A 576716-nucleotide genomic window follows, 5' to 3' on the forward strand; every position below is an offset into this window, starting at 1 on the left:
AGGACTGGAGGAGGGGTGGTGGACCTCTGACCACTGACTCAGGCTGAGGAGCAGGTCCTCGAATTGCATGATCCTAGACGACCAATTTCAGAAGTGGAATTGGGCTTCTGGGTGAATGTTCATCTCCTTGACAAATGCAATGATTATTCAAAACATTTCCTTTGTGGACACAATGCTGTCATATTTGTGATATGAACCTAAAACTGTGCTTTTCACATTGTATCTTGCAGGGCAACGCTCTGAAGTGGCATTGGAAGTCCCAGAGAGTGCTGGCCTCTGAGGAGACGACCTCAGAGGATACAGCGTCCCATGACACTCCCACACCTTCCACCAGCAAGTCCTCGGTGGGAGTGTTCAGCTCTGGAGTCTGGGTCACAAGCTGAGAGCACCGTGCCCGAGCAGCTGGCTGAGACAGCTGAGTCCTCTGACAGTCGGAGGACTGTGGGTGGCCAGGCCCATGCTGAGCCCGAGGTTGATGACCCTCCGTCAACAGCACTGGGCATGCAGGAGTTTCAGGGAGAAGTAAGACCACATCTGGTGGAGATGTCACAGGCCATCCGAAGCCATGAGCAGATGATGGGGGAGTCCATCCAGGCCACAACAGCTGCCATGTCCTGGGCAAATGAGCACATGGCTTCTTCCATGTAGAGGATGGTGACCCTCATGGAAAGCCACATCCCACTGATGTGCACTGATCTGCAAATCCTCGCCTCAGCCATGAGCTGGATGCAGCAGTGACTAGGTGAGGGACCAGGGGCCTGGACACTGTCTCTTCACCTGGTCTTTAAGAGAGCAGTGAGGTTTCCATGAGCCTTGAGAGGGAGGAGGAGAGCCAGCAGTCCATATAAAGAACAAAGAACAAAGAAAATTACAGCACAGGAACAGGCCCTTCGGCCCTCCAAGCCTACACCGATCCAAATCCTCTATCTAAACCTGTCGCCTATTTTCGAAGGGTCTGTATCTCTTTACTTCCTGCCCATTCATGTATCTGTCTAGATACATCTTAAAAGACGTTATCGTGCCCGCGTCTACCACCTCCGCTGGCAATGCGTTCCATGCACCCACCACCCTCTGCGTAAAGAACTTTCCACGCATATCCCCCCTAAACTTTTCCCCTTTCACTTTGAACTCGTGTCCCCTTGTAATTGAATCCCCCACTCTGGGAAAAAGCTTCTTGCTATCCACCCTGTCTATACCTCTCATGATTTTGTACACCTCAATCAGGTCCCCCCTCAACCTCCGTCTTTCTAATGAAAATAATCCTAATCTACTCAACCTCTCTTCATAGCATGCGCCCTCCATACCAGGCAACATCCTGGTGAACCTCCTCTGCACCCTCTCCAAAGCATCCACATCCTAATGTGGCGACCAGAACTGCACGCAGTATTCCAAATGTGGCCGAACCAAAGTCCTATACAACTGTAACATGACCTGCCAACTCTTGTACTCAATACCCCGTCCGATGAAGGAAAGCATGCCGTATGCCTTCTTGACCACTCTATTGACCTGCGTTGCCACCTTCAGGGAACAATGGACCTGAACACCCAAATCTCTCTGTACATCAATTTTCCCCAGGACTTTTCCATTTATTGTATAGTTCACTCTTGAATTGGATCTTCCAAAATGCATCACCTCGCATTTGCCTTGATTGAACTCCATCTGCCATTTCTCTGCCCAACTCTCCAGTCTATCTATATTCTGCTGTATTCTCTGACAGTCCCCTTCACTATCTGCTACTCCACCAATCTTAGTGTCGTCTGCAAACTTGCTAATCAGACCACCTATACTTTCCTCCAAATCATTTATGTATATCACAAACAACAATGGTCCCAGCACGGATCCCTGTGGAACACCACTGGTCACACGTCTCCATTTTGAGAAACTCCCTTCCACTGCTACTCTCTGTCTCCTGTTGCCCAGCCAGTTCTTCATCCATCTAGCTAGTACACCTTGGACCCCATGCGCCTTCACTTTCTCCATCAGCCTACCATGGGGAACCTTATCAAACGCCTTACTGAAGTCCATGCATACGACATCTACAGCCCTTCCCTCATCAATCAACTTTGTCACTTCCTCAAAGAATTCTATTAAGTTGATAAGACATGACCTTCCCTGCACAAAACCATGTTGCCTATCACTGATAAGCCCATTTTCTTCCAAATGGGAATAGATCCTATCCCTCAGTATCTTCTCCAGCAGCTTCCCTACCACTGACGTCAGGCTCACCGGTCTATAATTACCTGGATTATCCCTGCTACCCTTCTTAAACAAGGGGACAACATTAGCAATTCTCCAGTCCTCCGGGACCTCACCCGTGTTTAAGGATGTTGCAAAGATATCTGTTAAGGCCCCAACTATTTCCTCTCTCGCTTCCCACAGTAACCTGGGATAGATCCCATCCGGACCTGGATGTCCACCTTAATGCCTTTTAGAATACCCAACACTTCCTCCCTCCTCATGCCGACTTGACCTAGAGTAATCAAACATCTGTCCCTAACCTCAACATCCGTCATGTCCCTCTCCTCGGTGAATACCGATGCAAAGTACTCATTTAGAATCTCACCCATTTTCTCTGACTCCACGCATAACTTTCCTCCTTTGTCCTTGAGTGGGCCAATCCTTTCTCCAGTTACCCTCTTGCTCCTTATATATGAATAAAAGGCTTTGGGATTTTCCTTAACCCTGTTTGCTAAAAATATTTCATGACCCCTTTTAGCCCTCTTAATTCCTCGTTTCAGATTGCGCCTACAATCCCGATATTCTTTCAAAGCTTCGTCTTTCTTCAGCCGCCTAGACCTTAGGTATGCTTCCTTTTTCCTCTTAGCTAGTCTCACAATTTCACCTGTCACCCATGGTTCCCTAATCTTGCCATTTCTATCCCTCATTTTCACAGGAACATGTCTCTCCTGCACGCTAATCAACCTCTCTTTAAAAGCCTCCCACATATCAAATGTGGATTTACCTTCAAACAGCTGCTCCCAATCTACATTCCCCAGCTCCTGCCGAATTTTGGTCTAGTTGGCCTTCCCCCAATTTAGCAATCTTCCTTTAGGACCACTCTCGTCTTTGTCCATGAGTATTCTAAAACTTACGGAATTGTGATCACTATTCCCAAAGTAGTCCCCTACTGAAACGTCAACCACCTGGCCCGGCTCATTCCCCAACACCAGGTCCAGTATGGCCCCTTCCCGAGTTGGACTATTTACATACTGCTCTAGAAAACCCTCCTTACAAATTCTGCTCCATCTAGACCTCTAACACTAAGTGAATCCCAGTCAATGTTGAGAAAATTAAAATCTCCTATCACCACCACCCTGTTGCTCCTACATCTTTCCATAATCTGTTTACATATTTGTACCTCTATCTCACGCTCGCTGTTGGGAGGCCTGTAGTACAGCCCCAACATTGTTACCGCACCCTTCCTATTTCTGAGTTCTGCCCATATTGCCTCACAGCTCGAGTCCTCCATAGTGCCTTCCTTCAGCACAGCTGTGATATCCTCTTTTACCAGTAATGCAACTCCTCCACCCCTTTTACCTCCCTCTCTATCCCGCCTGAAGCATCGATATCCTGGGATATTTAATTGCCAATCATGCACTTCCCTTAACCAAGTCTCAGTAATAGCAATAACATCATACTCCCAGGTACTAATCCAAGCCCTAAGTTCATCTGCCTTACCTATTACACTTCTTGCATTAAAACAAATACACCTCAGACCACCAGTCCCTTTGCTTTCATCATCTGCTCCCTGCCTACTCTTTCCCTTAGTCACACTGACTTCATTATCTAGTTCCTTACAGGCTTTAGTTACTATATCCTTACTCTCCACTGACCTCATTTGGTTCCCATCCCCCTGCCACATTAGTTTAAACCCTCCCCAACAGCGTTAGCAACAGCACCCCCAAGGACATTGGTTCCAGTCCGGCCCAGGTGTAGACCGTCCAATTTGTAATAGTCCCACCTCCCCCAGAACCGGTCCCAATGTCCCAAAAATCTGAACCCCTCCCTCCTGCACCATCTCTCAAGCTACGCATTCATCCTGACTATTCTTTCATTTCTACTCTGACTATCACGTGGCACTGGTAGCAATCCTGAGATCACTACCTCTGAGGTCCTACTTTTTAACTTGGCTCCTAACTTCCTAAATTCTGCTTGTCGGACCTCATCCCGTTTTTTACCTATATCATTGGTGCCTATGTGCACAATGACAACTGGCTGTTCACCCTCCCCCTTCAGAATGTTCTGCAGCCGATCTGAGATATCCCTGATCCGTGCACCTGGGAGGCAACATACCACTCGGGAGTCTCGTTTTCAATCACAGAACCGCCTATCTACTCCCCTTACAATCGAATCCCCTATGACTATAGCCCTTCCACTCTTTCTCCTGCCCTTCTGAACAGCAGAGCCAGCCACGGTGCCATGAACCTGGCTACTGCTGCCTTCCCCTGGTGAACCATCTCCCTCAACAGTATCCAAAACGGTTTACCTGTTGTGGAGGGAGATGACCGGAGGGGACACCTGCGCTGCCTTCCTGCTCTTTCTCTGCCTTTTGGTCACCCATTCCCTTTCTCCCTCAGCAATCCTAATCTGCGGTGTGACCAATTCGCTAAACGTGCTATCCACGACCTCCTCAGCATCGCGGATGCTCCAAAGTGAGTCCATCCGCAGCTCCAGAGACATCATGCAGTCTAACAAGAGCTGCAGCTGGACACACCTCCTGCACGTGAAGGAGTCAGGGACATCAGCCATGTCCCTGAGCTCCCACATTGAGCAAGAGGTGGGGTCTCCTCTTGGTGTGATTCCAATGTGGACACTGGCTCCTTAGTCCGTCCGCGAGTGAGTCCAACTCCAGCAGCCATGACGTCTGAGATCTCTGCACTGGTGCAGGAGGCCCTCAGGCAGCTGGGGCCCTCCAAGCCCCATGTGCCCAGAGCACTATTGCCCAAGTCATCCAAAACCAAAGAGCATTGTTACAACCAAGGCGGGAGTAATGCACTGCTAATTCAGTCCCACTACTCCACAGGTCACAGCAAATTAGTAGAATAGCCAAATTGATCACTTTATTTACCCCCAGAGTAATGCCAAACCAGGTTTCTTTAAACAACAATTATCTATTAATAAACCAAGTTTTAAATGATGAGATGAATGAAAAGATTTTATAACTCAATCTTCCTAACCCTCATGCATACATTCAAAAATCAACCATTAACTGGGGAAAATGGAAATATTGACTTTGACAGTTTTTTAGGAATAAAACAACTGGATTGTATCTTCTGGTAGTGTTTTCCTGGATTGGTGAGGTGTCCTAAAGTCAAATAGGCAGATGTCACTGTTTCTCCAGGTGATAGTAATGAATATTCTATGGTTCAGGCATTGAAGGTAGTTTGTCTGCAGCAGACGTCACACAGATATTTCAGCTACAGGTCTAAAATTTTAAAGTGGCAGTCTAACAGTAGAAACTTTCTTGAGTTCAGGAACTTCCAAAAGCACAAAAATCAACAGGACTTGCTCCAAAGTGCATAGCAACTACAGAACTCATTTCAGGCAGGGATTCTTGACTGGAGGCAATAGCAACTTGCTGCACCTGCAACGCTGGCTTTCTTTCTCCAAAGCAGTGCTTCTCCAAAGTGTAGCAATGCCTCTTTTCTCTGGGTTTCTTCCTCTCTTCATGCAGGTTATAGCCTCACCTTAAATGTAACACTTTTTCCCTTGAAATGCAGAGCTTAATTTCAGAGAGAATAGACTAGAGAAAAAGACCTATCAGCAAAACCAAGCTCCAGCCACTGTTCTGTTTCCCTCTGGTCTCTCTCACTGCGCAACTAAAACTAAAGTCTTTCCACAGAAGTTATAAGACCTTTGCAAGATCTCCCTATTGCTTCGATATAAATTGTCCTGCAGCCTGCACTCTTCAAGTGTCAGCATTCAGTCACTCTTTACAGAAAATAGCAACAGATCTTAAAGACACACAGACCTCTTAGTTTAAAAAAAAACTCTTGTGACAGCATCCTGATCAGCAGACTGCCTCCAGTCAAGCTGCTAGCGCACAGCTTTCACAGCGCAAAAGCACCCTCAAGCGGCTAAAAAAGACATTGACATATGGGTTATCACGGGTGCAATGTATACGTTCTGTTAACTTCTTATTAAATGTGTTTGTCTAACAGGTGTTTCCTTTTTATTGTGTTAATGCACTTGCCAGCATGTGCTGAATATGTCTCCTCCCATGACATCATTGCCCTGGAGCAATGTCAATGTATGAAAAAACATCATCACCATGCCAGTATGCGCAATGAATGCACTGCACAGGTGCAGTCACATGGACAATGGCTCAGTCATCTGCTGCCAGTAATAGTGGTGACACGCATGTCACAGGTGCAGGAAACTGCCTACCAGATGCAGCATAGTGATGTGAGAAGGGGAGTATATTCTGCTCTTCAGGGATAGTGGAAGCATTCAGCAATGAGGTGTTGCTGAGCATTCTTTGCTTGCTCTGTCTGCGATGCCTCCATGATCTCTGTCCTCCCATGCACATATGCTGCTGCACCTCCTCTGTGTCCTCATTGTGTGAGCATATCTCCTGCTCGTGTCTCTACTTTTCCTGCAAGGCCTTCCCCCCTCTGTATGGCAAAGTTGTGCAGAGCACATCACACAGCAATGATGCGCGCTACCCTTGCTGATGAGTACTCGAGGGCCCCATCTGACCTAGGCAACAGAAGCTAGCTTGAGCATGTCAATAGCCTTCTCAATGGTAGCTCGTGTTGAGCCCTGGCAGGCATTGTATTTCTCCTCAGCGTCGCTGGCGGTGTTACTCACCAGCATCAGGAGCCATGTCTGCAAGAGGTCGCCCTTGTCCCCAAAAAGCCACTCCTGGATCTGAGACAGTGCAGTGAAGAGCGTAGGCACCTGGGAGTGGTGCAAAATGAATGACTCATGGCAGTTGCCTGGAAAGCGGTCACACTTGCATGAAGTATTTACTGTGGTCACATACTAGCTGCAGGTTGACTGAGTAGACGCCCTTTCTATTCAGAAATGTGGCTGGCTGTCCGACTGGTGCATTGATGGCCACGTGTGCAGTCAGTAAACCCTTGCACCTGTGGGACTCCCGCGATGGCCCCAAATCCAATGGCCCTTTGGGACTGACACTCAGGGTCTGTTCCAAAGCACACATATCCAGCAGCCCTTCTGTACAAGGCATCAGTGACCTCCCTGATACAGCTGTGCACAGGTGACTGTGAAACGCCACACAGGTCGCCGGTGGGTTCCTGGAATGATGCAGAGGTGCAGAAGGTAAGAGCCGCGGTGACTTTGCGGGCCACAGCCATTGGGTGTCCAGCAAACCCCATCGGCGACAGCTCATCATTCAGCAGGGCACAGAGATGCGTCATCGCCTCTCTGGACATCCACAGCTTCCTCTGACACTGGCAGTCCGACGTGCAGGTATGTCAGGCAGGGCCTGCAGACCCGCTGGCTTCTCTGACATCGAAAGCGCCTTGTTGGCTGCTGCTGCTCCCTTCCACATGGGCTGTGCCTGGCTGCTGGTTCGGCCTCCGGCAGATATGGCTCATTACGGCCTTTGGATGGAGAGAGACAGGATGGATCAGCCCCATTTGAACTCTGCAGATGAACTTGGTGCCTTCAGTGGATCAATGGCACCTATCATGACAGACAGTGATGTACATTGGTGCTTCAGCTGCGTTCCATCATCACCTATATGGCATGGTATGACATCGCTCATACTAGCTATGCATGTAAGCGGGGCAGCCTGACCACGGTCATGTTACTGACGTTGTGAGGATGCAACCATTGGCCACATGGCCTTCGACCCCGGACCATTTTTGGGCCATGCCCCATACAGCTGGGGTCATGGAGTGCTATTGCTCCTCCCTCCCCCAAACAGCGTTGGCCAAGTGAAGGGTCAGCCTTCACCCCCATGCCAAATGCTAGCATGCGCAGTGACCCCCTTTATGGTAGAAGGGTACAGGGTCCCTCCCTTATTTCAGGCAGAGTAATGTCCCAGTCACTGGAGACCCCCACCCACCTCCCTTATTTCATGCAGAGTTATGTCCCGGTCATCAGAGACCCCCACCCTTCCACCTTCGCCTGCTCCAAGGACTGACGCTTCGTTGCCGCCAGCTTTTCACGGACGTGAACGTGAGTGCCGCACGTCTGAATAAAGATTGAAACCTGCAGCCTGAATCGCTGCGGCCTGCATAGTAATGCACGGTAAGTAGCCATGAACATATTTTAATGCGGGTCACGTCGCCAAACGGTGGGGCAGCCACCACGAGGCCTCACTGCCGCTGCCGAGATTGGCATGGGGCCCGCCAGCATCAGGGTCGATGACGGGCCTCCTCCATTCCTATCTTCATTGCCCCCCTCCCCGCCACCGTTCCTGGCATTGGACGGCCTTTAAAATCAAGCCCTTTGTGTCTGTCTTCATGAAGGAAAATACTTAAAAACCTTCCAGAAGCAATGGAGAATCAAGGGACTAGTGTAAATGAGCAACTACAAGATATTGATATTAGCAAAAAAAAATTACTAGAGAAATTAATGGGACTTAAAGTAGATAAATCCCCTGGACCTGATGATCTACATCCCAGTGTGTTGTAAGAGGTAGCTGTAGAGATAGTAGATGCATTGGTGGACATTGTTCAAAATTCTATAGACGCTGGAATAGTTTCTGCAGATTGGCAGATGGCAATTGTAACCCCACTATTTAAGAAAGGAGGGAGAGAGAAAACGGGGAACTACAGACCTGTTAGTCTAACATCAGTCATGGGGAAACTACTAGAATCTATAATAAAGGATGTGATAACAGGACACTTCGAAAATAATGGTAGGATTGGGCAGTCAACATGGATTTATGAAAGGGAAATCATGTTTAACAAACCTGTTGGATTTTTTTTGAGGATGTAACTAGCAGAATAGATAAGGGGGAACCAGTGGATGTGGTATATTTAGCTTTTGATAAGGTCCCACACAAGAGATGGGCAATAAATGCTGGCCTAGCCAGTGACATACATATCCTATGAACAAATTTTTTTTTAAAAGAGGTTAGTAAACAAAATTAGAGCACATGGGATTGAGTGGAATATACTGGCATGGATTGAGAACTGGTTAATGGATAGAAAACAGGGAGATAAATAAATGGGTCATTTTCAAGTTGCCAGGCTGTGGCTTGTGGGGTACCGCAAGGATCAATGCTTGGGCCCTAGCTATTCACAAGCTATATCAATGATTTGGATGTGGGGATTAAATGTAATATTTCCAAGTTTGCAGGTGACACAAAACTAGGTGAAAGTGTGAGTTGTGAGGAGGATGCAGACACTACAAGGTGTTTTGGAGAGGTTAAGCAAGTGGGCAAAAATTTGGCAGGTAGAATACAATGTGGAGAAATGTGAGGGTATCTACTTTGATAAGAAAAACAGAAATACAAAGTATTTCTTAAATGGTGAGAGACTGGGAAGAGTACTTCAAAGGGACATGGGTGTCCTTGTTCATGAGTCACTGAAAGCTAACATGCAGGTACAGCAAGCAATTTAGAAGGCAAATGGTATGTTGGCCTTTATTACAAGAGGATTTGAATATAGGAGTAAAGATGTCTTATTGCAATTGCCTTGGCGAGACCTCTACTGGAGTATTGTGTGCAGTTTTGATCTCCTTACCCAAGGAAAGATAAACTTGCCATACTTAGAGGGACTGCAATGAAGGTTCATCAAACTAATTCCTGATGGAGGGATTGTCCTATGAGGAAAGATTAAACAGACTGGGCCTTTATTCTCTGAAGTTTAGAAGAATGAGAGGTGATCCTATTCAAACATACAAAATTCTTACAGGGCTCAACAGGGTAGATGCAGGAGGAACATTTCCCCTGACTGGTGAGTCTAGAACCAGGGGACACAGTCTCAGAATAAGGGGCAAACCATTTAGGACTGAGATGAGGAGGAATTTCTTCACTCAGAGGGTGGTGAATCTGTGGAATTCTCTGCCTCAGAGGGCTGTGGTGTTTCAGTCATTGAGTATGTCCAAGACTGAGATCGATAGATTTCTACATATTAAAAATATCAAGGGTTACAGGGATAGTGCAGGAAAATGGTGTTGAAGTAGAAGATCAGCCATGATCTCATTGAATGGTGGAGCAGGCTCAAAGGGCTGAATGACCTACTCCTCCTATTTCTTATGTTCTTACGTTCATCAACTGAAAACATTGGGGGTAATTTTAACCTTCAAAAAGCAGATGGGTTTGGGCTGGGTAGGAGGCTAAAAGTTAATTAAAAATCTAAAACAGGAATCCACCCTGAACCCATCCATTTCTGGTTTTAGTAGAGATGGGACAAGCAGTGGGTGATTAAACTGCTCAACTCACAACTTGCAGGAGGCAGGTCAATTGTTGAAACCTTTTAACGAGGCAGTGTAGCTTCATTTTCAGTGTTTCTATTTTTTAATCCATGCTGGTCAGGCTTTCCAGGCCTCAGGAACCCGCGCAGGTAAAAGGTCAGAAGGGCTGCATTCATCGGGTAAGAAGTGCTTATGGGTCAGCAGGAACAAGAGTGTTTCCTTCTGGACCAACATGCAACCCTGTGTAGCTAACCCATTTTCCACCCTCCTACCTCATGTAATCTAATGCTAGTTAGGCCACAGCTGGAGTACTGTGTACAGTTCTGGTCACCATACTTTAGGAAGGATGTGATTACACTAGAGAACATGCAGAGGAGATTGACCAGGATGTTGCCTGGGCTGGAGCATTTCAGCTATGAAGAGAGACTGGATAGGCTCGGGTTGTTTTCCTTAGAGCAGAGAAGGCTGAGGGGGAACTTTATTGAGGTATGCAAAATTATGAGGGGCATTGAGAAGATAGATAAGAATTTTTTTTCCTTAGTGGAGGGATCAGTTACCAGGGGGCATAGATTTAAAGTAAGGGGCAGGAGGTTTAGAGGGGATTTGAGGAAAAAAATTTTCACCCGGAGGGTGGTTGGAATCTGGAACACACTGCCAGAGGCAGGAACCCTCACAACATTTAATAAGTATTTAGATGAGCATTTGAAACACCATAGCATACAAGGCTAGGGGCCAAGTGCTGGAAAATGGGATTAGAATTGATAGGTGCTTGATAGCCAGCACAGACACGATGTGCCAAAGGGCCTGTTTCTGTGCTGTATAATTCTATGACTCTAATCTTACTCACCACCGCCCTGCGATCGGAACCTCCCCACTGAGCACCTCTCCACCTCCAATAATCGGACCCTCCCCGACCACCATTCCCACCCCCAATGATTGGGCCCTCCCGACCACCCTCTCCACCCAACAGCCCCAATCGGACCCACCCCCTGACCACCATCTCCACAACCCCATGATTGGACCCTCCCCGACAACCATTTCCACCCCGCCCATGCTCCTTCCCGTATTGTCTCTCTTGGACCACTCTCTTCTACGCCCTGACCATGATCTACCCTCAAGGTCTCTACCCAACCCCCCACCAATAGAACCAATAACCACTATCTCTCTGACCCCCTGCCTGCTTTTTGTTTGATGGGTCCGTGTGCTGTAGGCTTTCCTGCCCGACAAGCAGGCTGCCTGTCAAGCAGCCTGGTGTTCGGGAGGGAAATGTGGAGAAAATATTTTACCGCAGGACAGCTGGGAAACGCGCACGTTCATGTTTCCTGACAATAACTACCCCGCCCCAGCCCCGCACCAAATGCTCACGGAGATGCTTTGGAAGTGGGGATCCAATATTGCACTGGAAACCCGAAATTAAATTTAGCGCCTCTGTTGGTGGCTTTTTAACTCAACCAGTTGCTAAACATTTTATTTCCCAGTTTGACATCCAAAGTGTGGCAGTAGGCGAGATGAGTAACAACTCTAGTATTTAAAAGACAATCCAAAGATGCAATTTGGAGGAGATAGAGTTTGCAACAAAGAAAAGGTTCAATGATGGATTCAAACAGTCAAATTCTGTGCTGTGTTTCTATCACACTTCCCTTGATGTGCTAGAGATAAACTTTCCAAGAAATGGGGGGAAGAAATTTGCTGGTGAAACCAGGAAAATGTGGCTGGAGATGGCCCAGGAGGTGAGCAACAGGAATGTAATGCTACGCTCCTGGATTCAGTGCCGGAAGTGCTTTAATGACCAACTAGTTCAGGAAAGGTGAGTACAGTTGTATATTCACATACATACTGCTGTGTGCAACACCGTCAACTGTTCACTCTGCCTTGTCAAGCCTAGTCCATCACATCACTTCTCACACCTACGTCCACCCATTCTTTTCTGTCCAGGCACTTCCTCACTTCCCTATCTATCCAACTGTCACTGCCACTCACCCTTATCCTTATGCAATTTCATGCCTCTTCCTCAAAATCACTCTCACCAAATGCACTGCATCCATCAGGTAAACACATGCAATTACTATCACTCATAGGTTTGATCCTTCCCTTGTTGCAGAAGACAGCACAGAACACGAGTGAGGGGAAAGACCCAGAGGTGGGCTCCAGATTTCCCAACTCACAAGTGAAGAGAAGGAGGTGCTGCAGATAAGTGAAGCTTCAGCATTGGAGCTGGGATGATAAGGATTTCCTAGCTACCTGATGACAAAATTAAATATTAGTGACCCACAGGTCATACAACACTCAGTCATGTTGACTTGATTTCAACAGCGAGTGAAATATGCTCACATTCAGAATAAGAAGTTGCAACATTCTTACCTTGTCAGCACCAATTCATGCCTTTTATTTATATTTTATTTAGAGATACAGCACTGAAACAGGCCTTTCGGCCCACCGAGTCTGTGCCAACCATCAACCACCCATTTATACTAATCCCACATTCCTACCACATCCCCACCTGTCCCTACCACCTACCTATACTAGGGGCAATTTATAATGGCCAATTTACCTATCAGCCTGCACGTCTTTGGCTGTGGGAGGAAACCGGAGCCCCCGGTGAAAACCCACGCAGACACAGGGAGAACTTGCAAACTCCACACAGGCAGTACCCGGAATTGAACCCGGGTCTCTAGAGCTGTGAGGCTGCGGTGCTAACCACTGCGCCACTGTGCCTTCACACATTCAGCAGAAATTGGTTGGGATTGCTGCCAATGCTTCCTCAAAGGAGTCCTCCTATGGGTGCACCATTACAGGGCAGGCTTGCTCGATCACACACCTGGTGGCAATATGACATCCATTTGGGATTCAGTGATTAGGTTTCTGACGGGTGTCCTCAGTCAAGTCCGAATCCCTTGCTGTTCTGATGAAGGGTCACAGACCTGAAACGTTAATTTTGTTTCTCTCTTCACAGATGCTGCCAGACATGCTGAGTATTTCTGGCACTTTCTGTTCTCATTTCAGAGTTCCAGCATCTGCAGTATTTTGCACTTATTGAATCCCTACACGTTTGAAGACATCAGAGAGCTTGGACTGCCGCAGGAGGAAAACATCATGACCTTGGCGCACACCTGCAGAAATATCTTTTTGTGGTTGCTCACAAGCTGCACAATGAAAGCCCTTGTGGTTCACAAATACTACTGGGTGATGTGGGGTGCCTGGATTGCCACGTGAATGCAGTCAATGACCCCCTGCACCTATGGCAAGTCAGCCAGAGCCACAGACCTGAGCACACACTTGTTCTGACTGGTATCATTGCAGGTGAAGTTCAGATAAATGCTAGCCCTGGCAAACAAACCATCAGTCATCTGTCATATGCTTTTGTGGGCCACCAACTGGGACAGCCTCGATATTCTTCCGTCGAAAACCAGACCAAATACAATAAGTTGACAGGGAAAGTGAAAAGCAAAGGGAGAATATGAGAATAGATTGGCAAAAAAGGGAACCCAAAAATCTTCTACCAGCATGTAAATAATAAGCAGTTAGTAAGAGGTGGGGTAGGGCCTAAAGGGGACAAAGATGACACAAAGGTTGGCCGAGTGGTTAACAGTGAGCTGGAGTGTCTTGGGTTACAGGAAGATATAGACGGGATGGTCAAATAGGCAGAAAAGTGGCAGATGGAATTTAATGCTGAAAAGTGTGAGGTGATACACTTTGGATGGAGTAATGTGACACGGAAGTATTGAATGAATGACCTGACACTGGGAAGTTCCGAGGAACAAAGGGACCTTGGCGTGTTTGTCCATAGATATCTGAAGGCAGAAGGGCAGGTTAATAGGGTGGTGAAAAAGGCATATGGGACACTTGCCTTTATCAATCGAGGCATAGATTACAAAAGCAGGGAGGTCATGTTGGAGTTGTACAGAACTTTGGTAAGGCCACAGCTGGAGTACTGTGTGCAATTCTGGTCGCCACATTATAGGAAGGATGTGATTGCATTGGAGGGGGTGCAGAGGCAATTCACCAGGATGTTGCCTGGGATGGAACATTTAAGCTATGAAGAGAGGTTGGATAGGCTTGGGTTGTTTTCACTGGAGCAGAGAAGACTGAGGGGTGACCTGATCGAGGTGTACAAGATTATGAGGGGCATGGACAGGGTGGATAGGGAGCAGCTGTTCCCCTTAGTTGAAGGGTCAGTTACGAGGGGTCACAAGTTTAAGGTGAGGGGCGGGAGGTTTAAGGGGGACTTGAGGAAGAACTTTTTTACCCAGAGGGTGGTGACGGTCTGGAATGCCCTGCCTGGGAGGGTGGTAGATGCAGGTTGCCTCACATCCTTTAAAAAGTACCTGGATGAGCACTTGGCACATCATAACATTCAAGGCTATGGGCCAAGTGCTGGCAAATGGGATTAGGTAGACAGGTCAGGTGTTTTAATGCATCGGTGCAGACTCGATGGGCCGAAGGGCCTCTTCTGCACTGTATTATTCTGTGATTCTGTGATATATGCTTAAAGGCTCAAGGCAAGGTTAGAATACCTAATGAGTACTTTGAATCAGTGTTTATTAATGAAGAGGATGTTGATAAAATATCAGTAGAAGCAGAGATAGTAGAGATAATGGTTGAGACGAAAATTGATGGACAGGTTGTACTGAAAAGAGTGGCTATGCTTAGGGTAGATAAGTCACCTGGTTCGGATGGCTTACATCCCAGGTTGCTAAAGGAAGTGGAAGTGGAGATAGTGGAAGGGCTTGCCATAATCTTCCAATCTTCACGAGAACCTGAGGCATGTGTCAGAGGATTGGAGAGTGGTAAATGTGACAGCCTTATTCAAGAAAGGGTGTTAAGGACATCCCTAGTAACTACAGTTTGTTTAGTTTAACATCAGTGGTGGGTAAGGTTTTAGAAACAGAGAAAAATCAACAGGCACTTGGAGAGGTTCGAGTTAATTAAGAATAGCCAGCTCAGATTTGTAAAGCAGATGCTTGACTAGTCTAATTCAATTTTTTGACGAAGTAACAGAGAAGGCTAATGAAGGGAATATGGTGGATATAGTCTATATTGATTTGAAGAAAGCGTTTGATAAAGTACCAAATAAAAGGCTGGTGAACAAATTTGAGGCTCATGGAAGCTCAGTGTCCAATTGGATAAAAAAAATTGGCTTAAGGACAGAAAACAGCAAGTCGTGGTAAATGGTTGTTTTTCAGACTGAAGGATGGTAGACAGTGGTGTTCCCCAGGGGTCCGTGCTTTGATTACTACTTTTTTTTGCTATGTATAAAGGACTTTGATATTGGAATACAGAGTAACATTTCAAAATTTGCCGATGATGCCAAACTTGGTGCAGTGCAAATGGAAGCGCCTGCAACAGGACATAGATAGGCTAGCAGAATGGGCAGACAAATGGCAGATGAAATTTAATACTGACAAGTGTGAGGTGATGCATTTTGGCAGGAGGGATAGGGAGAGGCAATATAGACTTAATGGCACAGATCTAAAGAGTGTGCAGGAACCAAGGGACCTGGGGGTGGATGTGCATGCATCTTTGAAGGTGGCAGAACATATTGAGAGTGGTAAGCAAAGCATATAAGATCTTGGGCTTCATAAATAGAGGCATTGAGTACAAATGAGATGAGGTGAGAGTGACTGCGCTTGACATCAAGGCAGCATTTGACTGAGTATGGCATCAAGGAGCCCTAGCAAAACTGAGATCAATGGGAATCAGGGGGAAAACCCTCCGCTGGCTGGAGTCATACCTCGCGCAAAGGAAGATGGTTGTGGTTGTTGGAAGTCAATCATCTGAGCTCCAGGACATCACTGCAGGAGTTCCTCAGGGTAGTGTCCTAGGCCCAACCATCTTCAGCTTCATCAACCACCTTCCTTCAATCATAAGGTCAGAAGTGGGGATGTTCGCTGATGATTGCACAATGTTCAGCACCATTCGTAAATCCTCAGATACTGAAGCAGTCCGTGTAGAAATGCAGCAAAACCTGGACAATATCCAGGCTTGGGCTGATAAGTGGCAAGTAACATTCGTGCCACACAAGTGCCAGGCAATGACCATCTCCAACAAGAGAGAATCTAACCATCTCCCCTTGACATTCAATGGCATTACCATCGCTGAATCCCCCACTATCAACATCCTAGGGGCTACCATTGACAAGAAACTGAACTGGAGTAGCCATATAAATACCATGGCTACAAGAGCAGGTCAGAGACTACGTAACTCACCTCCTGACTCCCCAAAGCCTGTCCACCATCTACAAGGCACAAGTCAGGAGTGTGATGGAATACTCTCCACGTGCCTGGATGGGTGCAGCTCCAACAACACTCAAGAAGTTCGACACCATCCAGGACAAAGCAGCCCACTTGATTGGCACACCATCTACAAACATTCACTCCCTCCACCACCGACGCACAGTGGCAGCAGTGTGTACCATCTACAAGATGCACTGCAGCAACACACCAAGGCTCCTTAGACAGCACCTTCCAAACCTGCGACCTCTACCACCTCGAAGGACAAGGGCAGCAAATACATGGGAACACCACCACCTGCAAGTTCCCCCCCAAGTCACACACCATCCTGACTTGGAACTATATCACCGTCCCTTCACTGTCGCTGGGTCAAAATCCTGGAACTCCCTTCCAAACAGCACTGTGGGTCTACCTACCCCGAATGGACTGCAGCAGTTCAAGAAGGCAGCTCACTACCATCTTCTCAAGGGCAATTAGGGATGGGCAATAAATGCTGGCATAGCCAGTGACGCCCACATCCCATGAATGAATTTTAAAAAAGCAGTGAGGTTATGCTGAACCTTTATAAAGCTCTGGTTAGGCCACAAATTGAGTATTACATTCAATTCTGATCACCACACTTCAGGAAGGATATGAGGGTTCTTGAGAAGGTGCAGAGGAGATTTACCAGAATGATTCCAGGGATGGGGAATTTTAGTTACAAGGTTAGGTTGGAGAAACTGGGGTTGTTCTCCCTGAAGCAAAGGAGATTGAGAGGAGATTTGATAGAGGTGTACAACATTATGACAGGCTTAGATAAGTTAGACAAGGAAAAACTGTTCCCATTAACAGATGGTCAAGGACTAGAGGACACAGATTGAAGGTTGTGGGCAAAAGACGCAGGGGGAAATGTGAGGAAGAACCTTTTACCGCAGCGAATGGTAATGACCTGGAACTCACTGCCCACGAGAGTGATGGAAGCAGAGACAATGAATGATTTCAAAAGGAATCTGGATTGTTACTTGAAGGAAATAAACTTGCAGGGCTATGGAGATCAAGCGGGGGAGTGAGACTGATTAGATTGCTCTGTGGACAGCAGGCATGGACTCAATGAGCTGAATGGCCTCCTTCTGTGCCATTAATGACTATCTATCCCACTGGTCAGTGGCCTATAGAATACACCCCTGTAGTGTCATGGAACCTCTACTATTTATTAGCGCTAACCAAATAGATTCTGTCCCTGACCCTTCTCGAACATCCTCTCCAGCATGGTAATGTTCTCCTTAATCAATACTGCTACAGTTCTTTCTTTCCTTCCCTATCTTTCCTGAACACCTTGTATCCAGGAATGTTCATATTCAGTACCCAGTCCTGTCCTTGTTTGAGCCAAGTCTCCATCATTGCCACGAGATCATATTCCCAGGTGGCTATCTGCACCTGCAGCTCGCCAACCTTATTTATCACATTTCACATGTTCACATATATGTAAAGTAAATCTAATTTAGAACTTACTGCATTCTCTCTCAGTCTGACCCCACTTAACACCTTACTTTTTCTTACTCCAGTGCTATCTATCTGTCCAAATTCTTTGTACACCTTGTTTTTCCTTTCTAATATTACCTCCTGGTTCCCACACACCTGCCCAGTTAGTTTAAACCCTCTACAACAGTACTAGCAAATCACCCCACAAGGACGTTGGTCCTGGCCCTGTTAAAGTGCAAACCGTCTGACCTGTACAGTTCCCATCTCCCCCAGAAGCGGTCCCAATGGCCCAGGAATCTAAAGCCCTCCCTCCTGCAGCAGCACTCCAACCACGCATTCATCTATTCAATCTTCCTATTTCCATGCTCACTTGTGCATGAGATTACCTTTGAGATCCTGTTTGCTAGTTTCTTTCCTAGCTGCCTAAGATCTGCCTACGGGCCCTCCTCCCTTCTTCTACCTATATCATTGGTACCTATATGGACCACGAGCTCTGGCTATTCACCCTCCCTCCTCAGAGTGCTCTCCAGCCACTCAGTAACATCCTTCAGCCTGGCACCAGGGAGGCCACATAACATCCTGGATTCATGTCTGCAGCCACAGAACCACTTGGCTATTCCCCTAATTACAATATCCCCTATCACGATTGCTTTCCCAATCTTTCTGCTGCCCCCCTGTACAGCTGCACCTGCCGTGGTGCTGTGAACTTGGCTCTGCTGCACTCCAGAGGAACCATCACTCTCATTAGTATTCAGAACTGAATGCTCGTTGGAGAGTGAGACAGACTCGGGACCCCTACACTACTGCCTAGTCCTCTTTGGCTGCCCGGCGGTCACCCATTCCCTCTCTGCTTGCATACCCTTAAGCTGTGGGGGTGATCACATCTATAAACTTGCTATCCACGGAACTCTCAGCCTCGCAGATGTGCCTTGCATGACAGCCTTATGTCCCTTTTCAACTCCCTCTTCGCCCTCTTCCTGAGATGTAGCATCGAACGGAAGCTGAAAATGGTGCGACCATGGAACTCCTGATTTCCTACCCACCCCACCCCAAATGTCCCCTTCTGCTTGTATGCTTTCAGATGCAGAAAGATTGCCGGCTGGACAGTCTCAGCAGAAGCAGGAGGAAGAGGAAAATCTACCCCACAAAAAGGATGAGGAGGCACGTCACTTGATCTTACAATCACAGCCACTAGCTCACATACTGACTCTCCATGTAGAAACTAGTATAGAATCGGGACCAACACATGGTGAGTCAAAGGGCATGAGTGAGTTGCAGCCAGGCTGGGGGAAACGGTAGCCAGTTCCAGATCCCCAGAGGGTGAGGTCACAAATGGGTTCTGCTGCAGGCAACTCAGATGAGGACATCAATGGGGCAGAAGAACACTGATGACGATGCCCACCGAGATGCTTGGGGCACTGGCAGGCCTGCCAGACAGCTTCTTGTCACTGTCTAGGAGGAAGAGTCTGGCTCCAATGTTGGAAGAGACCATTGCACAGAGTTTGGAGCCCATCCTTTCCACCGTGGAAGTGGTGACCAACTCCATGAGAGTGCTGGCAACGGAACCATGATGGAGCGTCTGGTGGCCATTGTCTCAGCTTGCATTGCAATACAGACAGAATCTTTCCATCGTCTCAGTGCTGCAGTGCAAGCTCTGACAGAAGTCATCAGATCCACGTAGCTGACATGCAGGCTTAGACTGCTGCTATCATTGTTGTGGATCTCTGCTCAAAGGAGCATGCAGGCTCTCACAAGAGCATGCAGTGCTGCCCCATGGGACTGGCAGTGGCTCCATGGAGCACGGACCTGCTGTCCTCTCTCAGGATGCTTCCACGACTGCCACTCCACCGGTGCCCTTGCTGTTGCCTTTCAGCCAGCCGCCCAGACAGTTGCTACCCATAACTGAGGTGCTGCAGTCTGAAGCTGGATTGCTCAAGTGCATCCTACAAGGCCATCTGCAGCCTGCCCAATGAAAGTTAACGGTCTTCTACCAACCATGCTGCAGCCACAAGGGTAGCACTGCCTAGCAGCACTAGAACAGGAAAGGGCACCCATAATAATATAAAAGCAAAATACTGCGGATGCTGGAAATCTGAAACAAAAACAAGAAATGCTGGATTCACTCAGCAGGTCTGGCAGCAACTGTGGAAAGAGAAGCAGAGTTAACGTTTCGGGTCAGTGACCCTTCTTCGAAGAAGGGTCACTGACCCGAAACGTTAACTCTGCTTCTCTTTCCACAAGGGCACCCACAAGACAGGCAATAAGAAAATGCACAAGGGTGAATAGCTCACTGTTGCTTGCATAATTAGATATGTTGTTGGATAAATATATTTTTGATGCTTTTTGTTGATGGCTTTTAATACTGAATGTTGGGCAGGGGGACATTGTGATATGGAGTGTGAAATGGATGTGAGGGTGGTGATTGGTGGTTCCATGTTGGAATAGGAAAGTTGTTTGAAGGGGAAGCAGAGCCCCACAATCCACTATGTGACATTCCGTCCAGTTACAATGAGTCCAGAATGCCTCCTCTCTGCATCCTCCTCTTCCTCCTCTTCCTCCCTCCCTCCTCATAGAGCTTGGCCTCTCTGCCTTCTCTTTCCCGTTCCCTGGTGCTGCTTCAGACCAGGAGGCAATGAAAGAACTGACCCCATAGCTGGGTCAGGTAATCCTGTCATCCTTGGCAGCTATCCTAAAGTGGCATAAAAACCTCCAAGAACTAAGTCTCTGCATAAGGACAAGTTACTGAAAATCACCAGTCCTGCAACTTGTGGCGTGGCCCTTTAGTTTGCACAGGTTCAGGTCCCATCTTGCAGTTGCATACCTGATCTTTGGTGGACGATGTACGAATTTGTGGGCTGGACTTCTGTAAACAAAGTTTCCAATCCTGGCTTTGCATCAGCAGGTTCGGCTGTGTGACATCAGGATAACGTGGGTCAAGCTGTTCCAACCCCATCCCACGCCCACTGTCCCCCCCCCCCCACCAACCACAGGGGATGCACCTGCGTGTTCCCTTCTTGTTTTCCCGGCATGCGGGCTCCACAGGTAGTAGCCAGCAGCAGCCGCTGCACCGGGGAAACTATAAGCAATGCTCTGCACATGAATTTCTAGCCCATGTTATAGCATAACATTTACCTTTGCTGACCTTGTGTTAACTTACACTTTAACTGTTGCTATTTTGATATTGCTCATGATAATTTCCAGGCATACAGTTTATTATAAAGCATTAAAATAATCTTATTTTGAAGTGTTTGGGCCAGAATCAGATTACATTTCATGAACAAAAGAAAACGATTGCATCAATTCCCATTTTGTTACAAAAAGGGCCAATACTTCTGATAAATATGTCACAGTGATATATACTTTTCTGTGTTTGTAATTATTTTTGTTCACTGTGTCAGAATTCTGAGAAAACAGCTGAAACTAATTGAATCCCATCTCCTTTAATCTGCTTTTTGATTTGGATGTATAAAGATTCATGCACCAATTTCATATTATGACTAAAACGTAACATGTGCTTCTCTGGATATGAGATGTAAATAACGTGAACAATGCTATTAACTATTGCCTCAGCTACTTCACTGGAGAACTGTATTCATGCACACTTGGGTCATAAATAACTGTATTCAAAAATTCAGAAAATATGATTTCCGATGATAAGTAACTGCATTTGAATTTGGAGACAGTAGCCAAGTTGCATATTCTTTCTGATTACATACACATGGTAAACCTCCAGCCCAGAATGACAGTGGCAGTGGCAATTCGCCAAAGAGAAACAGAAAATCACACACATTATTAGCTCTTAAATGGATGCAGGTCACAAACAGATACTATCAGTTAAAAGTAAGTAAGTGGCTGTATGTGCGGCCAGAAATAGCTTCAGTGTTTCTGAAGGCTGCAAAGGCTAAAAAATTGTTAGCTTTTCCAATGGCTGTAAAGGACAAATACTGGCTACACAAGGGAAGGTAAAATAAATGTGGAGAAAGAACATGGAATCTGTGGACAATTCATAAAGTGAAGCAGCACCCAAACTAGTAACAGTAACAGAAACCCTGAAGCATTGTCATAAAAACCCAAATGGTTGACAAACATTCTTTAGGGAAGGAATCCTTACCTGGTCTGCCTATTTTTCTCATTTATCTTTCAAAACTCAGCTAATTTTAGTAATGGTAAGGTTTACTAATAGTAGTAAAACTCATTAGATTGGCTAGTATTTCCTTTTTATTACTATTGGTAAGGTTTATTACTATTGGTGAGGTGATTGGTAACATTTTAGTATTGGTATTAGCAGTAGTAAGGTTATTATTACAATTGGTAAGGTTTATTACTATTGATAGGGTTATTTGTACTAGTAGTAGCAGGCTTTATTAGTAGCAGGCTTTATTTGTAGTACCAAGGTTTATTATCTAATAGAAAGAGGAAGGATAGGGCTGCTCCAACCTCTGAAGTGCACATCCTGTGCTATGTGGGAACTCCAGGACACTTCTCGTATCCTGGATAACCATATGTGCAGGAAATGTCGTCAATTGCAGCAGCTCGAGCTCCGGGTTTCAGAACTTGAGCAGCAACTGATATCACTACGGTGCAGCCGTGAGGTTAAGAGCTTCGTGGATAGCACGTGTATAGATGTGGTCACCCCACAGCTGAAGTGTGCAGGCAGAGAGGGAATGGGTGACTACCAGAGAGTCAAGAAGAAACAGGCAGGTAATGCAGGAGACCCCTGAATGCGTCGCACTCTTCAACCGGTATTCAATTCTGAATACTGAGGAAAGTGATGGTTCATCTGGGGTGCGCAGTGGGAGTCAAGGCCACGGCTTCATGTGACTATAATGGGGGGGGGGGGGGGAGGAATAAAAGGAAGATGAAGAGTGATAGTGATAGGAAATTCAATAGTCAGGGGAACAAACAGGCATTCCTGTGGACACAGATGTGAATCCAGGATGGTGTGTGGCCTCCCTGGTGCCAGGGTCAAGGATGTCACTGACGGCTGTGAAGCACCCTGAGGCGGGAGGGTGAACAGCCAGCAGTCATGACCCACACTGGTACCAATGACATAAGTAAGAAAAGGGTGTGGTCCTGCAGAAAGAGTTGATTGAGTTAGATAAGAAACTAGCAAGCAGGACCTTGAAAGTATTAATCTCCGTATTACTCCCAGTACCATGTGCAAATGAGTGTAGAAATAGGATAGTGTAGATGAATGCGTGGCTGGAAAGATGATGCAGGGCGGAGGGCTTTAGATTCCTGGGACACTGGAAATGTTCTGGAGAAAGTGGGGCCTCCACAGGCTGGACGGATTGCACCTGAACAGAGCTAAAACAAATTTCCTTGCTAGTGCTATTGGGAAGGGATTAAATTAACTTTGCAGGGGTACGGGAACCAGGAGGAAATGTCAGAGAGGAATACCAAGGTGCACCAATGGATTAATCATATAAATACTGTGGCTACAAGAGCATGTCACAGGCTGGGAATTCTGCAGTGAGTAACGTAACTACAGACTCCCGAAATCCTGTCCATCATTGACAAGGCACTAGCCAGAAGTGTCATGGAATACTCTCCACTTGCCTCGTTAAGTGTAGGTCGACATCATCCAGGACAAAGCAGCCCACTTGACATTTTACTATGTTAAAAGCTCCTTATAATTGCAAATTGTTAGTGTAACTTCAGTGGAAATATTAGAGAAAAAGCAGAACTACCATTTTTATAATTTCTCGAGTTTAGTTGATCTTCCTTCAAAGTTATGGCAGACGATAAGTAGCACCCCTGTGGAAATTACAAGCGTATGTATGAATTAGGCAATTCCAGAAAGGGTATGCTAATGTAGTGGTTAGAGTACGGTGTTCAAATTGCACACTAGTAGTGATTTCAATAAATATGTTCATCTGTGACCTGGCATCAGACAAAATGACTCAGAAAACAGTCTTTTCTTATCATTAAAAAACAAATTAGTTCGCTAGTGTCCTCCAGGAAAGACAGCTTCCTATCCTTATCGAGTATAGCCTATATGTTATCACATTCCATCAGTGATTCTCAATGCGCTCTGAAGTGACCTAGCAAACCATCTACAAGACACAAGTCAGGAATATGATGAAATATTCTCCACTTGCCTGCATGAGAGGAGCTCCAACAACATTCAAGAAGCTCAACACCATCCAGGACAAAACAGCCCGCTTGATCAGCACCTCATCCACCACCTTAAACATTCAGTCCCTCCACCACTGCAGCACAGTAGCAGCACTGTGTACCATATACAAGATGCTCCACAGCACCTTGCCAAGGCTCCTTCGACAACACCTTCCAGACCCGCAACCTCTATCACCTAGAAGAACAAGGGTAGCAGATGCATGGAAACACCACCACCAGCAAGTCACACACTATCCTGACGTCGAACTATATCGTTGTTCCTTCACTGTCGCTGGGTCAAAATTCTGGAACTCCCTTCCAAACAGCACTGTTAGTGTACCTACCCCACAAGGACTGAACAAACAACAAAGAACAACAGTACAGCACAGGAACAGGCCATTCAGCCCTCCAAGCCTGCGCCGATCTTGATGCCAGCCGAAACTAAAACCTTCTGCACTTCCGGGGTCCGTATCCCTCTATTCCCATCCTATTCATGTATTTGTCAAGATGCCTCTTAAATGTCTCGATGGTAACTGCTTCCACCACCTCCCGCGGCAACAAGTTCCAGGCACTCACCACCCTCTGTGTAAAGAACTTGCCTCGCACATCCCCTCTAAACTTTGCCCCTCTCACCTTAAACCTATGTCCCCCAGTAACTGACTCTTCCACCCTGGGAAAAAGCTTCTGACTATCAACTCTGTCCATGCTGCTTATAACTTTGTAAACCTCTATCATGTCGCCCCTCCCCCTCCATCGTTGCAGTGAAAACAATCCGAGTTTATCCAACCTCTCCTCATATCTAATGCCCTCCAGACCAGGCAACATCCTGGTAAACCTCTTCTGTACCCTATCCAAAGCCTCCACGTCCTTCTGATAGTGTGGCGACCAGAATTGCACGCAATATTCTCCCAAGTGTGGCCTAATTAAAGTTCTGTACAGCTGCAGCATGACTTGCCTAGTTTTATTCTCTATGCCCCGACCGATGAAGGCAAGCATGCTGTATGCCTTCTTGACTACCTTATCCACCTGCGTTGCCACTTTCAGTGACCTGTGGACCTGTACGCCCAGATCTCTCTGCCTGTCAATACTCCTAAGGGTTCTGCCATTTACTGTATACCTCCCACCTGCATTAGACCTTCCAGCATGCATTACCTCACATTTCTCCGGATTAAACTCCATCTGCCATTTCACCGCCCAAGTCTCCAACCGATCCATATCCTGCTGTATCCTCTGACAATCCTCATCACTGTCCGCAACTCCACCAACCTTTGTGTCGTCCACAAACTCACTAATCAGACCAGCTACATTTTCCTCCAAATCATTTATATATACTACAAACAGCAAAGGTCCCAGCAAAGATCCCTGCGGAACACCACTAGTCACATCCCTCCATTCAGATTAGCACCCTTCCACTGCTACCCTCTGTCTTCTATGACCGAGCCAGTTCTGTATCCATCTTGCCAGCTCCCCTCTGATCCCATGTGACTTCAACGTTTGCATCAGTCTGCCATGAGGGACCTTGTCAAAGGCTTAACTGAAGTCCATATAGATAACATCCACTGCCCTTCCTTCATCAATCATCTTCGTCACTTCCTCAAAAAACTCAATCAAATTAGTGAGACACGACCTCCCCTTCACAAAACCATGCTGCCTCTCGCTAATAAGTCCGTTTGTTTCCAAATGGGAGTAAATCCTGTCCCGAAGAATCGTCTCTAATAATTTCCCTACCACTGACGTAAGGCTCACCAGCCTATAATTTCCTGGATTATCCTTGCTACCCTTCTTAAACAAAGGAACAACATTGGCTATTCTCCAGTCCTCTGTGACCTCACCTGTAGCCAATGAGGATGCAAAGATTTCTGTCAAGGCCCCAGCAATTTCTTCCCTTGCCTCCCTCAGTATTCTGGGGTAGATCCCATCAGGCTCTGGGGACTTATCTACCTTAATGCTTTGCAAGACACCCAACATCTCCTCCTTTTTGATAATGAGATGACTGAGACTATCTACACTCCCTTCCCTAGGCTCATCATCCACCAAGTCCTTCTCTTTGGTGAATACTGATGCAAAGTACTCATTTAGTACCTTGCCCATTTCCTCTGGCTCCACACATAGATTCCATTCTGTGTCCTTGAGTGGGCCAACCCTTTCCCTGGTTACCCTCTTGCTCTTTATATACGTATAAAAAGCCTTGGGATTTTCCTTAATCCTGTTTGCCAATGACTTCTCAGAACCCCTTTTAGCCCTCCAGACTTGTTGCTTAAGTTCCTTCCTACTGTCTTTATATTCCTCAAGGGATTCATCTGTTCCTAGCCTTCCAGCCCTTACAAATGCTTCCTTTTACTTTTTGACTTGGCTCACAATATCCTGCGTTATCCAAGGTTCCCGAAACTTGCCAAACTTATCCTTCTTCCTCACAGGAACATGCTGGTCCTGGATTCTAATCAACTGACGTTTGAAAGACTCCCACATGTCAGATGTTGATTTACCCTCAAACAGCCGTCCCCAATTTAAATTCTTCAGTTCCTGCCTAATATTGTTATAATTAGCCTTCCCCCAATTTAGCACCTTCACCCGAGGACTACTCTTATCCTTATCCACAAGTATGGAAATATGGTCACTGTTCCTGAAATGCTCCCCTACTGAAACTTCGATCACCTGGCCGGGCTCATTCCCCAATACCAGGTCCAGTACGGCCCCATCCCTAGTTGGACTATCTACATATTGTTTCAAGAAGCTCTCCTAGATGCTCCTTACAAATTCTGCCCCATCCAAGCCCCTAGCACTAAGTGAGTCCCAGTCAATATCGGGGAAGTTAAAATCACCCACCACTACAACCCTGTTACTTTTACATCTTTCCAAAATCTGTCTACATATCTGCTCCTCTACCTCCCGCTGGCTGTTAGGAGGCCTGTAGAAAACCCCCAACATCGTGACTGCACCCTTCCTATTCCTGAGCTCCACCCATATTGCCTCGCTGCATGACCCCTCCGAGGTGTCCTCCCGCAGTCCAGCTGTGATATTCTCCTTAACCAGTAATGCAACTCCCCCACCCCTTTTACATCCCCCTCTATCCCGCCTGAAGCTTCTAAATCCTGGAACATTTAGCTGCCAATCCTGTCCTTCCCTCAACCAAGTCTCTGTAATAGCAACAACATCATAGTTCCAAGTACTAATCCAAGCTCTAAGTTCATCTGCCTTACCTGTTATACTTCTTGCATTGAAACAAATGCACTTCCACCTTCTCAAAGGACGCGCAATAATGTGGATTTTCCAGTGACACTCACATCTCACAAACGAATTAAAAATATGGGGTTCAATAATAAGGAGAAAGTCTAACAGTATATCAAAGTGATTCAGGAACTATTACAGGACATGATTAAAGCAATCTCAGCCCAGTCTACCTGTTAAAAGTCCTTGTCACTGAGGGAGACTGGGCTCCAAGTTGGGAGAACTGTTCCTTAGAACTGGTCAGCCAGCATGTACTACCCATAAGATGCATAAGACCCATAAGAAACTCATCAAGATTACTTCCAGCCCTGCAACCTCGACCACCAAGAAGGACTAAAGTAGCAACAGGGGCACCCTCACTCTCAGCTTTCCCTCCGTGTCACACACCATCCTGACTTACTCCTTTATCATTAATTGGTCAAGAAAGCCCATCGCCACTTTCTCAGGGCCAGCGACTGAAAATAAGAGGGCATTGTCTGTATTATCCATATCCAATGAACAAATAAAAACTGGTCTGTCATAAAGTCATGGAGTCGTACAGCATAGAAACAGGCCCTTCGGCCCACCGTGTCCGTGCCGACCATAATGCCTATCTTTCTAATGCCTGCATTAATTCCATATCCCTCTATGCCTTGCTCATTCAAGTACCTGTCCAGATGCCTCTTAAATATTGCTACTGTTCCTGCCTCCACCACCTCCTCTGGCAGCCCATTCCAGATACCCACTATTCTTGGTGTGAAAAAATTACTCCTTTGATCCCCTTTAAACCTCCTCCTTCTCACCTTAAATCTATCCCTCTAGTTTTAGTCACCCCTACCATGGGAAACAAACTCTGGCTATCTACCCTATCTATGCCTATTACAATTTTATATACCTCTGTCATGTCCCCTCTCAGCCTCCTTCGCTCCAGGGAAAACAGACCCAGTCTATCCAATCTCTCTTTCTAACTCAAGCCCTCCAAACCAGGCAACATCCTTGTGAATCTTTTCTGCACCCTCTCTCGCTTAATCACCTCTTTCCTGTAGTGCGGCGACCAGAACTGCACACAGTACTCCAAATGCGGCCTGACCAACGTTATGTACAACTGCAACATGACGTCCCAACTCTTGTACTCAATGCCTCGGCTGATGAAGGCAAGCATGCCATATGCCTTCTTCACCACCCTGTCTACCTGTGTTGCCACTTTCAGGGAACGATGTACTTACACCCCAAGGTCTCTCTGCTCAACAACACTCCACAGAGCCCTGCCATTCACTGTATATGTCCTGCCCTGGTTTAACTTCCCAAAATGCATCACTTCACACTTGTTTGCGTTAAATTCCATTTGCCAATTCCTTGCCCACTTTCCCAGTTGATATATATCCTGTTGTAACCTTAGACAACCTTCTTCACTGTCCACTATACCGCCAATTTTGGTGTCATCTGCAAACTTACTAATCATGTTCCCTACATTCACATCCAAGTCATTAATATATATGACAAACAACAGAGGGCCCAGCATCAATTCCTGCGGCACACCACTGGTCATCGGCCTCCAATCTGAAAAACAACCCTTCACTTCCACCCTCTGCCTCCTGTCACCAAGCCAATTTTGCATCCAATTGGCTAGTTCACCCTGGATCCCATGTGTTCGAACCTTCCGGACCAGCTTACCATGCGGGACCTTGTCAAAGACCTTGCTAAAGTCCTTGTAGACAACGTCCACCACCCTGCCCTCATCAATCCTCTTGGTCACCTCCTCAAAAAACTCAATCAAATTCGTGAGACATGATTTTCCACACACAAAGCCATGCTATCCCTAATCAGACCTTGCCTTTCGAAATGCATATAAATCCTGTCTCTCAGAATCCCTTCCAATAACTTTCCCACCACTGATGTAAGGCTCACTGGCCTGTAGTTCCCTGGCTTATCCCTGCTGCCCTTCTGAAATAAAGGCACAACATTAGCTATCCTCCAGTTTTCCGGTACCTCACCAGCGGCTAACGATGATACAAAAATCTCTGCCAGGGCCCCAGCAATCTCCTCCCTTACCTCCCATAGCATCCTAGGATACACCTGGTCAGGCCCTGGGGATTTATTAACCTTAATGTGCTTCAAAACCTCCAACACCTCCTCCTTTGTAATGTTGATATGCTCCAGGATATCGCTGTTCCCTCCCTTGAACTCACCAGCTTCCATGACCTTCTTCACGGTAAATACAGACGAGAAGTCTTCATTGAAGACCTCGCCCATTTCCCGTGGGCTCCTCTCATAGATTACCACATTGATCCTTAAGGGGACCTACTCTCTCCTTAGCTACCCTTTTACTCTTAATATACTGACAGAATCTTTTAGGATTCTCCTTTATCTTATCTGCCATGGAAATCTCATGGCCCCTTTTCACCCTCCTAATTTCCTTCTTAAGTGTACTCCTACATCCCCTATACTCCTCGAGGGACTCGCTTGATCCCAGCTGCCTATACCTGACAAAAGCCTCCTTCTTTCTCCTGACCAGACCCTCAATATGCCTCGTCAACCAAGGTTCCCTAAACTTGCCAGCCTTGCCCTTCAATCTAACAGGAACATGCTGGCCCTGAACTCTTCCTATCTCACTTTTAAAAGCCAGACGTCCCTTTACCTGTAAACAGCTTCTCACATTCAACTTTTGAGAGTTCCTCTCTGAGGCCATCAAAACTAGCCTTCCCCCAATTTAGGACTTCAACTTGAGGACCAGTCCTATCCATTTCCATAACTATCTTGAAGCTAATACAGTTATGGTCACTGGTCCCAAAGTGCTCCTCCACTGACACATCAACCACCTGCCCAGCCTCATTTTCTAAGAGGAGGTCGAGTGTAGCCCCTTCTCTAGTAGGGCCATCCACATACTGCTTCAGAAAACTATCCTGGACACATTTAACAAATTCTTCCCCATCTGATCCCTCAGCACTAAGGCAGTCCCAGTCAGTATTCGGGAAGTTAAAATCACCTACTATTACAACCCAATAATTCCTACACCTATCTGTGATTTCCCTACATATATGCTCCTCCAATTCCCTCTGACTATTGGGGGGCCTATAGTATAATCCCATCAAAGTGATCACCCCTTTCTTATTTCTAAGTTCTACCCATATGGCTTCACTGGATGTTCCCTCCGGGATATCCTCTCTAAGTACTGACGTGATGTCCTCCCTAATCAACAGTGCAACTACCCCTCCTCTCTTAATTCCACCTCTGTCACGCCGGAAGCATCGGTACCCCGGAACATTGAGCTGCCAGTCCTGCCCATCCCTCAACCACGTTTCCGTAATAGCTATAATATCACAATCCCATGTACCGATCCATGCTCTGAGTTCATCTGCCGTACCTGTAAGGCTTCTTGCATTAAAGTAAATGCAGTTTAGCCTACCAGACCTTCCACGCTCCCTGTCCTGCCCCTGCCCGGCCTGCCTACTGGACTTGCTTGCTTTAACCTCTACATTTGCCTCAACTATCTCATCGGAGAGACTACTGCTTTGGGTCCCACCCCCCTGCAAGACTAGTTTAAACCCTCCCGAGTAGTACTAACAAACTCCGCACAAGGATATTGGTCCCCTTCCAGTTCAGATGCAACCCGTCCCTCTTGTACAGGTCACCTCTGCACCAGAAGAGATCCCAATGATCCAAGTAGCTGAAGCCCTCCCGCCTACACCAGCTCTTCAGCCATGCATTCATTTGCCTTATCCTCCTATTCCTACCCTCACTAGCACGTGGCACAGGGAGTAATCCTGAGATTACAACCCGAGCGGTCCTGCTTTTTAACCTTCTGCCTAACTCCCTATATTCACTTTGCAGGACCTCATCTCTCTTCCTGCCTATGTCATTAGTACCAATATGGACCACAACCTCTGGCTGCTCACCCTCCCCTTTCAGAATGTCCTGCAGCCGCTCCAAGACATCCTTGACCCGAGCACCAGGGAGGCAACATACCATCCTGGAGCCTTGTTTGCCGCCACAGAAACACCTATCTGCACCGCTTATGATAGAATCCCCTATCATTATAGCTCTTCCACCCCTTTACCTTCCCTGCTGTGCAGCAGAGCCCTCTGTGGTGCCACGATCTTGGCTGTTGCTGCTTTCCCCTGGGAGGTCATCCCCCCCTAACAGTATCCAAAGCGTGTGTCAGATTTACTTACCTACAGGAGTACTATTAACTAAATTAGACCATTTCCACACTTTAAGTTTAAGGTCTCAGCTGGAGATACTGGGCTGTATTTTATAAGATCGCCACCGTAATGGTGGTCCGCCCTTGTGGACCACATGTTGCTGAGCCACTGCGGCATTCAGCTTGGCGGTTCATTTAAATGGCTGAGGCAAAATGCCCCCACCCCATGACATGGAGGGAGTAGGCGGTCTGTCGCCGGCAACAGCGTCAGGTGCCACTGCGCAGGCACCGACACCATTTTTAAAGGGCTTCGAGCCCTACATTACAATTAAAATTTTTAAAGATACAGTGCTTTTAAAAACTGAAATAAAACTATCCTGACCCTCCCCCACCACCCTGCAATAACCATGAAAATAAAAATCTGCCTCTCCTCCCAAAACATTTAGCTTGTGCTCCAGACCTTCCCCCCCCTCAAAGTTCATCAACTTTAAACTTTACCACTTCCCACCACCACCTAGACCAATGAAATCAGTTTTATCCCACTCCCCCCGCACTGAGAAACTTACGTGCTCCCCCTTCCCCGCCGATGTTCCGCCTTAGATCACCGGAGGCAGATCCAAAGGCGCGGGAGTGCTGGCCACCTGCACCAATATGGCACCAGAATGGATGCCGGGAGCGAGTAAGTAATTAATTAATTTATTTTAATAAATTAGCATTTTAAAATTTTGGTCCCATCGTTGAGCGGCGAGGGGGGGCCGCCACGAGGCCTCGCCACCGCCGGCAATATCGGACCGGGCCTTCCCTGCGTTGAGGCCTGTGACAGGCTTCCGCCAGAGGCATTTTCCGGCCCCCCGCCCACCACGACCCTGGCGTTGGGGGGGCTGTAAAATCCAGCCCACTGTCTCCCCACCATCCACCTCCCCCCCACCTCTTCTCACACCCATAACGAGAATCCCCCGGGGAATAAAGGTTTTAAAAATCAAAGTGACTCCAGACAACGCAGCGGCCCTCTGACGTCATCAGAGCGCTCCCCAAGCTGCACACATGTGTAAACGTTATCTTGCTCTCAGTGAGATGCTGCGCATGTGCAGCCTACGTCTTGCCCGGACTACTTGGCAAATGCGTGGGAAAACGTCATTACGTAACGCCAACGTCATCGTGTATTCGCGCCTCCCAATCGGCTGGTCGGTCTTTGCACGAGTGGCTGAATGGGGGACTTTGGCGCTGGAGCTCGATCCCTGCTACTCGCTCTCCCTGCCCACTTCCCCCCACTCAGCTACTCTCTCCCGCCCTACTGGCTGCTCTCCCCCCTTAGCCACTCGCTCCAGGCCTCGACGCTTTCTCTCCCTCCCCCCAGCTGCTTCCCGCCCTCAGCCACTCACTGCAGACCTCACCACTGTTTCCCCCACCCCCTTCGGCTGATTGTTCCCCGTTCCTCGCTTCCCCCTCCCTCCGCCACCCCGTCCTCCAGATGCTTGCTCCCTGCTTCCTCCGCCTCCTCCAGCCGCTAGCTCTAGGCCCCGCCGCTTCCCTCCTCTCGGCCACTCACTCCGACATCGAACTGTCACCCCTCACGGCCCGCCTTGCTTCTTCGGGCGGCGCGCGGAGAACGATCGAATGTGGCAGCGAGTGGCCAAGAGGAGGAAAGTGCCGCAGCCTGGAGCTAGAGTCTGGAGTTGGGGAGGGGGGAGAAGCAGGGTGCGAGCAGCCGGATAGCGGGGCGATGGGGGGGCGGGGTAGTGCAGGAAGTGAGGAGCGGGAACAATCAGCCGAGGGGAGGGGAAGAGGGGGCAGCAGTGGTGAGCTCTGGACCGAGCAGCTGACGGGGGATGGGGGAGTGGCGAGGCTGGAGCGAGTGCTTCAGGGAAGGCAGTGGGGAGCAAGTGGCGAGAGGACGGGCACAGGAAGGACCGATAGAGAGAAACGCAGTGGCAGGAGGGAGCCGGGGACTGTTGGGGGTGGGATGGAGGCAGCAATGGCAGCCATTGAGGGGATTTTCAGGTTGAATTTGTTTATCTGTGATAAATTGAGCCGAGCCATCTTTAATCCTGGCAGCTGCCTGAACGTCGCAGACGTTTCGGTGAAAGAGGCTGCATTAGCACATGTGCTAGTACTGCGCCACCTAGTGGTTGCGTTGTCAGCAATCACAGCCTTTAAAAAAATTTATGTTTACCTTTTGACAGTTATCATCTACATTAGCAATACAGAAAGGAAATTAGCACCTTAGATATCTTGGTATAAAACAATGGCTTTGAGGCAGATGGTGAGAGATTGGTAAGGTGAGGTCGAGCTCAACCAAATAGGACAGAATTGGAGGACCAAATCGCTTTTCCCCATAACTGAAGTTTCCTTTGTTTCTAAGGTTACTACAGACTTCAAAACTAGAGGAATGAGCTCCGTCCAGGTTTATATCCATTATAGGAGAGGAGCTGGTTCTCCAGATTCATATCTATTGCTTCCATGAAATCAATGCCAAGTCAAATAGCAGGAAGAATGAAACTCCTGCACATTCCACTGCATAGTTGAAAAATGGAGGAGAGAGGAGTCATTGCTCAAGAGCAGTAGTAAACATTCACTGTACAAGATTTTAAAAATGTGCAGCCAAAGTCTTTGGAATACATGGAACAAATATTTCCCTCCTACCTAATCACATGCTTTTTCTGCATTGAATGAATGGGGGCACTGCTAAAGGAGTCAATACAATGTTTTTTTATCAACAGTGAGGCATAATATGTAATAATTAGAGGAAAAATTGAATAAAAACCACTAGACATGGATAAATTGTTACTCATTTCATCCAAATTATTTGAAATTGGAGTCAAAATATGATTTACCATATTAATATATACGATAAAGATTAGATTAGATTAGATTAGAGATACAGCACTGAAACAGGCCCTTCGGCCCACCGAGTCTGTGCCGACCATCAACCACCCATTTATACTAATCCTACACTAATCCCATATTCCTACCAAACATCCCCACCTGTCCCTATATTTCCCTACCACCTACCTATACTAGTGACAATTTATAATGGCCAATTTACCTATCAACCTGCAAGTCTTTTGGCTTGTGGGAGGAAACCGGAGCACCCGGAGAAAACCCACGCAGACACAGGGAGAACTTGCAAACTCCACACAGGCAGTACCCAGAAGGCATGAGTCGGAGGATATAATTTTAGGCCACTTGAGACACTATGCGGCAATAAAGACAAAAATCTACCCCTAAGACTGCAGCTTTTTATTTTAATTCTGGTGGAATTGTAGCACACAAGGGCTGTGGCGAGTTGGAAGCACCCATGACAGTACCGACATTAAACCCAGGACATTTTAGCTTCTAGGCCATGTTACCATTGCGGAGGTTGGACACCTGCCCAAGCAGGATGGGAACTGTCACATTGGCAGCAAGAAGAAACAGCAGAAGGCCACAGCCAGATACCCACGGTACCAGTCAGGTAAGTGGTGAAGGAGGGTCCAAAAGTAATTGTGGTCAGAAAAGGGAAGCCTGGGGTGGGGTACGGGGAGGCCCAAGGTTTCCTTGCAGGTTTGCTCCTCCTAACCAACAAGGAAACAAATGTTGAAAAACTAAACATACGTGCCTCTTCTGGGCCAGATACTCTCTCCCACCAGGCTTTTCTGGAAGGCTCAGTATTAGGTGTCACTGCTGCAACTGGCAGTTAAAATCATATCACGGTCTGAATTATGTCATTGGACCCCAAAATTTAAATATTAATGAGGCCCCAACACTTCTGAAAACCCAGCAGTTAAAATGAGTGGGTGTACAAATGTGTCAGAAAAGCAGTGAGAAGCATCTGGCTGCCATTGTAACTGTCAGCTCCCATCAGGTGTACAGGGTTAAAATCAGCCCTTCTTTCCTGCTGGGTTATCAGGTTACCACACGAGTGGAATATCGGAGTTAATTCATTAGCCAGGAGCCATGCTCGAATGGTTACAATAGTGTCCTCCCAATATTTTAGCCCTGGCTCCCTTCAAGTTCATTCAGAATCAATAAGTTTATTCTAAAATTAACACATCACAGCCTCGTTGTTCAGATGACTAATATCTGGTGCAGTTTTGAGTGTGTCAAACTGCTAATATTGAAGAATGGAAATGGAACAGTAAAATTCTGGTCTCCCACTATTAAATTTAAGAAAAGATCCTTTCCAAATGTTGAACAGACACAACTTATGTGTATCCATTGTTATGAAGGTGCTTCCATTACTAATACGTTTTTGAGGACTCGTGTTAAAAAATTGTGAAAATTGATTCATTTGAAAGACTGAAGAAATTCTATAGATGCTAAAAAAGGGTCACTGGAAGGACACTTTGGATTTTATTTTTTCAAAACACTTACTGGAAGAGACAATGGAGACTAAATAAACATAACGAGTCTTGCTGGCTATTGGAGTTGTTTATAGGGAAGTCACATGTCTAGGTTTATGGTGTTCAGGAGTTTTGGGCTTTCTGACTTGGGTGTGGAATGTGTTGAATGTTAGTTGGAGTGTAAACCTGTAAGATAGAGAAGCCACCTGCTCATCCTTTTTCAACTCTTTGAGAAACCCTGAGAATCCAGTTTGTGGACTGGAGAAACTGATGCAGCATTTCTCCTGAAAGGTCTGCCAGACTAATTCTCGACGTCGCCTGAAGAGAACTGCTCCGGAAAAGATCCCGGTGACAGCTGTCTCCGTGTACTTAGACGCCAGACCAGAGGACCAGCTGGGGACATTCTATATCTTACCCTTTTTCTTCAAGAATTAACAAGTATTTGGCCAAAGTATTATTTTGTCTTTTTGTAAAGTGAATCTTTGCAGAGAAAACTTCTTTATTTTTTCTTTAACCAGCGTATGTGTGTTGGATAAATTTTGAAGGGAACTTTCATATTTCAACCTGTGTGTTACTAGGCTTTGCATCTTTATTGAATAAATCTTGTTTTATAATAAATTATTAATTTTTGTGGTTTATTAAAGAAACCTGGTTGGTGGATTTTATTCTGACACGAAAATAGATTAAGTGTATAATTGGCCATATTGGTAACTGGGTAAAACATTTAAATATATGTTGTGACCCATGGAGAAGTGGAACTAGAGAAAGAAAGTGCACTCCTCCAACATCGGTCATAACACAATCTACAATGAGACTTATATTATGTATTTCTAAGGGACCTTTTAAATGCTCTCTCCCATCTAGTTTTTTTCTTTGCTTGAGGAAAAAGTGACAACCTTAACTCATTCTATATATGGGTGTACACCATATTTCCTAGCTCCCTACAGTGTTAACCTCTACTTTTCCTCATCTGCTTACCTGTTCCAGAAGGGCAAAGTTCTCTACCAGTTTATCCAGATTTGCTGCATGAGTCACTTTCTTCATTTTCTTGTTTCAGTTGTGTGGCTTTTACAAAATCCTGGAATCATTGCTTAGTTTAGTCCTCAAAAATTTCATTAATTTACATTGAAATAATTTCATTAATTTGTAAAGAAAATAAGAACAGTTAAGTACATACTCCCCGGGTGATAATTTTTCTAACCATCTCCAATGCTGTTTCGCTTTCGCTCACCTAAAGTATCATTTCTATCTGCTCCTCCTACTCACTCTTTCTCCTCAGGGGTAGTTTCTCCATCTCTAACTCCACCTGAAAGATGCCATTTTATCTAAGCCCATCTGTAACCTGTCAGAATAGCTTTCTATCTCTATCTTTTTTATCATTAACTCCCTCCGATGCCCATCAGGGTGTTTTATCTCCCTCCCTCTCTGCATCCTGGAAATATGAAGCCTCATGGCATCAGGTCAAACATGGGCTAGGAAACCTCCTGCTGATTACCACCAACTGCCCTCCCTCAGCTGATGGCTCAGTACTCCTCCATGTTGAACACCACTTGGTGAAAGCATTGAGGGTTGCAAAGGTGCAGAATGTACTCTGGGGGAGGGGGGGGGCGGGGGGAGGACTTCAATGTTCATCACCAAGAGTAGCTCAGTAGCACCACTACTGACCAAGCTGGCCGAGTCTTAAAGGACATAGCTGCTAGACTGGGTATGTGGCAGGTGGTGATGGAACCAAAAAGAGGGAAAAACATACTTGACCTCGTCCTAACCACTCTGCTTGCCACAGATGCATCTGTCCACCGCACAGTCCTTGGAGAGACGAGGTCCCGCCTTCACATTGAGGAAACCCTCCATCATGGTGTGTGGCACGACCACCGTGATAAATGGGATAGATTTCAAACAGATCTGGCAATGCAAAACTGGGCATCCATGAGGCGCTGTGGGCCATCAGCAGCAGCAGAATTGTACTCAAACACAATCTGTAACTCATGGCCCGGCAGATTCCCCATTCTACCGTTACAATCAAGCCTGGAGACCAACCCTGGTTCAATGAAGAGTGCAGGAGGGCATGCCAGGAGCAGCACCAGGCATATCTCAAAATGAGGTGTCAACCTGGTGAAGCTACAACACAGGATTACCTGCATGCCAAACTGCATGTAAGCAGCATGCGATAGACAGAGCTAAGCGATCCCATAACCAACGGATCAGATCTAAGCTCTGCAGTCCTACCACATCCAGTCGTAAATGGTGGTGGACAATTAAACAACTAACTGGAGGAGGTGGCTCTACAAATATCCCCATCCTCAAAGATGGGCAGGTGGGGGGGGCAGCACATCAGTGCAAAAGATAAGGCAGAAGCATTTGCAACAATCTTCAGCCAGAAGTGTCGAGCTGATGATCCATCTCGGCCTCCACCTGAAGTCCCCAGCATTTTATTTTTTATTCATTCATGGGATGTGGGCGTTGCTGGCCAGGCCAGCATTTATTGCCAATCGCTAGTTGCCCTTGAGACGGTGGTGGTGAGCTGCCTTCTTGAACCACTGCAGTCCATGTGAGGTAGGTACACCCACAGTGCTGTGAGGAAGGGAGTTCCAGGATTTTGACTCAGTGACAGTGAAGGAACGGCGATATAGTTCCAAGTCAGGATGGTGTGTGACTTGGAGGGGAACAAGTGGTGGTGTTCCCATGTATTTGCTGCCCTTGTCCTTCTAGTTGGTAGAGGTTGTGGGTTTGGAAGGTGCTGTCTAAGGAGCCTTGGTGCATTGCTGCAGTGCATCTTGTAGATGGTACACACTGCTGCCACTGTGCGTCGGAGGTGGAGGGAGTGAATGTTTGCAGATGGTGTGCCAATCAAGCAGGCTGCTTTGTCCTGGATGGTGTCGAGCTTCTTGAGTGTTGTTGGAGCTGCACCCATCCAGGCAAGTGGAGAGTATTCCATCACACTCCTGACTCGTGCCTTGTAGATGGCGGACAGGCTTTGGGGAGTCAGGAGGTGAGTTACTCGCCGCAGGATTCCTAGCCTCTGACCTGCTCAAGTAGCCACGGTATTTAGATGGCTACTCCAGTTCAGTTTCTGGTCAATGGTAGCCCCTAGGATGTTGATAGTGGGGGATTCAGCGATGGTAATGCTGTTGAATGTCAAGGGGAGATGGTTAGATTGTCTCTTGTTGGAGATGGTCATTGCCTGGTACTTGTGTGGCGCGAATGTTACTTGCCACTTATCAGCCCAAGCCTGGATATTGTCCATATCTTGCTGCATTTTGACACGGACTGCTTCAGTATCTGAGGAGTCACGAATGGTGCTGAACATTGTGCAATCATCAGCAAACATCCCCACTTCTGACCTTATGATTGAAGGAAGGTCATTGATGAAGCAGCTGAAGATGGTTGGGCCCAGGACACTACCCTGAGGAACTCCTGCAGTGATGTCCTGGAGCTCAGATGATTGACCTCCAACAACCACAACCATCTTCCTTTGCGCTAGGTATGACTCCAGCCAGTGGAGGGTTTTCCCCCTGATTCCCATTGACCTCAGTTTTGCGAGGGCTCCTTGATGCCATACTCGGTCAAATGCTGTCTTGATGTCAAGGGCAGTCACTCTCACCTCACCTCTTGAGTTCAGCTCTTTTGTCCATGTTTGAACCAAGCTGAAATGAGGTCAGGAGCTGAGTGGCCCTGGCAGAACCCAAACTGAGCATCACTGAGCAGGTTATTGCTAAGCAGGTGCCGCTTGATGGCACTGTTGATGACACCTTGCATTACTTTACTGATGATTGAGAGTAGGCTGATAGGGCGGTAATTGGTCGGGTTGGACTTGTCCTGCTTTTTGTGTACAGGATTTACCTGGGCAATTTTCCACATTGACGAGTAGATGCCAGCGTTGTAGCTGTACTGGAACAGCTTGGCTAGGGGTGCGGCAGGTTCTGGAGCACAGGTCTTCAGTACTATTGACGGAATATTGTCAAAGCCCATAGCTTTTGCAGTATCCAGTGCCTTTAGTCGTTTCTTGATATCACGCGGAGTGAATCGAATTGGCTGAAGTTTGGCATCTGTGATGCTGGGGACTTCAGGAGGAGGCCGAGATGGATCATCAACTCGGCACTTCTGGCTGAAGATTGTTGCAAATGCTTCAGCCTTATCTTTCGCCCTGATGTGCTGGGCTCCCCCATCATTGAGGATGGGGATATTTGTGGAGCCACCTCCTCCAGTTAGTTGTTTAATTGTCCACCACCATTCACGGCTGGATGTGGCAGGACTGCAGAGCCTAGATCTGATCTGTTGGTTATGGGATCGCTTAGCTCTGTCTATCGCATGCTGCTTACGCAGTTTGGCATGCAAGTACTCCTGGGTGGTAGCTTCACCAGGTTGACACCTCATTTTGAGGTATGCCTGGTGCTGCTCCTGGCATGCCCTCCTGCTCTCTTCATTGAACCAGGGTTGGTCTCCTGGCTTGATGGCAATGGTAGAGTGGGGGATATGCCGGGCCATGAGTTACAGATTGTAGTTGAGTACAATTCTGCTGCTGCTGATGGCTCACAGTGCCTCATGGATGCCCAGTTTTGCATTGCTAGATCTGTTCGAAATCTATCCCATTTAGCACGGTGATAGTGCCACACAACACGACGGACGGTATCCTCAATGTGAAGGCAGGACTTCGTCTCCACAAGGACTGTGCGGTGGTCACTCCTACCAATACAGTCATGGACAGAAGCATCTGCAGCAGGCAGATTGGTGAGGACAAGGTCAAGTATGTTTTTCCCTCGTGTTGGTTCCCCCACCACCTGCCGCAGACGCAGTCTAGCAGCTATGTCCTTTAGGACTCGGCCAGCTTGGTCAGTAGTGGTGCTACCGAGCCACTCTTGGTGATGGACATTGAAGTCCCCCAACCAGAGTACATTTTGTGCCCTTGCCACCCTCAATGCTTCCTCAAAGTTGTGTTCAACATGGTGGAGTACTGAGTCATCAGCTGAGGGAGGGCGGTAGGTGGTAATCAGTAGGAGGTAACCTTGCCCATGTTTGACCTGATGCCATGAGACTTCATGGGGTCCGGAGTCGATGTTAAGGACTCCAAGGGCAACTCCCTCCCTATTGTATATCACTGTCCCTCCACCTCTGGTGGGTCTGGCCTGCCGGTGGGACAGGACATACCCAGGGTTGGTGATGGCAGTGTCTGGGACATTGTCTGTAAGGTACGATTCCGTGAGTGTGACTATGTCCGCCTGTTGCTTGACTAGTCTGTGGGACAGCTCTCCCAGCTTCAGCACAAGACCTCAGATGTCAGTAAGGAGGACTTTGCAGGGTCGACAGGGCTGGGTTTGCCATTGTCGTTTCCCGTGCCGAGGTCGATGCCGCGTGGTCCGTTCGGTTTCATTCCTTTTTATTGACTTCGTAGCGGTTAGGTACAACTGAATGGCTTGCTCGGCCATTTCAGAGGGCATGTAAGAGTTAACTACATTGCTGTGGGTCTGGAGTCACATATAGGCCAGACCAGGTAAGGACAGCAGATGTCCTTCCCTAAAGGACACAGGTGCCAGACTTCAGCCAATTCGATTAACTCCGCGTGATATCATGAAACGGCTGAAGGCACTGGATATTGCAAAGGCTATGGGCCCTGACAATATTCCAGCAATAGTACTGAAGACATGTTCTCCAGAACGAGCCGCGCCCCTCGCCAAACTGTTGCAGTACAGCTACAACACTGGCATTTACCCGGCAATGTGGAAAATTGCCCAGGTATGTCCTGTACACAAAAAGCAGAACAAATCCAATCCAGCCAATTATCGCCCCATCAGTTTACTCTCAATCATCAATAAAGTGATGGAAGGTGTCGCCGACAGTGCTATCAAGCAGCACTTGCTTAGCAATAACCTGCTCAGTGGCGCTCAGTTTGGGTTCTGCCAGGGCCACTCAGCTCCTGACCTCATTACAGACTTGGTTCAAACATGGACATAAGAGCTGAACTCAAGAGGAGGCATGAGAGTGATTGCCCTTGACATCACGGCAGCATTTGACCGAGTATGGCATCATGGAGCCCTAGCAAAACTGGAATCGGGGAAAACTCTCCGTTGGTTGGAGTCATACCTAGCACAAAGGAAGATTGTTGTGGTTGTTGGAGGTCAATCATCTCAGCTCCAGACATCACTGCATGAATTGCTAAGGGTAGTGTCCTAGGCCAACCATCTTCAGCTGCTTCATCAATGACCTTCCTTCACTCATAAGATCAGAAGTAGGGATGTTCGCTGATGATTGCACAAATGTTCAGCACCATTCGCCACTCCTCAGATACTGAAGCAGTCTGTGTAGAAATGCAGCAAGACCCGGACAATATCCAGGCTTGGGTTGATAAGTGGCAAGTATCATTCGTACCACACAAGTGCCAGGCAATGACCATCTCCAACAAGAGAGAATTTAACCATCTCCCCAGGACATTCAATGGTATGACGCTCACTGAATTCCCCACTATCAACATCCTAAGGGTTATCATTGACCAGAAACTGGAGTAGCCATATAAATACTGTGGCGACAAGAGCAGGTCAGAGACTAGGAATCCTGAGGCGAGTAACTCACCTCCTGACTCCCCAAGCCTGTCCACCATCTACAAAGCACAGGTCAGGAGTGTGACGGGATACTCTCCACTTGCCTGGATGGCTGCACTCCAACAACACTCAAGGAGCTCAACACCATCCAGGACAAAGCAGCCCGCTTGATTGGCACCCATCCACAAACATTCACTCCCTTCACCACCGACGCACAGTGGCAGCAGTGTGTACCATCTACAAGATGCACTGCAGCAACACACCAAGGCTCCTTAGACGGCACCTTCCAAACCTGCGATCTCTACCAACTAGAAGGCAAGGGCAGCAGATGCATGGGAATACCACCACCTGCAAGTTCCCCTCCAAGTCACACACCATCCTGACTTGGAACTATATCGCCGTTCCTTCACTGTCGCTGAGTCAAAATCCTGGAACTCCCTTCCTCACAGCATTGTGGGTGTACCTACCTCACATGGACTGCAGCGGTTCAATAAGGCAGCTCACCACCACCTTCTCAAGGACAATTAGGGATGGGTAATAAATGCTGGCCTAGCCAGCGGCGCGCACATCCCATGAATGAATAAAATATATATATTTAGTCTCGCTATCTCTCTATCCTGGGTGGGTATCTCTGTCTATCCCAGTTATTTTTTCTCTCAGTCTCTCTATCCCAGGGGCGGCACCGTGGTGCAGTGGTTAGCACTGCAGCCTCACAGCTCCAGTGACCCGGGTTCGATTCTGGGTACTGCCTGTGCGGAGTTTGCAAGTTCTCCCTGTGACCGCGTGGGTTTTCGCCGGGTGCTCCGGTTTCCTCCCACAACCAAAGACTTGCAGGTTGATCGGTAAATTGGCCATTATAAATTGCCCCAAGTATCGGTAGGTGGTGTGAGGATGTGGTAGGAATATGGGATTAGTGTAGGATTACTATGAATGGGTGGTTGATGTTCGGCACACACTCAGTGGGCCGAAGGGCCTGTTTCAGTGCTGTATCTCTAAATAAAAAATTATCTTTATCACCGGTTATCTCACTGTCCCAGGTTATCTTTCTCCATCCTGGGTTATCTCCCTCTATCCCAGGTTATTCCTTTCCCCCTATCCTGCATAATCGCTATCCCAGGTTATTTCTCTCACTGCCCCAGGTTATCTCTTTCCCGATCCCAGTTTTTTTCTGTCTCTTTCTCCCTGTATCCCAGGTTATCTCACTATCCCATGTTATCTCTCTGTCTATCCCAAGTTTTCTCTCTCGATCCTGAGTTTTCTCTTACTCTGTCCCAGGTTTTTCCATCTACCCGGACTCTCCCTCTGTCAAGGGAGGTGGTGGCGCAGTGGTAATGTCACTGGACTAGTAATCCAGAGCCCAGGATAATGCTCTGGGGACAAGGGTTTGAATCCCACCACAGCAGATGGTGAAATTTGATTTAAATTAATAAATTTGGAATTAAAAGGCTAGTCTAGTGGTGACCATGAAACCAGTGTTGAATATTGTAAAAACCCATTTGGTTCACGAATGTCCTTTCGGGAAGGAAAACTGCTGTCCTTACCTGGTCTGGCCTACATGTGACTCCAGACTCACAGCAATGCGGTTAAATGACTTCTGAATTGGCCTAGGAAGCCACTCAGTTCAGGGGCAATAAATGCTGACCTAGTCAGTGACGTCTACATCCCACAAACCAATAGAAAAATCCCTGGTTTTCTCTCTCTTTAACTCAGGTTTTCTCTATCTTGGGTTCTCTAACCCGCGCTTTCTCTCTGTCCTGGGTTTCTCTCTCACCAAGGTTTCTCTCTCTCTCTATCCCGTGCTTTCTCTCTATCCCGCGCTTTCTCTTTCTATCCTGCGCTTTCTCTCTCTCGATCTATCCAAAGTTTCTCACTCTCTCTATCCTGCGCTTTCTCTCTCTATCCCGCACTTTCTCTCTCTATCCCACGCTTTCTCTTTCTATCATGCGCTTTCTCTCTCTCGATCTATCCAGTTTCTCACTCTCTCTATCCCGCGCTTTCTCTCTCTATCCCGCGCTTTCTCTCTCTATCCCAGGTTTCTCTCTCTATCCCGCACTTTCCCTCTCTATTCCAGGTTTCTCTCTCTATCCCACGCTTTCTCTCTCTATCCCGCGCTTTCTCTCTCTATTCCAGGTTTCTCTCTCTATCCCGCACTTTCTCTCTCTATCCCAGGTTTCTCTCTCTATCCTGCACTTTCTCTCTCTATCCCAGGTTTCTCTCTCTATCCCGTGCTTTCTCTCTCTATCCCAGGTTTCTGTCTATCTCTATGCCGCGCTTTCTCTCTCTATCCCAGGTTTCTCTCTCTATCCCGCGCTTTCTCTCTCTATCCCAGGTTTCTCTCTCTATCCCGCACTTTCTCTCTCTATCCCAGGTTTCTCTCTCTATCCCGTGCTTTCTCTCTCTATCCCAGGTTTCTGTCTATCTCTATGCCCCGCTTTCTCTCTCTATCCTGCACTTTCTCTCTCTATCCCGCGCTTTCTCTCTCTATCCCAGGTTTCTCTCTCTATCCCGCACTTTCCCTCTCTATTCCAGGTTTCTCTCTCTATCCCACGCTTTCTCTCTCTATCCCAGGTTTCTGTCTATCTCTATGCCCCGCTTTCTCTCTCTATCCCAGGTTTCTCTCTCTATCCCGCACTTTCTCTCTCTATCCCAGGTTTCTCTCTCTATCCCGTGCTTTCTCTCTCTATCCCAGGTTTCTGTCTATCTCTATCATGCGCTTTCTCTCTCTATCCCAGGTTTCTCTCTCTATCCCGCACTTTCTCTCTCTATCCCAGGTTTCTCTCTCTATCCCGCACTTTCTCTCTCTATCCCAGGTTTCTCTCTCTATCCCGCACTTTCTCTCTCTATCCCAGGTTTCTCTCTCTATCCCGTGCTTTCTCTCTCTATCCCAGGTTTCTGTCTATCTCTATGCCGCGCTTTCTCTCTCTATCCCAGGTTTCTCTCTCTATCCCGCGCTTTCTCTCTCTATCCCAGGTTTCTCTCTCTATCCCGCACTTTCTCTCTCTATCCCAGGTTTCTCTCTCTATCCCGTGCTTTCTCTCTCTATCCCAGGTTTCTGTCTATCTCTATGCCGCGCTTTCTCTCTCTATCATGCGCTTTCTCTCTCTCGATCTATCCAAAGTTTCTCACTCTCTCTATCCCGCGCTTTCTCTCTCTATCCTGCACTTTCTCTCTCCATCCCAGGTTTCTCTCTCCATCCCGCGCTTTCTCTCTCTATCCCGCGCTTTCTCTCTCTTTCCCAGGTTTCTGTCTATCTCTATGCCGCGCTTTCTCTCTCTATCCTGCGCTTTCTCTCTCTCGATCTATCCAAAGTTTCTCACTCTCTCTATCCGCGCTTTCTCAATCCCAGGTTTCTGTCTATCTCTATGCCGCGCTTTCTCTCTCTATCATGCGCTTTCTCTCTCTCGATCTATCCAAAGTTTCTCACTCTCTCTATCCCGCGCTTTCTCTCTCTATCCCAGGTTTCTCTCTCTATCCCGCTCTTTCTCTCTCTATCCCTGGTTTCTCTGTCTATCCCGCGCTTTCTCTCTCTATCCCAGGTTTCTCTCTCTATCCCGCGCTTTCTCTCTCTATCCCAGGTTTCTCTCTCTATCCCGTGCTTTCTCTCTCTATCCCAGGTTTCTGTCTATCTCTATGCCGCGCTTTCTCTCTCTAGCATGCGCTTTCTCTCTCTCGATCTATCCAAACTTTCTCACTCTCTCTATCCCGCGCTTTCTCTCTCTATCCCAGGTTTCTCTCTCTATCCCGCACTTTCTCTCTCTATCCCAGGTTTCTCTCTCTATCCCGCACTTTCTCTCTCTATCCCAGGTTTCTCTCTCTATCCCGCGCTTTCTCTCTCAATCCCAGGTTTCTGTCTATCTCTATCCCGCGCTTTCTCTCTCTATCATGCGCTTTCTCTCTCTCTCTATCCTGGGTTTCTCAATCTATCTCGGCTTTTTTCTGTATTGATACCGGTTTCCCCTCTCTCTCTCTGTCCCGGGTTTTTCCTCTATCCCGCGTTTTCTCTGTATCTTTCCCAGGTTTTCCCTCTCTCTCTAACCCATGTTTTCCCTCTCTTCCATGTTTTCTCTCCGTCCTGTATTTTTCCTCTATCCCGGGTTTTCTCTCTATCCTGTGCTTTCTCTCTGTTCTGTGTTTTCCCTCTATCCTGGGTTTTCTCTCTGTCCTGTGTTTTCCCTCTATCCCGGGTTTTCTCTCTATCCTGTGCTTTCTCTCTGTTCTGTGTTTTCCCTCTATCCTGTGCTTTCTCTCTGTTCTGTGTTTTCCCTCTATCCTGGGTTTTCTCTCTGTCCTGTGTTTTCCCTCTATCCCGGGTTTTCTCTCTATCCTGTGCTTTCTCTCTGTTCTGTGTTTTCCCTCTATCCCGGGTTTTCTCTGTATCTAGACCAGGGTTTCCCTCTCTCTGTGTCTCTATTCCTTGTTTTCTCTCTGTCCCAGGCTTTCCCTCTATCCCGGGTTTTCTCTCTGTCCCAGGCTTATTTTCTATCCCGGGTTTTCTCTCTGTCCCAGGCTTTCCCTCTATCCCGGGTTTTCTCTGTATCTAGACCAAGGTTTCCCTCTCTGTGTCTCTATTCCTTTTTCTCTCTGTCCCAGGCTTTCCCTCTATCCCGGGTTTTCTCTCTATTCTGTGTTTTCCCTCTATCCCGGGTTTTCTCACAGGTTTTTCCCGCCCTTTCTCCTCGCGGTCAAAATTTTTCCCGCTATATAAATGACGGTTGGAGCAAAACAAACCGGGAACGGAGGAGCAATAATCAAAGGAATAATCGCTCGGTACATACAGCGGGAAATGGTAACATCAATATTCGCGATATCTGCTTGTTCTAATTGTTTCTCCCTCTCCAGAATAACTGAAAATAAATATTTAGACAGACCCTCCCCCCTCCCTGTGGACTGAGGTGGTTCAGGCCGGATTCCAACAACAACTGATGGAGTCCTCTGGCTGACAGCTGCTTCCAGCTCATCTGTTAATGTCTGCTAATGTCACTTCTCCCCAATCTCGAGAAATTCAAAGAGAAAATAAAACCCTACATGGAAACCAGAAGCCACTGGGTGTGGGACCAGCACCTCAAAATCACAGAATTGTGCAGAGCAGAAGGAGGCCATTCGGCCCATCGTGTCTGCACTAACTCTCCCAATGACCAATTCACCTAGTGCCATTCTCCCGCCTTCTTCCCTTAACCCTGCACATTCCTCCTTTTCAGATAACCATCTAATTCCCTCTTGAATGCCTCCACCGCACTCTCAGGCAGTGAATTCCAGACTCCAACCATTCACAGCGTCAAAAGGTTTTTCCTCATGTCGCCATTGTTCCTTTTGCAAAATATTTTAAATCTGTGCCCTCGGGTTCTTGATCCTTTCACAAGTGGGAACAGTTTTTCCCTATCTGTCCAGACAGCTCATGATTTGAATACCTCGAAGAAATCTCCTCTCAGCCTTCTCTCCAAGGAAAACAGTTCCAACTTTTCCAAACTGTTTTTTTAAATGAAGTTCCTCATCCCTGGAACCACTCTCGTGAATCTTTTCGGTATTCTCTCCAATGCCTTCACTTCTTTCCTGAAGTGAGGCGCCCAGAACTGGATGCAATGCCCCAGTTGAGGCCGAACCAATGTTTTATATAAGTTTAACATGACCTCCTTGATCTTGTACTCTATGCCCCTATGCACAGTTGCAGCAGTGTGTACCATCTACAAGATGCACTGCAGCAACTCAACTATGCTCCTTGGACAGCACCTTCCAAACCTAGAAGGGCAACATACACATGGGAACACCACCACCTGCAAGTTCCCTCCATGTTGCACACCATGCTGACTTGAACTACAGTGCCGTTCCTTCAGTGTTGCTGGGTTAAAATCCTGAAACTGCCTCCTACATGACATGGACTGCAGTGGTTCAAGAAGGCAGTTCACCACCACCTTCTCAATGGGTAATATATGCTGGCCTTGCCAGCAATGCTCAAGTCTCAAGGACAAATTTTTTAAAAATCCAGTACTGGATGAGGAAAAATTTCCTCCAAATAAATATTGGGAAGACTGAAATCATTGTCACAGAATCATGTTTCTATCATTGTCTTCAGTGTCTGCCACAATCTCCGTTCCCCAGTCACCGACTCTATCCCGTTCCCTGTTAACTGTCTGAGGCTTCATTGATAATTGATTGACCTTTTTGATGAGGTACCAGAGAGGATTGATGAGGGTAATGTGGTTGATATGGTGCACATGGACTTCCAAAAGGCATAAAGTGGCACATAATAAGCTTGTCAGCAAAGTGTTACAACTGAGGCAGGAGGAGTGCACTTCTCCACGGGTCACAACATATATTTAAATTTTTTCCAACTTACCGATATGGTCAATCATAGACTCTATTTTTATCCCAGAATAAAACACACCAACCAGGTTTCCTTTATAAACAGCAAAATTATCAGTTTAATATAAAACAAGTCTTTTCCAGTAATGAAGTGAAGCATAAACACACAGATTGAAATATTAAAGTTCACTTTTTACCTTAGCCCCTCACACTCACACACTCTCTTTGGCCTCCTTATCTCGAGAGACAATGGGTAAGCGCCTGGAGGTGGTCAGTGGTGTGTGGAGCAGTGCCTGGAGTGGCTATAAAGGCCAATTCTAGAGTGACAGACGCTTCCACAGGTGCTGCAGATAAAATTGGTTGTCAGGGCTGTTACACAGTTGGCTCTCCCCTTGCGCCTCTCTTTTTTCCTGCCAACTGCTAAGTCTCTTCGACTCGCCACACTTTAGCCCCGCCTTTATGGCTGCCCGCCAGCTCTGGCGAACGCTGGCAACTGACTCCCACGACTTGTGATCAATGTCACAGGACTTCATGTCGCGTTTGCAGACGTCTTTAAAGCGGAGACATGGACGGCCGGTGGGTCTGATACCAGTGGCGAGCTCGCTGTACAATGTGTCTTTGGGGATCCTGCCATCTTCCATGCGGCTCACATGGCCAAGCCATCTCAAGCGCCGCTGACTCAGTAGTGTGGAAAGCTGGGGATGTTGGCCGCCTCGAGGACTTCTGTGTTGGAGATACGGTCCTGCCACCTGATGCCAAGTATTCTCCGGAGGCAGCGAAGATGGAATGAATTGAGACGTCGCTCTTGGCTGACATACGTTGTCCAGGCCTCGCTGCCATAGAGCAAGGTACTGAGGACACAGGCTTGATACACTCGGACTTTTGTGTTCCAGGTTAACACAGGTTAACGGGAAAAATAAAGAGATTTTTGTTTACAGACAAAAAAAATCACTCAGGCTGAATACTTACTCATTCTTGAAGAAACAGCAGATGAGATATGTTGTGCATCAAGATCGTTGCAGGCTTGGAGGGCCGAATGGCCTCTTCCTGTGCTGTACTGTTCTTTGTTCTTGGTGTTCCAAAACTGGATTAGAGTCTGGCCTCCGAGTACACATAGATGGGTCACTGGGAACTTTTAGAACAGTTCTTTTCAGGCGGCGTTGAGAATTAATTTAGCAGGCTTTTCTTCAAAGACATGAGTTGACACAGTGGACTTCTCAGGGTTTTTTAAGAGAGGTGCTGAAAAGCTGAGCTGGGTTGCACTCTTCTCCTCCTTCCTTGGGAATTCTCTTCTTTCCTTAGAAGTTCTCTCCCTTTTTGTACAGTTCACCCCAACTCAAAACAATTCAAAAGCTAAACTGACAACAGGAAGTCAACCTTTTGACCTCCATCAATCTTGACCTGTCACTTCTTTGTAAATAATTTCTCCAGGTGTCCAAAGTTCTCTGTTGTTTATAGAGCTAGAAGTCAAGTGGCTTCCCAGAAAGGCTTGTTTTCCTCACAAGACCTGTATTTTTATTTATTCATGGGATGTGGGCATCGCTGGCAAAGCCAGCATTTATTGCCCATCCCTAATTGCCCTTGAGAAGGTGGTGGAGAGCCACCTTCTTCGACCGCTGCAGTCCATGTGAGGTAGGTACACCCACAGTGCTGTTAGGAAGGGAGTTCCAGGATCTTGACCCAGCAACAGTGACGGAATGGTGATATAATTCCAAGTCAGGATGGTGTGTGGCTTGGAGGGGAATTTGCAGGTGGTGATGTTCCCATGCATCTGCTGCCCTTATCCTTCTACACACAATAATAAAAGCAAAATACTGCGGATGCTGGAAATCTGAAACAAAAACAAGAAATGCTGGATTCACTCAGCAGGTCTGGCAGCATCTGTGGAAGGAGAAGCAGAGTTAACGTTTCGGGTCAGTGACCCTTCTTCGGACCCTTATCCTTCTAGTTGGTAGAGGTCTTGGGTTTGGAAGGTGCTGCAGTGCATCTTGTAGATGGTACACACTGCTGCCACTGTGCGTCGGTGGTAAATGGAGTGAATATTTGTGTATGGGGTGCCAATCAAGCGGGCTGCTTTGTCCTGGATGGTGTCGAGCTTCTTGAGTGTTGTTGGAGCTGCACCCATCCAGGCCAGTGGACAGTATTCCATCACACTCCTGATTTGTGCCTTGCAGATGGTGGACAGGCTTTGGGGAGTCAGGAGGTGAGTTACTCGTCGCAGGATTCCTATCCACTGACCTGCTCTTGTAGCCACGGTATTTATATGGCTATTCCAGTTCAGTTTCTGGTCAATGTTACCCCCAGGATGTGGATAGTGGGGAATTCATTGATCGTATAGCCATTGAATGTCAAGGGGAGATGGTTAGATTCTCTCTTGTTGGAGATGGTCATTGCCTGGCAATTGAGTGGCGTGAATGTTACTTGCCATTTATCAGCCCAAGCCTGGATATTGTCCAGGTCTTGTTGAATTTCTACACGGACTGCTTCAGTGTCTGAGGAGTCGTGAATGGTGCTGAACATTGTGCAATCATCAGCAAACATCCCCACTTCTGACCTTATGATTGAAGGAAGGTCATTGATGAAGCAGCTGAAGATGGTTGGGCCTAGGACACTGAGGAACTCCAGCAGTGATGTCCTGGAGCTGAGATGATTGACCTCCGACAACCACAACCATCTTCCTTTGCGCTGGGTATGACTCCAGCCAGCGGAGGGTTTTCCCCCTGATTCCCATTGACCTCAGTTTTGCTCGGGCTCCTTGATGCGATACTCGGTCAAATGCTGCCTTGATGTCAAGGGCAGTCACTCTCACCTCACCTCTTGAGTTCAGCTCTTTTGCCCATGTTTGAACCATGTAATGAGGTCAGGAGCTGAGTGGCCCTGGTGGAACCCAAACTAAGCATCACTGAGCAGGTTATTGCTAAGCAGGTGCCGCTTGATGGCACTGTTGATGACACCTTCCATCACTTTACTGATGATTGAGAGTAAGCTGATGGGGCGGTAATTGGTCGGGTTGGACTTGTCCTGTTTTTTGTGTACAGGATATACCTGGGCAATTTTCCAAATTGCAGGGTAGATGCCAGTGTTGTAGCTGTACTGGAACAGCTTGGCTAGGGGCGCGGCAAGTTCTGGAGCACAGGTCTTCAGTACTATTGCCAGAATATTGTCAGGGAAATAGCTTTTGCAGTATCCAGTGATTTCTTGATATCACGTGGAGTGAATTGAATTGGCTGAAATCTGGCATCTGTGATGCTGGCGATTTCAGGAGGAGGCCGAGATGGATCATCAACTCGGCACTTCTGGCTGAAGATTGTTGCAAATGCTTCAGCCTTATCTTTCGCACTGATGTACTGGGCTCCCCCATCATTGAGGATGGGGATATTTTTGGAGCCACCTCCTCCAGTTAGTTGTTTAATTGTCCACCACCATTCACGGCTGGATGTGGCAGGACTGCAGAGCTTAGATCTGATCCGTTGGTTATGGGATCGCTTAGCTCTGTCTGTCGCATGCTGCTTATGCAGTTTGGCACGCAGGTAGTCCTGTGTTGTAGCTTCACCCAGTTTTAGTTTTTAGTTTTAGTGATACAGCACTGAAACAGGCCCTTCGGCCCACCGAGTCTGTGCCGACCATCAACCACCCATTTACACTAATCCTACACTAATTCCATATTCCTACCACATCCCCACCTGTTCCTATATTTCCCTACCACCTACCTATACTGGAGGCAATTTATAATGGCCAATTTACCTATCAACCAGCAAGTCTTTGGCATGTGGGAGGAAACCGGAGCACCCGGAGGAAACCCACGCAGACACAGGGAGAACTTGCAAACTCCACACAGGCAGTACCCAGAATTGAACCCGGGTCGCTGGAGCTGTGAGGCTGCGGTGCTAACCACTGCGCTACCTCACCAGGTTGACACCTCATTTTGAGGTATGCCTGGTACTGCTCCTGGCATGCCTTCCCGCACTCTTCATTGAGCCAGGGTTGGTCTCCTGGCTTGATGGAAATGGTAGAGTGGGGGATATGCTGGACCATGAGGTTACAGATTGTGGTTGAGTACAATTCTGCTGCTGCTGATGGCCCACAGCACCTCATGGATGCCCAGTTTTGCATTGCTAGATCTGTTCGAAATCTATCCCATTTAGCACGGTGATAGTGCCACACAACACGATGGACGGTATCCTCAATGTGAAGGCGGGACTTCGTCTCCACAAGTACTGTGCGGGGGTCACTCCTACCAAAACAGTCATGGACAGAAGCATCTGCGGCAGGCAGATTGGTGAGAACGAGGTCAAGTATGTTTTTCCCTCGTGTTGGTTTCACCACCACCTGTCGCAGACGCAGTCCAGCAGCTATGTCCTTTAGGACTCGGCCAGCTCGGTCAGTAGTGGTGCTACCGAGCCACTCTTGGTGATGGACATTGAAGTCCCTCACCCAGAGTGCATTTTGTGCCCTTGCCACCCTCAGTGCTTCCTCCAAGTGGTGTTCAACATGGAGGTGTACTGAGTCATCAGCTGATGGAGGGCAGTAGGTGGTAATCAGTAGGAGGTAACCTTGCCCATGTTTGACCTGATGCCATGAGACTTCATGGGGTCCGGAGTCGATGTTGACAACTCCCTCCCAACAGTATACCACTGTGCCACCACCTCTGGTAGGTCTGTTCTGCCGGTGGGACAGGACATACCCATGGATGGTGATGGCAGTGTCTGGGACGTTGTCTGTAAGGTATGATTCCGTGAGTATGACTATGTCAGGCTGTTACTTGACTAGTCTGTGGGACAGCTCTCCCAACTTTGGCACAAGCCCTCAGATGTTAGTCAGGAGGACTTTGCAGGGTCGACAGGGCTGGTTTGCCGTTGTCGTTTCCGGTGCCTAGGTCGATGCCGGGTGTTCCGTTCCGGTTTCATTCCTTTTTATTGACTTCGTAGCGGTCTGGTACAACTAAGTGGCTTGCTAGGCCATTTCAGAGGGCATGTCAGAGTTAACCACATTGCTGTGGGTCTGGAGTCACATGTCGGCCAGACCAGGTAAGGACAGCAGATTTCCTTCCCTAAAGGACATTAGTGAACTAGATGGGTTTTTACAACAATCGACAATGATTTCATGGCCATCATTAGACTACCTTTTAATTCCAGATTTATTAATTAAATTGTTGAGTACAATTCTGCTGCTGTTGATGGCCCACAGCACCTCATGGATGCCCAGTTTTGCATTGCTAGATCGGTTTGAAATCTATCCCATTTAGCATGGTGGTAGTGCCACACAACACAATGGAGAGTATCCTCAATGTGAAGACGGGACTTCGTCTCCACAAGGACTGTGCGGTGGTCACTCAGACCAATACTGTCATGGACAGATGCATCTGCAGCAGGCAGATTGGTGAGGACGAGGTCAAGTATGTTTTCCCCTCATGTTGGTTCCCTCACCACCTGCCGCAGACCCATTCTAGCAGCAATGTCTTTTAGGACACAGCCAGCTCGGTCAGTAGTGGTGCTACCGAGCCATTCTTGGTGATGGACATTGAAGTCCCCCACCCAGAGTACAGTCTTCACTCTTGTCACCCTCAGTGCTTCCTCCAAGTGGTGTTCAACATGGAGGAATAATAATTCATCAGTTGAGGGGCAGTGATCAATGGTAATCAGCCAGAAATTTCCTTGTCTATGTTCAACCTGATGCCATGAGACTGGGCTGGGTTTGCCGTTATCATTTCTGATGTCTAGATCGATGCCGGGTGGTCCGTCCGGTTTAATTCCTTATTGACTTCATAGTGGTTCGATGCAACAGAGTGGCTTGCTAGGCCATTTCAGAGGGCATTTAAGAGCATTGCTGTGGATCTGGAGTCACATGTAGGACAGACCAGGTAAGGACAGCAGATTTCCTTCCCTGAAGGACATTAGAGAACCTCTCATTGGTCCTCTTAAAAAACATTTCCAGGGACTGTTTTTCAAAGTCAAGTGGCCTTTACATGACACCTTTGAGAACCCCAAAGATTAACATTTCTTCAATCTTTCAAAAATGAATCCTCAAAAAATATATTTAACAAAGCACAGAGACACATCTGTAACAATTGCTAAAGCCAATGGAATAAAAGGGACAATGGCAGAATGGATACAAAGTTGGCTGATTGAAAGGAATACAGCAGGGCTCCCCATTGTTTAGCACCAGGGCCACCTCTTTTCTTGACATACATGTTGATCGCCTAGACTTGGGTGTGCAGGGCACAATTTCAAAATTTCCAGCTGACAGAAAACTTGGCAGTATTGTGAACTGTGTGGAGGATAGTGACAGACTTCAAGAGGATATAGACAGACTGGTGGAATGGATGAACAAATGGCGGATGAAATTTAATGCCTAGAAGTGTGAAGTGATACATTTTAGTAGGAAGAATGAGGAGAGGCAATATAAAATTAAGGATACAATTCTAAAGGGTTTGCAGAAGCAGAGAGACCTGGGGAAATATGTGCACAAATCTTTGAAGGTGGCAGGGCAGGTTGAGAAAGTAGCTAATATGGCGTACCGGGATCCTGGGATTTACTAACAGACGCATAGAGTACAAAAGCAAGGAAGTAAGAGACTGCAGAACTCTACGGTACAGAGGGATCTGGGTGTCCTGGTACACGAATTACAAAACATCAGTATGCAGTTACAGCAAGTGATTCGGAAGGCAAATGGAATGTTGTCATTTATTGCAAGGAGAATTGAGTCTAAAAAGTAGGGAAGTGTTGCTAAAGGTATACAGGACCTTAATGAGACCGCATCTGGAGTACTATGTACAGTTTTAGTCTCCTTTCTTAGAAAAGGATGTCATTGCATTAGAAGCAGTTCAGAGAAGGATCATGTGTTGACTCCTGGGATGAAGGGATTATTTTATGAGGAAAGGTCGAGCAGGTTGGGTCTGTATCCATTGGAGTTTAGAAGAATGAGAGGTGATCTTATTGAAACATCATAAGATCCTGAGGACACTTGATAGGGTGGATGCTCAGAGGATGTTTTCCCTCATGGGGGAATCGAGAACTCGGGGACACAATTTAAAAATTAGGAGGCTCCCATTTAGGATGGAGATGAGGAGGAATTTCTTCTTTCAGAGCGTCATTAACCTTTGGAATTTTCTTCCCAGACAGCAGTGGAGGCTGGGTCATGGAATATATTCAAGGCTGAGTCAGACAGATTTTTGATTGACAAGGGAGTTAAGGGTTATGTGGGACAGACAGGAAAGTGGAGTTGAGGGAAAAATCAGATCAGCCATGATCTTATCAAATTGCAGAGCAGGCTCGAGGGGCTGAATGGCCTACTCCTGCTCCTAATTCTTGTGCTCTTTCAAGTTATGATGAACTTTTGTAAACCACAGTTTCGGTCTCAACTGGAGTATTGTGTCCAATTCTGGACACTGCACTGAAGAAGGATGTGAAGCTATTGGAGAGGGTTCAGAAAAGATTTACGAGAATGGTTCCAGGTATGAGGGACTTCAGCTTCATAGAAACACAGAAAATAGGAGCAGGAGTAGGCCATTCAGCCCTTCGCGCCTGCTCTGCCATTCATTCTGATCATGGCTGATCATCCAACTCAGTAACCTGTTCCTGCATTTGCCCCATATCCTTTGACCCCTTTAAACTCAAGAGCTATATCTAACTCCTTCTTGAAAACATACAACGTTTTGTCCTCAACTGCTTTCTGTGGTAGCAAATTCCACAGATTCACCACTCTCTGGGTGAAGACATTTCTCCTCATATCAGTCCTAAATGGTTTACCCTGTATCCTTAGACTATGACCCATGGACTCCCCCACCATTGGGAACATCCTTCCTGCATCTACCCTGTCAAGTCCTGTGAGAATTTTGTAGGTTTCTATGAGATCCCCCCGCACTCTTCTGAACTCCAGTGAATGCAATCCTAACCGACTCAACCTCTCCTCATACGTCACTCCTGCCATCCCAGGAATCAGTCTGGTAAACTTTCGCTGCACTCCCTCTATAGCAAAAACATCCTTCCTCAGATAAGAAGTCCAAAACTGCACACAATATTCCAGATGTGGCCTCACCAAGGCCCTGTATTATTGCAGCAAGACATCCCTGATCCTGTACTCAAATCCTCTCGCTATGAAGGCCAACATACCATTTGCCTTTTTTACCGCCTGTTGGACCTGCATGCGACTTCAGCGACTGGTGTACGAGAACACCCAGATCTCGTTGCATATTCCCCTCTCTCAGTTTATAGCCGTTCAGATAATAATTTGCCTTGCTGTTTTTGCTACCAAAGTGGATAACCTCACATTTATCCACATTATACTGCATCTGCCATGTATTTGCCCACTCACTCAACTTGTTCAAATCACCCTGAAGCCTCTCTGCATCCTCCTCACAACTCACCCTCCCACCCAGTTTTGTGTCATCTGCAAATTTGGAGATATTACATTTAGTTCCCTCATCTAAATCATTAATATATATTGTGAATAGCTGGGGTCCTAGCACCGATCCCTGCGGTACCCCACTAGTCACTGCCTGCCATTCGGAAAAAGACCCATTTATCCCTACTCTTTGTTTCCTGTCTGCCAACCGATTTTCTATCCACCGCAATACACTACCTCCAATCCCATTCGCTTTAATTTTACATGCTAATGTCTTATGTGGGACTTTGTCGAAAACCTTCTGAAAGTCCAAATAAACCACATCCACTGGCTCCCCCTCATCAATTCTACGAGTTACATCCTCGAAGAATTCTAGTAGATTTGTCAAGCATGATTTCCCTTTCGTAAATCCATGCTGATTCTGTCCGATTCTACCACTGTTCTCCATGTGCTCTGCTATAAAATCTTTGATAATGGGCTCTAGAATTTTCCCCACTACCGACGTCAGGCTGACTGGTCTATAATTCCCTGCTTTCTCTCTACCTCCCTTTTTAAATAGTGGAGTTATATTAGCTACACTCCAATCTGTAGGAACTGTTCCAGAGTCTATAGAATCTTGGAAGATGACCAGCAATGCATCCACAATTTCTAGGGACACTTCCTTACGTACTCTGGGATGCAGACCATCAGGCCCATGGGATTTATCGGCCTTCAATCCCATCAATTTCCCCAACACCATTTCTCTACTAATACTGATTTCTTTCAGTTCCTCTCTCTCACTAAGCCCTGTGTTCCCCAATATTTCTGGTATGATATTTGTGTCCTCCTTTGTGAAGACAGAACCAAAGTATGCATTTAGTTGGTCAGCCATTTCTTTATTCCCCATAATAAATTCCCCTGTTTCTGACTGTAAGGGACCTACATTTGTCTTCACTAATCTTTTCCTCTTCACATACCTATAGAAACTTTTACAGTCAGTTTTTATGTTCTCTGCAAGCTTACTCTTGTACTCTATTTTCCCCTTCTTAATCAATCCCTTGGTCCTCCTTTGCTGAATTCTAAACTGCTCCCAATCCTCAGGTCTGTTGTCTTTTCTGGTGAATTTATATGCCTCTTCCTTGGATCTAATGTTATGTCTAATTTCCCTTGTAAGCCATGGTTTGGCTACCTTTCCCGTTTTACTTTTGCATCAGACAGGAATAAACAATTGTTGCAATTCATCCTTGCACTCTTTAAATGTTTGCCATTGCCTTTCCACCATCGTCCCTTTAAGTAACGTTTCCCAATCCATCATAGTCAGCTCGCGCCTTATACCTTAGTAGTTTCCTTTATTAAGATTCCGGACCCTAGTCTCAGAATCAACTATGTCACTGTCCATCTTAATGAAGAATTCTATCATATTATGGTCACTCATCCCCAAGGGGTATCGCACAACTAGGTTGTCAATTATTCTTCTCTCATTACACAAAACCCAGTCTAGGATGACCTGTTCTCTAGTTGGTTCCTCAATGTATTGGTCCAGAAAACCATCCCAAAAACACTCCAAGAATTCCTCCTCTATGGTATCGTGACTAATTTAATTTGCCCACTCTAAATGCTGATTAAAGTCACACATAATTACAGATGTTCCTTTATCGCGTGTGTCTCTAATCTACCTGGATACATTGGAGAAGATGGGGCTGTTCTCCTTAGAGAAGAGAAGGTTGAGTCCAAATTCATAAGGGGGATAGACAGAGTCGATAGAGAGAAACTGTTTCCATTGGCAGAAGAGTCGAGAACTAGATGACACCGATTTACAATGAATGGCAAAAGAACCCACGGTGACATGAGGGAAAATGTTTTTACGCAGAGATCTGGAATGCACCGCCTGAGAATGTGGTGGAAGCAGATTCAATCATGGCTTTCAAAAAGGAACTGGTTAAGCATCTGAAGAGAAAAAAATTTGCAAGGCTATGGGGGAAAGGCAGAGGAGCCAACATGGACACGATGGGCCAAATGGCCTCCAATAACCATTCTATGTTTCTATGACTCTATGAGAAACCAAATTGAAACTCAAGGAGCTTCACATACTCTGCTGTAGGAACAAGATGCCTTCCTAATGAAAACAATTAACACATAGGTCACACCTTCATTATAGATCAGTGGCAGCACTTACAGTTCCTGTATTATTGATTAGCCAGGTAATCAATATTAGAGAAAGAAAGAGGCCCATAACATCATCAAGAATCCACGTAGATGGTTAGGTCTATAATACCCACCTTCTTCTGGTTTCTTGTCAACAAGATTTCAGTGAAGGAGAACAGGAGGATCTGACTCCAAAAACAAAGTAAACTAGTGGATTTTTATACTGCCATTAAAGCTAGAACATAAAATCACAGGTTTCATGGCCTCAAAATTCATTAGAGCACAATAAACACTGGTGTAAAATGGGCAGCTAGGTGCTTGGTATAATGGGAGGTGTGTGAGTGCATGTTCTGTGCTGGAAGTGTACGACCTACCACATTGGTGATGGCTTCTGCACAGGGAGGGGCCACACCTGAAACAGGCAGTGCGATCTTTGCCTATGTAAATAGATGAGACAACGCTTGAGGAGACCCCCTTCAGCCTCCAAAATTCATTAGTGACTGTGATGTTCCTAAGCCCGCCTCCTTCTTCTTCCCATGTTACAGCGTGCTTCCAACCACCACGCAAACTTCAACCTCCCCCCCCCCAATCCCAACTGCCTTGCCCCGGAACGTATCCCAGATCAATAAGCTGTGTCGGCCACTATCAGAGTCTCCACACAAGCAGTGCAATTTTGAAAAATATGGGCTCCTGCTCAATAAGTGAACATCTTGTAAACACTCAAGTTCATCAACCTCTGCATCTTTTGAAAGGAATTATAGATGTACAAGTTGTAAGCTTGGTAACTGTAGAGATTAGTTTATGCCAGCATTCATCGGGCCAATGAAATCCTTCTATTAAAATTACTGGCCCTTAATTTGGACAAAAACATAAGCGTTTTTAGGAATAGGAAAAGCAATAGGCCCAATGAACTCAAACTTCATTGATAGAACATCCCCTGCTTCCTTCATATCAGATCTTTCAATGTTCTGAAATGGCACATGTGATATGAAAAAGTCAGATTCAAAAATAAGCTTCTTGATTTCATCTCCTCTCAATCACAGTGGCTGACGAGTAAGAGGGGAGAAAATTACTAAAGCAAGTAAAAACCCTTAGAATTCCTTGTTGGTGGCTGAATAGAGGTTTTCAAGATAAGGAGAGGTTTTGATTGAGTAAATAATGAAAAATTATTCCCTCCCACAAGTGGGTCAATAACGAGAGGTCATAAATTCCAGCTAATTGGAAAACAATGTAGACGGGAGATGAGGAGAAATTTTTTCATTCAAAGAGTTGTCAGGTTCTACCTGAAAAGGTGGTGGAAGGTGATTCCATAAATAATTTGAAAAGTAAGTTAGACAGGTACTTGAGGATGAAGAACTTACAGGGTTAGGGGCACTAAACAGGTGTGGGACTAAGCACAACTGGTCTTTCAACGAGCCAGCACAAGTACGATAGACCGAATGGCCTCCTTCTGAGCTGTAAGTTTCTTTCATTCCATGAAATATCACAGCCAAATAAGCTGCGAACAGCAGAAGAAAAATATAAAAATAAGGAAAAAAACAAAAAAACAATGAGAGGAATAAAGAAAGTAGTCATTTGGTATTACAGAACTTGAGTATTGCTGAAAATAAAGACATGTTATCGAAGCTTTTCATCTTGCACTCATCAGGACAATCACAAGAATAACCAATGTAAAGGAAAACAACAACTTATACTGCATCCGAAGAGAGTCCTGATTGGTTGGAAAGTGGACTCTGATTGGTCGAGGCGTTGCCATGGTGAATGCACCAGTTTATGGTGACTGACAGTTAACTGCCAAGCTTCGATTAACATTTAAACCAGGCAGCTTGACTCTGATTGGTCAAGGCAGACTCCACGTGCCAACCAATCAGCACTCTCGTCGCATGCAGTAGAAGTTGTTGTTTTCCCCTACATTGGTAATTCTTGCGATTGTCCTGATGAGTGCATAAGAACAGAAAAACATAAGAAATAGGAGCAGGAGTAGGCCATTCAGCCCCTCAAGCCTGCCCTGCCATTCAATAAGATCATGGCTAATCTGTCCCAGTCCTCAACTTCTCTTTCGGGCCTGCTCCGCGTTACCCTCGACTCCCCGAGATTTCAAAAATCTATCTACCTCCTCCTTAAATACTTTTAGTAACCTAGCCTCTACAACTGTCTGACCACTCGCTGTGTGAAAAAGTTTTTCCTCATGTCATTTTTGCTTTTCTTACCAAATACTTTAAATCTGTGCCCTCTCGTTCTCGATCCTTTCATGAGTTTGAACAGTTTCTCTCTATCTACTCTGTCCAGACCCCTCATGATTTTGAATACCTCTATCAAATCACCTCTCAGCCTTCTCTTCTCCAAGGAAAACAGTCCTAACTTCTCCAATCTGTCTTCATAACTGAAAATCCTCATCCCTGGAACCATTCTCCTGAATCTTTTCTGTTCTCTCTCCAATCTTTCCTCAAGTGCGGCGCCCAGAACTGAACACAATACTCCAGCTGAGGCTGAACTAGTGTCTTATACAAGTTCAACATAACTTCCTTGCTCTTGTCCTCTTTGCCCCTATTAATAAAGCTCAGGATACTGTATGCTTTAGTAATCGCTCTCTCAACCTGTCCTGCCACCTTCAATGACTTATGCACATATACACTTAGGTCCCTCTGCTCCTGTACCCACTTTAGAATTGTACGCTTTATTCTATATTGTCTCTCCATGTTCTTCCTACCAAAATGAATCACTTCACATTTCTCCGCATTGAACTTCATCTGCCACCTGTCTCTTTATTATATAGATTTAAACAGTTCTTTCTTTCTCAGGTCAATTCTGGCTCAGTTGGTAAATTCACTGTCAAGTATGGAGCTGAGCTAAATGTACTAGGAAATTATTCAGAATGTACTCAGTTGTCTGATCTCAGTGGGGTTGGCAGGAAGGAAACTTCAGCATCTCTGAGCTTAGGAGCTAAAAAATCTGATCACTGAAGATATCGCTACTGAAAAATGCACATATTCAGGCATTGGCTGAGAACCAAATCTGCTGTAATGCTTCCCAGTGTTTAAAAATAATTACTTGGGCAAGAATCATAGAAAGTTTACGGCACAGAAGGAGGCCACTTGGCCCATTGTATTGGTGCCGGCCAAAAAACGAACCACCTACTCTAATCTCACCTTCCTGCATTTGGTCCATAGCCTTGCAGATTACGGCACTTGAGGTGCATATCCAGACTCCTTTTGAATGAGTTGAGGGTTTCTGCCTCAACTACCCTTTCAGGCAGTGAGTTCCAGACCCCCACCACCCTCTGGGTGAAAAACATTTTTTCCTCATCTCCCCTCTAGTTTTTCTACCAATCACTTTAAATCTATGCCCCCTCGTCACTGACCTCTCTGCTGAGGTGAATAAACCCTTCACCTCCACTCTATCCAGGCCCCTCACAATTTTGCACATTTCAATCAAATCTCCCCTCACCTCCCCTCAGCCTTCTCTGTTCCAAGGAGAAGAACCCCAGCCTTTCCAATCTTTCCTCATAGCTGCATTTTTCCAGTCCTGGCAACATCCTTGTAAATCTCCTCTGTATCCTCTCTAGTGCAATTACATCCTTTCTGTGTTGAGGTGATCAGAACTGCACACAGTACTCAAGTTGTGGCCGAACCAATCAGTTATACAGTTCCAGCATAACCTCCCTGCTCTTATATTCTATACCTCGGCTAATAAAGGAAAGGATTCCATATGCCTTCTTAACCACCTTATCGACCTATCCTGTTACCTTCAGGGATCTGTGGACATTCACTCCAAGGTCCTTCATTTCCTGTACACTTCTCAGTATTTTCCTCTTAATCATGTATTTCTTTGCCTTGTTTGACCTCCCCAAATGCATCACCTCACACTTCTCCAAGTTGAATTCCATTTGCTACTTTTCTGCCCATCTGACCAGACCATCAATATGATTAGAGATACAGCACTGAAACAGTCCCTTCGGCCCGCCGAGTCTGTGCCGAACATCAACCACCCATTTATACTAATCCTACACTAATCCCATATTCCTACCAAACATCCCCACCTGTCCCTATATTTCCCTACCAATACTGGTGACAATTTATAATGGCCAATTTACCTATCAACCTGCAAGTCTTTTTGGCTTGTGGGAGGAAACCGGAGCACCCGGAGGAAACCCACGCAGACACAGGGAGAACTTGCAAACTCCACACAGGCAGTACCCAGAATCGAACCCGGGTCCCTGGAGCTGTGAGGCTGCGGTGCTAACCACTGCGCCACTGTGCCGCCTACAGCTTCCTGCAGCCTACAGCTATCCTCCTCGCTATCTACCACACGACCAATCTTTGTGTCATCTGCAAACTTCTTGATCGTGTCCCCTATATTTACATCCAAATCGTTAATATATACCATAAAAAGCAGGAGACCCAGCACTGAGCCCTGCGGAACGCCACTGGAAACAGCCCTCCAGTCGCTAAAACAGCCATCAACAATTACCCTTTGTTTTCTGTAACTGAGTCAATTTTGTATCCTCCTTGCTGCGTTTCCCTGGATCCCATGGGATTTTATTTTTCGAACCAGTCTGCCATGTTTTTCAGATTGGAGGCCAGTGGTGTGCTGCAGGGATCGGTGCTGGGCCCTCTGTTGTTTGTCATATATATTAATGATTTGGATGTGAATGTAAAGGGCATGATTAGTAAGTTTGCAGATGACACCAAAATTGGTGGTATAGTGGACAATGAAGAAGGTTGTCTAAGGATACAACAGGATATAGATAAACTGGGAAAGTGGGCAAGGGATTGGCAAATGGAATTTAACGCAGACAAGTGTGAAGTAATGCATTTTGGGAAGTTAAAGCAGGGCAGGACATTCACAGTGAATGGCAGGGCCCTGGGGAGTGTTCTTGAGCAGAGAGACCTTGGGATGCAAGTACATAGTTCCCTGAAAGTAGAAACACAGGTAGACAGGGTGGTGAAGAAGGCATATGGCATGCTTGCCTTCATCGGCCGAGGCACTGAGTACAAGAGTTGGGACATCATGTTACAGTTGTACATAACGTTGGTGAGGCTGCATTTGGAGTACTGTGTGCAGTTCTGGTCACCGCACTACAGGAAAGATGTGATTAAGCTAGAGAGGGTGCAGAAAAGATTCACAAGGATGTTGCCTGGTTTGGAGGGCTTGAGTTATAAAGAGAGATTAGATAGGCTGGGTCAGTTTTCCCTGGAGCGAAGGAGGCTGAGAGGGGACATGATAGAGGTATATAAAATTATGAGAGGCATAGATAGGGTAGATAGCCAGAGTCTGTTTCCCATGGTAGGGGTGAGTAAAACTAGAGGGCATAGATTTAAGATGAGAGGGAGGAGGTTTCAAGGGGATCAAAGGGGTAAATTTTTCACACAAAGAATAGTGGGTATCTGGAATGAGCTGCCTGAGGAGGTGGTGGAGGCAGGAACAGTAGCGTCATTTAAGATGCATCTGGACAGGTACTTGAATGAGCAAGGCATAGAGGGATATGGAATTAATGCAGGCAGGTGGGATTAGTATAGATAGGCATTATGGTCGGCATGGACGCAGTGGGCTGAAGGGCCTGTTTCTATGCTGTACGACTATGACTCTATGTGGGACCTTGTCAAAAGCCTTGCTAAAATCCATGCAGACCACATCAACTGCACTACCCTCATTTATCTTCCTTGCTACTTCTTCAAAATATTCGATCAAGTTGGTCAAAGAAGATCTACCCTTAACAATTCCATGCTGACTATCCTTGATTAACCTGTGCCTTTCTAACTGACAGTTTATCCTGTCTCTCAGAATAGATTCCAATAACTTGCCCTCTACTGAGGATAGACTAACTGGCCTGTAATTATTCAGTCTATCCTTCGCTCCCTTGTTAGACAAAGGTACAATGTTAGCAATTCTCCAATCCTCCGGCACCATATCTGTATCCAGCGAGGACTGGAAAATGATGGTCAGACGTTCTGCGATTTACTCTATTGCTTCTTTTAACAGCCGAGGATACATTTCATCTGGCCCTGGTGATTTATCAACTTGGATGACTGGCATCCAAGGAACTATACCCAGCAAGAGAGGACGGATTAAAATTGTCAGCACTGATGAGCATCACCAAGAACTACCTCAATTAATTTAAATGTAAATTAAATTTGGTGTCAGCCATGGCTTTGTTGGTAGCATGCTAATTTCAGTGTCAGAAAGTTGTGGGTTCAAGTCCCACTCCAGGACAAGCACAAAAATCAAAGCTGATACTCTAGTGGAGCACGGCATTGTCAGAGGGTCAGTACTGAGGGAGTGCTGCACTGTCAGAGGGTCAGTACTGAAGGAGCGCTGCACTGTCGGAGGGTCAGTACTGAGGGAGTGCTGCACTGCCAGAGAGACAGTACTGAGGGAGCGCTGCACTGCCAGAGAGACAGTACTGAGGGAGCGCTGCACTGTCGGAGGGTCAGTACTGAGGGAGTGCTGCACTGCCAGAGAGACAGTACTGAGGGAGCACTGCACTGCCAGAGAGACAGTATTGAGGGAGCGCTGCACTGTCGGAGGGTCAGTACTGAGGGAGTGCTGCACTGCCAGAGAGACAGTACTGAGGGAGCGCTGCACTGCCAGAGAGACAGTACTGAGGGAGCGCTGCACTGTTGGAGGGTCAGTACTGAGGGAGTGCTGCACTGCCAGAGAGACAGTACTGAGGGAGCGCTGCACTGCCAGAGAGACAGTACTGAGGGAGCGCTGCACTGTCGGAGGTTCAGTACTGAGGGAGTGCTGCACTGCCAGAGACAGTACTGAGGGAGTGCTGCACTGCCAGAGAGATAGTACTGAGGGAGTGCTGCACTGCCAGAGAGACAGTACTGAGGAAGCGCTGCACTGTCGGAGGGTCAGTACTGAGGGAGTGCTGCACTGCCACAGAGACAGTATTGAGGGAGCGCTGCACTGCCAGAGAGACAGTACTGAAGGAGTGCTGCACTGCTGGAGGGTCAGTACTGAGGGAGTGCTGCACTGCCAAAGAGACAGTACTGAAGGAGCGCTGCACTGCTGGAGGGTCAGTACTGAGGGAGCGCTGCACTGCCAGAGAGACAGTACTGAGGGAGTGCTGCACTGCTGGAGGGTCAGTACTGAGGGAGCGCTGCACTGCTGGAGGGTCAGTACTGAGGGAGCGCTGCACTACTGGAGGGTCAGTACTGAGGGAGTGCTGCACTGCCAGAGAGACAGTACTGAGGGAGCGCTGCACTGCCAGAGAGACAGTACTGAGGGAGTGCTGCACTGCTGGAAGGTCAGTTTTGAGGGAGCGCTGCACTGCTGGAGGGTCAGTACTGAGGGAGTGCTGCACTGCCAGAGAGACAATACTGAGGGAGTGCTGCACTGCTGGAGGGTCAGTACTGAGGGAGCGCTGCACTACTGGAGGGTCAGTACTGAGGGAGCGCTGCACTGCCAGAGAGACAGTACTGAAGGAGCGCTGCACTGCTGGAGGGTCAGTACTGAGGGAGTGCTGCACTGCCAGAGATACAGTACTGAGGGAGTGCTGCACTGCTGGAGGATCAGTACTGAAGGAGCGCTGCACTGCTGGAGGGTCAGTACTGAGGGAGCGCTGCACTGCTGGAGGGTCAGTACTGAGGGAGCGCTGCACTGCCAGAGAGACAGTACTGAGGGAGTGCTGCACTGCCAGAGAGACAGTACTGAGAGAGTGCTGCACTGCTGGAGGGTCAGTACTGAGGGAGTGCTGCACTGCCAGAGAGACAGTACTGAGAGAGTGCTGCACTGCTGGAGGGTCAGTACTGAGGGAGCGTTGCACTGCTGGAGGGTCAGTACTGAAGGAGCGCTGCACTGCCAGAGAGACAGTACTGAGAGAGTGCTGCATTGTCAGAGGGTCAGTACTCATGCAGTCATAGAGTTCTACAGCACAGAAACAGGCCCTTCGGCTCATCGTCTCTATGCCGGCTATCAAGCACCTATCCTAATCCCATTTTCCAGCACTTGGCCCATAGCCTTGTATGCTAAGGCGTTTCAAGTGCTCATCCAAATAATTAAATGTTGTGAGAGTTCCTTCTTCTACCACCCCTTCAGGCAGTGTGATCCAGATTTCAAACACCCTCTGGGTGAAAAAACCTGTCTGCAAATCCCCTCTAAACCTCCTGGCACTTACCTTAAATCTATGCTCCTGGTTATTGACACGATTGCGAAGGTAAAAAGTTTCTTCCTACCTACCCTATCAATGCCCCTCAAAATTTTGTATACCTTGATCATGTCCCCCCTCAGCCTTCTTTGCTGCAAGGAAAACAACCCTAGCCTATCCAATCTCTCTTCGTAGCTGAAGTGCACCAGCCCAGGCAACATCCTGGTGCATCTCCTCTGCAACCTCTCCAGTGCAATCACATCCTTCCTATAATGTGGTGCCCAGAACATAGTACTCTCGCTGTGGCCCAAGTAGCATTTTATACAGCACCATCATAACCTCCCTGCTCTTATATTCTATGCCTCGGCTGATAAAGGCAAGTATCCCATATGCCTTCCTAACCACCTTACCAACCTGTGCAGCTGCCTTCAGTGATCTATGGACAAGTACACCAAGGTCCCTCTGACCCTCTGTACTTCCTAGGGTCCTGCCATGCATCGTATATTCCCTTATTTGTTAGTCCTCCCAAAATGCATCACCTCACACTTCTCAGGATTAAATTCCATTTGCCACTGCTCCGCCCATCTTACCAGCCCATCTATATCGTCCTGTAATCCAAGGCTTTCCTCCTCACTATTTACAACACCACCAAGTTTCATGTCATCTGCGAACTTACTGATCATACCTCCTATATTCACGTCTAAATCATTAATGTACACTACAAACAGCAAGGGTCCCAGCACCGATCCCTGCAGTACACCACTGGTCACAGGCTTCCAATCACAAAAACAACCCTCGACTATTACCCTCTGCCTCCTGCCACTAAGCCAATTTTGGATCCAATTTGCCAAATTGCCCTGGATCCCATGGGCTCTTACCTTCTTAACCAATCTCCCATGCAGGACCTTATCAAAAGCCTTAATGAAGTCCATGTAGACTACATCAACTGCTTTACCCTCATTTACACACCTAGTCTTGAAAAATTCAATCAAATTTGCTGGACATGATCTCCCCCTGACAAAGCCATGCTGACTATCCTTGATTAATCCCTGCCTCTCCAAGTGGAGATTAATCCTGCCCCTCAATTTTTTCCAATAGTTTCCCTACCACTCATGTTAGACTCACTGGCCTGTAATTACCTGGTTTATCCCTGATACACTTCTTGAATAAAGGTACCATTCGTGACTCCTCAGATACTGAAGCAGTCTGTGTAGAAATCCAGCAAGACCTGGACAATATCCAGGCTTGGGCTGATAAGTGGCAAGTAACATTCATGCCACACAAGTGCCAGGCAATGACCGTCTCCAACAAGAGAAAATCTAACCATCTCCACCTGACATTCAACGGCATTACCATCGCTGAATCCCCCACTATCAACATCCTAGGGGCTACCATTGACCAGAAACTGAACTAGAGTAGCCATATAAATACCGTGGCTACAAGAGCTGGACAAGCTAGGAATCCTGAGGTGAGTAACTCACCTCTTGACTCCCCAAAGCCTGTCCACCATCTACAAGGCACAAGTCAGGAGTGTGATGGAATACTCTCCACTTGCCTGGATGGGTGCAGCTCCAACAACACTCAAGAAGCTCGACACCATCCAGGACAAAGCGGCCCGCTTGATTGGCTCCCCATCTACAAACATTCACTCCCTCCACCACCGACGCACAGTGGCAGCAGCATGTACCATCTACAAGATGCACTGCAGCAATGCACCAAGGCTCCTTAGACAGGTCACACACCATCCTGACTTGGAACTATATCGCTGTTCCTTCACTGTCGCTGAGTCAAAATCCTGCAACTCCCTTCCTAACAGCACTGTGGGTGTACCTATCTCACATGGACTGCAGCGGTTCAAGAAGGCAGCTCACCACCACCTTCTCAAGGGCAATTAGGGATGGGCAATAAATGCTAGCCTGGCCAGTGATGCCCACATCCCATGAATGAATAAAAAAAGGATGGATCCAAAATTGAAAAGGTGAAGGGAAGTTTGATAGTAATAAAAATAAAAACAAAGTTAAATAAAAACAGAAGTGCTGGAAATATTCAGCAGGTCAGGCAACATCTGTGAAAAGAGAAGCAGAGTTAATGTTTCAGGTTCTTATGAACAGTCACTGACCTGAAACGTTAACTCTGCTTCCCTCTCCACAGATATTGCCTGACATGCTGAACAGTTCTGTTTTTATTTCTGATTTCCAGCATCTGCAGTAATTTGCTTTTATTTGAGATAGTCATGTTCTTTGCCATGGAGATAAATTAGAAAAAGAAACCTTTCTCTTCTGTACAGCTGTCACTGTAATCTTTGCGCATAGTTCAACCTTTGTACATTGAAACTGATTTCAACTTGAAATGCAGCTTTGAAGTGAGGCAACTTACATTATGAAGAAAACTGATCTGTCTAATGGGTTCTTTTTTCTGTGAAATCACAAAGGAGTTGCTTTTCTTGATGGTTTAACATGATTGCAGAGCTCCTATATAATGCCTTCATTCAACTCTGCCACTGTTCAATCAATTTAGAGTAAGGAGCCAGTTGTCCTTTCTGCAGCACTGTGAACATGCATTTGGAACAAGATATTTGAAGGCAAGTCTTGCCAGGGTACACTTCTCTGTCAGTTTTTAAGAACTGGAGCTGCACATATGGCCAGTTTTAACACAATATTAAAAATTGACAGGCACATGTCATTCACTGCTTCTTATAGCCTCCAATGTTCAAAATTACAAACACGCCATTTGTGGAAACTTCATGTGCATTGGAACAAGGACAATTACAAATTCCTTTGTGTGATAATGTTACATATACTTTTTATTCTCCCTTTTAATGTCTCATGCTGACATACTTTTCATGAATATCTTCCTGAACATTGTCCCAGCCATTTTACACATTTTTTTTTATTTGTTCCTGGGATATGACATCACTGGTTAGGCCAGCATTTATTGCCCATCCCTAATTGCCCTTGAGAAGATGGTGGTGAGCTGCCTTCTTGAACCGCTGCAGTCCATGTGGGGTAAGTACACCCACAGTGCTGTTAGGAAGGGAGTTCCAGGATTTTGACCCAGCAACAGTGAAGGAACAGTGATCTAGTTCCAAGTCAGGATGGTGTGTGACTTGGAGGGTGACTTGCAGGTGGTGGTGTTCCCATGCAACTACTGCCCTTGTCCTTCTAGGTGGTAGAGGTTGCAGGTTTGGAAGGTTCTGTTGAAGGAGCCTTGGTACGTAGCTGCAGTGCATCGTCTAGATGGTACAGACTGCTGCCACTGTGCGTCAGTGGTGAAGGGAGTGAATGTTTGTAGATGGGGTGCCAATCAAGCGGGCTGCTTTGTGCTGGATGGTGTCGAGCTTCTTGAGTGTTGTTGGAGCTGCACCCATCCAGGCAAGTAGAGAGTATTCCATCGCACTCCTGACTTGTGCCTTGTAGATGGTGGACAGACTTTGGGGAGTCAGGAGGTGAGTTACTCATCGCAGGATTCCTAGCCTCTGACCTGCTCTTGTAGCCACGGTATTTATATGGCTACTTCAGTTCAGTTTCAGGTCAATGGTAAACCCCAGGATGTTGATAGTTGGGGATTCAGCGATGGTAATGCCGTTGAATGTCAAGGGGAGATGGTTAGTTTTTCACTTGTTGGAGATGGTCATTGCCTGGCACTTGTGTGGTGCGAATGTTACTTGCCACTTATCATCCCAAGCTTGGATATTGTCCAGGTCTTGCTGAATTTCTACACAGACTGCTTCAGTCTTTGAGGAGTTGCGAATGTTGCTGAACATTGTGCAATCATCAGCGAACATCCCCACTTCCGACCTTATGATTGAAGGAAGGTCATTGATGAAGCAGCTGAAGATGGTTGGGCCTAGGACAGTATCCTGAAGAACTCCTGCAGTGGTGTCCTGGAGCTGAGCTGATTGACCTCCAACAACCACAAACATCTTCCTTTGCGTTAGGTATGACTCCAACCAGCTGTGAGTTTCCCCCCTGATTCCCATTGCTTCCAGTTTTGCTAGGGCTCCTTGATGCCATACTCGGTCAAATGCTGCCTTGATGTCAAGGGCAGTCACTCGCACCTCACCTCTTGAGTTCAGCTCTTTTGTCCATGTTTGAACCAAGGTTATAATGAGGTCAGGAGCTGAGTAGCCCTGTCGGAACCCAAACTGAGCGTCCCTAAGCAAGTGCCGCTTGATAGCACTGTCGACGACACCTTCCATTTTATTGATGATTGAGAGTAAACTGATGGGTTGGTAATTGGCCGGGTTAGAGTTGTCCTGCTTTGTTTTGTGTACAGGACATACCTGGGCAATTTTCCACATTGCCGGGTAGATGCCAGTGTTGTAGCTGTACTGGAACAGCTTGGCTAGGGGCTCAGCAAGTTGTGGAGCACATGTCTTTAGTACCATTGCTGGAATATTGTCAGGACCCATAGCTTTACAGTATCCAATGCCTTCAGTCATAATTGGAATATTGTGTTCAGTTCTGGTCTCATTATAGGAAGGATGTGGAAGCTTTAGAGAGGGTGCAGAGGAGATTTACCAGGATGCTGCCTGGACTGGAGGGCATGTCTTATGAAGAAAGGTTGAGGGAGCTAGGGCTTTTCTCATTGGAGTGAAGAAGGATGAGAGGTGACTTGATAGAGGTGTACAAGATGATGAGAGGCATAGATAGAGTGGATAGCCAGAGACTTTTTCCCAGGGCGGAAAGGGCTATCACCAGGGGGCATAATTTTAAGGTGATTGGAGGAAGGTTTAGGGGAGATGTCAGAGGTAGGTTCTTTACACAGAGAGTGGTGGGTGTGTGGAATGCACTGCCAGTGGTGGTAGTAGAAGCAGATACATTAGGGACATTTAAGCGATTCTTGGATAGGTACATGGATGATAGTAGAATGAAGGGTATGTAGGTAGTTTGATCTTAGAGTAGGTTAAAGGGTCGGCACAACATCGTGGGCCGAAGGGCCTGTACTGTGCTGTACTGTTCTATGTTCTATTTCTTGATATCACGTGGAATGAATCGAATTGCCTGAAGACTAGCATCTGTGATGCTGGAGACTTCGGAAGGAGGCCAAGATGGATCATCAACTTGGCACTTCTGGCTGAAGATTGTTGAAAATGCTTCAGCCTTATCTTTCGCACTGATGTGCTGGGCTCCCCCGTCATTGAGGATGGGGATATTTGTGGAGCCACCTCCTCCAGTTAGTTGCTTAATTGTCCACCACCATTCAGGACTGGATGTGGCAGGACTGCAGAGCTCAGATCTGATCCGTTGGTTATGGGATCGCTTAGCTCTGTCTATTGAATGCTGCTTCCTCTATTTGGCACGCAAGTAGTCCTGGATTGTAGCTTCACCAGGTTGACACCTCATTTTGAGGTATGCCTGGTGCTGCTCCTGGCATGCCCTCCTGCACTCTTCATTGAGCCAGGATTGATCCCCTGGCTTGATGGTAATGGTAGAGTGGGGGATATGCCGGGCCATGAGGTTACAGATTGTGGATGAGTTGAATTCTGCTGCTGCTGATGGCCCACAGCACCTCATGGATGCCCAGTTTTGAGTTGCGAGATCTGTTCAAAATCTATCCCATTTAGCACGATGATAGTGCCACACAACATAATGGACGGTATCCTCAATGTGAAGACGGGACTTCGTCTCCACAAGGACTGCGCGGTGGTCACTCCTACCAATACTGCCATGGACAGATGCATCTGCGGCAGGCAGATTGGTGATGACGAGGTCAAGTATGTTTTTCCCTCGTGTTGGTTCCCTTACCACCTGCCACAGACGCAGTCCAACAGCTGTGCCCTTTAGGACTTGGCTAGCTCGGTTAGTAATGGTGCTACCAAGCCACTCTTGGTGATGGACATTGAAGTCCCCGACCCAGAGTACATTCTGCACCCTTGCCACCCTCAGTGCTTCCTCCAACTTCTGTTCAATATGGAGGAGTACTGAGTCATCAGCTGAGGGAGGGCAGTAGGTGGTAATCAGCAGGAGGTTACCTTGCCCATGTTTGACCTGATGCCATGAGACTTCATGGGGTCCAGAGTTGATATTGAGGACTCCCAGGGCATCTCCCTCCCAACAGTATACCACTGTGCCACTACCTCTGCTGGAACTGCCCTGCTGGTGGGACAAGACATACCTGGGGATAGTGATTGCAGTGTCTGGGACAATGTCTGTAAGGTATGATTCTGTGAGTATGACTATGTCAGGCTGTTGCTTGACTAGTCTGTGGGACAGCTCTCCCAACTTTGGCACAAGCCCCCAGATGTTAGTAAGGAGGACTTTGCAGGGTCGACAGGGCTGGGTTTGCCATTGTCGTTCCTGGTGCCTCGGTCGATGCCGGGTGGTCCGTCCGATTTCATTCCTTACTGACTTGTGATCTTAAATAATAAACCCACTATTCCACCATAGAAGCATCAGAGTCAGTGAAGTTTTCCTAATCTGCCATGCACACAGGAACGCTTTCCAGAAATAATCACAAATCAGGGACCAGGGCCTCATTAATCCTGGGGCCATGAGGCCAATTTTAACACAACCAACTGCTACGCTGCTCTCCATGAATTAAATCAAACCTTTGACCTTCTGGTCCTTATGACTCACTGCCATGCTGCCTTTACCAGCTAAACCAGTGGGCTGGATTTGAGTGCACAGATCCACTGGGAATGTGGGAGGTCAATCATGTGGAAAAGCCAGGAATATGTAACATGCATCTGTCAATGGCTTTTTAACACAACCACTTCATCAATATCTGATTTCCGGGTTTCCCGTCCAATTAGCATCATCAGGCATGATGGCAAGCCACAAGACTCAATCTCCACTCCAATATTTAAAGGGACACTCCAAACACACAAATTGAAACAGAACACTCCCTTTGCTTTTTATTCTGTGACATCTCTGTCATTAATCTCTCCTGCCCTCTGCCCTATCAGATACACCTTCCCTTTCATCTTCTTCGTCCCCCCCCACCTTTCACTTGCTCAAAGCGTATTACATTTATAACCTTTGCCAGTTCTCAGGAAAGGTCACAGACCTAAAATGTTAACTCTGTTTCTCTCCCCACAGATGCTGCCTGACCTGCTGAGTACTTCCAGCACTTTCTTTTTTTTATTTCAGATTTCCAGCATCTGCAGTATTTTGCTTTATTTCCGGTCCATCTTTGTCCTTTTCCATGCCTGGAAACTTGTCCACAAGTCCCTGTTGCAGCCTCATGCCACACTCACCTGACTCTTGCCCGTTTTCTGACCTCGTTGATGCTGCTATGATTGCAGTTTTAGGCACCCTATTATAGAAAGGACATTGAAGCTGTAGAGAGAATGCAGATTTAACAGGGATACACCGAGAATGGGAAACTAGAGTTATGATGACAAACTTGCAATTCAGAGACTATTTCCACTGGATCAGAGAAGGCTAAGAGTAGATTTAACACAGGCTTTTAAAATTTAATGGTTTGATAAAATGAATAGAAAAAGCTTGTTTCTTCCAGTTAGACAGTCATCAATTTAAGGTATCATCAATTTAAAATTGTAACTCGGAGAAGGAGGAAAGAATTTCGGAAAAATGTCTGGGCAGAGGATTGTTGGAGCATGGAATGCTTTGCCCCAGGAACTTCCTGAGGCAAAAAGTGTATTTTTAAAGGGAGTATCAGATAAAAGTTTGGAGCAGAGGAAGATCCAAGGCAATGGGGAGGGAGCAGGGTAATGGGATTATTTTCAGATTGTTCTGATATAAAGCCAGCTCAGAGATGATGATCTGAATGGTTTGACTGCTACTGAGGCAAACTGGGCTTGTTTTCACTGGAGTTTAGAAGATTGAGGGGAGACCTGATTGAAGTTTATAAGATCCTGAACAGTCTTGACAAGTTGGATATGGAGAGGATGTTTCCTCTTGTGGGGGATTCCAGAACTAGGGGGAACCGTTTTAAAATTAGGGGTCACCCTTTTAGGACAGAGATGAGAAGAATTTTTTTCTTTCAAAGTGTTGTGCGACTTTGGAACTCTCTGCCTCAGCAGGTGATGGAGGCGGGGTCATTGAACAATTTTAAGGCGGAGGTAGATAGAATAGGCAAGGGAATCAAAGATTATTGGAGGCAGATGGGAGTGTGGAATTCGAAACACAAACAGATCATCCATGATCTTACTGAATGGCAGAGCAGGCTTGAGGGGCCGAATGGCCTACTTCTGCTCCTGATTCGTCTGTTCGTATGTTCTGTGCTTCTATTTTCACTTATTACATTCCTGATCTGTGTGGCCAAGACTTGTAAGTGTTTTATGAAGACAATATTTAAGTCAACAAGATGCAAATGTGATGGACAATTTCAAGGTGGCATCTTCACGTATGATGCTTTATGACATGTCTATGTGACACTTGAGATGTTGTCGATACTAGAAACTAGATTTTTATCTATATCCCATAGAATCCATATTAGCTGATCACAGCTTATAGTAATTATGCAAATAATTATGCTCAGTTGCTACTTGTCAGGAAACCCTTGCATTTCCTTGGCAGTTTTCACGACTTCAGGATGTCCAAAGCACTTTACAGCCAATGAAGTAACTGTTGAAGAGTAGTCACTGTTGTAATGTAGGAATCGTGCATCCAATTTTCGCACAGCAAACTCCCACAAACAGCAAGTTTGTATTCAATCCATACATTTTCCACCAATTGTACAATTCAGTAAAACTGATCAGGTTTATGTTGAACTCACCATGTGGAAAGCAGATACATGTGACACCACCATCTGCAAGTTCCCCTCCAAGTCACACACCATCCTGACTTGGAACAATATCGTCATTCCTTCACTGTCGCTGGGTCAAAGTCCTGGAACTCCCTTCCTAACAGCACTGTGGGTGTATCTACCCCACATGGGCTGCAGCGGTTCAAGAAGGCAGCTCACCACCACCTTCTCAAGGGCAATGAGGGATGGGCAATAAATGCTGGCCTGGCCAGTGACGCCCACATCCCATGAAAGAATTTTTAAAACTGGATTTGTTGTTGTCAATTCTTAACACCAAACCTTCCCTGCTTGATGCATTCCATTCATTGCTGATAACCCACACCTGGATTAGAAGCTGACAATCCCATAGCTTCAACCAAAAAAAAAACCACTCTGAGCAGGCTGCTTAAAATGTTGATAAGATGTGTTGTTCAAAAAGTTAAGCAGCACTGATTGCCAATTGAAACACATGGGCTGCATTTTATTCCGGTGACAGAGGTCCCAGCAGTGGGTCAGAAGGTAGAGTAGACCCCACCTCAACCCTCCGTCGGACCCCTAGTGCAACTTAACGGCGGACAGCCAATTAACTTCCCGCCATTGGGAATGCTGTCCCTTTAAAGGACGAGCTACCACCATTGGGGGTGGTGATGCGGCTAGGAAGGGCCTTCCCAGAGTGGATAGTGGTCGCTGACACGTGGTCCCTCTGGAGGCCCTGGATTTCCCCCCCAAGGAGGGACCCTCACCCCACCTGAGTCCACAAGGAGTCTGGCAGGTTTTACTTGGTGGCATCTCCCCGCGACGGCAGTCCACTCTGCCTTCAGCAAAATTGAGGTGGAGGTGGGAAGAGGCCCTTACGTGGCCATTAATTGTCTACTTAAGGGTGTCACTCAGCTTGAGGCGGGAAGGCCGTCCTCAGCCTCCCCGGCCGCAGACTAAATAGCAGGAGGCCCGGGCAATGACCAGAAACTGAACTGGAGTAGCCATATATATATACCATGGCTACAAGAGCAGGTCAGAGGCTAGGAATCCTACAGCGAGTAACTCACCTCCTGACTCCCCAAAGCCTGTCCACCATCTACAAGGCACAAGTCAGGCATGTGATGGAATACTCTCCACTTGCCTGGATGGGTGCAGCTCCAACAACACTCAAGAAGATCGACACCATCCAGGACAAAGCAGCCTGCTTGATTGGCACTCCATCCACAAACAATCACTCCCTTCACCACCGACGCACAGTGGCAGCAGTGTGTACCATCTACACGATGCACTGCAGCAACTCACCAAGGCTCCTCAGACAGCACCTTCCAAACCCGTGGCCTCTACCATCTAGAAGGATAAGGGCAGCAGATGCATGGGAACACCACCACCTGCACCACCTCCAAGCCACACACCATCCTGACTTGGAACTATATCTCCGTTCCTTCACTGTCGCTGAGTCAAAATCCTGCAACTCCCTCCCTAACAGCACTGTGGGTGTACCTACCCCACATGGACTGCAGCGGTTCAAGAAGGCAGCTCACCACCGCCTTCTCAAGGGTAATTAGGGATGGGCAATAAATGCTGGCCTAGCCAGTGACACATCGCATGAATGAATAAAAATTATGGACCCGCGCCCCTGGCCATTTTGTTTGCCCCCACCTCCATTTCCGTCCCCAAGGGCAGCACACAATCAGTAAAACAATGTAAAAACTCCAAAGAGCTGCCCAACCTCTCCTTCCCTGCAGTACAATTCACACAGAGCACAGTAGACATGAGACACTGCACACTATATGCTACACCAGACATAGGGCCTGCCCTATTTTAGAATTACTGCAGATTATCTTTTTCCTCAGAATAAGAAAGTAACTGCAAGCTGTAGAAACCTGGAACTAATTTGCCAATGTTAAGCTTGGTTTAGGATCTCTAAAAGCTGCATATTAAAATAGGCAGTGCATAAACCACTCCTACGCTTCAAACAAAAATCTATTTGCAACATGATCCAATGGGCTTCAAAAAATGTGAAAATTGACAGTAGATTGCTTGCACTAATTGCCCCCAGAACGGCAACAAAAATATGTATGGAATGTTTAGCGAAGGCCAGGATTTAGTACTTAAATTATCTGCTTTGATTTCACCAGCCAATCATCAAATTCTTATACGGATGTAGTAAAAATGTAAATTAATTTAGGATTAAATTATATTATAGAGATACAGCACTGAAACAGGCCCTTCGGCCCACCGAGTCTGTGCCGACCAACAACCACCCATTTATACTAACTCTACAGTAATCCCATATTCCCTACCTACTCTAGGGGCAATTTATAATGGCCAATTTACCTATCAACCTGCAAGTCTTTGGCTGTGGGAGGAAACCGGAGCACCCGGCGAAAACCCACGCAGTCACAGGGAGAACTTGCAAACTCCACACAGGCAGTACCCAGAATCAAACCCGGGTCCCTGGAGCAGTGAGGCTGTGGTGCTAACCACTGCGCCACATCAATAGTTAGACCTAAATGATATAAAATATAAAAGTGAAGTTGATGTGAAATGTTGTCCATATTTTGTGTTTAAAAGTGGTTTTCTTCAAGTGAAGTCAATTTGTCCTTCCCTTCAGGTGGTGTTAAGGGTCTCAGAATGGGCTAGTCACTTTACTGCCACATTAACCCTAACAATAGGTGCTTCCACTCCTTCCTTGGATCATCTTTGAATTAAACTTCTGTCCTGCAGCTACAGTCTGGTTTCTACCACCTCTTTCTCCCAATCCATTTCACTTACAGCCAACAATCAATGTGTGACAGAAAAGAGTAGCAGAAATGTTTGACAGTGATTTGCAGGTGGTGCATATACTGAGGGGAAGACAGATGGCCTTACATTAACCTCTGCTCAAATAAGGAGTTTGTGGAGGTCTGATCAGCCTCGGAAACTCGTGGCTACTAAAGCCCAAGGATCATTGAGCATCGGCCTCCTGGTCTGCTCACAGGAAACGTGCAATGCTATATGCCTAAGTTTTTTTAGAATTCTTTTCATGGGACGTGGGCAACACTGGAAATGTCAGTGCCCATCCTTAATTGCCCTTGACAACTGAGTGGCTTGCTGGGTCATTTCAGAGACCACTTAAGAGTCAACCACATTGCTGTGGGTCTGGAATCACATGTAGGCCAGACCAGGTAAGAATGGCAGATTTCCTTCCCTAAAGGACATTAATAAACTGGATGGGTTTTTACAACAACCGATAATAGTCTCTTGGCACCATTACTGAGACTAGCTTTCAATTCCAGATTGATTTTTTTTTTTAATTTATTATCTGAATTTAAATTCCACCAGCTGCCATAGTGGGATTTGAACCCATGTCCCCGAGGTTAGCCTGGCCTGGGCCAGACTGGACTTCTGGATTACTAGTTTAGTAAGGCCAACTGCACATTTCCAGGAGTTGCCTCGTCTGCTGGAGCATTAGTGGGCCCATGTCAAGTGACAGGAGGTGCAGCTTGCGAAGCATCATGTGTGAACCACACTGCGAGCTGGGCTTGAAGTTCCTGAAACTTTTGAAGTTGTTTCCATTCTCGATAAAAGGGGCTTGTGGGGCATAATTCCTCCTGAAACAATCAGTTACTGTCTGATCGTAGGGAGAGAGAGGCTGTGATAGACAGAGGGGAGGCTGAAGGCTGAAGGTTTTCAATCAGTTGCATTTTGTGGCCTCCCGCTAGACTGGGCAGGCTCCTGGTGTCGGAACCTGCCAAGGATATTTAAATGAGATGACCTCGCCTTGACCCCCATATACTTTGGTAACAAGTTAGTTTTGGGATTGCCTGTGACCCCCCCGGCATTTACATCAGGCCAGGCCTACAGGTTTTCAGACTAATTAGCCTCAATATTAATCTCAATGTTAACCCCCCCCCCCCCCACAATAGGTGGGAGAATGTCGGGGGCTTAAAAATGTTACTACAGGTAACAGAACCACTGTGTACGCATTTGTTGCCATTTTGATGGTAGCAGGTTTATTGTCATGCGATTGAGGAATATTTCATTAACAGCCACTGCTGTTTGTCATTTTTATAAATGACCTGGAAGAGGGTGTAGAAGGGTGGGTTAGTAAATTTGCAGATGACACTAAGGTCGGTGGAGTTGTGGATAGTGCCGAAGGATGTTGTAGGGTACAGAGGGACATAGATAGGCTGCAGAGCTGGGCTGAGAGATGGCAAATGGAGTTTAATGCAGAAAAGTGTGAGGTGATTCACTTTGGAAGGAGTAACAGGAATGCAGAGTACTGGGCTAATGGGAAGATTCTTGGTAGTGTAGATGAGCAGAGAGATCTTGGTGTCCAGGTACATAAATCCCTGAAGGTTGCTACCCAGGTTAATAGGGCTGTTAAGAAGGCATATGGTGTGTTAGCTTTATTAGTAGGGGGATCGAGTTTTGGAGCCACGAGGTCATGCTGCAGCTGTACAAAACTCTGGTGCAGCCGCACCTGGAGTATTGCGTGCAGTTCTGGTCACCGCATTATAGGAAGGATGTGGAAGCTTTGGAAAGGGTGCAGAGGAGATTTACTAGGATGTTGCTTGGTATGGAGGGAAGGTCTTACGAGGAAAGGCTGAGGGACTTGAGGTTGTTTTCGTTAGAGAGGAGGAGGAGAGGTGACTTAATAGAGACATATAAGATAATCAGAGGGTTAGATAGGGTGGATAGTGAGAGTCTTTTTCCTCGGATGGTGATGGCAAACACGAGGGGACATAGCTTTAAGTTGAGGGGTGATAGATATAGGACAGATGTCCGAGGTAGTTTCTTTACTCAGAGAGTAGTAGGGGCGTGGAACGCCCTGCCTGCAACAGTAGTAGACTCGCCAAATTTAAGGGCATTTAAGTGGTCATTGGATAGACATATGGATGAAAATGGAATAGTTTAGGTCAGATGGTTTCACAGGTCGGCGCAACATCGAGGGCCGAAGGGCCTGTACTGCGCTGTAATGTTCTAATAGTTAAATCAGGCCCCAACCCCGCCATGAAAGGGAGGTTAGAGGTACCGGCACAAGAGCATCACTCCTTGTGAACCAGGTAGACTGGGAGTGCTTCCCCCAGCCTAGAAAGGAAGCCTTCAGCCTCCCCTCTGTCTATCACAACCTCTCTCTCCCTACGATCACAACCTCCCCCCTGCATCTCCCCAAGCCCCAATCTCTTGCACCCCCACCCCACCCTGTCCTCCACGATTGCCCCTTCTGATTGCAGAGACCAATCCCAAGTGTTCCACCTAGTTACCGACCAGCCTGTTAATTTGGAGGCCGCCTGGCGCAAAACTGAAGGAAAAAGATATAGTGAGCTGCTGCTGAATTCGGAACGGCCTCCAAGTCGCTGACCTAGCCAGGTTTCCCCCCCTACGCTTCCCCCCACCCCACCCTCCCATAAATTTCAGGGCCATTATACCTGCTAGATAAATTTATTTTATTTGCTCCCCCCTTCAGTTTTCTACCCTGCTCTCCTGAAGGTGCTGACTCATGATCCTGTAGTATCTCACCACTCTTCACATCTAACCCGAAAAAGTGAATGTTTGTAAGCTAATAGTCAGATGCAGGATAGCAGCGACAAGAGACTCGGAGATCAGGCCACCATTCTGCAGCACTCTCTTCATGCCTGTTTTTACTCAACATCCACAAACCTTGCAGTACTGGTAACTGGTCATGAGTGTAGAACAGGCACAAAAATGATAAAATTGGCCCCACTGTTTTTCAGATGAGATGTTAAATTATAGGACTGCCTATCAGCTCTGGTAAATGTAAAAGATCCCACAGCACTGCGAGAGGATCTGGGTAATCTCGGAAAATTACTGCTGCAACGAACATATTTATTTGTTTGTTAAGAATGTTGCAATGATGGACTGAGTCTGTGTTAAGACACTGAGTATTCAGTGCTATTAGAGTGGGAAGTGATGATGTTTCTATCAAAGTAGATGGTGCATTTTCATAGTAGCTCAGTCACTGCTTTTTTGATCAGCACAGTTTTAGTTTTTAATCATCATTTAGTTACAGCAAATCAGGGCAATGCAATCCAAGAGTTTTACAAAACGAGAAGGTGTACATAAACAGAAGATAAAGCACTTTTAAAAATAGAACATGCACCTTTTCTGGATTAAAAACTGATATATAATCCATTATATACTTCATAAAATTTTGATATTTGTACTCTTGCATCTTCTTTAAATTTAATTATTAAAATACAAAATTAGGACAGAGAAAAAAATATGTTCAGATTTTTACTTCTGAGCAAAAAAGGCCTGATAGTTTGACTTGGTTTAATTTTATCCTCCCCTTGACTTAATAAAATTTAGCCGCTGTTGTCTTCAGTAAATCAAAAGCCTTAAGTTTTTTTTTGCCAGTGAGGGAGAAGGAAGGTGTTCAGAGTGTGAAAGACGATGAAAGGGTGAAGGAAGTAAGGCAGTTGTAACAAGTCAGGTGGTGATAAAAGGGAAAATGCAACATGTGAGGGAATAAGGGATCTCCGTCATTAGCCAGTGTTAGAAACATGAGTGATGATTGGCTAGTGTAGGATTTGGTTTAAAGATAAAAATCATGCGTATTTTTAAAATCTCCCTCAAATATTTTTCACATTGTCCAACTTGAAATAAAAGTGTTCATGAGACGTAACTTATTTCTATTCTTTTAAAAAAAATCAGTCTATTTTTGATTCTGTATGGAGCAATCAATCCCCAGGGCTGCAGCGAGTATTCACCCAGAATCTATGCTGCAGGAATACCTCATAGTACAAGACCACCTACTGCGAACTCAAAGTGAAGCCACTGAACAACAGGGACATTGCCGTTGTGTGCTGCTACTCTGCAGTTACTTTCTCACAGCTTATCTTTCCAAATTACACAAGGTCTCATTGATTTGAAGAAGCTATCGGTTATGTTTCTAATGTTTGTGATCAAAATCGATGAGAATTATTTGATATACTTATTTTCAAACTACAAATAGCAGCATGTTAAACTGTCTAAACAGCTCGGCTTATTTTATTTTTATAAAGGTGAAGGATATTAATCCTTGGGATATACATCAAGCATTCCCAGCTGAGGTAAAGCATGAGTAGGTTCCAGAAATGTGCCTCAGCATTAACTTTCACAGACCAGCTATTTTTCCCTATCAGTAGCTCCTCTGAGTGAAACTAGCAGGTTAGTTTCAAATTGAGGCAGTTTGTGCTGTGCTCGAGGGATTATATTGAAATTCCAAAAGTATTTTCATACAGGACCCTTACAGCTAGCAGATAAGAATATTGTCCCCAGTCTGGAGTGGTTTAAACCCAGAAGATCGGAGACCAGTCTAACCCACAGCTCTACCCAAGTTCCTTTGTTAAAAAATAGTGTCTTCTCAAGCCAGGGATTTCTCTGGATCTAAGTATTTTCTTGAAAGTATGTGAGAGGAGAACATGTCCTTAATCTCTCCATAGCAATCACTGGGCAGCCGTATTACAGCTTAACACCAGCAGGAGGTGCACTATCTGCAATCTCCCATACCTCAAGAATGGTTTTCTACAGGACACAACATCAAATAAACAGGAGAATGACTTTATTACAACTGGAGAATTACCACGTACTGAATTGACAAAATATTTAAAGTTATGTTCCATTGAATATACCCCATTTAATAGTGGGATGTACTTTTATATGTAACCTTGTCATCTATACAATTTTGAAGGCAAAGACAGAAGATCAATTTCACAAAATGCTGAAAATAGAAGATTGATTTCATAAAGTGCTGAAAATTTTTAAGACAATGTGAACCTTACGCAACAAAAATAATACACTCCGAGTTCGTTTCTCTAGACTCTGACATATGTTGCCATGTTGTCATGGATAAAAGGGCACTTTCTGTTACTAGAAAACAAAAAGAGATGTAGTTGATAGCCTTGACTTTATCCCTGCATTTTGGAACTGGTAATGTTAGTTTTGTGACTCTTCAAAGTCACACATCATCAAATGAAGATTAACTGTTACCAGACTCCACTGTTCTGGTAGAATTTGGAGGTGTAGCCACATTGGGAGCAAGGTTCATATTTAAGTTGCAATTCCTCCATTAGTGATGTTGTGCAGCATATTAAAGTGACAATCCATTAGAACTAGATCACGTGGAATGTGTTTGATTGTCCTGCTCTGTTGCAATATACTGAGGCAAAGCAGCTCCCCGAGGGAGGTGGGCTATGTCTGATGCCATCACTGGCAGTGCACTCCGAGGGAGGTGGGCTATGTCTGATGCCAGCACTGGCAGTGCACTCCGAGGGAGGTGGGCTACGCCTGATGCCAGCACTGGCAGTGCACTCCCCGAGGTTAGGTGGGCTATGTCTGATGCCAGCACTGGCAGTGAGCTATATGTGGCCTAACCTCTCAAACACTGGACATATATGGTCCTGGTCAACCCAAAAATGGGAAATGGGTGGAAGAAGACCTGGTTTAATGGGCTGAGACCTTCTAACAGGAAAAACCCACCTCTCTCCAGAACAGATGACTCCAAGATTACTTTGAAGCTCATACCTTTCCTTTGGAAATAAAAATAAACGAAAGAATATGGTATGTTTTCAATTCTTGCAAAGCTTACAGCTCCCCTGCACCAATAGGGGTAAAATCGTCTCTTCCTATTTTAGGCTGGAGGAAAGACCACAAGTCCCACAGTTGGTTCAGTATTTTGCATAGGCTATAAAATCTTACTCAAAACGGATGGGAAGTGGGCTCTCTACCTAAAGAGCTTAACCCCCACCATGAACTGAGACTATATTCACCTCCTCACTCCCCCAACATTACATTAATAGAAAGGCAACATTGCAATATGAAACCACTTTCACAATATACATGGATACAGCTGCAAAGTACTGGTATGAAGTCCTGACTATTGTCTACATTTTGTTTTGATAAAGAAAGTACCAGTTTCATTCTATTTCTCAAATATAATGATTTCTAATAACTAAGACGAGGCCTAGTGAAAACAGGCCCATTGGCACTCGTGAATAGTTTAATCTTCAGGACTGAAAAACAGCTTAGTGCAAAAGAAATGAACTGTCATCCCTCAGATCAGCAACTTGGATCGAAAGTAAACCTTGTTTAACTTTATTGGTACCTAAACAGATACTGCACAGTTGGCCAAGACCATGGGATGTACACATTCTATACATACTGTACACTGTCTGCTTATACCACACACAGTTTGTGGAGTTCACATACACAACAGAACACAGAATCAAATAAATATATTTACTTGTAAGATAATGATAACAGCTTGACAAAATATTGGAATATATCTGTGCTCAGGGGATAGATTTTGGGTGTTAAGAGTATCCTTAGGGAGGGATGAAATTAAAGCTCCAGTTCCTGATTCCTATCCAGAAGAACTGGAATTGGATGTGGGTACAACAGGACAGGAGGAGTGGGCTCAGCAGTGATGTTCTACATGTCAAACAGCCTGCACTCAGATAGTCCAAATTTCCTCGTGAAACGTAGCCACTTGTTCCCGTGATACCCTGCCTAAGCACTCGTCAGTGAGAGAAATTAGTGAGAAAAACTGCCCAGTGCCTTTTTTCTGTTTCGTATCACGTAGAGCCAATTATTTCAGCAAGTACAAATAAAAATGGAAATTACTTTTTGTCACAGTGGTGTACTGAAGTCAGGGTAAGACTGCATCCCCCCCCCCCTGATTTGAGTATTTAGTTCTTTGCACATTTTTGTAATGTATAATCCCAAAAACAGATCAGGCACAACAATCTTCAAGGGAGGGTCTCACAACACAGTAAGGAGGAGAAAAAAAACTAACAATATGAAGCAGTAGCTCCCTTCCTTTAAAATGTTTCATAGCAGCAAGATAACGGAGGAGGAATCCTCCCCTTTACCAGGAGAGAGGGCGAGAGAGAGAGAGAGAGAGAACCCAGAGACACAGACCTGTAGACAATGAGAGGCTGCCAAATGTCTCTAGACCTCCTTAACTTTTAATCTTCAATATCGAATGCACTGTGGCAATATAGTTCATTATCATTGGCTCTTTTATACATGCTTTAGTTTTAAGCGTTATGGTATATAATGTGTATAATGCAGTATCAATTCACAGTGTAGCCCTGGCTACACCTTGATGACAATTGAGCAAAGGTCTTCCCATCTGATTAAGGTTATAAATGTGTTACTATTTAACTGAGAGACTGAAACCCCTTCTGGTATTTAAAGAAAATCAGGTACTAACTAGAAAATCTGTCATTCTCAATTGCCATAATTTGTCTCCTAAATTGGTTCCACACACCTACCCTCCAGAAGAGCCTCACTAATTTGTGTGCAATGATAACTACTTAGAAGCTGATAACACATCTCTGCTAAATGACTGAAGTCCGTATTAAATCGTCACATTCAGATATTAGCTTCTTTGCTCTCAGTGGTCCAACAATTCGAGACTTAGGATTAACTGCAACGAAGTTTGATTAGTTGGAGTTTTTCACTTAGTCTGAGATGACACCTGCTGCTTCCTGGAAGATGCTTGCTATGCACTGCTTACATTAGGAACAAGGTGCTGAGAGTGCACTATTGCTTAATTCTTTTGAATGGGAATCAGAATAGGTACATGTTCACTGCATGATGTTTGAGCGATATCCCAGTGAGTGAATGAAGCTGTATCTTGTAGCCCCCAGAAGCACAGTTACATAGTGAAAGTGTCACAGGTCCATGACCAGCAAAAATATTAATCTGAACTCTTGGCAGGAGGGGAAGTATGTACAGTGCACACCAATTACGGGTACCGTATTAATCGGTGGCGTTAGGCTGCTGTACATTCAGTTTTTCTGCATTAGGTAAAGGGGAGCATCTCTATCAGTCACTATTACAATGAGTATCTCAAACAGCACTGAGAATTAGCATCTAGGGTGAGGAGATAGCAAACAGTGCCCTACCTCAATTCAGCCAACTGGAAAGAAGCTCAAGGGTGTGCAGTCCTAGCTGATACTTTTAAGCAGAGCAAGTCTATAAGGCTGCTTTCAAGTGGGATGTAGTTAAACAGTTGCCCGCAGATAGGAAATATATCTTTAAAAAGAACCTGACTCCCAGTTTTTCTGCAGCTGAAGTCTTTTACGTTACAAGCACCTCTTCTCCCCTCTCAGAGTAAAGAACTGATAGCAGAAACATTTTGAGTGGTGCTGGAGCATTTCTTATGAGCCATCATTTTATAATACAGTGCCGAAGCCTTTATTTTAATACTAGTGGAAAATGAAGTGTTCATATGCAAGCTGTATATTTAAGGGCTGGTTTTCTAAATGTGCTCTCCTGGTGTAAAGGCTCACCTGCTGGGAGTAACATCAAGTCTACTTTTTAATGAGAGGCAGCTGGAAAATCATGTGGAACATGCCCAGGATTTTTAGAGAAGCATAACTGAGAGAGTCAGGTACTGTGCCAGAATCATATACTCAAAAAGAATGCTTCCTTACTTTAAGGACCTGAACATTCAGTCTCATTTAGACAAAATCTGGGGCCTCATCAATTGTACTGATGCATACTGGAAGACAGCCACGAGTACAGGCTCACTTGTCTATTGGTTTCCCTGCACACACTGAGTACTGGTTAGGTAGTTACATCACACCATACTGGCATGGTGACAGAATAGTTGGTTACCTCCCAAAAATGACTATAGCTTGCCCACACTGTCATGTGGTCTGCAGGAAACAGGAGCCAAGATCAAGTAGCCTAAAATAATGATTTTTGTTTATTCATTCATGGGATGTGGGTGTTGCAGTGGGTGTCACTTACAAGGCTAACATTTATTGCCCATTCCTAAATCGTTCTGAGTTGTTCTTAGAGTTGGAACAGCACAGAAGGAGGCCATTCAGCCCAATCTTAGTATTAAGTTTGATTCACATTTTTCCAGGGAGATAATTATATGCTACATCTGACACAAAAAAAAAATCTTCTGTTGAAGTGTTTCAATATAACTGAACTTTGGGCAAAGCTCTGCTTACTGTCCCTGAGAAATGCTTTGTGTAAGCTAAAATATTCAATATTGTATCGGCCCTGCTGTTTTCTCATTGGCACAGGATCTTTTGTTATTCAATATAGATATGTGGAATGGATAGAAAGATATACCTAATAGGTTCTTTGCAAAAAATTAATGAAATATTGACTAATACCGTAACTATCAAGTTAAGAATGGGATTGAAAGGTGTAAGTAGAGTAGTGCTTGTAACAGCACTTCCCTTCAACTGTATCTGCAACAGGCTATGTCTCTGGATGTCTATTCATGGCACACTTGGCTGTGGGATGTTTCTGGAGCTTAGATTTAATGCTGTTTCCTCTTGGGGAGAGCAAAGTAACACTACTGGGATGGGTGCGGCTATCCCAAATATTGGGGCTGGGTGGGAAGCAAGTACTATCCCACATCCATTGTGAAGGTGAAAGGGTCACAGGGAAACTCATCAATGTAGCATGATTACAATTGAAAGCTTTTTTCTCTGTATGTTACTTTTGTGGTGAAGGGTGTTTCCATCACTACTGTAAGAGATGGTCACATCTTAAAATCTATTGATGGAAATTAGCAAAAACAATAAAAACACTCTGCTGTTAAGGCCCACAAAGGTTTTGTTAAAGGCTAATTAAGAGTAAGCTCATGAGGATCTATGCAAGAGGAATATAAACAAAAAGTGAGTCAGTGAATACACAGTGTTCTCATCTGTGTCGACCCTTTGGGATATGTGGTTGCTCTGGCTACAGAGACTACAATGCACTCAGTTTACAGAGCACAGAAGCAAAACTCATTTTTGACTTTTCCTTTTATCACCCATTTGGCAAAGTGCACTTATTGCAATCAGCTTGTTACTAAAAAAGAAAACAATTTATATTGTGCACAAGATTCTAGATTTATATATCTAACTCTGAAGAAATGGACGGTGTTTGACTCAATTTTATGTATCATTTAGCCATGCAATATATCCCACGTGTTACATCCTCACCTGCAGTGACTGACCGAAAAAATCTGGGGAATTTTAAACAAAATTCCTATCATCTATTATTTCCTCTATCCTCACAACATCAGATTTTGTTTCTTATTCATCAATATCACTAGACTTGTCCTCTGAATTTAAACTTATTGTTAGTGAATTTCATTAATGTGGCCACAGTTCAAAATGTACCATGTGGAATCAATCTGTAAAGAGCCTCCTCCCATCACCAAAATAAAACAAAAGGGAAAGGAAACCCGACAAGATTACTTCTGCTTCAGAATATTTCCCCAGTTTACAAAAGACAATGGTGTGAAATGTATTTTCACATTTTAGTAAAAATGTCAGGTTTCTTACCAACACAAAACCCCTTGAGTAGGGGTCCACTGCATTGCTGGCTGCTGTATCTCGGCAACCCAAAGCAGCCCCATAGTAAACAACAATGCGATTAACTTCCAACTGGCCTCAAAGCCACAACACAGTGTTCCATGCTATTGTGTGGAAACTCTAATTCCCCAGTCTATAACTTTGGAGTGGAGTTATCTGCAATCAGGGCTTTAATGTATTAGTGTGCTAAGCGGGTTGTGGTGTGTATGTGTGGGGTGAGGGCAGGGGTGCTGTTGGGGAACATAGCCCTCACCAAGTTGAATGTAACATCTAGATTTGAGTTTGAGATCCTTTCTGTTTTACCTGAATCCCATGACTGGCAGGTCACAAGGAGTTTATCCAATCCCACTGCTTATACATTGCTTCTCAGTAATGATGTAAGAGAGGGTTTCTATGTAGTGGCAGTTTAACAAATTGCAGAGAGGGTGGTTGGCTTGAGTGCTGAGAAAGGCAGATGATATTTTGTGTTAGCAAATGAGTTTGTTTAGCAATTTTTTTTCATTTCTGCTTAATATCCTACACTTAATTGGTGTAGAATGTGGAGGTGAAGCCAAACTCTGCAACTCTCTGTAGTTTCTAAGACATTCAGAAACTTCCTACTTGCCTGCTCTCTATAACAGTGAGTGAAAGAGTTTTGTGAAGGGAATTTCACCTCTGTGCTCAGTGCCCCTTCTAAGGAGGGTCCAAATGGTTACACTCACTAAAGGCTTTCTTGAGAGTGAGATTTGTCTCATTGCTGAAATCCCCTTTTTAAAGCATGGCTTCTGGTTAAAATCCTGCCCATCCTGTCCAACTGAAATGAGAAAAGTACTGCAGCATGGACTGTCACCATTCCCTTTTGGGATCAGTGGTGACACAGCCATTTGCAAGCACTATTATTTTACAGAGACAATACAAGCTTTCAGGGTACTGGGACATTCCCAATTCCCAAGTTCTTTCGGACACAGTTTCTAGGAAGCAACACAGCACTGACTCTGGCAATAAAATGACCAGTTGGCAGGAGTACCGACATTTCCAAGTGTTTCAGAAGATGGGTTGCTGAGGAACAGTGTTCCTAGCTTCATCGACAGAGAGCACTCTTCCAATCATATTCCAGCTCCTTTTATATGGGACTGGTTTAATTTTAGAAATTGTTTCTGTTTTATAAAAATACAGGTTTTTATTCTCACAATAACAAATATAGCTGACATTTAAAAATAATTCTTAGTCTTAATTTATCATATTATTTCATAATGGTTGTACCAATTTGTGTATTTTGGGGAATATTATTCTTAAATCATTGTACACAAAGTCAATGTGATACCACTGCCAGAAGCTTACGATGGTGCAGGTTACACGTCATGGATGCTGAAGTCAGGGGATGACATTACCAAGTTGTTCAGGCATCAGATATCCAGCTAGGGCAGGTTGACTCTTGCTGGGTAGCACATTTGGGTTCAACAGTAGACTCTGCTGAGAGTCCACCATGTGTATTGAGGTATAGTCTGGGACAGGTATTGTTGGCTGCCTTGTAGTTTCTGTTTTTTTACAAGAACCAACTGTGGTACTTGCAAGGCTTTCTGTGGTGAAGTAGCTGCTTAGATTAAGGTTTTCCTCTGCATCTGAAATTCTCTCTTTGCTTGCGCTGATGGCACAGAACAGCTTCGCGTTGACTTCAGACGTGTAGGCGCTGTCTGATGGTTTGGTTTTCTGATTTGCCTTTGGATCAAGTGAGGTTTCTTTGGCCAGGGTTACCTGCAGCTTGTTCTGCTGCCCTGGGGAAAGGAGGACACCCCCTGTAGGGGTGATGTCGCTTACCTGTGCATAAAAGTCCATTTTTCCAAAGGAGCTCTGGTTGCTGAGTTGACAGTATAGAGGCGGTTGATTGAGCCCGTTTTTAGTTATTGTTGACAATCCATTGACTGCTGTAACCAGTTGCACATTAGTGCGCTCACACACCTCATCACTTGATTGCTGGCTCCATTTGGCATCTGCACCTGAAATACCTAAGGGAGTTCCAGTATCACTCTTGATGTCTTCTTTTCTTTCATTGGCTTCCAACTGCAGGCTGCTTAAATCAGTGGCACTGTGTTTACCACCAGTGACTTCTTCAGAAACATCTGGTTCGTAACAACTGTCGCGGCCAGAGTCATCGTCCTTGACACTCAGACAGTTGTCAGACACTGGGTGGTCACGGCCAAGGAGTCTGTCTGTATCTGATACCTCTGTCTTCCCATCTGCATCATCAAGGTCAATATCAATGAACTCTACCCAGGGGTCGTCAATATATAGGTCAGCCTTATAGCTCAGGTGGTTTGCAAAAATTGAGTTCACTTCATCCATTTTACCCTTCTGTAAAACAAAAAAAATTAGGGAAGAAACATAGGAATTTTCCAAACACTGGAAATCAAAATAGAAGCAGAAAATGGTGGAAATATATCAGAGTTCTGTCAGCATCTGGAAAAGGACAGATTAACGTTTAATATGAAGACGCTTTGTAAAAAGTGCCATTCACCTGAAATATTGGGGGGAATTTTATGCTGGCAGTAGGGGGTCTCAACATCGGGGAAAACCGATACCAAGATCCACATGTTGCCTCTTTTCCGGAAGGCACTTAACTGGACAGCGGTGGGCCTTCCGCAGGATTTAGGATCCCATCTCCGGACATCCTGGCCTGGCAGAACTACTGACCAATCAGAGGCCGGCAGCTGCAGTGCCACCGTGGAGGCGGTGGCTGCTGCTGTAACTGCAGCAACCAGACACCGAGGAGCGGCACTGGAACCAGGTTTCAGGTAGGTCAGGGCGGGAGGGGTCTTGCTGGGTGGGGGTCATGGGGGAGTGGGTTGGCAGCAAGTGCAGAGGGGTGGCCTTCAGCCATGTCAGGTCTCTTGTTCAGGCACTAAGTGCCTTTGAATGCGGGAACCCCTCCGAAGCCGGGCAGCAGCCTGCCGGTTACTCGTGCAGTGCTTCCCATGCGGTGACAGGGCCACCCGACTCATGGGTAATTGTGGCTGCGACAGAAAAGGGCCCTTAATTGGGGGCTAATTACCCAGTTAATGGCCTCAATTGGTGGCAGGGCAGGAATGCCTGTCACAGGCCATCCTGCCCAGACTAAACTTCGGCGGAGGCGGGAGTGTGGCAGGATCCTCCACCCCGCTAACATCCCATCCGATTTTATGCTCTCCCCACCTCCGAACCCATCACACAGGAGAGCATAAAATTCCACCCATTGATTTTTTTTTCAGCTGCTGATGAGCCTGCTGTATATTCCTACCATTTTCTGTTTTATTTGAATTGTATATTAATATGTTTTAATTTTTTACAATGTCTTCCTCATATGGCCTCTTGTCCCACCCCCAGTGAAGGCTGAGCAGTGCAAGCTGCAGACTGCATTGAGGAGAGTGAATCAGATTAGGGAAGGCCAGGCACAGGGGATGCTCATCAGGGCTCCTCCTGGCCCACAAGGAAAGCGGATAAAACAAAATTTAACCCTGAATTTCCTGTTCTTCTTGGGCATGTGGGGTTAAAATCAGACATATTATCTTTGTATCTATTTAAAACGCCTTTGAGGTAACATCTTTGGCTTCTAACTGTATGTTATCATGTGTGAGTATGTGTAACACACTCCTAGCCGTGCGCCATCTTGCATGTTATAGCCTCCTAGCTGTGTGTCATCTTGCGTGTAACACACACACAGCTGTGTCATCTTGCGTGTTATGTCGTCCTAGCTGTGTGTCATCTTGTGTGTAACGCACTCCCAACCGTGTGTCATCTTGTGTGTAACGCACTCCCAACCGTGTGTCATCTTGCGTGTAACGCACTCCCGGCTGTGTGTCATCTTGTGTGTAATGCACTCCCAACCGTGTGTCAGCTTGCGTGTAACGCACTCCCAACCGTGTGTCAGCTTGCGTGTAACTGTTAGGGACAGTTTCTGTTTTGTCAATCAAAAATGGTGCTAATTATTTCTGGTTCCTTCTTTCCATTTTTACTGAGAAATTACTTTGTTGTTAAAGATTACCTTCAGAAGATCTGGGTCAATTCCTTTGATTTTGGGCACAGGAACAGGAGGCAGGAAGAACAGCTTCAATCTGAAAAGAAACATATTTAATTGAAGGTATAGAATGATGAGGGGCCTCGATAGAGTGGATAGGAAGAAGCTATTTCCCATAGCAGATCAATAACCAGGGGGCAGAGACTTAAAGTCATTGGCAGAAGGATTAGAGGGGAGCTAAGAGAAATGTTTTCACCCAGAGGAGGGGGCGGGGCGTGGGTAGGTGGCAGGCTAGGGATCTGGAGCTCACTGTCTGAAGGCATGATAGAGGCATTTAAAACATACCTGTATATGCACTTACAATGTTTTAGAAATCGTATAAAGAACATTCATACATGGATATAAATTCAGATCATTGTCTCCTTGTAGCAAAATTTAAGATGAAACCGAAAATATCAAAAAGGAAAAAGATGTGCCACCACTTAGATCTTGAAATGTTGAAGGATGAGAACTTCAGAGAGGCATTCACACTTAAAGTAAAAAAACAAATATGAATGTCTCAGGATTGAGGAACAACATACAGAGGAAATAGAAAACAAATAGAAAAACATGAAAGAGAGTATAAAACATGCTGCAATGGAAATATCACCAAAACAGAAAAGAAAAAGAGACAAGGAGTGGATGACAGATGAGACATTAACAATGATGAAAGGGAAAAGAAAGGAAACACGGCAACGTACGGTGAAATTGAAAGAAAATAAAGAATGCATATAGGCTGGCTAAAGAGAATGGTATAATGAGATCTGTGACGAAGTATTGGAGCTAGAAAGAAATCACGTTACGCAGCAGAGGGTGAAATCTTCGACAGAAAGAAAGAAAGAGATAACAACAATAGTGGGTGCACAAAAAACAAAGGTGGTAAAATATTGTTTGAAAGGGATGCTGTCGCTAAAAGATGGACAGAATATATAAGCAAATTGTATGAAGATCCAAATCGAGAGAGTACTCAAGATACAGAGGCAAAGGAAGAACCAAACATTATGATATCAGAGGTAAAGAATGCTCTGACATTGATGAGCCACAGGAAAAGCTCCAGGCATCAATGAAGTAACAACAAAACATCTAAAAACCCTTGGAGAAACAGAATTAGAAGTGATAACATAAATTTGTGATCAAATATATACCAAAGAATACATTCCAAATGACTTGAGACATTTATTACTCGTTAGATACCTAAGAAACCTAAAGCAGTGGAGTACAATCAGGTTAGAACTAATGAGTCATTTCATTGAAGCGATCTTGATAATCATAAAGAAAGAAATAATAAGGTATTTGAACACCAAAAAGATAAAAAAAAACAATGGTAGTTAGAAGGAATAAATGAGATGAAATCAGAGTGAAGATTGAAGTGGATGCTGTCACACTGAACAAGTAAATAAGTTTGTCTGTTTAGGGCAAATGACAACAGAAGATGGTAGATGTGATGCCAAAGTCAGAAGGTGGCTAGAGATAGCTTGAAGTAATTTTGTGAAGATGAAGGGTGTGTTAACAAGAAGAAAGCTCAAGCTTTTAGCAACAAAAAAACTCATAAGATGTTACATTTTATCCACTTCTTGTACGGCTCGGAAACCTGGACAATAAGTAAAGATCTGTGCAAGAAAATAGAGGCCTTTGAAATGTGGATGCTAAGATGTATGCTTAAAGTTCCTTATACTGACCATAAGACAAATGAAGAGGTGCTTGAAATTGCAAGAGCAAAAAGAACTCTAAAAAGTGACATCCAGAAAAGAAAATGTCAGTATTTCAGCCACTTGATCAGAGCTGAAAAGCTACAGAGATCACTTCTAGAGGGTAAAGTGAAGGGCAGCAGAAAGAGGGGTGAACCTAGGCGTAGTTGGATGAAGGATGTCACAGAGCGATTACACAGAAGCTGACGATAGGGTTGCCAATAGTGGCAGAGCAAGAGATATACAAAAGGCCAGTCAGAGGAAAGAGGAGTTTGGGGAGGAGTTAGAAGATTAGAGGAGATGACAGAGAGAGAGCAAGCGGCAAAGTCCGAAAGAAAATTAAACACAAGGATGAAAATGTTAAATTTGAGGCGTTGGGCAACTGGGAGTCAATCATGGACGGAGCACAGGGGTAATGGGTGAGCAGGACCTAGAGTGAGAAAGGATATAGGCAACAGGGTGTGGATCAGTTGAAATGTACTGGAAAGTGGAGGATAGGAAGCCTTCCAGAGTTGAGTAGTTTGCTGGCACTCACCACCTGGCCTTATAGGTAAAGAATGTCATTCAGTTGAGGTACTGGTGGATAAATGTCACTCATGGAACTAGTCAGGAGGTACTGCAGGGAATTTGACACCCACTGGAATTACTCAGGACAGGAGGCAATAAAATTAGAGACAAAAGCGTACTGCATAGGAAAGTTGTGTCAGGGGATGGGAGCGTTGCCAATTTAACATTTCTGTTAAAGGAGGGAGAAAGACATAAAGCTGATTAACAATAGAGCACACAGCCAGCAGCAGTAATTGATAAGCTCTGGGAAGTCACAGTATGGGATAAAGTCAATATTTGATTAAAATGGCATGGATCAATTAAGGATAGCCAGAATTAGTTAAAAAGGCTCTATTTGACAGATGTAATAGCACTCTTTGAGGAAATAATGGCTTGTACTGATAGAGTTTATGGATTTCCAGTAGGTGTCCAATAGGCAGCTTCCTGTTAAAATGAAAGGATGCGGCACTAAATGGAATGTGATAGGAAGCTGGTTAAAGAGGTTTGATGGATCTTTTTATTTGTTTTATGGCATGTGGGCGTCGCTGGCCAGGCCAGCATTTATTGCCCATCCTTAATTGCCCTTAAGAAGGTGGTGGTGAGTTGCCTTCTTGAACCGCTGCAGTCCATGTGTGGTAGTTACACCCACTGTGCTGTTAGTTTAGTTTAGTTTAGAGATACAGCACTGAAACAGGCCCTTCGGCCCACCGAGTCTGTGCCGACCATCAACCACCCATTTATACTAATCCTACACTAATTCCATATTCCTACCACATCCCCACCTGTCCCTATATCTCCCTGCACTAGGGGCAATTGCTAACGGCCAATTTACCTATCAACCTGCAAGTCTTTGGCATGTGGGACAAAATCTGTAGATAATAGGGTGTGTGCTTAACTATTGTGAGGACTGTAAGACTAAGGAGAACATACAGGTTAGCAGACAACTGACAGATGAAATTTAATGGGGAGAAACATGGGATGATATGTTTTAAGAAGAATTAAGAGGGAATTTACACTATAAATACATATGAAAAGTAAAGAATCAGAGAGACTTAAGAGTTCAGACATGATAATCGTAAAAGTGGAAAGATAAGTTGTTCATCAAGTGCATGGGATCATGGAACCAGGAGTAGACCATTCAGCCCCTTTTCCATTCTATTTGATCATGGTTGATCTGTACGTGATTGACCTTCTTTGATCCATAATCTCCTGATACTCTTACCCAACAAAAATCCATCAGACTCAGTCTTGAAAATGTCAGTAGATTCCCAGTATCTATAGTCTCTTGGAGGAGAGAGTTCTGGATTTCCACTCATCATTGTGGGGAAAAAGGGGTTTCCTGATGTCACCCTTGAATGGCCTTGCTCTAATTTTAAGGTTGCACTGAATTGATCTGGATTGCCCCGCCAGAGGAAATAGTTTCGATGTGTCTATTCCATCAAACATAGAACGTAGGAAATAGGAGCAGGAGTAGGCCATTCGGCCCCTCGAGCCTACTCTGCCATTCAACTAGATCATGGCAGATCTTCTACATCAATGCCATTTTCCCCGCACTATCCCCATATTACTTGATATCTTTAATATCTAGAAATCTATTGACCTCTGTCTTGAACAGATTCAATGACTGAGCCTCCATTGCCCTCTGTGGTACAGAATTCCAAAGATTCACCACCCTTTATCATGCCACACCTCAATTAGGTCATCACTCAATCTTCTGTACACGGGAATACAAGCCAAGTTTATGGCTATAATTTAACCCTTTAAACCTTGCTAGCATTCTGATAATCCTGCACTGTATCCCTGTATCCCCTCTGGACCAATATATCTTTCCTAAGTACTCCAGATGGTGTCCTAGATTTTTTAAATACGGGAATAAAGTACAAAGGAGTAATATAAATCTATATACATTATTGGTTACACTGCAATTCAAACATTATGTCCAGTTGTGAGTGGCCTGCTTTAGAAAGGATGTCTAGCCCCTGCAAAGGATGCAGGATTTCCTATCACAATCCCTGGGATGAAAGGCTTTTGTTATGAGAAAAAGAAATTAGCGAAACTGGGCCGTTTTAGTGCGTATAAGGTTAAGAGATCTCATTGTGGTGTTCAAAATGATGGGAGGTTTTGATGAATGGGGGAAAATTATTTCCATTGATCAATGAATCAGTAAGTACAGTGAATAAATTTATGATCATCAAAGCAAAAGGGTAAGGCGAGATGAATTTTCTATTTATTTGATTAATAATTGTACACACATGGTGTTTGTCTATGGAGGATTAAAAGTTTGGACATGCCTATTCTTGGGCACAGATAGAGGGAGGGAAGCTCACAGTCTGTCCCCTGCACCTAAACTGTGGAGTCTGAGCGGCCCCCAGTATTGGGCCTCGGGCCTCATTTCAATGGAGTCGTTGTGTATGAAGGGACAGCTGGTGCAGAGTCCGACAAGAATCCATGATCGCTTTTAAAATATAAGTGGATAAATATTTGTAAGTTAACATTTAAAAACATACAGGAAAAGGGCAGAAGAATTGGCTCCGTGGACAGCTTATTTAGAGTCAGCACATAGACTATGGGTTAAGGGTCCTCTTTTGTTCCTGTAAGATTGTATAAGCGGATAGATTGAACAAAAACGTCTGATAATTGTGTATCATTTGTCATGTTTGTGTTACACGTACCGTTGGCTCTTGGTAAACAGGATCAAAAGCAGCATCAAGGCCATACCCAGTAAAATAAAAACAAGGATCAGCCTGAACAAGAGTCCTGATTCTGTAAAGAAACAACAAATAGAAATCCAACTTTATGAAATTCTGTGGAGACATATGAAAAGAACTATGTAGAACACTGAGGAAACTTTTCAAGCAGCATCTTATTTAACAAACTATCAAATCTCCTGTAGTTATGTCCATGATGCTTTCATAAAAACAGGTTTTTATGCCAAGTCGTTTTACCACAGACACTCAGTCATTTGCGTTGTAGTGGCCTAGCACATAATCTGGAACGTGTTGCCTGAAAGAGCGGTGGAAGCTGATTCAATAATAACTTTCAAAAGAGAATTGGATAAATACTTGAAAAGGAAACATTTTCAGAGCTCTGGAGAAAGGCAGGGGAATGAGACTAATTGGTTTACTCTTTCAAAGAGCTGGCACAGACACAAGGAGCCACATTTCTATGATTGGATCTAGCAGTACTAAAGGACTCAAGGCCCTCAGATCTGTGCACTAGGAGAAGGGTCCTGAAATTTGGGTGTGGGGGATATTATTCAGAAAGGAGTTCCAGGGACTAGTTGACCTGATCAGGAGGTTTAAGTCTTTTGACCGGGCACTGGGAGAATTAGAGGTTGATTGCATCTTGCACAGGAGACACAACTCAACAGTCTTGACCAGACCAAAAGTGATGGTAACATAGTGGTTATGTTACTGGACTAGGAATCCAGGGGACTTGACTAGTGCTCCAGAGCCACAGGTTCAAATCCCACTATTAATTAATAGATCTGAAATAAAAAGTTATCCTCAGTAATGGTGATCATGAAACTACCGGATTGTTGTAAAAACCCATCTGGTTCTCTAATGTCCTTTAGGAAAGGAAATCTGCCGTCCTTACCTGGTCTGGCCTACATGTGATTTCAGACCCACAGCAATGTGGTTGACTTTTAACTACACTCTGAAATGGCCTAGCAACCCACTCAGTTGTATCTAACCTCGACAAAAACATTGAAAAAGAATGAATGACATCGACCTAGGCACCAGAAATGGCACACCGAACCCAGATGATCCTGTAAAGCCTTCTTCATTAATATCTGAAGACATGTCAAATTTGGGAGAGCTGTCCCACAGACTAGTCAAGCAACAGGCTTACACAGTCAAACTCACGGAATCATACCTTACAGACAATGTCCCAGATACCACGATCACCATCCTTGGGTATGTCCTGTCCCACTGGCAGGACAGACCCAGCAGAGGTGGTATACAGTCGGGAGGGAGTTGCCCTGGGAGTTCTCAACATTGACTCGGGACCCCATGAAGTCTCATGGCATCAGGTTAAACATGGGCAAGGAAACCTCCTGCTGATTACCACCTACCGCCCCCTCCACCTTGGCTGATGAATCAGTGTTTCTCCATGTTGAACACTAGTTGGAAGAAGCACCGAGAGTGGCAAGGGCACAAAATGTAGTCTGGGTGGGGTACTTCAAAGCCCATCACCAAGAATGGCCTGGTAGCACCACTACTGACTGAGTCCTGAAAGATATATCTTCCAGACTGTGCCTGCGGCAGGTGGTGAAAGAATCAAATTGAGCAAAAAACGTACTTGACCTCATCCTCACCAATCTACCTTTCGCAGATGCATCTGTCCATGACAGTGCTGGTAGGAGTGACCACTGCACAGTCCTTGTGGAGACAAAGTTCTGTTTTCGCACTGAGGATGCCATTGTGTTGTGTGGCACTACCACCGTGCTAAATGGGATAGATTCAGGAGAGATCTGCTCAAAACTGGGCATTCATGAGGCGCTGTGGGCCATCAGCAGCAGCAGAATTGTACTCAACCACAATCTGCAACCTCAAAGCCTGGCAGATCCTTCACTCTACCATTACCATCAAGCCAGGAGACCAATCCCGGTTCAATGAAGAGTGCAGGAGGGCATGCCAGGAGCAGCACCAGGCTTACCTCAAAATGAGGCATCAACCTGGTGAAGCTACAACATAGGACTAGAGATATGCTAAACAACAGAAGCAGCATGTGATAAACAGAGCAAAGCAAACTAACAGAGCAGATCAAAGCTCTGCATCCTGCTACATCCAGGCACTGCAAGTTTACTTTGCTCAAGTGCCCATCCAATTTCCTTTTGAAATCATTCATCATCTCTGCTTCCACCTCCCTCCTGGGCAGCGAGTTCCAGGTCATTACCACTCGCTGTGTAAAAAAGTTCTTCCTCACATTTCCCTACATCTCCTGCCCAGAACCTTCAATCTGTGTCCCCTGGTCTTTGTGTGGTTAGTTAATGAGAACCACTTTACTTTGTCCACATTATCTAAAACTGTCATAATCTTGTACACTTCTCTCGGTGCAGATTAATCAAAGATAGTCAGCACTAATTTGTTAAGGGAAGGTCATGTTTGAATAATAGGTTTTAAATTTTTGAGGAGGTAACAAGGAGGATTAATGAAGGTAGTGTATTTCATGTAGTCATGGATTTTAGCAAGGCTTTTGATAAGGCCCCACATGGCAGACTGGTCACAAAAGTAAAAGCCTGTGGCAAGTTGGATCCAAAACTGGCTCAGTGACAGGAAGCAAAGGGAAATGGTTGGGCGTTTTAGTGACTGGAGGGATGTTTCCAGTGGGGTTCCACAGGGCTCAGTACTGGGACCCTTGCTTTTTGTGGTATATATCAATGATTTGGATTTGAATATAGCAGATATGGTTAAGAAGTTTGCAGATGATACAAAAATTGGCCTTGTGGTTGATAATGAAGAAGAAAGCTGCAGACTGCAGGAAGATATCAATGGACTGGTCAGGTGGGCAGAACAGTGGCAAATGGAATTCAATCTGGAGAATTGTGAGGGTAATGCATTTGAGTAAGGCTAACAAGGTGAGGGAAGTGTAGAGGAACAGAGGGACCTTGGAGTGCATGTTCACAGCTTCCTGAAGGTGGCAAGACAGGTAGATGAGTTGGTCAAGAAGGCATACGGGATACTTCCTTTATTAGCTGAGGCATAAGAATAGGGAGGTTATTCTGGAACTGTACAAAAATCTGGTTAAGCCACAGCTGAGTACTGTGAGCAGTTCTGGTCACTGCACTATAGGAAAGATGTGATTGCACTCGAGAGGGTACAGAGGAGATTTATGAGGATGTTGCCTGGACTGGAGAATTTTAGTTATGAGGAAAGATTGGACAGACTGTGGTTGTTTTCTTTGGAGCAGAGGAGGCTGAGGGGAGATCTAACTGAAGTGCATAAAATTGATGAGTCTAGATAGAGTGGATAGCAAAGCCCTATTCCCCTTGGTTGAGGGGTCCATAACCAGGAGGCACAGATTTACAGTAAGAGGTAGGAGGCTTAGAGGAGATTCGAGAGGAAATTTTAACACCCAGAAGGTGCTGGGGATCTGGAACTCACTGCCTGAAAAGGGTGATAGAGGCAGAAACCCTCATTTTATTTAAAAAGTAATTGGATATGCACTTGAAGTGCCGCAGCCTACATGGCTACAGATCAGGAGCTGGAAAGTGGGATTAGGCCGGATGGCTCCTTGTTGGCATATGTGGACAGAATCCTTCCATGCTGTAAAATTTCTAAGATTCTAATTGCATCTTTTATTTAGTCTTTCAATGAAAATGATGTTCTGTAGATTCCTGCCTAACGATGTCAGCCATTAACTGAGACTGGGTCAAAAACATCTTCCACTGACGGACAACAGATTACATCTAACACTCATACAGTCATAGAGTCATTTACAGCACAGAAGGAGGCCCTTCAGCCCATCGAGCCCATGCCAACTCTCCATGGAGCTATGCTGTCAGTCCTACTCCCTGGCTCGAACCCCGTAGCCCTGCAAGTCTATTTCTCTCAGGTGGCCATCCAACTTCCTCTTGAAGTCATTGATTGTCTCCGTGTCCACTGCCCTTGTGGGCGCGAGTTCCAGATCATTATCACCCGCTGCGTAAAAAAATACTTCCTCATATTTCTAAACTATCTTGGCAGGGGTGTGGGAACCAGGAGGAACTATCAGAGAGGAATACCAAGGTTCACAGAATACTGGAAGAGATGGATAGCACTAGAGTAGAGAATAGTAAGTTATTAGGTGGGGGCAGATTAAGGGAGAAAGTAATAAAGTCTGAATCAGGGTTAATGTGCATGTATGTGAATGCACGGAGTGTGGTTAGTAAGATTGGTGAGGTACAGGCAGAGATTGCCATGTTGTGGCTATAACGGAGACCTAGCTCAAAGAAGGGCAAGATAGGAAAGGAAAGAAATGGGGAAGGGTGGTGGTATTGATTAAGGAGAGCATTGCAGTGCTGGAGAAAATGGATGTCCCAGAGGGGTCGAGGACAGATCAATTTGGCTAGAACTAAGGAACAAAAAAGGTGCAGTTACATTGCTCGTTGTTGTCTATAGGCCACCAGCTAGTGAGAAGGACACGGAGGAACAAATTTGCAAGGAAATTACAGAGAGGGGCAAAAATTATAGGGTAGTTATAATGGGGTTTAATTATCCAAACATAGACTGAAATAGTAGTGTAAAGGGCAGTCGGAGCAAGAGTTCCGAGAGTGTGTTCAGAAAAATTTTCTACAGCAGTATGTTTTCAGTTCAATGAGAAAGGAGGCACTGCTAGACCTGGATCTTGGGAATGAGCTGGGCCAAGTGGATCAAGTATCAGTAGGAGAGCATTTCGGGGACAGTGATCATTGTATCATAAGGTTTAGGCTGACTATAGAAAAGGACAAAGAACAATCCAGAGTAAGAATAATTAACTGGGGGAAAGCCAACTTCAATGGCGTAAGAATGGAACTGGGGCGAATAAATTAGAGTCAAAGGTTGGCAGGAAAAAAAGTAGTTGAACAATGGGCTACCTTCAAAGAAGAGATAGTTTGGATACAGTCAAGGTATGTTCCCTCGAAGGGGAAAGATAGGGTAAACAAATCCAGAGCTCCCTGGATGACAAAAGAGATAGAGATTAAGATAAAGAAGAAAAAGTGTGCTTATGACAGGTGCCAAATAGTAAATACTATCGAGAACCAGGCTGAATATAGAAGATCCAGAGGGGAGGTGAAAAAGCAAATAAGAGAAGCAAAGAGAGTGCATGAAAAGAGACTGGCAGCGAGTATTAAAGAAAATCCCAAAGTTTTCTGTCGACATATAAATAGTAAAAGGGTGATAAAAGGAGGAGTGGTGCCGATTAGGGACCATAAAGGGGATTTCCACATGGAGGCAGAGGGCACAGGTGAGGTATTAAATGAATACTTTGCATCTGTCTTTACCAAGGAAGAAGATGCAACCCAGGTAATGGTGAAAGAGGAGGTAATTCAGACACTAGAGGGGTTTAAAATTGATAAGGAGGATGTATTAGATAGGCTGTCTGTACTTAAAGTGGACAAAAGCACCAGGACTGGATGAGATGCATCCAAGGATTCCAAGGGAAGTGAGAGTGAAAATCACGGAGGCATTGGCCATAATTTTTCAGTCTTCCTTAGACTCAAGGGTGGTGCCAGAGGACTGGAGAATTGCAAACGTTACACCCTTGTTCAAAAAGGGTGTAATGATAAGCCCAGCAACTACAGGCCAGTCAGTTTAACTTCGGTGCTGGGAAAACTTCTAGAAAAAATAATTTGGCTGAGTTAATGGATGTTTTTTGGGTTGGAGGAAGGTTTGTAGTGGAGTTCCCAGGGGTCAGTGTTGGGACCCTTACTCTTTCTGATTTATATAAAAAACCTAGACCTAAGTGTACAGGGCACAATTTCAAAGTTTGCAGATGATATGAAACTTGGGAGCATTGTGAACTGTGAGGAGGATAGTGTAGAATGGCAAAAGAAATGGTGGAATGGGCAGATAGCTGGCAGATGAAGTTCAATGCGGAGAAATGTGAAGCGATTCGTTTTGGTAGGAAGAACATGAAGAAACAATATATAATAAAGGGTACAATTCTAAAGGGGGTGCAGGAGCAGAGGGACCTGGGTGTATATGTGCATAAGTCATTGAAGGTGGCAGGACAGGTTGAGAGAGTGGTTAATAAAGCATACAGTATCCTGGGCTTTATTAATAGAGGCATAGAGTACAAGAGCAAGGAAGTTATGTTGAACTTGTATAAGACACTAGTTCAGCCTCAGCTGGAATATTATGTCCAGTTCTGGGTGCCACACTTTAGGGAAGATGTGACGGCATTGGAGAGAGTACAAAAAAGATTCACGAGAATGGTTCCAGGATGAGGAACTTCAGTTATGAAGATAGTCATAGAGTCATAGTTATACAGCACAGAAACAGGCCCTTCGGCCCATCGTGTCTGTGCTGGCCATCAAGCACCTAACTATTCTAATCCCATTTTCCAGCACTTGGCCCGTAGCCTTGATTGGTATGGCGTTTCAAATGCTCATCTAAATACTTCTTAAATGTTGTGAGGGTTCCTGCCTCTACCACCCCTTCAGGCAGTGTGTTCCAGATTCCAACCACCCTCCTCAAATCCCCTCTAAACCTCCTGCCCTTTACCTTAAATCTATGCTCCCTGGTTATTGACCCCTCTGCTAAGGGAAAAAGTTTCTTCCTATCTAACCTATCAATGCCCCTCATAATTTTGTACACCTCAATCATGTCCCCCCTCAGCCTTCTCTGCTCTAAGGAAAACAACCCTATCCTTTCTGGTCTGATCTAAGATAGATTGGAGAAGTTAGGACTGTTTTGCTTGGAGAAGAGAAGGCTGAGAGGTGATTTGATAGAGGTATTCAAAATCATGAGGGGTCTGGACAGAGTAGATAGAGAGAAACTGTTCCCACTGGTGAAAGGATTGAGAACGAGAGGGCACAGATTTAAAGTATTTGGTAAGAGAAGCAAACCTGACATGAGGAAAAACATTTTCACACAGCGAGTGGTTAAGGTCTGGAATGCACTGCCTGAGAACGTGGTGGAGGCAGGTTCAATTGAAGCATTCAAAAGGGAATTAGACAGTTATATGAAAAGGAAGAATGTGCAGGGTTACGGGGAGAAGGCGGGGGAATGGATCTGAAGGAATTGCTCTGTCAGAGAGCCAGTGTGGACACGGTGGGGATGCTGCGCTGTAACAATTCTGTGATTCTGTGAACCTTGCACCTAAAATCCTCCATCCTTGGACCCATTCTGGTAAATCTCTTCTGCACCCACTCAAGGACGTCACATCCTTCCTGAAGTGTGGTGACCAGAACTGGATGCAATACTCCAGTTGGGCTCAACGAGAGATTTATAAAGGTTCAGCAAAGCTTGCCTGCTTTTATACTTAATGCCTCTATTTATGAAGCCCAACCACTCTCTCAATATGTCCTGTTTCCTTCAAAGATCAATGCACATGCACCCCCAGGTCCCTCTGTTCCTGCACACTCTTTAGAACTGTGCCGTTAAGTATATATTGCCTCTCCCTATTCCTTCTACCAAAATGCATCATCTCCCACCTGTCAGCATTAAATTCCATCTGCCACCTCTCTGCTCATTCTGCTACTCTATCTATGTTCTGTTGCAGGTGGTTTGTATCATCCTCACTGTTTGTCACACCTCCAAGTTTGGTGTTATCAGTAAATTTTGAGATTCTACTCTATATTCCAAAATCCAAGTCATTTATATATAGCAAAAAAATGCAGTGGTCCCAGCACTGACCCTTGGGGAACACAACTGTCTCCCATCCTCCAGTCTGAAAAACAACCATTTACTGTGACTCTCTGTTTTCTGTTCTTAAGCCATTTTTTTAATCCAATTGGATACTGACCCTCCTATTCCATCCGCCTCAATTTTGTTAACTAGCCTTTTATGTGATACCTTATCAAATGCTTTCCTAAAATACGAACATACGAATTCGGAGCAGGAGTAGGCTACTCGGCCCTTTGAGCCTGCTCCACCATTCAATAAGATCATGGCTGAACTGATTACTCCACATTCCCGTTCCCCCGATAACCTTCCACCCCCTTGCTCATCAAGAATCTATCTACCTCTGCCTTAAAAATATTCAAAGACTTCCACCATCTTTTAAGGAAGAGAATTCCAAAGATTCACAACCCTCTGAAGAAAGAATTCTCCTCATCTCTATCTTAAATGGGTGACCCCTTATTTTTAAATAGTGACCCCTATTTCTAGATTCTCCCACAAGGGGAAACATCCTTTCCACATCCACCCTGTCAAGACCGCTCAGGATCTTATATGTTTCAATCAAGTTGCCTCTTACTCTTCTAAATTCCAGCGGACACAAGCCCAGCCTGTCCAACCTTTCCTCATAAGACAGCCCGCCCATTCCAGGTATTAGTCTAGTAAACCTTCTCTGTACTTCCTCCAACACATTTATATACTTCCTTAAATAAGGAGACCGGTACTGTACACAGTACTCCAGATGTGGTCTCACCAATACCCTGTATTGCTGAAGCATAACCTCCCTACTTTTGTATTCAATTCCCCTCACGATAAACGATAACATTCTATTCGTTTTCCTAATGACGTGCTGTACCTGCATACCAACCTTTTGAATTCATGCACTAGGACACCCAGATCCCTCTACATCTCAGAGCTCCGAAATCTCTCACCATTTAGATAATATGCTTCTTATTTATTCTTCCTGCCAAAATGGACAATTTCACACCTTCCCACATTATACTCCATTTGCCAGGTCTTTGCCCAGTCACTTAACCTATCTATATCCCTTTGTAGCCCCCTTATGTCCTTGTCACAAGTTACTTTCCTACCTATCTTTGTGTCATTAGCAAATTTAGCCACCATACCTTCAGTCCCTTCATCCAAGTCATTTATATAAATTGTAATAAGTTGAGGCCCCAGCACAGATCCCTGTGGCAAACCACTCGTTACATCTTGCCAACCAGAAAATTACCCATTTATGCCTACTCTCTGTTTCCTGTTAGCTAGCCAATCTTCTATCCATGCCAATATGTTACCCCCTACACCATGAGCTTTTATTTTCTGCAGTAACCTTTGATGTGGCACCTTATCAAATGCCTTCTGGAAATCCAAGTACAATACATCCACCAGTTCCCCTCTATCCACAGCACATGTAACTCCCTGGAAGAACTCCAATAAATTGGTTAAACATGATTTCCCTTTCACAAAACCATGTTGACTGTGCCTGATTACCTTGAATTTTTCTAAGTGCCCTGCTATGACATCTTTAATAATAACTTCTAACATTTTCCCTACGATAGATGTTAAGATAACTGGTCTGTAGTTTCCTGCTTTCTGTCTCCCTCCCTTTTTGAATAAAGGAGTTACATTGGCTATTTTCCAATCTAACGGAACCTTCCCCGAATCGAGGGAATTTTGGAAAATTAAATCGAACGCATCAACTATCTCACTAGCCACTTCTTTTAACACCCTAAGATGAACTCCATCAGGACCCGGGGACTTGCCAGCCTGCAGCTCCAACAATTTGTTCAGTACCACTTCCCTGGTAATTTTCTTGAGTTCCTCCCTCCCTTCCATTTCCTGACTTACAGCTAATACTGGGATATTACTTGTATCCTCAATAGTGAAGACCAATGCAAAATATCTGTTCAATTCATCTGCCATCTCCTTGTTAACCATTATTAATACCCCAGACTCACTTTCTATTGGACCAACACTCACTTGATTCACTCTTTTTAAAATATCTATAGAAACTCTTACTACCTGTCTTTATATTTCTAGATAGCTTTCTCTCATACTTTAACTTTATCCACCTGGTCAATCTTTTAGTCATTCTTTGCTGTTTTTTATATTCTGTCCAATCTTCTGACCTGCCCCCCATCTTTGCACAATTATAGGTTTTTTCTTCAAGTTTGATACTATCTTTAACTGTTTTAGTTAACCACGGATGGCCGGTCCCACCTTTGGAATTTTTCTTTCTCATTGAAATGTTTCTATTATGTGTATTCTGCACTATCCCCTTAAATGTCTGCCACTGCATCTCTATTAACCTATTCCTTAACCAGATTTGCAGGTTCACTTTATCTAGCTCTGCTTTCATGCCCTTATTTAAGTTTAAAATATCAGTCTTGGACCCACACTTCTCTCCCTCAAACTGAATATAAAATTCAATCATATTATGATTGCTGCTACCTAGAGGCGCCTTAACTATGAGATCATTAATTAATCCTATCTCGTTGCACAATACCAGGTCTAGTATAGCCTGCTCTCTGGTTGGCTCCAGAACATATTGTTCAAAGAAATTATCCCAAAAACATTCTATGTACTCCTCATCCAGGCTACCTCTGTCCATCTGATTTTTCCAGTCTATATGTAGGTTAAAATACCCCATACTTATCGCTGTACCTTTCTGACAAGCTGTCATTATTTCTTGCTTATACCCCGTTCTACAGTGTGGTTAATGTTAGGGGGCCTGTATACTGCTCCCACAAGTGACTTCTTGCCTTTATGATTTCTCATCTCTACCCAAACTGCTTCTATGTCCCGGTCTCCTGAACTTAGGTCATCCCTCTCTATTGCGCTAATACCATCATTAATCAACTGAGCTAACCCCATCCACCACCTCCCCCCCCCCCCCAACACACACCTTTTCCTAGCTTCCTGTCCTTCCTAAATGCCACGTACCCTTCAATATTCGGGTCCCAATCTATGTCGTCCTGCAGCAATGTCTCTGTAATGGTTATCAGATCGTAGTTACTTATTTCTATTTGTGTTCTCAGTTTCTCTGTTTTGTTTCAAATGCTACATGCATTCAGATACAGAGCCTTTCGTTGTGTCCTTTTATTATTTTTGTAACCTCCAGCCTTATCTGTTGATTTACTCTTAGATTTGTATGCTCTGTCCCTTTCTGTCACAGTCTGTTTATCATTTCCCATATTAATACCTTTCTCTCTTGCCTTGTCTCTACTTCTTGATTTACTGTATCTTCCCAAATTTGATCCCCCTTGCCCCCACTATTCAGTTTAAAACCCTCTCTAATTCCTTAGTTATGCAGCTCACTACAACACCGGCTCCAGCACGGTTCAGGTGTAGACAGTCCGAATGGTACAGCCACTTTCCCCAGTACTGGTGCCAGTGCCCCACGAACCAGAACTCACTTCTACCACACCAGACTTTGAGCCACGCATTAATTTCTCCAATCTTATTTGCCTTATGCCAATTTGAACGTGGCTCAGGTAAAAATCCAGAGATTATTACCTTTAAGGTTCTGCTCCTTAATTTGGTGCCTAGTTCCTCATACTGACTATGCAGAGCCTCTTTCCTTGTCCTGCCTATGTCGTTGGTACCTACATGGATCACGACAACTGGATCCTCCCCCTCCCACTGTAAGTTCCTCTCCAGCCCTGAGCAGAATTCCCGAATCCTGGCACCGGGCAGGCAACTCAGTCATCTGGACTCTCACTCTTTGCTGCAGAGGACAGTGTCGATCCCCCTAACTACACTGCCCCTTACTACCAATACACTCCTTTTTTCTCCCTCCACTTGAATGGCTTCTTGTACCATGGTCATGTTGCTCACCCACCTTGCAGCCCTCACTCTCATCCAAACAAGCTGAAAGAACCTCAAACCTGTTGGACAATCACAAAGGCTGAAACTCCTGCACTCCTGCTCTATGGGTCCCCTTACCTGACCTAGCTGCAACCACACTCTCCTCTCCCTGACCACTGACCAAAGCAGAAGACCCTATCCTAAGAGGTGTGACCACTTCCTGGTACAAAATGTCCAGGTAACTTTCCGCCTCCCTGATGTGTCGCAGTGTCTGCAGATCGGACTCCAGTTCAATGACTCTGAGCTGAAGCTCTTTGAATCGCAAACACTTACTGCAGACGTGCCCTGGATCACACTGGCATCCAGGAGCTCCCACATGCTGCAGCTGTGACACATCACCTGTCCAGCCATCCTTAATGTGTTTTAATTAACCACTTAATTATTTTATTCAATTATTTATTTTATTTTCCTTTTTTTAATTTGTTTTATTAAGCTTACCACTAGTTCCTTAATTATTTTAAACGTTAGGATTAGAATGGACTTTAATCACTTACACACCAAAAAGGTAGCTTCTTCCCTGCTCTCTATGTTGGTTATGATATCACTCTGATGGCACTTTTCAATTTTTCCCCTGCTCCTCTCTCTCTCTCGCTCTGTCTCCGGTCTCCAACTCTGGGCTTTTGGCGCGGCTTTTAAACCTCCACTCCTGCTGTGTTCCTCTCTCTCTCTCTCTCTCTGTCTAACTCCGGTCTCTGACTCTGACGCAATCCACTGTATTCCCTTCATCAATTTTCTCTATTACTTCATCAAAAAATTCAATTAGATTAGTCAAGCATGATCTGCCTTTTACAAATCCATGTTGGCTCTCCTGAATTAACTTGAACCTCTCCAACTGTGTGTTGATTTTTTTCCCTGATTATTGTTTCTGAAACCTTATCCACCACTGACGTTAAACTGGAGGTTGCTAGGACTGTCCATATACCCTTTCTTGAATAAGGGTATCACATTTGTCACTCTCCTGTATCCAGGGAAGATTGGAAGATTATGCCAATCCCTTCCGCTATCTCCATCCCCGCTTCCTTTAGCAACCTGGGATGCTAGCCATCCAGATCAGGTGACTTGTCTATCCTAAGCATAGCCAACCTTTATGGTACTTCCCGCCTCTCAATTTTTATCCTACTCATTGCCTCTAACCTCTCCACTTCTACTGATATTTTGTCACATTCCTCTTCCTTAGTAAACACCAATACAAAGTACTCATTAAGTATTCCAGCCTTGCCCTATGCCTCTAAGCATTTTTTTTTTATTTGTTCCTGGGATGTGGGCGTCACTGGCTAGGCCAGCATTTATTGCCCATCCCTAATTGCCCTTGAGAAGGTGGTGGTGAGCTGCCTTCTTGAACTGCTGCAGTCCTTGGGGTGTAGGTACATCCACAGTGCTGTTAGGAAGGGCTTACCCTCTCTGTCCCTAACAGGCCCCACTCCTTCTCTTACTACCCACTTACTATTTACATGCTGGTAGAAGATCTTTGAGTTCCCTTTTATGTTAACTGCCATTCTATTCTCATATTCTCTCTCTGTCAGTCTTATTTTCCCCTTCACCTCCCCTCTCAACTTATTGTATTTGGTCTGGTTCTCACTTGATGAGTTCATCTGACATACACCCTCTTTTTTTTTTGTTTCACCATAATCTCTATCTCCGTCGTCATCTCAGGAGCCCTGTTCTTGGTACCCCCACCTTTTAACCTCGCTGGAATGTTCCTATCCTGTACCTGAAGCATCTCTTCCTTAAAGATAAGCTATTGTTCTGATACAGGACTTCATGCCAGTCCTTGGTTCTATTCTACCCTGGCTAGATCCCTTCTATTGAAATTAGCCCTCTTCCAATCTAGCCGCTCTACCTTATTTTGTTTCTCGCATTTCTGCATCATGAGTCTAAACCCTATGATACGATGATCACTCTTACTCAAGTGCCCCCCCACAGACACTTGGTCCACTTGGCCCACCTCATTTCCCAGCACCAGATCCTTTCTAGTTGGGCTGAGAACATTCTTTTGTTTCTTTCTTTTGGGCCTCCTTATCTCGAGAGACAATGGATACGCGCCTGGAGGTGGTCAGTGGTTTGTGAAGCAGCGCCTGGAGTGGCTATAAAGGCCAATTCTGGAGTGACAGGCTCTTCCACAGGTGCTGCAGAGAAATTTGTTTGTTGGGGCTGTTGCACAGTTGGCTCTCCCCTTGCGCCTCTGTCTTTTTTCCTGCCAACTACTAAGTCTCTTCGACTCGCCACAATTTAGCCCTGTCTTTATGGCTGCCCGCCAGCTCTGGCGAATGCTGGCAACTGACTCCCACGACTTGTGATCAATGTCACACGATTTCATGTCACGTTTGCAGACGTCTTTATAACGGAGACATGGATGGCCGGTGGGTCTGATACCAGTGGCTGTACAATGTGTCTTTGGGGATCCTGCCATCTTCCATGCGGCTCACATGGCCAAGCCATCTCAAGCGCTGCTGACTCAGTAGTGTGTATAAGCTGGGGGTGTTGGCCGCTTCAAGGACTTCTGTGTTGGAGATATAGTCCTGCCACCTGATGCCAAGTATTCTCCGAAGGCAGCGAAGATGGAATGAATTGAGACAAAGAACAAAGAACAAAGAACAAAGATAATTACAGCACAGGAACAGGCCCTTCGGCCCTCCAAGCCTGCGCCGATCCAGATCCTCTCTCTAAACATGTCGCCTATTTTCTAAGGTTCTGTATCTCTTTTCTTCCTGCCCATTCATGTATCTGTCTAGATACATCTTAAAAGACTCCATCGTGCCCGCATCTACCACCTCCGCTGGCAATGCGTTCCAGGTGCCCACCACCCTCTGCGTAAAGAACTTTCCACGCATATCCCCCCTAAACTTTTCCCCTTTCACTTTGAACTCGTGTCCTCTAGTAATTGAAACCCCCACTCTGGGAAAAAGCCTCTTGCTATCCACCCTGTCTATACCTCTCATGATTTTGTACACCTCAATCAGGTCCCCCCTCAACCTCCGTCTTTCTAATGAAAATAATCCTAATCTGCTCAACCTGTCTTCATAGCTAGCGCCCACCATACCAGGCAACATCCTGGTGAACCTCCTCTGCACCCTCTCCAAAGCATCCACATCCTTTTGATAATGTGGCGACCAGAACTGTACGCAGTATTCCAAATGTGGCCGAACCAAAGTCCTATACAACTGTAACATGACCTGCCAACTCTTGTACTCAATGCCCCGTCCGATGAAGGAAAGCATGCCGTATGCCTTCTTGACCACTCTATTTACCTGCGTTGCCACCTTCAGGGAACAGTGGACCTGAACACCCAAATCTCTCTGGACATCAATTTTCCCCAGGACTTTTCCATTTACTGTATAGTTCACTCTTGAATTGGATCTTCCAAAATGCATCACCTCGCATTTGCCCTGATTGAACTCCATCTGCCATTTCTCTGCCCAACTCTCCAATCTATCTATATTCTGCTGTATTCTCTGACAGTCCCCTTCACTATCTGCTACTCCACCAATCTTAGTGTCGTCTGCAAATTTGCTAATCAGTCCACCTATACTTTCCTCCAAATCATTAATGTATATCACAAACAACAGTGGTCCCAGCACGGATCCCTGTGGAACACCACTGGTCACACGTCTCCATTTTGAGAAACTCCCTTCTACTGCTACTCTCTGTCTCCTGTTGCCCAGCCAGTTCTTTATCCATCTAGCTAGTACACCTTGGACCCCAAGCGCCTTCACTTTCTCCATCAGCCTGCCATGGGGAACCTTATCAAACGCCTTACTGAAGTCCATGTATATGACATCGACAGCCCTTCCCTCATCAATCAACTTTGTCACTTCCTCAAAGAATTCTATTAAGTTGGTAAGACATGACCTTCCCTGCACAAAACCATGTTGCCTATCACTGATAAGCCCATTTTCTTCCAAATGGGAATAGATCCTATCCCTCAGTATCTTCTCCAGCAGCTTCCCTACCACTGACGTCAGGCTCACCGGTCTATAATTACCTGGATTATCCCTGCTACCCTTCTTAAACAAGGGAACAACATTAGCAATTCTCCAGTCCTCCGGGACCTCACCCGTGTTTAAGGATGCTGCAAAGATATCTGTTAAGGCCCCAGCTATTTCCTCTCTCGCTTCCCTCAGTAACCTGGGATAGATCCCATCCGGACCTGGGGACTTGTCCACCTTAATGCCCTTTAGAATACCCAACACTTCCTCCCTCCTTATGCCGACTTGACCTAGAGTAATCAAACATCTGTTCCTAACCTCAACATCCGTCATGTCCCTCTCCTCGGTGAATACCGAGACGACGCTCTTGGCTGGCATACGTTGTCCAGGCCTCGCTGCCGTAGAGCAAGGTACTGAGGACACAGGCCTGATACACTCGGACTTTTGTGTTCCGTGTCAGTGCGCCATTTTCCCACACTCTCTTGGCCAGTCTGGACATAGCAGTGGAAGCCTTACCCATGCGCTTGTTGATTTCTGCATCTAGAGACAGGTTACTGGTGATAGTTGAGCCTAGGTAGGTGAACTCTTGAACCACTTCCAGAGCGTGGTCGCCAATATTGATGGATGGAGCATTTCTGACATCCTGCCCCATGATGTTCGTTTTCTTGAGGCTGATGGTTAGGCCAAATTCATTGCAGGCAGACGCAAACCTGTCGATGAGACTCTGCAGGCATTCTTCAGTGTGAGATGTTAAAGCAGCATCGTCAGCAAAGAGGAGTTCTCTGATGAGGACTTTCCGTACTTTGGACTTCGCTCTTAGACGGGCAAGGTTGAACAACCTGCCCCCTGATCTTGTGTGGAGGAAAATTCCTTCTTCAGAGGATTTGAACGCATGTGAAAGCAGCAGGGAGAAGAAAATCCCAAAAAGTGTGGGTGCGAGAACACAGCCCTGTTTCACACCACTCAGGATAGGAAAGGGCTCTGATGAGGAGCCACCATGTTGAATTGTGCCTTTCATATTGTCATGGAATGAGGTGATGATACTTAGTAGCTGATCAAGGAAGTTCCCTGAACACATTTCAGAAATTCCTCCCCTTCCTTACCCTTTATTCTGGAATTATCCCAGTTGATATTTGGATAATTAAAACACCCCAACATCAGCACGCTATAGTTCTTGCACATCTCTGTGGTTTCCCTGCAGATTTGCTCCTCTCTCTCTCTCATTATTTGGAGGTCTATAGAATATCCCCAGTACTGTGATCATACCCTTTTTTCTCCTCAACTCTAACCAAATGGATTCTGTCCTTGCCCCATCAAGGACATCCTTCCTTTCCAGAACTGCAATGTCTTCCCTAATCAGTACTGCCACCCCACCTCCCTTTTTTCCTTCTCTATCTTTTCTGAACACTTTATATCCTTGTATATTAAGCGACCAGTCTTCGCCATTTTTAATATAAAATAAAAACAAGAAATGCTGCAAATACTCAGCGGGTCTGGCACCATCTGCTGAGATGCTGCCAAACCTGCTGAGTATTTCCAGCATTTCGTGTTTCTATTTCAGATTTCCATCATCTGCAGTATTTTGGTTTGATTTTCGTCATTGTTAAGACACGTTTCCATTATTGCCACCACATCATATTCTCATACTGATATTTGTGCTTGTAGCTCAACAATCTTATTCATTACACTTTGTGCATTTACACAGATGCACTGTAATCCGGTCTTTGCATTCCTCGTACTACCTCTCAGTCTACTCCCATCTAATACGGATCTACTCCCTTCTCTAGTACTGCCTAACACACTCACTCTGACCCCCCTAATAGTTTGCTATTTCCTATTCAAGTGCTATCTGTCTCTTCCAATTCTCTGTGCACCTTGGTGTTCCTCTCTTGTATTATCTCCTGGGTCCCACACCCCTGCAAAGTTAGTTTAATCCCTTCCCAATAGCACTGGCACAAGGCTGTGCAAGGAAATACTGCTCTCCGTATGATTATTACAAAATCTTCTCATCAGATGGAAGACTGGTTGAGTTTCATTCTTGTTTATGACATCAGTTGAACTCCTGAATGAGATAATTTACATAGAATGCTGCCACACTTATAAATATAAGGTGTTGCATTAATAGAAACTGTAAATACTGGAAACCCGAAATAAAAATAAAGAAAACTGACAGTGGCAATATCTGTTCCATCCTTGTCATTATCTTTAGGGAATAATTAGAAACAGGAATAATGCCCGGGGATTGGAAAAAAGCTATCATAACACCACTATTACTAGGAGAGAACAGGCAGGCAGCTGTAACTGTTTGCCAACTGACTGAATCAGCCAGTGAGAGGCACAAGAAAGATGAGGATTGCTCTGCTGCTGTTTCCTCTCTATCTGCTGGGTCCTGCCTGGCTCCCCTCTTGTCGTGATATAGAAAGACTGGGAATGTAAGAGGAGGGATCAGGATAACAAAGTGAGATGCCAGAACTCTACACAGAAAGGCGTCATTGATCAAAAGCTCAGCAATGCTGTGTTCCACCAGTCAGGCCAATGTCATTTTTTCTTCATCTGTTTCTAATGCTGTAATTTTCCGGGGCCATCAAGCTACGATGAACAGAGCTAATAAATCCTGCTAGTCACTCTGTGGGCTGGATTTAGTGTTGCCGGTGGGCTCTTGGCCTTCGACCAAAAAAAGCAGTGGGAATCTCGCCTCAGCCACTCGGAGTCTGCCCATCCCCACCGGCTCTGTTTAATTAACAGCCTGGCGCCGGGATCTCCATCCCTTTAAAGACGGGGATCCCGCTTCCAGGAGCTGCCAGCCAATCAGAGGGCCGGCAGCTCAGTAGTATCAGCAGTGCTACCAGGAGTGGTGGAATGCACAGGCCTTGGAACCAGGCCCAAAACTGGACCCAAGGTACGTGAGGCGGAGTCAACGGCTGCAGTCTGGCAGGCCACGGTGATGGGGGGCAGGGAGGGAGGGTGGGTGATGAGTGCAGGGGGAGGGCTGTTCAGGGAGGTGGGGTGTTTTCTGCTGGTGGCCCTCTGTGGGCCACAAATTTCCTACGGACGAGGCCCCCCCTCACCACCCAAGCTTGCAGAGAGGTCGCCTTGTTTTACTTTCCCCCCCCCCCCGCCCCCCCCCCCCCCACTGCTAGCTTAATTCCCGTGGCAGCAGGAAAAACCCTTAAGTGGATGTTAATAAGCCTCTTAAGGGCCTCAATTGGCCTCTGAGTGGGAAGGTGGTCATCAGCCTATTCCCTCCCCCCCCTTCCCCTACCCACCCCCCCCCCCCACCATTTAATAGCAATGCGACGGGCCCTCAGCCCCCCGCCTCCTATTACAATTCTGTGGGTCCCCCCACCTCCTAGTCCATCTCCTGGGGGGACCCATTAAATCCGCCCTATCACTGCAGCCAGAGAGTTCACATGTTTTTAACAGAAGAGAGTTTTCAGCCTCTAATAAATGAGATGCACCTTCAATTTTCTCTTCTGGAACACAGGTCCAATATATAGGCCGAGCACTAGATCACACCTGGGCCACGTTCTTCGGCCCTCAGAAAATGGGTAAGCTATTGGCCTGTTTCAAGTTGCTTTAATCTGGAAATATGTCCCCATGGCCTAAGGAGACTCCTGTACTGGTTGTTACGTTCCCTTTACAGAAAGATTCTGCAGTTTCTGCCCAGCATGTACCTTCCAGGCAAAGCAGATCAGGAACAGAGTAAAGTGATTGACCTCCTGCTCCGTGGGGCTCAGGATTAATCTTCCCAAACGTTGTCCCCACACTGCAGCCAAATACACTTTGAAGATTTAATTTGCTCACAGGTTGATTCAGTTTAGTTGCAATTTAACAAAAACATTAATTACAAATTGTTCAGCACTGGCTGTTTGAGAGAATGTGCAATTGCTCAGACCTTGTTCTTCTTACCTTCTGCCAATCGTGGAGCAGGAATGAAAACATACACTGGGTCACTGAATTCACTAAAATCCCCATTGGCGATCTGTTTACATCGAAGCCTGATCTCATATTCTTTGCCAGTACCAAGTGCATAAATTGGATGGGAGGTTGAAAAAGCCTCAATCTGACATGTGAAGAAAAAGAAATTCGGTTAAGGATGATTAAACAATAAATCAAAAAGATCAAGTGGCATCTTGCAGGGAGAAGAGCGCGGACATCTGCTCTGGTATGGAGGCGAGTGTACTTTCCAGAGCAAAGCTCCCACTACCCTGTCCCATCAAACACTTCCAGGACAGGTACAGCATGGGTTAGATACAGAGTAAAGCTCCCTCTACCCCATCCCATCAAACACTTCCAGGACAGGTACAGCATGGGTTAGATACAGTGTAAAGCTCCCTCTACACTGTCCCATCAAACACTTCCAGGACAGGTATAGCATGGGTTAGATACAGAGTAAAGCTCCCTCTACACTGTCCCCATCAAACACTCCCAGGACTGGTACAGCACGGGGTACGCTGATGCCTGATTGGAGGTGCTGAGTGGTTAACGAGGATCAGCTGACTGTGGCTGTGTGCTGCAGGCTGTGTGACCGTTGCAAGAAGGAGAGACTGAGATTGAAAGAAAGGTTTTTCCACATTGACAATAAAGGAAGGAAGGCCGAGAACTGGAGGCTCTTCTGTGAGCTTGTTTCATATTGAAGTCTTTTTCATTGATTGTTGGGGGTGGGGGAGGAAGAGACCTGAAGACCTTGGGTGGGGCTGTATTGTTCAATAGGGAGCTCCTGTGTTTAACATCTTTGGATAGGGAGCTCCCTCCCCACCCCAACTACTGAGCCTGGGACAACTGGAGCTGCCCATGTGAAGAGACTTTTTATCTCAACATCGAAAGAGGCGTGCGCCTGGGCAGCTTACAGCTGACCCAGGTGAAGACATCGCCCCACCCTCCCAACCAGAAGACCAGCTAAAAGACTTCTTTCTTTTTGTAAATCCCAACAAAGACTGATTCCTCCTGGCCTTCCTCTCCCTCAGCCTCTTCCCCTTTGTAATAATCCTTTAAGTGTTTGCATTATCAATTTATTATTGTATTTACTTTTTTTTGCTCTCTCAACAAACAGTGCATGTAACACTTCTACCCCATGGCTTCTCAGTCCTCTCCGGTGGTGGGGCCTTGCTATGCTGCAGTAGCTGCTGCAGCCGCTCCTGTTGTCCCGTCACCATTTAAAATCTTGACAACAAAGCATGAGGTGAAGAGTTACACCCACCCAACTATGACTATTGAGGCTTGCGTTAAGGCAATGGCCAAGGTCCCTCGATTGAGGAGGGCGGCCAGTCGCTGGTGTGTGTCCGCACCCAGGCTGCGACTCTCCGTCTTCAGACCCTGCAGAGATACCTGTACGTCCTCCCAGATGGTGTGTGCTGGCGACATATTTTTTCCACTGAGGTCACTGCCTTCAAGACGACATGCAGCTCCTGACGGAGAACGTTAGCTGTGCCTCTCTGAGGGAGTTGCCTGTCTTTTACCGGGATCTATTCCGAGTCTGGAACATGGTCGCCTCCAGTCAGGGCGCTCCCCCGCCGGCGAAGGAGAGCGCCTCAGCTGTCCGGGCAGCTGACTCCGGGGACGGACTGACGGGTGGAGGAGTAGTCGAAGCCCCTGGGACGCCCCTCACTGCGGGTGATGAGGGGGCTCGGAAGTGTGGACAACCCCGGAATTGCTCATCAGACCCAAGCCCCGAAACCTTCCTCGGGAGCTGGTCCCGCACAACCTGAGCCACCTCTCAGAAATGCCCTCTGTGCCATTCCAGTCCGAGTGGAGGGGTTTTCTGTACGGGCTGCTCCTGCACACTCTCCAGTTCCTTGCCCTTGTCAGCCGGCCAGACATGCCCTGGCGGTCCGTGTTGCCATCTGGTGGCGAGCGGAAACCCCGGTGGAGGTCTCTCTACACGGGAGTCCTTCCTCTTCACATCGAGGACCTGGGATGGAGGGTGCTGCACAGGGCAGTCCTGTGCCACAGACTTTTAAGCAGGTTCACGGACTCCCAGGCCGCCTTTAATTTCTGCGGCCTGGACAAGTCTGTGTTCCACGTATATATGCAGTGTGCGAGGTTGCAGCCTCTGTTTGCATATTTAAAGGGGCTGCTCCTCACGTTTTGGCTGCACTTCAGTCCCACGCTCCTGATCTTTGGGCACCCGGTGCGGAAGGGTGTGGGCCGGGAGGAGGATTTCCTCGTCGGTCTGCTCCTGGGCCTGGCCAAGGTGGCAATTCACAGGTCCAGGCTGCAGGCTGTCGGGGGGTCCGTCCTCCCTGATTGCCTGCCCCTCTTCTGTGGTTATGTTCGTACCCGGATGTCCCTGGAGAAGGAGCATGCAGTGTCCGCCGATACGCTTGACCGGTGAGCACCGCAGGGGCTGGAGTGCATCATCGATGCCGAGAATGGCATTTTAATTTGAGTTTTTGTTTTATTTATCTGTTTTAACAAAGTTAATTTTAAAAGGTGTATAAGGGGGGCCTGGGGAATGAAGGCCCTCTCGACAAAACAAAAGGAACAAACAACAAAAAAAAACAGGGTCAGCTAGAAAAAAAAACAAAACACAGAAAGGGTTAGATACAGAGTATGTCTGTTAATCAGAAACGTAAACCACCTGCTGCTACACCAGAGCAAGCTTTCCATTTCATACCATCCACATAAAGACTTCCAAGTGAAAGTGTTAATTTGGTACCAATTAGTCTGGAATTGGCTAAGAATGCACCTGCTGGGAACTGAGTGGAAATGACCAAAACACATTGCAATTTGAATCATTTGGAATAAACTTTCATTCACATAATCTTTTTCACACGCCCAGGATCTCCCAACCTCTTCTCAACCAATTAATTACTTTTGAAGCATTGCCAATGACATTATGTAAACAAACTCATCAACAATTCGGCACAAAGCAAGATCCCACTGACAGCAATTAACTGAATGACTGGTGAATCTGGATTGATGGTGCTGGATTGATGATGCTGGTTGAGGCACCAAGAGAATTCCCTGATCTACTTGAAATAGTCATCTTGGTAGTACAGACTGGAGTACTGCTGAAAAGAAAACATGCTATCAAAGCTTTTTGTCTTGCACTCATCAGGACAGATGCAAGAATGCCAAATTTCAAAGGAAGCAACAATTTATACTGCATGAGAAAAGGGGTGCTGATTGGTTAGCAAGTCGACTCTGATTGGTCAAGCCATTGCCATGGAGAATGCACCAAGGGACTACTGTCCCCCATGCTTCTGTTTAATTCAAAAAAGGCGCAACACCTAGACATGCATTTTGCCTGAAGAGGACAGGTCCCTGCGTGTGAATATATGTAGCTTCTAGCAAGTCTAAGTGAACCACATTGCAACCCCGACTGGTAATCTTAAGCTGGTTGTTAGCGTAATTCTTAGCACAGTTGGGATTGTTCAGTAATTGCTGTTCAATTGTGAAATCACATCTAACGTTAGACATTGTGTTGGCTGCATACGGTCAGTAGTGCCATGGAAACTTTTACATCCACATTTGTTCCAGTGGAGTCTTGATTCTAGATGGAGTCTTGATTTGACTTTTCATCCAAAAGACAGCACTTCTTCAGCACTGAAGTGTCAGCATAAATTCTAAACTTATTCCTGAAATAGGGTTTGAAGCCACGGCCTGTCACTCCAAAGGGATTGTACTACCAAATGAGCCAAGCTGACACGTTCAGCATGAAATGAGGAAAACTGTTCATTCTGTCAATCAGGGCTGCATTTGAACGCTGGACTCTCATTAACTAAACCAGCCAATTTGAAAGATCTCTTTCCATTATAGCTGGGAAGCTCCATTGCTATGGGCAAACAATACCATCTGCCCCGCAACAAAAATGTTACGTATTTTTCATCCAAAATACATCAACTGCCAGTGCTCCTTACTATGCATTTATCACACAACTCATTCAGATTTACAAAGAGAGTGAAATTTCACTGAGGTTCAAAGAAAAATTATAATTCCTGAACTCATTTGAACATACCGAGTCCCAGTGGTTACTCTCGCTGGCTTTATACTGGATCTCATATTTGAGAGATATCCAGCCATTCTTGATATCAGCAGTAGGTGGTGCCTCCCATAACACCTGGATATCAGCGAGCAGTCCTGATTGGCTGATATTTAGCAGCGTCCAGTTCAGTGCAATCGGTGGATCAGGTTTCACTGTCAAGAGGAGGAAGAAAAAAATGAAACTAGGATTTGGTTTACTAGAGTCCAACAGTACCCAATGACACAGTGAGGCCAGGAGTGTTGTGATACCTGGGGTGTCCAATGATGCAGCGAGGCCCAGAGTGTTACTTACGAACATATGAATGAGCAGCAGAAGTTAGCATTCAGCCCCTTGAGCCTGCTCTGCCATTCAATAAAATCATGGCTGATATGTTTGCGTTTCAAATTCCAGACTCCCATCTATCTTCGATAACCTTTGATTCCCTTGCCAAACAAGAATCTATCTACTTCCACCTTAAAATTATTTAATGTCCCCGCCTCCACCACCTTCTAAGGCAGAGAGTTCCAAAGTCGCACCACCCTCTGAGAGAAAAAATTTCTTCTCATCTCTGTCCTAAAAGGGTGACCCCTAATTTTAAAACAGTGCCTCCTAGTTCTGGACTCACCCACAAGAGGAAACATCCTTTCCACATCCACCTTGTCAAGACTGTTCAGGATCTTATAAACTTCAATCAAGTCTCCCCTCATTCTTCTAAGCTCCAGTGAAAACAAGCCCAGTCTGTCCAACCTTTCCTCATAAGACATCTCGCTCATTCTAGGTATCAATCTAGTAAACCTCCTCTGAACCGCCTCCAACGCATTCACATCCTTCCTTAAATAAGGAGACCAAAACTGCACACAGTATTCGAGATGTGTTCTCACCAATGCCCTGTGTAACTGAAGCATAACATCCGTACTTTTATTTTCAATTCCTCTCGTAATAAAGGATAGCATTCCATTAGCCTTCTTTATTACTTACTGTACCTGCAAACTAACTTTTTGTGACTCATGCATGAGAACACCTAGATCCCTCTGCACCTCGGAATTCTGCAGTCGTTCTCTGTTTAAGTAATACTCTGCTGTGCTGGCTGAAAAACGATCCACCTATTCTAATCCCACCTTCCAGCATTTGGTCCGTAGTCCTGCAGCCTACGGCACTTAAGATGCATATCCAGACTCCTTTTGAATGAGTTGAGGGTCTCTGCCTCAACTACCCTTTCAGGCAGTGAGTTCCAGAGGCCCCCTCCACAACCCTCTGGGTGAAAAAGTTTTTCCTCATCTCCCCTTTAATTTTTCTCCCAATCACTTGAAATCTATGCCCCCTCGTCACTGACCTCTCTGCTAAGGTGAAAAGACCCTTCACCTCCACTCTACCCAGGCCCCTCACAATTTTGTACATTTCAATCAGTTCTCCCCTCAGCCTTCTCTGTTACAAGGAGAACAACCCCAGCCTATCCAATCTTCTGGAGTATTGCGTGCAGTTCTGGTCACCGCATTATAGGAAGGATGTGGAAGCTATGGAAAGGGTGCAGAGGAGATTTACTAGGATGTTGCCTGGTATGGAGGGAAGGTCTTACGAGGAAAGGCTGAGGGACTTGAGGTTGTTTTCGTTGGAGAGAAGGAGGAGGAGAGGTGACTTAATAGAGACATATATGATAATCAGAGGGTTAGATAGGGTGGATAATGAGTCTTTTTCCTCCGATGGTGATGGCAAACACGAGGGGACATAGCTTTAAGTTGAGGGGTGATGGATATAGGACAGATGTGAGAGGTAGTTTCTTTACTCAGCGTAGTAGGGGCGTGGAACGCCCTGCCTGCAACAGTAGTAGACTCGCCAACTTTAAGGGCATTTAAGTGGTCATTGGATAGACATATGGATGAAAATGGAATAGTGTAGGTCAGATGGTTTCACAGGTCGGCGCAACATCGAGGGCCGAAGGGCCTGTACTGCGCTGTAATGTTCTAATTCTAATTCTAATTCTAATTCCTCATAGCTGGATTTTTCCAGTCTTGGCAACATCCTCGTAAATCTCCTCTGTACCCTCTCTACTGCAATTACATCCTTTCTGTAATGAGGTGACCAGAACTGCACTACAGTTCCAGCATAACCTCCCTGCTCTTATATTCTATACCTCGGATAATAAAAGAAAGGATTCCATATGCCTTCTTAACCACCTTATCGACCTGACCTGCTACCTTCAAGGATCTGTGGACATTCACTCCAAGGTCCCTCACTACCTCTACACTTCAGTATTTTCCCATTAATTGTGTATTCCTTTGCCTTGTTTGACCTTTCCTAATGCATCACCTCACACTTCAAGTTGAATTCCATTTGTCACTTTTCTGCCCATCTGATCAGACCATCAATAGCAGCCTGTAGCCTACAGCTATCCTCCTCGCGATCTACCACACGGCCAATCTTTGTGTCGTCCGCAAACTTCTTGATCATGGCCCCTACATTTACGTCCAAATCGTTAATATATACCATAAAAAGCAAGGGACCCAGTACTGAGCCCTACAGAATGTCAGTGGAAACAGCCCTCCAGTCACAAAAATATCCGTCAACAATTACCCTTTGTTTTCTGCCACTGAGCCAATTTTGTATCCACCTTGCTGCATTTCCCTGGATCCCATGGGATTTTATTTTTTTAACCAGTCTGTCATGTGGGACCTTGTGAAAATCCTTGCTAAAATCCATGTAGACCACATCAACTGCACTACCCTCATCTATCTTCCTTGTTACTTCTTCAAAAAATTCGATCAAGTTGGTCAAACAAGATCTTCCCTTAACAAATCCATGCTGACTATCCTTGATTAACCTGTGCCTTTCTAAGTGACAGTTTATCCTGTCTCTCAGAATAGATTCCAATAATTTGCCCATTACTGAGGTTAGACTGACTGGCCTGTAATTATTCAGTCTATCCTTCACTCCCTTTTTAAACAGAGGTACAACGTTAGCAATTCTCCAATCCCCCGGCACCACACATGTATCCAGCGAGGACTGGAAAATGATGGTCAGACCCTCTGCTATTTTCTCTCTTGCTTCTTTTAACAGCCTGTGGTACATTTCATCCGGCCCTGGTGACTTATCAGCTTTCAAGGATGCTAATCCCATTAATACTTCCTCTATCCCTATGTTCATCACATCCAATACTTCACGCTCTTCCTCCTTAATTACAATATCTGCCTCGTCCCCCTCTTTGTGAAGACAGACACAAAGTATTCATTAAGAACCAAACCAATATCTTCCATCCCTACACACATAGGTTACCTTTTTGGTCTTTTATGGGCCCTACTCTCTTCTTAGTTATCCTCTTACTCTTAATGTATTGATAAAACATCTTTGGGTTCATCTTGAGTTTGCTTGCCAATATTCTTTCATCACAATTATTGAAGTACTTGTTTACTGAAAATAGTAAAATATAAAAACCCCTGAAACTGATCTGTGTCGGTGGTTGATTTCAGTTTGAAATAATATCTATCAACCTAAAACCTTTTATAGCCGACCAATTTACTCAGCATACAGTGTGCTTTACCAAAACAGAGTGCTTTGTAATGCGCCATGTGGGACCCATGTATTCCCTGCAGGTCTGATGTTATTTTGTCTCAGCATGTAGTGCGAGCGATTTTGAAACACAGCAATTTGCAAAAAAGCTGGCCGTTAGGTATTTATTTTCCCTTTCAAAAATGAGTACCGCAATGAAGATGGCACTGACATCAGGGACACAGCACAGCTCTTGATATTTGTCAGAGAAATTAACGACAAATTTGAAATCACAGAGGAATTTCTATCAATGGAATCAATGAAGGCACAACAAAGGGACCGGTTCGATTGGACACCAGAGGGTGTGTCTGAACTTCTAAAGACTCTCTGAAGTAAACTGGCAAACGTGACCACAGGAGGATTGCCAAATTTAACTGGGGAAAGCGTGGAACTTGTTGAAAGAATTGAGGATAAAGTACAAGAAGACTCTGAGAAAGGGTCTGAGTAATTTTTCTGTACTGTATTATATATATCAGGAGGGCCCCTGCAAAAATGTCCTGGCTATCGATAGACTGTTTGCAGAGAGTGAAAATAGTGAACCACATAGCAGAGAGGGGCCTTAATCACTGGCAATCCATTTTCCTTCTGGAAGACACTGATGTCGAACACCAGTTTATTATACAAATATCTGTTGGCTTAGCCTAAGAAAAGCATTGCAATGAGTGTGGGAACTCAGAGACGAAACTTAAACTTTACTGGAGATGCAGGGGAAAGAGAAATGAATTCCCTGAATTAAGGAATTCCAACTGGTTGTGGAACCTCACTTTCGGTGTGGATATCTTGGCACATTTAAGTGAAGCTGCAAGGCAAGGAAGTGTTTGTACCCGAATTGTATTCTCCAATGAAAGCTCTCAAGGTCAAGTTAGTCTTGTTTTCAAAACAAATGAAGAGCAAAGAGTTTGCTCACTTTCCAACACTGAGATACTTGGAAGTGTTGCCAGAGCAGTCGGAGAAATACAGCAACATTTTGAGTGACTTGGAGGGATAAATTTCTCATCAATTCTCTGACTTTGAGAAGGTAGAGAAGACACTGGAGCTGGTGTCATACCCACTCATATTTGACTATGAGAAAGCCCCGCAAGAATCGTAATTTGAGCCCATTGATCTCCAGTGCAATTCCACCTTCAAGGAAAAATACAATTTAGAAAAACGGGGATGAATTTGGTGCCTCCTGGAGTGGAACTACATTCCCAAATATCCGCAAGGTGGCACAGAAAATCCTGGTTTTGTTCGGCTCCACCTACGTGTGCGAACGAACAATTTTTCCCAGCTGAAATGCAATAAATCTCGCTGCAGATGCCAGTTAACTGCCCAGCACTTCAGCTCCTTATTGTGGATTTCCACAAGAATGACACTGGACTTTGATGCCATTGTAAAGAGGGGTAACAAACAGCATTGTTGACATTAAGCAAAGATGGCATGTAAAAGGGGGGATAGGTTTGGTTTCATTATTGTAATGTATTATGATGGTATTGTTATAATAGTAAGGTTTTATGTTGATTTCTACTAAAATGTATCTATTTTAATATTTCTTCTTCAGTTAAATTGATTAACAATTAAATTGCCTAATACCTTCCAGTATACTTTGACGCTAAAATAGTTTGAATATATTTTGGTTATTGTCAGTCTAATGTTGAATTACTAATGATTCAACAAAGTTAATTACAGATTTAAACATAAGGTCATCAATAAATAGGAAAACTACCAAACTTTTACTTTGTGCAGTACACTAAGTTTTAGATGTAATAAAATTTGTGTTCTGACAAGAGCTATACAATTATGTGTTGAAATCAACAAACAACTCAATGATGCAGTTTTCTAACACTGCATTGTCCAACAGTATTTTAAGGCAGTGTTGATTTTAAAACAAAATAGTATTGCCTTGTTTAAACAGGAATTGTTGGTTTCTTGAGCATTTATGGCCTGCCCAGATGTGGCCCTCAGGCTGAAACGTTTGCTCATCCCTGGTCTGGTGACACAGTGAGGCCAGCAGCTGAAAAGCCCAGTAAAGAGGGTAGAGAAAAGTAGACACTCAGTAAAGATGGTGATTGACTTAACACAGAAACATAGAAAATAGGAGCAGGAGTAGGCCATTCAGCCCTTCGGGCCTGCTCCACCATTCATTATGATCATGGCTGATTGTCTAATTCAGTAACCTGTTCCTGCTTTCTTCCCATATCCCTTGATCCCTTTGGCATTAAGAAATATATCTATCTCCTTCTTAAATATATTTAATGACTTGGCCTCCACTGCCTTCTGTGGTAGAGAATTACACAGGTTCACCAGCCTCTGAGTGAAGAAATTTCTCCTCATCTCAGTTCTAAATGACACACCCTGTATCCTGAGACTGTAACCCCTGGTTCTGGACTCCCCAGCCATCGGGAACATCCTCCCTGCATCTACCCTGTCTAGTCCTAACTGGTCTGAGACTTGTCAATCAATTTTCCCCATTCTGTGATTGCAATAAAGGAAGTGAAAACTGGTCCCAACTTTGCCAGGGTTATTAATGAGATTAGTGAACTGGAGAGGGAGAGAAGAGCAAATCTTCAGGGAAATCACAGAGATGTGAAAGAAGTATAGAGTGGTGATATTGGGAGACTTTAATTACCCAGATATTGATCTGGTTAATTTTAGAGTAAAGGGTAAGCAGGGAGAGGAATTTCTAAAATGTGTTCAGGAGAACATCCTTGATCAGTATGGTCTCAGCCCAACTAGAAAGGAGACATTGCTGGATCTGGTGCTGGGAAATGAGGTGGACCAAGTGTCTGTGGGGCTGCACTTGGGTAAGAGTGATCATTGTATCATAATGTTTAGTTTTGTAATAGAGAAGTACAGGAACAAAACAAGGTGGAATGTCTAGATTGGAAGAGGGCTAATTTCAATGGGATGAGAAGGGTTCTACCCAGGGTAAAATGGAACCAAAGACTGACAGGAAAAATTGTAATGGAATAATGGGTGATCTTTAAGGAGGAGATGTTTCAGGTTCAGGCTAGGTACAGTTCAACAAGGGTGAAAGATAGGGGAACCAAAGCCAGGACTCCTTGGGATGACAAGGGATATAGGGAATATGATGAAACAAAACAAGGTGGCGCAGTGGTTAGCACCGAAGCCTCACAGCTCCAGCGACCCAGGTTCAAATCTGGGTACTGCCTGTGTGGAGTTCGCAAGTTCTCCCTGTGACTGCGTGGGTTTCCTCCGGGTGCTCCGGTTTCCTCCCACAGCCAAAAGACTTGCAGGTTGATAGGTGAATTGGCCATTATAAATTGCCACTAGTATAGGTAGGTGGTAGGGGAATATAGGGACAGGTGAGGATGTGGTAGGAATATGGGATTAGTGCAGGATTAGTATAAATGGGTGGTTGATGGTCGGCACAGACCCGGTGGGCTGAAGGGCCTGTTTCAGTGCTGTATCTCTAAATCTAAATCTAAAACAAGAGGGTGTATGATAAATGACAGGCGAATGCTTCAAGTGAGAATCAGGCCAAATACAATAAGTTGAGAGGGGAGGTGAAGAGGAAAATAAGACTGGCAAGGAGAGAATATGAGAATAGAATGGCAGTTAACATAAAAGGGAACCTAAATATCTTCTACTGGCATGTAAATAGTAAGCAGGTAGTAAGAGGCAGGATGGGACCTCTTAGGGACAAAGAGGGTGATGTATGCTTTTTAGCTCAGGGCAAAGCTAGAATATTTAATGAATACTTCATATTGGTATTTACTGAGAAAGAGGATGCTGACAAAACATTGGTGGAAGCGGAAATGGTAGAGGTGAAAATTGACAGGCAGGATATACTAGAAAGGCTGGCTATGCTTAGAGTGGATAAGTCGCCTGGTTTGGATGGCTTGTATGGCACGTTGCTAAGGGAAGTGGAGATGAAGATAGCAGAAGATCTTGCCATAATCTTCCAATCTTCCCTGGATACAGGGGAGGTGCCAGAGATTTGGAGATTGGCAAATGTAACACCTTTATTCAAGAAAGGGTGTAAGGCTGGTCCTAGTCATTACAGGTGGGTGAGTTTAACATCAGTGCTGAGTAAAGTTTTAGAAACAATAATCAGGGAAAAAATTAACAGGCACCTGAAGAGCTTTGCGTTAATTAGGGAGAGCGAGCATGGATTTGTAAAAGGGGGATGATGCTTGACAAATTGAATTCAATTTTTTGATGAAGTAACAGAGAAGTCTGATGAGGGGAAAGCAATGGATGTGGACTATATGGATTTTAAGAATTGTTTGACAAAGTACGACATAAAAGGCTGGTTAATAAAATTGTGTTTCATGGTATAGGAGGGTCATTGTCAAAAGAAAATTGTCTCAAGGACAGAAAGCAGCGAGTCATGGTAAATGGTTGTTTTTCAGACTGGAAGATAGTAGGCAGTGATATTCCCCAAGGGTCAGTGCTGGGACCACTGCTTTTTTTGCTATATATAAATGACTTGGATATTGGAATATAGAGTAAACTTTTAAATTTGCCAATGATACCAAACTTGGAGGTGTGGCAAACAGAAATTGACTGAAACAGGACATAGATAGGCTAGCAGAATGGGAAGATAAGTGGCAGATGGAATTCTTCTTCTTCTTTTGGGCCTCCTTATCTCGAGAGACAATGGATACGCGCCTGGAGGTGGTCAGTGGTTTGTGAAGCAGCGCCTGGAGTGGCTATAAAGGCCAATTCTGGAGTGACAGGCTCTTCCACAGGTGCTGCAGAGAAATTTGTTTGTTGGGGCTGTTGCACAGTTGGCTCTCCCCTTGCGCCTCTGTCTTTTTTCCTGCCAACTACTAAGTCTCTTCGACTCGCCACAATTTAGCCCTGTCTTTATGGCTGCCCGCCAGCTCTGGCGAATGCTGGCAACTGACTCCCACGACTTGTGATCAATGTCACACGATTTCATGTCGCGTTTGCAGACGTCTTTATAACGGAGACATGGACGGCCGGTGGGTCTGATACCAGTGGCGAGCTCGCTGTACAATGTGTCTTTGGGGATCCTGCCATCTTCCATGCGGCTCACATGGCCAAGCCATCTCAAGCGCCGCTGACTCAGTAGTGTGTATAAGCTGGGGGTGTTGGCCGCTTCAAGGACTTCTGTGTTGGAGATATAGTCCTGCCACCTGATGCCAAGTATTCTCCGAAGGCAGCGAAGATGGAATGAATTGAGACGTCGCTCTTGGCTGGCATACGTTGTCCAGGCCTTTGGCAGATGGCAGATGGAATTCAATACAGAGAAATGGGAGTGATGTATTTTGGCAGAAGGAATATGGTGAGGCAATATAGACTTAATGGCACAGTTCTAAAGAGTGTGTCCACAGGACAGAGGGACCTGGGGGTTTACTTGCTTAATTCTTTGAAGGTGACAGGGCATATTGAGAGAGTAATTAGCAAAGCATATGGGATCTTGGGCTTCATAAATAGAGGTACTGAGTACAAAAGCAGGGAGGTTATGCTGAACCCTTATAAAGCTCTGGTTAGGCCCCAACTGGAGTATTGCATCCAGTCAGAGGAGATTTACCAGAATGGTTCCAGGGATGGGGGAGTTTAGTTACAAGGCTAGATTAAAGCAGGGGTTGTTCTCCTTGGAGTAAAGGAGTTTGAGGGGAGATTTGATAGAGGTGTGCAGGATTATGACTGGCTTAGATAAGATATGCAAAGAAAAGCTGTTCACATTAGCTGTTCGACCAAGGACCTGGGGACACAGATTTAAAGTGTTGGACAAGAGATACTGGGCTTATATGAAGAAGAATATTTTACACAGAGTGTGGTAATGACCTGGAACTGATTGCCTGCGAGCATGGTGGAAACAGAGATGGTCGATGATTTCAAAAGGAAATTGGAAGGCAACTTGAGGAAAATTAACTTGCAGAGCGAGGAGGATAAAACCAGGGGAATCAGGTGCATTTGTCCTTGCTGTTGTCTTTACCTTTGCCAGTTCTGATGAAGGGTCACAGACCGGAAACATTACTCTGCTTCTCTCTCCACAGACACTGCCAGACCTGCACTTTCTGTTTTTATTTTAGATTTCCAGCATCCACAATATTTTGCTTTCAGTCCTTGCTTTTATAATCTGTGCCTCTATTTATAAAGTCCAGGACCCCATATGCCTTTTTTAACTACTTCTCAACCTGCCCTGCCACCTTCAATGACGTGTGCACATATTATCCCCAGGTCCCTCTGCTCCTGCACCCTCTTTAGAATTGTATCCATTATTTTATATTGTCTTTCCTTGTTGTTCCTATCAAAATGAATCACTTCACACTTCTCAGCATTAAATTTCATTTGCCACGTGCCCACTCATTCCACCAGCCTGTCTATGACCTCTTGTAGTCTATCACCATCCTCCTCACAGTTCACAATACTTCCAAGTTTTGTCATCTGCAAATTTTGAAATTGTTCCCTATATACCCAAGTCGAGGTCATTAATATAGATCAAGAAAAGCAGGGGTCCTAATACCAACCCCTGGGGAACTCCACTATATACCTTCCTCCAGTCTGAAAAACAACCGTTCACCACTACTCTCTGTTTCCTGTCACTCAGACAACTTTGTATCCTTGCTGCCACTTTCCCTTTTATTTCATGGGCTTTAACTTTGCTGAAAAATATGTTGTGTGGCACTTTATCAAACATCTTTTGGAAGTCCATGTACACTACATCAACCGCATTTTTAAAAATACTAGCGGTTCAAGGCAGGGGCTCACCACCACCTTCTCAAGGGCAATTAGGGATGGGCAATAAATGCTGGCCTAGCCAGCGATGCCCACATCCCAAAAACGAATAAAAAATCCCTCCTCAACCCTCTCTGTTACCTCAACAAGAACTCAATTAAGTTGGTTAAACATGATTTGCCTTTAACAAATCCATGCTGGCTTTCCTTAATTAACCCACACTTGTTCAAGTGACTAGATCCATTCTCACCCCAGTGAAATTGGCATTCCCCCAATTAAATATTTTTTACTGTAGATTGTACCTAAACCTTATGATACTTTGATCATTATTCCCTAAAAGTTCCTAAACTAATCTGGCAGGGGAGGGGATGCAGACTCCTGGCAGAATAGGGACACAGCTAAACACAGGAAAGTAAACAAGTCAGAGGGAATATAGTGGAAGTAAGTTTCAAGGGAGTAAGACCAGGATGGAAGGCCTCTACTTTAATGCCAGGAGTATTGCAGGTAAAACGGATGAGTTAAGGGCAAGGATTGACACGTGGTATTGTGAAATAGTAGCCATCACGGAGACATGGTTGAAGGAGGGGCAGGATTGGCAGCTCTTTCTTTCTTTCTTTGGCCTCCTTGTCTCGAGAGACAATGGGTAAGCGCCTGGAATTGGTCAGTGGTTTGTGGAGCAGCGCCTGGAGTGGCTATAAAGGCCAATTCTAGAGTGACAGGCTCTTCCACAAGTGCTGCAGAAAAATTTGTTTGTCGGGGCTGTTACACAGTTGGCTCTCCCCTTGCGCGTCAGTCTTTTTTCCAGCCAACTGCTAAGTCTTTTCTACTCGCCACACTTTAGCCCCGCCTTTATGGCTGCCCGCCAGCTCTGGCGAATACTGGCAACTGACTTGTGATCAATGTCACAGGACTTCATGTCGCGTTTCCAGACGTCTTTAAAGCGGAGACATGGACGGCCGGTGGGTCTGATACCAGTAGCGAGCTCGCTGTACAATGTGTCTTTGGGGATCCTGCCATCTTCCATGCGGCTCACATGGCCAAGCCATCTCAAGTGCCGCTGACTCAGTAGTGTGTATAAGCTGGGGATGTTGGCCGTCTCGAGGACTTCTGTGTTGGAGATACGGTCCTGCCACCTGATGCCAAGTATTCTCCGGAGGCAGCGAAGATGGAATGAATTGAGACGTCGCTCTTGGCTGACATACGTTGTACAGGCCTCGCTGCCATAGAGCAAGGTACTGAGGACACAGGCTTGATACACTCGGACTTTTGTGTTCCGTGTCAGTGCGCCATTTTCCCACACTCTCTTGGCCAGTCTGGACATAGCAGTGGAAGCCTTTCCCATGCGCTTATTGATTTCTGCATCTAGAGACAGGTTACTGGTGATAGTTGAGCCTAGGGAGGTGAACTCTTGAACCACTTCCAGAGCGTGGTCGCCGATATTGATGGATGGAGCATTTCTGACGTCCTGTCCCATGATGTTCGTTTTCTTGAGGCTGATGGTTAAATTCGTTGCAGGCAGCCACAAACCTGTCGATGAGACTCTGCAGACACTCTTCAGTGTGAGATGTTAAAGCAGCATCGTCAGCAAAGAGGAGTTCCCTGATGAGGACTTTCCGTACTTTGGACTTTGCTCTTAGACGGGCAAGGTTGAACAACCTGCCCCCTGATCTTGTGTGAAGGAAAATTCCTTCTTCTAAGGACTTGAACGCATGTGAAAGCAGCAGGGAGAAAAAAATCCCAAAAAGTGTGGGTGCGAGAACACAGCCCTGTTTCACACCACTCAGGTTAGGAAAGGGGTCTGATGAGGTGCCGCTATGTTGAATTGTGCCTTTCATATTGTCATGGAATGAGGTGATGATACTTAGTAGCTTTGGTGGACATCCAATCATTTCTAGTAGTCTGAAGAGACCACGTCTGCTGACGAGGTCAAAGGCTTTGGTGAGATCAATGAAAGCAATGTAGAGGGGCATCTGTTGTTCTCAGCATTTCTCCTGTAGCAGGCGAAGGGAGAACAGCATGTCAATGGTGGATCTCTCTGCTCGAAAGCCACACTGTGCCTCAGGGTAGACGCGCTCGGCCAGCTTCTGGAGCCTGTTTAAAGCGACTCGAGTGAAGACTTTCCCCACTATGCTGAGCAGGGAGATTCCACGGTAGTTGTTGCAGTCACCGCGGTCACCTTTGTTTTTATAGAGGGTGATGATATTGGCATCATGCATGTCCTGAGGTACTGCTCCCTCGTCCCAGCACAGGCATAGCAGTTCATGGAGTGCTGAGAGTATAGCAGGCTTGGCACTCTTGATTACTTCAGGGGTAATGCTGTCTTCACATCTGTCTTCACCCAAGAGAATGAGGATGTAGATATGGAACTTAGAGAGAGAGACTGTGAGGTTGTTGAGCAAAATGTCAGAGGAAGTGACAAGGTTTTGCAGGTTTTGGAAGGCTTGAAAGTGGACAAATCTCCAGGTCCGGATGATTTGTGTGCCAGGATACTGTGGGAGGCGAGGGTGGAGATTGCAGGGGCTCTGACCCAAATTTTTAATTCCTCTCTGGCCACGTTGAGGTGCCAGAGGACTGGAGAACAGCTAATATGGTCCCACTATTTAAGAAAGGTTGTGGAGATAAGCCAGGGAACTACAGACCAGTGAGTCTCATGTCAGTGGTAGGGAAACTATTGGAGAAAATTCTGAAGGAGAGAATCTATCTCCACTTGGAGAGGCAAAATTTGATTAGGAATAGTCAGCATGGCTTTGTCAGAGGGAGGTCATGCCTAACAAATTTGATTGAATTTTTTGAGCATGTGACCGGGTGTGTCGATGAGAGTAGTGCAGTTGATGTAGTTTACATGGATTTCAGCAAAGCCTTTGACAAGGTCCCACATGGGAGACTTATCAAGAAAGCAAATGCACATGGGATACATGGTAACTTGATAAGGTGGATTCAAAATTGGCTTAGCTGTCGGAGACAGAGAGTGATGACAGACAGCTGTTTTAGTGACTGGAAGCCAGTGTCCTGTGGTGTACCACAGGGATCTGTGCTGGGTCCCCTATTGTTTGTCATTTATATAAACGACATGGATGACTATGTGGGGGGTAGGATCAGTAAGTTCGCGGATGACACAAAGATTGGCCGAGTGGTTAACAGTGAGGTTGAGTGTCGTAGGTTACAGGAAGATATAGACGGGATGGTCAAAGGGGCAGAAAAGTGGCAGATGGAATTTAACGCTGAAAAGTGTGAGGTGATACACTTTGGAAGGAGTAATGTGACACGGAAGTATTCAATGAATGGCCTGACACTGGGAAGTTCCGAGGAACAAAGGGACCTTGGCGTGTTTGTCCATAGATCTCTGAAGGCAGAAGGGCAGGTTAATAGGGTGGTGAAAAAGGCTTATGGGACACTTGCCTTTATCAATCAAGGCATAGATTACAAAAGCAGGGAGGTCATGTTGGAGTTGTACAGAACTTTGGTAAAGCCACAGCTGGAGTACTGTGTGCAATTCTGGTCGCCACATTATAGGAAGGATGTGATTGCACTGGAGGGGGTGCAGAGGCGATTCACCAGGATGTTGCCTGGGATGGAACATTTAAGCTATGAAGAGAGGTTGGATCGGCTTGGGTTGTTTTCACTGGAGCAGAGAAGACTGAGGGGTGACCTGATTGAGGTGTACAAGATTATGAGGGGCATGGACAGGGTGGATAGGGAGCAGCTGTTCCCCTTAGTTGAAGGGTCAGTTACGAGGGGTCACAAGTTTAAGGTGAGGGGCAGGAGGTTTAAGGGGGATTTGAGGAAGAACTTTTTTACCCAGAGGGTGGTGACGGTTTGGAATGCCCTGCCTGGGAGGGTGGTAGATGTAGGTTGCCTCACATCCTTTAAAAAGTACCTGGATGAGCACTTGGCACATCATAACATTCAAGGCTATGGGCCAAGTGCTGGCAAATGGGATTAGGTAGACAGGGCAGGTGTCTTTAATGCATCGGTGCAGACTCGATGGGCCGAAGGGCCTCTTCTGCACTGTATTATTCTGTGATTCTGTGTTTCTGTGACTGACAATTGATTCCGTGACCCACCTCATTCCCCGGAACCAGATCCAGCAATGCCTCCTTCCTTATTGGGCTAGAAACAAAGTGATCAAGAAATTTATCCTGAACATGCTTCATAAACTCTCCCCCCTTCTACCCTTTCCACTATTACTATTCCTGTCTATATTAGAATAATTAAAGTCCCCCATTATAAGTACTGTATAGTTTTTGTACCTCTCTGTAATTTCTCTGCAAATGTGCGCCTCTAAATCTTTTCCACTAGCCAGTGGCCTCGAGGATGATTTGGTTGGAAAAAGAATGATCGGATTTTGTAATATAGAAGGAAACTATTTTACTTTTGCATTGTTAGCCTGTGCATTAGTTAATTATGTGATTTGGTGCAGCGAAGTAAATGGAGTTTCAGAGTTCAAGTTGATTGTGGAAGACGGCAGATTGCTCAATTAACATTTCCCTAAATTCGGAGCAGAGGTGCTGATGTTATCCGGGTTTTCAGCATTTTGTTAGGGTTTCATTAATTCTGAATTCCTTGGACTGTGATTTTACAGATATTTTCATTGAGTTGATGGTACTGAATGTGACAGGGATCCTGTCTTTGCTGATTGGGGCAAGCATTTGTGAAACTAGGTCAACATTCAGGATACGATTGTCCAGATAGATGCAGGAAAATGGACGACAGGGATATGGGAACAGGACAAGCAAATGCAATTCGGACTGTTAACCCATGTCGCCTCAGATTCTTTTGCCAATCACCTTAAATTTGTGCCATCTGGTTAATGAACTCTCAGCCATTGGAAACAGTGGCTGGAATTTTACGCCACCCCAAAGAGCAGGATGGTGGCGGGGGCGGGGGGGGGGGGCGGGGGTGGTGGCGTAAAATGTAGCAGGAGGCTCCAGGGGCCCTTCCTGACCTGCTCCCACCTCCGCTGCCATTTGACGCAGGGCGTCGGTGGTGGCAGCGAGAAACGGCCCACCTACCCCAGGCCAATCAAGGCCCTTAAGTAGCTTCTTAACGGCCAGTTAAGGGCCTTTGCCCACCTCCCTGGAGACTTTACCTGTGGCTGGTTACGCGGCTGAGGAATGAGAGAAGCCCCCTGACAAAACCAGGTGGCTTTCGAACATCCCAGGCCGGGGGGTGGTGGGGGGAGGGGGGCGGGGGTGGCGGCCTTCATGATCGGGCACCCTGTTCCCGATGGAGGGTCACCCCCGCTACCCCAATCACCCCCAACACGCCCTCCCCTTCCCCCAATCGACCACCCTTCCCTCGCCAGGGCCCAACCAATTGCCCCCAGTGAGGCAACCAAAACTTAACTTTGCTCCAGGCTCCCTGACATCTTTTCTTGACGTTGGGTTGTAGTCCCAGCAGTGGCCAGCGCTCCCGGTGGCGTTGCTCGGACTAAGAGCTGCCGGCCCGCTGATTGGCCGGCAGCTCTATTAGGTGGGACTTCCTACCTCAAGTGGGTGGAAGTCCCACCTCACACCAACTGAAGCCTGGCAACCCGCAAAATACGGGTCGGATCCCCAGGCGAGGCGGAAGCGGGTACACCACCGAATTTTCAGTCGGTGGCTGGCTCCCGTCTGCCTAGGGTAAAATCCCAGCCAGTTTCTCTTTAGAGTCATAGTCATTTATGGCACAGAAGGAGGCCATTCGGCCATTGACTCCATGCTGGCTCTCTGAAGAGCAATCCAATCAGTCCCACTCCCTCACTAGATCCCTATAGCCCTGCAAGTTTATTTCCCTCAGGTGCCCATCCAATTTCCTTTTGAAATCATCTATCGTCTCCGCTTCCACCTCCCTTGTGGGCAGAGTTCCAGGTCATTATCACTCACTGCGTAAAAAAGTTCTTCCTCATAGTCCCTCTGCATCTCTTGCCCAAAACCTTCAATCTGTGTCCTCTAGTCCTTGTGCCATCAGTTAATGGGAACAGTTTTTCTTTGTCTATCTTATCTAAACCTGTCATAATCTTGTACACCTCTGTCAAATCTCCCCTCAATCTCCTTTGCTCCATGGAGAACAACCCCAGCTTCTCCAATCTAACCTTGTAACTAAAGTCCCCCATCCCTGGAACCATTCTGGTAAATCTCCTCTGCACCCTCTCAAGGACCCTCACATCCTTCCTGAAGTGTGGTGACCAGACCTGGACACAATACTCCAGTTGTGGCCTAATCAGAGCTTTATAAAGGTTCAGCATGATTTTGAACACCTTGACCGAATAAACCAAAAGATTGATGGTTCCTGGGCTTTATAAATAAAGGCTTACAGTACAAAAAAACAGGAAGTGATGTTAAATCGATCTAAAATACTGGTTTGGCCCCAGCTGGAGTACTGTGTCCAAATCTGGACACCGCAGTTTCGGAAGACCGTGAAGGCTGTGTAGACATTACGGAAGGACAATAGCAGTGATGAGGGATTACAGTTACATGGATTGACTGGAGAAACTGGGATTATTCTCCGCAGAGCAGAGAAGGTGAAGAGGAGATTTGATAGAGGTGTTAAAATAATGAAGGGTTTAGACAGAGTAAATAAAAACTGTTACCAATACTTGAAGCGTCGATAATGAGACGCTCAATATCGAGGCGATTGGCAAAAGGACCAGGGCTACCTGAAGAAAAACTTTTTTTATGCAACAAGTGGTTAGAATTGGGAATGCACTGCCTGAGAAAGTGTTGGATTCAGATTCAACAGTCGCTTTCAAAAGGGAATTAGGTGAATACTTGAAGGAGAATAAATTGCAGGGACAGGGGAACAAGTGGGAGTGGGATTAGCTGGATTGTCCTTCGAAAGAGCTGAGACAGACACAATGGGCCAAATGGCCTCCTACTGTACTGTACTGTGAAGGGTAAATGCTAACAGAAACTGATTAGGTTGAATCCCTGCTTCCATTTCTGTAATGGTGCCTTAATGTATGTGTGATGAATAGTAATTCTGCCACAATTCAAATCATTAAAAGATTTTTAGGTATCTACAAAATAACGTGTATTTATGTAGCGCCTTTAACGTAATAAAACGTCCCAGGGCGCTTCACGTGAGCATTACAAAACAAATATGACACCGAGTCACAAAAGGAGATATTAGGTCAGCTGACCAAAAGCTTGGTCAAAGAGGTAGGTTTTAACGGGTGTCTTAAAGGAGGAAAGCGAGGTGGAGAGGTGTAGGGAGGGTATTCCAGAGCTTGGGGCCTAGGCAACTGAAGACATGGTCACCAATGGTGGCCAGGCCAGCATTTACTGCCCATCCCTAATTGCCCTTGAGAAGGCGGTGGTGAGCTGCCTTCTTGAACCGCTGCAGTCCATGTGGGGTAGGTACACCCACAGTGCTGTTAGGAAGGGAGTTCCAGGATTTTGACCCAGCAACAGTGAAGGAACGGTGATATAGTTCCAAGTCAGGATGGTGTGTGACTTGGAGGGGAACTTGCAGGTGGTGGTGTTCACATGCATCTGCTGCTCTTGTCCTTCCAAATCTGATGTGTAAAATGTCATTTCAAAGGCACAATTCTGATGCAAATACTTTTTGATTGGAACTGGAAACCACTCAGCGTAGACCTGAAACCAGTCAGGCGGAGATGAAGTGCTTGTTTACATATGTAAATAAACTGGATGGATTTCAGGAAGCCACACCATTCATTTGTTCAAGTTGGCTGAACCATGCGAAGACTTTTTGTTTCCCTGTTACCCAGTGTCTCTGTTTAAGTTTTGAAGGATAGACGAGGTATATCCCAGGCAGTGTACACCCAGCTAGTCATTAGTGAACTGCAGACATGCGGCACTGGTGTCTTGGAGCTGCAGGCAGCCATTATCAATATCCATATACAAGAGTTACAGTCCAGATGCTTGTTCATTTTTTAGTATTCTCAATTGAAGTTGTGAAGGGTTACACCTTTTATTGATTTTTATACTCGAAGAGAGAGTGAGAGTTCAGAGCTCTGTAAAATTAGTGCCAAATGCTGTACTGCTACTTGCTACTGTGTGTCTGTTATTTTTAATAAGCTTGTTCCACATGTCACAGCCTACACGATGGCCTCTTTTGCTGCTATCCAAAGTCTAGGAGATAATACATCACATCCAGCTTGTATCACACCCAGTAATTTAAATAGAACAAGACGACTTTCTGTTTAACACGTATGTAATTCCCAAATCCCTACCCCAATCCTTCAGTACTCCTCGATCTTCCTGCTGTCACCACCGTCTCAGGCTTGACTCCCTCTTAGACAAGCTTACAGCTTCCCTCTGTGCCTCCCTTGGCATCCTCCGACATGCTCATCAAGGCACTAGGTGCTGGCTCATTATGAGCAGCAGCCCCAACTGCACCATCTCAATCTCTCGTTGATCTCCCCAACCAGTGCGTCCACTGGGGGAGCTACTCTGACCAATCATCTCCTTCCTGTCCAATACACCCCTCCCACTGCTGACCCTGTGGACTGCCAGCGGATCAGCTCTCAGAATGTCTGTTCACTTGTGTACAAGGCCTTTGACACCCATGAACATATTATGGATCACGACCTGAACACAAACCTAGCTGAGGAGTGATGACAACTTTCCCCCTAAGGAAGCCTTCTCAGCTGGCTATATCTTTTTTTAATTTGTTCGTGGGATGTGGGCATCACTGGCTAGACCAGCATTTATTGCCCATCCCTAATTGCCCTTGAGAAGGTGGTGGTGAGCTGCCTTCTTGAACCGCTGCAGTCCATGTGGAGTAGGTACACCCACAGTGCTGTTAGGAAGGGAGTTCCAGGACTTTGACACAGCGACAGTGAAGGAACGGTGATATAGTTCCAAGTCAGGATGGTGTGTGGTTTGGAGAGGAACTTGTAGGTGGTGGTGTTCCCATGCATCTGCTCCTCTTGTTCTTCTTCCATCTCTTGCCCTGCCAAGACAGTGGTGATGTTTATACCAGATCACAACTTTGCCTGACCGCCTACTCCTTGGTACTTTCTCCTCCTTTGAGCATTTTACCTTGTTTCACCCCTCTCACCTCTCATTCAAAATCCTCTCTCTACCGTCCTCTCAGTACAATAAAAATTTTAACACTAAGATATCTTCACTGCTTTCCTCCCTCAGCCGCTGCACCAAACAACTTCTCATCCTCGATGATTTCAGCCTCCATCTCAACTCATCACGCTCTCTCTCCTCTGAGTTCACTGCCCTCTTATCTTCCCTAAATTTCTCCCTCCATGTAATCTCCCCAGCCCATATTCATGTCACCCCCTTGACCTTGCCATCTCACATGGTCTTGCTAGTCCCATCGTATCAATCACAGATAAGGCTGTCTCTGATCACCTCCTTCTATCACTCTCCACCCACATCCCCCTCCCACACCTCAACTCTGTATCCTCCATCCCAGGAAAAAAAACTATCTCCTAATCACTTACAACTGCATTTTCAAAATCCCAACTATCTAGCCTCTGGCCCTCCATTCACTACAACATTCCTGCAACTCCTGATTTGCTCAACTGTACTCTCACCTCCAACTTTGATGCCCTAATTCCCAATAAAACCATTATTCTCTCTCACCCCGGCCATTACCCCTGGTACAGCCCTCATACCCCTTCCCTTAAGCTCAAGGGCCGCAGATCTGGCTGGACCATTTAAAACACTATTGGGTCCTGCTTTCGTCTGATAAAACTGCTTATTATTCCACAATCATCTTAGAATGCAAAGGTAACCCTCGGTTTCTTTTCTATTGCAAACTCTCTTGTTAAACCCCTCTCCCCTGTCGCCTCCACCCTCACCTTCAACAATAGATACGAAGAGCTCATGAACTTCTTTGGCACTAAGATCAAGACTATCCAATCAGCTGCCTCTGCCGTGTCCCACCCTCCACTAGCCCACCTGGCCAAACTTCCTCTAATGTTCCCCTCTGCCCCGGCCCTGAACTCACATCGTTCTCTAGTTTCTCTCCTATCTCCCCTCACGCTCTCTCGAAGCTCATCTTGTCCATGAATCCCATCTCCTGTTCCCTCAATCCTATTCCCACTAAACTGCTGATCACTCAACTTCCCCTCCTGGTCCCAATGTTAGCCAATATTGTAAATGATTCTCTCTCTTCAAGTGTTATCCCTCTATCCTTAAAATCTGATGTCATCACCCCTCTCCTCAAAAATCCAACCCTTGACCTCACCGCCTTTGCAAACTACCCTCCCATCTCCAACTTCCCTTTCCTCTCCACAGTCCTTGAACTTGTTGTCATCTCCCAAATTTGTTCCCATCTTTCCCTGCAATCAGATTTCTCCCAAGAGAATTGGTAAAGTGAACTATTTGATTGACACCCCAGATCACCGAAAACTGAATCAGCTGTGTCATATCAATACGTTAAAACAATATCACCGCTGGGAAGAGGATAAACAAGCACAGGTATGTCAGGTAGTAGGGACAGCGAAGGATGAAAGGGATAGTGAGGTTGAGGCAGAAGGAGGCCTAGACAATGCTCATATTGAACCTATACAGTTAGCTAACACTGAATTGTTAGGGAGATTGGACACTTTGCTTTTATATTTAGATGCAGAACAATGAGAAGACCTAACAAGGCTACTCTCAGCATTTAAAAGAGTCTGTAGGGACAAGCCAGGATGTACAACCTTAGCCACACATGATGTGGATGTAGGGGAATCCTCTCCTATAAAACAGCATCCTTATCGCTTAAGTCCAGAAAAACAGGCCCAGGTAAAAGCAGAAATCCAATACATGCTGGAAAAACCGTCTAATTGAACCCAGTCTTATTAGTGCCTAAACCTGATGGTTCAACTAGATTTTGCATAGACTACAGAAAGGTTAATGCAGTAACAAAGGCAGACTTCTACCCAATTCCTCACTTGGAAGACTATATTGACAGAGTGGGCAGGGCCACGTTTCTTATAAAAATACATTTGATAAATGGATACTGGCAGGTTCCTTTACCACCCCAAGCTAAAGAAGTATCAGCCTTTGTCAGACCAGATGGTCTTTTCCAATGTTGAGTGATGCCATTCCGGCTAAAAAATGCCCCAGCTACTTTTCAGAGGCTAATGAACCAAGTGGTAGCCACTGTTCCTAACTGTGTGGTTTACCTTGATGATGTGCTGGTATACAGTGACACTTGGAAGGACCACTTGGAACAACTAGAAGCTCTGTTTAAAAAATTACAATCAGCTGATTTAGTGATAAACCTTGTCAAAAGTGAATTTGCAAAGCCAGAGTAACCTACCTCGGACATATAGTAGGACAAGGATGAGTGTTGCCAAGAACAGTGAAAATACAAGCTTTGGTGGAATTCCCCCCCCCCCCCATAGGGATAAGTGAAAAATAATGAGGTTTTTGGGGATGTGTAGTTTCTACCGTAAGTTTGTACCAAACTTCAGTTGCTCCACTGACAGACTTGCTACAGAAAAAAAAAATCAAGGGAGTGTGGTCAGGGGAATGCCAAACCTCTTTTGAGAGGCTGAAAGCTATTTTGATTAATGAACCTGTGTTGTCTGCTCCAAATTTCACTAAACCCTTCAAGATGCTAGTGACCCGGGGGTCAGTGCAGTCCTGTTGCAAGATGATGAATCAGGTAGAGAAAGGCCAGTGGGATACTTTCCGAAAAACTAAATCGACACCAAAAAAGATATTCAACAGTGGAAAAAGAAAGCCTAGGTCTATTATTGGCTCGTAAACATTTTGACGTCTATGTCTGCCACAACTACATACAGACACCAGTATATACTGATCAAAACCCCCTAACCTTTGTGGAAAATTGTTAAATTATGAGGATTTCTGTGTTAAAACTGAAAAAGGATTCCATAGATGCTGGAAATCTGTTTTTTTTAAAAAGAGATCATCTTTTGAACTGAGCTTGTAAACAACAGTTACTGGAAGGTACCTGGCTTCAGATAATTACCCAGCAAGGGTATTTTTTTGACTTGCAGAAAGATGTTTATGAAGAAGTGACTGGTCAAGATTTATAGGGGTCAGGAGGCTTGACTCCTGAGATGTTTTGGGTTTGACTTTCGACAGACAGTTGAGATATGGACAATGATTGAAAAGGAGTTAAAGAATCAACCTGCCAAGACAAACTCCAGCTCAGCCTGTTCCAGCTCTTTGAAAAGCTCTGAGAAGCAAGTGTAAGAAACTGCCTGAAACCCCTGTTGCTGCATTTTCCCTGGAAAGCCTGCCCAAACTGATCTTCAACGTCGCCAGACAAGAAATGTTCCTGGAAGATCCAGTAACAGCCATCTACGCGGACTTGGGATGCTAAACCAAAACAAAGGACATCTTACATCTTTCCATATATTCTCTTTGCTAAACCAAAACAAAGGACATCTTACATCTTTCCATATATTCTCTTTGTTCTTCAAGAATTAGCAAGTATTCACCCAAAGTATTTTTTTGTCTGTTTTTTTTTTGTAATGGAGCTGTAAAGATTTGAGACACACAAGATTCTGAAAGGGCTTGATAGGGTAGAAACTGAGAGATTGTTCCCACTGGTCAGGGAATCTAGAACACGGGGACACAGTCTCAGGATAAGGGGTCAATCATTCAGGACTGAGATCAGGGGAAATTACTTCACTCAAAAGTTTGTGAATCTTTGGAATTCTCTACCCCAGAGGGTTGTGGATGCTCCATCATTGAATACATTTAAGGTTGGGATAGATAGATTTTTGGTCTTGCAGGGAATCAAAGGATATGGGGAGGGGGCAGGAAAGTGGAATTGAAGCCCAAGATCAGCCATGATCATATTGAATGGTGGTGCATGCTCAATGGTCTACTTCTGCTCCTATTTCTTGTAAAGAATGAATTTCTTTATTTTTTCGATTAACCGGTATATGTGTGAGGGGCTAAGGTAAAAAGGGAACTTTTATATTTCAATCTGAGTGTTTATGCTTTGCTTCGTTACTGGTTAAGACTTGTTTGATAATAAACTGATAATTTTGTTGTTTATTAAAGAACCCTGGTTGGTGTGTTTTATTCTGGGATAAATAGAGTCTATGATTGACCGTATCGGTAAGTGGGAAAAAATGTAAATATGTGTTGTCACCTGTGGAAAAACAATGCACTCCTCCCACCTCAGTTGTAACACCCCTGCTGCAGTGATTCTCCTGTGTTAATTGTGTGAATATATGCAGGTGAAGAGAGTTAATTGTGGTTTTAGTTGTGCACTTAAAAGGAGACACTCACTGGGACTGGGAGAGTGATTTGAGTGAGGAGCTACATGTCTGTAATCCTTTTACTCTGCACAATAAATATGAAACTGAGTAAATATAGGTTCCAGCCTTATCCTTCTATAACAAGCTTTCTGGAGTTTAACATCCTGTAGAGCCTGCCAGACTAATCCTCGACATCACCTGAAAAGAACTGATCCACAAAGATCCCGGTGACTGTTGTCTATATGGATTTGGATGCCAGAATAAAGGACCAGCTGGGACATCCTATATCTTATCCATTTTTCCTTCAAGAATTAACAAGTATTTGGCCAAAGTTTTTTTTTTGCCTTTTTGTAAAGAGATCTCTGCAGAGAAAATGTCTTTATTTTTTTCTTTAACTGGTGTGTGTGTGTGTTGGGTTAATTTAGAAGGGAACTTTCATATTTCAACCTGTGTGTTAAGAAGCTTTGCATCTTTATTGAATAAATCTTGTTTTATAATAATTTAATAATGTTGCTGTTTCCTAAAGAAATCTGTTTGGTGGATTTTATTCTGACACTAAAATATATTAAGTATATAATTGGCCATATCGGTAACTGGGGAAAACATTTAAATATATGTTGTGACCCATGGAGAAGTGGAACTAGAAAAGACAGTGCACTCCTCCAACATCGGTCGTAATACTTTTCATATACCTAAAGAAGCTTTTACAGTTCACCATTTATGTTTCTTGCTAACTTGCATTTATATTCTCTTTTCCCTTTCTTTATCAGCTAACATGCAGGTGCAGCAAGCAATTAAGAAGGCTAATGGTATGTTAGCCTTTATCCTGTACTCCTACGTACAGCAGTAGTGAAGTCTTGCTTCAATTGTATAGAACTTTGGTTAGACCGCACCTGGAGTATTGTATTTTCCATAGAGGGAGTGCAACAAAGGTTCACCAGACTTGTTCCCGGGATGGCGGGACTGTCCTATGAAGAGAGATTGGGGAAACTGGGCCTGTATTCTCTAGAGTTTTGAAGAATGAAAGGTGATCTTATTGAAACCTACAAAATACTTAAAGACAGGGTAGATGCAGGTAATAAAAACAAGAAATTCTGGAACCACTCAGCAGGTCTGGCAGCATCTGTGGAAAGAGAAGCAGAGTTAACGTTTCGGGTCAGTGACCCTTCAAGATTTCCAGCATCCGCAGTATTTTGCTTTTATTGTAGATGCAGGTAAGATGTTTCCCCTGGTTGGGGAGTCTAGAACCAAGGGACATAATTTCAAAATAAGGGAGAAGCCACTTAGGACAGAGATGAGGAGAAATGTCTTTACTCAGAGGGTTGTGAATCTTTGGAATTATCTACCCCAGAGGGCTGTGGAAGCTCAGTCAGTGAGTATGTTTAAAGCAGAAATTGAGAGATTTCTAAATACAAATGGCATAAGGGGATATGAGGACAGTGTGGGAAAAATGCATAGAACTGTACGATCAGCCATGATCATATTGAATGGCAGGGCAGGCTCGATGGGCTGAATGGACTACTCCTGCTCATATGTTCCTATCCGTTTCTTTTTCATCTTTTGCTGGATTCTAAATTGCTCTCAATCCTCGGGCTTACCACTTTCTCTGGAAACCTTATAAGCCACTTCCTTTGATCGAATGTAATCTTTAACTTCTTTTTGTAGCCACAGTTGATTCATCTTTCCTGTTGGGTTTTTGTGTCTTAGAGGAATGTATATTTGTTGAAGACCATGTAATACTTATTTAACTACTAGGCATTGCCTGTCTACTGTCAAATCCTTGAATCTATTTTCCCAATCCGCCACAGCCACCTTGCCCTGATACCTTCATAGTTTCCTTTGTTCAGATTTAAGACCCTAGTTTCAGAAGGAAATATATCACTTTTAAAATTAATGTAAAATTCTATCATATTATGATCACTATTTCCCAAAAGCCCCTTGACAGCAAGGTTATTAATTAGCCCTTTCTCATTACATACTACTAAATCTAAAATAGCCCGATCCCGAGTTGGTTTTTCAACATACTGCTCCAGAAACCCATCTTGGACGCCCTCCAGGAATTCATCCTCTACAGCATTAGTGCTGATTAGGTTTACCCAGTTTATATGTAAATTGAAGTTGCCCATTATGACTGTATTACCCTTGTTACACGCACCTCTAATTTCTTGATTTATACCATGCCCAACATTACCATTACTGTTTGGTGGCCGAGAAACAATTCCCATCAATGTTTGCTTGCTGTTTTTTTAGCTCCACCCAAACTGATTCTTTATCTTGATCCTTTGATCTAAGACCCTTTCACTAATGCACTGATCTCCTGCCTTATTAAGAGCGCTACCCCACCTCCTTTTCCTTTTTTCCTGTCCTTCCTAAATGACAAATATCCTTGAATATTCAGTTCCCAGTCTTGGTCACTATGTAACCACAGCTCTATAATAATTAAATCAGACCCATTTACCTCTAGTTGTGCCTTCAAATTATGTACCTGACCTAAGATCTCCTTATGTGGTTCGGTTTCATATTTTCTTTTAAAATGCTCCTATGAAGCACCTTGGGACGTTTTATTACATTAAAGGTGCTATATAAATATAGGTTGTTGTTATGCTACGATACCAGACATTGTGTGCTTGAGGTCCCACGTCAGTTCGTAGAGATCAATGCCTTGTTTAAGGGTATGGTACTTTACAATAAACACAAGAGAAAACACAGGTGAAAGCCTAAAAATCTAATAACCATATACACTGCTAGACCAGTTTCATCCTCCTTCCCAACGTCATGCCATATCCTTCTCTAACACAGCAACACATGCCATATCACAGGGCACAACCACAGGGCAAATGGACATTTAACATTTTCAGATGACACTGTGAGTTAGTTCAAAGTACAAACATAAAACATTGTTCAACACTGGCAATAAATAACTCAATCCCAGTCCCTTTATCTTGATCAGATTGCTCAATTTGAATTGTTCAATGAGGTGAAGGGTACAAATCCCAGGAAATATACATTAAAATTTAAGTTAGGAATAAAAAGGGAAATTAGGGAGAACTTTTTCACCCAAAGGGCAATGAAATCCTGAAATAAGTTGCAAGGAAAGGATACTGCTGTGAACAATGTTCATGGGTTCAAGAGATAATTCGTCTTAGAGTCATAGAATCGAACAGCATGGAAACAGGCCCTTCGGCCCACCACGTCAGGCCGACCAGAATGCCTATCTATACTGATCCCACCTGCCTGCATTAATTCCATATCCCTCTATGCCTTGCTCATTCAAGTCCCTGTCCAGATGTCTCTTAAATGTCCTGCCTGTTCTACTGCTACTGTTCCTGCCTCCACCACCTCCTCATTCCAGATACCCACTATTCTTTGTGTGAAAAATTTACCCCTTTGATTCCCTTTAAACCTCCTCCCTCTCACCTTAAATCTATGCCCTCTAGTTTTAGTCACCCCTACCATGGGAAACAGATTCTGGCTATCTACCCTATCTATGCCTCTCATAATTTTATATACCTCTATCATGTCCCCTCTCAGCCTCCTTCGCTCCAGGGAAAACAGACCCAGCCTATCCAACCTCTCTTTATAAATCAAGCCTTCCAAACCAGGCAACATCCTTGTGAATCTTTTCTGCACCCTCTCGAGCTTAATCACATCTTTCCTGTAGTGCGGTGACCAGAACTGCACACAGTACTCCAAATGCGGCCTAACCAACGTTATGTACAACTGTAACACGACGTCCCAACTCTTGTACTCAATGCCTCGGCCGATGAAGGCAAGCATGCCATATGCCTTCTTCGCCACCCTGTCTACCTGTGTTGCCACTTTCAGGGAACTATGTACTTGCACCCCAAGGTCTCTCTGCTCAACAACACTCCCCAGGGCCCTGCCATTCACTGTATATTTTCTGCCCTCGTTTAACTTCCCAAAATGCATCACTTTGCACTTGTCTGCGTTAAATTCCATTTGCTAATCCCTTGCCCACTTTCCCAGTTGACCTATATCCTGTTGTAACCTTAGACAACCTTCTTCGCTGTCCACTATACCACCAATTGTGGTGTCATCTGCAAACTTACTAATCATGCCCCATACATTCACATCCATGTCATTAATATGTATGACAAACAGAGAGCCCAGCACCGATCCCTGCAGCACACCACTGGTCACCGGTCTCCAATCTGAAAAACAACCCTCCACTACCACCCTCTGCCTCCTATCACCAAGCCAATTTTGTACCCAATTTGCTATCTCATCTTGGATCCCATGTGTTCGAACCTTCTGGACCAGCCTACCAGCATGCGGGACCTTGTCAAAGGCCTTGCTAAAGTCCATGTAGACAACGACCATCGCCCTGCCCTCGTCAATCCACTTGGTCACCTCCTCAAAAAACTCAATCAAATTCGTGAGACATGATTTCCCACACACAAAACCATGCTGACTGTCCCTAATCAGACCTTGCCCTTCAAAATGCATATAAATCCTGTCTCTCAGAATCCCTTCCAATAACTTTCCCACCACTGATGTAAGGCTCACCGGCCTGTAGTTCCCTGGCTTATTCCTGCTGCTCTTCTTAAATAAAGGCACAACATTAGCTATCCTCCAGACTTCCGGTACCTCACCCGTGGTTAACGATGATACAAAAATCTCTGCCAGGGCTCCAGCAATCTCCTCCCTTGCTTCCCTTCCAACACCTCCTCCTTTGTAATGTTGATATGCTCCAGGATATCGCTGTTCCCTCCCTTGAACTCACTAGCTTTCATGACCTTCTCCACGGTAAATACGGACGAGAAATATTCATTTAAGACCTCGCCCATTTCCCGTGGCTCCACACATAGATTGCCACACTGATCCTTAAGGGGACCTACTCTCTCCCGAGCTACCCTTTTACTCTTAATATACTTATAAAATCTTTTAGGATTCTCCTTTATCTTATCTGCCAGGGAAATCTCATGGCCCCTTTTCACCCTCCTAATTTCCTTCTTAAGTGTACTCCTACATCCCCTATACTCCTCGAGGGACTTGCTTGATCCCAGCTGCCTATACCTGACATATTCCTCCTTCTTTGTCCTGACCAGATGCTCAATATCCTTCGTCAACAAAGGTTCCCTAAATTTGCCAGCCTTGCCCTTCCATCTAACAGGAACAAGACGGCCCTGAACTCTTCCTATCTCACTTTTAAAAGCCTCCCACTTGCCAGACGTCCCTTTACCTGTAAACAGCCTCTCCCATTCAACTTTTGAGAGTTCCTCTCTGATGCCATCGAAACTAGCCTTCCCCCAATTTACGACTTCAACTTGAGGACCAGTCCGATCCTTTTCCATAACTATCATGAAGCTAATAGCGTTATGGTCACTGGTCCCAAAGTGCTCCCCCACTGACACATCAACCACCTGCCCATCCTCATTTCCTAAGAGGAGGTCGAGTGTAGCCCCTTCTCTAGTAGGGCCATCCACATACTGCTTCAGAAAACTATTCTGGACACACTTAAATTCTTCCCCATCTGATCCCTTAGCACTAAGGCAGTCGCAGTCAATATTAGGGAAGTTAAAATCACCTACTATTACAACCCTATAATTCCTACACCTATCTGTGATTTCCCGACATAAATTCTCCTCCACTTCCCTATTGGGGGGCCTATAGTATAATCCCATCAAAGTGATCACCCCTTTCTTATTTCTGGGGAGAGAAAGGATTGAGGGATGTGGTGAGAAAGTGTCTAAATGAGGTTGATCTCTGACAAGGGGGCCGAATGGCTTTCACCCATTTCTGAACGTGTTTTTGTCGTGTCCCCAAACTCTGCTGATATAATTATTCCAACCTGTTATCTCATTACTCTCTCAAAAATCGACAAGTGATTTCATTTACCGATGTTATCAATGGAGAAGCAGCGTTTGTCGAAAGTGATGTTCTGATCCTGAAAGTCCGATTTCAGCTGAACACAGTATGAAATCCAGATTGAAGTGTAGGTCTGGTTGAAGTAGCAGGAGTTTTCATTGTGCAAGTACCTGGGACATTCTTTCCAGTCAGCATTATTCCTGAAGGGACATCAATCTGTTAGTGTCTTTGATAAACAGCAGTCATTCCAAAACATGACAAAACTTAGCATGAATCAAGTTCACTTGTGTGCTCATTGTGTTTTCTTAGAGACTGCTTTCAATACAAGATCACAGTTAGAAATATTAATATTAATGCAATGAACATTAGTTTCAGTCCGGCAAACAGCCAATGCCAAACCTTGGCTATCTGCATAAAAAGCCAACCAAACTTGGAACTACTGCTGTATGCTTCTGTATGCCAAACTTAACATCCTCAGGGTAGAGTCCTCAGCCCAACCATCTTCAGCTGCTTCATCAACAACCTTCCTTCAATCATAAGGTCAGAAGAGGGGATGTTCGCTGATGATTGCACAATGTAAAGTACGATTTGCAACTCCTCAGATAATGAAGCAGTTTGTGCCCACATGCAGCAAGACCTGGACAATATTCAGGCTTGGCTGGTATGTGGGCACAGATGTTACTTGCCACACAAGTGAGAGGCAACGACCATCTTGAACAAGAGAGAATCTAATCCTCTTTCCTTGATGTTCAATAGCTTTACCATCAACTGAACCTCCATCCACCATAATGGGGATGACTACTGGTCAGAAACTAAACTGGACCAGTGGCTACAAGAGCAGGTCAGAGGCTAGGAATCCTGCGGCGAGTAATTCACCTCCTGACTCCCCAAAGCCGGTCCACCGTCTGCAAGGCACAAGTCAGGAGTGTGATGGAATATTCTCCACTTGCCTGGATGGGTGCAGCTCCAACAACACTCAAGAAGCTCGACACCATCCAGGACAAAGCAGCCCGCTTGATTGGCACCCCATCTACAAACATTCACTCCTTCCACCACTGACACACAGTGGCAGCAGTGTGTACCATCTACAAGATGCACTGCAGCAACACACCAAGGCTCCTTCGACAGCACCTTCCAAACCCGCGATCTCTACCACCTAGAAGGACAAGGGCAGCAGATGCATGGGAACACCACCACCTGCAAGTTCCCCTCCAAGTCACACACCATCCTGACTTGGAACTATATCGCCGTTCCTTCACTGTCACTGGGTCAAAATCCTGGAACTCCCTTCTTAATAGCAATGGACGACAGCAGTTCAAGAAGGTGCCTCACTACCACCTTCTTGAGGGCAATTAGGGATGAGCAATAAATGCTTGCTCATATCCAAGGAACAAATAATAAAGGAAAATCTTTGTTATATTCAATAGCCTGCACACTGCCTCATCAGTTTACGAAAGGTACAGCCTGGGTTAGATACAGAGTAAAGCTCCCTCTACACTGTCCCCATCAAACACTCCCAGGACAGGTACAGCACGGGGGTTAGATACAGAGTAAAGCTCCCTCTACACTGTCCCCATCAAAAAAAAAATGGGGTTAGATACAGAGTAAAGCTCCCTCTACACTGTCCCATCAAACACTCCCAGGACAGGTACAGCACGGAGTTAGATACAGAGTAAAGCTCCCTCTACACTGTCCCCATCAAACACTCTCAGAACAAGTACAGCACGGAGTTAGATACAGAGTAAAGCTCCCTCTACACTGTCCCAAAAGAAAAAGAAAAAAAAAAAGAAAAAAAAAAGAAAAAACGGGGTTAGATACAAAAAAAAAACAGTGTTGGCTGCTGGCTAATTGGAGTGTTGAATGCTGATTGCAGCAATGAGCCTCAGCTGCGTAAGCAGCTCGTTGAGCTGCTGGCCAACGACGGATCCTCCATCACGGATCCGGAGGGAATGGGCCTCCTGGTCCGGACTTATTACAGTGCGTTGTTCTCTTCGGATCCGTCCAGCGAGGACGCGCGCAGAGTTTTGTGGGAGGACCAGCCGCAGGTCAGCCCGGAGGACGCCGAAGGATTGGAGGCTCCGCTCACGTTGGCGGAGCTGACTGGCGCCCTCCACCAGCTCACGAGGGGCAAATCCCCAGGGCTGGACGGGTTGACCGTGGAGTTCCTCAGGGCGTTCTGGGACGTCCTGGGGGACGATTACGCGTGGGTCCTGGGGGAAAGCCTGGCGACCGAGGAGATGCCCCTCTCGTGGCGCAGGGCGGTCATTGTCCGGCTGCCGAAGAGGGGCGATCTCCGCCTGCTTAAAAACTGGCGTCCGGTCTCTCTCCTCAGCACGGATTGTAAGATCTTTGCCGGGGCTATGTCTACCCGCCTGGGCTGTGTGCTGGCCCACATGATCCACCCCGACCAGTCCTACACGGTCCCGGGCCGGTCCATCCAGGACAACATCCACCTGGTCCGGGACCTGATCCATCTTTCCCAAATTACTGGTCAGTCGGTTGCCTTTCTCTCCCTCGATCAGGAGAAGGCGTTCGACAGGGTGGATCACGAGTACCTTTTTGGGACTCTGCGCGCTTTCGGACTCGGGCCGTATTTCGTGGCCCAGGTCCGACTTTTATACGCCGCCGCAGAGTGTCTCATCAAAGTTAACGGGTCCTTGACGGCGCCCCTTCGCTTTGGGAGAGGAGTGCGTCAGGGGTGCCCCATGTCCGGCCAATTGTACACCATCTGCGTGGAGCCCTTCCTGTGCCTGCTTCGCAGGAGGTTGACGGGATTGGCTCTGCGCGAGCCGGTCATGTGGGTCGTCCTCTCAGCTTACGCCGACGACGTGCTCCTCGCGGTCACAGATCCCGTTGATTTGCGGAGGATGCGCGACTGTCAGCATCTGTATATCTGAAGGGGCTGCTCCTCAAGTTCTGGCTGCACTTCAGTCCCACGCTCCTGATCTTTGGGCACCCGGTGCGGAGGGGCTTGGGCCAGGAGGAGGTTCTCCTCGTCGGTCTGCTCCTGGGCCTGGCCAAGGTGGCAATTCACAGGTCCAGGCTGCGGGCTGTCGGGGGGTCCGTCCTCCCCGATTGCCTGCCCCTCTTCCGCAGTTACGTTCGCGCCCGGGTGTCCCTGGAGAAGGAGCATGCGGTGTCCGCCGGTACGCTTGAATCCTTCCGCGACCGGTGGGCACCGCAGGGACTGGAGTGCATTGTCGATGCCGAGAATGGCATTTTAATTTGAGTTTTTTGTTTATTTATCTGTTTTTAATAAAGTTATTTTAAAATTATGTATATAAAGGGGGCCTGAGGAATAAAGGCCCCCTCGACATAAATGAAAAAAAAAATAAAAATAAAAACGAGCCTCAGCTGAGAGTGCTGGTGGCAGTTGGAGGTTGCTGAGGTGGAGAGCGGAGCTACACTGAGCAAGGGAGAGCAGTTACAAACAAGTAGAGGGAAAACTTCAACAACAATCACCATTAAAGAGAAGAAAGAGACATTTGTTGGAAACAAGGCTTTGTCTGGAGGTGGGTGCTGAACACCAGTAATTTACTTTGGACTGTTGGGGGAGGAACAAGTGGCTGGAACAACAAGGGGTGGGGCTGCCAATTCAACAGGAATCTGTGCTGCTGCAAAAGCACACAGGGAAGCTCCCTCCCCACCCCAATTGCCAAGCCTGAGTCAGCTGAAGCTGCCCAGCTAAACAGACGGAAGGGGATAGATAGTGCCTGGGCAGCTTCAGCTGACCCAGGTGAAGACGACTCCCCCAACCAGAAGACCGGAAGACCAAGTTCAAAGACTGTTTTAAGTGTACTGTGAGCACCACCTCCAGAAAGCAAGTCATCCCTTCCAGCCTGTCTTTACCTCTCCTCTATTCCCTCAGCCTCTCCCCTAACCTGTTGTTTGTTTGATTTTTAATACATATTCAATATTTTCTGTGAATCGTTTGATATTCGGTGTGCAGGCCCACAATATGGGGTGGGATTAGCGCTTAGACCCATGGCAAACCCTTCATCACCAGTGGCGGGGCCCTCGACTACCTACGCAGCTGCAGCCTCTGTGGCTGCCCACGTGGCCCCGTCACCCTTCAAATTGATAACATCCAGCCATGGGGTGAAGAGCTATCCCCACCCCAACATGTCTATTGAGGCCTGCGTAAAGGCAATGGCCGAGGTTGTCGGCCCCTTGGCCATTGTTGCGGCCTCAAAGATGTATAGGAAGGCTGTGTTCTTTTTGAAGACCGAGCGGGCGGTGTCCCTGGCCCTGAGTAAAGGGCTCACTGTGGGGGGGACCTTCCTGCCGGTGGACCCTCTGGGGGCCACTGCGCAGCAGATAATGCTGTCCAATGTCCCACTCTTCATTCCCAGTGAGCTCCTCCTCCCCCACCTCCACCACCTGGGGGAGGTGAGGTCGGGGATCACCCCAGTCCGGCTTGGTCTTCGGGAGCACAGCCTCCAACATGTCTACTCCTTCCGCTGCCAGTTATTTATGCAGCTGGCGCGGGAGGAGGACTCGGAAGGCCAATTTAATGTGGAGTTCCAGGGGATGGCCTACCGCGTCTTTTGGACCTCGGACAGGGCGCGGTGCCACGTCTGCAAGGGGGTGGGGCATGTTCGTAAGAACTGCCCCAACCTCCCGGCCGCCAGCTCCACCTCGGCGGCCCAGGGTGGTTCCACAGCACCTCCTCCCACTCCCCCCACACATCCAACAGACACCGCTCGGTCGGTTCCGGAGGCTGTGGTTTTCACAGCCTCCAGCGGGGAGGGGAGTGCCCGTCCGAGTGAAAGGAAGACGCGGAGCAAAAAGAAACATCAAAAGGCGCCCAAAACCCATTCCCACGGAATCCACCTGTCCCAGGGCTGGGCTCAGGCCCAGGGTGACTAAAAAAAAGGAGGGTGCGGAGGCGGAGGCCTCTGATGACTGGAGAGGATTACAGAGGTAAGGGGTGGTGGGGATGAGGCCAAGAAAGGATTTGAACATGGTGGATAACCATTTGAAATTGGTGTTGGATAACTGGGAACCAATGTAGGTCAGTGAGCAGAGGGATGATGAGTGAACAGGACTTGGTGTGGGTTCAGATAATGAAACATAGTTTTGGATGAGCTGAAGTGTATGGAGTGTGGCTACCTGGAGGCTGGCCAGAGGATCATTGGTATAAATCGAGTCTGTGGGTGACAAGGGTTTCGGCAGCAGATGGACTGAGGCAGGAACAAAGATGGAGGTGGAAATAGGCGGTCTTTGTGATGGACAGATGTTTGGAAGCTCACTTCAGGGTCAAGAAGGACATTGCTGTTGTGAACAGGATTGATGATTTGGTGTGGGTTAGGGTACAGGCAGAGAGTTTGATGCCCATAGTCTGGATCAGCCTGAAACAGTGGTTGAGGACGGGAATGGAATTGGTGGTGAGATTACAAAGTTTGTGACGGAACCCCTCCCCCCCCCCCCTCAGAGACAATGGCTACAGTCTTCCCAATGTTTAACTGGAGGGAAATGTGGCTCATTAGGGATTGGATGTCAAATAAGTAGCCTGACAGCAAAGTGACAGTTGAGAGATATTATATATTGAACGTAACCCCATGTTGTGAGATGATATTGCCAAGGAGCAGCATAAAAATAAGGAAAAGGAGCCAAGGTTAAATCCTTGGGGACTTCAGAGATAACAGCGAGGGAAGAAAAGCCATTGCTATCTTTGATCAGTAAGAGTGGAACCAACCACTTCCACTCAGCTGGCCACAGGAGAGGTTTTGTAGGATGATACCAACAGAGCAACACTTTCAGGCACAGCCTTGGTCCAGTTAGCTCACCTATAGGATGAGCACTGTGTCATTTAGCCCGTTAAGCCAGTTCACCCATTCTATTAGATCATGGCTGATCCATACCTCAATTTCATTTACTCACCTTTTCTCCATATATCCCTCGATACCCTTACCCAGAAAAATCTTTCAATCTCAATTTCAATTGTCCCAGCATCCGCTTTTGGGGAAAGAAGGTTCCAGATTCCCACAGTTCACAGTATTTCCTTGGTGCATTTCCAATAACCTTGAATCCCATTTTTTGACAAAAACTTGTCAGTGCTTTCCTTGAAACCCATTAAGGTATCTTGTTCTCTTGTGGTGTCCTGTGCCAGCACTCTGTTCCAAAATACATTTCCACCCTCTTAGTGGAAAAGTTTCTGCTGCAACAACCACTGGTGTTCTTAATTTGTAACTCCTTGTGCACACAGGACAGTAGGAGATTTCAGGAGGACATAGGCAGACCGACAAAATGGGAAGACATGTGACTGATGATATTTAATGCAGTGAACTGTGGAAGAGCCTGTCACTCCAGAATTGGCCTTTATAGCCACTCCAGGCGCTGCTTCACAAACCACTGACCACCTCCAGGCGCGTATCCATTGTCTCTCGAGATAAGGAGGCCCAAAAGAAAGAAGAAAGAAGAAGTGTGAAATGAATTTTGGAAGGCTGTATGAGCAGACAATAGAAACAAAATGGTGCAATTTTAAAGGGGATACAGGAACAGTGAGAGCTGGGGGCTCACATACACAAATCTCTGTGGATGGCAGGACAAGCTGGTAAAGCTGATAAAAAGACATACGAGATCCTCAGTTTTATAAACAGAGGCAAAGAGTACAAAGTAAGGATGTTAAGGTGAAGCTTTATAAATCATCCGTTAGGTGTCAGTTGGAGTGTTGTGTTTAATTCTGGACACTGTCAGGAAGGATCCCAAGGCCTCGGACAGGGTGCAGAGGAGATTCACTGGAATGGTCCCAGGGACGAGGGACTTCAGATATGTGGAGAGACTGGAGAAGCTGGGATTGTTCTTCCTAAAGGAGAGAAGGTTAAGGGGACACTGAATAGAGGCATTTAAAATTACGAGGCGTTTTGTGAAAGTAGATAGGGAGAAATTGTTCCTACTGGCAGGATGAGGTAACCCGAGGTTACAACTTTAAGATATTTGGCAAAAGGGGTGGGGGGGGGGGGGGGGGGGTGGAGATGAGGAGAATTGTTTTTACACAGTCAGTTGTTATGATCTAGAAAGCACTGGTGGAAGAAGATTCTTTAGTAACTGAAAATGGAATTGAATCTATACCTGAAAAGAAAAAAGTTGCAGGGCTATGGGGGCAGAATGAGCAATGGGACTAATTGGATCAAAGAACTATTACAGTCACAATGGCTGCTTCTGTGCTGTCTGATTGTATAATTTGACCAAACTTTTCATAATTTCAAACTTATCTGTCATATCTTCTCTTGGCCTTCATTTTTCAAGAGAGGAAACACACAAGATAGTGAATCATTCCTCAAATATCATTCTCTAAGTGTAGGATGGTGCGGTCACTGTGTCAAAAGCTGCAGAGAGGTTCAGTGAGATAAACAGGGAGATTCGCCAAAGTCACAATCACAGAGGATGTCACAGTTACTCTGACTAGGGTCAATTCAATACAACTGAATTTCAAAACGTGATGGGAGAGATTCAAACATGGAATTCAAATAAAGGTTGGGAAGTGGCAACAAGTTCAAGGACTTTAGAGGGGCAAGTCAGGTTGGAGATGGGCAGTTTGTTGCAAAATAAGAGCAGTCAAGAGCAATGTTCATTTGACGGTGCACACACGTGCGAATTTGCAGGAACCTACAAGGTACTGCAAAGGTCACTCACAAGTTGTCCTGTTTAAGATAACACGCGTGCACAGCTGTGCAAAACTATTTAAAGGTACTCTGCAACAAAACAAACAGGCCTTGGACAACAGAAAGAAAGTAAAGGGAATATTGGTCAAGGGTGGATTCCTTGAAGAGGGCTATTTGATGGTTGTTTGGAAAGGAAGGGGGACAGTAGTTAAGGAAAGGAAATTATTCAGAGTATCAGTTAGCGTGGGGGTCAAGAAGAAAAGTTGGGTGGTGAGAATGGGGTCAAAAGAGCAGAAGGTGGATTACGTGGACAACCTGAGCATAGACAGAAGTAAAGGAAAATAGGAGAGAAACTAGAGAAAGACATAGATTGAGGGGTTTGGCACTGGGGACATTGTGCGTTGGGCCAGGTGAAGGGGGCATGCAGCAGAGGCAACTGAACAAATGGCCTCAATCTTAGTAAAGTCCATAAGTTCCTCACATTTATTGTTGAAAGTGAGGGTGGAGACGTAGGGGAGTTGTAGTGAAGCAGACAGTTGGTAAAGAGGAAAAGAAGTCTGGGAGCGATCTTTCCCTTCCAGTGATCTTGGAGAAGAAGATGATTTGAACAAAGGAGAGTAAGCTGGATAATGTTTGATGTGGTCCAACCAGATCTAATGATGGATGTTTCAACTAGTTGTTTGCTGGATATGCTCACGTTTATGTCCTTGGAGTTAAGTAGTCAAATTGGAGTTCACACCAGGGTTAATGACCATGGTGGGAGAGAATAAGGGTTTTATTCAGAATAGGGACAAAAAAGGTGGAGGTGAGGGAGTAGTTGAGCAGCTCAACAGTTGCAGAAGTAATACAGTGAATGGAAGACTAAAGACCAAGCAGTTGGGAGTTTGAGAGGGTAACAAGGAGGATCGATGAGGTAGCATGTCTACATAGATTTTAGTAAGGCTTTTGACTAAGTCCCACATAGAATCACAGAATAATACAGTGCAGAAGAGGCCCTTCGGCCCATCGAGTCTGCACCGATGCATTAAAGACACCTGACCTGTCTACCGAATCCCATTTGCCAGCACTTGGCCCATAGCCTTGAATGTTATGACGTGCCAAGTGCTCATCCAGGTACTTTTTAAAGGATGTGAGGCAACCCGCCTCAACCACCCTCCCAGGCAGGGCATTCCAGACCGTCACCACCCTCTGGGTAAAAAAGTTCTTCCTCAAATCCCCCTTAAACCTCCTGCCCCTCACCTTAAACTTGTGTCCCTTCGTAACTGACCCTTCAACTAAGGGGAACAGCTTCTCCCTATCCACCCTGTCCATGCCCCTCATAATCTTGTACACCTCAATCAGGTCACCCCTCAGTCTTCTCTGCTCCAGCGAAAACAACCCAAGCCGATCCAACCTCTCATCATAGCTGAAATGTTCCATCCCAGGCAACATCCTGGTGAATCGCCTCTGCACCCCCTCCAGTGCAATCACATCCTTCCTATAATGTGGCGACCAGAATTGCACACAGTACTCCAGCTGTGGCCTTACCAAAGTTCTATACAACTCCAACATGACCTCCCTGCTTTTGTAATCTATGCCTCGATTGATAAAGGCAAGTGTCCCATATGCCTTTTCACCACCCTATTAACCTGCCCTTCTGCCTTCAGGGATCTATGGACAAACAGGCCAAGGTCCCTTTATTCCTCGGAACTTCCCAGCGTCAGGCCATTCATTGAATACTTCCGTGTCACAGGGCGGCACAGTGGCGCAGTGGTTAGCACCGCAGCCTCACAGCTCCAGCGACCCGGGTTCAATTCTGGGTACTGTCTGCGTGGGTTTCCTCCGGATGCTCCGGTTTCCTCCCACAGCCAAAAGGACTTGCAGGTTGATAGGTAAATTGGCCATCATAAATTGCCCCTAGTATAGGTAGGTGGTAGGGAAATATAGGGACAGGTGAGGATGTGGTAGGAATATGGGATTAGTGTAGGATTAGGATAAATGGGTGGTTAATGGTCGGCACAGACTCGGTGGGCCGAAGGGCCTGTTTCAGTGCTGTATCTCTAAATCTAAATAAATTACTACTTCCAAAGTGTATCACCTCACACTTTTCAACATTAAATTCCATCTGCCACTTTTCTGCCCATTTGACCATCCCGTCTATATCTTCCTGTAACCCAAGACACTCAACCTCACTGTTAACCACTCGGCCAATCTTTGTGTCATCCGCGAACTTACTGATCCTACCCCCCACATAGTCATCTATGTCGTTTATATAAATGACAAACAATAGGGGACCCAGCACAGATCCTTGTGGTACGCCACTGGACACTGGCTTCTCATCACTAAAACAGCCGTCTGTCATCACTCTCTGTCTCCTACAGCTAAGCCAATTTTGAATCCACCTTATCAAGATACCTTGTATCCCATGTGCATTTGCTTTCTTGATAAGTCTCCCATGTGGGACCTTGTCAAAGGCTTTGCTGAAATCCATGTAAACTACATCAACTGCACTACCCTCATTTACACACCCGGTCACATGCTCAAAAGATTCAATCAAGTTTGTTAGGCATGACCTCCCTCTGACAAAGCCATGCTGACTATTCCTAATCAAATTTTGCCTCTCCAAGTGGAGATTGATTCTCTCCTTCAGAATTTTCTCCAATAGTTTCCCTACCACTGACGTGAGACTCACTGGTCTGTAGTTCCCTGGCTTATCTCTAAAACCTTTCTTAAATAGTGGGACCACATTAGCTGTTCTCCAGTTCTCTGGCACCTCCCCTGTGGCCAGAGAGGAATTAAAAATTTGGGTCAGAGCCCCTGCAATCTCCACCCTCGCCTCCCACAGCATCCTGGGACACAAATCGTCCGCACCTGGAGATCTGTCCACTTTTAAGCCTTCCAAAACCTCCAATACCTTGTCACTCCCTATGACAATTTGCTCATAGCACATGGCACTCTTACACATAGCAGACTAGTCAGAAAAGTAAAAGCCCATGGGATCCAAGGGGAAGTGGTATGTGGGATTCAAAATTAGCTCAGTGGCAAGAAGCAAAGGGTAATGGTCAACAGGAAGGCTGTTTCCAGTGGGGTTTCACAGGGCTCAGTTCTGGCTCCCTTGCTGTTCATAGTATATATCAATGATTGTGAATGAAATGTAGGGGGCATGATTAAGAAGTTTGCAGATGATACAAAAATTGACTATGTAGTTGATAGTGAGGAAGAAAGCTGTAGACTGCAGGAAGATATCAACGGTTTCATCAGATGGGCAGAAAAGAGGAAAATGGAAATCAATCTGGAGAAATGTGAGATAATGCATCTGAAGAGGACAAAGAAGGCAAGAGAATACACAATAAATGGTAGAGGAACGGTGGAGGAACAGAAAGTAGCAGGACAGGTAGATAAGGTGGTTAAGAACGCATACAGGATACTTTCATTTATTAGCCAAGGCCTAGAATATAAGAGCTGGCAGATTATGCTAGAACTGTATAAAACACTAATTAGGCCACAGCTAGAGAACTGCATACAGTACTGGTCACTGCATTACAGGAAGGATGTGATCACACGAGAGAGGGTACAGAGGAGATTTATGAGGATAGAACATTACATAGAACTTCAGCCCTCGATGTTGCGCCGACCTGTGAAACCATCTGACCTACACTAGGATGTTGCCAGGACTGGAGAATTTAGCTATGAGGGAAGATTGGCTAGGCTGGGGTTGTTTTCTTTGGAATTGGAGTTGAGGGGAGATTTAATTGAACTGTATAAAATTATAAGGGGGGTAGATAGAGTGATTAGGAAGGCCCTATTTCCAATTACAGAGAGTTCAATAACCAAGGCGTATAAATTTAAAGTTATTGTTATAAGGATTGGGTGGGGAGTTCAGGAGAATTTCATTTCACCCAGAGGGTGGTGGAGGTCCGGTACTCACTGCCTGAAAGGGTGGGAGAGGGAGAAAACCTCATTGGACTTAAAAAAAATACATAGATCTGCACTTGAAGTGCTGTAACCTACAGGGTTACAGACCAAGAGCCGGAAAGTGGGATTAGGCTGGTTAGCATGATGGGCCAAATGGCCTTCTTCGGTACCATAAATTTTCTATGTTTCTATGAAGGTAAAACCAGGATTCCAATTTCCTCTTGCACATTTAAGGCTCCCGATATTATTTTTATTTAACAAAATCAGATAATTCTCCAGAACACAGACAAATTACTAGCACAGCAAGAATGAATACCACAAAATGCATCATCATTAAACCTCACCCCTTTGCGTAAAAGAATCTCAGTCGCCTTCGTTCTGTCAGGTTCTGATAGTTTCCAACACTCCACCTGCATGTGAAGGTCTCCTGTTCTGGTGAGCGACATTCTGTGATTCTAGGTCTTTCCAAAGGAACTGTAGCGGAGGAGAGAGAGATACACTGGCAATAGTGCAGTACATTAAACACAACTGTAGCAGAGGAGAGAGATACACTGGCAATAGTGCAGTACATTAAACACAACTGTAGCAGAGGAGAGAGATACACTGGCAATAGTGCAGTACATTAAACACAACTGTAGCAGAGGAGAGAGATACACTGGCAATAGTGCAGTACATTAAACACAACTGTAGCAGAGGAGAGAGATACACTGGCAATAGTGCAGTACATTAAACACAACTGTAGCGGAGGAGAGAGATACACTGGCAATAGTGCAGTACATTAAACACAACTGTAGCAGAGGAGAGAGATACACTGGCAATAGTGCAGTAAACACAACTGTAGCGGAGGAGAGAGATACACTGGCAATAGTGCAGTACATTAAACACAACTGTAGCGGAGGAGAGAGATACACTGGCAATAGTGCAGTACATTAAACACAACTGTAGTGGAGGAGAGATACACACTGGCAATAGTGCAGTACATTAAACACAACTGTAGCGGAGGAGAGAGATATACTGGCAATAGTGCAGTACATTAAACACAACTGTAGCGGAGGAGAGAGATACACTGGCAATAGTGCAGTACATTAAACACAACTGTAGCGGAGGAGAGAGATACACTGGCAATAGTGCAGTACATTAAACACAACTGCAGCGGAGGAGAGAGATATACTGGCAATAGTGCAGTACATTAAACACAACTGTAGCAGAGGAGAGAGATACACTGGCAATAGTGCAGTACATTAAACACAACTGTAGCAGAGGAGAGAGATACACTGGCAATAGTGCAGTACATTAAACACAACTGTAGCGGAGGAGAGAGATACACTGGCAATAGTGCAGTACATTAAACACAACTGTAGCAGAGGAGAGAGATACACTGGCAATAGTGCAGTACATTAAACACAACTGTAGCGGAGGAGAGAGATACACTGGCAATAGTGCAGTACATTAAACACAACTGTAGCAGAGGAGAGAGATACACTGGCAATAGTGCAGTACATTAAACACAACTGTAGCGGAGGAGAGAGATACACTGGCAATAGTGCAGTACATTAAACACAACTGTAGCGGAGGAGAGAGATACACTGGCAATAGTGCAGTACATTAAACACAACTGTAGCAGAGGAGAGAGATACACTGGCAATAGTGCAGTACATTAAACACAACTGTAGTGGAGGAGAGAGATACACTGGCAATAGTGCAGTACATTAAACACAACTGTAGCAGAGGAGAGAGATACACTGGCAATAGTGCAGTACATTAAACACAACTGTAGTGGAGGAGAGAGATACACTGGCAATAGTGCAGTACATTAAACACAACTGTAGCAGAGGAGAGAGATACACTGGCAATAGTGCAGTACATTAAACACAACTGTAGTGGAGGAGAGAGATACACTGGCAATAGTGCAGTACATTAAACACAACTGTAGCAGAGGAGAGAGATACACTGGCAATAGTGCAGTACATTAAACACAACTGTAGCAGAGGAGAGAGATATACTGGCAATAGTGCAGTACATTAAACACAACTGTAGCGGAGGAGAGAGATACACTGGCAATAGTGCAGTACATTAAACACAACTGTAGCAGAGGAGAGAGATATACTGGCAATAGTGCAGTACATTAAACACAACTGTAGCAGAGGAGAGAGATACACTGGCAATAGTGCAGTACATTAAACACAACTGTAGCGGAGGAGAGAGATACACTGGCAATAGTGCAGTACATTAAACACAACTGTAGCGGAGGAGAGAGATACACTGGCAATAGTGCAGTACATTAAACACAACTGTAGCAGAGGAGAGAGATATACTGGCAATAGTGCAGTACATTAAACACAACTGTAGCAGAGGAGAGAGATACACTGGCAATAGTGCAGTACATTAAACACAACTGTAGCGGAGGAGAGAGATACACTGGCAATAGTGCAGTACATTAAACACAACTGTAGCAGAGGAGAGAGATATACTGGCAATAGTGCAGCACATTAAACACAACTGTAGCGGAGGAGAGAGATACACTTGCAATAGTGCAGTACATTAAACACAACTGTAGCAGAGGAGAGAGATACACTGGCAATAGTGCAGTACATTAAACACAACTGTAGCAGAGGAGAGAGATACACTGGCAATAGTGCAGTACATTAAACACAACTGTAGCAGAGGAGAGAGATACACTGGCAATAGTGCAGTACATTAAACACAACTGTAGCAGAGGAGAGAGATACACTGGCAATAGTGCAGTACATTAAACACAACTGTAGCAGAGGAGAGAGATACACTGGCAATAGTGCAGTACATTAAACACAACTGTAGCAGAGGAGAGAGATACACTGGCAATAGTGCAGTACATTAAACACAACTGTAGCAGAGGAGAGAGATACACTGGCAATAGTGCAGTACATTAAACACAACTGTAGCAGAGGAGAGAGATACACTGGCAATAGTGCAGTACATTAAACACAACTGCAGCGGAGGAGAGAGATACACTGGCAACAGTGCAGTACATTAAACACAACTGTAGCAGAGGAGAGAGATACACTGGCAATAGTGCAGTACATTAAACACAACTGTAGCAGAGGAGAGAGATACACTGGCAATAGTGCAGTACATTAAACACAACTGTAGCAGAGGAGAGAGATACACTGGCAATAGTGCAGTACATTAAACACAACTGTAGCAGAGGAGAGAGATATACTGGCAATAGTGCAGTACATTAAACACAACTGTAGCAGAGGAGAGAGATATACTGGCAATAGTGCAGTACATTAAACACAACTGTAGCAGAGGAGAGAGATATACTGGCAATAGTGCAGTACATTAAACACAACTGTAGCGGAGGAGAGAGATATACTGGCAATAGTGCAGTACATTAAACACAACTGTAGCGGAGGAGAGAGATACACTGGCAATAGTGCAGTACATTAAACACAACTGTAGCAGAGGAGAGAGATATACTGGCAATAGTGCAGTACATTAAACACAACTGTAGCGGAGGAGAGAGATATACTGGCAATAGTGCAGTACATTAAACACAACTGTAGCAGAGGAGAGAGATACACTGGCAATAGTGCAGTACATTAAACACAACTGTAGCAGAGGAGAGAGATATACTGGCAATAGTGCAGTACATTAAACACAACTGTAGCAGAGGAGAGAGATATACTGGCAATAGTGCAGTACATTAAACACAACTGTAGCGGAGGAGAGAGATACACTGGCAATAGTGCAGTACATTAAACACAACTGTAGCAGAGGAGAGAGATATACTGGCAATAGTGCAGTACATTAAACACAACTGTAGCAGAGGAGAGAGATATACTGGCAATAGTGCAGTACATTAAACACAACTGTAGCGGAGGAGAGAGATACACTGGCAATAGTGCAGTACATTAAACACAACTGTAGCGGAGGAGAGAGATACACTGGCAATAGTGCAGTACATTAAACACAACTGTAGCGGAGGAGAGAGATACACTGGCAATAGTGCAGTACATTAAACACAACTGTAGCAGAGGAGAGAGATATACTGGCAATAGTGCAGTACATTAAACACAACTGTAGCAGAGGAGAGAGATATACTGGCAATAGTGCAGTACATTAAACACAACTGTAGCGGAGGAGAGAGATACACTGGCAATAGTGCAGTACATTAAACACAACTGTAGCGGAGGAGAGAGATACACTGGCAATAGTGCAGTACATTAAACACAACTGTAGCGGAGGAGAGAGATACACTGGCAATAGTGCAGTACATTAAACACAACTGTAGCAGAGGAGAGAGATACACTGGCAATAGTGCAGTACATTAAACACAACTGTAGCGGAGGAGAGAGATATACTGGCAATAGTGCAGTAAACACAACTGTAGCGGAGGAGAGAGATACACTGGCAATAGTGCAGTACATTAAACACAACTGTAGCAGAGGAGAGAGATACACTGGCAATAGTGCAGTACATTAAACACAACTGTAGCGGAGGAGAGAGATATACTGGCAATAGTGCAGTAAACACAACTGTAGCGGAGGAGAGAGATACACTGGCAATAGTGCAGTACATTAAACACAACTGTAGCAGAGGAGAGAGATACACTGGCAATAGTGCAGTACATTAAACACAACTGTAGCGGAGGAGAGAGATACACTGGCAATAGTGCAGTACATTAAACACAACTGTAGCGGAGGAGAGAGATACACTGGCAATAGTGCAGTACATTAAACACAACTGTAGCGGAGGAGAGAGATACACTGGCAATAGTGCAGTACATTAAACACAACTGTAGCAGAGGAGAGAGATATACTGGCAATAGTGCAGTAAACACAACTGTAGCGGAGGAGAGAGATACACTGGCAATAGTGCAGTACATTAAACACAACTGTAGTCCTAAGACCTGTAAACAGTGCACAATTGACACACGCAGACTAACAGAACAGTACTGAAATTGTGTACCTCTTTCACTCTGTAAAGCAAGGTCCTGTCATTGTACTATTTGTTTTAAGATGAACAGATCAATAATGTGGCAATGCCAATACATGAATCCTCAACGCAAAATTCAGATTTAGCTGTTCATGTTGACTCTTCTCCCCCACCATAGTCAATCTCCCCTTTTCTCCTAGTAACTGACCCATGCCATGAAAATGAGGACATGATTCCACAGATGCCAGCTGCCCTTGGGTACCTTTTCCAAGCACTCCAAGTCTAGGCTTAAGTAAGGGGGATTCAAGCAGGGGAATGGAAGGAAGAGTTGCCTCACCTAGTTTCTCTTTTTAGATCTTCGAAAAGCCTCTTTCAGATCAGAGGTCTAAGAGGTTGCCTGCTCTCAGGCAGGCAGTGTACATGGTGCAATAGATGTTGTAGTCCATGTGGGGTAGGTACACCCACAGTGCTGTTAGGAAGGGAGTTCCAGGATTTGGACCCAGCGACAGTGAAGGAACGGCGATGTAGTTCCAAGTCAGGATGGTGTGTGACTTGGAGGGGAACTTGCAGGTGGTGATGTTCCCATGCATCTGCTGCCCTTGTCCTTCTAGGTGGCAGAGGTTGCGGGTTTGGAAGGTGCTGTCTAAGGAGCCTTGGTGCATTGCTGCAGTGCATCTTGTAGATGGTACACACTGCTGCCACTGTGCGTCGATGGTGGAGGGAGTGAATGTTTGTGGATGGGGTGCCAATCAAGTGGGCTGCTTTGTCCTGGATGGTGTCGAGCTTCTTGAGTGTTGTTGGAGCTGTACCCATCCAGGCAAGTGGAGAATATTCCATCACACTCCTGACTTGTGCCTTGTAGATGGTGGACAGGCTTTGGGGAGTCAAGAGGTGAGTTACTCGCCGCAGGATTCCTAGCCTCTGACCTGCTCTTGTAGCCATGGTATTTATATAGCTACTCCAGTTCAATTTCTGGTTAATGGTCAGTCGGAGGATGTTGATGGTGGGGGATTCAGTGATGGTAATGCTGTTGCCATTTTCACTGCCTCTCCTCCTTTGTTGAAGGTGCTGACTCCTTTCTGGGCTAGGATTCCACAGGGACAAATCATCCTCTGGTACTTTACAAAACTGACCATCCTTACCGTGTTAACATTAACAGAAAGAGTCAGAAGACAATTCAACTATGGGGCCAACACAGGAAAGTACAATCCTGTTCTCACCTGACGGTGAACCTTCCAGCCATGAGTCAGGAGTGATAACAGTACTGCAACTCCCATCCTAACCTGATATCAACAGGAACTGTAGTGCCCCTAACACTGCAACAGATGAAATCAGCTTAACTCAGTACAACCATGGGATTTTCTGGATGTATAACAGCTATTCACTACCTTAAACAGCAGACACAATGGAGAGCTGTTAGTGACTGTCTAATTTCATCAGTTTTAACATGCTGTTTAAGGAGTCTCTGAAAAATCGATAATACTAAGTAACGTGCTCTCTCACGTTATTAATCATCATGCTTTGTGTTTAAAACTCAGCTCACCTTCTACTGATTGCGACGTTGGAAGGAACACTTTTAAAATGTTGCTGAATTCACTGAAGTTGCCAACGTTGGGATATTTGCATCGGAGTCGGACCAGGTACTCCTTCCCCGTTGCAAAGCTGTAGAGTGGCTGTGGTGGATGTTGGCTTGGCAGGGTTTCGATCTGTGAAGACAGGGAAATTCAGCAAAGGGTACAGGCCCAGTTTCATTGCAGAGGACAGGGTGAAACAAGGAGGCAGCAGGGGCAGGAATGAGAAAGTATTTGCTTTCCAAGACTAACCTCTTTCGTCATTCATTTCATTTTATTGATAGAAAAGCAAAATATAAATGTTTAAATGTCCACCCTGCATACCATACACAGTGGTCAGCCCAGTTCATGTCCTGCTGTTTGTGCAGTTGTTAAAGGTCAGGCCCCCAGTGTACTTGGCCCATCATGCTCACTCCTTTGAACAGACCAGGTAGAGTTTCCACTACGTCTTCTCAATCTATTTAATCGCCTGGGGACATGAATAAAAGTTGAAGACATAACACCCGGAAATTACTTCTGCCCTCCCCATTGTCAACTGAAATTAAAATGAAAATGAAAGCCACCACTAGAATTGCTTCTTTTTGTAGGATCTCAGCTTAATCAATCAGAGGCTGACAGAGCTGCTGGCTAGTTCCAGTATTCACAACTTTTCTTTTTATAAAATGAGAACCTACACTATCCATCCCTATCCAGGCACATCCTCCAGATAACAACCTGAATTTATACAGTGTCACCTTTAACGTTGAATAATATCCCAAGGTGTCTTGACAGAAGTGTTTTCAGACAGAAACAGACGCCAGGCCCAGGACAGAGTGACCAAAAGATTGGTTGAAGAAACAAAGGAGGTGGCGGTGAGGCGGTAGGGTTTAGAGAGGAAATTCCAAAGCTTTGGTCTTAGACGACACACCACCAGAAGACCAAAGTCAGATAACCAGAGAGTTGCGGGAAAGTGGAGAGGGAGCAGTAGGGGCTGCAGGGGGTTAGAGAAAGGGAAGGAAAAAGCCATAAATGGAATGAATCATGGGTTTTAAATTTGAGGCATTGGGTGATCGGGAGCCAATGTCGGCAAATGAGACCTGGAATATCGACAGAATGAATGGAAGTTTATAGAGGGTGGAGAATGGGAGGCCAGCTGGGAGGTTCCTTTAATATTACAAATTACGACCTTGGGTCACTGATACAGTAACATTACAATCACCATGTCCCAGAGAGCTGATACAGTATTACAAATTACTATCCCATGTCCCAGGGAGCGAATAGTGTAATATTAAAAATGAATACACCAAGTCTCAGGTCACTGATTCCGTAATATTACAAATGACTATCCATGTTTCAGAAGGCTGATACTGTAACATTACAAATTACCATGTCTCAGCTCATATTATACTGCAAATTACTGTCATGGGGACTGATTATATTACAAATTAGTAATCATAGAGTCAGAGAGAGATACAGCACCGAAACAGGCCCTTTGGCCCAACGAGTCCGCGCCGACCAGCAACCGCCCATTTACACTCATCCTACATTAATCTCATTTTCCCTCTCACATCCCCACTTTCCCTCAATTCTCCTACCACCTACCTACACTAGGGGCAATTTTTTTTTTACAATGGCCAATTGACCCCATCAACCCGCAAATCTTTGGCAAGTGAAGGATCATGGCATTTTTTGAAAATGAACTTACATATTGTAAAAACAAGAGGCTCCAAAGTCAGTGCTCTGTATGTTTGGCGACTGAACAAGACGAAACAGAGCCCCTGGTTTGTGTGTGATTTTCATCAATGGGGTCATTATATTTGGCTTCAGTTTGCCTTCACTGGTGAGGAATGGCCAGAGTCCCTTCTACACATTGTGTTTCAGTGACTGGAAAGTGTGACTGTTAATGCGAAGCAAGCACAAAACCAGGTTCAATTATGATGCAAACAACGTGCCAACCATCACTGTCAAGGCTTGAGGCCAACTAGTGTCTAAGCATGTCAGATAGGGAGGAAAGAGAAAAAATGTAAAATACAACAGAAAAGAGCATCTTTCGTTTTAAAGAATTCTCCAGCAACAGTTATCTCAAAGCAGCAAATGGACAGAAAATTACTGTTGGACACATGACTGCTCGGGCCTTTACTCCGTTTGTTCTTGGTGAAAGGACGCTTGAATGAGAGGGAGATTTGCTCATTCGTTACCTCAAGTACCATTCGATACACACAAGCCTCTCACTGGGATTACTTCCTAATGGTGCTCAGTGGGCAGGGAATGCAGTTTCCACAATGAGTCCTCCCTTCAACAAGGCTACAACAGATAGAGAGCCTGGTTTCTTCTAGCTGGCTGTTGGAAGGCCTGTGCGCTTTTTCTAAGCCTCTTGTTGTCTCAAAATTTACTAACACGTGAATGTTAATACATGGTACAGAGAAGGTGAAAGAAAACCAGGATATTCTGAAGACACGCTGCAAGTCAGTCAGCATCCATAAAGAGAAAAGACAGATCAAGGTTGTTGTGGGGCAATTCTTCAGGTTAGTAACATTTGCAGTTTATTTATTTATACAGTGAGGACTGATTTCAGAAACATATGTTCCTTCCATCTCAATAAACACGTGCAATTAGGATGGATACAATTCCATAGGTGCCAATATCTTACCTGTGAGTGTCAGCAGATAATTTCACAGTCATGTTTAATCCTCTAGGCTAACTGCCTCACTCCCATCACTGGCCTGACTCACATCAACTATCACAGCACACAGCAAGGCTGATCCTGGGACCTAACTGCTCTCAATGATTCAGCTCTACATCAGCTGCAACATTCAAGAAAGTCCTACTGCCTCTTTTCTTGCACCTGAAATTCACAGAATCATAGAATAATACAGCACAGGAGGCCATTCAGCCCATCAAGCCCGTGCTGATTCTCTGCAAGAGCAATCCAGCTAGTCCCACTCCCTCTACCTGTCCCCATAGCCCTGCATTTTTTTCTCTTCGGGTGCGAATCTAATTCGCTTTTGAATGCCTCGATTGAACCTGCCTCCACCACACTCTCAGACAGTGCATTCCAGATCCTAAACACTCACTGAACCTGCCTCCACCACACTCTCAGACAGTGCATTCCAGATCCTAAACACTCACTGAACCTGCCTCCACCACACTCTCAGACAGTGCATTCCAGATCCTCAACACTCACTGAACCTGCCTCCACCACACTCTCAGACAGTGCATTCCAGATCCTCAACACTCACTGAACCTGCTTCCACCGAACTCTCAGGCAGTATTCCAGATCCTAAACACTCACTGAACCTGCCTCCAGCACACTCTCACACAGTGCATTCCAGATCCTCAACACTCACTGAACCTGCCTCCACCACACTCTCAGACAGTGCATTCCAGATCCTCAACACTCACTGAACCTGCTTCCACCGAACTCTCAGGCAGTATTCCAGATCCTAAACACTCACTGAACCTGCCTCCACCACACTCTCAGACAGTGCATTCCAGATCCTAAACACACACTGAACCTGCCCCCAACACACTCTCAGACAGTGCATTCCAGATCCTCAACACTCACTGAACCTGCCTCCACCACACTCTCACACAGTGCATTCCAGATCCTAAACACTCGCTGCCTAAAGAAAGATTTTCCTCATGTCACATCTGGTTCTTTTGTCATTCACCTTAAATCAGTGTCCTCGGGTTCTCGACCCTTCCACCAATGTGAACAGTTTCTCTCTATCTACTCTATCCAGACCTCTCATGATTTTAAACATCTCTTTCAAATCTCCTCTCAACATTCTCTTCTCCGAGGTGAACAGACCCAGCTTCTCAAATCTATCCACATAACTGAAGTTCCTCATCTCTGGAACCATTCTACTGAATATTTTCTGCATTCTCTCCAATATCTTCACATCCTTCCTAAAGAGTGGTGCATCAATTGGACACAATACTCTAGTTGAGCCGAGCCAGTGTTTTATAAAGCTTCATTATAACTTCCTTATTTTTGTACTCTATGCCTCTATTAATAAAGCCCAGGATCCCATATACTTTTTTTAAGCACTTTCTCAACCTGCCCTGCCACCTTCAATGATTTGTGCACATAAATCCCTCGGTCCCTCTGCTCCTGCGTCTGCTTTAGAATTGCATCCTTTATTTTATATTGCCTCTCCTCATTCTTCCTGCCAAAATGTATAACTTTGCACTTTTCTGCATTAAATTTCATCTGCCACTTGCCCACCCATTCCACCAGCCTGTCAATGTTCTCAAAGTCTGTCACTGTCCTCCTCACAGTTACAATACTTCCGGGTTTTGAGAAAACTTTGAAATTTTGTCCTGCACACCCAAGTCTAGGTCATTAATATCGATCAAGAAAAGCAGGGGTCCTAATACCAACCCCTGGGAAACCCCACTATATACCTTCCTCCAATCTGTAAAACAAACATTCACCACTACTCCTGTCACTCAGCCAACTTTGTATCCCTGTTGCCGCTGTCCCTTTTATTTCATGGGCTTCAAATTTGCTGACAAGCCTGTTGTTTCCACACTCACTTCCCTCAGTATTCCCAGATGGATCCCATCCTGACCTGCTGACTTATCCACTTCAAGCTTTTCTAATACTTCCTGTTTTACAATTTTTTGCCCATTCAGTATCTCAACTGCCTGTTTCACTGTGACTTTGATGCATCTTCTTCCTCAGTAAAAACACAGGCAATTATCCTAATATGAACTTCACTGTTCTGGGGGAAAGATCATAGCCGTGTGACTGCAGATCTTGGTCAAAAGTGAAAGGATCTGCTACCTGACAAGAGGAGATTAGTTGTCAGTGGTCCCGGTGTCCGGGATACGTACCAAATCCCAGTGCTCAGCCTCTCTGGATTTATACTGGATTTCATATTTGCGTGGGAGCCACCCGGAGCTGATGTCGGAATTGGCTGGCTCCTCCCACCACAGCTGGATGTCCATGAATAATCCGGATTGGCTGATATTCAAGAGCGCCCAGTTCAATGAGGTTGGAGCATCTGGTTTTACTGATAAAAAAAAGAAGAGATTAAGAGATCTCACACAGCAAGGGGAGTGATGGGGGTGGGGGGTGAGGAGAGGGTGATACAGCAAGGGGAGAGTGTGGGGGGGTTTACAGAGAGGGGAGTGTGTGGGGGGGGTTTATAAAGAGGGGAGTGTGTGGGGGGGTTTATAGCGGGGGGAGTGTGTGGGGGTTTATAGTGAGGGGAGTGTGTAGGGGGGGGTTTATAGTGAGGGGAGTGTATGGGGGGGTTTATAGAGAGGGGAGTGTGTGGGGGGGTTTATAGCGGGGGGAGTGTGTGGGGGTTTATAGTGAGGGGAGTGTGTAGGGGGGGGTTTATAGTGAGGGGAGTGTATGGGGGGGTTTATAGAGAGGGGAGTGTGTAGGGGGGTTTATAGAGAGGGGAGTGTGTGGGGGGGTTTATAGCGGGGGGAGTGTGTGGGGGTTTATAGTGAGGGGAATATGTGGGGGGGGTTTATAGTGAGGGGAGTGTGTGGGGGGTTACAGTGAGGGGAGTGTGTGGAGGGTTACAGCGAGGGGAGTGTGTGTGGGGGGTTACAGCTAGGGGAGTGTGTGGGGGGTTTATAGTGAGGGGGGGTATGGGGGGGGTTTATAAAGAGGGGAGTGTAGGGGGGGGGGTTTATAAAGAGGGGAGTGTGTGTGGGGGTTTATAGCGAGGGGAGGGTGTGGGGGGGGGTGGTTTACAGTGAGGGGGGTTTACAGTGAGGGAAGCATGTGGGGGGGTTATAGCGAGGGGAGCATGTGGGGGGGTTATAGCGAGGGGAGCGTGTGGGGGCTTTATAGCGAGGGGAGTGTGTGGGGGGTTACAGCGAGGGGAGTGTGTGGGGGGGGGTTTACAGCTAGGGGAGTGTGTGGGGGGGTTTAAAGCGAGGGGAATATGTGGGGGGGGTTTATAGCGAGGGGAATGTGTGGGGGGGTTTATAGTGAGGGGAGGGTGTGGAGAGGGGGGTTCACAGTGAGGAATATGTGGGGGGTTTAAAGCGAGGGGAATATGTGGGGGGGGTTTATAGCAAGGGGAGTGTGTGGGGAGGGGGTTTATAGTGAGGGGAGTGAGTGGGGGTGGTTACAGCAAGGGCAGTGTGTGGGGGGTTTATAGCAAGGGGAGTTTGTGGGGAGGGGGTTTATAACGAGGGGAGTGTGTGGGGGGGGTTTATCGCGAGGGGAATGTGTGGGGGGGTTTATAGCGAGGGGAGTGTGTGGGGGGGTTTATAGCGAGGGGAGTGTGTGGGGGGGTTTATAGCGAGGGGAGTGTGTGGGGGGGTTTATAGCGAGGGGAGTGTGTGGGGGGGTTTATAGCGAGGGGAGTGTGTGGGGGGGTTTATAGCGAGGGGAGTGTGTGGGGGGGTTTATAGCGAGGGGAGTGTGTGGGGAGGCGGTTTATAGCGAGGGGAGTGTGTGGGGGGTTTATCACGAGGGGAGTGTGTGGAGAGGGGGTTTATAGCGAGGGGAGTGCGTGGAGAGGGGGTTTATCAAGAGGGGAGTGTGTGGGGAGGCGGTTTATAGCGAGGGGAGTGTGTGTGGGGTTTATAGCGAGGGGAGTGTGTGGGGGGTTTATCACGAGGGGAGTGTGTGGAGAGGGGGTTTATAGCGAGGGCAGTGTGTGGAGAGGGGGTTTATCACGAGGGGAGTGTGTGGGGGGTTTATAGCGAGGGGAGTGTGTGGAGAGGGGGTTTATAGCGAGGGGAGTGTGTGGGGGGTTTATCACGAGGGGAGTGTGTGGGGGGTTTATAGCGAGGGGAGTGTGTGGGGTGGGTTACTGCGAGGGGAGTGTGTGGGGGGGTTACAGCGAGGGGAGTGTATGGGAGGTTTACAGCGAGGGTAGTGTGTGGTAAGTTTATAGCGAGGGGAGTGTGTGTGGGGGGTTTATAGAGAGGGGAGTGTGTGGGGTGGGTTACAGCGAGGGGAGTGTGTGGGGGGGTTACAGCGAGGGGAGTGTATGCGGGGTTTACAGCGAGGGTAGTGTATGGGACGGTTATAGCGAGGGGAGTGTGTGGAGAGGGGGTTTATCACGAGGGGAGTGTGTGTGGGGTTTATCACGAGGGGAGTGTGTGGGGGGTTTATAGCGAGGGGAGTGTGTGGGGGGTTTATCACGAGGGGAGTGTGTGTGGGGTTTATCACGAGGGGAGTGTGTGGGGGGTTTATCACGAGGGGAGTGTGTGGGGGGTTTATAGCGAGGGGAGTGTGTGTGGGGTTTATCACGAGGGGAGTGTGGTGGGGGGTTTATAGTGAGGGGAGTGTGTGGGGGGTTTATCACGAGGGGAGTGTGTGGGGGGTTTATCACGAGGGGAGTGTGTGGGGGGTTTATAGCGAGGGGAGTGTGTGGGGGGTTTATCACGAGGGGAGTGTGTGGGGGGTTTATAGCGAGGGGAGTGTGTGTGGGGTTTATCACGAGGGGAGTGTGTGGGGGGTTTATAGCGAGGGGAGTGTGTGTGGGGTTTATCACGAGGGGTGTGTGTGGGGGGTTTATCACGAGGGGAGTGTGTGGGGGGTTTATAGCGAGGGGAGTGTGTGTGGGGTTTATCACGAGGGGAGTGTGTGGGGGGTTTATAGCGAGGGGAGTGTGTGTGGGGTTTATCACGAGGGGAGTGTGTGGGGGGGGTTTATCACGAGGGGAGTGTGTGGGGGGTTTATAGCGAGGGGAGTGTGTGGGGGGTTTATAGCGAGGGGAGTGTGTGTGGGGTTTATCACGAGGGGAGTGTGTGGGGGGTTTATAGCGAGGGGAGTGTGTGGGGGGTTTATAGCGAGGGGAGTGTGTGTGGGGTTTATCACGAGGGGAGTGTGTGGGGGGTTTATCACGAGGGGAGTGTGTGGGGATTTATAGCGAGGGGAGTTTGTGGGGGGTTTATAGCGAGGGGAGTGTGTGGGGGGTTTATAGCGAGGGGAGTGTGTGTGGGGTTTATCACGAGGGGAGTGTGTGGGGGGTTTATCACGAGGGGAGTGTGTGTGGGGTTTATCACGAGGGGAGTGTGTGGGGGGTTTATAGCGAGGGGAGTGTGTGGGGGGTTTATAGCGAGGGGAGTGTGTGTGGGGTTTATCACGAGGGGAGTGTGTGTGGGGTTTATCGCGAGGGGAGTGTGTGGGGGGTTTATCACGAGGGGAGTGTGTGGGGGGGTTTATAGCGAGGGGAGTGTGTGTGGGGTTTATCGCGAGGGGAGTGTGTGGGGGGTTTATCACGAGGGGAGTGTGTGGGGGGTTTATAGCGAGGGGAGTGTGTGTGGGGTTTATCACGAGGGGAGTGTGTGTGGGGTTTATCGCGAGGGGAGTGTGTGGGGGGTTTATCACGAGGGGAGTGTGTGGGGGGTTTATAGCGAGGGGAGTGTGTGGGGGGTTTATAGCGAGGGGAGTGTGTGTGGGGTTTATCACGAGGGGAGTGTGTGTGGGGTTTATCACGAGGGGAGTGTGTGGGGAGGGGTGAGGAGTGTTTGGACCAATCGGCTCTTGACTGCTGAATTGAATATTGATGTGCTGACAAGGGTTTGTGATTCTGAAAAACAAACGGCTGAGCCATTGCTTGCCATTAATCAATGATAAATTCAGTCTCTGCCATTCTGACCAGCTGTTTATTTACCAATGTCAGCGAGTTTAAAGCATCGTTGTTCATGTGTGATGTTGTCAGATTTCAGTTGCACACAGTAGTCAGTCTCCGAAGTGTAGGACTGATTGAAATAACAGGTGTTTTCTCTGCTGACGTATGTTGGACATTCTCTCCAGTTGGGAATTTTTCTGAACAGAAATAACAAATAATTCAATAATTACCACGCAGGTTGCACACAATTATTTCTTGAGTTCAGTACAGCATGGGTTAGATAGAGGAGTTTTGCTCAGGATAATAATCAATAGAGGCATTGTATAGACTCCTAAAGGCACCAAAGGAAGCCACAGAAGAGATACTAAAAAGAGTAACATGACTGTAAAAGTTGACAAGTCACCTGGTTGATGGAATGAACCCTCGGTTACTGAAACAAGCAAAAGGAAGAAATAGCAGTGCCATTGGTCACAATCTTTTTCTTCTCACTGGATACAGTATCAGTGCTGGAGGACTGGAATTTTGCTAATGTTATAACAGTATTCAAGAAAGGGGAGACGAAAAACAAGGAAACGATCAGCCAGTTAGCCCAACATTGGTGATGGGGAGGTAATGAAAACCATCACCAGGAAAGGGATCGGTTAATCAAGGAAAGCCGGCATGGATTTGTTAAAGTAATTTGTGTCTAACTTGATTGAATTAGTTGATGAGGTAATGGGGAAGTTGATCAATGTTTTGCGGTAGATGGTCAGAAGGCACTCGACAAAGTGCCATGCAGGAGGCTTGTTAAGAAGATACATACAATGAAGGGGAAAGTGACAATATAGACACAGAAAGGGTCGTGGTGAATGCGTGTTTTTCAGACCCGGAGGTGGTTTGCAGGGGTGCTCCCCAAGTCTCGGTATTCGGTCCGTTAATCTCATAATTACAATTTAAGATTTTTATAAAGGGCCTCGAGTCAGGTGTAGGGAGCAACACTATGAAGTTTGCAGACAATGTGAACTTGATGAAGTAGAAGGTCATAATGAGGATTGCTGTAGACTTCAGGATGACATCGTCAGCATGGTGAAAAAACATGGCACATGGAGTTCAATGCAGCGAGATGGGAAGTGATGCACTTTGGGAGAACTAATATGGAGAGGCAGGATACTACAGATGGGACCTGTACAAGAAGGACGGGTTGCATCTAAACTGGAGGGACACTAATATCCTGGCTGCAAGGTTTGCTAGCGTCACTCGGGAGGGTTTAAACTAGTGTGGCAGGGGGGTGGGAACCAGAGCAGTAGGACAGCTAGTGAAATAAATGAGGAGGACATAGTAAATAAGGCCAGTAGGACGAAGAGGAAGAGCAGGCAGGGAGATATTGCTGAGCACAGTGGGACTGGTGGTCTGAAGTGCATTTGTTTCAATGCGAGAAGTATAACAGGTAAGGCAGATGAACTTAGAGCTTGGATTAGGACTTGGAAATATGATGTTGTTGCTATTACAGAGACTTGGTTGAGGGAAGGACAGGATTGGTAGCTAAATGTTCCAGGCTTTAGAAGCTTCAGGCGGGATAGAGGGGGATGTAAAAGGGGTGGGGGAGTTGCATTACTGGTTAAGGAGAATATCACAGCTGTACTGCGGGAGGACACCTCAGAGGGGTCATGCAGCGAGGCAATATGAGTGGAGCTCAGGAATAAGAAGGGTGCAGTCACGACATTGGGGGTTTTCTACAGGCCTCCCAACAGCCAGCGGGAGGTAGAGGAGCAGATATGTAGACTGATTTTGGAAAGATGTAAAGGTAACAGGGTTGTAGTGGTGGGTGATTTTAACTTCCCCTATATTGACTGCGACTCACATAGTGTGAGGGGCTTGGATAGGGCAGAATCTGTGAGGAGCATCCAGGAGGGCTTCTTGAAACAGTATGTAGATAGTCCAACTAGGGATGGGGCTATACTGGACCTGGTATTGGGGAATGAGCACGGCCAGGTGGTCGAAGTTTCAGTGGGGGAGCATTTCGGGAACAGTGACCATAATTCCATAAGTTTTAAGGTACTTGTGGATAAGGATAAGAGTAGTCCTCGGGTGAAGGTGCTAAATTGGGGGAAGGCTAATTATAACAATATTAGGCAGGAACTGAAGAATTTAGATTGGGGGCGGCTGTTTGAGGGTAAATCAACATCTGACATGTGGGAGTCTTTCAAACGTCAGCTGATTAGAATCCAGGACCAGCATGTTCCTGTGAGGAAGAAAGACAAGTTTGGCAAGTTTCGGGAAGCTTGGATAACGCGGGATATTGTGAGCCTAGTCAAAAAGAAAAAGGAAGCATTTGTAAGGGCTGGAAGGCTAGGAACAGACGAAGCACTTGAGTAATATAAAGACAGTAGGAAGGAACTTAAGCAAGAAGTTAGGAGGGCTAAAAGGGGTCATGAAAAGTCATTGGCAATCAGGATTAAGGAAAATCCCAAGGCTTTTTATACATATATAAAGAGCAAGAGGGTAACCAGGGAAAGGATTGGCTCACTCAAGGACAGAGATGGGAATCTATGTGTGGAGCCAGAGAAAATGGGCGAGGTGCTAAATGAGTACTTTGCATCAGTATTCACCAAAGAGAAGGACTTGGTGGATGATGAGCCTAGGGAAGGGAGTGCAGATAGTCTCAGTCATCTCATTATCAAAAAGGAGGAGGTGTTGGGTGTCTTGCAAAGCATTAAGGTAGATAAGTCCCCAGGGCCTGATGGGATCTACCCTAGAATACTGAGGGAGGCAAGGGAAGGAATTGCTGGGGCCTTGACAGAAATCTTTGCATCCTCATTGGCCACAGGTGAGGTCCCAGAGGACTGGAGAATAGCCAATGTTGTTCCTTTGTTTAAGAAGGGTGGCAAGGATAATCCAGGAAATTATAGGCCGGTGAGCCTTACGTCAGTGGTAGGGAAACTATTAGAGAGGATTCTTTGGAACAGGATTTACTCCCATTTGGAAACATATGGACTTATTAGCGAGAGGCAGCATGGTTTTGTGAAGGGGAGGTCGTGTCTCACTAATTTGATTGAATTTTTTGAGGAAGTGACGAAGATGATTGATGAAGGAAGGGCAGTGGATTTATCTATATGGACTTTATTAAAGCCTTTGACAAGGTCCCGCATGGCAGACTGGTACAAAAGGTGAAGTCACATGGGATCAGAGGTGAGCTGGCAAGATGGATACAGAACTGGCTCGGTCATAGAAGACAGAGGGTAGCAGTGGAAGGGTGATTTTCTGAATGGAGGGATGTGACTAGTGGTGTTCCGCAGGGATCAGTGCTGGGACCTTTGCTGTTTGTAGTATATATAAATGATTTGGAGGAAAATGTAGCTGGTCTGATTAGTAAGTTTGCGGATGACACAAAGGTTGGTGGAGTTGCGGACAGTGATGAGGATTGTCAGAGGATACAGCAGGATATAGATCGGTTGGAGACTTGGGCGGAGAAATGGCAGATGGAGTTTAATCCGGACAAATGTGAGGTAATGCATTTTGGAAGGTCTAATGCAGGTGGGAGGTATACAGTAAATGGCAGAACCTTTAGGAGTATTGACAGGCAGAGAGATCTGGGCGTACAGGTCCACAGATCACTGAAAGTGGCAATGCAGGTGGACAAGGTAGTCAAGAAGGCATACGGCGTGCTTGCCTTCATCGGTCGGGGCATAGAGTATAAAAATTGGCAAGTCATGTTGCAGCTGTACAGAACCTTAGTTAGGCCACACTTAGAATATTGCGTGCAATTCTGGTCGCCACACTACCAGAAAGACGTGGAGGCTTTGGATAGGGTACAGAGGACGTTTACCAGGATGTTGCCTGGTCTGGAGGGCATTAGCTATGAGGAGAGGTTGGATAAACTCGGATTGTTTTCACTGGAACGACGGAGGTGGAGGGGCGACATGATAGAGGTTTACAAAGTTATGAGCGGCATGGACAGAGTGGATAGTCAGAAGCTTTTTCCCAGGGTGGAAGAGTCAGTTACTACGGGACATAGGTTAAAGTGCGAGGGGCAAAGTTTAGAGGGGATGTGCGAGGCAAATTTTTTTACACAGAGGGTGGTGAGTGCCTGGAACTTGTTGCCGGGGGAGGTGGTGGAAGCAGATACGATAGCAACGTTTAAGAGGCATCTTGACAAATACATGAATAGGAAGGGAATAGAGGGATATGGGCCCCGAAAGTGCAGAAGGTTTTAGTTTAGGCAGGCATCAAGATCGGCGCAGGCTTGGAGGGCCGAATGGCCTGATCCTGTGCTGTACTGTTCTTTGTTCTTTGTTCTATAAAATGGTACGGTTTTGAAAAATATCTATGAGCAAACAGATCATGGTGTCCACAAAGTTGCTATTGAATCTGCTTCCAGCACACTTTCAGGCACAATGTTTGTACATATTCTTTCTGTCTGCAAAGAACAGGGCCCTGTGTATTAATATTGTAGCTTCCAGTACGTGCAACTGGAACACATTGCGCCTGTTTCTGCTGAACAAAATAAGTGACAGCCATTCGCTGGTTCATTCCTCAGGGCAATGCCTTGATCAATCAGAGTTCACTTGCCAACCAATCAGCACTCTCTTCTTATGCAGTATAAGTTGTTGTTTTCCCTTCCATTGGTTATTCTTGTGAATTGTCCTGATTCGTGCAAGATGAAAAGCTTCGACAACATGTCTCTATTTTCAGCAATACTCAAATAATCAGTGAATTGAACTCCCCATTCCTGCTCCATATCCCTGAAATTCTCTTCTCCTTTAAGTATTTGTCCAATTCCCTTTCGAAAGCTACTCCTGAATCTTTATCTACCATCCTAAAACTGAAACACGCAAAAAAAAAAAATTTTCCTAATCTCACCTCTTTTGTCCATCACCTTAAATCACTGGTGATTAACCCTTGAGCTAGTGGAAACAGTTTTTCTTTATTTACTCTATCTAAAACCTTCACTATTTTGAACAAGTCTATCAAATCTCCTCTTAGCCTTCTCTGCCCTCGGAACTATTCGAGTAAATCTTTTCTGTTCCCTCTCCAAAGGCTTTACATCCTTCCTAAAGTTTGGTGCCCAGATTTAGACACAATAATCTTGGCTGTTATCAGCACATAACCAGGAAGCTCCCTGGTCTATAAAATTCAGGACTATGTCAAGTGATGTACTCTCTCACTGACACATCAGGAGGAATCCTGCAAATCACATCATTTGCTCAATGTTGCCAAATCCCATCTGGTTCACTATCGTCCTTTCGGGAAGGAAATCTGCCGTCCTTCCCTGGTCTGGCCTACATGTGATTCCAGACTCACAGCAATGTGGTGGATTCTGAACTGCCATCTGAAATGGCCTAGTTGTCAAGAGCATTTAGGGATGGGTAATAAATGCTGGTCTAGCCAGCAACACCCACATCCCATGAAAGAATTAATTGGAGCATCTGATCAGTTCTAAATGTAAGACCTTCTTACTTAATAGTAAATGGCTCTGAAAGATTTAATCAACACAAACTGCTTAAAATGAAGAAATGAGCTTTGAAGCTAATCTAGTTGTTGGATTTTTAAGAATTCTAAGTTGACATTAGTGTGCTGGGGAGTCTCAACTGTTTAAAACGTAGACACATCATTGCTACAAAATAAATAACAAAGAGTGAAAATGCAGAAATTGATGTGTGTCAAACCTTACCCCTTTGTATAAAAGAATTTTAGTTGGCTATTTTCTGTTAGGTTCTGGTAGTTTCCGACAGTCCACCTGCATGTGAAGGTTTCCTGCTCAGGTGAATGACATTCTGTAATTCTAGTCCCTGTGAGAGGAAATGAGAAGAGATGAATGATTCACAGTGCACTGAAATACAATGTGCAAGATTTACACTAATCCTGTTGTCTGCTTTTTCCTAATTACAGTGAATGTTGTGAACAAAACAGGTTCCAGCTGTGTTCCAGGAACACAGATTGTCCCTTTTCAATGAATGTGACACAGCACATGTGCAGTTGCTGAAGGATTAACAAGTACAAACAACAATCCCACAGGACTGCTTCATCCCAGAACATTGCCTTTATCTCTCATCCCCACAACACTGGACCTTACCCACGTTTTTTCTCATCCTAAATTAACCTCATCACTTATCTCTGCACCAGTTAATTCCATCTCATTCCTCAGTTTCAACATATGCCTGCAGCACCAGATTGTTCACTTCAGTGCTGCTTTTCACCCGCCCTCCCTTCCTTCCTGCAAGAGTGCTCATCACGTTGCGCGCCAGTTTAAAACTGGTCTAGGAACAGGAGGTCGGAGTCCCAGAGCTGCACGGGGGGAGGAGGGTCAAGAGGTTTTTGGCCACAAACATGGGAGCAGAGACAGTGCCAAGGTGTTGTACATGGAGGGTAACTCATTCCCCTCGAGAGGGAGGGAGAATCAGAGGGAAAATCACGGACATTCAAACCTCAGGAAACATGTATAGAGTTGGTTTCAACTCAGAGAAGGACTAATGCAAGTGAAAAACTGAATTTTACATGGGGCGGGAGGTCCCGCCCACCCACCAAAAAGTCAGGGCAAGCCTGCCTTCACCGGGCCTGGGAGCCATGCCAGGATTTTATGCCCCTCCAGGCCCTTAATTGGCCTTGGGTGGGACTTCCCCTAATAGGCAGGAAGTCCTGCCTCCAAGAACTGCCAGCCAATCAGCAGGTCGGCAGCTCTCAGTCCCAGTAGTGCCAGCAGGAGCGGTGGCCACTGCTGGGACTGCACCTAGCCACAGCAGCAATTGGAGAAAAGGTAAATTTGTGGGGCCTCGCGGGGGACTATCGGCCAGACCCTGGAGAGGCAAGGGGGGGGGGGGGGGTTGGTTGGGAGGGGTGGGAGAGTGTTGTGTAGCGGAGGCTGTTGGACGGTGGGGTAGGCACCTTGTGTCCCACAGAGGGCCCGATCAGGAGGGCACCCCGCCCCCCCCAAAGCCCACAAGGAGGCCGCCAGGTTTTACTGGGCAGCCTCCTGGGTCACCTCAGCTGCCTGCCCGCTGCTGGAAAATTGTAGCCACTGCCCCCCCCCCCCCCCCCCCCCCCCCCACCACCCCATGAATTTGCAGTGGGGGTGGGAAGGTAACGGGAACACCACCCCCTGTCTCCCACTCAATTTTACGACCCCCCCCCACTGCCTCCAGCCCACTCCTGCAGCGGGGGGAGGAGGTGGGGTGTAAAATTCTGGCAAATGTTTTTATCTTTCAAGTGTTTTGCACCGAACTATGAAGAAACAGCATGTGTATTTAACCAGATTTGAGGAAAGACTGAAGAGTCATGGCGTTTTCAGCCTGGAAAAGAGGCACCTAAGAGGAAATCTTATACAGGGATATAAGAAACAAAAAGGCATGGAAAAGGTTAACCTGGAATACTTCTTTATCAGCAGGAATTGAACAGGTAGACACAGGTTCCAGCTAAGAAAGGGAAACTATCGGACTGTTCTTGGAGGTTCCTCATGCAGAAAGAAAGATCAACACTCAGAGTGTACCTGCGTGGTGGAGGATTAACCCTGGAATCAGTTAGGGGAGGCGGTGGCATAGTAGTATTGTCACTGGACTAGTAACCCAGAGACCCAGTGTATTGCTCTGGGGACATAGGTTCAAATCCCACCACAGCAGAAAGTGGAATTTGAATTCAATTAATAAATCTGGAATTTAAAGCTAGTTTAATGATGGCCATGAAATCATTGTCGTTTGTTGTAAAAACCCATCTGATTTACTAATGTCCTTTAGGGAAGGAAATCTGCTGTCCTTACCTGGTCTGGCCTACATGTGACTCCAGACCCACAGCAATGTGGTTGACTCTTACATGCCCTCTGAAATGGCCTAGCAAGCCACTCAGGTGTATCTAACTGCCAGCATTGTGGGTGTACCTACCCCACCTGGACTGCAGCAGTTCAAGAAGGCAGCTCACCACCACCTTCTCAAGGGCGATTAGGGATGGGCAATAAATGCTGGCCTGGCCAGCGATGCCCACATCCCATGAACGAATAAAAAAAAAAGTTAAGAAACAAATGCAACAATGAGGAGTGTAGGGTTAACCTGTTTGGATAAATTAAGATGGGCCAAATAGCCTTTCTCATCTGGGAGTGTCTTGTGATGTTGTGACAAGGCTGTTGTTGGCCTTGGCTCTATTTCTACTGCAATGTACTGGTTTATCAAGGGTGTTGCTGTGGAGCAGACGATGCAGACGCACAGCATCACACTGACTGCAAAGTTGTAAAAATGAACTGGGCCGAGTCTCAGTACGTGACTGCAGAGATCATCAGTTGCAGCTGACGCACACACTTATAGAGGCATGATATTCTCAAAATTCCGTGCATCAAACATTTTCCTGTTCATTTACAAACACCACCATGTTTTAATGTAAACTGCTCCACCATGCATCCTCATGTCACTCAACAAAGAATTAAATTCCAACATAGTAAGATAAAAAGGCAGAACAGTTGAGCTCAAATATACTGGAATTAAGCTAAAGCCTCAAAATGCCCCGATCAGACCCTACTTGGAGTGACATGTGTAGTTCTGGTCACAAAACCTCAAAACCATATTGGAACACAGTGAAACGTTTCAGGTTTCAGTTCTGATGAAGGGTCACTGACCTGAAACATTAACTCTGCTTCTCTCTCCACAGATGCTGCCAGATTTGCTGAGTATTCCCAGCATTTCTTGTTTTTACTTCAGATTTCCAGCATCTGCAGTATTTTTCTTTTATTTTAGGTACACCATAATATTGTTATTGATTTTAAGTTGGCAAATGTTACGCTGCTTTTCAAGAAAGGAGGTATAGAGAAAACAGGGAACTGCAGGCCAGTTAGCCTATCATCAGTCATTGGAAAGATGCTGGAAACTATTATTAAAGAAGTTTTAACATTGCACTTGGAAAAGCATAGTATGTTTAGAACAAGTCAGCATGGTTTTACTAAAGGGAGATCCTGTTTGACAAATTTATTAGAGTTTTTTGAGGATGTAGCTAGTGGGGTAGATAAAGGGAAATCAGTTGATGTAGTATACCTGGATTTTCAAAAGGCCTTCGATAAGGTGCCACACAAAAGATTAATAGGCAAGATAAGGGCTCATGGTGCTAGGGGTAATATATTAGCATGGATAGAGGATTGGTTAACAGACAGGAAGCAGAGAGTGGGCATAAATGGGGCATTTTCAAGTTGGCAGGCAGTGAATACTGGGGTGCCACAAGGATCAGTGCTGGGGGCTCAGCTATTTACACTCTATATTAATGACTTAGATGAAGGGACAGAGAGTGATGTATCTAAGTTTGCTTATGATACAAAGCTTGGTGGAAAGGTAAGCTGTGGGAAGGACACAGAGAGGCTGCAAAGAGATATAAACAGGTTAAGTGAGTGGGCAACAAGATGGTAAATGGAGTATAATGTAGGGAAGTGTGAAGTTGTTCACTTTGGTAGTAAAAATAGAAAAGCAGAATATTTTTTAAAAGGTATGAAGTGTTGATGTTCAGAGACTTGGGGTACTTGTACAAGGAACGCACAAAGTTAACATGCAGGTGCAGCAGGCTATTAGGAAGGTAAATGGCCTGTTGGCCTTTATTGCAAGGGAATTGGAGTACAGGAATAAAGAAGTCTTACTAAAATTGTACAGGGCTTTGGTGAGATCGCACCTGGAATACTGTGTGCAGTTTTGATCACCACATTTAAGAAAGGATATACTTGCACTGGAGGCAGTGCAGTGAAGATTTACTAAATTGGTCCCTGGGATGATGGGGTTGTCCTATGATGAGAGGCTGAGTAAGTTGGACCTATATTCTCTGGAGTTTAGAAGAATGAGAGGCAATCTAATTGAGACATACAAGATTGTGCAAGGGCTGGATAGGGTAGAAGCTGAGAGATTGTTCCCACTGGTCAGGGGATCTAGAACACGGGGACACAGTCTCAGGATAAGGGGCCGATCATTCAGGACTGAGATGAGGAGAAATTACTTCACTCAAAGGGTTGTGAATCTTTGGAATTCTCTATCCCAGAGGGTTGTGGATGCTCCATCATTGAATACATTTAAGGCTGAGATAGATAGATTTTTGGTTTTACAGGGAATCAAGGGATATGGGGAGCGGGCAGGAAAGTGGAATTGAAGCCCAGATCAGCCATGATCGTATTGAATGGTGGGGTAGGCTCGATGGACAATATGGTCTACACCTGCTAATATTTTTTGTGTTCTTATGTTTTCAAGTCCCACAGCACAGACAGGCCTGAGAAGGTAAGTAGAAAGTAGGGAAACTAATTTTCAAACTAACCTCAGAAAAATATATGGAATAATGCCCCAAAACGAAGACATAGTAATAAAGGCAAACACAGTAGCATTTATACAAAATCTAAGATGGCATGGTGGGAGAGATAATGTACCAGAAAGATGGGCTTTGATGGGATAGTTAATGTACTAGGGGCAAAAACAAAAAGTTAATGTTTCAGGTCTGTGACCTTTCATCTGTTTCACCTAGTTCTGATGAAAGGTCACTGACCTGAAACGTTAACTCTGTTCAGCTCTCCACAGATGCTGCCAGACCTGCTGAGTATTTCTAACACTTTTTATTTTTGTTTCATATTTCCAGCATCTGCCGTATTTTGCTTTTAATGTTCTAGGGGATTGGCTTTGATGGGAATGGTTTATGAACATCTTTGTCGCTGAGATTGAGACCATCCAATCAGCTGCCTCTGCTGCTCACTCACTTCTCCAGCTCACCAAGCTAAACTTCCCTTAATGATCCCCTTTCCTTTGTCCTGAACACAAGAACACAAGAACTAGTCGCAGGAGTAGACCATGTGACCCATCGAGCCAGCTCTGCCATTCAATATGATCATGGCTGATCTTGGGCATCAATTCCACTTTCCTGCCCACTGTCTGCTTCCTGTCTGTTAACCAATCCTCTATCCATGCTAATATATTACCCCAACTCCATGAGCCCTTTTCTTGCCTATTAACCTTTTATGTGGCACCTTATCGAATGCCTTTTGAAAATCCAGGTATACTACATCTACTGGTTCCCCTTTATCTACCCTACTAGTAACATCCTCAAAAACACAAATAAATTTGTCAAACAGGATGTCCTTTTAGTAAAACCATGCTGACTTGTCTAGTCATACTATGCTTTTCCAAGTGCATTGTTAAGACTTCTGAACTCACACCTTCTCTACTTTCTCCCCCATCTCCCCTCACGCTCTCTCCAAGCTCATCTTGAGACCCACCTCCTGATCCCACAAGACTATTCCCACCAAACTGCTGACCCTTCAACATCCCTTCCTGGTTTCCAAGTCAGCTGATATTGTTAATGGTTCCCTCTCTTCAGGTACTGTCCCCTTCCCCTTCAAATCAGCTGTCAACACCACCCAGGTCAAAAACTCCACCCACCTCAAAATCTCCACCCTTTACCCCTTAGTCCAGGCAAACTCCCATCCCATCTCCAACCTCCATTTCCTCTCCAAAGTCCTCCCAAATCTGTACACAGCTTTCCTGGAACTCCACGTTTGAATCCTTTCCATCAAGTTTCTGCAACTGCCACAGTACTGAAACAGCCCTGATCAAAGTCACAAATCACATCTTCCATGACTATGACAAAAGTAATCTATCCTTCCTCATCCTTCTCAGCCTGTCTGACCACACCATCCTGCTCCAACCACCATTGTCCAGCTCGGTAGGACGGCACTTGCCTGATTTCATTCTTAGCTATCCAGATGCAGCCACCTGCAATGGCTTCTCTTCCTTCTCCCGCACCGTCACCTCTGGTGTCCCCCAGGGTCTATCCCTGGCCCCTATTTCTGATATACACACTGCCCCTCAGTGACATCATCTAAAAGCACAATGTGCAAAAGAACCCTAAATCTCTATGCATCTCTACGCAAAGTTTTCCTATTAATGTATGAAGTAAATTAGAAAGTAGTGATAAGAATAAAGAAAGGAATTTTAATATTCCTTGACTTGTGTAGAATGCGTTGAGGGAACAGACGACCAGACCTTTGTTGAGTCTGAGTCTAGATGCAGGTCCTTGAATTTGTTGATTATAATACAATCAACGAGCCAAGAAAAAAAAGCTTGACAAACTTGCCTCTGGGATTTACTGATGTTCGACTGATCTCTTTTATTCCCTATGTTGTCTGCTCTGGTTACCCGTCATTATGTATTCTCATGTCAATTTTGTCTGATAATATTCCTGTGAAGCATCTTGGGAGGTCAACTATTAAAATAGAAGCTACTGTTGCTGATTGGGTTTTTTCTGTCTGTAGTTGTGACGACAGCATTACGATGGATAGGGTCCACTGGGATCGGAGCTCTGCTCTGTCCAAATTTCTCTCAACTGTGGCTCTTAATGACCTTTACTTGCTTGCTCTCCAGCTGATGCTGCAGATTTGTAGAACAGTCTGTACCCAGTTGTGATCAATAGGTAACTAAAGAAATTGAGATAAATTAGTTGCTATGTTGTGTCATGTTGATCCATCTGAGTGTATGATAATCGAGGAGTTTTGACCGCTCAGGGCTCTGTGATTACAGTCCTGTGATAATCGAGGAGTTTTGACCACCGCTCAGGGCTCTGTGATTCAGTCTCGCAGTCACACTAATAATTAAAATGAAAGTCCCCTGCTGGGCAGGAAGTGTAGGAGGCACATGTAGCAGCACAGAGACAATTAACAGACTGTAATGGATCATTGTGCAGCCTAGACTCTAAGCCTGCTGAGCTTCAAATTAGCGCTGCCAACTCTAGTTGGACATATTTCTTGGTATTTGATCATGTGATGTTTGATCGTGTCTCTTTGGATGAGGGAGGGGCAAGTGTGTGCACGGTTGGCGGGGGTGGGGCTGAGAGTCAATCTCAAATCAAAGTGATTCATGACAACGCTTCGTCATCGCCGATGTCATCAGGATGCGCCGCGGTGCGCACATGCGCAGACGGTCTCCTGATCTCTGCGCATGCACTGTGGTCCGGCTTGCCAGGACTGTTTTGCGCATGTGCAGATGACGTCATCGCGTTACGTCGTCTTCCACGGGCAACGCGTCAGGTTGGCCTCTGCGCATGCATCAATCTTCGGATATTCACGCATGCGTCAAAGCTTCGGCGCGACTTTTTGAAAGTGGAAGGAGGAGAGGTTTCGTCGGGCATTTTCTCGCATTTTATCTGAATTATTTAGTCGTTTTGGAGACTTGCTTCATTTTTATTTGACACAGGAGATTGTTCCAAGGTAAGTTGCTCTGAAAACATTTCCATTGTCTGGGGCACCGCATGTGCTCCAGTCCCTGTTGTGAGTTGCTGTGTGCAGGCAGTACATGTGCTGCAATGTACCATCTAAACGGTCACTTTCGATTCACTGCAGAACTTAAAAAGGTGTGCACAACAGTAATTTCAGTGGATGGAGGGAGGCTAGCTCTGACTCTGATTTGCTTTATTTCTTTTCATGTAAAACATGCCGTCGAGAAAACAATCCTTGAGACTTAAGGTCAGCATTCAAGCAATGAAGGCAACTGGATCATGCTGCGGAGCTCATCACGATGTGGAAAGGAACATTGCATTTATGGATGAATTGGGAATGCACATTGGGATGCGCTTGGGGGACATTCACCAAGAATAGACTGAGCTCAGATTCTTGTGACTTTGCCTTCTTCACATGGACAATACAGTAGTGGAATAGAGAGCCAAGCGTTTATTCACCACAAGGCTCTCCAGGAACAATCTCTTTAGCTGTGCATAGCAGAGACTCGGCCTGTCTGTCTAACGGGAATGCTGGAAACACAACACTCATGTATCCATGCACAGCAGTGCCTCGGATGCTTAATGAACTTAATAAAACTTCTCAATAATTAACCCCAGAATTGTTGAGGCTTTGTTTTGCATGCTATTTCCCCGACTTTGCAACTGCACTTCAGATATTCAACTATAGTGGAGTAAGGGGGGTAGAGGGAGGGGTGGAGGTAGGAGGGTAGAGGGAGGGGTGGAGGTAGGGGGGTAAAGGGAGGGGTGGAGGTAGGGGGGTAAAGGGAGGGGTGGGTGAAGAGGGGGATAGAGGGTTGGGTGAAGAGGGGGAGGGAGGGTTGGGTGAAGAGGGGGAGGTGAAGATGGAGAGGGGGGAGGGGTGGGGAGAGGGAGCATGCAAAATGCAGGGACCAGACAGTTGCAATGCCTGAAGTACTGTGGAGAAGTAGGGGAGAAGCAACTGGGTTGGGCATCCGCAGCTGGAGGGAACGGCTGAATGGAGAGGGCCGGAAGCGAGAGGCTGTAGAGAGCTGCGGGAGCGAGTGTGCGAAGACCTTGGTGTCGCCGGGTCCAGGGACTGGCCGGTAAGTCTTTTGCTGTTGTGTTTCTGGCGCATGCACAGAAAAAGGCACTTCTCTTCCGCTCCGCTGCTCCCCCCCCCCTCTCCCTCACCCCCCACTCCCTCTCTTTCCCTCCTCCCCCACTCCCTCTCTCCCTCCTCCTCTTTTCCCCCCCCAGCCCGACACCCTCAACGCTGCTCTCCCCGGCCCGCTCCACTCTCTCACTCCGGCCATTGTATTCTGCCACGTGTTTGCTAGGTTTCATCTCTGTGATTCTTTGAGCAGCGCCATCTTTAGTCCTGGCAGCTGCTACAGTCGCAATCTGTGACGTTTTCGTGGCACATGCTGTATCTGCGCATGTGCCAAAACAGCGCCACCTACCGTTCGCGTTGTCAACAAATGCGGTCATCTCAAATACTGCAGTTTAGTTTAGAGATACAGCACTGAAACAGGCCCTTCGGCCCACCGAGTCTGTGCCGACCATCAACCACCCATTTATACTAATCCTACACTAATTCCATTTTCCTACCACATCCCCACCTGTCCCTATATTTCCCTACCACCTACCTACACTAGGGGCAATTTATAATGGCCAATTTACCTATCAACCTGCAAGTCTTTTGGCTGTGGGAGGAAACCGGAGCACCCGGAGGAAACCCACGCAGTCACAGCAAGAACTTGCAAACTCCACACAGGCAGTACCCAGAATTGAACCTGGGTCACTGGAGCTGTGAGGCTGCGGTGCTAACCACTGTGCCACTGTGCAGTGTTGACTGCATTGACTGTTTATCAGTTGACAGGCCCTTGAGAAGAACGTTATCATAACTCTACCAAGGCAGGTAAGGAATCCGATTGATGGAAGGAGATTTGTTTGTCCTCTGTAAATATTAAACATGTTTTGCTTTTTTTTAAATTACCACGAGAAACTTGGGTGAGCAAATGATCTTCAATCCAGAAAACACACAAAAAAAATCTGGAATTGAAAGCTAGTCTCAGTAATGGTGCCATGAAACTATCATGGATTGTTGTAAAAACCCATCTGATTCACTAATGTCCTTTAGGGAAGGAAATCTGCTGTCCTTACCTGGTCTGGCCTACATGTGACTTCAGACCCACAGCAATGTGGCTGACTCTTAACTGCCCTCTGAAATGGCCTAGCAAGCCACTCAGTTGTCAAGGCCAATTAGGGATGGGCAACAAATGCTGGCCTTGCCAGCGATGCCCACATCCCATGAAATAATTTTTTAAAAGATGGAAATTCACTGGTGCCCAATCCAGAAGCGTGAAGTTGGCGATTCAGCCATAACACTCGCCTGAACCAGAAGGCCCTAGGCTGCGCTGAAACTGGGCCTCGGCCTCATTTAAATAATTTTAATCAAGCTGCCTGTGGACTTGCGACTGATGCAGCAACTATTTTCAGGCCACCTGCCTTGCTGGTAGCAACTTCAGTGTTTGAGGGGTTGGAGGGGATGGAGGGTCATCAGGATAGCAGGAGGGAAGGGATTATGGACGGCAGCAATGCTGCACAAGTTGACATGCACTGAAGAATCCGGACGTCTGCCCCTCTCGTCACAGACTAATCTCTGTGAGGGTACAAATACCGAACCCCTCCTTGATGTTCCTAAGGGTCCCAAGGCCTTGTTCGGGCAGCTGTTAGGGATGCGTGTAAAATGGACTGACCCATTTTCAGATCAGTCTTTAAGGGGACAGGATATTGGCTCCTGAAACTGGACCACACGGGGCCTATTTTAGGCCTCAAACAGGTGCAACAAGATCCACTTTCTCCGCCCAGCACATACTTTGCCTTGGATAATAGTTTTTCAACCTCATTCACTGAGCAGCAACAAAAATACAATAAATCGAAGAAACTGTTTCTTCTGAGTTTCGTACCCAAAATCTAAGTCAACTTGAGGGAAGGAGACCTTCAAACAGAGTAAGAGGAACTTCAGTATTCAGTCAATAAAAATAAACTGCACAAGACTTTACAAAGGAACACCAGATCTGAATTCTGTAATTCAACTTAACAGGCCTAGCATTAGGTTTTGATGCGTCTGCAGCTAGATCTAAAAGGAAAGTTAAATTTAAACCAGTGTTAATTTTAACCAGCTCCTTCGCCCTCCGACCAATTCAAGTGTCCATCCTGATCCTCACAGGCTAGACTAAGAAGAGAACAGGGTTGAAATTCTGAGGCAGGGAATGTTCTTGTAGCTAGGTCTGGTGCGGCTCCACACCTTCGTCAGATGTGCCAGGCCACGGGGAGTTAGAAAGAAATTCTAGACGGCTATTGAGACAGAAGGAATGGCTGAGATGAGCAAGGACAATGTACCTGGAACTGTAGCACAATATGAGTTCAAGCCTATAGGATAAAAGAGCTGGGGAGGAAATGGGCATAAAAAGAATGGATGAAGGAAAGAGAGTCCGGTCATGTATGAAACAGGGACCAGTGAATAAATTATTTTGAGGTTTCAACTTCATAGAATCATGGACTGATGCAGCACGAAATGAGGCCATTTGGCCCATAGTGCCTGTGCCAGCTCTTTGGTAGAACTGTCCAATTAATTCCACTCCCCTGTTGTTTTCCCCATAGCCCTGTAAACTTTCCTTTATGTTTTTTTAAAAATTTATTTTATTTAGAGATACAGCACTGAAACAGGCCCTTCGGCCCACCGAGTCTGTGCCGACCAACAACCACCCATTTATACTAACCCTACAGTAATCCCATATTCCCTATCACCTCCCTACACTAGGGGCAATTTACAATGGCCAATTTACCTATCACCTGCAAGTCTTTGGATGTGGGAGGAAACCGGAGCACCCGGAGGAAACCCACGCAGACACAGAACTTGAAAACTCCGCACAGGCAGTACCCAGAATCGAATCCGGGTCCCTGGAGCTGTGAGGCCGTGGTGCTAACCACTGCGCCACTGTGTCGCCCATATGTATTTATGTATTTATCCAACTCCCTTTTGAACGTTATTATTGAATCTGCTTCCACCACCCTTTCAGGCAGCGCATTCCAGATCACAACAACTCACCGTGTAAAAAAAGAATTGTCATGTTACGTCTGATTCTTTTGCCAATCACCTTAAACCTGTCCCCTCTGGTTTCTGACACTCCTGCCACTGGAAATAGTTTCTCTCTATTTACTCTATTAAAACCCATTCACGATTTTTATCACATCTACCAAATCTCAACAAGAGATCTGGCTGCTACAAATGGTCTCATATCCATCACTCTCTCCAGTATGTTTCATTAGATACTATCAAATGTTTTTCCTCTTGATGATTTAGAAGATCAAGTCTGATTAAGGACACTTTCAGTTACACTGTAAAACTCCCAATCTGATTGCAATTGTGCCATTTCGGAAGGCCGTTTAAAACATGAACTCTATTCACGATAACCCCATAAACAAACCTCTCTGCTCAGGAAAGGCGGGAATTTACAACATCTGTTTGGCACAACCAAAGACCAGCGAAACAACAAAGTGAGATCTAGACCTATATTCACTAGAGTTGAGAAGAATGAGAGGGGATCTCATAGAAACCTATAAAATTCTAACAGGACTAGACAGGCTGGATGCAGGGAGGATGTTCCCGATGGCTGGGGAGTCCAGAACCAGGGGTCACAGTCTCAGGATACGGGGTATGCCATTTAGAACCGAGATGAGGAGAAATTTCTTCACTCAGAGGGTGGTGAACCTGTGGAATTCTCTACCGCAGAAGGCAGTGAAGGCCAAGTCATTAAATATATTCAAGAAGGAGAGAGATATATTTCTTAATGTCAAAGGGATCAAGGGATATGGGGAGAAAGTGGGAACAGGGTACTGAATTAGAAGATCAGCCATGATCTTTTTTGAATGATGGAGCAGGGCCGAATGGCCTACTCCTGCTCCTGTTTTCTATGTTTCTATATTGGAAAAGGTAAAATAACTGAAGCACATATTGCATTGACTATTCTCTCCTTCCCTGTCCTACTGTGGGTAAACCGTTTGAACTGAGATAGGCAATTGTGCTGACAGGTTCATCATTAGTTAACGTATCTAAAACAACTTTAAGATACAACTTTAAATATATTGCTGAAAATAGAGACATGCTGTTGAAGCTTTTTGTCTTGCACTCATCAGGACAATCTGAAAGAATACCAATGTAAGGGAAAACAACAACTTTATACTACATAAGAGAGTGCTGATTGGTTGGCAAGTAAACTCTGATTGGTACTGTCATAGAGTCATAGAGATATACAGCACAGAAACAGGCCCTTTGGCCCATGGTGTCTGTGCCAGCCATCAAGCACCTAACTATTCTAATCCCATTTTGCAGCACTTGGCCCGTAGCCTTGTATGCTATGGTGTTTCAAGTGCTCATCTAAATACTTCTTAAATGTTGTGAGGGTTCCTGCCTCTACCACCTCTTCAGGCAGTGTGTTCCAGATTCCAACCACCCTCTGGGGGAAAACATTTTTCCTCAAATCCCCTCGACACTTCCTGCCCTTTCCCTTAAATCTATGCCCCCTGGTTATTGACCCCTCCACGAAGGGAAAATGTTTCTTCCTATCTAACCTATCAATGCCCCTCATAATTTTGTATACCTCAATCATGCCCCCCTCAGCCTTCTCTGCTCTAAGGAAAACAACCCTAGCCTTTCAGTCTCTCTTAATAGCTGAAATGCTCCAGCCCAGGCAACATCCTGGTGACTCTCCGCTGCACCCTCTCCAGTGCAATCACATCCTTCCTATAGTGAGGTGCCCAGAACTGTACACAGTATTCCAGCTGTGGCCTAACTAGCGTTTTATACAGCTCCATCATAACCTCCCTGCTCTTATATTCTATGCCTCAGCTGATAAAGGCAAGAATCCCATATGCCTTCCTAACCACCTTATCTACCTGTGCTGCTGCCTTCAGTGATCTATGGACAAGTACACCAAGGTCCCTCTGACACTCTGTACTTCCTAGGATCCTACCATCCATTGTATTTTCCCTTGCCTTGTTAGTCCTCCCAAAATGCATCACCTCGCACTTCTCAGAATTAAATTCCATTTGCCACTGCTCCGCCCATCTTACCAGCCCATCTATATCGTCCTGTAATCTAAGGCTTTCCTCCTCACTATTTATGACACCACCAGTTTTCGTGTCATCTGCGAACTTACTGATCATACCTCCTATATTCACGGTAAAATCATTAATTTACACTACAAACAGCAAGGGTCCCAGCACCGTTCCCTGCAGTACACCACTGGTCACAGGCTTCCACTTGCAAAAACAACCCTTGACCATTACCCTCTGCCTCTTGCCACTAAGCCAATTTTGGATCCAATTTGCCAAATTGCCCTGGATCCCATGGGCTCTTACCTTCTTAACCAATCTCCCGTGCAGGACCTTATCAAAAGTCTTACTGAATCCCATGTATACTACATCAACTGCTTTACCCTCATCTACACATCTAGTCACCACCTCGAAAAATTCAATCAAGTTAGTTAGACACGATCTCCCCCTGACAAAACCATGCTGGCTATCTTTGATTAATCCCTGCATCTCCAAGTGGAGATTAATCCTGTCCCTCAGAATCTTTTCCAATAGTTTCCCAACCACTGATGTTAGACTCACCGGCCTGTAATTACCTGGTTTATCCCTGCTACCTTTCTTGTATAATAGTACCACATTCGCTGTCCTCCAGTCCTCTGGCACCTCTCCTGTGGCCAGAGAGGATTTGAAAATTTGTGTCAGAGCCCCTGCAATCTCCTCCCTTGCCTCACACAACAGCCTGGGATACATCTCATCTGAGCCTGGGGATTTATCCACTTTTAAGCCCGCTAAAACAGCTAATACTTCCTCCCTTTCAATGCTAATATGTTCAAGTATATCACAATCCCCCTCCCTGATCTCTACACCTACATCGTCCTTCTCCATAGTGAATACAGATGAAAAGTAATCATTTAAAACCTCACCAATGTCCTCCGGCTCCATACACAGATTGCCACTTTGGTCCCTAATGGGCCCTACTCTTTCCCTGGTTATCCTCTTGCCCTTAGCATACGTATAAAACACCTTCGGATTTTCCTTTATCTTGCCTCCCAGTGTTTTTTCATGTCCCCTCTTCGCACTCCTAATTACTTTTTTACGTACCCCCCTACACTTTCTATACTCCTCTAGGGCCTCCGCTGTTTTCAGCACTCTGAATCTGCTGTAAGCCTTTTTTTTCCCCTTATCCAATCCTCTATATCCCTCGACCCAGGATTCCCTGGACTTGTTGGTCCTACCCTTCACCTTAACGGGTACATGTTGGCTCTGAACTCTCATTATTTGCTCTTTGAATGACTCCCACTGGTCTGATGTAGACTTTCCTACAAGTAGCTGCTCCCAGTCCACTTTGGCCAGATCCTGTTTTATCATATTGAAATCGGCCTTCCCCCAATTCAGTACCTTTATTTCCGGCCCATCTTTGTCCTTTTCCATAACTACCTTAAATCTTACAGCATTATGGTCACTATCCCCGCAATGCTCCCCCACGGACATTTCTACCACTTGTCCAGCTTCATTCCCTAGGATTAGGTCCAGTATTGCCCCTTCTCTTGTAGGGCTTTCAACGTACTGGCTCAAAAAGAGATGTTGCCATGGAGAATGCACCAGTTTACGGTGACTGACAGTTAACTGCCAAGCTTGTTTGAAATTTAAACCAGGCAGCTTGACTCTGATTGGTCAAGGCATCGCCCTGAGCAATGAACCAGCGAATGGCTGTCACTTATTTTGTTTAGCTGAAACAGGCACAATGTTTGTACATGTTCTTTCTGTCTGCAAAGAACAGGGCCCTGTGTATTAATATAAAAACTGTAAACTGGTGCATTCTCCACGGCAACGCCTCTACCAATCAGAGTTCAGTTGCCAACCAATCAACACTCTCTTTTCATACAGTATAAAGTTGTTGTTTTCCCTTATATTGGTATTCTTGCAGATTGTCCTGATGAGTCCAAGATGAAAAGCTTCGACAACATGTCTCTATTTCCAGCAATACTCAAGTTCTGTACTACCAAATGACTACTTTAAATATATTTACGATAGCAGCTGATATCAGGGGCCCGATTTTCAAAGCAGTGTCAGGAACATGCCACCTGGATGAATTCCGGGTCCCGACCCTGTGCCTGAACTACATCACTCTCACAATGTTATTTTAAAATGTAAATGCCCTAATTCGGCAGGACGTGAGCTTGCTGCCCAACTGGAGGCAGGAGCTGCCTGGTGCCAGCGGCAGAGGCAAGCAGCAACCATGTTGGGGCCTGCCGCTGCCTTGCCGAAGACAGCAGGCAACTCCTCACTGGGCCATAACGAAAGAAAAGGAAGCAGTTGCATTTATATAGCACCTTTCACAATCTCGGGATGTCCTAAAGCACTACACAGCCAATGAAGTACTTTGCTGCACATAAGTACATAACAGAGGTCAGCTGCAGAGGTTCCTGGACACTGAATACTGACACCAGAATACAGCTGCAACAGGTCAAGACAAATCGGATTCGGCAGTGACGCCTGCCACAGTTGAACAGCCAGCCATTGCTCATTCTCCAGGTTAACACATGAATGGTCACTTGGCTGTTGTTCCAGATAGCTGGCACTAGGCAGGGGGCAGGAATGACAAAAACTGGAAGGAAAACCTTCCAAAAGACATTTCACAACAGAGTCCAGTGAAAGGTGAAAAGACAGAGTTCCAATGGACTCTGCTACCTGGTCCCTGTTTAGAAAGAAATTTGCTGCATTACTCTGCAAAGAGATCAGCTGTGAAGCCTTGTGACAAAACCAATAATTATTCGGCCCATTTTAACACAGGATTCAAGCTCCGCTGATGTGATCTGCTGGGTCAAAGTCTTGGGGGTTGCCCAGCAACCAGGCTATCAGATGACAGAGTGCGTTATAAGGGGTTCAAGCACAGATAATGTGGTGGCAGGGCCCAGGCAGCTTGTAATCACTCTCTACTTTAATATGTGCTGGTCTTTTAGAGAGTTACCAACTCTGATTGGACATCTCGCTGGAGGTTCGTCACATGACCCCTTACCTATAACCGGCCAGCCCAAAAGGCTTTCACCACCATGGGTACTTCTATTACTAATAAACAGAAGTTTCCAAAGACAGTGAAAAATTACACTCCATTTTTATGCCCCAATAATTTTTCTCCTGCATTACTCACAGCAGTGCCCTGGAGATAAATGTTCAATTCCTGGAGACTCCAAGGCACTGAAAAAACCAATGGTCTGTCCTGGAATCAGGGCCTGTCCAAGTAAGAGGGCTCAGTTTTTATTACACTTCATCTTGGGACAGGTGAAAGGGAATACTGAAGATGTGGTGTGGATTTCTGTTGATTAATCAACATCTCACATGAGGTGTGCTAGCTGGTGCTGGCAGATTAACAACACACAAGCTGGGATATTTCCCTCGACCGATGGCAGCCGTCCACCGATTGAAAAGTCGGTGGCGAACCCGCTTCCGCCCGGCCTGGGGCTCCAACCCGTATTTTGCGGGTTCCCAGCTTTTAAATGTTCTGAGGCGGGACTTCCACCCGCTTGAGGCAGGATTGCCGGCAGCTCCGGGAGCGGAGGCCACTGCTGGGACCGCAGCCCAGCTTGAAGTGGAAGATGTAGGGGAGCCTGGAACTAGAGCACGGCCACCTGACCCGAACCCGATGGAACCTGACGACACGCTTCGGGGCCAGGTCGCTCTTCCGGGTCCGGCCTTCGGGCTCGGGTCGGGTCGGGCCCGGTCGGACACAATGGCAATGCTGCCTTTTGGACAGGGAGAGAAAGGGAAGTAAGGGTAAGGATAAGTGTCTTTAATTTCCGGTCGTCGAGTCGAGTTGGGTTGGGTCGGGTTGGGTTGGGCACAGGAAAAAACCAAAGGGTCAGGTTCGGGTTTGATGTGGTCAGGTCGGGTTTCAATTATATACTCAAGCAGGCCTTTACCCCGAGCCAAGGTAAGTTTTTGTTGCCTCGCCGGGGGTGATCGGTCAGGCCCCTGCGAGGCAAGGGTGGTTGATTGGGGGGATAGGGTGTGTTGTGCGTTGGGGGTGGTTGGGGCAACAGGGGCGGCCCTCCATAAAGCACAGGGTGCCCAATCATGAGGGCCCCTCCTGGGCTGTCAGAGAGCCGCCGGCTTTTGTCAGGCAGCTTCTCTCGGGCCTGGGCCGCCCACTTGCCAAGGGTAAATTCCCCGTGGCGGCAGGCGGAGGCCATTAAGTGTCCGTGAAGTGGCCGTTAAGGGCCTTGATTGGCCTGGGGCAGGTGGGTGATTTTTCACTGCCGCTGCTCTGTGTAAAAGTGGGGGCGGAGGTGAGAGCGGGTCGGGATGGGCACCCCAAGCCTCCCACTCCATTTTATGCCACCCCCCTCTCCCCCCCCCCCCCCCACCACTTTCCCGCTCTTTGCAGGGCATAAAATTCCGGCCACAGTTGTTAATCATCTGCTTTTTGAGTGGATATCAGCTTTTTATTTTCATTAGGAACTTAGGAACAGGAGTAGGCCATTCAGCCCATCGAGCCTGCTCCATCGTTCAATATGATCATGGCTGATCATCCACTTCAATGCCTTTTTCTCACACTATCTCCATGTACAACCACTCACCTCACTGAGAGTTGATACAGTACACAAGGTGAACAGGGATTCTCCAGACACTGAGTTCATGAAGATACAAGTGTATTCTGTTCCCCCACTCAACTTCAGTTTTAATAGGGTGCTGTAAATAAGTTGAAGTTTAATGGTTGAGTGTCAGTCAATCCTGTGGGAAAAGTGTCATTTTCATTTATAATTTTTGGACGAGATTAGAAAGATAATGTTGGTCAGTTTCTCACATTCATTTACAGCCCCTACATACGTGTAAATCTGCTATGGTATACACGCTATAACTTTCTGGTGGTGTAAAAATTAATTTGCATAATTTATATGAAGAATTTTCCAGAATAATCATGATTGGTTTCAAATATGAATCACATTACTTTACAAAATGCTAGAAAATGCATTAAAAATGTCAAAAATCGAGATTTCTGAGGGGAGGAGTGGGGAGACAAATGGCATCCTCTTCATCCAGTGGTTCTCAGACTAGGTTCCTGGAGCCCGGGGGTCCATAGAGACTTTCCAGGGAATCTGTCAACTAAACTACCGCTGTCATAAGTTTCAAGTGAAATGTATTGAAATAAAATTGATTCTAAGCAGAGACAGCTTCAATGGCAATAAATTAAAGAACATAAAAAAAAGTAGGCCATACAAGCCCTCGAGCCGACTCCGCCATTTCATAAAGAGTATAGCTGTTCTCATCTTGGCCTCAACACCACATTCCTGCATTTTCCCCATAACCCTTGGCTCCCTTGTAGTTCCTGAATCTATCTGTCTACCTCAGTTTTGAATATATTTAATGACCCAGCCTCCACTGTTGTCTGGGGAAGAGAATTCCAAAGATTAATGACCCTGAGAGAAGAAATTCCTCTTCATCTCCGTCTTAAATGGGAGATTCCTTATTCTGAAACTGTGGCCCCGAGTTCTCGATTTCCCCATGAGGGGATCTACCCTCAGGATCTTATATGTTTTAATAAGATCACCTCTCATTCTTCTAAACTCCAACAGATACAAGCCCAATCTGCTCAACCTTTCCTCATAAGACAACCCCTTCATCCCACTAATCAGCCGAGTGAACCTTCTCTGAACTGGTTCCAATGTGTGTATATCCCTCCTTAAGTAAGGAGACCAAAACTGTACGCAGTACTCCAGGTGCAGTCTCACCAATGCCCTGTACAGTTGTAGCAAGACTTCCCTACTTTTATACTCCATCCCCCTGCAATAAATGCAAACATTCCATTTGTCTTCCTAATTACTTGCTGTACCTGCATGATAACTCTTTGTGATTCATGTACAAGGACACCCAGATCCCTTAGCATTCTGCAGTCTCTCTCCATGTAAATAATATTCTGTTTTTCTATGACTCCTACTAACTGGTAAATGTTATTAACACTAATGATAACTGTTGCCCCCGTCCCCCCCCCCCCCCCACCCTGACCAACCTCAATAAGCATTGCCTTCTCTGCACACTGATTGGTCAGAAAGTTCCAAACAGGAACAGAGATTCACCATTTCTTCAACATGGCACCATCTGGTTTCCAGAGTGGAGTAGACGGAATCGGACTTTCAAAACTGGGCTTCGTTTTTAACCAATGGAAATGACTCTGGAGTGTATCCATTGATAATTAATTTTTAATTGTTGCAATATACAAACTCATACACACTCTTATTTTAGAAAAGCATAAAATTATCCTGCCCCTTTGTGATTGGTGAAAACCAATCATTGGATAAAAAATATTTGAGAACCACTGCTGTAGACTATCTTAGGATATAAATGTTTCAAAAAATTCTAAATCCACCACTACAGGGGAGGCAGTGGTGCAGTGGTAATATCACTGGACAAGTAATCCGGAGGCCTAGGTTTATGCTCTGGGTTTGAATCCCACCACAGCAGGTGGTGAAATTTGAATTCAATTAATAAATCTAGAATTAAAAGCTAGTCTAATGGTGACCATGAAACCATTGTCGATTGTTGTAAAAACCCATCTGGTTCACGAATGTCCTTTAGGGAAGGAAATCTGCTGTCCTTACCTGGTCTGGCCAACATGTGACTCCAGATCCACAGCAATGTGGTTGACTCTTAACTGCCCTCTGAAATGGCCTAGCAAGCCACTCAGTTTCTCAAGGGCAAATAGGGATGGGAAATAAATGCTGGCCTAGCCAAGACACCCATATCCCTTGAATGAATAAAAAAAATGTAAAAATTACACTGCAATTTTTTTGCCTATAACCAATGGAAAGAATATTGATTGTAGATGTAGCTTAAAAACATAAGTTCAAGCCCTACTGCACTTCCATTTTAACTACTTCTTTTTGCATGTCACATATCAGATTAATGACTTCTAGACTTAAAACAGAAACAAACTGAAAAAAATCCTGTAATTAAATTTAATAAAAGGAAACTGCGCTCATTCAGTTGCTTTGGTCATGGGTCTTTACTGTTTGAGTTCTATAATGTTCTGTGAGATCTGAAGGTTGACATTTATGAATACAAAGTGACAAAGACAAGTTAATAAGAAGTAGCCACGGCTCGATAGAGTCAGCGTTACAGAGCAGTGCCTCCCATCCCACTTCAACACAACTTTCTATATCACCTAGAAACACCAAGCCCTGGGGTACCACACAGTTACCCCACCCCCCCCCCCCACCAACCAACCCAATTAACTAGTGCCCTTTGGTCCAGATTCTACCGTGCCACAACAACAACTTATATTCATGTAGCGCCTTTAAGCAAATAAAACACCCCAAAGCGTTTCACAGGAGACTTACAAAGCAAATTTGACACTGAGCCATGCAAGGAGATATTATGACAGGTGACCAAAGGCTTGGACAAAGAGGTGGGTTTTAAGGAGCAACTTAAAAGGAGGAAAGGGAGGGAGAAAGGTTTAGGGAGGGAAGTCCAAACCTTAGGACCTTAGCAGCCAGGTGGAGGGATTAAAGTTAGGGATGCTGAAGAGCTAGAATTAGAGGAGTGCAGCTATCTCAGAAGGATTTGGGGCTGGAGGGGATTACATAGGTGGAGGTGAGGTGGGGGGGGGGGGGTGGGCATGGAGATATGGAGGGATTGGAAAACGAGGATGAGATTTTTAAAATTGAGGTGTTGTTTAACAGGAAGCTAATGTAGGTCAATGAGCACAGGGGTGATGGGTGAATGAGACTTGGTGTGAGGAAGCAGAGGACAGCAGAATTTTGAGTGACCTCAACATTGTAGTTTATTCTGCAGTAAGGAGAATGGTGAGGCGAACAGCATTCACAGTTGTTAAAGTGTAAATTGAACAGAAACCTCCAACGATTGTGTATGCACAGATAAATGTGGAACTTGGGAAGTTGCTATCAGAGTTTCCTGCTCCTGCAGAATCTTCTCTGCACCGATATCTCACCCAGAGACTTGGCATTGAAACAAAGTTAACAGGGTGAAGTTGCACAACTTACGTCATAGATACAGACTAAATTCTCCAGAAAAAAGTTAGTTTGCCCAATCCAATGTGTGCAGCAGTGGCAGAGGGGGTCAGAGACCAGGAGCGAGACTAGCGGGGATAAACAGAGCAGAGGCTGGGAGCGGGAACTGGGTTTGAATGCGTCCTGCAAGAGTGGATTTGGTGGTGTGTGGGTGATTTAATCAGGCGTGAGTGGTTTTCGCTGATTTCCGACGGCAGCTTTTTAAAAAATCACAATTAAGTCAGTGAGCTCTCCCCGCATGGTGAGGAATTGCAGCTTCCCATTCATTACCATACCCTGAATACTCATTACCATCCACCTAGTTCAAATTAAGTCCTACCTGCCAGATGAAGTTAGCGGTGAACGGTACTCCTGTGTCACTCGGTTCACATTCATTTAAAGTAGGCTTTGTGCAGTTGTGACTGAGGTCAGTGGTTTCATGTCTTGAACTTATCGGCATGAGGAAGGCCAACATTGGAATGCATGTTTGTCTCCAGGTTCGGCACCAGCAAGGGCGATTCTTCTCAGGGGATGGCGTGGGTGGTTGGGAGAGGGGGGTGGATTCACGGAGGAGCAGGAGAGGGAGGGGAGAACACAGAGTGAGGTGATCGGGTGCATGGAGGGTAGGGTAGCCGATGAGGATAGGGTGGGGTCTCGGGTGGGTGGAGGAGCGGACGAGGAAGGAGGGCAGCGTTCAGGGCGTGTAGTGGGTGTTATTGACTCTGAAGCTGACTGTGGGTGGTTACAGGGGGTGGTGGGTTGATGTGTGCACGACAGTAAACAGATGGTCTTGAGGGGCCTAAAGGGAGGGATGAGTGCTGCCTACGTTGAGGTCCTGTGGGGCAAAATCAGGGTACTGGCTGGCAGAGGGAATGTTCACAAAGCAAAAAAAAATTGAGGGGGAAGTGGTGCTTGGGTGCAAACTGAAAATGAAGGTAAAAGAGTGTGGTCAGGAGCAATGTGGACCCTTGAAAATGGAGAATGATAATACTCTAATTGGAAATAAGACAATGGTAGACATGTTGAATAACTACTTTGCATCAGTATTTACTGTAGAGGAAGAGATCAGCATGCCAGAGATCCCAAGAAAACTAATATTAAATCAGGGACAAGGACTCACCAAAATTAATATAAACAAGAAGGGTAATGGAGAAATTAATGAAATGAAAGAGCAATAAAATCCCAAGACCTGATGGTTTCCATCCCAGGGTTTAAAGGAAGAAGGTGAGAACATTGCAGATGCCCTAACTCTCTCTATTTGGGAACTGTTCCTTTCGATTGGAAAATTATACATGTCACTCCACTATTTATGAAAAATGAGAAAAGGAAACCAAGGAATTATAGACCATTTTGCCCAACATCTGTTGTCGGGAAATTACTGGAGTCTACTGTTCAGTCTACTGGAGAGGCTGAACAAAGAGAGCCAGCATGGATTTGTAAAGGGTACGTCATGCCTGATGAATCTGATTGAATTTTTTGAACATAATAACAGACGAATTAGGAGCAGGAGGAGGCCACTCAGCCCTTCGAGCCTGCTCCGCCATTCAATAAGTTCATGGCTGAACTGATTACTCCACATTTCCACCAACCCCCGATAGCCTTCCACCCCCTTGCTTATCAAGAATCTATCTACCTCTGCCTTAAACATATTCAAAGACTCTGCTTCCACTGCCTTTTGAGGAAGAGAATTCCGAAGACTCATTTTATTTTTCTTCTGCTCTTTTCTGTCTCTATTTGCATTTGTGTATCGCATACACATGCTAGTGTGGGCGCATTGTGTATCAGTAGGCGTTAACCGAATTAGAGTTTAAGTTTAATAAATTTTCTTCTCTAAACCTAAGAAAGCCTGTTTGTGCTGGTTTCTTTGCCTTATAATTGGAAAGCAGTGAACAAGGATTCACCAAGGGGGAGCTAAAAACACGGTGTGTTTAAAATTAAACGCTGTTACAGTAAGACCAGGTGAAAGCTGAGAGGGACCCCTAGACACCGTTCTCACCTGGCTGTAACAGTCCCTCATAAGAGACTGTTGGTTAACTTTGAAGCTGATGGAATTGACGACAAATTGTTGAGCAGAAGGAGATAGAGAGTAGGGATAATGATGGGAGGTACTGTAACTGGCAGAATGTGACTCGTGGTGTCCTGCAAGGATCTGTGTTGGAGCCTCAAATATTAACTATATTCAAAAAAACAACTTAGATAATGGGATAGAAAGCCACATATCCAAATCTGATGATGACATAAATGTTTTTTAAATTATTTCATGGGATGTGGGCCAGCATTTATTGCCCATCCCTAATTGCTCCTGAACTGAGTGGCTTGACAGGCCATTTCAGAGGGCAGTTAAGAGTCAACCACATCGCTGTGGGTCTGGAGTCACATGTAGGCCAGACCAGGTAAGGACAGCAGATTTCCTTCCCTAAAGGACATTAGTGAACCAGATGGGTCTTTACAACAATCAATGATAGATTCATGGCACCATTACTAAGACTAGCTTTCAATTCTAGATATTTTATGAACTAATTGAATTTAAATTCCACCAGCTGCTGTGTGGGATTGTGAGCAGTATGGAAGGAAACATAAAATTACAAAGGGATATTGACAGATTAAGTGAATGGGCAAAGCTGTGGCAAATGGATTTCAATGCAGCCAAATGTGAGGTCAGTCACTTGGAAGCTAAAACAAATAGAACAGGGTACTTTCTAAATGGTGAAAAGCTAGAACCAGTGGAGGTCCCAAGAGACTTAGGATCCAGGTACACAGAACATTGAAATGTCATGAACAGGTACAGAAAACAATCAAAAAGACTAATGGAATGCTGGCCTTTATATATCGAGGACGTGAATTCAAGGGGGTAGAAGTCATGCTTCAGTTTTACAAAACCCTGGTTAGACCACACCTGGAGTTACTGTGAGCAGTTCTGGGCACCACACCTTAGGAAGGAGATATTGGCCGTGGAGAGAGTGTAGATTTATCAGAATGAATCCTGATTCCAAGAATTAAGCTACAAGGAGGGATTAAACAAACTCGGGTTGTATTCCTTGGAATTTGGATAAAGGGGTGATTTGATTGTAGTTTAAGATATTAAGGGGAACAAATAGGATAACATAGAACATAGAAAAATAGGAGCAGGAGTAGGCCATTCGGCCCTTCAAGCCTGCTCCGCCATTCAATACGATCATGGCTGATCATCTAAACTCAGTACCCTATTCTAGATAGAGAGAAACTATTTCTACTGGTTTGAGAGTCTAGGACTAGGATGAATAGGAAGGGAATAGAGGGATACGGTCCCCGGAAGTGCAGAAGGTTTTAGTTTCGGCAGGCATCAAGATTGGCGCAGGCTTGGAGGGCTGAATGGCCTGTTCCTGTGCTGTACTGTTCTTTGTTCTTTGACTAGGGGTATAGTCTCAAAGTTAGAGCCAGATCTTTCAGGAGTGAAATTAGGAAACACTTCTACACACACAGTGTGGTAGAGGTTTGGAATGCTCTTCCACAAATGGTGATTGATGCTGGATCAATTTTAAAATGGAGATTGACAGATTTTTGTTAACCAAAGACCAGTATGTGGAGTTAGGTTGCACACCAGTCATGATCTCATTGAATGGTTGAACAGGCTCAAGGAGTTAATTGTTCCATAGCAATTTGGAGTCAAAGGAGAAGCTGTTCAATGGGAGACCAAGTTCAGCCAGGCAGAGGAGGGTGGTAGTGGATGGGGACAGGGTGGGCCTCCAGTCAAGGAAGAAGTGGAGAGCCCACAGACCATCCTGGTGTGGAATGGCAGTGGAGAGAGATTGGACGTCCATGGTGAATAGAAGAAAGTTAGGGCCAGGAAACTGGAAACTGTTAAAATGATTAAGGGTGTTGGAAGAGTCACAGATGTGAAGAGACTGGACAAGGAGAGAAAATGGAGTTGAAATAGAAAGAAATCAGTTCAGTGGGACAAGAACAATCTGAAACAATGGGTCTACCAGGGCAGTCCTGTTTGTGGATTTTGGGAAGGAGGTAGAAGTGGGCTGCACGGGGTTGGGGAAGCATGAGGTTGGAGGCCTCGAAGGGAAGATCTGCATAGGAGATGAAGTCATTGACAGTCTTAGAAATAATGGCTTGATGTTTAGTGGTGAGGTCATGGTCCAGGGGGAAATAGGAGGAATTGTCAGAGATTTGGCGTTCAGGCAGAGGTCTGTCCACCAAACAACAGTGCCTCCCTCATCAGCAGGTTTGATAACAATATTAAGGTTGGACTGGAAAGTACAGTGAGCTGCAAGTTCAGAGAGAGACTGATAAGAGTGAGTGAGGGGAGCAGAGAAACTGAGGTGGCTGAAGTCACGCCAGCAGTTCTCAATGAAAAGATCGAGAATGGATGAGAGGCCAAAAGAGAATGGTCGAGGTGGAAGGAGAAATCTGAAAGTCTGGGAGGATGGGTCCACCGTGCAGGGTGTGGAAAGACCATTCAAAGCTTAAAATTCATTGAGGTGGGGGTACAAGGGGATGAAACGGAGGACTGATTTTTTGGGGTCAGAGGTGATTGTGGAAATGCGGCAAGCATGTTTCTCCCTGGCAACTGTCTGAGGCTGCTCACAACCTTGACGTCACATCTGCACCATCACCAAGACTGCCTATTTCCATCTCTGTAACATCGCCCATCTTTGCTCCTGCCTCAGCTCATCTCCTGCTGAAACCCACATCCATGCCTTTGTAACCTCTAGACTTGACTATTCCAACACACCCATGGCTGGTCTCCCACATTCTACCCTTTGCAGACTTGAACGTATCCAAAACTCTGCTGCCTGTGCCCTAACTCACAGCAAGTCCCATTCACCTAACACCCCTCTGCTCACTGACCCACGTTGGCTCCTGGTTAAGCAAAGTCTCTTTCTTAAAATTCTCATCCTTATTTTCAAATTCCTCCATGGCCTTGTTCTTTCTATCACTGGAACCGCCTCGGGCCCTACAACCCTCCAAGGTATCTGCGCTCCTTCAATTCTGCCCTCTGGAGCATCCTCAATTTCAATCACTCCACCAACAAAGGGATATAGATAGGTTAAGTGAGTGGGAAAAGACCTGGAAAATGCAGTATAATGTGGGAAAGTGGGAAATTGTCCACTTTGGCAGGAAGAATAAAAAAGAAGCAGATTATCTGAATGGTGAAAGATTACAGAGCTCTGAGATGCAGAGGAATCTGGGTATCCTAGTGCAGGAATCACAAAAGGTTAGTACGCAGGTTCAGCAAGTAATTAGGAAAGCTAATAGAATGTTATTGTTTATTGTGAGGGAAATTGAATACAAAAGTAGGGAGGTTATGCTTCAGCTATACAGGGCATTGGTGAGACCACATCTGGAATACTGTGTACAGTACTGGTCTCCTCCTTTAAGGAAGGATGTAAACGCGTTGGAGGCAGTACAGAGAAGGTTTACTAGACTAATACCTGGAATGGGCGGGCTGTCTTACGAGGAAAGATTGGACAGGCTAGGCTTGTATCCGCTGGAATTTAGAAGAGTAAGAAACGACTTGATTGAAACATATAAGATCCTGAGGGGTCTTGACAGGGTGGATGTGGAAAGGATGTTTCCCCTTGTGGGAGAATCTAGAATCTAGGGGTCACTGTTTAAAAATAAAGGGTCACCCATTTAAGACAGAGATGAGGAGAATATTTTCTCTCAGAGGGTCGTGAGTCTTCGGAATTCTCTTCCTCAAAAGGCAGTGGAAGCAGACTCATTGAGTGAAACAGGCCCTTCAGCCCAGAGTCTGTGCTGACCAACAACCACCCATTTATACTAATCCTACATTAATCCCATATTCCCTACCACATCCCCTCAATTCCCCTATCACCTACCTACACTCAGGACAATTTACAATGGCCAATTTACCTATCAACCTGCAAGTCTTTGGCTGTGGGAGGAAACCGGAGCACCCGGAGGAAACCCACACGGTCACAGGGAGAACTTGCAAACTCCGCACAGGCAGTACCCAGAACTGAACCCAGGTCACTGGAGCTGTGAGGCTGCAGTGCTAACCACTGCACCACTGTGCCGCCTGAGTCTTTGAATATTTTTAAGACAGAGGTGGATAGATTTTTGATAAGCAAGTGGGTGAAAGGTTATCGGGGGTAGGTGGAAATGTGGAGTAATCAGGTCAGTCATAAACCTATTGAATGGCAGAGCAGGCTTGAAGGGTCGAGTGGCCTACTCCTGCTCCTAATTTGTATGTTTGTATGTACCACTAATGGCCGTGCCTTCGGCTGCCTGTGTTCTAAGCTCTGGAATTCCCTTCCTAAACCTCCCAAACTCCTTAAAAGCAAACCTTTGATCGTCTGCCCTAATATATGGCTTGGTGTCAAGTTTGTTTGATACCACCTTTTACTATATTAAAGACACTCCAAAAATACAAGTTATAGCTGTTGTTGAGTGAGTGAGTGCCTGCCTTTTACTCTTCAGACTGCACCACTTGGCTCGTCTTTCAGGTCATGATTCATGTGGAACTGACTATCCTACTGATAGTACAGCAACTTCATCCCGCATTGAAGGTATGTGAGTGTAAAAGCTTTCTGCTCCTTTTACAAACTCCACGCACCACTTGTGCCCTTCAGTCCTGAGGTTAGAATTTTTTTCAGGCGCTGGCATTTTCTTTTTCCCTGATGTCAAGTGCAGTGATTGAGCTTCAGGGATCTTTTTACAAAACGTCTTTGCCAAGAAACATCAAACATGGTGATGCTAAGTCAGCGAGTGAAATCGGTTCCAAAACACTTTACATCAGAGGAATCTGAATATGTGCACATTTGCCAATAGTTAGCAATTATGGTGTAGATGGTGATTGTATATTTATTAATTCCCTGACAACGAGGGTTTGGCATTGGCTAGTCCCAGGCTGAACAATCCAGATTCATATCACACACTCATCGTGCTTGTTTACAGAGGCTCAAATAACCTGATTGCAACATCAGTTTTGTGTGTGCCTTCTTTTTATTGCGAAACACACATGAAGTTCAAAGAGTAAAAAAAGATTGGTTAAATCAAAAACTAGCGAGAATGAGCGAGAGAGGGAGATCGTGTGACAAGTCTTGATCTCCAGTGTGTTACTGGGCAGAGGTGTAGAATGTACACATTGAATTCTGTGTTTGCATCTAAGAAAATGCACAGGCTCCACTCACAAACCTGCACGTGACCCTTCCAACTGGTCATCACTGACAGGACTGACACCGAAGCAGAAATAAAGGGGCAATTGAAAATGGAGCATCTGTACAGTTAAACCATTTCAAAAACATGCCTCCCAAACCTGCTGCATTCCCACCTGCTGCCACGTGAACGAATCCATTTTTTTCTCAGGTGGCTAAGGTACTTGTCTGAGGCAGGAGCCTTATGAATGCATGCAAATCAGGGTCCAATGAAATTAGAAATCTACACACACAAACTGACCCTGAATCTAAGGAGAAGAATGCTGAGGTCCTACATCTTGTCATCTACGCTATATGCCTCGGAGACATGGACAACAAACAAAGAGACTACTGATAAGCTGAATGCATTCGAGATGTGGACATATTGGAGGAGGTTCCACATATCCTCCACAGAGAGAAGGACTAATGAGGACGTGCTGGAAATAGCTGGAGAAAAGAGAGAAAGACACAATTATTGGATGGAAAAATCGACGGAAAATGTAGGAGAGAGAAACAGAGGAGAAAATGGATAATAGATGTAATTGACTGGAGGCAGCTGATCTATGCAGAATGTGTAAGGGTACTGCAGGGTCGACCGAGATGGAGATCCATGAGAGTTAACCTCTGGGAAGATGATGAAACGAACAGACGAATGAACATTCGCGCCACACAAGTGCCAGGCAATGACCATCTTAAACAAGAGAGAATCTAACCATCTCCCCTTGATGTTAAGTGGCATTACCATCGCTGAATCCCCCACCATTAATATACTGGAGGTCATCATTGACCAGACACTGACTGGACCAGCCACATAAATACTGTGGCGACAAGAGCAGGTCAGAGGCTGGGAATTCTGCAGAGAGTAACTCACCTCCTGACTCCCCAAAGCCTGTCCACCATCTACAAGGCACAAGTCAGGAGTGTGATGGAATACTCTCCACTTGCCTGGATGGGTGCAGCTCCAACAGCACTCAAGAAGCTCGACACCATCCAGGACAAAGCAGCCCGCTTGATTGGCACCCCATCTACAAACATTCACACCCTCCACCACCGACGCACAGTGGCAACAGTGTGTACCATCTACAAGATGCACTGCAGCAACTCACCAAGGCTCCTTCGACAGCACCTTCCAAACCCGCAACCTCTACCAACTAGAAGGACAAGGGCAGCAGATGGGTGGGAACACCACTACCTGCACGTTCCTCTCCAAGCCACACACCAACCTGACTTGGAACTATATCGCCGTTCCTTCACTGTCACTGGGTCAAAATCCTGGAACTCCCTTCCTAACAGCACTGTGGGTGTACCTACCCCACATGGACTGCAGCGTTTCAAGAAGGCAGTTCACCACCACCTTCTCAAGGGCAACTACGGATGGGCAATAAATCCCAGCCTTGACATCCATGTCCACATCCCATGAACGAATAAAAAAAAGCTGACAACAGGTAGATGGGCAGTTCCGATGAAGGGTCACTGAGCCGAAACGTTAACTCTGCTTCTCTTTCCACAGATGCTGCCAGACCTGCTGAGTGGTTCCAGCATTTCTTGTTTATATTTCAGATTTCCAGCATCCGCAGTATTTTGCTTTTATTTTAGTAAAAAATGGTCAGGTCACTTCTCCTCTCAGAACTAAACCAGTTTGCACTAATCCGAATTTTAATCAGTAAGGAAATGAGGAGCTGGCCTAAAGCAGGCAGTGTCCCCATGAATGCATGCAAATGGAGGTCCTAGTCCATCAAGAGGATTCTGATTGTATTCTGACCGAGGTCTGAATGGGAATCTGCCTTGACTTGCCCAACAAGTGGAAGCACATCTGCATCTGGTTGACTGATGGAAGAGGCACTCCAAGATGTGTCAACCTTTCTTGTGGGAGGGATGCTCGGAGATGGCCCGAGGAGACCCTCCCAAAACAGAGGAGATTTACCAGGATGCTGCCTGGACTGGAGGGCATGTCCTACAAAGAAAGATTGAGGGAGCGAGGGCTTTTCTCATTGGAGCGAAGAAGGATGAGAGGTGACTTGATAGAGGGGTACAAGATGATGAGAGGCATAGATAGAGTGGATAGTCAGAGACTTTTTCCCAGGGTGGAAAGGGCTATCACCAGGGGGCATAATTTTAAGGTGATTGGAGGAAGGCTTCGGGGAGATGTCAGAGGTAGGTTCTTTACACAGAGAGTGGTGGGTGCGTGGAATGCGCTGCCAGCGGTGGTAGTAGAAGCAGATACATTCGGGGCATTGAAGCGACTCTTGGATAGGTACATGGATGATAGTAGAATGAAGTGTAGGTAGTTACTTACATCTGAGAGTAAGTTAAAGGTTCGGCACAACATCGTGGGCCGAAGGGCCTGTACTGTGCTGTACTGTTCTATGTTCTATGTCTGCAAGCCAGCGAAGAACTGCCCAGTATCACCCTACCAGAAGTCTCTGTGTGCTCTCTCCCACTGATTCTGGGCAGGAAGTGGACCAATGGCATTTAAATGAGACCAAGCTGTTAAAATGCACATGGTTTCTGACTGCTGGCGGATGGGAAAATAACTTGCACTTCGTGCTGGGAAATCTGGCCCTGTCTCCTCTCCATCAGTGTCTCTCTATCCCACTAACTCCACTCCTTCAGTGTCTCTCTATCCAACTAACTCCACTCCTTCAGTGTCTCTCTATCCAACTAACTCCTCTCCTTCAGTGTCTCTCTATCCCAATAACTCCTCTCCTTCAGTGTCTCTCCATCCCACTAACTCCTCTCCTTCAGTCTCTCTCTATCCCACTAGCTTCACTCCTTCAGTGTTTCTCTATCCCACTAACTCCACTCCTTCAGTCTCTCTCTATCCCACCAACTACTCTCCTTCAGTGTCTCGCTATCCCACTAGCTTCACTCCTTCAGTCTCTCTCTATCCCACTAGCTCCTCTCCTTCAGTGTCTCTCTACCCAACTAACTCCACTCCTTCAGTGTCTCTCTATCCCACTAACTCCTCTCCTTCAGTGTCTCTCTATCCAACTAACTCCACTCCTTCAGTCTCTCTCTATCCCACGAGCTCCACTCCTTCGGTGTCTCTCTATCCCACTAACTCCTCTCCTTCAGTGTCTCTCTATCCCACTAACTCCACTCCTTCAGTCTCTCTCTATCCCACGAGCTCCACTCCTTCAGTGTCTCTCTATCCAACTAACTCCACCTTCAGTGTTTCTCTATCCCACTAACTCCTCTCCTTCAGTGTCTCTCTATCCAACTAACTCCACTCCTTCAGTCTCTCTCTATCCCACTAACTCCTCTCCTTCAGTGTCTCTCTATCCCACTAACTCCTCTCCTTCAGTGTCTCTCTATCCCACTAACTCCTCTCCTTCAGTGTCTCTCTATCCCACGAGCTCCACTCCTTCAGTGTCTCTCTATCCCACTAATTCCTCTCCTTCAGTGTCTCTCTATCCCACGAGCTCCACTCCTTCAGTGTCTCTCTATCCCACTAACTCCTCTCCTTCAGTGTCTCTCTATCCAACTAACTCCACTCCTTCAGTCTCTCTCTATCCAACTAACTCCACTCCTTCAGTCTCTCTCTATCCCACGAGCTCCTCTCCTTCAGTGTCTCTCTATCCTACGAGCTCCACTCCTTCAGTGTCTCTCTATCCCACGAGCTCCACTCCTTCAGTGTCTCTCTATCCCACTAGCTCCTCTTCTTCAGTGTCTCTCTATCCCACTAACTCCTTTCCTTCAGTGTCTCTCTATCCCACTAACTCCTCTCCTTCAGTCTCTCTCTATCCCACTAACTCCTTTCCTTCAGTGTCTCTCTATCCCACTAGCTCCACTCCTTCAGTGTCTCTCTATCCCACTAGCTCCTCTCCTTCAGTGTCTCTCTATCCCACGAGCTCCACTCATTCAGTGTCTCTCTATCCAACTAACTCCACTCCTTCAGTCTCTCTCTATCCCACGAGCTCCACTCCTTCAGTGTCTCTCTATCCCACTAATTCCTCTCCTTCAGTGTCTCTCTATCCCACGAGCTCCACTCCTTCAGTGTCTCTCTATCCCACTAACTCCTCTCCTTCAGTGTCTCTCTATCCAACTAACTCCACTCCTTCAGTCTCTCTCTATCCAACTAACTCCACTCCTTCAGTCTCTCTCTATCCCACGAGCTCCTCTCCTTCAGTGTCTCTCTATCCCACGAGCTCCACTCCTTCAGTGTCTCTCTATCCCACGAGCTCCACTCCTTCAGTGTCTCTCTATCCCACTAGCTCCTCTTCTTCAGTGTCTCTCTATCCCACTAACTCCTTTCCTTCAGTGTCTCTCTATCCCACTAACTCCTCTCCTTCAGTCTCTCTCTATCCCACTAACTCCTTTCCTTCAGTGTCTCTCTATCCCACTAGCTCCACTCCTTCAGTGTCTCTCTATCCCACTAATTCCTCTCCTTCAGTGTCTCTCTATCCCACGAGCTCCACTCCTTCAGTGTCTCTCTATCCCACTAACTCCTCTCCTTCAGTGTCTCTCTATCCAACTAACCCCACTCCTTCAGTCTCTCTCTATCCAACTAACTCCACTCCTTCAGTCTCTCTCTATCCCACGAGCTCCTCTCCTTCAGTGTCTCTCTATCCCACGAGCTCCACTCCTTCAGTGTCTCTCTATCCCACGAGCTCCACTCCTTCAGTGTCTCTCTATCCCACTAGCTCCTCTTCTTCAGTGTCTCTCTATCCCACTAACTCCTTTCCTTCAGTGTCTCTCTATCCCACTAACTCCTCTCCTTCAGTCTCTCTCTATCCCACTAACTCCTTTCCTTCAGTGTCTCTCTATCCCACTAGCTCCACTCCTTCAGTGTCTCTCTATCCCATTAGCTCCTCTCCTTCAGTGTCTCTCTATCCCACTAGCTCCTCTCCTTCAGTGTCTCTCTATCCCACTAGCTCCTCTCCTTCAGTGTCTCTCTATCCCACGAGCTCCACTCCTTCAGTGTCTCTCTATCCCACTAGCTCCACTCCTTCAGTGTCTCTCTATCCCACTAACTCCTTTCCTTCAGTGTCTCTCTATCCCACTAACTCCTCTTCTTCAGTGTCTCTCTATCCCAGTAGCTCCTCTCCTTCAGTCTCTCTCTATCCCACTAGCTCCACTCCTTCAGTGTCTCTCTATCCCACTAGCTCCTCTCCTTCAGTGTCTCTCTATCCCACGAGCTCCACTCATTCAGTGTCTCTCTATCCAACTAACTCCACTCCTTCAGTCTCTCTCTATCCCACGAGCTCCTCTCCTTCAGTGTCTCTCTATCCCACGAGCTCCACTCCTTCAGTGTCTCTCTAACCAACTAGCTCCACTCCTTCAGTGTCTCTCTATCCCACTAACTCCTTTCCTTCAGTGTCTCTCTATCCCACTAACTCCTCTCCTTCAGAGTCTCTCTATCCCACTAGCTCCTCTCCTTCAGTGTCTCTCTATCCAACTAACTCCACTCCTTCAGTGTCTCTCTATCCCACTAGCTCCACTCCTTCAGTGTCTCTCTATCCCACTAGCTCCACTCCTTCAGTGTCTCTCTATCCCATTAGCTCCTCTCCTTCAGTGTCTCTCTATCCCACTAACTCCTCTCCTTCAGAGTCTCTCTATCCCACTAGCTCCTCTCCTTCAGTGTCTCTCTATCCAACTAACTCCACTCCTTCAGTGTCTCTCTATCCCACTAGCTCCACTCCTTCAGTGTCTCTCTATCCCACTAGCTCCACTCCTTCAGTGTCTCTCTATCCCATTAGCTCCTCTCCTTCAGTGTCTCTCTATCCCACTAACTCCTTTCCTTCAGTGTCTCTCTATCCCACTAGCTCCACTCCTTCAGTGTCTCTCTATCCAACTAACTCCACTCCTTCAGTGTCTCTCTATCCCACTAGCTCCACTCCTTCAGTGTCTCTCTATCCCACTAGCTCCACTCCTTCAGTGTCTCTCTATCCCATTAGCTCCTCTCCTTCAGTGTCTCTCTATCCCACTAACTCCACTCCTTCAGTGTCTCTCTATCCCACTAACTCCTTTCCTTCAGTGTCTCTCTATCCCACTAGCTCCACTCCTTCAGTGTCTCTCTATCCCACGAGCTCCACTCCTTCAGTGTCTCTCTATCCCAGTAGCTCCTCTCCTTCAGTGTCTCTCTATCCCATTAGCTCCACTCCTTCAGTGTCTCTCTATCCCACTAGCTCCACTCCTTCAGTGTCTCTCTATCCCATTAGCTCCACTCCTTCAGTGTCTCTCTATCCCACTAGCTCCACTCCTTCAGTGTCTCTCTATCCCATTAGCTCCACTCCTTCAGTGTCTCTCTATCCCACTAGCTCCACTCCTTCAGTGTCTCTCTATCCCACTAGCTCCACTCCTTCAGTGTCTCTCTATCCCACCAGCTCCACTCCTTCAGTGTCTCTCTATCCCACCACCTCCTCTCCTTCAGTGTCTCTCTATCCCATTAGCTCCACTCCTTCAGTGTCTCTCTATCCCACTAGCTCCACTCCTTCAGTGTCTCTCTATCCCACTAGCTCCACTCCTTCAGTGTCTCTCTATCCCACTAGCTCCACTCCTTCAGTGTCTCTCTATCCCATTAGCTCCTCTCCTTCAGTGTCTCTCTATCCCACTAACTCCACTCCTTCAGTGTCTCTCTATCCCACTAGCTCCTCTCCTTCAGTGTCTCTCTATCCCACTATCTCCACTCCTTCACGGGCTGTATTTTTAAAATTGTGCCAGGAAAGAGAAACCAGGTCAGCCTTTGGGTCAGCACGCCGCCTCCAGTGGGAAGCTGATTCAGATTGCAACTTTCAAATGGGAAAACCATTAAATGGTCTGGAGATGGGCTTCGTGTCCACATAGAACCAGTAGGATTGAAAATGGACATGAGTCAGAACAGCTGTGGTTGCTCATGTAGACTCCCAAGGCAGTCATCACTAAGGCTGTTGGTTGTCCTGAGGGAGAGATCTGCCATCTCAGCACCAGAGGGAAGTTAGATGTCACAGGGGAGCTGGAGGCACCCGGGGCAGGACAGACCCTCGCTTCATTGATGCCCACCTGGATCTAACGCTGGAGGCCATGAGGGAGAGGTGGGAGGTGTTCTTCCTGGAGAGTGGCAGGAGAAGGCCTTCTCAACATGCAGCAGAAGCACCTCTCTGTTCAGTGTTACCCCCTACTGCCCCCTATTCCTCTTCTACCTCCTGCTCCTCCCCCAATGAGTTGTCTCATTCCAGGACTTCACTGTATTCAAGCTCCACACCTCTCTGGAGGGTCATGTTTTGAAGAGCACAGCAGACCACCACAATGACTGAGACCCTTGCAGGAGGGTATTGGAGGGGACCACCCGACCAGTCCACACACTGGAATCACATCTTCACAAGTCTGATAGCCTGCTCAGTGGTTGCCCTGCTTTGCAGGTGGCAATGGTTGTTTCACCTCTGTGCCCCTGTCTTTGGCTCCTGGAGAGGGGTGAGTAGCCATCTCTTCAAGGGATTTCCCTTGTCCCCTTGGAGCCAGCCACGCACTTTGCGGGTTGGAGTGAAGATCTGAGGCAAGGAGTCATGACAGCTGCCGGGAAAGTGAGTGCACACATGGAGGAAGCTCTTGTTGTGATCACAGACGAATTGGACGTTAAAGGAGTGGAAGCCCTTCCTGTTAATGAATCTCACTGGCCAGTCACTGGGTTCCTTGATGGCCATGGAGGTGCACCCGAAAGAGTCCACTGATGGTATCAAACCCCAATGTGTTCTGTGCCAGTGCAGTCCCATCTGTGTTAAGGTAATTGTAGTCCCTTCCTTCCTGAAAAGGACATCCGTCACCTGCTTGATGGCCGAATGCAAGATGCCACCTCGGTCCACAGCTGGTCCCTGGAATGACCCGGTTGCATAGAAGTTTCAGGTGACAGACACCCTGATGTTTGCAGGTAGGGGACTGCAATGGGGACCGTGAGACCTCAGGTCATTGTGGATCAGAGCACACAAGACCGAGATCATGTGCCTGGATAGGCACAGTCTCCAATGGCACTGGTGCTCTGTCATTTGCAGGTAGTTGACTCTTGGGCTGTGCACCCAATGTCTTGGGTAGCACCTTCCTCCCCTCCCCTCCCCTCCCCTCCCCCCTCCGCTGTGCTCCTCTGGCCTCCTACTGTCCAGGAGGTTGCATCTGCTGCTGCTCATTAAGTGGGAGATGGTGGTGTCGTGGTAATGTCACTGAACTAGTAATCCAGAGACCCAGGCCAATGCCCTGGGGACACGGGTTCAAATCCCACCATAACAGCTGGCATAATTTCAATTCAATGATTTAATAAGTTCAATTATGAATTTAAAAAATCTGGAATTGAAAACTCGTCTCAGTAATGGGGCCATGAAACTATCATCGATTGTGGTAAAAACCCATCTGGTTCACTCATGTCCTTTAGGATCTGCTGTCCGTACTTGGTCTGGCCTCCATGTGACTCCAGACCCACAGCAATGTGGTTGACTTTGAACTGCCCTCTGGAACGGCCCGGCAAGCCTCTCAGTTGTCAAGGGCAATTAGGGATGGGCAACAAACGCTGGCCTTGCCAGGGACGCCCACATCCCATGAAAGAATTTTTAAAATCCTGGCTGTTCTGTCCAATGTCAGAGCAGCCTGTTTCCATCTGAACTCCCTCAGCTGGGCTTGATGTGTCCATCAGGCCTTCCCCTGCCAACCCCAGCTGCCCCAGTGATGCCAGCTGCCTCATGCCCCTCTCCAGACTGCTGTCATTCACCACTGAGAAATTCAACTCTTCCAGCTGCAGCAATAACTATGCTGAGGCTCATCTGAAGCAGCTGGGCTTTATTTGCTGCCTCAGCTTTCATTTAATAAGCCTTTCCCGTAGCCCTCCACACTGTTCACGTGTTCACAACCCTGTCGTATTGCCCCCATGGCTCTTTCAATGGACTTGCAGATTGTGAGGGGAATCTGTACGTGGGGTTTGACCCATGCTGTCTCTGTGCTGCTGTTAGAGTTTATGAATAAATTACATCAAGGAAAGTAACACAAATAGCTTTTTGTTGGGAGAGTTTTGAAAGAGTTTTGTTCTGGAAGGGCTGTAAAGTTTTTGCTACAAGTTGGCACATACACCGTAAATGACACAATCCTCAAAAATGTGCAGAATGAGCCAGAACCTGAATACAGCTCCATTTGGCATTGCTCTTCTTGCCTAAATAAAGAGAAGATATTTGATTTTTTTTTAAATTGCCCAGCTATGAAGGTCTTTTCAATAAAGTAGAAAAGAAAACAATGTAATTGCAGTGAATTGAACGCCTCCAGGTAGTGACAGACTTAACTGGAGAGCAAACGGCCTAACACATTCATTCACTCCCCAGCGCAGGTAACAGCGATGTCAAACAATCAGCTTCAACTTTCATTCCAAATGCTGGAAACTCTCTTCAATTGCAAACACTCAGCACTGAAACAGGCCCTTCGGCCCACCGAGTCTGCACCGATGCATTAAAGACACCTGACCTGTCTACCTAATCCCATTTGCCAGCACTTGGCCCATAGCCTTGAATGTTTTGACGTGCCAAGTGCTCATCCAGGTACTTTTTAAAGGATGTGAGGCAACCCGCATCTACCACCCTCCCAGGCAGGGCATTCCAGACCGTCACCACCCTCTGGGTAAAAAAGTTCTTCCTCAAATCCCCCTTAAACCTCCCGCCCCTCACCTTAAACTCGTGTCCCCTCATAACTGACCCTTCAACTAAGGGGAACAGCTGCTCCCCATCCACCCTGTCCATGCCCCTCATCATCTTGTACAGCTCGATCAGGTCACCCCTCAGTCTTCTCTGCTCCAGTGAAAACAACCCAAGCCGATCCAACCTCTCTTCATAGCTTAAATGTTCCATCCCAGGCAACATCCTGGTGAATCGCCTCTGCACCCCCTCCAATGCAATCACATACTTCCTATAATGTGGCGACCAGAATTGCACACAGTACTTCAGCTGTGACCTTACCAAAGTTCTGTACAACTCCAACATGACCTCCCTGCTTTTGTAATCTATGCCTCGATTGATAAAGGCAAGTGTCCCATATGCCTTTTTCACCACCCTATTAACCTGCCCTTCTGCCTTCGGAGATCTATGGACAAACACGCCAAGGTCCCTTTGTTCCTCGGAACTTCCCAGTGTCAGGCCATTCATTGAATACTCCCGTGTCACATTACTCCTTCCAAAGTGTTTCACCTCACACTTTGCAGGGTTAAATTCCATCTGCCACTTTTCTGCCCATTTGACCATCCCGTCTATATCTTCCTGGAACCCAAGACACTCAACCTCACTGTTAACCACTCGGCCAATCTTTGTGTCATCCGCGAATTTACTGATCCTACCCCCCACATAGTCATCTATGTCGTTCATATAAATGACAAACAATAGGGGACCCAGCACAGATCCTTGTGGTACGCCACTGGACACTGGCTTCCAGTCACTAAAACAGATGTCTGTCATCACTCTCTGTCTCCTACAGCTAAGCCAATTTTGAATCCACCTTATCAAGTTACCCTGTATCCCATGTGCATTTGCTTTCTTGATAAGTCTCCCATGTGGGACCTTGTCAAAGGCTTTGCTGAAATCCATGTAAACTACATCAACTGCACTACCCTCATCTGCACACCTGGTCACATGCTCAAAAAATTCAATCAAATTTGTTAGGCATGACCTCCCTCTGACAAAGCCATGCTGACTATTCCTAATCAAATTTTGCCTCTCCAAGTGGAGATAGATTCTCTCCTTCAGAATTTTATCCAATAGTTTCCCTACCACTGACATTAGACTCACTGGTCTGTAGTTCCCTGGCTTATCTCTACAACCTTTCTTAAATAGTGGGACCACATTAGCTGTTCTCCAGTCCTCTGGAACCTCCCCCGTGGCCAGAGAGGAATTAAAAATTAGGGTCAGAGCCCCTGCAATCTCCACCCTCGCCTCCCACAGCATCCTGGGACACAAATCGTCCGGACCTGGAGATTTGTCCACTTTTAAGCCTTCCAAAACCTCCAATACCTTGTCACTCCCTATGACAATTTGCTCCAGAATCTCTCAGTCTCTCTCTGAGTTCCATATCTACATCCTCATTCTCTTGGGTGAAGACAGATGTGAAGTATTCATTCAACATCCTACCAATGTCCTCTGGCTCCATCCACAAATTTCCCCCTTGGTCCCTAATGGGTCCTACTCTTTCCCTGGTTATCCTCTTCCCATTGATATACTTACAGAATATCTTGATATTTTCCCTACTTTTACCAGCCAGAGCTTTCTCATATCCCCTCTTTGCTCTCCTAATTGCTTTCTTCAGCTCCATCCTACACTTTCTGTACTCCACTAATGCTTCCATTGATTTGCTCTCTTTGTGTTTGCTAAAAGCCTCTCTTTTCCTTCTCAATGTACCCTGAATGTTTCTGGTCATTTATGGTTCTCTGGGCTTGTTTCAGTCAGCTCTGTTTCAGTGCTCTTAAAGCTGATAGAAAATTCTAGCCCTGTCCGAGGGAGGACGGGAGGGGGTGCTGGGGGAGGACGGGTGAAAAACTGATCCCTTGCCCCTTACCCAGTGCAACCCAAACTCAACTCGATGAAAGTGGCCCGCTTCATGCTAAAGTTCTTATAAATCAAAGACCTATGCTGAGGAAGTCAGGGCTGTATCAGATTCTAACTGGAGCAGCACCACAGGACTGTTGGCTTGTAACCCACATGCTTATACGTGCAGCAGCTATAGATTTCGGTATCAGTATTCAGAGTCAATTTGGCTGAGTTGGTGACAATCTCACCTCTAAGTCAGCAGGTTCAATTCCTAAACCCGAGCTTGGCTATATAATCTAGGCTGGCATTCCAGTATTGAAAAATCATTGCATTGTTACTTGTGCTAACTTTTGGATGAGAAGCTAAACTCAGGCCCATCCGCTCTTGTTAAAGATCCAATGACACTACTCAAAGAGTAATGATTTCTCCTGCTGTCTTGCCAACATTTCTCCCTGAACAGATTAATTTCATTCACTGTATGGGGGACCTTGCTTTGCAAATATTTATGCTACTCTTGCCTAAAAGCACAGTGACTGCACTTATTAGATATCGGACATTCTGAGACAAAGGTGCTATATAAATGCAGCTTCCTTTCTCTTTCCTTCTGGATCAAATCAAAAGGAGGCAGTACATGGTTCAGCAGTAGCAATTCAGTCCATGGTACACGACTTATGTTGGGGAGTGTGTTTTTAAAAATTCTTTCATGGGATGTGGGCGTCACTGGCCAGGCCAGCATTTATTGCCCATCCCTAATTGCCCTTGAGAAGGTGGTGGTGAGCTGCCTTCTTGAACCGCTGCAGTCCATGTGGGGTAGGTACACCCACAGTGCTGTTCGGAAGGGAGTTCCAGGATTTTGACCCAGTGACAGTGAAGGAACGATGATATAGTTCCAAGTCAGGATGGTGTGTGACTTGGAGGGGAATTTGCAGGTGGTGGTGTTCCCATGCATCTGCTGCCCTTGTCCTGCTAGTTGGTAGAAGTCGCGGGTTTGGAAGGTGCTGTGGAATCTGTCATTGCTAGGCGACCAGCTTGATCGTGGTTTGACTAATTGCTTCTTTGCTTTCAAGACCTCACCAATTGCTGAGGACCAAGATGTGTTGGAATCCTGCCAAACATTTCTTGCTGTTTTTTTAAAACTGATTGCAAGTCACTATAGGAGGACTGTGTCAAATTACTTGTTGTTAGGAGTACTCTACAAGTCTTCAGGAAGACTCCCTTTCTCACCCCTTCATAATAGCCTCTAAAATCATTTCCAAAACAATATTTGTATAGAAACCTTCAAAACAGTTTAGGGCGGCACAGTGGTTAGCACCGCAGCCTCACAGCTCCTGTGAGCTGGATTTGGTTCTGGGTACTGCCTGTGTGGAGTTTACAAGTTCTCCCTGTGACTGGGTGGGTTTCCACCGGGTGCTCCGGTTTCCTCCCACAGCCAAAGACTTGCAGGTTGATAGGTAAATTGGCCATTGTGAATTGCCCCTAGTATAGGTAGGTGGTAGGGGAATGGTGGGGACGTGGTAGAGAATATGGGGTTAATGTAGGATTAGTATAAATGGGTCAGCACAGACTCGGTGGGCCGAAGGGCCTGTTTCAGCTCTGTATCTCTGTATAAATGTGTTTGAGGAGGTTTTAAAACTCAAAAAAGAAAAGAATGTAGTTTTGCTGTCACCAGGGAGACTCTGCAACAGCACTGTTGAAATTTCTACAAACTTAAGCGTATTCTATTAGCTAAATATTCTGATGAAACGCGAGAGTGGATGAATACTCTCCTTGACAGTTCTCCTACTACATGTGGTATGAGAGATGGAATGATTCTCAGATGACCGGTTATATTGAGGCCACTTCCAGCATCATCACAAACATGTTGTTTCACATCTCTCCTGAGGCCACGAGAATACAACTGAGCTGTGTCTCATCTTGAACCAGCAGGAGCTTCCGACGGAACACATGCTGCAGGAAGACAGTCACACGGGCATGCTTATTATTTTCTCTTTCTCGAACTTTCTTTTCACCTCACTTGATGTTACCTTTTCTCTGTCATTGCCTCTCGTGCCTTTCCATCCTTCCTCGGTCGATTTTCCTATTCTATCTTGTTTTCTCTGTCACACTTTCTCTCTTACTCATGTTTTCTCTTCTTTTTCTCAACAACTTATATTTATATAGCGCCTTTAATGTAATAAAACATCCCAAGGTGCTTCACAGGAGCATTATAAAATAAAATGACACCGAGCCACAGAAAGCGATATTACGTCAGGTGACCAAAAGCTTGGTCAAAGAGGTAAGTTTTAAGGAGTGTGTTAAAGGAGGAAAGTGAGGTGGAGAGGGGGAGAGGTGTAGGGAGGGTATTCCAGAGCTTGGGGCCGAGACAACTGAAGGCACGGCCACCAATGGTGGAGCGATTAAAATCAGGGATGCACATAGTAAAACTGTTCCCATTAACCGATGGTACAAGGACTAGCAGGATACAGATTGATGGGCAAGGAATGCAGAGGGATGTGAGGAAGAAGTATTTTATGCAGCGAGTGGTAGTGACCTGGGACTCACTGCCCACAAGGGTGGTGCAAGTGGAGGAGACGAATGATTTCAACAAGAATTTGGATTGGCGCTTGTGGTAAATAAACTTACAAGGCTACAGGGATACAGTGGGGGAATGGGACTGACTGGATTGCTCCACAGAGAGCCAGTATGGACTCAATGGGCCAAATTGCCTCCTTTTGCTCCTATGACTCAAGATACCAGAATCAGAGGAGTGCAGATATCTCAGTGATGGTACTGATTAAAGAGAGCATTGCAATATTGGAGAAAAAGGATGTCCCAGAGGTGTCGAGGTCAGAATCCATTTGGCTCGAGCTATGGAACAAAATAAATACCAATGACATAAAGGGTGTGTGTGAAAAAGGCATTGAAGTGGATGATCAGCCATGATCTAACTGAACGGCGGAGCAGACACGATGGGCTGAATGGCCTACTCCCACTCCTATGTTTCTAAAATGGTGCAGTTACATTGCTCGGTGTTGTCTTTCGGCCACCAGCTAGTGGGAAGGACATGCAGGAACAAATTCCCAAGGAAATTACGTAGAGGTACAAAAATGATAGGGTAGTTATAATGGGGGACTTTAATTATCCAAACATAGACTGGGATAATAGTGTCAAGGGCAGTGAGGGGCAAGAGTTCCTAGAGTGTGTTCAGGAAAATTTTCTATAGCAGTATGTTGCTAGTCCAATGAGAAAGGAGGCTCTGCTGGACCTGGTTCTTGGGAATGAGGTGGGCCAAGTGGATCAAGTATCAGTAGGAGAGCATTTCGGGGACAGTGATCATTGTATCATAAGGTTTAGGCTGACTATGGAAAAGGACAAAGAGCAATCCAGGGTAAGAATAATTAACTGGGGGGGAAGCCAACTTCAATGGGGCTGGGGCGAATAAATTGGAATCAAAAGTTGGCAGGAAAAACAGTTGCTGAACAATGGGCTACCTTCAAAGAAGAGAGAGTTCGGGCACAGTCAAGGTATATTCCCTTGAAGGGGAAAGGGAGGGCAAACAAATCCAGAGCTCCCTGGATGACAAAAGAGGTAGAGATTAAGATAAAGAAGAAAAAGTGTGCTTACGACTGATGCCAGGTGGAAAATACTATTGAGAACCGGGCTGAATATAGAAGGTGCAGAGGGGTAGTGAAAAAGCAAATAAGAGAAGCAAAGAGCGAGCATGAAAAGAGACTGGTAGTTAGTATTAAGGGGAAATCCCAAAGTTTTCTATAGACATATAAATAGTAAAAGGGTGGTAAAAGGAGGAGTGGGGCTGATTAGGACCTTAAAAGGGATTTACACATGGAGGCAGAGGGCAAAGCTGAGATTTTAAATGAATATTTTGTATCTGTCTTTGCCTGTGTTGCATCTTCTTCCGTGATAATATTGAAAGAGGAGGTAAGTCAGACACTGGAGGGGTTTAAAATTGATACAGAGGAAGTATTAGATAGGCTGTCTGTACTTAAAGTGGATAAGACACCAGGACCAGATGAGATAGATTAGATTAGAGATACAGCACTGAAACAGGCCCTTCGGCCCACCGAGTCTGTGCCGAACATCAACCACCCATTTACACTAATCCTACACTAATCCCATATTCCTACCAAACATCCCCACCTGTCCCTATATTTCCCTACCACCTACCTACACTAGTGACAATTTATAATGGCCAATTTACCTATCAACCTGCAAGTCTTTTGGCTTGTGGGAGGAAACCGGAGCACCCGGAGAAAACCCACGCAGACACAGGGAGAACTTGCAAACTCCACACAGGCAGTACCTGGAATCGAACCCGGGTCCCTGGAGCTGTGAGGCTGCGGTGCTAACCACTGCGCCACTGTGCCGCCCAAGGATACATCCAAGGATACTGAGGGAAGTGAGAGTGGAAATCACAGAGGCACTGGCTATAATTTTTCAGTCTTCCTTAGATGCAGGGATGGTGCCAGAGGTCTGGAGAATTGCAAACGTGTCACCCTTGTTCAAAAAAGGGTGTAAAGATAAGCCCAGCAACTACAGGCCAGTCAGTTTAACTTCAGTGGTGAGGAAACTTGTAGAAAAAAATAATTAGGGACAAAATTAATAGTCACATGGACAAATGAGGGTTAATTAAGGAAAGCCAGCATGGATTTCTTAAAGGAAAGTCATGTTTAACTAACTTGCTGGAGCTTTTTGAGGCGGTAACAGAGAGGGTTGATGAGGACAATGCTGTTGATGTGGAGTACATGGACTTTCAAAAGGCATTTGATACAGTGCCACAAAACAGACCTGGAGCAAAGTTATAGCTCATGGAATAAAAGGGACAGTAGCAACATGGATACAAAATTGGCTGAGTGACAGGAAACAAAGAGTAGTGGTTAATGAATGTTTTTCGGGCTGGAGGAAGGTTTGTAGTGGAGTTCCCCAGGAGTTGCGTCCCTTGCTTTTCCTGATATATATTGACATAGATCTTGGTGTACAGGGCACAATTTTCAAAGTTTGTAGATGGCACAAAACTTGGAAGCATTGTGAACTGAGAAGAGGATAGTGTAGAACTGTAAAAAGACATAGACAGGTTGGTGGAATGGGCAGACAGGTGGCAGACGAAGTTCAATGCGGAGAAATGTGAAGTGATTCATTTTGGTAGCAAGAACATGGAGAGACAATATAGAATAAAGTGTACAATTCTAAAGGGGGTGCAGGAGCAGAGGGACCTGAGTGTATATGTGCATAAATCATTGAAAGTGGCAAGACAGGTTGAGAGAGCGGTTAATAAAGCATACAGTATCCTGGGTTTTATTAATAGGGGCAAAGAGTACAAGAGCAAGGAGGTTATGTTGAACTTGTATAAGACACTAGTTTGACCTCAGCTGGAGTATTGCGTCCAGTTCTGGTTGCTGCACTTTAGGGGCCCCGGCTGCAGCTAAACCTCAAATCTACAGACTCTCACAAGCAACAACAAAGAGGATGGATAAAGCCTCTCTGTGGCCTTCCAGAACCAGAGAAGCAAGCCTGAATTGTGCAAGTGGCCCAGCGAGTAATTTTATCCGGTTTAGAGTGATAAGGTTAATAAAGTTATGTCTTTCTTGTTTACACTCACGAAAACTTGTCTGATTGGTTCATTTACAATGGTTCATTTACAATTATAATTAGAGGAACAGTGAGCAAGTGCTCACTGAGGAGGTAAGCTAAATCACTGTGTTAAAAGAATAAACCCTGTTACAGTCAAACCAGAGGAGGGGCGAAAGTGGAGCCTGAGACCCCTTCCTCACCTGGTCATTATAGCTGCTCTGCAGTAACTGCACCTGTTACAGGCTGAGTCTCTCTTTCAACTTCACCTTTAGCTAGTTCAACAGCATTCAGACCAGCTAGCTATCTTCTCCATTTTTCTTCCAGTGTATATTATCTCACACTTATAATCAGTGCAAAATTTAATCTGCCACTGTTCTGTCCATTTTTGGATTTTATATAACTCACTTTGTCGTTCCTTGGGTGCCTCAGCAATTTATTATGCTCTGCAAGTCTGCCAGGTTCCAAATCCATGTTCATGCACATTACAAACAGTATAGGCACCACTGAGTTCAGAGGTTCTCCACTTAGCACTTCCATGATTCCAACATCTTTCCCCAAATCAATTCCCTATTCATTTCTGAGTTTCATTGTGAACTTCCACCTCTTTAAGTCTTATGGAAGAACCTTTCTTGTGGAACTCTGTCAAAGACTTGCTGTACATTGAGGCACACAGTGTTATATTGTACAACTTTCCATGAGTAAAGCTGATAACTTCCTTAATGCTCTCAAGGATGCTGATCAGATATAATCCTCCACTTCTGAAATTTTGAGTAAATCAATAATTGATACCACTGTTTGGAATAATTATTGATTTACAACTAAAAAGATCTGTAGTTATCTCGGTCAATTTATGAAAATAAGTCACTCAACTGTGAAACTATTGGCAGGAATTGATCATTTGCATTTGTGGCTTCGAGCTGAGTAAACCTCTTAATACACTCCCAGGACAGGTACAGCACGGGGTTAAAAAAAAACGGGGTTAGATACAGAGTAAAGCTCCCTCTACACTGTCCCATCAAACACTCCCAGGACAGGTACAGCACTGGGATTGGCTGGTCAATTTGGAGCACTTCCTGCCAGCAATCAGGGGGAGCAGCTGCACCTGTGTTGCAGCAATTGCAGAGTGGAGAGTGGAGAGTGGAGAGTGGAGAGTGGAGACTGCAGCAACTGGAGAAAGGTGAATACAGAGTGGAGGGAAACCATCAAGGAAGGCTGCAATTTTTCTGGAGAGGTGGGTGTCAGGGCACCTGAAAGACTATTCAGTTTAAACTGTTTGGGGGAGGGAGAAGAGGCCTGAAGACTCAGGGGTGGGGCAGCCAAATCCAGTAGGGGCCCCTGTGTTTGTATTGGTGTTTGCACACAGGGAGCTCCCTCCCCACCCCAACTGCCTGCTCGGGACAGCTGGAGTTGCCCGGGTGAAGACTGTCTTGTTAAAATCAGAAGAGGAGAGTGCCGGGCGGCTCCAGCCGTCCCGGGCGAAGAAGCCTCCCCCAACTGGAAGACAACAAACAAGTTTGGACTAATTGTGATAAAGGTGCTCCAACTGGCAGTTGGAACAAACATCCTTTTCAGCCTTTCTCTCCCTTCCTCCACTCAGTCGCCTCAGTCACTTATCCTCCCCTTTTCCTTTACCATCCTACGCCATCCTCCTCTACTCCCACTCCACCTTGTTTAAAGTTTGCTTTTTTTAAAAATTGTGTAAATTTGCTTTGTCTCTTGGGGGTGGACGTAGCTCTTAGAGCCCATGGCAAGCCCTCCTTCGCCGGTGGCGGGGCCTTCCCGTTCATATGCTGCTGCGGCTGCTGCAGCTGCACCTGTTGCCCCGTCACCGTTTGCTTTATTAACATCGAAGCATGGGGTCAAGAGCTACGTCCACCCGAACATGACTATAGAGGCATGCGTGAAAGCAATGGCCGAGGTTGTCGGCCCTTCGGCCATTGTTGCAGCCTCTAAAATGTACGGGAAGGCAGTGTTTTTCCTGAAGACCGAGCGGGCGGTGTCCCTGGCTCTGAGCAAGGGGCTCACCGTGGGCGGGACCTTTCTGCCAGTGGACCCCCTGGAGGCCACTGCGCAAAGGCTCATTTTATCCAATGTCCTGCCCTTCATCCCTGGTGAGCTCCTCCTTCCCCACCTGCACCATCTGGGGGAGGTAAAGACGGGGCTCACCCCAGTCCCACTCGGTCTTCGGGAGAACAGCCTCCGACACGTGTACTCCTTCCGCCGCCAGTTATTCATGCAGCTGGTGCGGGAGGAGGTGACAGAGGGCCACTTCAATGTAGAATTCCAGGGGACGGCCTACCGCGTCTTCTGGACCTTGGACGGGGTGCGGTGCCATGTCTGGAAGGGGGTGGGGCATGTTCTTAAGAACTGCCCCAACCTCCCGGCTGCCAACTCCAACTCAGCGGCCCAGGGTGGCGACGCTGCACCTCCTCCCACCCCCACTACACCACCACCAGATACCATTCAGTCGGTACCGGAGGCTGTGGTTTTCATGGCCTCCGGCAGGGAGGGGGGTGACCGTCCAAGTGGAAGGAAGGCGCGGAGGAGAAATAAACATCGAGAGGCGCGTCCCCTGGATATCGTGACACTACCCGAGCCTGAGCTCAGCCCAAGGCCCGATCTCGGGAAGTCAACTTGCCCCAGGGCTGGGCTCAGGCCCAGGGTGAATAAAAAAAAGGAGAGTGTGGAGGTGGAGGCCTCTGATGATATGGAGGTCTCTGAGCCTCCGCACACAACTGGGAAAAAGAGGAGAAGGCACCCCTCCACAGAAGTAACAAGGGGCCCTGAGGTGCAGGGCCCATCTGTTGGAGGGGAGCTGTCTCCTGTTTCGGGTCCCCAGGTTTCCCCTACCGCCACCACCAAGGCTGCAAAGTCCGGGCAGGTGCTCCCTATTCCTCAGGATGGAGGGGAGGGGATGGCCCCGGTACATGAGGCCCCTCCTGAAGGAGTAAGTGGGGCCCTGCTTGTGGTGGGGGAGCCTGGGGAAGCCGCCCATTCTGCCACTGCTACTGGGTCGGGTGTCCTGAATGAAGGGGAGGGCGAGGCCCCAGAGGGTCGGGCCTCCCAGCCGGAGTCCACCACCAACCAGGAGACCCCCGACCCAGTTATAACTGAGAATGCTGCCCCATCTGCTGGGCCTGTGGGTGCTGGCGGAGCAGGAGATGGCCTCCTCTCGCCGCCTCCAGTCTCGGCTCCGGCTGGTTTCCCGGAGTCCGGAACTTCTGTCTCCCCTGGACCACTCATTGGCCTGGGGACGGAGGTGGAGGGGGGTCCTGAACCGCTGGTGCCTACAGGCTCCAGTTTCACAATAGAACCCAGAGAGGACTCCTCCGCCATCGATCCTGGGGGTGGGATCGTGACGGAGGCGGGACCAGCTGGCGCGGCCGGGACGTCCGCCCCACAGTGTGTGGTGGATGTGTCGGCCGCTGGCGGTGACGACCCGGAGGAGGATGGGGATTCGGTGCGGGGCACGGAGGATGATCTTGATTCCATCGCCAGTGAGGTGGTGGAGTCCCTCGTGCCTCCCACCGAATCTCCTCTCATCCCCACGGCGGAACTCCGGGATTTCCTCGCGGCTTGCAGAGGTTGCCGCAATAAAGTTCAGCTGGCCCTCGACCGTTGGTCGAATCTGGCGCTGATCATACAATCCGTCCGTGTCGCCCTTAAGATAGCGGGCAAGCGTGCGGACGTGAAACTGGTTGAGAGGCGCCGTTTTAATGTGTTCCTCAATGGGTTGCTGGGGGAGTGGAGGGCCAGGTGCACTTCCACTCCCTCCTCACAGTGAGGTGTTTGTGACGGGTTTTAATTACCTTTGACATGAAGATAACCATAGCCAGCCTCAACATCAACGGCAGCAGAGGGGCTCACCGCAGATTTCACAATCTCTCAGTCCTCAGGGAAGGGAGATACGCAGTGAGCTTTCTGCAGGAAACCCACACCGTTCCGGGAGACGAAGCCACCTGGCTCCTGGAGTGGCAGGGTGGGGTCTACATGAGTCACCTCACCCCTATTTCTAGTGGGGTGGCTATCTTGTTGGCCCCGACTTTTCAGCCGGAGATCTTGGGGGTCAAGGAGCTAGTGCCGGGCCGCTTGCTCCACCTCGCCGTTCGCCTGGGTAGCGTGCCGCTCCACTTTGTGAACGTGTACGCGCCCAGGCCCGGCGCGTTGCAAGCGCGCTTCTTTGACGAAGTGTCCGCTCTCTTGAGCTCCATCGATAGCGGCAAGTGCATCATCCTCGGGGGGATTTTAACTGCACCCTCGAGGTGGGGGATCGTTCCGGTCCCCAGCGCGGCCAAGCGTCGGTGGAGAAGTTGAGGGGACTGATCAGCTCCCTTAACTTGGTGGACGTCTGGCGGAATCTCCATCCCGACTCCAGCGCTTTCACGTGGAGGTCTGGAGGAGGGGGGTCGCGAATCGACCGCCTCTACATTTCGCAGGCGTACGTCTCCCGTGTTTCGGCGGCCTCCATGCGGCTGGTGCCGTGCTCGGACCACCGCCTGGTGTGGGCGGAGTTTACTCCGCTCCGCACGCGGGCGGGGTCCGCGTACTGGCACTTTAACAACCGGCTGCTGGAGGACGTGCGATTTCGGGACTCGTTCTGTCGATTCTGGGCCGACTGGAGAAGGAAGCAGGGGGGCTTCCCCTCCTTGAGGCTATGGTGGGATGTGGGCAAGACTCACAACCGCGTCTTCTGTCAGGAGTACGCGAAGGGATCGACCAAGAGGCGGGAAGCCGAGATCGGGCGCCTTGAGAGGGAGGTGCTCGACTTGGAGTCCCGCCTCGGTCATGCCGTCGTGGACCCGGCCCTGTGGCAGGCGTACAAAGAGAAGAAGGGCGCGCTGAGGAACCTGCAGCTCATAGGGTCCCGAGGCGCGTACGTGAGGTCGCGGATCCAGATCCTGGAAGATTTGGACAGCGCCTCACCCTTCTTCTACTCGCTGGAAAAATGGCGGGGGGTCCGTAAGCAGCACATCGAGCTGCTGGCCGACGACGGATCCTCCATCACGGATCCGGAGGGAATGGGCCTCCTGGTCCGGACGTATTACAGTGCGTTGTTCTCTCCGGATCCGTCCAGCGAGGATGCGCGCAGAGTTTTGTGGGAGGACCTGCCGCAGGTCAGCCCGGAGGGCGCCGAAGGATTGGAGGCTCCGCTCACGTTGGCGGAGCTGACTGGCGCCCTCCACCAGCTCTCCAGGGGCAAATCCCCAGGGCTGGATGGGTTGACCGTGGAGTTCCTCAGGGCGTTCTGGGACGTCCTGGGGGACGATTACGCGCGGGTCCTGGGGGAAAGCCTGGCGACCGGGGAGATGCCCCTCTCGTGGCGCAGGGCGGTCATCGTCCTGCTGCCGAAGAGGGGCGATCTCCGCCTGCTTAAAAACTGGCGTCCGGTCTCCCTCCTCAGCACAGATTATAAGATCTTTGCCCGGGCTATGTCTACCCGCCTGTGCTCCGTGCTGGCCCACATGATCCACCCCGACCAGTCCTACACGGTCCCGGGCCGGTCCATCCAGGACATCATCCACCTGGTCTGGGACCTGATCCATCTTTCCCAGAGGACTGGTCAGTCGGTCGCCTTTCTCTCCCTCGATCAGGAGAAGGCGTTCGACAGGGTGGATCACGATTACCTTTTCGGGACTCTGCGCGCTTTCGGACTCGGGCCGCATTTTGTGGCCCGGGTCCGACTTTTGTACGCCGCCGCAGAGTGTCTAGTCAAAGTTAACGGGTCCTTGACGGCGCCCCTTCGCTTTGGGAGAGGAGTGCGTCAGGGGTGCCCCATGTCCGGCCAGTTGTATACCATCTGCGTGGAGCCTTTCCTGTGCCTGCTTCGCAGGAGGTTGACGGGATTGGCTCTGCGCGAGCCGGCCATGCGGGTCATCCTCTCGGCTTACGCCGACGACGTGCTCCTCGCAATCACAGATCCCGTTGACTTGCGGAGGACGCGCGACTGCCAGCAGACCTTTTCTGCCGCGTCCTCCGCGAGGATCAATTGGGAGAAATGTTCCGGACTCCTGGTTGGTCAGTGGCGGGTGGACTCCCTGCCGGAGGAGATGACACCTTTTGCGTGGAGCACCACGCACCTCCTCTATCTGGGAGTCCACCTTAGCCCCGCTGAGGAAGCCTGGCCGGCAAACTGGCAGGAGTTGGAGGCGAAAGTCACCGCTCGGCTGGGGCGCTGGACAGGACTGCTCCGAGTGCTTTCCTACAGGGGCCGAGCGTTGGTCATAAACCAACTGGTGGCCTCCATGCTGTGGTACCGGTTGGTCACTTTGGCCCCGCCCCCTGTATTTGCCACCAAGATCCAGAAGAAACTTGTCGATTTCTTCTGGGGCAAGAGGAAACACTGGGTCTCTGCCGCGGTCCTGAGTCTCCCGATCGAGGAGGGCGGTCAGTCGCTGGTGTGCGTCCGCACCCAGGCTGCGACTCTCCGCCTTCGGACCCTGCAGAGATACCTGTACGTCGAGCGTCCTCCCAGATGGTGTGCGCTGGCGACGTATTTTTTCCGCCAGTGTCACTGCCTTCAAGACGACACGCAGCTCCCGGTGGAGTCCGTTAGCCGCGCCTCTCTGAGGGAGTTGCCTGTCTTTTACCGGGATTTTTTCCGAGTCTGGAACATGGTCACCTCCAGTCAGGGCGCTCCCCCGCCGGCGGAGGAGAGCGCCTCGGCTGTCCGGGCGGCCGACTCCGGGGACGGTCCGGCGGGCGGAGGAGTAGCCGAATCCCCCGGGACGTCCCTCACTGCGGGTGGCGAGGGGGCTCGGGAGTGCGGAGCGATCCCGGCCGAGCTGACCCCCGCTCGGCCGGAACTGCTCATCGGACCCAGGCCCCGAAACCCTCCTCGCGAGCCGGCCCCGCACAACCCGAACCGCCTCTCGGAAATGCCCTCCGTGCCATTCCAATCGGCGCGGAGGGGTTTCCTGTACGGGCTGCTCCTGCACACTCTCCACTTCCTCGCCCTCGTCAGCCGGCCGGACACGCCCTGGCGGTCCGCGTTGCCATCTGGCGGCTAGGGGAAACCCCGATGGAGGTCTCTCTGCGCGGGAGTCTTCCCCCTTTACATCGGGGACCTGGGGTGGAGGGTGCTGCACAGAGCAGTCCCGTGCAATAGGCTTTTAAGTAGGTTCACGGACTCCCAGGCCACCTGTACTTTCTGCGGCCTGGACGAGTCCGTGTTCCACATTTATACGGAGTGTGCGAGGTTGCAGCCCCTATTTGAGTATCTGAAGGGGCTGCTCCTCAAATTCTGGCTGCACTTCAGTCCCACGCTCCTGATCTTTGGGCACCCAGTGCGGAGGGGCTTGGGCCGGGAGGAGGATCTCCTCGTCGGTCTGCTCCTGGGCCTGGCCAAGGTGGCAATTCACAGGTCCAGGTTGCGGGCCGTCAGGGGGTCCGTCCTCCCCGATTGCCTGCCCCTCTTCCGCGGTTACGTTCGCGCCCGGGTGTCCCTGGAAAAGGAGCATGCGGTGTCCGCCGGTACGCTTGAGGCCTTCCGCAACCGGTGGGCACCGCAGGGACTGGAGTGCATTGTCGATGCCGAGAATGGCATTTTAATTTGAGTTTTTGTTTATTTATCTGGTTTTAATAAAGTTATTTTAAAAATATAAGTGTGTATATAAAGGGGGCCTGAGGAATAAAGGCCCCCTCGACATAAAAAATATATAAAGGGGGCCTGAGGAATAAAGGCCCCCTCGACATAAAAAAAAACAGGGTTAGTTACACTGACCTAACTGTCTGTCTGAGCCCCAGTCTCAGGTGGTTTGCAGGACCCACACCAGTCAACCTCTCCGAGTGTGAAAAAAAACGAAAAAAAAAAGGAAAAAAAAAAACTGGGGTTAGATAGAGTAAAGCTCCCTCTACACTGTCCCATCAAACACTCCCCAGGACAGGTACAGTACGGGGGTTAGATACAGAGTAAAGCTCCCTCTACACTGTCCCATCAAACACTCCCAGGACAGGTACAGGTGAGCAATATAAAAGCAAAATACTGCGGATGCTGGAAATCTGAAATATAAACAAGAAATGCTGGAATCACTCAGCAGGTCTGGCAGCATCTGTGGAAAGAGAAGCAGAGTTAACGTTTCGGGTCAGTGACCCTTCATCGGAACTGCCGATGCTGCCAGAGCTGCTGAGTGATTCCAGCATCTCTTGTTTTTATTTCAGATACAGGTGAGGTTAGAGTAAAGATGTATTTACACTACCCACTTAGCCCTATTTTCAGGAAAGTGTCCTCTACTGCACTGGTGTGACGATTATTCATTCACCACACCTCGGGTGGAATCTTATCCACTTTAAAAATGTCCATGTGTCAGGACTATTTCTAGGTCCAATCCCACACATGCCAACAGGGGGAATTTTGTGGGAGGTGGCCAATTAAGAGGCTGCTTCCGCGTTCGCTGTCCAATTGAGGGCGGTGGGCAGGTTCCCAGTGTTGAAAGTTGGAAATGTGGGCCCCCACTGTGAGAGCTGCTGAGGGCCAGACTGAGGGAGCAGAATGGAGACACTGCAACCATTCGTGGAACAGCTAAAAAATGTAATGCAGTGGAGACTATTGTCTTCACTATTTCACAGCTCAATGGCAAGGCTGCAGTACAGGAAGACAGCAGCTTGGCCATTTGCTGCTGCTGAGCTCCTCCATCGCTTGAGGCTGCCTCCTCCCACCTGCCGAGGGGCCGACACAGCAGTGGGGGGGTGCCGGTGAGACGCTCACTAGATCTCACGGCACTTGGTTTGACCTTTCTAATTGCCATTTAAGTTACCCTAATTCTCTGTCCGCCACTTCTGGCTGGGTAACCAAAGCCGTTTTTAACTGGCACACCTTTCCAAATTCATTCTCGCTCCCGCCACCAAAAACGCCTCTGCGGGGCTGATGAAATTCCGTTCACAATCGCTGATAGCGTTTTTCGATAAGATTGGCAGTGATACATTAATACCCACTGGAAACTAGAGTGAGATTGTCTCAAACTGATTTCTACAGAGGGGCATTTTGAACGATAAAAATCTCTCACCTGCTGGTTATAAACTTTGAAAAATTTCAGGGCATGGCTTCCAACTCAATAAAATAAAATAAAGTGTTGGTAATGTGTGCATGGAAGTGAAGAGGGAAGGGTATTCCTTCACTGAAATGACAGTGCTGATAGGTTGTAAAGGTCCAGCGTGCAGTCGGAGCAGGCGAGAGTCCAGCTGACAGACTGCTCGTTTCTTAAACACTGAGGCCTTGTTCTGTGGTCAGACCACACTTTGTGGAGAGGAGCAAGTGAGGCACAACAGATTAACTGAGTGATACAATAGGGCAATCTGGAACCACAGGAACACCACAAGCTGATCAAAGCACATACACAAGAATGTTTCAGTCACCACAGCCATTCACTGTCTCAGGACAAACACTGAGCAAATTAGCTCCCAGAGAAACTAGTTTTTTTTTAATTCGTTCGAGGGATGTGGGCGTCACTGGCAAGGTTGCATCTGTTGTCCATCACTAATCGCCCTTGAGAAGGTGGTGGTGAGCTGCCTTCTTGAACCGCTGCAGTCCATGTGGGTTAGGTACACCTACAGTGCTGTTAGGAAGGGAGTTCCAGGATTTTGACCCAGTGACAGTGCAGGAACGGTGATATAGTTCCAAGTCAGGATGGTGTGTGACTTGGAGGGGAACTTGCAGGTGGTGGTGTTCCCATGCATCCGCTGCCCTGGTCCTTCTAGGTGGTAGAGGTTGCGGGTTTGGAAGGTGCTGTCGAAGGAGCCTTGGTGAGTTGCTGCAGTGCATCTTGTAGATGGTACACCCTGCTGCCACTGTGCATCAGTGGTGAATGGAGCGAATATGAAAGTTTGTAGATGGGGTGCCAATCAAGCGGGCTGCTTTGTCTTGGCTGGTGTTGAGCCTCTTAAGTGTTGTTGGAACTGCACCCATCCAGGCAAGTGGAGAGTATTCCATCACACTCCTGACTTGTGCCTTGTAGATAGTGGACAGGCTTTGGGGAGATAAGAGGTGAGTTACTCATCGCAGGATTCACAGCTCTGACCTGCTCTTGTAGCCACAGCAGTTATGTAGAGTCGTAGAATCATAGAACCAGTTCAGTTTCTAGTCAATGGTGACCCCCAGGATGTTGAAATGGGGGATGCAGAGACATTAATGCCATTGAACATCAAGTAGAGATGGTTAGGTTCTCTCTTGTTGGAGATGGTCATTGCCTGACACTTGTGTGGCGCAAATGTTACTTGCCACTTATCAGCCCAAGTCTGGATATTGTCCAGGTCTTGCTGCATCTGCACACAGACTGCTTCAGTTTCTGAGAATGGTGCTGAACATTGTGCAATCATCAGCGAACATCCCCACTTCTGATCCTATGGTTGAAGGAAGGTCATTGATGAAGCAGCTGAAGATGGTTGGGCCTAGGACACTACCCTGAGGAACTCCTGCTGTGATGTCCTGGAATTGAGATGATTGACCTCCAACAACCACAAACATCTTCCTTTGCGCTAGGTATGACTCCAGCCAGAGGAGGGTTTTCCCCCTGATTCCCATTGACCCCAGTTTTGCGAGGGCTCCTTGATGCCATACTCGGTCAAATGCTGCCTGGATGTCAAGGGCAGTCACTCTCACCTCACCTCTTGAGCTCAGCTCTTTTGTCCATGTTTGAACCAAGCTGAAATGAGGTCAGGAGCTGAGTGGCCCTGGCGGAACCTAAACTGAGCGTCACTGAGCAGGTTATTGCTAAGCAAGTGCCACTTGATGGCACTGTTGATGACACCTTCCATCACTTTACTGATGATCGAGAGTAGACTGATGAGGCACTAATTGGCCAGATTGCATTTGTTGGAAAAGAGAAATGGAGTTCTGATGGGAGATCATAAACCTGAACTGTTAAACTCTGTTTTTCGCTCCACAAATTCTGCCTGACCTTCTTAATAATTCATAGAATCATAGAATGGTTGCAGCATAGAATGAGGCCATTCAGCCTATTGAGTCCATGCTAGCTTCTGCAAGAGCAACTCGCCGAGTCCCACTCTCCTGCCTTTTCCCCGTAGCCCTGCAAATGTTTTCTCCTCCGATAATTATACAATTATCTTTTGAAAGCCTCCACCTTCTGCCTCCACCACACTCTCAGACAGTACATTCCAGATCCTCAACACTCACTGAACCTGCCTCCACCACACTCTCAGGCAGTGCATTCCAGATCCTAAACACTCACTGAACCTGCCTCCACCACACTCTCAGACAGTGCATTCCAGATCCTAAACACTCACTGAACCTGCCCCCACCACACTCTCAGACAGTGCATTCCAGATCCCAAACACTCACTGAACCTGCCTCCACCACACTCTCAGACAGTGCATTCCAGATCCTAAACACTCACTGAACCTGCCTCCACCACACTCTCAGACAGTGCATTCCAGATCCTAAACACTCACTGAACCTGCCCCCACCACACTCTCAGACAGTGCATTCCAGATCCCAAACACTCACTGAACCTGCCTCCACCACACTCTCAGACAGTGCATTCCAGATCCTAAACACTCACTGAACCTGCCTCCACCACACTCTCAGACAGTGCATTCCAGATCCTAAACACTCACTGAACCTGCCTCCACCACACTCTCAGACAGTGCATTCCAGATCCTAAACACTCACTGAACCTGCCTCCACCACACTCTCAGACAGTGCATTCCAGATCCCAAACACTCACTGAACCTGCCTCCACCACACTCTCAGACAGTGCATTCCAGATCCTAAACACTCACTGAACCTGCCTCCACCGCATTCTCAGACAGTGCATTCCAGATCCTAAACACTCACTGAACCTGCCTCCACCACACTCTCAGACAGTGTATTCCAGATCCTAAACACTCACTGAACCTGCCTCCACCACACTCTCAGACAGTGTATTCCAGATCCTAAACACTCACTGAACCTGCCTCCACCGCATTCTCAGACAGTGCATTCCAGATCCTAAACACTCACTGAACCTGCCTCCACCACACTCTCAGACAGTGTATTCCAGATCCTAAACACTCACTGAACCTGCCTCCACCACACTCTCAGACAGTGTATTCCAGATCCTAAACACTCACTGAACCTGCCTCCACCACACTCTCAGACAGTGTATTCCAGATCCTAAACACTCACTGAACCTGCCTCCACCGCATTCTCAGACAGTGCATTCCAGATCCTAAACACTCACTGAACCTGCCTCCACCACACTCTCAGACAGTGTATTCCAGATCCTAAACACTCACTGAACCTGCCTCCACCACACTCTCAGACAGTGTATTCCAGATCCTAAACACTCACTGAACCTGCCTCCACCACACTCTCAGACAGTGTATTCCAGATCCTAAACACACACTGAACCTGCCTCCACCACACTCTCAGACAGTGTATTCCAGATCCTAAACACTCACTGAACCTGCCTCCACCGCATTCTCAGACAGTGCATTCCAGATCCTAAACACTCACTGAACCTGCCTCCACCACACTCTCAGACAGTGTATTCCAGATCCTAAACACTCACTGAACCTGCCTCCACCACACTCTCAGACAGTGTATTCCAGATCCTAAACACTCACTGAACCTGCCTCCACCACACTCTCAGACAGTGTATTCCAGATCCTAAACACACACTGAACCTGCCTCCACCACACTCTCAGACAGTGTATTCCAGATCCTAAACACTCACTGAACCTGCCTCCACCGCATTCTCAGACAGTGCATTCCAGATCCTAAACACACACTGAACCTGCCTCCACCGCACTCTCAGACAGTGCATTCCAGATCCTAAACACTCACTGAACCTGCCTCCACCGCATTCTCAGACAGTGCATTCCAGATCCTAAACACTCACTGAACCTGCCTCCACCACACTCTCAGACAGTGTATTCCAGATCCTAAACACTCACTGAACCTGCCTCCACCACACTCTCAGACAGTGTATTCCAGATCCTAAACACACACTGAACCTGCCTCCACCACACTCTCAGACAGTGTATTCCAGATCCTAAACACACACTGAACCTGCCTCCACCACACTCTCAGACAGTGCATTCCAGATCCTAAACACTCACTGAACCTGCCTCCACCACACTCTCAGACAGTGTATTCCAGATCCTAAACACACACTGAACCTGCCTCCACCACACTCTCAGACAGTGTATTCCAGATCCTAAACACACACTGAACCTGCCTCCACCACACTCTCAGACAGTGTATTCCAGATCCTAAACACTCACTGAACCTGCCTCCACCGCATTCTCAGACAGTGCATTCCAGATCCTAAACACTCACTGAACCTGCCTCCACCACACTCTCAGACAGTGTATTCCAGATCCTAAACACTCACTGAACCTGCCTCCACCACACTCTCAGACAGTGTATTCCAGATCCTAAACACTCACTGAACCTGCCTCCACCACACTCTCAGACAGTGTATTCCAGATCCTAAACACACACTGAACCTGCCTCCACCACACTCTCAGACAGTGTATTCCAGATCCTAAACACTCACTGAACCTGCCTCCACCGCATTCTCAGACAGTGCATTCCAGATCCTAAACACACACTGAACCTGCCTCCACCGCACTCTCAGACAGTGCATTCCAGATCCTAAACACTCACTGAACCTGCCTCCACCGCATTCTCAGACAGTGCATTCCAGATCCTAAACACTCACTGAACCTGCCTCCACCACACTCTCAGACAGTGTATTCCAGATCCTAAACACTCACTGAACCTGCCTCCACCACACTCTCAGACAGTGTATTCCAGATCCTAAACACACACTGAACCTGCCTCCACCACACTCTCAGACAGTGTATTCCAGATCCTAAACACTCACTGAACCTGCCTCCACCGCATTCTCAGACAGTGCATTCCAGATCCTAAACACTCACTGAACCTGCCTCCACCACACTCTCAGACAGTGCATTCCAGATCCTAAACACTCACTGAACCTGCCTCCACCACACTCTCAAACAGTGTATTCCAGATCCTAAACACTCACTGAACCTGCCTCCACCACACTCTCAGACAGTGTATTCCAGATCCTAAACACTCACTGAACCTGCCTCCACCGCATTCTCAGACAGTGCATTCCAGATCCTAAACACTCACTGAACCTGCCTCCACCACACTCTCAGACAGTGCATTCCAGATCCTAAACACTCACTGAACCTGCCTCCACCACACTCTCAGACAGTGCATTCCAGATCCTAAACACTCACTGAACCTGCCTCCACCACACTCTCAGACAGTGCATTCCAGATCCTAAACACTCACTGAACCTGCCTCCACCACACTCTCAGACAGTGCGTTCCAGATCCTGACCATTCGCTGTGTAAAAATGTTTTTCCTCATGTGACCGTTGCTTCTTTTGCCAATCACCTTAAATTGGTGTCATTTCCAGCATTTCCTGTTTTAATTTCAGATTACCAGCATGCATAGTATTTGCTTTTGGATTTGTCCTGCTTTTTGTGCACAGGATATATCTGGGCAATTTTCCACATTGTTAGGTAGACACCAGTGTTGTAGCTGCATTGGAACAGCTTGGCTAGGGATGCGGCAAAGCCTTTGCAATATTCAGTGCCTTCAACCACCTCAATATTGGATTGGCTGAAGACTGGTATCTGTGAGGCTGGGGACCTCAGGAGGAGGGCGAGATGGATCATTAACTCGGCAATTTGGGCTCAAGATGAAGAACAAAGAAAACTACAGCACAGGAACAGGCCCTTCGGCCCTCCAAGCCTGCGCTGATCCAGATCCTCTATCTAAACATGTCGCCTATTTTCTTAGGGTCTGCATCTCTTTGCTTCCTGCCCATTCATGTATCTGTCCAGATACATCTTAAAAGACGCTATCGTGCTCGCGTCTACTACCTCCGCTGGCAACGCATTCCAGGCACCCACCACCCTCTGCGTAAAGAACTTTCCACGCATATCCCCCCTAAACTTTTCCCCTCTCACTTTGAACTCGTGACCCCTAGTATTTGAATCCCCCACTCTGGGAAAAAGCTTCTTGCTATCCACCCTGTCTATACCTCTCATGATTTTGTACACCTCAATCAGGTCCCCCCTCAACCTCCGTCTTTCTAATGAAAATAATCCTAATCTACTCTTCATAGCTAGCGCCCTCCATACCAGGCAACATCCTGGTGAACCTCCTCTGCACCCTCTCCAAAGCATCTACATCCTTTTGGTCATGTGGCGACCAGAACTGCACGCAGTATTCCAAATGTGGCCGAACCAAAGTCTTATACAACTGTAACATAACCTGCCAACTCTTGTACTCAATACCCCGTCCGATGAAGGAAAGCATGCCGTATGCCTTCTTGACCACTCTATTGACCTGCGTTGCCACCTTCAGGGAACAATGGACCTGAACACCCAAATCTCTTTGTACATCAATTTTCCCCAGGACTTTTCCATTTATTGTATAGTTTACTCTTGAATTGGATCTTCCAAAATGCATCACCTCGCATCTGCCATTTCTCTGCCCAACTCTCCAATCTATTTATATTCTGCTGTATTCTCTGACAGTCCCCTTCACTATCTGCTACTCCACCAATCTTAGTGTCATCTGCAAACTTGCTAATCAGACCACCTATACTTTCCTCCAAATCATTTATGTATATCACAAACAACAGTGGTCCCAGCACGGATCCCTGTGGAACACCACTGGTCACACGTCTCCATTTTGAGAAACTCCCTTCCACTGCTACTCTCTGTCTCCTGTTGCCCAGCCAGTTCTTTATCCATCTAGCTGGTACACCCTGGACCCCATGCGACTTCACTTTCTCCATCAGCCTACCATGGGGAACCTTATCAAACGCCTTACTGAAGTCCATGTATATGACATCTACAGCCCTTCCCTCATCAATCAACTTTGTCACTTCCTCAAAGAATTCTATTAAGTTGGTAAGACATGACCTTCCCTGCACAAAACCATGTTGCCTATCACTGATAAGCCCATTTTCTTCCAAATGGGAATAGATCCTATCCCTCAGTATCTTCTCCAGCAGCTTCCCTACCACTGACGTCAGGCTCACCGGTCTATAATTACCTGGATTTTCCCTGCTACCCTTCTTAAACAAGGGGACAACATTAGCAATTCTCCAGTCCTCCGGGACCTCACCCGTGTTTAAGGATGCTGTTAAGGCCCCAACTATTTTCTCTCTCGCTTCCTACACTAACCTGGGATAGATCCCATCCGGACCTGGGGACTTGTCCACCTTAATGCCTTTTTAGAATACCCAACACTTCCTCCCTCCTTCTGCCGACTTGACCTAGAGTAATCAAACATCTGTCCCTAACCTCAACATCCGTCATGTCCCTCTCCTCGGTGAATACCGATGCAAAGTACTTGTTTAGAATCTCACCCATTTTCTCTGACTCCACGCATAACTTTCCTCCTTTGTCCTTGAGTAGGCCAATCCTTTCTCTAGTTACCCTCTTGCTCCTTATATATGAATAAAAAGCTTTGGAATTTTCCTTCAGATAGTTGCAAATTTTTCATTAACATTAACATACTGTTTGCCTTTGTTCCATGACTTCTGGTCAGTTATTCTCTGTGACCTTGTCCTATCAACACCTTCACCTTTGTTATCGCTTACCCTATCCCCGCTTTACTTGCTTAAAACCTTTTACATTTCTAATATTTGTCAGTTCTGAAGAAGGGTCACTGATCTGAAACGTTAACTCTGCTTCTCTCTCCACAGATGCTGCCAGACTTGCTGAGTATTTCCAGCATTTCTTGTTCTTATTGCAAATTTTTCAGCCTTGTCTTTAGTACTGATGTGCTGGGCTCCCCCATCATTGAGGATGGGGATGTTTGTGAAGCCTCCTCCTCCGGTTAGTTGTTTGATTGTCCATCACCATTCATGACCAGTCATGTGACAGGACTGCAGAGCTTTGAGTTAATCTGTTGGTTGTGTGTTAGTTTAGCTCTGTCTCCAGCATACTGCTTCCTGTCTTAAGCATGCAAGTAGTCCTGTATTGTAGCTTCACCAGGTTGGCACCACATTTTTACATTCACTGGTGCTGCTCCTGACATGCTCTCCTACGCTCATCATTGAACCAGGATTAGTCCCTTGGCATGCTGGCAATGGCTGAGTGAGGGATATGCTGGAGCAGGGTAGTGTCCTAGGCCCAACCATCTTCAGCTGCTTCATTAATGACCTTCCCATTCAAGGCCTGCTTGGGTCTGGAAAAAAAACCCTGTCCCGAACCCGACAGAACCACATCGGACCCGAGCTCAACCCGGCCCGAGTCCTGCCATTTTTTCCCGCGCCCGACCCGACCACCGAAATGTTCACTTTCTCCAGTTGACAGCATTTGTTTTACATCAATTGTACACTCACTGTAGGTACCACTGCAGTGCACTCACTGTACGTACCACTGCAGTGCACTCACTGTAGGTACCACAGCAGTGCACTCCCTGTAGGTACCACTGCAGTGCACTCCCTGTAGGTACCACTGCAGTGCACTCCCTGTACGTACCACTGCAGTGCACTCGCTGTAGGTACCACTGCAGTGCACTCACTGTAGGTACCACTGCAGTGCACTCACTGTAGGTACCACTGCAGTGCACTCCCTGTAGGTACCACTGCAGTGCACTCCCTGTACGTACCACTGCAGTGCACTCCCTGTAGGTACCACTGCAGTGCACTCCCTGTACGTACCACTGCAGTGCACTCCCTGTACGTACCACTGCAGTGCACTCACTGTAGGTACCACTGCAGTGCAGTCACTGTAGGTACCACTGCAGTGCACTCACTGTAGGTACCACTGCAGTGCACTCACTGTAGGTACCACTGCAGTGCACTCACTGTAGGTACCACTGCAGTGCACTCCCTGTACGTACCACTGCAGTGCACTCCCTGTACGTACCACTGCAGTGCACTCCCTGTACGTACCACTGCAGTGCACTCACTGTAGGTACCACTGCAGTGCACTCACTGTAGGTACCACTGCAGTGCACTCACTGTAGGTACCACTGCAGTGCACTCACTGTAGGTACCACTGCAGTGCACTCACTGTACGTACCACTGCAGTGCACTCACTGTACGTACCACTGCAGTGCACTCACTGTACGTACCACTGCAGTGCACTCCCTGTAGGTACCACTGCAGTGCACTCCCTGTACGTACCACTGCAGTGCACTCACTGTACGTACCACTGCAGTGCACTCACTGTACGTACCACTGCAGTGCACTCCCTGTACGTACCACTGCAGTGCACTCACTGTACGTACCACTGCAGTGCACTCACTGTACGTACCACTGCAGTGCACTCACTGTACGTACCACTGCAGTGCACTCCCTGTACGTACCACTGCAGTGCACTCCCTGTACGTACCACTGCAGTGCACTCCCTGTACGTACCACTGCAGTGCACTCACTGTACGTACCACTGCAGTGCACTCACTGTAGGTACCACTGCAGTGCACTCACTGTAGGTACCACTGCAGTGCACTCACTGTACGTACCACTGCAGTGCACTCCCTGTACGTACCACTGCAGTGCACTCCCTGTACGTACCACTGCAGTGCACTCGCTGTACGTACCACTGCAGTGCACTCCCTGTACGTACCACTGCAGTGCACTCACTGTACGTACCACTGTAGTGCACTCCCTGTACGTACCACTGCAGTGCACTCCCTGTACGTACCACTGCAGTGCACTCACTGTACGTACCACTGCAGTGCACTCACTGTACGTACCACTGCAGTGCACTCACTGTACGTACCACTGCAGTGCACTCACTGTACGTACCACTACAGTGCACTCACTGTACGTACCACTACAGTGCACTCACTGTACGTACCACTGCAGTGCACTCACTGTAGGTACCACTGCAGTGCACTCACTGTAGGTACCACTGCAGTGCACTCCCTGTACGTACCACTGCAGTGCACTCACTGTACGTACCACTGCAGTGCACTCCCTGTACGTACCACTGCAGTGCACTCACTGTACGTACCACTACAGTGCACTCACTGTACTTACCACTTTTGGATGGATGGAATGGAAGGAAGTTGCAGCACGAGTGCGATGACTTCGTTGAGACGCTCACTCGCTCACTGCGCAGACTCAGAGTCTGTGGTATCCAGAGGCACGTTTCCCTCCCTAACGTCCCGGACTCCCAGCTCAGACAGGCTTTTCAAATTTTGATGTTTACTTACTCAACTTCCTTTTTCCTCCCAGCAGAGCAAAAGGTTGTACCATGTGTGTCTGACACGGACATGGCACCGGCCCGACCTGACCTGAGCCCGAAAGAGCGACCCGACCCGATCTGCACCCGACCCGTTGTCGGGTCCCGTCGGGTTCGGGTCGGGTAGCAGGCCTTTACTTCCTATCACAAGGTCAGCAGTGCGGAGGTTCATCTGATCAGCACACCATCCCCTCCAAGTCACACACCAACCTGACTTGGAACTATATCGCCGTTCCTTCACTGTCACTGGGTCAAAATCCTGGAACTCCCTTCCTAAAAGCACTTTGGGTGTACCTACCCCACAGGGACTGCAGCGGTTCAAGAAGGCAGCTCACCACCACCTTCTCAAGGGCAATTAGGGATAGGAACATAGGAGGAGGAGTAGGCCATTCAGCCCATCGAGCCTGCCCCGCCATTCAATACAATCATGGCTGATCATCCACTTCAATGCCTTTTTCCCACACTTTCCTCATATCCCTTTATGTCATTGATATTTAGAAATCTGTCAATCCCTGCTTTAAACATATTCAATGACTGAGCTTCCACAGACCTCTGGGGTAGAGAATTCCAAAGATTCACAACCCTCTGAGTAAAGACATTTCTCCTCATCTGCTGACCTTGCCAGCCAAGCCCACATCCCACAAATGAATAATAAGAAAAAGTGCTTTGTGTGACCATGGTACATCTCAGAGTGCTTTACAGCCAATTATCTACTTTCAAACTGTAGTCACTGTTGTGATGTAGTAAAATTAGCAGCCAAGTTATGCACAGCAAGATCCCACCAACAGCAACGTGATAATGACCAGATAATCTGTTTTCGTGATGTTGGTTGAGGGATAAATGTTGGCCAGGACACCGGGGAGAACGCCCCTGCTCTTCAAAATAGTGTCATGGAGTCTTTTCTGTTCAGTCGACTGGGTTCATGAGCCATTGATTTAACATCCCATCCAAAAGACAACATCTGACAGTGCAGCACTCCTTCAGTACTGACCCTCTGACAGTGCAGCACTCCCTCAGTACTGACCCTCTGACAGTGCAGCACTTCCTCAGTACTGCCCCTCTGACAGTGCAGCACTCCCTCAGTACTGACCCTCTGACAGTGCAGCACTTCCTCAGTACTGACCCTCCGACAGTGCAGTACACCCTCACTACTGACCCTCTGACAGTGCAGCACTCCCTCAGTACTGACCCTCTGACAGTGCAGCACTCCCACAGTACTGCCCCTCTGACAGTGCAGCACTCCCTCAGTACTGCCCCTCTGACAGTGTCAGCCTGGATATTTTGTGTTTAAATCCTGGAGTGGAATTGAAACTGAAAACATGTGACTCAGAAGCGAGAGTGCTAACAAGTGAGACAGAAACTTGATAGCATTTAAAATACACTTCGCAATGCATTGAGATGCTGTAATCTACAGGGCCACAGAGCAAGATTTTGAAGGTGAGATTAGATTGGTAGCTCTTCCTCAGCTGGACAGCCAAATGGGCTGAATGGCCTACTTCTGTGCCGTAAATCTTTCTATATTTCTATGTTGCACTGCTCCTCGACCCGCTCTTTTCCCATGGTCCTGCAATTTTTTCCTTCTCTATGTAATTCTCTTTGTAAAGGAAGCAGATGCTGCATTAACAGCAATGAGCCTGTACCCATCACAGCCACAGACCCAGCTCCCAGACATCACGGCCAATATATAACTGACTTTGTAAACAGGTTCATCATTTAGGTTAGATGATTTGTCAGCACACGGAGCTCCTCATTGTTTTGTCCAATGAATTTACAAGTTCAGCACTTTTTGCTCTTTAAAATGGCCTGTTCACGGTCAGTTAAACCCATCAAGTCGACACGGTGAAAACAGAACACTCAGGCTCTGAAACTGTTGTTACTCCACCCCTTACCTTCCATTTTCCTCACTGCGTCTCTCCCAGTTGCCAGATATGAAGAAAGATTTTACACCCAAAACAGTTACCCGATTTTTTTCTTTGAAAATGCCGATGGACTTGATGTTTATGTCCAGCATTTTCTGCCTTTAAAAATAAAACTTCAAAAGTCCTTGGTGGGTTGAATGTCAGGGAACGGTTCTTTGTCTTTCCAAACACTGTCTGTTAATATGCAAATATCTTTCCCAGCCAGGGCTGATCTGTTTAACAGGTCCTTTCTTCACTCCAGTAACAGCTTAAAATCAATGATCATGACAAAATTAATGTGCTGCATTCTTGGCAGGTGGGGGCCCAGCATGACACCTGATTTAATCTGATTCCCAACAGTAGACACTGGAGACGGGCAAAAATACGAATCTCATTCCTATCGGCGCTCTAACAGGTATAGTTATTTCTTGGGACCGGAGGCAAGTTAGTGAAGAATAAATTGGTGTTCCTTCCAATGCCCCCACCTTATTAACAATGTTAACATTTTTTCAATCCCCTCTCCAGCACACTGCATTTTAACTATGTAACCCATGCAAGTGGGCTCACTGCCAGCGATGGTGTCTGGCTGGGTTGGTCCCACCCACATGTATGTTCAGGCATGTGGAGTGTCTGCTTTTATCCATTGAGTGCAGCTCTCTACCAGTAGTGGTTCTCATCTGGGCTATTCTCATTCCCTAGCTGGCAGTCAGCTGCTAGTTACAGTGAATTTCCACAGAGAAAACTAATGAGTGCAAATGGGAACCAAAGTTATTTACCAAATAAAATTGGCATTAAAGTTTTTTTTTAATTATTTTCATGGGATGTGGGTGTCACTGGCAAGGCCAGCATTCGTTGCCCATCCCTAATTGCCCTCGACAACTGAGTGCCTTGCTAGGCCATTTCAGAGGGAGTTAACCACATTGCTGTGGGTCTGGAGTCATACAGAACCATAGAAAAGTTACAGTAGTGAAGGAGGCCATTCAGCCCATCGTGTCTGCATCAGCTGAAAAAACTGGCCACCCAAGCTAATCCCACCATCCAGCACCTGGTCCATAGCCTTACAGGTTACAGCACTTCAGGTGCAGGTCCAGGTACCTTTTAAATGAGTTGAGGGTTTCTGCCTCCACCACCGTTCCTGGCAGTGAATTCCAGACACCCACCACCCTCTGGGTGAAAAGGTTTTCCTCATATTCCCTCTAATCCTTCTACCAATCACCTTAAATCTGTGCTCCCTGGGAACTGACCTCTCCGCCAGGGGAAACAGGTCCTTCCTGTCTATCTAGACCCCTCATAATTTTGTACACCTCAATTAAGTCACCCCTCAGCCTCCTCTGTTCTGAGGAAAATAACCCTAGTCAATCCAATCTTTCCTCGTAGCTGCAACTTTCAAGCCCTGGCAACATTCTTGTAAATCTCCTCTGTCCTCTCTCCAGAGCAATTATGTCCTTCCTGTAATGTGGTGACCAGAACTGTACACAATACTCCAGCTGTGGCCGAACCAGCATTTTATACAGTTCCAGCATTACATCCCTGCTTTTGTATTTTATACCTCGGCCAATAAAGGAAAGCATTCTATATGCCTTCTTCACCACTCTATCTACCTGTCCTGCCACCTTCAGGGACCTGTGGACATGCACTCCAAGGTCTCTCACTTCTTCTACCCCTCTCAATATCCTCCCGTTTATTGTGTATTCCCTCGCTTTGTTTGCCCTCCCCAAATGCATTACCTCACACTTCTCCGGATTGAATTCCATTTGCCACTTCTCTGCCCACTCAACCAAACCATTGATATCATTCTGGAGACTACAGCTATCCTCTTCACTATCAACTACACGGCCAATTTTTTGAGTCATCTGCAAATTTCCCAATTATGTCTCCCACATTTAAGTCCAAATCATTAATATATACCACAAACAGCAAGCGGCCCAACACTGAGCCCTGTGGAACACCACTGGAAACAGCTTTCCATTCACAAAAACATCTGTCGACTACTACCCTTTCATTCCTGTCACTGAGCCAATTCTGGATCCAACCTGCCACATTCCCCTGTATCCCATGGGCTTTTATCTTTCTGATCAGTCTGCCATGTGGGACCTTGTCAAATGCCTTACTAAAATCCATGTCGGCCAGACCAGGTAAGGACAGCAGATTTCCTTCCCTAAAGGACCTTAGTGAACCAGATGGGTTTTCACAACAAATGATGGTAGTAATGGTGCCAAGAAACTAGCTAGCAATTCCAGGTTTTATTTTTAAATTAATTGAATTTATTGAATTCAAATTCCACCAGCTGCCATGATGGGATTTGAACCTGTATCCCCAGGGCATCAGCCTGGGCCTCTGGATTACTAGTTCAGTGACATCACCACTACGCCACCATCTCCCCATGAAATGAAATTTAAACAACGGGTGGCCCATTTCCAACGTTTAAGTTCTATTCACCCATCACCCCTGTGCTCGTTGACCTACTTCAACTCCAGGTCTGGCAACACCTTGATTTTCAAATTCTCATCCTCACTTTCAAATCTCTCCATGGCCTCTTGCCCCTCCCCCCACCGTCAGCCGCCTCCCTATCTCTGTCATCTCCTCAAGCCCTACGACCCACCGAGAATTCTGTGCTTCCCCTAATTCTGGCCTCTTGCACATTCCTCGATTTTCATCACCCCTCCATTCATCACCCCTCCCCAGCCTTCCCTGAACCTCGTTCCCTCTCCTCCTTTAAAATGCTCCTTAAAACCTAATCTTTGACCAAGCTTTTGGTCACCTGTCCTAATATCTGCTTAGATGCTGAGAGGATGTTTCCCCTTGTTTGGGAATCTAGAAATACGGGGCACAGTTTCAGAATTAGGGGTCTCCCATGTAAGATGGAGATGAAGAGGAATTTCATCTCTTAGAGGGTTGTTAATCTTTGGAATTCTTGATCCCAGAGAGCAGTGGAGGCTGGGTCATTAAATATATTCAAGGCTGAGTTAGACAGATTTTTGATCTACGAGGGAGTCAAGGGTTCTGGAGTTGTGGGGGTGGGGGGTGGTGGGCAAGACAGGAAAGTGGAGTTAAGGCCACAATCATGATCTTATCAAATAGTGGAGCAGGCTCCTGGGGCCGAATGGTTGGTGACACATTTTATTTGATAATGCTTCTGTGAAGCACTTGGGGCATTTTACTGTGTTAAACATAAGTCAGGTTGTTGTTGTAGCCTGAATGGCATATTCCTGTTGCTATGGTCTTTGTTTCACATCAGTGGCTGTTATTTAGAAATTACTTTCCTGCTAAGTTCCCCATCACAGCGTCGAACTTACCGCTCATCCAAGTGGACAAGCCCAGCAGAGGAAGGCCCAGTGCCAGGACATTCTCCCACATAGTTATAAGGTTATTTTCAGGGTAAAGCAGCTTCTTCAAGTTACTGGTGAATGACAGGGAAACGTGTGGAAAGCAGAAAGGGTAAAGGTTTCTCGAATGACCTTCACATCCAACAGTCATAAAACACCACGAGTGTCATCACAGATTCAAGTTTCCACTGAGAGTCAACTGTTCATCCTGAAAGCCCCTCATTCAGAACACTATTCTACAGAGGTTGTAAAAGGTATATCCTACTTCTGTAAACAGTTGGTCGTTGTTGAGGAAACTGACTGGGAGCCACATTGCATCAGAATGTCCGAACAAGTTTGAGATCATCACTTAAAAATCAAATAAATAATGGAATATGAATCTTCAAGGCAGTAAAAATCTCAGATTACCGGGTAATAGAACAGAATGTATCTTTTCCAATTCACTGAAAACCAGCTAGAGGAAACTGTCACATGGCCCAGCATTACCCTCAAGCCGGGGGGATCAACCCTGGTTCAATGAAGAGTGCAGGAGGGCACGCCAGGAGCAGCACCAGGCATACCTCAAAATGAGGTGTCAACCTGGTGAAGCTACAACACAGGACCTATCTGCGTGCAAAACTGCGTAAACAGCATGCAAAAGACCAGGGCTAAGCGATCCCACAACCAACGGATCAGATCTAAGCTCTGCAGCCCTGCCACGTCCAGTTGTGGATGGTGGTGGACAATTAAACAACATTCCCATTCTCAAAGATGGCAGAGCCCAGCGTGTCAGTGCAAGAGACAAGGCTGAATTATTTGCAACTATCTTCAGCCAGAACTGGCAGTAACTTCTCTATTCTTGTTCAATATTTAACCCCATGCAATAAAAATTGAACTTGACTGTTCAGCTGCTATAAATCTCTTGCATCATTCTCTCACTGCAAACATTGCTGGGTTCTTCTCCACTCACTCAACCAAACTGCCGAGGTACTTGCACCTGCGATGACAAAGAAAGCTTAAGCTACTCAACAAGAAGTGACGAGGGAACATTCCATACTGCCGCTGGCCTTCACCTTATCAAACCCATTGGAAAACAAGTTCACCCAGTGGTTAAATGATGACTCCTATCAGCTACTGGCACAGCAGCCCAACCACTCTGTACCGAAGAGTTAGTTAATAATTAAAAGGTGATTGCTCCATCCAGTGTTATCAGCTCCATCTGTAGTTTATATTTGCTGTCTGTCCTGGCTGATATCCTGAAGGAGGCTCCCAGTGTAAAGCCCTAATTTTAACCTGGGGCAAGAGTGTGGCGGCTGGTGCCGAGGAGAGTGAGTGGGGGGAGGGGTCGGGGAGAGTGTGTGGGAGGAGGAGCTGGGGAGAGGGGGAGGGGGAGGGGCCGGGCAGAGTGCGTGGGGGGACGGGCAGGGCAGAGTGCGTGGGGGGATGAGCAGGGGAGAGTGTGGTGGGGAGGGGGAAGGGGCAGGGGCTGGGGAGAGGATGTGGGGGGAGGGGCCGGGGAGAGTGTGTGGGGGAGGGGCCAGGGAAAGTGTGTGGGGGAGACAATCTGGAGAGGGTGTGGGGGAGGGACCGGGGAGAGTGTGTAGGGAAGAGAGTCTGGAGAGTGTGCGGGGGAGGGGCCGGGGAGAGTGTGCGGGGGAGGGGCCGGGGAGTGTGTGCGGGGGAGGGGCCGGGGAGTGTGTGCGGGGGAAGGGCTGGGGAGTGAGTGCGGGGGAAGGGCTGGGGAGTGTGCGCGGGGGAAGGGCTGGGGAGTGTGTGTGGGGGAAGGGCTGGGGAGAGGGTGTGGCAGGAGAGAGTCCGGAGAGTGTGTGTGGGAGGGGCCGGGGAGAGTGTTGGGGGGAGGGGCCGGGGAGAGTGTGTGTGGGGGAGGGGCCGGGGAGTGTGTGTGGGGGAGGGGCCGGGGAGTGTGTTGGGGGGGGAGGGGCCGGGGAGTGTATTGGGGGGGGAGGGGCCGGGAAGAGTGTGTGGAGGAGGGGCCGGAGAGAGTGTGTGGGGGAGGGGCACGAGAGAGTGTATCTTGGGAGGGGCTGGGGAGAGTGTGTGGGGGAGGGGCACGAGAGAGTGTATCTTGGGAGGGGCTGGGGAGTGTGTTGGGGGGGAGGGGCTGGGGAGTGTGTGTGGCGCCGGGGAGTGTGTGTGGTGGGAGGTTCCGGGTAGAGTGTGTGGGGGAGAGACTCTGGAGAGTGTGTGGGGGAGGGGCCGGAGAGAGTGTGTGGGGGAGGGGCCGGGGAGAGTGTGTGGGGGAGGGGCCGGGGAGAGTGTGTGGGGGAGGGGCTGGGGAGAGTGTGTGGTGGGAGATTCCGGGGAGAGTGTGTGGGGGAGAGACTCTGGAGAGTGTGTGGAGGAGGGGCTGGGGAAGGTGTGTGGGGGGAGAGGCTGTGGGGGGAGAGGCTGTGGGGGGAGGGGCTGGGGAGAGGCTGTGGGGGGCAGTGTGTGGGAGAGGGGCTGGGGGGAGTGCGTGGGGGAGGGGCTGGGGGGAGTGTGTTGGGGAGAGAGTCTGGAAAGTGTGTGGGGGAGAGAGTCTGGAGAGTGTGTGGGGGAGAGAGTCTGGGGAGAGTGTGTGGGGGAGGGGCTGGGGAGAGTGTGTGTGGGAGGGGCTCTGAAGAGTGTGTGGGGGAGGGGCTCTGAAGAGTGTGTGGGGAAGGGACTGTGCAGAGGGTGTGGGGGGAGAGGGTGTGGGGGGAGGTGCTGGGGAGAGGGTGTTGGGGAGGGGCTGGGGGAGGGAATGTGGGGAGAGGGGCTGGGGAGAGGATGTGGGGGGAGGTGCTGGGGAGTGGGTGTTGGGGAGAGGATGTTGGGGGAGGGGCTGGGGAGAGGATGTGGGGGGAGGTGCTGGGGAGTGGGTGTTGGGGAGAGGATGTTGGGGGAGGGGCTGGGGAGAGGATGTTGGGGTAGGGGCTGGGGAGAGGATGTTGGGGGAGGGGCTGGGGACAGGATGTTGGGGGAGGGGCTGGGGACAGGATGTTGGGGGAGGGGCTGGGGACAGGATGTTGGGGCAGGGGCTGGGGAGCAGATGTTGGGGGAGTGGCTGGGGAGCAGATGTTGGGGGAGGGGCTGGGGAGCAGATGTTGGGGGAGGGGATGTTGGGGGAGGGGCTGGGGAGAGGATGTGGGGGGAGGGGCTGGGGAGCGGATGTTGGGGGAGAGGATGTTGGGGGAGGGGCTGGGGAGAGGATGTTGGGGGAGGGGCTGGGGAGAGGATGTTGGGGGCGGGGCTGGGGAGAGGATGTGGGGGAGGTCCTCGGGAAGGGGCTGGGGAGAGTGTGTGGGGGGAGGGGCTGGGGAGATTGTGTGGGGGGAGGGGCTGGGGAGAGTGTGTGGGGGGAGGTGCTGGGGAGTGGGTGTTGGGGAGAGGATGTTGGGGGAGGGGCTTGGGACAGGATGTTGGGGGAGGGGCTGGGGAGCGGATGTTGGGGGAGGGGCTGGGGAGCGGATGTTGGGGGAGGGGATGTTGGGGGAGGGGCTGGGGAGAGGATGTGGGGGGAGGGGCTGGGGAGAGGATGTTGGGGGAGGGGCTGGGGACAGGATGTTGGGGGAGGGGCTGGGGACAGGATGTTGGGGGAGGGGCTGGGGAGCGAATCTTGGGGGAGGGGCTGGGGAGCGGATGTTGGGGGAGGGGATGTTGGGGAGGGGCTGGGGAGAGGATGTTGGGGGAGGGGCTGGGGAGAGGATGTGGGGGAGGTCTTCGGGAAGGGGCTGGGGTGAGTGTGTGGGGGGAGGGGCTGGGGAGTGGATGTGGGGGAGGGGCCGGGGAGTGTGTGTGGTGGGAGGTTCCGGGGAGAGTGTGTGGGGGGAGGTTCCGGGGGAGAGTGTGTGGGGGGAGGTTCCGGGGAGAGTGTGTGGGGGAGGGGCTGGGGAGTGGATGTGGGGGAGGGGCCGGGGAGTGTGTGTGGTGGGAGGTTCCGGGTAGAGAGTGTGGGGGAGGGACCGGGGAGAGTGTGTGGGGGAGGGGCCGGGGAGAGTGTGTGGGGGAGGGGCCGGGGAGTGTGTGTGGGGGAGGGGCCGGGGAGTGTGTGTGGTGGGAGGTTCCGGGTAGAGAGTGTGGGGGAAGGACCTGGGAGAGTGTGTGGGGGAAGGACCGGGGAGAGTGTGTGGGGGAGAGTGTGTGGGGGAGAGTGTGTGGGGGAGGGGCCGGGGAGAGTGTGTGGGGAGGGGCACGAGAGAGTGTATCTTGGGAGGGGCTGGGGAGTGTGTGTGGGAGAGGGGCGTGTGTTGGGGGGGGAGGGGTCGGGGAGAGTGTGTGGGGGAGGGGCACGAGAGAGTGTATCTTGGGAGGGGCTGGGGAGTGTGTTGGGGGGGAGGGGCTGGGGAGTGTGTGTGGCGCTGGGTAGTGTGTGGTGGGAGGTTCCGGGTAGAGTGTGTGGGGGAGAGACTCTGGAGAGTGTGTGGGGGAGGGGCCGGAGAGAGTGTGTGGGGGAGGGGCTGGGGAAGGTGTGTGGGGGAGGGGCTGGGGAAGGTGTGTGGGGGAGGGGCTGTGGGGGGAGAGGCTGTGGGGAGAGGCGCTGGGGGGAATGTGGGTGGCAGTGTGTGGGAGAGAGGCTGGGGGGAGTGCGTGGGGGAGGGGCTGGGGGGAGTGTGTGGGGGAGAGAGTCTGGGAAGAGTGTGTGGGGGAGGGGCTGGGGAGAGTGTGTGGGGGAGGGGCTCTGAAGAGTGTGTGGGGAAGGGACTGTGCAGAGGGTGTGGGGGGAGATGCTGGGGAGAGGGTGTGGGGGGAGGTGCTGGGGAGAGGGTGTTGGGGAGGGAATGTTGGGGGAGGGGCTGGGGAGAGGATGTGGGGGGAGGGGCTGGGTAGATTGTGTGGGGGGAGGGGCTGGGGAGAGTGTGTGGGGGGAGGTTCCGGGTAGAGTGTGTGAGGGAGAGACTTGAGTGTGTGCGGGGGAGGGGCCATGGAGAGTGTGTGGGGGGAGGGGCTGGGGAGAGTGTGTGGGGGGAGGGGCTGGGGAGAGTGTGTGGGGGGAGGGGCTGGGGAGAGTGTGTGGGGGGAGGGGCTGGGGAGAGTGTGTGAGGGAGAGACTCTGGAGTGTGTGCGGGGGAGGGGCCATGGAGAGTGTGTGGGGGAGGGGCTGGGGAAGGTGTGTGGGGGAGGGGCCATGGGGAAGGTGTGTGGGGGAGGGGCTGGGGAAGGTGTGTGGGGGAGGGGCTGGGGAAGGTGTGTGGGGGAGGGGCTGGGGAAGGTGTCTGGGGGAGGGGCTGGGGAAGGTGTCTGGGGGAGGGGCTGGGGAAGGTGTCTGGGGGAGCGGCTGGGGAAGGTGTGGGGGGGATGGGTTGGGGAGAGTGTGTGGGGGGAGAGGCTGTGGGGGGAGGGGCTGAGGAGAGGCTGTGGGGGGAGGGGCTGGGGACAGGCTGTGGGGGGAGGGGCTGGGGGGAATGTGGGTGGGAGTGCGTGGGGGAGGGGCTGGGGTGAGTGTGTGGGGGAGGGGCTGGGGTGAGTGCCTGGGGGAGGGGCTGGGGAGAGTGTGTGGGGGAGGGTATCTGGGGAGAGTGTGTGGGGGAGGGTCTGGGGAGAATATGTGGGGGAGGGGCTGGGGAGAGTGTGTAGGAGGGGCTGGGGAGAGTGTGTGGGTGGAGGGGCTGGGGAGAGACTGTGGGGGTGGGGCTGGGGAGAATGTGTGGGGTGGGGCAGAGAGTCTGTGGAGTGTGTGGGGAGGGGCTAGGGAGAGGGTGTGGGGGGAGGGGCCAGGGAGAGGGTGTGGGGGGAGGGGCTAGGGAGAGGGTGTGTGAGGAGAGAGTCTGGAGAGGGTGTGGGGAAGGGGCTGGGAAGGGTGTGTGGGGGGAGGTGCTGGGGAGAGTGTGTGGGGGATGGGCTGGGGGAGGGGATGTGGGGGGAGGGGCTGTGGAGAGTGTGTGGGGGAGGGGCTGGGGAGAGGGTGTGGGGGGAGGGGCTGGGGAGAGTGTGTGGGGGAGGGGCTGGGGAGAGGATGTGGGGGGAGGTGCTGGGGATTGGGTGTGGGGGAGGGGATGTGGGGGGAGGGGCTGGGGAGAATGTGTGGGGGAGGGGCTGGGGAGTGGATGTTGGGGGAGGGGCCGGGTAGTGTGTTTGGGGGAGGGGCCGGAGTGTGTGTGGGGGAGGGGCCGGGGAGTGTGTGTGGTGGGAGGTTCCGGGTAGAGAGTGTGGGGGAGGGACCGGGGAGTGTGTGTGGGAGGAGGGGCTGGGGAGTGTGTTGGGGGGGAGGGGCTGGGGAGTGTGTTGGGGAGAGGGGCGTGTGTTGGGGGGGGGAGGGGTCGGGGAGAGTGTGTGGGGGAGGGGCACGAGAGAGTGTATCTTGGGAGGGGCTGGGGAGTGTGTTGGGGGGGAGGGGCTGGGGAGTGTGTTGGGGGGAGGGGCTGGGGAGAGTGTGTGGGGGAGAGACTCTGGAGAGTGTGTGGAGGAGGGGCTGGGGAGAGTTTGTGGGGGGAGGGGCTGGGGAGAGTGTGTGGGGGGAGGGGCTGGGGAGAGTGTGTGGGGGGAGGGGCTGGGGAGAGGGTGTGGGGGGAGGGGCTGGGAAGAATGTGTGGGGGAGGGACTGGGGAGAGGGTATGGGGGTGGGGACTTGGGAGAGTGTGAGGGGGAGGGGCTGGGGAGAGTGTGTGATGGGAGGTTCCGGGGAGAGTGTGTGGGAGAGACACACTGGAGTGTGTGTGCGGGAGGGGCATGGAGAGTGTGTGGGGGAGGGGCTGTGGAAGGTGTGTGGGGGAGGGGCTGTGGAAGGTGTGTGGGGGGAGGGGCTGTGGGGGGAGGGGCTGTGGAAGGTGTGTGGGGGAGGGGCTGGGGAAGGTGTGTGGGGGGAGGGGCTGTGGGGGGAGGGGCTGGGGAGAGGCTGGGGGAATGTGGGTGGCAGTGTGTGGGAGAGGGGCTGGGGGGAGTGCGTGGGGGAGGGGCTGGGGGGAGTGTGTGAGGGAGAGAGTCTGGAGAGTGTGTGGGGGAGTGGCTGGGGAGAGTGTGTGGGAGAGTGTGTGGGTGAGGGGCTGGGGAGAATGTGTGGGGAGGGGCTAGGGAGAGGGTGTGTGGGGATGGGCTAAGGAGAGGGCGTGGTGGGGAGGGGCTGAGGAGAGGGCGTGGGGGAGAGAGTCTGGAGAGGGTGTGGGGGAGGGGCCGGGAAGAGTGTGTGGGGAAGGGACTGTGCAGAGGGTGTGGGGGGAGATGCTGGGGAGAGGGTGTGGGGGGAGGTGCTGGGGAGAGGGTGTTGGGGAGGGGCTGGGGGAGGGAATGTGGGGGGAGGTGTTGGAGAGAGGATGTTGGGGGAGGGGCTGGGGAGAGGATGTTGGGGGAGGGGCTGAGGAGAGGATGTTGGGGGAGGGGCTGGGGAGAGGATGTTGGGGGAGAGGATGTTGGGGGAGGGGCTGGGGAGAGGTTGTTGGGGGAGGGGATGTTGGGGGAGGGGATGTTGGGGGAGGGGCTGGGGAGAGGATGTTGGGGGAGAGGATGTGGGGGAGGTCCTGGGGAGAGTGTGTGGGGGAGGGGCTGGGGAGAGTGTGTGGGGGGAGGGGCGTGTGGGGGGAGGGGCTGGGGAGAGTGTGTGGGGGGAGGGGCTGGGGAGAGTGTGTGGTGGGCGGGGCTGGGGAGAGTGTTTGGGGGAGGGGCTGGGGAGAGTGTTTGGGGGGAGGGGCTGGGGAGAGTGTTTGGGGGGAGGGGCTGGGGGAGAGTGTTGGGGGGAGGGGCTGGGGGAGAGTGTTGGGGGGGAGGGGCTGGGGGAGAGTGTTTGGGGGGAGGGGCTGGGGGAGAGTGTTTGGGGGGAGGGGCTGGGGGAGAGTGTGTGGGGGGAGGGGCTGGGGGAGAGTGTGTGGGGGAGGGGCTGGGGAGAGTGTGTGGGGGAGGGGCTGGGGGAGAGTGTGTGATGGGAGGTTCCGGGGAGAGTGTGTGGGAGAGACACACTGGAGTGTGTGTGCGGGAGGGGCATGGAGAGTGTGTGGGGGAGGGGCTGTGGAAGGTGTGTGGGGGAGGGGCTGTGGAAGGTGTGTGGGGGGAGGGGCTGTGGGGGGAGGGGCTGTGGAAGGTGTGTGGGGGAGGGGCTGGGGAAGGTGTGTGGGGGGAGGGGCTGTGGGGGGAGGGGCTGGGGAGAGGCTGGGGGAATGTGGGTGGCAGTGTGTGGGAGAGGGGCTGGGGGGAGTGCGTGGGGGAGGGGCTGGGGGGAGTGTGTGAGGGAGAGAGTCTGGAGAGTGTGTGGGGGAGTGGCTGGGGAGAGTGTGTGGGAGAGTGTGTGGGTGAGGGGCTGGGGAGAATGTGTGGGGAGGGGCTAGGGAGAGGGTGTGTGGGGAGGGGCTAAGGAGAGGGCGTGGTGGGGAGGGGCTGAGGAAGAGGGCGTGGGGGAGAGAGTCTGGAGAGGGTGTGGGGGAGGGGCCGGGAAGAATGTGTGGGGAAGGGACTGTGCAGAGGGTGTGGGGGGAGATGCTGGGGAGAGGGTGTGGGGGGAGGTGCTGGGGAGAGGGTGTTGGGGAGGGGCTGGGGGAGAGAATGTGGGGGGAGGTGTTGGAGAGAGGATGTTGGGGGAGGGGCTGGGGAGAGGATGTTGGGGGAGGGGCTGAGGAGAGGATGTTGGGGGAGGGGCTGGGGAGAGGATGTTGGGGGAGAGGATGTTGGGGGAGGGGCTGGGGAGAGGTTGTTGGGGGAGGGGATGTTGGGGGAGGGGATGTTGGGGGAGGGGCTGGGGAGAGGATGTTGGGGGAGAGGATGTGGGGGAGGTCCTGGGGAGAGTGTGTGGGGGAGGGGCTGGGGAGAGTGTGTGGGGGGAGGGGCGTGTGGGGGGAGGGGCTGGGGAGAGTGTGTGGGGGGAGGGGCTGGGGGAGAGTGTGTGGGGGGAGGGGCTGGGGGAGAGTGTTTGGGGGGGAGGGCCTGGGGGAGAGTGTTTGGGGGGAGGGGCTGGGGGAGAGTGTTTGGGCGGAGGGGCTGGGGGAGAGTGTTTGGGGGGAGGGGCTGGGGGAGAGTGTTTGGGGGGAGGGGCTGGGGGAGAGTGTTTGGGGGGAGGGGCTGGGGGAGAGTGTTTGGCAGATGGAGATGCCAGAGTGAGAGTACGTCTGAACCAGATCAGTCACATGAGTAACCCTGAATGAGTTCCATGGGCTCCCAATCAAACACATTAAAGTGTAAATGTGGCCCTGTTCAGCACAAGGAGACGGCGGGCTCCACACACTGTCATCAGCTACGCAGTGAGAATGACAGACCAGGCTTAGCTTTTCAGACAAATCATATCTTACACATCAACTTTTCAAATGGACAAATCAATTTTATTTGCAGCTGTAAGGAGATTTTCAAAATGTTTTTTTCATGGGATGTGGGCGTCGCTGGCTCGGCCAGCATTTATTGCCCTTCCCTAATTGCCTGAGCAGGTGGCGGTGAGCTGCCTTTTGGAATATAACTGAGCCCTGCTCGACCATTTCAGAGGGCCGTTAATTGTCAGCCACATTTTTGCAGATCTGGAGTCACATCTCGGCAGATCCGGGTACGGACAGTGAACCAGATGGGTTTTTACAACAATCCAGTCGTTTCACGGTCACCAATACTGAAACTAGATTTATTAAATTTACATTCCTTGCTGCTGTGGTGGGATTTGAACTCATGCCTCTGTGATCATTAGTCCAGGGCTCTGGATTACTTGTCCAGTAACACATCCTCTTTGCTGCTGTACCAAGACATTTGTTTGAAATGTGCATTTTTCTGTGTGATTAAATGTTTACTTATCTCTTCTCTCCACAATGCTGCCGGAGCTGCTGTGTATTTCCAGAACTTTCTGTTTCAGATTTCCAGCAGCTGTGGATTTTTTTATCCTTTGGTTCTATAGTAAAGTGGGCACTGCCTGATCGGAAAGAACACAGCAGTTCCCAGAGGAGCAGAAAAAGCAGGAGGAGGGAGAAAAGGAAGTGCGAGGAGAGAAAGGAGGTGATGGACAGAGGAACTGATCCCTCTGCTCTGCTCTCACACTCACACTTTATCATATCCACTCACCAATGCTGACCTTTACCCCGGGGAGGCTGTGGGTTCAGGAGAGAAGGACAGCACGAACTAGGAAGTGACACAAGGAGAATTACCTGGGAGGGGGCTGGGGAGCAGCGGGTTGGGGAGCAGCGGTAGAACAGACAGCGCACCACATCATCCTGTTATTCCTGAGTAAAAGAACAAACATGTGCTTATGCACAAACTTTCACAAGCTCAGTATACCTAAAAACACTTCACAGGCAATGAAGTACTTTTGAAATAAAAACAAGAAATGCTGGAAATATTCAGCAGCTCTGGCAGCATCTGTGGAGAGAGAAATTCTTTAGAAGTCCAGCCTCTGGCTTTTATATGCAGGGACACAGGAGAATCTATGGGAGTGAAGGCCACAGTAAGGACCCACAATCAGCAAAGACTAGTTATTCTGTTTTACTGGTGTTGAATGAGGGATAAGGTGTTGGCCAAGACATAGGAACATAGGGGATAGGAGCAGGAGGAGGCGATTCAACAACCTGGGGCTACCACTGACCAGAAACTGAACTGGAGTAGCCATATAAATACCATGGCGACAAGAGCAGGTCAGAGGCTAGGAATCCTGAGGTGAGTAACTCACCTCCTGACTTCCCAAAGCCTATCCACCATCTACAAGGCACAAGTCAGGAGTGTGATGGAATACTCTCCACTTGCCTGGATGGGTGCAGCTCCAACAACACTCAAGAAGCTCGACACCATCCAGGACAAAGCAGCCCGCTTGATTGGCAGCCTATCTACAAACATTCACTCCCTCCACCACCGACACACAGTGGCAGCAGTGTGTACCATCTACAAGATGCACTTCAGCAACTTACCAAGGCTCCTTAGACAGCACCTTCCAAACCCGCGATCTCTACCAACTAGAAGGACAAGGGCAGCAAATACATGGGAACACCACCACCTGCAAGTTCCCCTCCAAGTCACACACCATCCTGACTTGGAACTATCTCGCCATTCCTTCACTGTCGCTGGGTCAAAATCCTGGAACTCCCTTCCTAACAGCACTGTGGGTATACCATCTCACATGGACTGCAGCAGTTCAAGAAGGCAGCTCACCACCACCTTCTCAAGGACAATTAGGGATGGGCAATAAATGCTGGCCTGGCCAGAGACGCCCACATCCTATGAACAAATTTTTAAAAATTCAGCCCCTCAAGCCTGCTATTCAACTAGATCATGACTGATCTTCTACCTCATCGCCATTTTCCTGCACTATTCCTGTAACCCTTGATATCTTTGATATCTAGAAATCTATCGATCTCAGTCTTGAACATACTCAACGACCGAGCCTTGACAGCCCTCTGAGGCAGAGAACTCCAAAGATTCACCACCCTCTGAGTGAAGAAATTCCTCCTCATTGCAAACCTAAATAGTCTACCCTTATTCTGAGACTGTGTTCCCTGGTTCTAGACCCCCACAGCCAGGGGAAACATCCTACCTACATCAACCCTGTCACGCCCTGTAAAAATTTTGTATGCTTCAATGAGACCACCTCTCATTCTTTTAAATTCTAGAGAATATAGGCCCAGTCTCCGCAATCTCTCCTCATAGGACAATCCTGCTATCCCAGGAATCAATCTGGTGAACCTTCGTTGCACTCCCTCTCTGGCAAGTATATCCTTCCTTAGGTAAGGAAACCAAAACTGCACACAATGAGAAAGCTCCACTGGTCCTTTTGATTAGTATGACAGGATCTTTTGTGTGAAGCTGAGAGGAAAGGCCAGACCTTGATTTAACAACTCACTCAGTACTTCACTGAGGCGTCACCTCGATTATGTGCTCAAGTGCAGCTTGAGCCCAGACTTACTGAGATGGAGGCGAGACTGTCATCACTGAGCCAAGGGTGATACTTTCGGCACGGAGACAGCTGTTCTCCACTGAAAAGCCAGCAGACTCAGCTCATTGCAAGCACACTGTTGTTTCACAAACAGTCATGAAGGCAGACACTGCTCTGATCTCAAGGCAATTAGGGATGGGCAATAAATGCCGATCTTCCAGTGATGTCCACATTCCGAAAGTTAATTTAAAAAGAGCCAGATTAATTAATACCAGGAGAGGTGAACTAGAGCATCCCAGCACTACCCACCCTGCAGAATCAATATCCTGGCTGTCATTCGACATCTTTGCCCAGAGCTCTGTGTCTGGCAGCTGTTCTTCATTCACATAGCTTTGGAGGAGCTGTGTTCACTGCTACAGCCACATCAGCAACCAAGATCCACAGCACTGAGGGCCCTCACAGTGACACAGAAAAGGACTGCAGCACAGCTGTACATTCCACCAATACACCCACCATTTGCCACGCATCAGTTGGAGGTTTATTTTTGGCCTGTCGTATATATGATACTTTGCCAGCAGTCACCTCTTTATGGCAGGAGGTAGGTCTCTACAGCCAGGGACAAACACATTTTATATCTTCATTCAACATCATCAAGCCTCACTAATGCATGTCCTTTCTTCTCTGCAACACGATTCTTGGTTTCTGTTCGACACCTCTCCTTTGGCTGGCTGTGCACACAGGAGCAGAGGCCAGTACCCAGCTTCTTAAGAGTTCTTTTCATGCACCAACCTTAGAGAACTCTCAATTTCCATGTTTGCCATTATCAACACAGCAACATACTCGGCCCTGCTGTTTAATATTTTCCCCTCAAGAAAACAAGGAGAAGAGCCAAGGTTCACATCACACCAGATTTCACAAGAATAGCAGAGAACGTCAGGTTAAATCAATAAATTGAGGTGATGTCACGGAGTTTGGGTATTATAATCCTAGCAAGGAAGGAAGGACTGACACAGGTGATGGGCTGTGCAGAAAGATGTCTTGCTATATATATTTTTTAATTTGTCGTGGATGTGGATGCAAGACACAATTAATGCTCATCCTGCATTCTCCCGAGGGCATTACGAAGCAATAGTCACATGGAGTTTTTTTTTGGTGAGCTGCCTTCTTGAACCACTGCAGTCCATGTGAGGTAGGTACACCCACAGTGCTGTTAGGAAGGGAGTTCCAGGATTTTGACCCAGCCACAGTGAAGGAACGGCGATACAGTTCCAAGTCAGGATGGTGTGTGACTTGGAGGGGAACTTGTAGGTGGTGGTGTTCCCATGCATCTGCTGCCCTTGTCCTTCTAGTTGGTAGAGGTCGCGGGTTTGGAAGGTGCTGTCTAGGGAGCCTTGGTGTGTTGCTGCGGTGCATCTTGTACATGGTACACACTGCTGCCACTGTGCATCGGTCGTGGAGGGAGTGAATGTTTGTGGATGGGGTGACAATCAAGCGGGCTGCTTTGTTTATTTATTTTGAGATACAGCACTGAAACAGGCCCTTCGGCCCACCGAGTCTGTGCCGACCAACAACCACCCATTTATACTAACCCTACAGTAATCCTATATTCCCTACCACCTACCTACACTAGGGGCAATTTACAATGGCCAATTTACCTATCAACCTGCAAGTCTTTGGCTGTGGGAGGAAACCGGAGCACCCGGAGAAAACCCACATGGTCACAGGGAGAACTTGCAAACTCCACACAGACAGTACCCAGAATCAAACCCGGGTCCCTGGAGCTGTGAGGCTGCGGTGCTAACCACTGCACCACTGTGCGTCGGTGGTGGAGGGTGTGAATGTTTGTAGATGGGGTGCCAATCAAACTGATTCCATCACTGAACCAGCTGTCTTTTTTAAATAATCCACCGACTTTTGTCGTCAGTTTTTCTAGTTCCATAATACAAATTAAAAGATTCAATGAACTCAATTTCACGCTTTGACCTGGTGGGATTAGAGGTTAGCCTCAGATTTGTTCATTCATCACCATGACCACTCAGATACTGTCTCTTTTTCATCAGCCAGTGTAGGAGACAGTGCGCAATGAACTTTGATTTCGATGAAAGAGTGTGTAATGATGAACTATTTGAAGATTAGGAGAGATGTAATGATCACAATGAACCAGCAGCATGCTACATGCTCTATACACTGGATGGGGCTGTACTTCACCACAGTGTACATTATTGATATATGAAGCTGGCTCGGGAAGAGCTGGGAAAACAATAGCAATTTAAAATAAATTTTAGGTTCAGAAAAAGCACATTTGTACCAGTCACCCCCATTGTTTCAATAGACAGACCGAGCTCATCTGCTCTATCTAGTTTCACACCTCACTCTGGCTTGAACCTATGATTCTGTCCATATCAATGTCCTCTCAGGTAAAATTGCACAACTCAATTACCCTTTGGGTGAAGCAAAGTTCTTCCTGATTTCCCTTCTTGCTCCCAACTTCCTAATAGTTAACTTGGCCTTGGGCGTTAAACAATTGGCCAGTTTTACATCCATCAATCTCCAACACAACTGAGCATATTTCAGTCAGATCAACTCAAATTCTAATGAAATCAAGCCCAACTCCCAAACAGTTCCATGTAACTTGAATTCCTGAAACTAGGGACCATATTTGTTACTTTCAGCTGATTAAGGTGAATAACATATTGTTATGGAGGCTGGAATTCTGTGGGTGTGTAATGATAGCACTGACCCACAGTGACAGGCTTAACTGCTTTCTCTTTTGGTTATGTCCTTCACTTATATCTGTCCTAATTCACTGTATCATTTACTTCTCAGAATTCAAATGTTTAAATGAATCGAAACATCTCAGGAGAATAGCAAAAAGAAAGCAACAAGGAAGAATATCAAACAGTTACTAATCAAATCAAATGACACTGTGGAACTGCCAAGTCAGCTCCTGTGCTGCAGGCTAACATCCAAACATACTTAATCCAATGGTTTGAAGGGCTGCAGTAGTGCTGGCCAGATTATAGTGGCTAGAGAGACAGTCACAGCAGCACCAAGTATCTGCAGGCACTTGTACAGTGTAACTTTGTGCATGGATCTGCAGACACTTCTCTGCAGTTCACAGAAAGCTGGTTTGCCCAGCCTGTCTGACCAGAACAACACGCCTCATTTGCCTCCTAAGTCACTGGGCTGGAGTTTTGTCGGTGATGAAGTCCCGCCCCCAGGGCCAAAAGCAAAGGCCGACCCCACTTCAGCCAGCAGTGGGGCACTGGTTAGCATTTTGTCGGCAGCAGCCAATTACGAGGCTGCCACTGGGGCCACCGTGCAATTAAAGATGGCGGCCCACCGCCAAGAACTGCCTGCCCCACCATTCAATAAGATCATGGCTGATCTGTCCCAGTCCTCAACTCCTCTTTCAGACCTGCTCCGCCATTCAATAAGATCATGGCTGATCTGTCCCAGTCCTCAACTTCTCTTTCAGACCTGCTCCGCATAACCCTCGACTCCCCGAGATTTCAAAAATTTATCTACCTCCTCCTTAAATACATTTAGTGACCTAGCCTCCACAACTGTCTGAGGCAGAGAATTCCAGAGATTCACCACCCTCTGAGAGAAGAAATTCCTTCGTATCTCAGTTTTAAATGAGTTCCCCCTTATTCTGTAATTGTGTCCCCTAGTTCGAGATTCCTCCACTAGTGGAAACATCTTCTCAACATCTACCCTGTCAAGCCCCCTTAAAATCTTATATGTTTCAATCTGATCACCTCTCATTCTTCTAAATTCCAATGAATAAAGGCCTAACCTGTTTAACCGTTCTTGATAAGACAACCCCTTCATCCAGGAATCAGCCGAGTGAACCTTTTCTGAACTTCCGCCAATGCTAGAATATCCTTCTTTAAATACGAGGACCAAAACTGTACGCAGTTCTCCAGGTGTGGCCTCACCAACACCCTGTACAGTTGTAACATGACTTCCCTATTTCTAAACTCTAACCCCCTAGCAATAAAGGCCAAAATTCCATTTGCCTTCCTAATTACTTGCTGCACCTGCATGCTAACTTTTTGTGTTTCATGTACAAGAACATCCAGATCCCTCTGTACTGCAGCATTTTATAGTCTTTCTCCATCTAAATAATAATCTGCCTTTTTATTCTTCCTACCAAAGTGGATGACCTCACACTTTCCCACATTGAACACCATCTGCCAAGTTTTTGCCCACTCACTTAACCTATCTCTATCCCTTTGCAGATTCTTTGTGTCCTCATCACAACATGCCTGCCCACCTATTTTTGTATCGTCAGCAAATTTGGATACACTACACTCTGTCCCTTCCTCTAAGTCATTAATGTAGATAGTAAATAGCTGAGTCCCTAGGACTGATCCTTGTGACACCCCACTCGTTACGGCTTTCCAACTTGAAAAAGGTGTATTAATCCCGACTCTCTGCCTTCTGTGTGTTAGCCAATCCTCAATCCATGCCAACACATTACCCCCAATACCCTGAGCTCTTATTTTGTCCAAGAACCTTTTATGTGGCACCTTATCGAACACCTTCTGAAAATCCAAATACACGACATCTACCGGATTCCCTTTATCCACTCTGCTTGTTATATCTTCAAAGAACTCTAACAAATTTGTCAAACATGATTTCCCTTTCATAAAACCATGTTGACTCTGTTTGATTACATTATGTTTTTCTAAATGTCCTGCTATTTCTTCCTTACTAATGGACTCTAGCATTTTCCCAATGACTGATGTTAAGTTTATAGTTTTCTGCTTTCTGCCTCCCTCCTTTCTTGAATAGGGGTGTCACATTAGCGGTTTTCCAATCCGCTGGTACCCTACCAGAATCCAGTGAGTTTTGGTATATTATGACCAATGCCTCAACTATCTCTGCAGCCACTTCTTTTAAAACCCTTGGGTGCAGGCATCAGGTCATGGCGACTTGTCTGCCTTTAGTCCCATCAGTTTGTCCACCACCTTTTCCCTCGTGATAGTGATAGTTACAAGTTCCTCCCTCCCATTTACACCTTACTCATCTATTATTGTTGGGATGAAGACCAATGCAAAATATTGATTTAAATTATCTGCCATTTCCCTGTTCCCTGTTATTAATTCCCCAGTCTCATCCTCTAAGGGTCCCACACTTACTTTAGCTACTCTCTTCCTTTTAATATACCCATAGTAGCTCTGACTGTTTGTTTTTATATTTATTTCTTGCAAATTAATCAGAGGGACAGCAGCTCAGCAGCACCACCACCAGCGATTTGATCATGGAACACCAGCAGTAGCCCTGCCACAAGGGTAACCATTGCCGGCAGGGGCCCCTCTGTGGGCCAAGGAGCACTCATAAAAGGAGGTAACCCCCCCCCCCCCCACCCCACCACACCCCACAGCTGCTGGGTTCACCACATGGCAATGGGCCCTCCCAATGCAGGCTAAATGCGAACAGAGGCAGGAAGTAGCCCTTCATAAGCAAATAAAGCAAGTACTTGCTTATAACCTTTTACATTTCTAATATTTGCCAGTTCTGATGAAAGGTCACTGACCTGAAACGTTAACTCTGCTTCTCTCTCCACAGATGCTGCCAGACCTGCTGAGTATTTCCAGCATTTCTTGTTGTTATTTCAGATTTCCAGCATCCACAGGAGTTTGTTTTTATTTACCTTTTAAAAGAGTTGAGGGTTTCTGCCTCCACCACCATTCCTGGCAGTGAATTCCAGACACCCACCACCCTCTGGGTGAAAAAGTTTCTCCTCATGTACCCTCTAATCCTTCTACCAATCACCTTAAATCTGTGCCCCCTGGGAACTGATCTCTCTGCTCGGGGAAACAGGTCCTTCCTGTCTACTCTATCTCGGCCCCTCATAATTTTGTACACATTAATTAAGTCACCCCTCAGCCTCCTCTGTTCTGAGGAAAACAACCCTAGCCGATCCAATCTTTCCTCATAGCTGCAAATTTCAAGCCCTGGCAACATTCTTGTAAATCTCCTCTGTCCTCTCTCCAGAGCAAATACGTCCTTCCTGTAATGACCAGAACTGTACGCAATACTCCAGCTGTGGCCTAACCAGTGTTTTATACAGTTGCAGCATTACATACCTGCTTTTGTATTCTATACCTCGGCCAATAAAGGAAAGTATTCCAAATGCCTTCTTCACCACTTTATCCACCTGTCCTGCCACCTTCAGGGACCTGTGGACATGCACTCCAAGGTCTCTCACTTCCTCTATTCCTCTCAATATCCTCCCGTTTATTGTGTGTTCCCTCACTTTGTTTGCCCTCCCCAACTGGCCCCCGCAATTGGCCGTCTGGCGGGCAGTCGAGCTGTTTTGTTTCCTGTTGGTGGCTATATGGCATGGCAACAGGATGATGTCGGGCTCCCCTCCCACCGCTATTCTGCTAACCCTCCTTTCTCCCAGAGTATCGCCAATGGGCCGAGAAAATTCATCCCATTGTCTCGAAAGCTGAGCAATCAGACACCCTGCAGGAGTGGAACATCAACAGTACAACTACGGTGTGCTTTGATGTTGGGATGTCGTAACACGAAGTAGATTCTGAAATGCTTTTAATATCTGAGTAAGAAAGAAAAGCAGATGGAGCAGGAGATGAATACCCTGGTGAGTCTCAGGCTGTGATGCCGTTAATAGTGCCAATGCAGTGGCATTCACTTTTAAATTTCCATTTGCTCTGCCAGTGGAACAAATGCAGCGATAAAAAAAAAATGAACCTGATCTCGGGTATTATGTTCACAGCCAAATCAGCCTTGTAACATGAGAGTCTCCACAAGACAGGTTTGTATGGAAGGCACCTTTCATGACCACACAAAATCCCACAGAGCTTTGCAGCCAAGTAAAGTCAGTGTTGTAATGTAGGAAACACAGCAATCAATTTGCTCACAGCAAGCTCCCATACACAGCAAGGAGATCAATGTTCAGACAATCTGTTTCAGTGATATTGGCCTGAACTCCAATGTTCTTCTTTGAATAGTGCCATAGCATTTTCTGTATACCCCACAGAACATAGACAGGGCCTCGATTACAATGTTGCAACTGAAAGACAGCATCGCTGACATTGCAGCACTCCCTCAGTACTGCACTAATGTGTCAGCCTGGATTAGGTACTCAAGTTTCTGGAGTGGGGACTTGAACCGACATCCTCTGATCAAAGGACAGGCTGCTACCACTGAGCCAAGGCTGACACCCTGATAATCCTGAAGCTTTGCCACAATGCCCATTACTGCATCACCAACCAGTGAAAACAATGCATTGCTATCTACCCTTTGTCAGTTTTGCAAACCTGTATTAATTCCTGCCATAACCTTCTCTAGTCCAGTGATTGAAGCTCAGCATTTCTGACTCTTCCCTCATAATGGGCAGCACAGTGGTTAGCACCACGGCCTCACAGCTCCAGAGACCCGGGTTCAATTCTGGGTACTGCCTGTGCGGAGTTTGCAAGTTCTCACTGTGACCGCGTGGGTTTCCGCCGGGTGCTCTGGTTTCCTCCCACAGCCAAGGACTTGCAGGTTGATAGGTAAATTGGCCATTATAAATTGCCCCAAGTATAGGTAGGGGATTGAGAGAAAGTGGGGATGTGGTAGGATTAGTATAAATGGGTGGTTGATAGTCGGCACAGACTCGGTGGGCCGAAGGGCCTGTTTCAGTGCTGTATCTCTAATAAATAAAATAAAAATAAACACATGGCTCTCATTCTGTTTCATTCCAGTGATCACTGTACCCTTATAATGGCTCTCATATCCTACCTATAATGACATTCTCAGGCTGCATGCAACACTAACTGCGGCCGAACCAGTTACAAATATTCAATGCTCCTCGAAAGAAAGAACTATCATTTACATAGTGCCTTTTGGCCTCAAGATGTTCCAAAACGCTTCATAGCTGTAATTTTTATGTATTGAAGCCTGAATAGATACACTCACAGTAGAAGTCTTACACCTAGTACCTCTGCCATTTATATGGGTTTGAGCTCTATCTGGTTCTCTATCTGCCTATCTGCCATACTTACCGACCGCAAAGTGTCATGCCTGAAAAGTGTATCTGATTGTCTCAAATATCATATTGAATTTACAAATCACAACTGAACGTGTTTTAATAAAGAAAGCTGCTCATTCTCTGATGGTTCTTCCTGAATGTGGTAGCCTGGCCCCTCCCCAAGGAAAGGAGTTTGGGATTTAAAAGCATCACCAATCTCTGCTCATCCCAGGAGGAGGGTTCAGACGGCTGTTTAAGAGCTCTTTTCCAACAAATTTCCACCAACAATTTTTAAAAATTCTTCCACGGGATTTGGGCATCACTGGCTGGGGTCAGCATTTATTGCCCATCCCTAATTGCCCTTGAGAAGGTGGTGGTGAGCTGCCTTCTTGAACCTCTGCAGTCCATATGGGGTAGGTACACCCACAGTGCTGTTAGGAAGGGAGTTCCAGGATTTTGACCAGAACCAGTTGGAAGTATTTTTCAAATTGAAATAGTTCAGCAGATCGAAAATCAGATTTCTCCTCTGACTTTCAAACAGACAAGCCAGGACTTTTTAAATGGTTTCTAACTGACAAAGTGAGAGGCATCAAGCATTCCCAGGTCAGGTGTAGAACAGCCTGAGCTAGAAAAGCTCACTCTACATTGCTACATCCATGTACCACATCCCCAATCTCAGACTAGTACCCCCAGTGTAAAGTGGATACAAAATTGGCTCAGTTGCAGGAAACAAAGGGTAATTGTTGACGGGTGTTTTAGTGACTGGAGGGCTGTTTCCAGTGGCGTTCCACAGGGCTCAGAACTGGGTCCCTTGCTTTTTATGGTATATATTAACGATTTGGACGTAAATGTAGGGGGCATGATCAAGAAGTTTGCAGATGACACAAAGATTGGCCGTGTGGTAGATAGCGAGGAGGATAGCTGTAGGCTGCAGGAAGATATTGATGGTCTGGTCAGATGGGCAGAAAAGCGGCAAATGGAATTCAACTGGAGAAGTCTGAGGTGATACATTTTGGGAGGTCAAACAAGGCAAAGGAATACACGATTAATAGGAAAATACTGAGAAGTGTAGAGGAAGTGAGGGACCTTGGAGTGAATGTCCACAGATTCCTGAAGGTAGCAGGACAGGTCAATAAGGTGGTTAAGAAGGCATATGGAATCCTTTCTTTTATTAGCCAAGGCATAGAATACAGCAGGGAGGTTATGCTGGAACTGTATAACTCATTGGTTAGGCCACAACTTGAGTAACGTGTGCAGTTCTGGTCACCTCAACACAGAAAGGATGTAATTGCACTAGAGAGGATACAGAGGAGATTTACGAGGATGTTGCCAAGACTGGAAAAATGCAGCTATGAGGAAAGATTGGATAGGCTGGGGTTGTTCTCCTTGGAGCAGAGAAGGCTGAGCAGGATCTGATTCAAATGTACAAAATTTTGAGGGGTCTGGATAGAGTGGAGGTGAAGGGTCTATTCACCTGGCAGAGAGGTCAGTGACTAGGGGGCAATGATTTAAAGTGATTGGTAGAGCAATTAGAGAGGAGATGAGGAAAAACTTTTTCACCCAGAGGGTGGTGGGGGTCTGGAACTCACTGCCTGAAAGGGTAGTTGAGGCAGAAACCCTCAACTCATTCAAAAGGAGTCTGGATAAGCACTTCAAGTGCCGGAATTGGGAGGGCTACGGACCAAATGCTGGAAGGTGGGATTAGAACAGGTGGATCGTTTTTCAGCCGGCACAGACATGATGGGGCAAGTGGCCTCTTTCTGTGCCTTAAACTATCAATGATTCTATGATTTATTTCATGCCCCACCTGAACCAACCTAACACTGTGACTGAGTAGGATTGCTAATTGGTACTGAATTATCAACTATCTGTGCTGTAGATAGATAGCTCCTCAGACCCAGACAGAGACTGCTCAAGCACAAGCAATGATTCAGTGCCTGTAGATTGCAGAAAGAATGGAACATAGAGATGAGGAAGGCCACAGCTTTGAGGTCCTGGAAAAGAATATCTTAAATTGGGAAATGGTGGAATGACTCTTGATTCCACCAGTGAGGTGAAGGAAGAACGTGTTGAATGACCTATTTGGACATTAGGAAGAACATCTTTAACCTCCACTTGTGCTCAGATGTTACCTAGTAAAGGTACAGGCACCGTCACATCCACACTCAAACCGGCTTATCAGGATACAAAAGTATTGTGATTATGACAGATTCCTGTCACACTACCGCACACATAAGAAGAGTATGTTCTATCTGCTTTGGAAGATCTATTGCAAGCTGAACCCACTATTAATCCCAAGTGCATAGCTTTTGAACAAGGAAATATAACAAAACCATAAACTTTACAATTCAGGAAATTCTCTGTGCTCTATCAGACAGTGCAACAACTGGTGATTGGCATCAAGACAGCAATTAATTAACTGGAATTTTAATTGTTCCCCTCCAACTTACATACAGAAACCATTGATAATTTCTCTCAGCCATTTTCCATCCCTTTCATATTGCTACTCTCACAATTCTAAGGCAGCTATTCATGAGCACACACAGCTACTACCGAGAACATTACAATGGCTGCTGTTTGTTATGCGTTATCCACAGAGTTTGAAATTTTGGCACTCAAGTCGATCAGAGCATAACCTTTTCAGATTGCAAGCACACTTGGAAAGCCAACTGTTGCAATAATCCATGTTAATCCTCTACAGGATGTCATGCTGACAACATAGCCCACAATATTCTGCTCTGACTAGTTACACTTAGCAGATTACACTGATACATCACAGTAGCACAGGAGCCAATTGGTCTGTTGACTATCTCAGTCTACATCTGTCTTTATAACCTTTGATTCTATCCCCAAGTCCTTTTTGTCACTGTTAACTGGCAGTGACCATTGGTGCTCACTGCTATCACTGAGATTCTGGGCTACAGGTAAATCTCTCCGGGGGTGGGGGGGTGGGGGGGGGGAATAAAACAACTCAACCTGACAAGATCTCCCTCAGTCCTGATGTTTCATTTTTTGCATCCGATGGTAGAATTACATAAATAGAATTTACAGCACAGATACAGGCCATTCGGCCCAACAGGTCCATGCTGGTCTATATGCTCCACCCTTCTCCATCTCACCCTATCACCATATGATCATAGAATGATACAGCACAGGAGACCATTCACCCATCATGTCTGTGCTAGCACTTTGAAAAAGCTATCCAATCAGTCCCACTCACCTGCTCTTTCCCCAAAGTCCTGCAATCTTTCATCTTCAACTATTTCTTCAATTCCCTTTTGAAAGTTATTATTGAATCTGTTTGCACCGCCCTTTCAGGCAGCACGTTCCAGATCACAACAACTCACTGTGTAAATAAAAACTCACCTTGCCTCAGGTTCCTTTACCAATTCTCTTAAATCCGTGTCCTCTGATTATTGACCTTTCTGCCGCTGAAAACAGTTTCTTCTTAGTTACCGTATCAAAGCCATTCATGATTTTGAACACATCTCTCAAATTTTCCCTGATCCTACTCTGTTCTGAAATAACCCCAGCTTCTCCAATCTCTCCATGTTTTACTTATCCCTATGATTCTGCTGAGTGAATTATTGCCTCCAATTCCCCATTTTTTTCCGGATGCTGTGCATTGCTGTACAGTTTAATTTTAGACTTAATGTTTTCTAACTTTATCCATTCCTCAGCCATTGATGTTACCCTTATTCCTTTCCTTACAGGCTGGCCTGCACTTTTATCTCCTACTTCCTTTATTTTCAGGCAACTGTTATTTCTATCAGATCCCTCCCCTCATCCCGATCTTACAGGACCAAGAACTAGACATTCTGTCAATTCCCTTGCAAACATTACTAACTTTCATCATACACCTTCAGCACTCACTGACATGAACTAACTTACCATCTGAGGAGTAAACACCGCCACTGAACGCCACAGCCGATAAGTACCAGATGACCCAGAGCTCAGCCATAATTCAATCCAGGATGACCTATAGGAAGAAAAATTTCAATTACTAACATTGACATTACATCTTTCTACCTCATCTGCCTCCTCTCTACAAACCTGGTTGTTGTGATAGTTCCAAAGGTGTCGTCCAAGATGCTATTCAGTTCTGAGCCTGTACAGTGAGTACCAACAGGCATTTTTTGCCATGGGAATATCATGACTCAGGCTCATCATGTTCCCACCAACATCCACACATGTACAACATGGTCACTGGACCTTAAACAGGAGCACAACCCCTCCTGATTTCCAGTCACTCAATTGCTGGGACGAACTACAGAATCTTTACCTCACCAAGGCCAAGGACAACTCAATCAGCCTGGATCAGCAATCAAGACCACAACTCAAGCAGACAGATGTGACTTTACCAATCAAACACTCCCAGGACAGGTACACATCAAACTGCGCGCCACTGGAGGCAACAGGACCAAAACCCCTGGACCCGGTGCACAGTCAGCCCAGAGAGCTCTGGCTCGATCTGGGATGAAAATTGGCCGAATTGAGGATGTTACTCCCATTCCGTCGGACAGCACTCGCAGAAAGGGAGGTCGCAGAGGTCGTCGTTTGTAAATGTTTTCTGTATGTACAACTAATAAAAGAGTTCTACTGAAAAAAAAATGGGGATTGGCTCCTCTGTGATTGGGAATACTGAGTGCCTCAATGAGGTGCAGCTGACAGTGCTGCAGTCAGTTGCTGGAGATGCTGCTGGAGAAGGAGTGCTGAGGAGAAACTGCAAAAACTTTGAACAACCTTTGCTGCAGAGGAGGAAAGACTTTTGGAATAAGCCTGTATTTCGAGGTGGGTGTTGAGCACCAGACTCACTTCATTTGAACTGTTGTGGGAGGTGGAAGAGGCCAGAAGAACAAGGGGTGGGGGCTATACAATTCTGCAGGGAGCTGTGCAGTTGCACTAAAGTTGCAGGGAAGCTCCCTCCCCACCCCAATTGCCCAGCCTGAGTCAACTGAAGCTGCCTGGCTAATATACAGAAGGGGATAAATAGTGCCTGGGCAGCTTCAGCTGGCCCAGATAAAGACACCGCCCCCAACCAGAAGACCGTAAGACCAAGTGTGCTGGCAGAGACTGTTTCAAGTGTGCTGTGTGCACCACCTCCAGAAAGGAAAAGAAAGTCATCCCTTACAGCCTGTCTTTCCCTCTCCTCTATTCCCTCAGCCTCTCCCCTAAACTGTTGTTTGTTTGTTTTGTACGTCTTAAAGTTATTTTCAAGCCTACAATTTGGGGTGGGTTTAGCTCTTAGACCCATGGCAAGCCCTTCATCACCGGTGGCGGGGCCCTCTACAACCTATGCAGCTGCAGCCTCTGTGGCTGCCCACGTGGCCCCGTCACCCTTTAAATTATTGACATGCAGCCATGGGGTGAAGAGCTATCCCCACCCCAACATGTCCATTGAGGCCTGTGTGAAGGCAATGGCCGAGGTTGTCGGCCCCTCGGCCATTGTTGCGGCCTCAAAGATGTATGGGAAGGCTGTGTTTTTTCTAAAGACCGAGCGGGCCGTGTCCCTGGCCCTGAGTAAGGGGCTCACTGTGGGGGGGACCTTCCTGCCGGTGGACCCTCTGGGGGCCACTGCGCAGCGGATAATGTTATCAAACGTCCCACCCTTCATTCCCAGTGAGCTCCTCTTCCCCCACCTACACCATCTGGGGGAGGTGAGGTCAGGGATCACCCCACTCCGGCTTGGTCTTCAGGAACACAGCCTCCAACATGGCGACTCCTTCCGCTGCCAGGTATTTATGCAGCTGGCGCGGGAGGAGAACTTGGAAGGCCAATTTAATGTGGAGTTCCAGGGGACGGCCTACCGTGTCTTTTGGACCCCGGACGGGGCGCGGTGCCACGTCTGCGAGGGGGTGGGGCATGTTCGGAAGAACTGCCCCAACCTCCCGGCCGCCAGCTCCACCTCGGCGGCCCAGAGTGGTTCCACAGCACCTCCTCCCACTCCCCCCACACATCCAACAGACACCGCTCAGTCGGTACTGGAGGCTGTGGTTTTCACAGCCTCCAGCGGGGAGGGGAGTGCCCGTCCGTGTGGAAGGAAGACGCGGAGGCAAAAGAAACATCAAGAGGCGTGTCCCCTGGACACGTTGAAACAACCCGAGCCTGAGCTCAGCCCAAAGCCCATTCTCTCGGAATCCACCTGTCCCAGGGCTGGGCTCAGGCCCAGGGTGACTAAAAAGGAGGGTGCAGAGGCCTCTGATGACATGCAGGTGTCTGAGCCTCTGAGCCCCAGTGGGAAAAAGAGGAGAAGGCACCCCTCCACAGAGGTAACGAGGGGCCCTGAGGCGCAGGGCCCATCTGTTGGAGGGGAGCTGTCTCCTGTTGCGGGTCCCCAGGTTTCCCCTACCGCCACCACCACCAAGGCTACAAAGTCCAGGCAGGAGCACCCTATTCCTCAGGATGGAGGGGAGGGGAAGGCCCCGGTACTTGAGGCCCCTCCTGAAGGAGTAAGTGGGGCCCTGCTTGTGGTGGGGGAGTCTGGGGACGCCGCCCATTCTGCCACTGCTACTGGGTCGGGTGCCCTGAGCGAAGGGGAGGGCGAGGCCCCAGAGGGTCGACCCTCGCAGCCGGAGTCCACCACCAACCAGGAGACATCCGACCTGGTTATAACTGAGAATGCTGCCCCATCTGCTGGGCCTGTGGGTGCTGGCGGAGCGGGAGATGGCTTCCTCTCTCCGCCTCTGGTCTTGGCTCTGGGTGGATTTCCGGAGTCGGGAACTTCTGTCTCCCCTGGACCACTCATTGGCCTGGGGACGGAGGTGGAGGGGGGTCCTGAACTGCTGGCGCCCACAGGCTCCAGTTTCACAGTAGAACCCAGAGAGGACTCCTCCGCCATCGATCCTGGGGGTGGGATCGTGACGGAGGCGGGACCAGCTGGCGCGGCCGGGACGTCCGCCCCACAGTGTGTGGTGGATGTGTCGGCCGCTGGCGGTGACGACCCGGAGGAGGATGGGGATTCGGGGCACGGAGGATGATCTTGATTCCATCGCCAGTGAGGTGGTGGAGTCCCTCGTGCCTCCCACCGAATCTCCTCTCATCCCCACGGCGGAACTCCGGGATTTCCTCGCGGCTTGCAGGGGTTGCCACGATAAAGTTCAGCTGGCCCTCGACCGTTGGTCGAATCTGGCGCTGATCATCCAATCCGTCCGTGTCGCCCTTAAGATAGCGGGCAAGCGCGCGGACGTGAAACTGGTTGAGAGGCGCCGTTTTAATGTGTTCCTCAATGGGTTGCTTGGGGAGTGGAGGGCCAGGTGCACTTCCACTCCCTCCTCACAGTGAGCTGTTGGTGACGGGTTTTAAGTACCTTTGACATGAAGATAACCATAGCCAGCCTCAACATCAACGGCAGCAGGGGGTCTCACCGCAGATTTCACAATCTCTCAGTCCTCAGGGAAGGGAGATACGTGGTGAGCTTTCTGCAGGAAACCCACACCGTTCCGGGAGACGAAGCCACCTGGCTCCTGGAGTGGCAGGGTGGGGTCTACATGAGTCACCTCACCCCTATTTCTAGTGGGGTGGCGATCTTGTTGGCCCCGACTTTTCAGCCGGAGATCTTGGGGGTCAAGGAGCTAGTGCCGGGCCGCTTGCTCCACCTCGCCGTTCACCTGGGTAGCGTGCCGCTCCACTTTGTGAACGTGTACGCGCCCCGGCCCGGCGCGTTGCAAGCGCGCTTCTTTGAAAACGTGTCCGCTCTCTTGAGCTCCATCGATAGCGGCGAGTGCATCATCCTCGGGGGGGATTTTAACTGCACCCTCGAGGTGGGGGATCGCTCCGGTCCCCAGGGCGGCCAAGCGTCGGTAGAGAAGTTGAGGGGACTGATCAGCTCCCTTAACTTGGTGGATGTCTGGCGGAATCTCCATCCCGACTCCAGCGCCTTCACATGGAGGTCTGGAGGAGGGGGGTCGGGAATCGACCACCTCTACTTTTCGCAGGCGTACGTCTCCTGCATCTCGGCGGCCTCCATGCGGCTGGTGCCGTGCTCGGACCACCACCTGGTGTGGGCGGAGTTTACTCCGCTCCGCACGCGGGCGGGGTCCACGTACTGGCACTTTAACAACCGGCTGCTGGAGGACGAGCGATTTCGGGACTCGTTCTGTCGATTCTGGGCCGACTGGAGAAGGAAGCAGGGGGTCTTATCTCCTTAAGGCTATGGTGGGATGTGGGCAAGACTCACATCCGCGTCTTCTGTCAGGAGTACGCAAAGGGGTTGACCAAGAGGCGGGAAGCAGAGATCGGGCGCCTTGAGAGGGAGGTGCTCGACTTGGAGTCCCGCCTTGGTCATGCTGTCGTGGACCCGACCCTGTGGCAGGCGTACAAAGAGAAGAAGGGCGCGCTGAGGGACCTGCAGCTCATAGGGTCCCGAGGCGCGTACGTGAGGTCGCGGATCCAGATCCTGGAAGATTTGGACCGCGCCTCACCCTTCTTCTACTCGCTGGAAATGGGCGGGGGGTCCGTAAGCAGCTCGTTGAGCTGCTGGCCAACGACGGATCCTCCATCACGGATCCGGAGGAAAAGGGCCTCCTGGTCTGTCCTTATTACAGTGCGTTGTTCTCTCCGGATCCGTCCAGCGAGGATGCACGCAGAGTTTTGTGGGAGGCCCTGCAGCAGGTCAGCTCGGAGGGCGCCGAAAGATTGGAGGCTCCGCTCACGTTGGAGGGCGCCAGTCAGCTCCGCCAACGTGAGCGGAGCCTCCAATCTTTCGGCGCCCTCCATCAGCTCTCAAGGGGCAAATCCTCAGGGCTGGATGGGTTGACCGTGGAGTTCCTCAGGGCGTTCTGGGACGTCCTGGGGGACGATTACACACGGGTCCTGGGGGAAAGCCTGGCGACCGGGGAGATGCCCCTCTTTTGGCGCAGGGCGGTCATCGTTCTGCTGCCGAAGAGGGGCGATCTCCGCCTGCTTAAAAACTCCCTCCTCAGCATGGATTATAAGATCTTTGCCCGGGCTATGTCTACCCGCCTGGGCTCCGTGCTGGTCCACATGATCCACCCCGACCAGTCCTACACGGTCCCGGGCCGGTCCGGGACCTGGTCCATCTTTCCCAGAGGACTGGTCAGTCGGTCGCCTTTCTCTCCCTCGATCAGGAGAAGGCGTTCGACAGGGTGGATCACGAATACCTTTTCGGGACTCTGTGCGCTTTCGGACTCGGGCCGCATTTCGTGGCCTGTGTCCGACTTTTATACGCCGTCGCAGAGTGTCTGGTCAAAGTTAACGGGTCCTTGACGGCGCCCCTTCGCTTTGGGAGAGGAGTGTGTCAGGGATGCCCCATGTCTGGCCAATTGTATACCATCTGCGTGGAGCCCTTCCTGTGCCTGCTTCACAGGAGGTTGACGGGATTGGCTCTGCGCGAGCCGGCCATGCGGGTCGTCCTCTCGGCTTACGCCGACAACGTGCTCCTCGCAATCACAGATCCCGTTGACTTGCGGAGGATGCGCGACTGCCAGCAGACCTTTCCTGCCATGTCCTCCGCGAGGATCAATTGGGAGAAATGTTCTGGACTCCTGGTTGGTCAGTGGCGGGTGGACTCCCTGCCGGAGGAGATGACACCTTTTGCGTGGAGCACCACGCACCTCCTCTATCTGGGAGTCCACCTTAGCCCCGCTGAGGATGCCTGGCCGGCAAACTGGCAGGAGTTGGAGGCGAAAGTCACCGCTTGGCTGGGGCGCTGGACAGGACTGCTCCGAGTGCTTTCCTACGGGGGCCGAGCGCTGGTCATGAACCAACTGGTGGCCTCCATGCTGTGGTACCGGTTGGTCACTTTGGCCCCGCCCCCTGTATTTGCCACCAAGATCCAGAAGAAACTCGTCGATTTCTTCTGGGGCAAGAGGAAACACTGGGTCTCTGCCGCGGTCCTGAGTCTCCCGATCGAGGAGGGCGGTCAGTCGCTGGTGTGCGTCCGCACCCAGGCTGCGTCTCTCCGCCTTTGGACCCTGCAGAGATACCTGTACGTCGAGCGTCCTCCCAGATAGTGTGCGCTGGCGACGTATTTTTTCCGCCAGTGTCACTGCCTTCAAGACGACACGCAGCTCCCGGTGGAGTCCGTTAGCCGCGCCTCTCTGAGGGAGTTGCCTGTCTTTTACCGGGATCTATTCCGAGTCTGGAACATGGTCGCCTCCAGTCAGGGCGGTCCCCCGCCGGCGGAGGAGAGCACCTCGGCTGTCCGGGCGGCCGACTCCGGGGACGGTCCGGCGGGCGGAGGAATAGCCGAAACCCCCGGGACGTCCCTCACTGCGGGTGGCGAGGGGGCTCGGGAGTGCGGAGCGATCCCGGCCGAGCTGATCCCCGCTCGGCCGGAATTGCTCATCGGACCCAGGCCCCGAAACCCTCCTCGGGAGCCGGTCCCACACAACCCGAGCCGCCTCTCGGAAATGCCCTCCGTGCCATTCCAATCGGCGCGGAGGAGTTTCCTGTACGGGCTGCTCCTGCACACTCTCACACTTCCTCGCCCTCGTCAGCCGGCCGGACACGCCCTGGCGGTCCGCGTTGCCATCTGGCGGCGAGGGGAAACCCCGATTGAGGTCTCTCTACGCGTGAGTCTTCCCCCTTTACATCGGGGACCTGGAGTGGAGGGTGCTGCACAGAGCAGTCCCGTGCAACAGACTCTTAAGTAGGTTCACGGACTCCCAGGCTGCCTGTACTTTCTGCGGCCTGGACGAGTCCATGGTCCACGTTTATATGGAGTGTGCGAGGTTGCAGCCCCTATTTGAGTATCTGAAGGAGCTGCTCCTCAAAGTCTGGCTGCACTTCAGTCCCACGCTCCTGATCTTTGGGCACCTGGTGCGGAGGGGCTTGGGCCGGGAGGAGGATCTCCTCGTCGGTCTGCTCCTGGGCCTGGCCAAGGTGGCAATTCACAGGTCCAGGTTGCGGGCCGTCAGGGGGTCCGTCCTCCCCGATTGCCTGCCCCTCTTCCGCGGTTACGTTCGCGCCCGGGTGTCCCTGGAGAAGGAGCATGTGGTGTCCGCCGGTACGCTTGAGGCCTTCAGCGACCGGTGGGCACCGCAGGGACTGGAGTGCATCGTCGACGCCGAGAATGGCATTTTAATTTGAGTTTTTTGTTGATTTATCTGGTTTTAATAAAGTTATTTTAAAACTGTAAATATGTATATAAAGGGGGCCTGAGGAATAAAAGCCCCCTCGATGTGAAAAATAGAAAAAAAAAACGAGGTTAGATACAGCGTCAAGCTCCCTCTGCACTGTCCCATCAAACATTCCCAGGGCAGGTAAGTTTTAAAAAAAAAGGAAAAAAAACAAAAAACGGGCGGCATACTCCCAGAAATATGTGGATGAAGCCTCCAAAAAGGAGATCAAGGATATCCTCCTACAGTATGACAGGACCTTGCTGGTTGCTGATCCACGCTGTTGTGAGGCCAAGAAATTTGGTGGACCTGATGCCCGTGCACGTTACCAGAAATCTTACCGTTAAATCTTTTATTTGATTGTGGCAAATAAATGTGAAACTGTCACCGAAAAAAAAAAACGGGGTTAGATCCAGAGTAAAGCTCATACCCCATCTCAATAAAGTACCTTAATCCAAGCCTCAGATGAATCAATACCCCTCCCACACCATCCCCCTCCAAACATGCATTTCACAACCCATCCTTCCAAACTTTTATGAGGCAAGATTTGATACAGTAAGTGAAAGGGCCCTACTGGTCCTCTTGTTCATTTTCCCCTCTTCTCTGGCAAATTTTCAGAGAATGGCAGGACTGAAATCAGGAGTTTTCTGTATTGGGATTCTGGGTGAAGGCTTGTGCCCAATACAGTCTTCCAAGGTACCACAGCATGTTCTTCAGTAAGACAATGGCTGGAATCGTAGCCCTGGACTGCAGAGTTAGTGGATGCGCTGGCTGTGATTTTCCAGAATTCCTTACATTCAAGAATGGTCCCATCAGATTGGAAGTTGGCAAATGTTACACCGCTTTTCAAGAAAGGTAGAGAGAAAACAGGGAACTACAGGCCAGTTAGCCTATCATCAGTCATTGGGAAGATGCTGGAAACTATTAAAGAAGTCTTAACATTGCACTTGGAAAAGCATAGTATGAATAGAACGAGTCGGCATGGTTTTACAAAAGGGAGATCCTGTTTGACAAATTTATTAGCGTTTTTTTTTTTGAGTATGTTACTAGTAGGGTAAAGAGGAACCAGTAGATGTAGTATACCTGGATTTTCAAAAGGCATTCGATAAGGTGCCACATAAAAGGCAAGATGAGGGCTCATGGTGCTAGTGTGGATAGAGGATTGGTTTACAGACAGGAAGCAGAGAGTGGGCATAAATGGGGCATTTTCATTTTGGCAGGCAGTGAATACTGGGGTGCCACAAGGATCAGTGCTGAGGCCTCAGCTATTTACACTCTATATTAATGACTTGGATGGAGAGACAGAGAGTAATGTATCTAAGTTTGCTGATGATACAAAGCTCGGTGGAAAGGCAAGCTGTGGGGAGGATGTAGAGACGCTGCAGAGATATAAACAGGTTAAGTGAGTAGGTAACAAGATGGCAAATGGAGTATAATGTAGGCAAATGTGAAGTTGTTCACTTTGATCTTAAAAATAGAAAAGCAGAATATTTTTTAAAAGCTGTGAAACTGGTAAGTGTTGATGTTCAGAGACTTGGGGATACTTGCATAAGGAACGCACAAAGTTAACATGCAGGTGCAGCAGGCTATTAGGAAGGCAAATGGCCTGTTGGCCTTTATTGCAAGGGGATTGGAGTACAGGAATAAAGAAGTCTTACTAAAATTGTACAGGGCTTTGGTGAGATCGCACCTGGAATACCGTGTGCAGTTTTGATCACCACATTTAAGAAAGGATATACTTGCACTGGAGGCAGTGCAGTGAAGATTTACTAAATTGGTCCCTGGGATGAGGGGGTTGTCCTATGATGAGAGGCTGAGTTAATTGGGCCTATATTCTCTGGAGTTTAGAAGAATGAGAGGCAATCTAATTGAGACATACAAGATTCTGAAAGGGCTTGATAGGGTAGAAGCTGAGAGATTGTTCCCACTGGTCAGGGGATCTAGAACACGGGGACACAGTCTCAGGATAAGGAGACGATCATTCAGGACTGAGATGAGGAGAAATTACTTCACTAAAAAGTTTGTGAATCTTTGGAATTCTCTGCCCCAGAGGGTTGTGAATGCTCCATCACTGAAAACATTTAAGGCTGAGATAGACAGATTTTTGGTCTTTCAGGGAATCGAGGGATATGGGGAGTGGGCAGGAAAGTGGAATTGAAGCCTAAGATCAGCCATGATGGTATTGAATGACAGAGCAGGCTCGATGGGCCGAATGGTCTACTCCTGCTCCTGTTTCTTGTGTTCCTGTGGACAAGCTGTCAATGAATAACGCAGCTTTAAATCTGCATCGTATAATACTGATGAAAGATCATTGAGATGGAACATTAACTCTGTTTCTCTGTTTCCTGACCTGCTGAATATTTCCAGAATGTTCTGTTTTTATTTCATACATTAGTATAAAGTTTTATTTTCCCTCCCTCCCCCAGTTTTCATATCTCCCCAGAGGGCCTCCCACTTGGAACCAAGACAGCCATGTGACCCACTACTCCAATGCTACTATTGGTGAGTTTGTGGGTTCTGTCTGGGATCAAGGTGCAATCGGGAACTCATTGATTGGGAGTTTTCAATTTACAAAAAATGTTGTCCATGTTGTGGCATGATTCAGTCCCACATCGTGAACTGCTATCTCCATGGGAATTCCGGATTTGGTAAAAATCTGGAGGGTAGGATCAAGGGATACAGGGAGAAGCTGGAGGGGTAGGATCGAGGGATATGGTGTGAAGGTGTCAAAAGGTCCTAAGATTTATATCAGAATGAACATCAGCCCAAAATCCGACAAAGAAAACCCTTCTGTTGAGTTGGCTCACAGTGAGTACTGGAAGCTGAGGTCCACTGATGTCGAGAGCCCGTGTCTGCAGGAGGCGCCAGCAGAGCACCAGGACACACACACAAGTGTGGAGTGTCCCAGGCAATAATCCTGCTAGTTTCTACGATCACAGAATTGTTCCAGCGCTGAAGGAGGACATTCGGCCCATCCTCCTCACACCAGCTCTCCTAATGAGCATTTCACCTAGTGCCACTCCCCCACCTTCTCCCCGTAACCCTGCACATTCTTCCTTTTCATATAACAGTCTAATTCACTTTTGAATGATTCAATTGAACCTGCCTCCACCACACTCTCAGGCAACGCATTCCATGTTAGGGTCTGAAGTCCTGTTAATGGATGATAAATACCTGGTAGTTCAAGACAATAGGATGAACAGGTGTTGGATGTTAATTAGTTAATTGTATTCAAGTGTGTATATCTAAAGAGGAGCCAGCCAGCACTGGCTGGTGGGGTGTTGTTTGGAGCGCAGAAGTAAGTTTTGTGACAAGCAATAAACAATCTCCACCAAAGCAGCCTAGTCTCAGTGTCTTCTTCAAAAACAGGCTTGGAAGTATCTCTAACATTCCAGACCTTAACCACTTGCTGCATGAAAAAGTTATTCCTCATGTCACTTTTGCTTCTTTTACCAATTACTTTAAAGCTGTGCCCTTTCATTCTTGATTCATTCATGAGTGGGAACAGTTTCTCTCGATATACTCTGTCCAGACCCCTCATGATTTTAAATACCTCTGTAATGACCAGGTGAGAAAGGTGTCTAGGGGTCCCTCTCAGCTTTCACCTGGTCTTACTGTAACAAGGTTTAATTTTAAACACACCGTGTTTTTAGCTCCCCCTTAGTGAATCCTTGTTCACTGCTTTCCAATTATAAAGCAAAGAAACCAGCACAAACAGGCTTTCTTAGGTTTAAAGAAGAAAAGTTGAAATTTATTAAACTTAAACTCTAATTCAGTTAATGCCTACGGAGACACGACACATCAACGCCAGAATGCATACGCGACACACACATTCAGACAGAGACAGAACAGAGCAGAAGAAAAATAAAGCGGAAAAATTTGAGGCAATATCTGAAGAGTTTTTGTTACGATTCTTTGAGCTCACTGTAGAGGCCTTGATTGTCGGTAGATCTTGCTTTTCGTTGGGGCCCAGTATTCTTCTTAAACCTTGTTCGCTGTAGGAGACTTTTCTCTCTTGGGGTTCATGTGTCTTCAGTGGATTCAGAGGCTTGTGAAAAAGAGATGGGATCAGACAGGAGAGATCTTCTCAGTCCAGGAGCAAACAGACACTCTCAGTTCAAACTGTTGGTACAATTCAGAAAAACCCAGGTTGCCAAGCAGGTTAGTCATGTGACTAACTGGTCTGACCACGCCTTGGATTGTATCACCTTAGTACTCTCTGGAATGCTCCTCTTACACACAATACCTGGTGATCAATGTCCATTGTGGGTTGAATGTGTCAGGGAATGGTCCTTTGTCCTTCCAATCACTGTCTGTTAATATGCAAATGTCTTTTCCAGCCACGGCTGATCTGTTTAACAAGTCCTTTCTCCACCCCAGTAACAGTTTAAAATCAATGTTCATGACAAAATTAATGTGCCTCATTCTTGGCAGATGGAAGCCTAGCATAACAACCTCTATCAAATCACCTCTCAGCCTTCACTTCTCCTAGGAAAACAGTACCAACTTCTCTAATCTATCTTCATAACTGAAGTTCCTCATCCCTGGAACCATTCTCGTGAATGATATCATCACTTTCTAAAATTCCCTCATCTTTAAGTGTGGCGCCCAGAACTGGACGCAATACTCCAGCTGAGGCCAAGCTAGTGTCTTATACATAATTTCCTTGCTCTTGTACTCTATTCCCCTATTAATAAAGCCCAGGATACTGTATGCTTTATTAACCACTCTCTCAACCTGCCCTGCCACCTTCAATGACTTATGCACATATACCCCCAGGTCCACTCCTGCACCCGCGTCAGAATTGTACCCTTTATTTTTTATTGCTAATTTACTCCAAGATACCATCAACCACACACCACAAATACTTCAAACATAGATATCTGCACTCCAAGTTTCCCCCCTATCTCAAAGTATTTTCTCCCCCCCCACCCTCCTCTCTCCTCCCTCATGACATTCCTGGTCATCCCTGACCATAAAACCAAGACCAACACGGAACCCTTCCCTGGTCTCAAGCTAGCTGCAAATGGGTGCACAAGTGGCCCCCCAAGAGAGGGTAACTGATAGTCGGACATCCTGTCAGTGAAACACCAGGCCTTCCTTCTTAACAGTACAAGCAAGGTCAGAAATATACAAGCACAAAGCAGCATCATAATATACACTGAAGCAGTGCAGGAAACTTTTTTTTAGTTTTATCCAGCATTTATTGCCCATCCCTAATTGCCCTTGAGAAGGTGGTGGTGAGCTTCCTTCTTGAACCGCTGCAGTCCATGTGGGGTAGGTACACCCACAGTGCTGTTAGGAAGGGAGTTCCAGGATTTTGACCCAGTGACAGTGAAGGAACGGCGATATAGTTCCAAGTCAGGATGGTGTGTGGCTTGGAGGGGAACTTGCAGGTGGTGGTGTTCCCATGTGTCTGCTGCCCTTGTCCTTCGAGGTGGTAAAGGTGTTGGATTTGGAAGGTTATGGGTTAAATTCCTCCATTGTCTCCCTCACACGGTCAGATTGACAGAGGTAGAGACATAACCCTCAAAAAAATTACACCCATCAAGACAAATGCACATTCACACCCACAAACACGGGTTTACAGAATCACTCACCCCACAGCTGCAACTGCTCATACCAATGCAATCACATTTAGGCCTCAAATTACTGAAATTAATCCAGCACCTCATTGAAGTTCCACAACTACAACCAATGACACACCTCCAATCACATTATTAGAACGGCAAAATTGGGGGATGCCTTTCTCTCCTTCAGTCCTACAATATTCTGATATAAAGACATGAGGTTAGGTACAGCCGTAATCACATGTGATTACCCTCTCTTTCTGCTGTTTTCCCCCTGTTTTGCACCACAGCCTTGTTCCTGCATATTGCTTTTCAATTAAAAATAAACTGTACATAACAGATTTGTGACTTGCCTGAATTCAGGAGCCACTTGAGTTTCAGGCTCCCTGTGAATGCTGTTTACATAGAATGCTGCCAGCCATGGGCTGATTTATTACAATATTGACTTACATTTAACAGCTGATCTCAGAACAGCTCAACTCTCTCAAAAGTCAAACTCAGCACAAAGCCTTTTCTATACTGGGGACCTGCTCTCAAACACAGCACACCCAATTTAATACAAGTCAAACACACAAGAACTTTTTCCTCCATGCCCACTCCACTTCTGAAAATTCTGCCTTAAAGAAAGACTTGAATTTATTACAATGTATTTCACTATGGTACCTCCCTGTCAGAACTCTGGAAAAGAATTGCTGGGTGTTAATTGGGGCTCAGCGGGTAGCAACCCCACTGCAACTTCCCATGCCTGCACTGGAGATGTAACTCCAGCACAATTTACTTGTACTTCTTTCAATTTATTATACTGTATTCGCTGCTCACAGTGGGGTTTCCCCGACACTGGGCAGATAAGGTGGGAGGTTTGTGGAATACATCCTTTCAGTCCTCAAGCATGACTCAGAGCTTCCAGTCACCTGTCCCAATACTATCCACTTTTTCCTTTGCACCATTTCCCCCCCCCACCCCTTGTCATTTAATTACTCATGTCCTCCATCCACATAAACAGAGAACGATCGTAGAACTCTGAGGTGCAGAGGGATGTCGGTGTTCTAGAGCAGGAGTCACAAAAAGTTAGTATACAGGTACAGCAAGTAATGAAGAAGGCTAATGGAATGCTATCCTTTATGAGAGAAATTGAAAATAAAAGTAAGGATGTTATGCTTCAGTTATACAGGGCATTGGTGAGAACACATCTCAAATACTCATCTCAAATGCAGTGTTGGTTTCCCTCTTTAAGGAAGGATGTGAATGCGTTGGACGCAGTTCAGAGGAGGTTTACTAGTTTGATACCTGGAATGAACGGGTTGTCTTATGAGGAAAGGTTGGACAGACTGGGCTCGTTTTCACTGGAGTTTAGATGAGTGAGAGGAGACTTGATTGAAGTTTATAAGATCTTGCACAGTCTTGACAAGGCGGATGTGGAAAGGGTGAGTCCAGAACTAGGGAGCACTGTTTTAAAATTAGGGGACGCCCTTTTAGGACAGAGGTGAGGAGAAATGTTTTCTCTGAGGGTTGTGCAACTTTGGAACTCTGCCTCAGAAGGTGGTGGAGGCGGAGTCATTATATATTTTTGATTTAATATAAAAACAGAAATGCTGGAAATACTCAGCAGGTCTGGCAGCATCTGTGGAGAGAGAAGCAGAGCTAACGTTTCAGGTCTGTGACCTTTCATCAGAACTGGGAAAGATTAGCAATGTAATAGGTTTTAAACAATCAAAGCAGGGGTGGAGCAAGAGATAACAAAGGAGAAGGTGTTGATCGGACAGAGGGTCACAGAGAATAACTGACCAGAAGGTTATGGAGCAAAGGCAAATGGTGTGTTAACGGTGTGTTGAAAGACAAAGTGTTAGTGCAGAGAGAGTGTTAAATGACAGAATAATGAACAGCCCTGGCCAAAAGCACAAACATGAAAAAAAAGTGGGCAGGCACATGGTAAAAAAATGATGAAGCAAACTAAAAAAAAATAAAAATAATAAAAAATAATTTTAAAAAACTAAAAATAAAAAAGGTGGGCAGTCATGCTCTGAAATTATTGAACTCAATGTTCAGTCCGGCAGGCTGTAGTGTGCCTAATCGGTAAATGAGATGCTGTTCCTCGAGCTTGCGTTGATGTTCACTGGAACACTGCAGCAATTCCAGGACAGAGATGTGAGCATGAGAGCAGGGGGGAGTGTTGAAATGGCAAGCAACCGGAAGCTCAGGGTCCTGCTTGCGGACTGAGTGGAGGTGTTCCGCAAAGCTGTCGCCCAGTCTGCGTTTGGTCTCCCCAAAGTAGAGGAGACAACATTGTGAGCAGCGAATACAGTATACTCCCCTGCCCTGTCAGTATTCTGAAGGGATTGTTCCCTCCGCGACACCCTGGTCCTCTCCTCCATTACCCCCGACACCTCGTCCCCGTCCCATGGCACCTTCCCCTGCAATCACTGGAGGTATAATACCTGCCCATTTACCTCCTCTTTCCTCACTATCCCAGGCCCCAAACACTCCTTTCAGGTGAAGCAGCAATTTACTTGTACTTCTTTCAATGTAGTTTACTGTATTCGCTGCTCACAGCCTATTATAGGCCTTCCTTTTTGTTCTTTCCTCCCCTCACCCTTTCCATGCCACTGAACCTCCTTAAAACCTGTTACATCTTTAACAATTCCTCTTTCTGATGAAAGACCATCGACCTTTGGGATGGATTTTGTGTCGGAGGCGGGGCTCCCGGCACTTGCCGAAAAGGCAGGGGGAATCCCACCTCGGCCTTTTCCTGACCCCCACTACCCCCCGGAGCGATTCTCCCGTCTTTTTACATCAAAGTTTCACAAACCGGGATCCCCGTCTGTTTGAAGAGGGGGATCCCACCTCCATGAGCTGCCAGCCAATCAGAGGGCCAGCAGCTCAGCCGTATCGGCAGCGCCACCTGGAGCAGTGGCCACATTTTTTTTAAATTCGTTCTTGGGATGTGGGCATCGCTGGCTAGGCCAGCATTTATTGCCAGTACTGCAGAGGCCTTGGACCCAGGCCCAGCGTCGGAACCCCAGACCAGAGGTATGCCCTGGCAAGGGGGATGGGTGGTTGTGCAGTCCAGACTGGTGGGGGAGGGGGGGGGGGGTCCCAGGGTGTAAAGTGGCTTCCAGTGGGGGTCCTCCATGGGCCACAAATTGCCCACAGTGAAGGGACCCCGCCCCCGCCCCTCCCCCCCCCCCCACCCCACCAAGCCCACAGGGAGGGTGCTTCGTGTTACAGCGACCAAATCAACACGGAAGGCAGCAGTTACGGAATTATGACATACATAAAATTGCACAGACCCTTTCACTCAACCACTATCAGTGTTTAATCTCCACCTGAACTAAAATACTGAATCTCATTTTCTCTCTTCCTGTACTGCCATGGGAACAGAAAGAAAGATTTTCCAGAGCTGGTTCATTCACCTCTATTTTCTCCCAGGAGATGGATTTTCCAACAAGTGCCCCTGCAACATCAGATTCCCGGAATTCCGGTTCATCTTGACATTCAACTTTGCTTTGGTGTGAATAAGTCTTTCAAGTTCACCTGGCTGAAATCCCTATCTCACTGACTACACAGGTTTACAAAGTTAGTTAGAAAAAGGTTGATTTCACACCAGCAGCACAGAGGCCATTGGCCTCATGACTCTGCTGCACCCTCCCTGCAGACAGATACAGGTGAAGGCACAGAATATTGAAGATATCCCTGGAGTTGGAAATCAGCCAGAGTCAGGGCACATCCTGCGGTGGGTGGAAGTGAAGTTTTCAACTGCCCGAGACTGCCCCAAGCTTATTTTAAGTGGGTCTCTTGCAAGAGGACACAACAGAGACTTTCATTCCATCTGCACTGAATTCAAGGTCCCACAAGTGTACAGACTCACAGGGAGAGGTGCTGGGAGAATAAATCCTTGCCTTTCCATTGCTGTACTTTCACATTTGCTCATATTTAAGCAGACACATTTTACACAAGCTAAACTGGACCTATCCATATGTGCAGTCTCTCTTTTTTTAGAAAATGTCCCATCTCTAAGCAGTTCAGAGTAAACCCTTTGCTAACTGCCAGCCTCAGGCAAACCTCCAATGTTCACATTTGCAGCATAAACAGTTGCTGCTTACTTGGTTGGGTTGACACTCTCGGACAAGCTATATTGCTGTTGGGAGTTATGGAGTTAAAATCCTGGATGCCAAGGTAACATGCAAAGTTAATAAACAGCTAGCAGGAAGGTTCATTCAGTGCTAACAAGATCATTGCCAGAACTCCCAGCACATGGTCATGTACAAATTACAAGGTAATGTTAAGATTGCTGAGCTCAGCTCCCTGGTGACGAAGGCTGTTTCCAAGACCCTTTGCTTTCCATAGCTAAACTTTAAAAACAAACAAAACACTGACTATCCACCGCTCAGCCTCTGCAAAAACAGCAAACCATGCAACAGGACTGAAAAGAGCTGGCTTTGTCAAACCAATGATGTCGGAGTACTTGATTCTGTGTCCCTCCTGAGCTGCACTGCTATCAGTAAATTGCTGCATCAGTGAGATAGGCTCCCGATCTATTTAGGGTCTCTCAGCAGCTGTAGCAACACCAAGTAACAATGAATTCACAAAGGCCAGAGACCAGATAAGCCTTCAGTCTTGGTCTGTGTATCATTCATTCACACAAATGGAGGGAATGGAAGTGGACCCCATTGTGTTCGTTTACTGGGCAGAAGAAAATCAAACCTGGCAATTGCTGTCCTATCAGCCTCCTCCCATCATCTTTAAGGGCATTTAAGTGGTCATTGGATAGACATATGGATGAAAATGGAATAGTGTAGGTCAGATGGTTTCACAGGTCGGCGCAACATCGAGGGCCTGTACTGCGCTGTAATGTTCTAATCTAATTCTAATCTTCTAATCATCATTAAAGTAACAAAAGGAATCATTAAAGGTACATCAATCAACACCTACTCACAAATAATTAACTTACCGCCAGAACCATGCTACTTCAGACCTCATCACAGCCTTAACTCAGATATGGATGCAAGATCTGAATGGCAGTGGGGCAGCCAGAATAGTTGCCCTTGACATCAAAATAACATTCAATGGAGCATGGCACTCAGCACCCTCAGGAAAAGTCAACTTGGGTTAAAGAGAAAATTCTCCAGTGCTGGGATCACAGCTGACACAGGAAAGATTCGTATTAGATGCCAATTGCAGTAGGAGTTCCTCACATTAGTCTACAACCAGCATGTGGAACAAGAGAAAGCCCGACCATCTCCCATCACCTTCAAAAGCACCACTATTTTGCAGCACATCCATCATCAAAACCTTGGAGATCACCATTGATCAGAATTTGAACTGGACCAGTCATATTAGAGAAAGGGTTGTTTGCAGTAATTGGCTCAATTCCTGGCTCTTCAAATGCTTTGCACCATCTACAGATCTCAAGTTAGGATTGAGATGGAACACTTATCACTGTTGGATGGACGCATACAACACGCAAGAGCAGATCAGTGTTTCTGCCACTGGACTCAATATCCGCCCTCCTTGCTTCAGTGAATGGAGGTTGACAAGGCAAAGTGCAACAGGGAGCAGGCGTTGGACTAGTGCAGAATAGAAAATGGAAATTGCAAGTTTGGAGGAGTCAAAATTTGTGGAAAGTTCAACTCAGGAGGCTGGTGAAGAGAACACCAGAGGAATTGAGACCACAAGTGACAAAGGCTTTTATTAGTAGATAGGTGGGTGTGGAACTAGGAAAGTTGCAGAAGGAGAAAGGGGATTTGAAATTGCAGGGCCAACCAATTGGACACGCAGTCCTCCTTCATGGTCAGCCGAAAGAATGGGTGAGGATGAGCAATTTGGCCAGTGATGTTCACAGTTCTCCTGCTCACACCCTACTGGTTAGGCTTTCCCTCACATTCCTTCAAAAGGAGCGAGGCTCAGCCCGAGTCTGACAGAGGGATCTTTGCAATTACAGCTCTGTTTGAAGAATCATCCTTTGCACAACCACAGAACAAAACATCCCCAACACGATATGAAGATAGGAAAGCAAGTTGTCAGGAGGGCAGAAAGTGTCTGCCGAGAGATATCGATAGGTTAAGTGAGTGGGCAAAAATTTGGCAGATGGAGTATAATGTGGGAAAATGTGAGGTTATCCACTTTGGCAGGAAGCATAGAAAAGCAGAATATTATTTATATGGAGTAGACTGCAGAATGTTGTGGTACAGAGGGATCTGTGTGTCCTTGTACACGAATCACGAAAGGTCAGTATGCAGGTACAGCAAGTAATTAGGAAGGTAAATGGAATGCTTGAATTTATTGCAATGGTTTGGAGTATAAAAGTAGAGAAGTCTTGTTACAACTGTACAGGGTGTTGGTGAGACCCCACCTAGAGTACTGTGGACAGTTTTGGTCTTCTTATTTAAAGGAGGGATATACTTGCATTGGAATCAGTTCAGAGAAGGTTCACTAGGCTGATTCCTGGAATGAAGGGGTTGTCTTATGAGAAAAGGGTGGACAAATGGGGCCTACATCCATTGGATGTTAGAATAATGAGAGGTGATCTTATTGAAACATAGAAAATTCTAAGGGGGCTTGACAGGGTGGTTGCTGAGAGGATGTTTGCCCTCGTAGGGGCTGGTTCGTGTTTGGAATTCTCTTCCCCAGACAGCAGTGGAGGCTGGGTCATTGAACATAATTCAAGGCTGACTTAGATAAATTCTGATTGACAAGGGAGTCAAGGGCTATGAGGGGCAGGCAGGAAAGTGGAGTTAAGGCCACAATCAGATCAGCCATGATCTTATTCAATGGCGGAGCGGGTTCAAGGGGCTGAATGGCCTACCCCTGCTCCTGTTTAGGTTACATTGCTCTTGATGTTATTTGCACGGATATGAAACACTGAAAAATCAAGAAATGAAAAGAAGTGGGAATAAAATAACTTAAAAAGAGGCCACTGCCTTCAAAAAAAAGAGACAAACTTTCTTTAATTTGAATAGAGGTGGGTATAGGAAACAAAACAGTCATGTTTGAGGTAGTGTTGAGCACTTGATACCCAGAAACTGTAAAGGATTATGTGGAAACTAAAAGCTGGTTTGTTTGCTGATTTCGGCAGGAGTTTAACAAGTGAGTCATTGATAGCTCAGCGAGTGTCAATGGGTTCATACATATTTACCATTTTTTTTTAAAAAGAGAAAAAGCCATGGACACTTAAAGGGACACTGTCATCGAAAACTGAGAGTTAAAGTCAATAAACTGGGGAGTGCAGTGCATAATGCTCTATCTACACTAAGGATATATAGTCAGAGAGTCTTAGAGTCATAGAGATATACAGCACAGAAACAGGCCGTTCGGCCCACCGTGTCCGTGCCGGCCAGCAAGAACCTATATATCCGAATCCCATTATCCAGCACTTGGCCCGTAGCCTTCTATGCTATGGCGTTTCAAGTGCTCATCTAAATACTTAAATGTTGAGTGTTCCTGCCGCTACCACCTCTTCAGGCAGTGTGTTCCAGATTCCAACCACCCTCAGGGTGAAAAAACCTTTCCTCAAATCACCTCTAAACCTCCTGCCCCTCACCTTAAATCTATGCCCCCTCTTTATTGACCCCTCCGCTAAGGGAAAAAGTTTCATTTTTTTTTATTTTTAGAGATACAGTCTAGGAGACTGAAGAAAGACGAAGCTTTGGAAGAATATCGGGAATGTAGGACCAATCTGAAACGAGGAATTAAGAGGGCTAAAAGGGGTCATGAAATATCTTTAGCAAACAGGGTTAAGGAAAATCCCAAAGCCTTTTATTCATATATAAGGAGCAAGAGGGTAACTAGAGAAAGGATTGGCCCACTCAAGGACAAAGAAGGAAAGTTATGCATGGAGTCAGAGAAAATGGGTGAGATTCTAAACGAATACTTTGCATCGGTATTCACCGAGGAGAGGGACATGAAGGATGTTGAGGTTAGGGACAGATGTTTGATTACTCTAGGTCAAGTCGGCATAAGGAGGGAGGAAGTGTTGGGTATTCTAAAAGGCATTAAGGTGGACATGTCCCCAGGTCCGGATGGGATCTATCCCAGGTTACTGAGGGAATCGAGAGAGGAAATAGCTGGGGCCTTAACAGATATCTTTGCAGCATCCTTAAACACGGGTGAGGTCCCGGAGGACTGGAGAATTGCTAATGTTGTCCCCTTGTTTAAGAAGGGTAGCAGGGATAATCCAGGTAATTATAGACCGGTGAGCCTGACGTCAGTGGTAGGGAAGCTGCTGGAGAAGTTACTGAGGGATAGGATCTATTCCCATTTGGAAGAAAATGGGCTTATCAGTGATAGGCAACATGGTTTTGTGCAGGGAAGGTCATGTCTTACCAACTTAATAGAATTCTTTGAGGAAGTGACAAAGTTGATTGATGAGGGAAGGGCTGTAGATGTCATATACATGGACTTCAGTAAGGCGTTTGATAAGGTTCCCCATGGTAGGCTGATGGAGAAAGTGAAGTCGCATGGGGTCCAGGGTGTACTACCTAGATGGATAAAGAACTGGCTGGGCAACAGGAGACAGAGTAGCAGTGGAAGGGAGTTTCTCAAAATGGAGACGTGTGACCAGTGGTGTTCCACAGGGATCCGTGCTGGGACCACTGTTGTTTGTGATATACATAAATGATTTGGAGGAAAGTATAGGTGGTCTGATTAGCAAGTTTGCAGACGACACTAAGATTTGTGGAGTAGCAGATAGTGAAGGGATCTGTCAGAGAATACAGCAGAATATAGATAGATTGGAGAGTTGGGCAGAGAAATGGTAGATGGAGTTCAATCAGGGCAACTGTGAGGTGATGCATTTTGGAAGATCCAATTCAAGAGTGAACTATACAGTAAATGGAAAAGTCCTGGGAAACATTGATGTACAGAGAGATTTGGGTGTTCAGGTCCATTGTTCCCTGAAGGTGGCAACGCAGGTCAATAGAGTGGTCAAGAAGGCATACGGCATGCTTTCCTTCATAGGACGGGGTATTGAGTACAAGAGTTGGCAGGTCATGTTACAGTTGTATAGGACTTTGGTTCGGCCACATTTGGAATACTGCGTGCAGTTCTGGTCACCACATTACCAAAAGGATGTAGATGCTTTGGAGAGGGTGCAGAGGAGGTTCACCAGGATGTTGCCTGGCATGGAGGGCGCTAGCTATGAAGAGAGGTTGAGTAGATTAGGATTATTTTCATTAGAAAGACGGAGGTTGAGGGGGGACCTGATTGAGGTGTACAAAATCATGAGAGGTATAGACAGGGTGAATAGCAAGAAGCTTTTTCCCAGAGTGGGGGATTCAATTACTAGGGGTCACGAGTTCAAAGTGAGAGGGGAAAAGTTTAGGGGGGATATGCGTGGAAAGTTCTTTACGCAGAGGGTGGTGGGTGCCTGGAACGCAGCGGAGGTGGTAGACGCGGGCACGATAGCGTCTTTTAAGATGTATCTAGACAGATACATGAATGGGCAGGAAGTAAAGAGATACAGACCCTTAGAAAATAGGTGACATGTTTAGATCGAGGATCTGGATCAGTGCAGGCTTGGAGGGCCGAAGGGCCTGTTCCTGTGCTTTAATTTTCTTTGTTCTTTGAAACAGACCTTTCGGCCCACTGAGTCTGTGTTGACCATCAACCACCCATTTATACTAAACCTACATTAATCCCACATTCCGACCACCTACCTATACTCGGGGCAATTTACAATGGCCAATTTACCTATCAACCTGCAAGTCTTTGGCTGTGGGAGGAAACCGGAGCACCCGGCGAAAATCCACACGGTCACAGGGAGAACTTGCAAACTCCGCATAGGCACTACCCAGAATCGAACCCGGGTCCCTGGAGCTGTGAGGCTGCAGTGCTAACCACTGCGCCGCCTCTATCTAGCTTTTGCCCCTTTCTTCCTATCTAACCTATCTAAGGCCCTCATAATTTTGTATACCTCAATCAGGTCTCCCCTCAGCCTTCTCTGCTCTAAGGAAAGCAACCCTCTCCTATCCAGTCTCTCTTCATAGCTGAAATGCTCCAGCCCAGGCAACATCCTGGTGAATCCCCTCTGCACCCTCTCTAGTGCAATCACATCCTTCCTATAGTGTGGCGACCAGAACTGTACACAGTTGTGGCCTAACTAGCATTTTATACACTCCATCATAACCTCCCTGCTCTTATATTCTATGCCTCAGCTAATAAAAGCAAGTATCCCATATGTCTTCCTACCTATCTTATCTATCTATGCTGCTGCCTTCAGTGATCTATGGACAAGTACACCAAGGTCCCTCTGACCTTCTGTACTTCCTGAGGTCCTACCACCCATTGTATATTCCCTTGCCTTGTTAGTCCTCCCAAAATGCATCACCTCACACTTCTCAGGATTAAATTCCATTTACCACTGCTCTGCCCATCTTACCAGCCCATCTATATTGTCCTGAAATCTATGGCTTTCCTCCTCACTATTTACGACACCACCAATTTTCATGTCATCTGCGAACTTACTGATCATACCTCCTATATTCACGTCCAAATCATTAATGTATACTACAAACAGCAAGGGTCCCAGCATCGATCCCTGCGGTACACCACTGGTCACTGGCTTACAATCGCAAAAACAACCCTTGACCATCACTCTGTGCCTCCCATCATTAAGCCAATTTTGGATCCAATTCGCCAAATTGCCCTGGATCCCATGGGCTCTTACCTTTTTAACCAATCTCCTGTGCGGGACCTTATCAAAAGCCTTACAGAAGTCCATGTAGACTACATCAACTGTTTTACTCTCATCTACACATCTAGTCACCGCCTCAAAATATTCAATCAAGTTAGTTGGACACGATCTCTCCCTGACAAAGCCATGCTGACTATCCTTGCTTAATCCCTGTTTCTCCGAGTGGAGATTAATCCTGTCCCTCAGAATTTTGTCCAATAGTTTCCCTACCACTGATGTTAGACTTACTGGTCTGTAATCACCTGGTTTATCCCTGCTACCCTTCTTGAATAATGGTACCACATTCGCTGTCCTCCAATCCTCTGGTACCTCTCCTGTGGCCAGAGAGGATTTGAAAATTTGTGAAGAGCCCCTGCTATCTCCTCCCTTGCCTCACATAACAGCCTGGGATACATCTCATCTGGGCCTGGGGATTTATCCACTTTTCTTTTGGGCCTCCTTATCTCGAGAGACAATGGATACGCGCCTGGAGGTGGTCAGTGGTTTGTGAAGCAGTGCCTGGAGTGGCTATAAAGGCCAATTCTGGAGTGACAGGCTCTTCCACAGGTGCTGCAGAGAAATTTGTTTGTTGGGGCTGTTGCACAGTTGGCTCTCCCCTTGCGCCTCTGTCTTTTTTCCTGCCAACTACTAAGTCTCTTCGACTCGCCACAATTTAGCCCTGTCTTTATGGCTGCCCGCCAGCTCTGGCGAATGCTGGCAACTGACTCCCACGACTTGTGATCAATGTCACACGATTTCATGTCGCGTTTGCAGACGTCTTTATAACGGAGACATGGACGGCCGGTGGGTCTGATACCAGTGGCGAGCTCGCTGTACAATGTGTCTTTGGGGATCCTGCCATCTTCCATGCGGCTCACATGGCCAAGCCATCTCAAGCGCCGCTGACTCAGTAGTGTGTATAAGCTGGGGGTGTTGGCCGCTTCAAGGACTTCTGTGTTGGAGATATAGTCCTGCCACCTGATGCCAATTATTCTCCGAAGGCAGCGAAGATGGAATGAATTGAGACGTCGCTCTTGGCTGGCATACGTTGTCCAGGCCTCGCTGCCGTAGAGCAAGGTACTGAGGACACAGGCCTGATACACTCGGACTTTTGTGTTCCGTGTCAGTGCGCCATTTTCCCACACTCTCTTGGCCAGTCTGGACATAGCAGTGGAAGCCTTACCCATGCGCTTGTTGATTTCTGCATCTAGAGACAGGTTACTGGTGATAGTTGAGCCTAGGTAGGTGAACTCTTGAACCACTTCCAGAGCGTGGTCGCCAATATTGATGGATGGAGCATTTCTGACATCCTGCCCCATGATGTTCGTTTTCTTGAGGCTGATGGTTAGGCCAAATTCATTGCAGGCAGACGCAAACCTGTCGATGAGACTCTGCAGGCATTCTTCAGTGTGAGATGTTAAAGCAGCATCGTCAGCAAAGAGGAGTTCTCTGATGAGGACTTTCCGTACTTTGGACTTCGCTCTTAGACGGGCAAGGTTGAACAACCTGCCCCCTGATCTTGTGTGGAGGAAAATTCCTTCTTCAGAGGATTTGAACGCATGTGAAAGCAGCCCCACTTTTAAGCCCGCTAAAACAGCTAATACCTCCCTTTCAATACTAATATGTTCAAGTATATAGCAATCCCCCTCCCTGATCTCTACACCTACATCGTCCTTCTCCATAGTGAACACAGATGAAAGGTAATCATTAAAAACCTCACCTCTGTCTACCAGCTCCATACAAAGATTGCCACATTGGTCCCTAATTGGCCCTACTCTTTCCCTGGTTATCCTCTTGCCCTTAATATACTTATGCCCCCTCTTCGGTCTCCTAATTACTTTTTTAAGTACCACCCCCCTACACTTTCTATACTCCTCTAGGGCCTCCGCTGTTGTCAGCGCTCTGAATCTGCCATTAGCCTCATTTTTTTACCTTATCCAATCCTCTATATCCCTTGACATCCAGGGTTCCCCGGACTAGCTGGTCCGACCCTTCACCTTAACGGTTACATGTTGACCCTGAACTCTCACTTTGAATGACTCCCACTGGTCTGATGTAGACTTTCCTACAAGTAGCTGCTCCCAGTCCACTTTGGCCTGATCCTGTTTTATCATATTGAAATCGGCCTTCCCCCAATTCAGTACCTTTATTTCTGGCCCGTCTTTTGTCCATTTCCATAACTACCTTAAATCTTACAGAGTTATGGTCACTATCCCCGCAATGCTACCCCACTGACAGTTCTACCACTTGTCCGGCTTCATTCCTTAGGATCTTTGCTCGAGTCGCTCTGAACAGGCTCCAGAAGCTGGCTGAGCGTTTCTACCCTGAGGCACAGTGTGGCTTTCGTGCAGAGAGATTGACCATTGACATGCTGTTCTCCCTTCGCCAGCTACAGGAGAAATGCCGTGAACAACAGATGCCCCTCTACATTGCTTTCATTGATCTCACCAAAGCCTTTGAGCTCGTCAGCAGACGTGGTCTCTTCAGACTACTAGAAAAGATTGGAAGTCCACCAAAGCTACTAAGTATCATCACCTCATTCCATGACAATATGAAAGGCACAATTCAACATAGCGGCACCTCATCAGACCCCTTTCCTATCCTGAGTGGCGTGAAACAGGGCTGTGTTCTCGCACCCACACTTTGGGATCTTCTCCCTGCTGCTCTCACATGCGTTCAAGTCTTCTGAAGAAGGAATTTTCCTCCACACAAGATCAGGGGGCAGGTTGTTCAACTTTGCCCATCTAAGAGCGAAGTCCAAAGTACGGAAAGTCCTCATCAGGGAACTCCTCTTTGCTGACAATGCTGCTTTAACATCTCACACTGAAGAGTGTCTGCAGAGTCTCATCGACAGGTTTGCGGCTGCCTGCAATGAATTTGGCCTAACCATTAGCCTCAAGAAAACGAACATCATAGGATAGGACGTCAGAAATGCTCCATCTATCAATATTGGCGACCACGCTCTGGAAGTGGTTCAAGAGTTCACCTACCTAGGCTCAACGATCACCAGTAACCTGTCTCTCGATGCAGAAATCAACAAGCACATTGGAAAGGCTTCCACTGTTATGTCCAGACTGGCCAAGAGAGTGTGGGAAAATGGCGCACTGACACGTAACACAAAAGTCCGAGTGTATCAAGCCTGTGTCCTCAGTACCTTGCTCTATGGCAGCGAGGCCTGGACAACATATGTCAGCCAAGAGCGATGTCTCAATTCATTCCAATTTCGCTGCCTCTGGAGAATACTTGGCATCAGGTGGCAGGACCGTATCTCCAACACAGAAGTCCTCGAGGCAGCCAACATCCCCAGCTTATACACACTACTGAGTCAGCAGCGCTTGAGATGGCTTGGCCATGTGAGCTGCATGGAAGATGGCAGGATCCCCAAGGACACATTATACAGCAAGCTTGTCACTGGTATCAGACCTACCGGCCGTCCATGTCTCCGCTTTAAAGACGTCTGCAAACGCGACATGAAGTCCCGTGACATTGATCACAAGTCGTGGGAGTCAGTTGCCAGTGATCGCCAGAGCTGGCAGACAGCCATAAAGGCGGGGCTAAAGTGTGGCAAGTTGTAGAGACTTAGCAGTTGGCAGGAAAAAAGACAAAAGCGCAAGGGGAGAGCCAACTGTGTAACAGCCCCGACAAACAAATTTTTCTGCAGCACCTGTGGAAGAGTCTGTCACTCTCGAATTGGCCTTTATAGCCACTCCAGGCGCTGCTCCACACACCACTGACCAGCTCCAGGCGCTTACCCATTGTCTCTCGAGATAAGGAGGCCAAAGAAGAAGGTCCAGTACTGCCCCTTCTCTTGTAGGACTTTCTCCATACTGGCTCAAAAAGCTCTCCTGGATGCACTTTAAGAATTCTGCCCCCTTTAAGCCTTTTGCACTAAGACTATCCCAGTCAATTTTGGGGAAGTTGGTCAACACCTTCACCCAAGTGACCAAGATGAACGTCCCTCTATTTTTATTCTATTATGCATGGCCTATTTATTTCAGTGCACGGTGCCTTTGATTTTTTTTGCGTGGCCGCACATGCACTGCATCTTAAAGGGGACTGCTTGTGAATGGCCTGTGCGGTACCTTCCAGGTTGCTGTGTGGCCACGCACACACAGCTTACAGGGAACATTAACCTAGATGTGTCGTTAAAATTTCCTATTCACTTGTTCTGTAACTTTAACAAGTTCTCACCATAATTCCCACAAGGAATTATGTACCACAAGGTATGTAAAAAGGAAACGTTTGGCTAAGACAAATGTGGGTCCATTACAGGCAGAGTCAGGAGAATTTATAATGGGGAACAGAGAAATGGCAGAGAAGCTAAATGATTACTTTGTGTCTGTCTTCACTGAGGAAGATACAAGAAATCTCCCAGAATTAGAGATCCAAGGGATTACGGAGAATGAGGAATTGAAGGAAATTAGTATTAGTAAGAAGGTTGTATTGGAGAAATTAATGGGGCTGAAGGTTGATAAATCCCCAGGACCTGATATTCTACGTCCCAGAGTGTTGAAAGAGGTAGCTATGGAGATAGTGGATGCATTGGTGATCATCTTCCAAAATTCTATAGAATCTGGAACGGTTCCTGCAGATTGGAAGGTAGCAAATGTCACCCCACTATTTATGAAGGGAGGGAGAGAGAAAACAGGGAATTACAGACCTGTTAGCCTTATATCAGTCGTTTTGAAAATGCTAGAATCTATTCTAAAGGATGTGATAAGTGGACACTTGGATAATAATGATCTGATTGGGTATAGTCAACATGGATTTATGAATGGGAAATCATGTTTGATGAACCTGTTGGAGTTTTTTGAAGATGTTACTAACAGAATTGATAAAGGGGAGTTGGTGGACGTGGTATACTTAGATTTTCAGAAGGCTTTTGATACAGTCCCCCACAGGTGGTTGGTTAGTAAAATTAAAACACATGGGATAGGAGGTAATATACTGGTGCGGATTAAGGATTGGTTAACAGGCAGAAAACAGAGAGTAGGAATAAACGAGTCATTCTTGTGTTGGCAGGCTGTGACTAGTGGGGTCAGGATCAGTACTGAGGCCCCAACTGTTCACAATATATATCAATGATTTCGATGTGGGCACTAAATGTAATATTTCCAAGTTCATGGGTGACACAAAACTAGGTGGGAATGTGTGTTGTGAGGAAGATGCAAAGCAGCTTGCAGGGGATTTGGACAGACTTAGTGAGTGGGCAAGAATGTGGCAGATGGAATATAATGTGGAAAAATGTGAGGCTATCCATTTTGGTAGGAGGAACAGATTTGCAGAGTATTTCTTAAATGGTAAGAGATTAGAAAGTGTAGATTTACAAAGGGATCTGGGTGTCCTTGTCAATAAGTCACTGAAAGCTAACATGCAGGTGCAGCAGCAATTAGGAAGGCTAATGGTATGTTAACCTTTATCACAAGAGGATTTGAGTACAGTGTTGGGGAGTTTTGCTTCAATTGTATAGAACTTTGGTTAGACCGCACTTGGAGTAATGTGTGCAGTTTTGGTCCCCTTACCTGAGGAAGGATATTATTGTCATAGATGAGTGCAATGATGGTTTAGCAGACTTGTTCCTGGGATGGCGGGACCTATGAAGAGAGATTGGGGAAACTGGGCCTGTATTCTCTAGAGTTTCGAAGAATGAGAGGTGATCTCATTGAAACCTACAAAATACTTAAAGGGATAGACAAGGTAGATGCAGGTAAGATGTTTACCCTGGTTAGGGAGTCTAGAACCAGGGGACACAATTTCAAAATAAGGGGGAAGCCACTTAGGACAGAGATGAGGAGAAATGTCTTTACTCAGAGGGTTGTGAATCTTTGGAATTCTCTACCCCAGTGGTCTGTGGAAGTTCAGTAATTGAGTATGTTTAAAGCAGAGATTGACAGATTTCTAAATGCCAATGACATAAAGAGATATGAGGACAGTGTGGGAAAAAAGGCATTAAAATGGATGATCAGCCTTGATCATATTGAATGGCGGAGCAGGCTCGATGGGCTGAATGGCCTACTCCTATGTTCCACAACACTTTGATTATCTAGATTGTAGGGTCAGTTATTGATCAGAAGGGGACCCAAATCGATTGGACATAACAAAAAACGGCAGCACTATTTACCTAGTATCAAAAACCAGAGACGAATTAAAGGTTTTCAGTACGTCTCTCAAATTTCACAGATCATCCACAAATACATTGTTTTAAGCATCTGTTTTTATGCAGGCAACCATGTTGAACACAGCCAGATCCCCAGTAATTGCCGAGTCAATGTGTATTTTATGGTAATAGTTGAGAAAGAACTGTTGGCCAGGATGCCAGGAAAACTCCCCGCTTATCTTCAAATAGTACCATTGGAATTTTTGTGGCTACAGGTACCAGGAGAGCAGACAGGCATGTTGTGGAGAAGTGGTTTCTGTGGTTATTCTTTTTATTCAACAAAGAACACAGGAAAGAGGAGCAGGAGAGATAAGGACAGCAAAACTGAACACAGTACTCCAGCTGTGCTCTCACCAAGGCCCTGTACAACAGTTTTTTAAAAATTCATTCATGGGATGTGGGCGTTGCTGGCCAGGCCAGCAGTTTTTGCCCCATTTGCCCTCGAGAAGGTGGTGGTGAGCTGCCTTCTTGAACCGCTGCAATCCATGTGGGATAGGTACACCCACAGTGCTGTTAGGAAGGGAGTTTTTTTTTGACCCAGTGACAGTGAAGGAACGGCGATATAGTTCCAAGTCAGGATGGTGTGTGACTTGGAGGGGAACTTGCAGGTGGTGGTGTTCCCATGCATTTGCTGCCCTTGTTCTTCTAGTTGGTTGAGGTCCCGGGTTTGGAAGGTGCTGTCTAAGGAGCCTTGGTGCATTGCTGCAGTGCATCTTGTAGATGGTACACACTGCTGCCACTGTGCGTCGGTGGTGGAGGGAGCGAATGTTTGTAGATGGTGTGCCAATCAAGCGGGCTGCTTTGTCCTGGATGGTGTCGAGCTTCTTGAGTGTTGTTGGAGCTGCACCCATCCAGGCAAGTGGAGAGTATTCCATCACACTCCTGACTTGTGCCTTGTAGATGGTGGACAGGCTTTGGGGAGTCAGGAGGTGAGTTACTCGCCTCAGGATTCCCAGCCTCTGACCTGCTCTTGTAGCCATGGTATTTATATGGCTACTCCAGTTCAGTTTCTGGTCAATGGTAACCCCTAGCATGTTGATAGTGGGGGATTCAGCGATGGTAATGCCATTGAATGTCAAGGGGAGATGATTATATTCTCTCTTGTTGGAGATGGTCATTGCCCGGCACTTGTGTGGCGCGAATGTTACTTGCCACTTATCAGCCCAAGCCTGGATATTGTCCATATCTTGCTGCATTTCTACACGGACTGCTTCAATATCTGAAGGGTCGTGAATGGTGCTGAACATTGTGCAATCATCAGCGAACATCCATACCTCTGACCTTATGATTGAAGGAAGGTCATTGATGAAGCAGCTGAAGATGGTTGGGCCCAGGACACTACCTTGAGGAACTCCTGCAGTGATGTCCTGGAGCTCAGATGATTGACCTCCAACAACCACAGCCATCTTCCTTTGCGCTAGGTATGACTCCAGCCAGCAGAGTGTTTTCCCCCTGATTCCCACTGACCTCAGTTTTGCTAGGGCTCCTTGATGCCATACTCGGTCAAATGCTGCCTTGATGTTAGGGGCAGTCACTCTCACCTCACCTCTTGAGTTCAGCTCCTTTGTGCATGTTTGAACCAAGGCTATAATGAGCTGAGTGGCCCTAGCGGAACCCAAACCGAGCATCACTGAGCAGGTTATTGCTAAGCAAGTGCTGCTTGATAGCACTGTCGATGACACCTTCCATCACTTTACTAATGATTGAGAGTAGACTGATGGGGCGGTAATTGGCCGGGTTGGATTTGTGCTGCTTTTTGTGTACAGGACATACCTGGGCAATTTCATTGCCGGGTAGATGCCAGTGTCGTAGCTGTACTGGAACAGCTTGGCTCGGGGTGCGGCAAGTTCCGGAGCACAAGTCTTCAGTACTATTGCTGGAATATTGTCAGGGCCTTTGCAGTATCCAGTGCCTTCTGTCGTTTCTTGATATCACATGGAGTGAATCGAATTGGCTGAAGTTTGGCATCTGTGATGATGGGGACTTCAGGAGGAGGCTGAGATGGATCATCAACTCGGCACTTCTGACTGAAGATTGTTGCAAATGCTTCAACTTTATCTTCCGTACTGATGTGCTGGGCTCCCCCATCATTGAGGATGGGGATATTTGTGGAGCCACCTTCTCCAGTTAGCTGTTTAATTGACAACCACCATACACGACTGGATGTGGCAGGACTGCAGAGCTGAGATATAATCCGTTGGTTATGGGATCGCTTAGCTCTGTCTATCGCATGCTGCTTACGCAGTTTGGCATGCAGGTAGTCCTAGGTTGTAGCTTCACCAGGTTGACACCTCATTTTGAGGTATGCCTCGTTCTGCTCCTGGCATGCCCTCCTGCACTCTTCATTGAACCAGGGTTGGTCTCCTGGCTTGATGGTAATGGTAGAGTGGGGGATATGCCGGGCCATGAGGTTACAGATTGTGGTTGAGTACAATTCTGCTGCTGCTGATGGCCCACAGCGCCTCATGGATGCCCAGTTTTGCATTGCTAGATCTGTTCGAAATCTATCTCATTTAGCACTGTGGTAGTGCCACACAACACGACGGATGGTATCCTCAATGTGAAGACGGGACATTGTCTCCACAAGGACTGTGCGGTGGTCACTCCTACCAATACTGTCATGGACAGATGCATCTGCGACAGGCAGATTGGTGAGGACGAGGTCAAGTATGTTTTTCCCCTCTTGTTGGTTCCCCCACCACCTGCCGCAGACCCAGTCTAGCAGCTATGTCCTTTAGGATTCAGCCAGCTCGTTCAGTAGTGGTGCTACCGAGCCACTCTTGGTGATGGACATTGAAGTCCCTCACCTAGAGTACATTCTGTGCCCTTGCCACCCTCAGTGCTTCCTCCAAGTGGTGTTCAACATGGTGGAGGACTGACTCATCAGCTGAGGGAGGGCGGTAGGTGGTAATAAGCATGAGGTTTCCTTGTCCATGTTTGACCTGATGCCATGAGACTTCATGAGGTCCGGAGTCGAGGTTGAGGACTCCCAGGGCAACTCCCTCCCTACTGTATACCACTGTGCCACCACCTCTGCTGGGTCTGTCCTGCCGGTGGGACAGGACATACCCGGGGATAGTGATGGCAGTGTCTGGGACATTGTCTGTAAGCTATGATTCGATGACGATGACTATGTCAGGCTGTTGCTTGACTAGTCTGTGGGACAGCTCTCCCAACTTTGGCACAAGCCCCCAGATGTTAGTAAGGAGGACTTTGCAGGGTCGACAGGGCTGGGTTTGCAGTTGTCGTTTACGGTGCCTAGGTCGATGCCGGGTGGTCCGTCCGGTTTCATTCTTTATTGATTTTGTTGCAGTTGGATGCAACTGAGTGGCTTGTGAGGCCATTTCAGAGGGAATTTAAGAGTTAACCGCTTTGCCTTAAGATTTCTTTCGTCATACTCCAATCTCTTTATAATAAGAGGCTAACATGCCATTTGCTTTCCTAATTGCTTGCTGTACCTGCATGTTAACTTTGTGATTTGTGTACCAGGATCCCCAGGTCCCTCTGTATACTGACATTTCCCAGTCTCTCACCATTTAAAATCTATTCCACTTTTCTGTTTTGCCGACCAAAGTGGATAAATTCACACCTCCCCACATTATATTTTACCTGCCAAGCTCTTGCACACTTTAACCTGTCTGTATCTCTTTGCAGCCTCTGTATCCTCACAGCTTATTTTTCCCTCCTAGCTTTGTTTGATCATCAAATGTGGATACATTACACAGTCCCCTCATCTAAGTCACTGACACATATTGTAAATAGCTGAAGTCCAAACACTGCTCCTGCCAGAGCCTCAGTAATTATATCCTGCCAAGGCACCAATTACCTGTTTTATTCCTACTGTCTGTTTTCTGTCTGTTAACCAATTCCTCATGCTAATATATTACTCACAATCCCATGAGCCCTAATTCTGTGTATTAATCTTTTGTGTATCACCTTAATCAAAAGGTTCATTTTGAAAATCCGAATGTATTACATCCACTGGTTCCCCCCCTTATCTACTCTGCCCGTTCCTTTTTCCTTTTTGGCCTCCTTGTCTCGACAATGGGTAAGCTCCTGGAGGTGGTCAGTGGATTGTGAAACAGCGCCTGGAGTGGCTATAAAGGCCAATTCTAGAGTGACAGACTCTTCCACAGGTGCTGCAGATAAAATTGGTTGTCAGGGCTGTTACACAGTTGGCTCTCTCCTTGCGCTTCTGTCTTTTTTCCTGCCAACTGCTAAGTCTCTTCGATTCGCCACACTTTAGCCCCGCCTTTACGGCTGTCTGCCAGCTCTGGCGATCGCTGGCAACTGACTCCCACGACTTGTGATCAATGTCACAGGACTTCATGTCGCATTTGCAGACGTCTTTAAAGCAGAGACATAGACGGCCGGTGGGTCTGATACCAGTGGCGAGCTCGCTGTACAATGTGTCCTTGGGGATCCTGCCATCTTCCATGCGGCTCACATGGCCAAGCCATCTCAAGCGCCGCTGACTCAGTAGTGTGTATAAGCTGGGAATGTTGGCCGCCTCGAGGACTTCTGTGTTGGAGATACGGTCCTGCCATCTGATGCCAAGGATTCTCCGGAGGCAACGAAGTTGGAATGAATTGAGACGTCGCTCTTGACTGACATACGTTGTCCAGGCCTCGCTGCCATAGAGCAAGGTACTGAGGACACAGGCTTGAAACACTCGGACTTTTGTGTTCCGTGTCAGTGCGCCATTTTCCCACACTCTCTTGGCCAGTCTGGACATAGCAGTGGAAGCCTTACCCATGCACTTGTTGATTTCTGCATCGAGAGACAGGTTACTGGGCGGTGCAGTGGTTAGCACCACAGCCTCACAGCTCCAGCGACCCGGGTTCAATTCCGGGTACTGCCTGTGTGGAGTTTGCAAGTTCTCCCTGTGTCTGCATGGGTTTCCTCCGGGTACTCCGGTTTCCTCCCACATGCCAAAGACTTGCAGGTTGATAGGTAAATTGGCCATTAGCAATTGCCCCTAGTGTAGGTAGGTGGTAGGGAAATATAGGGACAGGTGGGGATGTGGTAGGAATATGGAATTCGTGTAGGATTAGTATAAATGGGTGGTTGATGGTCGGCACAGACTCGGTGGGCCGAAGGGCCTGTTTCAGTGCTGTATCTCTTAAAAAAAAAGATAGTTGAGCCTAGGTAGGTGAACTCTTGAACCACCTCCAGAGCGTGGTTGCCGATATTGATGGATGGAGCATTTCTGACATCCTGCCCCATGATGTTCGTTTTCTTGAGGCTGATGGTTAGGCCAAATTCATTGCAGGCAGCCGCAAACCTGTCGATGAGTCTCTGCAGACACTCTTCAGTGTGAGATGTTAATGCAGCATCGTCAGCAAAGAGGAGTTCCTTGATGAGGACTTTCCGTACTTTGGTCTTTGCTCTAAGACGGGCAAGGTTGAACAACCTGCCACCTGATCATGTGTGGAGGAAAATTCCTTCTTAAGACTTAAACGCGTGAGACAGCAGCAGTGAGAAGAAGATCCCAAACTCTGTCAGTTACATCCTCAAAAAACACCAACAGATTTGTCAAACACAATTTCCCTTTCATAAATCCATGCTGGCTCTGCCTAATCATGTGCCTCATAATAGATTCAACATTTTCCCTCCTACTGATCTCAGGCAAACTGGCCCAGTTCTGATGAAAGGTCACAGACCTGAAAGGTTAACTCTGTTTCTCTCTCCACAGATGCTGCCAGACCTGCGAATATTTCCAGAATTTTCTGTTTTTATAACTGGCCCATAGTTCCCCTTTTTTACTCTCTGTTCTTTTTTGAATCATGTGGTTATGTTTACTACCTTCCAATCTGTGGGAACTATACCAAAATCTCGGGAATTTTCAAAGATCAAAACCATTACATCCACTATCTCTGTAGCCACGTCTTTTAAAGCTCGAGGATCTGGCCATCAGGTCCAAGGGACTTGTCAGCTCTTAGTCCAATTAATATCTCCAGTACTGTTTCTTTATTAATAATAGTTTCTTTAAGTTTCTCCTTCTCACGAGACCCATGGTTTCCCATTTCCAGACTTCTTCCATGAAGACAGATACAAAGTATTTGTTTAATGTCTCTGCCGTGTCCTTATTCCACATTATAATTTCTCCTGTCCCTTCCTGTAAGGGACCCACGTTTACTTTTGCTAATCTCTTCCATATTACATGCCTATAGAAGCTTTTACAATCTGTTCTTATGGCTGGAATTTAACAGATGGCCCTACCCAGCGACTGGAAAGTCAGGGGACAGCCCCCTTCCACCGAGTCTGGAAGCCATGCTGCTAATTTGCATGGCTCAGGCCCTTACTGGCTTCAGTCAGGGCTTCCACCCTCCTGAGACAGGAAGCCCCGCCTCCAAAAGCTAACACCCAATCAGCAGGCTGACAGCTCTTCAGCCCCAGCAACGCCACTGCGAGCGGTGGTCACTGTTGGAACTGCACCCTGCAAGAAGAGGACACCGGACGTCGACCTCCAAAAAGGTAAGTGGGGTTTGCACCTACCTGGTGACAATTGACAAGGCCCTGGTGAGGTGGCGAGTTGGGGGGAGGGGGTCAGAATGTAGGGCAGGGAGGTTGTTTTGGTGGGGCGTGGCAGCCGTGCTGCTGGGGGGGCCCTCAGTAGGGCACAGGGTGTCCGATCAAGAGGGCCCCCCTCCAGCCCGCAAGGAGGTCACCATGTATTAATGGGCAGCCACCTTAGGTGCTGCACTGCCCGCCTGCTGCAGGCAAAATACCAGCAATGACAGGAGGAGGCTCTTAAATGAAAATTAATTGGCCACCTAAGGTCCTCAATTTGCCTAAGGACAGGTGGGCTGCTTGCCACCTCCCCCGCCACTGGTAAAATAGCAGCAGGGTGGGTAGGTGATGGGGACGGAACTCCCCCACCTCACACATGATTTTACACCCCCTGCCCCTCCCCACATCTCCAAGCCCGCTCCTGGGGATGGCATTAAATTCCAGCATACATCTCTTACTAGTTTACTCATATTCTATATTCTATCAAATTCTTGGTCATCCTTTGCTGAATTCTAAAATACTCAGATTTACTACTCTTTTGGCAACATTATAAGCACCTTCCGTTAATCTAATTCTAGATTTAACTTCTCTCATTAGCTATGCTTGGACCACTTTTCCTGTGAGGTTTTTATTCCTTATATGTTTGACATTGCTTCACCACCATAAGGGTACAATTCTAAAGGGGCTGCAGGAGCAGAGGGACCTGGGGGTATATGTGCACAAAGCATTGAAGGTTGTAGGGCAGGTTGAGAAAGCGGTTAATAAAATGTCACACTTCCAGAAGTGCGACAATGAAAAAATACAGATTAAGACTTTCTCTTTTTATTAAAAAATGGACAATGCTGATGAAAATGGCCACCAAAAGTAATTGACCTGGCCTTTCTATATACAAACTATCTGACAGGGACAAAGGAATACTTTTTGAGCTGGGAGGGATCAATAACACCCATCCTGAAACATTCCTAAATTGAATGGGTTCTTATGAAACAAAGAAGGCATAAAGTGGAAACATAACTGGATTATTCTCGCCCTGAACCCATTTTTGAATTGAATGGGTTCTTCTGAAACAAAGAAGGTGTGAAGTAGCCACATCCTAGGCCGTTGTTGGTCACCACAGGGAGGGAGATCCATGTCTCCCAACAGAGACAAAGATGTGAAACCATTTTTGACCTTAAAGATAGATCCCTGAAGAGAGAGAGAGAGACCCAGATAGAAGCCTCACCAGCCAAGAGGCTGGGAGAAATCCAGCAAGCCAGAAGGGAAGAATCCTGCTGTAAAATTCTGCATCCTTACTTATTAGAAGTGATCTATGGTCTTTAACTGAACTTTCCACCAAGAGAGAAACCTACAAACAGCTCAGGCCTGCAACCAACAAGAACTTGACTTCCGAGAGACTTCAACAGGTTTACCATGACCCCTGAAACCTACCCCACTTACCATCACTTATCCCTTTTCCTCTCTCTCTCTCTCGTGTGTAAATGTGTGAGTGGATACGGTTGCGACAATTTCGGGATAAGGCGTATTGATCAATAAATAATCGATTTTCTGTTTTAAGCCTATAAGAAAACCTGTCGCTGTCTGTTTATTTGACAAATAAAACACAAAAGGACTAAACCCTAATAACAAAAAACACTTGCTGTGGTCAAGTGGGAGTTGAACCCCTCACCACATGGCTGTAGCAGTACAAAAGCAAGGAAGTTATGATAAACCTGTATAAAACATTGCCTCAGCCTCAACTGGAGTACTGGCCGAAATTTACATTGTGCTGGAGGTCCCGTCCAAAGGCCAAAAAGCTCAAAAGTGAGGGGTGGGGAATATAGTTCAGTGAGGGCAGTTGGGCCATGGGGTGGGGCCCCTCCGTGGACACAGGGTGCCCAATCAAGGCCACCCACCCCCCCCCCCCCCCCCCCACCCCCACCCCCAGCCCACAAGGAGGCCACCAGGTTTTACTGAATGGCCTCCTTGGGTCCTGAGTTGCTGGCCGCCTGGCGCAGGTAATATAGCAGCAGTGGTGGGAGGAGGCCCTTAAGTGGCAGTTACTTGGCCATATAAGGGCCTTGATTGGCCTGGGGTGGGCAGGCCATTTCTTGCTGCCACGACTCCTCGTAAAATTGCAGTGGGGGCGGGAAGGCGTCAAGAATGGCACCCACTACCTCTCATTCAATTTTACGACCCTCCCCACTTCAAGCCCACTCCTGCAGGGGTGTGGGCATAAAATTCTGCCATTGTGTGCAGTTCTGAGGACCACACTTTAGGAAGGATGTGAAGGCATTAGAAATTCATCAGATTGGTTCCAGATATGAGGGACCGGAGAAGCTGGGTCTGTTCTCCTTGGAGAAGAGAAGAGAAGAGAAGATTAAAAGGAGATCTGATGGAGGTGTTCCAATCATGAGGGGTGTGGACAGACTAGATAGAAACTGTTCTCTGTAGTGGAAGGGTCAAGAACTAGAGCACACCGATTTAAGGTGATTGGCAAAAGAACCAATGGCGACATGAGGAAAAACTTTATTTTAACGCAGCGAGGGGTTAGGATCTGGCTTGTACTGCCCGAGTGCGGTGGAGACAATTTCAATTGTGGCCTCCAAAAGAAAACTGGATAATTTTGTGAAGAGCAAAATTTGCAAGGGCTGCAGGGAAAAGGCAGGGTGTGGCTCTTGCAGAGAGCTGGGTCAGACGTGATGGGCCGAATGGCCTCTTTCTGTGCTGTAAATGATTCTTTGATTTTATGATGCCTTTTAATCTAATATCCCAATCTACCTTAGCCAATCCATCCCTCATACCTATGTAGTTTGCTTGGTTCAGATTCAAGATCCTAATTTTGGACTTAAATCACTTTCAATATGAAAGTCTATTATATTGTCATCACTTTTACCTGGAGGATGATTTACAAGGTTGTTAATTAACACTGTCTGATTGCACAATACTAGATTTAAAATAGTCTGTTCTCTGGTCGGTTCCTCAACATACTGATCTAGAAAACTATCCTGAATGTATTCCATGAACTTGTCCTCCAAAATATTGCTGCCAATTTGGTCTGTGAACATCACACACTCAGAAAAATTACCCCCATTAAATAAACCAATGCAGCAGAGAAGTCCCAGCAGTAGTTTCTCTGCAGAAGCCTCGGCATTTTGCTCGAGTGCGAGGCTTGAATTCAGCTGCTTACACCAGGTTGTGTTGTTACTGCACCACTGCCTGAATAAAGGAGCTCAACCAACTTGTGGACTCCCAGAGGCACAAGTGTCACTCTGTGTATGTCACACTTCTGGACAACAACTCCTCACAATAAACTATTCTCACTGTACATCACTCAGGTGGATTATAATTCACACAATGCACTATTATACCAAATGTTACACTGATTATCATTTTGCTAATTCACTAATGTTACTATATCTCAAGTAGTTGGCAAAGCATATGGGATCTTGGGCTTCATAAATAGAGGCATTGAGTACAAAAGCAGGGAGGTTATGCTGAACCTTTATAAAGCTCTGGTTAGGCCACAACTGGAATATTGCCACACTTCAGGAAGGATGTGAGGGTCCTTGAGAGGGTGCAGAGGAGATTTACCAGAATGGTTCCAGGGATGGTGGATTTTAGTTACAAGATTAGGTTGGAGAAGCCTGGGGTTGTTCTCCTTAGAACAAAGGAGATTGAGGGGAGATTTGATAGAGGTGTACAAGAGTATGACAGGCTTAGATAAGTAGACAAAGAAAAACTATTCCCGTTAGCTGATGGTACAAGGACTAGGGGACACAGATTAAAGGTTTTGGGCAAGAATACAGGAGGGGCTGTGAGGAAAAATTGTTTTTATGCAGCGAGTGGGAATGAGCTGGTAGAAGAGGAGACAATGAATGATTTCAAAAGGAAATTGGATGGGCACTTGAGGGAAATAAACTTGCAGGGCTACAGGGAGGAATGGGACTGGCTGAATTTAGCCAGTACTGACTCGATGGGCTGAATAGCCTCCTTTTGTCCTGTAATGACTCCTCTAAAGTGGACATAAAAGATCCCATGGCACTATTTAAAGAGTAGGGTAGTCCTAGCCAATATTTATCCCTCATCAACATCACTTAAAAACAGATTATCTGGTCATTATCACATTGCTGTTTGTGGAACCTTACTGTGCACAAATTAGCTGCTGTGTTCCTGACAGAACAGTGACTACAGTTCAAGAAGTGAAGCACTCTATTGGCTGTGAAGTGTTTCGGAATGACCTGTGGTTGTGAAAGGCACTGTATATATCCAAGCCCTTCCTTTCTTTTACATGGTCTGGCTGACATTTGCTTCCAGTCCCATGCTTCAGAATGCCGAGCAAGCCACACATTTATCAATATTATGACCAATCACCATTATCCCTGGGCAACTTGGGATCAGTAATACACGTAGTCTCCGCAGTGTGGTCAACTTCCTCGGTACAAATAATAAAACATATTACATTTCCTGGGATTCCTGGCCAAACCTGGTGGAAATAAGATCAACAGCACCCAGGACAAATACATCATTTGCTTTCAGCAGAATCAAAACCAGCTGTTTTTAACCTTGCAATTTCAACATCACTGATATTGTAACCAGCTACCTATGAAAACTGGTGTCAAATTCAGGAAATGAAGGGAAATATCTAAAAATAAAACACAAATTACCACTGAATGAAAAGTGGCCTTTCAACCCATCAAGCTCATTCATTCATCACTCCAAACTGCCTAGATAGCAGCCTCGTACTCCAAATGTAACTCAGTGTGAAGTCTTTCTAGAAGCTTCCAGTGCAGCAGTATTTGCAAATGTTTCTTCTCTCACGGGATCTCACTGAATCTGCTAAGGGAGATGAAAGACGCACAGGAAAAGCCACCAGGAGAAATCTCCCTGTTAAATTTCTGCTTAATCCCTGAACGTTTTCTATTAAACATCAGGACATCAATCTAACATTACAATCTAAACTGTTACTGTGACTCATTGTTTTCCACAGACAACAGTTCTTTGGTCCCTGCAGTGCACAAACTGTAGTGTATATGTTATCATGTAGCTTCCCAAGAGTCTCCAATGTTATTTGCCAGCACATCCATTCAGCTCACTATTACAGGTTATTGAACATTGCATTAGCTACTGTCATTGGGAGATAATCTACATATCCACTCCTGTATGGGGAAAACATTTCTTACACTCTCCAGACTTGGTTAAAGCTGGTTAATTTTGTATTTGTGTCTTTGATTGCCTGAGGTGGTCTCAGCGACAGTCACTAATTTACAAATATTCAGTGTACCCACATAGAGGCAATTGGTCCAGCCAATAAAGATCTAGTTCCAGATCAATGAATGATGCATTCAAGGCTGCACCCAAATACTGCAGCAGCTGATAGCAACACAGCAGCTCTGCAGACATTGTGCAAAGATTCCCTCAGTACAGCAATAGTCCCAATAGATCCCCCCGCTATGGTTTGCTTATTCAAGTTCCACACCAGAAATTAACATAATTGTTCAAAATTAATTCTCGGGATCGGGCATCGCTGGCAAGGCCAGTATTTATTGCCCGTCACCAACTGCTTGTGAGAAGGTGTTGGTGAGACATAATCCATGTTCACGTTTCAAAGCAGTACTGAAAGAATGCTACATTATCAGAGGGGCAGTTCTTCAGATCGGAGAGTTCCTGAGCTGAACAATCAGTTGTGTTTGCCGAGGGAGCAATGTTCAAGACATTGAGAACATCTGCACTTCTCAAATACTGCTTTGCTCCCTCTGGTATCCAACTGAACAGGCAGTCTTGGCCTTGATCTAATGGCTCACTGGAACGATGTCCCTGTCAGCATTGAAGTACTCCTTGTTCTATTCCGGAAAGCCAGTTGCTGAAGAATGATACTGGAGCTAATCTTTACTCCGTCTTACATTTATTTACAGAGTGAAACATTACAAGCGTACACCTCATAACTCAACCACAGGAAGTGTTTGTTTCTATGTGCTCAAGTGAAATCCCAATTCATGCCCTCTGCTTACATATAATTAAACACAATTGATATATAATGAACAAATTCCATATTGCTCTTTACATAAATTTACAGTTAATGTGCACAAACAAAATTTCAAAAGAAATCAAAAAAATCTTCCAAATTCTACACAACACCTCTCTTCTCGGACACCTAAAAATTTCTTCGTACAAGCATTTCTTTTTGTATCCACCCATTTAATTTTAGAGATTTCCTTTCTTGCCAGCATTTATTTCAAGCCAGCGAGGTCAACCCACAACCTTTCCTCACTCACACTTTTCGTAGATTGTAAGTTATCACATGATGGACCATTGTCTACATAACATTCAACAAGTATACTATATTCAGTATGCCCAGGATAGAATCTTAAAATATTTGACAAATAGAATCCCATATAGAATCCACAGCTTCCACAAGAGCCAGTGTTTCCGCAGCTAAAGTACTTTTAAAATCCCTTTTTATTTTCATAGCTTCCCAACCAAAGGACAATATTTCCCATTTTCACCCATCAGAAATATTATGAATCTATCTGCATATTGCTGAAAATAGAGAAATGTTGTAGAAGCTCATCAGGAAGATGAAGCTCATCGTTCCGATGAAGGGTCACTGACCCGAAACGTTAACTCTGCTTCTCTTTCCACAGATGCTGCCAGACCTGCTGAGTGATTCCAGCATTTCTTGTTTTTATTTCAGATTTCCAGCATCCGCAGTATTTTGCTTTGAGACCTTTGCTGAGTACTTTTTCTTTCTTATTTGTTTATTTTGTTTCTACTGTACCTAGCCACTGTTTTTTTTTCATGTTTGTGCTTGGGGCCAGGGCTGTTCATTTTACTGTCAATGAACACCCTCTCTGTCCTAACGATTTGTCTTTCAGCACACCATTAATATACTGTTTGTCTTTGCTCATGACCTTCTGGTCAGCTATTCTGTGACCTTGTCCTATCAACACCTTCTCCTTTGTTATCTCTTGCCCACCCCCCGCTTTACTTGTTTAAAACCTTTTACATTTCTAATATTTGTAAGTTCTGAAGAAGGGTCACTGACCTGAAACATTAACTCTGCTTCTCTCTCCTCAGATGCTGCCAGACCTGCTGAGTATTTCCAGCATTTCTTGTTTTTATTTCTGCTTAATCTCTTGGCAGGCACACCAGAAGTGCAATGACACAACACTCATGGACTAACTCTGAAGAGTTATGAAGAATGGACTTTTTCTTTAAAAAAAAATGAACCTTTATTTTGAAAAGTGACCAATGGTCCAAAATGGAGGCCAATGAAAAAGGGGATTAACCTTTTGTATATTCAGTCTGACAAAGACAAAGGACAAGTCGTTAAAGCTAAAAGGTGTTAATGAAACCCAGCTTACACCTATCCTAAAAACATTCCAGAATTGAATGTCTTCTTCTGAAACAAATCCAAAACTAATCAAACCCAACAATTTAGAGTCAGAACCCAGCCAGAACAAAGGGGCAGGAAGAAATCCCAGATGCCTCGCAGGAGCTATAAAAAATCTATCACCCACTGTCACTCTAGAAATAATAACTGTCAATGTACCAGAACCTGAATGGTTAATGCCATGTATTGTGGAAGCAGTAGTTAAGGGGTTAATGCTTTTACAAACAGGGAGCCTCGTCACAACAAGCCCGAACAGAAATCTGCATACAAACTTCAACAATCACATGGTCCTCAATATTAACATTCCTAAAGTAATACAAACTGGTGAGAGAAACTCCAAGCCCATTTGACAACACGGAACCAAAGGAAATACAATTTTTTGATAGCACCTCATCCAAAGGAAGGATAATTTTTTACAAAACGTAGGTTGGAAGCCTGAGGAGTGAACGTAATGATTGTGTAAAGTGGTGTGACCCTAAACTGTCTTACCGTTTCTTTTTTCCCTCTTTCTAAACCCAAAAAAACAAAAAACAAAATCCAAGGAATTTCATTTTTTCCCTTTAGGGTGAGGTGTCCTGCACACCGGAAAAGCGATGATACAACAATCACGGAGTAACTCTGAAGAGTTACGAAAAAAGGACTTTGTCTTGAAAAAAATGAACCTTTATTTTAAAATTGAACAATGGTTCAAAATGGCCAAAGAAAAAGGGGATTGTCTTTTTGTGTATTTAAACAGTCTGACAAAGATAAAGGACAAATCATTGAAGCCAAAAGCTATTAATGAAACCCAGCTTACACCTATCCTAAAAACATTCCAGAATTGAATGTCTTCTTTCTGAAACAAAGGAGGTGTGAAGTAGCCATATCCTGGGCCATTGTGCTATCACCATGGGAAAGAGAGGAGAGAATGTCTCCTAACAGGAGGCGAGAGGTGACACAGTTTTACTTTAAAAAAGGCTGCGTTTGCTGATAACGTAACCAGCAGGTGGAGCAGTACAGGCACATGCACAAATGCAGCCTCACGCACTGAAATGTCACTGTCTGCAACGTCTCACCAGCTGCCAGTAATAAAGATGGCGCTGCTCAATTTATCACAAAAAACAAATTAAACCGAAATACCCTGAATTTCTGCGATCACTGCCTCCAACCCACCCTCAATAGTACCTCGCTCCCTCCTGCCATCGCGTTTCTCTTCACCGCTCCCTCACGCACCCGTCTGCTCACCACTCACTTCCCACCCTCGCTGCTTGACCCTCTTGGCCACTCGCTCCCTGCCTTGCCACTTTGACCGCTCGTTCCCTGCTCCCCTACCCTCCCCACCCCCGGCTACTCCCTCCCTGCCACCCCCTATCCCCTCCGGCCACTCGCTCCCATGTCGCACCATCACCCCTCAGCTGCTTGGTCCCTGCCTTTGACAGCTCGTTCCCCGCTGCTTCTTCAGGCGGCGCGGCAGGAAGCAATCGGACGAGGGGGGAAAGCGGCGAGGGTGGGAGCGAGTGACTGAGGGAAAGCAGAGGGAAATTGAAAGCGGTGATTGAAGTGGGGATAGATGGTGTGAGGGGATGGGACACTGTTCGGGAGAACGGAGGCGGCGACTGCAGCTATTGTGGGGTGAGGACACCATTGCGTGGTGATGTCAGCGCGCGCATGGCAAGCTGGCAAATGTTTACACGCACTGATGACGTCCGGGATCTCTCTGCGCATGCTCTGAATTGTCAGGAGTTACTGTGTAAAAAGACAGAGAGAGGCACAGAGACAGAGAGAGAGAGACAGAGACAGAGACAGAGACAGAGAGAGAGAGACAGAGAGAGAGACACAGAGACAGAGAGAGAGAGAGACAGAGAGACAGAGAGAGAGACAGAGACAGAGAGAGACAGAGACAGAGACAGAGAGAGAGAGAGACAGAAGGTGAAGCTGCATCTAACAGTTTGAGTTCCAGCCCAGCCAGAAAGCACATGACCTGCTGAAAAAAATCCAACATCTATAGTATGCAGCAGAGAGAGCTGGAAGTGACCCACCATCTTCAACAGAATCTTCAATCAAGAGAGAAATCTACAATCATTTCAGGCCTGCATACATGTAGAATTTGATTCTCAAGGGAATTCAACAGGTTCATCGTATCCTTTCCCCCTCTTTCCTTTCTCTATCTATTTCTTGTGTGTATGTGCGCACGCGTGCATTTGTGTGAGCAAATGCAGTTATGACAATTTTGGAATAAGGCTTATTGATAAATAAACAATTGACTTTGTTTTTTAAAACCTACAAGAAAACCTGTCTCTGACTGTTTATTTGAAAAATGTAACACCAAGGGCTAATCTCGAAGACAAATACACTTGCTACGGTCAGATAGGGAGTTGAACAGTGGGAACCACCCATGTCACAGCATGTGGCCGTAATAATCTAAACTAATCTATTTAAAAGCCCCAGAATGCTGACTCCCAATCTTAAATTCTATTCTAATCTTAATAACACACTTCTCAAATTCTGCAGTCCCTCCCCATAAGAAATCATCAACATGCATCATGAAGATATCTGAACGTTTTCCTTTATGATACCAATAAAACATTGTGGGATCTACCTTTAGTTGAACAAAACTCGTTTTCAGTGAAATAGCTCTCACTGAAAAATACCAAACCCTGGAAGCAACCTTCAGGACAGGCACATCTGTTTCATTTGTATAGTTTTCCTTTTGCATCTGATACCAATTTCGGTGATTTCAGAAACACTGCTCTCTGAAAAGAATGGCCCTGCAGAAATGTGACTTTTGCGTCAATTGGTCTACACTCCCATGAATATGTGTCTAAAAGAGCTAAAAAGATTTTCAAGATTACTTTTCCAGCATTAGAAGAGTCCACTCAAATATCTGTATCACCCAGTCGCTCTTCAAAACCCCTCACAACTAGCCTGGCTTTAGCCTGACAAGTCCCATCTGCAAGGGCTTTTTCAGTACAAATCCATCTATGTGACAAGGCTGGCTGTTCCCTATCTAGTACCTCAGACTAAACTTCAAGCTCTCTCCAACTCTCTAACTTGTTATGTTTTGTCTCTCTCATTAGTTTATCCTCAAGTTTATTGGCAGCCACCAAAGGTTCACGGTCATGAGGACTTCCACTTCTAGTTCTTCAGCCTTCATTTATTTGTGTGATCTTTTCAAGCTGCAGCCTCTGCTTGCAAGTTGATGTTTGTTGGGTCTACTACAGTGAGATCTCCCTCGGACACTATTGGAGGCTCTTTCTCCGGTACGTGATCATTTCTTGATACAAGAGTCACTTGCAGGCTCACTATGAGAACCTGCACTGTGCTTTCTTACTCTCCGTTCCTTCATCCCATTCTGCCAGTCAATGACCTTGCTTCTTCGCCATCATCCTGAACACTCAACCAATATTTAAACTTGCCAGTAGACTTTCCTGCCTATCCCACAAATGTTACATCCTCCAGTTACTTGATCCATCTGGAATATATGTCACCCGAGTACTCACTCTGGGCAATTGGTCTTTAGTTCTGTCCTGTGTGTCATGATCACTCACATTACCACTACCCAGCCCTTGATTTACTGTAGTTTGTTCCTGAGGATCTTCATCACAAAACTTGAGTATTTGAGGTACCAAGCTGCCTTGTTTACTTCGATCAGCTGTTGGGAGTCAGAGATTTTGTAAGTGATCCCAATTAAGTGTGAGGAACGAACCTTAACAGTTTCATTGCCATGTTTCATAAGTACTGTCTTATCATCACAACCTATTACCTTACCAGGGCCTTTCCATTCCCTATGAAAACAGGTGGTAAGAGTTTCTATAGATATTTTAAAAAGAAGAGTTAACAAGGTGAGCATTGGTCCTATAGAAAGTGAGTCTGGGAAATCAATAATGGAAAATAAGGAATAAACACAAGAAATGCTGGAACCACTCAGCAGGTCTGGCAGCATCTGTGGAAAGAGAAGCAGAGTTAACGTTTCGGGTCAGTGACCCTTCTTCGGAACTGACAAATATTAGAAAAGTCACAGGTTATAAGCAAGTGAGGTGAGGATGGGGCAAGAGATAACAAAGGAGAAGGTGCAGATTGGACAAGGCCACATAGCAGACCAAAAGGTCACGGAGCAAAGGCAAACAATATGTTAATGGTGTGTTGAAAATAAGGAGATGGGAGATGAACTGAACAGGTATTTGGCATCAGCCTTCACAATTGAGGATAAAAGTAACATACCAGAAATAGCTGTTAGTCAGGAAATAGAAGGGAGGGAGGAACTCAAGAGAATTACAATCACCAGGGAAGTGGTACTGAACAAAGTGTTGGAGCCGCAGGCTGACAAGTCCCCGGGTCCTGATGGACTTCATCCTAGGATCTTAAAAGAAGTGGCGAGTGAGATAGTTGATGTTCGTTTTAATTTTCCAAAATTCCCTAGATTGGGGGAAGGTTCCATTAGATTGAAAATAGCGAATGTAACTCCTTTATTCAAAAAGGGAGGGAGACAGAAAGCAGGAAACTACAGACCAGTTAGCTTAACATCTGTCATAGGGAAAATGTTAGAAGCTATTATTAAAGACGGTATAGCAGGGCACTTAGAAAAATTCAAGGTAATCAGGCAGAGTCAAAGGGAAATCATGTTTAACCAATCGTTACTACCAGGTGAGAAAGGGGTCTAGGGGTTCCCTCTCAGCCTTTTCCTGGTTTGACCGTAACAGGGTTTAATTTTTAAAATACTGTGTTTTTACCTTCCCCTCAGTGAATCCTTGTTCACTGCTCTCCAATTGTAAGACAAAGAAATCAACCAGACAGGATTTCTTAGATTTAAACAAGAAAAGTGTAAGTTTATTAACCTTAAAACTCTAATTCGGTTAAAACTACTATGAATACCCGACGCGACCATGCTAGCATGCATACACGATAAACACACACGCAGATAGAGACAGAAAAGGAGAAAGTATAAAGGGAAAAGTTTGAAGCAATAGCTGGAGTTCATTTACTGTTTGGAGTTCAATGTAGAGTCTTTGCTTGCAGTTAAATCTTGCCGTTTCGTTGGTGCCCAGTGCATGCTTTCAAACTTGTTTCAATGTGGGAGTCTTCTCTCTTGACGTTTAAGTGGTTTCAGTGGATCTGGAAATTCGAAAGAGAGACAGGGAGAGAAACCTTCCTTTTCTTTTGTCTTTAAATTGCATTCTCTGTCTTCAAACTGTTCTGTTAACACAATTCAAAAACCCTGGGCCTGCAGGTCAGCAGGTTGGTCATGTGACTAGGTTTTTCAACAAACTCTCCTGCGTTTTTTGTGGATTCTCCATCTTAGCAGACACCCTCAGTGGGGGTGGAGGGGGGGGGGTGGTTGGATGAAATGATGGCTTGTTCCACATTCAATGTCTGGCGATCAAAATCTATTTCGGTTAATTGGATCAGGGAGCAGTTCCATCGTCTCTCCAGGCAACTGGCTCTTAGAATGCAAACGTTCCCAGCCACTGCTGTTATCTCTTTAAACAAGTCATCTGGTCAGTCCAGCAACAGAGTGCATATGACAAAATTAATATGCCTCATTCTAGGCAGGTGGGGTCACCATGATGCCAATTTATTGGAGTTCTTTGATGAAGTCACATGTGCTGTGGATAAAGGAGAACTGGTGGATGTACAGTACTTAGGTTTCCAGAAGGCATTTGATAAGGTGCCACATCAAAGATTATTTCGGAAAATAAAAGCTCATGGTGCAGGAGGTAACATATTGGCATGGAAGGAAGATTGGCTAGCTAACAGGAAACAGAGAGTAGGCATAAATGGGTCATTTTTAGGTTGGCAAGATGTAACAAATGGTGTTCCACGGGGATCAGTGCTGGGGCCTCAACTTTTTACAATTTATATTAATGACTTGGATGAAGGGACCAAACTTATGGTTGCTAAATTTGCTGATTACACAAAGATAGGTAGAAAAATAAATTGGGAAGAGACCTCAACCTTGATGAAAACCAGTCTCTGTACATGTAAAGCATTCAAAATGTGCAGAAAAAAAACGAACTAATTGAGCAGAGGACTAATACACAGCACAGAAATCAATTTGGGATTTCTCCAATAGACCAATTGATAGGGACTCTACCCTCCTGAAGCAAATTCTGTGCATGAACTGGCCATGCCAGGGCAGTTGTCCACTTGCAGTCTGGCTGATAGCTAAGATTGTGGGCTTATAAATGGTAAGTAACATTCATGCCACACAAGCTCCAGGCAATGACCATCTCCAACAGGAAAGAATCTAACCATCTCCCTTTGACATTCAAAGGCATTACGATCGCTAAATCCCCAACTATCAACATCCTGGAGGTTACCATTGAGCAGAAACTGAACTGAAGTAGCCATATAAATACCGTGGCTACAAGAGCAGGTCAGAGGCTGGGAATTCTGCAGCGAGTAACTCATCTCCTGACTCCCTAAAGCCTGTCCACCAGGTTAACTGGCCTATAGTTTCCTGCTTTCTGACGCTTCCGCACTCCCCCCTCTCCACTCCCACTTTCTTGAACAGAGGTGTAACATTTGTGGTTTTCCAATCCACTGGGACCTTTCCAGACTCTAGGGAATTTTGGAAGATTACAACCAATGTATCCACTATCTCTGCAGCCACTTCTTCTAAGACCCTATGTTACAGGCCATCAGGTCCAGGGGACTTGTCAGCTTTTAGTTCCATTTGAATTCCTAGTACTTTCTCTAGCGATAGTGATTGTTCTCCCTTTAGCCTCTTGATTTTCTGCTATTCTTGGGATGCTTTTTGTATCTTCTACTGTGAAGACAGATACAAAATACTTGTTCAAAGTGTCTGCCATTTCCTCATTTCCCATTATTAGTTCCTCAGTCTCATCCTCTAAGGGACCAACACTTACTTTAGCTACTCTTTTTCTTTTTATACATTTGCAGAAGCTTTTATTGTCTGTATTTTATATTTCTTGCTAGCTTACTCTCGTACTCTAATTTCTCCCTTTTTTTAAAAGTTATCCTTTGCTGGTTTCTGAAATGTTCCCCATCTTCTGGCCTATCACTAATCTTTGCAGAATTGTACACCTTTTCTTTCAATTTGATACCTTCTTGAACTTCCCTAGTTAGCCACAGATGGTGCATCCTTCTCATAGAGTCTTTCTTTCTCAATAGTATATATCTTTGTTGAAAGTTATGAAATATCTCCTTAAATGTCTGCCACTGCTACACTACTCCTTACCTTTTAACTTATTTTCCCAGTCCACTTTAACCAACTCGGTCTCCATACCCTTGCAATTATCTTTATTTATGTTTAAGACACTAGTTTCAGCCCCAAACCTCTCACCTTCAAACTGAATGCGAAATTCTATCATGATATGATCACTCTTGCCTAGAGGATCCTTTTTTATTAATCCTGCCTCATTACACACTGCCAGGTCTAAAATAGTCTGCTCCCGGGTTGGTTCCAGAATGCATTCTAAGAAACTGTCCCTAATACACTCTACAAACTCACCCACCAGGCTACCTTTGCCAATTTCATTAGTCACCTTTCTTGTAAATTTCATCCAAGAATTCTAACAGAAGATCCAAATCTTCATCACTATCCAACAGACAGGCATCCAGTTTACAGAAGACTTGATTTCTGATTTTACTTCTTGTAGGAAGCAACAACCCTAAGGCCTTGTTGCCACTTTGGTAGGGACATACTCAGTGTCTACTTCACATCTAGATCATTCTTCCACTGGTCATATGGTTCAGACTCCGAGAATTTCAGAGGGTAATCATATCCCTATAATTTACACTTGCTTTCTGCCATTTCTCACAATGGCTACTAGGATTGCAGTTTTCTTTCTGATTTTTTTTTTTTAGTTTCCACCTTTAGGTAACCATCCTCTGCTCCCATGTTCTATTCTGGAAAGCCAGTTGGCGAAGGATGAGACTGTAGCCAATCTTTACTCAGATTTACATTTATTTAGAGTGAAACATTACAAGCAACTCCTAACTCAACCATACCACAGTTTCAAGTGAAATCCCAATGAATGCTCTCCACCTGCATATAATTAAACACAATTGATATACAGTTAACACTCCTCAGTAGTGTATTACAGTATCACCCTGTAGTGGGGGTCATCTCAACATTTTCCACTCACAAGCAAATATGCTACCAACTGAGACAAGCTAATACACCAACATCAACATTATGAAAGTAACACCAGCACCAACTATCAGTGTTATCTTACATACTCTGATGTTTCTGTCTTTTTATATATTAGCATTATCCCCCAATTAACATCACAAATTGGCTAGAAAAACAGAAAGTGCTGGAAATACTCAGCAGGTCAGGTAGCATCAGAGAGAAACAGAGTTAACATTTCAGGTCTGTGACCTTTCATCAGAACTGTCTGCTGTGTTTCCTACATTACAACAGTGCCAACACTTCAAAAGTTATTTATTGCTTTGAGATGTCTGGTCTTCACCATCGCACGATATAAATGCAAGTCTTTCTTTTCTTGTTTCTTATCAGACAACTTTCAAAAAAGAGAACATATGCCTTTAAAGGCTTGCTGTAAGTTTAAGTTTTAGAAGCAGTCAAATGAAGCCTGCTTTATCTGATTCTCAATTCAGTCCCCATGATCAGTTAACTTTAGAACCTGTGCTGTACCTTGGCATCAGCCCAAAACATGGACTGAAAACACCCGAGACAAAACTTCACATACTGTTCCCCCCATTATGGAACTCTCTCTCTCAGTGTCAACAAAAACAGCATGTATTTATACAGTACCTCGAACATAATAAAACACCCCAGGGCATTTCATAGAGGCAATATAAAACAAAATATGACATCAAGCCACATAAAGTGATATTATGGCAGATAACCAATCGCTTGCCAATGAGGTGGTTTTTAAGGAGTGGCTTAAAAGGAGGAAGGCGAGTTAGAGAGACAGAGAGGGTTAGATAGAAAATTCCAGAGCTTAGGGCCTAGGCATCTGAAGGCACAGCCACCAATGGTGGAGCGATTAAAATCGGGGATGCTCAAGAGGTCAGAATTAGAGGAGTGCAGATATCTCGGAGGGTTGTAGGGCTGGAGGAGATTAGGGACAGAGAGAGGGGCGGGGCCATGGATGGATCTGAAAACAAGAATAAGAATTTTTCAAAAATCAAGGTGTTACTGGACCAGAAGCCATTACAGGTCAGCGAGCACAGAGGTGATGGGTCAAAGGCCACCCAGTGTGTGTTGGAATAGTCAAGTCTGGAGGTAAGAAAGGGTTTCAGAGGAGTTGAGAGAGGGTCGGAGTCGGGTGATGTTACAGAGGTGAAAATGGGCCGTCTTGCTGATGGTGCAGATATTTTGTTGAAAGATATGGCTAGAAGCTCATATTAGGGTCAAACATGGCAACAAGGTTGCAAACACCCTAGTTCAGCCTCAGAACGTTGCTATGGAGAGAAATGGAGTCGGTAGCTCAGGAACAGAGTTTGGAACGGGGACCAAAAACAATGACTTCAGTATTCCCAGTATTTAATTGGAGGCAATTTCTGCTCATCCGGTGCTAGATGTTGGAAAAGTGGCCTGACAATTTAGACAGTGGAGAGGTCGAGAGAGATGGCAGTGGTGAGGTAGAGCCAGGTGTCATTAGCATACACATGGAAAACTGATGTGCTTTCGGCAAAGTAAGTACATAAGAAATAGGAGCAGGACCAAACCATACTGCTCTGTCATTCAGTACAGTCAGAGCTAATCTTCTGTCTCAATTCCACTTTCCTGCCAGCTCAACATATCCCTTGATTCCCTGCGAGACCAAAAATCTGTCTATTCCAGCCTTAAATGTATTCAACGATGGACCAACCACAACCCTCTGGGGAAGAGAATTCCAAAGATTCACAAACCTTTGAGTGAAGTAATTTCTCCTCATCTCAGTCCTGAATGATCAGCCCCTTATCCTGAGACTGTGTCCCCGAGTTCTAAATTCCCCAGCCAGAGGAAACTCTCAGTGTCTACCATGTCAAGCCCCTTCATAATCTTGAAAATTTCAATGAGAATACCTCTTATTCTTCTAAACTCCAGACAGTATGGGCCCAATTTACTTAGTCTCTCAACACAGGACAACCCCCTCATCCCAGGGACCAATCTGCGGTACCACCTTCAAGGCAAGTATATCCTTCCTTAGAAATGGAGATCAAAACTACACACTGTATTCCAGGTGTGGTCTCACCAAACCTTGAAAAGGTGTAGCAAGACATCCTTATTCTTGTACTCCAATCTGCTTGCAACAAAGGCCATTTTCTTTCCTAATTGTGAAAAGCATGATAACTTTTTTGTGTTCCTGGTACGAGTACACACAAGTCCCTCTGAACATCAATGTTTAGAAGTTACATGCCTTTAAAAAATATTCTACTCTTCTATCCTTACTACCAAAGTGAATAACCTCACATTTCCCCACTCCATCATGTTGCCCACTCACGTAACTTGTCTCTTTCCCTTTGCAGCTTCTTTGTGTCCTCCACATTCCCACCTAACTTTATACGTCAGTAAACATGGATACATTGCTCTCAGTCTCTTCGTCTAAGTCATTAATATAAATTGCAAATAGCTGAGGCCCCAGTACTAATCCTTGCGGCACCCCACTAGTCACAAACTGCCAGCTTGAAAATGCCTTGTTTATCTCTATCTCTGCTTCCTTTCCATTAACCAATCCTCTATCTATGCTAATATATCACCCCCAACTCCATGAGCCCTTATCTTGTGTAGTACTTTTTATGTGGCAACTTTTGGAAATCCAAGTATACTACATCTACTGGTTCCCCTTTATCTACCCTACTAGTTACATGCTCAAAAAACTCAATACATTTGTCAAACATGATTTCCCTTTTGTAAAACCATATTGACTTTGTCTGATCATACTGTGATATTCTAAGTACACATTTAAAACTTCCTTAATAATAGATGCCAGCATTTTCCCAATGACTGATGTTGAGATAATTGGCCTGTAGTTCCCTGTTTTCTCTCTCCTTTCTTGAATAGTGGTGTTACATTTGCTAAATTCCAATCCACTGGGACTGTTCTAGAATCAAGGGAATTTTGGAAAATGATAACCAGCACATCCACTATCTCTGTCGCTACCTTTTTTAGAACTCTAGAATGTAGGCCATCAGGTCCTGGGGAATTATTGGCTGTTAGTCCCTAAAGTTTCTCCAATACCATTTCTCTGCTGATAATTACTTTACGTGCCTCCTTCTTATTAACCCCTTGGTTACCCTCTATTTCTGGTATGTAGTTTGTGTCTTCTACTGTGAAGACAGATAAAATATTTGTTCAAAATCTCTGCCATTTCCTTATTCCCCATGATAATTTCCCTGTCTCTACCTCTAAATGACCAATGTTTATTTTAGCTTCTCTCCTTTTTATATACTTTAAAAGCTCTTATAATTCTTTTTCTATTCCACCGAGTTTACTATCATATCCTATTTTTGACCCTTTTAATCAACATTCGGATCACCCTTTGCTGTCCTAAAACTCTGCAAATCTTCAGGCTTGCTACTATTTTTGCAATATTATAAACCTCTTCTTTCAATCCAATACTATCCTTAACTTCCCTCGTAAGCCACAGATAGATCTTTCTTGCTGAGATTTTTCTTAAAATCAAATGCATTTTTGTTGAACATTTTGAATTGTTTCTTTAACTGTTTTCCACTGTTTATTTACCACCATACCTTTTAGTCTATGTACCCAATCAACCTTCGCCAGCTCTCCTCGCATACCTATGTAATTGACTTTGTTTTAAGTTTAAGATTCTTGTTTTGGACTCGACTATGTCACTCTCAAACTAAATATGGAATTCAATTATATTATGATCACTTTTTCCCCAGAGGACCTTTTATGATGAGATTACTAATTAACCATTGTCATTACACAGTGCTGGATTAAAATAGTTTTGTCTCTATTTAGTTCCACAATGTAGTTTTCAAGGAAGCTGTCACAAAAGCATTCTACAAACTCATCTTCCAGACTACCTTTGCCAATTTGTCCAGTCCATATGAAGATTAAAGTCCCCCGCAATTATTACGTTGCCTTTGTTCCAACCTCCAATAATTTCTTGTTTAATGCTCTGTCTATCGGTATAACTACTGTTAGGGGGTCTATAAACTACTCCCACCAGTGTTTTCTGACCCTTGTTATTCCTAATCTCCACCAATACTGAATCTGCTTCCTGATCCTCTGAGCCAAGATCCTTTCTCACTAATGTTTCTGTGTCATCAACCAGGGCTACCCATCCTTTTCCATTCTGTCTGTCTTTTCAAAATATCATGTGCCCTGGAATATTTATTACCCAATCTTGGTCACCTTGCAACCATGGGCTGGATTCTATGAGCTTGCCGCCGAAAAAAGTGCAAGCCGCACGCCAAAGAGCTGCCGCAATCTTAAGCACGGCTGCTCATTTAAATAGCCGGGGTGGCCCGCACCCCTCCCCCCCCAATCACGTGGAGGGGGGCGGGTTGCCTGTCCCTGGCAATGGGCACTGACGCCATTTTTAAAGGGCACTCAGCCCTGCGGGGATATTTACATATTTAAAGAGCGATCCCCCCCAGAATTACACAAATTAAGTTCCAATGCCCCTTTCCCACCCGACAATAACAACTACATGAACTATTTATCCTTCCCCCGTGCCAAAACACTTACCTTTTACATCTGACCTTCCCCTTGCCAAACTGCACGAAGTTTAAACTACAACCCTTCCCACCATCTCTACACCCATTATGCATATTTGACGCCCCTCCTCCCACCCCGCATTGACAAACTTACCTCCTCCCCCCCCCCCCCCCCCCCCCCCCTCCACCAGTGTGGCGCATCGTTTCCAAAGATGGGGACCTGAAGGCGTGGGACTGCCGGCTGCCAGGCCAAATATCGCGGTGGGGCCCTCAAGATCACGGGTGAGTGTATTTAAATTAATTAATTTTATTTATTTCAATATTCAAACTGTGGTCCCGTTGCCCAGCGGTTGAGGGGGGGGGGGGTGGTGGGGCCGCCATGGAGCCTTGCTGCCTCTGGCAGGATCGGGTCGGGCCCTGCCAGCGCGAGGTCCGTGGCGGGCCTCATCCGGGGTCATCTTCAGGCCTGGCTGCCAGGGTTCATTGGCGTCGAGGGCTGCTTAACTTCCAGCCTATGTCTCTGTAAAGGTGATTAGATCAAAACCATTTATCTCTATTTGTGCCACTAGTTCATCAATCTTATTGTAAATGCTATGTGCATTCAGATAAAGAGGCTTTAATTTTTTTTTCATCCTATTATTTGCATGGACCTTATTTACTGACACACTATTGAACTCCCTGCCTCTCCCACTCTGCTTGTTTTTACCCAAAACACTACATTGTTCTATTGCCTTGACTTTTCAGATTTCTAAATCTCCCTTCACCTGACCCCTCCCCCACTTCTTTTAGTTTAAAGCCCTATCCACAGCCCTAGTTATAGAATTCACCAGGACACTGATCCCAGCCCGGTTTAAGTGGAGCCCATCCCAATGGAACAGCTCCCTCTTTTCCCAATACCGATGCCAGTATCTCATGAATCAAACCCCTTCTTCCCACAACACTCTTAGACCACACGTTTAATTCTCCAATCTGCTTGACCCTATTATGCCCGTGGCTCAGGAAACAATCCAGAGATTATAACCTTTGAGGTTCTGCGTTTTAATTTGGACCTTAACTCCTCAAACTCTCTCAGCAGATCATTCCTAGTTCTACCTATGTCATTGGTTCCTACGTGGATCATGACAACTGGATCCTCCACCTCCTACTTCAAGTTCATCTCCAGCTGTGAGGCGATGTCCTTAACCCTGGCATGGGGCAGGCAACACAACCTTCAGGACTCCCAGTCACGGCTGCAGAGAACAGTATCTATCCCTCTAACTACACTGTCTCCATCACTACCGCATTCCTATTCACTCCCCCCACTTGAATGGCTTCCTACACCATGGAGCTATGGTCAGTTTGCCCCCCTGCGGTCCTTGTCCTCAACCACACAGGTAGCAAGTACCTCATTCCTGTTGGTCAAAATCAAGGGCTGAGGTTCCTCTATCACTATGTTGTGGATCCCCATACCTGCCTGACTCGCAGTCACACCCTCCTGTCCCTGACCATTGACCAACTCTAAAGTTCTACTATCCTCAGGGGTGTGACTGCCTTCTGGAACAAAATGTCCAAGTAACTCGCTCCCTCCCTGATGCCCTGCAATGTCTGCAGCTCGGACTCCGGCTCAACAAGTCTGATATGGTTGTCCGGGACTGCAATGCATTCCACAGATTCCTACATGTTGCAGTCACAGCAAACCACCTGCCCTGCCATGTCTGTCGAACATTATTTATTTCATTAGTTAACTAGTTACTAGTTAGTAATTTAGTAAAGTAATAAGTTACAGTCTCCTAGCTTGGAGACAAAAAAAAAACACTCATCAGCTGCTGGAGGTAAAAGAATAAAAAGCAGCCCCTCCTTCCCCCTCTGCACCGAATTCCCACTTTCACCAAATACACGACTTCAGCATTCAGTTAAACGAAGCTCTCCGTTCCCCGATCACACTGTGCTCCACACTCTGTGTAGTAGTCCTCCTAGATATGGAGCACACTCTCAGTGTCAGAACAGAATGAAATCTATTGCCTGGTACAATTCCTGCACTTCCAAGAACCACAAAGGTCAATCGATGAGCTATCTGTCCTCAATACAATTTATTTCAAATGCACTGTGGTTATAGTACATGTACAAATCTGGGAGCTGAACATGTTTTTAAACATACATGGAACATTCAACCTTGTCTGTGTGAAATTACACACCGAAATCCACAGGAGTAATATTTTTATCAATTGGGGTTAGCTTAGATCTTTGGTGTTACTAAATTTGTTTGGATGAGTTGCTCTACAGGTTTCACTAACCTGCAAATCGAGCTTCTTAAATCTGGTGAGGTTCTTGTGTGCAGATCAAGTTGCAGTGGGCCTACACAGGCTGATATTATAAAATTGTACAGCCTGACTAAATTAAAAAGGAGCCATGCCCTACTCAATGTTGTGTGGAAGGCCGTAGAGTGCCTAAAGGAAAGATCAGGTGCTGCTCCTCGAGCTTGCGTTGATGTTCACTGGAACACTGCAGCAGGCCAAAGACAGAAATGTGGGCATGAGAGCAGGGTGGTGGGGTGGTGTCATAATTGACACCGAGAATGTAAACAGACTGGTTTAGTGTCAGACAGTTGCCAGGGACGGGAATGGAGTAGGTGGCGAGGGATCAAAGATTTTGGCAGTGACATCTAATAAAGTACTTTTGACAGCCAATAAAGTACTTTGAAGTGTAGTTGACAGCCAATATGCGCACAGCAAGCTCCCACAAACAGCAATGAAGTAATGACCGGATATGCTGTTTTTAGTGACATTGGTTGAGGCATAAATATTGGTCAGGCCACCAGGGAAAACTCCCCTGTTCTAGTACTGCCAGCTGAGAGGGCAAAGCAAGTTTCACTTTAAAGTTTCATTTGAATGATGACAATGCAGCACAGCAGATTATGCACTCAGGTCTGCGCAGTCTCAGAGGTGAGAGTGTTGCTACGAAAGTACAGTCGGGACACCTAAACTGCAGAGAAATCTCATTTTCAGTAATACAAGAGCCAATCCAGCAATTCACAATGTCATCTGAAGCCTGAGGTGAGACTGTAGCCTGAAAATTCATTCAGTGGATCTTTATTGTACGTTTATGGATAAATACATCACCCCACACTCCCAGTGGTGAGCCACACTCAAAGGGGGTTTGTTTCAGAGAATCACAGCTACAGTGTTATTGTCCTAGCTCGATCCAACTATTCCTTTGAGCTCAGATCGCCACTGAGGCTTGGAGGGCCGAAGGGCCTGTTCCTGTGCTGTAATTTTCTTTGTTCTTTGAGAGTAGTGTATGCTACACTACGGGGTTTGTCGAAGACAGTTTCATTCTGCACTGTGACTGGCTTTTAATTAAAGACTTTAGGTGTTAAGGCAATAAGCAAGATCAGGGTGGGATAATCGCTGACAAGATTACAAGAAGAAGAAGAATCATCTATTCCTAAATGGAACTATCAAAGCCTACCCCTGCAGTCACCTCCCCTAAAATCACTGTTCAGTAACAACCTCCTTTCACTACACATCAACCACTCTGGGACAAGTGTGAATAAAAGTAAACGCTCCTTTCCTCTACCCTCTTCACCTCAATCACTATGGATTTATGTCACTGAGATCATTGATCTATCCACCTCATCATTCCCTTCCACGTCTCCAAGACACTGTAGCCTTGAACACCACCCCTGCAGTAACTTCTCCCTCTCCATGCTCAACCTGTACATTAGCTATTACTTCTTAACTCTAAATCTACTGCAGTCCTATTCCTGGCTCTCAAGCTAATGACAGGTGCCAACAACAACAACTTACATTTAGCTAGCACCTTTAGCTCAAGGTACTTCACAGGAGTGTTATGACACCAAGCCACATGTTATTAGGTCAGATGACCAGAAGCTTGGTCAAAGAGGTAGATTTTAAGCAACGTCTTAGAAGGAGCGGAGAGAGCAGGAGAGGTTTGGGTTGTGGGGGAGGGGGACATTCCAAAGCTTAAAATGCAGTTGCCAATGACAGAGCAATTAAAATCGGGATGTGCAAGAGAGCTGAATTGCAGTTATGCAAATATGTCGGAGGGTTGCAGGGCGAGAAGATGTTACAGAGATAGGGAGGATCGAGGCCCTGGAGGGATTTGAAAACAAGTATGAGAATTTAAAAACAAGAAGAAATAAAATCGAGGCACTGCTTGACCGGGAGCCAATGTAAGTCAGTGAGCACAGGGTGACGGGTGAACGGGATTTGGTGCGAGTTAGGGCACACGCAGCATAATTCCGGATGACCTTAAGTTTACGGAATAGTCAAGTCTGGAGGTAACAAAAGCGCAACACGACCAATTACCGCCCCATCAGTCTACTCTCAATCATCAGTAAAGTGATGGAAGGTGTCAGGAACAGTGCCATCAAGCGGCACTTGCTTAGCAACAACCTGCTCAGTGATGCTCAGTTTGGGTTCCGCCAGGGCCACTCAGCTCCTGACCTCATGACTGCCTTGGTTCAAACATGGACAAAAGAGCTGAACTCAAGAGGTGAGGTGAGAGTGACTGCCCTTGACATCAAGGCAGCATTTGACCGAGTATGGCATCAAGGAGCCCTAGCAAAACTGAGGTCAATGGGAATCAGGGGGAAAACCCTCCGCTGGCTGGAGTCATACCTAGCGCAAAGGAAGATGCTTGTGGTTGTTGGAGGTCAATCATCTGAGCTCCAGGACATCACTGCAGGAGCTCCTCAGGGTAGTGTCCTAGGTCCAACCATCTTCAGCTGCTTCATCAATGACCTTCCTTCAATCATAAGGTCAGAAGTGGGGATGTTCGCTGATGATTGCACAATGTTCAGCACCATTCGTGACTCCTCAGATACTGAAGCATTCTGTGTAGAAATGCAGCAAGATATGGACAATATCCAGGCTTGGGCTGATAAGTGGCAAGTAACATTCGTGCCACACAAGTGCCAGGCAATGACCATCTCCAACAAGAGAGAATCTAATCATCTCCCCTTGACAGTCAGCAGCATTACCATCGCTGAATCCCCCACTATCAACATCCTAGGGGTTACCATTGACCAGAAACTGAACTGGAGTAGCCATATAAATACCGTGGCTACAAGAGCAGGTCAGAGGATAGGAATCCTGAGGCGAGTAACTCACCTCCTGACTCCCCAAAGCCTGTCCACCATCTACAAGGCACAAGTCAGGAGTGTGATGGAATACTCTCCACTTGCCTGGATGGGTGCAGCTCCAACAACACTCAAGAAGCTCGACACCATCCAGGACAAAGCAGCCTGCTTGATTGGCACCCCATCTACAAACATTCACTCCCTCCACCACTGACACACAGTGGCAGCAGTGTGTACCATCTAGAAGATGCACTGCAGCAATGCACCAAGGCTCCTCAGACGGCACCTTCCAAACCCGTGACCTCTACCAACTAGAAAGACAAGGGCAGCAGATGCATGGGAACACCACCACCTGCAAGTTCCCCTCCAAGTCACACACCATCCTGACTTCACTGTCACTGGGTCAAAATTCTGGAACTCCCTTCCTAACAGCACTGTGGGTGTTCCTACCCCACATGGACTGCAGCGGTTCAAGAAGGCAGTTCACCACCACCTTCTCAAGGGCAATTAGGGATGGGCAATAAATGCTGGCCTGGCCAGCGATGCCCACATCCCATGAATGAATTAGGCGGTCTTAGTGACGGTGTGGATATGTCGCCAGAAGCTCATTTCGGGGTCAAAAATGACACCAAGATTGAAAGCAGTTGGTTTCAACTTCAGACTGTCGTCAGCCAGTTCAATTCAGTCCAAGTTATATCAACTAACAGCTGCGTGCACTGTACACAGCAAAGGCTATGGCCCCAACTGCTGTAGTGCTGAAGACTTGTACTCCAGAACTAGCCATTCTCTTAGACAAACAGTTCCAACATATCTACAACACTGGTATCTACCTGCAGTGTGTCTAGTTCACAGAAGGCAGGACAAATCCAATTATTGTCCTATCAGTCTACTCCTAATTATCAGCAAATTGATGGAAAAGATTGTCAACAGTGCTCTCAACCTGCTCACCAATGCTCAGCCTGGGTTTGGTCAGAACCACTTGGCTCCAGACTTCTCTATCGCTTTGGCCCAAACTGTTATTCGTCTATCACTTGGATGTTAATTGTATTCAGGTGATGGGTATTAGCTGGGGACTCACCTGTGCTCATTTGAATAGCAGCGGACTGAAAGAGGGGTTTTGTGTTGAAGGTGCACGGTTTATAATATATATGTAATATGTATTATGTAATATGTACATATGTAATATGTATGTTATAATATGTATCTCTGTAAATAAAAGTGTAAGTGAATGAAGACAGGCTGCAGTATTCCATCCTTCACCACCTGGCTATCTGAACTTTGACAGAAAAGCATAGCTCCAAAAAAACTCAAGAAGTTCAACATTACCCAGGACAAAGCAGCCCGCTTGATTGGCACCCCATTTATCAACATTCACTCCCTTCACCACCAATGCACAGTGGCAGCAGTGCGTACCATGTACAAGATGCACTGCAGCAATACACCAAGGCTCCTTCAGCAACATCTGCCAAACCTCAGGCCTCTATAAACCAGAAGGACAAGCCTTGCCAGCAACACTCACATCCCTAGAATTCACAAGAAAATTAACATATCAATGGTTCATTTGCTTCCCTTCATCATTACCATGAGCAGCCCTCCTCAAAAAATTAAACCTTGACACTTCCAACTACTGTCCCACCTCCAACACCCCCCCCCCTCCTTTCTTCAAAATAATCTTCAACAGCACCCACAATTACTAACACCAAGGACAAGGGCAGCAAATGCATGGGAACACCACCACCTGCAAGTTCCCCTCCAAGTCACACACCATCCTGACTTGGAACTATATCGCCGTTCCTTCACTGTCGCTGGGTCAAAATCCTGGAACTCCCTTCCTAACAGCACCGTGGGTGTACCTACCTCACATGGACTGCAGTGGTTCAAGAAGGCAGCTCACCACCACCTTCTCAAGGGCAATTAGAGATGGGTAACAAATGCTGGCCTGGCCAGTGACGCTCACATCCCATGAATGAATAAATTCTTGACATAATATGCAAGTACATTTTAAGTTTGTTTGGTTCAACGTGCTTCCCACCCTTACTGCTCATTCCAACTCCCTTCTTGGCCATTGTCTTGCGTTGAACCTTTTTGCAATCTCAGTCCTGTCCAGCTAACATTTGCACTTCAGATTCCAGCAACTCTCCATCATAACATTGCCTATCACAACCCCGCCAGCACAGAAACCCATCATCACCTCCACAATGCTCATTTTTAATTCGACCACTTGGAGTGAAAAGCGGTCGGGTCCCAGATGGCATGGTGACCTCTGCCAGGTTATTGTCCAGACAGGCAGGATCCAAATTATCTCACCTCCTTCAGAATCCCCTCAAAACTCGTCTCTTCAATCAAGTTTACGGTCAGCCTTCCTAACCTCTCCTTGCACACTGAATCAAGACAGATTTAGTTTTAGTTTAGTTTAGTGATACAGCACTGAAACAGGCCTTTCGGCCCACCGAGTCTGTGCCGACCATCAACCGCCCATTTATACTAATCCTACACTAATCCCATATTCCTACCACATCCCCACCTGTCCCTATATTTCCCTACCACCTACCTATACTAGTGACAATTTATAATGGCCAATTTACCTATCAACCTGCAAGTCTTTGGCTGTGGGAGGAAACCGGAGCACCCGGAGGAAACCCACGCAAACACAGGGAGAACTTGCAAACTCCACACAGGCAGTACCCAGAATTGAACCCGGGTCGCTGGAGCTGTGAGGCTGCGGTGCTAACCACTGCGCCACTGTGCTGTCTTTGTAGAAACATTTTTGTTTAGGGCACCATCCATTGTCAGTAAAACTCATTTTGTTCACTAAAGAAACGGGACAGGAGCCAGACTGAAGCACAACACTGCAACACATGTCATGACCATTGTGATTGGAGGGGGACTCCCCTCCTCTCCCCTCCCAAACACACAAAACAACCAAACTTCACCAAATCCACCCTCCTCAAACAGACGGAAACCCCTTTAAGTATTGTCAGTCAGTCTCTTCCAGAATTCCAGCAAAATTGCTTTTTTTTTTAAAAGGTTCCCAAAGTTGCCAGTAAAACACAACACTTGAAAAAGAAATGGCGACAGAAAGGGGGCAAAAAAAAGGGCTGATAATTGCAGACAGATGTGCAGAGCAACTGCAGGTCCGAATGCACTGATTTGAATTCAGAATAGTAAAATCAGAGCAGTTTTTATCTTTTATTAAATACACAAGGCTGTGCACAGGCTCATTCCACATTCAGAGCAGAACCAGCACAGGGGGAAGGGGAAAAATTACACAGGATCTGTCACATTCAGACACATTCTGCCCCAATGTGTGGACAGGGTTTGTCCCTACCTGGAGGCTCCAGCTGTTCCGGGCTGGGCTGGGCTGCGCTTGTCTCGGCAGGACAGGAGGCTGCTGTCGAATGGTTTCTCTCTCTCTCTCTCTCTTGCCCCTGTGCCTGGAAGAATCTCCTGTCTTCACCCCCAGGACAGAGCTCCAGTGGGAAAGCCTGGGATCAGGCGTTGAGCGGCTGCCGAGCCTCGCTGCTTCCCAGGCAGGGAGTCCATGGGCCGGAGCTCAGCTTGTGGAGTGACAGGAGGTGGCTCCGCATTCCCCAGCAAACCTACCGGCCACTCAGTCTCTGTCTCTGTCTCTCTCTCCCTCAGCCCAATGCAAACTGACAGTCAGCGCAAAATCTCAAAGTTAAAAGCCCAGCCTGTACGAATGCGCCCTCTGTGCACACAGTAACCACTCTGCAAAGGCAAAGGCAGGGATAGATCACAGCGCAGGCAGGATTGAGAACCTGGACACAATCAACTCCAGAAATCAGGAGCCAGCTCTCGGCTTTTTGAAATCCAAAGCAACAATGGAATGAAATACGCACAGAACAAGCAAGCCCAGGCACAACCCGGAACTAATAGCACTTAGAAATCCCATTCCACCAACATAACAACATTCACTGCGAGGGGACATTTCCCCAAGTGTCTGATCCCCAAATTCCAGCCTGACTCTGGGAGAGCGGGGATCAGAATCCCACTACTGATCTCCACAACCACATTCCCGAGATGTGCCCCTGTTGATGCACCAGGGATGCTAATGTGCAAAATTGCCCCAGTCTGAGAGGGACCTCGGAATATTTACCGACAGAATCCCAAAGGACGCTAGAAATTCAAGTTGGTTTGGTTGTAGAAAGACAAATTATGAATTTGATATTGACGATAATTATTGTAACTTGGGAGAGGGACTGACTGGAGACACTCACTGCACCTGAAATCTAGTAATGTTAAGTTTATAAAAAAACATTACAGATGAGTTTTTGTTTCAACAAATATTAAAGGGACAGAGATGACTTTATTGGGAGTGAATGCACTAACAGTGCATTTGTTTTTGCTCATTCGCAGTGACAATGTAACTTAGCGCGATCCACCACAGGTATTCCAGCTATCAGTCAACTCAACTCAAGGAGTCAGCTCACCTGCCGTCCTGTTCCTGTCCCAATGTTTCTCTATGTTGACCGTGTCCTGACTGAGTTCAGGCTATGAACATTGACCTGATATCAGCCAGAACAACACGTACTTCCAGGGCTTTCCCTTCTGATTGGCTCAGATCAATGTTACCAGCTCAGCAGGCCCTGTACTAGCTCTTAGCAGAAATGCCAACTATTAAACAGAAATAGATACAAGTTACAACACACAAACAGGCCATTCAGCCCCACTAGTCCCAGTCGGTGTTCACCCTCCACACAATCACATTCATCCCTCCTGTTCCCAATATCCCTTCAACCATTTCTCCAATCTGATCTTGAACACTGACAGTTTCTGCCTCAAAATCTCACATTTAATGTTGGATCTACAGCTCCTTATTTTAGACCCCTATTAGAAACAATCTGCTTCCATCTACCCTGTCCCGTTCTTTCATAATTTTAAACGTTCTATCATATCACCCCCATAATCAAGTCTTCCCTTTTATTGGGGTTATTTCTTCTTGTTCTTTTCTGTCCCGGTCTGGGTGCCACACTTCAGGAAGAATGTGGAGGCATGAGAGAGGGCGCAGAAAAGATTCAGGAGAATGGTTCCAAGGATGAGGAACTTCAGTTACAGGGATAGATTGGAGAAGATGGAGTTATTTTCCTTGGGGAAGAGAAGGCTGGGAGGTGATTTGATAGAGGTGTTCAAAATCATGAGGGGTCTGGACAGAGTAGATAGAGAGAAACTGTTCCCATTGGTGGAAGGATCCAGGAGCAGAGGACACTGATTTAAGATGATTGGCAAAGAACCAACAGCGACATGAGGAAAACTGTTTCACACAACGAGTGTTTAGGATCTGGAATGCACTGTCTGAGAGTGTGGTGGAGGCAGATTCAATCATGGCTTTCAAAAGAGAATTGAACAATTATCTGAATCAAAAACATTTGCAGGGCTACGGGGAAAAGGCAGGGGAGAGGGACTAGGCGAGTTGCTCTTGCAAAGAGCTGGCACAGACACGATGGGCTGAGTGGCCTCCTTCTGTGCTGTAACCATTTTACAATTTGAGTATTGCTGAAAACAGAGACATTTTGTCAAAGCTTTTCATCTTGCACTCATCAGCACAATTTGCAAGAATACCAATGGAAGGAAAAGCAACAAATTTATACTGTATGAGAAGAGAGTACTGATTGGTTGGCAAGTGAACTCTGATTGGTAGTTGCCATGGAGAGTGCACCAGTTTATGGTGACTGACAGTTAACTGCCAAGACTTTCTTTGCAATCTAAACCAAGCAGCTTGACTCTGATTGGTCAAGGCATTGCCCTGAGGAATGAACCAGTGAATGGCTGTCACTTATTTTGTTTAGCTAAAACAGGTACAATGTGTGTACATGTTCTTTCTGTCTGCAAAGAACAGGGCCCTGTGTATTAATATATGTAGCTTCCAGTATGCGCAAATGCACCACACTGCGAGCCCTACTGACAATCTTAGATTGGTTGTCAGCGTAATTCTTAGCACACTGAGGATTATTTAGCAAATGGTGTCCAATCGCAGAATCACATCTAGTGTTGGACACTGTGTTTTGAGTTTTGCAAGCATGGGCTGGTTGGGTACGGCCCGTACCTTGCCCATTGCAAACAGTGGAAGGGATATGTGTTTGATATGATCCACCGGTCTTTGAGATTTACAGCCTATATACCTAGAATCACACTGGCATTGAAATTCAGATATCACATTATTCATTTGTGTGATAGATAGGACGTCTTTTTGGTGCGCAGGAGCAACATGCGTGATGTTCGCCACTAACAGGTGCTGCTGTCACTTGCACACATGCATAAAAGAGGCAGATAGAGGAGGAAATAGGAAGATGACTTTCAGTGCGGGGGAGGGGGGGTGGTGGTGGCGGGGGAGGTTATGATAAACCTGTTGAATTCTCTTGGAAATCAAGTTCTCGATGGATGCAGGCCTGAGATAATTGTAGATTTATCCCTTGATTGAAGGTTCCATTGAAGATGGTGGGTTACCTCTAGCTATCACTGCTGTGTACTTTAGATGTCGGATTCTTCAGCAGGGCTGGTGTGCATTCTGGCTTGGCTGGAACACCAGCTGTTAGGATGTTGTTTCTCTCTCCCTCTCTCTCCTCCCCTCTGGCTGTCTTTTGTTAAGGTAAATCTGTTATCTCTCACCTCCTATTAGGAGACACTCTGGTTTCTTCCCCATGGTGATCGCACAATGGCCCAGGACATGGCTGTTTCACATCTCCTTTGTTTCAGAAGAAGACATTCAATTCTGGAATGTTTTAGGATAGGTGTAGGATGGGTTCAATTGGCACCTCTTAGCTTTGAAGATTTGTCCTTTGTCAGACAGTTTGGATATACAAAAGGCCAATCTCTTTTCCTTCGGTGGCCATTTTGGACCATTGTTCATTTTTTTCAAAACAAAGGTTCATTTTTTTAAAGACAATGTCTGTTTTCCATAACTCTTCAGAGTTAGTCCATGATTGTTGTATCATCACACTTCCGGTGTGTGTGACACAGATAATAAATGACCTGAATATTGAAATCAAATGCAAGCTTGTAAAATTTCTGATGACACTAAAATGGAAAGTGGTGACAGAGGAGACAGCATGGATTGACAGAAGGATTTAGATTGGCCAAGCAGTCGGACAGACACCAATATATTTGAAGTCTTGCTCATTGGACAAAAATATTTATTCGTGGGCATGCAAAAAATGAACATAAGAACATAAATAGGAGTAGGAGTAGGCCATACAGTTCCTTAAGCCTGTTCCGCAATTCAATAATTCCATGGCTGATCTGATCTTAGCCTCAGTTCCTCTTTCCCATAACCCTCGACTCCCCTAAAGTTGAAAAATCTGTCTATTTCAGCCTTGAATATATTCAATGACTCAGTCTCCACTGCTCTCTGGGTGTGTCCAGTGTCAAGGACTTGTATTTTTTTTCTGCTCAGATTTAAAAAAACTGCGTGTGCCTTAAGACTGTTAAAAAAACAGTGTACCTTTAAGGGAGGAAAACATTCTGGAGAGACAGTGCACCACAGCTGCATTTTGGTTACCCTGAGCAACAGCAGGTCACAGGGTAGGATGTGTCCATTTTGACTGTGTGTGGACCTGGAAGAGACTGGTTTGAAGCAATTGGTTCTGAGAGATGTGCAGCGAGCAATTGAAAAGAAAAGGAGCAGTTCTATTTTCTCTCAAGAAAAATTCTATAAAGCTACAAGCTAAGTTAATTCCCTGAATAAGGAATAAAAGTTTTTCTTTTTCAAAAACTTATTTGTATTGCTGTGCTCATCATTTAAAGAACTGTTTAATGCTACTGCAGCTGAACTGTTTGCCTATCAAGAACAGAATATTTTCATCAAATCCAGATAAAGACTTCACTTATCTTCACTTTAGAAGACTCCATTCACCAGGAATGTAAAATGCAGACTTTCTCATTTTTATGTATTCTTAACAGACAGATAATCGGAAAAACTATCTTTTAAAAAGCAATTAATTGTAGTTTTTGAATGTGTGTGAATGCGGGTGTTAGATTAAATTGGTAAGTTCTAAGGTCTTTAGACATAGGTTAATCTTAATAGTGTTTAAGATTTAGTTTTTTAATAAATAGTTAATTTGCTGTTGTCTAAAGATACCTGGTTTGGTCTGTTTCATTCTGGGGATACTAGAGTGTTTAATTTGGCTGTTTTTCCGATTTTGGTAAAAAAATAATAAATATGCTGCGACCTGTGGAGTGACGGGACTGCATTAACAGTGTATTACTGCTGCCGCGGTCTTAACACCAGGTAAATTACTCCATTTTTGATGTGTCGAATGTCTACCAAGGCAGGTATCTCTCCAAAAAGCTCAACATTGGTATTTGAGTTTTCCAGGAATATGAACCAGCTAAATGAGGGAACTCAGAAAGATAGAAAACTACACCTCCCAGGATGTATCTGTTTTATGATTGATAGCAGCTTGTATTTCTATGGCTCCTTTAGAATAATGGAACGTCCCAAGCAATGTTTCCTGTAAGCTGCATGGCCACCCCTGTGCAGACTGCACACAAGTTGGCCTCTTTAAGTTGCTGCGCTTGTGCAGCTGCACAAAATTACTGAAAGGGGCTGCACACTTAAATAAATCAGCCACGCATTCCAAAAGAAATTTAGAAGGTACATTGAGCCCTAGATGCATCAGAGAGGAGAGAACAGGCAGACAACCCCGATGCTGCCCGGAACTGCACAAGAAAACCTTTAAAGCTACTGAGAGAATGAGCTAGGGAGAGGTTTAGGGAGGGAATTCCTGGAAGTATGAGTAAAATAGCTGAAGGTCTTTGCTCCCTTGAATGTGCAATATGAGAGGGTGATGATCAGTCTATTGAATGGACAGGAGGAGAGGTCGGAGAAGGTTGCAAAGCTACGGTGGGGTTAGGCATAGGATTTTAATGACAAGGAGGGTGATTTTCACTGCATACTTTAGATGCCAAAGAGGTGACCAATATAGGGTCTTAAACTGAAATACCAGTTTATCCCCCGTTTAGTACAAGACTTATCTTGATAATGGAGTTGAAGCCAGCACTAGGACCGGCTGCTTGGAGGTTTGTTAAACAACTGATTGCCGATGCCTGTTATCACTTATTAAAGAAGCTACACAGCATTTTGGTGGCTAGTGCTTCCAATGATGGCCTCTCCTAACAGTGGTCAGCTGTTTGGAAGGAAACACGGTACAGATGTCAATTTGACGTGCTACTTAGAGGGTTGCTCCCCACTTCATGGAGCTGTGAGACGGATCTCTGAAACACATTATGAAATTATGTAAGAACGTTGTCAAAGCTTCACCAATACCCAAACAACATTTATTCTGTAAATTCTCTCAGGGCTTCACATGAAAAGATTAAGAGCTGTGCTGCTCTGTCTTATTGGGCACTTTACCAGGAGAAAGGAAGTGCTTTGACACAGCATCTTGCTAGGGGTCCGCCTTAGTTTGCAGTTGGAATGGGAGAAGGACATAAGGCCAGAGAGAGCAGCACAAGCTGCTGCAGGAGAAAGGAACAGATTGCAAGGTGGACTCCTTCCCTATGGGGTACAGGATATTCCTCCTCCTCTGCACCTCCTCTACTAGGACCTCCAGTGCTGCATCCAAGACCAATTCGCCCTTTCACTCAGTCCCCCAGCCATTCTGCAACCAGAGCGCTCCACACTTTCAGTGTAAGTGGATGCGACGAGCCGACATATGCTGCTCGACAAAAATGACATTGAATCACCACTTGAGTGCTAAACTGACAGATGTCTGTTTAACACTTGCAGGCAAACTCAGGTTCTGGTAATCAGCAATTTGGACCATAATGCGTGTGACATCCAGACATTCAAACAAGCTAGTCTCATTAATCCAGACCTACTTAGTGGCTGCTTTCAGCCTTTATCCAGAACAAGCCCGAAGGACAATGATTTTGTATTCATCCCTTGCCATAGAGAAAATGAAAATGTGAGGACTGTTGTGATGCAGAGTGAAAATGGTACATGATAAGAGATCAAGGTCCCAGAGGAAGCCATTCAAGAAATGAAGTTGATGTAAGAGATGGGAATCAATTTCGCAGAGGTGAAAAGAAACATTCGAGTTGATGAATAGTATCTCGATTCAGCTCTGTGTTGAAATGGCCATTGACATTACACAGGGGTGAATTTTATACTCTCCCCCGCAGCGGGTTTGGAGATGGGGAGAGTGTACGATCGGGTGGGATGGTGGCAGGAACCCCTCCCCCCCACCATCCTTCCTCCGTGAATGGCCTTTCTGTCGCACTGCCAACTGAGGCCCTTAGCTGGGCAATTAACCCCAATTAAGGGCTTCATCCCACCGCCACCACAATTACCCGTGTGGTGGGTGGACCTGTTGCCACAAGGGAAGCACAGCACGAGAAACCGTGTGGGCTGCTTCCCAGCTCTGGGATTGAGTGGGGTGGAAACCCTCATTAAAGGGCACTCAGTGCCTGAATGAGGGACCTGACACCTGGCATCGGGAAGGGGTGGGTGGGGGAGAGGCCTACTGAGAACCACCTCCAGGACTTTCTGCTGACAACCCTCCCCCCACCATCCCCCTTAACCTCCACCCCACGAGACTTCTCACACCCTGACCTACCTGAGGCCTGATTCCAGCGACACTCATCGGCCTCCAGTAGGCGCAGGTGCTGCAGCTGCCAGTCTCTGATTTGCCAACAGCTCTCCAAGGGTGGGACTTCTGGTGACAGGGTCCTTGATCCCGCAGAAGGCCTGCCACTGTCTACTTAAGTGCCTGATTGGTATTTAACTCGGCCAGTCTTACGGAGAAGAGGCAACGCGAGATCTCAGTGTCAGTTCCTCTGGACATCCAGACCCCTGCCACCAGGATAACATTCCAGCCTACAGTGTCTGTTTTAGTAAAGTGAGTATCTTTAGAAGGAGAGTCAGAGCGAGTGTACAAATTTTTGTTTGAGTAAAATCAGATGGATTCAGCTTTCCCAGTGTTCAATTTGAAAAAGTTCTGGCCCAACCATCTTCAGCTGTTTCATCAATAACCTTCCCTCCATCACCAGGTCAAAGGTGGGGATATTCATTGATGATTGCACAGTGTTCAGCACCATTCGAGACTCCATCTTCGGCCAGAAGTGCCGACTGGATGATCCATCTCGGCTTCCTCCTGAAATCCCCAGCATCACAGATGTCAGGCTTCAGCCAATTCGATTCACTCCACGTGATATCAAGAAACGACTGAAGGCACTGGATTATTTATTTAGAGATACAGCACTGAAACAGGCCCTTCGGCCCACCAAGTCTGTGCCGACCATCAACCACCCATTTATACTAATCCTACACTAATCCCACATTACTACCACATCCCCACCTATATTCCCCTACCACCGACCTATACTAGGGGCAATTTATAATGGCCAATTTACCTATTAACCTGCAAGTCTTTTGGCTGTGGGAGGAAACCAGAGCACCCGGAGGAAACCCACGCAGACACAGGGAGAACTTGCAAACTCCACACCGGCAGCACCCAGAATTGAACCTGGGTCACTGGAGCTGTGAGGCTGCGGTGCTAACCACTGCACCACTGTGCCGCAAAGGCTATGGGCCCTGACAATATTCCGGCAATAGTACTGGAGACCTGTGCTCCAGGACTTGCTGCACCCCTAGCTAAGCTGTTCCAGTACAGCTACAACACTGGCATCTGTACTGTCCTGTACGCAAAAAGCAGGACAAGTCCAACCCGGCCAATTACGGCCCCATCAGTCTACTCCCGATCATCAGTAAAGTGATGGAAGGTGTCGTCAACAGTGCTACCAAGTGGTACTTGCTCAGCAAGTGGGAGGTGGTGGTGTAGTGGTAATGTCACTGGATGAGTAACCCAGAGACCCAGGCTATTGCACTGGGGTCATGGGTTCAAATTGCAACATGGCAGATGGTGAAATCTGAATTCAATTAATCTGGGAATTAATAAAGCTAGTCCAATAGTGACCATGAAACCATTGTCAATTGTTGTAAATACTCATCTGGTTCACTAATGTCCTTCAGGGAAGGAAATCTGCTGTCCTTACCTGGTCTGGCCGACATGTGACTCCAGACCCACAGCAATGTGGTTGACTCTTAAAAAATGCCCTCCGAAATGGCCTAGCAAGCCACTCAGTTCAAGGACAATTAGGGATGGGCAATAAATGCTGACCTAGTCAGTGATGCCCACATCCCACAAAAAATCACATGAAAAAAAACCTGCTCACCGACGCTCAGTTTGACTTCTGCCAGGGCCACTCAGCTCCTCACCTCATTACAAACATGGACAAATGAGCTGAACTCCAGAGGTGAGGTGAGAGTGACTGCCCTTGACATCAAGGCCACATTTGACCGAGTATGGCATCAAGGAGCACTAGCAAAGCTGAAGTCAATGAGAATCAGGGGGAAAACTCTCCGCTGGTTGGAGTCATACCTAGCACAAAGGAAGATGGTTGTGGTTGTTGGAGGTCAGTCATCTCAGTCGCAGGGCATCACTGCAGGAGTTCCTCAGGGTAGTGTCCGAGGCCCAACCATCTTCAGCGGCTTCATCAATGACCTTCCTTCAATCATAAGGTCAGAAGTGGGGATGTTCGCTGATGATTGCACAATGTTCAGCACCATTCGTGACTCCTCAGATACTGAAGCAGTCCGTGTAGAAATGCAGCAAGAGCTGGACAACATCCAGGCTTGGGCTGATAAGTGGCAAGTAACATTCGTGCCACATAAGTGTCAGGCAATGACTATCTCAAACAAAAGGAATCTAACCATCTCCCCTTGATGTTCAATGGCATTATCATCGCTGAATCCCCCACTATCAACATCCTGGGGTTTACCAATGACCAGAAACTGAACTGGAGTAGCCATATAAATACCGTGGCTACAAGAGCAGGCCAGAGGCTTGTAAATCACCTCCTGACTCCCCAAAGCCTATCCATCATCTAAAAGGCACAAGTCAGGAGTGTGATGGAATACTCTCCTCTTACCTTGATGGTTACAGCCCGAACAACACTCAAGAAGGTTGACACCATCCAGGACAAAGCAGTCTGCTTGATTGGCACCCCATCTACAAACATTCAGTCTCTCCACCAATGACACACAATGGCAGCAGTGTGTACCAAGGGTCCTTAAACAGCACCTTCCAACCCCCGTGACCTCTACCACCTAGAAGGACAAGGACAGCAGATGCATGGGAACATCACCACATGTAAGTTCCCCTCCAAGTCACACACCATCCTGACTTGGAACTATATTGCCGTTCCTTCACTGTCGCTGGGTCAAAATCCTGGAACTCCCTTCCTAACAGCACTGTGGGTGTACCTACCCCACATGGACTGCAGCGGTTCAAGAAGGCAGCTCACCACCACCTTCTCAAGGGCAATTCACAATGGGCAATAACTGCTGGCCTAGCCAGTGACGCCCACATCCCATGAACAGTGCGGCACAGTGGCGCAGTGGTTAGCACCGCAGCCTCACAGCTCCAGCGATCTGGGTTCAATTCTGGGTGCTGCCTGTGTGGAGTTTGCAAGTTCTCCCTGTGTCTGCATGGGTTTCCTCTGGGTGCTCCGGTTTCCTCCCACAAGCCAAAAGACTTGCAGGTTGGTAGGTAAATTGGCCATTATAAATTGCCCCGAGTGTAGGTAGGTGGTAGGGAAATATAGAGACAGGTGGGGATGTGGTAGGAATATGGGATTAGTGTAGGATTAGTATATATGGGTGGTTGATGGTCGGCACAGACACGGTGGGCCGAAGGGCCTGTTTCAGTGCTGTATCTCTAAACTAAACTAAATATAAAAAACTCTTCACACAGACTAAAAGCTGACCTCACCTTGCCTGAGTTCAGATGACTTCAATGTTTTTGCAACACTCTCTGTTCAGATCCCTTATTTACTGGGATCAAAGAGTAACATATCTGCCAGGAGCAGTTGTTCATCAGTTTCTTAAAGCTGTCTGTGCATTATGTATCTGCAACTTACACAAACCAAATCACTCAAGGAGGGTGAGGTGCAGGACTACTCCTCTTGAGGCCACTGCTTTGGGGCCTTATTCAATGAAGTACTGGCAGAAAGGGTGGTTCCCTCTGGATATCAGAGGCAACCTCCAGTACAGGTGAATGCATATAATGCCGAGAAGTGGCAATGCAGGTGAATGTTTTTTTACATATGGATTGAACATGGCAATAAAGCAGAAAGAACTTCCAGGACTCAGGAAATTGATAAACTAAGTGTCCTCACATTTTGTTAGCAAGGAGTTTAATGGATAGAGCTAAGAAATAAGAAGATTTTTGTATAAAGCCTAGTGTGTATCACATGCTGTCAAACAGTGGGCATGGCACAGGGTGTCAGATCTGGGGTCCAGGCTGCTTCCCTTGCATGGACACCTGTAGCATTCATCTACCATAACTTTGGTGTTAAGAGTGTACTTTCCAAAGGCTGCCCTCCAGATTTTAATAAACTTTCAATCCCATTTTAATACCTTGGTATTTATCCAAGAAAGACAAATAAAGTAGTTCTTTTGATCTGAAATCCCATTCTCAATGGAACATGCATCATTATATGATTTTATGCAACATTCCTTGGTAAATAATTGATGAATTTATCAAGAATGTGGCCTCCACACCAGTTCTGTGCAGAAGACAGTTCATGAGGTTACTGCGGCACAAATTTCCAGGTTTCAATCGGGTGTGTTCACCATCAACTTCACAGCATTTGTTTCTGTTGCCCATTTTTAACACACTGTTCCCAGGCCAAGAGGTGAAGCTGCTTCCCAACCCAGACCTTTGTCAATTTCCCTCTACAACCTTTTTTGGCCTCCTTGTCTCGAGAGACAATGGGTAAGCGCCTGGAGGTGGTCAGTTGTTTGTGGAGCAGCGTCTGGAGTGGCTGTAAAGGCTAATTCTAGAGTGACAGACTCTTCTACAGGTGCTGCAGATAAAATTGGTTGTCGGGGCTGTTACACAGTTGGCTCTCCCTTTGCAATTCTGTCTTTTTTCCTGCCAACTGCTAAGTCTCTTCGACTCGCCACGCTTTAGCCCCGCCTTTATGGCTGCCCGCCAACTCTGGCGATCGCTGGCAACTGACTCCCACGACTTGTGATCAATGTCACAGGACTTCATGTCGCGTTTGCAGACGTCTTTATAGCGGAGACATGGACGGCCGGTGGGTCTGATACCAGTGACGAGCTCGCTGTACAATGTGTCCTTGGGGATCCTGCCATCTTCTATGCGGCTCACATGGCCAAGCCATCTCAGGCGCCGCTGACTCAGTAGTGTGTATAAGCTGGGGATGTTGGCCGCCTCGAGGACTTCTGTGTTGGAGATACGGTCCTGCCACCTGATGCCAAGGATTCTCCGGAGGCAGCGAAGATGGAATTAATTGAGAGGTCGCTCTTGGCTGATGTACGTTGTCCAGGCCTCGCTGCCATAGAGCAAGGTACTGAGGACACAGGCTTGATACACTTGGACTTTTGTGTTCTGTGTCAGTGCGCCATTTTCCCACACTCTCTTGGCCAGTCTGGACATAGCAGTGGAAGCCTTACCCATGCGCTTGTTTAATTCTGCATCGAGAGACAGGTTACTGGTGATAGTTGAGCCGAGGTAGGTGAACTCTTGAACCACTTCCAGAGCGTGGTCACCGATATTGATAGATGGGGCAATTCTGACATCCTGTCCCATGATGTTTGTTTTCTTGAGGCTGATGGTTAGGCCAAATTCATTGCAGGCAGCTGCAAACCTGTTGATGAGACTCTGCAGACACTCTTCTGTGTGGGATGTTAATGCAGCATCGTCAGCAAAGAGGAGTTCCCTGATCAGGACTTTCCGTACTTTGGTCTTCGTTCTTAGACGGGCAAGGTTGAACAACCTGCCCCCTGATCTTGTGTGAAGGAATAGTCCTTCTTCTGAAGATTTGAACGCATGTGAGAGCAGCAGGGAGAAGAAGATCCCAAACAGTGTAGGTGTGAGAACACAGCCCTGTTTCACACCACTCAGGATAGGAAAGGGGTCTGATGAGGCACTGCTGTGCTGAATTGTGCCTTTCATATTGTCATGGAATGAGGTGATGATACTTAGTAGCTTTGGTGGACATCCAATCTTTTCTAGTAGTCTGAAGAGACCACGTCTGCTGACTAGGTCAAAGGCTTTGGTGAAATCAATGAAAGCAACGTAGAGGGGCATCTGTTGTTCACGGCATTTCTCCTGTAGCTGGCGAAGGGAGAACAGCATGTCAATGGTGGATCTCTCTGCTCGAAAGCCACACTGTGCCTCAGGGTAGACACGCTCAGCCAGCTTCTGGAGCCTGTGTAAAGTGACACGAGTGAAGACTTTCCCCACTATGCTGAGCAGGGAGATTCCACGGTAGTTGTTGCAGTCACCGCGGTCACCCTTGTTCTTATACAGGGTGATGATATTGGCATCGCGCATGTCCTGTGGTACTGCTCCCTCATCCCAGCACAGGCAAAGCAGTTCGTAGAGTGCTGAAAGTATAGCAGGCTTGGCACTCTTGATTATTTCTGGGGTAATGCCGTCCTTTCCAGGGGCTTTTCCGCTGGCTAGAGAATCAATGGCATCATTCTACAACCATTAGAAAGAAAAGAAATCTATCTTTAGAGGTTCTCTAGAGCAGTTCTGATGAAGGGTCACTGACCCGAAATGTTAACTCTGCTTCTCTCTCCACAGATGCTGACAGACCTGCTGAGTGTTTCCAGCATTTCTTGTTTTTATTTCTATCTTTAGAGGTGTTGCTTGTGAGAGAAATGCTGGATACTGGGAGAATTCCCTTACCTTCGGTCAATAGTGTTAGTTAATCTTTAACATCCACATGAACTAGCAGAATAGGCAAACAGGACTTCAGTTTAACGTCTCATCTAAAACATGGCTCCTCTGACAATGCAGCATTCTCTCAGTACTGCTTTAGGACTGCCAACCTAGATCACCTCATTACAGAAAGGATGTAATTGCACTAGAGAGGATACAGAGGAGATTTACGAGGATGTTGCCAGGACTGGAAAAATGCAGCTAAGAGGAAAGATTGGAAAGGCTGGGGTTCTTCTCCTTGGAACAGAGAAGCCTGAGGGGAGATCTGATTGAAATGTCCAAAATTGTGAGGGGCCTGGATAGAGTGGAGGTGAAGGGTCTATTCACCTCAGCAGAGAGGTCAGTGATGAGGGGGCATAGATTTAAAGTGATTGGTAGAAAGATTAGAGGGGAGTACTTGGAAAAGCTTTTTCACCCAGTGGGTGGTGGGGGTCTGGAACTCACTGCCTGAAAGGGTAGTTGAGGCAGAGACCCTCAACTCATTCAAATGGACTCTGGATTTGCACCTCAAGTGCTGTAATCTGCAGGGCTACAGACCAAATGCTGGAAGGTGGGATGAGACTAGGTGGATCGTTTTTTGGCCGGCACAGACACGATGGGCCGAGTGGCCTCTTTCTGTGCCTTAAACTTTCTATGAGTCTATGTTCATGAGGTCAACGTGCCTGCATCAAGGTTGAACCCACAAATTTCTGATGCTTGGGAAGTGTGCTATCCAGTTAACTAAACTACACTGAAGTGATGGGAATAGCTGCCAGGACTCATGCACTCTCAAGACACTTCCTCATCTGCCCTCCAAGTTGCCAATATGGCCTATGCCTCCCTGATGCCAACTTTAGCCACGTTACTGCACAGTGTTGCCACACAAAGACCAGTCTCATCCCTATGGGAGAGGAGGAAGCCACTGGAGTGAGACCTTTACTCTGCTACTCCCCAACTCCCTCAGAACCCGAGCTTCAGAGCACATTCCTGTAGCAGGGTCCCGAGAAGGATCTGGATCCCCTTCATCCAGGAGAATAGAAGAGATCTGGAATGTGGAATTAAAAAAAATACCAAAAATGAAATTTATGATTTTACTTCTTTCTTCTGTTGCAGACACTCAGGAGGGGATTTTGTACTTTGGCAATTGTTGCATGGACAAGGAATTAGAAAACTGAACACCCACAGCCCAGGTTTTCTGACCAATCACGAATTCCCCATATATACTCTTCGAGTGCACCAGGAGTGCTGAAGTGAAAATACTGTCCTTGGTTTCCTGGAGTACAGATAAATACTAGCCATCTGACATGCTAACAGCAGAGAAGCAAGGGAAGTTCTCTTCTGTGGAGGAGAAAGGTTATGTCGCTTTAAACTCCAAACGACATATGGTAAAAGAGGCTCCTTCTGTTTCAGACTTAACATCGCACAGCAGTTATCTAACAGCCAAGAAGGATAACCCAGGAGTTATTATTAGAGATGTTGGGAATCATGAGGGTAAGAAAGCTAGCATAAAGGCACTTTACCTGAATGCTTGTAGCATTCGTAACAAGGTTGATGAGTTAACGGCACAAATCATCGCGAATAAATATGATTTGGTAGCCATTACGGAGACATGGTTACAGGTTGGTCACGACTGGGAGTTAAATATCCAGGGGTACCAGACTATTCGGAAGGACAGACAGGAAGGTAAGGGAGGTGGTGTAGCTCTGATACTCAAGGATGACATCAGGGCGGTGCTGAGAGATGATATAGGTTCTATGGGGAATGAGGTTGAATCCATTTGGGTGGAAATTAGAAACTCTAAGAAGAAAAGGTCATTGATAGGCGTAGTCTATAGGCCACCAAATAATAACATCACATTGGGGCGGGCAATAAAGAAAGAAATAACTAATGCCTGTAAAAATGGTACGGCAATTATCATGGGGGATTTGAATCTACATGTAGATTGGTCGAACCAGCTCAGTCAGGGTAGCCTTGAGGAAGAATTCGTTGAGTGTATCCGTGATAGTTTTCTTGAACAGTATGTAATGGAACCGACAAGGGAGCAAGCTATCCTAGATCTAGTACTGTGTAATGAGACAGGAATAATTAATGACCTCATGGTTAGGGATCCTCTTGGAAGGAGTGATCACAGTATGGTTGAATTTAGAATACAGATGGAGAGTGTGAAGATAAAATCCAATACCAGGGTCCTGTGCTTGAACAAGGGGGACTACAATAGAATGAGGGAGGACTTGGCTAAAGTGAACTGGAAACAAAGATTTTACGGTGGGACAGTTGACGAGCAGTGGAGGACTTTCAAAGCAATTTTTCAAAGTGCTCAGCAAAAGTATATTCCAGTGAAAAGGAAGGACTGGAAGAAAAGGGGTAATCTGCCATGGGTGTCTAAGGAAACAAGGGAGGCTATCAAATTGAAAAAGAAGGCATACAAAGTGGCCAAAAACAGCATGAAACTAGAAGATTGGGAAAACTTTAAAGGTCAACAGAAAGCTACAAAAAGAGCTATAAAGAAAAGTAAGATGGAACATGAGAAAAAACTAGCACAGAATATAAAGACAGATAGCAAAAGTTTCTATAAATATATAAAACGAAAAAGAGTGGCTAAAGTAAACGTTGGTCCTTTAGAGGATGAGAAGGGGAATTTAGTTATGGGATATGATGAAATGGCCGAGGCATTGAACAGGTATTTTGTATCAGTCTTCTCAGTGGAGGACATTAATAACATGCCAGTAATTGACAAAGAGACGAACGTAGGTGAGGACCTGGGAACAATCATTATTACGGAAGAGGTAGTGTTGGGCAAGCTAATGGAGCTAAGGATTGATAAGTCTCCTGACCCTGATGGAATGCATCCCAGGGTTCTAAAAGAGATGACGGGAGAAATAGCAGGTGCACTGATGGTAATTTTCCAAAATTCGCTGAACTCTGGGGTAGTCCCAGCAGATTGGAAAACAGCAGATGTGACGCCACTGTTTAAAAAGGGAGGTAGACAAAAGATGGGGAATTATAGACCGATTAGCTTAACCTCTGTAGTGGGGAAGATGTTTGAGTCTATTATCAAGGAAGAAATAGCAGGGCATCTCGATAGAAATTGTCCCGTTGGGCAGACGCAGCATGGGTTCATGAAGGGCAGGTCATGCTTGACAAATCTTTTGGAATTCTATGATGACATTACGAGCAAGGTGGACAATGGGGACCCAGTGGATGTGGTGTACCTAGATTTCCAAAAGGCCTTCGACAAGGTACCGCACAAGAGGCTGCTGCATAAGATAAGGATGCATGGCATCGGGGTAAAGTATTAGCATGGATAGAGGATTGGTTGACTGACAGGAAGCAAAGAGTGGGGATAAATGAGTGCTATTCTGGGTGGCAATCAGTCACTAGTGGTGTGCCTCAGGGATCGGTGTTGGGACCGCAATTATTTACAATTTATATAGATGATTTGGAGTTGGGGACCACGTGTAGGGTGTCAAAGTTTGCAGATGACACTAAGATGAGTGGCAGAGCAAAGTGTGCAGATGACTGTGAAACTTTGCAGAGGAACATAGATACATTGAGTGAGTGGGAAAAGGTCTGGCAGATGGAATACAATGTTAGTAAATGTGAAGTCATTCATTTCGGTAGGAGTAACAGTAAAAAGGATTATTACTTGAATGGTAAAAAGTTGCAGCATGCTGCTATGCAGAGGGACCTAGGTGTCCTTGTGCATGAATCGCAGAAGGTTGGTCTGCAGGTACAGCAAGTAATTAGGAAGGCAAATGGAATTTTGTCCTTCATTGCTAAAGGGATTGAGTTTAAAAGCAGAGAGGTTATGTTGCAGCTGTATAAGGTACTGGTGAGGCTGCACCTGGAGTACTGTGTGCAGTTTTGGTCTCCTCACTTGAGAAAGGATATACTGGCACTGGAGAGGGTGCAGAGGAGGTTCACTAGGTTGATTCCGGAGTTGAGGGGGTTGGCTTATGAGGAGAGACTGAGTAGATTGGGATTATATTCATTGGAGTTCAGAAGAATGAGGGGGGATCTTATAGAAACATATAAAATCATGAAGGGAATAGATAAGATACAAGGAGAGAGGATGTTTCCACTGGCAGGTGAAGCTAGGACAAGAGGGCATAGCCTCAAGATTAGAGGGAACAGATTTAGGACTGAATTAAGAAGGAACTTCTTCACCCAGAGGGTTGTTAATCTATGGAATTCCTTGCCCAGTGAAGTAGTTGACGCTTCTTCAGTAAACGTCTTTAAAGCTAAGGTAGATATCTTTTTGAACAATAAAGGAATTAAGGGATACGGTGGGAGCGCGGGTAAGTGGATCTGAGTCCACGAAAAGATCAGCCATAATCTTATTGAATGGCGGAGCAGACTCGAGGGGCCGGACGGCCTACTCCTGCTCCTAGTTCTTATGATCTTATGATCTAAGAATCACTGTGCTGATCCATTCAGCTTAACAAACATCTTCAATTCCAGCTCTAACTGCTGCTGCCATTGTGTTTGAGGTCAATATTTGTTTCTGCTGATCTTTTTCAATGGTTCTTGATGTGCAGTCTGAAACACTGGAAGGGAATTTCTCCACTTTGGCAATTTAAGCACAGCCTGTGGTTTACCATCCATTCATTTTAATGGGTAGGAAATAACAGGCTGCTTGTGGAGAATGTCCTTGTATGGATTCACACTGAATGCATCGTGTGGTCAAGTAAAGTTGGGAATTCTCTGTCAGACATTTGTTTCATTATTGCACTCACAATTCCCACTGTTACAACAATCCCTTCTAGTCAACACTTAAATTAGATTCTAGTCTGTAACTCAATCATTGGTATCTCTTATTTGTATATAAATCGTTCAACCCTCAATTAGATTAAGTAGGATTAAAGAATTTAAGTGGATAAATCCCCAGGCCCGGATAAAATATATCCCAGGCTGTTAAGGAAAGCAAGGGAAGAAATAGCAGAGGCTCTGACCACTATTTTCCAATCCTCTCTGGTTACAGGTGCGGTGCCAGAAGACTGGAGGCTAGAACAATGTGTACCATTGTTTAATGAGGGAGAAGGGGATAGACTGAATACTTACATGCCAGTCAGCCTAACCTCAGTGGTGGGAAAATTATTAGAAAACATTCTGGGAGACAGGATATATCTTCATTCAGAAAGACACAGATTACTCAAAGACAAACAGCACGGATTTGTTAAGGGTAGGCCATGTCTGATTAATAGGATTGAATTTTTTGAGAAGATAGCAAGGAGGATTGATGAGGCTAGCACATTTGATGTAGTCTATAAGGTTTTTAGGAAAGCTTTTGGCAAAGTTCCACATGGCAGACTGGTTACAAAACTAAAAGCCCATGGGATCCAAGGAAAAGTGGCAATTTGGATCCAAAATTGGCTCAGGGGCAGGAAGCAAAGGAAAAGGATCTATGGGTGTTTTTGTGACTGGAGGGCTGTTTCCAGTGGGGTTCCACAGGGCTCAGTACTGGGTCCCTTGCTTTTTGTGGTGTATATTAATGATTTGGATTTGAATGTAGCGGGTATGATTAAGAAGTTTGCAGATGATACAAAAATTGGCCTTGTGGTTGATAATGAAGAAGAAAGCTGTCGATTGCAGGAAGATATCAATGGACTGGTCAGGTGGGCAGAACAGTGGCAAATGGAATTCAATCTGGAGAATTGTGAGGGTAATGCATTTGAGTAAGGCTAACAAGGTGAGGGAATACACAATAAATGATAGGATACTGAGACATGTAGAGGAACTGAGACCTTGAAGTACATGTCCACAGATCCCGGAAGGTGGCTGAACATGTAGATAAGACAGTCAAGAAGGCATAAGGGATACTTGCCTTTATTAGTTGAGGCATAGATTATAAGAGCTGGGAGGTTATGCTGGGACTGTGTAAAATAATATATAAGCCACAGCTGGAGTACTGTGAGCAGTTCTGGTCACCGCACTAAAGAACGGATATGATTGCACTAGAGAGGGTAGAGAGGAGTTTTACGAGGATGTTGCCTGGAATGGAGAATTTTAGTAATGTGGAAAGATTGGATAGACTAGGGTTGTTTTCTTTGGAACAGAGGAGGCTGAGGGGAGATCCAAATGATGTGTATAAAATTATGAGGGGTTTAGGTAGAGTGGATAGGAAGGCCCTATTCCCCCTGGCCAAGGAATCCATAACCAGAGATTGACGGCAAGAGGTAGGAGGTTTAGAAGGGATTTGAGAGGAAATTTTAACATCCAGAGAATGGTGGGGATCTGGAACTCACTGCCTGGCAGAAACCCTCATAACATTTAAAAAGTACTTGGATATACACTTAAAGTGCCTTAACCTACAGGGCTACAGACCAAGAGCTGGAAAGTGGGATTATAGAACCATAGGCTGGAATTTAACGATGAGGCGGTGGCCCGGCCCCCCGGATGAAAAGTTGGGGGAGAGCCCGCCTCCGCTGGGCTTGGAGGCCATGCTGCTATTTTGCGTGATCCAGGCCCTTAATTGGCTTCAGCCTCTCTGAGGCAGCAAGTCCCGCCTCCAAGAGTTGCCAGCCAATCAGAGTGGTGGCACTGCTGGAACTGCACCCAGAAAGAAGAGGACGATGGACGTCAGCCTTTGAACAGGTAAGTGGGAGTCGGGCCTCGCCGAGGACAGTTGTCAAGACCTCAGTGACGGGGTGGCGGGAATCAGAGTGTAAGGCGGGGGTACGTGTTTCGGTGGAGACGCCCATGCTGCTGGGGAGAGGCCCTCTGTGGGGCACAGTGTGCGCAATCAGGAGGGCCTCCCACCCCAGCCCACAACGAGGCCGCCTAGCCCTACCTAAAGTGCCCATCCACCACCTGTAAAAAACTTAAGGGCCTCAATTCGCCTAAGGGTGGCCTGCCACGTTCCCCACTGGCGTGTAATAGAAGTGGGGGTGGGTAGGTGATGGGTACAGTGCCCCCACCATCCCACCAGATTTTATGCCACCCCCCCCACCCCGCCCGCTTCCTAGTAAGATTTGGGCCATAGAATCATAGAATGATTACAGCACAAAGGAGGCCATTCAGCCCATTGTGTCTGTGCCAGCTCTCTGTAAGAGCAACTCACCTCCTCCCACTCTCCTGCCTATTTCCCGTATCCCTGTAATTTTGTTTCTTCAGATTAGGCTGAATGGCTTCTTGTTAGCCAGCATGGATCTGATGGGCCTTACTAGCAGCCTCGATGCATGAGTGTGCAAGTCCCAAAATTGGACACAATGGGCTGGGTTTTACCAGCCCCCCGATGTCGGGGGTCGTTGCAGGGGTACCTGGAAAATACTTCCAGGAGAGGCCGCCACGGGGCTAGATGCTGGGAAGGCTCCACCCGATTTTACCAGCAGCGACAAGGCCTCGAAGAGGCCCCCCCCCGCCGCTTGGCAGCACAGCCTTGATTTAAATATTTAAATATTTAAATAAATGTTAATGCATGCATCAACACCTATCTTGTCCATACGGCCGTCCCATGCCGACATTCCGGCCGGTGGCCGGGGCTCCCGCGCCCTTGGATCTCCGTTCGGAGATCCAAGATGTGACACTTGTGGGGAGGGGGGAGGAGTGAAATTTTCTTGGCGGGGGTGGGAGCAGGGAAACCTCCGACAATTGGCTGAGGGGATGGTGGGAAGGGGTAGAGGGCCAAAGGTGACGAAGTTCAGGGGGGAAAGTTCAGCATCAGAATAAAAGTTTGTTTTGGGGGGGAGTGCAAATTATATATTGAGTACTCAGTGGGGGGTGGGGGGGGGTGGGAGAGGGAGAAAGTGACATTAATAGTTTATTTCAATTTTTACAACAACAGGATCTTTAAAATTTAAATTAAACTGAAGGGCTTGAAGCCCTTGAAAAATGGCACCAGCCCCCTCTACGTCATCGTGGGCAGGCAGTCCTCCCCCTCCATGTTAATCAGCCACTGTGTGAAATATTGCAGCTGTTAAAATTGAGCCCAATGTCTTACCTGCCAAAGAAACTGGTGGTCTGTGTCAGCCTCAGAATGTAATGCCTCATCATGAATTTCCCATCCACTTCAGCACTCACTACACCTATATTAGATAACTATATGACTAATTCATCAGCTGATCTAAGTTGGATGAATAAAACAAAGTTTATATTGCAATGGACCCACTAGTGAGCATTGATGCATTTTGTTCCTGCATCACTTGGAACTATCAACTGGAATGCACCATTTGTGTGTATAAGACCTTACCTTTTCGGTATCTTAGTGATTACATTACTGGACGAGTAATCCAGAGGCTTGAACTACTAATCGGGAAATATGAGTTCAAAACCCACCATTCCCACCAGTTGGGGAATTTAAATACAATGAAATAAAATCTGGAATAAAAAGTTAACCTCAGCATGGTGACCATGAAACTACCAAATTGTTGTACATTGTGCTTCATTAATGTCCTTTAGGGAAGGAAATCTGCCGTCCTTACCCGGTCTGGCCTACATGTGACTCCAGACCCACAGCAACGTGGTTGACTCTGAACTGCCCCGTGAAATGGCCCAGCAAACCACTCAGTTATATTCAAAAAGGTGGCTAACAATCACCTTCTCAAGGGCAATTAGGGATGGGCAATAAATTTTGGCCTAGCCAGCAACGCCCATTCCATGAATGACTGAAAAAACAAGACTTTATCCCAAAATCACTGCTCACAACTGAAACAAAGTACAAAGGATGGAAATTCCAGTGGGCCGCAGAGTGAGGGAAGGGTTCTGCTTCCAGCCCACAGTTTACAGAGGAAGATGAGTTTACGAGGAGGCAATAAGTTCAGTTGCAACAGCACCTGATGTATTGTACTGGATTGTCCTCCTCGATCCCAACTTCAAGTTCACTTCTCTTCCCCTGCCACTGACCGCTCTATCCCCACCTTCTACATGAAAATGCCAGTGGTGTCTGAGATGGGAAGGCCTGGATAAGGGTTCCAGCGACAGTGGGACTGAGGTAGGACTGAAGGCAGGTGATGTTGACGCGAGTGCATTATCGTTCAGGACTTTTGTCTTCCCAATATTCAACTGGAGGAAATCATGCTTCATTCGCACTTAGGGCGAGATTTTAACTCAGCTCTATACTCATTCACTTGCACAGGGTTAAAATTGAGTCCTTAATATCAGTCAGGCAGTCTGACAGCACAGCGAGAGCCATAGGGTTTAGGGAGAGAGAGCTGGGTATCATCACTGTACATGGGAGAAACTGACTGCATGTCCACAAATGATATTACTGAGCAACAACACGCAGCTAAAGAGGAGAGGGCCCAGAACACCCTGAACTATACTGCATGCAGACCGAGAGGAGATGGGCTGGATGAACTGGAACAGATAGAAGTGGAAGCATACAAAGCTGAATGACAGTTGGAAGGCAGTGAAGGAGAATGGTGTGGCCACCCAAGTTGAATGAGGTGAAGCGGTCAAGCAGAAAAAGAGTGGATTGTTTGTCACAATGGCAGCCACAGAGAATACTGTAGATGAGGTTGATCACAGTGGTCAGTGATAAATAGGGCTCAAAGCAGGCCAAAGGGATTTGAACAGGAAGCGGATAGGCACAGAGCCAAGAGGTAATGAATCGTTGAAGAAATGTGGAGGGAAGGGGGGGGTTGGAGGTGAACACTAGCTGGAAAAAGCAGATGGTTTGAGGAGATACTTCTTGAAGACTAACTATTGATGGTAGATTTAAAAAGACCAATGGGGCCTGAGCAAAGGGAACTAATAACAATTACGCTTCCAGCTGGTTTGGCAGACAGGAAGGGTAGTTGAGTGAGCTGAGGTTTGAGGGACTTGGCGGTGGGTTTCATAGAGGACATGAGGTGGAAAGGGATGAGTGAGAGGGGAGTAAAGTTGCAGAGTGACAATATTGGGGTGTGTGAGCAGTTGGAAGGTGGTTCGAAAGAAGAAAGACTTGCATTTCTATAGCACCTTTCAGGACCACCGGATATCTCAAAGTGCTTTACAGCCAATGAAGTACTTTTGAAGTGTAGTCATTGTTGTGATGTAAGAAACATGACAGCCAATTTGTGCACAGCAAGCTCCCATAAACAGCAATGTTATCTTTAGAATTCTCTACCCCAGACAGCAGTGGAGGCTGGGTCACTGAGTATATTCAAGGCTGAGTTAGACAGATTTTTGATCTACAAGAGAGTCAAGGGTTATGGGGGACAGGCAGGAAAGTGGAGCTAAGGTTAAGTTTCTGGTCAACGGTAACCCCCCAGGATGTTGATCGTGGGGGATTGAGCAATCGTAATGCCATTGAATGTCAAGGGGAGATGGTTAGATTCTCTCTTGTTGGAGATGGTCATTGCCTGGCACTTGTGTGGCATGAATGTTACTTGCCACTTATCAGCCCAAGCCTGGATATTGTCCAGGTCTTGCTGCATTTCTACACGGACTGCATCAGTATCTGAGGAGTCACGACTGGTGCTGAACATTGTGCAATCATCAGCGAACATCCCCACTTCTGACCTTATGATTGAAGGAAGGTCATTGATGAAGCAGCTGAAGATGGTTGGGCCTAGGACACTATCCTGAGGAAGTCCTGCAGTGATGTCCTGGAGCTCAGATGATTGACTTCCAACAACCACAACAATCTTCCTTTGTGCTAGGTATGACTCCAGCCCTGATTCCCATTGACTCCAGTTTTGCTAGGGTTTTTTGATGCCATACTCGGTCAAATGCTGCCTTGATGTCAAGGGCATTCACTCTCACCTCACCTCTTGAGTTCAGCTCTTTTGTCCATGTTTGAACCAAGGCTGTAATGAGGTCAGGAGCTGAGTGGCCCTGGTGGAACCCAAACTGAGCATCACTGAGCAGGTTATTGCTAAGCAAGTGCCGCTTGATGGCACTGTTGATGACACCTTCCATCACTTTACTGATGATTGAGAGTAAACTGATGGGGCGGTAATTGGCCGGGTTGGACTTGTCCTGCTTTTTGTGTACAGGACATACCTGGGCAATTTTCCACATTGTAGGGTAGATGCCAGTGTTGTAGCTGTACTGGAACAGCTTGGCTCGGGGTGTGGCAAGTTCTGGAGCAGAAGTCTTCAGTACTATTGCCGGAATATTGTCAGGGCCCATAGCTTTTGCAGTATCCAGTGCCTTCAGTCGTTTCTTGATATCACGCGGAGTGAATTGGATTGGCTGAAGTCTGACATCTGTGATGCTGGGGACTTCAGGTGGAGGCCGAGATGGATCATCAACTCGGCACTTCTGGCTGAAGATTGTTGCAAATGCTTCAGCCTTATCTTTTGCACTGATGTGCTGGGCTCCCCCATCATTGAGGATGGGGATATTTGTGGAGCCACCTCCTCCAGTTAGTTGTTTAATTGTCCACCACCGTTCACGACTGGATGTGGCAGGACTGCAGAGCTTAGATCTGATCCGTTGGTTATGGGATCGCTTAGCTCTGTCTATCGCATGCTGCTTGCGCAGTTTGGCATGCAGATAGTCCTGGGTTGTAGCTTCACCAGGTTGACACCTCATTTTGAGGTATGCCTGGTGCTGCTCCTGGAATGCCTCCTGCACTCTTCATTGAACCAGATGCCTCGGTTCAATATCTCACCCAAAAACAGCACCTCCAACAGAGCAGCACTCCCTCAGTACTGCAATACACTATCAGCCTTGATCTTTGTGCTGAGGTTCTGGAGTCTGACTTGAACCGACAACATTATTACTCAGAGGGGAGAGTGTCATAGAGTCATTTGTGGCACAGAAGGAGGCCATTCAGCCCATCGAGTCCATGCTGGCTCTCCGCGGAGCAATCCAGTCAATCCCACTCCCCACTCGATCCCCATAGCCCTGCAAGTCTATTTCCTTCAAGTGCCCATCCAGTTTCCTTTTGAAGTCATTGATTGTCTCCGCTTCCACCACCCTTATTGGCAGCGAGTTCCAGGCCATTACCACTCGCTGTGTAAAAAAGTTCTTCGTCACATTCCTCCTGCATCTCCTGCCCAAAACCTTCAATATGTGTCCCCTAGTCTTTGTACCATCAGTTAATGGGAACAGTTTTTCCTTGTCTAACTTATCTAAGGCTGTCATAATGTTGTACACTTCTATGAAATCTCCCCTCAATCTCCTTTGCTTCAGGGAGAACAACCCCAGCTTCTCCAACCTAACCTTGTAACTAAAATCCCCCATACCTGGAACCATTCTGGTAAATCTCCTCTGCACCCTCTCAAGGACCCTCACATCCTTCCTGAAGTGTGGTGACCAGAACTGGACGTAATACTCTAGTTGGGGTCTGAGCAGAGCTTTATAAAGGTTCGGCATAACATCCCTGCTTTTTTACTCTAGGCCTTTATTTATGAAGCCCAAGATCCCATATGCTTCACTAACCACTCTCGCAATATGTCCTGCCACCTTCAAAGATCGATGCACATGAACCCCCAGGTCCCACTGTTCCTGCACACTCTTTAGAACTATGCCATTATGGAGATATTGCCTCTCCCTAATCCTTCCGCCAAAATGTGTCACCTCACACTTGTCAGTATTAAATTCCATTTGCCCTTTCTGCTAGCCTGTCTATGTCCTGTTGCAGGTGGCTCGTATCATCCTCACTGTTGGCCACACCTCCAAGTTTGGTGTCATCAGCAAATTTTGAGATTCTACTCAGTATTCCAAGATCCAATTATCCAAGTATAGCAAACAAAAAGTGGTCCCAGCACTGACCTTTGGGGAACACCACAGTCTACCATTCTCCACAACTTGCTGTTTTCTGTCCTTAAGCCAATCTTTTATCCAACTGAGCAACAGCTGACTCCACAAGTTGGGTGGAATGGGGAGAGGATAGGGAGTTCGTGATCGAAAGGTGAAGCTGACCAGTCAGCACTGCTTGTTCCTTTCATAGAAATCAGGCTGATCAATACATTGACTTTCAGTTTACGATTACTGTCTCCCATTGTACATGCTCAAAGACTTGGCTAAAAGAAGAGAATGTTACTTTGGTGGCTTTGATCAGATATTTATATTGCAGCTGCACAGCGTGTGCTGTTTGTATTTGTCTTTGCAGTTCAATATTCCTCGTGCTATGCAAACAAGTCCAGTACCTCTGGAAATTGAGTTTGTCTCCATCTCAGAAGTGCTTTTTCCAAATGAAATGGTAACTACTGTACAGGAAAAAGACCATGGTGACAAGGAACATCAGTGAGGAAGTAACAGCAAGACATGGATACTGGACATCAGTGAGACTGTAACAGCAACACATGGATACTGGATATCAGTGAGACTGTAACAGCAAGACATGGATACCAGACATCAGTGAGACTGTAACAGCAAGACATGGATACCAGACATCAGTGAGACTGTAACAGCAAGACATGGATACTGGACATCAGTGAGACTGTAACAGCAACACATGGATACTGGACATCAGTGAGACTGGAACAGCAACACATGGATACTGGACATCAGTGAGACTGTAACAGCAAGACATGGATACCAGACATCAGTGAGACTGTAACACCAACACATGGATACTGGACGTCAGTGAGACTGTAACAACAAGACATGGATACTGGACATCAGTGAGACTGTAACACCAACACATGGATACTGGACATTAGTGAGACTGTAACAGCAAGACATGGATACTGGACATCAGTGAGACTGTAACAGCAACAATGGATACTGGACATCAGTGAGACTGTAACAGCAAGACATGGATACCAGACATCAGTGAGACTGTAACACCAAGAGATGGATACTGGACATCAGTGAGACTGTAACAGCAACACATGGTATCTGGACATCAGTGAGACTGTAACAGCAACAATGGATACTGGACATCAGTGAGACTGTAACACCAACACATGGATACTGGACATCAGTGAGACTGTAACAGCAAGACATGGATACCAGACATCAGTGAAACTGTAAAAGCAAGACATGGATACCAGACATCAGTGAAACTGTAACACCAACACATGGATACTGGATATCAGTGAGACTGTAACAGCAACAATGGATACTGGACATCAATGAGACTGTAACAGCAACAATGGATACTGGACATCAGTGAGACTGTAACACCAACACATGGATACTGGATATCAGTGAGACTGTAACAGCAACAATGGATACTGGACATCAATGAGACTGTAACAGCAACAATGGATACTGGACATCAGTGAGACTGTAACAGCAAGACATGGAAACTGGACACCAGTGAGACTGTAACAGCAACACATGGATTCCAGACATCAGTGAGACTGTAACAGCAACACATGGATACTGGACATCAGTGAGACAGTAACAGCAACACATGGATACTGGACATCAGTGAGACAGTAACAGCAAGACATGGAAACTGGACATCAGTGAGACTGTAACACCAACACATGGATACTGGACATCAGTGAGACTGTAACAGCAAGACATGGATACCAGACATCAGTGAAACTGTAACAGCAAGACATGGATACCAGACATCAGTGAAACTGTAACAGCAACAATGGATACTGGACATTAGTGAGACTGTAACACCAACACATGGATACTGGACGTCAGTGAGACTGTAACAACAAGACATGGATACTGGACATCAGTGAGACTGTAACACCAACACATGGATACTGGACATCAGTGAGACTGTAACAGCAACACATGGATACTGGATATCAGTGAGACTGTAACAGCAACAATGGATACTGGACATCAATGAGACTGTAACAGCAACAATGGATACTGGACATCAGTGAGACTGTAACAGCAACAATGGATACTGGACATCAGTGAGACTGTAACAGCAAGACATGGATACTGGACATCAGTGAGACTGTAACACCAACACATGGATACTGGATATCAGTGAGACTGTAACAGCAACAATGGATACTGGACATCAATGAGACTGTAACAGCAACAATGGATACTGGACATCAGTGAGACTGTAACAGCAACAATGGATACTGGACATCAGTGAGACTGTAACAGCAAGACATGGAAACTGGACACCAGTGAGACTGTAACAGCAACACATGGATTCCAGACATCAGTGAGACTGTAACAGCAACACATGGATACTGGACATCAGTGAGACAGTAACAGCAAGACATGGAAACGGACACCAGTGAGACTCTAATAGCAACACGTGGATATTGGAGATCAGTGAGACTGTAACAGCAAGTCATGGAATCTGGACATCAGTGAGACTGTAACAGCAAGACATGGATACTGGACATCAGTGAGACTGTAACAGCAACACATGGTATCTGGACATCAGTGAGACTGTAACAGCAAGACATGGATACCAGACTTCAGTGAGACTGTAACAGCAACACATGGTATCTGGACATCAGTGAGACTGTAACAGCAACAATGGATACTGGACATCAGTGAGACTGTAACAGCAAGACATGGATACTGGACATCAGTGAGACTGTAACAGCAAGAGATGGATAATGGACATCAGTGAGACTGTAACAGCAACACATGGTATCTGGACATCAGTGAGACTGTAACAGCAACAATGGATACTGGACATCAGTGAGACTGTAACAGCAAGACATGGATACTGGACATCAGTGAGACTGTAACAGCAAGACATGGATACTGGACATCAATGAGATTGTAACAGCAAGACATGGATACTGGACATCAATGAGATTGTAACAGCAAGACATGGATACTGGACACCAGTGAGACTGTAACAGCAAGACATGGATACTGGACACCAGTGAGACTGTAACACCAACACGTGGTATCTGGACATCAGTGAGACTGTAACAGCAACAATGGATACTGGACATCAGTGAGACTGTAACAGCAAGACATGGATACTGGACATCAGTGAGACTGTAACAGCAAGACATGGATACCAGACATCAGTGAGACTGTAACAGCAACACATGGTATCTGGACATCAGTGAGACTGTAACAGCAACAATGGATACTGGACATCAGTGAGACTGTAACAGCAAGACATGGATACTGGACATCAGTGAGACTGTAACAGCAAGAGATGGATACTGGACATCAGTGAGACTGTAACAGCAACACATGGTATCTGGACATCAGTGAGACTGTAACAGCAACAATGGATACTGGACATCAGTGAGACTGTAACAGCAAGACATGGATACTGGACATCAGTGAGACTGTAACAGCAAGACATGGATACCAGACATCAGTGAAACTGTAACAGCAACAATGGATACAGGACATTAGTGAGACTGTAACACCAACACATGGATACTGGACGTCAGTGAGACTGTAACAGCAAGACATGGATACTGGACATTAGTGAGACTGTAACAGCAAGACATGGATACTGGACATCAGTGAGACTGTAACACCAACACATGGATACTGGATATCAGTGAGACTGTAACAGCAACACATGGATACTGGACTTCAGTGAGACAGTAACAGCAAGACATGGAAAATGGACATCAGTGAGACTCTAATAGCAACACGTGGATACTGGAGATCAGTGAGACTGTAACAGCAACAATGGATACTGGACTTCAGTGACAATGTAACAGCAAGACATGGAAACTGGACACCCGTGAGACTCTAATAGCAACACGTGGATACTGGAGATCAGTGAGACTGTAACAGCAAGTCATGGAATCTGGACATCAGTGAGACTGTAACAGCAAGACATGGATACTGGACATCAGTGAGACTGTAACAGCAACACATGGATACTGGACATCAGTGAAACTGTAACAGCAAGACATGGATACCAGACATCAGTGAGACTGTAACACCAAGAGATGGATACTGGACATCAGTGAGACTGTAACACCAACACATGGATACTGGACGTCAGTGAGACTGTAACAACAAGACATGGATACTGGACATCAGTGAGACTGTAACACCAACACATGGATACTGGACATTAGTGAGACTGTAACAGCAAGACATGGATACTGGACATCAGTGAGACTGTAACAGCAACAATGGATAATGGACATCAGTGAGACTGTAACAGCAAGACATGGATACCAGACATCAGTGAGACTGTAACACCAAGAGATGGATACTGGACATCAGTGAGACTGTAACAGCAACACATGGTATCTGGACATCAGTGAGACTGTAACAGCAACAATGGATACTGGACATCAGTGAGACTGTAACAGCAAGACATGGATACCAGACATCAGTGAAACTGTAAAAGCAAGACATGGATACCAGACATCAGTGAAACTGTAACACCAACACATGGATACTGGATATCAGTGAGACTGTAACAGCAACAATGGATACTGGACATCAATGAGACTGTAACAGCAACAATGGATACTGGACATCAGTGAGACTGTAACACCAACACATGGATACTGGATATCAGTGAGACTGTAACAGCAACAATGGATACTGGACATCAATGAGACTGTAACAGCAACAATGGATACTGGACATCAGTGAGACTGTAACAGCAAGACATGGAAACTGGACACCAGTGAGACTGTAACAGCAACACATGGATTCCAGACATCAGTGAGACTGTAACAGCAACACATGGATACTGGACATCAGTGAGACAGTAACAGCAAGACATGGAAACTGGACATCAGTGAGACTGTAACACCAACACATGGATACTGGACATCAGTGAGACTGTAACAGCAAGACATGGATACCAGACATCAGTGAAACTGTAACAGCAAGACATGGATACCAGACATCAGTGAAACTGTAACAGCAACAATGGATACTGGACATTAGTGAGACTGTAACACCAACACATGGATACTGGACGTCAGTGAGACTGTAACAACAAGACATGGATACTGGACATCAGTGAGACTGTAACACCAACACATGGATACTGGACATCAGTGAGACTGTAACAGCAACACATGGATACTGGATATCAGTGAGACTGTAACAGCAACAATGGATACTGGACATCAATGAGACTGTAACAGCAACAATGGATACTGGACATCAGTGAGACTGTAACAGCAACAATGAATACTGGACATCAGTGAGACTGTAACAGCAAGACATGGATACTGGACATCAGTGAGACTGTAACACCAACACATGGATACTGGATATCAGTGAGACTGTAACAGCAACAATGGATACTGGACATCAATGAGACTGTAACAGCAACAATGGATACTGGACATCAGTGAGACTGTAACAGCAACAATGGATACTGGACATCAGTGAGACTGTAACAGCAAGACATGGAAACTGGACACCAGTGAGACTGTAACAGCAACACATGGATTCCAGACATCAGTGAGACTGTAACAGCAACACATGGATACTGGACATCAGTGAGACAGTAACAGCAAGACATGGAAACTGGACACCAGTGAGACTCTAATAGCAACACGTGGATATTGGAGATCAGTGAGACTGTAACAGCAAGTCATGGAATCTGGACATCAGTGAGACTGTAACAGCAAGACATGGATACTGGACATCAGTGAGACTGTAACAGCAACACATGGTATCTGGACATCAGTGAGACTGTAACAGCAAGACATGGAAACTGGACATCAGTGAGACTGTAACAGCAACACATGGTATCTGGACATCAGTGAGACTGTAACAGCAACAATGGATACTGGACATCAGTGAGACTGTAACAGCAAGACATGGATACTGGACATCAGTGAGACTGTAACAGCAAGAGATGGATACTGGACATCAGTGAGACTGTAACAGCAACACATGGTATCTGGACATCAGTGAGACTGTAACAGCAACAATGGATACTGTACATCAGTGAGACTGTAACAGCAAGACATGGATACTGGACATCAGTGAGACTGTAACAGCAAGACATGGATACTGGACATCAATGAGATTGTAACAGCAAGACATGGATACTGGACATCAGTGAGATTGTAACAGCAAGACATGGATACTGGACATCAATGAGATTGTAACAGCAAGACATGGATACTGGACATCAGTGAGACTGTAACAGCAAGACATGGATACCAGACATCAGTGAGACTGTAACAGCAACACATGGTATCTGGACATCAGTGAGACTGTAACAGCAACAATGGATACTGGACATCAGTGAGACTGTAACAGCAAGACATGGATACTGGACATCAGTGAGACTGTAACAGCAACACATGGTATCTGGACATCAGTGAGACTGTAACAGCAACAATGGATACTGGACATCAGTGAGACTGTAACAGCAAGACATGGATACTGGACATCAGTGAGACTGTAACAGCAAGACATGGATACCAGACATCAGTGAAACTGTAACAGCAACAATGGATACAGGACATTAGTGAGACTGTAACACCAACACATGGATACTGGACGTCAGTGAGACAGTAACAGCAAGACATGGATACTGGACATTAGTGAGACTGTAACAGCAAGACATGGATACTGGACATCAGTGAGACTGTAACACCAACACATGGATACTGGATATCAGTGAGACTGTAACAGCAACACATGGAGACTGGACTTCAGTGAGACAGTAACAGCAAGACATGGAAACTGGACATCAGTGAGACTCTAATAGCAACACGTGGATACTGGAGATCAGTGAGACTGTAACAGCAACAATGGATACTGGACTTCAGTGACAATGTAACAGCAAGACATGGAAACTGGACACCAGTGAGACTCTAATAGCAACACGTGGATACTGGAGATCAGTGAGACTGTAACAGCAAGTCATGGAATCTGGACATCAGTGAGACTGTAACAGCAAGACATGGATACTGGACATCAGTGAGACTGTAATAGCAAGACATGGATACTGGACATCAGTGAGACAGTAACACCAACAGGTGGATACTGGACATCAGTGAGACTGTAACAGCAAGACATGGAATCCAGACATCAGTGAGACTGTAACAGCAACACATGGATACTGGACATCAGTGAGACAGTAACAGCAAGACATGGAAACTGGACATCAGTGAGACTCTAATAGCAACACGTGGATACTGGAGATCAGTGAGACTGTAACAGCAAGTCATGGAATCTGGACATCAGTGAGACTGTAACAGCAAGACATGGATACTGGACATCAGTGAGACTGTAACAGCAAGACATGGATACTGGACATCAGTGAGACAGTAACACCAACACGTGGATACTGGACAACAGTGAGACTGTAACACCAACAATGGATACTGGACATCAGTGAGACTGTAACAGCAAGACATGGTAACTAGACATCAGTGAGACTGTCACAGCAACACGTGGATACTGGACATCAGTGAGACAGCAACAGCAAGACATGGAAACTGGACATCAGTGAGACTCTAATAGCAACAATGGATACTGGACACCAGTGAGATTGTAACAGTAAGGCATGGATACTGGACATCAGTGAGACTGTAACAGCAACAATGGATACTGGACTTCAGTGAGACTGTAACAGCAACAATGGATACTGGACACCAGTGAGATTGTAACAGTAAGGCATGGATACTGGACATCAGTGAGACTGTAACAGCAACAATGCATACTGGACACCAGTGAGATTGTAACAGTAAGGCATGGATACTGGACATCAGTGAGACTGTAACAGCAACAATGGATACTGGACTTCAGTGAGGCTCTAATAGCAACACGTGGATACTGGAGATCAGTGAGACTGTAACAGCAACAATGGATACTGGACATCAGTGAGACTGTAACAGCAACAATGGATACTGGACACCAGTAAGATTGTCACAGTAAGGCATGGATACTGGACATCAGTGAGTCTGTAACAGCAAGACATGGATGCTGGACACCAGTGAGACTGTAACAGCAACAATGGATACTGGACATCAGTGAGACTGTAACAGCAAGACATGGATACTGGACATCAGTGAGACTGTAACAGCAAGACATGGATACTGGACATCAATGAGATTGTAACAGCAAGACATGGATACTGGACATCAATGAGATTGTAACAGCAAGACATGGATACTGGACACCAGTGAGACTGTAACAGCAAGACATGGATACTGGACACCAGTGAGACTGTAACACCAACACGTGGTATCTGGACATCAGTGAGACTGTAACAGCAACAATGGATACTGGACATCAGTGAGACTGTAACAGCAAGACATGGATACTGGACATCAGTGAGACTGTAACAGCAAGACATGGATACCAGACATCAGTGAGACTGTAACAGCAACACATGGTATCTGGACATCAGTGAGACTGTAACAGCAACAATGGATACTGGACATCAGTGAGACTGTAACAGCAAGACATGGATACTGGACATCAGTGAGACTGTAACAGCAAGAGATGGATACTGGACATCAGTGAGACTGTAACAGCAACACATGGTATCTGGACATCAGTGAGACTGTAACAGCAACAATGGATACTGGACATCAGTGAGACTGTAACAGCAAGACATGGATAATGGACATCAGTTAGACTGTAACAGCAAGACATGGATACCAGACATCAGTGAAACTGTAACAGCAACAATGGATACAGGACATTAGTGAGACTGTAACACCAACACATGGATACTGGACGTCAGTGAGACTGTAACAGCAAGACATGGATACTGGACATTAGTGAGACTGTAACAGCAAGACATGGATACTGGACATCAGTGAGACTGTAACACCAACACATGGATACTGGATATCAGTGAGACTGTAACAGCAACACATGGATACTGGACTTCAGTGAGACAGTAACAGCAAGACATGGAAAATGGACATCAGTGAGACTCTAATAGCAACACGTGGATACTGGAGATCAGTGAGACTGTAACAGCAACAATGGATACTGGACTTCAGTGACAATGTAACAGCAAGACATGGAAACTGGACACCCGTGAGACTCTAATAGCAACACGTGGATACTGGAGATCAGTGAGACTGTAACAGCAAGTCATGGAATCTGGACATCAGTGAGACTGTAACAGCAAGACATGGATACTGGACATCAGTGAGACTGTAACAGCAACACATGGATACTGGACATCAGTGAAACTGTAACAGCAAGACATGGATACCAGACATCAGTGAGACTGTAACACCAAGAGATGGATACTGGACATCAGTGAGACTGTAACACCAACACATGGATACTGGACGTCAGTGAGACTGTAACAACAAGACATGGATACTGGACATCAGTGAGACTGTAACACCAACACATGGATACTGGACATTAGTGAGACTGTAACAGCAAGACATGGATACTGGACATCAGTGAGACTGTAACAGCAACAATGGATAATGGACATCAGTGAGACTGTAACAGCAAGACATGGATACCAGACATCAGTGAGACTGTAACACCAAGAGATGGATACTGGACATCAGTGAGACTGTAACAGCAACACATGGTATCTGGACATCAGTGAGACTGTAACAGCAACAATGGATACTGGACATCAGTGAGACTGTAACAGCAAGACATGGATACCAGACATCAGTGAAACTGTAACACCAACACATGGATACAGGATATCAGTGAGACTGTAACAGCAACAATGGATACTGGACATCAATGAGACTGTAACAGCAACAATGGATACTGGACATCAGTGAGACTGTAACACCAACACATGGATACTGGATATCAGTGAGACTGTAACAGCAACAATGGATACTGGACATCAATGAGACTGTAACAGCAACAATGGATACTGGACATCAGTGAGACTGTAACAGCAAGACATGGAAACTGGACACCAGTGAGACTGTAACAGCAACACATGGATTCCAGACATCAGTGAGACTGTAACAGCAACACATGGATACTGGACATCAGTGAGACAGTAACAGCAAGACATGGAAACTGGACATCAGTGAGACTGTAACACCAACACATGGATACTGGACATCAGTGAGACTGTAACAGCAAGACATGGATACCAGACATCAGTGAAACTGTAACAGCAAGACATGGATACCAGACATCAGTGAAACTGTAACAGCAACAATGGATACTGGACATTAGTGAGACTGTAACACCAACACATGGATACTGGACGTCAGTGAGACTGTAACAACAAGACATGGATACTGGACATCAGTGAGACTGTAACACCAACACATGGATACTGGACATCAGTGAGACTGTAACAGCAACACATGGATACTGGATATCAGTGAGACTGTAACAGCAACAATGGATACTGGACATCAATGAGACTGTAACAGCAACAATGGATACTGGACATCAGTGAGACTGTAACAGCAACAATGAATACTGGACATCAGTGAGACTGTAACAGCAAGACATGGATACTGGACATCAGTGAGACTGTAACACCAACACATGGATACTGGATATCAGTGAGACTGTAACAGCAACAATGGATACTGGACATCAATGAGACTGTAACAGCAACAATGGATACTGGACATCAGTGAGACTGTAACAGCAACAATGGATACTGGACATCAGTGAGACTGTAACAGCAAGACATGGAAACTGGACACCAGTGAGACTGTAACAGCAACACATGGATTCCAGACATCAGTGAGACTGTAACAGCAACACATGGATACTGGACATCAGTGAGACAGTAACAGCAAGACATGGAAACTGGACACCAGTGAGACTCTAATAGCAACACGTGGATATTGGAGATCAGTGAGACTGTAACAGCAAGTCATGGAATCTGGACATCAGTGAGACTGTAACAGCAAGACATGGATACTGGACATCAGTGAGACTGTAACAGCAACACATGGTATCTGGACATCAGTGAGACTGTAACAGCAAGACATGGAAACTGGACATCAGTGAGACTGTAACAGCAACACATGGTATCTGGACATCAGTGAGACTGTAACAGCAACAATGGATACTGGACATCAGTGAGACTGTAACAGCAAGACATGGATACTGGACATCAGTGAGACTGTAACAGCAAGAGATGGATACTGGACATCAGTGAGACTGTAACAGCAACACATGGTATCTGGACATCAGTGAGACTGTAACAGCAACAATGGATACTGTACATCAGTGAGACTGTAACAGCAAGACATGGATACTGGACATCAGTGAGACTGTAACAGCAAGACATGGATACTGGACATCAATGAGATTGTAACAGCAAGACATGGATACTGGACATCAGTGAGATTGTAACAGCAAGACATGGATACTGGACATCAATGAGATTGTAACAGCAAGACATGGATACCAGACATCAGTGAGACTGTAACAGCAACACATGGTATCTGGACATCAGTGAGACTGTAACAGCAACAATGGATACTGGACATCAGTGAGACTGTAACAGCAAGACATGGATACTGGACATCAGTGAGACTGTAACAGCAACACATGGTATCTGGACATCAGTGAGACTGTAACAGCAACAATGGATACTGGACATCAGTGAGACTGTAACAGCAAGACATGGATACTGGACATCAGTGAGACTGTAACAGCAAGACATGGATACCAGACATCAGTGAAACTGTAACAGCAACAATGGATACAGGACATTAGTGAGACTGTAACACCAACACATGGATACTGGACGTCAGTGAGACAGTAACAGCAAGACATGGATACTGGACATTAGTGAGACTGTAACAGCAAGACATGGATACTGGACATCAGTGAGACTGTAACACCAACACATGGATACTGGATATCAGTGAGACTGTAACAGCAACACATGGAGACTGGACTTCAGTGAGACAGTAACAGCAAGACATGGAAACTGGACATCAGTGAGACTCTAATAGCAACACGTGGATACTGGAGATCAGTGAGACTGTAACAGCAACAATGGATACTGGACTTCAGTGACAATGTAACAGCAAGACATGGAAACTGGACACCAGTGAGACTCTAATAGCAACACGTGGATACTGGAGATCAGTGAGACTGTAACAGCAAGTCATGGAATCTGGACATCAGTGAGACTGTAACAGCAAGACATGGATACTGGACATCAGTGAGACTGTAATAGCAAGACATGGATACTGGACATCAGTGAGACAGTAACACCAACAGGTGGATACTGGACATCAGTGAGACTGTAACAGCAAGACATGGAATCCAGACATCAGTGAGACTGTAACAGCAACACATGGATACTGGACATCAGTGAGACAGTAACAGCAAGACATGGAAACTGGACATCAGTGAGACTCTAATAGCAACACGTGGATACTGGAGATCAGTGAGACTGTAACAGCAAGTCATGGAATCTGGACATCAGTGAGACTGTAACAGCAAGACATGGATACTGGACATCAGTGAGACTGTAACAGCAAGACATGGATACTGGACATCAGTGAGACAGTAACACCAACACGTGGATACTGGACAACAGTGAGACTGTAACACCAACAATGGATACTGGACATCAGTGAGACTGTAACAGCAAGACATGGATACTAGACATCAGTGAGACTGTCACAGCAACACGTGGATACTGGACATCAGTGAGACAGTAACAGCAAGACATGGAAACTGGACATCAGTGAGACTCTAATAGCAACAATGGATACTGGACACCAGTGAGATTGTAACAGTAAGGCATGGATACTGGACATCAGTGAGACTGTAACAGCAACAATGGATACTGGACTTCAGTGAGACTGTAACAGCAACAATGGATACTGGACACCAGTGAGATTGTAACAGTAAGGCATGGATACTGGACATCAGTGAGACTGTAACAGCAACAATGGATACTGGACACCAGTGAGATTGTAACAGTAAGGCATGGATACTGGACATCAGTGAGACTGTAACAGCAACAATGGATACTGGACTTCAGTGAGGCTCTAATAGCAACACGTGGATACTGGAGATCAGTGAGACTGTAACAGCAACAATGGATACTGGACATCAGTGAGACTGTAACAGCAACAATGGATACTGGACACCAGTGAGATTGTCACAGTAAGGCATGGATACTGGACATCAGTGAGTCTGTAACAGCAAGACATGGATGCTGGACACCAGTGAGACTGTAACAGCAACAATGGATACTGGACATCAGTGAGACTGTAACAGCAAGACATGGATACTGGACACCAGTGAGACTGTAACAGCAACACATGGATTCCAGACATCAGTGAGACAGTAACAGCAAGACATGGAAACTGGATATCAGTGAGACTCTAACATTAAGACATGGATACTGGACACCAGTGAGACTGTAACAGCAAGACATGGATACTGGACACCAGTGAGACTGTAACAGCAACAATGGATACTGGACATCAGTGAGACTGTAACAGTAAGACATGGAAAGTGGACATCAGTGAGACTGTTATAGCAACACATGGATATTGGAGATCAGTGAGACTGTAACAGCAACAATGGATACTGGACATCAGTGAGACTGTAACAGTAAGACATGGATACTGGACACCAGTGAGACTGTAACACCAACACATGGATACTGGATATCAGTGAGACTGTAGCAGCAACAATGGATACTGGACTTCAGTGAGACTGTAACACCAACACATGGATACTGGACATCAGTGAGACTGTAACACCAACACATGGATACTGGATATCAGTGAGACTGTAACAGCAACACATGGATACTGGATATCAGTGAGACTGTAACAGCAACACATGGATACTGGACATCAGTGAGACTGTAACAGCAACACGTGGATACTGGACATCAGTGAGACTGTAACAGCAACACATGGATACTGGACATCAGTGAGACTGTAACAGCAACACGTGGATACTGGACATCAGTGAGACTGTAACAGCAACACATGGATACTGGACATCAGTGAGACTGTAACAGCAACACATGGATACTGGACATCAGTGAGACTGTAACAGCAACACATGGATACTGGACATCAGTGAGACTGTAACACTAACACGTTGATACTGGACATCAGTGAGTCTGTGATAGCAAGATAAAAGCAAAATACTGCACATGCTGGAAATCTGAAATAAAAACAAGAAATGCTGGAAATACTCGGCAGGTCCGGCAGCATCTTTGGAGAGAGAAATAGAGTTAACGTTTCAGGTCAGTGACATTTAATCTGAATTGGAAAATTTAGAAAGTGACATATTTTATGGAAGTACAGAGCAAGGGAAAGGGCAGTCGAGATGAAAGAACAAAAGGGAAGGTCTATGATGAGGTGGAAGGCAGGAGAGACTAAATGACAAAGGAGATATTGGTGCCATGGCCGAGGGGGTAGGTAATGGGACAAATAAAGAAACAAAAGATGTGCCTAGAGGAGGTATAAATGGCAATAGCCGATCCATTAGCACCAGCTGCTATCCAGAAAAATGGGGTGTTGGTTATGATGTTTACTTGTTGAAGCCAAGGTTGAGCAGGAAGGTTCTAGAGTGTTTAATTGAAAGATGAGTTTCTGTTCCTTGAATTTACATTGCGATTGATTGGAACAGTAGATGAGGCCAAGGACAGAGAGGTCAGAGTGGGAATATGGCACAGCAGTAAGATGACAGGTGACCGGAAGCTTTGGGCCACACTTGCAGACTGAATGGAGGTGTCCCGCAAAGCAGTCACCCAATCTGCTGTTGGTCTCCCTCATGTAGAGGAAACCGCATTGTGAGCAGCGAATACAGTATACTAAATCACAGAATCCTTAAAACGCAGTAGGAGGCCATTCGGCCCATCGTGTCCGCACTGGCTCTCTGAAAGAACAATTCCCTCAGTTCCATTCCCCTGCCTTCTCCCCATAACCCTGCACATTCTTCCTTTTGATATAACTGTCTAATTCCCTTTTGAATGCTTCAATTGAACCTGCCTCCACCACACACTCAGGCAGTGAATTCCAGACCTTAACCACTCGCTGTGTGAAAAAGTTTTTCTCATGTCACTTTTGCTTCTCTTACCAAATACGTTCTTGATCCTTTCACAAGTGGGAACAGTTTCTCTCTTTCTACTCTGTCCAGACCCCTCATGATTTTGAATACCTCTATCAAATCACCTCTCAGCATTCTCTTCTCCAAGGAAAACAGTTCCAACTTCTCCAATATATCTTCATGACTGAATTCCTCATCCCTGGAACCATTCTCCTGAATCTTTTCTGTTCTCTCTCCAATGGTCTCACATCTTTCCTAAAGTGGGGTGCCCAGAACTGGACGCAATACTCCAGCTGAGGCTGAACTAGTGTCTCAGACAAGTTTAATATAACTTCCTTGCTCTTGTACTCTATCCCCCTATTAATAAAGCCCTGGATACTGTCCGCTTTATTAACCGCTCTCTCAACCTGTCCTGCCACCTTCGATGACTTACATACATATACACCCAGGTCCCTCTGCTCCTGTACCCCCTTTAGAATTGTACACTTTATTTTATATTGTCTCTCAATGTTCTTCCTACCAAAATGAATCACTTCACATTTCTCTGCATTGAACTTCATCTGCCACCTGTCTGCCCATTCCACCAACTTGTCTATGTCCTTTTGAAGTTCTACACTATCCTCCTCACAGTTCACAATGCTTCCAAGTTTTGTATCATCTGCAAACTTTGAAATTGTGCCCTGTACACCAAGATCTAGGTCATTAATATATATCAGGAAAAGCAAGGATCCCAACACTGATCCCTGGGGAACTCCACTACAAACCTTCCTCTAACCCGAAAAACATCCATTAACCACTACTCTTTGTTCCCTGTCACTCAGCCAATTCCGTATCCATGTTGCTACTGTCCCTTTTATTCCATGAGCTATAAGTTTGCTCACAAGTCTGTGTGTGGCACTATATCAAACGCCTTTTGAAAGTCTATGTACACCACATCAACAGCATTGTCCTCATCAACCCTCTCTGTTACCTCCTCAAAAAACTCCAGCCAGTTAGTTAAACATGATTTTCCCTTAAGAAATCCATGCTAGCTTTCCTTAATTAACCTGCATTTGTCCATGTGACAATTAATTTTGTCCCGAATTATTTTTTCTGGAAGTTTCCCACCATTGAAGTTAAAATGACTGGCCTGTAGTTGAACAAGGGTGTAACGTTTGCAATTCTCCAGTCCTCTGGCACAACCCCTGAATCTAAGGAAGACTGAAAAATTATAGCCAGTGCCTCTGTGATTTCCACCCTCACTTCCCTCAGTATCCTTGGATTCATCTCATCTGGTCCTGGTGCTTTATTCACTTTAAGTACAGACAGCCTAAGAAGTACAAGTAAATTGCTGCTTCACCTGGAAGGAGTGTTTGAGGCCTTGGGCGGTGAGAAGGAAGGAGGTTAAAGGGCAGGTGTTGCATCTCGTGCTTTTGCCTGGAAAGGTGTCGTGGGAAGGGGCGGGAGTGTTTACAATGATTGAGGAGTGGATTAGAGTCTCATGGAGGGAATGTTCCTTTGGAATGCTGAAAGTGGAGGGGAAGATGTGTTTGGTGGTGGCATCGTGCTGGAGGTGGCGGAAATGGAGGAGAATGATCCGTTGAATATGGAGGATAGTGGGGTGGAAGGTGAGGACAAGGGAAACCCTATTGTGGGTCTGGGAGGGAGGGGAAGCGGTGAGGGTAGAAGTGTGGAAAATGAGACAGACACGGTCGAGGGCCCTGTCAACCACAATGAGGGGGGATCCTCAGTTGAGGAAAAAGGAAGACTTGTCAGAAGTGCTGGTATGGAAGGTAGCATCATCAGAACAGATATGTTTGAGACGGAGAAACTGGGAGAATGGAATGGAGTCCTTACAGGAGGCAGGGTGTGAGGAAGTGTAGTCGAGGTAGCTGTGGGAGTCAGTGGGTTTATATTGGGTATCAGTCAATAGTGAATGCCAAGAAATGCAGATAGAGAAGTTGAAGGTGGACCATATGAATGTGAGAGAGGAGTGGAAATTGAAATCAATGCTGATAGAATGTTCTAGTTTGGATTGAAAGCAGAAAATGGCACTGATCATCAATGTATTGGAAAAAGAGGTGAGGAAGGGAACCTGAGCAGGACTGGAACAAAGAAGGTACCGCATATCCCATGATAATGTACGAGACACCCGTACAACATGTTAGGGCACAGGAAGTAGGACTGGTGTGAAAGCCAACAGATTATATCCTTTCAGAGCCACCTCCTTTTCAAATATTGGGCTTGTAAGAGAACAACACATTTACCAGCCCGAGAGGAAATCCCTGCTCAAATTAGAGACCAGTGTTACTGGGTCTTCCCCCATTTCCTACCTCTGACGTTTTGCTCTTATGCCTGCAGTCTGTCCCAGTCCCCAAGGAAACTCATGGCTATTGTATTTTATTGGAATCATACAAATAATTTTAAAGCATTTTTTGGTATCTGTGACTTTTTAATTTGCTGAGAAAATGCCCCACTTTCTAACATTTAGTTGTTTGGTTTTGTGATTAGCGGAATGAAATGGTCAGTGACAATTTACTGCAACGTGCAGTTGAGGTGAAGAGTGACACTATAGAAGCACAAAGGTTAAGAAATGTTGAAACACAATCTGGATTATTCATTAAAATTTGCCAGGCTTACACTGAAAAGTCAAATGATTAGAAATCCTATTGTGCCCACAATCAGGTTGCAGGGGGTCAGGTGTGTACTGCATGCCCTGTTGCAAGTGACGCAGACAGCATGTGCCAGCCACCTTGATGTTCTAGGATGCCCCGTGTACCAGGTTTAATTATCCACAAAACCTTAATTCAAGCCCTGGTGTAGAGGCTGTAGCAATTCAAGTTTTAGCTAACAGGTGTGCCTTTTGAGAGGCTGAACTTCCCTTCAGGTATTCAGTGACGGATCGGTGTAGGGGGAGCCCTCCCTCTGAGCAACCTTTATTGCCACAAATTTACCTCATAACGAAGCTGAGAAACTCTTGAATTGCCAGCCTCGGTGTTCTGAGTCATGAAGGAGATCGGTTGGATGACATCTATGACTCTACCTCATGCCACAATATTAACTTGCACTGGGACTTTGCAGTCAGTGAGAAAATGTGAAAAACACCAAAGTACCCTTCGCCCAAGATCAGATTCAAGGGCTAAGAAAACATCCACCCAAATTACTGAAAAGATAGCAGTGCCCAATGTGAGGTAATGCTTCAAGGAGGTGAATGGAGAAAAGTGTAAAGGAAATAAGTAAAATGAATATGCTCAAGAACGGGAACAGAGCCGAGGTGCCCTCATGTCTCTGGAAACTCTGTTTCTTCTGCTTTTAGCAGGAATACTATCTGCTATGTCAGGAATCAGTTCTGCAGAGATTACAGGCTAACAATTGTGTTATATATGAAGTGACCACAGTAATCTTTTATCAGTACAGCTCCCTGTTCTGTGGAGTTGGTTATAAGAATCTTATCAAATGCTCCTTTTATTCACCAGTGACACTGGGTCATCAGCAGTTCAGTATTATTACACCCAGCATCTCCCTTCTCTGCAGACACTGGGGCAGATATTCTCACACAGGGACCCACATATCTGCAGTTTTCCAATTCCACAACACAGTCACCTGCTCCGTGGGGAACTGAACGTATCAGTGACACTTTCAGAATATACCCCATCCGGGGCTGAAACTTCCAGCACAGCTGCACTGGTTGGATGAACATCACTGCCATGCAGCTATAAATAAGGGGCATCACCACTCACCAGTAAGTCACACATCATCAGAACATAAGAAATAGCAGCAGGAGTAGGCCATTCAGCTTTACCATTTGATAAGATCCTGGCTAATCTTCTCCCTCAACTCCACCTTCCCGCACGATCCCTTAATTCCCTTAGTACATAGAACATAGAACATAGAACATACAGCACAGAACAGGCCCTTCGGCCCACAATGTTGTGCCGATCCTTTGTCCTCTGTCAAGGACAATTTAATCTATACCCCATCATTCTCCTTTATCCATATACCTATCCAAAAGCCTTTTGAAAGTCCCTAAAGTTTCTGACTCAACAACTTCCCCGGGCAAGGCATTCCATGCCTCGACCACTCTCTGGGTAAAGAACCTTCCCCTGACATCCCCCTTATATCTCCCACCCTTCACCTTAAATTTATGACCCCTTGTAACGCTTTGCTCCACCCGGGGAAAAAGTTTCTGACTGTCTACCCTATCTATTCCCCTGATCATCTTATAAACCTCTATCATGTCACCCCTCATCCTTCTCCTTTCTAATGAGAAGAGGCCTAGAATGTTCAGCCTTTCCTCGTAAGACTTATTCTCCATTCCAGGCAACATCCTGGTAAATCTCCTCTGCACCCTCTCCAAGGCTTCCACATCCTTCCTAAAATGAGGCGACCAGAACTGCACACAGTACTCCAAATGAGGCCTTACCAAGGTCCTGTACAGCTGCATCATCACCTCACGGCTCTTAAATTCAATCCCTCTGCTAATGAACGCTAACACCCCATATGCCTTCTTCACAGCCCTATCCACTTGAGTTGCAACTTTCAATGATCTATGCACATAGACCCCAAGGTCTCTCTGCTCCTCCACATGCCCAAGAACCCTACCGTTAACCCAGTATTTTGCATTCATGTTTGTCCTTCCAAAATGGACGACCTCACACTTTTCAGGGTTAAACTCCATCTGCCACTTTTCAGCCCAGCACTGCAACCTATCCAAGTCCCTTTGCAGACGACAATAGCCCTCCTCGGTATCCACAACTCCACCAACCTTTGTATCATCTGCAAATTTACTGACCCACCCTTCGACTTCCTCATCCAAGTCGTTAATAAAAATCACAAACAGGAGAGGACCCAGAACTGATCCCTGCGGCACGCCACTGGTAACTGGGCTCCAGGCTGAGTATTTACCATCTAAGACCACTCTCTGCCTTCTATCAGTTAGCCAATTCTTAATCCAACTGGCCACATTCCCCACTATCCCATGCCTCCTGACTTTCTCCATAAGTCTACCATGGGGGACCTTATCAAATGCCTTACTAAAATCCATGTACACCACATCCACTGGTTTACCCTCATCCACTTGCTTGGTCACCTGCTCAAAGAATTCAATCAGGCTTGTGAGGCAAGACCTACCCCTCACAAAACCGTGCTGACTGTCCCGAATCAAGCAGTGTCTTTCCAGATGCTCAGAAATCCTATCCCTCAGCACCTTTTCCATCAACTTGCCTACCACCGAAGTAAGACTAACTGGCCTGTAATTCCCAGGGTTGTTCCTATTCCCTTTCTTGAACAGGGGCACAACATTTGCCACCCTCCAATCACCTGGTACCACCCCCGTCAGCAGAGAAGATGAAAAGATCATTGCCAGCGGCTCTGCAATTTCATCCCTTGCTTCCCATAACATCCTTGGATATACCCCGTCAGGCCCGGGAGACTTGTCTATCTTCAAGTTATTCAAAAACCCCAACACATCTTCCCTCCTAACGAGCACTTCCTCGAGCTTACCAGTCTGTTTCACACCGTCCTCTTCAGTAATACACCCCTTCTCATTCGTAAATACCGAAGAGAAGTACTCATTCAAAACCTCACTTATCTCTTCCGGCTCAACACACAGTCTCCCGCTATTGTCCTTGACCGGACCTATGGTCCCCCTAGTCATCCTCATATTTCTGACATACGCGTAAAAGGCCTTGGGGTTTTCTTTTATCCTACCCGCCAAGCATTTTTCATGCCCTCTCTTAGCTCTCCTAATCCCTTTCTTCAGATCCTTCCTGGCCATCTTGTATCCCTCCAGAGCTATGCCTGTGCCCTTTTTCCTCAACTTTATATACGCATCCTTCTTCTTCCTAACAAGACTCTCAACCTCTCTTGTCAACCACGGTTCCCTCACATGACCATCCCTTCCCTGTCTGACAGGGACATGCTTATCAATGGCCCCTACTATCTGCTCCTTGAAAAAGTTCCACATTTCGACCGTGCCCTTCCCTGCCAGCATATGCTCCCAACTTATGCTCCTCAGTTCCTGCCTGACAGCATCATATCTACCCTTCCCCCAATTGTAAACCTTGCCCTGTTGCACATACCTATCCCTCTCCATTACCACAGTGAATGCTACAGAATTGTGATCACTATCTCCAAAGTGCTCGCCCACCAACAGCTCTATCACTTGCCCTGGTTCATTACCTAGTACCAAATCCAATATTGCCTCCCCTCTGGTCGGGCAGTCTACATACTGAGTCAGAAAAGCTTCCTGGACATACTGCACAAACACTACCCCATCCAAACTATTCGATCTAAAGAGTTGCCAATCAATATTTGGGAAGTTGAAATCCCCCATAATTACTACCCTGTGACTTCTGCTCCTTTCCAAAATCTGTTTCCCAATCTGCTCTTCCACCTCCCTGCTGCTATTGGGGGGCCTATAGAAAACTCCCATCAAGGTGACTGCTCCTTTCCTGTTCCTGACCTCAACCCACAGTGCCTCAGTCGGCAGATCCTCCTCGAAAATTCTTTTCTCATATTATCATGACAATAGGTATGGCATAGGATAGAAGCAAAAGAAAGCTAAAGAGTAAACACCGAACTTGACTGCAAATACAGGGGCACTTCCACATATTGGAGTGGGTGGGGCGGGAGGTGGGGGGGTGGATTTTATATAGGTGACAGAGGTCTTGGCCATTGGCTAAAGAGCTTCTGGGGAAGGCCCACTACATTACGTGGACAGCAGTGACCCTTCCCCTGGATTAAAGACCCTGGGCACAGAAGTCCCGCCTGCTGAGAGCTGCTGGCCAATCAGTGGCCAATCAGCGGCCAATCAGAGGCTGGCAGCTCTTTTACTGAGTAGCACCACCACCGAGGCAGTGGCTGCTGCCAGTAATGCACCTACCCGAGGCCTCGGATCGCGAGGGACCCTGGCCACAGGTGAGTCATGGCGGGGTGGGGGGAGGTTTCGCTGAGTGGCGGTCATGGGGAAAGGGGTTGTGTGGGGGGGGAGGTGGTGGGCAGCAGCAAGGGCTCTCAGCTGGCACTCCCCTTCCCAATGACAGGTCACTTGATCAGGCACTAAGTGCCTTTGAATGAGGGACCCCACTAACCTGTGCCGCTCCCCCCTCCCCACAACCCGGGAGATGCAAGCAACCCACATAGTTTGGCTTGTCGTACCTCCCATTCAGCGACAGGTCCGCCCACTGCTGGGCTAATACTGGTGGAGGTGAGATGAGGCTCTTAATTGGGCGTTAATTGCGACCATCCTGCCCGATTAAATGCTCTCCCCACCTCCAAACTCACCACGGGGGAAGTGTATAAAATGTCCCCATTGCTGTTTGTTACAAGAAAGGTTCTTATCAATGTTCAAACAAATCACAGTAATCACCAAACATAAGAGAAAGAAAACAAAGACAGTGCAATTCTAGTGAAAATACATATCAGGTCAGTCAGTAGCAGTGACTTTAAGGTCACGTAGTGGTTGCCCAGCAGAACAAAGAACAAAGTGCTGATTTACACAGGCCATCCACACCCTGTGTCGGAGCTCAGTGCTGAACGTAACTTTAAGACATTCTTTTAATTTTGTCGTTCGAGTCAAACAGCAGGTGTGAGTGGTTTCAAATTTAATTACACTCACCTCTTAACGTTCAACAAAAAAAAAATCAGTGTAGGAAAATCCAATTAGTCTGATATCAGCAGAACAATCTGGCAAAAGACCCAACAAACACAAGAGAACTCATAACATCAGTAGGTTTCGGGTCGCTATGGAAAAGGACAAGGAATAATCAAATGTTAAAATGCTGAACTGGAGGAGGGCTAATTTCAGTAAATTAAAAGGGATCTGGTCCAGATGGATTGAAATTATCGAGTGAGCCAGAAATTGTGGTAAACGTCAGTACAAATTACATAGCAAATAGGACCTCGAGGGTAGTAATCTCTGGGATAATCCCAGTGCCACGTCCTAGTGAGAGTAGAAATATAAAGATAGGGAGGGTTTGGACGAAGAGTCACATCCAACTCAAAACGTTAACTCCTTCTCTCTCCACACATGCCGCCAGACCTGCTGAGCATTTCCAGCACTTTCTGTTTTTATTTCAGATTTCCAGCCTCTGCACTATTTTGCTTTTATATTAGGGAGGCTTCAGATTCTCGGGGCATTGGGATCAGTTCTGAGGCAGAAGGCACCTATTCAAAAGGTATGGGTGGAACCTCAACAGGACTGGGACCAATAGGAACCTCATCGGGAGGTTCACTAGTGTGTTTGGGGAGGGTTTAAAACAAATTGGCAGGGGAGTAGGTACCAGCATATAGGGAGCAGGGTAGAGAAATACGGTGCATAAAAGAGTGAGAGTGTTGGATAGTACCAGAGGAGGCAGTAGTACCATATTAGATAGGAGCAGACTAAGAAGGACAATGAGAAATACAAAGACAAGTTTAGAATGCATGTATGAAAATGCACAAAGAGTGGTGAATAAGGTCGGTGAGCTATCAGCACAAATAGCCCTTTTTTTATTTGTTCAAGGGATGTGGGCGTCACTGGCCAGGCCAGCAATTTATTGCCCATCCCTAATTGCCCTTGAGAAGGTGGTGGTGAGCTGCCTTCTTGAACCGCTGCTGTCCATGTGAGGTAGGTACACCCACAGTGCTGTTGGGAAGGGAGTTCCAGGATTTTGACCCAGCGACAGTGAAGGAACGGCGATATAGTTCCAAGTCAGGATGGTGTGTGACTTGGAGGGGAACTTGCAGGTGGTGGTGTTCCCATGTATTTGCTGCCCTTGTCCTTCTAGTTGGTAGAGGTCGTGGGTTTGGAAGGTGCTGTCGAAGGAGCCTTGGTGCATTGCTACCGTGGGATTATGATGTAGTGGCAATAAGGGAAACTTGGCTTAAAAATAGTGAGGGCTGGCACTTAATATTCAGGGATAAAAAGTGTTCAGAAAAGATAGGGAAGAAAAGATGGGCGGTGGGGTGGCAGTACTGATTAGGGAAATATTGTCGTATTGGAAAGAAAGGATATCCTTGAGAAAGCAAGGACAGAATCCATTTGGTTAGAGTTGAGGAGCAAAAAGAGGATGATCACACTACTGGGGGTACTCTATAGTCCTCGAAATAGAGAGATATAGGAGCAAATCTGCAGGGAAATACATGAATAGGTTGGGAATAGAGGGATACGGTCCCTGGAAGTGCAGAAGGTTTTCGTTTAGGCAGGCATCAAGATCGGCGCAGGCTTGGAGGGCTGAATAGCCTGTTCCTGTGCTGTACTGTTCTTTGTTCTTTGTTCTTTGTTCACAGAAATATGAAAGATGTATAGCATGGTGATAATAGGGGACTTTAATTACACAAATATCAAAGAACAAAGAACAGTACAGCACAGGAACAGGCCATTCGGCCCTCCAAGCCTGCGCCGATCTTGATGCCTGCCTAAACTAAAACCTTCTGCACTTCCGGGGACCGTATCCCTCTATTCCCATCCTATTCATGTATTTGTCAAGATGTCTCTTAAACGTCGCTATTGTACCTGCTTCCACCACCTCCCCCGGCAACAAGTTCCAGGCACTCACCACCCTCTGTGTAAAGACCTTGCCTCGCACATCCCCTCTAAACTTTGCTCCTCGCACCTTAAACCTATGTCCCCTAGTGACTGACTCTTCCACCCTGGGAAAAAGCTTCTGACTATCCACTCTGTCCATGCCACTCATAACTTTGTAAACCTCTATTATGTCGCCCCTCCATCTCCATCGTTCCAGTGAAAACAATCCAAGTTTATCCAACCTCTCCTCAAAGCTAATGCCCTCCAGACCAGGCAACATCCTGGTAAACCTCTTCTGTACCCTCTCCAAAGCCTCCACGTCCTTCTGGTAGTGTGGCGACCAGAATTGCACGCAATATTCCAAGTGTGGCCTAACTAAGGTTCTGTACAGCTGCAGCATGACTTGCCAATTTTTATACTCTATGCCCCAACCGATGAATGCAAGCATGCCATACGCCTTCTTGACTACCCACTTTCAGTGACCTGTGGACCTGTACGCCCAGGTCTCTCTGCCTGTCAATACTCCTAAGGGTTCTGCCATTTACTTCCCACCTGTATTAGACCTTCCAAAATGCATTACCTCACATTTGTCTGCCCAAGTCTCCAACCGATCTATATTTTGTTGTATCCTCTGATAATCCTCATCACTGTCCGTAACTCCACCAACCTTTGTGTCGTCCGCAAACTTACTAATCAGACCAGCTACATTTTCCTCCAAATCATTTATATATACTACAAAGAGCAAAGGTCCCAGCACTGATCCCTGCGGAACACCACTAGTCACATCCCTCCATTCAGAAAAGCACCCTTTCACTACTACCCTCTGTCTTCTATGACCGAGCCAGTTCTGTATCCATCTTGCCAGCTCATCTCTGATCCCATGTGACTTCACCTTTTGTACCAGTCTGCCATGAGGTCTGCCTTAGTGATTGGAATAATGTTAAAGTAAAGGGTAAGGAGGGTGAGGAATTTCTGAAATGTGTTCGGGAGAACTTCCTTGATCAGTATGTTCTCAGTCCAACTAGAAAGGAGGCATTGCTGGATCTGGTGCTGGGAAATGAGTGGGCCAAGTGTCTGTTGGGGAGCACTTGAGTTTCAATTAGTATTGAGAAGAGCAAGGGCCAATCTAAAGTAGAACTTCTAAATTGGAAGAGTGCTAACTTCAATGGGATGAGAAAGGATCTAGTCAGGGGAAAACGGAACCAAAGACTGACAGAAAAAACATTATCGGAACAATGGGTGATCTTTAAGGAACAGATGTTTCAGTTACAGGCCAGGTACATTCCAACAAGGGAAACAGGTAAGGGAACCAAAAACAGGGCTCTTTGAATGACAAGGGAGATAGAGAATATGATGAAATCGTAAAAAGAGGGCATATGATGCATGCAAGGTGAATTTTTTAAACGAGCATCATGCCGAACACAATAAATTGAGAGGGGAAGTGAAGAGGCAAATAAGACTGGCAAAGTGAGATATGAGAATAGAACGGTAGTTAACATGAAAGGGAATGCAAAGATCGTCTACCAGCATGTAAATAGTAAATGGGCAGTACGAGGCAGGTGTGGTGTTCTCGGCACTGAAGTAAGATTCAGCTGAGTTTAGTAAAAGATGGGACTGCATGGAGGTGAAAACAATGGATTCCTCTTTATTCTTATACTTTCACTTTCCAGCCCCTCTGCTGGCATGTGTAGGTACAGCAGCCTCAAGTGAACAAAATGCACAATGCAATTTTAAAAACAGTACATCCCTCCCCTTCTTAGTAAATGAAACCTGATCCACTCCTCCATTACCCCCGACACCTCGTCCCCTTCCCACAGCACCTTCCCATGCAATTGCAGGAGGTGTAATACCTGCCCTTTTACCTCCTATGTCCTCACCATCCAAGGCCCCAAACACTCCTTTCAGGTGAAGCAGCGATTTACTTGTATTTCCTTCAATTTAGTATACTGTATTCGCTGCTCACAATGAGGTTGCCTCTACATTGGGGAGACCAAACACAGATCGGCTGGTTTCAATGGCTGGTTTCCAAAAATATAAACAATAAACTTAAACAAAAATAGTTCACTTCATAACATAGTCACTAAAGTATGGTGGGCATTTTCTCTCACAAGTAGGATATCATCTGACATCAGGTACAGTCTCATTTGACTCATGATCCAAATCTGAGATGTCGATGTCAGAATCAGATTCAATGTTTAAGGGTGGTGTTTTCAGGACTTTGAAGAACGACACATTTCTTGTGATGAGGTCAGTGTTGGGACCCTTGCTTTTCCTGATATATATGAATGACCTCGACCTTGGTGTACAGGGAACAATTTCAAAGTTAACATAAGAACATAAGAGATAGAAGCAGGAGTAGGCCATTCAGCCCCTCAAACCTGCCCCGCCATTCAATAAGATCATGGCTGATCTGTCCCAGGCCTCAACTTCTCTTTCGGGCCTGCTCCACATAACCCTCAACTCCCCGAGATTTGTGGATGATACAAAGCTTGGAAGCACTGTGAACTGTGAGGAGGATAGTGTAGAATTTCAAAAGGACATAGACAAGTTGGTGGAATTGGGCAGACAGGTGGCAGATGAAGTTCAATGCAGAGAAATGTGAAGTGATTCATTTTGGTAGGAAGAACATGGAGAGACAATATAGAATAAAGGGTACAATTCTAAAGGGAGTGCAGAGGGACCTGGGTGTATATGTGCATAAGTCATTGAAGGTGGCAGGACAGGTTGAGGGAGTGGTTAATAAAACATACAGTATCCTGGGCTTTATTAATAGGGGCATAGAGTACAAGAGCAAGGAAGTTATGTTGAACTTGTATAAGACACTAGTTCGGCCTCAGCTGGAGTATTGTGTCCAGTTCTGGGCGCCGGACTTTAGGAAAGATGTGACGGCATTGGAGAGAGAACAGAAAACATTCATGGGAATGGTTCCAGAGATGAGGAATTTCAGTTATGAAGATCGATTAGAGAAGTTGGGACTGTTTTCCTTGGAGAAGAGAAGGCTGAGAGGTGATTTGATAGAGGTATTCAAAATCATGAGGGGTCTGGACAGAGTAGATAGAGAGAAACTGTTCCCACTCGTGAAAGGATCGAGAATGAGAGGGCACAGATTTAAAGTATTTGGTAAGAGAAGCAAAAGTGACATGAGGAAAAACTTTTTCACACAGCGAGTGGTTAAGGTCTGGAATGCGCTAGAATTACAGAATCGTTACAGTGCAGAAGGAGGCCATTTGGCCCATCGTGTTCGTACTGGCTCTCTGAAAGATCTGTTCCCTCAGTTCCATTTCCCCTGTCTTCCCCCCGTAACCCTGAACATTCTTCCTTTTCAGATAACTGTCTAATTCCCTTTTGAATGCTTCATTTGAACCTGCCTCCACCACACACTCAGGCAGTGCATTCCAGACCTTAACCACTCGCTGTGTGAAAAAGTTTTTCCACATGTCACTTTTGCTTCTCTTACCAAATACTTTAAATCTGTGCCCTCTCGTTCTCGATCCTTTCACGAGTGGGAACAGTTTCTCTCTATCTACTCTGTCCAGACCCCTCATGATTTTGAATACCTCTATCAAATCTCCTCTCAGCCTTCTGTTCTCCAAGGAAATCAGTCCTAACTTCTCCAATCAATCTTCATAACTGAAATTCCTCATCCCTGGAACCATTCTCCTGAATCTTTTCTGTACTCTCTCCAATGACCTCACATCTTTCCTAAAGTGCGGTGCCCAGAACTGGACACAATACTCCAGCTGAGACCGAGTTAGTGTCTGATACAAGTTCAACATAACTTCCTTGCTCTTGTACTCTATGCCCCTATTAATAAAGCCCAGGATACTGTATGCTTTATTAACTGCTCTCTCAACCTGTCCTGCCACCTTCAACGACTAATGCACATATACACCCAGGTCCCTCTGCTCCATCTTAGCAGACACCCTGGAATGCGCTTTCTTACACCTTCAATGTCTGGTGATCAAAATCCATCTGGGTTAATTGGACCAGGGAGTAGTTGCTTTGTCTCCACAAGCAGCGTCTGTTAGTGTGGCAAATGTCCTCCAGTCAAATGTCTCTTTAAACAAGTAATTTCTTCACTCCAGCAACAGTTTAAAATTAATGTTCATGTGAAAAAATTAATATGCCTCCTTCTTGGCAGGTGGGGGTCTTCATGACAACACACATGCCAGAGGGGCTGGATAGTGAAAGTAAAAGAATAAAGAAGAATCCATTGTTTTCACCACCATGCAGTCGCAAATCATTTCCTAAACTCGGCTGAATCTTACTTTAGTCCCGTGAACACCACAATGACGATGACGTAAATAGACAACAGACGGTAAAAAAAACAGGAAGCATTGCTTTCAGATATGCAACTTTTGTAAGGTATTTGTCTACTTTTACAGACAGCATTTGAAGTTGGAGACTGTGTTAGACACGCACAGGAAGCTTAAACAGTGTATACCCACACACTGATCTCTCCAAAATAACCATCCAATCAGAAAAAATATTACTCTTGGATCATCACAGAGAAATTTCTTCTGAAAGGAACGCAATCCCTGATCCTTGATCATACACTAACATTACATTGCTGATCAATATGGTGTTGTCTATGCCCAATCTACCACATTTTGATGTAAATTTGTGGCCCTCATCTGTATTCTTACGGCAAAAGTGGCTGCAAAGTTTCGAAGGCACGATGGCAGGTTTTGGAATCACAGGTGATCAAATGAAAAAGACCTTGCTTCTACACTGTGGAGGTGAAGAACTAGAAGATACCTTTGAGACACTGATGCCTGAGCAAAATAACCACGACTCAGCAACAAATGCACTGACAACCTACTTCACACACAAGAAAAATACAATCAGTGAAACTAATGTCTTCCAACACACTAAGCAAGAAGCAAATGAGACAATTGCATGAGGTTGAGGCAACTAGCAGCCAAATGTGACTTTGTTAATGTTGTACATGCTGAACGGGAAATCAAAACACAAATAATCAAAGGTTGCATCTCTAGTCAACTACATTGAAAACAGCTCCAGAAAGACAGAAAGCTGTTAGAGCTGTTAGAGTCATAGAGTTATACAGCACAGAAACAGGCCCTTTGGCCCATTGTGTCTGTGCCGGCCATCAAGCACCTAACTATTCTAATCCCATTTTCCAGCACTTGGCCTGTAGCCTTGTATGCTATGGCGTTTCAAGTGCTCATCTAAATACTTCTTAAATGTTGTGAGGGTTCCTGCCCCCACCACCTCTTCAAGCAGTGTGTTCCAGATTCCAACCACCCTAAGGGTGAAAAAGATTTTCCTCAAATCCACTCTAAACTTCCTGCCCCTTACCTTAAATCTATGCTCCCTGGTTATTGACCCCTCTGCTAAGGGAAAAAGTTTCTTCCTATCTGGTCACCACATTACAGGAAGGACATAACTGCACTGGAGAGAGTACAGAGGAGATTTACAAGAATGTTGCCAGGGTTTGAAAGTTGCAGCTATGAAGAAGGATTGGATTGGCTAGGGTTGTTTTCCTTAGAACAGAGGAGGCTGAAGGGTGACTTAATTGAGGTGTGGAAAATTATGAGGGACCTAGATAAAGTAGACAAGAAGGACCTGTTTCCCCTAGAGGAGAGGTCAATTATCAGGGGGCACAGATTTAAGGTGATTGGTAGAAGGATTAGAGGGGACATGAGGAGAACTTTTTCACCCAGAGGGTGGTGCGTGTCTGGAATTCACTGCCAGGAGCGGTGGTGGAGGCAGAAACCCTCAATTCTTTCAAAAGATACCTGGACCTGCACCTGGAGTGCTGTAACTGGTAAGGCTATGGACCAGGTCCTGGAAGGTGGGATTAGATTGGGTAGCTATTTTCTGAGGTGTGGAAAATTATGAGGGACCCAAATAGAGTAGACAGGAAGGACCTGTTTCCCCTAGCAAAGAGGTCAATTATCAGGGGGAACAGATTTAAGGTGATTGGTAGAAGGATTAGAGGGGACATGAGGAGAACTTTTTCACCCAGCGCAGACACGATGGGCTGAATGGCCTCCTTCTATGCCCTAACCATTCTATAGTTTCTATGGCAGATTTCCTTCCCTAAAGGACATTAGTGAACCACAATGGTTTCATGGTCACCATTAGACTAGCTTTTAATTCCAGATTTATTAATTGAATTCAAATTTCACCGTCTGTCATGGTGGGCTTTGAACTCATATCCCCAGAGCACTAGCCTCAGCATCTGGATTACTAGTCCAGTGACATTACCACTATACCACTGCCTCCCTCTCACCTACTCTACTTGCTCCCCTTAGTATATTGAAAACTTTGATCAGATCACCCCTTATCCTTCCAAATTCCAAGGAACTCAACCCTAGGTTTTGCTCATCTCTCTGCGTAATTCAACCCTTGGAGTCTCAGTATCTTTGCTGCGTTTCCTCCATTGCTAATGTATCCTTGCTAAGGTGTGGTCTACTGAATGGCCTAGTTCTGATTATACGGTTATGCTCCTTTTTTCTGAATTTTCCCCATCGTTGGAAACATTTCTCTGTATCAATTCCATCAAATCCTTTGAGCATTTTAAACATTTTGGCCACATAAAATCAGCATAACTGCTGACTGTGCCACCTTTATGGGTTTGTGTCGATGGGTACCAAGGTCTGACTTCTTATCTGTAGTTGGCAAAAGCGTGTCATTTTAATACTCCCAAAGTGCATCACTTCTCAGCATTGAACTCCATCTGCTATGCTTCTGCCGATTTCCCCTTCCTGTCTGTCATCCTGAAGACTACACTATCTGCTATGTTATCAAGTTTCATATCATTTGCCAACTTCATAATGCTCACTACACGTGAGTCTGGGTCGTTTATGAAAATTGGAGAGCGTTTTGGACCCTTGAGAAACATCATTGGGGCGGCATAGTGGCGCAGTGGTTAGCACCGCAGCCTCACAGCTCCAGCGACCCGGGTTCAATTCTGGGTACTGCCTTTGTGGAGTTTGCAAGTTCTCCCTGTGTCTGCGTGGGTTTCCTCCGGGTGCTCCGGTTTCCTCCCACATGCCAAAGACTTGCAGGTTGATAGGTAAATTGGCCATTATAAATTGCCCCTAGTATAGGTAGGTGGTAGGGAAATATAGGGACAGGTGGGGATGTGGTAGGAATATGGGATTAGTGTAGGATTAGTATAAATGGGTGGTTGATGGTCGGCACAGACTCGGTGGGCCGAAGGGCCTGTTTCAGTGCTGTATTTGTAAACTAAACTAGCTGCTCCCAGTCCAATTTGGCCAGATTCTGTTTTATCATAATGAAATCGGCCTTCCTCCAATTCAGTACCTTTATTTCTGGTCCATCTTTGTCCTTTTCCATAACTCCCTTAAAACTTACAGAGTTATGGTCACTATCCCCGCAATGTTCCCCCACTGACAGTTCTACCACTTGTCCGGCTTCATTCCCTAGGATTAGGTCCAGTATTGCCCCTTCTCTTGTAGGACTTTCTATGTACTGGCTCAAAAAGCAAGATCACTATCTTGGATAATGTTGGAGTTAGCAAGATCACTATTGATTTCAGGGTCCAGAACTATTGAAGTTGAGGCTAACAGTAGCTATCACACTGCAAGTTCAACTCATGTGCCAGGAAAGCAACAACAACTGTCTCACAAACAGAGTTGTGACTATCCAAAGAATGTTTCGATTGTGGTGGTGCTTACCCACACCGGCCAGAGCATCCTGATACTGGTAAACAGTGTAAAGCTTGTGGAAAACCCAACCACTTTGCTCACGTTTGTCGCTCATCAAGAAAATCAACCAATAAGACCAATACCAATAGAAGGGTGCCACGCATGCATACCACAGCAAAAAGATGAAAGAATGTAGCCAATGTAGAGGCAGATGGCCCTGATCATACGTTTGTCCTCTCTCTCAGACACAGCAAACAGCTATGTGTGACAGTGATCATTGTCTGCTCGGACATAGATGCTTTCATAGATACCGGAGCGTCTGTCAATGACGTGGGAGACAAAACATTCAACCAACTTCAGGATTGCCCCATTCTCAGCAAACCAGGGAATACAAAAATTTTCCCTTACAACTGTGACAAACCACTGGAAATTCTTGGGAGTTTGAAATACCAGTCACTTTCAAAGACACTCGAACATATGCTGTATTCTATGTTATATCTGGAGAATGTGAAATACTTATCAGTTTCCACACAGCAACAGATCTGTACACGTTTGCAGCCAACATACGTGATTCCTTCACATAACAACAGCATTCTCGAACTGTATACTGATTGCTTCACTGGTATCGGAAAACTGAAAGGTTTAGAGATACAGCACTGAAACAGGCCCTTCGGCCCACCGAGTCTGTGCCGACCATCAACCACCCATTTATACTAATCCTACACTAATTCCATATTCCTACCACATCCCCACCTGTCCCTATATTTCCCTACCACCTACCTATACTAGGGGCAATTTCTAATGGCCAATTTACCTGTCAACCTGCAAGTATTTGGCGTGTGGGAGGAAACCGGAGCACTCAGAGGAAACCCACGCAGACACAGGGAGAACTTGCAAACTCCACACAGGCAGTACCCAGAATTGAACCCGGGTCACTGGAGCTGTGAGGCTGCGGTGCTAACACGTAAGCTGTCTGTAGACCCCAGTGTGACCTCAGTTGTGTATCAGTGGTGATGAATACCATTTGATGTCAGAAAACAGAGAAAGAAAGAACTTTGATGCCTACTTGACCTTGACATTATTGAGAAAGTTGGGGATGAGCCTATCCCTTGGGTCTCTCCCATACGAATCATCAAGAAACTCAAAAGTGAGAACCAGATTAGAATCTGTGTTGATACACGATCATCAAACCAAGCCATACAACGAGAAAGACACTTGACACCGACAATTGATGGTATCATAGAGAAAGTGAATGATGCTAAACACTTTGCTAAACTTGACCTCAATGCAGGCTACCATCAAATCAAGCTTGCAGAAGAATCGAGATATCTTACTGTACTCTCCACTCACATCAGACCTTTCCAATACAAGAGGCTCAACTTTGGAGTCACTTCAGCAGCTGAGATATTTCAGCACTTGATTCAATCTGCACTTCAAGGACCTGAATGCACACTGAACATCAGTGATGAGAGTCCCATCTATGGTTGCACTGAAAGTGAACTTAAGATATGTCTATATACATGCCCACAGAGAATGTAACCTCACCTTGAACATAGACAAGGTTGTGTACTGAAAGCAGAATTGAATTCTTCAGTCATGTGTTCAGTGGTGAAGGAGTCTCACCTGATCCACAGAAAGTTGAAGCCATTGTAAATGCTGCAGATGCTAAAAGGTGCAAGAAGTAGGCAGTCTGGTAGGACTCATCATCTACTGTAAGTGTCTCATTCCTGACCTTGCTATGCTATCTGCCCCCCTACACAATCTGACAAAACAGACCACCAATTGGGAATGGACTCAATCACGCAAACAGGCAGTACACCAGATCAAATGATGTTTGTCATAAAGTTGCACAGATGCCTATTTCGACCCTGAGAAAACCACCCAGTTAGTCATGGATGAAAGTCGCAGTTGACCAAGGCTCAGAAAGACAAGGCAAGTAACCTATCAATCGTTGCAGTGGCAAGCAGATTGTTAAACTCTGCAGAGCAGCATTATTCACAAACAGAAAGAGAAGCGCTTTCAATCACATGGGGTACCTTACACTTTCATCGCTATTTATATGGAAACGAGTTTAAAGTAATAACCGATCATAGACCACTGGTGAGCTTGTTCAACAATCCACACAGCAAACCACCCACTCAAATAGAACGTTGGATACTCAAACTACAAAAGTCCGAGTTCCATGTTGAGCATCAGCCAGGAAAGCTCAACCCAGCGGACTACCTTTCACAACATCTGCTGCCGACAGTCAGGAGGAAAAGGTTGCGGAACAATATCTTAAATATGTAAGCCCAAATGCGGTGCCAAAGTTGCTAAAACTAGCTGATATCAAAGCAGCAGCAAAACAACATGAGTTTTGCAATTATGTATGGAGGCTACAGAATCACAAAACTGGAAAGACATGATCAAGAAAGCATCAACAAACAAAATGGTTCACACACAAGGTCTTCACAATGTTCAAAATGAGCTCACTGTTACAACACATTGTATTGTCATTACACACTCATTGAGGGAATGTGTTGTCGATATAGCACATGAATGACACCAGGGAATTGTCAAAACCAAACAACTCCTTAGGGAAAAGGTATGATTGCCAGGAATTGACCGCAAGGTGAAGCATAAAATCAATCAGTGTTTGCCATGTCAAGCAGCCACAAAGTCAAATCTTCCTGATCCTCTCAGGACCATGGATTGAAGTCAGCATTTGATTTCACAGATTTACCCACAGGTGAACACCTGCTTGTTGTCACTGACGACTACAGCAGATTCCCAATTAGTTCTGTCAACTTTAACAGAAGCAGTCATCCCAAAGCTTGACCAGATCTTCGTCTTGTTTGGAATCCCTCAAACGATAAGAAGTGACAGTGGACCCCCATTCAACAGCGATGAGTTCAGCAAATTCACAAACCACCTAGGGTTTACACACCAAAAATTCACACCCAAAAGGACAAGAGCTAATGAAGAAGTCAAGAGATTTATGTGAACCTTGAAAAAAGTGATGCGTACAGCTACAGCTGAGAACAATTCATGGACGCAAGAACTATATCACTTTCTGTGTAATTACAGAGTGACATCTCACTCGACTACTGGAAAACCTCCAGCAACACTCATCTTCACACATCCTATGCGTACACATCTACCTGAGCTACCCCACGGAGCTAATGATCAACATATACGCGAACACGATCGAGAGCAGAAGGATTGAATTTAGGTAAATGCAGAGCAAAACATAAAATTTAGCGCTACACCACAAAAGCCAGGAGATAAAGTATTTGTGAAATGTAATGGTCATGGTGGAAAACAAAACCCCTTGTGACATCCAACTATTTGTTGTGACCAGCACAAAAGGATCAATGATCACTGCTAAATTGAACCTGCCTCCACCACACTCTCGGGTAGTGGAAGGATATCAGCATCCAAGGATACTGAGGGAAGTGAGGGTGGAAATTGCAGAGGCACTGGCCATAATTTTTCAGTCTTCCTTAGACTCGGGTGTGGTGCCAGAGGACTGGAGAATTGCAAACGTTATACCCTTGTTCAAAAAAGGGTGTAAAGATAAGCCCAGCAACTATTGGCCAGTCAGTTTAACTTCAGTGGTGGGGAAACTTCCAGAAAATATAATTCGGGACAAAATCAATAGTCACATGGACAAATGCGAGTTAATTAAAGAAAACCAGCATGGACTTCTTAAGGGAAAATCATGTTTAACTAACTTGCTGGAGATTTTTGAGGAGGTAACAGAGAGGGTTGATTAGAGCAATGCAGTTGATGTGGTGTACATGGACATTCAAAAGGTATTTGATACAGTGCCACACAACAGACTTGTGAGCAAATGTGTAGCTCATGGAATAAAAGGGACGGTAGCAACATGTGTCTTCAACTTAAACAAGGGTAATTACAGAGGTATGACGGAAGAGTTGTTTAAAACGGACTGGGAAGATAGACCACAGGGGAAGTCAGTAGATGAGCAGTGGCAGACTTTTAAGCAGATATTTCATAACACTCAGCAAACGTTTATTCCAGTCAGAAGGAAGGACTCAAAGAGAATGATGAACCACCCATGGATAACAAAGGAAGTAAAGGAGAATATCAAATCAAAAACAAAGGCGTACAATGTGGTGAAAACAAGTGGTAGGCCAGAGGATTGGGAAGCTTTTAGAAACCAGCAGTGGATGACTAAAAAACTAATAAAGAGGGAGAAAATTGATTATGAGAGTAAATTGGCAAGAAATATAAAAACAAACAGTCAGAGCTTCTATGGGTATATTAAAAGGAAGAGAGTAGCTAAAGTAAGTGTGAGGCCCTTAGAGGATGAGACTGGGGAATTAATAACAGGGAATAGGGAAATGGCAGATAATTTAAACCAATATTTTGCATCAGTCTTCACGGTGGAGGATACCATAAACATCCCAACAATAATAGATGAGCAAGGTGTAAATGGGAGGGAGGAACTTGTAACAATCTCTATCACGAGGGAAAAGGTGCTGGACAAACTGATGGGACTAAAGGCAGACAAGTCGCCATGACCTGATGCCTGCACCCAAGGGTTTTAAAAGAAGTGGCTGCAGAGATAGTTGAGGCATTGGTCATAATATACCAAAACTCACTGGATTCCGGTAGGATACCAGCAGATTGGAAAACCGCTAATGTGACACCCCTATTCAAGAAAGGAGGGAGACAGAAAGCAGGAAACTATAGACCAGTTAGCTTAACATCAGTCATTGGGAAAATGCTCGAGTCCATTATTAAGGAAGAAATAGCAGGACATTTAGAAAAACATAATGCAATCAAACAGAGTCAACATGGTTTTATGAAAGGGAAATTATGTTTGACAAATTTGTTAGAGTTCTTTGAGGATATAACAAGCAGAGTGGATAAAGGGGAACCGGTAGATGTAGTGTATTTGGATTTTCAGAAGGTGTTTGATAAGGTGCCACATAAAAGGTTATTGGACAAAATAAGAGCTCAGGGTATTGGGGGTAATGCGTTGGCATGGATTGAGGATTGGCTAACACAAAGAAGGCAAAGAGTCGGGATTAATGGGTCTTTATCAGGTTGGAAAGCCATAACGAGTGGGGTGTCACAAGGATTGGTCCTAGGGCCTCAGCTATTTACTATCTATATTAATGACTTAGAGGAAGGGACTGAGTGTAGTGTATCCAAATTTGCTGACGATACAAAAATAGGTGGGCAGGCATGTTGTGATGAGGACACAAAGAATCTGCAAAGGGATAGAGATAGGTTAAGTGAGTGGGCAAAAACTTGGCAGATGGTGTTCAATGTGGGAAAGTGTGAGGTCATCCACTTTGGTAGGAAGAATAAAAAGGCAGATTATTATTTAGATGGAGAAAGACTACAAAATACTGCAGTACAGAGGGATCTGGATGTTCTTGTACATGAAACACAAAAAGTTAGCATGCAGGTGCAGCAAGTAATTAGGAAGGCAAATGGAATTTTGGCCTTTATTGCTGGGGGGTTAGAGTTTAAAAATAGGGAAGTCATGTTACAACTGTACAGGGTGTTGGTGAGGCCACACCTGGAGTACTGCGTACAGTTTTGATCCCCGTATTTAAAGAAGGATATTCTAGCATTGGAGGCAGTTCAGAAAAGGTTCACTAGGCTGATTCCTGGGATGAAGGGGTTGTCTTATCAAGAACGGTTAAACAGGTTAGGCCTTTATTCATTGGAATTTAGAAGAATGAGAGGTGATCAGATTGAAACATATAAGATTTTAAGGGGGCTTGACAGGGTAAATGTTGAGAAGATGTTTCCACTAGTGGGAGAATCTCGAACTAGGGGACACAATTACAGAATAAGGGGGAACTCATTTAAAACTGAGATACGAAGGAATTTCTTCTCTCAGAGGGTGGTGAATCTCTGGAATTCTCTGCCTCAGACAGTTGTAGAGGCTAGGTCACTAAAAGTATTTAAGGAGGAGGTAGATAGATTTTTGAAATCTCGGGGAGTCGAGGGTTATGCGGAGCAGGTCTGAAAGAGAAGTTGAGGCCTGGGACAGATCAGCCATGATCTTGTTAAATGGCGGGGCAGGCTTGAGGGGCTGAATGGCCTACTCCTGCTCCTATTTCTTATGTTCTTATGGATATGGAATTGGCTGAGTGACAGGAAACAAAGAGTAGTGGTTAATGGATGTTTTTCAGGCTGGATCAAGGTTTGTCGTGGAGTTCCCCAAAGATCAGTGTTGGGACCCTTGCTTTTCCTGATATATATTAATCAGCCTCAAGAAAACGAACATCATGGGGCAGGACGTCAGAAATGCTCCATCCATCAATATTGGCGACCACGCTCTGGAAGTGGTTCAAGAGTTCACCTACCTAGGCTCAACTATCACCAGTAACCTGTCTCTAGATGCAGAAATCTCGATGTAGTGGCCATTTCGGAGACATGGGTAGAGCAGGGGCAGGAATGGATGTTGCAGATTCCGGGATTTAGATGTTTCAGTAAGAACAGAGAAGATGGTAAAAGAGGGGGGGGTGTGGCATTGTTAATCAAGGAGAGTATTACAGCGACAGAAAGGACGTTTGCGGACTCGTCTACTGAGGTAGTATGGGCTGAGGTTAGAAACAGGAGAGGTGAGGTTACCCTGTTGGGAGTCTTTTATAGACCTCCGAATAGTTCCAGAGATGTAGAGGAAAGGATAGCGAAGATGATTCTCGACAGGGGTGAGAGTAACAGGGTAGTTGTTATGGGGGACTTTAACTTTCCAAATATCGACTGGAAATACTATAGTTCGAGTACTTTAGATGGGTCAGTTTTTGTCCAGTGTGTGCAGGAGGGTTTTCTGACACAGTATGTAGACAGGCCAACCAGGGGCGATGCCACATTGGATTTGGTACTGGGAAATGAACCCGGCCAGGTGTTAGATTTAGATGTAGGTGAGCACTTTGGTGATAGTGATCACAATTCGGTTAGGTTTACCTTAGCGATGGGCAGGGACAGGTATATACCGCAGGGCAAGAATTATAACTGGGGGAAAGGAAATTATGATGCGATTAGGCAAGATTTAGGATGCGTAGGATGGGGAAGGAAACTGCAGGGGATGGGAACAATCGAAATGTGGAGCTTATTCAAGGAGCAGCTACTGCGTGTCCTTGATAGGTATGTACCTGTGAGGCAGGGAGGAAGTTGTCGTGCGAGGGAGCCGTGGTTTACTAAAGAAGTTGAAGCGCTTGTCAAGAGGAAGAAGAAGGCTTATGTTAGGATGAGACGTGAAGGCTCAGTTAGGGCGCTTGAGAGCTACAAGCTAGCCAGGAAGGATCTAAAGGGAGAGCTAAGAAGAGCAAGGAGAGGACACGAGAAGTCATTGGTGGATCGGATCAGGGAAAACCCTAAGGCTTTCTATAGGTATATCAGGAATACCAATCATTAGACCATTTCTCTATCAAGGTTCTTCTGTATTTGATCAGCCTGTTCCTAGTTGTTTGCAGTGCCTCCCAGTTTAGTGTCATTGGCGAGTTTAGACTCTCTGATTTATCTATATTGTCAGTAGCAATAGCCTCAGCACTAATCTCCAAGGCACCCAGCAATTCCATGGTGATCCAGCTCCATGTATAGGAGCACTTCATCTATACTTTGCCTTCCAACCTTGTGAATCAATATCCTATGCTGCACTTTATCAAATAAACAACATCCACTGAGATTTCCAAACGGTTTAAAATTTGTTCCTTCAGGGCACCTTCAGTACTATCCCAACATAGATGCCAGGCTGACCTGCCTGTAATTCTCGAGGTTATTTCTTTTCCCCTTTTGAGTTTATATTTGAAAACCCTGTCTTTGGACGTATTGGTAATTTATAAAATGTTACAATGCGATATCCATTGATGACAAGTTTAGTGATGTACATTTTTTTTGCCAGTAATGTAAATATGTCACTTTGCAGACTGGGACCTGCTTATGACATAAGCTGTTCCAGTGCAGCTACAACACTGGCATCTACCCGGCAATGTGGAAAATTGCCCAGGTATGACTTGTCCACAAAAAGCAGGACAAGTCCAACCTGGTCAATTACCGCCCCATCAGCCTACTCTCAAATACCAGAAAAGTGCCATCAAGCAGCACTTGCTCAGCAATAACCTGCTCACTGTTGCTCAGCTCCTGACCTCATTACAGCCTTAGTCCAAACATGAACAAAAGAGCTGAATTCCAGAGGTCAGGTGAGAGTGACTGTCATTGACATCAAGGCAGCATTTGACAGAGTATAGCATCAAGGAGCCCTAGCAAAACTGGAGTCAATGGGAGTCAGGTGGAAAACTCTCCGCTGGTTGGAGTCATACCTAGCGCAAAGGAAGATGATTGTAGTTGTTGGAGGTCAATCATCTGAGCTCCAGGACATCACTGCAGGAGTTCCTCAGGGCAGTGTCCTCGGCCCAACCATCTTCAGCTGCTTCATCAATGACCTTCCTTCAATCATAAGATCAGAAGTGGGGATGTTCGCCGATGATTGCACAATGTTCAGCACCATTCGCGACTCCTGAGATACTGAAACAGCCCCTGCCCGTGTGCAGCAAAACTTGGACAATATCCAGACTATAATAATCAGTAGCAGTTAGGCACAGGAATCTGACTGGGTGAGTAATAACATATTTTATAATTAAATAACATGGAACCCATCAGACTGAACAACAGAAATGGAGCAACAACATGTACAATGATATCGAAGTGAGTTATGTAAATTCGTGGCCTCCGCATGCCCTTCACACGCCAGGAAATGGTCAAAAATCCAGCTTTGGAGAACTCACATTTTGGTATCTGCCTATTTGGTTGTGGAGGAGGGAGAAGGGGAGATGTCTTTGTTGCCCTTTGAACTCTGTAATCATATTCCCCACCGTAGGATGACCAATACTATTGACCTTATCCACTGTCTCAGTGTGTTATGTTTTTCAACTTTCTCTCCTGACAGCAGCATCTTACACTGGAATTCTAGGTGCTGCTGTCCCTGGTAATCCTAGCCTGTGACTCCTCCTTGATGTGTGAGTACAAACAATGAATTTTGATAGGTTATTTCATCATGGAAGGTAATTGTGACTAACCATGTAAGGTCCATTTTCTCATTGGATCACCATTTACTGAATTGTCACGTGATCAACACTCTTCCACTTCAACTATAACTACTGCTCACCAGGCGCATAATTTGGCTTTTCCCAAAATAGTTCATCTCAAATCAATTTTGTTAAAACATGAGAAATATTTTCACTGTTCTAGTGCTCTGCTGATTGTTTCTCTATCATTGTGAGATGCTGTTAACCTCTGCACTAACAACAGAAGAACAGAATATTTGGATATCCAAATTCACTGGGGCCAGTTTTTGTGCCTCAATGTGTATCAATCTAGAACAGCATCCTGTTTAGTTCATTTTAACGGATCAGAACAATAAAACGATAATGAAAAAGGAAGTGGAGCACCCAGATTGCTTCAGCAAATCACAGAAATAACTCAAGCCTCTACATGCTGTTCTTTATTAATCTTGCACACTACGGTAATGATACTCGTCTTGTAATAAGTGGCCGGACATTCAGTCCCTTTTAAAACATATTGGAAACTAATTACTGAAGTTACTTCAGGAGAGTAGTGGAAACATTGAATATTTTTATTATTCTATTCTGTTTGCTGAGCCTACTAGAAACAGGGAAGAAATTGGAATGGGGATTATTTAATAGCACAAACCTTTGGTTTGCTGAGAAAATGACTATTTTCTAACAGTTTGTTTTTTGATGATTGTAGTGTGGGCAGCTTCATGAAATCACTTTCTACAATAAATGGAAAAGTCCTGGGGAAAATTGATGTACAGAGAGATTTGGGTGTTCAGGTCCATTTTTCCCTGAAGGTGGCAACGCAGGTCAATAGAGTGGTCAAGAAGGCATACGGCATGCTTTCCTTCATCGGACGGGGTATTGAGTACAAGAGTTGGCAGGTCATGTTACAGCTGTATAGGACTTTGGTTCGGCCACATTTAGAATACTGCGTGCAGTTCTGGTCGCCACATTACCAAAAGGATGTGGATGCTTTGGAGAGGGTGCAGAGGAGGTTCACCAGGATGTTGCCTGGTATGGAGGGTGCCAGCTATGAAGAGAGGTTGAGTAGATTAGGATTATTTTCATTAGAAAGACGGAGGTTGAGGGGGGACCTGACTGAGGTGTACAAAATCATGAGAGGTATAGACAGGGTGGATAGCAAGAAGCTTTTTCCCAGAGTGGGGGATTCAATTACTAGAGGTCACGAGTTCAAAGTGAGAGGGGAAAAGTTTAGGGGGGATATGCGTGGAAAGTTCTTTACGCAGAGGGTGGTGGGTGCCTGGAACGCGTTGCCAGCGGAGGTGGTAGATGCGGGCACGATAGCGTCTTTTAAGATGTATCTAGACAGATACATGAATGGGCAGGAAGCAAAGAGATACAGACCCTTAGAAAATAGGCGACAGGTTTAGATAGAGGATCTGGATCGGCGCAGGCTTGGAGGGCCGAAGGGCCTGTTCCTGTGCTGTAATTTTCTTTGTTCTTTGTTCTTTGTTCTTTGAGTCCGCTGTGCGCAATTGGAGTATTGCACACTTCTCTTAATTGGCTTCGGTTCCTCCTTAAACCTGCTCCGTTAGATGTTGTAACCTCGTAAGACCTCAGCTCACAGCATACTTTGATTACCTCTGCGGGTAACCATGTTGTCATTTTTGTCTTGCTCTCATGGAGCCATTAGAAAATTATTTTTTAAAAACTCTTCAAAGGCTTTTGTTTAAACTGGGATTGCTCGATCATCTGCACAATTACTCACTCGATCGCTGCTTTTCAGCAACGTTTTCATTCCATGGGGCTATTCTCCACCTTCCAAGGTATGTCGCTTTCTTTCACTCTTTTCAGGTACTTGTTTTAAAGTTTCTTCACTTTGCTACTCCAAATTTTCTCTTCTTTTTCTGCATTGCTTTTAAATTTTGTTTGCTGTTTTACCCATGGTCTTCAAGCTTATACCTTGTCTTTTCACCACCGCTGCCACCATATCATGAGTTTCTTTGTTATCTTAAACAATACAATGAGGTCCATGGATTCCAGTTCCTTGAAGACTTCTGGATTGTTTCTTTACAGCTAAACTAATACATACAATGCAGAGCAAACTATATACAGAACCTTTATCTAGGGTGTTACAGTGCAGAGAGACCATGGTTTCTAGTCACATGACTACATCCTGGCATTTAGCTCATTAGCATATTGAGTTCTTAAAGCGATCATATAACAGCCTGCAAGTCCCCAGTATCACAGATGCCCGTCTTCAGCCAATGTGATTCACTCCACGCAATATCAAGAAACGACTGAAGGCTCTGGATACTGCAAAGGCTGTGGGCCCTGACAATATTCTGGCAATAGTACTGAAGACCTGTGCTCCAGAACTTGCTGCGCCCCTAGCCAAGCTGTTCTAGTACAGCTGAAACACTGGCATCTACCCAGCAATGTGGAAAATTGCCCAGGTATGTCCTGTACACAAAAAGCAGGAAAAATCAGTAAAGTGATGGAAGGTGTCATCAACAGTGCTATCAAGCGGCACTTGCTTAGCAATAACCTGCTCACTGATGCTCAGTTTGGGTTTTGCCAGGGCCACTCAGCTCCTGATCTCATTACAGCCTTGGTCCAAACTGCCTTTGATATCAAGGCAGCATTTGACCGAGTATGGCATCAAGGAGCCCGAGCAAAGTGGAGTCGATGGGAATCGGGGGAATATTCTCCGCTGTTTGGAGTCATACCTAGCACAAAGGAAGATGGTTGTGATTGTTGGAGGTCAATCATCTCAGCTCCAGGAAATCACTGCAGGAGTTCCTCAGGGTAGAGTCCCTAGACCCAACCATCTTCAGCTGCTTCATCAATGACCTTCCTTCAATCATAAGGTCAGAAGTAGGGATGTTCGCTGATGATTGCACAATGTTCAGCACCATTCGCGACTCCTCAGATACTGAAGCAGTGTGTGTAGAAATGCAGCAAGACCTGGACAACATCCAGGCTTGGGCTGATCAGTGGCAAATAACATTCGCGCCACACAAGTGCCAGGCAATGACCATCTCCAACAAGAGAGAATCTAACCATCTCCCCTTGACATTCAACGGCATTACCATCGCTGAATCCCCCACTATCAACATACTAGGGGCTACCATTGACAAGAAACTGAACTGGAGTAGCCATATAAATACCATGGCTACAAGAGCAGGTCAGAGGTTAGGAATCCTGCAGCGAGTAACTCACCTCCTGACTCCCCAAAGCCTGTCCACCATCTACAAGGCACAAGTCAGGAGTGTGATGGAATACTCTCCACTTGCCTGGATGGGTGCAGCTCCAACAACACTCAAGAAGCTCAACACCACGCAGGACAAAGCGGCCCGCTTGATTGGCACCCCATCTACAAACATTCACTCCCTCTACCACCAATGTACAGTAGCAGCAGTGTGTACCATCTACAAGATGCACTGCAGCAATGCACCAAGGCTCCTCAGACAGCACCTTCCAAACCTGCGACCTCTACCAACTAGAAGGACAAGGGCAGCAGTTGCATGGGAACATCACCACCTGCAAGTTCCCCTCCAAGTCACACACCATCCTGACTTGGAACTATATCGCCGTTCCTTCACTGTCGCTGAGTCAAAATCCTGGAACTCCCTTCCAAACAGCACTGTGGGTGTACCTACCTCACATGGACTGCAGCGGTTCAAGAAGGCAGCTCACCACCACCTTCTCAAGGGCAATTAGTGATGGGCAATAAATGCTGGCCTGGCCAGCGACGCCCACGTCCCATGAATGAACAAAAAATAAACTGAGTGAAGAGTGGAACTGAGTGCAGGCTGCCTGTTCCAGCTCCTTACGTATGGATCAATTAGCAGTCCTGTCTGGCTCTCTCCCCAATGGCATGTACTCTATGTTTACTTTCCTTATTTCACAATCAAGCTGTTGTGATTTGTTTGCTTCTAACCACAAGGCGAGTGGTGCCTTTCACATTCAGTGCCCTTTCCCGATGCTGTCCCAGTGCTGCTGTTCACCCTCCACGCCTCCTTCTGAAGTGGAGCACACGTGCACTTATACTTTCTCCTGTCATCACAGGTTGCCGTGCCTGGGTCACCTCAGCTGATGGTGTCCAATTCACACGGTTCATTAGCTGTGAGCAATGTTCCTCCTGGCAGGGTGAAGTGAATAACTGAAGGCAGTTTGCATAGGAATTTAAAAATAAAACCCGGGATTGCTGAAGTTAGAATTAACAGTAGGAAATGCTGGGTACACAACATTCCATCAATAAAAGCAGCAACTTTATTTTCTGTATCACGTTAACGTGGAAAGCATCGCAACAACAACTTACATTTGTACAGCGCCTTTAACGTAATAAAACATCCCAAGGCACTTTACAGAAGCATTAAAAAAACAAATTATAACACGGAGCCTCAAAAGAAGATATTAGGTCAGATGATCAAAAGCTTGGTCAAAGAGGTAGGTTTTAAGGAATGTCCCTAACCCAGGGGCACAGAATGTAGTATCCCTGGCCTCTGCCCCAAACTGAAGTCAGCTAACTGAGCCTTGAGCAAACCTGGGACTTTGCTTGTCAGTATAGCTCAGTTCTGCACTGGTTACTGTTTTCACCCATTTAGTTGTTGGGGGAGTTGGGGGTTTCTGTTTGTTTTTATGCTGACAGGCAGGTGAAGGTGAAGAGCTGTAATTAACAGTCTAATCTTCTGGCTGTTTCAAGCGTTCACTGATTTTGTTGAAAATGTAAGCACAGATCCTAAAGCAAGAAACACACTGATTCTTTCCTGAGTACAGCAAACAAATAAAAACACGGTTTTTAATCAGCAGCAAAGTTCAGGAATGTATGTTTTCAAGTATCACAGTCACTCAGGCGGAATTATCTATAACAGAAACTGCTTCCCTCTCACCTCCCTGAGAAATGATCTGTCTTCGACAGCGAAAGTACTCCCACAACCTTGCACTAGCCAACTACTGAAGTCTGCACACAGCATGCTGAATAAATCTGCTTGAAATCAAAATAGCCAATCTCCTGCAGTAACTATCAATGTGAATGTGAAGCAGAAAGGTTTGCTGCAGCTATAAAAAGGGAAGGGAAAGGTTCCATCAAGCTTCGTCCATTGAGGATGGATAGAGTGGCACGTTAACATTACATTCTCAGCAGCATTGTCCCTTCACTTGTAACATTAGTTGACAGGATAGACAGAATGGGAAGCTGAAGCTGCAGTGTACTATGCAAGGGCCCCAGCAGGATATTCCTGAAATTAGTTAATTAGGTAGCTAGATTAAACTGGTTTCTGATCTCTAGCAGAGCTGACTCATCATTGTTTTTCAGAGAGTATGCATACAGACAAATGAATGCCATTTGTCTGCACTGAGTGCTGCTTGAGTGCACAACTGTGAAGCCTGGAGTCTGGTGAGCGAGGGAGTTCGGTGAAGACAGAAAATATAAATCAATTAAGAACAATAAATTTAATGAATACAATAAAGATGGCAGGATAGGTGGTGTGTCGCAGCTGCAGCATGTGGGAGTACCTGGATGTCACTGCAATCCGTGGTAAAAGGTGATGGGGCAGCTCTGTTAATTAAAGCTGGCATTAGTACTGTAATGAGAAATGACCTTAGTTCTAAAGATCCAAACATAGAATCAGTTTGGGTGGAACTAAGAAACAGCAAGGGGAGAAAACATTGGCAGGAGTTGTTAATAGGCCACCAAACAGCAGTGGTAATGTAAATCACAGTATAAATCAGGAAATTAGAGATGGATGTAACAAGGGTAAAATAGCAATCATTGGGGGATTTCAGTCTACATATAGACTGGGTAAACTTTATTAGTACTAGTTGTGGAGGACGAATTCTTGGAATGCATAAGAGATTGTTTTCTACAGCAGTACATTGAGGATCCAACTAGGGATTGGGTTATTTTAGATCTAGCATTGTGGAATGAAAAAGGGTTAATTAATAATCTTATTGTAAAGGAACCTTGAGGGAAGAATGACCATAATATGAGAGAATTTTACATTAAGTTTGAATGTGATGTAGTTCTAAATCTAAGCAAAGGAAACAATGAAGGTATGAGGGGCAAATTGACAATGGCGGATTGGGAAACTAGGTGAAAGAGTATGACGATAGAAAGAACAAATACATAGTTTACAACAAAACGACATTCCTTTAATGCGCCAAAACCCAGCAAGGAAAGTCTTCCAACCATGGCTAACTAAAGAAATCAAGGATTGTATTAGATCAAAGGAAGAGGTGCATGAAATTGCCAAAATAAATAGTAAGTCTGAGAATCGACACATTGATAGCTGGCAGATCAGCCATAATCTTGTTGAATGGCGGAGTAGGCTCGGGGGGGGGGGGGGGGTGAGTGGTCTACTCCTGCTCCTAATTGGTATGTTCGTATGATTGGGAGCATTTTAGAATTCTACAAAAAGGACCAAGAAAAAGATTAAGAAAGAGAAGATAGAATATGAGAGTAAACTAGCGAGAAACATAAAAACGGACTGTAAAAGCTTATGTAGGTCTGTAAAAAGGAAAAGATTAGCAAAAACAAATGTGGGTCCATTACAAGCAGAGTCAGGAGAATTTATAATGGGGAAGAAGGAAATGGTAGTGATATTAAACCAGGGTTGTCCAACATACGGCCCGCGGGCCAGTATCAGGCCTGCCAAATGTTTCCATCCAGCCCGTGAATGTAAACTATTCCCCGGGCCGTTCCTCATCCTCAGCGTGACAGGAGATGGGAAATTTCCCTTTGTTTTTTTCTTACAGACTGGCCTTTTAAAAGACATCACACTGTCAGTTTCAAGTCAACAGCTGCTGACATCAGGAACGGCCGTTTTCGAACGGCCTTAGGGTTTTCCGGCAGGTTCTCACTTTTGTTAAAAGCCCGCCGAAAAACCCCGAGTGTGTTGAGAAACAGCTGTTCTCGATGTCAGCAGCTGTCAGCTGTGAAACTGACAGTGGGATGTTTTTAAAAGAACTGACCAACTATCTGCTGAGTGTCCACTTTCTGCAACTGTGAGGGGGGGTGGGGGAGAGAGAGAGGGAGAGGGGGAACAGAGAGAGGGAGGAGAGACAGAGAGAGGGGGAGAGACAGAGGGAGAGGGGGAACAGAGAGAGGGGGGAGAGACAGAGAGAGAGGGGGAGAGACAGAGGGAGAGGGGGAACAGAGAGAGGGGAAAGAGACAGAGAGAGGGGGAGAGACAGAGGGAGAGGGGGAACAGAGAGAGGGAGGAGAGACAGAGAGAGGGGGAGAGACAGAGGGAGAGGGGAAGAGAGAGAGGGAGGAGAGACAGAGAGAGAGGGGGAGAGACAGAGGGAGAGGGGGAACAGAGAGAGGGGAAAGAGACAGAGAGAGGGGGAGAGACAGAGGGAGAGGAGGGAACAGAGAGAGAGAGGAGAGACAGAGAGAGAGGGGGAGAGACAGAGGGAGAGGGGGAACAGAGAGAGGGGAAAGAGACAGAGAGAGGGGGAGAGACAGAGGGAGAGGAGGGAACAGAGAGAGAGAGGAGAGACAGAGAGAGGGGGAGAGACAGAGAGAGAGGGGGGAACAGAGAGAGGCAGGAGAGACAGAGAGAGGGGGAGAGACAGAGGGAGAGGGGGAACAGAGAGAGGGAGGAGAGATGGAGAGAGGGGGAGAGACAGAGGGAGAGGGGGAACAGAGAGAGGGGGGGAGAGAGAGAGAGGGGGAGAGACAGAGGGAGAGGGGGAACAGAGAGAGGGGGGAGAGACAGAGAGAGGGGAGGAGAGACAGAGGGAGAGGGGGAACAGAGAGAGGGGGGAGAGACAGAGAGAGAGGAGAGGCAGAGAGAGGGGAGAGACAGAGAGAGGGGGAGAGACAGAGGGAGAGTTGGAACTGAGAGAGGGAGGAGAGACAGAGAGAGAGGAGAGGCAGAGAGAGAGAGGAGCGGCAGAGAGAGGGGGAGAGACAGAGGGAGAGGGGGGAACAGAGAGAGGGGGGAGAGACAGAGAGAGAGGAGAGGCAGAGAGAGAGAGGAGAGGCAGAGAGAGGGGGAGAGAGAGGGAGAGGGGGGAACAGAGAGAGGGGAGAGACAGAGAGAGAGGAGCGGCAGAGAGAGAGAGGAGCGGCAGAGAGAGGGGAGAGACAGAGAGAGAGGAGAGGCAGAGAGAGAGAGGAGAGGCAGAGAGAGGGGGAGAGACAGAGGGAGAGGGGGGAACAGAGAGAGGGGGGAGAGGCAGAGAGAGAGAGGAGAGGCAGAGAGAGAGGAGAGGCAGAGGGAGAGAGGGGGAGAGACAGATGGAGAGGGAGGAACCGAGAGAGGGGGGAAAGACAGAGAGAGAGGAGAGGCAGAGAGAGAGAGGGAGAGACAGAGGGAGGGGGGAACAGAGAGAGGGGGGATAGACAGAGAGAGAGGAGAGGCAGAGAGAGAGAGGGGGAGAGACAGAGGGAGAGAGGGGGAACAGAGGGATGGGGGAACAGAGAGAGGGGGGATATACAGAGAGAGAAAGAGGCGGAGAGAGAGGGGGAAAGACAGAGGGAGAGAGGGAAACAGAGAGAGGGGAGATAGACAGAGAGACAGAGAGAGAGGAGAGGCTGAGAGAAACGGGGGAGCAGAGAGACACGGGGAATAGAGAGAGCGGGGAACACTGAGCAGACAACACTGAGTGGGCAGCTGGGAACACTGGAGACATGGGAGTGGAGACAGAGAGGGGGGAAGGGAGACAGAGAGAGAGGGAAAGGGAGATAGATAGAGGGGGAGAGGGAGATAGAGAGACAGACAGACAGAGATGGTGGGGAGAGAGAGAGAAACAAAGAGCGGAGGGGGGGAGAGTCAAAGAGTCATTTACTTATGCCACAAAGGAGGCCATTCTGTCCATCAAGTCCATGCTGGCTCTCCACAGAGCTATGCTTGATCTCCATGGTCCTGCAAGCCTATTTCTCTCAGGTGACCATCCAACTTCCTCTTGATGTCATTGATCGTCTCCACTTCCACCACCCTTGTTGGCAGTGAGTTCCAGGTCATTACCACCCACAGTGTAAAAAAAATACTTCCTCATATTTCCCCTGCATCTTTTGCACAAAACCTTCAATCTGTGTCCCCTAGTCCCAGAGGGGAGGGGAGAGAGGACGAGAGAACGAGACACACACACACACACATACACACACACACAGTGTGGGGAAAGGGGGCAAGAGAGATCAAGGTCTCTCCTGCAAGATGGATATCTATCCAGAATACTCTGTATCGCTACATCAAGTTTTTGGGCAGAGATTGACTACTTATTAAAGCAAAAACAATGCCAGGTGTGTCACTCAATCAGTTTTTAATATAGTGATGAGAAAGTAAGTCAATAAATTAATCTTCCTCTTTAAAATTCTTTGCAAAAATTCACATTTGTTGTTGGTTTTACTCATAAGATACATTTTTAATTCCTTTATCTTTCGAAATTTGCTCACCGGACCCCTGGGCCGAGCAAAAATCATAATGTGGCCATTTGCCTGAAAAGGTTGGACAACCCTACACTAAAAAAAATTTTGAGTCTGTCTTCACGGAGGAAAATAAAAAAAAACAACCAGAAATAATGGAGAATCAAGGGTCTAGTGTAAACGAGGAACTGCAAGATATTAATACTGAAGAGAAATAGTACTAGAGAAATTAATGGGACTTAAAGTAGATAAATCCCCTGGACCTGATGATCTATATCCCAGTGTGTTGTAAGAGGTAGCTGTAGAGATAGTAGATGCATTGGTGGACATTGTTCAAAATTCTATAGACGCTGGAATAGTTTCTGCAGATTGGCAGATGGCAATTGTAACCCCACTATTTAAGAAAGGAGGGAGAGAGAAAACGGGGAACTACAGACCTGTTAGTCTAACATCAGTCATGGGGAAACTACTAGAATCTATAATAAAGGATGTGATAACAGGACACTTCGAAAATAATGGTAGGATTGGGCAGAGTCAGCATGGATTTATGAAAGGGAAATCATGTTTAACAAACCTATTGGAGTTTTTTGAGGATGTAACTAGCAGAATAGATAAGGGGGAACTGGTGGATGTGGTATATTTAGATTTTCAGAAAGCTTTTGATAAGGTTCCACACAAGGGGTTAGTAAACAAAATTAGAGCACATGGTATTAGGGGGAATATACTGGCATGGATTGAGAACTGGTTAATGGACAGGAAACAGGGAGTAGGAATGAACGGTGTTACAAGTGAGCTTGGAGGAATGCACTGTCCTTCTCTAGGTCCATTACTATGGTTACATATATTTAAATGTTTTACCCAGTTACCGATACGGGCAATTATATATTTTATTGGTTTCAGAATAAAAATCCGCCAACCAGGTTTCTTTAGTAAACAACAAAATTGTTGATTTATTATAAAACAAGACTTTTTCAATAAAGATGCAAAGCTTATTAACACACAGTTTGAAATATGAAAGTATAAACACCTGCCCTTATAAAATAACCTAACACACACACACACCAGGTAAAGAAAACATAAAGAAGCTTTCTCTGCAGTGATCAACTTTACAAAAAACAAAAATACTTTGGCCAAATAATTGTTAATGCTTGAAGAAAAAAGGATAAGATATGGAATGTTCCAGATGACTTTCAGTCTGCTGTCCTGGTACACATAGACGGGTATCACTAGACACATGCAGTTGACACTGGAGTCCTTTCAGCAGCAGTTCTGTTTAGGAGACGCCAAGGAGTAGTTTGCAGGCTTTTCGGGAGATTTGCTGCATCCGTGGGTTCAGATATCACATTGGATTCATAGAAGACTTTTCAAAACAGGCAGCAAGGGATGAGTTGAGTGGCTTCTCTCTCTCTCTGCAGGCTGCAACGACAACTGAATTCCAAACAACATTCAAAAACAAAAACAAAACCCCTGACAGTCATAAATCCAGCCATGTGACCTCTCTAAGTTCAAACAGTTCCATAGTCAATAAGGCTCTGGCTGTTTACTTAGCTTAAGACATGTGACTTCCGGTAAGTTTTTTTTAAACAAAGTCCTAAGTGTCCTTCCAGTGACCATTTAAAAAAAAGTTCCAGGCATTTCCTCAAGTATTTTCCGTAGTCTTTTAAACACAAGTCCTCAAAAATATTAATAATGGAAGCTCCTCATGACAATGAGTCATTCTCAGTTTGACAGGCTGTGATTAGTGGGGTACTGCAAGGATCAGTGCTTGGACCCCAGCTATTCACAATCTGTATCAAAGTTTTGGATGTGGGGATTAAATGTAATATTTCCAAGTTTGCAGATGACATAAAACTAGGTGGAAGTGTGAGTTGTGAGGAGGATGCAAAGACGCTTCAAAGGTGTTTTGGAGAGGATAAGCAAGGTGGGCAAAAATTTGGCAGATGGAATACAATGTGGAGAAATGTGAGGTTATCCACTTTGGTAGGTAAAACAGAAATACAGAGTATTTCTTAAATGGTGAGAGACTGGGAAGTGTTGACTTTCAAAGGGACTTGGGTGTCCTTGTTCATGAGTCACTGAAAGCTAACATGTAGGTACAGTAAGCAATTAGGAAGGCAAATAGTACATTGGCCTTCATTACAAGAGGATTTAAATATAGGAGTAAAGATGTCTTACTGCAATTATATAGAGCCTTGGTGAAACCGCACCTGGAGTATTGTGTGCAGTTTTGGTTTCCTTACCTAAGGAAAGATAAACTTGCCATAGAGAGAGTTCAACAAAGGTTCACCAAACTAATCCTGGGATGGAGGGATTGTCCTATGAGGAAAGATTAAACAGACTGGGCCTTTATTCTCTGAAGTTTAGAAGAATGAGAGGTGATCTCACTAAACATACAAAATTCTTACAGGGCTCGACAGGGTAGATGTAGGAAGGATGTTTTCCCTGGCTGGGGGGTCTAGAACCGGGGGACACAGTCTTAGAATAAGGGGCAGGCCATTTAGGACTGAGATGAGGAGGAATTTCTTCACTCAGAGGGTGGTGAATCTTTGGAATTCTCTACCTCAGAGGGCTGTAGAGGCTCAGTTGTTGAGTATGTTCAAGACTGAGATCGATAGATTTCTACATATTAAAAATATCAAGGGTTACAGGAATAGTGCAGGAAAATGGTGCTAAAGTAGAAGATCAGCCATGATCTCATTGAATGGTGGAGCAGGATTGAAGGGCTGAATGGCCTGCACCTGCTCCTATTTCTTTTGTTCTTATTGTCTGAAATTATTGTCTACAAAGAAGCCAAACTCCAATGGCAAAAAGCAGCAAGTAAACAGAGATGTATTGAGTGTCTTACCCAAAGTGTATCGAGGTCTTTACTTGTTGTATACTGAGGGATTCACAAGATATACATTGTTGATTTGACCAAGGGAATATTGATGGTTTTACCAGGTAGAAGAGGCCAAAGCTTTCACTGGAGTGTAGAGGTTTCACCAGATACATAAGAGGAGTTTTACAAGGTGTGTATTGAGGGCTGAACTTTACTGAATGGGTTGTGATCCCGACATCGGCCTCAATTCCGGGTTACGTGCCAAGACGTTCCCAGAAGGGGCCAATTAAGGATCCATCTCTGGGAGCCCCATCCAATTAAGGATGACAGGCAGACCAGGAAATGGGAGGCCCAATCAGAGGATCTTCAGTATTGTCAGGCTGGCAGCCCCACCGAGAGCAGAGGGCACTGCTGAGGCAGACAGGCAAGCATGACGGCTGTCAACATGGAGGCTCCCTCGGTTGCCTGCAGAGAAATCAGCAAAGTGGCCTTAAGCTGGTAGATCCGTCGGGGCGGAGGGTAACCAGTGATGGACACAGTTGCAGACTTTGATCTCCACGGCCCCGTCACTGGGGCATGGAGACTCTGGCTGTGATTGCCACGTAGCCTGTCACCAGGAGGCCTGCTCCAATGATCTGGCAGCCTATGCACATGGCGGGAGAGGGCAGCGGGGTGGTGGTGAGGGGGGGAGGGGGGCAGTGGTAAATACTGGCGCCATCGCAAAATGGCCCCTAAGTGGGTCTTTAATTATACTGCATTGGGGATCTGTTCCGACGTGACTCCCCCCATTTTCCTGGTCTCCTCCCTCCCCCCGCCTCCAACCCCATATCCACAGGTCTGGGAAAATTCAGTCCCAAGAGTTTCACATGGTGCGTATCGCGACTTTCCCCGGGGTGGGGTATTGAGACTTTCAGGGGGTGTATCAAGGGGTCCATCAAGTGTACATTGAGATTCTGGATTTTTATAGGACTGCGTCATATCAAAAATATTTCAATCTATATTACTTTCAAATATTTAAAGCAGATATGATGCTGTCAGGCAGGAACTGAGGAGCATAAGTTGGGAGCATATGCTGGCAGGGAAGGGCACGGTCGAAATGTGGAACTTTTTCAAGGAGCAGATAGTAGGGGCCATTGATAAGCATGTCCCTGTCAGACAGGGAAGGGATGGTCATGTGAGGGAACCGTGGTTGACAAGAGAGGTTGAGAGTCTTGTTAGGAAGAAGAAGGATGCGTATATAAGGTTGAGGAAAAAGGGCACAGGCATAGCTCTGGAGGGATACAAGATGGCCAGGAAGGATCTGAAGAAAGGGATTAGGAGAGCTAAGAGAGGGCATGAAAAATGCTTGGCGGGTAGGATAAAAGAAAACCCCAAGGCCTTTTACGCGTATGTCAGAAATATGAGGATGACTAGGGGGACCGTAGGTCCGGTCAAGGACAATAGCGGGAGACTGTGTGTTGAGCCGGAAGAGATAAGTGAGGTTTTGAATGAGTACTTCTCTTCGGTATTTACGAATGAGAAGGGGTGTATTACTGAAGAGGACGGTGTGAAACAGACTGGTAAGCTCGAGGAAGTGCTCGTTAGGAGGGAAGATGTGTTGGGGTTTTTGAATAACTTGAAGATAGACAAGTCTCCCGGGCCTGACGGGGTATATCCAAGGATGTTATGGGAAGCAAGGGATGAAATTGCAGAGCCGCTGGCAATGATCTTTTCATCTTCTATGTTGACGGGGGTGGTACCAGGTGATTGGAGGGTGGCAAATGTTGTGCCCCTGTTCAAGAAAGGAAATAGGAACAACCCTGGGAATTACAGGCCAGTTAGTCTTACTTCGGTGGTAGGCAAGTTGATGGAAAAGGTGCTGAGGGATAGGATTTCTGAGCATCTGGAAAGACACTGCTTGATTCGGGACAGTCAGCACGGTTTTGTGAGGGGTAGGTCTTGCCTCACAAGCCTGATTGAATTCTTTGAGCAGGTGACCAAGCAAGTGGATGAGGGTAAACCAGTGGATGTGGTGTACATGGATTTTAGTAAGGCATTTGATAAGGTCCCCCATGGTAGACTTATGGAGAAAGTCAGGAGGCATGGGATAGTGGGGAATGTGGCCAGTTGGATTAAGAATTGGCTAACTGATAGAAGGCAGAGAGTGGTCTTAGATGGTAAATACTCAGCCTGGAGCCCAGTTACCAGTGGCGTGCCACAGGGATCAGTTCTGGGTCCTCTCCTGTTTGTGATTTTTATTAACGACTTGGATGAGGAAGTCGAAGGGTGGGTCAGTAAATTTGCAGATGATACAAAGGTTGGTGGAGTTGTGGATACCGAGGAGGGCTATTGTCGTCTGCAAAGGGACTTGGATAGGTTGCAGTGTTGGGCTGAAAAGTGGCAGATGGAGTTTAACCCTGAAAAGTGTGAGGTCGTCCATTTTGGAAGGACAAACACGAATGCAAAATACTGGGTTAACGGTAGGGTTCTTGGGCATGTGGAGGAGCAGAGAGACCTTGGGGTCTATGTGCATAGATCGTTGAAAGTTGCAACTCAAGTGGATAGGGCTGTGAAGAAGGCATATGGGGTGTTAGCGTTCATTAGCAGAGGGATTGAATTTAAGAGCCGTGAGGTGATGATGCAGCTGTACAGGACCTTGGTAAGGCCTCATTTGGAGTACTGTGTGCAGTTCTGGTCGCCTCATTTTAGGAAGGATGTGGAAGCCTTGGAGAGGGTGCAGAGGAGATTTACCAGGATGTTGCCTGGAATGGAGAATAAGTCTTACGAGGAAAGGCTGAACATTCTAGGCCTCTTCTCATTAGAACGGAGAAGGATGAGGGGTGACATGATAGAGGTTTATAAGATGATCAGGGGAATAGATAGGGTAGACAGTCAGAAACTTTTTCCCCGGGTGGAGCAAAGCGTTACAAGGGGTCATAAATTTAAGGTGAAGGGTGGGAGATATAAGGGGGATGTCAGGGGAAGGTTCTTTACCCAGAGAGTGGTCGGGGCATGGAATGCCTTGCCTGGGGAAGTTGTTGAGTCAGAAACTTTAGGGACTTTCAAACGGCTTTTAGATAGGTATATGGATAAAGGAGAATGATGGGGTATAGATTAAATTGTCCTTGACAGAGGACAAAGGATCGGCACAACATCGTGGGCCGAAGGGCCTGTTCTGTGCTGTATTTTTCTATGTTCTATGTTCTATATCACTTCCTGTGATTTCTACAGACTTTGGGCTGAATTTTCCTGGCCCCATGGAGTGGGTGTTGGAGGTGGGAGCCCAGTAAAATAGTGGGGGGGGAGCCGCTCCATGGAGACAGGCAGTCAATTAGTGCAAGCCCCACCTAGAGGTCATTTTGCGACGATGCCGATAATTTTCCGCCGTCGGAGCGGTCTCCCTCCTCTCCCCGCCCCGCCCCGCTGAGTATGGAGGCCGCCAACTTATTCAAGGTGGCCTCATGGCAGCAAGCTGGGTGTCCATCGTGGCCAGAGGCTTCATGCCTCAGTGACATGGCCCTGGGGATTAAAGGTTCCATCGGTCGGGCTTTCCCCTCCATCCTGATAGACCTATCAGCTTTATTTACTGACTTTTCTGCAGGGCACCAGGGCTGCCTTCAGGTTAAGGCGCCTTTGCACTCCCTCACCTGTCTTAGCAGTGTCCACCTCTATCAGTGGGACTTCTGGCCTGACATCACTATGGGCCCTCTGATTGGGCCATCTGCTTCCCTCTTCTGCCCGCTGTCGTTAATTGGATCGGGCTCCCGGAGGTGACTTCTTAATTGGCGACCTCCGGGAAAACCACAGCCAATGTCCCGCCACGGCACCTCCGTGTTTCCAAACCTGGAATGGAGCCCAAGGGTGGGAGTGTGACACACACAGTAAAATCCAGTCCTTTGAATCAAGATTCTTTTGCACTGGACCATGATTTCTTTTTAAATACCTCTTGACTTTTGACTGTCAGTGGTTAGCAATAGTGAGACCGCATAAATATCCCCGTTCCAATCAACTCCTTCTTAATCACTACAGCCAGAGGTCTGCACCATATCTGGAGTACTTGCCGATTTCTCTTCCATAGTGCGGAGAGAATGAACAAGCTGGGGTATGGACTGACCACTGTACTTACACCTCTGAGAGCTCGAGTTGAAACCAGCCCAAACCAGATGGAAAGGGTCCAAAGATGAAATGAGTTGGGATAGCCTTAACTAAATAGTTGCAACTGTCGGATCCACAGCTACAATTGTCCTAATTCAGCTCCAATTGGCACTAAGTTGACAATGTCAGTCAGAGGGGCCATTGGGGTAGCTAGTTTGAGAAATGGAAATGTTACTCCAGTTTGAAAGCAGAGCGGGAGGCAGAGAGGTTCTGAGGTTGTGGTTTATGGATCATTGCAAAGGAACTTTAATGAAGTCCAAAGTTTGTGGGGAAGTTGGAAAACTGTTCCCTGACTGTTCAAAATGGGAGGAGATGTGAAATGTCTGCCAACAGCTCAGACGTCAGTCTTCCTCTCACTGGTTTGCTCTCCAGTAATGGTTTTCTGCTTTTTGCTCAGGATCGCAGCCAGAATCATCTCAACTTAAAGAAAAAACATTTGGTTCTATGTCAAAGAAGACAAATTAAAATCTGGACTTTAGTGCAGATTTGGTGCAGACATGATGGGCTGACTGGCCTCTTTCTGCATTGGAACAATTCTGTGATTGGTACAGAACTTGAGTATTGCTGAAAATAGAGACATGATGTCGAAGCTTTTCATCTTGCACTCATCAGGACAATCCGCAAGAATACCAATGTAAGGGAAAACAACAACTTTATACTGTATGAGAAGACAGTGCTGATTGGTTGGCAAGTGAACTCTGATTCGTGGAGGCGTTGCCATGGAGAATGCACCAGTTTACAGTGTCTGACAGTTAACTGCCAAGCTTTGTTTGAAACTTAAACAAGGCAGCTTGACTCTGATTGGTCAAGGCATTGCCCTGAGGAATGAACCAGTGAATGGCTGTCACTTACTTTGTTTAGTTAAAACAGGCGCAATGCTTGTACATGTTATTTCTGTCTGCAAAGAACAGGGCCCTGTGTATTAATATATGTAGCTTCCAGTATGTGCAAATGCACCACACTGCGAGCCCTACTGACAGTCTTAAATTGGTTGTCAGCGTAATTCTTAGCACACTGAGGATTATTTAACAAATGTTGTCCAATTGCAGAACCACATCTAACACTGGACACTGTGTTTTGAGTTTTGCAAGCATGGGCTGGTTGGTTATGGCCCGTACCTCGCCCATTGTGAACAGCAGAAGGGATATGTTGTTTGATACAATCCGCCAGTCTTTGGGACATACGGCCTATATACCTAGGATCACACTGGCATTGAAATTCAGATATCACATTACTCATTTGTGTGATAGGCAGAACAAGGCAGCATCCTGTTAGTGGCGAGCACCACACATGTTGTTACTGCATGGTAGCAGCGTGAAACAGCTAACTTTACCTGTTTCTCAAATGGCAAGGTACAGGCCGTACCCAACCAGCCTATGCTTGCAAAACGCAAAACAGTGTCCAACATTAGATGTGGTTCTGTGATTGGACCTCTGCCTCTGCATTTTTTCAGCCCCTGGAGCGATCCTCCAGTCTTTTGGGGTCAAAGTTAAAGGAGGCGGGATCCCCATCCCTTTAAAGATTTAATAGGGACAGGGATCCTGGTCCCAAGACGGCTGTCAGCTCAGCGGTATCGGCAGCATCACCAGGAGTGGTGGCCACTGCCGGTACTGCAGAGGCCCGGACCCAGGCCCAGCGCTGGAACCCCAGAGAGGAGGTAAATGAGGCGGGGTCACCGAGGCCATTCTGGAAAGCCCCAGCGAGGGGGGGGGGGGGGGTGGTGGGGTTTGTGGGGGGTGGGTGTTCAGTCCAGGGACAGGGGATACCGAAGGTACAGTTGTTCCCAGTGGGGGCCCTCCCTGGGCTACAAATTGCCCACGAGGACGAACACCACCAAACCCCCAGGGAGGGCGCCTCTTTTTCCAAGGCATCCCCCCTGCGTGACGGAGGCCCCCACCCCTGCCCCGCCGATGGTAAAATCCCAGTGGTGGTGGGAAGTGGCCCTTTAATTGGCTTCTGGGTGGGAAGGCCGTTGTCTGCCTATCCCGACCCCGGGAGAATCGTAACCAGGATTCCCAGCATCGGGTTCTGTAGCTGATGATTCTGCCCCAATTCTCCAGCCCACACCACCGCCACCCCCCCACACCCCCCGTCCACGAAACCTGCCATTGGGATGAGAACAAAATCTGGCCCCGTATGTGGTACACCCAACAGAAGGGAACGTTATCCCTATTCCCCAGAAGCAACAGTCAACCATTCATTTGGAAGAACCAGATGATAAAGAAGAAACCCAAAGCAAACAGAATACTACAATCCTCAGTAAAGATCAACCTAATCAGTGATCAAAACTTACAAGGAAGATTACTGATCATCACAGTCAGACTGGAACAATATTAGGGAGAGTCGTGAAACCTCCTAACAGACTATATCTGTGAAGTCAGAGACTTGGGGGGGGAGGGGTGGGGGCGGCAGGTAAAGTTACAAATGTATAGATGTTTAAGAAAATGTATGGATAAACATGTAATATAAGGACCTAAAAGGGTTAACCCCTCCCACTGTAGTGATGATGTAACAGCCACATGGTAATGGGCTTTGGTAAAAGAGAGTAGCAGCACAAAGGATGCTAGCTGGTGAGGCTTGTGGAGAGTGTAGAGATGTGCAAATAAGAAAAAGAGTTATTAGTTGACCTTTTCCAGACTCCGAGACTTTATCAATAACGTCCTAGCGACAATGCAACTACAACAACAACACAAGATCTTCATTAACGTATTTAAATGGTGCCTCTGTCTGTTGCTGGCACCGGTCAGTGAAACCTTTTGACCGTTCAACCCAATAATGGTGTCAAGCTGACTTCAGGCCAGGAACATCATAGCTGCGGAGTTCGGTTTCGTGAATCATTCTGGATCTGGAAAATGTGGAAAGCGCAAAACAATTTCTATCCCCATTGTCTTTTCGCTGGACTGGGACTTAAACCCACATCTTTCAGACCCCGAGGTGAAAGTGTTACCCATAATGACGCAACTATCACTTCAGGGGGAAGTGGCACCTAGTTGGGATAATGTAGATGTTATGACAACAAAATGAAGCCTTTTTCGCTAGATTTTAGTTGAGGTTTCTTTAATTTTATCAAGTCTCAGTTGCTACGAGATGTCAGTTGATTTGACTGTGTAACCTGTGAGTATTTTGAACATTACTCTGGATGACTAACATTTTGAATTCAAATGCAGATATCTTAATTTGTTCAGAATGTAATCAAGTTATTTAAATCAATTTGCTATCGATCACTTTTTTTCAAGGTGTTTATCATCCTCCCTTGTTCGAATTAGTCAGTTTGGAGCTTCTGATAATACAATGTAAAACCTGGTGAAGGAAGGAAAACCAGTATTACCAGTTTAACTGAGCAGTTGCAAAGTAATTATTTTCTACCAATCGAGGAGCTTGCATGCTTAACACATGTTGTAAAGTCCTGACCATGATTCATCCTTTTTCTGTTTGATAGGTTTTTTTTATTATTCTTTCATGGGATGCGGGCATCACTGGCAAGGATTGAGCTATTCTGGTGCCTGTTGAAGACACTGAGGGTCATGTGATAAAATCAGTAGCTAAAATAAACTTAAAATTCTCCCCTATCAGTTCCCTGGGCACAAAATGAAATTACCGAGATATACCAAGCAGGTGAAAATACTCTATGTGGAGCATGAGGAGTTCGACATACAGTGGTAATCTGAAACAAGAAAACTAAAGTAACATTTTAAAAAATGCCTCTAGCCCTAATGCTGGGTGTGTATAATGGGACAGTATAGGAGGAGTTTACACTGCACCTAACTCGTGCGATACCAAACCTTACAATGCCTGACAGTACAATATAAGAACTTTACTCTGTATTAAACTAATGCTGTACCTGACACATTGGGCTGGATGCTGGATTTTAAAAGCCCGCAGCGGCCAGCTCAAATAAATGCGGCCTTCCCCCACTCACCAATCACATGGGGGGGGCGTCGGCTGACGCCGGCAATGGGGTCAGCTGCCTGTGTACAGGCACTGCCGCCCTTTTCAAAGGGCATCCTGCCCTGCCAGTCAATTTGAACTTTTAGAGATACAGCACCCCCCGAAATTTATCAAATAAATTTCTAACGCTCCTTTCTCACTGCCCCCCCCAATAACAATTGCATCAACTATTTACCCTTTCCCCCCAAATCACTAACCTTTTAAATCTGACCCAGACTGCACAAAGGTTAAAGTTCACCCCTTCCCACCATCCCCTACACCCATTACATTTATTTGACCCCGTTTCCCTCCCCCCACACTAAAAATCTTACCTCCTCCTCCCCTCCTCACCAGTGTCACACCAGCTTTCCCCAGACAGAGAACTGAAGGCGGCAGAGTGACGGCCACCACACTGAGGATCATGGCGGGCCCAGGATCACGGCAGGCCCAGAGGATGGAAGGTAAGTTTATTTAAATTTATTCATCCCATTCATTTAGATATTGTAATTCAGTTCCCATGGCCCAGCAGCAGGGGGGCCGCCATGAAGCCTCACCACTGCCGGGACGATCAGGCCGGGCCCTCCCGGAGTCAGCCTCTGTGGCGGACCTAGAACAAAGAACAAAGAACGTACAGCACAGGAACAGGCCATTTGGCCCTCCAAGCCTGCGCCGATCTTGATGCCTGCCTAAACTAACACCTTCTGCACTTCCGGGGCCCATATCCCTCTAAACCCATCCTATTTGTCAAGATGTCTCTTAAACATCGCTATCGTACCTGCTTCCACCACCGCCCCCGGCAGCAAGTTCCAAGCACTCACCACCCTCTGTGTAAAGAACTTGCCTCGCACATCCCCTCTAAACTTTGCTCCTCTCACCTTAAACCTATGTCCCCTAGTAACTGACTCTCCCATCTTGGGAAAAAGCTTCTGACTATCCACTCTGTCCATGCCGCTTATAACTTTGTAAACCTCTATCATGTAGCCCCTCCACCTCCGTCGTTCCAGTGAAAACAATCCGAGTTTATCCAACCTCTCCTCATAGCTAATGCCCTCCAGACCATGCAACATCCTGGTAAACCTCTTCTGTACCCTCTCCAAAGCCTCCACGTCCTTCTGGTAGTGTGGCGACCAGAATTGCACGCAATATTCTAAGTGTGGCCTAACTAAAGTTCTGTACAGCTACAGCATGACTTGCCAATTTTTATACTCTATGCCCTGACCAATGAAGGCAAGCCTTCTTGACTACCTTATCCACCTGCGTTGCCACTTTCAGTGACCTGTGGACCTGTACGCCCAGATCTCTCTGCCTGTCAATACTCCTAAGGGTTCTGCCATTTACTGTATACCTCCCACCTGCATTAGACCTTCCAAAATGCATTACCTCACATTTATCCGGATTAAACTCCATCTGCCATTTCTCCGCCCAAGTCTCCAACCGATCTATATCCTGCTGTATCCTCTGACAATCCTCATGACTATCTGCAACTCCTCCAACCTTTGTGTCGTCCGCAAACTTACTAATCAGAACAGCTACATTTTCCTCCAAATCATTTATATATACTATAAACAGCAAAGGTCCCAGCACTGATCCCTGCGGAACACCACTAGTCACATCCCTCCATTCAGAAAAGCACCCTTCCACTGCTACCCTCTGTCTTCTATGATCGAGCCAGTTCTGTATCCATCTTGCCAGCTCACCTCTGATCCCGTGTGACTTCACCTTTTGTACTAGTCTGCCATGAGGGACCTTGTCAAAGGCTTTACTAAAGTCCAAATAGATAACATCCACTGCCCTTCCTTCATCAATCATCTTCGTCACTTCCTCAAAAAACTCAATCAAATTAGTGAGACACGACCTCCCCTTCACAAAACCATGCTGCCTCTCGCTAATAAGTTTGTTTGTTTCCAAATGGGAGTAAATCCTGTCCCGAAGAATCCTCTCTAATAATTTCCCTACCACTGATGTAAGGCTCACTGGCCTATAATTTCCTGGATTATCCTTGCTACCCTTCTTAAACAAAGGAACAACATTGGCTATTCTCCAGTCCTCTGGGACCTCACCTGTAGCCAATGAGGATGCAAAGATTTCTGTCAAGGCCCCAGCAATTTCTTCCCTTGCCTCCCTCAGTATTCTGGGGTAGATCCCATCAGGCCCTGGGGACTTATCTACCTTAATGCTTTGCAAGACACCCAACACCACCTCCTTTTCGATAATGAGATGACTGAGACTATCTGCACTCCCTTCCCTAGGCTCATCATCCACCAAGTCCTTCTCTTTGGTGAATACTGATGCAAAGTACTCATTTAGCACCTCGCCCATTTCCTCTGGCTCCACACATAGATTCCCTTCTCTGTCCTTGAGCGGGCCAACCCTTTCCCTGGTTACCCTCTTGCTCTTTATATATGTATAAAAAGCCTTGGGATTTTCCTTAATCCTGTTTGCCAATGACTTTTCATGACCCCTTTTAGCCCTCCTGACTCCTTGCTTAAGTTCCTTCCTACTGTCTTTATATTCCTCAAGGGATTTGTCTGTTCCGAGCCTTCCAGCCCTTACAAATGCTTCCTTTTACTTTTTGACTAGGCTCACAATATCCCGCGTTATCCAAGGTTCCCGAAACTTACCAAACTTATCCTTCTTCCTCACAGGAACATGCCAGCCCTGGATTCTAATCAACTGACATTTGAAAGACTCCCACATGTCAGATGTTGATTTACCCTCAAACAGCCGCCCCCAATCTAAATTCTTCAGTTCCTGCCTAATATTGTTATAATTATCCTTCCCCCAATTTAGCACCTTCACCCGAGGACTACTCTTATCCTTATCCACAAGTACCTTAAAACTTATGGAATTATGGTCACTGTTCCCGAAATGCTCCCCCACTGAAACTTCGACCACCTGGCCGGGCTCATTCCCCAATACCAGGTCCAGTATGGCCCCATCCCTAGTTGGACTGTCTACATATTGTTTCAAGAAGACCCTCCTGGATGCTCCTTACAAATTCTGCCCCATCCAAGCCCCTAGCACTAAGTGAGTCCCAGTCAATATAGGGGAAGTTAAAATCACCCACCACTACAACCCTGTTACCTTTACATCTTTCCAAAATCTGTCTACATATCTGCTCCTCTACCTCCCGCTGGCTGTTGGGAGGCCTGTAGAAAACCCCCAACATCGTGACTGCACCCTTCCTATTCCTGAGCTCCACCCATATTGCCTCGCTGCACGACCCCTCCGAGGTGTTCTCCCGCAGTACAGCTGTGATATTCTCCTTAACAAGTAATGCAACTCCCCCACCCCTTTTACATCCCCCTCTATCCCGCCTGAAGATTCTAAATCCTGGAACATTTAGCTGCCAATCCTGTCCTTCCCTCAACCAAGTCTCTGGAATAGCACCAACATCATAGTTCCAAGTACTAATCCAAGCTCTAAGTTCATCTGCCTTACCTGTTATACTTCTCACATTGAAACAAATGCACTTCAGACCACCAGTCCCGCTGTGCTCCACAACATCTCCCTGCCTGCTCTTCCTCTTAGTCTTACTGGCCTTATTTACTAGTCCCCCCTCATTTATTTCACTTGCTGTCCTACTGCTCTCATTCCCACCCCCCTGCCACACTAGTTTAAACCCTCCCGAGTGACACTAGCAAACCTCGCAGCCAGGATATTTGTGACCGTCCAGTTTAGATGCAACCCGTCCTTCTTGTACAGGTCCCATCTGTCCCTGAAGAGATCCCAATGGTCCAGATATCTGAAACCCTCCCTTCTACACCAGCTGTTCAACCACGTGTTTAGCTGCACTATCTTCCTATTTCTAGCCTCACTGGCACGTGGCACAGGGAGTAATCCCGAGATTACAACCCTAGAGGTCCTGTTTTTTAACTTTCTACCTAACTCCCTAAACTCCCCCTGCAGGACCTCGTCACTCTTCCTACCTATGTCTTTGGTACCGATGTGTACCACAACCTCTGGCTGTTCTCCTTCCCCCTTCAGAACGCCCTCTGTCCGTTCAGAGACATCCTTGACCCTGGCACCAGGGAGGCAACATACCATCCTGGAGTCTCTTTCACGTCCACAGAAGTGCCTATCTGTGCCCCTGACTATAGAGTCCCCTATAACTATTGCTCTTCTGTGCTTTGTCTCTCCCTGCTGAACAACAGTGCCAGCCGTGGTGCCACTGCTCTGGCTGCTGCTGTTGTTTTCCCCTGATAGGCCATCCCCGCCAACAGTATCCAAAACGGTATACTTGTTAGAGAGGGGGATAGCCACAGGGGATTCCTGCACTGACTGCCTGCCCCTTCCAGCGGTCACCCTTCTATCTGCCTGCACCTTGGGTGTAACCATTTCTCTGAACCTCCTGTCTATGATGCTTTCTGCCACCTGCATGCTCCAAAGTGCATCCAGTTGCCGCTCCAACTGATCCATGCGGTCTATGAGGAGCTGCAACTGGGTACACATCCTGCAGATGTAGTCGCCCGGAACACTGGAAGCGTCACAGACTTCCCACATCTCACACTTCACCCCTCTAACTGACATTTCTAGCACTAATTAATAAATTAATTTAAAATAAATAAATACTTATTAAATCCTTCCTAAATTGTTATAATTAACTATATGGTCCCCTGTGCTAGATTCCTACTCTTAATATTAAATGCTAATACAGTAATCTCCTCCCTCTGGTTTAGTTACTCTACTTAATTAGTTAGTTAGGCTTTTAATCAATTTTTATCAATGTTTTTTTACCAGAGGTAAGTTTTTTATACTTAATGGTCCGGAACTCCGCCCTCTGAGTCTTCTCCCAGTCAGCTGTACTCTTTGGAAGCTCTCGGCTCCCATCACTCTGAGGACAGGTAGGAAATGAAAGGAGTTCCTCACTCCCTCCTCACCGAACTTCCTCAGTTACCAAACTTCCACTATAGCACTCTAATGCAAACAAAGTCAGCACTGTAAGATGGCTCACTTTTATACTGACTGACTCTAGCCCCTGAAAACTGGTCTAAGCCAATTCTCTAATTAACAAGGTGCAGCTGCAAACAGAGCCTGAGTGAACCCTGTTTAAAGCTGGTCTAAAACTCACCTTCTCCAACCCTAACAGCAACTGTTAAGTTAATCTGCTAAATAAAAGACAGATTAGATTTAAGATAAAATTAACCCTTCATTATCCTCAGTTACCAGACTTCCACTATAGCACTCTAATGCAACCCAAGTCAGCACTCCAGCGCAAACAACAGTGCCGGAGCAATCTTCCACACGCCCTCCCTACCATCGAGCCTGACGACGTAGGCTTGGTAAAATCCATTTCCTGCTACTGATATCCTCACTTCCATAAGCACAAAATAATTTTGAACTAGTAGACACCCGTAAAACATTTGTGGTAAAATTATTATCTTAACTGCAACAGTTCTTCGCTAACTCCCCACTCCATGCCATCCCATCCTGCTCACGTCAGACACATCCCATTCCTTTCATCCTTCTCCTGTCATGCCCATCTCATCCCCTATCCCGCCCCTTCTTCCTATGCCATCCTCATCACCCATTCCATCCCTCCATGCCATTCCCACCCCCTCCCAACCCATTCCCCCCAACCCTTCCCAATTCCTTGAGCCAGGGTATCCTTGCTGTTGGGCTCCCCTTACCTTCTGCTATTCTTTTTCTCTACCAACACCCTCCATCCCGCCAGCAGCCATTAGCAGCCACATGTGCCTCATGCGCTCCAGTCAACACATCAGAGCAGCTACTCCTCAAAGCAGCAACCAGTAACTAAAATTCACAGAAGTGGGTGGGCGGTAGGGGGAGAGTGTCAAAGAGCAGGTGGACAGACACAGCTTCGATCCCGGCTCCTCACACTTTCTGATCTCTCAGCCTTGAATCCCGAGAAGAAGTTGAAAAGTCTCCCATCTGTGTGGTGAGCAGAGGAGGAAAGGGGCCAGGGAGAGAGAGAGAAAAATCAGATGGGGGAGTCAGATCAGAAGGACTGGGGACTGCTTGAGGCCTGCCCAGACTGCCAGCTCCAGAGTGCAGTCAGCCAGGAAGGGAGAAACAATTATTCAAAACAAGTCAGAAAATAACATGGGGCTGTTTCGCAATGTCTGAATTTAGCTGCTCCCTGTAACTCCTTGAATTAACACAATACATTCCTCAGGCACTCCAGTCCCCCACACACCAAATCAACCCATCGACCAATCAGAAAAGTGAGGACAGACAGAAATTGCGTTATTATAGACAGTCCTCATTGGGGTTGTAGCATCAGGGCCAATGTTGTTGTTACTGTTGCTTTGTGACTAGCTGTTCCACTGGGAATACACTGAGGTCCCGCGGTGATAGAAAGAGGGAGAAAACCAGACTCGGCAATCAGAGGCACTAATCAACTATTTCTGGTGCCCATGACTATGTGCATTTAAGGCCGACGAGTGATTATAATGAGTTGAGTCTATGGCCGAGACCTGACTATTCCAAACATGTATCACCTGGGTTTGTACCTGCAGCAGCAACTATTTGATGCACATTCATTGAATTTAACTTGTAATCTCTTTGTGACAAGGTGGGTGACATTAATTTTAGTTTACATTGTGGCTTTTACCCATGCTGCTTACACAGGCATTGTGATAACAAAACAGCAAGAAAATCCAGGCATCTGCAGCTGCTCTGTAAAACCAAGTCCACATAATTCAATAAATCAAGAAGAAAAATAGTGTGCAGTCTGAAGTCACACAGCTTTGCCTGATCACTGCTCGGTTGCCAAGAAGATGTGGTGTTTTGTTACTCAGCTGATGAACCGGAAATCCTCCTCATATTAAGTCCTGCACCACCCTCATGTGGCTGCTTCAGACATAGCACACAACTGTTCAGCAGGCCGCGGATACTTACCCCAAAATTCCTCAAGATTGAAAAATAAATTCTGCCATCCCTTCAAAAATGATATTTTGAATCAAATTTTCCACTCTCGCCTGCTTTAAATCTATAAAGAGGTGCTCACGGTCCTGTTTAAATAACCAGATAAATTGTCCACTCAGGAACATTCAAACCAGACTGGAGCTATGAAAAACTGGCAGAGGCTCCAGTGAAAGGGTGAAGGTTAATGGAATGTTTTGCAAAGTATGATGGGATTGTGGAATTTTTATGTCAACATTAAGGATACAGGATGTGAGGTTGCATCAAATATTCCAGAGGATAGCTTCATTTATCTTCTGGAGGAGAGGGGCGGAGAGCTTGGCGACCCGACCCGAACCCGAAAGGCCCCGACGACATGTGTCAGGTTCGGGTCGAATCGGGTCACTCCTCCTGGTCCGGCATTCGGGCTCGGATCGGCTCGGCTCGGGTCGGCTCGGACACGCTCTATCACGTGGCTCAAATCTTAATGTACTTTTTAAACGACCTTTAAAGTCCAGTTACAGTTTTTGTTGCTTATCTGCACAAGTTTAAAAAGTGAAAACCAGAAGCTCGGTTAACTGAACATTCCAGTGGTCATGTCGGGTCGTTTAGGGCACAGGAAAAATGAAAGGACTCGGGCCGGGTCAGGCTTGGGTCAGATGTGGTTCAGTCAGAGTCGGGTCGGGTTTCATTTGCAAACTCGAGCCGGCCTTCAGAGAGAAGTGCATGTATTTCCCTTGGGAGGTTAAATGGGTGAGTAGAGTCCAATACAGGGGACCTCAGGAATTTAAATGGGTGAGTAGAGTCCAATACAGGGGACCTCAGGAATTTAAATGGGTGAGTAGAGTCCAATACAGGGGACCTCAGGAATTTAAATGGGTGAGTAGAGTCGAATACAGGGTTTCAGGAATTAAAATGGGTGAGTAGAGTCTAATACAGGGGGCATCAGGAATTTAAATGGGTGAGTAGAGTCCAATACAGGGGGCCTCAGGAATTTAAATGGGTGAGTAGAGTCTAATAAAGGGGGCCTCAGGAATTTAAATGGGTGAGTAAAGTCTAATAAAGGGGGCCTCAGGAATTTAAATGGGTGAGTAGAGTCCAATTCAGGGGGCCTCAGGAATTTAAATGGGTGAGTAGAGTCTAATACAGGGGGCATCAGGAATTTAAATGGGTGAGTAGAGTCCAATTCAGGGGGCCTCAGGAATTTAAATGGGTGAGTAGAGTCTAATACAGGGGGCCTCAGGAATTTAAATGGGTGAGTAGAGTCTAATAAAGGGGGCCTCAGGAATTTAAATGGGTGAGTAGAGTCTAATACAGGGGGCCTCAGGAATTTAAATGGGTGAGTAGAGTCTAATACAGGGTTTCAGGAATTAAAATGGGTGAGTAGAGTCTAATACAGGGGGCATCAGGAATTTAAATGGGTGAGAAGAGTCTAATAAAGGGGGCCTCAGGAATTTAAATGGGTGAGTAGAGTCCAATACAGGGGGCCTCAGGAATTTAAATGGGTGAGTAGAGTCTAATACAGGGGGCCTCAGGAATTTAAATGGGTGAGTAGAGTCTAATAAAGGGGGCCTCAGGAATTTAAATGGGTGAGTAGAGTCCAATACAGGGGGCCTCAGGAATTTAAATGGGTGAGTAGAGTCCAATTCAGGGGGCCTCAGGAATTTAAATGGGTGAGTAGAGTCCAATACAGGGGGCCACAGGAATTTAATTGGGTGAGTAGAGTCCAATTCAGGGGGCCTCAGGAATTTAAATGGGTGAGTAGAGTCCAATACAGGGGGCCTCAGGAATTTAAATGGGTGAGTAGAGTCTAATAAAGGGGGCCTCAGGAATTTAAATGGATGAGTAGAGTCCAATACAGGGGGCCTCAGGAATTTAAATGGGTGAGAAGAGTCTAATACAGGGGGCCTCAGGAATTTAAATGGGTGAGTAGAGTCCATGACAGGGGGCCTCAGGAATTTAAATGGGTGAGAAGAGTCTAATACAGGGGGCCTCAGGAATTTAAATGGGTGAGTAGAGTCCAATACAGGGGGACTCAGGAATTTAAATGGGTGAGTAGAGTCTAATACAGGGGGCCTCAGGAATTTAAATGGGTGAGAAGAGTCTAATACAGGGGGCATCAGGAATTTAAATGGGTGAGTAGAGTCTAATACAGGGGGCCTCAGGAATTTAAATGGGTGAGTAGAGTCCAATACAGGAGGCCTCAGGAATTTAAATGGGTGAGTAGAGTCTAATACAGGGGGCCTCAGGAATTTAAATGGATGAGTAGAGTCCATGACAGGGGGACTCAGGAATTTAAATGGGTGAGAAGAGTCCAATACAGGGGGCCTCAGGAATTTAAATGGGTGAGTAGAGTCTAATAAAGGGGGCCTCAGGAATTTAAATGGGTGAGGAGAGTCCATGACAGGGGGACTCAGGAATTTAAATGGGTGAGTAGAGTCCATGACAGGGGGACTCAGGAATTTAAATGGGTGAGTAGAGTCCATGACAGGGGGACTCAGGAATTTAAATGGGTGAGTAGAGTCCATGACAGGGGGACTCAGGAATTTAAATGGGTGAGTAGAGTCCATGACAGGGGGACTCAGGAATTTAAATGGGTGAGTAGAGTCCATGACAGGGGGACTCAGGAATTTAAATGGATGAGTAGAGTCCAATACAGGAGGCCTCAGGAATTTAAATGGATGAGTAGAGTCCATGACAGGGGGACTCAGGAATTTAAATGGGTGAGTAGAGTCCAATACAGGGGGCCTCAGGAATTTAAATGGATGAGTAGAGTCCAATACATGGGGCCTCAGGAATTTAAATGGATGAGTAGAGTCCATGACAGGGGGACTCAGGAATTTAAATGGATGAGTAGAGTCCATGACAGGGGGACTCAGGAATTTAAATGGATGAGTAGAGTCCAATACAGGAGGCCTCAGGAATTTAAATGGATGAGTAGAGTCCATGACAGGGGGCATCAGGAATTTAAATGGGTGAGTAGAGTCCATGACAGGGGGCATCAGGAATTTAAATGGATGAGTAGAGTCCATGACAGGGGGACTCAGGAATTTAAATGGATGAGTAGAGTCCATGACAGGAGGCCTCAGGAATTTAAATGGATGAGTAGAGTCCATGACAGGGGGACTCAGGAATTTAAATGGATGAGTAGAGTCCATGACAGGGGGCATCAGGAATTTAAATGGGTGAGTAGAGTCCATGATAGGGGGCCTCAGGAATTTAAATGGATGAGTAGAGTCCATGACAGGGGGACTCAGGAATTTAAATGGATGAGTAGAGTCCATGACAGGAGGCCTCAGGAATTTAAATGGATGAGTAGAGTCCATGACAGGGGGACTCAGGAATTTAAATGGGTGAGTAGAGTCCATGACAGGGGGCATCAGGAATTTAAATGGGTGAGTAGAGTCCATGACAGGGGGCATCAGGAATTTAAATGGATGAGTAGAGTCCATGACAGGGGGACTCAGGAATTTAAATGGGTGAGTAGAGTCCATGACAGGGGGCATCAGGAATTTAAATGGATGAGTAGAGTCCAATACAGGGGGACTCAGGAATTTAAATGGATGAGTAGAGTCCAATACAGGGGGCATCAGGAATTTAAATGGGTGAGTAGAGTCCAATACAGGGGGACTCAGGAATTTAAATGGATGAGTAGAGTCCATGACAGGGGGACTCAGGAATTTAAATGGGTGAGTAGAGTCCAATACAGGGGGCCTCAGGAATTTAAATGGGTGAGTAGAGTCCATGACAGGGGGACTCAGGAATTTAAATGGGTGAGGAGAGTCCATGACAGGGGGACTCAGGAATTTAAATGGGTGAGTAGAGTCCATGACAGGGGGACTCAGGAATTTAAATGGGTGAGTAGAGTCCATGACAGGGGGCATCAGGAATTTCAATGGGTGAGTAGAGTCCATGACAGGGGGCATCAGGAATTTAAATGGGTGAGTAGAGTCCATGACAGGGGGACTCAGGAATTTAAATGGGTGAGGAGAGTCCATGACAGGGGGACTCAGGAATTTAAATGGGTGAGTAGAGTCCATGACAGGGGGCATCAGGAATTTAAATGGGTGAGTAGAGTCCATGACAGGGGGACTCAGGAATTTAAATGGGTGAGTAGAGTCCAATACAGGGGGCATCAGGAATTTAAATGGGTGAGTAGAGTCCATGACAGGGGGACTCAGGAATTTAAATGGGTGAGTAGAGTCCAATACAGGGGGCATCAGGAATTTAAATGGATGAGTAGAGTCCAATACAGGGGGCCTCAGGAATTTAAATGGGTGAGTAGAGTCCATGACAGGGGGACTCAGGAATTTAAATGGGTGAGTAGAGTCCATGACAGGGGGACTCAGGAATTTAAATGGGTGAGTAGAGTCCAATACAGGGGGCCTCAGGAATTTAAATGGGTGAGTAGAGTCCATGACAGGGGGACTCAGGAATTTAAATGGATGAGTAGAGTCCATGACAGGGGGCCTCAGGAATTTAAATGGGTGAGTAGAGTCCATGACAGGGGGACTCAGGAATTTAAATGGGTGAGTAGAGTCCATGACAGGGGGACTCAGGAATTTAAATGGGTGAGTAGAGTCCAATACAGGGGGCCTCAGGAATTTAAATGGGTGAGTAGAGTCCATGACAGGGGGACTCAGGAATTTAAATGGATGAGTAGAGTCTAATACAGGGGGCCTCAGGAATTTAAATGGGTGAGTAGAGTCCATGACAGGGGGACTCAGGAATTTAAATGGATGAGTAGAGTCCATGACAGGGGGCATCAGGAATTTAAATGGGTGAGTAGAGTCCAATACAGGGGGCATCAGGAATTTAAATGGGTGAGTAGAGTCCATGACAGGGGGACTCAGGAATTTAAATGGGTGAGTAGAGTCCAATACAGGGGGCCTCAGGAATTTAAATGGGTGAGTAGAGTCCATGACAGGGGGACTCAGGAATTTAAATGGATGAGTAGAGTCCATGACAGGGGGACTCAGGAATTTAAATGGGTGAGTAGAGTCCATGACAGGGGGACTCAGGAATTTAAATGGGTGAGTAGAGTCCAATACAGGGGGCATCAGGAATTTAAATGGATGAGTAGAGTCCATGACAGGGGGCATCAGGAATTTAAATGGGTGAGTAGAGTCCATGACAGGGGGCATCAGGAATTTAAATGGGTGAGTAGAGTCCAATACAGGGGGCATCAGGAATTTAAATGGATGAGTAGAGTCCATGACAGGGGGCATCAGGAATTTAAATGGATGAGTAGAGTCCAATACAGGGGGCATCAGGAATTTAAATGGATGAGTAGAGTCCATGACAGGGGGACTCAGGAATTTAAATGGGTGAGTAGAGTCCATGACAGGGGGACTCAGGAATTTAAATGGGTGAGTAGAGTCCAATACAGGGGGCCTCAGGAATTTAAATGGGTGAGTAGAGTCCATGACAGGGGGACTCAGGAATTTAAATGGATGAGTAGAGTCCATGACAGGGGGCATCAGGAATTTAAATGGGTGAGTAGAGTCCATGACAGGGGGACTCAGGAATTTAAATGGGTGAGTAGAGTCCATGACAGGGGGACTCAGGAATTTAAATGGGTGAGTAGAGTCCAATACAGGGGGCCTCAGGAATTTAAATGGGTGAGTAGAGTCCATGACAGGGGGACTCAGGAATTTAAATGGATGAGTAGAGTCCATGACAGGGGGCATCAGGAATTTAAATGGGTGAGTAGAGTCCATGACAGGGGGACTCAGGAATTTAAATGGGTGAGTAGAGTCCAATACAGGGGGCATCAGGAATTTAAATGGATGAGTAGAGTCCATGACAGGGGGCATCAGGAATTTAAATGGGTGAGTAGAGTCCATGACAGGGGGCATCAGGAATTTAAATGGGTGAGTAGAGTCCAATACAGGGGGCATCAGGAATTTAAATGGATGAGTAGAGTCTAATACAGGGGGCCTCAGGAATTTAAATGTGTGAGTAGAGTCCATGACAGGGGGCCTCAGGAATTTAAATGGATGAGTAGAGTCCAATACAGGGGGCCTCAGGAATTTAAATGTGTGAGTAGAGTCCATGACAGGGGGCCTCAGGAATTTAAATGGATGAGTAGAGTCAATGACAGGGGGACTCAGGAATTTAAATGGGTGAGTAGAGTCCATGACAGGGGGCCTCAGGAATTTAAATGGATGAGTAGTGTCCATGACAGGGGGCCTCAGGAATTTAAATGGATGAGTAGAGTCCATGACAGGGGGACTCAGGAATTTAAATGGATGAGAAGAGTCCAATACAGGGGGCCTCAGGAATTTAAATGGATGAGTAGAGTCCAATACAGGGGGCCTCAGGAATTTAAATGGATGAGTAGAGTCCATGACAGGGGGCCTCAGGAATTTAAATGGATGAGAAGAGTCCATGACAGGGGGACTCAGGAATTTAAATGGATGAGAAGAGTCCATGACAGGGGGCCTCAGGAATTTAAATGGATGAGTAGTGTCCATGACAGGGGGCCTCAGGAATTTAAATGGATGAGTAGAGTCCAATACAGGGGGCCTCAGGAATTTAAATGGATGAGAAGAGTCCATGACAGGGGGCCTCAGGAATTTAAATGGATGAGTAGAGTACATGACAGGGGGACTCAGGAATTTAAATGGATGAGAAGAGTCCATGACAGGGGGCCTCAGGAATTTAAATGGATGAGTAGTGTCCATGACAGGGGGCCTCAGGAATTTAAATGGATGAGTAGAGTCCAATACAGGGGGCCTCAGGAATTTAAATGGATGAGTAGAGTCCATGACAGGGGGCCTCAGGAATTTAAATGGATGAGAAGAGTCCATGACAGGGGGACTCAGGAATTTAAATGGATGAGTAGTGTCCATGACAGGGGGACTCAGGAATTTAAATGGATGAGTAGAGTCCATGACAGGGGGACTCAGGAATTTAAATGGATGAGAAGAGTCCAATACAGGGGGCCTCAGGAATTTAAATGGATGAGTAGAGTCCATGACAGGGGGACTCAGGAATTTAAATGGATGAGTAGAGTCCATGACAGGGGGACTCAGGAATTTAAATGGATGAGTAGTGTCCATGACAGGGGGCCTCAGGAATTTAAATGGATGAGTAGAGTCCATGACAGGGGGCCTCAGGAATTTAAATGGATGAGAAGAGTCCAATACAGGGGGACTCAGGAATTTAAATGGATGAGAAGAGTCCAATACAGGGGGCCTCAGGAATTTAAATGGATGAGAAGAGTCCAATACAGGGGGCCTCAGGAATTTAAATGGATGAGAAGAGTCCAATACAGGGGGCCTCAGGAATTTAAATGGATGAGTAGAGTCCATGACAGGGGGCCTCAGGAACTTAAATGGATGAGAAGAGTCCAATACAGGGGGACTCAGGAATTTAAATGGATGAGAAGAGTCCAATACAGGGGGCCTCAGGAATTTAACTGGATGAGTAGAGTCCATGACAGGGGGCCTCAGGAATTTAAATGGATGAGAAGAGTCCAATACAGGGGGACTCAGGAATTTAAATGGATGAGAAGAGTCCAATACAGGGGGCATCAGGAATTTAACTGGATGAGTAGAGTCCAATACAGTGGGCATCAGGAATTTAACTGGATGAGTAGAGTCCATGACAGGGGGCCTCAGGAATTTAAATGGATGAGAAGAGTCCAATACAGGGGGCCTCAGGAATTTAAATGGATGAGAAGAGTCCAATACAGGGGGCCTCAGGAATTTAAATGGATGAGTAGAGTCCATGACAGGGGGCCTCAGGAACTTAAATGGATGAGAAGAGTCCAATACAGGGGGACTCAGGAATTTAAATGGATGAGAAGAGTCCAATACAGGGGGCCTCAGGAATTTAACTGGATGAGTAGAGTCCATGACAGGGGGCCTCAGGAATTTAAATGGATGAGAAGAGTCCAATACAGGGGGACTCAGGAATTTAAATGGATGAGAAGAGTCCAATACAGGGGGCATCAGGAATTTAACTGGATGAGTAGAGTCCAATACAGTGGGCATCAGGAATTTAACTGGATGAGTAGAGTCCATGACAGGGGGCCTCAGGAATTTAAATGGATGAGTAGTGTCCATGACAGGGGGCCTCAGGAATTTAAATGGATGAGAAGAGTCCAATACAGGGGGCCTCAGGAATTTAAATGGATGAGTAGAGTCAATGACAGGGGGCCTCAGGAATTTAACTGGATGAGTAGAGTCCATGACAGGGGGCCTCAGGAATTTAAATGGATGAGTAGTGTCCATGACAGGGGGCCTCAGGAATTTAAATGGATGAGAAGAGTCCAATACAGGGGGCCTCAGGAATTTAAATGGATGAGTAGAGTCAATGACAGGGGGCCTCAGGAATTTAAATGGATGAGAAGAGTCCAATACAGGGGGCCTCAGGAATTTAAATGGATGAGAAGAGTCCAATACAGGGGGCCTCAGGAATTTAAATGGATGAGAAGAGTCCAATACAGGGGGCCTCAGGAATTTAAATGGATGAGAAGAGTCCAATACAGGGGGCCTCAGGAATTTAAATGGATGAGTAGAGTCCATGACAGGGGGCCTCAGGAACTTAAATGGATGAGAAGAGTCCAATACAGGGGGACTCAGGAATTTAAATGGATGAGAAGAGTCCAATACAGGGGGCCTCAGGAATTTAACTGGATGAGTAGAGTCCATGACAGGGGGCCTCAGGAATTTAAATGGATGAGAAGAGTCCAATACAGGGGGACTCAGGAATTTAAATGGATGAGAAGAGTCCAATACAGGGGGCATCAGGAATTTAACTGGATGAGTAGAGTCCAATACAGGGGGCCTCAGGAATTTAAATGGATGAGTAGAGTCCAATACAGTGGGCATCAGGAATTTAACTGGATGAGTAGAGTCCATGACAGGGGGCCTCAGGAATTTAAATGGATGAGTAGTGTCCATGACAGGGGGCCTCAGGAATTTAAATGGATGAGAAGAGTCCAATACAGGGGGCCTCAGGAATTTAAATGGATGAGTAGAGTCAATGACAGGGGGCCTCAGGAATTTAACTGGATGAGTAGAGTCCATGACAGGGGGCCTCAGGAATTTAAATGGATGAGTAGTGTCCATGACAGGGGGCCTCAGGAATTTAAATGGATGAGAAGAGTCCAATACAGGGGGCCTCAGGAATTTAAATGGATGAGTAGTGTCCATGACAGGGGGCCTCAGGAATTTAAATGGATGAGAAGAGTCCAATACAGGGGGCCTCAGGAATTTAAATGGATGAGTAGAGTCAATGACAGGGGGCCTCAGGAATTTAACTGGATGAGTAGAGTCCATGACAGGGGGCCTCAGGAATTTAAATGGATGAGTAGTGTCCATGACAGGGGGCCTCAGGAATTTAAATGGATGAGAAGAGTCCAATACAGGGGGCCTCAGGAATTTAAATGGATGAGTAGAGTCAATGACAGGGGGCCTCAGGAATTTAAATGGATGAGTAGAGTCCATGACAGGGGGCCTCAGGAATTTAAATGGATGAGAAGAGTCCAATACAGGGGGCCTCAGGAATTTAAATGGGTGAGTAGAGTCCATGACAGGGGGCCTCAGGAATTTAAATGGATGAGAAGAGTCCAATACAGGGGGCCTCAGGAATTTAACTGGATGAGTAGAGTCCAATACAGTGGGCATCAAGAATTTAAATGGGTGAGTAGAGTCCGTAATAAAAACAGAAAGTGCTTGAAATACTCAGCATCTGTGGAGAGAGAGCTGAGTTAACATTTAACTTTCTGTTTTTGTTTCAGATTTCCAGCATCCGAAGTATTTTGCTTTTATTTGGGTCGAGTCCATGATAGGGATCCATGTGTGTGGGCTGTGAAAGGAGTTTAAATGGGTCGATATATGCCAGAAGCAATTCTCCAAAATCAACCCAAAATGTTGAAAGGAAAATCAGGTGTTGAGAGTTTCTGACACTTGAGGTCCCACGACTAATTTTCCGACAGATGTTGGCAGTGTCCAAAGTCCTGCCAATCGCACTCTGACTCTGAAAATGACACACGATATCTAAGTGCAGAACATTTCGTCTCCTTCATTCAAATAGTGGTGCAGTTTTTCCAAGGGAACCCTACTCTAAGTTAACACTTTCGCTGCTTTTCTTGTTTTTGTGTTCTCTCTCAGATAAACATGAGTTGATAACACAATTGAAACACATGCATGGAAGACGCAATCACTCCAAACATTTGTTCATTCATGGGATGTGGGCGTTGCTGGCCAGGCCAGCATTTATTGCCCATCCCTAATTGCCCTTGAGAAGGTGGTGGTTAGCTGCCTTCTTGAACCGCTGCAGTCCATGTGGGGTAGGTACACCCACAGTGCTGTTAGGAAGGGAGTTCCAGGATTTTGACCCAGCGACAGTGAAGGAACGGTGATATAGTTCCAAGTCAGGATGGTGTGTGACTTGGAGGGGAACTTGCAGGTGGCGGTCAGAATCTGTAGTCATAATGACCCAGAAGGTGACCGTTCGGCCGATCGAGTCCATGCTGGCTCTCTGTAGAGCAATCCTGTCAGTCCCATGCCCCCTGCTTTATTCCTGTAGACCTGCAAGTTTATTTTCCTCAAGTGCCCATCCAATTTCCTTTTAAAATCATTCACCATCTCTGCTTCCACCTCCCTTGTCGGCAACGAGTTCCAGGTCATTACCACTCCCTGCGTAAAAAAGTTCTTCCTCATAATCCTCCTGCATGTCCATCCAAAACCTTCAATCTGTGGCCTCTAGTCCTTTTACAAAGGGCAGATGGTGGCACAGTAGTAACATGCATCTGCTGCCCTTGTCCTTCGAGGTGGTAGAGGTCGCAGGTTTGGATGGCGCTGTCTGAGGAGCCTTGGTGCATTGCTGCAGTGCATCTTGTAGATGGTACACACTGCTGCTACTGTACATTGGTGGTGGAGGGAGTGAATGCTTGTAGATGGGGTGCCAATCAAGCGGGCTGCTTTGTCCTGGATGGTGTCGAGCTTATTGAGTGTTGTTGGAGCTGCACCCATCCAGGCAAGTGGAGAGTATTCCATCACACTCCTGACTTGTGCCTTGTAGATGGTGGACAGGCTTTGGGGAGTCAGGAGGTGAGTTACTCGCCGCAGGATTCCTAGCCTCTGACCTGCTCTTGTAACTACAGTATTTATGTGGCTACTCCAATTCAGTTTCTGGTCAATGCTAACCCCCAGGATGTTGCCAATTCAGCGATGGTAATGCCATTGAATGTCATGGAGATGGTTAGATTCTCACTTGTTGGAGATGGTCATTGCCTGGCACTTGTGTGGTGTGAATGTTACTTGCCACCTATCAGCCCAAGCCTGGATATTGTCCAGGTCTTGTTGCATTTCTACACAGACTGCTTCAGTATCTGAGGAGGTCAATCATCTGAGCTCCAAGACATCACTGCAGGAGTTCCTCGGGGTAGTGTCCTCGGCCCAACTATCTTCAGCTGCTTCATCAATGACCTTCCTTCAACCATAAAGTTAGAAGTGGGGATGTTTGCTGATGATTGCACATATTTTACGAAATAAACAAAGAACACAAAGTTTCAAATGCAGCATTTTACAAGTCCCTTTATCCCCTTGAGCCTGTTCCGTCATTCAATGAGATCATGGCTGATGTGCAACCTAACTCCACATACACTCCTTTCTCCAATAATCCTTCATACCTTTGGCGAACAAAAATCTTTCAAACAATTTTAAAATGAGCAATTTATTTACCATCAAATGTCTCTTGTGAAAGAGAATTCCAAACTTTGACCACTCTTAGGGCTGGGTTTGGTGTAGGTGCTGGGGCTCCTGATGCCAGGCAGAAAAGGCATGGGGAACCCCGCCTCTGCATTTTTGCAGCTCCCTGGAGCGAGCCTCCGGTGATTTTAAATGTAAGTTTCAGGAGATGGGATCCCGCCTCCAAGAGTTGCTGGCCAATCAGAGGACCGGCAGCTCAGCAGTGGCACTGGGAACAGTGGCCACAGCTGGTACTGCAGAGGCCTCGGATCCAGGCCCAACACTGGAAACATGGAACTCAGGTAAGTGAGGTGGTGTCGCCAAGGCCAGTCTGGAAAGCCCTGCTGAGGGGGCGTGGAGGTATGGTCTTACGGTCCAGGGGGAGGTGGGTCCTGGAGGGTGAATTGGTTCATGGTGGGGGTCCTCTGTAGGCCAAAGATTGCTCGCAGAGGAGGAACCCTCCCCCCTCCAAGCCCGCAGGGAGGTTGCCTCGGTTTACAAGGCATCTTCCCCGTGTGGCGGAGGCCCCCCTTGCTGGTACGGTCCCAGTGGTGGTGAGAAGAGGCCCCTAATTTACCGTTAAATGGCCACTTAAGAGCCTTAAAATAAAAGCAAAATACTGCAGATGCTGGAAATCTGAAATAAAAACAAAAAAATGCTGGAAATACTCAGCAGGTCTGGCAGCATCTGTGGAGAGAGAAGCAGAGTTAATGTTTCAGGTCAGTGACCCTTCATCAGAACTGGCAAATATTAGAAATTGGCTTTAGTTTCATGCTAATTAATTGATCTAGTATTTTTTATAGTTGTTTAAAGCTTACCAGTATACTTACCCCCGTGACGCCACTTCACGATATATCCCCGCTTCTCGCCACTGCACCCACTCGACTCAGAGCCTCGCGTTCTCTGACTGCTTCGCTCCTGGGCTTTGTCATCTCTGACTACTCGCTCATAGCCTCATTCTTCATGACTGCTCTGCTCCCAGGCCTCACCATCTCTGACCGCTCCGCTCCCAGGCTTCACCCTCACTGACCGCTCGCCCACAGGCAGATGTGGATGTAGGGACTAAATGTAATATTCCCAAATTTGCTGATAACGCAAAAAACTAGGTGAGAATGTAAGTTGTGAGGAGGATGCAAGGAGGCTTCAAGGGGACTTGGACAGGCTAAGTGAACGGGCAAGTACATGGCAGATGGAATATAATGTGAAGAAGTCTGAAATGATCCACTTTGGTAGCAAAAACAAAGATGGCGAGAGGTTGGGAAGTGTTGATGTCCAAAGGGACCTGGGTGTCCTTGTTCATGAGTCACTGAAAGCTAGTATGCAGGTGCAGCAAGTAATTAGGAAGGCAAATGGTATGTTGGCCTTCATTGCAAGGGGTTTTGAGTACAGGAGTAAAGATATCTTGCTGCAATTGTCTAGAGCCTTGGTGAGATCGCACCTGGAGTATTGTGTACAGTTTTGGTCTCCTCATCGAAGGAAGGATATACTTACCATAGAGAGAGTGCAACAGAGGTTCACCAGACTAAGTCCTGGGATTGTGGGATTGTCTTATGAAGAGAGATTTCAGAAACTGGGCCTGTATTCTCTAGAGTTATTAAGAATGAGAGGTGATCTCATTAATACTTAAAAATTCTTACAGAGCGTGACAGGGTAGATGTGGACAGGATGTTTCCCCTGGCTGGTGAGTCTAGAACCAGGCGACACAGTCTCAGAATAAGGGATTGACCATTTAAGACAGAGATGAGGAGAAATTTCTTTATTCAGAGGGTGCTGAATATTTGGAATTCTCTACCCCAGAGGGCTGTGGAAGCTCAGTCATTGAGCATGTTCAAGATCGAGATCGATAGATTTCTACATATTAAAGATATCTAGGGTTACGGGGATAGTGCAGGAAAAATGGCGATGAGGTAGATGATCAGACATGATCTCACTGAATGGCGGAGCAGGCTTGAAGGGCTGAATGGCCTCCTACTGTTCCAATGTTCCTAAGAGTATCAAAAATAAAAAAATTGGAAAGAAGGAGGTTTTTTTCTCCCACAGTTCATTTTACTGAAGAAATTTCACAGGCTAAATTAAAGAGAGATGTTCATAAACTGTAAATGTAGATTCTGAAGACAGTGCGAAATCTGCTGGGGGAAGGAGCACCACAGCACAATTAGAATGCATAGTCCTTTTTCTGAATTAATGAATTCTACTATTTTAGCCCTTGGTGTCACTGGGTCATGGATGTGGCTGTGGACACAGGCACTCCCCTGGGGCCGGGGTAATGGCACCCTTCGCAATTTTGTTGCATCCTCAGTAAATCTGTCTGAACTCCATCCATGGCTTGATTTGTTCCCCGAGCCTCACAGCACAGTGGGAAATGAAGGAGGGGAAATCACTCCACGCAGCCATGTACCGGTGCCACATAATACATTTTATTACACTATCCTGCAAATAACTACTGCTCAAAGAAATAGTAAGTAATGGCAGCTAAAAACCCACCAGAAATACTTATCAATACTACTTTATAATCCAGCACAGGGGGAAAGTCAACTTAGACATAAAAGATTGATCGATGTCCAGTGCATCTGCGAACCTCCTCATCAGCATCCATCCACCACCTTGGCATATAATGCAGTGTCATGACCAAGTTATCATGTCGGATGTGGGGGATTCAGGTTAGCAGAGCTGCTCGGATTAATGTCATTCCCAGTACTGGCCTCCAGCTCCATCAAGTCCCAGCTTCCACTAAAATGGTTTACAATCTCCCAACTTCCCGAAGAATCCATTTAATGCCTTCGAGAAACCCGACAAGAGACTGTGCGTCAGTATCATGTGTCTAATCAAATAAATAGCAAGAAATGGAGAGACTGTTAGTTCACACATACCGATCACAAAATTACATCGAAACCAGTTGAAAAGCTGCATTATTTGGAGATTCAGAGTGTTAGAGTACTGGGAGACATTCAAGCAGGAGGTAGTGAGAGTTCAGAACAAATATGTTTCCATAAAGAGAAAGGATGGGACTACAAATCCAGAGCCCCTGGATGTACAAGATCAGAGAATGGTTCAAGCACAGGAGGCCATTTAGCCCATCGTGCCCGTGCTGTCTCTCTGCAAGAACAACTCACCTAGTTCCACTTGCCCTCCACCCCACCTCCCCCCGCTTTCCCCCGTAGCCCTGCAAATGTTTTCCCTTCAGATAATTATTCGATTCTTTTTTGAAGGCCTCGACCGAACCTGCCTCCACCACACTCTCAGACAGTGCATTCCAGATCCTAAACACACACTGAACCTGCCTCCACCACACTCTCAGACAGTGCATTCCAGATCCTAAACACTCACTGAACCTGCCTCCACCACACTCTCAGACAGTGTATTCCAGTTCCTAAACACTCACTGAACCTGCCTCCACCACACTCTCAGACAGTGCATTCCAGATCCTAAACACTCACTGAACCTGCCTCCACCACACTCTCAGACAGTGCATTCCAGATCCTAAACACTCACTGAACCTGCCTCCACCACACTCTCAGACAGTGCATTCCAGATCCTAAACACTCACTGAACCTGCCTCCACCACACTCTCAGACAGTGCATTCCAGATCCTAAACACTCACTGAACCTGCCTCCACCACACTCTCAGACAGTGTATTCCAGATCCTAAACACTCACTGAACCTGCCTCCACCACACTCTCAGACAGTGCATTCCAGATCCTAAACACTCACTGAACCTGCCTCCACCACACTCTCAGACAGTGCATTCCAGATCCTAAACACTCACTGAACCTGCCTCCACCACACTCTCAGACAGTGCATTCCAGATCCTAAACACTCACTGAACCTGCCTCCACCACACTCTCAGACAGTGCATTTGGATCCTAACCACACGCTGTGTAAAAGTTTTTTTCTTATGTCACCTTTGCTTCTTTTGCTAATCACCTAAAATCTATGCCCTCTGGTTCTCGACCCTTCCACCAATGGGAACAGATTTTTCTTATCTACTCTGTCCAGACCCCTAATAATTTTGAACACCTCAATCAAATCTCCTCTTAATCTTCCCTTATCCAAGGAGAACAGCTTCTCCAGTCTATCCATGTAACTGAAGTCCCTCATCCCTTGAACCATTCTCCGGAATCTTTTCTGCACAGTCTCTAAAGCCTTCACATCCTTCCTAAAGTCTGGTGCCCAGAATTGGACACAATACTCCAGTTGAAGCCGAACCAATGTTTTATAAAGGTTCATCATAACTTCCTTGCTTTTACTCTATTTATAAAGCCCAGGATCCTGTATGCTTTATTAACCACTCTCTCAACCTGCCCTGGCACCTTCACTGATTTGTGCACATGTACCTCCAGGTCCCTCTGCACCCACTTAAGAACTGTTGCCTTTGATTTATATTGCCTCTCCTGGTTCTTCCTACCAAAATGTATAACTTCATAATTCTCTGCATTAAATTTCATCTGCCACATGTCTGCCCATTCCACCATACTCCCCACTTGCCTGGATGGGTGCAGCTCCAACAACATTCAAAAAGCTGGACACATCCAGGATAAAGCAGCCCGCTTGATCGTCACTTCATCATTCACTCCCTCCAGACCAACGCACAGTGGCAGCAGTGTGTACCATCTACAAGATGCACTGCAGCAACTCACCAAGGCTCCTTCGACAGCAGCTTCCAAACCCACAACCTCTACCAACTAGAAGGACAAGGGCAGCAGATACATGGGAACACCACCACCTGCAAGTTCCCATCCAAGTCACACACCATCCTGACTTGGAACTATATCGCCGTTCCTTCACTGTCGCTGGGTCAAAATCCTGGAACTCCCTTCCTAACAGCATTGTGGGTCTACCTACCCCACATGGACTGCAGCGGTTCAAGAAGGCAGCTCACCACCTAAGGGCATCTAGGATGGATAATAAAAGCTGGCCTAGCTAGCGATGCTCACAACCAATGAAAGAATTTGTAAAAAAGCCTGTCTATGACTTCTTGAAGTTTATCACGATCCTCCTCACAGTTCACAATACTTTTAAGTTTTGTGCCATCCACAAATTTTGAAATTTTGTCCTGCACACCCAAGTCTAGATCATTAATACAGATCAAGAAAAGCAGGGATCCTGACACTGACCCCTGGGGAACTCCACTATATACCTTCCTCCAGTCTGAAAAACAACTGTTCATCACTACTCTCTGTTTCCTGTCACTCAGACAACTTTGTATCCATGCTGTCCCTTTTATTTCCTGGGCTCTAACAATGTTGAAAGATCTGTTATGTGGCACTTTATCAAATGCCTTTTGGAAGTCCATATGCATCACATCAACCTCATTACCCTCATCAACCCTCTCCGTTACCTCATCAAAAAACTCAAGCAATTTAGTTAAACATGATTTGCCCTTAACAAATCCATGCTGGCTTTCCTTAATTAATCTGCATTTGTCCAAGTGACTGTTAATTTCATTTAATTATCATTTCTAAACGCATTCCCACCACCGAGGTTAAGCTGGGTTTATCCTTAAACCTTTTTTTGAACGAGGGTGTAACATTTGCAATTCTCCAGTCCTCTGGCACCACCTCTGGTAGATTATGGTCTCATAAATTTCCACCCTTACTTCCCTAAATATCCTTGGATGCATCTCATCTGGTACAGCCAGCCTATGGAATACCTCCTCTTTATTAATTTGTAGCCCATTTTTCTACTTCCTCTTTCCCTATAACTTTGGCAGCATCTTGTTACTGGGTAAAGACAGATACAAAGTACTCTTTTAGTATCTCAGTCATGCCCTCTGCTTTGATGGGTAAATCCCTTTTTGGTCTGTGATCAGCTCCACTCCTCCTTTAACATCCTTTTACTACTTATATGCCGACAGAAGACTTTTGGATTCTCTTTTATGTTAGCTGCCAGTCTCTTCTCACACACTCTCTTTGTTTGCCTTATTTCCTTTTGTACTTCCCTGCTGAACCTTCTATATTGAGCCTGGTTCTCTATCTATGCACCCTTTTTTTGCTTCATCTTACTCTCTACCTCTTTCATCATCGAGGGAGCTCTGGCTTTGTTTGCTCTACCTTTCCCCCTCGTGGGAATGTACTTCAACTGTACCCCAACTATCCTCTCTTTAAAGGCGGTCCATTGTTCCATTACAGTTTTGCCTGCCAATCTTTGATTCCAGTTTTCATGGCCCAGATCCGTTCTCACCCCATTGACGCTGGCTCTTTATTAGTTAATTATTTTTACTCTGGAATCGTCCTTTTCCTTTTTCCTTGCCATTGTAAACTTTATGATACTATGGTCATGTTCTCCTACTGACATTTGACCCACCTCATTCCCCAGAACCTGATACAGCAATGCCTCCTTCCTCGTTGGGCCAGAAACGTACTGATGTAGAAAACTCTCCTGAACGCACTTCAGAAACTCCTCCCCTTCTCTGCCCTTTGCACCACTACTATCCCAATCTATATTAGGATATAGAAAGTCCAGCATCATAACTACTCTACAGTTTTTGCACCTGTCTGTAATTTCCCTGAAAATTTGTTCCTAGATATTTTTCCCACTAGTTGCTGGCCTATAGAATACACCCTGTAGTGTAATGGTAGCTTGTTGTTTCTTAGATATAACCATATAGATTTTGTCTTTGACCCCTCTAGCACATCCTCTCTCTCCAGCAATGAAATATTCTCCTTAATCAATACAGCTACCCCTCCTCCTTTCTTTCCTTCCCTATCTTTCCTGAACACCTTGTATCCAGGAATATTCATATTCAGTACCCAGTCCTGTCCTTGTTTGAGCCAAGTCTCCATCATTGCCACGAGATCATATTCCCAGGTGGCTATCTGCACCTGCAGCTCGCCAACCTTATTTACCACACTTCGCATGTTCACATACATGTACAGTAAATCTAATTTAGAACTTACTGCATTCTCTCTCAGTCTGACCCCACCTCATACCTTACTATTTTCTACTCTTGTGCTTTCTGCCTCTCCCAATTCTCTATGCATCTTGGTTTTCCTCTCTAATATTACCTCCTGGTTGCCAGCCCCGCCAAATTAGTTTAAACCCTACCCAATAGCAGTCACAAATCGGCCCACAAGTACCTTGGTCCCGGCTCTGTTCAGCTGCAACCTGTCTGGCCTACACAGATCCCATTTCCCCCAGAACTGATCCCAGTGCTCCAGGAGTCTAAAGCCCTCCCTCCTGCATCATCTCTCCAGCCACACATTCATCTGCAATCCCCTCCTAGTTCTACACTCACTAGTGCATGGCAACACCGCAAGGAGCAAACAGGGTAGGATAAGGCAAAAGAGGGAAGCTTACATCAGATACCAAGAACTTAATACTGCAGAAGGCCCAGAGCAGTATAGAAAGTGAAGGGTTAAATTAAAAAAGGAAATTAGTAAAGCAAAGAGAGGGTATGAAAAAATATTGGTAACTAAAATCAAGAAAAACCCAAAGATTTTTTATTAAATGCTTAAAGAGCAAAAGGATATCTAAGGAAAGAGTAGGGCCTATTAGAGACTAAAAAGATAACTCGTGTGTGGAGGCGCAAGACGTGGGCATGGTTCTTTACGAAAACTTGGTGTCTGTTTTCACAAAAGAGGGTGACGATGCAGACATTGTAGTTAAGGAGGAGTGTGAAATATTAGATGGGATAAATATAGTGAGAGAGGAAATATTAAGAGGTTTAGAAGCTTTCCAAGTGGATAAATCACCAGGCCCAGATGAAATGTATCCCAGGCTGCTAAGAGAAGCAAGGCAGGAAATAGCGGAGGCTTTAACCATCATTTTCCAATTCTCTCTGGCTACAGGTATGGTGCCAGAGGACTGGAGGACAGCTAAAATTGTACCGAGTAAGCCAATCAGCCTAACCTTGGTGGTGGACAAATTATTGGGAAAAACTATGAGGAACAGCATTAATTGTCATTTAGAAAGGCACCTCTTAATCAAGGACAGTCAGCATGGACTCGTTAGTGGAAGGTTGAGTCTGACTAAGTTCATTGAATTCTTTGAGGAGGTAACAAGGAGGGTCAATGAGGCTAGTGCATTGGATGCAGTCTAAATGGTTTTTTAGCAAGGCTTTTGCAAAGGTCTCACATAGTAGACTGGTCAGAGAAGTAAAAGCCCATGGGATCCAAGGGAAAGTGGCAAATTGGATTCAAAATTGGCTCGGTGGCAGGAAGCAAAGGGTTATGGTCGACGGCTGTTTCTGTGACTGGAAGGCTGTTTCCAGTAGGGTTCCTCAGGGCTCACTATTGGGTCCTTTCCTTTTTGCGGTCTATATCAATGATTTAGACTTAAGTGTAGGGGGTTTGATTAGGAAGTTTGCAGACGATACAAAAATTGGCCAAGTGGTTAATAATGAAGAAAGCTGTAGAGTGTAGGAAGAAATCAATGATATCACAGATAGATATTTGCCGAAGCACAGAATGTAAGAGCAGAGAGGTTGTGCTAGGACTGTATAAGATACTAGTTAGACCGCAGCAAGGGTACTGAGTACAGTTCTGGTCACCATATTACACTAAAGAGGAGATATACGCGGAATGGAGAATTTTAGCTATAAGGAAAGATTGGAAAGGCTGGAGTTGTTTTCTTTGAAACAGAGGAGATTTAATTGAGGCATATAAAATGATGAAGGGTCCAGATTGAGTGGATAGGAAGGATCTATTTCCCTTAGCAGAGATGTCAATAACCAGGACGCAGAGATTTAAAGTAACTGGTAGAAGGATTAGAGGCGAGTTGAGAATTTGTTTTCACCCAGAAGGTGGTAGGAATCTGGAAACTCACTGCCTGACAGAGTGGTAAAGGCGGAAACCCTCATAACATTTGAAAAAAACCAACTGGATGCTCACCTGAAGATCCCTAACCTACAAACTAAGACCAAGAGCTGGAAAGTGGGATTAGGCTAGTTAGCTCTTTTCTGCCAGTGTGGACACAATGGCCTCTTCCTGTGCTGTAAATCTCTATGATTCGATGGTACATTGCCCAAGTGTGAGCATTCCTGAATGAGGATAAACAGGACTTGCTAATAAGAGCAAGTATCAGAGCCAATCCTTAAGCCGTCCATTTCCTGCGGGGAGGGGGGTGGTGGAAATCACTGGATAGCTGACCCTGGCTGACTGTCCCCTCTTTCGCCCAGGGAAAGACAAGGCTAATTAAAGAATCATTACCACTATCCGGCCAAGATCCAGATCATCAGCCCAGACTCGGAATGAATCTGGAACCTTCTTGCTCTATTTGGCTCAGTGGGATAACAGGATGTATTTACCCAGAGATCCCGTGGGAAGCCCAGAGCTGCATATATCTTTCATGTTGTATACATGCTCCACCCATCTGACAGTCTGGGCTGAATTTTCCTTCCCCCCAGGAGGAAATGCGGGTGGGAACTCACATGTTAGCGTTGGGATCCAGAGGGCGGTTTTTAAGGAGGCGGCCAATTATGGGGCCACCTCCAGGAGCCCCATTCAGTTAATGATGGAGGGCAGTTTCCCAAGGCTGGAGGACCAATAGGAGACCCTTCAAGACTGAAAGATCGGCAGCCCCAGCGTTGGAGATGGAAGCTGCCGATGTAGGAAGGAGAACAAGAGGACACCTCTGACGACGTTTTCAAATATTAAAAATAAGAAGTTGCCAGACCCCCACTGGGCACCCAGCAGCTGCCAGACCCCCACTGGGCACCCAGCAGCTGCCAGACCCCCACTGGACACCCAGCAGCTGCCAGACCCCCACTGGACACCCATCAGCTGCCAGACCCCCACTGGGCACCCAGCAGCTGCCAGACCCCCACTGGGCACCCAGCAGCTGCCAGACCCCCACTGGGCACCCAGCAGCTGCCAGACCCCCACTGGGCACCCAGCAGCTGCCAGACCCCCACAGGGCATCCATCAGCTGCCAGACCCCCACAGGGCATCCAGCAGCTGCCGGACCCCCACTGGGCACCCAGCAGCTGCCAGACCCCCACAGGGCATCCATCAGCTGCCAGACCCCCACTGGGCATCCAGCAGCTGCCAGACCCCCACTGGGCACCCAGCAGCTGCCAGACCCCCACTGGGCACCCAGCAGCTGCCAGACCCCCACTGGGCACCCAGCAGCTGCCAGACCCCCACTGGGCACCCAGCAGCTGCCAGACCCCCACTGGGCACCCAGCAGCTGCCAGACCCCCACTGGGCACCCAGCAGCTGCCAGACCCCCACTGGGCACCCAGCAGCTGCCAGACCCCCACAGGGCATCCATCAGCTGCCAGACCCCCACAGGGCATCCATCAGCTGCCAGACCCCCACTGGGCACCCAGCAGCTGCCAGACCCCCACTGGGCACCCAGCAGCTGCCAGACCCCCACTGGGCATCCAGCAGCTGCCAGACCCCCACAGGACATCCATCAGCTGCCAGACCCCCACTGGACACCCAGCAGCTGCCAGACCCCCACTGGACATCCAGCAGCTGCCAGACCCCCACTGGGCACCCAGCAGCTGCCAGACCCCCACTGGACATCCAGCAGCTGCCAGACCCCCACTGGGCACCCAGCAGCTGCCAGACCCCCACTGGGCACCCAGCAGCTGCCAGACCCCCACTGGGCACCCAGCAGCTGCCAGACCCCCACTGGGCACCCAGCAGCTGCCAGACCCCCACTGGGCACCCAGCAGCTGCCAGACCCCCACTGGGCATCCAGCAGCTGCCAGACCCCCACTGGGCACCCAGCAGTTGCCAGACCCCCACTGGGCACCCAGCAGTTGCCAGACCCCCACTGGGCACCCAGCAGCTGCCAGACCCCCACTGGGCACCCAGCAGCTGCCAGACCCCCACTGGACACCCAGCAGTTGCCAGACCCCCACAGGGCATCCATCAGCTGCCAGACCCCCACTGGGCACCCAGCAGCTGCCAGACCCCCACTGGGCACCCAGCAGCTGCCAGACCCCCACTGGGCACCCAGCAGCTGCCAGACCCCCACTGGACACCCAGCAGCTGCCAGACCCCCACAGGGCATCCATCAGCTGCCAGACCCCCACTGGACACCCAGCAGCTGCCAGACCCCCACTGGACACCCAGTAGCTGCCAGACCCCCACAGGGCATCCATCAGCTGCCAGACCCCCACTGGACACCCAGCAGCTGCCAGACCCCCACTGGACACCCAGCAGCTGCCAGACCCCCACTGGGCACCCAGCAGCTGCCAGACCCCCACTGGACATCCAGCAGCTACCAGACCCCCACTGGACATCCAGCAGCTGCCAGACCCCCACTGGACATCCAGCAGCTACCAGACCCCCACTGGACATCCAGCAGCTGCAGCCCTACGGCGGCAATTGGGGCTGCGGTTGGTGGGGTGGTGCGTGGGTGGTGGTTAAAATCACCGAGGCTTCACTCATCACCCCCCCACCGCCCCCCTCACCCCCGTCTGCCACCAGGAGGCTGCCTCAAATCATTGGCTGGGCTTCAGCCTTAGTGGGCAGGGGAGGCACCTGCCATCTGGAAAAATCCACACAGCTTCTGACAATTGCACTCAATGGGAAAAGTAATTGGCCCTGATTGGCTACTTGTCACTGGCCGGCGGGTGGCCTTCACCCCCTTGTTGCAACCTCCATGGAAATTGCCCGGAGGTGGGACCTTGGCAGCTGACCGACACGCTGGCTAGTAGCGGGAAACTGCGGGCTCACACACCTCCAGTCCCACCTCCACAACCCTTCGAAAATTCAACTCTCTCAGTAAAATGGAACCATTCATTCTCCTACAACAATAAGATACTTTCATTGCCTCTGTCCAGGGATAGGTTCACTTTTTACTTTGCCACTCTTAGCAACTCCTTTAGAACAGGTGCCAGTTAGTGTTATGACAGCAGCTGTTCCCATGTTCTCCGTTTATTAGCTTGATTCAGGAATATTACCAGTGAAGTCACTGTGCACTTACCAGCCATGGTCTGTCCAGCAGGCTTAACTGCAATTGGTGAGATACATAAACACAGGGTATCCGTTGGACATCAGGCTGGGAAATGCAGCACAACACTAGGAGTGGGCGGCCTGGAGAACCTAGTGCTGGGTCAATCATAGCCTGGATCTGGAGGAGCTCCTTTTCTCGTTTGTGTCCTGAGGGGCAAGAGTACAAAGAATATTCCACTGTACATGGTACTGCTCAAAGAATGTCATGCTGAGATCCACAACTGCCTGGCACAGCTCCCTGGGAATGGCAAAGTGACCTGAATTCCCAGGGTCTGGGTCAGCAGGGAGGTAAATGTAAATGCCGACTGCTGCAGGGACATCGGAGAGACACAGGGGCTTTAACAGACGCTGAAACCACAAACTAGCATAAACAAATGGACAGTCCAATCTCACACTGGCTAATAACACAAGACTCAGAAAATGGCTGTTGTTTGCACGATCCCTGGTTTTAGGACATATTCTTCAACTTGGGTCTACGATGTTGAATCTTGCCGAGAGAAACTAAATGAAACTCTCCTCAGTGTTTTGGCAATAAAGTCAAATACCGTCAGAGATCTTGAGCATAGATTCTAAAGGGCATGGGGGAAAGTTATGAATGGACAGCATCTGGCCTTACATTGCCATTATATATTAAAGATATCGGGGATATGGGGATAGTGGGGGAAAATGGTGTTGAGGTAGATGATCAGCCATGATCTCGTTGAATGGCGCAGCAGGCTCGAGGGGCCGAATGGCCTACTCCTACCCCAACTTCCTATGTTCCCAAACTGATCGGCTGACTCAGCGGAGCCACAATGATAGTTTTGGATCAAATTAGAAAGTTTCGTGCTGGAGCAAACTCATGCTGTACCCATCTGGAGATGAATATTTCATGGGAATGTCTCTGTCTCGGTCACATCCTGGGACAAGACATTCCTGCTCCAATAACCATGTGTAAAGAAATCTCTCCTTTTAATTTTACATTGATAAGGCCTCATCATTGATTCCATAACCAAGGAAAATAGTCTTTCCCCATTCACTCCCTTAAAATTAGTAATTTGAAAACCTCTTTGGAATTCCCTCTTTGCCTTCTTAGATCCAATAAGAATGGTACCAGAATTTCGGGATTCTTGTCATCAACATAGTTTCCCATCCCTGTAATATTCATTGTAAACCTGACCGTTACACTCTTTATGGCTCCAACATTCTTTCTAGAATGGGGTGACAAGCCAGACCACATCACTGTAACTGGAGCTTAAACAATGATTTGTACAAATCTGGGTTTTTTTCAACTCTGTATCTGACTCCCGTTTTTTTTTCTTATATATTTTATGTCGAGGGGGCCTTTATTCCTCAGGCCCTCTTTATACACATTTTTATTAAAAATAACTATTAAAATCAAATAAACAAAAAACTCAAATTAAAATGCCATTCTGGGCGTCGACGATGCACTCCAGTCCCTGCGGTGCCCACCAGGCGCGGAAGGCCTCAAGCGTACCAGCGGACACCGCATGCTCCTTTTCCAGGGACACCCGGGCGCGAACGTAACCGCGGAAGAAAGGCAGGCAATCGGGGAGGACGGACCCCCCAACGGCCCGCAACCTGGACCTGTGAATTGCCACCTTGGCCAGGCCCAGGAGCAGACCGACGAGGAGATCCTCCTCCCGGCCCACGCCCCACCGCACCGGGTGCCCAAAGATCAGGAGCGTGGGACTGAATTGCAGCCAGAACTTGAGGAGCAGCCCCTTCAGATACTCAAATAGGGGCTGCAACCTCGCACACTCCATATATACATGGAACACAGACTCATCCAGGCCGCAGAAATTACAGGCGGCCTGGGAGTCCGTGAACCTACTTAAAAGCCTATTGCACGGGACTGCTCTGTGCAACACCCTCCACCCCAGGTCCCCGATGTAAAGAGGGAAGACTCCCGCGCAGAGAGACCTCCATCGGGGTTTCCCCTTGCCGCCAGATGGCAACCAGAACCGCCAGGGATTGTCCGGCCGGCTGACGAGGGCGAGGAAGTGAAAAGTGTGCAGGAGCAGCCCGTACAGGAAACCCCTCCGCCCCGATTGGAATGGCACGGAGAGCATTTCCGAGAGGCGGCTCGGGTTGTGCGGAACCGGCTCCCAAGGAGGGTTTCGGGGCCTGGGTCCGATGAGCAGTTCCGGCCGAGCGGAGGTCAGCTCGGCCGGGAGCGCTCTATTCTCCCGAGCCCCCTCGCCACCCGCAGTGAGGGGCGTCCTGGAGGTTTCGGCTACTCCTCCGCCCGCCGGACCATCCCCGGAGTCGGTCGCCCGGACAGCCGAGGCGCTCTGCTTCACCGGCGGGGGAGCGCCCTAACTCGAGGCGACCATGTTCCAGACTCAGAATAGATCCCAGTAAAAGACAAGCAACTCCCTCAGAGAGGTGCGGCTAACGGTCTCCACCGGGAGCTGCGTGTCGTCTTGAAGGCAGTGAGATTGGCGGAAAAAATACGTCGCCTGCGCACACCATCTGGGAGGACGCTCGACGTACAGGTATCTCTGCAGGGTCCGAAGGTGGAGATTCGCAGCCTGGGTGCGGATGCACACCAGTGACTGGCCGCCCTCCTCGATCGGGAGACTCAGGACCGCGGCAGAGACCCAGTGTTTCCTCTTGCCCCAGAAGAAATCGAGGAGTTTCTTCTGGATCTTGGTGGCAAAGGCAGGGAGCGGGGCCAAAGTGACCAACCGGTACCACAGCATGGAGGCCACCAGTTGGTTCATGACCAGCGCTCGGCCCCTGTAGGAAAGCACTCGGAGCAGTCCTGTCCAGCGCCCCAGCCGAACGGTGACTTTCGCCTCCAACTCCTGCCAGTTTGCCGGCCAGGTTTCCTCAGCGGGGCTAAGGTGGACTCCCAGATGGAGGAGGTGCGTGGTGCTCCATGCAAAAGGTGTCAACTCCTCCAGCAGGGAGTCCACCCGCCACTGACCCACCAGGAGTCCGGAACATTTCTCCCAATTGATCCTCGCGGAGGATGCGGCAGAAAAGGTCTGCTGGCAGTCGCGCATCCTCCGCAAGTCAACAGGATCTGTGACCGCGAGGAGCACGTCGTCGGCGTAAGCAGAGAGGACCACCCTCATGGCCGGGTCGCGCAGAGTCAATCCCGTCAACCTCCTGCGAAGCAGGCACAGGAACGGCTCCACGCAGATGGTAGACAACTGGCCAGACATGGGGCATCCCTGTCGCACTCCTCTCCCAAAGCGAAGGGGCGCCGTCAAGGACCCGTTAACTTTGACTAGACACTCTGCAGCAGCGTATAAAAGTCGGACCCGGGCCACAAAATGCTGCCCGAGTCCGAAAGCGCGCAGAGTCCCGAAAAGGTAATCGTGATCCACCCTGTCGAACGCCTTCTCCTGATCGAGGGAGAGAAAGGCGACCGACTGACCAGTCCTCTGGGAAAGATGGATCATGTCCCGGACCAGGTGGATGTTGTCCTGGATGGACCGGCCCGGGACCGTGTAGGACTGGTCGGGGTGGATCATGTGGGCCAGCACGGAGCCCAGGCGGGTGGACATAGCCCGGGCAAAGATCTTATAATCCGTGCTGAGAAGGGAGACCGGACGCCAGTTTTTAAGCAGGCGGAGATCGCCCCTCTTCGGCAGCAGGACGATGACCGCCCTGCGCCACGAGAGGGGCATCTCCCCGGTCGCCAGGCTTTCCCCCAGGACCCGCGCGTAATCGTCCCCCAGGACGTCCCAGAACGCCCTGAGGAACTCCACGGTCAACCCATCCAGCCCTGGGGATTTGCCCCTCGAGAGCTGGTGGAGGGCGCCAGTAAGCTCTGCCAATGTGAGCGGAGCCTCCAATGCTTCAGCACCTTCCGGGCTGACTTGCGGCAGGTTCCCGCACAAAACTCTGCGCTCATCCTCGCTGGACGGATCCGGAGAGAACAACGCACTGTAATAAGTACGGACCAGGAAGCCCATTCCCTCCGGATCCGTGATGGAGGATCCGTCGTCGGCCAGCAGCTCAACGAGCTGCTTACGGACCCCCCGCCATTTTTCCAGCGAGTAGAAGAAGGGTGAGGCGCAGTCCAAATCTTCCAGGATCTGGATCCGCGACCTCACGTACGCACCTCGGGACCCTATGAGCTGCAGGTCCCTCAACGCGCCCTTCTTCTCTTTGTACGCCTGCCACAGGGCCGGGTCTGCGACTGCATGACCGAGACGGGATTCCAAGTCGAGCACCTCCCTCTCTAGGCGCCCGATCTCGGCTTCCCGCCTCTTGGTCGACCCCTTCGCGTACTCCTGACAGAAGACGCGGATGTGAGTCTTGCCCACATCCCACCATAGCCTCAAGGAGGGGAAGCCCCCCTGCTTCCTTCTCCAGTCGGCCCAGAATCGACAGAACGAGTCCCGAAATCGCTCGTCCTCCAGCAGCCGGTTGTTAAAGTGCCAGTACGCGGACCCCGCCCATGTGCGCAGCGGAATGAACTCTGCCCACACCAGGCGGTGGTCCGAGCACGGCACCAGCCGCATGGAGGCCGCCGAGACACGGGAGACGCACGCCTGCGAAAAGTAGAGGCGGTCAATTCGGGACCCTCCTCCAGACCTCCACGTGAAGGCGCTGGAGTCGGGATGGAGATTCCGCCAAAAGTCCACCAAGTTGAGGGAGCTGATCGGTTCCCTCAATTTCTCCACTGACGCTTGGCCGCGCTGGGGACCGGAGCGGTCCCCCACCTCGAGGGTGCAGATAAAATCCCCCCCGAGGATGATGCACTCGCCGCTATCGATGGAGCTCAAGAGAGCGGACACTTCTTCAAAGAAGCGCGCTTGCAACACGTTCACAAAGTGGAGCGGCACGCTACCCAGGCGAACGGCGAGGTGGAGCAAGCGGCCCGGCACTAGCTCCTTGACCTCCAAGATCTCCGGCTGAAAAGTCGGGGCCAACAAGATAGCCACCCCACTAGAAATAGGGGTGAGGTGACTCATGTAGACCCCACCCTACCACTCCAGGAGCCAGGTGGCTTCGTCTGCCGGAACGGTGTGGGTTTCCTGCAGAAAGCTCACCGCGTATCTCCCTTCCCTGAGGACTGAGAGATTGTGAAATCTGCGGTGAGACCCCCTGCTGCCGTTGATGTTGAGGCTGGCTATGGTTATCTTCATGTCAAAGGTACTTAAAACCCGTCACCAACACCTCACTGTGAGGAGGGAGTGGAAGTGCACCTGGCCTTCCACTCTCCCAGCAACCCATTGAGGAACACATTAAAAAGGTGCCTCTCAACCAGTTTCACGCCCGCACCCTTGCCCGCTTTCTTGAGGGCGGCACGGACGGACTGTATGATCAGCGCCAGATTCGACCAACGGTCGAGGGCCAGCTGAACTTTATTGCGGCAACACCTGCAAGCCGCGAGGAAATCCCGGAGTTCCGCCGTGGGGATGAGAGGAGATTCGGTGGGAGGCACGAGTGACTCCACCACCTCACTGGCGATGGAATCAAGATCATCCTCCGTGCCCCGCACCGAGTCCCCATCCTCTTCCGGGTCGTCACCGCCAGCGGCCGACACACCCAGCACACACTGTGGGGCAGACGTCCCGGCCGCGCCAGCTGGTCCCGCCTCCGCCACGATCTCACCCCCAGGATCGATGGCGGAGGAGTCCTTTCTGTGCTCTAGGATGGAACTGGAGCCTGTAGGCACCAGCAGTTAAGGACCCCCCTCCACCTCCGTCCCCAGGCCAATGAGCGGTCCAGGGGAGACGGACGTTCCTGACTCCGGAAATCCAACCAAAGCCGGGACCGGTGGCGGAGAGAGGAGGCCAACTCCTGCCCCGCCAACGCCCACAGGACCAGCAGATAGGGAGTTACACAGATTAGCCTCTGGGTCGGGCACATCCTGGGCAGGAGCATCAGGCTGTTGAGAGGGTGGCCCCTCACAGGTCTCGCCCTCACCCAGGACACCCGACCCATCGGCCAAAGGAATGATTTCTCCCGTGGGGTCCAAAGATTCCCCTACCAAGGGCGGGTCCCCCACCTCCGGAGTTGACAAGATCACAGGGGCATCTCCCCCACCTCCGTTCCGAGGGGTGGAGGGTTCACGCCCAGGGCTTGAGGCCCTGATCATGCAGGTGGCAGGGGTAGCCTGACGACCCACGCCAGGAGATGTACCCCGTGGTTCAGGGCCTTCGTCAGAGGAGGGAAGTCTCCTCCTCTTATTTCGGGAGGGGTGCGGAGGCTCATAGACCTCCATGTCATCAGGGGCCTCTGCCTCCGCACCCACCTTTTGCCAGGTTACCCTGGGCCTGAGCCCAGCCCTGGGGCAAGTCGGCTCCCCGGGAGCGGGCCTTGGACTGAGCTCAGGCTCGGGTTGTGTCACAGCGTCCAGGGGACGAGCCTCTCGGTTTATTTTTCCTCCACACCTTCCTTCCACTTGGATGGGCACCCCCCAACACGCTGGAGGCCGTGAAAACCACAGCCTCTGGCACCGACTGAACGGTATCTGGTGGAGGTGTAAGGGAGGTGGGAGGAGGTGCAGCGGCGCCACCCTGGGCCGCCAAGGTGGGGTTGGCAGCCGGGAGGTTAGGGCAGTTCTTACGAACATGCCCCACCCCCTTGCAGACATGGCACCGCGCTCCATCCAAGGTCCAGAAGACGCGGTAGGCTGTCCCCTGGAACTCCACATTGAAATGGCCCTCTGTAACCTCCTCCCCCGCCAGCTGCATGAATAGCTGGCGGCGGAAGGAGTACACGTGTCGGAGGCTGTTCTCCCAAAGCCCGAGCGGGACTGGGGTGAGCCCCGTCTTTACCTGCCCCAGATGGTGCAGGTGGGGAAGGAGGAGCTCACCAGGAATGAAGGGCGGGACATTCGATAGAATGACCCTTTGCGCAGTGGCCTCCAGGGGGTCCACTGGCAGAAAGGTCCCACCCACGGTGAGCCCCTTGCTCAGAGCCAGGGACACCGCCCGCTCGGTCTTCAGGAAAAACACTGCCTTCCCGTACATTTTAGAGGCTGCAACAATGGCCGAAGGGCCGACAACCTTGGCCATTGCTTTCACGCATGCCTCCATAGTCATGTTCGAGTGGACGTAGCTCTTGACCCCATGCTTTGATGTTATTAGTGCAAACGGTGACGGGGCAACAGCTGCCGTAGCCACAGCAGTATATGTGCGAGAAGGCCCCGCCACCGGTGCAGAGGGACTTGCCATGGGGTCTAAGAGCCACGCCCACCCTTAAGAAATAAACTAACAGTTTTTAAAATAAAGCAGTATGATGGGAGGGGTGGGGGTAGAGGGGAATAAGGGTGCAAAGGAAAAGGACAAGGAGAGGAGAGGACAGACAGCTGAGTGATGGGAGGGAGAGATGAGCTGTGAGGATGTTTCTGTGGTTTGGTGGTTGGAGCACCTTACTTCAGAGTTCACAGTTCTGTCTTCCAGTTCGAGGAGGGTTCTTCGCCCGGGTCGATTAGAGCCGCCCGGTTCTCTCCTCTCCGCTGTTCGGTAAAGACTTTCTTCACGTGGGCAGCTCCAGCCGTCCCGAGCCACACAGTTGGGGGTGGGGAGGGAGCCCCTTTTGTGCAGGATGGCAGATAAACACAGGATCAAGTACAGGGGCTCCCTATAGAATTTGGCAGCCCCACCCCTGGATCTTCCGGTGCCTCCTCCCTCCCCCAACAGTCCAAACAATAAACAGTTCTCTGGTGCTCCAACACCCACCTCTCCAAAATTACTTGTAGGTCTTCTTAGTCTTGAAAAAGTGCAACAGTTCCACAGTCAATGCAGCTCTCTCCACTCTACAGTTACCTCTCTGCAATAACTCCACTCTGCTCTCTCCTCTCAGTTGCAGTTGCAGCAACACAGGTGCAGCTGCTCCCCCTGATTGCAGGCAGAAAGTGCTTCCCAAATTGCCCAGCCAATCCCAGTGCTGTACCTGGCCTGGGACTGTTTGATGGGGACATTGTAGAGGGAGCTTTACTCTGCATCTAACCCCCCGTTTTTTTTTTTTTCTATTTTTTTTTTATCTTTATGTCGAGGGGGCCTTTATTCCTCAGGCCCCCATTATATATTTTTTATATGTCGAGGGGGCCTTTATTCCTCAGGCCCCCTTTATATACATACTTATATTTTAAAAATAACTATTAAAACCAGATAAATAAACAAAAAACTCAAATTAAAATGCCATTCTCGGCGTCGACAATACACTCCAGTCCCTGCGGTGTCCACCGGTCGCGGAAGGCCTCAAGCGTACCGGCGGACACCGCATGCACCGGGCGCGAACATAACCGCGGAAGAGGGGCAGGCAATCGGGGAGGATGGACCCCCCGACGGCCCGCAACCTGGACCTGTGAATTGCCACCTTGGCCAGGCCCAGGAGCAGACCGACGAGGAGATCCTCCTCCCGGCCCACGCCCCTCCGCACCGGGTGCCCAAAGATCAGGAGTGTGGGGCTGAAGTGCAGCCAGAACTTGAGGAGCAGCCCCTTCAAATACTCAAATAGGGGCTGCAACCTCGCACACTCCGTATAAATGTGGAACACGGACTCATCCAGGCCGCAGAAAGTACAGGTGGCCTGGGAGTCCGTGAACCTACTTAAAAGCCTATTGCACGGGACTGCTCTGTGCAGCACCCTCCACCCCAGGTCCCCGATGTAAAGGGGGAAGACTCCCGCGTAGAGAGACCTCCATCGGGGTTTCCCCTCGCCGCCAGATGGCAACACGGACCGCCAGGGCGTGTCCGGCCGGCTGACGAGGGCGAGGAAGTGGAGAGTGTGCAGGAGCAGCCCGTACAGGAAACCCCTCCGCGCCGATTGGAATGGCACGGAGGGCATTTCCGAGAGGCGGCTCGGGTTGTGCGGGACCGGCTCCCGAGGAGGGTTTCGGGGCCTGGGTCCGATGAGCAGTTCCACCAGCGGTTCAGGACCCCCCTCCACCTCCGTCCCCAGGCCAATGAGTGGTCCAGGGGAGACAGAAGTTCCGGACTCCGGGAAACCAGCCGGAGCCGAGACTGGAGGCGGCGAGAGGAGGCCATCTCCCGCTCCGCCAGCACCCACAGGCCCAGCAGATGGGGCAGCATTCTCAGTTATAACTGGGTCGGGTGTCTCCTGGTTGGTGGTGGACTCCGGCTGGGAGGCCCGACCCTCTGGGGCCTCGCCCTCCCCTTCATTCAGGGCACCCAACCCAGTAGCAGTGGCAGAATGGGCGGCGTCCCCAGTCTCCCCCACCACAAGCAGGGCCCCACTTACTCCTTCAGGAGGGGCCTCAAGTACCGGGGCCTTCACCTCCCCTCCATCCTGAGGAATAGGGAGCTCCTGCCCGTACTTTGCAGCCTTGGTGGTGGCGGTAGGGGAAACCTGGGGACCCGAAACAGGAGGCAGCTCCCCTCCAACAGATGGGCCCTGCGCCTCAGGGCCCCTTGTTACCTCTGTGGAGGGGTGCCTTCTCCTCTTTTTCCCAGTTGTGTGCGGAGGCTCAGAGACCTCCATATCATCAGAGGCCTCCAACTCCACACACTCCTTTTTTTTATTCACCCTGGGCCTGAGCCCAGCCCTGGGGCAACTTGACTTCCCGAGATCGGGCCTTGGGCTGAGCTCAGGCTCGGGTAGTGTCATGGTATCCAGGGGACACGCCTCTCGATGTTTATTTCTCCTCCGCGCCTTCCTTCCACTTGGACGGTCAGCCCCCTCCCTGCCGGAGGCCGTGAAAACCACAGCCTCCGGTACCGACTGAATGGTATCTGGTGGTGGTGTAGGGGGGGGGGGTGGGAGGAGGTGCAGCGTCGCCACCCTGGGCCACCGAGTTGGAGTTGGCAGCCGGGAGGTTGGGGCAGTTCTTACGAACATGCCCCACCCCCTTACAGACATGGCACCGCACCCCGTCCAAGGTCCAGAAGACGCGGTAGGCCGTCCCCTGGAATTCTACATAAAAGTGGCCCTCTGTCACCTCCTCCCGCGCCAGCTGCATGAATAGCTGGCGGCGGAAAGAGTACACGTGTCGGAGGCTGTTCTCCCGAAGACCGAGCGGGACTGGGGTGAGCCCCGTCTTTACCTCCCCCAGATGGTGCAGGTGGGGAAGGAGGAGCTCACCAGGAATGAAGGGCGGGACATTGGATAAAATGAGCCTTTGCGCAGTGGCCTCCAGGGGGTCCACTGGCAGAAAGTTCCCGCCCACGGTGAGCCCCTTGCTCAGAGCCAGGGACACCGCCCGCTCGGTCTTCAGGAAAAACACTGCCTTCCCGTACATTTTAGAGGCTGCAACAATAGCCGAAGGGCCGACAACCTCGGCCATTGCTTTCACGCATGCCTCGATAGTCATGTTCGGGTGGACGTAGCTCTTGACTCCATGCTTCGATGTTAATAAAGCAAACGGTGACGGGGCAGCAGGTGCAGCTGCAGTAGCATATGAACGGGAAGGCCCCGCCACTGGCGAAGAGGGGCTTGCCATGGGGTCGCAGAGCTACGCCCACCCCCAACAAACAAAGCACACGACAGTTTTCTTAAACACAAACAATATGATGGGGGAGGGGGGGATGGGAATAGAGGAGGATAGGGCTGAAAAGGACAAGGAGAGGAGAGGATAAGTGGCCGAGTGATGGAAGAGAGAGAACAGCTGCAAGGATGTTGCACTTCAATTGGTGGTTGGAGCACCTTCCTGCAGAGTCGACAGTCCACTCTTTCAGTTAGGGGAGGGTTCTTCGCCCGGGTCGGTTAGAGCCGCCCGGTTCTCTCCCTTTTCTGTTGTTGTGTAAGGATTTTCTTTAGCTGGGCAGCTCCAGCCGTCCCGAGCCACACAGTTGGGGGTGGGGAGGGAGCCCCTTTTGTGCAGGATGGCAGATAAACACAAGAGCTAGTACAGGGGCTCCCTATAGAATTTGGCAGCCCCACCCCTGGATCTTCCGGTGCCTTCTCCCTCCCCCAACAGTCCAAACAACCAACAGTTCTCTGGTGCTCCAACACCCACCTCTCCAAAATGACTTGCAGGTCTTCTTAATCCTTGAAAAAATTCAACAGTTCCTCAGTAAATGCAGCTCTCTCCACTCTATAGTCACCTCTTTGCAGTTATTCCACTGTCCTCTCTCCGGTTGCTGCAGTCTCCACTCTCCACTCTGCAATTGCTGCAACACAGGTGCAGCTGCTCCCCCTGATTGCTGGCAGGAAGTGCTCCAAATTGACCAGCCAATCCCCGTGCTGTACCTGTCCTGGGGAGTGTTTGATGGGACAGTGTAGAGGGAGCTTTACTCTGTATCTAACCCCCGTACTGTACCTGTCCTGGGGAGTGTTTGATGGGACAGTGTAGAGAGAGCTTTCCTCTGTATCTAACCCCGTGCTGTACCTGTTCTGATGCGATCAATGAGGATAAAAATGCCACATTGCTCTGCACTAAATTGTTTTGAATGTAAAATTATCTAAAAAGCTGCTAGCAGGAAAATGTTTTGCTGATTCCCTGTTGTAACACAGCTCTTTGAGGAGTGAGTTATACATTCACGTTCTCTAATGGGACTAAACACCCGCAGGCACCAGACTTCCTCAATGAGAGTAACAGCACTGAATGAAAGGCAGCACTAACTTCTCCTGGCTTCAGCATTTGCCACGTAGATGAATCCGTCCACCACCTGGCACACTTTCTGAACCTGAGGGATGATGCTATAAGGTGTGCTCTGCCTCTGGACACTCTCTGCATCACCTTGGTCCAGATCAGCACCTTCCTGTGGCACAAACAGTTTATTAATGGCTGCATTTTCTTCTGTTCTTGCAAACTCTCTTTCCTTCCTAAAGGAGACAGAGATGAAGAAAACAAGCTAGCAATGTATTTATTATTACACAGTATTTATAACAGAAGCAAGGCATGTGGCCAATAGGTCTGTGCCAGTGATTATGTTCCACAAAACATTTCCTCCATCTAATAATTAGTTATTCAACTGTCTTTTAAAGAGTTATCTGGCTTGCTCTGCTTGAGTTTTACCCATTACTGGTGTGATGAACTTTGAGCAGTCGTGCAGCTGTCTGCCTGCCAGGCTGATGCTGCTGTCCTCCCACGAGGGGTTAAACAAGGAAAGTAAAGTCATGGAGAAATAGATCAGGATTACATTTCAGTGCAGTCCATTCACTGGCATCCAGAGAGATAAAAATCACCAGCTAATAGAAACAAAGACCGTCTTGTTATGGATAACATCAGGAGAATGATGTTTGACAGAACAAGCATTATTCAGTCTGCATCTGTCTCCAGACTATCTTCAAGCCTGCTGATATAGAGATCTCAGCCTCAAGCGGGCACTTCAAATGATCAGTTTAGACCATCAGACCTCTATAAAGAGATCATTCTTGATGCCTTATCTCAGAGTGTAGCTTTATTCTGTATCTAACTCATTTTTTTTTTGGTAATGTAGAGGGAGCTTGACACTGTACCGAACCTTTTTTCTATTTTAGTGTAGAGGGAGCTTTACTCTGTATCTAACCCTGTTCTTTATTTTCTTTTTAAAAATAACTTCATTAAAAACAGATAAAGAAACGAAAAACTCAAATTAAAATGCCATTCTCGGCGTCGACAATGCACTCCAGTCCCTGCGGTGCCCACCGGTCGCGGAAGGCCTCAAGCGTACCGGCGGACACCACATGCTCCTTCTCCAGAGACACCCGGGCGCGAACGTAACCGCGGAAGAGGGGCAGGCAATCGGGGAGGACGGACCCCCCAACGGCCCGCAACCTGGACCTGTGAATTTCCACCTTGGCCAGGCCCAGGAGCAGACCGACGAGGAGATCCTCCTCCCGGCCCAAGCCCCTCCGCACCGGGTGCCCAAAGATCAGGAGCGTGGGACTGAAGTGCAGCCAGAATTTGAGGAGCAGCCCCTTCAGATAGTCAAAGAGGGGCTGCAACCTCACACACTCCGTATATATGTGAAACACTGACTCGTCCAGGCCGCAGAAAGTACAGGTGGCCTGGGAGTCCGTGAAACTACTTAAAAGCCTATTGCACGGGACTGCTCTGTGCAGCACCCTCCACCCCAGGTCCCCGATGTAAAGGGGGAAGACTCCCGCGTAGAGAGACCTCCATCGGGGTTTCCCCTCGCCGCCAGATGGCAACGCGGACCGCCAGGGCATGTCCGGCCGGCTGACGAGGGCGAGGAAGTGGAGAGTGTGCAGGAGCAGCCCGTACAGGAAACCCCTCCACGCCAATTGGATTGGCACGGAGGGCATTTCCGAGAGGCGGCTCGGGTTGTGCGGGACCGGCTCCCGAGGAGGGTTTCGGGGCCTGGGTCTGATGAGCAGTTCCGGCCGAGCGGGAGTCAGCTCGGCCGGGATCGCTCCGCACTCCCGAGCCCCCTCGCCACCCGCAGTGAGGGGCGTTCCGGGGGTTTCGGCTACTCCTCCGCCCGCCGGACCGTCCCCGGAGTCGGCCGCCCGGACAGCCGAGGCGCACTCCTCCGCCGGCGGGGGAGCGCCCAGACTGGAGGCAACCATGTTCCAGACTCGGAAAAGATCCCGGTAAAAGACAGGCAACTCCCTCAGAGAGGCGCGGCTAACGGACTCCACCGGGAGCTGTGTGTCGTCTTGAAGGCAGTGACACTGGCGGAAAAAATACGTCGCCAGCGCACACCATCTGGGAGGACGCTCGACGTACAGGTATCTCTGCAGGGTCCGAAGGCGGAGAGTCGCAGCCTGGGTGCGGACGCACACCAGCGACTGACCGCCCTCCTCGATCGGGAGACTCAGGACCGCGGCAGAGACCCAGTGTTTCCTCTTGCCCCAGAAGAAATCGACGAGTTGCTTCTGGATCTTGGTGGCAAATACAGGGGGCGGGGCCAAAGTGACCAACCGGTACCACAGCATGGAGGCCACCAGTTGGTTTATGACCAGCGCTCGGCCCCTGTAGGAAAGCACTCGGAGCAGTCCTGTCCAGCGACCCAACCAAGCGGTGACTTTCGCCTCCAACTCCTGCCAGTTTGCCGGCCAGGCTTCCTCAGCGGGGCGAAGGTGAACTCCCAGATAGAGGAGGTGCGTGGTGCTCCACGCAAAAGGTGTCATCTCCTCCGGCAGGGAGTCCACCTGCCACTGACCAACCAGGAGTCCGGAACATTTCTCCCAATTGATCCTCGTGGAGGACGCAGCAGAAAAGGTCTGCTGGCAGTCGCACATCCTCCGCAAGTCAACAGGATCTGTGACCGCGAGGAGCACGTCGTCGGCATAAGCCGAGAGGACGACCCGCATGGCCGGCTCGCGCAGAGCCAATCCCGTCAACCTCCTGCGAAGCAGGCACAGGTAGGGCTCGACGCAGATGGTATACAATTGGCCGGACATGGGGCACCCCTGACGCACTCCTCTCCCAAAGCGAAGGGGCACCGTCAAGGACCCGTTAACTTTGACTAGACACTCTGCGGCGGCGTATAAAAGTTGGACCCGGGCCACAAAATGCGGCCCGAGTCCGAAAGCGCGCAGAGTCCCGAAAAGGTATTCGTGATCCACCCTGTCGAACGCCTTCTCCTGATCGAGGGAGAGAAAGGCGACCGACTGACCAGTCCTCTGGGAAAGATGGATCAGGTCCCGGACCAGGTGGATGTTGCCCTGGATGGACCGGCCCGGGACCTTGTCGGACTGGTCGGGGTGGATCATGTGGGCCAGCACGGAGCCCAGGCAGGTAGACATAGCCCGGGCAAAGATCTTATAATCCATGCTGAGGAGGGAGACCGGACGCCAGTTTTTAGGCAGGCGGAGATCGCCCCTCTTCGGCAGAAGGACGATGACCGCCCTGCGCCACGAGAGGGGCATCTCCCTGGTCGCCAGGCTTTCCCCCAGGACCCGCGCGTAATCGTCCCCCAGGACGTCCCAGAACGCCCTGAGGAACTCCACGGTCAACCCATCCAGCCCTGGGGATTTGCCCCTCGAGAGCTGGTGGAGGGCGCCAGTCAGCTCCGCCAACGTGAGCGGAGCCCTCAATCCTTCGGCGCCCTCCGGGCTGACCTGCGCCAGGTCCTCCCACAAAATTCTCCGCGCATCCTCGCTGGACGGATCCGGAGAGAACAACGCACTGTAATAAGTACGGACCAGTAGGCCCATTCCCTCCAGATCCGTGATGGAGGATCCGTCGTCGGCCAGCAGCTCGACGAGCTGCTTATGGACCCCCCGCCATTTTTCCAGCGAGTAGAAGAAGGGTGAGGCGCAGTCCAAATCTTCCAGGATCTGGATCCGCGACTTCACGTACGCGCCTCAGGACCCTGTGAGCTGCAGGTCCCTCAGCACGCCCTTCTTCGCTTTGTACGCCTGCCACAGGGCCGTGTCCACGACGGCATGACCGAGGCGGGACTCCAACTCGAGCACCTCCCTCTCTAGGCGCCCGATCTCGGCTTCCCGCCTCTTGGTCGATCCCTTCGCGTACTCCTGACAGAAGACGCGGATGTGAGTCTTGCCCACATCCCAACATAGCCTCAAGGAGGGGAAGCCCCCCTGCTTCCTTCTCCAGTCGGCCCAGAATCGACAGAACGAGTCCCGAAATCGCACGTCCTCCAGCAGCCGGTTGTTAAAGTGCCAGTACGCGGACTCCGCCCGCGTGCAGAGCGGAATGAACTCCGCCCACACCAGGCGGTGGTCCGAGCATGGCACCAGCCGCATGGAGGCCGCCAGGACGCGTGAGACGTACGCCTGCAAAAAGTAGAGGCGGTCGATTCGGGACCCTCCTCCTCCAGACCTCCACGTGAAGGCGCTGGAGTCGGGATGGAGATTCCGCCAGACGTCCACCAAGTTAAGGGAGCTGATCAGTCCCCTCAACTTCTCCACCGACGCTTGGCCGCGCTGGGGACCGGAGCGATCCCCCACCTCGAGGGTGCAGTTAAAATCCCCCCCCCCCCCCCCGAGGATGATGCAATCGCCGCTATCGATGGAGCTTGAGAGCGGACACTTCTTCAAAGAAGCGCACTTGCAACGCGCCGGGCCTGGGCGCGTACACGTTCACAAAGTGGAGCGGCACGCTGCCCAGGCGAACGGCGAGGTGGAGCAAGCGGCCCGGCACTAGCTCCTTGATCCCCAAGATCTCCAGCTGAAAAGTCGGGGCCAACAAGATAGCCACCCCACTAGAAATAGGGGTGAGGTGACTCATGTAGACCCTACCCTGCCACTCCAGGAGCCAGGTGGCTTTGTCTCCCGGAACGGTGTGGGTTTCCTGCAGAAAGCTCACCGCGTATCTCCCTTCCCTGAGGACTGAGAGATTGTGAAATCTGCGGTGAGACCCCCTGCTGCTGTTGATGTTGAGGCTGGCTATGGTTATCTTCATGTCAAAGGTACTTAAAACCCGTCATCAACACCTCACTGTGAGGAGGAAGTGGAAGTGCACCTGGCCCTCCACTCCCCCAGCAACCCATTGAGGAACACATTAAAACGGTGCCTCTCAACCAGTTTCACGTCCGCGCGCTTGCCCGCTAACTTAAGGGCGGCACGGACGGACTGGATGATCAGCGCCAGATTCGACCAACGGTCGAGGGCCAGCTGAGCTTTATCGCGGCAACCCCTGCAAGCCGCGAGGAAATCCCGTAGTTCCGCCGTGGGGATAAGGGGAGATTCGGTGGGAGGCACGAGGGACTCCACCACCTCACTGGCGATGGAATCAAGGTCATCCTGCGTGACCCACACCGAATCCCCATCCTCCTCCGGGTCGTCACCACCAGCGGCCGACACATCCACCACACACTGTGGGGCGGACGTCCCGGCCGCGCCAGCTGGTCCCACCTCCGTCACAATCCCAACCCCAGGATCGATGGCGGAGGAGTCCTCTCTGGGTTCTATTGTGAAACTGGAGCCTGTGGGTGCCAGCAGTTCAGGACCCCCCTCCACCTCCGTCCCCAGGCCAATGAGTGGTCCAGGGGAGACAGAAGTTCCCGACTCCGGAAATCCAGCCAGAGCCGGAGAGAGGAGGCCATCTCCCGCTCCGCCAGCACCCACAGGCCCAGCAGATGCGGCAGCATTCTCGGTTATAACCGGGTCGGGTGTCTCCTGGTTGGTGGTGGACTCCGGCTGGGAGGGCCGAACCTTTAGGGCCCCACCCTCCCCTCTACTCAGGGCAACCGACCCAGTGGCAGTGGCAGAATGGGCGGCGTCCCCAGGCTCCCCCACAACAAGCAGGGCTCCACTGGCTTCCCCTGGAGGGGCCACATGTACAGGTGTCTCCCCCTCCACTCCATCCTGAGGAATAGGGAGCTCCTGCCCAGTCTTTGCAGCCTTAATGTTGGTGGTGGTGGTAAGGGGAACCTGGGGACCTGAAACAGGAGACAGCTCCCCTCCAACAGATGGGCCCTGCGCCTCAGGGCCCCTTGTCACCTCTGTGGAGGGGTGCCTTCTCTTTTTTCCAGTTGGGTGCAGAGGCTCAGAGACCTCCATGTCATCAGAGGCCTCCGCACTCTGTTTTTTCTTATTCACCCTGGGCCTGAGCCCAGCCCTGGGGCAAGTTGACTCCCCGAGATCGGGCCTTGGGCTGAGCTATCAGCGGACTCAAAGTGATTGCATAATAAACCTTATCTCTGGTACAGAGTCCACCTTACACACACCTTCAGTGCTGCACCAGAATTAAAGAGTCATATTAAAAAGAAATCCCACGTATTTAGAAAAGTGGGACGAGCATTCATTTAGAGCTTGCAGGGCTTCCTTGAAACACCCAAAACACCTTCACAACACCTTTCAGACCCTTGTGTCAAAGCCCGATCCAAAACTGTTCCACAGACCTGTCTACCTGCCCCCTGCTCCTGAAGTGGTTGTGTAGCTAACCTGACAGTTAATTTACCCCATAGACAGCAATGGGATGGATTGACTGGTTAATAGGTTTTAGGTGGAGCAGCGTAGAGGGAGCTTTACTCTGTGCGTAGAGGGAGCTTTACTCTGTGCGGAGAGGGAGCTTTACTCTGTGCGGAGAGGGAGCTTTACTCTGTGCGGAGAGGGAGCTTTACTCTGTGCGGAGAGGGAGCTTTACTCTGTGCGTAGAGGGAGCTTTACTCTGTGCGGAGAGGGAGCTTTACTCTGTGCGGAGAGGGAGCTTTACTCTGTGCGGAGAGGGAGCTTTACTCTGTGCGTAGAGGGAGCTTTACTCTGCATCGAAACCTTTTTTTTTAAGATGGCCTTTATACCCCAGACCCCTTTTATATATTTTATGTCAAGGGGGCCTTTATTCCTCAGGCCCCCTTTATATACATTTACTTTTTTAAATAGCTTTATTAAAATCAAATAAATAAACAAAAAACTCAAATTAAAATGCCATTTTTGGCGTCGACAGTCCCTGCGGTGCCCACCGGTCGCGGAAGGCCTCAAGCGTACCGGCGGACACCGCATGCTCCTTGTCCAGGGACACCCGGGCGCGAACATAACCGCGGAAGAGGGGCAGGCAATCGGGGGGAACGGACCACCCAATGGCCCGCAACCTGGACCTGTGAATTGCCACTTTGGCCAGGCCCAGGAGCAGACCGACGAGGAGATCCTCCTCCCGGCCCAAGCCCCTCCGCACCGGGTGCCCAAAGATCAGGAGTGTGAGACTGAAGTGCAGCCAGAACTTGAGGAGCAGCCCCTTCAAATAAGCAAAAAGGGGCTGCAACCTCGCACACTCCATATAAATGTGGAACACGGACCCGTCCAGGCTGCAGTAAGTACAGGTGGCCTGGGAGTCCGTGAAGCTACTTAAAAGTCTATCGCACGGGACTGCTCTGTGCAACACCCTCCACCCCAGGTCCCCGATGTAAAGGGGGAGGACTCCCGCGTCGAGAGACCTCCATCGGGGTTTCTCCTTGCCGCCAGATGGCAACGCAGACCGCCAGGGCGTGTCCGGCCGGCAGACGAGGACAAGGAAGTGGTGAGTGTGCAGGAGCAGCCCGTACAGGAAACCCCTCCGCACTGATTGGAATGGCACGGTGGGCATTTCCGAGAGGCGGCTCGGGTTGTGCGGGACCGGCTCCCGAGGAGGGTTTCGGGGCCTGGGTCCGATGAGCAGTTCCAGCCGAGCAGGAGTCAGCTTGGCCGGGAGCGCTCCGCACTCCCGAGCCCCCTCACCACTCACAGTGAGAGGCGTATCTACCCCCGGGCTGTACCTGTCCTGGGAGTGTTTGATGGGACAGTGTAGAGGGAGCTTTACTCTGTATCTAACCCCGGGCTGTACCTGTCCTGGGAGTGTTTGATGGGGACAGTGTAGAGGGAGCTTTACTCTGTATCTAACCCCGTGCTGTACCTGTCCTGGGAGTGTTTGATGGGACAGTGTAGAGGGAGCTTTACTCTGTATCTAACCCCGTGCTGTACCTGTCCTGGGAGTGTTTGATGGGGACAGTGTAGAGGGAGCTTTACTCTGTATCTAACCCCGTGCTGTACCTGTCCTGGGAGTGTTTGATGGGACAGTGTAGAGGGAGCTTTACTCTGTATCTAACCCCGTGCTGTACCTGTCCTGGGAGTGTTTGATGGGGACAGTGTGAATACACTTTACTCTGCATCATACCTATGATTTACCTGATCTGGAAATATTTAATGCTGGCATTGGATGATTAAATGCAAACTGGTCTATTCCTAGTTCTAGCATTCTTTATCTTGATAAACTGCAAGAAAAATTGTTTTTGAAAATAAACATTCCTCAAAAGAAATATATTTTATCAAACCAACGATTGGCAGAAACACGCTTAAAACTCCTTCCCCTAAACTATCTATCCTATCACTAGATGCCTCATGTCTTTGTTGAGTGGTAGCACTGCCCTCTCAGTCAAGCAGTGGCAGGTGCAAGTCCGACACAGTGCTGTGTTGCAAGGTTCCAGAACGTGATAGAAGACACTAGTTCGGCCTCAGCTGGAGTATTGTGTCCAGTTCTGGGCACCGCACTTTAGGAAAGATGTGAGGGCATTGGAGAGAGAACAGAAAAGATTCACGGGAATGGTTCCAGGGATGAGGAATTTCAGTTATGAAGATAGATTGGAGAAGTTAGGACTGTTTTCCTTGGAGAAGAGAAGGCTGAGAGGTGATTTGATAGAGGTATTCAAAATCATGAGGGGTCTGGACAGAGTAGATAGAGAGAAACTGTTCCCACTCGTGAAAGGATCGAGAACGAGAGGGCACAGATTTAAAGTATTTGGCAAGAGAAGCAAAAGTGACATGAGGAAAAACTTTTTCACACAGCGAGTGGTTAAGGTCTGGAATTCACTGCCTGAGAGTGTGGTGGAGGCAGGTTCAATTGAAGCATTCAAAAGGGAATTAGACAGTTATATGAAAAGGAAGAATGTGCAGGATTATGGGGAGAAGGCAGGGGAATGGAACTGAGGGAATTGCTCTGTCAGAGAGCTGGTGCGGACAGTAACAACCCGACATTACATCAGTGACTTTGTATTGTGGTATAATGTAATGTAGGGTTGTTACTGGGCAGAAAATGTAATTAGACTGTGAGCATCATCACAGGAAGTGATGTAATGTAATCTGTACAGAACCTTGTGGAAGAGTTGTAGTGGAAGCCTTAGATGCAAGACGTGTGTAAATAAATCCTATTACTTTAACCCTCAGCCTCATATATATATTCTGTACTAAATCAATAGTTACCAGAATATTACACGCTTCAGAGCTACTTCCTGTAAAATGCTGTTGGATATTGAGGTGGTGAGTGATGCTCTATAAATACTGTTTCTTCCTTTCTTTCTCTACAAGGAAGGTAACATTGTTTTGTTAGAATATTTCAACTAAGCTTTGTTATTGAGAATTCCTCAGAAAGAGCCCAAACCCATCACTGAGGGTGAAAAGAGTGGGAGAGAAGTTGAGGCTTTAGTTAAGTGAAACGAAGACCCTGTCGAAGGAAGGGCAGACTACGGAAGGTGAAGAATTCCACATCTTGAGGTTCTGAGAAAGACTGGATTTGAACACAGTGAACATGCAGGGAGGGGAAAGAGTCGGTGAGAGAGTATTGGAGGTCAGATGTGGCAAGTTCAGGAAAGCATTGACCATTAGTATCAGTAGAAGAGAAACAAAAAATCATAATAGAGTCAGAAGTTAAAGGCTGGAGGTGAGAGAACAGTCAACAGGTTTTAATAAAAGTTCGCAAAGTGTCTCCTAAAAGTGCATTCCTGTGAGGATATGTGATTGGCACAGAACACGCAGGTAAAGAAAACACAAGAGGCCTGTGGCTGCACAGCTGTTGAGTATATTCAAGGTTAAGATCAACAAAAACAACTTATATTTGTTTAGCGCACCTATGTAGTAAATCATCCCAAAGTGCTTCACAGGAGCGTTAAAAAACAAAATATGACACCAAGACACATAACAAGATATTAGGTCAGATGACCAAAAGCTTGGTCAAAGAGCTTGGTTTTCAGGAGTGTCACATTTGACTCCGAGATGAGTTCTGACCTCATTTTCTTGCCATCACTAAGATCACCTATTTCCACCTCTGTAACATCGCTCTTCTTCACCCCAGTCTCAGCTCAACCGCTGCTGAAACCCTCCTTCATTACCTTCGGTACCTCTAGACTAGATTGGAGATGTAGAGATCCTGGAAAATGTTCAGAGCAGGACCACCTGAACAATACCTCGTGTAATGGTTCTTAGTTATTACAACAGGCTGAGAGACTTCAAGCTTCATATTCTAGAAAATTCCCCAATGTACAAATGAGACTGTTAGGAAAAATGGAAACATATGGAATTGGAAGAAACCTTTTGAGTTGGGTTGGAAATGGGTGAGAGGTAGGAGAGTTTATTCCAATTGGCAGGATGCAGCTGGTGGGATTACCGAGGCTTCTGTACTGGGAGCCAGATTTTCACTCTATTTCAAATAGCAGATGAAGGAATACTGGGCTATTATTCCAGGTTTACTGACAACACCAAGCTAGGGGCCACAATAAATAATGTGGATGGGAGCAGAAAGTTGCAAAGGGACATTGATCGATTCAGTGAGTGGGCAAAACTGTAGCAGATGGAGCACAACATGGAGAAATGTGAGGTCATTCACTTGAGACCTAAGAAAGACAGAACAGATCAGAGGAGTTTCAAAATGGTGAGAAGCTAGGAACTGTGGAGAAGCAGAGAAATTTCAGGATCCATGCACAGAAATTATTCAAAACTGGTGGACAGTGACAAAAAGATTTAAAAGGCAGAATGAATGTTAGTTTTAAACTTGGAGGGGCTGGAAGTTACACAATAATTATATGGAGCCTTGGTGAGATCCCATCTGGTGTACTGTGTTCAGGTCTGGCCTTGGAGAGGGACAGTGACGATTCACCAGAATAATACCAGGCCTAAAATCATGAGGAAATGTTGCAGAGACTGGGCTTGTATTCCATTGCATATGGAAGTCTGGGGTGATTGAATTGAGGTTTTTAAGATATTTACAAGTTTTGATTGGGTAGATAGAAATAAACTATTTTTTCTGGTGAGGGAGTCCAGAACAAAGGGACAAAATCTTAACTTGAGTGCCAGGTATTTAGGGTGATGTTTAGGGGGAAGTGTGTATTCACACAAAAGGGTGTTAGAAATCTGGAATTCACTCCCAACATACCTGCTGAGGCTAGGAGTCAATTAAAACGAACAAAACTAGGGGACAGAGTTTTGTTCGGTAGAGATATTAAAGGATATGGAACCAAGATAGATAAATGGAGTTCAGAACTAGATAAGCCATTATCTAATTTAGTGATGGAACAGACTCAAGTGCCTGATCCTATGCCAGCTCCTTACATCCCTCACCCATTCATTACTTACCAGGTTGTTGAATATAAAGTCAGGATGTTAAACTTGTGCTCATTGTTGAATAAGAAGCTGATTCCTGATCCAATTCCTGAAACAAGAAAGATTACAGCTTGGAGAGTGATTTTACCAGGTAACAAAGTCCAATAGAAAATGATCAACAGTTCTGGATATGTAGAGATACACACTACGTGAACCCGAAGGTGGTAAACCCTTGCCCACTCCTCTCCGACAACTGTTTTTTCCTCTCCTGAAAACACTGATCCTCACCGGGTAAAGTTCAACAGGAGCCACACTGTCCAAGTGTAAAGCGGGACGAGTGAGAGGAACTGTGGGGGAATACAGAGTAAAGCTCCATCTACACTGTCCCATCAAACACTCCCAGGACAGGCACAGCACGGGGTTAGATACAGAGTAAAGCTCCCTCTACACTGTCCCATCAAACACTCCCAGGACAGGCACAGCACGGGGTTAGATACAGAGTAAGCTCCCTCTACACTTGTCCCCATCAAACACTCCCGGGACAGGTACAGCACTGGGTTAGATACAGAGTAAAGCTCCCTAAAAAAAAACAGGGTTAGATACAAAAAAAAACTGGGGTTGGCTGCTGGCTAATTGGAGGTGCTGAGTGCATCAACAAGGTGCAGCTGACTGTAGCTGTGTGCAGAGGCTGGAAGCTGTGTGACTGCTGCAAGAAGGAGAGACTGAGATTGAAACAAAGGTTTTTCCACATTGACAATAAAGGAAGGAAGGCCGAGAACTGGAAGCTCTTCTGTGAGCTTGTTTCATATTGAAATCGTTTTCATTGTTGGGGGTGGGGAAAGAAGAGACCTGAAGACCTTGGGTGGGGCTGTATTGTTCAATAGGGAGCTCCTGTGTTTAACATCTTTGGATAGTGAGCTCCCTCCCCACCCCAACTACCGAGCCTGGGACAACTAGAACCCCATCCTCCCAACTGGAAGACCAGCTAAAAGACTTCTTTTAAAATACCAACAAAGACTGATTCCTCCTGGCCTTCCTCTCCCTCAGCCTCTTCCCCTGTGCTACAATCCTTTAAGTGTTTGCATTTTTGATTTATTATTGTATTTGCTCTTTTTTTCTCTCAGCAAAGTGCCTGTAACTCTTCTACCCCATGACTTCTCAGTCCTCTCCGGTGGCGGGGCCCTCCTATGCTGCAGCAGCTGTGGCAGCCGCTCCTGTGGCCCCGTCACCATTTAAAATCTTAACAACAAAGCATGGGGTGAAGAGTTACACCCATCCTAATATGACTATTGAGGCTTGTGTTAAGGCAATGGCCGTGGTTGTCGGCCCCTCGGCCACTGTGGCAGCCTCAAGGATGTATGGGAAGGCTGTGTTCTTCCTGAAGACCGAGCGGGCTGTGTCCCTCGCCCTAAGTACGGGGCTCACAGTGGGTGGGACTTTCCTGCCGGTGGACCCTCTGGGGGCCACTGTGCAGTGAATATTATCATCAAATGTCCCGCCCTTCATTCCCAGTGAGCTCCTCCTCCCCCACCTACACCATCTGGGGGAGGTAAGGTGGGGATCACCCCAATCCCGCTCGGTCTTCGGGAATACAGCCTCCGACATGTCTACTCCTTCTGCCACCAGCTATTTATGTAGCTGGCGCGGGAGGAGATCACAGAGGGCCATTTTGATGTAGAGTTCCAGGGGACGGCCAACCGTGTCTTCTGGACCTCGGACGGGGCGCGGTGCCATGTGTGCAAGGAAAAATAAACATCGAGAGGCTCGTCCCCTGGACACCGTGATACTACCCGAGTCTGAGCTCAGCCCAAGGCCCGCTCCCGGGGAATCCACCTGCCCCAGGGCTGGGCTCAGGCCCAGAGTAACCAGGCAAAAGGTGGGTGTGGAGACAGAGGCCCCTGATGACATGGAGGTCTCTGAGCCTCCGCACCCCTCCCAAAATAAGAGGAGGAGACATCCCTCCTCTGAAGAAGCCCCTGAACCACCGGGTCCATCTCCTGGCGTGGGTCCTCAGGCTCCCCCTGCCACCAGCAAGATTGGAGCCTCGAGCCCTGGGCGTGAACCCTCCACCCCTCGGAACGGAGGTGCGGGAGATGCCCCTGTGATCTTGTCAACTCCGGAGGTGGGGGACCCGCCCTTGGTAGGGGAATAGGTGGACCCCACGGGAAAAATCATTCCTTTGGCCAAGAAGTCGGGCGTCCTGGGTGAGGGCGAGACCTGTGAGGGGCTGCCCTCCCAACAGCCTGACGCTGCCGCCCGGGATGTGCCCGACCCAGAGGCCAATCTGTGTAATTCCCTATCTGCTGGTCCTGTGGGTGCTGACGGGGCAGGAGGTGGCCTCCTCTCTCCGCCTCCGGTCCCAGCTCCAGCTGGATTTCCGGAGTCGGGCACTTCCATCCCTCCTGGACCGCTGATTGGCCTGGGGACGGCGGTGGAGGGGGATCCTGAACCGCTGGGACCCACAGGTTCCAGTTCCATCTGAGAACCCAGAGAGGACTCCTCCGTCATCGAACCTGGGGGTGGGATCGTGACGGAGGCGGAACCAGCTGGCGCGGCCGGGATGTCCGCCCCAATGTGTGTGGCGGGTGTGTCGGCCGCTGGCGGTGATGACCCGGAGGAGGATGGGGACTCGTTGTGGGGCACGGAGGACGACCTTGATTCCATCGCCAGTGGAGTCCCTCGTGCCTCCCACCGAATCTCCTCTCATCCCCACGGCGAAACTCCGGGATTTCCTCACGGCTTGCAGGGGTTGCCGCGATAAAGATCAGCTGGCCCTCGGCCGTTGGTCGAATCTGGCGCTGATCATACAGTCCGTCCGTGCCGCCCTCAAGAAAGCGGGCAAGGGTGTGGGCGTGAAACTGGTTGAGAGGCGTTGTTTTAATGCGTTCCTCAATGGGTTGCTGGGGGAGTGGAGGGCCAGGTGCACTTCCACTCCCTCCTCACAGTGAGGTGTTGGTGACGGGTGTTAAGTACCTTTGACATGAAGATAACTATAGCCAGCCTCAACATCAACGGCAGCAGAGGGGCTCACCGCAGATTTCACAATCTCTCAGTCCTCAGGGAAGGGAGATACGCGGTGAGCTTTCTGCAGGAAACCCACACCGTTCCGGGAGACGAAGCCACCTGGCTCCTGGAGTGGCAGGGTGGGGTCTACATGAGTCACCTCACCCCTATTTCTAGTGGGGTGGCTATCTTGTTGGCCCCGACTTTTCAGCCGGAGATCTTGGGGGTCAAGGAGCTAGTGCCGGGCCGCTTGCTCCACCTCGCCGTTCGCCTGGGTAGCGTGCCGCTCCACTTTGTGAACGTGTACGCGCCCAGGCCCAGCGCATTGCAAGCGCGCTTGTTTGAAGAAGTGTCCGCTCTCGAGCTCCATCGATAGCAGCGAGTGCATCATCCTCGGGGGGGATTTTAACTGCACCCTCGAGGTGGGGACTCGCTCCGGTCCCCAGCGCAGCCAAGTGTCGGTGGAGAAGTTGAGGGGACTGATCAGCTCCCTCAACTTGTTGGACATCTGGCGGAATCTCCATCCCGACTCCAGCGCCTTCACGTGGAGGTCTGGAGGAGGGGGGTCGCGAATCGACCGCCTCTACATTTCGCAGGCGTACGTCTCCCGCGTTTCGGCGGCCTCCATGCGGCTGGTGCCGTGCTCGGACCATCGCCTGGTGTGGGCGGAGTTCACTCCGCTCCGCACGCGGGCGGGGTCCGCGTACTGGCACTTTAACAACCGGCTGCTGGAGGACGTGCGATTCCGGGACTCGTTCCATCGATTCTGGGCCGACTGGAGAAGGAAGCAGGGGGGCTTCCCCTCCTTGAGGCTATGGTGGGATGTGGGCAAGACTCACATCCGCGTCTTCTGTCAGGAGTATGCGAAGGGGTCGACCAAGAGGCAGGAAGCCGAGATCAGGCGCCTAGAGAGGGAGGTGCTCGACTTGGAATCCCGCCTCGGTCATGCCGTCGCGGACCCAGCCCTGTGGCAGGCGTATAAAGAGAAGAAGGGCGCGCTGAGGGACCTGCAGCTCATAGGGTCCCGAGGCGTGTACGTGAGGTCAAGGATCCAGATCCTGGAAGATTTGGACCGCGCCTCACCCTTCCTCTACTCGCTGGAAAAATGGCGGGGGGTCCGTAAGCAGCTTGTTGAGCTGCTGACCGACGACAGATCCGCCACGGATCCGGAGGGAATGGGCCTCCTGGTCCGTACTTATTACAGTGCGTTGTTCTCTCTGGATCCGTCCAGCGAGGACGCACGTAGAGTTTTGTGGGAGGACCTGCCGCAGGTCAGCCCGGACGGCGCCGAAGGATTGGAGGCTCCGCTCCCATTGGCGGAGCTGACCGGCGCCCTCCATCAGCTCTCAAGGGGCAAATCCCCAGGGCTGGATGGGTTGACCGTGGAGTTCCTCAGGGCGTTCTGGGACGTCCTGGGGGACGATTATGCACGGGTCCTGGGGGAAAGCCTGGCGACTGGGGAGATGCCCCTCTTATGGCGCAGGGCGGTCATCATCCTGCTGCCAAAGAGGGGCAATCTCCACCTGCCTAAAAACTGGCGTCCGGTCTCCCTCCTCAGCACGGATTATAAGATCTTTGCCCGATCTATGTCTACCCGCCTGTGCTCCGTGCTGGCCCACATGATCCACCCCGACCAGTCCTACACGGTCCCCGGCCGGTCCATCCAGGACAACATCCACCTGGTCCGGGACCTGATCCAACTTTCCCAGAGGACTGGTCAGTCAGTCGCCTTTCTCTCCCTCAATCAGGAGAAGGCGTTCGACATGGTGGATCACGAACACCTTTTCGGGACTCTGCGCGCTTTCGGACTCGGGCCGCATTTTGTGGCCCGAGTCCGACTTTTATACGCCGCCGCAGAGTGTCCAGTCAAGGTTAACGGGTCCTTGACGGCGCCCCTTCGATTTGGGAGAGGAATGCGTCAGGGGTGCCCCATGTCCGGCCAATTGTATACCATCTGCGTGGAGCCCTTCCTGTGCCTGCTTCGCAGGAGGTTGACGGGATTGGCTCTGCGCGAGCCGGCCATGCGGGTCGTCCTCTCGGTTTACTCCGACGACGTGCTCCTCGCGGTCACAGATCCCGTTGACTTGCGGAGGATGCGCGACTGCCACCAGACCTTTTCTACCGCATCCTCCGCGAGGATCAATTGGGAGAAATGTTCCGGCATTTCGCCACCCGTCAGTGGCGGGTGGACTCCCTGCCGGAGGAGATGACACCTTTTGCGTGGAGCACCACGCACATCCTCTATCTGGGAGTTCACCTTAGCCCCGCTGAGGAAGCCTGGCCGGCAAACTGGCAGTGGTTGGAGGCGAAAGTCACCACTTGGCTGGGGCGCTGGACAGGACTGCTCCGAGTGCTTTCCTACAGGAGCCGAGTGCTGGTCATAAACCAACTGGTGGCCTCCATGCTGTGGTACTGGTTGGTCACTTTGGCCCCGCCCCCTGCATTCGCCACCAAGATCCAGAAGAAACTCGTCAATTTCTTCTGGGGCAAGAGGAAACACTGGGTCTCTGCCGCGGTCCTGAGTCTCCCGATTGAGGAGGGCGGTCAGTCGCTGGTGTGCGTCCACACCCAGGCTGTGACTCTCCGCCTTCGGACCCTGCAGAGATACCTGTACGTCGAGCGTCCTCCCAGATGGTGTGCACTGGCGACGTATTTTTTCCGCCAGTGTCACTGCCTTCAAGGCGACACGCAGCTCCCGGTGGAGTCCGTTAGCCGTGTCTCTCTGAGGGAGTTGCCTGTATTTTACCGGGATCTATTCCGAGTCTGGAACATGGTCACCTCCAGTCAGGGCGCTCCCCCGCCGACGGAGGAGAGCACCTCGGCTGTCCAGGCAGCCGACTCCAGGGACGGTCCGGCGGGCAGAGGAGTAGCCGAAGCCCCCGGGACGCCCCTCACTGCGGATGGCAAGGGGGCTCGGGAGTGCAGAGCGCTCCCGGACGAGCTGACCCCCGCTTGGCCGGAACTGCTCATCGGACCCAGGCCCCGAAACCCTCCTCGGGAGCCGGTCCCGCACAACCCGAGCCGCCTCTTGGAAATGCCCTCCGTGCCATTCCAATCGGTGCGGAGGGGTTTCCTGTATGGGCTGCTCCTGCACACTCTCCACTTCCTCACCCTTGTCAGCCGGCCGGACATGCCCTGGCGGTCCGCGTTGCCATCTGGCGGCGAGGGGAAACCCCGATGGAGGTCTCTCTATGCGGGAGTCTTCCCCCTTTACATCGGGGACATGGGGTGGAGGGTGCTGCACAGAGCAGTCCCGTGCAATAGGCTTTTAAGCAGGTTCACGGACTCCCAGGCCGCCTGTACTTTCTGCGGCCTGGACGAATCCGTGTTCCATGTATCTCTGGAGTGTGCAAGGTTGCAGCCCCTATTTGAGTATCTGAAGGGGCTGCTCCTCAAATTCTGGCTGCACTTCAGTCCCACGCTCCTGATCTTTGGGCACCCGGTGCGGAGGGGCTTGGGCCGGGAGGAGGATCTCCTCGTCGGTCTGCTCCTGGGCCTGGCCAAGGTGGCAATTCACAGGTCCAGGCTGCGGGCCGTCGGGGGATCCGTCCTCCCTGATTGCCTGCCCCTCTTCCGCGGTTACGTTCGCATCCGGGTGTCTCTGGAGAAGGAGCATGTGGTGTCCGCCGGTACGCTTGAGGCCTTCCGCAACCGGTGGGCACCGCAGGGACTGGAGTGCATCATTGACGTCGAGAATGGCATTTTAATTTGAGTTTTTTTGTTTAACTGTTTTTTTTAAATAATTATTTTTATAAAATGTATCTCAAAGGGGCCTGGGGTATATAGGCCACCCTAAAAAAAACAGGGGAAAAAATGGGGTTAACCCCTTATCCTCTGTTTCCTGCAACCTCACCTCCAGCAAGTATGAGGAGCTCCTGGACCTCTTTGTCACTGAGACTGAGACCATCTCATCAACTGCCTGTGCCACGTCCCTGTTTCCCGGCCCAACAGTAAAACATCCCCTAAGATTCCCCTTGCCCTAGTCTTGAACTCCCATCTCTTGCTAATTTCGATCCTATCTCCCTTCAGACCCTCTCTGAGCTCATCTTGTCTATGAGACACCCCGCCCTCCCCCGCAAGACACTATTCCCAATTAAGTGCTCACCACCCAACTTTCCTTACTGGCTCCCATGCTCTCTGATGTTGTCAATGGTTCTCTGTTCAGTTGTTTTCCTCCTCTCCTTCAAATAAAGAACAAAAGAACAAAGAACAGTACAGCACAGGAACAGGCCATTCGGCCCTCCAAGCCTGCGCCGATCTTGATGCCTGCCTAAACTAAAACCTTCTGCACTTCCAGGGACCGTATCCCTCTATTCCCTTCCTATTCATGTATTTGTCAAGATGCCTCTTAAACGTCTCTATGGTACCTGCTTCCACCACCTCCCCCGGCAACAAGTTCCAGGCACTCACCACCCTCTGTGTAAAGAACTTGTCTCGCACATCCCCTCTAAACTTTGCCCCTCTCACCTTAAACCTATTAGAATTAGAATTAGAACATTACAGCGCAGTACAGGCCCTTCGGCCCTCGATGTTGCGCCGACCTGTGAAACCATCTGACCTACACTATTCCATTTTCATCCATGTGTCTATCCAATGACCACTTAAATGCCCTTAAAGTCGGCGAATCTACTACTGTTGCTGGCAGGACGTTCCACGCCCTTACTACTCTCTGAGTAAAGAAACTACCTCTGACATCTGTCCTATATCTATCACCCCTCAACTTAAAGCTATGTCCCCTCGTATTTGCCATCCCCATCCGAGGAAAAAGACTCTCACTATCCACCCTGTCCAACCCTCTGATTATCTAATATGTCTCTATTAAGTCACCTCTCCTCCTCCTCTCTAACGAAAACAACCTCAAGTCCCTCAGCCTTTCCTCGTAAGACCTTCCCTCCATACCAGGCAACATCCTAGTAAATCTCCTCTGCACCCTTTCCATAGCTTCCACATCCTTCCTATAATGCGGTGACCAGAACTGCACGCAATACTCCAGGTGCGGTCTCACCAGAGTTTTGTACAGCTGCAGCATGACCTCGTGGCTCCGAAACTCGATCCCCCTACTAATAAAAGCTAACACACCATATGCCTTCTTAACAGCCCTATTAACCTGGGTAGCAATCTTCAGGGATTTATGCACCTGGACACCAAGATCTCTCTGTTCATCTACACTACCAAGAATCTTCCCATTAGCCCAGTACTCTGCATTCCTGTTACTCCTTCCAAAGTGAATCACCTCGCACTTTTCCGCATTAAACTCCATTTGCCATCTCTCAGCCCAGCTCTGCAGCCTATCTATGTCCCTCTGTACCCTACAACATCCTTCGGCACTATCCACAACTCCACCGACCTTAGTGTCATCCACAAATTTACTAACCCACCCTTCTACACCCTCTTCCAGGTCATTTATAAAAATGACAAACAGCAGTGGCCCCAAAACAGATCCTTGCGGTACACCACTAGTAACTAAACTCCAGGATGAACATTTGCCATCAACCACCACCCTCTGTCTTCTTTCAGCTAGCCAATTTCTGATCCAAAGTTCTAAATCACCTTCAACCCCATACTTCCGTATTTTCTGCAATAGCCTACCATGGGGAACCTTATCAAACGCCTTACTGAAATCCATATACACCACATCCACTGCTTTACCCTCATCCACCTGTTTGGTCACCTTCTCGAAAAACTCAATAAGGTTTGTGAGGCACGACCTACCCGTCACAAAACCGTGCTGACTATCGCTAATGAACTTATTCTTTTCAAGATGATTATAAATCCTGTCTCTTATAACCTTTTCCAACATTTTACCCACAACCGAAGTAAGGCTCTCAGGTCTATAATTACCAGGGCTGTCTCTACTCCCCTTCTTGAACAAGGGGACAACATTTGCTATCCTCCAGTCTTCCTGCACTATTCCTGTCGACAATGACGACATAAAGATCAAGGACAAAGGCTCTGCAATCTCCTCCCTGGCTTCCCAGAGAATCCTAGGATAAATCCCATCTGGCCCAGGGGACTAATCTATTTTCACACTTTCCAAAATTGATAACACCTCCTCCTTGTGAACCTCAATCCCATCTAGCCTAGTAGCCTGAATCTCAGTATTCTCCTCGACAACATTTTCTTTCTCTACTGTAAATACTGACGCAAAATAATCATTTAACACTTCCCCTATCCTCTGATTCCACACACAACTTCCCACTACTATCCTTGATTGGCCCTAATCTAACTCTAGTCATTCTTTTATTCCTGATATACCTATAGAAAGCCTTAGGGTTTTCCCTGATCCTATCCGCCAATGACTTCTCGTGTCCTCTCCTTGCGCTTCTTAGCCCTCCCTTTAGATCCTTCCTGGCTAGCTTGTAACTCTCAAGCGCCCTAACTGAGCCTTCACATCTCATCGTAACATAAGCCTTCTTCTTCCTCTTGACAAGCGCTTCAACTTCTTTAGTAAACCATGGCTCCCTCGCTCGACAACTTCCTCCCTGCCTGACAGGTACATACTTATCAAGGACACGCAGTAGCTGCTCCTTGAATAAGCTCCACATTTCGATTGTTCCCATCCCCTGCAGTTTCCTTCTCCATCCTACGCATCCTAAATCTTTCCTAATCGCATCATAATTTCCTTTACCCCAGCTATAATTTTTGCCCTGCGGTATATACCTGTCCCTGCCCATCGCTAAGGTAAACCTAACCGAATTGTGGTCACTATCACCAAAGTGCTCACCTACATCTAAATCTAACACCTGGCCGGGTTCATTACCCAGTACCAAATCCAATGTGGCATCGCCCCTGGTTGGCCTGTCTACATACTGTGTCAGAAAACCCTCCTGCACACACTGGACAAAAACTAAAGTACTCGAACTATAGTATTTCCAGTCGATATTTGGAAAGTTAAAGTACCCCATAACAACTACCCTGTTACTCTCGCCCCTGTCGAGAATCATCTTCGCTATCCTTTCCTCTACATCTCTGGAACTATTTGGATGTCCATAAAAGACTCCCAACAGGGTGACCTCACCTCTCCTGTTTCTAACCTCGGCCCATACTACCTCAGTCGACGAGTCCGCAAATGTCCTTTCTGTCGCTGTAATACTCTCCTTGATTAACAATGCCACACCCCCCCCTCTTTTACCATCTTCTCTGCTCTTACTGAAACATCTAAATCCCGGAACCTGCAACATCAATTCCTGCCCCTGCTCTACCCATGTCTCCGAAATGGCCACTACATCGAGATCCCAGGTACCAACCCATGCTGCAAGCTCACCCACCTTATTCCGGATGCTCCTGGCGTTGAAGTAGACACACTTTAAACCAGGTTCTTGCTTGCCAGTGCCCTCTTGCGTCCCCTGGTAACTGACTCTTCCACCCTGGGAAAAAGCTTCTGACTATCCACTCTGTCCATGCCGCTTATAACTTTGTAAACCTCTATCATGTCGCCCCTCCACCTCCGTCGTTCCAGTGAAAACAATCCGAGTTTATCCAACCTCTCTTCATAGCTAATGCCCTCCAGACCAGGCAACATCCTGGTAAACCTCTTCTGTACCCTCTCCAAAGCCTCCACGTCCTTCTGGTAGTGTGGCGACCAGAATTGCACGCAATATTCCAAGTGTGGCCTAACTAAGGTTCTGTACAGCTGCAGCATGACTTGCCGATTTTTATACTCTATGCCCCGACCGATGAAGGCAAGCATGCCGTATGCCTTCTTGACTACCCTATCCACCTGCATTGCCACTTTCAGTGACCGGTGGACCTGTACACCCGGATCTCTCTGCCTGTCAATACTCCTAAGGGTTCTGCCATTTACTGTATACCTCCCACCTGCATTAGACCTTCCAAAATGCATTACCTCACATTTGTCCGGATGAAACTCCATTTGCCATTTCTCCGCCCAAGTCTCCAACCGATCTATATCCTGCTGTATCCTCTGACAATCCTCATCACTGTCTGCAACTCCACCAACCTTTGTGTCGTCCGCAAACTTACTAATCAGACCAGCTACATTTTCCTCCAAATCATTTATATATACTACAAACAGCAAAGGTCCCAGCACTGATCCCTGCGGAACACCACTAGTCACAGCCCTCCATTCAGAAAAGCACCCTTCCACTGCTACCCTCTGTCTTCTATGACCGAGCCAGTTCTGTATCCATCTTGCCAGCTCACCTCTGATCCCATGTGACTTCACCTTTTGTATCAGTCTGCCATGAGGGACCTTGTCAAAGGCTTTACTGAAGTCCATATAGATAACATCCACTGCCCTTCCTTCATTAATCATCTTTGTCACTTCCTCAAAAAACTCAATCAAATTAGTGAGACACGGCCTCCCCTTCACAAAACCATGCTGCCTCTCGCTAATAAGTCCATTTGTTTCCAAATGGGAGTAAATCCTGTCCCGAAGAATCCTCTTTAATAATTTCCCTACCACTGATGTAAGGCTCACTGGCCTATAATTTCCTGGATTATCCTTGCTACCCTTCTTAAACAAAGGAACAACATTGGCTATTCTCCAGTCCTCTGGGACCTCACCTGTAGCCAATGAGGATGCAAAGATTTCTGTCAAGGCCCCAGCAATTTCTTCCCTTGCCTCCCTCAGTATTCTGGGGTAGATCCCATCAGGCCCTGGGGACTTAGCTACCTTAATGCTTTGCAAGACACCCAACACCTCCTCCTTTTTGATAATGAGATGACTGAGACTATCTACACTCCCTTCCCTAGGCTCATCATCCACCAAGTCCTTCTCTTTGGTGAATATTGATGCAAAGTACTCATTTAGTACCTCACCCATTTCCTCTGGCTCCACACATAGATTCCCTTCTCTGTCCTTGAGTGGGCCAACCCTTTCCCTGGTTACCCTCTTGCTCTTTATATACGTATAAAAAGCCTTGGGATTTTCCTTAATCCTGTTTGCCAATGACTTCTCATAACCCCTTTTAGCCCTCCTGACTCCTTGCTTAAGTTCCTTCCTACTGTCTTTATATTCCTCAAGGGATTTGTCTGTTCCTAGCCTTCCAGCCCTTACGAATGCTTCCTTTTTCTTTTTGACTAGGCTCACAATATCCCGTGTTATCCAAGCTTCCCAAAACTTGCCAAACTTATCCTTCTTCCTCACAGGAACATGCTGGTCCTGGATTCTAATCAACTGACGTTTGAAAGACTCCCACATGTCAGATGTTGATTTACCCTCAAACAGCCGCCCCCAATCTAAATTCTTCAGTTCCTGCCTAATATTGTTATAATTATCCTTCCCCCAATTTAGCACCTTCACCCGAGGACTACTCTTATCCTTATCCACAAGTACCTTAAAACTTATTGAATTATGGTCACTGTTCCCAAAATGCTCCCCTACTGAAACTTCGACCACCTGGCCGGGCTCATTCCCCAATACCAGGTCCAGTACGGCCCCATCCCTAGTTGGACTATCTACATATTGTTTCAAGAAGACCCTCCTGGATGCTCCTTACAAATTCTGCCCCATCCAAGCCCCTAGCACTAAGTGAGTCCCAGTCAATATAGGGGAAGTTAAAATCACCCACCACTACAACCCTGTTCCCTTTACATCTTTCCAAAATCTGTCTACATATCTGCTCCTCTACCTCCCGCTGGCTGTTGGGAGGCCTGTAGTAAACCCCCAACATCGTGACTGCACCCTTCCTATTCCTGAGCTCCACCCATATTGCCTCTCTGCATGACCCCTCCGAGGTGTCCTCCCACAGTACAGCTGTGATATTCTCCTTAACCAGTAATGCAACTCCCCCACCCCTTTTACATCCCCCTCTATCCCGCCTGAAGATTCTAAATCCTGGAACATTTAGCTGCCAATCCTGTCCTTCCCTCAACCAAGTCTCTGTAATAGCAACAACATCATAGTTCCAAGTACTAATCCAAGCTCTAAGTTCATCTGCCTTACCTGTTATACTTCTCGCATTGAAACAAATGCACTTCAGACCACCAGTCCCGCTGTGCTCAGCAACATCTCCCTGCCTGCTCTTCCTCTTAGTCTTCTTGGCCTTATTTACTAGTTCCCCTTCATTTATTTCACTAGCTGTCCTACTGCTCTGGTTCCCACCCCCCTGCCACACTAGTTTAAACCCTCCCGAGTGACGCTAACAAACCTCGCAGCCAGGATATTTGTGCCACTCCAGTTTAGATGCAACCTGTCCTTCTTGTACAGGTCCCATCTGTCCCTGAAGAGATCCCAATGGTCCAGATATCTGAAACCCTCCCTTCTACACCAGCTGCTCAACCACGTGTTTAGCTGCACTATCTTTCTATTTTTAGCCTCACTGGCACGTGGCACAGGGAGTAATCCAGAGATTACAACCCTAGAGGTCCTGTTTTTTAACTTTCTACCTAACTCCCTAAACTCCCCCTGCAGGACCTCGTCACTCTCCCTGCCTATGTCTGCTGACATTACCTCTCACCTCAGAAAAACAACCTTTGAACCCCCTTTATCATTGCTAACTGTTGCCTTACATCTCTAACTTTCCTTTCCTCTTTGAGGTCCTCAAACATGTTGTCGCCACCTTTTCGGCATCCCATGTTTAAATCCCTTCAAATGGTTTCTGCTCCAGTCACAGCTCTTAATAAAGTCACAAATTACATCCTGTGTGACTGTGAGAAAGGTAAACTTTCCCTCCTCATCCTGTCTTCAGCGTTTGACACGGTTGACCGCACCATCCTCCTTCAATACCTCTCCACTGTCGTCCAGCTGGGTGGGACTGCTCTCACCTGGTTCCATTCTTATCTATCTAATCACAGCCAGAGAATCACCTGCAATGGCTTCTCATCCTGCTCCCACACCGTTAACTCTGGTGTCCCCCAAGGATCTATCCTTGGCTCCTCTCCTACATGCTGCCCCTTGGTCACATCGTCCAAAAACATAGGATCAGTTTCCATGTGTTTGCAGCTCTAGCTCTACCTGACCAGCACCGCTCTTGAACCCTCCACTGTTGCTAAATTGTCTGACTGCTTGTCTGACATCCAGAAGAAATTTCCTCCAATTAAATATTGGGAAGAGCAAAGTCGTTGCTTTGGACTTCACCACAAAATTCATTCCCTATCCATCAACTCCGTCCCTGTCGCTGGCAACTGTCTGAGTGTCAAGAAACCACTTTATGCCAAATGAGAAATCTTAATTCATCGGTTAGAAACTTACATTAAATGGGGAGAATCCTGCAGTGAACTTTTTTAAAAACGGGCAGCCAAGATGGTCACCGCAGTTTGCATCTGAAACACCTTTGCACATTCCAAGGCCTAACCGGAGCCAGAAGTCCAACAAGAAGCTCAGCCAGGACAATACTTTGGCCAACTGAGATTATCCAGATAACCCTCGTTATTCGGACATTCAAAGCCATCTTGAGGCATTCATCACAGAATCGTGACAGTGCAGAAGGAGGCCATTCGGCCCATTGTGTTCGCACTGGCTCTCTGAAAGAGCAATTCCCTCAGTTCCATTCCCCTGTCTTCTCCCCATAATCCTGCACATTCTTCCTTTTCATAAAACTGTCCAATTCCCTTTTGAATGCTTCAATTGAACCTGCCTCCACCACGTTCTCAGGCAGCACATTCCAGACCTTAACCACTCGCTGTGTGAAAAAGTTTTTCCTCATGTCACTTTTGCTTCTCTTACCAAATACTTTAAATCTGTGCCCTCTCGTTCTCCATCCTTTCACAAGTGGGAACAGTTTCTCTCTATCTACTCTGTCCAGACCCCTCATGATTTTGAATACCTCTATCAAATCACCTCTCAGCCTTCTTTTCTCCAAGGAAATCAGTCCTAACTTCTCCAATCAATCTTCATAACTGAAATTCCTCATCCCTGGAACCATTCTCCTGAATCTTTTCTGTTCTCTCTCCAATGCCCTCACATCTTTCCTAAAGCACGGTGCCCAGAACTGGACGCAATACTCCAGCTGAGACCAAACTAGTGTCTTATACAAGTTCACCATAACTTCCTTGCTCTTGTGCTCTTTGCCCCTATTAATAAAGCCCAGGATACTGTATGCTTTATTAACTGCTCTCTCAACCTGTTCTGCCACCTTCAATGACTAATGCACAAATACACCCAGGTCCCTCTGCTCCTGCACCCTCTTTGGAATTGTGCCCTTTATTTTATATTGTCTCTCCATGTTCTTCCTACCAAAATGAATCACTTTACATTTCTCCACATTGGACTTAATCTTCCACCTGTCTGCCCATTCCACCAACTTGTCTATGTCCTTTTGATGTTCGACACTATCCTCCTCACAGTTCACAATGCTTCCATGTTTTGTATCATCTGCAAATTTTGAAATTGTGCCCTGTACACCAAGGTCTAGGTCATCAATATATATCAGGAAAAGCAAGGATCCCAACACTGATCCCTGGGGAACTCCACTACAAACCTTCCTCCAGCTACATAAGCTCAAGGCCTGGCAGTCTCGATTTTAACTTGTATTCAGATCCCTTCATGGCCTCACCACTCCTTATCTCTGTATCTTCTTCCAGCCCTACATCTTTCGACATCTCTGTGCTACTCCAATTCTGGCCTCTTGAGCATCCCTGATTTTCAACACTCCACCATTGGCGGCTGTGCCTTTATCTGCCAAGGTCCTAAGCTCTGGAATTCCCTCCCTAGACCACTGCCTCTCTACCCCTCTTTCCTCCTTTAAGATGCTCCATAATCCTACCGTTTTGACTAAGCTCTTGGTAGCCTGTTCTGATATATCCTTATGTGTTAAATTTTGCGTTATAATGCTCCTGTGAAGCATCTTGGGATGCTTTACCACATTCAAGGTGCTATATAAATCAGAGTTGTTGTTGTTGACTGTCTCCGCCTATGAAGAATATGAAGAATAACCACTTGGGGGGTGGGGGGGGGTGGGGGGGGGGTGGGGGGGGGGGGGGTGTCATTCGAGTTGGGCAACGTACCGTCAATCTGTCGCTGTGGTAAACCTGCAACAGGCAGCAGCCTCGGTGAATTCATCATCTTTCTGACCAGCGAGGTATCCAATTGCTCCAGGCCAGGCCCAAACATGGCAAACCGGGGTTCCGCCTGGGACACCAGAGAGTAGAAGAAGGAAGTCACTGAGTTGTAGACCGGGTGGCTCAATTTCCAGTGCTTTCTGCTCTCAGGGAAACTCTTCAAATACCTGTACACACCCACCCCAAAAAAAAAAACAAGCAGTTATGTTTTAATCATATTACCACCTCACCTTGTATTATTGAACAGCATTGGTAACAGAACACAAGGCCAAAGTGCAGGACACAAGAAGGATGAAAAGTATAGGAAAACAAAGAAGAAAATTCCGAAATAGTCACTAAATGACAGCAACAGGCTTGGATCTTAAAAAGCCACTGATTGTCCAACACAGGAACAGGAGGAGGCCATTCAGCCCCTCGAACCTGTTCCACTCCATGCACTCAACTTGGCTCCATATGCCTTAATGACCTTTTCTAGCAAAAATGTATTAATCTCAGATGAATCCCTACTGCTGTCTGAGGGAGTGAGTTCCACACATCCACCACTCTTTACATGAAGATTGTTTCCTAAATCCTGAATAGCCTGTACCTGATCTTAAGATTATATTCTCTCGTCCTAGACTACACCACCTCCACAACCCCAGCCCAAATTATTTATCTCCACTGACCTGACAAATTCCTTTCAAAATTTTAAAACTTTAAATCACCACTTACCCTTTTATATTCCAGGGAATACAAGCATAGTTTAATGTAATCTCTCCTTATAATTTAACTGTTGGAGCCTAGTAACATGCTGGTGAAACTGTACTGCAATTCTTCCATGATAATGTATCCTTTCTAAGCTCGAGTGCCAAAAACTGGACACAGTTCTCCAGATGTGGTCTAACCAGGGCTTTATATCACTGTCATAAACTTTTCAACCCTTTATATTTTAACCTGGTTATAAAGGCCAACATTCTATAATGTTCTATACAGATGGAATCCTAAATTTCTTTAGACCTCCAAGCTTTTCACCATTTAAAACATCTGCACATCTATTGTTCTTTTTGATCCAAAATGGATGATGTCACACTTATCGGAGTTGAACATGTGTTTAATCAATCACTGTCTCTTTGTAGTTTATGAACCTGTCTACAGAACTTACTCTAGGATCAATCATTGTGTCATTGGCAATCTTGGACATATATCATAGAATGGTTACAGCACAGAAGGAGGCCATTCAGCTCATTGTGTCTGTGCTGGCTCTCTGCAAGAACAACTCACCTAGTCCCACATCCCTGCACATTTTTCTCTTCAGATAATTATCCAATTCCCTTTTGAAAGCCATGATTGAATCTGCCTCCACCAGAGTCTCGGGCAGTGCATTGCAGATCCTAACCATTCACTGTGTAAAAAAAAATTTGCTCAGGTCACCTCTGGTTCTTTGCCGATCGCTTTAAATCAGTGTCCTCTGGTTCTCGACCCTTCCACCAATGGGAACAGTTTCTCTCTATCTACTCTCAGACCCCTCATGATTTTGAACACCTCTATCAAATCACCTCGCAACCTTCTCTTCTCCAAGGAGAACAGCCCCAGCTTCTCCAATCTGTCCATGTAACTCAAGTTCTTCATCCCTGGAACCATTCTTGTGAATCTGTTCTGCACCCTCTCCACATCCTATTGGATGCAATATTCCAGTTGAGGCCAAACCAGTGTTTTATAAAGGTTCACCACAACTTCCTTGCTTTTGTACTCTGTGCCTCTATTTATAAAGCCCAGGATCCCATATGCCTTAGTAACCACTTTCTCAACCTGCCCTGCCACCTTCAACCATTCATGCATATATACCCCCAGGTCCCTCTGCTCCTGCACCCCCATTAGAATTGTACCCTTGATTTTATATTGTCTCTCTTCATTCTTTCTACCAAAATGTATCACTTCACACTTCTCTGCATTAAATTTCATCTGCCATGTGTCCGCCCATTCCACCAGCCTGTCTATGTCCTCTTGAAGTCTATCACGATCCTCCTCACAATTCACAATACTTCCAAGTTTTGTGTCATCTGCAAATTCTGAAATTGTACCCTGCACACTCATTTAGCAAACAGGGTTAAGGAAAATCCCAAAGCCTTTTATTCATATATAAGGAGCAAGAGGGTAACTAGAGAAAGGATTGGCCCACTCAAGGACAAAGGAGGAAAGTTATGCGTGGAGTCAGAGAAAATGGGTGAGATTTTAAACGAGTACTTTGCATCGGTATTCACCGAGGAGAGGGACATGACGGATGTTGAGGTTAGGGACAGATGTTTGATTACTCTAGGTCAAGTTGGCATAAGGAGGGAGGAAGTGTTGGGTATTCTAAAAGGCATTAAGGTTGACAAGTCCCCAGGTCCGGATGGGATCTATCCCAGGTTACTGTGGGAAGCGAGAGAGGAAATAGTTGGGGCCTTAACAGATATCTTTGCAACATCCTTAAACAAGGGTGAGGTCCCGGAGGACTGGAGAATTGCTAATGTTGTCCCCTTGTTTAAGAAGGGTAGCAGGGATAATCCAGGTAATTATAGACCGGTGAGCCTGACGTCAGTGGTAGGGAAGCTGCTGGAGAAGATACTGAGGGATAGGATCTATTCCCATTTGGAAGAAAATGGGCTCATCAGTGATAGGCAACATGGTTTTGTGCAGGGAAGGTCATGTCTTACCAACTTAATAGAATTCTTTGAGGAAGTGACAAAGTTGATTGATGAGGGAAGGGCTGTAGATGTCATATACATGGACTTCAGTAAGGCGTTTGATAAGGTTCCCCATGGCAGGCTGATGGAGAAAGTGAAGGCACATGGGGTCCAGGGTGTACTCGCTAAATGGATAAAGAACTGGCTGGGCAACAGGAGACAGAGAGTAGCAGTGGAAGGGAGTTTCTCAAAATGGAGACGTGTGACCAGTGGTGTTCCACAGGGATCTGTGCTGGGACCACTGTTGTTTGTGATATACATAAATGATTTGGAGGAAAGTATAGGTGGTCTGATTAGCAAGTTTGCAGACGACACTAAGATTGGTGGAGTAGCAGATAGTGAAGGGGACTGTCAGAGAATACAGCAGAATATAGATAGATTGGAGAGTTGGGCAGAGAAATGGCAGATGGAGTTCAATCAGGGCAAATGCGAGGTGATGCATTTTGAAAGATCCAATTCAAGAGTGAACTATACAGTAAATGGAAAAGTCCTGGGGAAAATTGATGTCCAGAGAGGTTTGGGTGTTCAGGTCCATTGTTCCCTGAAGGTGGCAACGCAGGTCAATAGAGTGGTCAAGAAGGCATACGGCATGCTTTCCTTCATCGGACGGGGTATTGAGTACAAGAGTTGGCAGGTCCTGTTACAGTTGTATAGGACTTTGGTTCGGCCACATTTGGAATACTGCGTGCAGTTCTGGTCGCCACATTACCAAAAGGATGTAGATGCTTTGGAGAGGGTGCAGAGGAGGTTCACCAGGATGTTGCCTGGTATGGAGGGCGCAAGCTATGAAGAGAGGTTGAGTAGATTAGGATTATTTTCATTAGAAAGACGGAGGTTGAGGGGGGACCTGATTGAGGTGTACAAAATCATGAGAGGTATAGACAGGGTGGATAGCAAGAAGCTTTTTCCCAGAGTGGGGGATTCAATTACTAGGGGTCACGAGTTCAAAGTGAGAGGGGAAAAGTTTAGGGGGGATATGCGTGGAAAGTTCTTTACACAGAGGGTGGTGGGTGCCTGGAACGCGTTGCCAGCGGAGGTGGTAGACGCGGGCACGATAGCGTCTTTTAAGATGTACCTGGACAGATACATGAATGGGCAGGAAGTAAAGAGATACAGACCCTTAGAAAATAGGCGACAGGTTTAGATAGAGGATCTGGATCGGCATAGGCTTGGAGGGCCGAAGGGCCTGTTCCTGTGCTGTAATTTTCTTTGTTCTTTGTTCATTAAGATAGATCATGAAAAGCAGGGGTCCTAATACTGACCCCTGGGGAACTCCACTATATACCTTCCTCCAGTCTGAAAAACAACCGTTCACCACTACTCTGTGTTTCCTGTCACTCAGCCAACTTTGTATCCATGCTGTCACTGTCCCTTTTATTCCATGGGCTTCAACTTTGCTGATAAGCCTGTTATTTGGCACTTTATCAAATGCCTTTTGGAAGTTCACCACATCAACCACATGACCCTCATCAACCCTCTCTGTTACCTCATCAAAAAAACTCAAGCAAGTTAGTTAAATGCAATTTGCCCTTCACAAATCCATGCTGGTTTTCCTTAATTAATCCACATTTGTCCAAGTGACTGTTAATTTTGTCCTGGATTATCATTTCTAAAAGTTTTCCCAGCACCCAGGTTAAACTGAAAGGTCTGTAGTTGCTGGGCTTATCTTTGCACCTTTTTTTGAACAAGGGTGTAATATTTGCAATTCTCCAGTTCTCATGGAAGGAGAATGAAGATTATGGCCAGTGCCTCTGCAATTTCTACTCTCACTTCCCTCAGTATCCTCGGATGCATCTGATCCAGTCCTGGTGACTTATCAACTTTTAAGTACAGCCAGCCTTTCTAATACCTCCTCTTTATCAATTTGTAGCCCATTCAGTGTCTCAACTACATCCACTTTCACCATGACCTGTGCGGCATCCTCTTCCTTGGTAAATACCTTAACTATGCCCTCTGCCTCCATGCATAAATCCCCTTTTTGGTCCTACATCCCCTTTTACCACCCTTTTACTATTTATATGCGCATAGAAGATTTTTGGATTCTCTTTTATGTTAGCTGTTCTGCTCGTGTCATACTCTCTCTTTGCTTTTCTTATTTCTTTTCTCATTTCACCTCTGAATCTTCTATATTCAGCCTGGTTCTCACTTGTATTATCCACCTGACATCTGTCATAAGCACCCTTCTCTGCTTCATCTTACTCTCTATCTCTTTCATCATCCATGGTGCTCTAACTTTGCTCTACCTTTCCTCTTCGTGAGGATGTACCTCGATTATACCTGAACTCTTTTTTTTTCTTCTTTCTTCTTCTTCTTTGGCCTCCTGGTCTCGAGAGACAATGGGTAAGCGCCTGGAGGTGGTCAGTGGTTTGTGGAGCAGCGCCTGGAGTGGCTATAAAGGCCAATTCTGGAGTGATAGCCTCTTCCACAGGTGCTGCAGATAAAATTGGTTGTCGGGGCTGTTACACAGTTGGCTCTCCCCTTGCGCTTCTGTCTTTTTTCCTGCCAACTGCTAAGTCTCTTCGACTCGCCACGCTTTAGCCACGCCTTTATGGTTGCCCGCCAGCTCTGGCGATCACTGGCAACTGACTCCCACGACTTGTGATCAATGTCACAGGACTTCATGTCGCGTTTGCAGACGTCTTTAAAGCGGAGACAAGGACGGCCGGTGGGTCTGATACCAGTGACGAGCTCGCTGTACAATGTGTCCTTGGGGATCCTGCCATCTTCCATGTGGCTCACATGGCCAAGCCATCTCAAGCGCCGCTGGCTCAGTAGGGTGTATATGCTGGGGATGTTGGCCGCCTCGAGGACTTCTGTGTTGGAGATACAGTCCTGCCACCTGATGCCAAGGGTTCTCCGGAGGCAGCGAAGATGGAATGAATTGAGACGTCGCTCTTGACTGACATACGTTGTCCAGGCCTCGCTATCATAGAGCAAGGTACTGAGGACACAGGCTTGATACACTCGGACTTTTGTGTTCCGTGTCAGTGCGCCATTTTCCCACACTCTCCTGGCCTATAAACTACACCCAGTAGTGTACTGGTATCTCTGTTGTTTCTTAGCTGTAACAAAATAGATTCTGTCTTTGATCTCTCTCGGACATCCTCTCCCCCCAGCACTGTAATGTTCTCCTTGATCAATACTGCCAGCCTGCCTCCTTTCTTTCCTTCCCTATATTCCTTGAACACCTTATATCCAGGAATGTTCAGTACCTAGTCCGGTCCTTTTTTGAGCCTGGTCTCCATTATTGGCACAACATCATATTTCCACGTGGCTATCTGCACCTGCAGCTCACCACCCTTACTTACCACACTCTGTATGTTCACATACATGCACAGTAAACCTAATTTAGACCTTAATACATTGCCTCTTACTCTGACCCCACATCCAACTTTACTATTTCTTACTGTAATGCTATCTGTCTCTCCCAATTCTTTGTGCACCATGTTTTTCCCCTCTAATGTTACTGCCTGGATCCCACATCCCCCCCCCCCCACATCCCCCCCTCCCCCCCACCACAATAGCGCCAGCAAACTGCCCATAAGGAAATTGGTCCTGGTTCTGTTCAGGTGCAACCTGTCTGACCTGTACAGATCCCATCTCCCCTCGAACCGATCCCAATGTCCCAGGAATCTAAAGCCTTCACTCCTGCACCATCTCTCGAGCCACGCATTCATCTGCTCTACCCTCCTATTTCTATACTCACTAGTGCGTGGCACTGGGAGTAATCTGGAGATTACTATCGCTGAGCTCCTGCTTGCTGGTTTCTTTCCTAGCTCCCTGAAATCTGCCTGCAAGACCTCATCCCTCTTTCTACCCATGTCGTTGGTTCCGATATGGACCATGACCACTGGCTGTTCACCCTCCCCCCTCAGAGAGCTCTGCAGCCACTCAGTGACATTTTGGACCCTGGCACCAGGGAGGCAACATACCATAGAATCATATAGAAAGTTTAAAGAAAAAGTTCCATGGTGTTAAACTGTGGAACTTCACCAGTCAGCACTCTCCCTCGTGCCGATGATACTTTTAGTTTTTATTGTACCTTGCTCCCTGACATTCACACTAATTCTGCTTTGCTGCTCTGTCTCCGAACTCCTTCAGCTACGCACTCCTCACCTCAGGGCTTTCCAAAGAACCAATCACCTACCTACTGTCCTGCGACGTCACTCTGTGATTTTTGTTTTTGTTCATTTCTTCTCCCAGTGTTCCATCCAACTCCCACTGACCCCACCCCCCCACCTTTACCTCTGGGCCTCTGGCACTGTTTTCCCTCAGGTGCAGTCTCTCTCTGACTCCCCACCTCCGCTTTTACCTGTGAATCTCTGCTTTCCCTCAGGCACACTGTTTCTGATTCCTGCTGAATCTCTGCCGCTAATTCATTAATAAATATATTTATTGTGGGACGCTACGATTCACTTCTTTCCAATTCAAGTACATACCCATTATTCCTACTGTCTGTGTTTTGTTGCCTGAATAATCTCCTAATCAGGTTAATAATTTGCCTTTAATTTCATAAGTTTTAATTTGAGCTACCAGTCTCTTATGTGGAACCTTATCGAATGCCTTCGAGAAGTCTATATAAATTACATCCATAAACATTCCCGTCTTTAATTACTTTCTCAAACAATTCAGTTAGGTTCATTAGACATAACCATTACAAATCTATATTGGCTCTCTCTAATCAGCTTAATTTTCTCTGTGTCTAATTATATATTTCAATAACTTCACGACAATAAATGTTAGATTAACTGGTCTATAATTTCCTGATTTCCCCCTCCTTTCCTAAAAAATTGAATTATATTTGCAATTTTTCAATCTAAAAGGGACAATTCCTAAATCGACAGCACTATGGGAGATTATGGCTAAAATATTTGCAATTTCATTGAAAACACTGAGGGGTGCAAACCATCAGGTCCCAGTGATGTGTCAGCCTTTAACACCATTGTTTTTTTCTAATACTGTTTTCTTGCTTATGTTAACTTTAGTGAATTCCAGTCCTTCATCCAATTTGTTCGGATTGTGATCACTGGTCGATAGATTTTCCCTCACTGAGATTAATAACCAGGAAAGAGAGGAAAACTGAGGAAGTTCCACAGTTTGAGACCATGAGAATGGTTCAACACCTCCAGCCTCTAAGATTATGCTATTTTACTGTACGGATCAGTCTCAATAGCTTTGTCAGTTCAGGAATTCCCACCCACAACACAGCTCCATCCCAAAACAGAGCAACAGCAAGTCAGAGCTGGAGATGACAGTGATTGGCAAATTAAAGATAAAAAATCCTAAGTATTGAGAAACATATAAAACATTGGGTTGACAACAGTTAGGCAGAACACTGTGTGCATTTCGGGTTATTGTTGTAGTCTTATGCAGACCCCCCCCCCCACCTGCCAAGACTGAGGCATATTCATTTTGTCATATGAACATTGATTGGAGTGAGGAAACAGAAATGTGGGGGCTACTGTCCTGGATTTTTACCCACAAACAAACAAGAGAAATTGGAAGTGAGAAGCCAAATTGTTCCCAATCAAAAAACAGCAAGATTTTCATCCAGGTTTTCTTGTGGTTGTGTGTGCGCGAATACTAACTTGTAGCTCCTCAAGCCAGGGTGAAGTAACTTGGGATAAGTTAAAAGCACTGCCTATGGAGGAGCTGAGAAATATGGCTGAGAAGTGTGGAGTCACTGTATGTGGCAAGGCTAGGAAGTCTGAACTCTTAAGAATAGTGGCTAACCATTTTCCCCTTGAATCAGAAGCAAAAACAGGGTTAGAAATAGACTCCGACAGGGTATTGCTTGCAAAGATACAATTGGAAGAGAGGAAACTTGAATTAGAACACAGGGAAAGAGAAAGAGAAATAGAGAGACAGGAAAGAGAGAGCAGAAACAGCCTTCCAGAAGGAACATGAAGACAAAAGAGAGAGAGGAGAGAGAAAGAGAAAGAACCTTCCAGAAGGAATGCGAAGAGAGAGAGCTGAAGCGGCTTGAGTTAACTCGGGGGTGACAGAGTAACCCCAGTGAAAGCATGGCCAATATGGAGGAGCGTTATGCAGGGCTGGGTACAGAATTGTTAAAACGATCTCAACTAATCCCAAAATTCAATGAGGAAGATGTGGAAGGATTTGTTGTCCTTTGAGAAACTAGCAAGGCAGCCAAAATGGCCAGCTGAGACCTGGCCTCTTTTATTACAAAGCAAGCTAACTGGAAAAGCCCATGAGGTTTATTCCCTGTTGCTAGATGAGAGTTCATCAAATTATGAACTGACAAAAAATGCTATCCTCGGGGCATATGAATTCGTACCCAAAGCCTATCGCCAAAAGTTTAGAACCCTCAAGAAGCAAGCTAATCAAACCTATCTAGAGTTTGAAAGAAGTAAGCATTTGGCTTTTGACCAGTGGCTGAGGGCTCTTAAAGTACAGCTCAGTTACGAGAATCTCAGAAGTAATTCTGTTACAGGAATTTAAACACTCTCTCCCACTCTCCATAAAGACCCATGCAGAGGAGCAGCAGCTTCAGAGAGCCCGGCGAGCGGCCGTTCTGGCTGATGATTTTACTTTAATTTATAAGTCGGCTTCCCAGGGGAGAACCTTTCCTAGTCACCCCCAACAAATCCGAAAAGGACAAACGGCGGGAAGGTGATAGGAGCCCAAACAGTCCTGGGAGAGAAAAGTAAAGCAAGAGACCAGGGGGCCCCTCCTCGAGCCAAAAAGAAATGTGCTGTGATCAGGAGTGAGACCCAGAGACCTGTGTGCTTCCATTGTAATAAGGCAGGTCATCTAAAAGGTGACTACTGGAAACTAAAGGGAAAACCTGTAGGGTTAATCAGGACACACCCGCTCAGTGAAGAAGGAATCCTAGAGGGTAAATCAACATCTGACATGTGGGAGTCTTTCAAACGTCAGCTGATTAGAATCCAGGACCAGCATGTTCCTGTGAGGAAGAAAGACAAGTTTGGCAAGTTTCGGGAACCTTGGATAACGCGGGATATTGTGAGCCTAGTCAAAAAGAAAAAGGAAGCATTTGTAAGGGCTGGAAGGCTAGGAACAGATGAAGCACTTGAGGAATATAAAGACAGTAGGAAGGAAGTTAAGCAAGGAGTTAGGAGGGCTAAAAGGGGTCATGAAAGGTCATTGGCAAACAGGATTAAGGAAAATCCCAAGGCTTTTTATACATATATAAAGAGCAAGAGGGTAACCAGGGAAAGGGTTGGCCCACTCAAGGACAGAGATGGGAATCTATGCGTGGAGCCAGAGGAAATGGGTGAGGTACTAAATGAGTACTTTGCATCAGTATTCACCAAGGAGAAGGACTTGGTGGATGATGAGCCGAAGGGTGGCACAGTGACGCAGTGGTTAGCACTGCAGCCTCACAGCTCCAGGGACCCGGGTTCGATTCCGGGTACTGCCTGTGTGGAGTTTGCAAGTTCTCCCTGTGTCTGCGTGGGTTTTCGCCGAGTGCTCCGGTTTCCTCCCACAGCCAAAGACTTGCAGGTTGATAGGTAAATTGGCCATTATAAATTGCCCCTAGTATAGGTAGGTGGCAGGGAAATATAGGGACAGGTAGGAATATGGAATTAGTGTAGGATTAGTATAAATGGGTGGTCGATGGTCGGCACAGACTCGGTGGGCCGAAGGGCCTGTTTCAGTGCTGTATCTCGAAAAAAAAAGGGAGTGCAGATAGTCTCAGTCATCTCATTATCAAAAAGGAGGTGGTGTTGGGTGTCTTGCAAAGCATTAAGGTAGATAAGTCCCCAGGGCCTGATGGGATCTACCCTAGAATACTGAGGGAGGCAAGGGAAGAAATTGCTGGGGCCTTGACAGAAATCTTTGCATCCTCATTGGCTACAGATGAGGTCCCAGAGGACTGGAGAATAGCCAATGTTGTTCCTTTGTTTAAGAAAGGTGGCAAGGATAATCCAGGAAATTATAGGCCGGTGAGCCTTACGTCACTGGTAGGGAAACTATTAGAGAGGATTATTCGGGACAGGATTTACTCCCATTTGGAAACAAACAAACTTATTAGCGAGAGACAGCATGGTTTTGTGAAGGGGAGGCCGTGTCTCACTAATTTGATTGAGTTTTTTGAGGAAGTGACGAAGATGATTGATGAAGGAAGGGCAGTGGATGTTATCTATATGGACTTCAGTAAAGCCTTTGACAAGATCCCTCATGGCAGACTGATACAAAAGGTGAAGTCACACGGGATCAGAGGTGAGCTGGCAAGATGGATACAGAACTGACTCGGTCACAGAAGACAGAGGGTAGCAGTGGAAGGGTGTTTTTCTGAATGGAGGGATGTGACTAGTGGTGTTCCGCAGGGATCAGTGCTGGGACCTTTGCTCTTTGTAGTATATATGAATGATTTGAAGGAAAATGTAGCTGGTCTGATTAGTAAGTTTGCGGACGACACAAAGGTTGGAGGAGTTGCGGATAATGATGAGGATTGTCAGAGGATACAGCAGGATATAGATCGGTTGGAGACTTGGGCGGAGAAATGGCAGATGGAGTTTAATCCGGACAAATGTGAGGTAATGCATTTGGAAGGTCTAATGCAGGTGAGAAGTATACAGTAAATGGCAGAACCCTTAGGAGTATTGACAGGCAGAGAGATGGGGGCGTACAGGTCCACAGGTCACTGAAAGTGGCAACGCAGGTGGATAAGGTAGTCAAGAAGGCATACGGCATGCTTGCCTTCATTGGTTGGGGAATAGAGTATAAAAATAGGCAAGTCATGTTGCAGCTGTACAGAACCTTAGTTAGGCCACACTTGGAATATTGCGTGCAATTCTGGTCGCCACATTACCAGAAGGACGTGGAGGCTTTGGAGAGGGTACAGAGGAGGTTTACCAGGATGTTGCCTGGTCTGGAGGGCATTAGCTATGAGGAGAGGTTGGAAAAACTCGGATTGTTTTCACTGGAACGATGGAGGTGGAGGGGCGACATGATAGAGGTTTACAAAGTTATGAGCGGCATGGACAGAGTGGATAGTCAGTAGCTTTTTCCCAGGGTGGAAGAGTCAGTTACTAGGGGACATAGGTTTAAGGTGAGAGGGGCAAAGTTTAGAGGGGATGTGCAAGGCAAGTTTTTTACACAGAGGGTGGTGAGTGCCTGGAACTTACTGCCGGGGGAGGTGGTGGAAACAGGTACGATAGCGACGTTTAAGAGACATCTTGACAAATATATGAATAGGAAGGGAATAGAGGGATACGGTCCCCGGAAGTGCAGAAGGTGTTTAGGCAGGCATCAAGATCGGCGCAGGCTTGGAGGGCCGAATGGCCTGTTCCTGTGCTGTACTGTTCTTTGTTCTTTGAGAGCGAAAAGAACAAGCTGTGGCTTTAACTGCAGTAAGAGTGCAAGCCAGGAAGCTTACTACTGCAAGTGCAGGAAAAGTTAATAGGATTCCTGAAGGTTATCAGGGTTTTATGATTGAAGGGAGAGTAACCCCACACATCGAGTGGGGCAAGCAAGCCCATAGTAATCCTCAGGGACACAGGTGTGACTAGATGCCTTTTACTGGGAAAAGGCCTGACCTTTCCCCCAGAGAGTGACATGAACACCAGAATGGTGGTGAATGGTATTGGAGGGCAGTGTATGCCTGTACCTGTACACTGGGTGCACCTTAGTATTGGAGGGCAGTGTATGCCTGTACCTGTACACTGGGTGCACCTTAGTATTGGAGGGCAGTGTATGTCTGTACCCGTACACTGGGTGCACCTTAGTATTGGAGGGCAGTGTATGCCTGTACCTGTACACTGGGTGCACCTTAGTATTGGAGGGCAGTGTATGTCTGTACCTGTACACTGGGTGCACCTTAGTATTGGAGGGCAGTGTATGTCTGTACCCGTACACTGGGTGCACCTTAGTATTGGAGGGCAGTGTATGTCTGTACCTGTACACCGGGTGCACCTCAGTATTGGAGGGCAGTGTATGCCTGTACTTGTACACTGGGTGCAGCTTAGTATTGGAGGGCAGTGTATGTCTGTACCCGTACACTGGGTGCACCTTAGTATTGGAGAGCAGTGTATGCCTGTACTTGTACACTGGGTGCAGCTTAGTATTGGAGGGCAGTGTATGTCTGTACCTGTACACCGGGTGCACCTCAGTATTGGAGGGCAGTGTATGTCTGTACCTGTACACTGGGTGCACCTTAGTATTGGAGGGCAGTGTATGTCTGTACCTGTACACCGGGTGCACCTTAGTATTGGAGGGCAGTGTATGTCTGTACCTGTCCACTGGGTGCACCTTAGTATTGGAGGGCAGTGTATGTCTGTACCTGTCCACTGGGTGCACCTCAGTATTGGAGGGCAGTGTACGCCTGTACCTGTCCACCGGGTGCACCTCAGTATTGGAGGGCAGTGTATGTCTGTACCTGTCCACTGGGTGCACCTTAGTATTGGAGGGCAGTGTATGTCTGTACCTGTCCACCGGGTGCACCTCAGTATTGGAGGGCAGTGTATGTCTGTACCTGTACACCGGGTGCACCTCAGTATTGGAGGGCAGTGTATGTCTGGACCCGTACACCGGGTGCACCTTAGTATTGGAGGGCAGTGTATGTCTGTACCTGTCCACTGGGTGCACCTTAGTATTGGAGGGCAGTGTACGCCTGTACCTGTACACTGGGTGCACCTTAGTATTGGAGGGCAGTGTACGCCCGTACCTGTACACCGGGTGCACCTTAGTATTGGAGAGCAGTGTATGCCTGTACCTGTACACTGGGTGCACCTTAGTATTGGAGGGCAGTGTATGTCTGTACCCGTACACTGGGTGCACCTTAGTATTGGAGGGCAGTGTATGTCTGTACCCGTACACTGGGTGCACCTTAGTATTGGAGGGCAGTGTATGTCTGTACCCGTGCACTGGGTGCACCTTAGTATTGGAGAGCAGTGTATGTCTGTACCTGTACACTGGGTGCACCTTAGTATTGGAGGGCAGTGTATGTCTGTACCCGTGCACTGGGTGCACCTTAGTATTGGAGGGCAGTGTATGTCTGTACCTGTACACCGGGTGCACCTTAGTATTGGAGGGCAGTGTATGTCTGTACCTGTACACTGGGTGCACCTCAGTATTGGAGGGCAGTGTATGTCTGTACCTGTACACCGGGTGCACCTCAGTATTGGAGGGCAGTGTATGTCTGTACCTGTACACCGGGTGCACCTTAGTATTGGAGGGCAGTGTATGTCTGTACCTGTACACTGGGTGCACCTCAGTATTGGAGGGCAGTGTATGTCTGTACCTGTACACCGGGTGCACCTCAGTATTGGAGGGCAGTGTATGTCTGTACCTGTACACCGGGTGCACCTCAGTATTGGAGGGCAGTGTATGTCTGTACCTGTCCATTGGGTGCACCTCAGTATTGGAGGGCAGTGTATGTCTGTACCTGTCCACTGGGTGCACCTTAGTATTGGAGGGCAGTGTATGTCTGTACCTGTACACCGGGTGCACCTCAGTATTGGAGGGCAGTGTATGTCTGTACCTGTACACTGGGTGCACCTCAGTATTGGAGGGCAGTGTATGTCTGTACCTGTACACCGGGTGCACCTCAGTATTGGAGGGCAGTGTATGTCTGTACCTGTACACTGGGTGCACCTCAGTATTGGAGGGCAGTGTATGTCTGTACCTGTACACCGGGTGCACCTCAGTATTGGAGGGCAGTGTATGTCTGTACCTGTACACTGGGTGCACCTCAGTATTGGAGGGCAGTGTATGCCTGTACCTGTACACCGGGTGCACCTCAGTATTGGAGGGCAGTGTATGTCTGTACCTGTACACCGGGTGCACCTTAGTATTGGAGGGCAGTGTATGTCTGTACCTGTACACCGGGTGCACCTCAGTATTGGAGGGCAGTGTATGTCTGTACCTGTACACTGGGTGCACCTTAGTATTGGAGGGCAGTGTATGTCTGTACCTGTACACCGGGTGCACCTTAGTATTGGAGGGCAGTGTATGTCTGTACCTGTACACCGGGTGCACCTCAGTATTGGAGGGCAGTGTATGTCTGTACCTGTACACTGGGTGCACCTTAGTATTGGAGGGCAGTGTATGTCTGTACCTGTACACCGGGTGCACCTCAGTATTGGAGGGCAGTGTATGCCTGTACCTGTACACCGGGTGCACCTCAGTATTGGAGGGCAGTGTATGTCTGTACCTGTACACCGGGTGCACCTTAGTATTGGAGGGCAGTGTATGTCTGTACCTGTACACCGGGTGCACCTCAGTATTGGAGGGCAGTGTATGCCTGTACCTGTACACCGGGTGCACCTCAGTATTGGAGGGCAGTGTATGTCTGTACCTGTACACCGGGTGCACCTTAGTATTGGAGGGCAGTGTATGTCTGTACCTGTCCACTGGGTGCACCTCAGTACTGGAGGGCAGTGTATGTCTGTACCTGTCCACTGGGTGCACCTTAGTATTGGAGGGCAGTGTATGTCTGTACCTGTACACCGGGTGCACCTTAGTATTGGAGGGCAGTGTATGTCTGTACCTGTACACTGGGTGCACCTTAGTATTGGAGGGCAGTGTATGTCTGTACCTGTCCACTGGGTGCACCTTAGTATTGGAGGGCAGTGTATGTCTGTACCTGTCCACTGGGTGCACCTTCGTATTGGAGGGCAGTGTCTGTCTGTACCTGTCCACCGGGTGCACCTCAGTATTGGAGGGCAGTGTATGTCTGTACCTGTACACCGGGTGCACCTCAGTATTGGAGGGCAGTGTATGTCTGTACCCGTACACCGGGTGCACCTTCGTATTGGAGGGCAGTGTATGCCTGTACCTGTACACCGGGTGCACCTCAGTATTGGAGGGCAGTGTACGCCTGTACCTGTACACTGGGTGCACCTTAGTATTGGAGGGCAGTGTATGCCTGTACCTGTACACCGGGTGCACCTCAGTATTGGAGGGCAGTGTATGTCTGTATCTGTACACTGGGTGCACCTTAGTATTGGAGGGCAGTGTATGTCTGTACCTGTACACTGGGTGCACCTTAGTATTGGAGGGCAGTGTATGCCTGTACCTGTACACTGGGTGCACCTTAGTATTGGAGGGCAGTGTATGTCTGTACCTGTACACCGGGTGCACCTTAGTTTCTGGTCTGGTGACCGTTTGCCTGTGGAGGCGGTTGACCTGCTCCAGGGTAATGATCTGGCGTGGGTGAAGATGGTAGCCTCCCCATTAGTAAAAGAGAGACTGCAGGAGATCAGAGAAACAGGACAGTTTTGGGAGATGGTCCCCTGCAGTTACCCTGAATGTGTAATGAATCAGGCCATAATCAAACCAGCTCCCCAGAGGAGACTGCATTGGCACTGCAGGGAGATGACCATGAGGTCTGTCTGTCCGAGAATTTCTTTGCAAAGTTAGAAGTCCAGGGAATGAATTAAATGGATTTTCCCCAGCCGAGGCTCAGCGAGCTGACCCAGTATTGAGAGAGTTAGCACAGGCTGCCCAGTCTGAAAGTGAAGCAGAGGGAGTCCCTGATTGCTACTATTTAAAGAATGAGGTACTGATGAGGAAGTGGAGTAAGGAGTGGACAGCAGTTCACCAGTTAGTGGTGCCGCAGATGTACCAGAGAGAAATATTACGAAGGGCCTACGAGACTACAGTAGCTGTACATGCCGGTAAACGAAAGACCAACACCCACATAAGACAGCAGTTTAACTGGCCAAAACTCCACAAAGATGTGGTGGAGTACTGCAGGATGTGCCACATGTGTCAGGTTGAGGAGAAACCCCCACCGACAGTGAAACCTGCACCCCTAAGTCCTGTACCGGTGTTAGGAGGACCCTCCAGCAGAGGGCTGGTGAATTGTGCGGGACCCCTGCTGAGAACAAAAGGGGACAGGCAGGCACAAGGCTGGCAAAAGGTTAGAAAGGGAAGGGGAAAAAGTGACCAAGAGAGCAGGTTAAAGGAAGTTCGGGAGGAATCCCAGATGTAAACCCATACTGTCCAGTCAGCCAACCCCGAAAAATTTGAAAAGTTAGACCCCACATCCTCTGATGTAAATGCAGATACTAGAAGCACCCCGCCAGAGTTGCTAACAGCATTTACAGGAACCTACAGAGACAAAGAAAGACCTCGAGGGGATGACACAGTGGCGCAGTGGTTAGCACCGCAGCCTCACAGCTCCAGCGACCCGGGTTCAATTCCAGGTACTGCCTGTGTGGAGTTTGCAAGTTCTCCCTGTGTCTGTGTGGGTTTTCTCCGGGTGCTCCGGTTTCCTCCCACAAGCCAAAAGACTTGCAGGTTGGTAGGTAAATTGGCCATTATAAATTGTCACTGGTATAGGTAGGTGGTAGGGAAATATAGGGACAGGTGGGGATGTGGTAGGAATATGGGATTAGTGTAGATTAGTGTAAAATGGGTGGTTGATGGTTGGCACAGACTCGGTGGGCCGAAGGGCCTATTTCAGTGCTGTATCTCTAAACTGAACTAAACTAGAAGCTGTGAGGGTGATGCCTCTCCTAGTCAAAGTGCCACAGGGGAATGCAGTAGAGTCTGCACAAATACCTTTAGGCAGGGGTGTCCCAGAGGACAAAGGGGAAATTAGCAAAGAATCCTCCCCCACAGTCCAAAAAAAGAAAACCACCCTGAAGTCAAAAGCCTTTGCATGACTCAGCAAAGCACTGAACGAGAGTTCAGGATAGACCCGCCCTCTACTGTCACTCCTGAGGAAAAAAATTCCAACTTAGGGCTAATTAAATCTCCAACCTCAACAGGAACAAAGACTCTAGGCAGTCATGGAAATGGGCAAACTGAAAGAAAACTTCCCCAAAGAACCACATGTTTATTAGGATGCCAAAAAAGGGTAGATAAAGCAGCACTGCCACCACGAAAAAACAGGCTGTAATAAGTTTTAGGATTTGTAAATGAATGTGAATAAATGAGAGACAGTGACGCATGCTTTTTTTCCCGTATCTTATATTTTATCTCTTGACCCTTTTTAATGAAATACGCTTTTCTCCAATCGCATTTCATTCCACTGGGTGTGGAGGTGTCATGCAGGCCCCCACCTGCCAAAAATGAGGCATATTAATTTTGTCATATGAACATTGATTTTAAACTGAAGCGAGGAAGTGACTTGTTAAACAGATCAGCCGTAAATGTAAATGGAAAAATACATTTACATACTAACAGACAGTGCTTGGAGGGACAAAGGGGCTATTCCCTGCTCCAATTAAACCCACAATGGACTTTGAGCACCAGGTATTGTGTGTAAGAAGAGACATTCCAGGGTCAGCTAAGACAAAAGAATCCACAAACAGACGTGGTCAGACCAGCTAGTCACATGATTAACATGCTTGGCAACCTGGGTTTTTCTGAATTGTGCCAAGAGTTTGAACTGAGAAAGACTATTTGCTCCTGGAGTGAGAAGACCTCTCCTGTCTGCTCCCATCTCTTTCTCATAAGCCTCTGGACCCACTGAGGACACATGAACTTCAAGAGAGAAAAGTCTCCTACAGTGAACAAGATTTAAGAAGAATACTGGGCCCCAATGAAAAGCAAGACCTACCTACAATCAAGGACTTTACAGCGAGCTTGAAGAACAGTAACCAAAACCATCTTCAGGTATTGCCTCAAACTTCACTTTATTTCTTCTGCTCTTTTCTGTCTCTATCTGCATGTGTGTATTGCATATGCTTGCTAACGTGGGCGTTTTGCATATCCGTAGGCGTCAACCGAATTAGAGTTTAAGTTTAATAAAGTTCAACCTTTTTTCTTTAACCCTAAGAAACATGTTTGGCTAGTTTCTTTTCCTTCTAATTGGAAGTTAGTGAACAAGTATTCACTAAGCGGGAGCTAAAAAAACACGGTGTGTTTAAAATTAAACCCTGTTACAGTAAGACCAGGTGAAGGCTGAGAGGAAACCCTAGACCCCTTTCTCACCTGGTCAAATAACAGTAGAAAGGTTATTAAATCCATAGGAAGCATACAGTGCAGATTCATCAAGATAATGAACAATGGGAAACTACAGTTCTGAGGAGAGATTTGACATATGGAAACTACAGTATCAGACAAAGATGGAGATTTGACAGAGGTTTTAAAATTATGAACAGCTTTGATAGAGTGAAAGGCAAATGACGATTTCCTCTGGTTAACATTGAGTGACAAGGGACATAGGATAGTGGGAACATAGGAGCAGGAGTAGGCCATTCAGCCCATCGAGCCTGCTCTGGCATTCAATACAACTTGCAGTGGTGTTTATTTGGTCTAATCCCTCTTACTTGTTTGCTTCCCATACACTTTAATATTCCTCTTTCTCCCAATTCCCTTTTAAAAGAATTTACAGACTTCAGAAGTGGCTTGTGGCACAGAATTCCAGTTTAACCTCCCTCTGTAAAGGCATTTCTCATAGCCTCCTTTAATTATTATTTTTGTGATTAGTATAAATCTGTGTCTCTTTCAGTCATACTTTGGCAAAAATATAATCCATTATACAGAAAAAAAAACAGTAATTTTCAGCCAGCTACAGCAAGTTCTGTAACACTCATTATAAATGCCACTTTACAGGGAAGTGCCTAGTGAGCAGACACTTCGAATTAGAATTAGAACATTACAGCGCAGTACAGGCCCTTCGGCCCTCGATGTTGCGCCGACCTGTGAAACCATCTGACCTACACTATTCCATTTTCATCCATATGTCTATCCAATGACCACTTAAATGCCCTTAAAGTTGGCGAGTCTACTACTGCTGCAGGCAGGGCGTTCCACGCCCTTACTACTCTCTGCGTAAAGAAACTACCTCTCACATCTGTCCTATATCTATCACCCCTCAACTTGAAGCTATGTCCCCTCGTGTTTGCCATCACCATCCGAGGAAAAAGGCTCTCACTATCCACCCTATCTAACCCTCTGATTATCTTATATGTCTCTATTCAGTCACCTCTCCTCCTCCTTAGAGCACTGAGCCCTGTGGTGACAGACTCATGGATGAATATCCTGTTAATTCTGATTGGCTTGGCTGACACGTGAGGAATGGCCAGTTCCAAAAGGTCACTCCAATGTCCGTACAATCAGATCCGAGAGATTCAGTGGGAGAGAAGGAAAATGGATTGTTTTATAAAACAGTGTCTCACTTACGCTGCCATGTAGTCCTGCTCTGAAGTGTCTGTAAGTGATCTACTCAGTAATGCTGCATCTGGCAGTGAGAAACAGTCCACAGAATTCCAGTGAGGGATATCCCGCAGCAGGAAGTAACGCCACAACAGTGGGTCGCGCACCATGGCATTCCAATAACGGTTAACACACCCCAGTCGGCATAGCTCCCGCGGAGACAGTAAGGCCATGATGTGCAGCTGCACCTCCACCTAGAAAAACACGACAGAAATTTCAACCTAGCAAATCCCTGCATTTTAAACTCAGGAGGAAGAGAATAGCAGCTCCCCAAGGAAAAGTTCAGGAATGAAGAATTAACTTTTGTCGTATGATTGGCTATTGGTTGCGGCGTTAAAGTGTCAAAGCATGGCAACAGTTGGGTTTTTTTTAAGACATACGCTTCTTTCCAGTTTAGAAGCTTGTGTTTATTTCCAACATGGTTAAGTTGTTGGGGTTTAAATGGTGCATTTTCCCCTCTGGGAACTGGTTTGAAGCTAACCCACACTGATGGAATGAGTAACTCCCCTTTCTGCTGGCTGTAAGTGTTCCATGTGAAATGAGTTTCTCCATTTGACCCAGTTTCTAGTAGATCCACAGCACAAAATTGACACTAATTTGGTCATAAATGGTCAATTCTCAGGAAAGGTATAGAAGTACATAAACAGGAGGGATGAGACAAGGGAGATATAAAATCAGACTAAAGGAGGCTTAGAATGCACAGGCTGGATTTTACCTCGATGGCAGGGGTCCAGACGATGGGTCGGAAGGTAGAGGATTACCCTGCCTTGGCCCTGTTTCGGACCCCCGGCCGAATTAATTGCTTGCTGAGGGGGATGCTGCCCCTTTAAGGGATGAACTCCTGCCTCCAGAGCTGCCAGCCAATCAGAGGGCCTGCAGCTCAGCAGTATTAACAGCACCACTGGGAGCAGTGTCCGCTGCTGGTACTGCAGCAGGCTGGGAGCAGCGAACATGGAGGAGACCCCAGGATCCAGGTAAGTGGGGTCGGGGTCACCGGGGCCATTCAGGAAGGCCCTGGTGAGGGAGTGTGAAGTGTGGTTGGTGAGGGGAAGGGGGTAATCTTGCCGCAGGAGTGGCCTTCATCACCAGGGGGCCCTCCAGGGGGCATGGATTGCCCCCAGAGGAGGGAATTCCCCCCATCCTGAGCCCAGGAGGAGGCCACCAGGTCTCACCTGGCGGTGTCTAAGCAGTAGCAGGTCCCTCCGACGTTAGTCAAAAGGGAGCGGAGGTGGGAAATGGCCATTAATGGACCACTTAATGGCCTCAATTGGCTTCTGGGTAGGAAGGTCATCCTTGACTAAATTCTATGGCACTCCACCCTCGCCTTCCCTCACAATTTTCTGACCACCACCCAACCCCCCCACCCCACCTCCATTCCCATCTCTACAGGGCTCATAAAATTCTGGTCCATGTGTGCAATTGCACAGAGTGTGGCAAATAAGATTGATAAAGAACAAAGAACAGTACAGCACAGGAACAGGCCATTCGGCCCTCCAAGCCTGCACCGATCTTGATGCCTGCCTAAACTAAAACCTTCTGCACTTCCAGGGCCCATATCCCTCTATTCCCATCCTATTCATGTATTTGTCAAGAAGCCTCTTAAACGTCGCTATCGTACCTGCTTCCACCACCTCCCCCGGCAACAAGTTCCAGGCACTCACCACCCTCTGTGGAAAGAACTTGCCTCGCACATCCCCTCTAAACTTTGCCCCTCTCACCTTAAACCTATGTCCCCTAGTAACTGACTCTTCCACACAAACTGCACACACAAGTTGTCACATGGGATTATAACAGCGGCAATAATGGAGACCTGACTCAAACAAATAGAGGCGTGGGTACGTAACATTCCTAGCTGTAGTGTATTCAGGAAAAATAGGAACAGGAGTAGACTATCTAGTCCATGAGATCATAGCTGACCTGGAACCAAATTGAGTATACCCGCCTTTGCCCCATATCCCTTAATATCTTTGGTTAACAGAAATCTATCAATCTCGGATTTCAAATTAACAATTGATCCAGAATCAATTGCCGTTGGTGGAAGGCAGTCCCAAACTTCTACCATCCTTTGTGTGTAGAATTGTTTCCTAATTTCACTCCAGAAAAGTCTGGCTCTAATTTTTAAATTATGACCACTAGTCCTAGACTCCCCAAATAGTTTTTTCCAATCTCCCCCATCTGTTCACCTTAGTATGTTGAAAGCTTCATTTAAATCACTCCTTAACCTTCTAAATTCCAGAAAATACAACTCTAGTTAGTTTAATCTCTCCTTGTCTTACACCTTGAGCTCCAGGTATCATTCTGGTAAACCTACACTGGGTATGGCGGGGGAAAGTGACGTTGAGGTAGATGATCAGCCATGATCACGTTGAATAGCGGAGCAGGCTCGATGGGCTGAATGGCCTACTCCTGCTCCTATGTGCCTAACCAGGGCTTTGTATAGCTGAAGAATATGAAGAATGAAAAGGAGGTAGGGCGAGAGTATTCATCAAAGATAGTACGACAGCTCTGGAAGGGCTAATGGCCCAGATTTTGGAGTAGAAATAATGTTGAGGTATGTCATTGATCAACATTGTTAAGGAGTAAATTGGACAACAAATTCCAGCGTCCACAAATGCACAGTTAAAGGAAATATTTGAAGGAAATAAACTTGCAGGGCTACAGAGATCAAGCAGGAGAGTGGGACTGACTGGATAGCTCCGTGGAGAGCTAGCATGGACTCGATGCGCTGTAAATGACTCTGTGACACTTTTTGCGGAGATCAGGAAGTTGCTGTACAAGTGGTCCTGCTGCTCCAGAAACTTGGCCAGAGACGTGGCATTCAAATACACAGTAGGTCATAAACTGAAATACTCAGGTGATCGCTACCAACTAACGACTCCAGAAAAAGTTCGCATTTGTCCATTTAAGTGTAAATGGATTTTTAATGGCATGATAAGTCTTAATTACTGCCAAACAACCTCTCTAGCACTGAAAATTAACTTTTAGAAAAGCAGAGTCTTATTTCTTCAGATTTCAATTATTGTTGGATATATTAAAAAATTAAAATACATTTTCCTTTCCTCTCTGTCACCTTTATCTCTCAATTCCATCTTTCTTATTAGCTGACTGGTTAAGGGACAATGCTTACCCTGTACAAGTCCTAGAGCCCCTGTAGAGGTCACTGTGCAGTTTTGGCTCTCTAATAACGCACATTCCACAAAAACCCATGGAACGTCTGTGGACAAGTGTAAGTGAAATAAATGGCTAATGGCATTTGATCACTGCTGACCACAAAATCCATTGAACCTGAGGATTGGAAGACTGAATCTATCTGGTTAAAGTTAAGGAGCAGAAGAGGAGTTATTCTGCTGCTGCATGTAAACTAAAAACCACCAAATAATGAGAAGAACGTACAGAAATAAATTTCAATAATTATGATACACTAACACAGACTGCGGAAAAAATGTGTAAAAGGCAAAGAGGGAGAGAATTCCTGAAACGTTTACAAGAGAACATTCTTGATCAATGCGTTTCCAGCCTGAGGAAGAAAGCAGTACGGGATCTAGTTACAGATTCAGAGAAAGTTTAAAGCACAGAAAGAGGCCACTTGGCCCATCGTGTCTGTGCTGGCCGAAAAACAAGCCACGCAGTCTAATCCCACCTTCCAGCATTTGGCCCTGCAGATTACGGCACTTGAGGTGCATATGCAGGCTCCTTTTGAATGAGTTGAGGGTCTCTGCCTCAACTACTCTTTCAGGCAGTGAGTTCCAGACCCCCACCATCCTCTGGGTGAAAAAGTTTTTCCTCATCTCTCTAATTTTCCACCAAACACTTTAAATCTTTGCCCCCTCATCAATGACCTCTCTGCTAAGGTGAATAGACCCTTCACCTCCACTCTATCCAGGCCCCTCACAATTTTGTATATTTCAATCAGATCTCCCCTCAGCCGTCTCTGTTCCAAGGAGAACAACCCCAGCCTATCCAATCTTTCCTCATAGCTGCATTTTTCCAGTCCTGGCAACATCCTCGTAAATCTCCTCTGTCCCCTCTCTAGTGCAATTACATCCTTTCTGTAATGAGGTGATCAGAACTGCACACAGTACTCAAGTTGTGGCCGAACCAATGAGTTATACAGTTCCAGCATAACCTCCCTGCACTTGTATTCTATACCTCAGCTAATAAAGGAAAGGATTCCATATGCCTTCTTAACCACCTTATCGACCTGTCCTACCTTCAGGGATCTTTGGACATTCACTCCAAGGTCCCTCACTTCCTCTACGCTTCTCAGTATTTTCCCATTAATCGTGTATTTCTTTGCCTTGTTTGACCTCCCCAAATGCATCACCTCACACTTCTCCAAGTTGAATTCCATTTGCCACATTTCTGCCCATCTGACCAGACCATCAATATCTTCCTGCAGATACAGCTATGCTCCTCATTATCCACCCCACGGCCAATCTTTGTGTCATTTGCAAACTTCTTGATCATGCCCCCTACATTTACGTCCAAATCGTTAATATATACCATAAAAAGCAGGGGACCCAGTTCTGAGCCCTGTGGAACGCCACTGGAAACAGCCCTCCAGTCACTAAAACACCCGTCAACAATTACCCTTTGTTTTCTGCCACTGGGCCAATTTTGTATCCACCTTGCTGCATTTCCCCGGACCCCGTGGGATTTTATTTTTTAACCAGTCTACCATGAGGGACCTTGTCAAAAGCCTTGCTGAAATCCATGTAGACCACATCAACTGCACTACCCTCATCTATCCTCCTTGTTACTTCTTCAAAAAATTCAATCAAGTTGGTCAGACAAGATCTTCCCTTAACAAATCCATGCCGACTATCCTTGATTAACCTGTGCCTTTCTCGGTGACAGTTTATCCTGTCTCTCGGAATAGATTCCAACAATTTGCCCACTACTGAGGTTAGACTGACTGGCCTGTAATTATTCGGTCTATCCTTCACTCCCTTTCTAAACAGAAGTACAACATTAGCAAATTTCCAATCCTCTGGCACCACACCTGTATCCAGTGAGGACTGGAAAATGATGGTCAGACCCTCTGCTCTTTTCTCTCTTGCTTCTTTTAACAGCCTGGGGTACATTTCATCTGGCCCTGGTGATTGATCTACTGTCAAGGATGCTAATCCCATTAATACTTCCTCTCTCCCATCCTCTATCACATCCAATTCTTCACACCCCTCTTCCTTAACGACAATATCTGCATCGTACCCCCTCTTCTGTGAAGACAGACGCAAGTATTCATTAAGAACTATACCAACATCTTCCGCCCCGACACATAGGTTCCCTTTTTGGTCTTTGATGAACCCCACTCTCTCCTTAGTTATCCTCTTACTGTATTGATAAAACATCTTTGAGTTCACCTTGATTTTGCTTGCTAATCTTCTTTCATGTCCTCTCTTAGTTTTCCTAATTTCCTTTTTGATTTCACCCCTCCACTTTCTATACTCCTCTCAGCTTTCTGTAATATTGAGTTCTCAGTGTCAGACATAAGCTTTCTTTTTCTGCCTTATCTTCCCCTGTACGCTCCTTGACATCCATGGGGCTTTAGATTTGTCTGTCTCACCCTTTTTCTTTGTGGGACCATGTTTACTCTGAACCCCTTGAATCTCCCCTTTGAATGCCTCCCACTGTTCTGACACAGATTTACCTTCAAGTAGTTGTTTCCAGTCCACTTTCCCTAAATCACTCCACAGTTTAGTAAAATTGGCCTTGCCCCAACTGAGAACTCTAACTCCTCTTCTATCTCTGTCCTTTTCCATAATTATGTTAACACTGACTGAATCACTACCACCAAAATGTTCTCCCACTATCACTTCTTCCACCTGCCCATCTTCATTTCCTAAAATTAAATCTAAAACTGCACCCTCTCTTGTTGGACTTGCTACATACTAGACAAAAAAATTCTCCTGAATGCATCTCGAGAATTCTGCTCCCTCAATTCCTTTCACACTAAAACTATCCCAGTTAATACTGGGGTGGTTAAAATCCCCTATTATTACTGCCCTATTGTTCTTGTACTTCTCAGAGATTTGCCGACATATCTGCGCTTCTATCTCCCTCTGACTGTTTGGGGGTCTATCGTACACTCCCAGCAGTGTGATTGCCCCTTTTTTGTTCCTTAGTTCAATCCATATGGCCTCATTTGATGAACCTTTCAACATATTACCCTCCTCACAGCTGTAATTGTTTCCTTGACCAAAATTGCCACTCCCCCTCCTTTCTTATCCCCCTCCCTATCACGTCTGAAAACCCTGTAACCAGGAACGTTGAGCTGCCATTCCTGTCCCTCCTTCAGCCATGTTTCTGTAATAGCTATGATATCATACTGCCACGTGTCTATCTGTACCCTCAGCTCATCTGCTTTATTTGCTATACTCCTTGCATTGAAATAGATCCCCTTGAGCACTGCCAAACTCTTTTTTTTATTTTCTAACCTTAGTTTCCTCGGTCTTCCAGACTCATCCATTAATTTTCTGCCCTCCATTTTCATTTTGTCCCAACTAAGTCTACTCTCCGGTCCCTATTCCATAAGGTCAGAAGGTCATAAGAACTAGGAGCAGGAGTAGGCAATTCAGCCCCTCGAGCCTGCTCCGCCATTCAATACGATCATGGCTGATCTCATCTCGGCCTCAACTCCACTTTCCTGCCCATTCTCCATAACCCTTCAACCCATTACTAATTAAAAATCTGTCTATCCCCTCCTTAAATTTACTCAATGTCCTGGCATCCACCGTACTCTGGGGTAGTGAATTCCACAGACTCACGACCCTTTGAGAGATATAATTTCTCCTCATCTCTGTTTTAAATCTGCTAACCCTTATCCTAAAACTATGACCTACCAAACTAGTTTAAACCTTCCCCATCAGTACTAGCAAAACGTCCCACAAGGAACTCAGTCCTGGCTCTGTTCAGGTGTAACCCGTCCAGCCTGTACAGGCCCCATCTCCTCCAGGGCCGGTCCCAATGTCCCAGGAATCTAAAGCCCTCCCTCCTGCGCCAACTTTCCAACTTTACATTCACCTGTCTTATCCTTCTATTTCTATACATGCTTGTGCGTGGCACTGGGAGTAATCTGGAGATTGCTACTCTTGAGAACCTGCTTGCCTGGGACCGTATAGGACTAGTCGGGATGGATCATGTGGGCCAGCATGCAGCACAGGGAGGTAGATATTGTCCGTGCAAAGATCTTATAATCCGTGCTGAGGAGGGAGACCAGTTCTTAAGTAAGCGGAGATCTCCCCTCTTCGGCAGCAGGATGATTACTGCCCTGCACCATGAGAGAGGCATCTCCCTAGTCGCCAGGCTTTCCCCCAGGACCCGCGTGGAGTTGCCCCCCAGGACGTCCCAGAATGCCCTGAGGAAAGCCACAGTCAGCCCGCCCAGCCCCAGGAATTTGCCCCTCGAGAGCTGGTGGAGGGCGCCGGTCAGCTCCGCCAGCAATCTCCGGGCTGACCTTTGGCAGGTCCTCCCACAAAATTCTGCTCGTATCCTCGCTGGACGGATCCAGAGAGAACGACGCGCTGTAATAGGCACGGACCAGAACCAACGAGCTGCTTATGGACCCCCCGCCACTTTTCCAGAAAGTAGAAGAAGGGTGAGGCGCGGTCCAAATCTTCCAGGATCTGGATCCGCGACCTCACGTACGCGCCACCGGACCCTATGAGCTGCAGGTCCTTCAGCGCACCCTTCTCTTTGTACGCCTGTCACAGGGCTGGGTCCATGATGGCATGACCCAGGCTGGACTCCAAGTCCAGCACCTCCCTCTCTAGGCACATGATCTTGGCTTCCCACCGCTTGGTCAACCCCTTCGCGTACTCATGACAGAAGACATGGATGTGAGTCTTGCCCCCATCCCACCATAGCCTCAAGGAGGGGAAGCCCCCCTGCTTCCTTCTCCAGTCGGCCCAGAATCCTTCCACAGAAAGCTCACCGCATATCTCCTTCCCTGAGGACTGAGAGATTGTGAAATCTGCGGTGAGACCCCCTGCTGCCGTTGATGTTGAGGCTGGCTATCTTCATGTCAAATGTACTTTGATCCAGTCACCAACACCTCACAGTGAGGAGGGAGTGGAAGTGCAGCTCATCTTCCACTCCTCCAGCAACCCATTGAGGAATGCTTTAAGCTGATGCCTCTCAACCAGTTTCACGCCCGTGCCCTTCCCCGCTTTCCTGAGGGCAGCACGGACGGATTGGATGATCAGAGCCAGATTTAGCCAAGGGCCAGCTGAACTTTATTGCGGCAACCCCTGCATGCTGCGAGGAAGTCCCGGAGTTCCGCGGTGGGGACGAGAGGAGACTTGGTGGGAGGCACGAGGGTGTCCACTACCTCTCTGGCCCACACCGAGTCCCCATCCTCCTTCGGGTCGTCAGGTGCTGCTGCTTCAGCTTATTGCAAACAGGAAGTGCTTCACAAACTCTCCAGCCAATCCCATGCTCCAGGGAGTGTTTGATGCTGACACTAGGTGCAAAATTTGTTTCCCTATCACAAAGACAGACCCCCTATCCCAGAGGTTGATTTGAAATTTTATATCCCAACACCAAATGCTTTACACAACAATTAAAACAAATCCCTCACCAATTAAAATATGAAGAAATATTTATTTTACATTACAGAAACCAGTAAAGTCATAGCTTAGTGATGTCAGAGTTATCAGATCTGCAATTGGCTTTGCACAAATGCACTGTGGAACTCCCTGCCCCAAAACAGGTGAGACAGGGGAACTGAATACTCAGTCCTTACCGGCAATCTCTGTAAGGGTGTCGCTTCTACTTGTCCTGACTGTACCTCGAAAGGTGTCTTCTGTTGTGACTGGTGTCTGCTGGTCCGCATATACCGATCTCGTAAATTCCTTAAACTTGTCCGGATTGCCTTCTCAATCCTACTCCACTCATTCTCTGTGTCCTCATGCCCTGCCATTTCTCAATTCTAACCTCTACCCTTTTTCTGTTTCCTTGTCTGTCGCCTCCCGTTCTCAGTTGTCTTCTTGTTAGTTGAAAGTCTAGCAAACCATTAACCTGACAGGGAAAGATCAGATCAGCCTGATGTTGGGATCACAGGAGCAATAGACACCTCATTTCTACTGCTGTGAGATTTTACAGAGAAAGAAATCTTCAGGAAACAGATGAGACACCCGTTAATTAACTCTGTCCTTTACGTACCTTTTCAAAATACAATTTCAGAAAAAAAATAAATCTTATAACTGCATTCCAGACTAAACATTCCGAGGGAGTGAAGTCTCCAGTCACTGCCTCCAGGCAGAGATTAAAACCACTAATAGTCACAGTGCTCTGACCTTTTCTCTCTCTGTCTGTGTTGCTCTCTTTTACTTTCTGTGTATGTCAGTCACCCTGGGTCACTTCACTTTCTCCCTGTTACCCTCCTTCTCCGTGTCTACCCCTTTCTCTCTCTCTCTCTCTGTCTGTCTGTCTGTTTTTGTCTTCTTCCACTCTCAGTCTGTCTTTGCCCCACTTGCAGTGTTGTAATCTTCCACGTCTCAGTTGCGTAGGTGAAACACTCAGCCTGTTACAGATCAGGAAATGGACAGCATTCTGGGAGTTGAAGTCCTGTTAAACTGGTTGTTAAAATAAGTTTGGAATTTCAGGAACTCCCTCCCTAAACCACTCTACCAGCCTTCTAACTCACTTTAAAAACCTCCCTTAAAACCCATGTTTTCTGAGCAGGTTTTTAGTCTCATAGAATCAAAGAATCACAGAAAGTTCAAGGCACAGAGAGAGGCCACTCGGCCCATCCTGTCTGTGCTGGCTGAAAAATGATCCACCTATTCTAATCCCACCTTCCAGCATTTGGTCAGTAGCCCTCGCAGATTACAGCACTTGAGGTGCAAATCCAGAGTCCATTTGAATGAGTTGAGGGTTTCTGCCTCAACTACCCTTTCAGGCAGTGAGTTCCAGACCATCACCACCCTCTGGCTGAAAACGCTTTTTCCTCATCTCCCCTCTAATTGTTCTACCAATCACTTCAAATCTATGCCCCCTCATCACTAACCTCTCTGCTGAGATGAATAGACCCTTCCTTTACCTCCACTCTATCCAGGCCCCTCAAAATGTTGCACATTTCACTCAGATCTCCCTTCAGCCTTATATAAAAGCAAAATACTGCAGATGCTAGAAATCTGAAATAAAAACAGAACTGAAGAAGGGTCACTAACCTGAAACTTTAACTCTGCTTCTCTTTCCACAGATGCTGCCAGACCTGCTGAGTGTTTCCAGCGTTTCTTGTTTGTACTCCCCTCAGCCTTCCCTGTTCCAAGGGGAACAACCCCAGCCTATCCAATCTTTCCTCATAGCTGCATTTTTCCAGTCCTGGCAACATCCTCGTAAATCTCCTCTGTATCCTCTCTAGTGCAATTACATCCTTTCTGTAATGAGGTGACCAGAACTGCACACAGTACTCAAGTTGTGGCCTAACCAATGAGTTACACAGTTCCCTGCTCTTATATTCTGTACCTCAACTAATAAAGGAAAAGATTCCATATGCCTTCTTAACCACCTTATCGACCTGTCCTGCAACCTTCAGTGATCTGTGGACATTCACTCCAAGGTCCCTCATTTTCTCTACACCTCTCAATATTTTCCCATTAATTGTGTATTCCTTTGCCTTGTTTGACCTCCCCAAATGCATCACCTCACACTTCTCCAAGTTGAATTCCATTTGCCACATTTCTGCCCATCTGACCAGACCATCAATATCTTCCTGCAGATACAGCTATCCTCCTCGCTATCTACCACACGGCCAATCTTTGTGTCTTCTGTAAACTTCTTGATCATGCCCCCTACATTTACGTCCAAATCATTAATATATACCATAAAAAGCAGGGGACCCATCGCTGAGCCCTGTGGAACGTCACTGAAACAGCCCTCCAGTCGCTAAAACAGCCGTCAACAATTACCCTTTGTTTCCTGCCACTGAGCCAATTATGTAACCACCTTGCTGCATTTCCCTGGATCCCATGGGATTTTATTTTTTTAACCAGTCTGCCATGTGGGACCTTGTCAAAAGCCTTGCTAAAATCCATGTAGACCACATCAACTGCACTACCCTCATCTATCTTCCTTGTTACTTCTTCAAACAATTCGATCAAATTGATCAAACAAGATCTACCCTTAACAAATCCATGCCGACTATCCTTGATTAACCTGTGCCTTTCTAAGTGACAGTTTATCCTGCCTCTCAGAATAGATTCCAATAATTTGCCCACTACTGAGGATAGACAGACTGGCCTGTAATTCAGTCTATTCCTCGCTCCCTTTTTAAACAGAGGTACAATGTTAGCAATTCTCCAATCCTCCGGCACCACACCTGTATCCAGTGAGGACTGGAAAATGACGGTCAGACCCTCTGCTGTTTCATTTCTTGCTTCTTTTAACAGCCTGGGGTACATTACATCTGTACCAGTTGGTCACATGGATCCCTCCCCCTGAATTTGTCACCAAGATACAGAAGAAGCTTGTCGGCTTCTTCTGGAACAAAAGAGTGCACTGGGTCTCTGCCATGATGTTGAGTCTCCCGCTAAGGGAGGGCGGTCAGTCGCTGGTGGGCCTTTGCACCCAGGTGGTGAATTTCCACCTTCAGACCCTGCAGAGATACCTGTACATCGAGCCTCCTCCCAGATGTTATGCGCTGACCATGTTTTTTACCGCTAGCGTCAATCCCTCAGTTATGATGGGCAGCTCCTGTTTATAGACCTGGTGGTGGTGGGGGTTCTCCGTGCCTCCTTGCAGGAACTGCCTGTCCTTTACCAGGAACTGGTCAGGGTCTGGAACATGGTCACCTCCAACCGGAGATCTCACCCATCAGGAGAGGTGACTGTCCTCTGGTATCTGCTGCTTAGGAACCCACAGCTCCATCGGTTCAGGTTTGTGTGGCTGGTGGAGGAGAGGGTGCTGGCTGGCAAGGTGACCAGAGTCAGGGACGTACTGGATGGTGAAGGCACAGGCTGGATGTCACTGGAAGAGCTGGCATGAAGTGTGTCCTTGGGTGGCATTCAGGTCACAGCCAAAGCCATTGAGAATCTTAAAACGTAGTGCTTGGTCCTGATTGCACTCGAGGTGTCGAGGTGGGCCAAGCATGTGGAACACTTCCATCTGAGCTGACGGAATTTCCATCGGTGCCAGGCCCTGAAACCTCCCTTGCCAGCCTCAGCCCCACAAGCTGAGCCGTCTCTCAGAAATCCCCTCTGTGCCATTCCACTCTGCATGGAGGGGTTTCCTGTATGGGCTGCTCTTGTACACCCTCCACTTCCTCGCCCTCGTCTGCCGTCCATACACGCTGTGGTGTTCAATCCGAAGGAGGCGGGAGTCCCCAGTGGGAGGCTCTCTACTCGGGATTCCTCCCTTTGTCCATTGGGGATTCGGTGAGGAGGATGTTGCAGTGGCGGTCCCATTTAGGCCGATTCACGGACTGGCAGTAATCTCTGTGTCCTGGAGGAATCCATGCTTCATATCAATACAGATTGTGAGAGGTTGCAGCCCCTCTTCCATTTTCTGAGTTGGGGGGAGGCTGCTCCTCAATTTCTGGCTGCACTTCATTCCCACGCTCCTGACCTTTGGCCACCCAGTGTGGAGAGGAACAGACAGATCAGAGGAACTGCTTGTGGTAATTGCTCCTGGGCCTGGCCAAGGTGGTCATCAACAGGCCCAGGCCGTGGGTGGTCGAGGGGTCATTTGGCCCGCCTGCCTGCCTCTCTTCCATAGCTACATCCATACCCGAGTGTCCCTGGAGAGGGAGCACATGGTGTCCAACGGTACGCTTCAGGCCTCTGCGACTAGAGGGTGGGAGACCCGAGTGCGTCACCAACACCGTGAATGTCACTTCAATCTGATTCTCAAAGGCAGAGCTCCCAAGTGTATTGGCACTAGTCAAACAGAGGCAACTTCGCTGGATCGAAGACAGTTACATAGCTGATGACCTTCAGTGTGGTGAGGTAGCTGGGGCCAGATGACCAGCGGGGGCGCCCAAAGCTCTGCTTCAAGGATGCTGGCAAATGTGACATGAAGGTCCTAAATGTCGACTATGGCACCTGGGAGTCACTCGCTGGTGAAAGAGGGAAATGGTGACACATCCTGTGGATTGGTGTGTACGACCGTGATGACCAGTGGCTACAGCAGCTTGGTAACAGGCACCAGTGACAAAAACAACAACTCACAGCCTCACTTGGCAGCTTCACCTGCAGCACTTGGGGCAGAACCTGCCTGTCAAGGATTGGCCTTCACAGCCATCAGGAAAGGTGCACCAAGAGAAGACACCCCACCTAAATGGATCGTTTGCTGCGTGTTCATCATCTTTCATAGATGGAAGGATGCCAACCAACCATCTGATTAGCTAAGTTTCCTTTCATGTTTTTGGGGTTTTTTTTGTTACAGTATATTAGTGGTGCCCCTTTGAGAGGGGCACTTAGTCCCTCTTTATTAACTACCTTCCAGTTGGATCAAAAAGGTATAAATATACATAGATTTCCAACTGTAGTGTTTTGGTTAGGAGGCGTATGCTTGTAAAGTGTAACTCTGTAAATAAACATTGAAGTGTATAAAGATTACCTTCAGTTCTATCCTTCACTAACTGGCTTTCTTGAATAGAACAGCAGGTTGTTTTTCAGACTGGAGGAAGGTATATAGTGTGGTTTCCAAGGAGTCGGTGTGAGGACCCCTGCTTTTCTAGATCTGTATTAATTATCTAGGCTTGGGTAAGCAGGGCACAATTTCAAAATGACACAAAACTTGGAAGTATTGTGAACTGTGAGGAGGATAGTGATAGACTTCAAGACAAAGGCAAGCTGGTGGAATGGGTGGGCACGAGGCAGATGAAATTTAATGCAAAGTAGTGTGAGGTGGTAGGAAGAACGAGGAGAGACAATAGAAATGAAAGGGTATAATTCTAAAGGGGGTGCAGGAGCAGAGGGACCTGGGGGTATCTGTGAACAAATGGTTGAAAGTTGCAGGGCAGGTTGAGAAAGTGGTTAAAAAGGCATAGGGGATCCTGGACTTTATAAATTGCGGCATAGAGTACAAAAACAAAGAAGTTATGATGAAGCTTTATAAAACATTGGTTCGGCCTCAACATTGTGACTAATACTGGGCACCACACTTTAGGAAAGATGTGAAAGCATTGGCGAGATTGCAGAAACGATTCATGAGAATGGTTCCAGGGATCAGGGACTTCAGTGACATGGATAGACTGGAGAAGTTGGGACTCTTTAGAGAAGAGAAGATAAAGAGGTGATTTGACAGAGGTGTTCAAAATCATGAGGGGTCTGGACAGAGTAGATAGGGAGAAACTGTCCCCATTGGTGGAAGGATCGAGAACCAGAGGACACTGATTTAAGGGGACTGGCAAAAGAAGCCGAGACGACATGAGGAAAATCCTTTTTGTTTAGGATCTGAAATGCACTGTCTGAGAGTGTGGTGGAGGCAGATTCAGTGAGTGTTTAGGATCTGGAATGCACTGTCTGAGAGTGCGGTGGAGGCAGATTCAGTGAGTGTTTAGGATCTGGAATGCACTGTCTGAGAGTGTGGTGGAGGCAGGTTCAGTGTGTGTTTAGGATCTGGAATGCACTGTCTGAGAGTGTGGTGGAGGCAGGTTCAGTGAGTGTTTAGGATCTGGAATGCACTGCCTGAGAGTGTGGTGGGGGCAGGTTCAGTGAGTGTTTAGGATCTGGAATGCACTGCCTGAGAGTGTGGTGGAGGCAGGTTCAGTGAGTGTTTAGGATCTGGAATACACTGCCTGAGAGTGCGGTGGAGGCAGGTTCAGTGAGTGTTTATGATCTGGAATGCACTGTCTGAGAGTGTGGTGGAGGCAGGTTCAGTGAGTGTTTAGGATCTGGAATACACTGCCTGAGAGTGCGGTGGAGGCAGGTTCAGTGAGTGTTTATGATCTGGAATACACTGTCTGAGAGTGCGGTGGAGGCAGGTTCAGTGAGTGTTTAGGATCTGGAATGCACTGTCTGAGAGTGTGGTGGAGGCAGGTTCAGTGAGTGTTTAGGATCTGGAATGCACTGTCTGAGAGTGTGGTGGAGGCAGGTTCAGTGAGTGTTCAGGATCTGGAATGCACTGTCTGAGAGTGTGGTGGAGGCAGGTTCAGTGAGTGTTTAGGATCTGGAATGCACTGTCTGAGAGTGTGGTGGAGGCAGGTTCAGTGAGTGTTTAGGATCTGGAATGCACTGTCTGAGAGTGCGGTGGAGGCAGGTTCTGTGAGTGTTCAGGATCTGGAATGCACTGTCTGAGAGTGTGGTGGAGGCAGGTTCATTGAGTGTTTATGATCTGGAATGCACTGTCTGAGAGTGTGATGCAGGCAGGTTCAGTGAGTGTTTAGGATCTGGAATGCACTGTCTGAGAGTGTGGTGGAGGCAGGTTCAGTGTGTGTTTAGGATCTGGAATACACTGCCTGAGAGTGTGGTGGAGGCAGGTTCAGTGAGTGTTTGGGATCTGGAATGCACTGTCTGAGAGTGTGGTGGAGGCAGGTTCAGTGAGTGTTCAGGATCTGGAATGCACTGTCTGAGAGTGTGGTGGAGGCAGGTTCATTGAGTGTTTATGATCTGGAATGCACTGTCTGAGAGTGTGATGCAGGCAGGTTCAGTGAGTGTTTAGGATCTGGAATGCACTGTCTGAGAGTGTGGTGGAGGCAGGTTCAGTGTGTGTTTAGGATCTGGAATGCACTGTCTGAGAGTGTGGTGGAGGCAGGTTCAGTGTGTGTTTAGGATCTGGAATACACTGCCTGAGAGTGTGGTGGAGGCAGGTTCAGTGAGTGTTTGGGATCTGGAATGCACTGTCTGAGAGTGTGGTGGAGGCAGGTTCAGTGAGTGTTCAGGATCTGGAATGCACTGTCTGAGAGTGTGGTGGAGGCAGGTTCATTGAGTGTTTATGATCTGGAATGCACTGTCTGAGAGTGTGATGCAGGCAGGTTCAGTGAGTGTTTAGGATCTGGAATGCACTGTCTGAGAGTGTGGTGGAGGCAGGTTCAGTGTGTGTTTAGGATCTGGAATACACTGCCTGAGAGTGTGGTGGAGGCAGGTTCAGTGAGTGTTTGGGATCTGGAATGCACTGTCTGAGAGTGTGGTGGAGGCAGGTTCAGTGTGTGTTTAGGATCTGGAATACACTGCGTGAGAGTGTGGTGGAGGCAGGTTCAGTGAGTGTTTGGGATCTGGAATGCACTGTCTGAGAGTGTGGTGGAGGCAGGTTCAGTGAGTGTTTAGGATCTGGAATGCACTGTCTGAGAGTGTGGTGGAGGCAGGTTCAGTGAGTGTTTAGGATCTGGAATGCACTGTCTGAGAGTGTGGTGGAGGCAGGTTCAGTGAGTGTTTAGGATCTGGAATGCACTGTCTGAGAGTGTGGTGGAAGCAGGTTCAGTGAGTGTTTAGGATCTGGAACGCACTGTCTGAGAGTGTGGTGGAGGCAGGTTCAGTGAGTGTTTAGGATCTGGAATGCACTGTCTGAGAGTGTGGTGGAGGCAGGTTCAGTGAGTGTTTAGGATCTGGAATGCACAGTCTGAGAGTGTGGTGGAGGCAGGTTCAGTGAGTGTTTAGGATCTGGAATGCACTGTCTGAGAGTGTGGTGGAGGCAGGTTCAGTGAGTGTTTAGGATCTGGAATGCACTGTCTGAAAGTGTGGTGGAGGCAGGTTCAGTGAGTGTTTAGGATCTGGAATGCACTGTCTGAGAGTGTGGTGGAGGCAGGTTCAGTGAGTGTTTAGGATCTGGAATACACTGTCTGAGAGTGTGGTGGAGGCAGTTTCAGTGAGTGTTTAGGATCTGGAATGCACTGTTTGAGGGTGTGGTGGAGGCAGGTTCAGTGAGTGTTTAGGATCTGGAATGCACTGTCTGAAAGTGTGGTGGAGGCAGGTTCAGTGAGTGTTTAGGATCTGGAATGCACTGTCTGAGAGTGTGGTGGAGGCAGGTTCAGTGAGTGTTTAGGATCTGGAATGCACTGTCTGAGAGTGTGGTGGAGGCAGGTTCAGTGAGTGTTTAGGATCTGGAATGCACTGCTTGAGGGTGTGGTGGAGGCAGGTTCAGTGAGTGTTTAGGATCTGGAATGCACTGTCTGAGAGTGTGGTGGAGGCAGGTTCAGTGAGTGTTTAGGATCTGGAATGCACTGTCTCAGAGTGTGATGCAGGCAGATTCAGTGAGTGTTTAGGATCTGGAATGCACTGTCTGAGAGTGTGGTGGAGGCAGGTTCAGTGAGTGTTTAGGATCTGGAATGCACTGTCTGAGAGTGTGCTGGAGGCAGGTTCAGTGAGTGTTTAGGATCTGGAATGCACTGTCTGAGAGTGCGGTGGAGGCAGGTTCAGTGAGTGTATAGGATCTGGAATGCACTGTCTGAGAGTGCGGTGGAGGCAGGTTCAGTGAGTGTTTAGGATCTGGAATGCACTGTCTGAGAGTGTGGTGGAGGCAGGTTCAGTGAGTGTTTAGGATCTGGAATGCACTGTCTGAGAGTGTGGTGGAGGCAGGTTCAGTGAGTGTTTAGGATCTGGAATGCACTGTCTGAGAGTGCGGTGGAGGCAGGTTCAGTGAGTGTTTAGGATCTGGAATACACTGGCTGAGAGTGTGGTGGAGGCAGGTTCAGTGAGTGTTTAGGATCTGGAATGCACTGTCTGAGAGTGTGGTGGAGGCAGGTTCAGTGAGTGTTGAGGATCTGGAATGCACTGTCTGAGAGTGCGGTGGAGGCAGGTTCAGTGAGTGTTTAGGATCTGGAATGTACTGTCTGAGAGTGTGGTGGAGGCAGGTTCAGTGAGTGTTTAGGATCTGGAATGCACTGGCTGAGAGTGTGGTGGAGGCAGGTTCAGTGAGTGTTTAGGATCTGGAATGCACTGTCTGAGAGTGTGGTGGAGGCAGGTTCAATCATGGCTTTCAAAGGGAATTGGATAATTACCTGAAGAGAAAAAACATTCAGGGCTAGAGGAAAAAGGCAAGGGAATGGAACTAGGTGAATTATTCCTACAGAGAGCTGGCATGGACACAATGGGCCAAATGGCCTCCTTCTGTACTGTAACCATTCTATGATTCTATAAGTGTAAACTAGCCATAAATATAAAAACTGATTGTTAGGGTTTCGACACATTAGGTAAAAAAGGAAGAGTGTAACAAAAGCAAATGTAGAGCCTTCGAGGCTGAGACGGGACGAAGAACAATGCTGAATAGAGAAATGGCAGAAATGTTAAACAAAGATACAAAAGCATAAGTCATTGAAGATGACAGGACAGGTTGAGAGACTGGTTAATAAAGCAGACAGTATCCTGGGCTTTATTAATAGGGACATAGAGTACAAGAGCAAGGAAATTATGTCGAACTTGTATAAGACACTAGTTCAGCCTCAGCTGGAGTATTGCGTTCAGTTCTGGGCACCGCACTTTCGGAAAGATGTGAGAGCATTGGAGAGAGAACACAAAAGATTCACGAGAATGGTTCCAGGGATGAGGAATTTCAGTTATGAAGATAGATTGGAGAAGTTAGGACTGTTTTCCTTGGAGAAGAGAAGGCTGAGAGCTGATTTGATAGAGGTATTTAAAATCATGAGGGGTCTGGACAGAGTGGATAGAGAGAAACAGTTCCCACTTGTGAAAGGATCGAGAATGAGAGGGCACAGATTTAAAGTAATTGGTAAAAGAAACAAAAGTGACATGAGGAAAAACTTTTTCACACAGCGAGTGGTTAAGGTCTGGAATTCACTGCCTGAGAGTGTGGTGGAGGCAGGTTCAAATGAAGCATTCAAAAGGGAATTAGACAGTTATATGAAAAGGAAGAATGTGCAGGGTTATGGGGAGAAGGCAGGGAAATGGAACTGAGGGAATTGCTCCGTCAGAGAGCCAGTGCAGACACGATGGGCCGAATGGCCTCCACCCGCACTGTAACAGTTCTGTGATTCTGTGATAACAGAAATAACTGGGAACCAAGGGGTTAATGGCAATGAGGAACTCAAAATAATAAATATTTGTTAAGAACAAGTACTGGAGACAGCCTCTGGGTTTCCTGACCAATCGGAGTGGGCAGGCATGTTGACGCGCCTGGAACACTGCCTGAAAGACCTCAACACTTTTGTTCCAACATGGGCAACAACCTCTGGCTGTTCCCCTCACCCTCACAGAATGGGTTGTACCCTCTCAGTGATCTCCTTTACCCAGGCACCAGGGAGTCAACATTCCATTTAGGCATGATGTTTGGAGTTGCAGAAACCCCTACTGATTTGCCTGTGAATACTGACATGAATGTTGCATTTCTACTCTTTCATTTACACCTGTATTCAATCAAATCTAGCACAGTGCTCAGCTTCGATTCTTACTGATTCCCTCCAAGGAATTGCCATCCTCCCCAGTATTCTGAACTGAAAACTGGTTAGTGGGTGCCACTGGCTACTGTGTTTTCCTCCTCCCCTGTCTGACGGTGACCAAGTCTCTCCCCTTCGTGGCACAGGCATCTCCTGGAAGGTACAATCCAGGAAACTCTCAGACTCCCAGATGCATCGCCATGACTCCAGTCGCTCCTCAAGCTCTGAAATTCGAGCAACTGGCGGCACATCCTGCACAAATGGTCATCCAGGTTGAATGGAGTGTCCTGAAGTTCTCACATAGAACAGGATGTGTATGCAGAAGGATCCCTGGCCTGCCAATGGCTGTCAATCCACTGACCACTAAATAACTGAGACCCAGACACTTGACACTGAACTCTTAAGATCTAAGAGACTGATGTCGAAGAAACTGACCTCTAAAAAACCATAAGAGCATAAGAACTAGGAGCAGGGGTAGGCCATTCGGCCCCTCAAAACTGCTCCACCGTTCATTAAGATCATGGCTGATCTGATTGTGGCCTTAACTCCACTTTCCTGCCTGTTCCCCATAATCCTTGACTCCCTTGTAGATCAAAAGTCTGTCTAACTCAGCTTTGAATATATGCAATGACCCAGCCTCCACTGCAGTCTGCGGAAGAGAGTTGCAAAGAATAACAACCCTCTGAGAGATGAAATTTCTCCTTATCTCCTTTCTAAATGGGAGACCCCACATTCTGAAACTGTGACCCCTCGTTCTACATTCCCCCATGAGCAGAAACATCAGGCCGGATTTTATTCTGGTGACAGAGGTCCCGGCGTTGGGCTGGAAGGGAGGACCCTACCTCGACCCTCTGTCAGACCCCCGGTGCTATCACATGGCAGGCAGCCAGTTAACTGCCCACCACTGGGGACTCCATCCCTTTGAGGGACGAGCTTCCAATCAGAAGGCTGGCACTCTGCAGTACTGGCAGTGCCACTAGGAGCAGTGGCCACTGCCAGTACTGCAGGAGGCCCTGCTGTACTGAGGAATGGAGGAGACCCCAGTGCAGGTAAGTGAAGTTGGGGTCGACTGGGCTAATCAGGCAGACCACAGTGACAGGGTGAGGGGAGGATGTTAAGTGAGGGCGAGGGGTGTCTTTCCAGGGAGTCAGCCATCGCCGCCAGTTGTGGGGGGGGGCCCCTCCGAGAGTCCTGGATTGCCACAAAGGAGGGACCCCCAGCCCCTCGAGGAGGCTGCCAAGTTTTACCTAGTGGTGTTTCCTCACACTGGCAACCCCTCTGCCTTCTACAAAATTGAGCCAGAGGCAGGCGGAGGCCCTTAAGTGTCTATTAACTGAACCTCAATTGGCTTGGGGGTGAGAGCGGGGAGACTGAGGAGGAAGAAACAAGGATAGAAAGGAAAGACAGGAAACAAAAAGGCAAAAGTAGACGGTACAGAAATCAAGGGCAAGAAACAAATAGGGCCATAGTGCGAAATAATGCTAAGATGATTAAGAATGTTAAAAAGACAAGCCTAAAGACATTGTGTCTCCATGCTCGGAGTATTCACAATAAGGTAGGTGAATTAACTGCTTAAATAGATGTAAATGGATATGATATAGTTGCGATTACGGAGACATGACTGCAGGGTGACCAAGGATGGGAACTGAACATTGAAGGGTATTCAATATTTAGGAAGGACAGGCAAAAAGGGAAAAGGAGATGGAGTAGCGTTGTTAGTAAAAGAGGAAATCAGTACAATAGTGAGGAAGGATATTAGCTCAGAGAATCCTGATGTGGAATCTGTATGGATGGAACTAAGAAACACCAAGGGGCAGAAAACGTTGGTGGGGGTTGTATACAGACTCCCAAACAGCAGTGGTGATGTAGAGGATGGCATTAAACAGGAAATTAGAGACGCATTCAATAAGGATGCAACTACAATGATGAGTGACTTTAATCCACATATAGATTGGGCAAACCAAATTAGCAATAATATTGTAGAGGAGGAATTTCTGTAGTGTGTACGTAATGGTTTTTTGGACCAATATGTTGAGGAACCAACTAGAGAACAGGCCATCCTAGACTGTGTATTGTGTAATGAGAAAAGATTAGTTAACAATCTTCTTGTGCGGGGTCCCTTGGGAAAGAGCGACCATATCATGATAGATTTCTTCATTAGGATGGAAAGTGAGAGAATTATTCTGAGACTAGGGTCCTGAATCTAAATAAAGGAAACTATGAAGGTATGAGGCACGAGTTGGCTATGATAGATTGGGGAACGTTACTTAAAGGGTTGACAGTGGATAGGCAATGGCTAGCATTTAAAGAGCACATGGATGATTACAACAATTGTTCATTCCTTTCTGGCGCAAAAATAAAATAGGAAGGGAATCTCAATCGTTGCTTACAAAAGAAATTAGGGATAGTATTAGATCCAAGGAGGAGAAATATAAAATGGCCAGAAAAAGCTGCAAACCTGAGGATTGGGAGCAGTTTAAAATTCAGCAAAGGAGGACAAAGGGATTGATTAAGAAGGGAAAATAGAGTATGAGAGTAAGCTTGCAGAGAACATAAAAACTGACTATAAAAGCTTCCATAGATATGTGAAGAGAAAAAGATTAGTGAAGACAAATGTTGGTCCCTTACAGTCAGAAACAGGGGAAATTATAATGGGGAATAAAGAAATGGAAGAACAATTAAATACATACTTTGGTTCTGTCTTCACAAAGGAGGACACAAATTACTTCCCGGAAATGTTGGAGAACATAAGGTCTAGTGAGAAGGAGGAACTGTATGAAATCAGTATTAGTAGGGAAATGGTGTTAGGGAAATTGATGGGATTGAAGGGCGATAAATCCCCAGGGCCTGATTGTTTTTTAAAAATTTATTCATGGGATGTGGGCGTCGCTGGCTAGGCCAGCATTTATTGCCCATCCCTAATTGCCCTTGAGAAGGTGGTGGTGAGCTGCCTTCTTGAACCGCTGCAGTCCATGTGGGGTAGGTACACCCACAGTGCTGTTAGGAAGGGAGTTCCAAGATTTTGACCCAGTGACAGTATTACCATCGCTGAATCCCCCACTATCAACATCCTAGGGGTTACTATTGACCAGAAACTGAACTGGAGTAGCCATATAAATACCATGGCTGCAAGAGCAGGTCAGAGGCTAGGAATCCTGCAGTGAGTAACTCACCTCTTGACTCCCCAAAGCCTGTCCACCATCTACAAGGCACAAGTCAGGAGTGTGATGGAATACTCTCCATTTGCCTGGATGGGTGCAGCTCCAACAACACTGAAGAAGCTCGACACCACCCAGGACAAAGCAGCCCGCTTGATTGGCACACCATCTACAAACATTCACTACCTCCACCACCGATGCACAGTGGCAGCAGTGTGTACCATGTACAAGATGCACTGCAGCAATGCACCAAGGCTCCTTAGACAGCACCTTCCAAACCTGCGACCTCTACCACCTAGAAGGAAAAGAGAAGCAGATGCATGTGAACACCACCATCTGCAAGTTCCCCTCCAAGTCACACACCATCCTGACTTGGAACTATATCGCCGTTCCTTCACTGTCGCTGGGTCAAAATCCTGGAACTCCCTTCCTAACAGCACTGTGGGTGTACCTACCTCACATGGACCGCAGCAGTTCAAGAAGGCAGTTCACCACCACCTTCTCAAGGGCATTTCGGGATGGGCAATAAATGCTGGCCTAGCCAGCGACACCCACATCCCCATAAACGAGTAATAAGAATGATCTCCATCCCCCTTGCAATGAAAGGCAACATTCCATTTGCCGTGCCAATTACTTGCTGTAAATGCATGCTAAATTTTTGTGATTCATGTACAAGGACACACAGATCCCTCTGTACTGCAGCATTCTGCAGTCTTTCTCCATGTAAATAATATTCTGCTTTTCTGTTTTTCCCACCAAAGTGGACAAGTTCACAATTTCCCACATTATACTCTGTCAGGCAAACCCCCTCCTGCCAAGACTGAGGCACACATTATTTTGCCACATGAATAGTAAAACTTAAAATTTCAAGTACCTGACTGGAAAGACATTTGAATAGTAACAGACAGTGTTGGAACAATGGGGACCCAGTCATGCTTCCCCATTACACAGAAGAAGTGATCAGACCAGTTTTAGTCACATGACTAACTAGCTGTTACAGAGATTGGAACTGAGAGAGTTTTAAATTGTAGAAAACAGGATTTGAACTCAGAAAGCTCTGTGCTCCTGGAACTGAAGCAAGAATTACCGTCTCTCCTGTCTGCCTGCCTCCAACTCTTTCCCACGGAACTGAATCTTGTGAAAACACATGAACCTCAAAGAGAGAAAAGTCTCCTACATGAACAAGGTTTAAAAGGAACACTGGACCCCGATGAACAGCAAGACTACCTACAATCAAGTGAGCTCGAAGCACAGTAAACAAGAGATTCTTCTGATATTGCCTCAAACCCCTCTCTACTATATTTTCTTCTCTTTTCTGTCCCTATCTGCATGTGTATATCGCGTGTGCATGCTACCGTGGGTGCATTGTATATCTGTAGGCGTGAACCTTATTAGAGTTTAAATTTAAGCTTAAGGTTTAATAAATTTCATCTTTCTCCTTTAAACCTGAGAAAACCTGGTCTGTTGGTTTCTTTGCCTTATAATTGGAAAGTTGTGAACAAGGATTCACAAAAGTCAGAGCTCAAAACGCAGTGTGTTTAAAAATAAGACCCTGTTACAATAAGACCAGGTAAAGACCGCAAAAGACCCCTAGACACATTTCTCACCTGGTCGTAACAACTCCATCTGCCAAATGTTTGCCCACTCATTTAACCTATCTATATCCCTTCAGAGACTCTTTGTGTCCTCCTCACAACTTGCTTTCCCGCCTTTCTTGTTGTCAGCCAGTCCCTCAAAACGAGCATGATGCCCGCCAGGCTTCATGATGTGTGTGTTGTCAGGTGATTCCACAGGCCAATCCTGGAGCCACAAGTCTTTGCACAGAGAGGATACCAGTTGCACCGAGGAAGGGGGTTCTCAAGTCAGGGTTCTGCTTGCTCTCCTTCCTCTTCTGTCGCTTCTTTGCAGCAGAGTTTATACGGCCAGTTTCTCACTGTGTTGTGGCTTGTTGGATGAGGCAATGCCATATCACAGAATCACAGAATAATACAGTGCAGAAGAGGCCCTTTGGCCCATCGAGTCTGCACCGATGCATTAAAGACACCTGACCTGTCTACCTAATTCCATTTGCCAGCACTTGGCCCATAGCCTTGAATGTTATGACATGCCAAGTGCTCATCCAGGTACTTTTTAAAGGATGTGAGGCAACCCGCCTCTACCACCCTCCCAGGCAGGGCATTCCAGACCGTCACCACCCTCTGGGTAAAAAAGTTCTTCCTCAAATCCCCCTTAAACCTCCTGCCCCTCACCTTAAACTTGTGACCCCTCGTAACTGACCCTTCAACTAAGGGGAACAGCTGCTCCCTATCCACCCTGTCCATGCCCCTCATCATCTTGTACACCTCGATCAGGTCACCCCTCAGTCTTCTCTGCTCCAGCGAAAACAACCCAAGCCTATCCAAACTCTCAAACACCAGAGGATGCAGATTTAAGGTAATTGTCAAAGGAAGCAGAGGCGAGGTGAGGTAAAATTATTTTTACGCTGTTATCTGGAACGTGCTGCCTGAAAGGATGATGGAAACAGGTTGAATTTCAACTTTCAAATGGGAATTGGATAATTACATGAAGGGTAGAACATTGCCGGTCTGTGAGATAAGGGCAGGAGAGTGGGACTAATTGGATAGTTCTTTTAAAGAGCCAGCACAGGTACGATGGGGTGAATGACTCGTTTGTGGTGTAAAATTCTATAGGAGCGTAAGAATTAGCAGGAATAGACTATACCCATTCGATCCTACTCTGCCATTCAGTATCCTCATGGCTGATGTCCAACCAAACTACCCTTCCCCCCCCATCCCCATGTCCCTCAATTCCCTGAGCCTGAAAACCTATCAATCTCAGTCTTCAATATGACTGAGCATTCACAGCCCTCTGGGGCAGAAATTTCCAAAGATTCACCACCCTCTGAGTGAAGAAATTTCTCCTCATCTCAGTCCTCAATGGCCTACCTTTTATCCTGAGATTATGACCCCTTAAATCTAGACTCCCCAGCCAGGGAAACATCCTCCCAGCATCTACTCTGATAGCCCTCTAATATAAACTATGTGGGCCCCTTCATTCCAGATGGAAACCAGTTTTTCAGGTCGAAGCCAGTTCCATGACGGTACTGCTCCCTGAGCAGGGGCCAGCAGAGGGCAACCTGGGCTCAGGATGTTGTGTAATTCAGACATCATGTTCATCGACAGAATCTCCAGTCCTGAGATCACTCAACCCCAAGTCTGATCTCAGTACTGCTGAAGATGCCAGCACTTGTTGGCACTGTGGAGCCTCGGTATTCCTGAGTGGAGATTGGTTATTGCAGATCTGTCAGGTTTACACTGCTGCTCTGAGCCTGATTCTTCGTGCACTAACCACCTTTTACTTCATCACCAGAGTGCTTCCATTTCATGCATGAATCGTGAGTTCTTACTGCAGTAGCCATTTTTTTTATGTCGAGGGGGCCTTTATTCCTCAGGCCCCCTTCATATGCATATTTACAATTTTTAAAATAACTTTATTAAAATCAGATAAATAAAACAAAAAACTCAAATTAAAATGCCATTCTCGGCGTTGACAATGCACTCCAGTCCCTGCGGTGCCCACCGGTCGCGAAAGGCCTCAAGCGTACCGGCGGACACCACATGCTCCCTCTCCAGGGACACCCGGGCGCGAACGTAACCGCGGAAGAGGGGCAGGCAATCGGGGAGGAAGGACCCCCCGAAGGCCCGCAGCCTGGACCTGTGAATTGCCACCTTGGCCAGGCCCAGGAGCAGACCGACGAGGAGATCCTCCTCCCGGCCCACGCCCCTCCGCACCGGGTGCCCAAAGATCAGGAGCGTGGGACTGAAGTGCAGCCAGAATTTGAGGAGCAGCCCCTTCAAATGCTCAAATAGGGGCTACAACCTCGCACACTCCGTATATACATGGAACACGGACTCATCCAGGCCGCAGAAAGTACAGGCGGCCTGGGAGTGAACCTACTTAAAAGTCTATTGCACGGGACTGCCCTGTGCAACACCCTCCACCCCAGGTCCCCGATGTAAAGGGGGAAGACTCCCGCATCGAGAGACCTCCATCGGGGTTTCCCCTTGCCGCCATATGGCAACGTGGACCGCCAGGGATTGTCCGGCCGGCTGACGAGGGCAAGGAAGTGGAGAGTGTGCAGGAGCAGCCCATACAGAAAACCCCTCCGCCCCGATTGGAATGGCACAGAGGGCATTTCCAAAAGGCAGCTCGGGTTGTGCGGGACCGGCTTCCGAGGAGGGTTTCGGGGCCTGGGTCCGATGAGCAGTTCTGGCCGAGTGGGGGTCAGCTCGGCCGGGAGCACTCTGCACTCCCGAGCATCCTCGCCACCCGCAGTGTGGGGCGTCCCGGGGGTTTCGGCTACTCCTCCGCCCGCCGGACCGTCCCCGGAGTCGGCCGCCTGGACAGCCGAGGCGCTCTCCTCCGCTGGCGGGGGAGCGCCCTGACTGGAGGCGACCATGTTCCAGACTGCAGTAGTCATTGCAGAGTCTAACCACATCTGGACCAAAGTTCATTTTCATAGCTTTCCATTTTAAAAATGTGATTGAAGTGTTATCAAATTAGCTGTATTATGGAAGGGATTGGGAACAGACACAGTTTCTTGGTTCTGTCGCTGCCCCTCACTATTCAATGCCTCGTGTGTTGGGGTGTGGCAGGTATTGGGGGGCAGGAAATTAGCCAGTGATCCTGTTCTTTGATCACTATCCAAACCCCTGAGGTTAGGGAGAGGATTAATCAGGCCAGGGTCAGTGTTCAGATACGATCCTGTGTGAGTTAAAATCCCCTACTATTACTGCCCTATTGTTCTTGTACTTCTCAGAGATTTGTCTACATATCTGCTCTTTTATCTCCCTCTGACTGTTTGGGGGTCTATCGTACACTCCCAGCAGTGTGATTGCCCCCTTTTTTGTTCCTTAGTTCAATCCATAAGGCCTCATTTGATGAACCTTCCAACATATCATCCCTCCTCACAGCTGTAATAGTTTCCTTGACCATAATTGCCACTCCACCTCCTTTCTTATCCCCCTCCCTATCACGTCTGAAAACCCTGTAACCAGGAACAATGAGCTGCCGTTCCTGTCCCTCCTTAAGTCATGTTTCTGTAATAGCTATGATATCATACTGAATTAGATGATCAGCCATGATCTTTTTTGAATGGCGGAGCAGCCCCGAAAGGCCGAATGGTTTACTCCTGCTCCTATGTTTCTATACTGCCACGTGTCTATCTGTGCCCTCAGCTCATCTGCTTTATTTGTTCTACTCCTTGCATTGAAATAGATACCCTTGAGCACTGCCAAACTCTTTTTTATTTTCTAACCTTTGTTTCCTTTGCCTTCCAGACTCATCCATTAATTTTCTGTCTTCCATTTTTTAAGTCCTGATTTTGTCCCAGCTGACTCTACCCTCAGGTCCCCATCCCCCTGCCAAAATAGTTTAAACCTTCCCCAACAGCACTAGCAAAATGTCCCGCAAGGAACTCAGTCCCGGCTCTGTTCAGGTGCAACCCATCCAGCCGTACAGGTCCCATCTCCCCCAGACCCTGTCCCAATGTCCCAGGAATCTGAAGCCCTCACTCCTGCACCATCTTTCTAGCCATGTGTTCATCTGTCTTATCCTTCTATTTCTACACTCACTTGCTCGTGGCACTGGCAGTAATCCGGAGATTAGTACTTTTGAGGTCCTGCTTTCAAATTTCTTATCTCGCTCCCTAAATTCTGACTGTAGGACCACATCCTTCTTTCTACCTATGTCTTTGGTTCTGATGTGGTCCACGACTGCTGGCTGTTCACCCTCCCCCTTCAGGATGCTCTGCAGCCGCTCAGTGACATCCTTGACCCTGGCACCAGGGAGGCAACACACCATCCTGGATTCACGCCTACGGCCACAGAAATGCCTGTCTGTTCCCCTGACTATTGAATCTCCGATCGCGATCACTCTTCCAGTATTCTTTGTGCCCCCCTGTGCAGCTGAACCACCCGTGCTGCCACGGCGTTGGCTCTGGCTGCCATCCCCAGGTGAAGCATCACTTTCCTCAGTATTCAGAACTGAATACCTGTTGGAGAGTGAGATGCACTCAGGGGTCTCCTGCATTACCTGCCTGATTCATTTTGACTGTCTGGTGGTCACCCATTCCCCCTCTCCCTTCATACTCTTAAACTGTGGGGTGGCCACATCTATCGACGTGCTATCCATGTAGCTCTCTTCCTTATGGATGCGCTGCAGTGATGTCAGCTGCTACTCAAGTTCCGAAACCCAGAGCTCAAGCTGCTGCAATTGACGACACTTCCTGCATATATGGTTATCTAGGACCCGAGAAGTGTCCTGGAGTTCCCACATAGCAAGTGGGATTTTAATTATCCCAATATTCACTGGGATAATTTTAGTGTGAAAATAATTGAGGGAGCAGAATTCTTGAGGTGCATTCAGGAGAACGTTTTTGCCCAGTATGTAGCAAGTCCAACATGAGAGGGTGCAGTTTTAGACTGTGTTTTAGGAAATGAAGATGGGCAGGTGGAAGGAGTGGCAGTGGGAGAGCATTTTGGTGGTAGTGATCATAATTCAGTCAGTTTTAACATAATTATGGAAAAGGACAGAGATAGAACAGGAGTTAGAGTTCTCAATTGGGGCAAGGCTAATTTTACTAAGCTGAGGAGTGATTTAGTGAAAGTGGACTGGAAACAGCTACTTCGAGTGGAAGGCCCAGTCCACTGACCAGAAAGTCGGTGGCAAGCCAGCCTCTGCCAGAGGCAGAGCCAGACCAGGATTTTTCACTCCCCAGGGCTTTAATTGGCCTTGGGTGGGACTTCCACCTCCTTGAGGCAGGAAGTCCCACCTAAAGGAGTTGCCGGCCAATCATAGATCTTAGTCCCAGCAGCTCCACCGGGAGCAGTGGCCACTGCTGGGACTACACCCAGCCAGAAGAGTAAGATGGAACTAAGGTACGTTTTTAGGGCCTCGCCAGGGACAATCGGTCAGGCCCTGGAGAGGCAAGGGGGGGGTCGGTTAAGGGGGTGGGGGGAGTGTTGTGCGTTGGGGACGGTTGAGGCTTTGGGGGTGGCCCTCCGTGGGGCACAGGGTGCTCGATCAGGACAGCCCCCTACCAGCCCATAAGAAGGTCACCTGGTTTCACCAGGTGGGGTTTTTGAGGCCTCGGCCGCCAACCAGCCAAGGGTAAAATACCCATTAATTGGCCACTTAGGGCTTTGATTGGCCTGGGGTGGGTGAGCCGTTTCTTGCCGCTGCCGCCCCGCGCAACATTACAGCGGGGCAAGGAGGGGGTCAGGAATGGCTCACCCTGCCTCCTGCTTAATTTTTGTGCCCCACTCCCCACCCCCCTCCCTGCCTGTCACCAGTCAGCTTGTTTGGGGGTGTAAAATTCCAGCCTTGAATGTAAATCAGTGTCAGCATTCAAAGGGGAGATTCAAGGGGTTCAGGGTAAACATGTTTCCACAAAGGAAAAGGGCAAATCTAGAGCTCCATGGATGTCGAGGAGCGTACACTGAGAACTCAATACTACAGAAAGCTGAGAGGAGGATAGAAAGCACAGGGGTGAAATCAAAAAGGAAATTAGGAAAGCAAAGAGAGAGCATGAAAGAAGATTGGCAAACAAAATCAAGGTGAACCCAAAGATGTTTTTATCAATACATTAACAGTAAGAGGATAACTAAGGAGAGAGTAGGGCCCATAAAAGACCAAAAAGGTACCCTATGTGTAGGAACGGAAGATATTGCTGTGGTTCTTTGTGAATACTTTGCATCTGTCTTCACAAAAGAGGGGACGATGCAGATATTGTAATTAAGGAAGAGCGATGTGAAGTATTGGATGTGATAATCAGAGGAAGTATTAATGGGATTAGCATCCTTGAAAGTTGATAAATCACCAGGGCCAGATGAAATGTACCCCAGGCTGTTAAAAGAAGCAAGAGATGAAATAGCAGAGGGTCTGACCATCATTTTCCAGTCCTCACTGGGTACAGGTGTGGTGTTGGAGGATTGGAGAACTGCTAACATTGTACCTCTGTTTAAAAAGGGAGCGAAGGATAGACTGAAGAATTACAGGCCAGTCAGTCTAACCTCAGTATTGGGCAAATTGTTGGAATCTATTCCGTTAGGCAGGACAAACTGTCACTGAGAAAGGCACAGGTTAATCAAGGATAGTCAGCATGGATTTGTTAAGGGAAGATCTTGTTTGACCAACTTGATTGAAAATTTTTGAAGAACAAGGAAGATAGATGAGGGTAGTGCAGCTGATGGATCATGAATCTGTAAATTGAACACTGAAGCAGAATGGCAAATATTTCTTCACTCCACATTTGGGTCAACAATATTTTGTTAAGCCTCTGCACCTGCCCCCACTACTCCCATCCCAGACTATCCCTCCAGTTTAACTTCTTTCAGTCACAGTTTTTCCAATTGTTGCCAATAGTCTGTTGATAGGAATACTCTCTCACTGTCCACTCTCACCGAATACTCTCTCACTGTCCACTCTCACCGAATACTCTCTCACTGTCCACTCTATTCGAATACTCTCTCACTGTCCACTCTCACCGAATACTCTCTCACTGTCCACTCTCACCGAATACTCTCTCACTGTCCACTCTCACCGAATACTCTCTCACTGTCCACTCTCACCGAATACTCTCTCACTGTCCACTCTCACCGAATACTCTCTCACTGTCCGCTCTCACCGAATACTCTCTCACTGTCCGCTCTCACCGAATACTCTCTCACTGTCCGCTCTCACCGAATACTCTCTCACTGTCCGCTCTCACCGAATACTCTCTCACTGTCCGCTCTCACCGAATACTCTCTCACTGTCCGCTCTCACCGAATACTCTCTCACTGTCCGCTCTCACCGAATACTCTCTCACTGTCCGCTCTCACCGAATACTCTCTCACTGTCTGCTCTCACCGAATACTCTCTCACTGTCCGCTCTCACCGAATACTCTCTCACTGTCTGCTCTCACCGAATACTCTCTCACTGTCTGCTCTCACTGAATACTCTCTCACTGTCCGCTCTCACCGAATACTCTCTCACTGTCTACTTTCACCGAATAATCTCTCACTGTCCACTCTCACCGAATACTCTCTCACTGTCTACTTTCACCGAATACTCTCTCACTGTCCACTCTCATCGAATACTCTCTCACTGTCCACTCTCACCGAATACTCTCTCACTGTCCACTCTCATCGAATACTCTCTCACTGTCTCCTTTCACCGAATACTCTCTCACTGTCAGCTCTCACCGAATACTCTCTCACTGTCCACTCTCATCGAATACTCTCTCACTGTCCACTCTCATCGAATACTCTCTCACTGTCTCCTTTCACCGAATACTCTCTCACTGTCCACTCTCATCGAATACTCTCTCACTGTCCACTCTCACCGAATACTCTCTCACTGTCCACTCTCATCGAATACTCTCTCACTGTCCACTCTCATCGAATACTCTCTCACTGTCCACTCTCATCGAATACTCTCTCACTGTCTCCTTTCACCGAATACTCTCTCACTGTCCACTCTCCCCGAATACTCTCTCACTGTCCACTCTCATCGAATACTCTCTCACTGTCTCCTTTCATCGAATACTCTCTCACTGTCCACTCTCATCGAATACTCTCTCACTGTCCACTCTCACCGAATACTCTCTCACTGTCCACTCTCACTGAATACTCTCTCACTGTCCACTCTCATCGAATACTCTCTCACTGTCCACTCTCATCGAATACTCTCTGACTGTCCACTCTCACCGAATACTCTCTCACTGTCTGCTCTCACTGAATACTTTCTCACTGTCCACTCTCATCGAATACTCTCTCACTGTCCACTCTCATCGAATACTCTCTCACTGTCCACTCTCATCGAATACTCTCTCACTGTCCACTCTCACCGAATACTCTCTCACTGACCACTCTCATCGAATACTCTCTCACTGTCCACTCTCATCGAATACTCTCTCACTATCCGCTCTCACTGAATACTCTCTCACTGTCCACTCTCATCGAATACTCTCTCACTGTCCACTCTCACCGAATACTCTCTCACTGTCCACTCTCACTGAATACTCTCTCACTGTCCACTCTCATCGAATACTCTCTCACTGTCCACTCTCATCGAATACTCTCTCACTGTCCACTCTCACCGAATACTCTCTCACTGTCCACTCTCACCGAATACTCTCTCACTGTCCACTCTCATCGAATACTCTCTCACTGTCCACTCTCATCGAATACTCTCTCACTGTCCACTCTCACCGAATACTCTCTCACTGTCCACTCTCACTGAATAATCTCTCACTGTCCACTCTCACTGAATACTCTCTCACTGTCCACTCTCATCGAATACTCTCTCACTGTCCACTCTCACCGAATACTCTCTCACTGTCCACTCTCACTGAATACTCTCTCACTGTCCACTCTCACCGAATACTCTCTCACTGTCCACTCTCACTGAATACTCTCTCACTGTCCACTCTCATCGAATACTCTCTCACTGTCCACTCTCATCGAATACTCTCTCACTGTCCATTCTCATCGAATACTCTCTCACTGACAGCTCTCACCGAATACTCTCTCACTGTCCACTCTCATCGAATATTCTCTCACTGTCAGCTCTCACCGAATACTCTCTCACTGTCCACTCTCATCGAATACTCTCTCACTGTCCACTCTCATCGAATACTCTCTCACTGTCAGCTCTCACCGAATACTCTCTCACTGTCCACTCTCATCGAATACTCTCTCACTGTCAGCTCTCACCGAATACTCTCTCACTGTCCACTCTCATCGAATACTCTCTCACTGTCCACTCTCATCGAATACTCTCACTGTCCAATCTCATCGAATACTCTCTCACTGTCTACTTTCACCGAATACTCTCTCACTGTCTGCTCTCACTGAATACTCTCTCACTGTCCACTCTCACCGAATACTCTCTCACTGTCTGCTCTCAATGAATACTCTCTCACTGTCCACTCTCACCGAATACTCTCTCACTGTCTACTTTCACCGAATACTCTCTCACTGTCCACTCTCATCGAATACTCTCTCACTGTCCACTCTCATCGAATACTCTCTCACTGTCCACTCTCACCGAATACTCTCTCACTGTGCACTCTCATCGAATACTCTCTCACTGTCTCCTTTCACCGAATACTCTCTCACTGTCAGCTCTCACCGAATACTCTCTCACTGTCCACTCTCATCGAATACTCTCTCACTGTCCACTCTCATCGAATACTCTCTCACTGTCTCCTTTCACCGAATACTCTCTCACTGTCCACTCTCATCGAATACTCTCTCACTGTCCACTCTCACCGAATACTCTCTCACTGTCCACTCTCATCGAATACTCTCTCACTGTCCACTCTCATCGAATACTCTCTCACTGTCCACTCTCATCGAATACTCTCTCACTGTCTCCTTTCACCGAATACTCTCTCACTGTCCACTCTCACCGAATACTCTCTCACTGTCCACTCTCATCGAATACTCTCTCACTGTCTCCTTTCATCGAATACTCTCTCACTGTCCACTCTCACCGAATACTCTCTCACTGTCCACTCTCACTGAATACTCTCTCACTGTCCACTCTCATCGAATACTCTCTCACTGTCCACTCTCACCGAATACTCTCTCACTGTCCACTCTCACTGAATACTCTCTCACTGTCCACTCTCACCGAATACTCTCTCACTGTCCACTCTCACTGAATACTCTCTCACTGTCCACTCTCATCGAATACTCTCTCACTGTCCACTCTCACTGAATACTCTCTCACTGTCCACTCTCATCGAATACTCTCATCGAATACTCTCTCACTGTCCATTCTCATCGAATACTCTCGCACTGTCAGCTCTCACCGAATACTCTCTCACTGTCCACTCTCATCGAATATTCTCTCACTGTCAGCTCTCACCGAATACTCTCTCACTGTCCACTCTCATCGAATACTCTCTCACTGTCCACTCTCATCGAATACTCTCTCACTGTCAGCTCTCACCGAATACTCTCTCACTGTCAGCTCTCACCGAATACTCTCTCACTGTCAGCTCTCACCGAATACTCTCTCACTGTCAGCTCTCACCGAATACTCTCTCACTGTCCACTCTCATCGAATACTCTCTCACTGTCCACTCTCATCGAATACTCTCTCACTGTCCAATCTCATCGAATACTCTCTCACTGTCTACTTTCACCGAATACTCTCTCACTGTCTGCTCTCACTGAATACTCTCTCACTGTCCACTCTCACCGAATACTCTCTCACTGTCTGCTCTCACTGAATACTCTATCACTGTCCAATCTCATCGAATACTCTCTCACTGTCTCGTTTCACCGAATACTCTCTCACTGTCCACTCTCATCGAATACTCTCTCACTGTCCACTCTCATCGAATACTCTCTCACTGTCTCCTTTCACCGAATACCCTCTCACTGTCCACTCTCATCGAATACTCTCTCACTGTCCACTCTCATCGAATACTCTCTCACTGTCCACTCTCATCGAATACTCTCTCACTGTCTACTTTCACCGAATACTCTCTCACTGTCCACTCTCATCGAATACTCTCTCACTGTCTGCTCTCATCGAATACTCTCTCACTGTCTGCTCTCACCGAATACTCTCTCACTGTCCACTCTCATCGAATACTCTCTCACTGTCTGCTCTCACCGAATACTCTCTCACTGTCCACTCTCATCGAATACTCTCTCACTGTCCACTCTCATCGAATACTCTCTCACTGTCCACTCTCATCGAATACTCTCTCACTGTCCGCTCTCACCAAATACTCTCTCACTGTCCACTCTCATCGAATACTCTCTCACTGTCCACTCTCATCGAATACTCTCTCACTGTCCACTCTCACCGAATATTCTCTCACTGTCCACTCTCACTGAATACTCTCTCACTGTCCACTCTCACCGAATACTCTCTCACTGTCCACTCTCACCGAATACTCTCTCACTGTCCGCTCTCACCGAATACTCTCTCACTGTCCGCTCTCACCGAATACTCTCTCACTGTCCGCTCTCACCGAATACTCTCTCACTGTCCGCTCTCACCGAATACTCTCTCACTGTCCGCTCTCACCGAATACTCTCTCACTGTCCACTCTCATCGAATATTCTCTCACTGTCAGCTCTCACCGAATACTCTCTCACTGTCCACTCTCATCGAATACTCTCTCACTGTCCACTCTCATCGAATACTCTCTCACTGTCAGCTCTCACCGAATACTCTCTCACTGTCCACTCTCATCGAATACTCTCTCACTGTCAGCTCTCACCGAATACTCTCTCACTGTCCACTCTCATCGAATACTCTCTCACTGTCCACTCTCATCGAATACTCTCTCACTGTCCAATCTCATCGAATACTCTCTCACTGTCTACTTTCACCGAATACTCTCTCACTGTCTGCTCTCACTGAATACTCTCTCACTGTCCGCTCTCATCGAATACTCTCTCACTGTCCACTCTCATCGAATACTCTCTCACTGTCCATTCTCATCGAATACTCTCTCACTGACAGCTCTCACCGAATACTCTCTCACTGTCCACTCTCATCGAATATTCTCTCACTGTCAGCTCTCACCGAATACTCTCTCACTGTCCACTCTCATCGAATACTCTCTCACTGTCCACTCTCATCGAATACTCTCTCACTGTCAGCTCTCACCGAATACTCTCTCACTGTCCACTCTCATCGAATACTCTCTCACTGTCAGCTCTCACCGAATACTCTCTCACTGTCCACTCTCATCGAATACTCTCTCACTGTCCACTCTCATCGAATACTCTCTCACTGTCCAATCTCATCGAATACTCTCTCACTGTCTACTTTCACCGAATACTCTCTCACTGTCTGCTCTCACTGAATACTCTCTCACTGTCCACTCTCACCGAATACTCTCTCACTGTCCACTCTCATCGAATACTCTCTCACTGTCCACTCTCATCGAATACTCTCTCACTGTCCACTCTCATCGAATACTCTCTCACTGTCCACTCTCACCGAATACTCTCTCACTGTCCACTCTCATCGAATACTCTCTCACTGTCTCCTTTCACCGAATACTCTCTCACTGTCAGCTCTCACCGAATACTCTCTCACTGTCCACTCTCATCGAATACTCTCTCACTGTCCACTCTCATCGAATACTCTCTCACTGTCTCCTTTCACCGAATACTCTCTCACTGTCCACTCTCACCGAATACACTCTCACTGTCCACTCTCACTGAATACTCTCTCACTGTCCACTCTCATCGAATACTCTCTCACTGTCCACTCTCACTGAATACTCTCTCACTGTCCACTCTCATCGAATACTCTCATCGAATACTCTCTCACTGTCCATTCTCATCGAATACTCTCGCACTGTCAGCTCTCACCGAATACTCTCTCACTGTCCACTCTCATCGAATATTCTCTCACTGTCAGCTCTCACCGAATACTCTCTCACTGTCCACTCTCATCGAATACTCTCTCACTGTCCACTCTCATCGAATACTCTCTCACTGTCAGCTCTCACCGAATACTCTCTCACTGTCAGCTCTCACCGAATACTCTCTCACTGTCAGCTCTCACCGAATACTCTCTCACTGTCCACTCTCATCGAATACTCTCTCACTGTCCACTCTCATCGAATACTCTCTCACTGTCCAATCTCATCGAATACTCTCTCACTGTCTACTTTCACCGAATACTCTCTCACTGTCTGCTCTCACTGAATACTCTCTCACTGTCCACTCTCACCGAATACTCTCTCACTGTCTGCTCTCACTGAATACTCTCTCACTGTCCAATCTCATCGAATACTCTCTCACTGTCTCGTTTCACCGAATACTCTCTCACTGTCCACTCTCATCGAATACTCTCTCACTGTCCACTCTCATCGAATACTCTCTCACTGTCTCCTTTCACCGAATACCCTCTCACTGTCCACTCTCATCGAATACTCTCTCACTGTCCACTCTCATCGAATACTCTCTCACTGTCCACTCTCATCGAATACTCTCTCACTGTCTACTTTCACCGAATACTCTCTCACTGTCCACTCTCATCGAATACTCTCTCACTGTCTGCTCTCATCGAATACTCTCTCACTGTCTGCTCTCACCGAATACTCTCTCACTGTCCACTCTCATCGAATACTCTCTCACTGTCTGCTCTCACCGAATACTCTCTCACTGTCCACTCTCATCGAATACTCTCTCACTGTCCACTCTCATCGAATACTCTCTCACTGTCCACTCTCATCGAATACTCTCTCACTGTCCGCTCTCACCAAATACTCTCTCACTGTCCGCTCTCACCAAATACTCTCTCACTGTCCACTCTCATCGAATACTCTCTCACTGTCCACACTCATCGAATACTCTCTCACTGTCCACTCTCACCGAATATTCTCTCACTGTCCACTCTCACTGAATACTCTCTCACTGTCCACTCTCACCGAATACTCTCTCACTGTCCACTCTCACCGAATACTCTCTCACTGTCCGCTCTCACCGAATACTCTCTCACTGTCCGCTCTCACCGAATACTCTCTCACTGTCCGCTCTCACCGAATACTCTCTCACTGTCCGCTCTCACCGAATACTCTCTCACTGTCCGCTCTCACCGAATACTCTCTCACTGTCCGCTCTCACCGAATACTCTCTCACTGTCCGCTCTCATCGAATACTCTCTCACTGTCCGCTCTCATCGAATACTCTCTCACGGTCTCGTTTCACCGAATACTCTCTCACTGTCCACTCTCATCGAATACTCTCTCACTGTCCACTCTCATCGAATACTCTCTCACTGTCTCGTTTCACCGAATACTCTCTCACTGTCCACTCTCATCGAATACTCTCTCACTGTCCACTCTCATCGAATACTCTCTCACTGTCTCCTTTCACCGAATACCCTCTCACTGTCCACTCTCATCGAATACTCTCTCACTGTCCACTCTCATCGAATACTCTCTCACTGTCCACTCTCATCGAATACTCTCTCACTGTCTACTTTCACCGAATACTCTCTCACTGTCCACTCTCATCGAATACTCTCTCACTGTCTGCTCTCATCGAATACTCTCTCACTGTCTGCTCTCACCGAATACTCTCTCACTGTCCACTCTCATCGAATACTCTCTCACTGTCTGCTCTCACCGAATACTCTCTCACTGTCCACTCTCATCGAATACTCTCTCACTGTCCACTCTCATCGAATACTCTCTCACTGTCCACTCTCATCGAATACTCTCTCACTGTCCGCTCTCACCAAATACTCTCTCACTGTCCACTCTCATCGAATACTCTCTCACTGTCCACTCTCATCGAATACTCTCTCACTGTCCACTCTCACCGAATATTCTCTCACTGTCCACTCTCACTGAATACTCTCTCACTGTCCACTCTCACCGAATACTCTCTCACTGTCCACTCTCACCGAATACTCTCTCACTGTCCGCTCTCACCGAATACTCTCTCACTGTCCGCTCTCACCGAATACTCTCTCACTGTCCGCTCTCACCGAATACTCTCTCACTGTCCGCTCTCACCGAATACTCTCTCACTGTCCGCTCTCACCGAATACTCTCTCACTGTCCACTCTCATCGAATATTCTCTCACTGTCAGCTCTCACCGAATACTCTCTCACTGTCCACTCTCATCGAATACTCTCTCACTGTCCACTCTCATCGAATACTCTCTCACTGTCAGCTCTCACCGAATACTCTCTCACTGTCCACTCTCATCGAATACTCTCTCACTGTCAGCTCTCACCGAATACTCTCTCACTGTCCACTCTCATCGAATACTCTCTCACTGTCCACTCTCATCGAATACTCTCTCACTGTCCAATCTCATCGAATACTCTCTCACTGTCTACTTTCACCGAATACTCTCTCACTGTCTGCTCTCACTGAATACTCTCTCACTGTCCGCTCTCATCGAATACTCTCTCACTGTCCACTCTCATCGAATACTCTCTCACTGTCCATTCTCATCGAATACTCTCTCACTGACAGCTCTCACCGAATACTCTCTCACTGTCCACTCTCATCGAATATTCTCTCACTGTCAGCTCTCACCGAATACTCTCTCACTGTCCACTCTCATCGAATACTCTCTCACTGTCCACTCTCATCGAATACTCTCTCACTGTCAGCTCTCACCGAATACTCTCTCACTGTCCACTCTCATCGAATACTCTCTCACTGTCAGCTCTCACCGAATACTCTCTCACTGTCCACTCTCATCGAATACTCTCTCACTGTCCACTCTCATCGAATACTCTCTCACTGTCCAATCTCATCGAATACTCTCTCACTGTCTACTTTCACCGAATACTCTCTCACTGTCTGCTCTCACTGAATACTCTCTCACTGTCCACTCTCACCGAATACTCTCTCACTGTCCACTCTCATCGAATACTCTCTCACTGTCCACTCTCATCGAATACTCTCTCACTGTCCACTCTCATCGAATACTCTCTCACTGTCCACTCTCACCGAATACTCTCTCACTGTCCACTCTCATCGAATACTCTCTCACTGTCTCCTTTCACCGAATACTCTCTCACTGTCAGCTCTCACCGAATACTCTCTCACTGTCCACTCTCATCGAATACTCTCTCACTGTGCACTCTCATCGAATACTCTCTCACTGTCTCCTTTCACCGAATACTCTCTCACTGTCCACTCTCACCGAATACTCTCTCACTGTCCACTCTCACTGAATACTCTCTCACTGTCCACTCTCATCGAATACTCTCTCACTGTCCACTCTCACTGAATACTCTCTCACTGTCCACTCTCATTGAATACTCTCATCGAATACTCTCTCACTGTCCATTCTATTGAATACTCTCGCACTGTCAGCTCTCACCGAATACTCTCTCACTGTCCACTCTCATCGAATATTGTCTCACTGTCAGCTCTCACCGAATACTCTCTCACTGTCCACTCTCATCGAATACTCTCTCACTGTCCACTCTCATCGAATACTCTCTCACTGTCAGCTCTCACCGAATACTCTCTCACTGTCAGCTCTCACCGAATACTCTCTCACTGTCAGCTCTCACCGAATACTCTCTCACTGTCCACTCTCATCGAATACTCTCTCACTGTCCACTCTCATCGAATACTCTCTCACTGTCCAATCTCATCGAATACTCTCTCACTGTCTACTTTCACCGAATACTCTCTCACTGTCTGCTCTCACTGAATACTCTCTCACTGTCCACTCTCACCGAATACTCTCTCACTGTCTGCTCTCACTGAATACTCTCTCACTGTCCAATCTCATCGAATACTCTCTCACTGTCTCGTTTCACCGAATACTCTCTCACTGTCCACTCTCATCGAATACTCTCTCACTGTCCACTCTCATCGAATACTCTCTCACTGTCTCCTTTCACCGAATACCCTCTCACTGTCCACTCTCATCGAATACTCTCTCACTGTCCACTCTCATCGAATACTCTCTCACTGTCCACTCTCATCGAATACTCTCTCACTGTCTACTTTCACCGAATACTCTCTCACTGTCCACTCTCATCGAATACTCTCTCACTGTCTGCTCTCATCGAATACTCTCTCACTGTCTGCTCTCACCGAATACTCTCTCACTGTCCACTCTCATCGAATACTCTCTCACTGTCTGCTCTCACCGAATACTCTCTCACTGTCCACTCTCATCGAATACTCTCTCACTGTCCACTCTCATCGAATACTCTCTCACTGTCCACTCTCATCGAATACTCTCTCACTGTCCACTCTCACCAAATACTCTCTCACTGTCCACTCTCATCGAATACTCTCTCACTGTCCACACTCATCGAATACTCTCTCACTGTCCACTCTCACCGAATATTCTCTCACTGTCCACTCTCACTGAATACTCTCTCACTGTCCACTCTCACCGAATACTCTCTCACTGTCCGCTCTCACCGAATACTCTCTCACTGTCCGCTCTCACCGAATACTCTCTCACTGTCCGCTCTCACCGAATACTCTCTCACTGTCCGCTCTCACCGAATACTCTCTCACTGTCCGCTCTCACCGAATACTCTCTCACTGTCCGCTCTCACCGAATACTCTCTCACTGTCCGCTCTCATCGAATACTCTCTCACTGTCCGCTCTCATCGAATACTCTCTCACGGTCTCGTTTCACCGAATACTCTCTCACTGTCCACTCTCATCGAATACTCTCTCACTGTCCACTCTCATCGAATACTCTCTCACTGTCCACTCTCATCGAATACTCTCTCACTGTCTACTCTCATCGAATACTCTCTCACTGTCCACTCTCATCGAATACTCTCTCACTGTCTCCTTTCACCGAATACTCTCTCACTGTCCACTCTCATCGAATACTCTCTCACTGTCCACTCTCATCGAATACTCTCTCACTGTCCACTCTCATCGAATACTCTCTCACTGTCTACTCTCATCGAATACTCTCTCACTGTCCACTCTCATCGAATACTCTCTCACTGTCCACTCTCATCGAATACTCTCTCACTGTCTCCTTTCACCGAATACTCTCTAACTGTCCACTCTCATCGAATACTCTCTCACTGTCTCCTTTCACCGAATACTCTCTCACTGTCCACTCTCATCGAATACTCTCTCACTGTCCACTCTCGTCGAATACTCTCTCACTGTCTACTTTCACCGAATACTCTCTCACTGTCCACTCTCACCGAATACTCTCTCACTGTCTACTTTCACCGAATACTCTCTCACTGTCCACTCTCATCGAATACTCTCTCACTGTCCACTCTCACCGAATACTCTCTCACTGTCCACTCTCATCGAATACTCTCTCACTGTCTCCTTTCACCGAATACTCTCTCACTGTCAGCTCTCACCGAATACTCTCTCACTGTCCACTCTCATCGAATACTCTCTCAGTGTCCACTCTCATCGAATACTCTCTCACTGTCTCCTTTCACCGAATACTCTCTCACTGTCCACTCTCATCGAATACTCTCTCACTGTCCACTCTCACCGAATACTCTCTGACTGTCCACTCTCATCGAATACTCTCTCACTGTCCACTCTCATCGAATACTCTCTCACTGTCTCCTTTCACCGAATACACTCTCACTGTCCACTCTCACCGAATACTCTCTCACTGTCCACTCTCATCGAATACTCTCTCACTGTCTCCTTTCATCGAATACTCTCTCACTGTCCACTCTCATCGAATACTCTCTCACTGTCCACTCTCACCGAATACTCTCTCACTGTCCACTCTCACTGAATACTCTCTCACTGTCCACTCTCATCGAATACTCTCTCACTGTCCACTCTCATCGAATACTCTCTGACTGTCCACTCTCACCGAATACTCTCTCACTGACCGCTCTCACTGAATACTTTCTCACTGTCCACCCTCATCGAATACTCTCTCACTGTCCACTCTCATCGAATACTCTCTCACTGTCCACTCTCATCGAATACTCTCTCACTGTCCACTCTCATCGAATACTCTCTCACTGTCAACTCTCACCGAATACTCTCTCACTGACCACTCTCATCGAATACTCTCTCACTGTCCACTCTCATCGAATACTCTCTCACTATCCGCTCTCACTGAATACTCTCTCACTGTCCACTCTCATCGAATACTCTCTCACTGTCCACTCTCACCGAATACTCTCTCACTGTCCACTCTCACTGAATACTCTCTCACTGTCCACTCTCATCGAATACTCTCTCACTGTCCACTCTCACCGAATACTCTCTCACTGTCCACTCTCACCGAATACTCTCTCACTGTCCACTCTCACTGAATACTCTCTCACTGTCCACTCTCATCGAATACTCTCTCACTGTCCACTCTCATCGAATACTCTCTCACTGTCCACTCTCACCGAATACTCTCTCACTGTCCACTCTCACTGAATACTCTCTCACTGTCCACTCTCATCGAATACTCTCTCACTGTCCACTCTCATCGAATACTCTCTCACTGTCCACTCTCACCGAATACTCTCTCACTGTCCACTCTCACTGAATATTCTCTCACTGTCCACTCTCATCGAATACTCTCTCACTGTCCACTCTCACCGAATACTCTCTCACTGTCCACTCTCACTGAATACTCTCTCACTGTCCACTCTCACCGAATACTCTCTCACTGTCCACTCTCACTGAATACTCTCTCACTGTCCACTCTCATCGAATACTCTCTCACTGTCCACTCTCACTGAATACTCTCTCACTGTCCACTCTCATCGAATACTCTCTCACTGTCAGCTCTCACCGAATACTCTCTCACTGTCCACTCTCATCGAATACTCTCTCACTGTCAGCTCTCACCGAATACTCTCTCACTGTCCACTCTCATCGAATACTCTCTCACTGTCCACTCTCATCGAATACTCTCTCACTGTCCAATCTCATCGAATACTCTCTCACTGTCTACTTTCACCGAATACTCTCTCACTGTCTGCTCTCACTGAATACTCTCTCACTGTCCACTCTCACCGAATACTCTCTCACTGTCTGCTCTCACTGAATACTCTCTCACTGTCCACTCTCATCGAATACTCTCTCACTGTCTCGTTTCACCGAATACCCTCTCACTGTCCACTCTCACCGAATACTCTCTCACTGTCTCCTTTCACCGAATACTCTCTCACTGTCCACTCTCATCGAATACTCTCTCACTGTCCACTCTCATCGAATACTCTCTCACTGTCTCCTTTCTCCGAATACTCTCTCACTGTCCACTCTCATCGAATACTCTCTCACTGTCCACTCTCATCGAATACTCTCTCACTGTCTACTTTCACCGAATACTCTCTCACTGTCCACTCTCATCGAATACTCTCTCACTGTCCACTCTCATCGAATACTCTCTCACTGTCCACTCTCACCGAATACTCTCTCACTGTCCACTCTCATCGAATACTCTCTCACTGTCTCCTTTCACCGAATACTCTCTCACTGTCCACTCTCACCGAATACTCTCTCACTGTCCACTCTCACCGAATACTCTCTCACTGTCTCCTTTCACCGAATACTCTCTCACTGTCCACTCTCATCGAATACTCTCTCACTGTCTCCTTTCACCGAATACTGTCTCACTGTCCACTCTCATCGAATACTCTCTCACTGTCTACTTTCATCGAATACTCTCTCACTGTCCACTCTCATCGAATACTCTCTCACTGTCTCCTTTCACCGAATACTCTCTCACTGTCCACTCTCACCGAATACTCTCTCACTGTCCACTCTCATTGAATACTCTCTCACTGTCTCCTTTCACCGAATACTCTCTCACTGTCCACTCTCATCGAATACTCTCTCACTGTCCACTCTCATCGAATACTCTCTCACTGTCCACTCTCATCGAATACTCTCTCACTGTCTCGTTTCACCGAATACTCTCTCACTGTCCACTCTCATCGAATACTCTCTCACTGTCTACCCTCATCGAATACTCTCTCACTGTCCACTCTCATCGAATACTCTCTCACTGTCCACTCTCATCGAATACTCTCTCACTGTCTCCTTTCACCGAATACTCTCTCACTGTCCACTCTCATCGAATACTCTCTCACTGTCTCCTTTCTCCGAATACTCTCTCACTGTCCACTCTCATCGAATACTCTCTCACTGTCCACTCTCATCGAATACTCTCTCACTGTCTACTTTCACCGAATACTCTCTCACTGTCCACTCTCATCGAATACTCTCTCACTGTCCACTCTCATCGAATACTCTCTCACTGTCCACTCTCACCGAATACTCTCTCACTGTCCACTCTCATCGAATACTCTCTCACTGTCTCCTTTCACCGAATACTCTCTCACTGTCCACTCTCACCGAATACTCTCTCACTGTCCACTCTCACCGAATACTCTCTCACTGTCTCCTTTCACCGAATACTCTCTCACTGTCCACTCTCATCGAATACTCTCTCACTGTCTCCTTTCACCGAATACTGTCTCACTGTCCACTCTCATCGAATACTCTCTCACTGTCTACTTTCATCGAATACTCTCTCACTGTCCACTCTCATCGAATACTCTCTCACTGTCTCCTTTCACCGAATACTCTCTCACTGTCCACTCTCACCGAATACTCTCTCACTGTCCACTCTCATTGAATACTCTCTCACTGTCTCCTTTCACCGAATACTCTCTCACTGTCCACTCTCATCGAATACTCTCTCACTGTCCACTCTCATCGAATACTCTCTCACTGTCCACTCTCATCGAATACTCTCTCACTGTCTCGTTTCACCGAATACTCTCTCACTGTCCACTCTCATCGAATACTCTCTCACTGTCTACTCTCATCGAATACTCTCTCACTGTCCACTCTCATCGAATACTCTCTCACTGTCCACTCTCATCGAATACTCTCTCACTGTCTCCTTTCACCGAATACTCTCTCACTGTCCACTCTCATCGAATACTCTCTCACTGTCTCCTTTCACCGAATACTCTCTCACTGTCCACTCTCATCGAATACTCTCTCACTGTCCACTCTCATCGAATACTCTCTCACTGTCTACTTTCACCGAATACTCTCTCACTGTCCACTCTCATCGAATACTCTCCCACTGTCCACTCTCATCGAATACTCTCTCACTGTCTGCTCTCACCGAATACTCTCTCACTGTCCACTCTCATCGAATACTCTCTCACTGTCAGCTCTCACCGAATACTCTCTCACTGTCCACTCTCATCGAATACTCTCTCACTGTCCAGTCTCATCGAATACTCTCTCACTGTCTGCTCTCACCGAATACTCTCTCACTGTCCACTCTCATCGAATACTCTCTCACTGTCCACTCTCATCGAATACTCTCTCACTGTCTCCTTTCACCGAATACTCTCTCACTGTCCACTCTCACCGAATACTCTCTCACTGTCCACTCTCATCGAATACTCTCTCACTGTCTCCTTTCACCGAATACTCTCTCACTGTCCACTCTCATCGAATACTCTCTCACTGTCTGCTTTCACCGAATACTCTCTCACTGTCCACTCTCACTGAATACTCTCTCACTGTCCACTCTCACTGAATATTCTCTCACTGTCCACTCTCATCGAATACTCTCTCACTGTCCACTCTCACCGAATACTCTCTCACTGTCCACTCTCACTGAATACTCTCTCACTGTCCACTCTCACCGAATACTCTCTCACTGTCCACTCTCACTGAATACTCTCTCACTGTCCACTCTCATCGAATACTCTCTCACTGTCCACTCTCACTGAATACTCTCTCACTGTCCACTCTCATCGAATACTCTCTCACTGTCCACTCTCATCGAATACTCTCTCACTGTCCATTCTCATCGAATACTCTCTCACTGTCAGCTCTCACCGAATACTCTCTCACTGTCCACTCTCATCGAATACTCTCTCACTGTCAGCTCTCACCGAATACTCTCTCACTGACCACTCTCATCGAATACTCTCTCACTGTCCACTCTCATCGAATACTCTCTCACTGTCCAATCTCATCGAATACTCTCTCACTGTCTACTTTCACCAAATACTCTCTCACTGTCTGCTCTCACTGAATACTCTCTCACTGTCCACTCTCACCGAATACTCTCTCACTGTCTGCTCTCACTGAATACTCTCTCACTGTCCACTCTCATCGAATACTCTCTCACTGTCTCGTTTCACCGAATACTCTCTCACTGTCCACTCTCACCGAATACTCTCTCACTGTCTCCTTTCACCGAATACTCTCTCACTGTCCACTCTCATCGAATACTCTCTCACTGTCCACTCTCATCGAATACTCTCTCACTGTCTCCTTTCACCGAATACTCTCTCACTGTCCACTCTCATCGAATACTCTCTCACTGTCCACTCTCATCGAATACTCTCTCACTGTCCACTCTCATCGAATGCTCTCTCACTGTCTACTTTCACCGAATACTCTCTCACTGTCCACTCTCATCGAATACTCTCTCACTGTCCACTCTCATCGAATACTCTCTCACTGTCCACTCTCACCGAATACTCTCTCACTGTCCACTCTCATCGAATACTCTCTCACTGTCTCCTTTCACCGAATACTCTCTCACTGTCCACTCTCACCGAATACTCTCTCACTGTCCACTCTCACCGAATACTCTCTCACTGTCTCCTTTCACCGAATACTCTCTCACTGTCCACTCTCATCGAATACTCTCTCACTGTCTCCTTTCACCGAATACTCTCTCACTGTCCACTCTCATCGAATACTCTCTCACTGTCTACTTTCATCGAATACTCTCTCACTGTCCACTCTCATCGAATACTCTCTCACTGTCTCCTTTCACCGAATACTCTCTCACTGTCCACTCTCACCGAATACTCTCTCACTGTCCACTCTCATTGAATACTCTCTCACTGTCTCCTTTCACCGAATACTCTCTCACTGTCCACTCTCATCGAATACTCTCTCACTGTCCACTCTCATCGAATACTCTCTCACTGTCCACTCTCATCGAATACTCTCTCACTGACTCGTTTCACCGAATACTCTCTCACTGTCCACTCTCATCGAATACTCTCTCACTGTCCACTCTCATCGAATACTCTCTCACTGTCTACTCTCATCGAATACTCTCTCACTGTCCACTCTCATCGAATACTCTCTCACTGTCCACTCTCATCGAATACTCTCTCACTGTCTCCTTTCACCGAACACTCTCTCACTGTCCACTCTCATCGAATACTCTCTCACTGTCCACTCTCATCGAATACTCTCTCACTGTCTACTTTCACCGAATACTCTCTCACTGTCCACTCTCATCGAATACTCTCCCACTGTCCACTCTCATCGAATACTCTCACTGTCTTCTTTCACCGAATACTCTCTCACTGTCCACTCTCATCGAATTCTCTCTCACTGTCCACTCTCATCGAATACTCTCTCACTGTCCACTCTCATCGAATACTCTCTCACTGTCTACTTTCACCGAATACTCTCTCACTGTCCACTCTCATCGAATACTCTCTCACTGTCCACTCTCATCGAATACTCTCTCACTGTCCACTCTCATCGAATACTCTCACTGTCTACTTACACCGAATACTCTCTCACTGTCCACTCTCATCGAATACTCTCTCACTGTCCACTCTCATCGAATACTCTCTCACTGTCCACTCTCATCGAATACTCTCTCACTGTCTACTTTCACCGAATACTCTCTCACTGTCTGCTCTCATCGAATACTCTCTCACTGTCCACTTTCACCGAATACTCTCTCACTGTCTGCTCTCACCGAATACTCTCTCACTGTCCACTCTCACCGAATACTCTCTCACTGTCTGCTTTCACTGAATACTCTCTCACTGTCTACTTTCATCGAATACTCTCTCACTGTCTACTTTCACCGAATACTCTCTCACTGTCCACTCTCACCGAATACTCTCTCACTGTCTACTCTCACCGAATACTCTCTCACTGTCCAATCTCATCGAATACTCTCACTGTCTACTTTCACCGAATACTCTCTCACTGTCCACTCTCACCGAATACTCTCTCACTGTCTACTTTCACCGAATGCTCTCGCACTGTCCACACTCATCGAATACTCTCTCACTGTCCACTCTCACCGAATACTCTCTCACTGTCTACTTTCACCGAATACTCTCTCACTGTCTGCTCTCATCGAATACTCTCTCACTGTCTACTTTCACCGAATACTCTCTCACTGTCTGCTCTCATCGAATACTCTCTCACTGTCCACTCTCACCGAATACTCTCTCACTGTCTACTTTCACCGAATACTCTCTCACTGTCCACTCTCATCGAATACTCTCACTGTCTGCTTTCACCGAATACTTTCTCGCTGTCTGCTCTCACCGAATACTCTCTCACTGTCTACTTTCACCGAATACTCTCTCACTGTCTGCTCTCACCGAATACTCTCTCACTGTCCACTCTCATCGAATACTCTCTCACTGTCTACTTTCACCGAATACTCTCTCACTGTCTGCTCTCAACGAATACTCTCTCACTGTCTGCTCTCACCGAATACTCTCTCACTGTCTACTTTCACTGAATACTCTCTCCCTGTCCACTCTCATCGAATACTATCTCACTGTCTGCTCTCAACGAATGCTCTCTCACTGTCTACTTTCACCGAATTCTCTCTCACTGTCCGCTCTCACTGAATACTCTCTCACTGTCCACTCTCATCGAATACTCTCTCACTGTGTACTTTCACCGAATACTCTCTCACTGTCCGCTCTCACTCAATACTCTCTCACTGTCCGCTCTCACCGAATACTCTCTCACTGTCCGCTCTCACTGAATACTCTCTCACTGACCACTCTCACCGAATACTCTCTCACTGTCCACTCTCACCGAATACTCTCTCACTGTCCGCTCTCACCGAATACTCTCTCACTGTCCACTCTCACCGAATACTCTCTCACTGTCCACTCTCACCGAATACTCTCTCACTGTCCGCTCTCGCCGAATACTCTCTCACTGTCCGCTCTCGCCGAATACTCTCTCACTGTCCGCTCTCGCCGAATACTGTCTCACTGTCCGCTATCACCGAATACTCTCTCACTGTCCGCTCTCGCCAAATACTCTCTCACTGTCCGCTCTCGCCGAATACTCTCTCACTGTCCGCTCTCACCGAATACTCTCTCACTGTCCGCTCTCGCCGAATACTCTCTCACTGTCCACTCTCACCGAATACTCTCTCACTGTCCGCTCTCGCCGAATACTCTCTCACTGTCCGCTCTCGCCGAATACTGTCTCACTGTCCGCTCTCGCCGAATACTCTCTCACTGTCCGCTCTCGCTGAATACTGTCTCACTGTCCACTCTCACCGAATACTCTCTCACTGTGCGCTCTCCCCGAATACTGTCTCACTGTCCGCTCTCATCGAATACTCTCTCACTGCCCGCTCTCACCGAATACTCTCTCACTGTCCGCTCTCCCCGAATACTGTCTCACTGTCCGCTATCACCGAATACTCTCTCACTGTCCGCTCTCATCGAATACTCTCTCTGTCCGCTCTCACTGAATACTCTCTCACTGTCCGCTCTCACCGAATACTCTCTCACTGTCCACTCTCATCGAATACTCTTTCACTGTCTGCTCTCACCGAATACTCTCTCACTGTCAGCTCTCACCGAATTCTCTCTCACTGTCTGCTCTCACTGAATACTCTCTCACTGTCCGCTCTCACTGAATACTCTCTCACTGTCCGCTCTCACCGAATACTCTTTCACTGTCCGCTCTCACCGAATACTCTCTCACTGTCTGCTCTCACTGAATACTCTCTCACTGTCCACTCTCATCGAATACTCTCTCACTGTCTCGTTTCACCGAATACTCTCTCACTGTCCACTCTCACCGAATACTCTCTCACTGTCTCCTTTCACCGAATACTCTCTCACTGTCCACTCTCATCGAATACTCTCTCACTGTCCACTCTCATCGAATACTCTCTCACTGTCTCCTTTCTCCGAATACTCTCTCACTGTCCACTCTCATCGAATACTCTCTCACTGTCCACTCTCATCGAATACTCTCTCACTGTCCACTCTCATCGAATACTCTCTCACTGTCTACTTTCACCGAATATTCTCTCACTGTCCACTCTCATCGAATACTCTCTCACTGTCCACTCTCATCGAATACTCTCTCACTGTCCACTCTCACCGAATACTCTCTCACTGTCCACTCTCATCGAATACTCTCTCACTGTCTCCTTTCACCGAATACTCTCTCACTGTCCACTCTCACCGAATACTCTCTCACTGTCCACTCTCACCGAATACTCTCTCACTGTCTCCTTTCACCGAATACTCTCTCACTGTCCACTCTCACCGAATACTCTCTCACTGTCCGCTCTCACTCAATACTCTCTCACTGTCCGCTCTCACCGAATACTCTCTCACTGTCCGCTCTCACTGAATACTCTCTCACTGACCACTCTCACCGAATACTCTCTCACTGTCCACTCTCACCGAATACTCTCTCACTGTCCGCTCTCACCGAATACTCTCTCACTGTCCACTCTCACCGAATACTCTCTCACTGTCCACTCTCACCGAATACTCTCTCACTGTCCGCTCTCGCCGAATACTCTCTCATTGTCCGCTCTCGCCGAATACTCTCTCACTGTCCGCCCTCACCGAATACTCTCTCACTGTCCGCTATCACCGAATACTCTCTCACTGTCCGCTCTCGCCAAATACTCTCTCACTGTCCGCTCTCACCGAATACTCTCTCACTGTCCGCTCTCGCCGAATACTCTCTCACTGTCCACTCTCACCGAATACTCTCTCACTGTCCACTCTCACCGAATACTCTCTCACTGTCCACTCTCACCGAATACTGTCTCACTGTCCGCTATCACCGAATACTCTCTCACTGTCCGCTCTCGCCAAATACTCTCTCACTGTCCGCTCTCGCCGAATACTCTCTCACTGTCCGCTCTCGCCGAATACTCTCTCACTGTCCGCTCTCGCTGAATACTGTCTCACTGTCCACTCTCACCGAATACTCTCTCACTGTGCGCTCTCCCCGAATACTGTCTCACTGTCCGCTCTCATCGAATACTCTCTCACTGTCCGCTCTCACCGAATACTCTCTCACTGTCCACTCTCACCGAATACTCTCTCACTGTCCGCTCTCGCCGAATACTCTCTCACTGTCCGCTCTCACTGAATACTCTCTCACTGTCCGCTCTCGCCGAATACTCTCTCACTGTCCGCTCTCACCGAATACTCTCTCACTGTCCGCTCTCACTGAATACTCTCTCACTGTCCGCTCTCGCCGAATACTCTCTCACTGTCCGCTCTCACCGAATACTCTCTCACTGTCCGCTCTCGCCGAATACTCTCTCACTGTCCACTCTCACCGAATACTCTCTCACTGTCCACTCTCACCGAATACTCTCTCACTGTCCACTCTCACCGAATACTGTCTCACTGTCCGCTATCACCGAATACTCTCTCACTGTCCGCTCTCGCCAAATACTCTCTCACTGTCCGCTCTCGCCGAATACTCTCTCACTGTCCGCTCTCGCCGAATACTCTCTCACTGTCCGCTCTCGCTGAATACTGTCTCACTGTCCACTCTCATCGAATACTCTCTCACTGCCCGCTCTCACCGAATACTCTCTCACTGTCCGCTCTCCCCGAATACTGTCTCACTGTCCGCTATCACCGAATACTCTCTCACTGTCCGCTCTCATCGAATACTCTCTCTGTCCGCTCTCACTGAATACTCTCTCACTGTCCGCTCTCACCGAATACTCTCTCACTGTCCACTCTCATCGAATACTCTTTCACTGTCTGCTCTCACCGAATACTCTCTCACTGTCTGCTCTCACTGAATACTCTCTCACTGTCCGCTCTCACTGAATACTCTCTCACTGTCCGCTCTCACCGAATACTCTTTCACTGTCCGCTCTCACTCAATACTCTCTCACTGTCCGCTCTCACCGAATACTCTCTCACTGTCCGCTCTCACTGAATACTCTCTCACTGACCACTCTCACCGAATACTCTCTCACTGTCCACTCTCACCGAATACTCTCTCACTGTCCGCTCTCACCGAATACTCTCTCACTGTCTGCTCTCACTGAATACTCTCTCACTGTCCACTCTCATCGAATACTCTCTCACTGTCTCGTTTCACCGAATACTCTCTCACTGTCCACTCTCACCGAATACTCTCTCACTGTCTCCTTTCACCGAATACTCTCTCACTGTCCACTCTCATCGAATACTCTCTCACTGTCCACTCTCATCGAATACTCTCTCACTGTCTCCTTTCTCCGAATACTCTCTCACTGTCCACTCTCATCGAATACTCTCTCACTGTCCACTCTCATCGAATACTCTCTCACTGTCCACTCTCATCGAATACTCTCTCACTGTCTACTTTCACCGAATATTCTCTCACTGTCCACTCTCATCGAATACTCTCTCACTGTCCACTCTCATCGAATACTCTCTCACTGTCCACTCTCACCGAATACTCTCTCACTGTCCACTCTCATCGAATACTCTCTCACTGTCTCCTTTCACCGAATACTCTCTCACTGTCCACTCTCACCGAATACTCTCTCACTGTCTCCTTTCACCGAATACTCTCTCACTGTCCACTCTCATCGAATACTCTCTCACTGTCTCCTTTCACCGAATACTGTCTCACTGTCCACTCTCATCGAATACTCTCTCACTGTCTACTTTCATCGAATACTCTCTCACTGTCCACTCTCATCGAATACTCTCTCACTGTCTCCTTTCACCGAATACTCTCTCACTGTCCACTCTCACCGAATACTCTCTCACTGTCCACTCTCATTGAATACTCTCTCACTGTCTCCTTTCACCGAATACTCTCTCACTGTCCACTCTCATCGAATACTCTCTCACTGTCCACTCTCATCGAATACTCTCTCACTGTCTCGTTTCACCGAATACTCTCTCACTGTCCACTCTCATCGAATACTCTCTCACTGTCTACTCTCATCGAATACTCTCTCACTGTCCACTCTCATCGAATACTCTCTCACTGTCCACTCTCATCGAATACTCTCTCACTGTCTCCTTTCACCGAATACTCTCTCACTGTCCACTCTCACCGAATACTCTCTCACTGTCCACTCTCATCGAATACTCTCTCACTGTCTCCTTTCACCGAATACTCTCTCACTGTCCACTCTCATCGAATACTCTCTCACTGTCCACTCTCATCGAATACTCTCTCACTGTCTACTTTCACCGAATACTCTCTCACTGTCCACTCTCATCGAATACTCTCCCACTGTCCACTCTCATCGAATACTCTCTCACTGTCTGCTCTCACCGAATACTCTCTCACTGTCCACTCTCATCGAATACTCTCTCACTGTCTGCTCTCACCGAATACTCTCTCACTGTCCACTCTCATCGAATACTCTCTCACTGTCCACTCTCATCGAATACTCTCTCACTGTCTGCTCTCACCAAATACTCTCTCACTGTCCACTCTCATCGAATACTCTCTCACTGTCCACTCTCATCGAATACTCTCTCACTGTCTCCTTTCACCGAATACTCTCTCACTGTCCACTCTCACCGAATACTCTCTCACTGTCCACTCTCATCGAATACTCTCTCACTGTCTCCTTTCACCGAATACTCTCTCACTGTCCACTCTCATCGAATACTCTCTCACTGTCTGCTTTCACCGAATACTCTCTCACTGTCCACTCTCACCGAATACTCTCTCACTGTCCACTCTCACTGAATATTCTCTCACTGTCCACTCTCATCGAATACTCTCTCACTGTCCACTCTCACCGAATACTCTCTCACTGTCCACTCTCACTTAATACTCTCTCACTGTCCACTCTCACCGAATACTCTCTCACTGTCCACTCTCACTGAATACTCTCTCACTGTCCACTCTCATCGAATACTCTCTCACTGTCCACTCTCACTGAATACTCTCTCACTGTCCACTCTCATCGAATACTCTCTCACTGTCCACTCTCATCGAATACTCTCTCACTGTCCATTCTCATCGAATACTCTCTCACTGTCAGCTCTCACCGAATACTCTCTCACTGTCCACTCTCATCGAATACTCTCTCACTGTCAGCTCTCACCGAATACTCTCTCACTGTCCACTCTCATCGAATACTCTCTCACTTTCCACTCTCATCGAATACTCTCTCACTGTCCAATCTCATCGAATACTCTCTCACTGTCTACTTTCACCGAATACTCTCTCACTGTCTGCTCTCACTGAATACTCTCTCACTGTCCACTCTCACCGAATACTCTCTCACTGTCTGCTCTCACTGAATACTCTCTCACTGTCCACTCTCATCGAATACTCTCTCACTGTCTCGTTTCACCGAATACTCTCTCACTGTCCACTCTCACCGAATACTCTCTCACTGTCTCCTTTCACCGAATACTCTCTCACTGTCCACTCTCATCGAATACTCTCTCACTGTCCACTCTCATCGAATACTCTCTCACTGTCTCCTTTCACCGAATACTCTCTCACTGTCCACTCTCATCGAATACTCTCTCACTGTCCACTCTCATCGAATACTCTCTCACTGTCCACTCTCATCGAATACTCTCTCACTGTCTACTTTCACCGAATACTCTCTCACTGTCCACTCTCATCGAATACTCTCTCACTGTCCACTCTCATCGAATACTCTCTCACTGTCCACTCTCACCGAATACTCTCTCACTGTCCACTCTCATCGAATACTCTCTCACTGTCTCCTTTCACCGAATACTCTCTCACTGTCCACTCTCACCGAATACTCTCTCACTGTCCACTCTCACCGAATACTCTCTCACTGTCTCCTTTCACCGAATACTCTCTCACTGTCCACTCTCATCGAATACTCTCTCACTGTCTCCTTTCACCGAATACTCTCTCACTGTCCACTCTCATCGAATACTCTCTCACTGTCTACTTTCATCGAATACTCTCTCACTGTCCACTCTCATCGAATACTCTCTCACTGTCTCCTTTCACCGAATACTCTCTCACTGTCCACTCTCACCGAATACTCTCTCACTGTCCACTCTCATTGAATACTCTCTCACTGTCTCCTTTCACCGAATACTCTCTCACTGTCCACTCTCATCGAATACTCTCTCACTGTCCACTCTCATCGAATACTCTCTCACTGTCCACTCTCATCGAATACTCTCTCACTGACTCGTTTCACCGAATACTCTCTCACTGTCCACTCTCATCGAATACTCTCTCACTGTCCACTCTCATCGAATACTCTCTCACTGTCTCCTTTCACCGAATACTCTCTCACTGTCCACTCTCATCGAATACTCTCTCACTGTCCACTCTCATCGAATACTCTCTCACTGTCTCCTTTCATCGAATACTCTCTCACTGTCCACTCTCATCGAATACTCTCTCACTGTCCACTCTCATCGAATACTCTCTCACTGTCTCCTTTCACCGAACACTCTCTCACTGTCCACTCTCATCGAATACTCTCTCACTGTCTCCTTTCACCGAATACTCTCTCACTGTCCACTCTCATCGAATACTCTCTCACTGTCCACTCTCATCGAATACTCTCTCACTGTCTACTTTCACCGAATACTCTCTCACTGTCCACTCTCATCGAATACTCTCCCACTGTCCACTCTCATCGAATACTCTCACTGTCTTCTTTCACCGAATACTCTCTCACTGTCCACTCTCATCGAATTCTCTCTCACTGTCCACTCTCATCGAATACTCTCTCACTGTCCACTCTCATCGAATACTCTCTCACTGTCTACTTTCACCGAATACTCTCTCACTGTCCACTCTCATCGAATACTCTCTCACTGTCCACTCTCATCGAATACTCTCTCACTGTCCACTCTCATCGAATACTCTCACTGTCTACTTACACCGAATACTTTCTCACTGTCCACTCTCATCGAATACTCTCTCACTGTCCACTCTCATCGAATACTCTCTCACTGTCCACTCTCATCGAATACTCTCTCACTGTCTACTTTCACCGAATACTCTCTCACTGTCTGCTCTCATCGAATACTCTGTCACTGTCCACTTTCACCGAATACTCTCTCACTGTCTGCTCTCACCGAATACTCCCTCACTGTCCACTCTCACCGAATACTCTCTCACTGTCTGCTTTCACTGAATACTCTCTCACTGTCTACTTTCATCGAATACTCTCTCACTGTCCACTCTCACCGAATACTCTCTCACTGTCCACTCTCACCGAATACTCTCTCACTGTCTACTCTCACCGAATACTCTCTCACTGTCCAATCTCATCGAATACTCTCACTGTCTACTTTCACCGAATACTCTCCCACTGTCCACTCTCACCGAATACTCTCTCACTGTCTACTTTCACCGAATGCTCTCGCACTGTCCACTCTCATCGAATACTCTCTCACTGTCCACTCTCACCGAATACTCTCTCACTGTCTACTTTCACCGAATACTCTCTCACTGTCTGCTCTCATCGAATACTCTCTCACTGTCTACTTTCACCGAATACTCTCTCACTGTCTGCTCTCATCGAATACTCTCTCACTGTCCACTCTCACCGAATACTCTCTCACTGTCTACTTTCACCGAATACTCTCTCACTGTCCACTCTCATCGAATACTCTCACTGTCTGCTTTCACCGAATACTTTCTCGCTGTCTGCTCTCACCGAATACTCTCTCACTGTCTACTTTCACCGAATACTCTCTCACTGTCTGCTCTCACCGAATACTCTCTCACTGTCCACTCTCATCGAATACTCTCTCACTGTCTACTTTCACCGAATACTCTCTCACTGTCTGCTCTCAACGAATACTCTCTCACTGTCTGCTCTCACCGAATACTCTCTCACTGTCTACTTTCACTGAATACTCTCTCCCTGTCCACTCTCATCGAATACTATCTCACTGTCTGCTCTCAACGAATGCTCTCTCACTGTCTACTTTCACCGAATTCTCTCTCACTGTCCGCTCTCACTGAATACTCTCTCACTGTCCACTCTCACCGAATACTCTCTCACTGTCCACTCTCACCGAATACTCTCTCACTGTCCACTCTCACCGAATACTCTCTCACTGTCCGCTCTCGCCGAATACTCTCTCACTGTCCGCTCTCGCCGAATACTCTCTCACTGTCCGCTCTCGCCGAATACTGTCTCACTGTCCGCTATCACCGAATACTCTCTCACTGTCCGCTCTCGCCAAATACTCTCTCACTGTCCGCTCTCGCCGAATACTCTCTCACTGTCCGCTCTCACCGAATACTCTTTCACTGTCCGCTCTCACCGAATACTCTCTCACTGTCTGCTCTCTCCGAATACTCTCTCACTGTCCGCGCTCACCGAATACTCTCTCACTGTCCACTCTCACCGAATACTCTCTCACTGTCCGCTCTCATCGAATACTCTCTCACTGTCAGCTCTCACCGAATTCTCTCTCACTGTCCACTCTCACCGAATACTCTCTCACTGTCTACTTTCACCGAATACTCTCTCACTGTCTACTTTCACCGAATACTCTCTCACTGTCTACTTTCACTGAATACTCTCTCACTGTCTACTTTCATCGAATACTCTCTCACTGTCTACTTTCACCGAATACTCTCTCACTGTCCACTCTCACCGAATACTCTCTCACTGTCTACTCTCACCGAATACTCTCTCACTGTCCAATCTCATCGAATACTCTCACTGTCTACTTTCACCGAATACTCTCTCACTGTCCACTCTCACCGAATACTCTCTCACTGTCTACTTTCACCGAATGCTCTCGCACTGTCCACTCTCATCGAATACTCTCTCACTGTCCACTCTCACCGAATACTCTCTCACTGTCTACTTTCACCGAATACTCTCTCACTGTCTGCTCTCATCGAATACTCTCTCACTGTCTACTTTCACCGAATACTCTCTCACTGTCTGCTCTCATCGAATACTCTCTCACTGCCCACTCTCACCGAATACTCTCTCACTGTCTACTTTCACTGAATACTCTCTCACTGTCCACTCTCATCGAATACTCTCACTGTCTACTTTCACCGAATACTTTCTCGCTGTCTGCTCTCACCGAATACTCTCTCACTGTCTACTTTCACCGAATACTCTCTCACTGTCTGCTCTCACCGAATACTCTCTCACTGTCCACTCTCATCGAATACTCTCTCACTGTCTACTTTCACCGAATACTCTCTCACTGTCTGCTCTCAACGAATACTCTCTCACTGTCTGCTCTCACCGAATACTCTCTCACTGTCTACGTTCACCGAATACTCTCTCACTGTCGGCTCTCACTGAATACTCTCTCACTGTCCACTCTCATCGAATGCTCTCTCACTGTCTACTTTCACTGAATTCTCTCTCACTGTCCGCTCTCACTGAATACT

At 47.1% G+C, this 576716-nt stretch overlaps 2 protein-coding genes across 5 annotated transcripts; both read right to left on the reverse strand.

Annotated features, from left to right (window-relative positions):
- Positions 1 to 87017: 87017 nt before the first annotated feature.
- On the reverse strand, positions 87018 to 342269 carry LOC137368877 (growth hormone receptor-like). Of its 3 annotated transcripts, XM_068029109.1 has the most exons (14): positions 341090 to 341569; positions 325061 to 325190; positions 276638 to 276725; positions 182841 to 182958; positions 177233 to 177387; positions 173472 to 173650; positions 168626 to 168788; positions 162510 to 162639; positions 150695 to 150864; positions 121498 to 121676; positions 117447 to 117600; positions 98110 to 98200; positions 93192 to 93261; positions 87018 to 91525 (listed from the first exon to the last, which is right to left on the reverse strand). In XM_068029109.1, the coding sequence occupies exons 3-14, from the start codon at positions 276705 to 276707 to the stop codon at positions 90548 to 90550; spliced, it is 2457 nt and encodes an 818-aa protein (XP_067885210.1). In that variant the 5' UTR covers positions 276708 to 276725; positions 325061 to 325190; positions 341090 to 341569; the 3' UTR covers positions 87018 to 90547. The 3 variants fall into 3 exon arrangements, with proteins under 3 accessions (XP_067885210.1, XP_067885209.1, XP_067885208.1); XM_068029108.1 differs by lacking the exons at positions 325061 to 325190; positions 341090 to 341569 and adding an exon at positions 342213 to 342269; XM_068029107.1 differs by lacking the exon at positions 325061 to 325190 and having other exon boundaries at positions 341090 to 341568.
- A 106776-nt stretch (positions 342270 to 449045) lies between these two features.
- Positions 449046 to 526904, reverse strand: fbxo4 (F-box protein 4). Of its 2 annotated transcripts, none has more exons than XM_068029111.1 (7): positions 526200 to 526904; positions 517379 to 517605; positions 497553 to 497773; positions 481674 to 481749; positions 470563 to 470765; positions 459037 to 459212; positions 449046 to 449979 (listed from the first exon to the last, which is right to left on the reverse strand). In XM_068029111.1, the coding sequence occupies exons 1-7, from the start codon at positions 526329 to 526331 to the stop codon at positions 449899 to 449901; spliced, it is 1116 nt and encodes a 371-aa protein (XP_067885212.1). In that variant the 5' UTR covers positions 526332 to 526904; the 3' UTR covers positions 449046 to 449898. The 2 variants fall into 2 exon arrangements, with proteins under 2 accessions (XP_067885212.1, XP_067885211.1); XM_068029110.1 differs by having other exon boundaries at positions 449051 to 449979; positions 526155 to 526904.
- Positions 526905 to 576716: the final 49812 nt, after the last annotated feature.

Source organism: Heterodontus francisci, chromosome 4 (assembly GCF_036365525.1).
Source record: "Heterodontus francisci isolate sHetFra1 chromosome 4, sHetFra1.hap1, whole genome shotgun sequence".
Classification (NCBI taxonomy): domain Eukaryota; kingdom Metazoa; phylum Chordata; class Chondrichthyes; order Heterodontiformes; family Heterodontidae; genus Heterodontus; species Heterodontus francisci.

Excerpts from the sequence above, each read along its gene's own strand:
- fbxo4 (XM_068029110.1), bottom strand. The coding sequence starts at position 526,331 with ATGGCAGGGCATGAGGACACAGAGAATGAGTGGAGTAGGATTGAGAAG. Across the intron at positions 481,750-497,552 it reads ACCACAGCGACAGATTGACG|GAATTGGATCAGGAATCAGC; the intron begins GTACGTTGCCCA and ends TTCTTGTTTCAG. Across the intron at positions 470,766-481,673 it reads ACTTTATATTCAACAACCTG|GAAGGAAAGAGAGTTTGCAA; the intron begins GTAAGTAATGAA and ends TGTCTCCTTTAG.
- LOC137368877 (XM_068029108.1), bottom strand. The coding sequence starts at position 276,707 with ATGGCTGAGCTCTGGGTCATCTGGTACTTATCGGCTGTGGCGTTCAGT. Across the intron at positions 177,388-182,840 it reads AAATTCTTTTATACAAAGGG|AAAAATTCCCAACTGGAGAG; the intron begins GTAAGGTTTGAC and ends ATTTCTGTTCAG. Across the intron at positions 117,601-121,497 it reads AGAGTAACCACTGGGACTCG|ATTGAGGCTTTTTCAACCTC; the intron begins GTATGTTCAAAT and ends TTCACATGTCAG.